Source organism: Rhinolophus sinicus, chromosome 14, assembly GCF_057876585.1.
Source record: "Rhinolophus sinicus isolate RSI-liver-muscle chromosome 14, RSI-T2T, whole genome shotgun sequence".
NCBI classification, from domain to species: Eukaryota; Metazoa; Chordata; class Mammalia; order Chiroptera; family Rhinolophidae; genus Rhinolophus; species Rhinolophus sinicus.
The window spans coordinates 141,340,009-141,766,673 of record NC_142514.1 but is presented as its reverse complement, the minus strand read 5'-3'; the positions used below and the strand labels follow the sequence as shown (position 1 = coordinate 141,766,673).

General features: G+C 43.9%; 15 protein-coding genes, 1 non-coding gene and 1 pseudogene across 73 annotated transcripts; 9 read left to right on the top strand and 8 right to left on the bottom strand.

The window, feature by feature from the left end:
- The first annotated feature begins 8,762 nt into the window (after nucleotides 1–8,762).
- On the top strand, nucleotides 8,763–20,957 carry RHOG (ras homolog family member G). Of its 5 annotated transcripts, XM_019719001.3 has the most exons (3): nucleotides 8,812–8,918; nucleotides 19,396–19,433; nucleotides 19,757–20,957. In XM_019719001.3, the coding sequence occupies exon 3, from the start codon at nucleotides 19,825–19,827 to the stop codon at nucleotides 20,398–20,400; it is 576 nt and encodes a 191-aa protein (XP_019574560.2). In that variant the 5' UTR covers nucleotides 8,812–8,918; nucleotides 19,396–19,433; nucleotides 19,757–19,824; the 3' UTR covers nucleotides 20,401–20,957. The 5 variants fall into 5 exon arrangements, with proteins under 5 accessions (XP_019574559.2, XP_019574560.2, XP_019574564.2 ...); XM_019719000.3 differs by lacking the exon at nucleotides 19,396–19,433 and having other exon boundaries at nucleotides 8,763–8,918; XM_019719005.3 differs by lacking the exons at nucleotides 8,812–8,918; nucleotides 19,396–19,433 and adding an exon at nucleotides 9,416–9,575.
- Nucleotides 20,958–21,569: 612 nt separating this feature from the next.
- On the bottom strand, nucleotides 21,570–41,656 carry PGAP2 (post-GPI attachment to proteins 2). Of its 10 annotated transcripts, none has more exons than XM_019718994.3 (7): nucleotides 41,549–41,656; nucleotides 34,755–34,775; nucleotides 31,685–31,859; nucleotides 23,700–23,952; nucleotides 23,453–23,559; nucleotides 22,731–22,839; nucleotides 21,570–22,530 (listed from the first exon to the last, which is right to left on the bottom strand). In XM_019718994.3, exons 3-7 carry the CDS (start codon nucleotides 31,847–31,849, stop codon nucleotides 22,400–22,402), a joined length of 765 nt encoding a protein of 254 aa, XP_019574553.1. In that variant the 5' UTR covers nucleotides 31,850–31,859; nucleotides 34,755–34,775; nucleotides 41,549–41,656; the 3' UTR covers nucleotides 21,570–22,399. The 10 variants fall into 10 exon arrangements, with proteins under 10 accessions (XP_019574553.1, XP_019574558.1, XP_019574544.1 ...); XM_019718999.3 differs by lacking the exon at nucleotides 41,549–41,656 and adding an exon at nucleotides 34,949–35,065 and having other exon boundaries at nucleotides 23,465–23,559; XM_088791599.1 differs by lacking the exons at nucleotides 34,755–34,775; nucleotides 41,549–41,656 and adding exons at nucleotides 27,526–27,732; nucleotides 34,381–34,728 and having other exon boundaries at nucleotides 22,267–22,530.
- Nucleotides 41,657–41,948: 292 nt separating this feature from the next.
- Nucleotides 41,949–136,247, top strand: NUP98 (nucleoporin 98 and 96 precursor). 7 transcript variants are annotated; one of them, XM_019718981.3, is made up of 33 exons: nucleotides 41,949–42,138; nucleotides 51,767–51,870; nucleotides 54,073–54,174; nucleotides 54,289–54,465; nucleotides 56,040–56,179; nucleotides 57,496–57,603; nucleotides 58,698–58,878; nucleotides 60,758–60,921; nucleotides 64,186–64,323; nucleotides 65,739–65,802; nucleotides 71,623–71,715; nucleotides 77,448–77,588; nucleotides 82,812–82,945; nucleotides 85,331–85,518; nucleotides 92,276–92,392; nucleotides 93,627–93,925; nucleotides 96,156–96,269; nucleotides 96,993–97,131; nucleotides 103,349–103,526; nucleotides 104,269–104,433; nucleotides 110,144–110,326; nucleotides 111,023–111,179; nucleotides 112,567–112,996; nucleotides 114,479–114,708; nucleotides 116,612–116,878; nucleotides 121,373–121,530; nucleotides 122,295–122,438; nucleotides 123,199–123,341; nucleotides 125,852–126,073; nucleotides 128,820–129,061; nucleotides 129,555–129,709; nucleotides 134,649–134,760; nucleotides 134,895–136,247. In XM_019718981.3, the coding sequence occupies exons 2-33, from the start codon at nucleotides 51,795–51,797 to the stop codon at nucleotides 135,110–135,112; spliced, it is 5,379 nt and encodes a 1,792-aa protein (XP_019574540.1). In that variant the 5' UTR covers nucleotides 41,949–42,138; nucleotides 51,767–51,794; the 3' UTR covers nucleotides 135,113–136,247. The 7 variants fall into 7 exon arrangements, with proteins under 7 accessions (XP_019574540.1, XP_019574539.1, XP_088647722.1 ...); XM_019718980.3 differs by having other exon boundaries at nucleotides 41,983–42,138; nucleotides 65,739–65,826; XM_019718979.3 differs by having other exon boundaries at nucleotides 42,000–42,138; nucleotides 65,739–65,877; nucleotides 134,895–135,147.
- Nucleotides 136,248–140,708: 4,461 nt separating this feature from the next.
- Nucleotides 140,709–147,636, top strand: CHRNA10 (cholinergic receptor nicotinic alpha 10 subunit). 5 transcript variants are annotated; one of them, XM_074335848.2, is made up of 6 exons: nucleotides 140,709–141,871; nucleotides 142,637–142,797; nucleotides 144,348–144,493; nucleotides 144,898–145,052; nucleotides 145,870–146,402; nucleotides 147,179–147,636. In XM_074335848.2, the coding sequence occupies exons 2-6, from the start codon at nucleotides 142,716–142,718 to the stop codon at nucleotides 147,634–147,636; spliced, it is 1,374 nt and encodes a 457-aa protein (XP_074191949.2). In that variant the 5' UTR covers nucleotides 140,709–141,871; nucleotides 142,637–142,715. The 5 variants fall into 5 exon arrangements, 4 of the variants coding, with proteins under 4 accessions (XP_074191949.2, XP_074191950.2, XP_019574565.3 ...); XM_074335849.2 differs by lacking the exon at nucleotides 140,709–141,871 and adding an exon at nucleotides 141,883–142,244; XM_019719006.3 differs by lacking the exon at nucleotides 140,709–141,871 and adding an exon at nucleotides 142,285–142,520.
- Nucleotides 146,770–158,186, bottom strand: ART1 (ADP-ribosyltransferase 1). 2 transcript variants are annotated; one of them, XM_019719009.3, is made up of 5 exons: nucleotides 156,961–158,186; nucleotides 152,882–152,999; nucleotides 151,895–152,581; nucleotides 150,658–150,699; nucleotides 146,770–149,087 (listed from the first exon to the last, which is right to left on the bottom strand). In XM_019719009.3, the coding sequence occupies exons 2-5, from the start codon at nucleotides 152,942–152,944 to the stop codon at nucleotides 148,944–148,946; spliced, it is 936 nt and encodes a 311-aa protein (XP_019574568.2). In that variant the 5' UTR covers nucleotides 152,945–152,999; nucleotides 156,961–158,186; the 3' UTR covers nucleotides 146,770–148,943. The 2 variants fall into 2 exon arrangements, with proteins under 2 accessions (XP_019574568.2, XP_019574567.1); XM_019719008.3 differs by having other exon boundaries at nucleotides 151,801–152,581; nucleotides 156,961–157,161.
- Nucleotides 158,187–158,353: 167 nt separating this feature from the next.
- ART5 (ADP-ribosyltransferase 5) lies at nucleotides 158,354–162,147 on the top strand. Of its 4 annotated transcripts, none has more exons than XM_074335852.2 (5): nucleotides 158,354–158,462; nucleotides 159,177–159,381; nucleotides 160,333–161,062; nucleotides 161,669–161,701; nucleotides 161,787–162,147. In XM_074335852.2, the coding sequence occupies exons 2-5, from the start codon at nucleotides 159,322–159,324 to the stop codon at nucleotides 161,891–161,893; spliced, it is 930 nt and encodes a 309-aa protein (XP_074191953.1). In that variant the 5' UTR covers nucleotides 158,354–158,462; nucleotides 159,177–159,321; the 3' UTR covers nucleotides 161,894–162,147. The 4 variants fall into 4 exon arrangements, with proteins under 4 accessions (XP_074191953.1, XP_074191954.1, XP_019574537.1 ...); XM_074335853.2 differs by lacking the exon at nucleotides 158,354–158,462 and adding an exon at nucleotides 158,610–158,966 and having other exon boundaries at nucleotides 161,916–162,147; XM_019718978.3 differs by lacking the exon at nucleotides 158,354–158,462 and adding an exon at nucleotides 158,613–158,966 and having other exon boundaries at nucleotides 161,790–162,147.
- Nucleotides 162,148–162,698: 551 nt separating this feature from the next.
- On the bottom strand, nucleotides 162,699–185,899 carry LOC141572336 (short transient receptor potential channel 2-like; annotated as a pseudogene).
- Nucleotides 185,433–204,196, bottom strand: XNDC1N (XRCC1 N-terminal domain containing 1, N-terminal like). The gene is made up of 10 exons (XM_074335831.2): nucleotides 204,028–204,196; nucleotides 200,023–200,198; nucleotides 197,939–198,080; nucleotides 196,992–197,147; nucleotides 195,646–195,824; nucleotides 191,989–192,074; nucleotides 191,587–191,756; nucleotides 189,682–189,754; nucleotides 188,020–188,147; nucleotides 185,433–187,327 (listed from the first exon to the last, which is right to left on the bottom strand). The coding sequence occupies exons 2-10, from the start codon at nucleotides 200,065–200,067 to the stop codon at nucleotides 187,089–187,091; spliced, it is 1,218 nt and encodes a 405-aa protein (XP_074191932.2). The 5' UTR covers nucleotides 200,068–200,198; nucleotides 204,028–204,196; the 3' UTR covers nucleotides 185,433–187,088.
- A 493-nt stretch (nucleotides 204,197–204,689) lies between these two features.
- RNF121 (ring finger protein 121) lies at nucleotides 204,690–278,928 on the top strand. Its single transcript, XM_019744313.3, has 9 exons — nucleotides 204,690–204,791; nucleotides 236,732–236,769; nucleotides 240,021–240,162; nucleotides 261,349–261,503; nucleotides 264,102–264,209; nucleotides 266,989–267,109; nucleotides 275,284–275,417; nucleotides 276,019–276,120; nucleotides 277,687–278,928. The coding sequence occupies exons 1-9, from the start codon at nucleotides 204,729–204,731 to the stop codon at nucleotides 277,805–277,807; spliced, it is 984 nt and encodes a 327-aa protein (XP_019599872.2). The 5' UTR covers nucleotides 204,690–204,728; the 3' UTR covers nucleotides 277,808–278,928.
- Nucleotides 278,929–279,073: 145 nt separating this feature from the next.
- IL18BP (interleukin 18 binding protein) lies at nucleotides 279,074–283,676 on the top strand. Of its 5 annotated transcripts, none has more exons than XM_074335838.2 (6): nucleotides 279,074–280,219; nucleotides 280,423–280,601; nucleotides 281,319–281,399; nucleotides 281,776–281,982; nucleotides 282,657–282,746; nucleotides 282,824–283,676. In XM_074335838.2, the coding sequence occupies exons 1-6, from the start codon at nucleotides 280,134–280,136 to the stop codon at nucleotides 282,880–282,882; spliced, it is 702 nt and encodes a 233-aa protein (XP_074191939.1). In that variant the 5' UTR covers nucleotides 279,074–280,133; the 3' UTR covers nucleotides 282,883–283,676. The 5 variants fall into 5 exon arrangements, with proteins under 5 accessions (XP_074191939.1, XP_074191938.1, XP_074191940.1 ...); XM_074335837.2 differs by having other exon boundaries at nucleotides 282,623–282,746; XM_074335840.2 differs by having other exon boundaries at nucleotides 280,120–280,219; nucleotides 280,415–280,601; nucleotides 282,623–282,746.
- A 2,303-nt stretch (nucleotides 283,677–285,979) lies between these two features.
- NUMA1 (nuclear mitotic apparatus protein 1) lies at nucleotides 285,980–354,426 on the bottom strand. Of its 10 annotated transcripts, none has more exons than XM_019744301.3 (27): nucleotides 354,348–354,426; nucleotides 348,571–348,633; nucleotides 316,440–316,514; nucleotides 312,078–312,163; nucleotides 307,005–307,084; nucleotides 305,599–305,681; nucleotides 304,995–305,075; nucleotides 303,441–303,528; nucleotides 301,674–301,794; nucleotides 301,014–301,171; nucleotides 300,664–300,781; nucleotides 300,457–300,574; nucleotides 299,959–300,099; nucleotides 298,897–299,016; nucleotides 295,346–298,744; nucleotides 294,833–294,874; nucleotides 293,354–293,422; nucleotides 291,907–292,017; nucleotides 291,613–291,831; nucleotides 291,367–291,524; nucleotides 289,993–290,239; nucleotides 288,938–289,166; nucleotides 288,174–288,310; nucleotides 287,674–287,847; nucleotides 287,318–287,434; nucleotides 287,004–287,225; nucleotides 285,980–286,664 (listed from the first exon to the last, which is right to left on the bottom strand). In XM_019744301.3, exons 3-27 carry the CDS (start codon nucleotides 316,479–316,481, stop codon nucleotides 286,653–286,655), a joined length of 6,372 nt encoding a protein of 2,123 aa, XP_019599860.3. In that variant the 5' UTR covers nucleotides 316,482–316,514; nucleotides 348,571–348,633; nucleotides 354,348–354,426; the 3' UTR covers nucleotides 285,980–286,652. The 10 variants fall into 10 exon arrangements, with proteins under 10 accessions (XP_019599860.3, XP_019599861.3, XP_019599866.3 ...); XM_019744302.3 differs by lacking the exon at nucleotides 354,348–354,426 and adding an exon at nucleotides 354,204–354,319; XM_019744307.3 differs by lacking the exon at nucleotides 348,571–348,633 and having other exon boundaries at nucleotides 354,348–354,389.
- Nucleotides 352,146–352,253, bottom strand: LOC141572586 (small nucleolar RNA SNORA40). The gene has a single exon (XR_012497909.1). It is a non-coding gene; the product is annotated as a small nucleolar RNA SNORA40 (small nucleolar RNA).
- A 68-nt stretch (nucleotides 354,427–354,494) lies between the features above and the next one.
- Nucleotides 354,495–368,799, top strand: LRRC51 (leucine rich repeat containing 51). 5 transcript variants are annotated; one of them, XM_088791591.1, is made up of 6 exons: nucleotides 354,495–354,786; nucleotides 360,774–360,835; nucleotides 361,463–361,579; nucleotides 365,823–366,028; nucleotides 368,163–368,231; nucleotides 368,549–368,799. In XM_088791591.1, the coding sequence occupies exons 3-6, from the start codon at nucleotides 361,498–361,500 to the stop codon at nucleotides 368,705–368,707; spliced, it is 516 nt and encodes a 171-aa protein (XP_088647717.1). In that variant the 5' UTR covers nucleotides 354,495–354,786; nucleotides 360,774–360,835; nucleotides 361,463–361,497; the 3' UTR covers nucleotides 368,708–368,799. The 5 variants fall into 5 exon arrangements, with proteins under 5 accessions (XP_088647717.1, XP_088647716.1, XP_074191944.1 ...); XM_088791590.1 differs by having other exon boundaries at nucleotides 354,500–354,786; nucleotides 368,163–368,311; XM_074335843.2 differs by having other exon boundaries at nucleotides 354,503–354,786; nucleotides 360,754–360,835; nucleotides 368,163–368,311; nucleotides 368,566–368,799.
- A 792-nt stretch (nucleotides 368,800–369,591) lies between these two features.
- Nucleotides 369,592–375,502, bottom strand: LAMTOR1 (late endosomal/lysosomal adaptor, MAPK and MTOR activator 1). 3 transcript variants are annotated; one of them, XM_019744334.3, is made up of 5 exons: nucleotides 375,337–375,502; nucleotides 371,605–371,750; nucleotides 371,276–371,353; nucleotides 370,782–370,908; nucleotides 369,592–370,228 (listed from the first exon to the last, which is right to left on the bottom strand). In XM_019744334.3, exons 1-5 carry the CDS (start codon nucleotides 375,376–375,378, stop codon nucleotides 370,136–370,138), a joined length of 486 nt encoding a protein of 161 aa, XP_019599893.1. In that variant the 5' UTR covers nucleotides 375,379–375,502; the 3' UTR covers nucleotides 369,592–370,135. The 3 variants fall into 3 exon arrangements, with proteins under 3 accessions (XP_019599893.1, XP_019599892.1, XP_019599891.1); XM_019744333.3 differs by having other exon boundaries at nucleotides 374,983–375,403; XM_019744332.3 differs by lacking the exon at nucleotides 375,337–375,502 and adding an exon at nucleotides 372,835–373,026.
- Nucleotides 375,503–377,654: 2,152 nt separating this feature from the next.
- Nucleotides 377,655–382,759, top strand: TOMT (transmembrane O-methyltransferase). Of its 2 annotated transcripts, none has more exons than XM_019744314.3 (4): nucleotides 377,655–377,764; nucleotides 378,558–378,867; nucleotides 379,976–380,172; nucleotides 380,653–382,759. In XM_019744314.3, exons 2-4 carry the CDS (start codon nucleotides 378,609–378,611, stop codon nucleotides 380,971–380,973), a joined length of 777 nt encoding a protein of 258 aa, XP_019599873.1. In that variant the 5' UTR covers nucleotides 377,655–377,764; nucleotides 378,558–378,608; the 3' UTR covers nucleotides 380,974–382,759. The 2 variants fall into 2 exon arrangements, with proteins under 2 accessions (XP_019599873.1, XP_074191937.1); XM_074335836.2 differs by having other exon boundaries at nucleotides 377,684–377,764; nucleotides 378,593–378,867.
- Nucleotides 381,611–415,215, bottom strand: ANAPC15 (anaphase promoting complex subunit 15). Of its 9 annotated transcripts, XM_074335846.2 has the most exons (8): nucleotides 415,053–415,215; nucleotides 388,305–388,347; nucleotides 384,681–384,801; nucleotides 383,147–383,271; nucleotides 382,509–382,568; nucleotides 382,092–382,229; nucleotides 381,882–381,941; nucleotides 381,611–381,784 (listed from the first exon to the last, which is right to left on the bottom strand). In XM_074335846.2, the coding sequence occupies exons 4-7, from the start codon at nucleotides 383,264–383,266 to the stop codon at nucleotides 381,882–381,884; spliced, it is 378 nt and encodes a 125-aa protein (XP_074191947.1). In that variant the 5' UTR covers nucleotides 383,267–383,271; nucleotides 384,681–384,801; nucleotides 388,305–388,347; nucleotides 415,053–415,215; the 3' UTR covers nucleotides 381,611–381,784. The 9 variants fall into 9 exon arrangements, with proteins under 9 accessions (XP_074191947.1, XP_074191948.1, XP_088647718.1 ...); XM_074335847.1 differs by lacking the exon at nucleotides 415,053–415,215 and having other exon boundaries at nucleotides 381,882–381,929; nucleotides 388,305–388,323; XM_088791592.1 differs by lacking the exons at nucleotides 388,305–388,347; nucleotides 415,053–415,215 and having other exon boundaries at nucleotides 381,611–381,929.
- On the top strand, nucleotides 397,543–411,024 carry LOC109454037 (folate receptor alpha). 3 transcript variants are annotated; one of them, XM_019744330.3, is made up of 5 exons: nucleotides 397,543–397,916; nucleotides 408,569–408,729; nucleotides 410,026–410,214; nucleotides 410,343–410,478; nucleotides 410,621–411,024. In XM_019744330.3, the coding sequence occupies exons 2-5, from the start codon at nucleotides 408,577–408,579 to the stop codon at nucleotides 410,899–410,901; spliced, it is 759 nt and encodes a 252-aa protein (XP_019599889.3). In that variant the 5' UTR covers nucleotides 397,543–397,916; nucleotides 408,569–408,576; the 3' UTR covers nucleotides 410,902–411,024. The 3 variants fall into 3 exon arrangements, with proteins under 3 accessions (XP_019599889.3, XP_019599886.3, XP_019599890.3); XM_019744327.3 differs by lacking the exon at nucleotides 397,543–397,916 and adding an exon at nucleotides 406,283–406,440; XM_019744331.3 differs by lacking the exon at nucleotides 397,543–397,916 and adding an exon at nucleotides 406,862–407,015.
- Nucleotides 415,216–426,665: the final 11,450 nt, after the last annotated feature.

Here is a 426,665-nt window from a genome sequence, read left to right as displayed (position 1 = left end):
CCCATTAGGGACTGCCATTGCTTTCAGAGGAAATGATGCCAGAAAACAAAATGAAACGTCCAAACCACTAAAGGTAAAATTGCCCTACACATCCTTTAAGTGTAGGCTAAAGGGTCCAACCCTATCCGCCTCATCCAAGATAAGGAGGATGCCCTCGCTTAACTTTCACAGCCTGTTTTCCTACCTGCCTCTCAAATCCCCTCCCCTTTGAGGTTTTTGCGGGTAGGACCTGCAGCTGGTTCCTCCCCGAATCTTAACTCTCCCAGCCGTTTGGAGGAGGTGTTAGCGACCTGAGAATGAGTTACCCAGTGAAGAGAGAGCCGCGCCTGGGCCTCCTTCAACAGAGCCTGCACTTCCTGTTCTCTTCTCAAGTATACTGTCAGCAGATCTTTACTGAAACCTGCTCTGTGCCCTACCCTGTCCTTGGCACCGGAGACAGGGGAAGGGATTAGGCCCAGTCCCTCTCCTGACTGACAGCGCTAAGCCAGCTACCTGTTCTGAGCAAGCCCTCCAAACCGGGAACACGGATTTGCCCAACAGCTGCCTGGCTTAAGGGTTAGGCTGTTGATATAAAAATACTCGTCTAACGTCATCTACTACCACTCTCCCCACTCTTGTTAAGCTTCAGTCACACTGGCCTTCTTTAAGTTCCTCAAACACATAGAGCCTTAACCACCTCACGGCCTTTGCATCTGCTGTTGCTTCTGCCTGAAAAATTCTTCTCCCCCAGCTCATATAGCTAGACTCTCCTTCTTCCATATATAGTTCAAGGACTCCTCTTCAGAAACTCTTATTCTGACCACTCCCTCTGGTCCAGAATTGGACCATACACCTCTGCCTCCTCCCACCCCATAGGATTGTGAGTTTTAAGGTCAGGGGCTATGCCTTATTCATCTCTGGGGAAAGACGATCCATCCATTCATAGGCCTTGCACATAATAAGTGGACATGAGTTAATGCACTCAAACATGTCTTGAGTAATAACTATGTGCTCAAAAATTGGCCGGAACAGAAGATGAACTCCTAACCTAGGTTCTAGTACACTTATGCTCTGAGCCAAGAGTCTTAAACTCAAATGGCAAAGTGGGCAGATAGGTAATAAAATGGAGAGAAGTAGGTGGGAATAATAGGGAGTGGTGGGGACCGGACTGTGGCACACTGGACAGAGCAGGCAGGAAGGTGGGCTCAGTATTGCTGGGTCATCTTCAAGAGAAGATGGAAAACTAGACTTTTATATGACATATTCCTTTCTTTAGTATTAGCACCTAATTTTGAAAAGTGTAAAACCTTGCATAGGCCACACAAAACACATCTGCAGCCCAAATTAATCACTCAGACTGGGAATTTGTCATTTCTGCCTAAGCCAACCAACCTGCCTGTTTTCTCCTTTGTCCAAGCAAACACACAAGAAGAAAGGAAAGGAAAGCATGCTTAACACAACTTCGTTTAAACTCAACTGCATCGCTTCTCTTAGCTACCACATGATTTCTTTGGGGGTATAAACACAACCTATTCAGTATAAAGAGCCTGGATCTTAGAGGCAGGAAGGGAGGGTCTGTTAACTTTTCATACCAAGAACTTGAACCTTTTGGAACCTGTTGCATTTCCTGTGAGGTTAAAATGGTGTCTGGGAACTAAAAATAGAATTACCATATGATCCAGTAATTCCACTTCTGGGTATATACCCCCCAAAATTGAAAGCAGGGTGTCAAAAAAATATTTGTACACTCATGTTCATAGCAGCACTAGCCACAATAGTCAAATGGTGAAAGCATCCCAAGTGTCCATGGACAGATGATTGGATTTTTTTTAAATGTGGTATACGAGGTCTGACAATTAAATTATCAAACTCATACTAGAAAAAGTGCTACATACCTCACTATTGAATATCACTATGGTCACCTTTGAAGTATTCCCCTTGGGAAGCCATGCACCAATGTCAGCGCCTACTCCACCCTTCAAAGGAATTTTGGAACTCTTTTTCTGGAATGGCCATCAGAGCTGTTGTCGTATTACCCTTGATGTCCTGAATATCATCAAAATATCTTCCTTTCAATATTTCCATTATCTTTGAGTAAAGAAAGAAGTCATTGGAGGCCAGATCAGGTGAGCAGGAAGGGTGTTCCAATACAGTTATACGTTTACTGGCTAAAAACTCCCTCACAGACAGTGCCGTGTTAGCTGGTGCATTGTTGGATACAACCATGACTTGTTGGCAAAAAGTTCAGGTCATCTAATTTCTTCACACAGCCTTTTCAGCACTTCCATATAGTAAACTTGGTTAACTATTTGTCCAATTGGTACAAGTTCATAATGAATAATCCCTCTGATATCAAAAAAGGTTAGCAACATCGTTGCAGCAAGTTCGAGAACTTAATTGTCAGACCTCATATACATAAAACGAAATATTATTCAGCCTTAAAAAAGAAGGAAATTCTGCATGCTACTATATGGATGAAGCTTGAGGACATTATGCTAAGTGAAATAAGCCAGTCACAAAAGACAAATACTATGATTCCACTTACATGAGATCCCTAGAGTAATGAATTTCAGAAAGACAAAAAGTAGGATAGCAGTTGCCAGTGGCTGGGGGTAGGGGAGGATAGGGAATTGTTTAAGGTTTATGATATAGTTTCAGTTTTGCAAGATGAAAAGAGTTCTGGAGATTGATTGCAAAAAAAAAAAATGTGAATATACCTAACACAACTCAACTGTACACTTAAAAATGGTTAAGATGGTAAATTTTATGTGTATTTTACCACAATTGAGAATAAAAATAAATACTGTCTGGGAGCCAAACCATGGCCTGGACAATAGGAGGAACATTCTGATCTCCTCTTTGCCTCCAAGATCATGATATGACATCAGAAAAGCCAGTTCCATTCTGGATCTCAACCTCCCCAACTATAGGATGGATAGGTACCAGATCATTGATCTAGTTCAGCTTTAATATTCTACAAGACAGGATAATCCTGAGACCTCCTGGAACTGCCTGGATCAGAAGCTGCGACTCTCACCTCAATAGCTCCTATGTTGGGTCCTCATGTGAGTGTAATGTCCGCAAGAAAAGAGCTTTTCATTTTTCATCTTTATCATTTTTAATCCTATATATGAAGCCTTTACCATGTGCCAGGTGTATGTCTCTTGAATCACTCTGAGGGCTTTGCTCCTAATAGATAGTCTGCAGGTGTTGATTAAATCAAATTGGATGAAAAATTCTTATGCCTCTATTCCACAATTTGCAAAAGTTTTCATATCTATTATCTCATCTCCTCCCTCACAAGAGCTCTGCAAGATTAGATGCTATACTCATTTTACCGAGGAGGAAACTGAAGCTGAGGAAATGAAGTGGCAACCACATCACGCTCTCTTTCTCCTTTGGGATTTCCTCTCCATCCTTCAACTCTCAGCTCAAGTGAAATAAAAGCACCCATACCTTGACCGATGATGACAGCCTAGCATCAACCAAAAGTTACGATTAGTTAAAAAAAAAAATAAACAGTCCAGCTCAAAAGTCACCCCTTCCTTCCTTTGGCATTTTCCCCGACCTGCCCTGTCTCTCCGGTCTCCTGCTATACCTTAGAGTACTCATATAACTGGACTGTGATTATCTAATAAGTATCTATCTTCCCCATTAGGCTTAAACTCATCACAGACTGCATTTCATTCATCTTTATATTCTCCCAGGCTGGGACTTTACCCAGTACATACCTGGTATTTATTAAAAGTGAACAAATGATTGAGTGAATGAATGAATGATGTGTGTTCTGTACTGCAGTCTAGCTGTCATTCTTCTACACCACAGGGTTTCTGGTTACCAATAGCTTTCATTTGGAAAGTGAGAGAATCTTCAGAAGTGTAACAGAGTCTTAAATCTCTGGCTCAGAAAAATTTATGAATCCCTGAGTTTGGACTGTTATCAGTGGAGCTCCCTGGTGTCCAAACATGGAAAATACAGCCGTCACTGAGAAGCTACCCAGGGTCTTGACTGCGTAAGGAAGGAGGAAAGAGAGATCTTGGCTTCTGACAACTCTTCCCAAGCTAGTTTCACAGAGAATCATCTCCCCTGCCAGAATCAGTTTTAGAATCTTACTGCCAATGTTCACTCATTCATTTAACATCCATTGAGTAATTGTTCCTAACAACCCAGTTCATATCCTCAAAGAGTTCAGTTTTCAGGGATATGAAAACGGAGCTCTTTGAGGGTATGAGGGTATGAACTGGGTTGTTACGAACAGCTACTCAATGGATCCAAAATATATAATATATATATGGAGAGAGAAAGAAAGAGAGAAAGAGAGCGTGCAACTAGTACTTGTTGGTAGTGTCTTGAGAGATTGGTACAGGGCAGGTGAGGGAGCACGGAGGAGGGACACGTAACTGCCTAAAGCAGTCAGAGGCGATGCAGAGGCACATGGATGGGTAAGGGTGAGGGGTTCTGGAATTAGACTACCTAGATTCACATCCGGTTCTGCTGTGTGACTCTGGGCAAACTAAGTTGCTCCTGAACACCCCAGGGCTGAAAGAGGAATTATCCAGGTGACATAGGTACCATTCAGTTTGGAGAACCTCAAAAATGCAAAGATGTCCTGGAGGCAAACAGGACAAGTATCGTTCTGCCTGCCTGGGAGTAGGGACCCTCCTGGAGAATAGGCATGCCCTCCGTCCCCCCTTCCCCCACCCAGTTAGTTCCTCAGAGGGAATCGAAACAATGGATCATAGGATGCTACTCTAGAACTTAGTTTCATTTATCACTTCCCATGTTCGTTCTCTCTGCTATCTTCTGTCTTGCCCATCATTTTCCCATGTCACAAAATGGGACATCAGGCTGTCTTTGCGGGTAGCAATGTGGGGGCGACTCCTACTTCTACTCCTCAGACAGGCTGAGAGAGCGAAGAACAAAGAATTAAGAGGAGTCTCAAAAAGGTTGTGTCCCTGGAGCCACGTCAGAGACAAAGGAATACTCAGATTTAGGGTTAGCCCAAAGAGGCTGAGGCTGGGACTGCGACCGACTGGAAAACACTTGTGGGTCACTGGGCACTGAGCTGGAGCTCAGTGAGGACAGGCTGGGAAGACCCATTTGGAAGCCACCCTGGCTGGTGAGATCAGTTCAGGGCCCTTCTCCTCTTCCTCTCCGTCTCCATCCTGCTCTTTTAGGTGGATCCAATCAGCTTTAACATTTTTGACCTTGAGAAAGAGGGAGGAATTGGTCGTGGGGGAAAGCTGAGACCACCACGGGCATATAGAGAAATTAATTAATGTTTATTTGTTGTACTGCAGGCAATCTGCTAGATGCTCCACTTGGATTATTTCATTTAATCCTCACAATCCCACAAAGCACACAATATTGTCATTCCCATTTTAAAAGGAAACTAAATGGCTGTTATATGCTCTCACAGCACTCTGTACGCTTGTATGATTGATTACCGGTTTAAGATCTACCTCCTTGCTAGTTGCATCAGGATACGAGCTTGTCTATGTTTTCACCATTGCATCATTGATATGATACTATACCTGGCCCAGAAAAGGTTTTCAATAAATATGTGTTCAAGGAATGAAAGAGAGAGGTCATGTGACTTGTCAAAGGTCACAATATAAGTTGCACAACCAGGATTTGAACCCTGGACTGTCTGGCTCCAGAACCTGTCTGTGATCTTTCTATCCTACCCCCACCAAGTATGCTGTCATATGCTGTCTCCCTTATAAATGTCCCAGCTTGGTGTCCTTGTCTCTCAGATGCTTGTAAACACAAACCTACACCACCTGCCGAGAACTCACCTATTCAAGGAAAGCAAGTGAAAGAGTAGGAAGAAGAAATAGCCCATCTGGGATTGTGCCCTCTTCTTACCCTCTTCAGCTCAGCATCCTCCTTCTCCAAGAAGCCTTTGCAGACAGCCCTACTTATCTACCTGTCTCCCTCTCCTCTGGCCTATCAGCCCTTCCTATATCTGAGCCACAAAAGTGGTTCCAAGTCACCTAGCCTCTGATGGTTTTACACATATTAGTGCTTTATTAAGGCAATTTAATTCCACAGATGTATACTGAAGGCAAATGTGTGCTCAGGCCTGCCTATGCCAGGCCCAGTGGGTGGACACAGAGATGAATCAGACACAATCTCAAAGGACTTAGGCAGTGGGGGATACAGACATTAGGCACAGATACAATTAACCAGAGCACACAACAAGATAACCTAAATGGTATGAAAAAACTATGAGTAGTATGCTACATGCATGAACCTTAATTACTTAATTATTGTTTTGAAGAGTGTATCATAGAAGGTCAGAGCTCAAAGATATCATCTGGTTCAAACCCTTGTTTTCCAGTGGAGGAATCTAAGACCCAGAGAAGGGTGAGGCCTAGCCCAAAGTCTCATTAGCCAGTCTGCCTGAGCCAAGATTAGACTTCAGGTCTTGTCTTCCAGTAGCTTCTTACACAGCAGTCCCACATCACACCAGACCATGAAATTCTCCAGGCGAAGTCAGGTTCTCCCACCTAAGCAAGCTAAACCAGGGCCAGGCATGCCCAAGTCTAACCCCAAGCTGCCAATCCAGCCTTTTGGTCTACTGCACCCTACTTTTCTGTGTACCTTACTTTTACCACTATAAATCTAAAACTGATATTCAAGTATTGTTACAGAAAAAGATTTTTTTAATGACTTCTTCATCCAGAATAGTAGTATATAAATCACATAAAAGTTAACCAACTCTGGTTAAAGGGAAGGGAGCCCCACTATTTTCTTGCCCTCAAATCCTGGAAAGGGAACTCTAGGAACACAACTCAAAAACCGTTGTTCTGGGACACACTTTTTAATGGCTTCATGAAAGCTGTTGTAGTGTGTGGTCCTCCATGAAACCTTGTCTTTTATGGAAACTCACAAACCTTTCTTCACCATCAAATGCCAAGTACTAGCCATGTACTCCCAGTAGGGTATGGAGAGGAATCAGATTTTCCCCTTGTGTTTCCAGCGTTCCTCTCCTCCACAGAGAGGAAGTTTGTCCCAAGTACTATGGGGAAGGAGAAGAGAGACCCAAATTCTGCCTGAGGGGTCAGGGGAAGCCTCCCCAGAAGGATCACAGAGAGTGAATTCATCTACTCAGTCACTTACCAGACTATGTGATGGAGGCTCTAACTTCACTGTGTCATACCATACCCACTAGCTACATGTACTACGGAGCCCTTGAAAGGTATCTAGACAAAATTCAGATGTACTGTAAGTGTAAAACATACACCAGATTTCAAAGACTTAGTACCAAAAAAAAAAAAAAGTAAAATATCCTACTCATTTTTATAATCAATAATTGTATATTGATTACATGTTGAATGAAAATATTCTGGATAAATTGGGCTAAGTAAAATGTATTATTAAAATTAATCTTACCTTTTTTTTACTTTTTAAAAAAGTGTTATCACTAGAAAATTTTAAATTACATATTTGGCTCGCTTTTTTCCACTGGATAGCTCTAGGAGAGACTCTCAAGTTCATGGTAGAAGTATTATGTGTGTGCTTGTCGGACTGGAGAAGATGGCAGCCAGACAGGTAGTAGTCCATTAGGGTCATATCGTGAAAAAATAAGTTTATTTTTTCCCCCTAGCATTCAATACAGGAAAGAAATCAGGCAGAGGGAACAGAATGGGTAAAGACTCAAAGATGAGGGCAGGCACATTGTGTTTAGGGAACTCATTCTTATATTAGTATTATTTTTTAAAGGCATTTGTTTTGTGTTTACTTTGAGCCAGGCATTGACAGCAGGCCTTTTACATCCATTGTCATGTTATCTTCACAACTACAGGATGAAAAAGAGGTTATTCTATTTTTTTTACCAAAGATAGAATTAAGGCTCTGAAAGGTTACGCTATTTTCGTTGTTCTTCCTCTTTATCTGGAAAGCCTCTTGGAGACAGGGAGCCCGTCTTAAGCGCCTCTCAGTTTTCCTGCACAGCACCTAGCACTGGGCTCTGCACGTGGTAGACGCTCAGAAAGTTTGTGTTGAACTGAGGATGCTCATTCTCAAGTCAGAACTCCAAGAGCAACGCCGGGGAACAGAAGCACCAGAGGGCGCCCACGAGTCTGTCCACCCGCCTGTCCCCAGGGCCGCAGCAGGATCTCAGGCCTGGGTGCGGCCCTTCGGCCCAAGCAGTGGCGCGCTCCGGCAAGAAGAGGGGGCGAAGGGAGCCCCACGTCCTCTGTCCGCCCCGCCCCCTCCCCAGAGCACAAGCGCGCGGAGTGGCCGGGTGCGGAACGACGACGCGACATCCTGTTTTTGGGGCCCGCGGCTCCGCCTGCGCCTCTGCTGATCTTGTCTTTCCCCGGGTGCTGACGCCAGCTCCCCTTCCCCCAGTCTCCGCACTCTCCCCAGGGGTCTGGGGCCTTCCCACTGCTGAATCACCACCACTCCGCACTCCCTCGGGGTTCCGGGCAGGGGTGGGGACTGTCCCAGCCTGACCCATTCTGGCCAACGCCGAGTCTTGGATATCGCTCGACTCCTGGGCTTGAAGGCATCAGGCCTAGGGGCGCCTGTTCTCAGCATCTTCCCGCAGGGCTTGGTGGGGGCAAGATACGGGGAGGGGGACAAAAGCTTAGAGCCTAGGCTAGGGCCTCTACCGGGGTGGGGGTGGCAAGGAGGACACTGGGAGGACTGACCTTGGGAGGACTGACGTTAAGAGCCTCGGAGGCAGAGGGCTGGGGTCAGGGAGCCCAGGACCGGGCTGGGGGCGAAGCTGGGGGTGGAGAAGAGACAGAGGGTGGGGGGACCGGCCCCACGGACTTCCTGGTGCGGCCCCGCCCCGGCCCGCCCCCGCGCTCCGCCCCGGTCGCCGGGACCGCCCCCCCCACTTCCTCCGGCCTCCCGCTCTCACTTCCTTCTCGAGCCGCCTGCTGCTGCCGCCGCCCCCAGCTCCCCCGCGGCGGGGAGGGCTCCAGGTGAGGCCCGGCGCGGGCCAGCGGGCTGGGGGTCCCGGGGAAGGGAGCCCGGCCGGTCCGGGACTGGGCACGGGCGCCGGCCCAGGAAGTTTGCTTGCGGGAGGCCGCGGGCGGGAGGTTCTGGGCTCGTTGCAAGTTGGGCGGGCGCGGCCGGGCGGGCGGGGCGGGGACCGAGCCACTGCGAGCCGGCGGCAGCTCCGGGAGGGTGGGTTCCTGTACCGTGGGCGGCTGTACCGGCTCGCTGGAGCCGCGGGGGGCCCCTGAGATCGGAGGTCTCGCGCCCGGAGAGAAAAGTCTCTGAAGTGGAAGGGTTTAGAGCTGGGATGTGGGACTCAGAGGTGGGGTGCCCTCAGAAGTTGGGGAACTGTTCTGCAGTGAGTGGGGTGGGAGGGCTGGGCTGGAGATGGCGCTCCCACTGGTCTGGCAGTTGTGACATTTGTGAGGTTGAGAGGGGGGCGGTGTCTGGCCTCTCGCCCTAGCCTGCAGAGGACGACCTTCCTCACTGGAAGATCGGTACCAACCCAGACCCTGCTCGCAGTCTGCAGCCCAAGGGTCGTCTGCACTCAGGAGGGCGCGGGAGCCCGCTGACCCCAATCTTTCTCTCTCTGTGTCTTTTTGCTGAGGCCCAACCTCTCCATCCATGGAACCACGCAACAGGTATTTGGTGAGCAAATACCCGCTGTGCCTGGCTGAGGGGTGCCTGGCCTTGCTCTTTTGGGGGTAAACTGAGGAAGAGAAAGGGCCTGGTCTTGTCCTGTGACTAGAGTTGGAAGGACTCTCATTGAGAGGTACTGATAGTCCCTGACAAGATAGCATCACTGAGAGTAGCACTGTTTTCAGGAGATGGAGAGAATAATAGGGCTTCTGGGAGGCAGCAGGGGTTCTGGCCTTGGGAAATGATTGGGAGCCATCTCCTAATCTACCTCTCACCCGCCCCCACCCCTCATTAGTAGTCTCTAAATTCTATACATTCTCGCTTTGTCTTCTTCCATTCCTTCTTCAGACTCTACCCACAAATCCTCCATCACCCGCTTCTCGAATCTTCTTCAGTTTCTTTTCCCCCAAACACACAGTCATACCAAGGCCCTGACCTCTCACCTACCCTGCCCTTCTGTCCATCTCTGTCCCCTGCAGCCAACCCCCACACCCTTCTTTGCTCAGCTTCTGTCTCCCACAGATGTATCTACCCTCTTGCTTCTTCCATCTCTCTTCATTCTTTTGATCCCTCTGTCTCTTTTCCTTTTAGCCATTTATCCCCAGCTTTGGCGTCAGGATCTTTGGTGAGTTTCAGAGCCTTTTCAAACCTCCCCAGCTCAGAGAGGCAGGCTGCAACCTCCCAGTAATAGAGATGATTAAAGGGCTAGAAAACCTCTCTATATGTGTACGTGCGTGCAAGTATCTTGTGTGTCGACATTTTTATCTCTTGGAGACAAAATAACTGCTCTCAGCCTTGAGAGAGCCCAGAGCAGGGGAAGCTGGTAAAATGAAGGGAACCTGCAGTGAGTGAGGTTGTGGTTAGGTTAGGAGGAAGCAGTCTGTGGTGGTCAGGGTAGAGTGGCACAGTAATAAGACTGTTGAGAGAGGCCGTGGGAAATCAAAATCACTCAGGTGCTTGATCAAGAGGCCAGGCCTGGAGGCCAGAGGACAGCCCGAAGGCCCCTGACTCCAGTGCTTACTGGTTCCAGCACCGCCTGGTGGGGAGAATGGGACCAAGTCAGCTAGGTGTAACAGAAGGAAAGGGAGGAAGCAAAGGCAGGGTTCTGGAGAGGATACTAGAGCTGTTCTAACTTCAGTCTTACCTGTTTTAGTGCCAATTCAGGAAAAGAACAGGAGTGGGAAGCAAAGGTATCTGCCCCCTCTTCCCTTCTTGCTGCCCTCCGGGGCCTGCCCAGGCTGGGTACCTACGTGTCCTAGCTGCATCAGGGCTTTGGTGACAGTAATCCTCTGCAGTCTGCTGACCCCTCTGCCTTCAGGAGTCCTTAATATTTCCCCTCTCACCTAAGATCCTACTCCCTCTCTTATCAGGAATTTCTCCTGAGTAACTTTAGTCCAGACTGGCTCTGTAAGCTCTTGTCCCCATTCTAGAGCTTTTTCCTCAAGCCTTTGGGATGCATGTTGTGAGACCTTGCTTCTCTCTGTCTCCTCCAGTCTACTCTATTCATTTCTCTCCACTAGGAAAAAAGGAGGGGGGAGGGGAGCAAGTGCTACTCTTTTGGGAGTCCCAAGCACAGCTAGATTTAAGGGCTATTCCTGTTCCCCATTCTGTCCTCTTCCATTCACAGCTGCCCTCTCCCATGAACTGTCTCTTGTCCACCCACCATTGTCTTCTACTCTCATTTCTGGGAGGTATAAGGGGTTTGGCCCTGGGAGGAAATCTCGGGGACCTACATTAACTCTTGCTCAGGGAAGGATGTGCATGCAAGACACCCTCCCAGCATCACGGCTCAGTAAAAAACCACCCAGGAGTCCTGACTCCCGCCTTGCCAATGGGTACTTATTTTAGGATTCTGCATAACTGAGCAACCCACAGGTCTCTGGGGGTGAAGATAGGACGGATGAGACGGGTTCTCCCGGGCAGAATCTGGTCCCACTGGAGGTTTGAGCTAATTGCAAGAAAATCATTGCTGGAAAAAATATAACCAGGGTAGGAGAGGTCTAAATGGGAAAATATCATGTGGGGGGTGGGGGTGGGGCGGCGGGCTGCAACCTAGGAGGCTGCTATTGAGTTCTTGGCTAAAGAAATAAAGCCAAAGTCCTGACATGAAAAGAAGTGGCTGATGTGAGATTGTCACAAATCCTGGTTGGGAATCTAGGATCTGGAGAGTTATTTCTGGCAAGATGTTAGGGCAAATAAGGTGGGTGGTGTGACCTTTTAGGGGGTCATGAACGGGAAGGTATGAGAAGTTATGGCTGTAGTGAGATGGTTGAGAAGATACTAGAATGAGGATGGATATGCCCCTGGGAAGAAGATGTAGGCCAGGGCCCAGACTGAAGACCCCTCCCTCCATACGCAGTGTAGATTCATTAGTGGTGAGGCTTGTAGAGGTCCGTGAGGAGGGAAACCAAAGACAAAGTCTAGGCCAGAACAGATTGGTTTTCCTGTCCAGGATCCAGCTTCCTCTTTTGCCCTCCTGTCATGCGGGGGAGGGCATCTCCCCAGGAGCTAGAGGCTAAAGGAGTTGCTCCTCAGCTAGGACAGGACCAGGATGGCTGTCTGTCCAGTAATGTCAGTTCTACATCATAGATGCCCCAGTATGCTCTAGGCATGAGAGCCTGAGAACTTAGAAGCAAAAAGGTCTCAGACGTCAATCTGACCCCTTGGGTCCATTTCCTGAAGGGATAAATCATGGAAGAATCATCCTGAATAAGGCCAGAGTGATGGTGGGCCCATTCCTAGGCCTGAGTAACAATCCTCACCTTCTCTGCTTTGTGGAAGTGACCTCAGGCTGGAGGTTAGGAGACCCAGGTCTTTGTCCTGGATTTGCTCCCAAATCTCTGTATAACTCTGATCAACTTTGTCTCTCGTGGCTCAGCTTCAACATGAAGGAGTTGCCTATCGGTGCCTACACAGAGTCTGGAAAATACCGGTAGCTCTGACTCCCCTTCCCCCAGAGGCTCCCCATAGCAGTGGCCTCCACTCCGGGCCCTCCTGTCTCATGCCAGCCTTGAGCTGACAGGGCTGAGTGGTCTCTGAGTATCTGTCCAGGGACAGGAACTGGGGCCCCTTGCCCCGAAGCCCAAGGATTGTTACAGGTTGAGAGATGAGAGCAGAGAATGTTGGGGATTTTGCCAGGGGACTGCAAGATCGGAGAGTACCCTGTGCCCTGCTCCAGCTGTGCCCCACTGACAGTGGAAAATAGATGCCGGAGTTTCCTCCCTGATGTTTTTTTCCCTTGTGGAAACCCCCTCGGGCCTGGGGCTGGTCTGAAGGGACACGGTGATCCTGGGTCTCTGTGGGTATTTACAGGTGGGGGAGGCAGAATTGGGAGGATGGCACTTGTGTACAGCCTCCTGTGAAATGAGCAAAGGCAAAGGAAGTGCCACTTCACCGGCCTTTCATGGGGCCCCGGGACTGCTGAGCTGCTAGGGGGAAGGGAGGAGGAAGCAAGTGTTCAGCCTTCCTCTCTGCTGCCTGGTGGGGGAGGGGAGCAGGGAGGGGAGCAGCCTCCTTAGCTCCCCCTGCCAGAGCTTTCCGGTCCAGGGGCTCACGCTTTTTGGAGCACCCCAAGTACTGGGATGGTGAGAGAAGGAAGGGAACTGGGATTTAGTGAAAAGGTCCCATCCCCTAACCGCTTTCCCAGTTGCAACTGTCTTGTTTCTTGTTTCCTCCTCCTCTCCACCCTCTAGTGGGTAGAGGCAACTCTTCCTGGCTCTTACCCTACCTAGTGCGGTGCAGGGGCTGAAGGGTGGAGAATGGTAAGAGGTAGGGAGTTCACCAGCATGGATTTTTTTTTGTAAGGATGGGAACTAGGCTCTCTGGGTTGTGTCCCGGCTGATGGGGAGAAGGGGAAGAGAGAAACTCAGCCCTTGGCCTGGTCCCAGCCCTACAGTGATCTCATGTCTCCCCCAGCTTCCTCCTCCCAGCCCAGCTGCAGCCGGCTGCAGCCTCTTTGAGCCTCTTCATATCACCTCTCCAAATAAACAAATAAACAGATTTGCAGAGCTTCTGAAGCCATTTCCAACACTGACCGTGACCCGAGGGTCTTGATAGTCCCACTCCTTAGCCTTATCAGGACCACGTTTCCTACCCATCTTCCTCATCACCCCGGGCGAGGTGTGCCTGCTTCTCCCCACTCACGCTTTCAGGGTGAGTCTGGCCTATGTGTTTATTACCCTAAATTGTACTCCTCAGGGGGAGGAAGAAGTTGATTGCACTTGTCTTGTATCTCCTGGGCATAAGGGCTCCTCCTTGTCCCCAGAATCAAAGTCTGGATTGATGGGGGAGGAGATGTGTGTCAGTCTGCAGCTGGGCTTCTGGAAGCAAGACAGGCTTCCCTCCTCATGAGGCACCCAGTTCGTTCAGTGCAGTGAACAGTACAGACAGTGCTGGGGAAGGTAGGGCAGGAGAGGGGGTTGCTGTGACATCCTAGAGAAGCTGGGAACAGAACTGGGCTGTGAAGGATGGTGCATCTGAAGGGGGTGAGCAGGAATTCCAGGAAGAGGAACTCCCATGTGCAAAGACATGCAGGACGGAGTGAGTGAGTTCAGTTATGTACTATGCGCAGCCTAGGGAGACTCTGGCCAGGACCTTGTCCTCTAGGCCCTCCCAGTCTAGTGACAAGAGATAAGATTCAGCACAGCTTCCCTGTGACGCAGGATACAATGTGCCTGTGAGAGAAACAGGGTCCAGACCTTGGATGGGGTAAGTCATTTGTAACTGGGGTAATTTACCAAAACTTTCCTGGAGGAGATGGCAACGGTGCTTGGCTCTGGAGGACCAAGAGGTGGGGTCCCTTGAGGCAATTGGAGCCTTCTGAGCTGCCTGATGCGGGTTGGAGGGTGGACGAGGGGACGAAATGCTGGATTCCCATGGGGACAGCGAATACGCGTGCTGCTTGGTGTGTTGTGGGGAAGGGAATGTGGAGGTTGCTTGTACAGGATCAGGGTGGTGTGGCCAGAGCTCAGAATCAGAATCCCAGAGAAGGATTATGGTTACAGTGAGTTGCATGGAGGGCTGCAGAAGGGGAGCCCCGTGTCAGGGAGGCAGGTTAGGAGGCTGTGGTACGTTGGTTCCCATTGTTTCCACACTCCTCCATCTCTTAGGGGCCATCCCTCCCCTCCCCCACTCCCAATTGGGACACTTCCCCTGCTGTAACGGCCACGGAGATCTGGTAATCAGGCAATCCTCTGCTTCCTTTCCCTCCTCACTTCTGGGCCTGCGTGGGCCACACCCCAAGACCAGGCTCCACGGGGTGCATGCTGGGCGCCAGGGACCACACTCCGAGTTGGGCCCCCATGGGTAGTACTTCCATAGTCTGTGCTCCCTGCCAGAGCCAGGTCCAGCTGACACTGGGAAGAGAGATTTCTGCCTATCCCAGTCAAAGCTTTTGGCTGCCATTGCTGTCCGAAAAGACTCAGCATTGCAGTGTTGGCTGTGGGGGTATTAGTCCAATTCTGGGCTTCTGAGGCAACTCTCCAGAGCTCAGTAATGGGCAGAAGCCAGCACATCAGAAAGCACTGGCTGCGTTCTCCTGTGTCCTCAACCCTGGACTGGATTCAGCTTTTCTGTAGGAAAGTTGAGGGAAGCTCAGGCCTCCAGTACTGGGGGGGACACCCACAAGCCAGGAAACTTATGTATGACTATTGGGGAAGGAGAATCATGTGGAGCCAAGGAAGGGTTAAAAGGGGTGGCCATGCTATGGGCGTGCAAAGAAAGGAAAATTCGGTAGCCTCATGGGACTGTGAGATTGGGCTAGGCCTTGAGGAGTCAGGACGATTTGAGAGGGGAGAGGGAATGGCAGCAAACAGAAGAACGAGAGGAAACGTTCAGAGGCAAGAATCTTTTGGGCTTGTTTACAGAGGCCAGTGAAGACCCCTCGGGAGCAGGGAGCTAGGAACTCACATTTGCAGAGTGCCTAAATGGTACACGTAGGTTGCACATCAATGCACTTAATCCTTATAATATCTTATGGGGTTGGTATTATTACTTAGCTTATAAGTGGCAGAACTAGGATTTAAACCCAGGTCGATCTGACTCTAAAACCCCTACCAGAGTATGAAGAACTGTGAACACCAAAATGAGGGACCACACATGATCTGAATTAAGCTGGGAATAAAAAGTCAGAACAGGTCGTTATCATTTGGTTAATACTATACAGATCAGCAACTGTTAATTTACTTACTAAACAAAAGTTCTTTAAAAAAAAAAGAAAATGTCAACTAGCGAGTAAGTTCCAGTTGCCCGCTAACCTCTGGCCCGTCCACTGTCCTTTGGCTCCTGCAGCACTGACTGTCCCTTCGCCCTCTGGCACAGATTAGATCCTAACCTTTATCAAGCACCCTCAAATGAGCTGTGGGAACTTACTTGACTCAGTTCAGGCCGTAAGATTTCCGAGAAAAAAGTTGTGCTGGGAGAGAGGATAAGGGTCTGGGATACACCCGAATAGGGAGTTCTGGGCTGATGCCACCACTCAGAAACCTGTATACGCAGTGCTTCCTGCCTTTTGGGATGAAAGGCTTTGCTCCTCTCACCTCCCGTGCACACAATACTTCCCAGTTCACAAAGCACACTTATTCCCATGCTCAGGATCCTTGCTGCCCTTTGAGGCAGGGAGGGCAAATATTGTCATTCCTGTTGTACAGATGAAGAAACTGAGGCACCAGGAAGGGAAGTGACTTACTTGCTCAAGGTCAGGAAGTTTAGCTGGTAAGGGGTAACGTGGAGGCTGTGTGATGCACTGAGGAAAACAGGACTTTGGATGGCAAAACTGGAGTTTGTGTGCTGGCTCCCATGCTAACTAGCTGTGTGATGCTGGGTTACTTTAACTCTGAGTTTGTTTCCTCATCTGTAAATAGGAATAGTGCCAATAGGTTGGTAGAAGTGTCGAATCACAATACCATGGGATCTGTAAAGGGTTATACTTCGTGAGGGCAGTCAGCAGGTGAAGCTAGGAGGTCACCTGCGGGTATCCACTTCTCGTGGCTGTGTACCATGCTGCCTCTGCCCTGCTTGTTTCTGGACACTGCCTTACTCATGATCCTTTTCTGCTGTCAGTCCTGTTCCCTTGCCAGCTCGGAAGCTGCCCTGCCAACCCCCTGCCCCCACCCCCAATCCTTTGAGGGCTGATTTACTGATTGCTGGCTGATAACCACCTCCCTAGAGAGCAGCCTGGAGCCACTGCACTTCCAGTCTCTTAGGCCTTGTGACTGCTGACCAGAGTTCCCTCCTTGCCTTCCTGCCTGGGCCAGCCCAGTGCTGGGCCTGTGGGGGTAGAGTTCCCAGACATACTGCCATTGCCCACACCCCTGCTCTGTGTGGAACTCAAGAGTTACAGGCCCAGGAGTTCTCTCAAAATGCCGGGGTCTCCCAGGTAAACCAAGGGATATAACTAAACAGCCCCTCCCGACCTCCCGCTCCCCCCTCCCCCCCGACATACACACACAAGATGCTCTCTCCTTTCTCCAGGGAAGGGGCCACAGAATCCTAACAGGATGTGTTCTAACTTGCCCCGATGTCCCCAGCCTTATGCTTTTGCTGACTCAACCCCTCATATTCCCCCACCCTGTGCTCCTGGGGGCCTTTCTTACGCCCATCATCCTATCCCCTACTCCAAGGGTTCTTCATATCTGATTTCATCCACCTATGACCTTGTCACAGGCATTTTTCTCTCCATTTCATGGACTGAGAAACTGAGACCCAGGGAGGGTAAGTGCCTCAGGCTTGCTTGCAGTGAGTCAGCAGAAAAGCAGAGCTGGGGTTAGAACTTAGGTCTCTTGACTTCCAGTCTGCGTTTCTCTCCATTGCCCTAGAGCAGGGGTGTCCAAACTTTTTTCAACGTTTTTCACCACGGGCCATATGCAGTAAAATACACAAACAGCCGGGCCACTCACTCGAGGTGAACTACATATTGCCTCACCTGGTTTATTTAAGTAAACTAAATATATTTTTGGAATTTGCTGCTGGCCGATAAAAAATGGATCACGGGCCGCAGTTGGCCCACGGGCCGCAGTTTGGACACGCCTGCCCTAGAGGGTCCTTATCTCCTTGCCGGACCCATTCCTGGATCCATCCTCTCATGAGGTTGAACACACACGCTTATTCATGCAAGTTAAGATGGAAATATTTTTAATGTGAACCAGAGACAACCTCATAGACTGAAGCCATTTCCCTCCCAGCTAGTCCCAGGGGAAGCTGAGGCCTGGGAGGAAGCTGGGACCAAACCCTGGGTCCTATGCAGGTCCTACACCACCAGTGTTCCTTTTCACTTCCCAATGGGGAATCCCTCACCCCACAATCCCCAATTTGATTTTTGAGGCTTTTGAACCAGTGGTTGAGAGGTCAGGCTGAGAGAGAAGGGGTTCTCAGAGCAGGGTGCCTTCTCACACTGTATAAAAGTGGGATGGAGAGAATGTGCCCGTGGTGATGGTGCTTGGCAGAACAAGGGATACTTGGAGGTCTGGGTGTGTGTAAAACAGGTTGTCCCTTCCCAGGGAGCACGGGCCTGGTTGTGGGAGAGAGTCAAGGAAAGGAAGTCACATACCGGCCAGCAAAAGTCCCTCATGGCCAAGAGGAAGTAGCCAATGAGAGGAGAACCTCTGCCACAGCATTATAAATAATCACAGGGTTTCCGGAAGCTCTGTTCTATTCCAGAATTCAGAAGAGCAGTTCCTCACCCTGAGGCCCTGTGAGATGCACATGGGAAGAGTAATGGCTAGAGTTGGGACTTCTCTCATACTCACCCCAGTAATAATTATTTGGTAGCAGCCCATCCAATGTGCCACACCTCAGGCCAAACATTTTCTACACATTAGCTCATTTCATACTCTGAGCAATTCTAACTACAATAGGCAAGATTTCCCCCGTTTTACAGATGAGCAAATTGATGCTCAGGAAACTCAGATGTGTTGTCCAAGACCATATATGACTAGTTGGTGGAGCTGTGATTAGAATCCCTGGCCAGTCTGACTCTAGCTTGTATTCAGTGATACCAGCTTTAATGGCACTGTATTTTCTACCCAAGAGTCTGGAAGTCCCTGAAATTCTTCAGAGGCAGGTGCTATGATCTCAAAAAAAGGTATAGAAGATTAAGGGGGAAATCAAGTTTTTGTTTTACTCTTCTGTTCAACCCTCTTGGCTGGGCTTGGAGGGTCTGCCTCATCCACCCAGGGGCTTACGAAAAGATGTTCATGTCTAAGAGCCACATCCTCTGCTTCGTTCATCACTCCTTCCCCAGATTCCAGACCAGCTCCCAGCCCTAGCTCATGCTTCCATAATTCCCTGTACGGTTGCCACCTTGGGTGTGTGGCCAGACAGGGTTTACCGTGCTTACAGAAATGATGGTGTAAGCTCTCCCTCCTTTACCCTATCCCCAGGGCACCCTGCATTGAGATAGGGCAGCTGTCTAGAGAATTATGCTCCTCAGTCAGCAGGTTTCTCATTGTCCCTTTTGGTTTGCACTCAGTAGCCAAGATGTCAGGATTGGAGTTGAACTATCAGTGCACTGGGCAGGGCGAGCCCTGAGTTGGGAGAAATTCCACCCATGGCTGCATCTCAGAGAGACCTGGGACCGCACCCTGTGCCAGAACCCCTCTCATCTACTAGGTGGGGAGGGTCTGTATCTGGTAGAGGATCTGTAGGTAGATCCCTACATCTGTGCACCCTCCTTTTGTGTCTACACTGCCTGGAGGAAAAATAAAAGTAGCTAATACTTATTAAAAGCTTATGACCAGGCACTGTCCTAAATGCTTTACATGTGTTACTTTATATAATTTCATAATAACCCAATAAGGTGGGTATTATTTTATCCCTATTTTACAGATAAGAAAACTGAGCCCCACTACTCACTATCAGAGAGGGTAAGTAATTTGTCGAGGCTCACACAGCTAGGAAATAGAACTAGGATTTGACCTTCGCCAGTCTGGCACCAGAATCTATGTGCTTCACATAATACACTACACGTTATAGTACCAGCCTCCTTACACGTGGGCATCTTTGCTTGGGCTCAGGGCCTTGCTCTCTCTCACTGTGTACCTGTCTCTCTGAGGTCTGTCTTGATGGGCTTGCAGGATGGTGTCAGGTTAAGAGAACAGCAGCTGGTTTCGTTCTGTATGCCCCCATTCTTTCTTCCCAATGGGTAGAGGTCTCCCTGACCAAGAACGTCCCTCTCATCTGTTCCTAGGTTACTGCATCCAGAGGGGCCCAGAAGGAGAAGGAGGCATTGCCTCCACTGCAGCAGCTGCACCCACGATGCAGAGCATCAAGTGTGTGGTGGTGGGCGATGGGGCTGTGGGCAAGACGTGCCTGCTCATCTGCTACACAACCAACGCCTTCCCTAAGGAGTACATCCCCACAGTGTTCGACAATTACAGCGCCCAGAGTGCAGTTGATGGGCGCACAGTGAACCTGAACCTGTGGGACACAGCGGGCCAGGAGGAGTACGACCGCCTCCGCACACTCTCGTACCCTCAGACCAACGTCTTTGTCATCTGTTTCTCCATTGCGAGTCCGCCCTCCTATGAGAATGTGCGGCACAAGTGGCACCCAGAGGTGTGCCACCACTGCCCCGATGTGCCCATCCTCCTGGTGGGCACCAAGAAGGACCTGAGAGCCCAGCCTGACACCCTGCGGCGCCTCAAGGAGCAGGGCCAGGCGCCCATCACACCGCAGCAGGGCCAGGCGCTGGCCAAGCAGATCCACGCTGTGCGCTACCTCGAGTGCTCGGCCCTGCAGCAGGACGGCGTCAAGGAAGTGTTCGCTGAGGCTGTCCGGGCTGTGCTCAACCCCACGCCGGTCAAGCGTGGGCGGTCCTGCATCCTCTTGTGACCCTGGCACTCAGCTTGGAGGCTGCCCCTGCCCCCCACCAGTTGTGCCTTGGCGCCTTGTCTGCCCCCAGCTGTGCCTTAAGGACTAATTCTGGCACCCCTTGCCAGGGGGCTCCCTGATGCCTGTTTCTCCTTAAGGAGGCCCACAGGGAAAAGGGCTGTGGGCCCTGCCCCATTCTGCTTGGGAATACCAGGTATTCGTGAGAGCTCACCCAGGCCAAGGTTGGATCCCTCCCCAAGAAGCCAACCCAGTGCCCCCTCCCCATTTTCCCCTACTGACCAGTTGATCCAGCTTTCTACACCGATGTTGCTGCCTTCCTTCCCTCAGGTTAGGGACTCTCAGCTGTCCCTAACCTCTCCCTTGCTGCTCTTCGAATTGCTCCCCCCTCCAGATGCTCTCTCTCTTCCTCAAAGGAGCCACAGAATCCTGAGAAGATGAATGTGCCCTAACTTGCCTCCATGTGCCCAGGCCTTATGCATCGCTGACTGACTCAGCCCCCACCCTACCCCCTGGGCTCCTAGCCCCATCAGCATCAATAAAACCTCCTGTCTCCAGTGGCCCTGGCTCCTCCCTGTGTGCTGGACATTGGGGGTTGGGCAGGGGACAAGCATGGGCTAGGGCTCCCCAGAGACTGGGAGCCTTTTGTTTCCTGCAAGAGGGGACAGGAGACAATAGGCTTCATTGTGGTCCCCCCACCCCCCAATTTCCTTAACAAAGCTCTAGGCTCCCTTGGAGGGGCCAGTCTTGCTCTGGGACCCAGCCACAGATTCTGTAGTGGAGTGGGATGCAAAGCATGAAGACTTCCTGATCTAGGGCTCAGAAAGGGAGAGGTTGAGAGCCAGCAGGCAGGTGCTCAGTCATGCATCTAAGAGCTGTCCCCTTACACCCCCAAGGGGAAAGATCTTTACTGACAGTAGGGGCTAGAACTCAGGCTTTTGACCCCACCCAAGACTCAGGTACCTCAGCTTCCAGGCCTGGAGTCATTACAGGGATAGCTCAGTCACTCATGCTCACCAAAACCGGGGCTTAGACCAGCTATAGGAGACCCAGACCTAAAGGGGTGAGGGGATACCACATGGAATCATACCCTGCCATGGACTTCATCCTGGAGCCTGTCCCTCGCCTCAGTTCCATTAAACAGAGACAAACGCCAAGACAAGCCTAGCCCAGACTGTTGGCAAGAATTTTATTTTCCTTTGAAATAAAGTGTACAACCAAAAGAGCTCAAGGGCCTGGGACAGTAGGATAGGATAGCTGGGGAGAATAGCAGTTTGGGATAGGAATCTGCCTCCGACCTCTACCCCCCTTTTGCCAAGGAGGAAGAGTCTATAAGCCAGATTTCAGAAGGGAAGGGAAATACATGCTGTGCCAGTGCTTTTTCTGGAGCAGGTCTCCCGCGACAGACCACCACCTCCCTCCACCAGGTGAGGCAAGCAGACTGGCAGAGCCCTTGGAAATCCTACAGCCTGCCCACCCCCCGTCACCCACATGGACACACCAAGTCAGAGGTGAAGTAGGGACTAGACCTGGGCAGCCTTAGCAGGGGACTGTGGTCACAGGCCTGATGCGCAGAGCAGATCATTAGACACATGAGTCAAATGACCCCATGAAGAGAATGGCTGTGGTTTTCAGGTAGCAGCCACTGCTCAGTGGTCCCTGACCTCAACGACAGGTGGCTATGTTAAGGCCAAGAACCGGATGATGGTTAGGAACCTCAGGACTTGTTTTAGCACCAGACGGTGGAGCTCTCCTGCCTGTGCAGCTGGGGGCCTCTCACGTAAGGGTGATGCTGCTTGAAGGCCCCTGTGCCTCCACGTGTGACGGAGGAAAAGAAGCTGCAGCACTGGGTGGAGCCTTATCCTGTGCCCTTCCTCCTTTCTTACTCCCTTCCCCCAGCGTCAGTAGGTCCTAGAGAGGACATAGGAAGTGGGGAAGGCCAGAGTGGGATCTTGTTTCTAGTTTCTGGGCAGTGGGCCCCTCCCCAGCAGAAGAGAAGGGTTTAGAATCGCTTTTCCTCAGGCTGGGAGGTAATCAGCAGCTCCTTGTTCCCGAAGTCCCACCAGGCTGTCATGTGGAATGCCATGTTGGTTAGGACAACAGTGTACTCCAGGATGGCAAAGATGGTATACACTGTTGTGATACAAGGAAGGGCATGGTGAGCCTCTGGCCCCTACCCTCCCCCTGGCCCGGGGCCTCTTGATAAACCACCAGCACATCACCACACAGGGAACACAACGGCAGCCAGCCCCCAAGACCACCGCCATATTGCACATTATAGAAAACTGTCCCGTACCCATTGTGACCACCTATGGATCCCAGCGTGGCCTCACCTCCAGCCTCACAATACATGTTGTGCCGTAAGTAGACAGCCAGTGCCGTGAAGAAGGAGATGAAATTGATGATGAAGAGCCTCTGTTTCCACTTGTAGGACTTGTGATCCTATTGGGAAGGGGAGCTGTCTGATCACTCTGCAGCTTATTGGACATATACGGGTAGCCTCCCCTCTCAGCCCCAACTCCTCAGGGCTGAGTCTCCCCTCCCTTGGTCATGGAAGGGGGCAGAGGCAGGGTAGCAGGAATGATGGGCTCGTTCGCATCCCTGTATTTGTGACATAATGGGGCCAAAGAGCCATGGTGTCCCTGCCCCTCCTACTTTGGGGGGATGGAATATGAAATTACTTGGAGTCAAACCAACCAACCCAACACCTCCAGATATTGTGGGGAGACGAAAGGTGTATGTGTGGGAGGGCAACTGGAGTTATTACAGACCACAGACCCTGACACGTGTTCCTAACTCACTGCAGCCTGGGTGCTACCCCTCATTCCACCCACTTTGGAGCCTCCATCTCCTCTATTCTCCAGGCTCCTGTACTACCTACACATAGGCTTGGATTCTGACCAAACAGTCACCCTCCACTTGTCCCCAAGCCCCAGCCCCAGCCCAGGTTCCAATTAGAACTCCAGTCCCCACCTCACCAGTACCCACATCCAGAGGACAGGTCTCCTTGATTTTCCTTCAGGCTGCCTGGAGCCCCACTCGGGGTAGACCGTACCTCCTGACTTACTGTGTGCTTCTTGGTCAGCCGCCAGATAACGCAGGTGAGCAGCATGTGGCTGAGGGATGCAGCGATGAACACAATGAAAGCGTTTTCATGGATGGCTGGAGGGATAGAGGAGGGTTGGGAGCACGCATTGCAGGGAGCACCCAAACCCTACCTCTGAAGGTCTGAAGAAGGGGGGGGCAGGGGTGTCCCCTCCCCGAACCCTTCCCCGCTCTCCTTCCCTCGTCCAGGCACCCACTGAAGTCCTCAGAAGAAGAGACGTAGGTGAGCACGAGCAGTGCAAGGTTCTCGACGACGTTGAGGCTGAAGTTGAGGCGGCAGAGCAGCTGGTAGCTAGGACACGAGGAGGTACAGCTGAGGTAGTGGTTCCAGTAGGCGAAGGCCACCAGGAAGCGGGGTGCTGAGTGCAGGCCGATGCAGAAGCGCCACACGTAGCGCTGGGGCACCTCCCCGCCGATGGCCGAGCTCACCGAAGGCAGGTAATTGGGCACCTAGAGAGTTGTGACCCATTTGGGCACCAGCCCCCGCCAGCCCTGCCCACCTGGAGATCCTTCTCTCCATCAAATCACCCCAGCCCTCAGATGGCTCTGCTCCAGCCCCTTCCCTTCCAGAAAGTCCTCCTCCAGGCAACCCCAGAGCTCTCCTAGGAGACCTCCCCTTCCAGGTCCCAGGTTCCCACTGTGCTTGGTTCTCATTCCCCAGACGGCCTGGTGTTTATGCAGGGGCGTGGAGTGACCTTCTCTATCTCCTTACACATGGAACTTTCACATGGCTGAGACAACTGTAGACAGGTTCAGAGCCAGTAGCAGAAGGCCCTGTGAGAGGTTCAATGAGCCCAAAACACCAGATTCAGTCCCATGGACAGATGAGTCAGACCATCTGAGCTGCCTTCGGATAGTGCTGGATTCACTGCCCAGCTGAGCTGTTCCTCTGACGGCTCCCAGCTCCACTTGTTCTTCTGGGCAGGTGTACCGAGGTGGTAGAGGGTACTGTGAGATCCTGGGGAAGCTGGGCCAGAAGGGTGCCCCACCCTGATCAGGTGTAAGAACATGGGTGCTCCTAACCCAGGGTAGTCTAAGAACATGACTGTTCTTGTACATCTCTCCCGTTCATCTTTCTCAAAGCCTGGGATTCCTCATTCCTTAAGGAATCAGAGCATCAATCTTTAAAGTTAAGAAAGGAGGAGGAGATAATACTGCATGGCTGCAAGGATTGCTGTGTTCCTTATATGGGTGATGGTGAGAGGATCGGGGATGAGTAAACAGTAGTTTTGATAGGGACAGAAAAGCCAGGGATGGCAGCAGGATCTCTTAGACTCCAGGGCCTGGAGCTGCTTCTCAAACTTTAATATGCATACAACTCAGGGACAGTGTGAGAGTGCAGAAGTTCTGGAAGCAGAGAATCTGCATTTCTAAAAGATTCCAGGACTGTGGAAGCTACCGGTCTATTGCCCACACTTTTCATGGACTTTTTTAGACTTTCAACAAGGGCCAGAGCAGTGCCAGAGCCCAGCAAGGGAGTGACCCTGCTGTGACTCTGGCAGGACCAGGCTTCAGAGATGGCGTTCTGCAAGATCCCTTCCTTTCTCCCAATGGGGACACTGAATGGGTCTCCAAAGCAGCTGGGATGGTAGGCAGTGATGGAGGCAGCTCACAGAGAAGGGGTGGGCCTGGGGAAGCACTAGCCAGCGGCTTCACAGCCTTCACAGAGGAGATGGATTCCCCTCGGCACTGTCAGAGGAAACAATGCAGAGCTCTCAAAGAGAGGACGCTGCTCTCAAGGCCAAGGCCTAAGATACCATAGCTTGAGACCAGGCTCAGATATTCACTCTGAGTTATCAGTGAAGAGGCAGCATGGAGGTTTTGGAGCCACACAATCCTGGGTTTGCATCACTGCTCTGCCTTTGTTAGTGGGGTAACCTTGAGCAAGTCACTTCATCTCTCTGAGCTTCAATTTCCTCATTGGCAAAATAGGGATACCACCCCCTACCCTGCAGGGTGACTGTGAATACTAAATATAACGTGTGCAAAGCATCTGCAGTGTCTGACACACAGTGGGTACAAGTGATGGCTTTCAGAAGACAAACTTCCCTAAAAAGCCTGCAGATAGGCAGTAAGCTACTACATGGCTACTGAACATGAGAAGGCCTACATCTGAGTGAGAGGCGGGAACTGTATCTTCACCAGACACTTCTGAGGCCTCTAAATCTCCTTACTTGACCTTTTTGACTCTCTGAGTAGGTCCTTTGAGTAGGGTTAGTGGGAGTGTTGCCTCCACTTCCGAGAATATTCATTCTGAAAACTCCTGCCCCAATCTCAGCTGTTTAAGGGGAACAGGGCCAGCCTCTAAAGCTTGGCTGGGAGAGCCCAGAGCACTTAAGGGTCCAGAGCCCTGACTGATGCTGTAAAACAGATAAAGGGCAGAGATGGCAAAGAGTTGGGGGACGCCTCAGGAGGAAGAGAGAATTAGGGCCGTGTGGTTACCAGTCCTGTCCTCACAAGCTCCTCCCAGATTAGGGGTGGGGACCTCTCACACCACACACACACACACACACACACACACACACACACGTGCGCACACGCCAAGGTACAGAGACTCATATATATGCCCCATTTACAAGTTCCCTGTTCACCAACCATGCCAGCAACAAGCAACTTCAGAAGCTATCAGAAACCAGGTAGACAGCTCACCTCAAACCTACCTCCCCATGAGCCCAGAGCTAAGAGTACTGAGAGATGGGAACATAACCCCTTCCCCCAAGAACAGAAATCCTTTGGCTTGCAGGACCCTGCTCAATGGATCTGTGGCAGGGCAGCAGGGCAGAAATTCACATGAGATAAAGGGAAAAAGCCCCCAAAATTCCCTATCATTGGACCTCAGATTTCATCATTAGAGATTCATTCCTTTTGGCTTCCGATAAAAGTCCCCCCAAATTATGGAGGACTTTTCTATTTACCTTACTTCCCCCTGCCCTTTGCTAACTGGACAAAATTCACATTCCTGGTATTTCCACTTGCTCTTTTTCTCTGGACTTCATCTCCTCCTGTCTATCCTCACAGTTCCCATCTTAGCTCTGGTCTCCCCAGTAGCACAAGCTATTGTACTGACCACCTCACTGGGTTCCCTACTCTGGTCCTGTGCCCTTAAATCTGTTTGCCTTTCAGGAGGCAGACTGGTCTTCTAAGCCACAAATGTGATCATGTCCCTTTCCTGTTTAAAATCTTTGCAAACTTCCCACCGCCCTCTGTATAAAATCAGAAGTTGTCAGCCGGGCGTTCACAAAGATTCTTCTTCACCCCCACAGCAACAATGCCCACTCCTTCAGGAAGGAAGCCTTCACCAATGTCCAAGCCGGGTTGAGTGCTTCCACTGGGCCCTGCCATCCCTGTGCTTCCTTGTACCCCAGTTGGAATCCTGTCTCACTGTGTACTGACTGCAGGGTCTAGGATTATCTCTTGTAGGAATGAGATGCCAAGGGCAAGTCCATATATAATTCCATGCCCCCGACATAGAATCTCTGCCCGTGGGCCCTGAGCAAAGGCCTGGTGGACTGCTTGTGGACGCGGGAATGCATCCAGGTTTCTAGCTGACAGAGACCTCAGTGGACACAGGTTGCGGGTTTGAGGCTACCAGAGAGAGACACCAGGCTAGAAGTTGCCAGGGCAAGGCAGGGGTCCTCTCGGTCAGGCCTCTGTCGCGGCTAAAAGCACCTATTACTCCTGCTCTCATCTTACCTGCTCAGTCCTGCATCCCTTCCAGTCTGGCCCTTTCTTCAGCCTCCTTCTCCCTCTCATGATCTCTCTGGTCTATTCCCACTCCCTTCCCTTCCCCCTCTCCCCTCTGCTCTCTTGCACTTTCTATAATCCTCTTCTATGCTTGGCGGACTGTGACTCTACTCTCTGGGTCTCTCCCCCAAAATTCCCGGCTATGACTTGCCCCCCACCATCCTTCTATTTCTTTTCCCTCTTTCTGACCCTCCACCTTCTCTCTTACTCTCCAATTTCACTCTTATCGCCAGCTGCCGACCTGGCCCTGACCCAGGTACTGGGGAGCCTGGCACTCACCCCACAGTCAGTGGCCACCGTGTACTCAAAGTGGAACACCAGGGACCAGATGATGCAGAAGAAGAAGCCGAACATGGGGAAAGTGATGACCCACCAAATCATGGCCGTGATGCGGAGCCGGAACATGGTCCCATCGGGGTCCAAGGGCTGGGAGGCTGTAGAGAACATCCTGTAGGAAGTGGTGCCTAGGCAGGGTGAGGGATACACCTTAGGGCCTAGTGGGATACCTGGGCCTGGGAAAGTGGGGTCTTTTCCAGAGCTGGTTTATCAGGGTATAGAAAAGGGCCAGAATAGAAAGAGCATAAGGGAAAAAGGAAAACAGTGCAGAAGAGAGAAAGGTGCAGAGGGAGATGGGGCAGGAGCAGCAAAGACAGTCAGAATCAGCTCTTAGGAATCCCCTTGGCACACTGGTCCTACAGGGCCACATCTTGAGGAGTCTGGAGAATAGAGGCTCCTAGTGGCCTGGGCATAGAAGATCTGATGGCCCACCTCATTCTCACCACCCTCATACCCACTCAGAAGGGTCAGAGATGGACAGGTTATTGTTCCCATTCCACAGAACAGGAGATTGAGGCCCAGAACTATGCCAGGATCAAACATTAGAACTAAGGCCTCCTGTCACCTGCCAGCTTAAGGCTCCAATTAAGGTTTTCTTTAGGCCAAGTAATCTAGACAAAGGACCCTGGCTCAGACTGGGCCCAAGCCCTCTCACTGACCCTGTCTGACCACATTCCTGCTCTTTACTCAAGTTCAGCTAGGAACAGTGGGTGTGCCCCAGAACCTATTTCAGCAGGACCACAGGCTGCTAGCCATCCCACCCCCAGGCTCCGAATGATCCAAGCCTCAGGCCAGCAGTACTCTGATCCCAAGATACCAGGGTCCTTCAGAGGCCCAGACCTCCATCTCCTTCCTCTCTGAGAAGAACATGTCACCCAATCCAAGGTTTATAGGAACCTGATGGTTATAGGAACCTGCTCCACTCAGCTTGAGCCTGCTGTGCTGGCCGGACCCAGGAAGTACAGACCCAGACCCAGACCCAGGGAGCTGGGCTTCTGCCCTTCTTCCTCTAGGAGAAGCACTCCCTCCTCCCACCACCTACTTTCCCAACGACCATGACCCCTCAAGCTGGGCTCCCTTCTCGGTGTCAGACAGAGATGGCACTGTATTAAGCCCAGGACCAAATTTCCCCTTGGGACTCCTACCTTCCTCCATTAAGGAAATCCCAGCCCACTAGTCCAGCTCAGCATCAGGGAATGGGGCAGGGCAGGAGGGGGCTCACTGAGAGACACTCACACTGGGTGCTGAAGGATCCGGGGCTTGGATTGAGGGCTCTAGCCAGACTGAGACTGTTCTAAGACTATAGGGTGCCACCCCTCTAGTCCCCAGGGCCTGCCTTCCCACCCACAGAGCCCAGATCTCCACGCCTGACCAAGCACACAGCCTTCCTAGGACCAACAAGACCATGTCATAAATTCCGGAACACTCTGTAAAGGTAAGAAGTGATAGTGGCTAAGGTCAGCCCACAGCAGCTTCCTTCTCAGTTGTGGGGGTGGGGACCTTTCTGGGGGGTTGTGTCCAGAGCTACAGGCAGGTTCCTTGGGAAAGAGAGAAAGCAGAATAGGATTTGGTCCCTTTTTGTTGGAGTAGGGCTGAGTACGTTTGTTGGGCCCCATTGGAGAGCTAGCTAATCTTATGACAATAGATTTATGATCCGAAAGAGATCTAGACAGGCCTGAATCCACGCTATCAGTGTCCAGCCTGCACCTGTGCAGAAATAGCTAATGGCAACTCAGGCTGCATTCACAGAGGCCTAACAGCCAATAATAGGAATGGAACAGTCCAGCTTTCACCTGTACTGCCTAGGCCCTATGAAGTCCTATGCCTACATTAGGGCCTAGCATGGAGAAAACAATTCCCAACTGAGCCAAGTCCAGGGGCACATATCCTGCGAGGGTTGCCTGAAGGAACTAGAGCTATGCTACCGAAGAAGAGGAGACTCAGGGACTCCCATTACTGTCTTCCCATCGCAGCAGGGCTGGCAGGAAGTCTGGAGGAAACAGTAGACCTAAGGCTCCCAAGGCAGAGAGTCACCAGGAAGAGAATGTATGCTCACTGTAATTGTTAGCTACTAAGCCTCCTTGGAATGGGCTGCCTAGGGAGGAAGAAAACTCCCCATTACTGGGGAGATGCAAGCAGAGGCAACGTCATCTAATTATAGATATATTAAACTAAGGTTACTTCTTTTATTCCTAGAGTTGGCAACTCCTAGGAAACTCTGGGGGAGAAATTCAGAACATATATGGAAATCCCCAAGTAGATCCAATATGGTAGTCCCAGGGAGTGGGAATAAAAATACCCCCTGCGTCTCTAGGCCTATCCTGTCCCAGAAGGGCCAGGTACTCCTCCTGCAACTACCTATGCCATAGCTCCATAACCAGTATGCCAAGAATGGGTCACAGGTGTGCCAGGTGTACTGAGGTTATTGATCCCTTATCCCTCAGAGCCAGCCATGAGGGGCAGAGCAAACAGCCTACTCCGTTTAACTCTATATGCTGTACAAATATTATAATTTTCTGTATGGGCTACGACTGCATTATACATGCCTTCCTTTTCCCAGAGCACTGGGCGGGGGGCGGGGGGGTGAGTCCTATCCACTTATTCAATAAATACTGATTCAAATGCAGTGAGCACCTTCAAGGAACTCCTAGTCTGGTGGGCAAGATAGACACAAATACAATGTAACAGAACTGTGAGAGAGAACAGGGAACTGTGGGCCCCCAGAGGAGGGGGTGATTAAGTTTGCCCCAAGGAGGTTGGGGAAGGCTTTTTGGAGGAAGAGACACCTGAGCAGGATGAAGAGGAGTTGGGCAGGACAACAGAAACATTTGATGTATTATATAAGGTAAGAACTAAGTCAGGAAAGGCTGCTGGATGGACCCTTTCTCCTCCTTCCCCCTCCTCCCTTCGGATCACCTGGTCACTCCCTTTCTTCTAATCCTGTTCTTTCTGATAATTCCCAGTCCTGGGTCTCATCAGACTGGCTGCCCACAGCTCAAGGCCCATTACTCCCACTGACAAATCAAGAGGGAAAACTTCAAGTCCTGGGAAGAAAAGAAGTGCCCCGCCACCCCAGCCAGACTCCACTGCTAGTCAGCGCCCTTTTCTGGAGCAGATGTTCTTTATAGGAACGGGGGAAGCTCAGCGGACTGGGGGACTTCAGAGCTTTCTCTGAGAATAATCCAAGGGTCCGTGTCCAGGGCCTGCCTCTTTTCTACCTAGATCCCCTAGGCTAACTTCCTCTCCTGCTCTGCCTTCCATCCTGACAATCTCCTTTTGCTCCACCTCCTGACCCTTCATATTCCCAAACCGCCTTCCTATCCTTTCTCTACCTGGAGCTCTACACTAGCCCTGAGGAGGAGGAGGACAGGAACTATGAACCTCCTTTAGCCATGGGGAAAGTGAGGCTCAGTGTCCACTTCTCAGGCAATATACAGAGTTAGTACATAAACTAGGAGTATAACAGAGCTCAACACAGGCCTCATCCCCGTTACTCCAGTATCCTACGGAGAAAGCACTTTCACATCTTCCTGGCCCAGCACCCCATATCACTGTCCAGAGGGTACACGGCCACATGTGGAACCTCAGAGGGCATGAGATCTACCCCAGAACACATACACACATAACCTGGTCCTCATGCAGACAGGCAGAAAGAAAGTCACTCTCACACACATACCCCACTCCAAGCCATTTTGGTCATGTCACTTACAGTTACACATATACACACAATCACTTTCCCACAGAGACAGGCACAAGCCCATAGTGCCACACTTAAGAGGCCCCAAATGCCCTCTAGCCCAGTGTTGTTCTCTCTCCATTCCCCAGAAAACCCTGGGTCTCCTGAATCTGTCCCTCTATGAAGGATTGGGTTCTGGGTTCTGGGGCTGGCCCGCTTCAGTGACCCCAGACCCCAACAACCTCCATGGAAAATGGAGGGAGATTAATTCTTGTGACCTCAATTTGCAGTCATCCCCCCAGGAGCCCAGTATGTTTGATGGCCTAACTGGAGAGTTTGCTAATCCTGTTACAATAGAATCAGGATCCAAATAGATTCAACTGGGCCTGAATATGAGGTGTCAGTGCCCACCCCCCCGAGCCCTACCCCACAGTGTGTAGCTGTAGTCTCCTTGAAGTGGAAGAGCAGGGACCAGAGGATGCAGAAGAGGAAGGCGACAAGTGGACAGCAGACTGTGACCAGGGCCACCACGGTGAAGCGGAGCCGGACCAGGGTCCCATCCCGGTCCAGTGGCAGTAGGACCTGGTACATCTTGTCAGACCTGGGGATGGAGTGGCATGCTGTCAGGGCCCAAGGCCAGTGGCTGGGACTCTGGTGAAGTCAGCCCTGTGCTCGGTACTCAAACCGAGCTACGACTGAGGAGTCTGAGAAGGAAGCCACCCAGCTCCTACCATGCCTGGGTGAGGAAGACTGACTTGGAATCCCATGACAACATTCACCCTCAATTTCAGAGGAAAGACAATGAAGGAAATGTATGCTACAATGAAGCTTGAATCGATTGGGAGACCTCGTCATCCCTATGCCTGGCTTGACAGGCCTAGGACTACAGGAGCTGGTGTAACTAGTCTCTCTTGTTTCAGGAACCAACCCTCAAACCGCCTAGTGGACAGAATGCCCATTTCCTCCCCCAGGCCCTTGAGCCTCCAGGCTTCAGGGCCTCCCATCAGCTCTCATTGCTTTACCCACCGGCCCAGGACCCCTCGCATCTTCAGTCCCTTCTCAGACCCTCTGAGCTCTGATGCCTGCACCACAGTCCACAGCAGCAAGCACTCAGTGAAAGCCCACAGAACCTGGACCCACTGTTTGTCCCCGCCTGCTGCCTCACGAGCTCTGAGGGTGAAAAGCTTTGCAGAATCAGGCCTGGTGCTAGCCTGGGCTTGCTGTTTGCTGGAGAGAGCTGCCTGGTCAGCTTCTAGAGGCTTCCCAGTGCCCAGGGGCCTGTCCACCCTGCCTCTGGAGAGTCGGTAAGGGCTCCGGAGGAATGTGACTCCCCCCTCAGATGAGGGTATCTAAGGTCAGGAACTATAATTGCCAAATATACACCAGCAAGCATAGCCCAGCACCCCCTCAGTCTATAGAGGGGAAGTTGAGACCAAGAAAAGGACAGGAGACTGCTCAGGGTCACACAGCAAAAAAGAAGAGCAGCCAGCAGTGGGAAGATGTGGCTCACAGGGTCAAAAACTGCAATTCTGGCCTTCCTTAACCCCTTCCTCTCTGGACCACAGCAGATTAGGTCAGGTGAGGAGAGGAGAGAAAAAGGGTGCCTGTCCCTAGGAGAAAGGTAAAAACCAAATCCTACAGAGATGAGGCAGTCACCCCTGGCTCCACCGTAAACACAGAGAAACAGAGACACAGAGAGGAAGGCCTTTCCTCAAAGCCATATGCTGAGCCTGAGGGAAAGATCCTCAGAACTTAGGCTTCTTGTTGCCAAACTAGGACTGGCTTGAGATACATAAAGAATTCACCCTTCTGGACTCAAGGGCCTTGTCAGACGAAGTGCCAACTCTTCCGGACCCGCCCTCAGGACTCGCCCTTCTAGTCCCACCCTCCGGAAGAACCTGACTTCTACACTGGCCTGCCTCCTGGCATTCCAGAACAAAACAGGTAAGTATCTTCCTCCACCCACCTCTCTGCCAGGTCCTATTAGGCAGCCTACCCTAATGACTCAGGCTCCTTTCTCTTTGTGGGGGGCACGGAGGGGGGTCTCCCAGGGGAGTTGGAAGTGGCTCTAGTGAGCCTCATTCCATGGATCATCCCCAAATGGACTCTAAGCCCCTCACAGCCCTAGAAAGGGAACACCTTCCCCACTCAACCCAAACCCACTCTGTGTTTGTGGACGTGCTAGTCTTCCCTCCCAACACCCCTCCCGAAGGCCCACCTCCTCAGAAGCCACTGGGATCTCCAAACTGAACACTAGATCCTCAGGGAATGAACAGGCACTGCCCACGGCAGGGGGGTGATAAGCAGGCCCGAGAACGAGCTGTTCCACTTGTTGGATCTGCCTGGCCTCCTTTTTAGCTGTGTGACCTTGGTCAAGTCACCTACGCACTCTGGGCCTGTTTCCACATTTGTTCCCATGGGGACCATGTGGTTTAGATAGGCCATTCCAACTTGGTCATTCAACTCCTCCAGGCCTCAGGATGGGGAGCTCACTACCTGAAGGACAGCTGTTCAGCCCCAGTCAGCTTTAACTTCCTCATAGGTGCTTAGTTGAAAAACTGCCTTGATAGGAATGCCCCTACCTTATCTCCGAAGGTCCCAAAAGATCTCAGCTTCCAGTCCAAATCTACACTTACTGGGTGCCTTCTAAATCTAGGCACCCTGCTTAGCACTACATATAGTTTCTTTTAATCCTCACTATAATTCTATGAGGTAGACACTATATTTCCTTTTTATAGAAGATGCAAAGGAGGCTCAGGGAGGTTAAAAACACTTGCTCAAGGTCACATACTAATAACTGGCAGAGTTGGGATTTGAAACGAATCTATGGAGTCCAAACCCCCCACCCCACACACACACCTCCATTCCCCTGCACCTAAAAGGAATACGGACCAAGAGTCCCTGTGGAGTGAAGAAAGGAGAGCTCAACCCTTGCACACCCGGCCCCAAGCATGAGGGCTGAGGGGAAAGAGGTCAGCTCTGCAAGTCCGGACAGCAGCATTTCCTGAGCAGGCACCAGGACCCCCAGAGTTAGAGAACGGGCCCTGCGGGGGCTGGACCGCGTGGCCGAGCTCCCCCAAGTGGGGCTGCCCAGCGGTCCAACACACCCGTCCGCAACTCACCCAGGCTGTGGCTGAGAGGAGACTGCGCCGGCGCAGGCCAGGAGCTGGGGTACCCTGGGGACCTGGGGGTAGCCCAGGCCCGGCCCCGGGCGAGCGGCGGGGAGGGGGGTGTTGGAGTAGGAACGGTGGGTGCGGGGCAGGACCGGCGTGCTTGGGGCGGAACTTGAGGAGGAAACAGCGCCCAGATCCTCTGCTGGCTCCTCCCCGCTTCTGCGGACCCAGGCCCCCCAGGCTCTCCCCCTTAATCTGGCATCCCTTCCTGCCATTCCTCTCCAGCCCTGGTCGGCCCCACTAATTCCAGCTGCGTGGGGGCAGCCGGAAGAGTCCTGGAAACCCGGGTTTGACACGTTGGATAAGCCACCTTGTCACCTTACCTCTCCGCTGCGTTCCATCACCTGTTGAGAGAACATAAAATTAATTGAACAGGGCCCTGAATTCTCTTTATTTCCCGACCCCAGTCTCTGTTGCTCCCTCCCCTCCATTCTAGCAGAATTATGCAGCTTCACCCTTCTAAAATATTAAGTCAGTTTCGCTCCAGCCTCGGCGCCCCTCCCCCAAACTTTGTTACCTGGAGCGGATTCAGGGCATTTCAGCAAAGAGAAGAGCACCTTACAGAGATAGTGAGTTCTAGTGAAGCCCACCCCAGAAACTCTGGGTCAGAGCTGATCCCACCTTTGATCAGGAGAGGGAGCCCTGTCCCGACATGGCAGAGAGGATCTCCAGACAGCCCTGGGTCTCTCCCCACCATGAAAAGGTTGATCACCAGACACCAGCCCCCAGAGTTCCCTCCCCTGACTGACCCATAAAGGAAACGGAGGGAGACTCTTGGCTCCCTTTGCAAAGACCCTCCTACCCCAACAGGGAAGCAGGGTGAAGGGACCAGTAATCCTTCCTGAAGGCACAGAGCAGCGTTGTTAGAGCACCTGAAGGGGGTGTGGAGGACCTCTGAGCCAGGCACACCACCATCAAGTTTGCCCCATTGGAATCCTCACAGTAACAATTAGCACGTTTGGGCACCCTCTGTGTCCCAGGCACTTTTCTACTTTTTATGTATCCCATTTAATCCTCACAAAATCCCTATAAGGTAGATACTATTAATATCTCCATTTTACCAATGGATAACAGAGAAGGCAAGTTACCTACTCACACAGCTAGTCCGGTACCTGAGGTCATTCCCTTAATCACTATATACTGTTAATTCCACAAGGTAGCTATAATCACCGCGCTGCAGATGGAGAAACAGAGGCTCCAATTTGATCAACTTGCCGGTTTACCGCACGCATTCATTCTCTTGTTCATTCATTCAGTCTAGGCCCTCTCTGGGGCAGGCCCTGGGCTGGGCAATGGTGGGGGACCCAGAGATATCTCGGACCGACTGCTAGGGGAGTGAAGTCTGGAGAAAAGGTGTGATACTCTAAAAACTACTTTTCTTGACTTTGAATTCTCCCCACATGTCCTTTAAGGTCCCAGGGCAAGTGAACAATTAATAAAACTTTACTGAAAGAACCATCTCCTTTTAGTTTCAATAATTAAATTTAGGTTTTCTACCTTGGGGCTTTGCGCCATCCTCTGTTTAGCTCCAACCCACAGATGCCTGCTTCTGGCCTTTGTTCCCTGTCTTGAGCTTTCCTGGTCTCACATCTTTATTTTCCCTGTTTATCTGGCTTGGAGTGCTTCTTTTCCTCCATCTCAGCAAACTCTACCCTTCCTGTAAAGATAGTGATTAGCATGACACTTGGTAAGTTAGGAATGCATGTGGTAATTTCTAGGGCAATCACTAAAATAATAGAAAAAGAGAATTCCCAAACTGGCACAGGAGAAAAAAATGAAATAATCCGTAAGAATGCAAAAAAGGAGATTTAAATGGCCAATATGCACGTGAAAAGATGGTCGACATCATTAGTCATTAGGGAAATGTATATGGAAACCACAACGAGATGACACTTCACATCCCCTAGGATGGCTGTAATTTAAAAAAAAAAAAAGGAAAATGACAAGTGTTGGCAGCGATGTGGAGAAACTGGAACCCTCACATAGGAGGTTGGACAATTAAGTTTGTGAACTTGTTGCAATGATGTTGCTAACCTTTTTTGATATTAGAGGGATTATTCATTATAAATTTATACCAAGAAGTGCTGAAAAGGCTGCATGTAAAAGTTAGACAACCTAAACTTTTTGCCAACAATTCATGGCTCTTGCATCACAACAATGCACCAGCTTACACGGCACTGTCTGTGAGGGAGTTTTTAGCCAGTAAACAAATAACTGTACTGGACCACCCTCCCTACTCAACTGATCTGGCCCCCAATGACTTCTTCCTTTACTCGAAGATAAAGGAAATATTGAAAGGAAGATATTTTGATGACATTCAGGAAATCAAGGGTAACACGATGACAGCTCTGATGGCCATTCCAAAAAAAAAGTTCCAAAATTGCTTTGAAGGGTGGACTAGGCACTGGCGTCGGTGCATAGCTTCCCAAAGGGAGTACTTCATAGGTGACCGTAGTGATATTCAGCAATGAGGTATGTAGTACTTTATCTAGGATGAGTTTGCTAACTTAATTATCAGATCTCATATTGCTGGTGGGAATGTAAAATTGTACAGCCACTTTGTAAAACAGTTTGCAGTTCCCTCAAAAGTTAAACATAGTTACCATGTAACCTTACAAATCCACTCCTAGGTATAAACACAAGCGAAATGAAAACATATGTCCACAAAAAACTTGTACATGAGTGTTAATAGCAGTACTATTCATAGTAGCCATAAGATGGAAACAACTAAAATGTTATTCAACTAATGAATGTATAAACAAAATGTGACATCCATAAAATAAAATATTATTGACCATAAAAAGGAATGAGGTACTGATGTACAACATGGATGAACCTTGAAAACATTATGCTAAGTGAAAGAAATCAGACACAGAGGCCGCATATTTATGATTCCATTTATATGAAATGTCCAGACTAGGCAAAGCCATTGAGACAAAGCAGATTAGTAGTTGCCAGGAGCTGGGGAAGGGGGAGTTGGAGAACGACTGCTAATGGAGCTGGGGTTTCTATTCATGGTTATGAAAATGTTCTGAAATTGGACAGTCATGATGGTTGCACAACCTTGTGAATATACTAAAATACTAAATATACTAAAAACCTCTGAATTGTACTCTTTAAATGGGTGAATGTGAATTATATGTAAATTATTATTATATGTGAATTATATACTCATGTGAATTATGTCTCAATTAAAAAATTTGACAAAGATCTGGGCTTCAATAAATGGCAATTATTATAATAAATAAATAAATAAATAAATAAAGGAAGGAAGGAAGGAAGGAGAGGAGGAGTCTGGTCAATATGGTGGAGTAGAATCTTAAAAAAAAGAAAACAGTTATTCTCATAAACCAACACAAGTGAGAAATGTGAGGAGGAAAAATAAAGGAGAGGCAGGAACAGAATTGAAAGGACAAGTAGAAAGTATAAAATGTTAGATAAAATACTGAATATACCAGTAAATTCATGAACTGCAATGACCTAAATGCTCTAGTTAAAAGTCAAAGGTATTGGGCCCGCCCGGTGGCTCAGGCAGTTGGAGCTCCGTGCTCCTAACTCCGAAGGCTGCCGGTTCGATTCCAACATGGGCCAGTGGGCTCTCAACCACAAGGTTGCCAGTTCAACTCCTCGGGGTTGCCAGTTCAACTCCTCGGGGTTGCCAGTTCAACTCCTCGAGGTTGCCAGTTCAACTGCTCGAGTCCCGCAAGGGATGGTGGGCAGCGCCCCCTGCAACTAAGATTGAACACAGCACCTTGAGCTGAGCTCCCAGATGGCTCAGTTGGTTGGAGCGCATCCTCTCAACCACAAGGTTGCCAGTTCTATTCGAGTCCTGCAAGGGATGGTGGGCTGCGCCCCCTGCAACTAGAAACGGCAACTGGACCTGGAGCTGAGCTGAGCCCTCCACAACTAAGACTGAAAGGACAACAACTTGAAGCTGAACGGCACCCTCCACAACTAAGATTGAAAGGACAACAACTTGACTTGGAAAAAAGTCCTGGAAGTAGTACTGTTCTTCAATAAAGTCCTGTTCCCTTTCCCCAATTAAAAAAAAAAAAGTCTTAAAAAAAAGTAATTAAAAAAAAAAGTCAAAGGTATTCACACAAGATTTATAAAAATTTAATTATGTGCTATTTACAAACATCACCCTTCACTATCAAGTTATAGGAAAAGAGGAAGGAAATCAACATTTACTGAGTGCTTACTGTGTGCCAAACATGTGCCCAGTCCAGTCCTTTGCAAATTCTATTATCTTATTTGAACTTTACAACCACCTTATAAAACAGGATTACTGTGCCCATTTTATAGCAAGAAAACCGGGGCACAGAACAATTAAATAATTTGTGCAAGGTCTAAAAAGTAGCAGATCTGGCAGTTGAACTTAGCTGTATGACTCCAACTCTGCTGCTCTTTCCAATGCACCATGTAAGAAATCTAGAACCGTCCCAAGGAAGTGTCTTGCCCTTCCATGATTCTGCAATCTCTAGAGGACTATCTCCTCCCTGAGCTCCAATCCCTCATAGCTGCATAGGGTGAGTTCTCAGGGCATGTATGTGAGAGACTGGGGGCTGCCAGGACAGAGCTGGCCAGGGCAGAGTTTTGAGCTGTGGACATCTCTGGGCTACTGATGCCAAAACAGGGCTTGGCTCCACAAGCTTTTGTGAACATACACCAAACTTCATGTCTTTAGAAGTTCTTCCCTGGGCAGAAGTCCCTGAGAATGATGAGCTTGTGGGCCACATGCCTACAGAGTACCTAACAACAGTCCTTCACTTCGAAATCACCATGTTCACAGGGAATTCCTCCCTGGAGCATTCCTCATCCAATTCCTGATCTTCTCCCTCCAGTTTTCCCGCAAGTATTTAAGGGTCCACTAGTACTTTGAACTGAATGTCCTCACTCCCTCAAGACATATTTCTGAGCCCCTTTTCTAAGAATCATGTCTTAGATTAGTTAGAATTCCTTGACATTTTTAAAAAATATAAATGTCTACCATTCACTGAAGGATTACTGTGTACCAAGTACCTGATAAGTGCTTTATCACATTTCATTCTCACAATAACCCTGTGGGGAAAGTAGGGTTATCCCCATTTTTACCGACACGGAAACTGAGACTCAGAGGGGTTAAGAAATTTGCCCAAGTTCATACAGCTAATATATGGTTGGGCTCAGATTGAAACCCAGGCTTCTCCAACTCAAAAATTTCACACTTCTACTTTTCTACCTAAGAAAATAATTCACTCATTCATGCATCAAACATTTAATGTATGCCTGTACTGTATGTATGGCCTTAGGGACACCAGACTAAATACCGTGTTTCCCCAAAAATAAGACCTAGCCAGACAATCAGCTCTAATGCGTCTTTTGGAACAAAAATTAATATAAGACCCGGTATTATATTATATTATTATATTATACTATATATTATGTAAGACTGGGCCTTATATTATAGTAAAATAAGACCAGGTCGTATATTAATTTTTGCTCCAAAAGACGCATTAGAGTTGATTGTCCAGCTAGGTCTTATTTTCGGGGAAACACGGTAAGTAGAGGAAAGGTTTAGTTGGGTTTGAGGATTGGAAGATGACAAATCAAAGGTTCAGAAGGGCAATGAGGAAGCTATTGTAACTATCGGGGAGAACTAATGACTTTCTGATGCAGCACATAGGTAAGGGAGGGTGGAGGAAAAGGAGAGATGTTTGGGTGAAGGAGTTGGGGGAAGGTGGTTGGAGTCAGATATTCAAACTAGTTTTACTATTTGACCCTCCATGTATTTTTTTTCTTTCTTCCTTCAAGCATCTACTGAGCACCTACAAGGTACCAGGTTTCTCCTATCCATTATCTGATTTCATCTTTATGACCACTCCACTTTTTGACAAACAAATCAATTATCTCTAATCCCTTGCCACCACTGAAAACCCACAGGGATTTAAGGTCACCTACTTTTGGGCAGAGCCTATTTCAATTTTGCATTGATGCCCCAGGAAGAGGCGGTGGTGGAGAGGTAAATCAAATAGGCTTTCTGAGCACAGTCCCTGCTATTCTATGTGGGACTCTCAGTCACTAGGCCTAGGTTTTAGAACATGCGCAACCCTCCCCTTCATAATATCAGGCTTCTGCACCAGGCTTGGTCCAAGGGAAAGGAACACCAAAGTAAAGGAAAAAACCATAGGCCCAAGATGGCATCACTCATGCCAAAAGCCCATAATACCAAACCTCGATTTAATAATTTATCTAACTGTATTTTCAACCTCTCCTAGAAACATGACCTTAATCAAACCACTATGAAAATTTCTGGTCAAGCACCAGTAAGGTAACCTGTCACATAGGCCCTCTCCATCCTCCATAGAAAGGAGTAATCTACATAATAAAAACCCTTCCCCTTCTCCTCCCCCAAAGATGTCAGAGCCCCAAAATAATCCTTACTTTTGCTAATAGCTTCCTTGCCTCACCCTTCTTCCTATAAAATCCTTCCATTTTGTACATCCTTTCAGTTGCCCTTCCAGTTGCTAGATGGGATGCTGCCCAATTAATGAATGGCTTAATAAAGCCAATTAGATCTGCAAATTTACTTGGTTGAATTTTGTTTTTTAACACCAAGATGAAGAAAATGCAGCTCTGACGTCCAAGAGAAGCGGCACAGAAGACAGGAAAGTAATAGGATACAAAGTGACAAAGCTGTAACAGAGGCCTGCCGAAGCATTAACCCAACTTGCTGAGAGAGATCAGCAAATGTATCCTAGAGAAGGTGGGAGCATTTGAACCAGAACTTTAAGAATAACTGGGGACTCCTAAAGGGCAGTTGGGTAAGAAGTTCCAAGAATCCTGATTTGTACCAAGTTTTTTGCTGAACCATCCCCTTAGGGCATCTCTGATGCTCACAACATTTATTCTAGGGATTCAGAGAGGGAAAGGTGCTGGGGCTTGCGTGGGTCAGGAGACAAGAAGGCCTGGTTTTAAGGCCTCGGAGCAGCTGCAGGAAAGCTACGCGGGCAGTCAGGGTTCCCACGGGGGCCCTCTAGCTCTACAAGAGGTCTGGCCAAGAAGCGAGGGAAGGACTACCGGGAAACCTTCCCATCACCGCCCACGGATTGGGGCAAGGTGTGGGTAGAATAGTTACCATGCCATCCTGGAGCCTTTCCTCTGATTGGCCGGAGCTTCAGCAGCGCGTCTCTCCGCTCCAAGGAAGTGGGCGGAGCTTCGATGAGCGTCACCGCTCTTCTCCCACACCCCGCCCAACGTAGCCACTCACCAGCCCACTTCGAGGGGCCCTGTGTTACGTCACGACTCTCTCCCAGCCAACGGCGGCGGTGAGGGCCAGAGCTCCACGTCCCTCCCACCAACCCTCCCCTTTCCTCCCCTAACTTCTTAGGCCCCTCCTCTTCCTCCTCTCCCCTTCTCTCAAAGACCTCCCTCACGTTGGGTTTCAAAAGAGTCGTTGCCCAATGAGTAACAGGGTGGGCCTAGAGTGGCGGCGGCGTTTGCCAATGCTCAGGCAGCGAGGGCGGAGCGTCCGGAGCGAGCCTCTGACGGCAGGCGGCGTGTGACGCAGTCGGGCCCACTGTGCGCTGCGCCCGAAGCGGCGGTAGGTATCGGCGGTGGCAGCGGCGGCGACGGTTTCGTGGCAGCCGCGCGCTGCTCGCTGAGCGGCGGGTGGTGGACGGGCCTAGGCCTTCACTCTTGACATTTCCCCTCCCCCACCGCACCACGGTAAGTCGGGGGTCGGGGCGGTGGCGGCCAGGGGCCGGCAGGCTCCTCCTTTCTTTAGGGCGGGCGGTACGCCGGGCGTCCCAGGGCCTCTCCGCGCCGAAGTCTCGCGCCCCGGCGGCACCTTCTGCCCTGAGGGAGGGGGCGGGGCCCGCAATCCTGCGGCCGGGAGGCCCGGCTCTTCCTGAACTGGAAGGGAATCGCTCTTGGTGGGGTCTGGGTCGTGGGTGTCTCCGGTCGCAGCCTACGCTGAGGGAGCGTCCATCAATCCAGACTCATTCATTTGCCCGGCGGAGACTAGGTGGGCCGGTCCTTAGCGGGAGCAGCGCTTTAACACCAGGAATATGGTCTCCCTGCACTTCCTTGACTGTCGTGTGGGATGGGCTTTATTTGCCTGTCCTCTCCTACAGGAGAAATTTGTAGCCCCAGGGTTGGGGTGGGTGGGTCGGGAGTTTGTTAGCTTTTTACAACACCCGAGAATTAAGGTCGGTTTAGTGGAGTAAAAGATTATTTTCTGGCCTCCCACGTGTTCCATGTAAAGCTACATGAGAAGAAAGGTGGGGTTTCTGAATTACTATAATATATAGCCATAAGAATCTTAGAAATTAAGCCCATTTCCCTACCTTATATCACGTGCAGGTTTTACAGATGAAGAAACCGAGGCCAGTGAAGGGACAGAATTAGCCAATTCCAGATCTGGCTCAGTCTAAAAATATGTCTATTACATCACTCTCCCTAGATGTTTCACTTTCCATTATGAGGACTCCCTTCGGTTGTAGGGGTGAGGGACGGGGGCTGTCGGTAGTTCGAAGTAGGTACAGTCTTCAGTAGTGTTTCTGACTTAGTTACCACCAGCTCTGCTTGATTATTGGTACCCTAACCTAGACCATGAAAACTAAATTTAAACTTTGGTTAAAGAATGCCAGTAATGTTATGTATTGGAAAAACGAATCGGTAAAACTACAAGTCATTGGCTAGTTTCCTGTTCCAAATCTAAAATTTTTACTTGTAGCAGCTGCAGGGGACTCGGAAGAAAGTGTCTGGTTAATGACCCACAGCAGTATTGGAGTAGAAAGCAGGAAATATAGCTGAGACTTAGAAAGGCAGACAATCATTTTGTAGTTCTTGTATCTTGAAACTCATGGCTTCTTTCTGGTACTGAATTTAAAGTTTTTGTAGTAGAAGAAGGTAAGAAAAATTAAATTCCGTTTTGGAAGAGGAAACTAACTAGAAGAAAGAAAAGAGAAGTAAGCGTTCCCTGTGACAGCCTTATAAATTCAGAAAGAAATGCTTGTTAATTGGGTGACAGATGCTGTGTTTATTTGGTGGAAGAAGTCAGGATATTTAAAAAACAAAATCAGAAGTTGGACAGGTTGGAGGTACTGGGGAATACTTTGATAAAATTATTTTTTAACTCTTCATTAAGATTTGATGGAATGGAATTTGTTGCTACTTTGATCTGTTTACATCACTCGGATCACCACTTTGCTCTTGTTTAGATGACAAAGCAAAAACTGAAAAATAGTGTGTAAGAGCAGAAGAGAACTGTAGTCTAAATACTAAAATGGGAACAAGGTATATTTCCTGTGACACTTCTCAGTTCAAGCATCACCCTCTTCTAGGAAGCTTTTCCTGGCATTCTCTCCCCTGTAAGCTTCCATAACACTTGTTTGATACTTCTATTTATAGCACAAATCATTTTGTGTTTTAGCTGTTTGTCTTTTTATTAGACTGGTAAAATATTTTTGTCTTTGTATTCAGGTTGACACACAGTAGGCCCTCAGTAAGTGTGTTTGCTTGAATGAATAAATATGGAGGAGTTAAACATAAAAATAGTCTATAAAGAGGTTGGGTATTTGTGTACTCCTGAAATGTGGGGCCCAGGTTAGAGTTCACATGGTACTTTGGTACCTGACCTTATTCACGTCCACTAGCACCTAGATAGCTAAGAGCAAGTAGAACTTTTAGGGAACCAATTTAACAGCTTAGGAAAAAATCAGTTATATTATTTTTATTGTGATATTTTTATGGCAGCAGTTAAGGGGAAGTAAGGGGTGGTAGTGCTGATGTTTAATTTCAAATAAAGAGCACATTTATAGTTATGAAATCTGTTGAAAGGTTAGAGGATTTAGAGATTTAACAATAAGTATTAGAGCCAAGTTATGTAAACAACATTTCTTGACAATTTGGTGCATTCTTTGTGTTTGGAATTGAACCTAAATACAGTAAGTCCTCGTGTGGCATCGTCGATAGGTTCTTGGAACTGCAGCAAAACATTGTATAACGAAACCAGTTTTACCATAGGCTAATTGATATAAACAAGAGTTCCAGTCACATCTCATCAACGTTAAAATAAAATGACAGTGTTGTGTGAAATGATATTATTGGAGGACTGGCTGTATTCAACATAGTATGTCTGTAGAGCAAGGTTTCTCAGCCTTGGCACTTGACACTTTGGGCCGGATAATTCTTTATTATGGGGGAGCTGTCTTGTGTATTGTAGAATGTTTATTTAACAGCATTCCTGGCCTCTACCAATTAGATACCTGTAATACCCCCTCCCCAAGTTGTAACAATCCAGAATGTCTCCAGACGTTGTCAGATGCCCCCTGAGTGGCAAACTTGCCCCTGATTGAGACCACTGCTCTAGAGAAAACATTCCCAATATTTCCGTAAAATCATATCTTTATGGTGCCTGGTGTATGCTTGTAAAGTCAACTAATAAGTTGTGTTTTGTTAAAATTGCCCTTGGAAAAACCTTAAATTGTCGAAATCTAGTGGGAAGCTGAAAAGATTAAGAGTCCTAGACTTAATTTTCTCTAGTTTCTCCTTTCATTTCTGTGGTAGTCCCCCATTCTCTGAGATAGGAAAAATCAAGGTCTTGTTTGAAAGGGGATAGACCACTGGGTAAATAAAACAATATCTATTTTATGACGTCATACAGTGGTCATTTAGAAATTAACTGTAATGCTGTGTAATTCCATTATCTTTCCATTTCACTGATATATTTGATGCCACATAAATAGGCACTGATCGGAGGTTTTGTCCCATTGTACTAACACTGAGAACTTAAATACTAAGACTTATTTGCCGTATTGAAGAGTTTGTACTTAATTCAGTGTAATGCAGAACAGTTGCAAATTTGTTGAGAAATACAAATCGTTTCTTAAAATACAGCTAAGTCTGATACTAAGTGAGTTTAAGCTGGGGGTAGTAGGGTAGATTGGAAGATGTGAAACTAGTTAGGCAGACGAGTTAGAGGGAGGCATAGCAATAGTTTAAGTTAGAAGTTCTCAAAGTTTAAGGTCTGGACTCGGTTATGCTTTTAAAAATTATTGAAGACTCCAAACAGCTTTTATTTATGTGGGTTGTAGCTACTGGTATTTACTGTACTAGAAATTAAAACAAAATTTTAAAAGATTTATTGATTTAAAAAATAAATCTGTTAACATAATATAATTTTATTTAAAAAATTACTAAAAAATTTAGTGACAAGGGTGGCATTGTCTTACATTTTTTCAAATCTCTTTAATGTCTGGCTTAATAGAAAACTACTGGATTTGCAGATTTTCTGCATTCAGATAGTTAATATATTTTTTTTTTTTTTTAAGTATGTGAACAAAATCCAGCCTCATACAGGTAAGTAGTTGAGAAGGGGAGGGTTTGTATTTTTTTTTACAGTTTGGATGACTTTAATGATGGAAGGGAGTTTTAAAATAGCTTTTTCAAATGATTGTAGATTTTCTTTGACACTACACTCAAACCTTTTAAAAGGTTTATTGCAATATGGAATCTGAAATTATATCACTGAACTTTTGTGCTCTGTTACATTGAGATTCATTTGTTCTTGGACTTTGAATGGATTTTTAATCGTGCATGATTGATTGTATGACATCATACATTGGTCATTTAGAAATCATTGGTTCATTGAGTTATACAACTCTTCCAAATGATGATAACTTTAATTGTACAGTTGATAATGTTTCCATTCATATCGTCAGATAATTCTTTTTAAGAGTTGGGAAGCTGACAAGCTCATAGTGGTTTTCAAAATTCTAATTTTCACTTCAAATCTGAATAACCATGGTTGGTCATTCATTCTTTGAAATAAAAATTGTGTTTTATGAAAAATTCAGCTGGTTCAGCTTTCTAGTAAAAAATAATCACACAAGTGTTTTATCTTGAGATGATCCTTGTATTTCAATATGCACAACTGCTTTTGAGTACTTCTCATTTCATCCCAAAGAATAATCAGAGTTATTAAAAAGATGTATACTGAAATGTTGAGAATTGGTACAATCAATTTTTTTTCTTTCTTTTTTTTTTTTACAATCAATATTTTTTAGTGCTTCATGAAGGACATTCCAGTCAAAGGGGATTTTTGTGGTACTGTAAGTGGGTGGCAGTGTAGAATTCAGTGACTGTTAGTACAGTTTGCAGCCATTGTCTTGATTCATGCTCAGGTTACAGCAGTTTTATACACCATAGCTTTTTGCACCTCACTGCAGAAGTCAGCACAGTAAAATAAGGTAAATAATATCTAATACTTATTATAAAAATGGTTTGATTTCATGGACTCCTTGAAAAAGAAGTTTTGGGGACATCTAGAGACCTTTGGACCACACTTTGAGAACCACTAATCTAGGACAGTGATTTTTCACACTAGTTCATACAGCCCTAAGCTTCTTTGAAAGGGCTCCGTTGTATCCATCCCTCTTTATTTCAGCCAGGGTAGCTTCTGCTGATGTCTATTTTATGTATTGGGTTCCATAGGTAAAAATATTTGAAAACCATTGATCAAGGAGAAAAGAATCGAGTGCTTGGTATAAAAAAAAAAGAGACAGAACCAAGTGCCTGAATTAGCACTGTGTTCAGGAAGGGAACAATTCATCCTCCATGAATATGAGTTGCAGTCACTCACCACTTCACACCTTTGTTTAGTCTTGCTTTAGTGTGCTTCTTTGACACAAAGATTACTGTTATCTGCACACCTGAGATAAGCTTCTTAAGAAATAGGCAAATGAGTTTGTAAATAAAAAAGGTGAGTAGTTGGCAATGAAGCTAGAGATGTCAGATGAGAAGAGAATAGATGATCATAGTGACCTGAGTATGGTGTGTGTGTGTGTGTGTGGGGGGGTTTGTTTTTGTTTGCAGTGGTGCTTTATGGTTGTGTTAAATGTCAGTAGATGACACTGAAGTATTGGGAAACAAATCGTGTTATGTATGGAGTTCTAGTTAGGCATTGATCTATCATGGTTTAGAGTGAGGGGAAATTATTATTACACTTTTCTAATTAAAAATATTGTAAGACAGTTGAAGAATTAAAAACCTGCTTTTGAGGAGCTCTAGTTTGAAGCAACTTTATCCTAACAGTCCTCTGGTGTAGGCCCTATAATGTCTATTCAAATGTAGAAATTGAGGTCTAAGAGGCTGAGTATCATGACTTAACTACAATTATACAGTAGCAAGTGACAAGTTTTTTTATTTCCTTTTTTAACTTTTTATTTTGAATGAATTTTAGGTTTACAGAGAATTGCAAAGCTAAATGGCTGAGTTTTAAATACAGGTTTGTCTCCAAAGTGAATGTATTTTCACTACTTCTGTTTTTAAAATGAGAGTTATGTTAAGGGGATGAAAACGAAAATGCTACTCAGCCCTATAAGGAAGGGGCTGAATTAGATACTATGGATTATTTTAAATTAATTTACACGCTAGTGAGAGAAATGAGCAAAAACCAAGATGCTTTTACCAGAGTGGCAAACAGCCACACTTAAGTGGCAGGTATAACAACAAATATATTGCATAACTACAAACAGCTGGGAGTCATTAGTTTATGTAATAGGAGTGGAAAGGGGGAGGGGAAGGGGAAGTGTTTCTATAAGTTTGAAGGGTCTAATTTGGGACATGTCGTCTTGTGAAGCTGGTGAGGCTTGAGCAGCAATTTTTAGAAAGAAAAGGGGACATAGTTTTTAGAGGAAAGAAATGTTCTGGGGATCAGTCATAGGAAGGATACAGTATGACAATTAAGAAGATAGGGTAGTTTTGCTGGGATGTGATATTAGGTGATAAAATGGTAAAAATTAGACTAATTTCTTCTTCCTGCAACTCTGCCCAACTCTCCCATCCTTCCTTTCTCATCCAAGGCAAAAATCAACATTTTTCCATTCAATTTAACTGTGGATGATAATTCTTGCCTTTTCTAGTACTTTTTTAAAGATTAGATGAGAGAATATATGAAAAAGTATTTTATAAGTTCAGAAGTATTATACTAATCCATTCATCTAACATTTATTATTGTTCTTGACTGAGTTTGATACAAAGGAACTCAGTGAGGTGGAAAGGAAAAATTACAGGCATACCTCATTTTATTGCACTTGGCTTTATTTATTGCGTTTCAAAGATGTTGCATTTTTTACAAATTGAAGGCACGACCCTCCACCAGCAGAAAGATTGTGATTCACTTTATTATGGTGGTCTGGAACCGAACCTGCAGTATCTCTTTTGTGGAACTGTCTGCTGTCAACAGAGAGCAGCGAACTTGCTTAGTCATTCAGATAGCACTTAAAGTTGGTAGTTGCTTGGTTGTTACCATGTGTCTGGTTCAGTCCAGCACTTTTCCAGAAGAAAACTAAGTTTTGTCATTGTGCGCAGAGTTCACAAAGCTCTCAAAAATTGGATGAATAAGTTAGGACATGAGTTTATTGAGTTTCAGTTGGGACAGTGGGAGAATACTGGACTGCTGGTGTCTCTTATTAAGGCTACCTCTTTCTTGTAGCTGACATTCTATTCTGGGTTATTAATTTATTAGAAGATTGAGCACAGAAAGCAGAGTAAATTTAAGGGCGTTGTCTCTTTCTGTAGAGCACTAATTCTTTAAAAAAATTTTTAAATTAGTTTCAGGTAGCACTAATTCATTTTTATTTTTTCGTTTCTAAGTATGTCTTACACAGGGAAGGGAGGGAGGGTATAAATAAATAAGTAAATAAGTCTTATAAAAAAAATAAATGCAGTGAGTGTAAATATGTTCATCTATAAAGGAAGTGGTTAATCTTTGTAGGAAATTCCATCTCGGCCTTGGGGATGCCGTATAAAATTGTCAGTCCATAGACACATTACCTTTCTGGTGACTGGAACACCCAGGTTTGCCGGAGCAGTTCTTGTTCCCCTGATAATGCTGGATCAGTGCTGCCAGATTTTAGATTTATAGTCTCGTCATTTATAGTGAATGCAGTCATTTCCCTTTAGTTGTCCGTGTTCTTTCTGTAGGACAGCTCTTAGGCTCTAGCTTGACTAGGAACCACAGCTTCTGGAATCAATACAGTATAGTCATGTGTCGCTTAACAGGAATTATGGTCTGTGAAATGCATCATTTGGTGGTTTCATTGTGCTGCCATCGTAGAGCACAAGGTGGTATAACTAACACACACGTAGGCTGTACAGTATGATCTTACGGAGCTCTGTCCTATATGCACTCAGATCCTCATTGACAGAACTGTTGTGCTGCGCTGGACTCTACTGACTGTGATCTGGGACAAGTTACTTCTTGTGCCTCGATTTCACCATTTGTAAAATAGGGATAAAAATACCTCATTGGATTCGTGGGAGGTTTATATGAGGATTCATAAAAATTGTTTAGAACAGTGCTTGGGACATAGTAAGAATTTAAATGTTAGTATTGTTTATCCCAGGAATGTATGATATGCCTTTAAACTCAAATGAATCTAAAAGTTCCACACATTTCAAGCTCTAGGATTACTTCTTTCTCTTTTTGAATGGATGTTCTACTTTTTTTTTAATGGGAAAATAATGCAGGTATCTGTACTCTAAATCTTCTGTTGTTGGTAGAGGAAATATTATAGAAAAGCTAAGTCAACAGATACCAGGAAAGTGGATCTAGTAGGGGCCATGACCCACGAGAGCAGATGAGAGAGACTGCAATTAAAATGAGCTGGTCCAGACATCTAACTCCTAGCACAACTGTCAGTTCTGAATGAACTGTTGAAAAGCAGATATGTAGATGGACTCAGAGGTCTAGACTTCTGCTAAGTACTTCCAAGAATATTTCCCCTGGAAAAGAGTCACCAGTTAGTATGGTGAAGGCCCAATCTGCCACTTTGTGACTCCTGATAAATTGGAAAGGCAGGAAACTTAAAGCATCTCCTTACTGAAAGAGAAATGATGATTTCAAGTCACTCTAATGCATTCCCTTGGAACTGGAACCTCTAGTTCCAGGGGAATGTATTAGAGTCACTTGAGGAGCCTTTCAAAATACAATTGTCCACATTCCAACTCGGGATATTTTGGTTCAGTATTTCTAGCATGGTACCTGGGGGTTTCTATTTTGAAAAGCTTGCGAGCTAATTCTGATGTGGCTCTCTTGAACCACTGGTTTCAGGGAGCTTTGTTTAATCGAAGGAGTTATTAAATTCCTAGATGTTGGAATAAAGAACTAAATGTTGGAATTTTTTTTTCTAGGAGAGTGTTGGAGAAAGAATGTTAGTTTCTATAAACACATCAGGTATTTAGGGACAGCTTCATCTTTTCCAGTATTGTACCAAATGTTTCAGGTGTAGTATACCTGGAAGTGCTAATCGGAAACTGGAACATTGTGGGGAGTATTTCAAAATGTTATATTTAATTCTATTATATGAACGAGACATATTTCATTGCTCCATTATGTGTATGTAATAGAAAAATTATAGTACCTGTCACAAAATCCAGATAAGCATGATTGGCTGTTTTCTGAGTTTTTATATTAAAAGTAGTTTACTCATTATTTTCTTGTCTGCTGGCAGGTAAGTGGTAGCAGATCTTAGGTTTAAGAAAAATTTATGGAAGGGGAAAGCTTTAACTGTTGAGTAGACTACCTTTAACTTGTTTTTATCCAAATCAAGCGGGGAAAACCCAAACTTCCCTTTTGTTCTTGGAACACTTTTAATACAATTCGTTAAGTGACTTGGGTACATAGTTTGGATTCATATGAGGTTGGGGACTTTTCACCAGAGGTATTCTATGATGTTTCCAGAAGTATTAGGAGATAGATAAGTAGGAAACCATAGAGAATAGTCTTAAGAAGTAATCTCAAAGAGAATGTCAGGGCACCAGAAACGGATTTGGAGGTGGGAGGAGGGGCATGCATAGTTTGAAAACATTTACTACTACAACACTTTATATGGGGGGGAGGGGAACACACCTTTTTACAATGCAAAACTATGGAAAATAAACCCTGACGAAAAGTTCAGCTTTTCAGGTGGTTAGGCCAGCAGAAACATCATTGTAATTTTTGATGGGTATTGTAAATAACCTCCTAGGTGAGCCATGTCAAAATCTGGCATAGTGGACCTGAAATCTTTATTTAAAAAGGACTGAGGTTTTTTTTATAAAAAAGGTTGGAAAACATTGTTTTAAAGGGATGGTTGTTGGGATCTGACGTTAACCTCACATTATGGTGCTCATTGAGTTCAATTTTACAAGGTCTATTTTATCATACAGAGTCTTAGGATATTGAGTGAGTGAACATTATGCTATAGTTGGAACAGGCCTAATGAAGTTTGTAGACTGGTACATTTTCTGAAACAATTACATTGTATTCTGTAGTCTTTAAAAAGTGACCTTTTTTTCTTCTTTTCAGCTCTCTGAAGCACAGACTCATTTCAAAGATGTTTAATAAGTCATTTGGAACACCCTTTGGGGGTGGCACTGGTGGCTTTGGCACAACTTCAACATTTGGGCAGAGTAAGTTTTTAAAAATCCAAAGGGGGGATCTTAAGCTATTCTTATTAAGAACACATCCACTCTGATGGCCTTAAATAGGAATTTTATTCATACTTTGGTCTTTTATAACAAAACCTTTTTGAAAAATAATCAGGATAAGATCTTGTGAAAATTGTCTAAGAAAATAGAAATTAGAGCTTTCATGGCTTTCTGATCATCAGTGCAAGATACTTAACATATTTTTATTAATTGGTTCTTTTTAGCAGAAAGTTATAATTTGTTACTAATTTTCAGACCAGGAAATAACTTTTTAAATATTGAAGTCTAATGCAATTATTAACTGTTTTGAGATTTGCTCTCTGAATAAGAGGACATTCAGAAACAGAATTGTTAAAATGTCAGTCGTTGATCCCCACCAGCCTCCCTGAGATCCACTCCCCCTTCCACCAGTATTGTACATGGCACTAGTCATGTATAACAACCTTTATTCTCTCATTTTTAAACTTTTTGTTAAAAATTTTTGTGTGGGGGGTTTTTTGTTTTGTTTTTTTTAGGTAACATTGATTAATGACATAAATTTCAGGTGTACATCATAATTTGATATCTATATACTATAGCATGCTAACCACCAAAAGTCTAGTTTCTGTCACCGTACTACGTTTGATTCGCTTTACCCATTTGAACCCCTCCACTCACATCCCTTTCCCCTTTGGTAACCACCAATCTGTTGTCTGTTTATGAGTGTTTTTATTTAATTTGTTTATTTTTTCTTTTTTGTGTTATGTTCCACATATGAGTGAAACTGTATGGTTTTTGTCCTTTTTTTGTCTGACTTATGTCGCTTAGTGTAGTAACCCTCAAGCCCATCCATGTTGTTGCAAATGGCAATATTTCTTTTTTTTGATGACTAAATAGTATCCCATTGTGTGTGTGTATACCACATCTTTATTAATGAACACTCAGGTTGTTTCCATATCTTAATTTTTGTAAATAATGCTTCAGTCAGTGAACATAGGGGTGCATATATCTTTTCAAATTAGTGTTTTCGTGTACTTTAGATAAATACCAAGAAGAATAATTGCTGGATCATATGGTAGTTCTAGTCTTAACTTTTTGAGGACCCTCCATATTGTTTTCCACAGTGGTTGTACCAATCTGCAGTCCCACCAACAGTGTATCAGGGTTCCCTTTGCTCCACATCCTCACCATCCTGCTCTGAGATTGGCTCTCTGAATACAATACGACATTCAGAAAGAGAACTGTTAAAATGTCAAAGTCTTTAATCCCCACCAGCCTTCCTGAGATTCACTTCCCGTCTCACCCAGTCTTGTACATGACACTTGTTTCTTGGCTTTTTGATAATAGCCATTCGAACAGGGGTGAGGTGATTATTCTTACACAAAAGTAGAAAGAATGGTATAATGAACTGTCATATGTTTATCTCCCAGCTTCAGCAATCAGCATTTTTCCAGTCTTGTTTTTATCCGTTTCTTTTTAGGGGGAGAGGAGAATTCTGAACAGAATATTTTAATGCAAATCCCAGAAACTTCCTTTAACAAATGAGGATTTTTAAAAAGCATAACTACCAAACCTCAATCATACCTAATAAAAATAACAATAGAGAAAATTTTTCTGGTGTCTCCTCACCTCTTATTAAAATACTTTACATCTAGGTCCTTGGTTTTTAAATAAAAAATGTCCAGAAGAGTCGCCTTTGGAGGTTACCCCCGGCCAAAGTACATGTTTACCATCATAGAACTATGGAATTAGGGTCTCTGGGCTTGGAACCTGAACATGTATATTTTGAAAAAGTTTCCCACGTCATTCTGATGTGCTCCCCAAATTAAGGACCATTCATCCCAGTGACTATGGAGTATGCAGTGTGTGGAGAGAATTTTAACCCTTCAATTTTGATGATTTTACTTTTGTATGTAACTCCGTCACTAGTTATGTTGACACTTTTTTTTCCCCAACCTATCAACATTTATAACTTTTATTGAAAAGTCATGCCTTTTCACTTTAAGTTTCCTTCAGCTGGGAACAATGAATAAAATATCTGTGGCTTAATTTTAATTCTAATTAGTATTCTGATGGAATTTTGAAAAAATAGTTTTCGGATTAGACCAATACCCCTATCCAAATGCAGAATGTGAGGAAGTATTAAACTCTTTTTCACTGTGTCAGCTTTAAATCTTATTCTGACTGTGGCTTTTGCTTTTTCAGATACTGGCTTTGGCACTACTAGTGGAGGGGCATTTGGAACATCTGCATTTGGTTCTAGCAACAATACTGGAGGTCTGTTTGGAAATTCACAGACCAAACCAGGTAGAGGCTTTATTTGGAATAGAGTTGGTTTACTTGTAACTGGTATAGGATTTCACATAGATAGTGGCTCTAGTCTATCAATTTAACTGTTTTTAACCCCTTTGCATCTCCCAGGAGGATTATTTGGCACCAATTCATTTAGCCAGCCAGCTACCTCCACAAGCACTGGCTTTGGGTTTGGCACATCAACAGGAACATCAAATAGCTTGTTTGGACCTGCAAGCACAGGGACCAGTCTCTTCTCATCCCAAAACAATGCCTTTGCACAAAATAAACCAACTGGCTTTGGGAGTAAGTAGGACATTATTGACACTTCTGCATGTAACAATTTGATTTGTTTATTGAATGTGTTCTCCTTTTCCCTGTGTTCAGCACCCCCTTTCCTTTCAAATGGTAAAAACATAGGGAGAAGAAAACTTCAAAATGTGTTGAAAGTTTAATAGTCTAGAAAGGAGGGGGGATATATACATCTCTTTAAGAATGGAAATCAGAGAAGCACTAGTACTTAAGGGCTATGCAGAGGTAGGGGCACCTGATGTAGAATGACCAGATATGATAGGATAAAAAGCCAGGTCAGAGTAGTGTCATAGGTGTTAAGACAGGAGAATTTCAAGGAGGAATGTGTGTGATCAACAGTATTGTATGGCAGGGATACCTTCTTCTTGTCTTAGTTTCACACTCAGTAGGAAGAGATTAAAGCAGGAATGACAGATGTTGGCCATGACATGGTTACTCCTCTATTTCTTGTACATAGGAGATGTTTTCAGTTGATGGCTTTTTTCTCTGTAAGTCTAAGTGTGGCCTAGGGATACTTCTCCACACAGTATTTAAGTTGGACAGGTGTGCCCTGTGAGTTGATGCCATTTCCAGTACAGGTGAATGGCAGAATGAATAAGTTAGCCAGCTATCAGTATTTTACAAAGGGAAAGTTGTTTGTGGGGTTGTTAAATATTTAACAGTGACAACATAAAATGCAATCTAAAGTGTTAATTCAAAAGAGATGTGCCTATTTAAACTATATATTAGGACGTGTTTTTAGAAAAGAAATAGTAGTTGCTAGTGTGAAATCATATTCCTCTTGGTAATTAGGATGTCACTTGATATTAAATATTGGAGATTACTTTTTATTGCTACTGACATTTCTAGCACCATATGTATAATTTCTGTAGAAGTAGTAGCTCTCATATTTTGAAAAATACATCCTTCGATAACAGTTAAATTCACTTTTGTGTATGTTTAAAAAAAATCAGCTTTTTGAAAAAGTAATCAGAGGATCTCTCTCTGTCTCTCTCTCTGTCTCTGTCTCTCTCTTTCTTTCTCTCTTTTAAATAAAATGATCAACATGCCTACTGATTTTTCTAAATTATTTTTCTGGGTGTGAAGTTTTATATTAACTTGTATTTGTTCACCATAACAGGACAATCTGTATGTTTTAAACTTTTTAGTTATGTGTGGAAGTTTATAATATATGTAAATAAAATATACTATGACCCCTATTTAAGCATGTTGTGATAAGGTGTTTTCAGAAATATAAGCTCATTCAGCATCTAGTCTTGCCAAGAAAGGAGAAATGAGGTGACATTTATGACAAAACAAAATATTGTCTCTCAAGTATGCTCAAGAAGGGCTGCATGACATTTAGCTGACTAAGGGTTTCAGATTTGGTTTCACTTCAAAGTTGTGAGTGTAGAATTAGGTGTGTTTCTGTATGAAATACCTTTTGAAGTTACTTGCTAGGGAGATTTGAAAGAAAATTTGAAGATGTGAAAGTATTGCTGCTCTAGTACTACAGCTGAATTCCAAGTTATCTTACAGATTCTTGCATTCTTTACTGTTACCATCTAATTTTTCTTTCTAACTTATAGATTTTGGAACAAGTACTAGCAGTGGGGGACTTTTTGGAAATACAAATACCACCTCTAATCCTTTCGGTAGCACATCGGGCTCTCTCTTTGGGCCAAGTAGTTTTACAGCTACTCCTACTGGGACTACTATTAAATTTAATGTAAGTATTTTATTCCAGCCTTTGTGAAATTTTTCTCCCATTTATATATTTATTTGCAGGATGAATAAAAAAATTTCTCTTCTTTCCAGTTATGCACAGCTTTGTCTCACTCTTCTTAAAAGATGTGTTAAGAACAAAATCTGTAAATAGTTATATAGTAGACAGGGAAAGTCTTGAAACATAAATCTAGATTACAATGCATATTTGATTTATGCTCAGCCCAGTCAGATTTGTTGATTATAATAGCTAGTATATGGTTGAACTTGTATTTGTTGTGTTCATAATTCGGTCTCTGAATAGTCAACCATTCTTTATAGAAATAAGAAATGTGGGCACAGACTATAGAAAAATACTTGAAAATAAGGCTTGTTTAAGGAGATATATGGAATAACTCATCAATATTCTATATGCTAGTTAAAAATAAAAGTTTCGTTTATGAAATAGCAAAATGAGGCATTAGAGTTTTGTGTTTTCTTTGATTTTTTTGAGAGGAGTTGGGTAGAGGGTTAGAGTGAAAGAGTTTGTTTACAAAAATATGTGGAATACCACTTCATTTAAGATACTACTTGATGTGATTGGTTGGCAGATACTTAGGATAGGTTAGAGGTGCTGTTAGACTAATGGAAATCTCTGGCAAAAATAGGGTTTGGCAAAACTTAAAACTTACTCCAGAAAGTAAAGACTTTCTCAGGCAACGTGGTATTTATAATACTGAATTCAAATACTGAATTTAGAATCCTGAATTTAAAACAATGTTAAACATAAATGATAGTGAAAAATATTACGTGTTGTCTTTTAGAAAGTACAGTAATTGAGAAAGCTGACAATGTAAGCAGGAATCTTTAGTTTCTTATCGTGCCTATTTCCTCATATGGTTATAGGGAAAAAAACAGACTTCCGTATTTGTTAAATGAAACAACAGTTGTAAAGCAGACACTTAAGAGCAGAAAAGGAGGTACAACTCAGAAATATATGTTTGTTATGTTAAATAAATTGGATAAAGCATTTCTTATATATATTAAGTATATTTTAGTAGATAATTGTATGGCTTGGTTATGAAATTAATCGCTAGGTTTGTGATAACTATTGGTATTACTATTGTGATAACTATTAGTAGATAACCTTGATGTAGGAAGATATCAGGAATGCAGTGTATTTAATCAAGTACTCTTGAAACCATCTCGTTAGTAAAAGACCTAGGGGACTAATTATGGAGTTCAGTGGTTGAAGAATTGTGTCTGTGAGAGTAGGGATATAAAGTTTGGATCTGCCCATTTGTTTTAGATTTTCAAATTTGCCTTTATTTTCCTTTGCAGCCTCCAACTGGTACAGATACTATGGTTAAAGCTGGAGTTAGTACTAACATCAGTACTAAGCACCAATGTATTACTGCTATGAAAGAATATGAAAGCAAGTCACTAGAGGTCAGTAAAATGCAACACAGTAAAAGCTTCTATTGGAAAGCAGCTTCTGAAAATGATTTAGATTATTTTTAGGATCAAGTGGTTTATATTGGGTTTATGTAAAAAACTAACAATCAAATTATTTTTTAATTAATGCATTATTTATAGATATGTATTGTTTTTGGCAATGATAATACTCAGCTTATATGTGCTGGTATAGTTCTAAAAGTCTATTCTGATTGAATGTTGCCCACACTACACTGGGCAATGTGTGCACACATGCGTATGCATGTGTTTTTGGTAAATTTATGCGAACTCATAAATATACAACGTAGTAAGTTTTCACTAAGTGAACACACCCATATAACCAGAATCTAAATCAAGACACAGCATTACCAGCATCCCTAATGTCCCCCTGTGTCCTGTCCCCCAGTCACAATCCTCCCCTTTCAAAGGTAACCACTATCCTGACTGCCCATGTTTTACCCATTTTTGTATATAAATGGAATCTTACATTACGTACTCTTAAGTCTGTTTCAAAATTGAGATAATCCATGTTGTTGCATGAAATTAGTTTGTTCATTTTTATTGCTGTTTAATAGTTCTTGGTACATTTTGATTGTTATCCCTGATTGTAGCTGTTGCTTCTTCCTACATCCCAACTGTGTTTGCTTTATTGGAAAGTGCAGAAACACCCTGACTTGGGAGATAAAACTGTTAAACTTTATCCCTTCTTTCGCTAAATTTTCTGAACTCCCCAGAATCCTCTGTCTTTTAATCAGCTAACTTTTATATTTGGAGTGAGAGTAGACAAGATTGTTATATAGCATTATACTAAAAGAAAGTATTATTATTTACAAATGAAAATTAAGATGTGGTTGGTTGATCCTTTGGCCTGTAGTTTTATCGTAATTATGGTATGGATGTAATGTCCACTATACACTATTGAAAATGTTTTTCTGTAATATTAAGTTCGTGTCATTCATAGTTTTCTGTTTTTTAGTCATTGTTCCTATGTGAACATAGAACTTGAATACTCAATTCAAGTATTTAGTCTCTTAAATAATTTTTTTGGCTGCATATTAAGATTGGAAATATGTTTTCCCTCCCTCTAGGAACTTCGTTTAGAGGATTATCTGGCAAAGCGGAAAGGCCCGCAGAACCAGGTGGGAGCAGGTACCACGAGTAGCTTGTTTGGGTCTTCTCCGGCCACTTCCAGTGCGACAGGACTCTTCAGCTCCTCCACCACTAATTCAGGCTTTGCATATGGTCAGAACAAAACAGGCTTTGGAACTAGTAAGCACTTGACATCATATTGGGTCATATTGAGGAGGGACAGACAACTAAAAGTAAACCATTTTGTCAGAAGAGCTATAGAGAAAAATAATTCAGGAATGCTGGAGGAATAGGGAGTGCCTGATATATATGTGGGGGTGGGGAGACATGCTATAGTGTGATCAAAAAATACAGTGAATGTTTAAATTACCCAAAAAATGTATTACAGTAAAAGACGCATTGCCATTAATTCCCCTCAAAATACTCCCCCTTGCTTCGAATATACTTATCCCATCATTTGTACCACTTTCTAAAGCAGTTCTGGAAGTCCTCTTTCATGAGTGTCTTTACTTGTGCTGTTGTGGCTGCCTCGATGTCCTGAATCATTTTGACTTTGGGGAAGAGCCAGAAGTCACACAGTGCCAGATCCGGTGAATAAGATGGATGAGAACACACCGTAATGTATTTATTTGACAGAAATTGCTATACCAGAAGCGATGTGTGACACAGAGCGTTGTCATGATGGAGGATTAAGTAAAGACACTCTCGAAAGAGGACTTCCAGAACTGATTCAGGAAGTGGCAAGAATGATGGGATAAGTGTTTTCAAAGTGAGGGGGAGTATTTTGAGGGGGATTAATGGCAATGTGTCTTTTACTGTAATAAGTTTTTTAAAATTTAAATATTCTCCTTATTGTTTGATCACACCTTGTACATTTCTAAATGAAGATGGTTAAGGACTTTATTGATGAAATAACATTTGAGCAGTGACGTGTCTGAAGAAGGTGAAGGATAAAGCTGTACAGATTTTTGGGAGAAGAACATGCCACTTAGAGAAAACTATAAATCTTAAAATCTTGAGTTTTGCCCAAGAGGAGAGCGCAAGGGGAAGTACTGGGGGATATAGGGGCAATATTTTATAGGACTTTGTGTGCTCAAGATTTGAATTGTTGTTTGAGTTGGGAACACATTAGAGGCTTTAGAAAGAGAAGTCATGTGATTATGGTTAAAGGATCATTCTGAAGGCTGAAGGCTGCTATGTTAAAAGTAGATTGTAAGGGAACAGAGTGAAAACAAATCAGAAGAGCTATTGCTCTATCTACACAAGAGATGATGGTGGCTCGGATAAGAATGGTGTTGTAGAGATGGTAAGAATGTTGGATTCTGGACCCAGTTTGAATATAGAACTGATGGAATTTGCTGATGAATTGATTTGATATGGATATGAAAGAGGGAAGTGTAGGGTGATTACTAAATTGCTTTATAAATATGTTACTTTTGTAGAGGTAATACATGTATATAACATAAAGTTCATAAACACAAAAATAGTGTGTAACCAAAGTTCTCTTGTTTTTCTCCCCAGCCACCAGCTTGCCTCTAGAAACAAGCAAAAGTTAGATTTTTTCGTAACCTTCTAGAAGGATCCATACACACAAATATACAAATAAACACATATTTAAGTGGCATTTAACATTGTTTTCCATCTTGATATTCTGTGATTTAGTTTAGCTACATTTTTAAGTACTATTGTGTACTTAAGCTAGATATGGTGACATAAAGAGAAAGCCTCTGTTCTCAGAAATTTTGTCTAACAAGGTTAAAGTACACACGTAGACTCTTGAGTGTAATGTAGTATCTTCTAAAATAGAAGAAAGCTGTGGGCTCACAAAGGAAGATTACATAGCCCAGCCAGGGTTCTTGGGGTCAGAGTATTATTGTAGGAATTAAAGTCTGAAGCGAGTCTGGAGTTAGATGAAGGAGGATGGAAAAAGAAACAGTATCCAGTTTGACTAGGATAATTTCGATATGTAATCAGTATCATAAAACTATTGTAGTGACTGGATAATGTGAAGTTTGGGATTTTTTTCTCCATTTAATATTTCTTTTCTTTTTTCTGAAAGGTACGACTGGATTTGGAACAAATCCAGGTGGTCTCTTTGGCCAACAGAATCAGCAAACGACCAGCCTCTTCAGCAAACCATTTGCCCAGCCCATAACCACCCAGAACACTGGCTTTTCCTTTGGTAACACCAGCACACTAGGACAGCCGAGCACCAACACCATGGTAAGGAAACAGGCCCTTAGTTAACTCTAGGTCTTTATATGGCAAAGTAATGAGGCTTCTAATCATATCAAACCAGCAAGTTCTATCTCTATTACATTTCTTAAGGATTGATGGTATGTAATAAAGGGAAGAGAGCAAAATCTTTGAATAATTAAGACAGAGATTCCAGTCTAGGCTATCCTCTGTACTCATTGAGAGGCTATTGAGCAAGTCACTTACCTTTTCTGAGCATATTTTCTTATCACTTAGAGCTGCTTAGTGTGCTAGAATTTGCTGTCCTGAGGCTACACCTGGACTCAAGCCATTCTGTAGCATATAGGATAAAATACTTATTTATAAATTACTGGCTATATTTCAGAATGTTCTTTCACCCTGTTCCCTTAAGCAGTCAGACAAAGAAGTTTAGTTTATTAAAATGAAAAAAGGGAGAACTAAAACTCAGCCATATCGGATAACTGGTACTTCTGTGCAGAAAGTAAAAGAAAGTCCTTACATCATTAATAGTTTATTTCTAGGAAGTCTTTTAGGGAAGTATAAAATTAAAGGTTAATTTGAAATATTTATTGATTAGAAATATTAGAATTTACCTGGTCTATCTCTAATTTTTGGTATGTTCAGAGTTTTAGAGATACTCTGCCTGATTAAAGAACAATTACAGCTAGACCTAACAATCATCAAAATACTAGCAAACAGAATTCAGCCACATATAAAAAGGATTATATACCATAACCAAGTGGGATTTTTGTGTGTGTGTGTGCCACTTTTTGTGTATTATTTCATCCCCTGTGCCTGGTACAGTGTTGGTGTTCAGTATATTTTCCTGACTAAAATAATTGTCCTTGATTTGTTTTCTTTTTTTTTTTTTTTTTTAATTTATTGGGGTGACAATTGTTAGTAAAATTACATAGATTTCAGGTGTACAATTCTGTATTACATCATCTATAAATCCCATTGTGTGTTCACCACCCAGAGTCAGTTCTCCTTCCATCACCATATATTTGATCCCCCTTACCCTCATCTCCCACCCCCCGACCCCCCTTACCGTCTGATAACCACCAAGTGGGATTTAATCCTAGGAAAGTTGGTTCAAATTTGACAACATAATAAGCCATAGAAATAGAAAAAAGGACAAAAACCACATGATCACCTCCATGCAGAAAAAATATGTGACACACTTTCATGATTAAAAAAACTCAACAAAGAATAAAATGGAACCCAGAATAGCCAAAACAGTTTTAAAAAACAAGAAAGCTGGAAGACTTACACTTCTTAATTTAAAAACTTACTATAAAGCAATAGTAATCATGGCAGTGTGGTACTGACATAAGGCTAGCCATATAGGTAATTGGAATAGAAGTGATTGTCCAGAAATAAACCCTCACATTTACAGACAATTGATTTTCAATAAGTACGAAAATAACTCAATGGGGGAAGAATAATTTTTTCAACAAGTGGTGCTGGGACAACTGATTTTCCATGTGCAAAAGAATGAAATTGGACTCTTCACACCGTTGTGGACTATAAAAATTAACTCAAAATAGGTCAAATACTTAAAAGTAAGAGCTGATATAAAAATTTGGAGAAAAAGGAGTTAGGCAATGGTTTCTTAGATATGACACCAAAAGAAAATAATAGATTTGGCTTTATCACAATTAAAAAACTTTAGCGGGTCTAAGGGATACAATCAAGAAAGAAAGGAATACCTGCAAATGGGAGAAAATATTTGCAAGTCATATACTTTATAAAGGACTTGTATCCAGATATAGAGAACATTTATGATTCAATAACAAAACAATAACAAAAAATGGGCCAAAGACTTGAATAGACATGATACACACATGGCTAATAAGCACATGAAAAGATACTCATTATCCGTAGTCATCAGAGAAATGCATATCAAAACCGCAAACAGATACCACTTCATATCTACTAGGAGTGCTATAGACAAAAAGATAGACAGTAATAAGTGTTTTCAAGAATTTGGAGAAATTGGAATGGTCATACATTACTGGTAGGAATATAAAATGGTGCAACACTTTGGAAAACAGTTTGGTGCTTCCTCAAAATGTTAAGCAGGGTTACCATCTATACCATAAGTAAATACCAAGTTGCACACCTTGGTATTTCCCCAAGAGAAATGAAAACATAAAAGCTTGTACACAAATGATCATAACAGCATTTTTATAATAGCCAAAAGGTGGAAACAACCCAGATGTCCATCAGTGCTGAATGAATAAACAAATGTATATCCGTACGGTGGAATATTGTTTAGCCATAAAATGGGATGAAGTACTGATACACACCACAACATGGATGGACCTTTTAAACATGCTAAGGGAAAGAAGCCACTCACCAAAGACTACATTTTGTATGATTCCATTATATGAAATGTTCAGAATGGACAAATCCATGGAAACAAAGTAAATTAGTGGTTGGTTATCTAGGAATGGGGAGTGACTGCTAATGGACCTGGGGTTTCTTTCTGGAGTGATGAAAATGTCCTAAATTTAGAAAGGATAGTTGCACAACTCTGAACATACCAAAAACCACTGAATAGTCCACTTTAAGTGGGTAAATTTATGGTCTGTCAATTATGTCTCAGTGAAGCTGTTTAAAAACACTACTTTGAATTCTCAGTTCAACAATAGTCTATCAGTTCAGTACTTCTTTTTGTTAAGTAATGCATAAACTATCTTCTTAAACATTGGATGATACAGACTTACATTGGATGATACAGAGTTATTTGAAATTAGTGTAGTTTCTCATGTCAAATTAAGAAGACTTTTTAACATTACATTCCTACCTCTGTCGAAATTAATCTGATTCTTTTCAGCTGATTACCAACTATTTGATTCAAAGTCCATTTCCCACCTCAGTACTGATTAGTTCTTTTGACATACTCTGAAGATGAGGCACCTTATCGTATCACTTTGCTGTCAGTGTTGCAACCCTGTTATCTCTTAGAGCAGGGTTAGTATAGTTGCTCAGGACCTGGGAACTCATTAGGCTTAGATGTAGATAAGAATTTCTCGTACTTCTGCTCAGGAGCTGTGACATATTGGGCAAATTTTTAACTCTTCTGAGCCTTATTTTCTTTTGGAAAATGGCTCTGCTTTTTAGGGTTTTGAACAAAAGAAATGTTTTATGTATTTATCATAGTACCTGTCATTTAAACTTAAGAAAATGCCAATTATTATTCATCTAAGACTCTTAAAGAAAACTGACTCTTCTAGGATGTCTTTTAATCTAGATTACCTTTTGCAGGGTTTATTTGGAGTAACTCAAGCCTCACAGCCTGGAGGTCTTTTTGGGACAGCTACAAACACCAGTACTGGGACAGCATTTGGAACAGGAACAGGTCTCTTTGGGCAGACCAATACTGGATTTGGTGCTGTTACTTCGGTAGGTTTTCATAGTTGGTTGTAATACGAAGATGTGTCTAAATCTGTTAAAGGACTTCCTAAGAAAGATTTGACTGTCTTTCAAATATCGTGTTGGGTACATTGTATGATACTGATGGTAACTAAAAGTTATTTGGTATAAAATAAAACAACTAGGTAACTCTTAACAGGCTAATTTTCAAATAGTAAGTTCTTTTTAAAACTCTGCCTCAGTACTTGTGTGCACTTTCCTTCTGATAGCAAAATACCACTCCAATTTGTTTGTTTAAATTGTTGAGTTTAAATTGAGATGCTTTCACGCTTAAATTCAGATAATTTTTAACTTCTAGTTCTAACCTCTGTTTTGGGTGATAGGTTGGGTTTTGAGAATTAAATATTTTTGGTGTTGATCACAGTTGCTAAAATTGTTGGTGTTCTCACTGTTCTCATACTGCTGGAGGCTTACCTGAATTATTTTCCTTGCTAAGTCATTTAAGTAAACAATTACTATTTAGGAATATACTTGACCTAAAAACAACAGTAAATTCTATATTTCCACTTAAGCTATATGAGAATCAGTATGAAACAGTCAATCTATACTATGTACCCATTATAAAAAGTTTTGAATATGCTGTTGTGGGTCGTTTAAAAAAACACAAAAGCTCCAAAACATGTAGTTCTGTTTTTGTGGAGATTGAAATCTGTTATTTCTTAACTTTGTTTGGGCAGCTTATTGAATTGAGAAAATTATTTAATGTTTCACCAAGTGCTTATTTTTTAATAACTTCATTGAGAATGTCATCTAAATGTCATACAATTTACCCTTTTTAAACTTTACAATTGAATGGTTTTTAGTATAGTCACAGGGTGTGTAACTATCACCGTAGTCAATTTTAGAACGTATTTATCACCCTAAAAAGAAACCTCATACTCATTAGTACTCTTCGTTATTCCCAATCACCTCAGGCCTGCTTTCTACGGATTTACTTGTTTTGGACATTTCATATAAATGGAATCATATAATAATGTGGTTTTTGGGACTGATTTATTTCACTTAGCATAATGTTTTGAAGGTTCATTCATGTTGTAGCATGTTTAAATATTTTATTGTACCTTTCTGCTGGCATAATAAATGCATGATACATTTCTGTTACCAGGTAAAAATCATTTGATTCCCTTGTAATTTTTTTTCTTTGCCTTACTGAAATCTTAACATTTGCTGAGGGGTCCCATTAAATTCTCAGGCTAAGAGCATTTTGTATTTATAAAGTTAATCTTGCTCAGATTAGTTTATTTTTTGGGTAGTCTTTATTTATCCTCCTGCCACTTCTCTCCCTTATCCCACACCTAATCTAGTATACCTGAGGTGACCTTTGTTTACTGTTTGGAGTGTATTTTTGTATTACTTAAAATTTTCCTGTATTCTGTTCTTTTTAGACCCTGTTTGGCAATAACAAGCTTACTACATTTGGAACCAGCACAACCAGTGCTCCTTCATTTGGTACAACCAGTGGCGGGCTCTTTGGTAACAAACCAACCCTGACTTTAGGAACCAATACAAACACTTCCAATTTTGGTACATATAAAAAGCAGGTTTGGCTCTCTTAAAGTTACACTGACTATACCACACATCATTCTCCTGATTCATATGATTGGGAATAATTAAAAATTCTCAGGTAAGCGGTGGCTCGATGTGAGGTACAAGAGGGAAAGGTTTAAAATTCATCGACATAGGTTGAGATGCTTAGAAGCGATGTAAACTGCCTTTTCTCATTCATGTGCTTTTGAACTCTCTACTTTGGATAAAATGGACCATTCACATGCAGCAGTACTTTGCAGAAAGTTGGTTCTCTAATGAGGATAGATTTTTTCCCCAAAAATATCGAAACATCACTTTCTTTGGATTACCTCACTAGTAGTTGAGAAACTATAAATGAAATGCATTTGGTTGAGATAACACATTGTGTTTGGCCAGATTTCAAACAGGGTAGTAGTGCACTGGTCAGATTCTTTTTTCAATTGGTTTTCTTGTTATTGTTTTTTGAGGTTTGATGATTCTTATTGAATGCTGAAACCTTTCTTATTTGGTAGATTACTCAGTTTTTTTGTTTGTTTTTTTTTTTTTAAGATTTTATTGGGGAAGAGGAATAGGACTTTATTGGGGAACAGTGTGTACTTCCAGGCCTTTTTCCAAGTCAAGTAGTTGTCCTTTCAATCTTAGTTGTGGAGGGCGCAGTTCAGCTCCAGGTCCAGTTGCTGTTAATTGCAGGGGGCGCAGCCCACCATCCCTTGCGGGAGTCCGGGAGCTCAGCTGCAGATGCCATGTTCAATCTTAGTCGCAGGGGGCACAGCCCACCATCCCATGCGGGAATTGAACCGGCAACCTTGTTAAGAGCTCGCGCTCTAACCAGCTGAGCCATTCAGCCACCCGCCTATAATTCTTTTTGGTTGTACTCTATGAAGGAATGGTTTGAGGGAGTGGACTTTTTTTTTTTTTAAAGGGGAACAGGACTTTATTGTACTTCCAGGAACAGTGTGTACTTCCAGGATTTTTTTTCCAAGTCAAGTTGTTGTCCTCTCGATTGTGGAGGGCGCAGTTCAGCTCTAGGTCCAGTTGCCGTAGTTAGATGCAGGGGGCACAGCCCACCATCCCTTGCGGGAGTCGAACCAGCAACCTTGTGGTTGAGAGGATGCGTTCCAACCAACTGAGCCATCCGGGAGCTCAGTGGCAGCTCAGCTCAAGGTGCCATGTTCAATCTTAGTTGCAGGGGCAGAGCCCACCATCCCTTGCGGGACCAGAGGAGAGAACCGGCAACCTTGTGGTTGAGAGCCCACTGGCCCATGTGGGAATCGAACCGGCAGCCTTCAGCATTAGGAGCATGGAGCTCCAACCACCTGCTCCAGTAGAGAGACCTTTTTGTGTGCTTGTTTTTTATCTATAAAATTAAGATGGGAAAGATACTTAAGCGTTAAATCAATGTTTTTCAGCCTTTTCAAATCTTTTTCACTCTTCCTCCAGAAGCCATTGTAGACTATTTTTTTCTTACTCGTCTTCTCACTCCATGATATTTTAATAGCACATATATGCTATGTATCTGTTTATGTACCCTTTGGAGGGCCATAAATTATGGTTTATCTGTGATTTTTTTTTTTTTTTAGCTCCCTCAAAAACCAGTTTATGTTCCCTTTGAAAATGCTTGTGTTTTTTGTGTTATTTTTTTAGCACACTTCGTGTTCAGAATTAAATGTCATTTCCATGTGACAGCTTGCTTGTATAGGCTATACTTGATAAAATATGCTGGATTTCTGAAATATATTTGATGTTATTCCATGATTGCACATTTCTGATTTGTTTGGAGATTTTTGTTTGTTCTGTGAGTACGTTTATACTTATGTTCATTGATTTGAAAATGAATGGTCTCATCTTTTTCTGATACACCTCACTAACTTATGTGCTGAATTTGAATTGTCCTTAAATTTTTTTTTTATCCCCCATGTTGACCTAGGTGCTCAGTAAAAGTTTGTTAAATGAATGAAAGAATGAATAAGTATGGCCATGAGAAAAAGGATTCCCTTTAGTTATAAGTCAGGTATGATTGCAGGGTGGCAAGTTTTGTTCTATTCTTGGGTGAATTTATGATTCCATTATTAAGGGATCCAGATCTAAGTAAGGCTTTCTTTGATGTTCCTGTTTTCTTGGGAAGCTGTCAACTTTGATTTTGTGGGCAGAGATTATCTTCTGATTTAGAAATAAGCCATATAACAAATCTGGAAATGGAATAAAGTTATACAAAGATTTGGAGTATCATTCTATCATTGTTAGTTACACATTATCCAACATGGGATTGTGTTTCAATTTGATGGTGATTAATTCACAGAGTTAAAGGTTGGGATACCAGCTTCAGTTGGTGTTGCCAGATCCTTAAATCATCAGCTCATTTTGTTGGTAAATAATTATTCCTGGCAGGGACAAGGTTAAGATTAAGTCACTGTCTGATAATGACTGAATTTCTGAATGAATGGAATAGTTTTGTTTTAGGAGAGAAATTACAGAGAGGATGCCAGCACTTGTAAGCAACAATTTGAAGAGGTTGACCATCCTTTGGGTATTGGTAAGATGGTGCTGAGTAATAAATCATGCTACATGGTTAAGTTCTTCCATGCTACATGGTTAAGGGACAGTTAAAGAGCTATTTGTATACATAAACATCTTTCTTTTTAAGCTGTTTTTTTGAGGTATAATTAACATATAGCATATTAGTTTCAAGTGTACAACGATTCAATATTTGTATATATTGCGATATGATTGCAGTAAGTCTGGTTAATACCTGTCACCATACGTAGTTAACAAAAATTGCTTTTCTGTTTTTTTAAGGAGGATGCAGCTCAAAGTGGTCCATGTGGGGATCGAACCGGCAACCTTGGTGTTAGTAGCAATGTGCTCTAACCAACTGAGCTAACTGGCTGCCCCCCAAAATTTCTTTTCTTGTGATGAAAACTTATACCTACTCTCTTAGCAACTTTCAAATATGCAATACAGTATTATAACTGTAGTCACCAGGCTGTACATTAAATCCACATGACTTCCTTATTTTTTAGCTGGAAGTTTGCACCTTTTGACCCCCTTTTACCTGTTTGGCCTATCCTCTACCTTCTGCTTCTGGCAACCACTGATCTCTGTTTTTGGTATCTGTGAGCTCAAGTTTTTCTTTTTAAAGATTCCAGATACAAGTGAGATCATGTGGTATTTGGCTTTCTCTGACTTATTTCACTTAACAGTAACACCCTCAAGTTTCATCTTGTTGCAGATGGCAAGATTTTTTTGTTTCTTATGGCTGAATTGTGTGTGTGTGTGTGTGTGTGTGTGTGTGTGTGTGTGAGTGTGAGTGTGACCCTCATTTTCTTTATTCATCTATCAATGGACAGACACTTAGGTTGGTTCCATATCTTGGCTATTGTAAATAATGCAGTGAACATGGGGGTGCATATACCTTTTCGAGTTAAGTTTGTTTTCTTTGGATAAATACCCAGAAGTGGAATTGCTGGGTCATATGGTAGTTCTACTTTTAAGTTTTTTAGGAACCTCCTTACTGATTTCTATAGGGGCTGCACCATACATTTCCACCAGCAATGCACATGGGTTCCCTTTTCTCCGCATCCTTGCCAACATTTGTTATTTCTTGTCTTTTTGATGATAGCCATTCTGACAGATGTGAGGTGATATTGTGGTTTTGATTTGCATTTCTTGGATGATTAGTGATGTTGATGAGCACCTTTTCATGTGCCTGTTGGTCATCTGTATGTCTGCTTTGGAAAAATGTCTATTCAGATTCTCTGCCTATTTTTAAATCAGATTGTTCTTTTGCTATTGAGTTGAATAAGTTCTTTATATATTTTGGATATTAACGTCTTATCAGATACATGATTTGCAAATATTTTTTCCCATTCAGTAGGTCACCTTTTCATTTTTGTTGATGGTTTCTTTTGCTATGCAAAAGCTTTCTAGTTTGATATGTAGTCCCACTTGATTATTTTTGCTTTTAATGTTAGATCCAAAAAATCATCTCCAAGACAGATGTCAAGGAGCTTACCACCTGTTTTTCTTGTAGGAGTTAGATGGTTTCAGCTCTTACATTGAAGACCATTTTGAATTAATTTTTATGTATGGTGTTAAGGTACAGATCCAGTTTGATTTCCTTTGCATGTGGCTGTCCAGTTTTCCCAACACCATTCATTGAAAAGACTTTTTTTCCCCATTGTATACTCTTGTCTCCTTTGTCGTAATTGACTATTAATTAATTGTCCTTAATTTTAAAACCTGTTTTCGAAATAACAGTTGATAAACTTTTGTCAGTAAGAATCGGAGGAAGTGTGTGGTATAAACAGTGTAAGCTGGGACTTATTTCCCTCCTATGGGTTTGAGGTAGTTCAAAAATATTTTGTTTTCTGTTGTTTATGGGGATGGATGATCCTTTCTGGTTAAATTTTAACTCAAAAAGAAAAAGAGTATCTCTAAGTACATTTTCTAGTTTTTTGTTTTAAATAATTGATTGTGCTTGAGTAAGTAGTATTTCAGTTTTGTGACACAGCTTTAGTACAATTGCAGAAAAGATTTAATGTATGAATTAAATATACTGAGATTGAGTCAGATTATTTGCTTGGATTTTTAAATGACATTAGAAATATGTTTTCAAATTTTAAATTCTCAACTTTTTTTTTAATCTTTTTCATTGAGATAATCCATATTTTGGCAAGACAGTATAATATTCTTGGTGATACTGTCGTATTAGGTTGGTGCCAAAGTAATTGCGGTTTTTGCAATTATTTTTAACCTTTTAAACTGCAATTACTTTTGCACCAACCTAATATTTTCCAAGATACTCTATTCTGTAAATCTTTTGTACCTGTTCCTCTCCATGATGACGTTTACCCCCATGATGCCTTTTAAAAAGACTTTTCACAAACAGGTTTTGCTGGCCAATGATTGATCTTTTTAACTCCCATCAAGAGAGATTAATGATATGTTGTTAATCCAAAAGGAGTACAAAAACTTTATGGACATATCTGAACAAAAAAGAAATAATAACAGTAATACGATGTGGGTATCTTTGTGGGGAGAGCTGTAGATTTGAGAGGAGAATCAGGATTTTTCTAGGTGATGGGTCATAGTGAAGGAGGATGGTTCGTTAACTCCATCGTCTCTGATAGTGAAACAATTCAAGAAAAGTTATTCATAGATTATCTTCTCTTTTTAATATCAGCTAGCTGAGTCCTTGCGTGCTCCTATGAGCCGACTATGATGCCATTAAAGCTCCTTCTGTGTGATTGGCCACATGTTGTTATTCATACAAGCTCCATTTGTTCAAAAGCTGCTATAGAGATTTTTATAGGTAATTTTCTCTTAGAACCTTTAGGTTCAATAAAGCGTCTTTATTTGTTGATTGCCTTATTTTTTAGTGAAAGATTGAGGAAATATGTTTTTCTTCTAGTGATTATATGAAACGTAGGTTGGAGCCCTACAAAGGGAACATTTCCCAAGCTCAAGCACAATCATTTTGCTTTTTAATATTAGCTATTACCCTATACCGAATTGATGTTTCAAGTCTGAAATGTAACTAAGTAAATAGGAAAACTTCTAGGGTTTGTTTACAGGCATCAAAGTTAAATTAAAAAATTAAATTCGCCTACACTTAGGATTTCTAAATATTAATAACTGAAAGGACATAAAATTTAGGATTAAGCTACTTTGTTTTAAATTCCCTTGTACAGGAAAGTGAGAGTTGTGTTAAAGTACAGTCCACTCATTCTTTTGTCTTTCTAGGTTTCGGCACAAATACCAGTGGGAATAGTATTTTTGGAAGTAAACCAGGACCTGGGACTCTGGGAACTGGGCTTAGTGCAGGATTTGGAACAGGTAAGGAACTGTACCACAAGCTTTAGGAAGTGATACCTCTTGGCTTTCTATTTGCTGGAACTTAAGACTTATGTTTGATCATAAGCCTGGAAATAAGAGGTCTAAATTTTCATTTTCACAAATGGATTTATAAAACATTTCCAGCAGTTAGGCTTTACCAGGTATTAAAACATTGGCACATTTCTGTTAGAGGCTGTATGTTCCCTTTCTACAAAATGTTTGTCCTCTGATAGTTCTGGTCTATCTGGGATTTTCAGTATTTAATGTGAGACTTGTTCCTGTGATGAAATTATTAACTTTCAGTTCCCTTGTGTTACCTTTGTTGGCAGAGATTTGAGACTTTGAACTGTTTATCAAGTAAGCTTTATTACTCTAATAGAAAGAGCACATGCTGAAGTGATTAACAAATACTGAGTTTTTGCAAGGTGTCTCTATACCTTGTAAGCCTTTTCACCTTGATATACAGATGAAATGTCACACCTTTGTCTCTATTCCTGCTATTGATAATTACTTTTCAGTGTCTTTGAAGACATTGACCGTTCTACCTGCCTAGCTGTTTTAAACAATTGGAGGGTAGTGATGTTCATAAAATGAATAAATGCTTCAGCGTGTATAGTTCAACAAGGTTGTTGAAGCATATACTTATGCCTGCTTTCCAAATTCATCGGACCATGGGGATGGTTATTTAGTTGCAGACTACTTATTTCCATGGTCTCTGCTTCCACTGTTCAGTTATCTGCTATCTTGCTTCTATGCTCTGATCATTTATCTGTCATCTCTTTTTTTTTAAATTCATATTTTGAATTTGGGGGACTTTATTTATTTATTTATTTTTAATTTTGTTGGGGAATATTGGGGAGCAGTGTATTTCTCCAGGGCCCATCAGCTCCAAGTCGTTGTCCTTCAGTCTAGTTGTGGAGGGTGCAGCTCAACTCCAAGTCCAGTTGCCGTTTTCAGTCTTTAGTTGCAGGATGCACAGCCCACCATCCCATGCGGGAATTGAACCGGCAACCTTGTTTTTGAGAGCTCGCCCTCTAACCAACTGAGCCATCCAGCCGCCCTGTCATCTCTTTTTTAATAGAACCATATTTTGTACTCTGTGAACTGTTTCACTTTCTTTTTAAAATAAAAAATATAAGTGCTTGTAAAAAAAAATTCAACAATTTGAAAAGTCCTATAGTAAAAGTTTGGTGTGTATCGTTTCAGACCCCTTTTTTTATATATATATATATATATATATATATACACACACACACATATATATATACACACACACACACACACACACACACACACACACACACACACATACACATATATACACATTTTTTCAAACGTGCATATACAGAGGGTGCCAAAAAAAAAGAAAGGAAAAAAATGTTATTAAAATTATAATACTCAATATGTACCAATAGCAAAAGATGAATTCAAGTCATGAGTATACATTTTTTTGGCACCCCCTGGGTGTGTGTGTACACCACCACCAGTGCCAAAAAGTGTATACAAGTAGACACTTTGGTCAACGTTGCTCAAGCAGTAGTTCGCTGTAATCAGAAGTGTCTGGACACTGATGGTAACCACTTTGAGCACCTCTTGTAACTACAGAAGTCAAATGTGACTTGTAGTCATCTTTTGTTATCGATACCCTGTTTCCCTGAAAATAAGACCTAGCCGGACAATCAGCTCTAATGTGTCTTTTGGAGCAAAAATTTATATAAGACCCAGTATTATATTATGTTATGTTGTGCTGTGTTATGTTATGTTATGTTATGTTATAAAGATCAGGACTGGGTCTTATATTTTTCCTCCAAAAGACGCATTAGAGCTGATTATCCGGCTAGGTCTTATTTTCTGGAATACACAGTAGAAACACGGTATACCGTGGTCATTTGAGTTATTTGATATTATTAGCAATGCAGTAATGAAGATCTTTATTACATAATTTTGTGTGTGTTAGTGTTATATAGGATTGATTATTAAAATTGGAATTGTGCAAACATACACATATTTTGAATTTTGGTCAGTCTTGTCAATTTGCCTTCCAAAAAAAATGCCAGTTTGCATTTTTGCTCACATATAAAAGTACTCCTTTCCCCATACTCTTTTCATATTGTTGGGCTTTTTCATGTTTGCATGCATGATGGTGGAAATTGGTATGTTCTGATTTGCATTTCACTGATGACTGGATATTCATATGTATGTTTGCTGGCCATTTGAATCTTTGAATTTCGATTCATAGCATTTGATCATTGTTCCTTTATTTATGAGACTGCATTATATATTGTGGATATTAACTCTTTTTGGTTGTATGGCAGAGTTTCATTTGAGCTTTTTAACTTACTCAAATTGTACTGCATTACAGAGGGTGCCAAAAAATGTATACACATTTTAAAAAAGGAAAAAACTGTATTAAAATTGTAATACTCAATATATACCGATAACAAAAGATGAATACAAGTCACATGTATACATTTTTTTTTGGCACCCCTGGTATTTTGCAAGAAATAAAAACTAAAAAGCTCTACTATTTTGTATGCTGTGATCCCTAAACTTAAGTAGAATACATCACCTGACATCTGTGTTGTCTTCTAATCCCAAACGAAGAATTAGGTTTGCTGTGGACAAATTAAGGGTCTTTCTCCAGGGTAGTTTTGATTCTAGAGAGTTTATGAACCAAAAGTCTTAAGGGCTGGGTAAGATGTTACTCTATTGTCAGTTACAGATATTTCCACTAAGTCTTTAATTTTGTTTATGGTATATTCTTACTCAAGTTTTTAGTTTTATGTGGTCAAAATTATCATCATCTCTTTGTCTTTTGGGTTTTGCAGCCTATGTCTTTTCCAGTAATCCAAGATTATAAAATGTTCTGTAACTTTTTTTCTGGTGCTGTTGTCTTTTATTCCACAGTAATATAATATCTCAGCCTTTTTATCAATTTGACTATATTCCGATTTTCTTAAACAGTTCTACCTTATAGACAACAAATCACATTTTTATTACTGTTATATCTTCCTCATTAATGCCTTGTCCCCATAAACTAAAAGCCAGGTAAAGAATTTTACACCCCCAACCTTAACAGCAGATCATATACTGAAATGAGAATTGTGAAAATGACCAAGAGAACACTATTGGAATTTTTTCATGATTACATCTGCTAAAGCATACTTAGTTTTGAGAGGACTGTGTCTGGAGACTATTATACATAAACACCCACATAGATGAACTCTGCATTCCATGGTATCACAAATAGAATAGCACTGTAGCTTTAGGCTGTGTTTGTGTGTTTTTTTGGGGGGGGGAGATTAGCTAAGTGGGTATTCCTATGTGGCTTCTTGTTTTGAGTGATGGAGACTCAAACTTAACAGAAGTAAATTTACCGGTAATATTGGCCTTTGCATACTTCATGATACTTGATTACAGAGATAATTACATGTACAAATACATAAGTTTTTTTGTACACTTAGATTTAAGTGGTTAATCTTAGTATAAAATATTTTGTTTATCCTTTGGCATGTGATCTTTTCTTTCCCCTGATGTGCTCAGACTAAGGAGTACTCATTAAATCATGGACGTATCAGTTTCTTCTTCACAGTGATATTAGCTATCAGCAGTATTAATAGTATGCCATTTTCTTGGTAGTTACTTAGTAATATTAAGAAGTTTTAGTTCTCATAATTTTCTATGAAGTAATAAGTTTAAGGGTACATCTAGTAAAGTTGATTTTATACTGAGATATACACAGGAAAATCTACCCCAAGGTAGATACCATAGAGAAAATTAAATTCTAATATTTATTAGAAGATCTCAAAAGAAATACAGTCGTTTTACTTTTTCCATCAGCATCTTTGGAGTTTCTAGGGTCACTAAAGCATGGTGCCCCCCAACGTAGCTTCCTTATGATTCCTACAACTAATCATAAATATAGCATATTTCATAAATCAACATTATCTTACATCAGGATGTCCCTAGTAAGTCCTTTCATTAAGCATAAAAAGCCATTTGTAAATAATATAAGACAGATCTGGATAAAAATACATATTTTCCCATTGATAAATTGTAATAGTATATGCAAGTCATTTTGTGACAGTCCCTTTCCAGATCACTTGAACCTCACAATGCCTTTTTTAATTCTTTTGTGGGTTACTGAAATACAGTGGTTTTTAGACTGTTTCATGGTTCTTTACCCAGAGCTGCTGTAAAGATCAGGGAAATACACACCCATCCAGAACAGAAATTTTTATCCATTTTATATATTTGGGTTTCATCCAAGTTTTTGTTTGGAGGTAAGGACACGTTTTGCTACCTGGAAAAATAAAGAATCCTGAAATTTGTCTGTAAACCATGTCCTTTGACAGAGTAATATAATTTTAGTTTTTCTTGTAATTTTTACCAATCTCTAATGGTTTAGTACTTATTCCCTGTTCCAAAGCTGGGCTTTTTAGGTGAAATAATCTCGTTACATTGTTGTCTTGTTATTGATGCAGTTGGACAGTTAGGGAATGTTTAGTCCATTCAGTCATTAGTCATCCTCACTAATTTGCTATGTGAATTTTCTTAGTATAAACTTCCTATCCTTTTTTTGGTTGTGATCTCAAAGCAGTTCCCATTCGAGATTTTTGACTTTCAAGTTATTATATCTTTGAAGTGATGTTTGTGATTTTCATGGTAAACCACACGCTGTCACTATGCATTGATGCATTAAAAAGGTACTTCAGCTCTTCCAAATTGCCAATAACTTTTTGAAGAGGAGGGGATGGAAATTTTTTTTAAAAATTATGCCAGTGACTTGTATCTAAATAAATTCTCCCCATTTTATACTTTAAAAATCACTGCTGACAATAAGATCCATAATCAAGATTCATTAGGCTTTAAAACTTTCCAAGTTTTTGCAGTGGGTTTCCCTCTGGCGAAAATAAGTTCTTACTCCATATGATCTGATTCATGCTGAAAATTGAATCTAGTAACCTTATCACAAGGCATTTTAGCTTTTTATAAAACAAAAAGTTTGTCTAAAGTTTTCATGAGATATATACTTGAAAGTGTTACTTTTTGCTATTGGAAGAAAATATATTGGATTTGATTTTCTGTAGTTTAGCCATAGTTAGTTAAAAAGATGATACTGTGATAGGTTCAGCTGAGTATTTTGATTTTGAAAGATTAGAACTTAAGGAGAATTGACTTTTTTTAATTCTTTCAAAATATGTTTTACTATAGAGTAGTAGCAAAGAGCCCTTGGTTGTATTGTCAGATGTACTGAGGTCTGATCCCCAGTTTCATCATTTACTATGTTTGTGACATTGAGCTAATTAATTACTAAACCCTCAGTTTTCTTATATGTAAAATGAGGATAATAGTTTCTACTTTCAGGCTTATGAATTTTGAATAAGATGGTACTGGTTAATATTTAATAAATGTTAATATCTACCAGACGTCTTCTAAATGCTTAATATGTGTTTGTTCATTTTAATCTTAGGCTAAATATCTAAGCTATGTATTATTATCTCGTTATAGTTGAGGAAACAACACAGAGAGATAAACTATTTTGCCTGTAATGTATATAATATACTCAACATAGTGCCTGGCATGTAGTTAGCATTTACTCTATTAGCTCTTTTGTTGAAGTGAGTGGTCATTATGAAGTTTCCAAATGTTTTATATTTTTAAGTAACTGACCTGGTACAACATTGAAAGGATCTTCTGTGGCGCTTTTTTCTTTCCTCTTGTCTCCATAGCTCTTGGTGCTGGACAGGCATCTTTGTTTGGGAACAACCAACCTAAGATCGGAGGGCCTCTTGGTACAGGAGCCTTTGGGGCCCCTGGATTTAATACCACGACAGCCACTTTGGGCTTTGGAGCCCCCCAGGCCCCAGTAGGTAAGTGTCAGTCAACTTTAGAAGGCTTTACTCAGTTTATTTCTTGCTAATAATTTGCTAACCCAATTTTCCATGCCACTTTTGTTCCAGCCCTACCAGAGCAGTACATATATACATGTCATTGAATAATTATGTAGTGCAAAAGGGCTTGTAATAGATCCTAGCCTTCCCTGTTTCCCCATTCCCAGGCCTACTACCCCAAAGAAAGCACTTTTGTTACAGCTTTTAATTCACCTGGTATGTAATTAAGTTCATCTCTCTGAATGATGTGCTTATATTGCTGTGTTTTGCTTCATTAAATCTAAGTAAATAGTTAATGGTATATGAGAATTTAGCCCATTTATCACCTCTATGTTCATTATTCACTTCTCCCAATGTAGTTATGTTTACTAAAGTCCCTAAGTTTAGTTTTATCTATTGAAGTGTTTTTCATACTTAATTTATTTGAACATCCCTTCCTCGTTTTTGCAATACCTGCCTGCCACCTTTATTAGTATTTCTAATTTAAAATTAACTTACTTTTTAACTTAAATATATTTTTTAAAGAAAACTGTGTTCTACCATAAAGGAAAAAATTGATACCACCTGGCATAGGTAGAGTAAGATAGATAGGAATGACGGAAGGGAGGGAGGGAAGGAAGGAGTTTAAATTTATCTCCATGTACCACATTTTGAGAAGACTGCAAAGTTAAGCTGTGTCTTTGTATACTTTTTCTTCTGTCAACTAGGAGATAGTATTTCTTGACTCCCCTTGGTCAAGTAAGAAGTAAGAACATTAGTACCCTCCCTTATCTTTCTCTTTGCCTCATTTCTTTTGCCATCTTTATATTTTTGTGTTGATGAAGTTGTTAACATGTTCTGTCCTACAGTTATTACTGTCTTCTTTTCTTTGGTTAAAGCATAAAAGTTATAACCATGAAAACATTGCTGTCCAGCCGAGTACACCTTTGTCATGCAGCTTTTCCTGGGATTTGATTCTTTTTTCCCCTTGCATTATCAGCCCTTTTCACCTTTCTAAACTACTACAAATTTTTAAGGATGGTATCGTAATTTTACCTTAGGTCCGTCATTCTTTGATCTTTCTGCCCTCCTGTAGCCATATGAACTCTGATTATTCCCTAGGCCTTTATCATTCCCCTGAGATATTCCCTTCAAGTCTACTCAGTGGGAACTGCTGTGTCCTGGTTATAGGATTTTCCTCTGTTTATATCCTGAATTTTCTGGAATGTGTTTTCAAGTAAATTGTACTCACAGGTCTGAAAATATCTTCATTTGTTCCTCACACTTCAATGATACAGACTTCTGGTGTGAAAATAATTTACCCTCAGAACTTTTACTATACTCCTTCTGGCATTAACCATCGCTGAAAAGAAGCCTTTCTGATTCTTGAGACTTGTTACCCGCACTCCCACAAGCATTTAGGATTGTTTCTTTGTCCTGAAATTTCAGTGATTTGCTTAGACATTTTCTAAGCTCTTGTTTTTTGTTTTTTGTTGTATTTATTGGCGAAGGGGAACAGTGTGTATTTCCAGGACTTCATTGGGGAACCGTGTGTTTTTCCCAGGACCCATTAGCTCCAAGTCAAGTTGTTGTCCTTCAGTCTTAGTTGTGGAGGGCGCAGCTCAGCTCCAAGTCCAGTTGCCGTTTTCAGTCTACATGTTTCCCCGAAAATAGGACCTAGCCAGATAATCAGCACTAATGCATCTTTTGGAGTAAAAATTAATATGAGACCCGGTATAGTATAAGACCAGGTAATATAATATATAATATAATATCGGGTCTTATATTAATTTTTGCTCCAAAAGACGCATTAGAACTGATTGTCCAGCTAGGTCTTATTTTGAGAGAAACATGGTAGCAGTTATGCGGGTGGGGGGGTCACAGCCCACCATCCCCTGCAGGAGTCGAACCAGCAACCTTGTTGTTCAGAGCTCGTGCTCTAACCAACTGAGCCATCCGGCCCCCCTGAAAGTTCCTTTTTTTTTTTTAAGCATCTGGTTCTAAGAAGCAGTTTTTCTTGAAACCCTGAATTTGTTAATTGGCATTAAATTTTTTTCAATGTTAAGCTGATTCTAACATTCGCAAAGGTTCTTCTGTTCCTTAAATCTTCAGGATAATTTTTTTTTCATCTTCTTTAATGCGTGGTGATTCTTTCCATTTACATTTAAGAATAAAGTAATAAAAGGCTCACTGGCTACTAGTGTGTGGGGGTAGAGCTCATTTACCAGTAGGTTTCACTTTAAGGTAAATCATACAGGAACCAGCTATTATCCTCTAAATGTTAGCTCTGGGATGATGCAAGCACTCAAACTAGTTGTATTTGTTCTTTCCCTATGTTAACTTGGTTTCATCAGAGGTATGCTCTCGGGTATTCTGGCCTGTCTGTTGAGCATCAGGGATTTAGAGGATGACATGGTGTAGTTGTTTTGTATATATACTTTGCACTGATTCTTCTCTCCTTCTGTTTTCAGCCTCATCTCATCAAATTTGGTCTTCTTGAATCCCTAACCTTTCTGGGATTCTCCAGGGCATATATGCTCTGTTTTTGACTGTAATCCCCTTTGAGTGTACTCTAAGCTATAGTGTTTGCTCTATCCTGCTTTATTACTCCTGTGCCCACTTCTTTCCCCTAGAAATTTTTTATGTTTTCTCATCTATTCATTTACTACATTCCCATTCTTTGTCATTGTGGGTTATGTAGATATGTTTTAATTTTATTAACCATAGATTTTAGTTAGGTTTTTGGAGGGAGCAAAAGTGAATTAGAATTCTAGTTGATATCTGTGTGAACATTAGAATCAGCTTTATCATTAAAAATGATATTTTCATTTGATTTCTTGTCCTTATTTTTGGTTGTTTTCAGTAGAAGGAGGTAGCATAAATATTGTAACATGCCATTTTTACTTGGATAGCTTTTTAAATGGTTTTTAATAATCCCATTGTTTTTCAAAGCTAATTGAAAGTTCCTGAGCAAAGAATTTAATATTATAGTTGCATATATTAGTGTTCCTGCCTACGTAAATGTAGTTGTATTGACTTTTAAAGTGTATGTCCTTGCATCACAGAATCTTAGTTGGAAGGTGCTTTAGAGTTTACGAGAGGCCACCCTTGCTGTGGGAGTCTCTTGTCTTGAAAATCTCAGTTAAGGTGGTTTCCTTTAACAGGTCAGTCCAGTCCATTTTGTTCAGGTTGTTTAGAAACCAAATCCTGCCTCCATAGTATTTCCACCCGATGATTCTACTTTTATCTCTGAAAGCTAAATAGACCAGTCAGCATGCTACAGTTTCTTCGTGGAACCCCATTGTCTTCCAGATAAAGTATCATCAGTTTCTTCTGTTTTCAGAAGACTTGATTTTCATACTTTTTCCTATCTCTTTCATCATTTGGTCATGATGTAGTTTTTCAATATGTTTTCAATTATTATGACCAAAATTGAATACACCACCAGTGGTAGCTTAACTACTGCCTATGCTTGCTTGCTTCTCATATCTTATGATTGCTAATGTATCAGCTCTCTTTTCTGTATTTTTAAGTAATACAGTTAACATAGAGAAGATTTCATATTTAAACATACAAAAATAAAACATCCTCACACATTTTCCTAGTTATGTTTGCATTTGTTAAAGGAAGTTGTTAGTCTTTTGAGCAAACCCAGGTGGGGTTACTTATACTTGTTAAATGATGGAATCAGCTGGTGCGGGTCGGCTTTTTCTAATGGATAATTAGCTGTCAAGTAACAAACTGACCAGTGAATATTGGAGTTCTTTCAAAATATCCAGGTTTTCTCAAGTCTCCTTGAATAGTCCACAGAATAACATCCTTCTGTTACTTGTGGCACTGTGTACCAAAAGACACTTTTCTATATGTTTTTGTTACCTGTGGTCTTAAAAATGGGTTTATGAAAGTTTCTGAATACAGGTGATTTACTATATTCTCTTTAAATTCACATCTCTGGGTTTTACAATCTTAAGCAACTTTGCACTCTCTCCTTAAATATTCATTTTTGTATTTAATGAACCCATCTAATTTTAAGAACACTTAATTTGACTTAGATGGACTTACTCCTTTGTCATAAATTTAGGTTTAGCTGTTCAATTCTGGGTTTCTTGTTATTTTTGCTGCCACTCTTGTGTTTTTTAACTCCTATTGTGAGCATTAAAAATTTCTAAATGTTTTGTTTATGGTACTCCTTTAATGTACTGACTTAACTATATTTTGGCTTTAGCCTTATTTTAAATGTTCATAAAAGAAAAAAAGTATGTCTCTAAAATAAGTACGGTCTGATTTTTTATCAGTATTTTTGGAAGTATTTAATTTATCTTGCTTCATCAGTCAAATACAATGCAGCTAGTGTGGGGTTTTTCTTTTTGACATGTTAATTCTTAACACTTTGAAAGAAAACTAGACTAAAATTAGACTAATTGGGCGATTTTGTTTTCTTTCAATTTTTACTTTAATATAATGGGTATTAAATGTAAATAATGAACATATAAGGATACCTTAATGGCCATTTTCATTTTTGGTATGCTGTATTAATATACATAATATTTTTAATTCTGGAATTTTTACTTATTAAATCAAAGATACTTTATTTCCACAATGAAACACATTATCATTATTTTTAATAGTACTTAACCCTCCATGTTGATATATCATGATTTTTACAACTGTTAATGTTGAACATAAGCTGTTTCCAAGTCTTGGCTATTACATGTGTCAGAACTTAATAAACATTATGTTGTTCCTAGTTTAAGTCCTTGGGTTAAATTTTTATGATTGAAATTATTACATTAAAAAATATTAAAACAGTACTTGCTCTATGTACTGTCATATTGTTTCTTTTAGACAGACTAAACCAATTTGTAATGTTTTTAGAAGTCAAAGACTATAATTTGTTTTATACAACTGTGCCACTGATAGGTAATGAGGTATAAAATATTTCTTCAAGGTTGTTTTAATTTACATTTCTTTGCTCACTGAAAACCTAAAAAAATTTTATTTATGCTGTCTCTTATGAAATGCCTCTTCATATCTTTAACCCATTAGTTTATTTGATTGTTGATCTCTTCCCAGTGTGCCCCCCCGCTCCCCACCAATAATGCCATTGAGTGAATCTGAACATTTTGAAGACCACATCTCCAAAAAGAGTCTTGAGTTCTCTTGTTATAAAGGCGTTGGATCCTTGGACTGACATCTTGCTTTTTCTTTTCTTTTTTTAAAAAGCTTTGACAGATCCAAATGCCTCCGCTGCTCAGCAGGCTGTTCTACAACAGCACATCAACAGTCTAACATACTCACCTTTTGGAGACTCGCCTCTCTTTCGGAATCCCATGTCAGACCCTAAGAAGAAAGAAGAGGTAAATTTAAGGATGCTTCAGAATAGGAGAAACTGTGCAGAATGTAATTTCTTATGTATATAGGCTAAGCAAATTTAGGTGTAATTAAGTTTTTAAGACACATTTATTTATGCTTTTCACTTGGCCAGGGGATAAATTATTTTTGCTATTAGAAGGCAGTATGACAAACAGTGAAATGAGCACTGGACTGAAAAGGTAAGGGTTGAGACTTTTCAACAGCCCTGAGATAAAGCAGATATTATTCTCATTTTATAGTTGAACAGACTAAGGCTCAGAGAGGCTGATTTTCCTAAAATCATAATGCTGTTTAGCGGCAAATCAAAATCTTTTCTCCTGATTTCTACATAGCTTTGTCTTCACCTTTTGTGTTCTAGTGGCAAAGAAATGATCTTTTGCTCACTGTGATTTGGCATCAAAAGTATAGTCTGGTCTGTTTAATCTTTGTGTAACACTTACAGTCTGTAAGACATTGGGCATATCTTTTTTGCCTCTCTAGAATCTATTTTCTTACCTGTAAAATGGGAATAGTAATACTGTTCAGCATTGAGAATTTAATGAGATAAGGCAAACCTGGTTTATAGTAAGTTGTTCGGTATACAGAAATTATTATTTAGTCATTTATGTCATCTCATTCCTCAGCTGGTTCTTAAATATCCACTTAACCCTGTAAGTAGATATGAGATGCAAAATATAAATTTAAAGTGCTTTTTAAGGTGCTGTGTAAATGTAAGTTGTGATTGGATGAAAATTATAGTGTTCATACAACATAATTTTAGGTGCCTAAGTATGTGCTAGTCCCTGTGTTCAGCACTGAGGATACAAAATATGAAAATAAACAAAAACTTATTCTCTAAGAGCTTGTTACCTAGTGAGGAAGATCAGACCTGTAAGTGTTTAAATTTATTGTAGCTCAATATAGTATATGTAACAATAGAAGGGCCCATCAACTGATGAATGGATAAACAAAATGTTGTATATCTATACAATAGAATATAACTCAGCCATAATACACGTTATTACAAGGATGAACCTTGAGAACATTATCTTGGGTGGAGGATGCAGTGTAACAACAAAAGGCTTAATGATTCCATTTATATGAAATGTCTAGAATAGGCCAATTATAGAGACAGAAAGTATATTCATGTTTGCTAAGGGATAAGGAGAAGAATTAGGAGATACAGTGGTTCTTTTTGGAGTAAGGAAAATGTTCTGGAATTAGGTAGTGTTAATGATGGGTAACCTTATAAAAACCACTGAATTATATGTATTAGAATGGTAATTTTTATGCTTTATGAATTTTATCTTAATAAATTAAAGCATAATAGAAGAGCATAGATTCTTGAGTGAGTTTGGTAAGGCTTTTCAGAAGAGGTAACATTTAATTCTTTTTGTGTATGTATGTAAAATTTAGTAGACCTAAGTCAAGACATTTCCAAAGAAAGGCACAGAATTGTGAAAGAGCACAAAAAGATCTGGGAAGTTTCACTGTTACTGAAGTGTAAACAGTCTGCATTGTGAAGAGAAGAATAAATTGTGACAGGTTTTATATGTTAGATATTATTGTTTCAAGTAGTTATATAATCCAGTGTATACTGTTTAAAGACACAAATGTGTAACATCCTAAAAATGCTATAGAAACATAGTAAAGGTGCCATCAAAATCAACCTGGAGTCTTAATCAATTTAGTTGTGTATCTCCTCCACTAACTTGTAATATCCTTAAAAATCAGGAAAAGTAATTTTATTTTTGTTCCCAGTGCTTAGTGTTTGGGTCACGGTAATTACCAGTGTTTACTAAATGATGGATAAATGCAAGCTAATATCAATCTTTTTTCAGACTGATTTTGATTACATAAAAGTTGAACACTAATTTATAGCTGGGTCTCAGTTTTTCTTGAAGCATAAGATTTTTGGTTTAATTGAAAAATAATTTGGCTTAGAATTTTTAAATATTTTTTAAATGAATATAAATATTGTCATCCTTGTTTTAGAAAACAAAACTAATGCATGCTGTTTGTTCCCTTTTGTAAGATGAAGAGAAATGCACAAGGTATATTAATAACATGTTAGTGTAGTTTAATATACAAAGCACTTCAAATGCAGTATCTTATTTACATTTTGAAACAAGTCAGACAAACAGTTGAAATGGGGGCTGGAGAGATGAGTAAAAATCAATTATAAAGAAATACAGGTCCATTAGCATTCACATACACATACAACATCCGGTGTGTTGACATCCTTGTTTTCTGGAAGCAAAGACTTCCAAGGGGTATCTAGTGGGTCAGTGGCAGAGATGAGGTTTGCATTCTGATCGTCTCATTTTTTTAAAGCCGAAACCATACATTTGAATTAAACTAGGACTTTCCTTGATGCTTTTGTTTTTCAGAGATTGAAACCAACAAATCCAGCAGCGCAGAAGGCTCTCACTACACCCACTCATTATAAACTGACACCCCGCCCTGCCACTAGAGTTCGACCAAAGGCTTTACAGACAACAGGCACAGCCAAGTCACATCTCTTTGATGGGCTGGATGATGATGAACCATCCTTAGCCAATGGAGCGTTTATGCCCAAGTGAGTTTATTTTTGTTAACATAAATTAAATGTAAAGTATTAATGTAGTAAATGTAAAGTAATGTGTAGTTATTTACTTAAATGTACTACAAATGCTATATAGTTATTTTTTTTAATTTGAAAAATACAGACCATCACAGAAAAATGAAAATGACCTGGTCATTCCTGAGGATAACCATAATTAACATAAAAATATTCTGACTATGCTTCTAGTTTTACATATATATGCTTTTGCTGTGTTTTTTGAGAGGTTAATACTTGCATAATTTTATTTTAAGCAGAAGACACATTTTTCTTAGAACTAATTGGCCAAACTGATTAAGAAGAATCTATATATATTTTTTGAAATTCCCATACAGCTGTTGAACCAATAATAAAATAATCACACAGAAAAAAAATACAGGAAAGTGTTTAGAAGAGTTGTTGGTAAACATAAAAAATTAACACTTAAATTATGTGTTAGAGCAAATATGTCTTAGAGTGTTAATATATGCATGGAAAAAAAATACATATTAAACTCTTAACAATAGTTAACATCTGGAGATGTCACTTCAGGCCATTTTATTTCTGGGTTGCTTATTTTTTCTAGATACACAGACACATCTAAACATAGGCTTTTAAACAGCAAGTACTTTTCTAATCAGAAAAAAGCAGTGGTTTTTAACTTTTTTGGGGGCTTTGGAGAAAAAGTGGGAATTCATCACTTACAGTTCTTTGTCTATTAATGTTAACTTAAAAAATTACTTCTCTTTTCTTTCCTTAAAAATATGTTGGGTTGCTGCTTCAGAAAAGGTGGGAAGTCCAATTTTACACATGTCTTAGAATGGCAGTAGGTTATTTTGAAGGCAGATACTGTGTATAATTCATGTTTATGTCTCCAGCTTTTTGTAAATTGTTCAGCACAGAGTAGATCAAAAGGGCTTGCATTTACCAATTCAACCATCGCCCAGGGCAGTTTCACTAGGTCACCTTAGGATTTGAAAGTGTAACACACAGATAGAAAGGATTCAGGTGGGAAGGTACATATTTTGCTGTTAATACTATATTCCCTTCTTGGTTTCCACTTCTATGGTGTTGCTCTTAAAGTCTTCACTTAATGTATCAGAAGCATTTCATATAGTTCATCTCTCCTTCCTCTTTGATTTGCTTTCTTAATTGGTTTGCAGGAACCCCACACTCTAGTTTATTTCCTACCTTACTGGTCACTACTTCTGTCTCCGTTGCTGGTTCTTATTGTTCCCAGTCTCTTAAAATTGAAATGATCCTGGGCTCAGTTCGTGATCACATTTTCATTATTCCCAAAGGGATTTAACTTAGTTTCATGATTTTTAAGTATCATCTATAGTTGAAAAAAGTCAAAGGATATACATAAAAAATCAAGGATGATTCCCAAGCTTTTATCTCCAGCCCGACCTCTCCCCCAAACTCTGTATTCTTATATCCAACTCTACTCAACATTTCCACTTGGATGTCTAATAGACATTTATTTCTAAATCAGCACGTCCAACACCGAACCCCTGATTTTCCACCTCAGACCTGTTCCATCCAAAGCCTTCCCTATCTCAGATAATTGCATTTTCATCATTCTAGTTACCAGATGAAAAACTTTGGAATTACCCTTTTTTCGTACACCCCACAGCCAGGCCATCAGCAAATTATCTTTGTTCTATCTTCAAAAATTTCCCAGACTCTGACCATTTCTTACCACCTTCACTGTTACTACCATGATCCAAGCTATGCTCTCTTGACTGAACTTCTGTGGTATTATCCTAACTGATCTTTGTGTTTGTACCCTTACCCCTTTGCATTCTGTTCTCAGTGTAGCTACCACAGTGATCCTTTTGAAGCATAAGTGAGATGTCACTCTTCTGTCAAAACGCTATGGTGGTTCATACTTAGCAGTAAAAGCCCAAGTCCTTACAATGGCATATAAGGCCCTGTAAGGTCTGACCTTCCATTACCTCTGTGAACACATCTACTGTCTCTTGTTCAGTCCACTCTAATCTTATTACCTCCTTGCTGCTGTTAGAACAGGAAGGGCATGCTTTTGCCTTTGGATCTTAGCCCCAGTTGTTCTCTTTACCTGAAACACTTCCCCCCATAAGTCCATATAGCTCAATTTCACTCTTTACTCACATGTCACCTCAATAAAGACTACTCTAACCACCCTCTTTAAAATTGCACCCATCATTTCTCTTGTCAACTACTCACATCTTTATCCTTTTTCGTGTGTGTGTGTGGTTTTTGCCTGCTTTCTCCCTCCAGAACAAAAATTGTATATAGGTAGGTAGGTAAATCTTTTTTTTTTTTTTGTCACTTAAAGTGCCTAAAACAGTTCCTGTGACATAGTAAATGATCATAGTAAATGTTGAACATACGAATAGATCTTAGGAGGCATAAAAGCAGCTAAATAATCATAGAGAATCCCACAACTTTATTCCTGTAGCCCTTCATGGAATCATGTAAACCAAGGGACAAGAGAGGATGGGGATTTAAAAGGTCTTTTTAGTTTCTGCTGTCAGCTTTCCATTATTGAATTGTTAGTATATAATTTTATATTAGAATTTAATATTAATTGTATTTCACTAATGACAATGGCACATGCCACTATTCGCTTCCTGAACTAAGCCTTGAGTCACCACTTTATAGCTGTAAATAATTGCCATATAATACCACAGATGGTAAAGGATTGATGAGGGACTTTATAACCACGGCCAGTCCTACCTAGAACTGCACTCTTTTTGCTCTGAAAGATGAATTTGATAAATTGACAAGTGTGATGACCCTATCCAGTGCCATATCTTTTGCCATTTGCCTTTTCATACTAGTCAGAGGAAATTTACTATAGAGCAAGCCAATAATTTAATTTAAATGACAGAATTTGGAAATATTCCTTAATACTTTTGTTCATTCCTTCGCTCAACTTCTGAACTAATTTATCAAGCAACTAGTAAATGCTAAGTGTGATCGCCACTGGGCATGCAGCTGTGAACAAGACTCATTGCTCTGTCATTGAATTCACAATCTATGGAGGGAAGATGCTGACAGAGTAATCACAAGTGAGAGAAGTGACAGAAAGGAGTAGAGATTGCCACTGCAGGAGAGACTTAACAGGATAATGATGAAGGAAAGCTTCTCTGGGGATATATCATTTAAACTGAAGAGGGATAGGGAAAACGGTCATGCAGAGGAAATATTTTGATATGTTTCTGGTTTTAATTATGCGTATATTTTTCAAATGGATATAATCTTATTTTCCAGTATTTTTTTCAATGTTTTTGCAAACATAGTTTAATTAGTATTCTATTAAATGTCTTTACCAAGTTAGTTTTGCTACAGTTTTCTGTTCTTTGGCTTCTTGTACCTGTTCTTTGTACCTCCCTCACTTGGTATTTCTGATCCCAAGCTCCTTGACTTTTGTCTGATATGTTTTTTGTTCCTTGTCTTCTAGTTTTATGTTTTTCATGTGAAACCTTTTGTCAAGTCTCTCTCTTGTTTCCCCCTCTGTCACTGCATTTCAGTCCATTGCGGTTGTTGTTTTGTATAATAATCAAATTGTTCCATCTTTGACCAGCAGGAGTCCTTTCAGGTTGGCTCCTGGTCCTTTCTAGGGGCCCTGATAGTGTTTGGTAACTTCCTTGCTTGTAGGACTCACTGTATAAAACTTTGTCGAGGATTTTTGTTTTCTGTGTTTGTGACATAGATTGACCTGAATGTTTCTATCTCATAATTTCCTTATCTGGCTTGGGTATAAAGATTATCCTGATCAAATAAACAAATTGGAGAGTATTTCCTCTTTCTGTTTTCTGGAAAAGTGTATAAGATAGGCTTTTTTTTCCCCTTCATTAAATGTTGGATACTGGTAAAGATACATAAGCCTGAAGTAGTATTTGCAGTGGTATGTGTTTTTTGTTTTTTTTTTAATTAATTTAAAAGTTACAGGACTGTTCAGTTTTCTTCATTTGGGTAGAATATTAGGGCTATCCTCACTCTCATTCCTGTCATGGGGTTGTTTTTTGTGTGTGTGCACCTTTTTTTTTTTCTCAGTCTGTCAGGGATCTACCATTTTTGTTGATTGTTTAGAAGAACTAACTTCTGGCAACATTGATGCTCTTCTGTGATTGTTTCCTTTTTCATTAATGGCCCAACATATAGTTAGTTTTTATAAATGTTCCATGTGTTTTTGAAAACAATGTGTATTTTAGACTTGTTGGGTATGGCTTGCTAGTCATTTAGGTCTTCTGTAGCCACACTGTTTTGGTTTGGTTTGGTTTGGGTATTTGAACTACTGTTTCCTTCTAAAATCACACAAAAAAATCTGAACACATCTACAGTTTTCCTAAATTTATGCATTTTAATATTTAATAGCCTTTACAATGTTGTGTAACCATTAGCACCACTATTTCCAGAACTTTTTCATCTTCCCAAACAGAAACTGTACCTATTATGCAGTCATTCCCCACTTCCTTCTGCTCTCAGTCCCTGTTAACCGCAATATTACTTTCTGACTGTATGGGTTTGCCTATTTTAGATACCTCAGATAAAGGGAATTGTAATGTTTCTTCATGTCTGGATTATTTTACTTGGCATACTGATTTTAAGGTTCATTATGTTGTAGCCTGTGTCAGAACTTCATTCCTTTTGAAGGCTGAACAATATTCCATTATATGGATATACCACATTTTATTCATCCATTCATCTGTTGGTGGACATTTGGGTTTCCACCTTTTAGCAATGTGAATAGTGCTGCTATGCACACTGGTGTACGAAGTGTGATCAAAAGACACAGTGAATGTTTAAATAAAAAAATTTATTACAGGAAAAGACACATTGGCTATTAATCCCTTCAAAATACTCCCCCTCCCTTTGAATACACTTCATTCTTGCCACTTTTTGAAGCAGTTCTGGAAGTCCTCTTGCATGTCTTTACTTCATCCCCCATGATAACGCTCTGTGTCTCACATCGCTTCTGGTACGGCAAGTTCTGTCACATAAAAACATTACGGTGTGTCCTCATCCACCTTATTCACCAGATCTGGCACCATGCGACTTCTGGCTCTTCCCCAAAGTCAGAATAACCATGAAAGGAAAAGGTTTTGAATCGATTCAGGACATCGAGGCAGCCACGACAGGGCAACTAACAATACTCACGAAAGAGGACTTCCAGAGCTGCTTCAGAAAGTGGCAAGAACAATGGGATAAGTGTGTTTGAAGTGAGGGGGACTATTTTGAAGGGGATTAATGGCAATGTGTCTTTTACTGTAATAATTTTTTAAATTTAAACATTTGTTGTATTTTTTGGTCACACCTCGTACAAGTATCTGTTTGACTTCCTGTTTCAGAGTCTTTTGAGTGTATTCCACCTAGGAGTGGAATTGTTTGTGTTCATATGTTAATTCTATGTTTAATCTTTTGAGGAACTTCCAAACTTTTCCATAGCAGCTTTACCATTTTACATTCCCACCAGCAATGTGCAATGGTTCGATTTTCTCCATATCCTTGTCAATACTTATTGTCTGTCTTATCTGTTGATAATAGTCATCCTAGTGGGTATGAAGTGGTAGCTCATGCTTTTAATTTTCATTTCCTTTATGACTAATGATATTGAGCGTCGAGTCATGTTTATTGGCCATTTTTCTTCTTGGACTTTCAGAGATTTGTTGTTTTATGGCAAGTTCATTATTGAGTTGAGTCAAAGCTGAACTTAAAACAGTGTGCTTTTTCCTTTTTATTTTATCTTCAGGGATAGAGACTTTTACAACTTGTTGCCTGTCGATGCCTACAAAGAGCTCCAACTATTCTAATTATCCTTCCTAGGAGAATTAGTCTGCATTACCTAGTCTACCAAAAGAAGGCAAAGTCTCAGTTTAGTTTTCATGGAAATAACAATTCTTCATTTTAAGTGCCTATTTAATTGGCTTTAAATATAACATCATTACAGTAAAGAGTATAAGTAGCGTACACAGGTTTGGAACAAATACTATTGATGTTTGTTATGTAACTCAGTTGTTGAGACTAGGAAAAACAAATATATGAGAGTGGTCTGCTGTTTGTTTTTAAAGAAGGAATGGAGCACGTTAGTCGATTCAGTGATTTAAGTGGAAGTTTATTAAAGTTCTTCTACTTGAAGCTTGTGTGTACTGTAGAGATTCTTGCCTTAAGTGAACCTGCTGTACACAAACCTGAACTTTTTAGGTATTTGTGAGCATTTGCATCATTGGATATCAGGGTTTTTTACTCCTATTTCTTGTCATCTTATTTTTAAAATCTTTTCTCATTCAGTCAACAAGTATCTATTTACCTACTTTTTCTTCAGGGCAGCATGCCGAGTTCTATGGGGTAGGAATACAGTCATAAATTCTGATCATACCACAGAAAGAAAGAAAATGTTTAAAGAGAGAAAAGGCATGTAGAGAAGTAATTGAAATATAAGTCATAGTGTGATGAGTGAACTAAGTGGATAAAGTGCTCAGCAGTTCAGAGAAATGTGAATAATATTTTCAAAAGGAATTCCCACTTTGTTTTGAATGTGCTTAGCTTTTCTTCCAAACACCAGAGTGCAGTGTATTTGAGGTGTTATATTCTGGTTATTTATAGGAAGAGTTTGTGAATTGAATTTGTTAGGTCATTTTTAGATACATAAGAATTGAATAAGAGTGCCCTTTTCAACTCCAGTTTTTAAGATGATGTCTGTGATGTAACTATGTGTGCCTGAGCTCTTACCCCCCGTACTCCCCGCTTTGGTCTCTGTTTATAGGAAGAGCATTAAGAAGTTGGTTTTGAAAAACCTTAGCAATAGCAATCTCTTCTCTCCGGTTAACCGTGATTCAGAAGATCTAGCTTCACCATCTGATTATCCAGAAAATGGAGAGAGGTAAACTGAATTCTGTTTTGGGTTGTTTTTGGTAGAGAGCCCTAGTCTCATTTTGAAAAGATTCTGAGCTTAGAATTTATTCATTCTGTGAAAATTTCTGAAGTTTGGCGAATGCTGCATAAAAGTATTACAGCATAGGAGCACCTAGAAATTAAGTCATGTTTTTGCTTTTTGAATACTTTAAACCTTAAAATTATTAGAGTTCTTTTGATTCAGTTCTGCAAAACTATTTTAATATCTATGTATGTCATTTTGGACAGGGTTAGCATGCATTTGACACTTCCTTAAAATAAGGGATATTTTGTGATAATTATTGAATTGATATGTAGTCATTATAACCAAGCCAAAACAAAGAAAAGCTACAGGAGTATATAAAATGTATAAAGGAGGAAGTGGAAGTATATATACATTAGTCCTTAATAGTTTGGTGTATATTCTTACAGTTTAGAAATTTATTTATAAATATATTCTTATAGATATACATTATAGAAGTTATGAATGAATAATATATATTCTGTAACCTGATTTCCATTTATTTTATTATAAATGCCTTTTCATATCAGTATGAATATATTTGCCCCCTCTTTTTAAATGATTCTATAGCCAGTTGTGAATGTAAGACAATTCAGTCAGTTCTTGATTAGAGGACATTTAGATTATTTGATAATTCTATATTCAAAATAATGCCTCAGTGAAAAATCCCTGTATATTTGCACTCTTTCTTTTTCTCTTTGGATAAAATTCTAGTTTGATTTTTCATTAATAAAACATTTTCTCATACATTACTGATTATAATATTAAAATTTTTTCAATTTTTTAGTTTGAAACTCGCCACTGGTTATTTGACACCCCCACCCCCATAGTAAAGCATCCTTTTTTTAAACTAAAAATTGGATGCTCAGATCCATTTATTCATGAAAATATATCTGTTAAAGGCTTGGAATCTACAGCCATATTTCCTGGGTTAAAATCCCCACTCTAGCACTTATGTATGACCTTGGTCAAGTTACTTTATTTTCTTTGTCTCAGTTTTCTTTTCTATAAAATTGATAGTAACCTGTGTTACAGGATTACTATAAATATTAAATGAGTTTTTAATATTCATTTAATTACCCAGAATGGTGACCTTGCCTAGAACAGTGCCAGACACTTAGTAAAGGCTCAGTAAGTATTGGCTGTTATCATTCTTACTACTACTACATGAGACTAAAATGTTTCTACTTTCCCTTTTCAGATTCAGTTTCCTGAGCAAACCTGTTGATGAGAATCATCAGCAGGATGGAGATGATGATTCTCTTGTGTCACGTTTTTATACTAACCCTATTGCCAAACCCATTCCTCAAACCCCAGAGAGTGCTGGCAATAAACACAACAGCAGCAGCAGCGTGGATGATACCATTGTTGCGTTAAACATGCGTGCTGCCTTGCGAAATGGACTGGAAGGAAGCAGTGACGAGACCTCTTTTCATGAGGAGTCACTGCAGGATGACCGAGAAGAAATAGAAAACAATACTTACCATATGCATCCAGCAGGTCAGGTTAAGATTAGTGGTACATGAGTAATCTCTATTTGAAACCTCTTTTTGTTTGTGACAGATTTTCAACATAATGAAAGTCAGCTGTCTGAACTTCTAAATGTGTTTTATTGCATCTTACAAAAATTAACATTTAAACACTTCTCACTTATGCTTTGGTCGATTTGTAATTCACATACTTTTTGTACCTTTGGAGTAGTTAAAATTCATGTTTAAAGCATCTTGGCATAGTTTAAAGATCCCAAATTTTATAGCCAAAGAGACTATCCTCAAACTTTTCCTTGCTTTATAAACTAACATAGATCGATTATTAGTTTTTTAATGAAAACAATAGTGATAATTATATACATTTTTTGAGATTTGAATTAGATTTAAGTATATAGACCATAATGCCTAACATGTATAGGCATTCAAATCGAGTTGCTGTGGTTGTTTATTATCACCTCAGTTCTGTGCCCCACCCTCCTAAACAATGAATGATTAATTTTTTCCCAAGTAATCCATGAAACAAGTAATATAAACTACAAGATTAGAGTATTTTGATTGAATACTTAAAGCTTGCTTTTTTTCTGTGTTGATACATCATCTCTTTTGGGTTTTGATAAATGTCACTATGTGTTCCCTTTTTTAAAACAACAGGTACAATTCACATAAAATGAAGTTCATAGATCTTAAGTGTTCACTTCAGTGAATTTTGGCACGTATATACTGAGATATTTAATACCTCAATCAAGAAATAGAACATTTCTTTCACTCTGGAAAGTTTTCTGTGTCCCCATACCCAAAAGCCAATCACAGTTTTTTGTCACATAGATTAGTTTTCTCTATTCTTCAACTTCGTATAAATGAAATACTATACATAGTCTTTTTGACTCTATAATTTTTATAAGAGTGCATCCATAGTATATATATCAACGCTTCATTTTTGTTGCTCAGTAGTATTCTATTAAGTAAATACACCACATTTGGTTAATCCAGTCTCTGTTAGCTAACATTTGGGTCGTTGTACAGTTATTCTTGAAGTGTCTATAAAATTTTTTTATGTCTAATTATGCTATTGCCTTCATATATATCTTCTGGTCATTTGGTACCTTAAGGAAATAACTTTATACATTCACATCAAAAATCTCAAGTATATATACTTGTATGTGTTTATCTGCATGAATTATGATACTGCATCTTTTTTTCAAATATCCAGTCTAGATTTTTTATTGTTTCTAGTTTTCTCATTGACCTTGTTTGCCACCTCCCAATTTAAAATTTCATTCCCAAGGACACTAATAACCCTCTAAACCTTGCCAGTAAAGAAACAAGTTTAATATATAAGTGGACATTGCTGAAGGCTGGAGTTTAATCTGATACTGGCCTTCCTTTTTTTCTTTTCACAAAGTTAGCTCGATATCTACATATAAATGGGACAAGGAGTGATTAGAACAAGCGTACCAGTGTCGTATTTTCTTCGACTTCTTCAGAAGTCCACCTATTTGATACTTTAAAAAAATAACAGTAATTATATGGTCCTTTAAGTTTCCATTTGTCTATGGAACTTTCTCATGTAGGATTTTTCATCTTGATTTTAGTGCTCTATTTTGAGGTGTAAATTTGATAGATACAAGAGGGGTATGGAAGACAGTAGGCTATAAAACAAAAAGTACTGGGTTTTGAGTTTTAGCTCTACCAGTACCACTGAATTACTGTGTAAACCAAGGCAGGTTCTTTCCACCTCAGATCTTGGTATCTTTGTGTACAATAAAAGAAACAAATGGATTAAGTAAGTTTTTTTGTAGAATGTAGTCTGTGGAATGCCTTTCATAGTGTAGTGTATTAATGGGTGTCAGTAAAAAGAAGGTTCTATGGTTAATTAAGTCTAGGAAACACTGGATTAAGTCAAGTTACATAGACTTCATTATTTTATGAGTTTTCAGAGCCTGTAATACACTGCTTTGTGCATGTTCCCCAAACTTTCTTGACCATGAAGCTTTTTTAAAAAAAAAAAAAAAGTCTTTTCCTAGGATTAGTGTTTCTTAGAAAACAAGTCTGGAAAAATGCTTTATTCCTACATATTTTCTCTTTATATAATAATTTAGTTACTAATTATATAGGTAATTTTTAAAATTACTCATTTTGTAAAAAATTTTTAAAAAGGCAAAAGAGTGAAATACATATTACTGAAAATTCCGCTACCTAAAGACAATCACAATTTATATTTTCTGTTTCTTTTGTCATAGGCATTGTTCTCACTAAGGTTGGTTATTATACTATTCCATCTATGGATGACCTTGCTAAAATTACCAATGAAAAAGGAGAGTGCATTGTCTCGGACTTCACTATTGGTCGTAAAGGTGAGTATGAGTTTAGGAGTTAGTAGTAAACCAGAGATCTGCACCTTATTTTTCTAATTAAGTAAGGGAAGCTCTTCAGCTAAATCCATTTTTTTCCTGCATTTGGACCCACCTTGGCCTGAAGAGCAGACAAAACAAGTAATAAAACAGACAAAAATAGTAACAAAACAAGTTAAAAAAACAAGACTGGAGCCTGATAACATTCTGTGGTAATTACTTGCCTCGTTGCAATTTTCTACAATTAAAACACTGTAAACAGCAAGAAATACTAAGTGAGAAAATTGAATAAATGACAAAAGATAGGTAATATTTAGGTTCAACTTTAAATTATTATTACAGATAATTTTCTTGGGGGAAAAAAATCTCATCTTCCTGTATTGTATTCAAAACAAGGCTCACGTATTTTAACTCATACTGCAGGCTAGGTGCTATGAGTTGTTTAGATAGGAGCAGTGTAGATATTTGGGAAGAGATTTAAGAAGGCTGTTTTGAAAACAACATAGTGCTGTGAAAATACAGATGTTTACCAGATAATATATTTAATGTCACCCTCTGGTACATATTATGGATGAAATAACCCATTCAAGGTATTTTGCTGGGTGATTGAAAATATTGCTTAATGTTTAAAGCAACTTGCTCCTGATTATTTAATTACTAGAAGTGTAATATAGTTATTTGTCCTCTATAAAGGATGAGTTTTTAACTATTCGCTCTGTGTTGTAGGTTATGGTTCAATCTATTTTGAAGGAGAGGTGAATTTGACAAATCTAAATTTGGATGACATTGTGCATATCCGAAGGAAAGAAGTTATTGTCTATTTAGATGATAACCAAAAACCACCTGTGGGTGAAGGACTAAATAGGTATGAATTTATTTACATATTTAGAAAATAATCAGCTAAATCAGTTTGTTTTTTTGTAAACACAAATGTGTTCATATTATATACATTTTTCTGCAACTTGCTTTTTAAACTTACTGTATAGTGTGCAATTGTTTTTTCTATAATTTCATTTTAAAGTATAAATGATAAAGAAATGCTACACTATGACTTCTTGACTCCGTTTCCCTATTATTATCAGGTCCAACTGTTGGTTTCCAAACACCACTTTTAGTAGTACTTTTTTTTCATATTTTTGTTATGCCCATGCTTAAGTCTTTCTCTGTATTTTAGTGTGAGACACTAGCTTCTGATATCTCTTTAGACAGGTGAAAGGGCCATAGTTAAAATAATTTATATTCACAACCTACCAGGATTGAATCATGAAGAAATAGAAAATCTGAACAGTCCTATAAGTAATAGAGAAATTGAATCAGTAATCAAAAACCTCAACCTCCCATAAAGCCCAAGACCAGTAGGCTTCAATGGTGAATTCTGCTGAACATTTAAAGAATTAACACCAATTCCTCTCAAACTCTTCCAAAAAATTGAAAAGGAGGGACCACTTCTGAACTCATTCTGTGAGGCAATCATTACCCTGATTCCAAAGCTAGACAGAGACACTACAAGAAAACTACAAATATTTGTGATGAATATTGACATGAATATCCTCAACGAAATACTAGCAAACAGGATTTACCAAATTGAAAGGATTACACATCATGACCAAGTGGGATTTATTCCTGGAATGAAAGGATGGTTCAACACATGAAAGTCGATTAGTGTAATACGTCACATTTACAGAATGAAGAAAATCACATGATCATCTCCATTGGTGCAGAAAAAGCATTTGACAAAAGTCAACATCCTTTCATGGTAAAGACACTCAAACTGGAGCTAGAAATAAACTACCTCTACATAATAAAGGCCATATTTGAAAAACCCACAGTGAATATCATACTCAATAGTGAAAAACTGAAATTTTTTCTTCTGAGGTCAAGAGCAAGACAAAGATGCCCACTTTTGCCACTTCTATTCAACATGATACTGGAAGTTATAACTAGAGCGATTAAGCAGGAAAAAGAAAGAAAAGCCATCCACATTGGAAAGGAATAAATAAGATTATTTCTATTCGTAGATGCCAGATGACTTGATGTTGTATGAAGAAAATCCTGAGGATTCCAGCAAAAAAGTGTTATAGCTAATGAACAAATTCAGCAGGGTAGCAGGATACAAAATCAACACGCAAAAATCAGTTGAGGGGGGCGGCCCTGTGGCTCAGGCGGTTGGAGCTCCGTGCTCCTAACTCCAAAGGCTACCGGTTCAACCCACATGGGCCAGTGGGCTCTCAACCACAAGGTTGCGTGTTCAACTCCTCGACTCCAGCAAGGGATGGTGGGCTCCACCCACTGCAACTAAGATTGAACACAGCACCTTGAGCTGAGCTGCTGCTGAGCTCTCAGATGGCTCTGTTGGTTGGAGCGCGTCCTCTCAACCACAAGGTTGCCGGTTGGACTCCCGCAAGGGATGGTGGGCTGCGCCCCCTGCAACTAGCAGTGACAACGGGACCTGGAGCTGAGCTGCGCCCTCCACAACTAAGACTGAAAGGACAACAACTTGAAGCTGAACGGCACCCTCCACAACTAAGATTGAAAGGACAATAACTTGGGAAAAAAGTCCTGGAAGTACACACTGTTCCCCAGTAAAGTCCTGTTCCCCTTCCCCAATAAAATCTTTCAAATAATCAGTTGGATTTCTATACAGTAACAATGAACATCCCAAAAAGGAAGTTAAGGAAATTGTTTCATTTATAATAACATCAAATACATAAAATACTTAGGAATAAACCTTACCAAGGCGGCAAAAGACTTGTATACTGAAAACTACAAAACATTGCTGAAAGAAATTAAAGAAGATAAATAAATGGGAAGGTATCCCATTTTCGTGGACTGGAAGACTTAAAATTGCTAAGATATTTATACTACCCAGAGCTAAGATATTTATACTACCCAGAGCAATCTACAGATTTACTGCATCTGTATCAAAATCCCAGTGGCATTTTTTGCAGAAATTGTAAAATGCAGCGTAAAACCGCATGGAATCTCAAGGGATCCGAAATAGCCAACTTAACATGTTGCATACGGCGGGGTTTAAATCCCTCATACCCCTCTGTTCCGGCAGGTTTTTAAAAGAAACTGCTTTAAAATGTACTCTTCTCTTTAAAGCGTAAATGCTTCTGTGTCATTTATTATTTTTCTATAAATAATAGATTCTACAAATAAATTATTCTATAAATAATTATTCTACAAATAAGTCAATAAAATATGCAAAGTATAAAGAGTCAACAGTAAAAATGAGAATTCTCGTTATCCGTCCTTAATGCATGGCTCAGAAAAAACGAAGATTCTGGTGATCCGTATGCAACGTGTTAATCTAAAAAAGAACAAAACTGGAGGACTCATACTTTCTGACTTTAAAACTTATTACAAAGCTGCAGTAACCAAAACAGTGTGGTATTGGCATAAAAACAGACAATACAGACTAATGGAACAGAATAAGAGAGCCTAGAAATAAACCTTTACACACAAGGTGTGGTCAAAAAATGTGGTGAATGTTTGAATTTTTAAAAAAAATCATTACAGTAAAAGACACATTGCTATGAATTGCCCTCAGAATACACCCCCTCGCTTTGAACACTTACCCTATCGTTGTTGCCACTTTTTGAAGCAGTTTTGGAAGTCCTCTCATGAGTGTCTTTAGTTGCGCTGTCAAGGCTGCCTCAGTGGCCTGAATCATTTTGACTTCGGGAAAGAGCCACAAGTCGCACGATGCCAGATCCAGTGAATAGATGAGGACACATTGTAATGTTTGTTTTGCTTTAGGTTTTCTTTTATTTTATTAGTTTCAGGTGTATAAAAACAACATAATGATTAGACATTTATACCCCCTCAAAGAAATTGCCATATACCAGAAGCGATGTATGACATGGAACGTTGTCATGATGGAGGATTTTTGACGGCACGCTTTAAAACACATTTTCTCTCAACTGTAGCTCACACCCGACTGACTGCACTGAACAAGTTGAAACTTGTCACATACTTATTAAAGTTCGACATGCTGCTTCCCATATTGAAGATCCCTGCCTTTCTATTGGATGGCACTTGGCAGCAGCATTCACTGTATTGTTTGATCACAGTGGAAAGACTCTATGTCACACATCGCTTCTTGTATGGCAATTTCTGTCAAACAGAAACATTATGGTGTGTCCTTATCCATCTTATTCATCAGATCTATCACTGTGCGACTTCTGGCAGCTTTTCCCCAAAGTTGAAACGACCATGAAAGGTAAACGTTTTGAATCAATTCAGGACATCAAGGCATCCAGGACATCGAGGCATCCAGGACAGTGCAACTAAAAATATGAAAGAGGACTTCCAGAACTGCTTCAGAAAGTGGCAAGAACAATGGGATAAGTGTTTGAAGTGAGGGGGAGTATTTTGAGGGGAATTAATGGCAATGTGTCTTTTACTATAATAACTATTTTTATTTAAACATTCACTGTATTTTTTGATCACACCTCATACGTGGTTAAATGATTTCTGACAAGGATGCCAAGACCATCCAATGGGGAGAGAACAATCTCTTCAAAAAACGGTTTTAGGAAAACTAGATATCCACATGTAGAATAATGAAGTTGGACCCTTGTGCAGTATATAAAAATTAACTTAGGCGCGGCCGAATGGCTCAGTTAGAGCGCAAGCTCTCAAAAGCAAGGTTGCGCGTTCAATTCCCGCATGGGATGGTGGGCTGCGCCCCCTCCAACAGAGATTGAAAATGGCGACTGGACTTGGAGCTGAGCTGCGCCCTCCACAACTAGATTGAAGGACAACGATTTGGAGTTGATAGGCCCTGGAGAAACATACCGTTCCCCAATATTCCCCAATAAAATTTATTTTAAAAAAAAGTTAAAGTCGATCAGACCTAAAACTAAAATTCTTAGAATAAAATGGGAAGTCACGACATTATATTTGACAATAATTTCCTGGATATGACACTAAAAGTACAGGCAACAATAGTAAAAATAAACACATTGGACTACGTCAAAGTTTAAAACTTCTGTACATCAAAGAGCACTATGAACAGAGTGAAAAGGTAATGTACAGAATGGGAGAAAATATTTACAAATCTTATATATGATAAGATATTAATAACCAGAATATGAAGAACTATATAAGGTGTGACAATTAAGTTCGCGAACTTGTTGCAATGATGTTGCTAACCTTTTTTGATATCAGAGGGATTATTCATTATGAATTTGTACCAACTGGACAAGTAGTTAATCAAGTTTATTATTTCGAAGTGCTGAAAAGGCTGAGTGAAAAGGTTAGACGACCTGAACTTTTCTCCAACAATTCATGGCTCTTGCATCACGACAATGCACCAGCTCACACAGCACTGTCTGTGAGGGAGTTTTTAGCCAGTAAACAAATAATTGTATTGGAACACCCTCCCTACTCGCCTGATCTGGCCCCCAATTACTTCTTTCTTTACCCGAAGATAAAGGAAATATTGAAAGGAGGACATTTCAGGACATCAAGGGTAATACGACAACAGCTCTGATGGCCATTCTGGAAAAAGAGCTCCAAAATTGCTTTGAAGGATGGACTAGGTGCTGGCGTCAGTGCATAGCTTTCCAAGGGGAGTACTTCAAAGGTGACCGTAGTGATATCAGAAATGAGGTAGGTAGCACTTTTTCTAGTGTGAGTTCACGAACTTAATTGTCTGACCTTGTAGCACAACAATAACAAAATTAAAAATGAGTAAAGGGCTTGAATACACATTTCTCCTGAGATGACATACAAATGATCAACAAGCATATGAAAAGATGTTCAACGCCACTAATAATTAGGGAAATGCAAATCAAAACCACAGTGAGCTATCACACTCATTAGGATGGTTGCTATTAAAAAATACGTTTTTGCAAGAGTTTGGAGAAATTAGAATCCATTTGTATTGTTGATGAGAAGGTAAAATGGTACGCCGTTATAGAACAGAATATGGTGGTTCCTTAAAAAATTAAAAATGATCCAGCAATTCATCCTCTGTGTATGTATCCAAAAGAATTGAAAGCAGAATCTCAAAGCAATATTTACACACCCATGTTCATAACTGCACTATTCACAGTAGCCAAGAGGTAGAAGCAACCCATGTATCCATTGACAGATTAATGGATAAATAAAATGTATCTACATACAATGGAATATTATTCAGCCTTTAAAAAGGGAGGAAATTCTGAAACATGCTACCTCATGAATGAACCTTGAGGACATGCTAAGTGATACAAGCCAGTCATAAAAAGATAAATACTGTATAATGCCACTTATTTGAGGCACCTAAAGAGTCAAATTCTTAGATAGTAGAATGGTGGTTGCCAGTGGATAAAAGTAATGGGAAATAGTTGTTTTTTAATGTTACAGAGTTTTAGTTTTGCAAGATGAAAAAGTTCGGAAGATTGGTTGCACAACTATGTGAATATATTTAACAGTAGTGAATGGTACAGTTAAAAATGGTTAAGATGGTAAATTTTATGTTACTACTTTTTACCACAATAAAAAATGTTTTAAAAAGTCATCTCTTATGTGCTAGTCACAATACTAGGTGCAAGGCATACAGAATGAATAGGAAAACAGTCCTTGAACTCAGGTACTAATATTAGAAGGATATATAACCACTTATAGTCATCTTTACACTCACTATTTAATGGTTAATACTGTGATATTCCTGATACTTCTTTTTGCAAGCATTTGTTGTTTATCAGTGGTAGTTGCTGCTGTTAATATTGCTGTTAAGTACAGTAGCTCTCTAAGACCTTTGCTAAGACTTAGCACTGGTCTATAACCACTGAACTATTAGCAATGGACTTGGTCAAGGATGCATAGCTTAAATGTTATTAAAATTAGATTGGAAATAATTGATGTACCTTAGTAGTTTGGAATAAATGGAGTATGACACTCATACCAGATACTGAGCTAGTTGATATAGGAGTAATTCCCATTTCTCTTAAGCTTATCTACTTTGGCAAGCAAACACCAGAATAATTCCAAAGTAACATAGGTGCCTTTATTTGCTATTTATATAGATGTTAATTGATTTCTGGCCTTAAATATGAAACATTTATACATTACTTGGTTGTACATTACAGGAAGGCTGAAGTTACATTGGACGGAGTTTGGCCAACAGATAAAACATCTCGTTGTTTAATAAAGAGCCCAGATCGACTTGCTGATATCAACTATGAGGGAAGGTTAGAAGCAGTCTCGAGGAAACAGGGTGCTCAGTTCAAAGAGTACCGTCCTGAAACAGGTTCTTGGGTGTTTAAGGTATGGTCATTTAACCTTGTTTTAATTAACTGTAATGAGAGTCATAAAATGCTTGTTAGAAGTGATCCTCTCTTTAATTCTCTTTATTTTCAAATTAGGAAATAGATGTAGAAATACATCATGATTTGCTCCAAATTACATACACATCTAGATAAATCCTAGGGCTCGTGATTCAAATCCTCTGTCCCATCCTGTGAACATTTAGCTACATTTCTAAGGTGTGATTTCTCTGGGTGGCATCATCAGTGACATCAGGCAGAACTTTTGTCTCTTCATAGATCAACTCTTCCCAAAGAATTGTCATTCTTTTAAAGATTTCTGGGATGTAGAGGTTGACTTTCTCCCTTTTATAAAGTTTAACCCATTGGTTTCTTTTTTCTTCTAGACTAATTGGATTATTTAACTTGTTGAAGGCCCTTGTGTTGGTAGAGAACAGTTAGGTAGTATATAGATGTGAAAATTGTAATGGCTCTTTAGGATTCAGTTTCCTATGTTAATGTATTAATTTAGTAACTATATGAGCAACTAGTACATTCACCGAATATCATCTAAATCTTAGAAAAACAGTAAAGTGTGATAGGTGACATTCCATTGTGCTTTAAATAAATATTGTGATAATCTCTTAATTTAAAAAAAAATTTTTTTAAAGCTAATCTGCAGGATTGCGAGGGCAAATATTGTGGAAGCTCTCCTGAATATAACAGTGTTAAACTTGATTTTGTTGGATTCTCCTCTTGCTTAGGTATCTCATTTTTCTAAGTATGGCCTTCAAGATTCTGATGAAGAAGAGGAGGAGCGACCATCCAAAACTAGTACGAAGAAGCTGAAGACTGCCCCTTTGCCTCCTGCAGGCCAGGCCACCCCGTTCCAGATGGCTCTTAATGGCAAACCAGCACCTCCACCCCAGGTAGAGAAAGGACAATGAATTTGAATGGAATCCGTGATACAGAAGTTGACACCAAGTCATTCAGCTAGTACAAAGCTGTTTTATGACCCCTGGAACTTTGAAGAGTACAAATGTATTGGCAATCACATTGAGACAAGTACAAGGGAGGGCATGAGGTGGTACTGGCATCTGTTTTTCACTTGAGAGATTTAAAGAATTCTCTTGCTGTTTGGATCATTCTATCTACAGATTGTCTTTTTTTAACAACCCTTCCCCTCCCCACTTCATTTGGACTTGCTGAATTCTCTGCTCAGTGATCAACTTAAGATAGCCTTTTGCTTGTGTGGGTTGATGCAAAGTAAATCTTTTGTTGACTACCTGATGTGCAGTTTAATCTTATTCTTTACCTCCGTGTTTTTTTTCAAAAGTTCCATCAGCTTTCTACAAGGGTTTTTAACTCCATATTTCTCAAGTTGTTTGCTTATACTTCTTGATATTTGTATATTAACAGTACATACTCTATGAAAATAGATAAAGTTTTGGAATGCAAATGAATTATATGGCTTGGAGAGAGTATGGGCTGCATTGCAATCATTTGTATTTTTCTCCTTTTCAGCATTGTTAAGCCATAAACTTTCTGTCCTTGTAGGGAAAGGTTTGTAATTTAAATATCAGATAGTTTCTTTGCCAACTCATAAAAGTTTTACTTTTATTTGGATATTGTTTATATTAAATCAAGTTACAAAAACTTTTTTCTTTGCTGCCATACTCCCTCAAAGAAAGAACTTGATACAGAATTTCTTTGTAAAGCATCCTCTACCTCTCAGCTGCTAAAAGCAGGATTTTTGGAATTTTCCATGCAACAATTCTTATGGCTACTGATTTGTGCGATTTTTATGATTTATTAAATAATTTCTTGGGAGGCATTTTTTGAGATTATTGTGTATGTTCATGTTTGCGCGTACAGGGTGAAGGGGCGGGTGTGATAAAAGTGGGAAATAGAAAATATGTTGACTTTTATCTTTGTAGCATTTAGGATACCCCTAAGAAATTTCTTCTGAACTAAAGAAATGCTGTAAATGGACTTGTTTTTCCAGTTACCCATGTTCATTTTGTCTGAATCATATACTTTATATAATCCTTTCCAAAGTGTTTTTTTGATCTTACAGATATTTCTTAGGATAATAGTCAGATAGACTTATTTTCTGCCAATGAAAGTAATGTGAAAGATCCTAAAGATACAGCTGGGGGAAAAAAGCTTTATCTATGGACAGAGCAAATTTATATAATTTTGATAACCAGTGGTTTTTTAGGCTCTTTAATTTTCAGAGTATAGATAGTAACAGATAACTATAAATTCCTGTGATGACACTTGAGTAAGTGAGAAAGAATTCTGAAAAACTGAGCACCAGAATATTTCAGAACAAGGTTCTAGAGGAAAGAGATGATGAGGATCAAAATGGGTGAAGAGAATATAGTAAATAGGGGTCTTTTTTCAGACATCTCCTTTGATTTGAGGAAGTGGATGGTTTTTGACCTTTTGGGTGGTGATGGGAGAAATGGGTAGAGTTGTTTAGATATTCAAGCTAATGTGTTAAAACAATAATGTGGGAATCTGAAGAACTCTTCCTTCATGTTGCCCAATGGTTACAAAGTTTTTAGTTATTAGTGTCAAAGACCTATGTTTTACTTGGCATGAGACTACTTGAACCATCTAAATGAACTGGGAATAGACAGACCAGTCTTCTCATTCCAATGTCAAAAGTGCTATCTTCAAGAGTGCTGTCACCTGGCCCCCTTAGATTGATTCATGATATAGCGTTCTCTCAGTCTGCTGTAGGTTTTTCTTTCTTTTTTTTTTTTCCCGCCCTGTACAGGATCTCAGGTTCTAGGAAGATTTATGATTTTGTTTAATGGTCACATTTATTCCACTGTCGTTTTTACAATATCCTCAGTCACTTCTTTACAGTTCATTCTTAAGCCTTACTTTGCTCCTAAAAAAGCAAGTAAATCTAAGCAACCAGAAAATATAAAGGTAACTAAAATTTCACGTAATCTTCTCTTATGCCTTTTAAGTTAAAGAAAATTTTGGCAGAAAAACCTTCACACAGGTGAATTAGTGCAGTTGCAGAAATGTTTTGTTTGGTAGTTAGATCATTAGCTCCAGAATGCTGATCTGCGGTCCAGTTTTCAGCTGATGGATTGCATCAGACCATTGGTGAGCTTTGATTTCATAGGTCTGGCATGGGGCTCAGGCTTACATTTCCCCAGATGATTGAGGTATGCAGCCAGGCTTCGGAACTGTTTGCTGAAAAGCCTCAGATATTTGGCATCAGGTAGAGAGACATGCAGCTTTGTTTTGTTTTTAACCTCAGCCTTATACTGAAATGTAACTTGTTTTCAGTACCATCAAGACAGACTAACTGACTTGCTCAGAAACTTAGCATTGTTCACTTGTTGAGTACATTCACATAAGTTTAAAATTTTTTAAAATGAAAACAGTGGTTACAATTTAGAAGAAAATTCCATTTCATCTATGTATACTTTTTTGAAAAATAAAATGGCAGCTATCTAAATTTATCTGATGAGCCAATATATATTTTTAATATGCATTTTATATTTTAATTTAATTTGTAGATATTTCATATATATAAAATAATTCTATAGCCACAAGCCTGTTTGCTTCAGACATTAATGTTACTGAATCCTATGCCTCTTGCAGTAATATCCCTGATTGTATGTATAAAGACATACACTTACTTTGGAGGGCCCTTGAAACCCTGACATGGAATTTCTCTTGAGAATGCAATATTGTTGACAGGTCTGCTTTTCCAGCAAAATGAATATAAAACATTCGTTGCAGTTAGAAAGCAAGTTGTTTCGGAGGCAGGCAACAGTAGTAGTTATACTGGATTAAACTATTTGGATGAGAGGACAGTATGAATTGTTTTCACATCTGTTTTACTGTAGACTGGTCATTTATCCTTTGTTGAATATGAGTGTCTTGATATACTGTACCTATTTGAATCATTTAACCTACTGGATTAGGAGATGCTTTATGTTTAGAGTATTGGCAGCTTTGTATAAGGACAATTCTTTTGAGTTGGAGAGTGGAGGTTTGTTGGTCATTAAAGGTTTCAGTTATGAATCCCCCCCCTCCATATGTCTGAATAGCCATTTTACAGATATTATTTGTGTACTTAGCATTTGTAATATGCTGTGCTGATATTTAGACATAAATAAGATATCCTATTACAGTGTAGGAAAGGGCAAGTTAAAATAATACTGTTTGTCTGCTTCTCCTAGTACATGCCTTTCTTTTCTATAGACCCCCTGCCCCCCAGGGACTTTTTTTTTTTTTTTCCTCTTCAGTTCCTTCTGAGCCATCATTTTTTTATTTAGTGTACTTTTCTTTCCAGGTCTGGCTTTGAAGAAGCACCTGATCTCCCAAGATTTCTCTGAAAATAAGTACACAGTGGGGGTTTATTGCAATTACTTAGGTGTACTTTAACAAAATATGCATCTAGGGGGTTCTAAGAGCTTATCAGGTCCTCACAGTTTCATAATAATTCACTTCCTCCTTGTCCATTTAAGATATCTTATAGCTTTGAAGTCTATATATGAGGTTGGAGCAAATAAAACCTTGATCCTTAGCATTCTTCTTAAAGATATGCTGGATCCCTTAGGTCCGTAACCCAGGTATTTGGTATCTTCCCATTTTGCCTAAAAGCATTCTAAGTGAATGTCTCTTGCTGTCAGTACTCCTTTGTTGAGTAGTGTAATAAGTTGGAACCATCTTCCCCCTTTTCTTTCCTCCCACCCATTCTTGCTCCTTCTTGTCCTTTTATAATTGCTTTCTCTATGTATAAGGCACTGCATTAGGCAATAGAAATAACAAAGAAAGTGTTCAGTGAATGTTGAATTTAACAATGTTCTTGGTGGTAGATACAGAAAACAGTAGGATTATTTCAAGCCTTAACAATCTGGTGAGACAAATGTATACCGAGGGTGCCAAAAAAATGTATACACATTTTAAGAGATGTTATCTATGCTCCAGCAGTAGTTTGCCATAATCAGAAATGTTTGGACTCTGATGGTAACCACTTTGAGCATCTCTTGTAATTGCAGAAGTCAAACGTGACTTGTGTTCATCTTTTGTTATCGATATATATTGAGTATTACAATTAATACAGTTTTTTCCTTTCTTAAAATGTGTATAGATTTTTTTGGCACCCTCTGTATATGCAAGAAACTATAATACATCGTGATATATTATATAAAATAGGTATAGATAGGGTATCCTAACTGGTAGGTTGGCAGAAGATGGGAAGTTTCACCACTTTTCTTAAAAGCGCACTGGTTAAAAATCAACATACTAGGGAGCCATTGGAGTGAGAATGTTCCCATAATCCTTGTAATTGTAATGGGAGCATCATCACCAAGGCTGCATTTTTTTGCCCAGAATTTTAAAGCATAAAAGTTGTCAGACCTGCCTGTAGTCTCCCCAACAGGTAAAAAAAATAATGTCATCTTTGCTTTTTGACCATTATCTGGCTTCAAGTTTTGTTAGAGCAGTCCTTGGGAATTGTTCACATCTTAAGTGGCAATTAACCATGTATCCAACACCTGAATTTTTCTACAATTAAAAATGGGAGCAGTCATTTTTTCGGTAAGGGTATTTGTTAAAGGAATGCAGGGGAACAATAGCTAACATATCATTAAAAATAAAGTAAAAAAAGTTGTACTAATGATTTCTCTTTGTCCAAAAAAATCATGAAAAATAAATTTTAAGCTACCTGACATATAATAGCATCCATTTGAGGTTTAGCATGAAGTAGGCCACTTGTGAAAGATAAACCAAAAATTGTGGAAGGTTAATAATCTAAAATGATATCGTGATAAAAATTGGTAGAACTTTTAGATTGAGAATATTCCATAACTTGGCTTAGCCACTTGTTAACATTTTGCCAGGTATATGAAAGTTTAGGACATATTTGATGAATTTGTAGTGAACCAGTTACTTTAGTGTGCTTCAACTCTATAAGTGTTTACTTATATCTTTAAAACTGCTTGATAACTGTAAATATAACTTGACATTTTTAAACATAAAGGAATTATTCCCAGATTAAACTTGTTTCTCAAAATATTACTTTGTTTTTCCTTTTGTATCTTACTTATATGGTACGGCACAGGTAGAGCCCGCTGACCTTAGGATCCAGTTACTCAAAAGATAAATTCCAGGCCCAACTTCTGTTAACTAGAAATTTGTTTCTAAATGTTTTCTTTAAAAAAAAATTGCAAAGTTACTGGAGACTTTGATATTTGTACCTTTTATTCTGTTTTCCCAATGGCTTCTGGCTATAAGGCAGTGTAAGGGCAGGGTGACCCTGTATAAACTGGAAAATTGTAGTTGCTAGCTAATCAGGTAAGGCATAGTCTTTGTCTGAAGAACACCATTTTTTCATTATGGGTTTTGGCTTAGGTTCCAGACACCAGACTGAAATATTACAAAAGTGTGAGTCTGTGAATCTTCATTTATATCCCAAGTACTTATAGGGGGGATTTTTTGGTAATTGTTTTTAAATCCTCTTTAGCAAATATGCTACCTCATATTATGTGGAATGGGCAGAATCTAACATTTCTATATCATATTCTGAATAAACTAAATATGTCTAGATGCTCTGTTTGGTGTAATTTAATGCTGCTTCCCTGATCTTTCTGCTATCTACAGAGCCAGAGTCCAGAGGTGGAGCAGTTAGGGAGGGTTGTGGAACTGGACAGTGACATGGTAGATATCACCCAGGAGCCAATTTTGGATTCCATGTTAGAAGAGAGCGTGCCTGAGGATCAGGAACCTGTGTCTGCTTCAACACACATTGCATCTTCTCTGGGAATTAATCCACATGTCTTACAGGTGAAGTCCTAACCCACCCCTACTACAACAGAAAGCCAAACTAATACTTATTTCCCTTGCATAACATTGGGCCTCTTCCTCCATTTAAGAGCATTGAATACTCCCTGGAATAAACAGGAATACGGCCCATGTTTGGGCCTTATTTTCCCATTTGGGAAGGGAAGGTTCAGAAGACCTAGATTCTGACCCCAGTTTTGTAGTTATTACTATGTGACTTTAGGCATGTCACTTAATATCTGTGAGCACTGATTTTTCTCTATAAAATATTACTGTGTTTACTTCATAGATTGGTTTTGAGGCTCTTGAACGTGCTCCACAAAAGTTAAAAAACGAACAAAAAACTTAGTAGATGCAGGTTTCTTTTTAAGCTCTGCTTCAACTTCCCCTGCCCATGCCTTTTGGCATATTATGAGTTTAACCTTTGGCTTATTTGACTTTGAAATTATTCATTTAGCAACCATGTGAGAGATTGCTGTGTGCCAAGCTCTGCTGAGACTGTAGTACAAAGAAGAGGAGTATTATATAACTTCCACCCTTCAGGCACATGCAAGTGTAATTAAGTCAGTTATACAACTGTCCCTGCTCTGGACACAGCCTTGAGGCAGAGGGATTTATCGGTTGTTATAAACTGCATTTCTCTTTTATCGCCTTTGGCTTTGGGGGAGCACATTCATTCTATAGATCTTGCCTTTTTAGATCATGAAAGCATCATTGCTTGCTGATGAAGAAGATGTAGATATGGTCCTGGATCAACGCTTCAGCCGCCTTCCTTCTAAAGTAGATACTTCTCAAGAAATCTGTTCTCCCAGACTCCCCATTTCAGCAGCCCACTCATCAAAATCCCGTTCGTTAGGTACTGTAAAAGATGCTATTTTATAAGAAAGGTGTAAAGTCCTGCTTTTCATATATCTTGTAAGTTGAGCAGACTTCTCTAGCAAATTATCCCCGTAAAGGTGTATGACATAAGGATCCAAGAGGAAATGTATAAATATCTGCTTAGTGGGGCCAGTTTTTAAAAGCTGTGATTTGCTTTATTGGTACTGTTGCAAAAGTTGTATGGAGAAAAAAAGCATTTGTGATTTGTTTAGAGTCATGTTTTTATTTGCTTATGAATGTGGATTAGATAGTAATTTCAGATTTCCTAATTTTTATCACACCTTAGAGGAAACAGCAAATTGTACTCATTTTTTACTGTCCTAACACTCTCCTTATTGCCTTCTAGGGGCAAATGTTGCTTCTCATAATGCAAAAAACTTGTCAGATTTCTACTTTCCCTAAACCTTCCCAAATTCCCAGGGAAGTGATTACACGTTTCATTTCAAAGCTTTCCCTTTTCTAGCAGGCTTTTAGCTGTGTGGGTGGGATTGGAGGTAGAGGACAAAGGACTTAAGCAGACGTAATTTCAAAACATTTTGAAAAACAAAGGGAGAGATTTGTTGCCTAAACTAAACGTTTATTTTTCATTTCTTTTGAGTGCCCTAAGGTACTAACTTTCCTTCTTTTAATACTTTAATAAGGCATCAAGTAAACATTCATAGCAACCTTTTCTATAATATGCACTACATGAAAATCTCATACCTGAATAGCAAACTCCTTACTTTAGACAAGAACCATGTAAAATTGGAGAATTGGCAATAGTAACAACAGTTTTTCTGAAAGGCACATGTGCAATCACAAGATGCCTCAGTGGGTTTTTGTTTCCTAAGCCCAGCATTGAGCGTTAGAGTGGTAGGATTTTATTAAGCTTTTTCTATTGACTAAGAAACAGTTAACATTTGGCATTCTGATGAGGGCATGAGCATTAGTGTCAGACTTACCTGGGCTTATCTCTCTGCCCTGCCACTTAGTAGCTTTGTGAATTTGGACAAGTCACTTATTTGAGCCCAGTTTTCTCACCTATAAAATGAAGATGATAATGTTTTTCATTTAAAGTTACTGAAGGATGAATTAAACTGTATACAGATTGCTTATAAAGAGTCTGCTGCAGATAAGTGCTAAATAAATTTTTTTAAATAGTAGTAGCCGTGTTTATTATTAATGTTGTTGAGACATCATCGTCATGATAATTCCCGCATTGATGTCTGGTCGAATGAGTAATTTCTGCAGTATCTGACTTAACCTGCTTCTGGTCTTCTATACCTGATTTAATTAGTTTGGTAAAGCTATAATTTCAGCCTCACTGATTGTTGTTCGAAAAGCAATAGACTATTTTCTAATAGCCTTTCTCCCCCTTATTTTAGTTGGTGGGTTACTACAATCAAAACTTACAAGTGGAGCTTTTTTCTCACCAAGTGCCTCTGTGCAAGAATGTCGCTCTCCCAGAACATCGTCTTTGATGAATATCCCGTCCACATCCCCTTGGTCTGTCCCTCCACCCCTGACCTCTGTGTTTACAGTGCCCAGCCCAGCTGCTGAGGTTCAGTTGAAAACAGTGGGTACACGCAGACAACCAGGCCTAGTCCCTCTTGAAAAATCTGTCACCTATGGCAAGGGGAAACTCTTGATGGACATAGCCCTATTTATGGGACGCTCATTTCGGGTTGGTTGGGGCCCCAACTGGATTCTTGCTAATAGTGGAGAACAGCTGAGTGCCTCTCATGAACTGGAAAATCATCAGATTACTGATTCTGTGGAATACGGATTCCTGCCTAATCCAGTGGCTGTTAAATCGTGAGTCACATTTCCTTACGCTTTTTGAGAAAGGCAACATGGTAGGTGAGAAAAAAACTTTTGATCATCAGGAGATCTTTCTAGATATATTTTTTAGCACAATTTTAGATAGCAGAAAGTATTTGTATAATTAAAAACTAAAATGATCAGTAAGATAACTCCATTTGTATTACCAAGGTACGAAGAGTATATAATACCTAGTCATTAAACTTTAGTTGCAAAAGTAACAGACCTCAAGCTAATGCTGCAGTATTCCTTGAATTCTCACCCTTTTTATTAGTCATTTTTTCTGTTTTCTCACTTAGATACTTGTGTTTTATTCAAATATAAGGTATTTTCTGAACTAAGTACATTTCCAATATCTTAGACCTGATAAAATGAATGTATGAACTGTGGATAATCCATGCATAAGTATTTGGAAATATGGTGACATCTGGTAACTATTGATGTTATATATTTCTACACAATCCTCTCCATCAGCATGTATATATGTGTGCTTATAGTTCTATATATACCAGATAGGTAGGTAGGTAGGCAGATAGATTGATAGATTATATGTATAGTTTTCTGGTAGTTATTAGGCACTGTATACAGTTGTTCTTTGCAAAATATGTAATATTTTCCTATTTCCTTTTTACAATTGTAACAAATTGTTCTATCTTTACTACAGATTAAGTGGCTATGATCACCTACTCTTAGTTTTTAAAGTAGATTTTGAAGAAATAACAGCATGTCTTGAACCTCACAATTAAGAATGTTAATCCTAAACCTAAAACCATGCATGATGTCATGATATTTTGGAGGTTGTTATAAGCAAGCTTAAAAATTGATTCAAGGCCAAATTGACTATATGTTTATCTTAATTTTGAGTCAGTTCTTCAGTATCTATTATAAGCTTAACCTCGTGACTTTTGATATCGTGTTTCCCCAAAAATAAGACCTAGCCAGATCATCAGCTCTAATGTGTCTTTTGGAGCAAAAATTAATATAAGACCCGATATTGTATTATATTATATTACATTATATTATATTAAAATAAGACCAAGTCTTATATTAATATTTGCTCCAAAAGGTGCATTAGAGCTGATGGTCCAGCTAGGTCTTATTTTCGGGGACACACGGTACCTCATTAAATATAATTTAAGAAATAGGTACCTCACAAGTTTTTGGTCCTTGGACTTCATCATAGTATTTAGGTGCACGCTGAAGCCAGTTCCAAATCTAACTGTGCTGATTCCCATGCTTGTTATATAACCTGACCTAAGAAGCCTTTGGATTCTGATTGCATGAGCCAGATCATTTATTTACTCAGTATATAGGAAATAGGTTCATTATAATTTGACATTAGGAAACAAAATTTCTTTTAAATCACAGTACAATGTTTTGCATTCTATCTGTAATCATAAAAAGAAAGTTTTGGTTGTAGGAAAACTCTGGTGTCTGTCTTATCTTTATTTTCTATCTTGTCATTTGCCCTCGTAGCCTAACTGAGTCCCCATTCAAAGTTCATTTGGAAAAACTCAGTTTGAGACAAAAGAAGCTGGATGAAGACCTGCAATTATACCAGATACCTCTGGAGCTCAAATTAAAACACAGCACTGTCCACGTGGATGAGCTGTGTCCTCTCATTGTTCCCAATCCAGGAGTTGCTGTCATTCATGACTATGCAGATTGGGTTAAGGAAGCATCAGGAGATTTATTGGAAGCACAAAGTGAGTATGGACTATGCTTCTAACCTTTGATGTCCCAGGAATAGGAATAGGAGCATATGTCATAGGAGGACAGATTTCCATATGCCTGAGCTTGTACTTGTCTGTAGTTGAGTTGGGATGAGCAAAATCCCAAGCAAAATGAAATTACATTATTTACAATTACTCTTATGACCTTGAACATACGAGTCCTTGTTCGAAGGAACTGTAGCCAGTCAAATCTCTTGTATTTATGAAATTGCATTCTTTCCTCCCCACAGAGAACATAGGGAGAGAGAGATTCCTTCTTGCTTTTCTAAATTTTACCCATTCTTCCATGTCCAGCTGAAGTCCCACTTGGTCTTCCCAACAACTTTGGTGTTTATAACGTCCCTTCCTGACCTCCTTTACTATTACTTCTCTGTAACTATGGTGACCATGTTTTTCTGAACCAATACTTTGATAAAGAGCATTTCTAATTTAGGAACTTACTGTTTCAAATAGTAGAAAAATCATAATTAATGTGTTTCACAACATTTCACATCACCTTTATTGGAATATGGAGACTATTAGAATGTTCCATACTACACATTTTAGGAATTGTTTGCGTTCACGTCTTTGTGTTTGCTTCAGTTGTCTTTTCAAGCATGTGAGTCATCTTCCCAGTGCATACTTGTAAGTGACTTAAAGTGGTAACTAGTTCTTTTTTGTTTTCCTTCTTGGGCAGTATAGTGGTTAAGAGTATAGAATTGAACTCAGATTACTTGGGTTTGAATCCTGGGTCTGCTACATATTGCCTATAACTTTGAGCAAATTACTTAACACTCTGTACCTCAGTTCCTCATTTGTAAAATGAAGATAGTAACTATTATATAGTCACATTGTATATGTTAGAGTTGGTTTACTTTTTTTAAGTGCTTTGAGCACTCATTTAGACACTAAATGTTATGCTGTGCCTATAGCAGGAGAGAATAATCCCTTACAAATTTTTAGAGCACTTCATATTCCTTAAAGCATTTTGTAAACAGAATTTGATCAATTTAGAGGACTTTTCTCTACCATTTGAGTCTATATTAACCATAATTAGGCTAGAGGAAACAGTTTAAAGGAGCATTGAGTTACATTTGTTATGTATGAGGTGTTATCAAAAAATACGGTGAATGCTGCTGCTGAGTGCCATCCATCGGAAAGGCAGGGGTCTTTAATACCAGAAGCGACACATCGAACCTTAGTGACAGTGTGTGACAAGTTTCAACTTGTGTGTTGCAGTCAGTCGGGTGTGAGCTACGGTTGAGAGAAGGTGTGTTTTAAAGTAAATAAATCATGGATCATGAACAATGCATGAAATTTTGTATTCGGTGGCAAAAAAGTGCTGAAGAAACACATGAAATGATAAAATTAGTTTATGGTGATGCCGCAATGACCATGACCTAGCACTGTATGACTTCTGGTTCTTCCCCAAAGTCAAAATGACCATGAAAGGTAAATAATTTGAATCGATTCAGCACATCAAGGTAGCCATGACAGCACAACTGAAGACACTCACAAAAGAGGACTTCCAGAACTGCTTCAGAAAGTGGCAGGAACGATGGAATAAGTGTGTTCGAAGTAAGGGGGAGTATTTTGAGGGGGATTAATGGCAATGTGTCTTTTACTGTAATAATTTTTAAAATTTAAACATTCACCGTATTTTTTGATCACACTTCATAAGTACTATAGGAACATGGAGGGAGCAAGCAGTTAGACCACCATCTCTGCAGCTTGTACGACACAACTGAGTTAGGCAGAGACAGACTCAGGGGTAATCGACTTGAGTGGTTGTTGGGGTATTTATTATGTATTCTTAAGCACATGTATATTAACTTATGTATTCTATAGTTATTGTAGGACTTAGTGTCATAACATTGTTTTCCTGTCCCTTCCTTAGTTGTGAAGCACTGGAGCTTAACATGGACATTATGTGAAGCTCTATGGGGCCACCTAAAGGAGCTTGACAGCCCACTGGATGAATCTAGTGAATACATTCAGATTCTGGAGCGAAGAAGAGCTTTCTCTCGCTGGCTATCCCATACTGCCGCACCTCAGATTGAGGAAGAAGTCTCCTTAACCCGAAAAGACAACCCTGTGGAGGCTGTCTTCAGCTACCTCACAGGCAAGAGGATCAGTGAGGCCTGCTGTCTGGCCCAGCAGTCAGGTAGGGCATATGCCTACTTCCTACTTACCATCCATACCTCTTAATTGTGGATTTGCCTTTGTTGTCTATCCTGAGTATTAAGTATAGACTACTCAGGAAGATTGCTGGTTCCTCCAGAATAGGGATTGTGTCTTCTAGTTTTCTTTTTTAGAACCTAAATGTTAAATTTACTTTATTAACATTATTTTAATTTTATATGCTATATACACATTTGTAGTAAAACTAGACAACGCAGGTAAGCAAAAAGGAGTAAACCAAAAACTCCTAAATCCTTTACTATTCACTACAAACATTTCAGTGTGCAATTTATACTTGGACTATTTGCTTTGTAATATATGAAGTATATACAAATATGTGCACACAGAACAACATATGATACACATATAAACTTTTCAAAGATGGTATCCTGCTATATATACACATGCATACATACTCTGTTCTTTTCATGTCATACATGACAATGTCCTATAATATAGATAACTATAGACAAATGCTTTTTAGTATTCTATTGTATGTAAATGATTCATGTTAGCAAATTCCTTTTTTGATATTTAGGCTTTTTCCCCCCTCACTATAAGCAATATTCTGAACCTCTTAAACAGGTGTTTTGCACTAATTCACTTCTCTCACTCAAATAAATATGTAGAAATTTAATTTCTGGTTTGAGATACTCACCGGGCTTTTTTTAGTATTTACCGTATGTATTTGTGCTTTTCTTAGTTCCTCTTCTATTAGGTTGGTGCAAAAGTAATTGCAGTTTAGGAGGTTAAAAACAATTGCAAAAACCGCAGTTACTTTTGCACCAACATAATATTGAGAAGCATTCAGCTAGTACTTAATGACTATCTACACACAAATCTTGATAAGAATAAAGGATAACATAGTTCAACTTATTCTCATCCTTGATCAAACCTTGTTTTGTTGGAATTTAATTTATCTGAAGCCAACTAATTGAAGCCATCCACTGGATTTTTTGAGGTCTTGGCCAATTTGGGGATTATAAGGAACAAATCACAAGAAAAGCTAGAATCCGCAATTTATATAAATGGCTAGTTGCATTTCACTATCACTACACATTTAGCTCGGTGCCTTTATTGGTCTTTATTTATATGGTAAGAACTTGTCTTTAGGATTGATCTTCTATAAAGCTATAAAGATTATGAATCATTAAAGTGATAAAGTTATGCTCACCAGCATACATACATGTAGCGAAAGAAAATGTTAAATTCCAGAGGTCAGGTCCTTAGATTTATTCATTCACAAACCGTTTTTTCCACCCTTTTTTTCTTACCGTAAGGTTAACCCTTTGGCAAGGCACTACCTTTCAGCTTACTAAAAACTTTTGCTTCACTACCTCCACTTTCAATATTGATAGAACAACTAGGCAGAAAATCAAGACTATAGAATACTTTAACACTATCAACCAATGTTACCTGGTAACTACCCAACAAGAAGAAACACCTCAAATCAATAACCTAAGCTTTTACCTAAGAAACTAGCAAAAAGGCAAACTAAACCCAAAGGGTGGAAGAAGGGAGGAAATAATAATAAAGATTAGAACAAATCAGTGGAAATGAAAACATAAAAAAATAAAGAAATCAATAAAACTAAATGTTAGTTCTTTGGAAGGATCAAGAAAGTCTACGAAGCTTTACACTGATCATGAAAAACAGGAAAGACACAGGAGTAAAAGAGTGAACATCGCTCCTAACCCTACAGAAAAGGGAATACTATGAGAAATTGTGTCAACAAATTCAACAACTTAGATAAAATTGACAAATTCCTAGGAGGATATAAATTACCAAAACTGACTCAAGAAGAAGTAGAAAATCTAAATAGAGCCATAACAAGCAAAGAAGTTGAATTTGTAATTAAAAATCGTCACTCAGAAAAGCACAGGCCCAGATGTCTTATATTTAAAGATGAATGAATACCAATCTTGTACAGCTTTTCTAGAAAATAGGGGAGAGGGGTGGCCAGTTAGCTCAGTTGGTTAGAGCATGGTGCTAATAACACCAAGGTTGTTGGTTCTATCCCCGCATGGGCCACTGTGAGCCATACCCTCCTTAAAAAAAAAAAAAAAAAACGGAAAAGAAAATAGAGGAGGAAATACTTTCTAGTACATCTATGATGACATTATTACTCTGATATCAAAGTGAATCTACAAAATACCTATAGCTAACATACTTAATACTGAAAGACTGAACACTAAGATTGGGAACTATTTCTGTACAGTATTGTAATTTCTGTAACTGCTATTTCCGTACAGTATTGTAATGAATATTGTAGCCAGTGTATTCAGACAAGAAAAAGAAGCAAAAGTTAATACAGATTAAGAAGGAAGAGGTAGAACTGTCTGTATTCACAGATGGCATAATTCTTTATATAGACAGTCCTATGGAATCCACAGAAACAGTAGTGGGACTAATGAACTATTAATAATTCAGCAAGGTCTCAGGATTCAAGATCAATATACAAAATTCAATTGTATTTCTATGTTTTAGTGACAAACCATCCAAAAATGAAATTTTTAAAATTCTAATAGCATCAGAAAGAATAAAATACTTAAAGAATAAATGTAACAAAAGTTTAAGACTTGTACACTGAAAACTGTACAACATTGCTGGAAAAATAAAAGATCTGAATAAATGAAGAAAAAGTCCATGTTCATGGATTACATCTCAACCTCAGCACCACTGGCACTTTTAGCTGGTAATTCTTTGTTGTGGAGGCTATCCTGACATTGTAGGATATTTAGCAGCATCTCTGCCCTCTACCCTCTAGTTGTGACAACCAAAAATATCTTCAGACACGGCCAAATGTTCCCTGCGGGGCAAAACCACCCAGGTTGAGAACCACTGATGGAATAGAAACCTCAGTATTGTTAAGATGTCCGTTCTCCCCAAGTTAATCTATACTTTCAACACAATCTATATCAAAATCTCCAGCTGGCATTTTTGCAGGTCCTGATCCTTATATGGAAATGTTAAAAACTTAAACAGTGTTTTAAGTGAACAAAGTCAGGGGACTCAGCACTTTCTGATTTCAAAACTTCTATAAAGCTACGGCAGTCAGGATGATATGGTACTGATAGTAGGATGGACATACAGATCAGTGGAACAGAAATGAAAATCCAAATATAAAACCCTTTCACTCATGGTCAGTTATTTTTGACAAAGGTGCCAAAACAGTTTAAATGTGGAAAGGATAGTCTTTTCAACAGATAATGCTGGGATAGTTGGATAGTCACATGTAAAAGATGAATTTAGATCCTAACCTCACATCACACACTAAAATCAGCTTGAGAAAGTACCCTAGAATCCTGTCATTTGCTCAACTACATGTTGTCATCAATGAGAAAGTCTAAGTGAAAAGTCAAGGATTGGAAGAAGCTGATTGGTTGGTTGTGTGATCAGAGCAAAGAGAAATGATCTTAATGAATGATTGTTTCAAGATATGATATTCCAGTTTCTTCTCTGAACTTGATCATCTTTAGTGAGCAGGATATTTATATTTGTTGGCTTATAAACCCTCTCTTTGGGGTTCTATAGATACACAGAAATAATCTTTTCTTTTTTTCCTTATTATACACCTGGAACATTAGCAACTCATGGTCAAGTGAGCTGCAGTACTTACTGCATGAATCATACTCCAGTCATGCTTGGTTACCTATATACTACCAGGGAGACACCTTGGCCTAGTAGCACATTTCTAGATGTGTTCTTGATGCATGATTTCTTTCCTCCAGGCCTCTCCAGTTTGTGAAGGAAACTCTTTGAGATGAGAACATTAGTTTCTGGCAGGACAATACTTTATATAGTCATGTAGCACTGACTGATACACAAAAACGAAAGGAAAAGGACTATTGACTTCTAGAAAGTTTGTCTTAAGGGCTGAGACAAAGAATATTTCTCTTAATTCACAATTTAACTGGAAATTTTCATAAACTGGAATTTCTGTCCCCTCATTCTGGTTAATTAGCCCTTTGTACTTAAATTTTTTTTTTTTTTTTTTTATTAAAAGAGATTATTGGGTCTGTGAGGGTAAAAGACTCAACCATTCTCTTTATATCACATACATGCATTTTCTTTTAGGTTTGATTGCCATTTCTCAGTGTCATTATATAGTACATTCTAGTTGGGCATGTTTTCAATCATGCCATGTCAGTTTTCACTATGAACCTTTGAATCATGATATTGTCCTCCATTTTATGGATGAAGTGCCTGGTGTAGGGTTATAGAAGTAATAGATTTGTCATCGAACTCTGTCTACTATGCAGTCTATATGCAATTTAGGTTAGACTACTTGGAAGATTTTCTACCCAAGAAGAAAATGGTTAAGTTTTTGATTGCTGTTTTGGAACTACTGCAGAAGGCAGTCACAGGTGTTAAGGTCTCTGTCCTGAGGGCTAGAAGAAGTAAGGTGATGCCCCCACGTGTTTCCCCAAGTCTGTAAATTCTCAGTATCACCAGAGAACTTCTGTTTTTCTTGTAGGTGATCATCGTCTTGCCCTTCTTTTATCCCAGTTGGTGGGTAGCCAGTCGGTCCGGGAGCTGCTTACGATGCAGCTGGTGGATTGGCATCAGCTCCAGGCCGACTGCTTCATCCAAGACGAGAGACTGCGCATCTTTGCTCTGTTGGCTGGCAAACCGGTATTTTCCTCTTTTCTCATAAACTCACATACATTTTCTCATAAATACAAACTTGCTTGAGGTTAAAGCAAAGAGCTATTTTTGTAAATTGTACACTATTACACATAACTAAGCAACTTATTTTTAATGGAAATATTTTCAGATTATACAGGTATATATGCATTGTAAAAAGAAAAACCTAGTCATACAGAAATCAAAATGTTAATATACACTATATCATAGTGATAAACCATGTAAATAATTTGTCTTTCTACACGTATTTAAGTTTATATCAACATACATGTGTACATATTTACATATGTATAGATTAAAATAAAATCAATTATATATAGCAGTTCTGCAACTTTTTTATCATACCTTATATGGATATTTTTTCATGTCATGTAGCCTCATCTTTTTAATAGCCACTTCTGTTCCATTTTATGAGTGATATGCCATAATTTTTTAAAGCCGGTCTCTATTGCTGCCATCTTAAAGTCAATTTCCAAAAATGAAAAGGTTGGTCAGAATTTATTCACATCTTAAAGAATAAGTTGGCAACTGGGGCAGTGAGAAGACCTCCTCTTTGCGCTCAGTGATTCTCATTTCTTCTCAGAGCAGTGATTCCAATCACCTGCCTCAGGGATGTATTTTATATCTGGATCGTTAACACTGCTCCTAGATCATTTAAAATGTTACTTGAATAAGTGAATAACTTACATACCTGGGCAATAACAAGGTAACAACATACTGTATAACTGTGATGGTGATTTTGTCTCCTGCAGGTATGGCAGCTCTCAGAGCAGAAGCAAATCAATGTATGCTCCCAGTTGGACTGGAAACGCTCTCTGGCTGTCCATCTTTGGTATTTGCTTCCACCAACAGCCTCCATTTCCAGGGCACTCAGCATGTATGAAGAAGCATTTCAGGTATATGTGTCCAGTAGAGCCAAGCAAGAGTCCTGGAAAGTACTGCAGGGAAAATAACCATCAAGTCACATTTCATAATACTTTTTCCTAACTGCTTTTTTTGAAAATACCATAAAATTGAAATGAACCCAGAAAATCCGACGGGAAACATTTTCCTTGTCTTCTACCCTCTGGACAGGGCTATTAAACTTTTCCAGGTGTCTGCTTCTGTTTTGTTTAATATGATGAATATCCACAGCTGACTTTCTTATTGCTGTTTTTCTGCCTCCAAATCAGAGGGTTTTCTTCATTCCTAATGGTATCTATTTCTTTGGGAATTCCCTGAGATACTGCCTGACTTGCGATTTGGTATAGCCCCAAATTAGGTCTGCAATTTGCCTATAAATAACACATTTCATATTCCTTGTCAGTGTTAAGGTATTATTACTGTTTTTAATGCCATCATTTCTTCAGTTCTTTTTCTTACTGTCCATTTTTGTTTTCTTTAATATTATTTGTCAAGAAAAAGGGAACACTGAAGAAACTGAGTGTAATAAGAATTGTGGCAAGAACGGTGGTGAGATTAGTGAGAGCTATCTATAGTCTTTGCCATTTCCTTAAAGATAAGTGGAATATATCACTGATCAAAAGAAGTTTAAATCTTTGACACTTTCCTTTAGAAGGTGTCACGTTGGTAATACACATGTCTGAGTAATTGAGACATAGTATCTGTGACACACACTGGCAGCTGATGTATTGTTTATCAAATTCTTAACTTCAGAATACCTCTGAGGGTGACAGATATGCCTGCTCCCCACTTCCTTCATACCTGGAGGGCTCTGGCTGTGTGGTAGAAGAGGAGCAAGACTCACGGAGACCACTTCAAGACGTCTGCTTTCACCTTCTAAAACTCTACAGTGACAGGTAAATCAGAGCCCTGCAGTATTGTCACTTGAGGGCATCATCTGCCCTAGGGAGTCCTTTCCCTTTCATACATGGCTAAATTGCCATTAGTCTGTATAAATTACCAAAATACAACCTATAGTAGTTGAGTACAAAGAACACTGGAACTAGACTTAGCAATCTAAATGTTATTTTAATCAACTTTAATGAGATACAATTTACATATAATAAAGTGTGTAGTTTGATAGGTTTTAATGTAATGTAACTACTCACAGTCAAGTTATTGTTTACATTACCCACAAAGAGTTCCCTTATGCCCCTTTGCAATCAGTTCCCACCCCAGACAGCTACTGACTGACTTTTCATTATTATAGTTTAGCTTTGCTGTTCTAGAATTTGTATAATTGGGATCATTCTGTGTATTATCTTTTGTGCCTGGCTTCTTTCATTCAGCGTAATGATTCTGAGATTTATTCATGTTAATAATGTACATCAGAAGTTTTTTATTGCATAATATCATTTGTTGATGGACAGTTAGGTTTTCTTGTTTTTGGCTGTTATGAATAAAGTTGCTATGAACACTTACATCCAAAAGTGCTCATTTAGGGGTGGCCGGTTAGCTCAGTTGGTTAGAGTGTGGTGCTGACAACACCAAGGATGCTGGTTCGATTTCCACATGGGCCACTGTGAACTGCGCCCTCCTTAAAACAAAAAAAAAAACATAACAGAAGTGCTCATTTATATCCAGAAGTGCTTGTATCATTTTACATTCCCACCAAGATTTCTAGTTGTTCCATATCCCTTCATATTTTGGTATTGTCAGTTTTAAAAATGTCACCATTTTCATGGGCATATAGTGGTATCATATGGTAGTGTGTGTGTGTATCAATAAGAAATGAAGAGTGGTTTATTTATCCTACAATAACATAGTAACACGTGCTATTATATCTAATCAATTAAAACTCAGAAGTGTCTTTTTACATTATATCAGAAACACTGAGGGGTTTTCTTCAGTCACTGCAACAATATAGTGAATTACAAAATAATTTTATTTAGTTCTGAGGCAAGATAAAAAAAAAATACCCCCAAAAGTGTACCTACTGTTGATTCCAATTTATATAAAATTCTGGAAAATAACAAACTATAATCTATAATGACAGAAAGGCAATCAGTGGGTGCCTGAGAAGGGCAGCTGTAGGGAGGAGCAGGAGAGAGAGGTTACAGAAGGTCAGAATGAAACTTTCAGAGGTGATAGGTATGTTTGTTATCTTGACCTTGGCAGTAGTTTCACAGGTGTATACATATGTTAAAACTTACAAAAATTGTACGTTCTTGATATGTGCAGTTGATTGTATGTCAGTTTTTTTCATTGCAAAAGAAAAAAAGGAGGAGGAAAGCAGTATCTCAAGGCACCAGAAATAGAGAAACCAAAGCCAGGATGAGATAGTAAACTGTATTCTCATGAAAGGGAGAATTGCTGTGACTAAAACCCTTATATAAAATGCACATCCTATCTCTTAAAAATAGTCTATAGAACTGCACTGTTAAATATAATAGTTACTGTTTACATGTGACTTATGATTTAAATTTTTAAAAATTACTCATTCACATTAGATTTTCAAGTGTTTACTAGCCACATGTGGTTAGTGGCTATCATATTGGTTAAGGCAGACTATATATAGCACATGTCCATCATCACACAAAGTTTAGTTTCAAGCACTGGTCAAGAAAAACTGCTCATTCACAGAGGTGTTAGGTAGTTATAAAATATTAGGGCTCTTAGGTGAAAGGGAAGTTACTGGTTGGTAATCTAAGCCCCGGATCTTTAAAACTTGCAGGTGTGGGATCTTAATTTATACTGTTCTTAGGATCTGGTAATTCCAAGCTAAGAACTTAACACATAAGCTGTCCCAGGACCATTGAAATCCCTGGGCCCCCAGCAGAAGAAAAAGCAAAAGTCTATATATGGACACTTTCAAAACCCAGGGCACCTGTTCTATAAAAAGAATAATAACTACTGTAGATAAAATCAAAGGTAAAAATTATAAGCTGTATACTACATCTGTAGTTTATACGTAGACTATGGCTTACCCGTCATAAAGACTATTTAGCTGTTCAAACAAACTGGAGAATTAGCACTCCAGCAACTTCAGATAGTGGAACAGTCTGAAAGATACTAAGGTAACTTTTTTTAATAGTTAAGAAAAGTAATCGACACTATAATGAGGGAATAAAAGGTTGAGAGCTGTGGAGACTCCCTGTATGAGGAGGGTAAAATATATAGGCCAAATATCAGCAAACCTAGTAGATTACACTGCCACAGAAGGGAAGGTGCCTGAATTTTTGGTATGAGCTACAATCTAGCTGAATGTGTAGAGATAGATTGCTATAACACTGTCTAAGAGGGAGAGTATGAGGCCTGTACTGCTTCTGGTCTGAGTGGCCTGCCTGCCATAGCCAGAACAGTTGTCATTCAGTACACGTGGTCTGCTGGCTGGATATGGTAACTCTCCGCCCATTCTCCTTTGCAGACATTATGATCTCAACCAGCTGCTAGAGCCTCGAAGCATAACAGTGGATCCTTTGGACTACCGTCTAAGCTGGCACTTGTGGGAGGTGCTGCGGGCTCTTAACTACACCCATCTCTCAGAGCAGTGTGAAGGTGTGCTGCAGGCCAGTTACGCTGGCCAACTGGAAAGTGAGGGGCTCTGGGAGTGGGCCATCTTTGTCTTCCTGCACATTGATAATTCAAGGTGAGTGAGAATTCATCAGACCCACTATACATCCAGAGCTACAGGGCAATGCTAAAGGAATCAGTCTCTTAGAGTTCAGTTCAGCCAGGACGTGTTTAGAATGTATTTTGGGTTTAGCCTTGTGATAAACCTTAAGATGGTTCAACCTGCAGCCCAAACTATCGCTGTATTCCTGTGAACAAGTTAGAAATGAGACTGCCTTTGATTGAGTGCCAAATTATGCTGTTTATCCTAAGACTTCTCTCTTGTCTGAGAAGAAGAGATCTCTGAACTGCAAAATCTCTGAATTTTTATAGAGATAAGTTTCAAAGAACCTGTAAAATTGGAATAGGAAATGATTAGTGGAAAAGGAAAGATATGCCCAGGTGGGGAAACCCCCTTAACTTAGGCTCAGATTCACTTGAATGTGACATGTTTAGAATTACAGGAATCCCCCTCTGTGGTTTCATTTTCTGCAGTTTCAGTTACCTGTGGTGAATCACAATCTGAAAATATTAAATGGAAAATTTCAGAAATAAACAATTTATAAGTTTTAAATTACATCCTGTTCTGAAATCTCTTGCTGTCCAACTCCATCCCGCCCAGGTCGAGAATCATCCCTCTGTCCAGCACATGCACGCTGTGTATGCTACGCATTTGTTAGTCACTTAGTAGTTGTCTTAGCTATCAGATTGACTTGTCATGGCATCACAATGCTTGTGTTCAGATAACCCTTGTTTGACATAGTAATGGCCCCAAAGCGCAAGAGTAGTCATGGTCACAATTTGGTATGCCAAAGAGAAGCGGTAGAGTGCTTCTGTTAAGTTGAAAAGGTGAGTACAGTACAATAAGGTATTTGGAGAGAGGCCACATTCACACAACGTTTTATTACAGTAAATTGTGAAATTCTATTTTATTGTTATTGCCAATCTCTTACTGTGCCTAATTTATAAATTAAACTTTGTCATAGTCATGTATGTGCTCATGTATGTATAGGAAAAAACATAGTGTATATATATATATATATATATATATATATATATATATCGATCAGTACTATCCATGATTTCAGCCATCCACTGGGCGTCTTGGGACATTTTCCCCTCGGATAACGGGGGACTACTGTATTCAGAAATAGTGTTGGCTGAGCTGCCTCAGTGGATCCGTGGAATGGTGCAGGGAGGGGTCTGCTATATCTCTGTCTACTGGCTTTCTCCCTCTCCCTGGCTTTCCCTTGCCATCTCCCCACCTCTACCCCTCAAGTTTAATCGTATTGTATTTACCAGTACAACCTTGCTTAGATACGTAATCTTTTGGTTCTCTTTCCTGAAAGAGAACCAGAGAAATGCCTTTTCTTCATGCTGTGTATGTTGGTTTTTTGTGGGGTGTTCTTTTTTTTGGGGGGGGGCTTTTTGTTAGCAGTTGCAACATGGCATTACAATAATAACAAAAACAATCATCTATGTAATATTTTGTTATATAGTGCTTTTATGTCTGTTTATTCTTTGTTGTAAGTCTTTGCATATATTAACTCATTTAATGCTCATAATGAACCGATGAGATACACTTTTATTGTCTATTTTACCGATGAGCATCCCAAGACACAGCAAGATTAAGTAACTTTTGCCCAAAGCACATAGCTAGTAGATGGCAGAGGCGGCTTCCAACTCAAAACACCCAGAGTCTATGCTGTCAATCACTGTCATGCTGTATGGTATGGAAAGAAGTTGAGTTTTGTAGTCAGACCTGCCTAAATTCTGGATCCAACGTTACTCATTTTGACGTAGGGTAAAGCTTACTCACATTTGACTTTGGGTAATAATCTCCAAGCCTCAATGTTTTAATCTGTAAAATCATAATAATTCCTATTCAAAGGTGATTGTGGTATTAAAGAAGTAAAAGTATAAAGCATCTAGCACAGCCCTTCCGTTAAGGAGTTTCTCTTTTCTTTTCCCTTACCAGGAAGCAAAACAACCCCAGACTTTTCCTGTGAGTTTATTTCACATGGTAAAAGGCAGGCTAATTGGATATCTGACGGTTCAGAGTTGGCTGTAGGGAAGCAGATCCTGTTTGCTGGGGGGGGAGGAAGTAGAGGGGAAGCAGTTGTGATAAGATTGGCATTTCTTGAAAAACCTAGGAGTTCCAAAGAGAGTCTAAGATGAGAATAGTTTTGGTCTAAAATTAAAATGGCTGGTCCTTTTGCCCATACAGAAAAGGACTCTCCTTAAGGGACCGCAAGAGCAGAAAGAGTGAGTGTAGCCTAAATCTGAAGGTAGGAAAAAAAAAGAATTAAGAAGGTTGATGGCTTTAGGGAAAAAAACAAGAACCTGGAAGAGACAAACTATTTTGCTTACTTGTACTGACAACGTGAGAGTAAGAGAAGGGAAAAAGTTAGGAATGAACTTCAGAGCACTGCTCTGTAGCATATAGAATTCCCCTATCCCAGTCTTTGATCTCCTGAAAGGAAATAAAGGAGATCCTAGCTAGGGAAAGCCTTTGCTGGGCAGTGATAATCTTCCCTAGAGTATTAGTTTTCAGACTTTTTTGGCCATTAAAATATAATGTGTGTAGATACTTAATATTCTATTTTGTTTAAAAAATAAATGCTGGTATGATGGCTTTTGACTTTTTTTAGTGAAGTTTGAGTTGATCGACTAAGGGTTGAGACCTGCAATTTGAGAGACTACTGCAGGGGCCACTCTGAGCTGTCTGAGGCAGCCTTTTCCATCAATGAGGATGAGCTTTATTCCAGTATCTCTTCCTATAGCATGCGTGAGAAGGCTGTTCGAGAGCTGCTGACCCGGCACTGCCAACTATTGGAGACACCTGAATCTTGGGCTAAGGAGACTTTCCTGACCCAGAAGCTTTGTGTGCCTGCTGAATGGATTCATGAGGCCAAAGCAGTGCGAGCACACATGGAATCCGACAAGCATCTGGAGGCCCTCTATTTATTTAAAGCCGGGCACTGGAACCGCTGCCACAAACTCGTCATCCGGCACTTAGCTTCTGGTGAGTGCTTCACACGAGGGCCTGTGTCTCCTGGAATCAGACCACATTCTTCCAACCTCTGAACACCATGATGAGTCAGGCCCGAGTTGATGCTCAGTATGGGACATGGCAGATGTCGGAGTGAATCAGATCCCACTTTGAAAGCTCTCTGTGCAGAAGAGGCTTGGCCAGGATGAGGGGCTAGCAGAGCCAGGGTAGACAGCAATACTGTTATCATTTGTCAGGAATACTCTTGATCTGTACTATGTTAAGAGCTTTGTTTATTTAGGGAATTTTATTCAACAGCACCAAAAATGTCTGTTTGGGGAACTGAAGCCAGAAATTCTTCACATTTTATTTATAGAGAATTTCAAAACACCTACTTGAAATTCTCAAGTCTGACCCAACATTATTTCCCCTTTCTTCCTGTCTTGGATTTCTGCCATATCCTTCCTCTGTACTTTTGGGAATCATATACTTGTGCAGACACAGTGCTCAATATTTTGTCCTTCAGATGCCATCATTAATGAGAACTATGACTACCTGAAGGGGTTCTTGGAAGACCTGGCACCTCCTGAGCGCAGCAGCCTAATCCAGGACTGGGAAACATCAGGCCTTGTTTACCTGGACTATATTCAGGTCCTTGAAATGCTCCACCATATACAACAGGTACCCAAGTTCCTTAAATGACTGCATGGTTTTCCTTTTCCCTGGCCCTTAGAGCCACAGAGACCTCAAATGGCCTGAGCACCGACTTAAAAAACTCAACAAGCATTAGAGAGAGTACTGTCAGTTCAGGAGGGACATTTTGATGAGGCTGATTTGAGGTAGTGATTTTTATAGTTGTATCAAAATTTAATAGAAACACTTTCTTGTGTTTATTACCAAGTGGTGTGTACAATAGACATTTCTGAGCTTGTCCATAGTCTTCTCCCCTGGTCCAGCCCTAGTTTGAGTGAGAAAGTCAGGAATGAGAGATACAGTAATGTCAGAGATTTGGTGAGGATAATTGTCTCACACATCATTTAGCCATGTTTTAAAAATGCAAATTTTACAGTTTTTTCAGTCTTTGGTAAAATGTCTTGGGTCGGTCTTGATAGTCATAAGATAGCTCTGCACTGCTTATAGCACAAACACCAAACTCATAAATACAGGATTCAAGCCCCTGTAGAGGCCTTTACCTTTCACTCCTGCCTTAACGCCTACCACGCTTACCCTACATTCCAGCCTTACTAGCCTGCGCTGCTCGCGCTAATTACTTGTGGTGTTCCCAACAAATCTGTTCTATTCCACTCTTTAGCTAGACACTCATACTCATCCTTTAAGATCTAGATTGCAGTGAGCTCTCCTTTTCCCCCAGGAAGAGTTTATTGCACTTCCTTGTTTTATTACCAAAATACTGATGCGTTTGTCTACTAGCATACCTGACCATATAGTTAATGTATCCATATCTCTCTTCAGGTTGCCATGAGCTCCTTTTGGGGAGACGTTTATTTTCAGTTTAAAGGCAATTGAGTATAGAGGTTAAGAATCAAGTTCTAGAGCCAGACTGTTAGGTTCAATTCATGGCTTCCTCATCACTAGCTATGAGACCTGAAGCAAGTTAATTAACCTCCCTGTTCCATGGCAGCAGGGAGGGGTTACAGCTTATAGTAGACATCTGACAGAGTTGTCATAAAGATTAAACAAAATATGCATAAAGTGTTTAGCAGACTATTTTATATATATTGAATGCTTAATAATTGTTATCTATTATTATCCTCGTTAAAGTGCCAACTGCTGACACAGTATCTGGCACATAATATTCATAATTCAGTGTTTGTTATACCCTTAGGATGGATTAAGAGCATCATCCCTAAATTATCACTTAAGAAACCCTTTTCTATTGGAACATTTATTCATTTACCCAGCCTAGTTAGTGAGAGCCAACCATGTGCCGAGTACTGGTGGATTGGAGGGATATAAAGGTAAAGTGTATGTATTTTGCCCTTACCAAAGTAATAATTTTGGTGGGGGTGATATTAATATACATAGGTAAACTCGCAATTACTATGGAATAGTAAGTGTAGGGACTAAGCAAAGAGTATATATAAACGAAGTACCTAACCCAGTCTGAGGGAGTCGACAGGCTTTCTAGAAGTGACATCTAAGCTCTTAAGGATGAAAAAGGATACTGAATGGGGAAGAGTGCTTCAGCAGAGGGAACAGTATGGGGAGAGTCTAGAGATCAGAGATATCACTGTGCTTCCAGGGAACTTATAATAGATTCAGTGGTTTTGGGGTATGGAGTAGAAGGGGGAGCCATGTAGATGTGGTAAAGTCACAGATAATGAGGTATGATCGAAAAATATGGTGAATGTTTAAATTTAAAAATTTTATTACAGTAAAAGACACAACGCTATTAATCCCCCTCAAAATCTCCCCCTCGTTTCAAATACATTTATACCATTGTTCGTGCCACTTTCTGAAGCAGTTCTGGAAGTCCTCTTTCGTGAGTGTCTTTACTTCATTCTCCATCATGACAACGTTCCATGTCACACTTCACTTCTGGTACAGCAATTCTGTCAAATAAAAACATTACGGTGTGTCCTCATATACCTTATTCACCGGATTTGGCACCGTGCGACTTCTGGCTCTTCTTCCCCAAAGTCAAAATGACCATGAAAGGAAAACATTTTGAATCAATTCAGGACATGGAGGCAACCACGACAGTGCAACTAAAGACACAAGGGGGAGTATTTTGAGGGGGAATTAATGGCAATGTATCTTTTATTGCAGTAATTTTCAATTTAAACATTCACCCTATTTTTTTATCATACCCCATATCGCTCACTGCTACTATGATAGCAACCTAATTGGTTTCCCCTGCTTCTAGTCTTGGTCCTCTGCAGTTCATTTCCACACAGCAACCAAAGTGATCTCTTTTTAAAGGAGGGCGCATCTCACAGTGGCCCATGCAGGGATCAAACCGATAACCCTGGTATTATTAGCACCACGCTCTAACCAGCTGAGCTAACCAGCCGCCCCCAGAGTGATCTTTTAATAGACAAATCATCATCTCTCTTGTCTAAAACCTTCCAATGGCTTCTGATCTCACTTAAAGTGCTTCTTTGCAAATCTTACAAAGCTCTGCATCAATGATTCTTACCCTAGAGCATTTGAGATCATTGTCCCCAGCATATGTCGTCATTTTTGGCTCAAATAAACTCTTAAAAAAATAATAATAATAATTCTTACCTTTTTGTGCTGTGAACCCTTGGCAGTTTGGTGAAGTTCATGGATGGATGTCTAATGTTTTTTTTTTTTTTTTTTTTTTTTTTTTTTTGTTTTTTTTTTAAAGATTTTATTGGGGAAGGGGAACAGGACTTTATTGGGGAACAATGGTCAAATTGTTGTCCTTTCAATCTTAGTTGTGGGGGGTTCTGTTCAGCTTTAAGTTGTTGTTCTTTCAGTCTTAGTTGTGGAGGGCACAGCTCAGCTCCAGGTCCAGTCGCCATTGCCAGTCGCAGGGGGCACAGCCCACCATCCCCTGCGGGAGTCGAACCGGCAACCTTGTGGTTGAGAGGACAGGCTCCAACCAACTGAGCCATCCGGGAGCTCAGCGGCAGCTCAGCTCAAGGTGCCGTGTTCAATTTTAGTTGCAGGGGGCACTGCCCACCATCCCTTGCGGGACTCGAGGAATTGAACTGGCAACCTTGTGGTTGAGAGCCCGCGCTCCAACCAACCACTGAGCCATCCGGGAGGCAGCTCAGCTCAAGGTGCCGTGTTCAATCTTAGTTGCAGGGGGCAGAGCCCACCATCCCTTGCGGGACTCGAGGAATTGAACTGGCAACCTTGTGGTTGAGAGCCCACTGGCCCATGTGGGAATCGAACCGGCAGCCTTCGGAGTTAGGAGCACGGAGCTCCAACCGCCCGAGCCACCGGGCCGGCCCTCTAATGTTTTTAAATGCATAAAATTTAAATATATAGGGTTACAAGGGAAATCAATTATATTAAAATATAGTTATCAAAATATTAAAAACTTGTGGTTAGTAATAACTGCTTATTAACAAATAAGTTTTAGCAGTGGATCTACTACTGTAATTTTGAAGTACTATATTTAAAAATCACTAACAACTGTAATGTGATATGAAAGTAACTGATTTCTGTTGCTAACAAAGCCACACTTAACTGCTAATATCTACAGTAATAAATGCTAATTTTTAGTTAAAAATTAGTAAAAATTAAGATTTTATTTTTCCCAGTTCAAGTCCAAGACCCTTTGAATTCTAAGGACCCCTGGTTACAATCCCCAGCTATGTAATGCCTCTCCAGTTTTATCTTTTACTCTCCTCTTTACCCTGCATTTCAGACATAAGCTTTCTTTGCATTCCTACCTTAGCTGGGTTTTAGCTATTCTCTTTGCCTGGAAAGTTTCACCTTCTCCTTGTTATTCAGCTTTCCACTTAGATATGACCTTCCTTAAGTAAGCCCTTCCTGATTCCCCAATCTGAAGTAGTCATCCAGTTTTTCTCATCCCCCGTCACATCCCCCGTATGAATTATCTGCATGGCTTATTTCTTGTAGGTTTATTACTGTCTGATACTATTTCTTTATTTTCTGTAACTTTCATGAGAGCAAGACCTTGTCTTAATCTTGTTTACCACCTTTTAAAGTCAAGTTAAAGACTGCATTCTGGGGATGAAAGGATCATACGTCTATAGACATTAAATGGTGCACTCTGCAACCGCCCCCTCCAAAAAAAAATTGATTTGATGAGAGAGATAGTTCTTGGAAGGGTTGAGTGAGCCATTTGGAGAAGGAAGTGATGGGAGACTTAGTAGGTAGGTGGTTTAATGTCGGATTTTGAGAGAGGAGGGCTAACCAAAAATATGAGACAAATAAGGATAAGGTGCAGCTGGAATGTATTCAGAATATAATTAATAAAAATGTAAACTTTTTTTAAAAAAAGATTACTTTGGCCACAGTATGGTAGAAAAAAAGGATGTAGAGGGGATGACATGGAAGGTTGTGATCAAAATCTTAAAATATTTTAAGTGAGAAGTAATGGTAACCTGAGCTAAGGCAATTGCTCTGGCAAAAAGGGTGGAAGATTGGAATATTAGGCTAGAGATACAGATTGAAGAATCATCAGCACATTGACTGTAAAAGAAGCCATAGGAGTGGAGCACAACACATAGGGAGAGGCTATATAGTGAGAAGAGGGTTGTGAAGTTGGAGTCAGAGACCTAAATTAAATGCTAGTTTGGGCTCCACCTCTTGCTAACTGCTCTTAAGAAGTCATATCATCTCTCTGAACCCAGATTTATCTAGATTTTTGGTGCCATGTTACAGTTTGCTAGTTACATGGTTCATGAATGCTGATCTCAAGACTTGCCCAATCCAAGGGTCTGTACACTATATTACTTTCCTGTTGTGTATTACTGCTCAGGTGGACCGTGCCCTCAGCGACTGGGGAGGATGGTAATAACATGGCACTGCCAGCCAGCTTCTTGGGTTCCCCTCCCTCACCTCTCCGTTGTTTCAAAGTTTTGCATAGTCAGTCTATGAGTAAGATGGTGGCGATGGGTCTCCTCTTGGCCTAATTAGTTTATCTGCTGCTTTGTAGGTGGATTGCTCAGGTTATGAGCTGGAGCAGTTACATACCAAAGTGACCTCACTGTGCAACCGGATCGAGCAGATCCAGTGTTACAATGCCAAGGATCGCCTGGCTCAGTCAGGTAAGCCTCTAGCCTCTCCCCACTTCTGCCTGCTTGCTTCCTGTCGTAATGATTATTACACACACTCCAGGCCGCCCCAGTGCACACGTTTCCCCACCTTCCATCCATGGTGCTCACTCTATTTTTCTTTGCAGACATGGCGAAACGTGTAGCCAACCTGCTGCGTGTGGTACTGAGCCTTCAGCATGCCCCTGATACGACCTCTGACTCAACGCCAGACCCTCAGCGAGTCCCTCTGCGCCTGTTGGCTCCCCACATTGGCCGGCTCCCCATGCCTGAGGACTATGCCTTGGAAGAACTGCGCAGCCTCACACAGTCCTACCTTCAAGAACTGACTGTTGGGAGCCAGTAAGCCCCAGGCTTATTCCATCACATTCACATGTTCATTCACACTCACCACACAAAGGTCCCCTGCATTGAGTTGACCCTGTTTGCCATTCTCTGGGTTGTCTGTGGAATCCATCCTCCTTTCCTGCTGCCCCAAGCAACATCCTCCAGTTGTTCACGGCTTTCCTTAATACAGAACAAAGCGTAAGGGCTTTTGGTACCCCAGAAAGGAGCCAAGCCTCTTTTTACCATCCTCAAGACATTCTTTTTTTTTTTTTTTTTTTTTTTTTTTAGTGGTCAATAAATCACCTTTGGCAGAATTCCCCCCAAAGAACCAGGGAATCATTTTCCACCCTCATCCATTCTGGATCTTGTGACTCTCCATACCTACCGGCTGCCCTATTCCTTCCTGGGCCCTTTTACACAAGGACTCTTTAGGAGTGGGACAGGTGACGGTACAAATGTGTTGATCTAGGACTATCCTTCCTTAACAGATGAGCTATCCATATGAGGAAGAGAATCTGTCTTTTAAGTATACTGATGAGTTAACACTGGGTTTTAGAATCAAACGAGGGTTGGACTGAGTGAGGAAGCAGAACAGGGTCTTTCTGACTTGTTTAGGATAGAAGTACATGCCAGCATGGAGAGGTGGGTCTTCAAGTCTTGTTTGTTCCTGTCTTGAATGTTCCATTAACAACAAAGCTTCCCTACTACCACGTGTAGGAGCCCTTGGTCATAGATCCCATGTCTCTGGGAAGGTCCCAGAACTCCATTTGGTCCCTGGTTTTCAGTCATCTTGCTAGGCCTCCTGTCCAGATTTGCCTGAAGAGTTTGGATAAAACATGGCGGGTTGTGTAGCCCTCCCTGTCCCTTCCATTCTAGCCCTAAGCATTCACCACCCTCCATGTACAATTCCAGAAGGTAAAACCATCACTGAGGCAGGCAAGGATCTTAGCTTCAGGGATAGGCCGAGGGCCTTCGCTAAACTGCCAGCTGTGGGGAGCCCCAGGTACAGCCTGAGACAGCTGATGTCAGGCTGTCACAGACAACGTAGCCACTCCTGGGTCTTTATGCATGAAGACTATGTAAAGGTTTTTATTAAAAAAAAAAAGATATATATATATATATATACATATATATAAATAAATGATCTAGATTATTTTCCTCTTTTCTGAAGCTACTTTCTTAAAAAAAAAAAAGAAAGAAATAAATGAAATGTTTATAGCATTCGTGGTATTGGCTTTCGCTTTGTGTTTTTGAGCTTCTTGCCCCAAGGTGCTTTGTGGTGGCCTAGTTTGATTTGCAATCTAAAGGGAGATGGGCCATTGGTTAAAAAGAACAGTTTGGCTAAACTGGGATACAGACTAGATCAAAGGCTAGATTTATAAGGTCAAGAGGGTGAGATTATTGATTAATCCTGACTGCTGTACATATATTTATGTGCTTGGATTCCTAGTGGGGGGTAGGAAAGGGGTCTCAAATTGCCCATAGCATGTACTTAGCCTCCTTGCTCTTCTGCTCTGACACTTCACCTTTCTAATTATCAGTTTTCATTGTGTAAACGGGATAATGATCCTTGATGTTGCTGCTTCACAGGGCTGTTTTTGAAAGGGATGAAATGAAACTAATGAGTACTGTTTTGTTTTGGTTGTGGGAATGCAGAATGGTATAGCAAGAACATACAACAATTATAAACATTTATGCTCATAGTGACAGACCAGCAAAATATATGAAGCAAAAATGGACAGAATTGAAGAGAGAAATAGATAGCTCTACAATAATAGTTAGAGAATAGTGGCTCTACAATACACCACTCAGTAATGGATAGAACAACCAGACAGAAGATAAGGAAATAGATCACAATAAACTATATCTAGCAGACGTGTACAAAATACCTAACAATGCCACACACATTCTTTTCAAGTGCACATGAGACATTTTCCAGGTTACCTGTATGTTAGGCCACAAAGGAAGTCTCAATAGATTTTGAAAGGTAGTTTATACAAAGTATTATCTCTGACCACAATGAGATGAAGTTAGAAACCAACAACAGAGATAAAACTGGAAAATTTAATTAAACAATAGAAATTAAACAATATACTCTACCAATAAATCAAAGACAAAACCACAAGGGAAATTTAAAAATACATTAAAATGAACGAAAATGAAAACACAACATACCAAAATGTATTGAACACAGTGAAAGTGGTATTAGGGGAGAAATGTATAGCTATGAATGCTTACATTAAAAAACAAGTACTGATAAGGGGGACCAAATACTTGGTGGTGGAAGGAGAACTGACTCTGGGTGGTGAACACACAATGGAATTCATAGATGATGTGACACAGAATTGTACACCTGAAATCTATGTAATTTTACCAACAATTGTCACCCCAATAAATAAATAAACAAGGACTGGCCAGCCCGGTGGCTCAGGCAGTTAGAGCTCCACGCTACTAACACCGAAGGCTGCCGGTTCGATTCCCACATGGGCCAGTGGGCTCTCAACCACAAGGTAGCCAGTTCCACTCCTCAACTCCCGCAAGGGATGATGAGCTCCGTTCCTTGCAACTAAGGTTGAACATAGCACCTTGAGCTGAGCTGCCACTGAGCTCCCGGATGGTTCAGTCGGTTGGAGCGCATCCTCAACCACAAGGTTGCTGGTTCGACTCCTACAAGGGATGGTGGGCTGCGCCCCCTGGAGATGGACTGCACTCTCCACAGCTATGATTGAGGGGACAACGACTTGGAAAAAATCCTGGAAGTGCACACTGTTCCCCAATAAAGTCCTGTTCCCCTTGCCCAATAAAATCTTTAAAAAAATAGAAACAAGTACTGTGTTTCCCGGAAAATGAGACCTAGCCAGACCATCAGCTCTAATGCATCTTTTGGAGCAAAAATTAATACAAGACCCAGTATTATTATTATATTATACCCGGTCTTACAGTAAAATAAGACTGGGTCTTATGTTAATTTTTGCTCCAAAAGACACATCAGAGCTGATGGTCCAGCTAGGTCTTATTTTCAGGGAAACACAGTATGAGGGGGTGGCCAGTTAGCTCAGTTAGTTAGATCATGGTGCTAATAACACCAAGGTTGCCAGTTCAATCCCCGCATGGGCCACTGTGAGCTGAACCCTCCTAAAAAAATAAAAAGGGGTGGCCCGGTGGCTCAGGCAGTTAGAGCTCCGTGCTTTTAACTCCGAAGGCTGCCAGTTCGATTCCCACATGGCCCAGTGGGCTCTCAACCACAAGGTTGCCAGCTCAATTCTTTGAGTCCCGCAAGGGATGGTGGGTAGCAACCCCTGCAACTAAGATTGAACACGGCACCTTAAGCTGATCTGCTGCTGAGCTCCTGGATGGCTCGGTTGGTGCGCATCCTCTCAACCACAAGGTTGCCGGTTTGACTCCCACAACTAGATTGAAACAACTACTTGACTTGGAGCTGATGGGTCCTGGAAAAACACTTAAAAGTTTTAAAAAAGATACCATGACCAAGTGGGATTTATTCCTGGAATGGCAAGGATGGTTCAACATAGGAAAATCAGTCAATGTAATACACCACATTAACTATAAAGAAGAAAACCCACACGATCATCTCAATTGATGCAGAAAGGCATTTGGCAAAATTCAACACCCTTTCATGATAAAGACGCTCAACAAACTTGAATAGAAGGCAACTACTTCAACAGAATAACAGCCATATACATGGAAAAACTACAATGAACATCATAATGGTGAAAAACTGAAAGCTTTTCCTCTTAAGATCATGAACAAGGCAAGGATGTCTGCTTTCACAACTTCTATTCAACATAATACTGGAAATTCTAGCCAGAGCAGTTAGGCAAGGAAGACAAAAGACATATGAATTAGAAAGGAAGAAGTAAAATGATCGCTGTTTACAGATGATATGTTTTTATATGTAGAAAGCTCTAAAGATTCCACCAACCCCCCCAAAAAAAAATTACAACTAATAGATGAATTTAGTAAAGTAGCAGGATACAAAAAATCAACACACAAAAATCAGTTGCATTTATACACTAACAATGAAAAGGAAATTAGGAAAACAATTCTGTTTACAATAGCATCAAAAAGTCTAAAACATTTAGGAATAAACAACCAGGAGGCAAAAGACATGTACACTGAAAACTACAAAACAATAAAGACACAAATGGAAAAGACATCACTTGTTCATGAATTGAAACACAATATTAACATGTTAATACTCGCAAAAGCAATCTACAGATTTAATGCAATCCCTAACAAAATCTCAATGGTACTTTTTTTTCCAGAAATGGAAAAATCCATCCTAAAAGTCTTGGAATCTCAAGGGACCCCAAATAGCCAAAACAATTTTGAAAAAGAACAAAAATAGAGGACTCACACATCCTGATTTCAAAACTTAGTACAAAGCTATAGTACTCAAAACATTATAGTACTGGCATACAGACAGACATATAAATTTAGAATAGAGAGCCCAGGAATAAAATCCTCATATACGTGGTCAAGTGATTTTTGACAAGGATGCCAAGACCATTTAATGGGGGAAAGGACAGACTTTTCAACAAATGGTGGTGGGTAAACTGGACATCCAAATGCAAAGAAATAAAGTTGGACCCTTATTTAACACCATATGCAAAAATTAAAGTCAAAATAGATCGAAGACTTAAATGTAAGACGTAAAACTATAAAATCTTAGAAGAAAATATAGGGCAAAAGCTTCATGACATCGGATTTTGCAGTGATTTCTTGGATATGACACCAAAGGTGCAGACAACAAAACAAAAAAGAGATAAGTCAAACTACATGAAAATTTTAAATTTTTATTCATCAAAATACAACTGAGTAAAAGGCAACCCAGAGAATTGGAGAAAATCTTTGTAAATTAGGTGTCTGATAAGGGATTAATATCTAGAATATATTATATGGTGAATTCCTAAATCTCAACAACAACAAAAAGAAACAATTGAAAAATGGACAAAGGATTTGAATAGACATTTCTCCAAAGAAAATATACAAATGGTTAATAAGTACATGAAGAAACGCTCAGCATCACTAATCATTAGGGAAATGCAAATCAAAACTACAATGAGATACCACCTCACACCCATTTTGGATGGTTGCTATCAACAACAAAAAATAAATGTTGGTGGAGAAATTGGTATGACCTCATCTTAACTTGATTACATCTATAAAGACCCTGTTTCCAGAAACAGTCACATTTTGAGGTTCCAGGTGGACATGAATTTTAGGGGGACACTATTCAACCTGATACAGGAACTCATGGGTTACTTCTTCCTAATATCATTCTTACTCCCCTGGTAAAACCCCAAGCACAGAGAAGAGAATGATGTCTCCTCATCCAACCTCCCAGAATGTACCATATTTATTTGAAAGTTGTATCTGTTTTCATAAGGGCCTTATAGAATTCAGCAGCTCCTGCAAACATTGGCTTGTAGCATTTGCTCTGGGCTCGCCTACACGCCTCCTTTCTCAAACAGCCCTCCTTGTTCCCCTGATCATTTATGACCATTCACTTATTTGTTCATACCCCTTCAAAAAGGATTTCAGGGGCGGTCAGTTAGCTCAGTTGGTTAGAGCACCGTGCTCTTACCAAGAAGGTTGCCGGTTTGATCCCCACATTGGCCACTGTGAGCTGTGCCCTCCACAACTGGATTGAAACAACTGCTTGACTTGGAGCTGATGGGTCATGGAAAAACACACAAATAAAATTTAAAAATAAATAAAATATTTTTAAAAAGTATTTCAGGCAGATGATTTTTACTACCTGGATAAATGAACACAGTAAGGTCCTGTAGCAAATACAGTCTTCTCTACAAACGTAAATGTCTGCAAAACCAACATGAAAAAACCCTTGTACATTGCTGGTGGGAATGTAAAATGGCACAGCTGCTGTGGAAAATGGTATGGAGATTCTTCAAAAGGTTAAAAATTGAATTACCATGTGATCCAGTAATTCCACTTCAGGGTGTATACTCAAAAGAACTGAAAGCAGAGTCTGGAAGAAATACGATTTATACCCATGTTTATAATAGCATTAGTCACACTAGCTAAAATGTGGAAGCCATCCAAGTACCAACAAGGGATGAATGGATAAGTAAAATGTGGTAAATACACACAATAGAATATTATTTAGCCTTAAAAAGGAAGGAAATTCTGACATATGCCACAACATGGACAAATCTTAAGGACATAATATGAAGTGAAATAAACCCATCACAAAAAGACAAATGCTATATGAGGTATGTAGTCAAAATCATTGAGACAGAAAGTAGAATGGTGGTTGCCAGGGGCTGAGGCTTGTTATTCTGAGTGTGTTTCTGAAGATATCCTAATTCCCTGGAAACATAGTGCAAATACTGTTGATTGTCTACAAATACTGTGGATCAGGCAACATGCTAGGTGCTTGCCTTGTATTGGTGGGTGGTCTCAGTTAATCCTTGCAATTTTTGAAGTGAGGATTATTAATCCCATTATCCTGTTTGAGAAACTGAAACCCAGAGAGTTTTGGCATCTTGCCCAGGTCAGACAGCTCCTAAGACAGAGCTGAAAGTGACTCTACGGGCTGTTTTCTCTGCTACGCAACGTGGCCCGTGGTGTATGGGCGTGGGGAGCCTACTGCGGCTCTGATCCGGATGGCTGCGGGGACGGAGGTGAGGCTGTGGGCTGCATTTCCTGCTTGTGGAGCCACTTGGAGCAGCCTGAGGCTCGGCACCACTCCCACCAGTAGTAGGAGTTTGCATGGCACCAAGCACCTGGACAGGTATGTTCAGTTCTCCCTGGGGGCAGAGCTGACGGTCAAAAGGGAGCCTCCAGGATTCAGCAGTGGTGGCAGAGCACACGCGTAAGCCCCAGTGTCCTGCAGATCCTCTCTACCCTCCAAACCCCCAGGCTGGGCCTGAACAGAGCCTGGGTGCTGCCTTACAGAAGATGAATAATTCAGGTCCCAGTGACCTGAGGCGTCAGTTTCAGTTGCTGTGTTCCCATGGGCACAGGCATCCAGATGCTGTAATTAAGCTAATGGAAAGGGCCAAGGGTGGTGGTGGGGGCTGCTGTCCTGTGCCTCAGAGGGCTCTGGGCTGATACAGTCCTTGCCCTATCCTGCTGAAAATGCGCCATGCTCATCTAGAGATCAGGTATGGGGAATGCAGGCAGGAAGGGGGGGCGGGGTACTGAGATAGGAGGAGAAAGGAAGAGAGAGTGGAAAGAGGAAGATCACAGTCAGGAAGCCAAGAGAGACTAAGAGTTACAGAGGAACAGACAGAAGGAAACAGACAGAAGCTGAGTGAGAGGTAAAGGGGGTGGCGGAGGCAGAGAAAATTTGGACAGAGGCAGAGACCAGAAGAGGCAAGGACCAGAAGAGAAGGAGAAACAGCAGATGCGAAGAACCAAGTACCAAAGTCCAAGGGCAGGTAAAAAAGGAGGGTCAGATAACTGGAAGGCCGCAGGGCTCCTCAGAGGGTAGCTGACCCCAGCAGAGATCTGTCCTACTGCTGACTTCCAGGCACTGTCCACACTATCCCTGCAGGTAGGACCTGAGGCTGCCCTCGGTTGGCCCAGGAGGCTCATACCCAGAGACCTGCCCCACCTCTTGCTGTGGCAGGGCCATGGGGCCCGGCAACCACTGCCTCAGCCTTGGCTTCTCTGTCTCCAGCCTGGGCCTCCTGCTCCTGCTCCCACTCCTTCCAGGTATGATGCTCAATAAGCCAGCCTCTCTGGGCACTGCTGCTGTTCCCGTCCTCCCCAATCTCTCTCCACATGTTCTCTCTTCATTTCTCTTTAGTACCTATGCTGGGAACAAGCTATCTGGGGAGCGTGGAGGTGGTGGGGGGAGGGTTGCTGAAGAGGGTGAAGAAGACTTGCCTGGCTGGGGTGGGAGCAGTGAGAGGGGAGCTCGCAGAGATAGGGCTGGAAAAGCCAGGGTACAAGGTCATGAAGGGCCTTGAATGCCAGGCTGAGTTGGGGCTTTATCCAGCCAGCAATTGGAAGCCATTGAATGGTTGTAAGCAGTTACCGGCCTGGTCAAGTTGGTGTGTTTAAAAGCTTGATCTCCCTGAAACTAATGATAAAAAATAAAATAATAAAAGCTTGATCTCTCAGAAGTGTGGAGAATGGTTAGAGAGGCAGAGCCTAAGGCAAGTGAGGAGGGAGTAGTGAGGACACTGCCATGGTCCAAATGAGGGAGGATGAGGCCTTACGCCAGGGGTGTCCAAACTTTTTTCAACGTTTTTCACCAAGGGCCATATGCGGTAAAATACACAAACAGCCGGGCCACTCACTCGAGGTGAAGTACGTATTGCCTCACCTGGTTTATTTAAGTAAACTAAATATATTTTTGGAATTTGCTGCGGGCCAATTAAAAATGGATCGTGGGCCGCAGTTTGGACACCCCTGCCTTAAGCATTCAAGAGCTGCTCAGCAGTGTGACTGACAGGATTCGGGCACTGGTTGCTTTGCAGGGGGAGGGGCAGGAGAAGGAAGCGATAATTGCTGGATTTCCAGCTGCAGTCCCCTGCTTGGGGAACACCAAACAAGGAGCGGGTTTCAGAGCGGGGGGGGGGGGGGGGGGGGGGGGGGCGGGGGGGGGGCGGAGAAATGAGTTCCTATTTTGTAACTGTAGAGTTTAAGGTGCCAGTAGGACATTCAGAAGTGGAGCTCAGCAGAAAAGTCTGGGCAGAAGAAGGAGACAAGGGCCAAAGACAGGATTCTGGGGAGCAATACTTAAGTCAGAGACTAAGGACAACGTGGTATGTGACAAAAGCCTAAGGAAGAGTATGTTTTCAGAAAGAGGGACTGGCCCATAGTGTCAAAAGCTTTGAAGAAATCAACTGAATTGCAGCTGGAGAAGTGGAGGCAGGTTTGAGAGACTGGATGGGGTGGGGCAATGGGATTAAAATGCCTCGGTGGGAGTTGAGACTCTAGTGGCCTATTTGGTCCCCTGTAGCATTTGTTGGCAGGGCAGGCAGAATCCAGGTCCTTGGGATGGGATGGGTAAGGAAGAAACCCAGCAGCCTTGCTTCTGAAGATAGTACCAATTCGCTCCACCGCCTTCACCTCATTCATCCGTGGAAGCAAGCCGAGGGGAACTAGAGTCACAGCTACAGGGACAGAAGCAGACATCAGGAAGACCAGTCAGACAGCTGTGAGATAGTGGAGCAGGTGACAGCCCCAGCCTCGTGGGGGTGGAGGGCTCCTGGACTAGGGTCTCAGATGGACAACCCTTCTTACTGGTCCCCCAGAGTGCTTGGGAGCTGAGGGCAGGCTGGCTCACAGGCTGTTCCATGACCTCTTCACCAACTACACAAGTGCCCTGAGACCAGTGGCGGACACAGACCAGGCTCTGAACGTGACCCTGGAGGTGACATTGTCCCAGATCATCGACATGGTGCGTTGTAGTGGTTGGACAACTGTGGAATGTACTGGGGACAGTGTCAAGGAACTTGGGGGTGAGAAACTGGGGTTATTCTCCAAACAATTCTTTTCTGTAAACGTTAACAATAGCAGCTACTATCTGTTGGATACTAACTGCTGGCTCCCCATGGTATGCCCAACACTTTGCACACTTGAATTCCTGCCCAGCAGGGATTAACCCATGTAACTGCTGAGGAAACTGAGGCCCAGAGAAGAGAAGAACCTGCCAAGGTCACAAGGCCTGGGTGGGAACCGGACTGTATGGGCAAGTTGGGTTTGTGGGTGCTGACCAGAGCTCTGTAGGTGAGTGTGCACACACACGGGAAGACATACATGTACATGTGTCCACATATGTGCTCACTCCTTGCCCTCAACTAGGATGAGCGCAACCAGGTGCTGACCCTGTACCTGTGGATGCGACAGGAGTGGACAGATGCCTACCTACAATGGGACCCCGATGACTATGGTGGCCTGGATGCCATCCGCATTCCCAGCAGTCTTGTGTGGCGGCCTGACATCGTACTCTATAATAAGTACTGCTTACTGGGCTCCTCCCCTCTCCTAGCCCTCTCTAGAGTTGCCAGTGACTCTGCATATTCACTTATTCCCCCCACCCCCAACCAGGTAGCTATGCTGCCCTGTAAGCTTTCCCCTGGGACTCTTCTAATGTGGCAGGTAGATGTTGACAGTGGTGGCTACACGGCGGGGGGGCTTCCTGATGAAACAGACTGCAGCTCATGGCAAGGGCCTGCTGGGTGTCCAGCCCCTTCACAGCCCCTCCACGGCACCCCCACTTTAGGCTATCCCAAGGCAACCCAGACTGAGTATCTCCTAGAAACCCACTGTGCAGTCCAGGGCCAATTCTGTATCTCTCGCAGAGAGGGTTCTGGGGCACAAGTGCCTCTTTATGGCACACGCAACCCTTCCAGGCCAGCTATGCCTTTCAGGGCTCCCCAAGGGCCTGCACAGGGATTTCCTCTGGGGCCTAGCCTTCTGGAGCTTCCGTTTATGCCGCCTAAGCCAGTTCTGTGTTTTCCAGACAACCTACAGCTCTGCATCTTTTCCCAGGGACTCCTCTATGAGCTTTGTAGATGACACCCAAGGGAAGACGCTGGGCTGCCAGGTGCCAACTTTTGCAGAGGACTTTCTAAGCTGCCCTGGGCTAGACCCTTCAGCTGCTGCCCTTTCTCACCTCGAAAGCACAGAAGTCATAATCCACCCTCCATGAGTAGGCATTTTGGCTGTAGGGCCCCTGTAGTCACAGAGCCCCTACAGGGGTCTGTCCTGAGCTGGCCCCGGGACTGTTTCACGGGCAGCCACCACCTCAGAGAACCCCACTCTCTCCCGCAGGGCAGACGCACAGCCACCGGCCTCGGCCAGCACCAACGTGGTTCTGCGGCACGACGGCGCGGTGCGCTGGGACGCGCCGGTCATCACGCGCAGCTCGTGCCGCGTGGACGTGTCGGCCTTCCCCTTCGACTCACAGCGCTGTGGCCTGACGTTCGGCTCGTGGACGCACGGTGGGCACCAGCTGGATGTGCGGCCACGTGGCAGCGGGGCCGGCCTGGCCGACTTCGTGGAGAACGTGGAGTGGCGCGTACTGGGTATGCCCGCGCAGCGCCGCGTGCTTACGTACGGCTGCTGCTCCGAGCCCTACCCGGACGTGACCTTCACGCTGCTGCTGCACCGCCGCGCTGCCGCCTACGTGTGCAACCTGCTGCTGCCCTGCGTGCTCATATCGCTGCTCGCACCGCTTGCCTTCCACCTGCCTGCAGACTCGGGTGAGAAGGTGTCCCTCGGCGTCACCGTGCTGCTGGCACTCACCGTCTTCCAGCTGCTCCTGGCCGAGAGCATGCCACCGGCAGAGAGTGTGCCACTCATCGGTGAGTGGGCGAGGGACACGCCTGGGGTGGGGGTGTCGGTGGGGACATAAGGAGGTGGGGGAAGAGCCTTTCCCCTCCGTGAGACTGGACCCCGCCCCACCCCGGCTGACACGTGCGTGACCCCACCAATGCAGGGGCGGGCCTGGGTCGGCAGACTGGATCCAGTGTGTGTGTGTTGTGGGGGGTGTGTCCTGGGAGCGTCCTGGGAGCATGCCTCATTCCGAGATTGAGGGGAAAGGAGTAGGCCTCTTCCAGGGAGGACACCCTCCCTTCACTGGAAGAGGCGGGGGAAGGAGTCAGTTCTTTTCTCAAGGACATGATGGAGGAAGGTCGATGTTCCCAGGGTTGTAATAATAGGCAAAGTATATTGAGTGCTCACTGTGTGCCAGGCACTCTACTAAACACTTGTTTATTAACTCAGGGAAGCATCCCCCCCCCCCCCCAGACCTACAACAGGTTCTGTTGTTATCCCAGTTGTACTCAAAGGATCGGTCACTTGCCCCAGGTCATGGCCATACTATTTGAGAGGGTGACTTTCCTGGGTTGTGGGTAAATGTTGCCTCCAGCCGTGAGGGGAGCAATCAGGGAACAGGTAGTTTCTGAGGACCCACTCGTAGGAATGCAGACTGGGGAGGCCTTCCTCTTTCGTCCTTTGGGCTTTGGAGGGTCCTGAGAGCCGCATGGTGGGTGAGCTCATTCTTGTTTGTTCTGAGGCGGCTGGGAAGCTCAGGCCCCCTGAGCTCTTGTTTTGGATCCCAGCTCACGCTCTCTTTCAGGGAAGTACTACATGGCCACCATGACCATGGTCACCTTCTCCACAGCGCTCACTATCCTTATCATGAACCTGCATTACTGTGGTCCCAGTGCCCACCCAGTGCCAGCCTGGGCTCGGGCATTCCTGCTGGGACGCCTGGCACGGGGCCTGTGTGTGCGGGAACGAGGGGAGCCCTGTGGGCAGTCTAGACCACCCAAGTCACCTTCCAGTCCCCAGCCTCCCGAGGGAAGGGCTGGCCCCACAGCAGGCCCTTGCTATGAGCCCCGGTGTCTGTGCCATCAGGAAGCTCTACTGCGCCATGTAGCCACCATTGCCAACACCTTCCGCAGCCACCGGGCTGCCCAGCGCCGGCATGAGGACTGGAAGCGCCTGGCGCGTGTGATGGACCGTTTCTTCCTGGGCATCTTCTTCTTCATGACCCTGGTCATGAGCCTCCTGGTGCTGGCGCAGGCCCTGTGAGTCCTAGGAGTCTGCGGCAGCCACAGAACCCCAGACAGGGATGGAAAGGCCTGCCCAATCTCTCCCTACTGTGCCTGAGAGCCTGGGATACCCTCTCTCAGGATCAGCACTGCTGACTTCACAAGCCACGAGGGAGCACTTGTTGTCTACGTACGCTAACCTCTAAGGGAAATTCAGAGCTTGCCACTGCCCTAGTTCCTACAGAGAAGGAACTCTAAGAAGGGTCAAGAGCAAAGTGCAGTCCTGGAGGCACAGAATTGAACGTCAATGCTGAATGTTAGAGCTTTCAGTGGGGAGAGTGCAAATTAAGATATGAGAAACAGAACTGCCACAGTTTCTTCCTTCTTTTCCTTCCTCGGTGGCTGCTGTTACAGGGACTTGGTCTTACCCATCCCTGCCTAGGGGCTCAGGGAAGGGCGATGGGGATTCAGATTCATGGTCTAGTTTCCAGAGCAGGAGGCCACACAGGGATTTGGCCCCAAAGCCCCAACTCATCATAAAGTGTGTGCCTGGCATCTCCTCAATGTCCTGTCTTACCCTTGGGGCCCATGGTGGTGGGAGATGGGGATCCAGGTTTGTTTCTCTAGAAACAGAAACCTTAGGACTCATGGATCAGAACAGAAATTACATCTTTGCTGACACAATGACTGAGATTCAACCAAAACCCTGGCAGAGGACCTAAAGCTCTCTGCCGTCTCTCCTGTTCTGTTCCCTCAGGGATTAACTGCATTCCCACACACTGAGATTCAGGGAATTTGAAAGTGTCCAAGGTAGAGGCAATGCGAAGACCAGCCATTCACAAGATATTTGCCCCTTTCTGACCTTCACACATTTCCTGGCACCAGTCCCTGCCCCCAGGAAGCTCACAGTCTGACAGGGTGACAGACGTGGACATGTGGTATAGAGAAGCCCCCAGGACATGTGGGAGCACAAAAGCAGGGCCCTAACCCATCAGGGTGGCGGGGGGCAGAGAAGGCTTCCTGGAGAAGTGACTAGTTTTCCAGGTGCACATGTAAGGCCTTTGAAGAACACCCTCAAGTACCATGGCCAAGTGCTTTTTCTCCTCAGTCACCCCCCACCCCAAATTATTTTACTCTTCTACCTCCAGTGGGTCGTTGCCTGTGCTGGAATTTCCCTACCTCTCTTCAGTGTCTCACTTCTAGAGCCCTGAGTCAGGTTCAGACCCAGAATTCTCCTATTTCTCCACCAGCAGGCCTGGCAGCTGTCAGAGAAGGTCCCAGAGTTCCCCACAGATGGCGTTTCCATGGATCTTAGCTACACTTAAAGCACCCACGTGGCTGACGTCCTCATGCTGGACAGAGGCGGCAGGCAGGGGGCCTCAGGGTCTGATGATCAGAGGAGTCCTGGACTCTCCGGAAAGGCTCCTCCGACAAAGAACAAGAGCAGCAGTAGAAGGGACCAGACGGCAGAAAGGGAGTCCTGACCCATGGCTGCAGGGAAACAGGCAGAAAGAGAGATTTGGGGGTAAAGTGAGGTACACAAAGAAGAAACAAGACAAGGAGAAACCAGCAGAGTGAGCTGGAAAGACTGATGCAAACAGTGCAATGGGAGACAAATAAAGAGCAAGAATTTAAGGAGGAAAGTGGACAGAGACGAAGAGACCAGAGAGCCCCAGTACCCCTTCCAGAGATTATTAGGTCTGTCCCTCTGCCTCCCATGGATACAAGTGAGGCATTGCAGGGTGGGATGAAACATGGGTAGAGATCTGAATGGGGTCTCGTGATGCTGACGGTGGCTGCTCTGCCCAAACCCTGGTAGGAGAGGTGCTGGTGGGCCGGGGATGGCAGGGAATCTGCAAGTTTCCAGTGCTTGAAATTTCATTATCAGAACTCAGAGAAGTGGGTTGGAGGCTGGAGACCTGACTTCTGGCCCTGCCTCTGCCAGGAATTCTGTCACCTCGGGCAAGTCACTTCGGTCTCTGGGTCTCACTTTACTATATAATAAGGTAATACTTCCTGTTCTGTCTCCTTCCAAAAGATTGTTGTGCAATAAGCATAAAATGAGATGGTGTCTAGGGAGGTGGGGGCCAGCCTGACATGGCGTTCAGAGTTTGGTCTCGGGCCAGACTGTCTGGACCCCACCCCTTACCAGCTGTGTGGTGGAGGGCTGATGGTTTAATTTTTCTGTGCCTGGTTCTCGTCTGTAGAATGGGTGATGCCAGTATGTACACCACCATGCCATGGTGAGGATTCATGGCACGGTGTGCCTGGAACGATGGCACACTGCAGTGGCACTGTGTCATGAAGAATGGTGGGAACACAGTGGAGGCTGGGGCTCCTTCTTGCCCACTGTTCACAGAGCCCAGAGGGAGGGAAGAGGGACCCGCAGGGGAGGGGCAGCGGCAGTTTCTTCCCTGGGAATAGCCTGTTCCCACCAAGAGAACTGGTGGTGCAGGTAGGCCCTGGCATAGCAGGTGTTCAAGGGAAGAGAAGTCATAGCTGAAAGTGACCTGGGGATCATCTAGTCCAATCAGGTAGGGCTTATACAGGTAGGGAAACTGAGGCCCAGAGAGTTAATGGTTGGTCACAGAGAAAGTTCAGACAGAGCCTGGACTAGAACCCAGGTCTCCAGTACCTGAGGTCTGGCCTCTACCTTGGCAGGTGGTCTGAGGGAGCACTAAGGGCAATAACAAGAGACAGAGGAGTGTGCAGCTAAAAGAGAAGGCTGCAGGGAGGACTTTGTGGAAGCCGGCTTCCCTTCTGTCACTTCTGTGCCACCTGGATCTCTCTGAGACCTGATCAGCTATCTCCTGGGAGGGAGGGTCAGCCCAACTGGGGGGCAGGTGTGTCAGCTCCCCCAACCACCACCCCATACATAAAAATACACCCTCTGGGAAAGGTTAGCAACCCCCAGAGGTGTCTGCTTTAGAGGGTTTACTTTTTTGGTGTTAAAAGAGGATTGTTTTCCTTATAAGGTGGACATCTGGGTAATGGGTCCAACCCCAGGGAAGCCTGCTCGTCCCAGAAAGGAGCCCCTGTCACAGATGCCTGTAGCCCTTACCTGAGTTATCCAGACGGCAGGGCCCAGACTTGCACTGCTTGTCTGTAGGGAAGAAATGGTAAAGAATCAAAGATTCAATAGCTCTCAGGATGGAAAAAGGCCCTGTGGACCATCCCCAACTTGCTCTAGGAAAAGCTGGTACATTTTCCCCAATTCTGCTTCCTTATGGTGAGACCTCCCTTGCCTAGATTTGATCCACAAGCAGTGGGCCCAGAAGGGAGTCAGCCCTCAAAGCCAGGGCCTGTTCCAGGTACTCCTGCTCCCTAGGCCCTGGAACTTTGCCTCCCCGGCACACACCCCTCTCCGTCTCCATTCCTGTCCCAGCCAAGGAGCTAGTTTATGTTCTTTGCATGTCTGCCTCACCTTCCGCCAACTCATGCACACCTGTGATGCTGTCCAGGTTGGGACCTGAAGTCACACTGGGCCTTCTGTGTTGCATATGGTCCACAGTTCCAGTCAATAGCCTGCCTCTAACTATGAAAACCAGGCCTCACCAACCCCTGGGCATCACTTAGCCAGGACCAGAGCCTACAGCTCCATCAGAGATTAGGGAACTGGGCCCATCTTCATGATTCTTCCTGGCCATTTCTGGGGGGATGCACAGGAAGAGTATCCGAGGCCAGCCACAGCCTGAACTGTAACTTAGAGGCACAGCACCCCCCTGCTGGCTCCCCACCCCCACCCCTGCCCCCACCCTCCACACATGACAGCACAGGATTTCTGTTCAATCGAATAAACACACTCCTCTCAGACACTGAAGTTGGGCTCTTCTCATTTCTGTCACCAATGGTCTGAGTGTTAGTACTGTGGCTAGAAATTAATTTCCTTCTAGCTTCCAGCCAGAAAAGCTGACCAGGTCTGTTTGGCCCTCAAATGGCCAAAGACCCCGCTTTGGTCAGGAAACTCTCTTCAGCCTCCCAGCAGGTAAGTGGCCAGCTCTGGCTCAGACACCACCAGGGACAAGAAGCATCCTACCTCAGAAGGTTGTCTCCCCTTAGATGCAAGGGTGGAGTGGTTGGGGGACAAGACTGCATCCCCTTCACTGTTGGTTTGTTTTTAATGTTTCTGTATGTATCCCCTGAAAATCGGGTGGGAAGCCCCCCTTCTGCACAGGTGCTGCTGACCTGCACATGCCCTGCTCACCTTTGATATATTCGCAGTTGTATGTGCTTTGCTTGCCCAGGGCCCGGAGGTAGATGCGGGAGGGGCCCTGGGCTGGTCTGCTGGTGTTGATTACCTGGAAGGTCTCGAAAGGGGGGATCAGCACTTCCTCCTCCCCAGGAAAGAAGGAGTAGCCCTTGATAGGTGTCCCAAGACAGGTCCAGATGCCAAAGAAGGTTTCCTCACCAAACTGCTGGGCTGCAACATTCTGCAGGGACGCAGAGGCAAAGCCTCCCAGCCGGACGGTGGCCCCGGGCCCTGCTGGCCGGAAGCGCATGCCATGCACCCCCCGGAACACCTGGTGGCACTGGGGTGAACGCTGGGCTTTGCTCAGCAGCTGCAGGGCCTCGGTCAGCAGAAAATGGAGCGTCTTGAAGGAGAAGTGGTGGAGGTAGTAGGCCCGGCTGCGGCCCGCCTCGCGCACGGCTGCATTGAACTCCTTGTGCAGGGGGGTGTTGGCGGTGTAGGCCAGGAGGGCTACCCCATGCTCATCTCGGAAGCCGGGGGGTGGTGGGGGCAGCCGGGTGGGGCTGAAGGCCCACACTGGCCCCCAGGCTTGGCGCTCCTGCCATTGACTGCTTGCCAGCACCCACCCATCAGCATACACTTTGTTCGCCTGGAACTCTGTGCGGTTGAGGTCTGGGAGAGCAGCTGTCATGGCTGCTGCACAGCCAGTGTACTGGTCATCAAAGGAGGCTGGGGCCATATCCAGGGGCCTTTCTTGAGAGAAAAGTTCTCGTCGTGTGATGGAGTGGCTCTGACCCTGAGGGAGAGGGAGCAGCAGAGACCAAAAGGATGGACCCTCGGAGAATGGGAGCCTATCCAGCTTTCCCCTCCACTGAGCTGAGAAAGACACTGTAAAGGCCCCAAACACATGTGGAGGGCAAGGAGGGTTGGGAACTATTAACTACCAATGCCCCAAGACTGGGGTTTGGGGCTGTCCCCTCAGGCTGAGTGAGCCCCCAAGGGAAGCATAAGGCATTCTCTCCTCCCTCCACTCCTCTGTCCAGAATTCAGAAGAAGCTGACAGCTCAGCTCCCTGGGGACAGTAGGGGGACCATACCTGAAGTACTTCCATGAGGCTTATGGACACAAGCAGCAGAAACATCATGGCAGGAGTTTGCATGGTGGAGGTGACCTTGGGTAAGTTACTGTCTCTCTTTGGGTCTCAGTTTCCTCCTCTGGAAAATGAGAATTTTAATCTATACAGTTTAATAAAGATTTATTGACACCTACTCTGTGCCACTCCTAGTGTTTGGCACAGAGTCACAACATAGAAATAAAGGCTCAGAAGAGAGAGAGAGGACCCTTCTTGCTGGAAGCAACATGGGAGATTTCCTGGAGGAGGTGACGTGTGAATAGGGTCTTGTAGGATGCATAGGAGCATAAGGCTTCAATCAGTGGAGACTGGGAGAGTAAAGGTGGGAATTTTGGGTGGGAAAGGAGTTTGCAGCAATAGGAATGAGTAGAGCAAAGGCATTGGAGCTAGGAATTCTTAGGATGTAAAGAGTAAGAGACATTTTGTCTAGTGTGGCACAGCTAGCAGTGTGATTGTTAGAAAGACTGACATGGTAAGAGGTCTCAGCTTCACCTCATGGAGAACATGAGGCTGGAACAGGGCAGATCCAGGAGTGGTCAGCTGCTGTGGTCACAGCAGAATTCCAGGGACAGGCTGAAAGCAGGGCTTGGGGATCCAGAGGTCTTCCCTTCTCCATCCAGTCCTGAAGCAAGCTGAGCCTTCTTCCCCTGAGCCCTCAACTTCTTCCAGGGCAGGGACAGATGTAGACCGCCAGGCAGTGAGGGAAGACAGACTCGGAGGGGGAGAGGAGGGAGGGAACCTGCTTCCCCAAAGGAAGCGGGAAGGAACCTGGGGGCCTGAAGTAGCACCAAGGAGAAGGTGTCCCAGCTTTGGGTCAGTATTGGAACAGACAGTTTCTAAGTCAGTGCTGCTGCTGCTTTTCTGTTCATTTTATTACAAAGTAATGCATGCTTGTTGTGAACAAAAAAGTGTATGAGTGAAACACAAGAGTCCAAGTTCCCTTTCTTCTTTCTCTCCCTCTGCATCCCCCTTCTCCCTCTTACCAATGCCTGCCACTAGGGAGGGGGGTGGCCTGTGACAATGGCACCCACCCTTCAGGACCTTTCTCTACGAACATACAAATAATATAATATTTAAATGTACATACATAGTTTTATACATACATTTAATATGCCTAAATATACATACATAATTTTCTGTGTACAGCCTGTTGTTGTTTTTTATTGTCATTTTATTCAAAAAGAAACAGGGAACATGCTTACACCTACATATTCTATAACCTTTTTCAGGAAACAGTATATCATAGACTTCATTCCATGTCATACAAACATAGTTACCTTCTTCATTATAATGGCAGCACGGTATTTCATAGTATAGTTAAACTACAACTTAATCATTTCCTTATTAATGGACACAAGTTTTTGTCCTAAGGTTTTTATATTACACAGAATACTGCAGTGAACATCCATGTATATAAATAGTTGTCTACTTGTGTGCATATTTTTATATGAAAGATCAAGAAATAACGATATTTTAAGGATATGAACATTTTTTATTTTGATAGGCACTGCCAAATTGCCTCCCACCAACAACGAATGAGAGTGTCCTTTCCTCCACATCTTTGCCAACACTGGATATTATTAATCTGTTTTTAATTTTCATGTAACTGCTGGGCATAAATGGTATCTACTTTTAATTTACATATCTTCTCACTAATAGGATCAACATAACTTTAATATTTTAAAGTTTTAGTTTAATTTTCTAAGAGTTAGTACATTTTCATTGTTCAAAATTTCAATAGTCCAAAAGACATGCAGTGAAACATCTTCCTCTCACTGATTCCCCAACCCCAACCTCATCTCCCCAGAGGCAACCAGTGTTCCCATTTTTTGTGTATTCTTCCAGAGATATGCATATACAAGCAAATTCACAGGTATTTCTGTTTTCCTTCTTTTACATGAATGGTAATATAGTCGGTGGTTCTTTATCTTTGGGAACCTGATGAAAGCTGAAACCTCTCCTCAGAAAGCAGATATCTGCCCCTTCACACTAACATTACACAAATATCAGGTGGTTGTGCCTCTGTCCCAATCTCACTTAGGTTAGCATCCCTGCACCATACTCCCCTCTGGCTCTTGGGGGGGCCTAAGTTTTGATAGTTCATTGGCTCTAAGACACTGGGATTCTATGTGTCTATAATTCTATGAGTCTCCCTATCTAAGATCCTATAATTGCCATTGTACAATTTAAATTGAGGCATGAGCTTCTCTGGGCAATGAGATTAGCAGCAGTTTTTATCAGATTTAAAATATCCCAAACTGAACTCGTTATCTTCTTTCCCTCAAAATTTACTTCAGTTATTCAGCAAAAAATTCTTAAGCATCTGTAATGTGTCAGGCACTGAGGATAAAATTGTGAATAGCAGCATCAACAACAAAACCCACATCCCTCTTCTTTAAGTTTTTTCGAGGTGGACATGGAGCTGGAGTGAGTAATTTCAAGTAACATGTGACGTGTGTTACGAAAAGAACCAAGAGAGGCTAATGGAAACAAATTTGTACCAGGGATGGGGTTTAAATGAAGAGCTGACCAGAGGAGGTACAGAGTATATAGAATCGAAAACGGCATCACAGTGGCGTGTAAGGCACAAGACACTGCTCCCCAATACCAGGATGGAATACTAATGGGCAGAGTATGTGGTAGCAAAAAGCTACTTGAACTTTTGTCTTGGAATTCACCCAAGAAGCCGGAGCTTCTATAATACATCCTCTCTTTCTTGTGGAGAATCCAGCCCATGGGTTCATGGGGGACTTTCCTCACTCTTTGCACCCCCAAGAAGGGAACACATGACCCCAAACTGCTGCTCTAATGTTCTGGTCATTGTGCTTGGCTCACGGACGGACACATGACCCAAGCAGGGTCAATCAGAGTCCCTCAGGAGAGATTCTCACCTCCTTATGCTGGCATTTGAGGTCCTCTGTGACCTGGTCCTCCACGACCTCTGTAGCCTCATGCCCCACCACCCTTGCTTGGCTGCTATAGTGCAGAGTTCCAGACGAGGCTCTGCTATTTCCCTCCCTGTGGCTCTGCATACATTGCCATCTGCTGGGGATGCCCTTCTCCTGCTACCCACTCTTCCAGGCTTGGCTCAGGGGTCACCTCCTCTAGGAAGCCCTCTGACTCCTCTGAACTCCTATATCAGCCTGTGCTTCCTCTGTCACTGTCCTAATCATACTGTGCTGCCCTTATGTGTCTGTCTCCCTTCCTGGCCTGTGAGTTCCTTGAAGGCAGGGACTAGGTATGACCCATTCTGTGTCCCCAGAGCTCAGCCCAAGGCCAGGCTCAGGTGAGGCCTCCCAGAATGTTTGCTGAGGGTCTGAGAGGTTTTCTGGGTGCAGCTAACAATGTAGACCATTGCAAGCAGGTAGATTACTACTTTGGTGACTAGTGTTTGGAGGAAATGGGGTGGGGACCAGAGAGATGAGGAAGATATAGGAGTCGAAGTAGAGGTACCAGGCAATCCCCTTTCATATCCAAGCTGCCCTACTGTTCTCATCCTACTCAGAACACTTCTCATCAGTTTCCTCTCATCCAGGCCCTCGCTGAACATTCCCTCCTGGGGATGTGACTCCAAATCTTTCCCCAGGAGCCCCCAAATTTTCCAAGGGCCTCAAACCTCTCTGTCAAAGGTGCTATGGTCTGAATGTTTGTGTCTCTCCTAAAATTCAAATGTTGGAGTCCTAATGCTAGGTGTGATGGTATTAGAAAGTGGGGCGTTTAGGAGGTGATTAGTTCATGAGGGTGGAGAATATTCTAATAAAAGAGACCCCACAGAGCTCCTTAGCCCCTTCTACCAGGTGAAGATACAGTGAGAAGGTACCGGCTGTGATCCAGGAAGGGAGCATTCACTCAACCATTCTAGTACCTGACCTTGGGACTTCCATCCTCCAGAAATGTGAGAAACAGATAAAACAGACTAAGATAAAAGATTGCCTGAAACTTTTCCTAATGACGCTAAAATTCCACCATTAATACGCCAAATTTCCCCTAAAGGAAACTTTTTCCCTGCCCAGTGCCCAGGAGGAGGATGGTGTGGCCCTTACCTCAGCTTTCTCCAAGGCGGGGAAGCTGGTGTTGGTCTCCTGCGTGGCCACTGGGGGAGGGGAGGGCAGCTTTCTCCTTTATATTGTACCTCCCCCACACAGCTGCTCAGAAATGTGACACTCCCCCATCTATTTCTGGATGTCTCCTCAAAGCTCAGGAACACTAACTAGCCTCTGCCCAGCCTGCCCTGGCCAGTGCTCTTCCTATAAGAAAGGGAATCCCTGAAGCCAGAGAGAAGGTGGGCCGTGGCATGGAGGATCCAGGATGGAACAGCTGCCTCCCCCGGTGGATTGGTCCCTCGCTCAGCACCCCTGAGAATATCTCAGAGAATATCTCCTTATGTTTATTTGTGTGGTTTTTTTGTGTGTGTTTTTTTGTTTTTGGTTTTTTTTTTCATGTGAGCACAGAGACTCACCTAAGATGAAGGAGAGATGCCCAGATTATGGAGGCTGGGTCTGGGTCCCAGCTCCAGCACTATTATGCTTTGCCGTGTGATCTTGGAAAACTTTCTGCCTCCTTCAGGACCCCTGTTTAATGACTAGATTTAACTCTATTTCTTGGGGCCTTTCTTGGGGTTCCAGGTCTTGGGATGGGAGAAGCAATTTCCTAAAGCCAGAGGATGGAGAGAAGACAAAGCCTGATTCTAGAAGATGTGGTCCCAGGAACTGTCCCAGAGGGCCAGGTTGTCCCAGATGGTATCTTCTGTTCCAGCAACCATAAACGCTCACGTCCCTCCAGGCATGCAGGATACCTAGGCAAGATGTTGCTTTTCACAATAATGGTGAATAGTAAAGTGGTTCCTGATTTTCTAATCTAGGGACCTTGGGGTGACCAGTCTCTTTGGAAGGGGGCAGAAGAACTTGCCTTGAAGCCGTTAGCCTGAAAAACACTCTGGTGTTTTTGGGATGCCACTCTTTCCACCTCCTACAACCCCCCACCCCAAGCCCAAACACACAGTTTGTCTTCCGTTTTGGTTGGTAGGAAGGCTTTTTGGAGAAAGCAGGATTCTAGGTGAAGCAAATTATTTGGCTGGCAGTCTGAGGAGATCAGGAACAGGGATGAAGCTAAATTAACGAGCCAGACCAGGATGGAGGCCTGGGTAAGTCTAACTAACCTCCATGCCCACCTCAGCCCCAGCAGGAAGCGGGCAGCATCTCTTAAATCCTGACATCCAGGACCCCTAACTCGTCTGGCCACTGAGGGGGAGTACCCCTCCCAACCTCAGTGGTTCAGGCCGGCAGAAATCTCTTCCCAGAACTGCTTACTGATTCTTCAGCTGGCCCCTTCTCCCATTACCTCCGATTGGGCATCCAAAGCTCAGAGCCAGGCTATTTATAGAAAGGCCCACAGGAGGCAAGGGGAAAGGCCAGTCAGTGTTTGTAAACACTGTCACCTGAGTGTGAGAAGTCCAGGGAGAGAGGGTCTGGGAGGGGGCTGGACTCTGAGGATCTGCGACAAGAGAGCTCTGCATCTCATCTAACCCTACTGACAGGGAAGCCCGGTAAAGAGAAAGAGGGGTGCTGCTCAGATGCTGGGCGCCACGTGACCCAACGTTTGGGCCATATGCAAATTGCATGCAAATCAGCGACAGCACAAGTGGTGACCTCTTTGCGGGGCGGGACCCTCGCAGGACTCCCTGCGGCCTAGTGGTCTGGGGACCTGGCAAGGCCGGGTCAGGGCCCCCTAAAGGGAGAGGTCAAATCTCACTAGCTCCGTCCCCCAACCCTGGACTTGCCTGGAGCCAGAAAGGGTCCTGGAGAAAGAACTCGCAGTCCTTGGGTTGGGGAGTCACACCGCTCAGCCCCCTCCTCGCCACTCCCACTCCCTCCACCCGTGTCTGTTGTTGAGGAAGAGAGGTGTCGGGTTACCGCTGCGGGGGCTATAGTTAGCCGCCGTGGGACTTTGCTTATTCGCTTGATTCCGGCAACAGCACGGTGCCCGCACAGACAGTAGCCCCCCACTGGCCAAACCACCCCTTCCAGTTCTCGGCCTCCACGACTACAAGGTGGGTCTCTGGCCCCGGCCCCCTTTCCTCTCCAAATAGAGCTAAAACTCATCGCAAAAAATTCTCCGGGCAGAAAGCGCTGAGCTTGGGGTCATCTCGGAGTCAGGGAAGCGGAGACCTGAGGAGCTTGTGCTGGGGGCGGGGCGGGGGTGGGACGCGGAAGGGGGCCGCTGGCGGTAATAATACCCAAGGCTTCCCTCTCCCGCCCAGGCCCACCCGTGATCCCGCCCACACCGCCGCCTGGGGTCCCGGACCATCTTCACACCACAGAAGGGGTGCGAGGTCTCTTCCCTCATCCTATTGAAGCCACCGGTCCCACTGGCATCCGGACCTCGCCCTCCTGTCTCCCCCAGAGATGATGCTGGCAGCTCTGCTGCTCGCATTCAGCTGCCTCAGCCTCCACACCCTCTGGCAGGTAACAGGGTCTACCATCCCCTGTCACAAAGGGAAAAGTTGAGGGGCCGGTCCTGAGGAAGTGCACTGGGGGGGCTGACTCCTCAGAAATCTTTCCCAGGGACTGTTCTGTAGGACCCCTGTCCTCTTAATCCTCTTCCTCTCAGCAAACTCCCTCCCCGCAGGGAGCCCCAAGTTGTCATTCCCTCTCCGGAACACACCTCTCCGCCCACTGGTTCTCCTGTGATCCTCCTTCCTTCCTGTATCCTTCCCTAGGAACTGCCTCCAACTTCCTCATCCCCATTTCCCACCTCCCACCACAGGCTGAGGCTAAGCAAAGCACTGCACTGCCCTCCTGCACCCCTTCCGAAAACAGGGCTCCAGGTTTGGGGATAAGGGCTTCTGAAGCAGGAGAGGACTCAGGAGTCTCAGAGCTGACAGTGATTTGGTGTGGTGGCTGACCACCTTCATGGGAGGGAAAGGGAGTCTAAGGATGGGAAGGAATCAGGTAATTGGACACTGGCTGTGTGTTTGTGTATAACCTGTACGCTGGCTCTTAGAGCCAGAACAGCGCTGCGAAGCCAGCTAGCCCCACTTCCCACCGGGTACAGGCACCTCTCTGATGACAAGATGACCCCTTTTAGGTTGTACAGAAGTGAAGATCTATATGCTATTCTCACAATAGCCCTGTGAGGTTGGAAGTATCAATTTATAGGTAGAGAACCTGAAGCCCAGAAGAGTTGAGCCTTGCCCGAGATCCCACAGCCAGTAGGTGGTAAAGTCAGGATCTGAACCCATGTCTGTCTGACTCCAATGCCCGTGTTGTTTAAGCCCTTGGGCCCTTGCCAAACTGTGTACAGTGGATATTTGGGCACAGAAATAAGATTCTGTGTTTCCAACTGATCTACCAGGACCCCTGTCCAGTGCTCTGAACTTCTTTCCCGTGTGGCTCTTCTCTTTCTTACCTCCATAGGCTCATGCTGTTCCCATCCTGCCCCTGGGCCTGGCTCCAGATACTTTCGATGATGCCTATGTGGGCTGCACAGAGGCGATGGAGGAGAAGGCAGCCTCTCTGTTGAAGGAGGAGATGGCCCACCATGCCCTGCTGCGCGAGTCCTGGGAGGCAGCCCAGGAGGCCTGGGAGCAGAAGCAGCGAGGGCTCACTCTGCCCCCTGGCTTCAGATCCCAGCATGCAATCGCGGTCATGGTCTACACCAACTCATCCAACACCTTGTACTCGGAGCTGAACCAGGCGGTGCGGACAGGCGGGAGCTCTCGGGAGTTCTACATGAGGCACTTCCCCTTCAAGGCCCTGCATTTCTACCTGACCCAGGCCTTGCAGCTGCTGCAGGGGAGCAAAGGCTGTAGCAGGGCACCTGGAGCGGTGGTGTTCCGAGGCATAGGCACGCTTCGCTTTGAACCCACGAGGCTGGGGGACTCTGTCCGCTTGGGCCAGTTTGCCTCCAGCTCCCTGGATGAGGCAGTGGCCCGCAGATTTGGTAATGCTACCTTCTTCTCCCTAAGGACTTGCTTTGGAGCCCCTATCCAGGCCCTGTCTGTCTTTCCTGAGGAGCGTGAGGTGCTGATCCCTCCCCATGAAGTCTTCTTGGTCACCAGGTTCTCCCAGGATGGAGCCCGGAGCCAAGTGACTCTCTGGAGCTATAATCAGACCTGCAGCCACTTTAACTGCGCCTACCTGGGTGGTGAGCTCTGCATGAGGAGAGGAGGACTGGCAGGGAGGGTGGAGTAAGTCAGGATGTCCCTACACAACCCCCAGGGCCTTCAGGAGACCCACTTGGCTAATTGGGCAGTTGAGGGCTGGAAGTCAGCTTCAGTTATTGTTCTCTGTGACTCAGGTCCTGCCAGCTCTTAGAAAGTCCTATCAGTGTTTTCCAGATCTGTGAATATTTTCAAATGATTCTGTAAATGTTCTCAAAATGTGCCATCCACTATAGAGTCTAACAGACCAAAAGAACCTGGTTTAGAAGATCAGCAAGCAGAGGAAAGTGGCAGGAATGCTGCTTCAGATCTCAGGAGGCCCCAGGCTTAACAAGGTCCATAGGACATATCTGTGCTGAGGCAAGGACAGAATACAGGGGTGACTGGGGCGAGGGTGGGAGCAGCGATGGAGAGGCAATCTGGGAAGATTTCCAGGCCTAAGGAGGAGGAAAGGAAGTCAGAAGTTTGCATTTAGGAGAAGGGAAAGATGGATTGAGAAGGGGAACACTGGTGCTAGAGCCTGGTGGGAAGGGGAGTTTGGGGTGTGAGAGTCTGTCTACATGGAGGCATCTCTGTGCTGTCTGTTGCAGGGGAGAAGAGGCGGGGATGCGTATCCGTACCACGTGAGTCACCCTCCTGCCCCCTCCGTTGGCTACTTTGCTCCTCCTAGCCCAGCTGGCCCCTCACCTTCTTTTCTTCTCTCTCCAGCAGGGGGGCAGCCAGACTCACCCTCCAAGGGGGCCTTCTCTCTGCTCTCCTGGAAGACCCTGCTCTTGGCCCCTGGGGGATTCCAGCTCTCAGGAGCTGGGCCCTGAAAGTCCAATGTCTGCCACTTAGGAGTTCCAGGAACTGGTGACCTTCATGTGAAGAAGGAGAGCTTTGAGCAGCCTTGAGAAGCAAGAACATGGTGTCAGACCCAGCCTTAGCAGCCATTGCCCCAACCAGGATGTGGGGGAATCTGAGGTCATGGAAGGGTGGAGGGAGCCCTACTATGTGACGGGGACTCCCGGGGACAAGTAAGGGTAATACTGTGATGGTCACTTGATTAAATAGTGTTACAGTGTGGAGACATCGAATTACATGATTGGTTTATTCCATGAGACTGGACCATCTGCCCTGCTCTGGCCTTACAGGACTGACGGACGAAAAAGAATGACTTCTTGATCACTCCTAGACATGGTCTCTTGTATCGACCTCGGTCACACACTGTAATTTGCAAACCCAGAAGCTTTAACAGCCAGAGGTTCCTCACAACAACCATGAAGTCAGAAAGGGGACAGATGGATCCGTCAACCCATTCGTCACATGAGGAATGCAAAGCCAAGGAAGGGAGTTAGTACTGAAAACAGGCCCCTTGCCTCCCAGTCCAGAATGCTTTCCACTAAAGATTTGAAGGAATTCAAGGTAGGATCCTAAGCCCAAGATACTTGGGACCCCATAGCAAGCCATTTCTCTCGGCTCTGCTCCCACTAGGGTCCCTTTCAGGGGAAGGAGGGAAGGGATCTGAAAACATCGAGAGACAGAGATTCTCACACACACTGGGGGCATCTGACATCCTAAACAGAAACTTTATTGAGGCAAGGAAAGCAGCCTGGGCTCCTATTAAATGACCTCCACCCTCTAGGTTACTCTGCTCAGCAACAGAAGAAGAGACCTTCTCACTGCATCAGGACCCCCCCCCCCCACCTTGGTTCCCAAATCTTCCACCTGGGGCAGGTCCCCAGCCCCCTCTGATTCCTGCTGTCTGTGCACTAGCACATGAGCTGGAGAGGAAGGTCCAGACTCACCAGAAGCTGGAGTCCCAGCCCATCCAGCGTCCTGAAGCCCAGTTTCTAAAGATACTTGGGTCCCCACAATCCCTGGCACTGTCAACTCGGGGGTCTCGGGGATGGGGGGCCCCAGGTTCTGAAGGTGTTGTGCACTCAAGTGATGTAGCAACTGAGGATGCTGGCACCGTAGGGGGGCCGGGGTGTCCCTCCCCCCCCCCCCCCCCGAGAGTCCGCCCCACATCAGCTACTTCACTTTGCAGTGGAGAGACAGGCTTGGTCAGCTCTGTCCGTCTGTTGTCCAGGTCTGTGGGAGGCTTGTGGGAGTATTGATGGGAGGTCTCTCAGAAGAGGAACCTTCCCTGTGCCACTTCTACCCTCATCAGAACCGCAGGTGACAACATTACTGGGATTCCTGAGAGGAGAAGTGGAGGGAGTGAGAGACTGCCTTTCGGGCTGGGGGTCAGGCGGCAGGCTGAGGCTGGGGCAGATGAATCTGAGCGGCCAGGCCAGTGGTGGTGAGTTTAGAAGACACAAAGAAGGAAAGTTTTGTGGGCCAGGGAAGGGATCAGGAGTCCCAGGGATGGGAAAGTGTTTAGCGGGTGGAGGTTTGTACATCTGCCCTGTTAGCCCTTTCCCCCATCTTCACCTGTCCAGCTCATCCTCATCCTCAGGCCCAGTTCAAATCCCACCTCTTCTTTCTCCAACTTCTGATACTCTGTCCTTCTGCCTTCCCACGAGCCTCTCAAAATGATAGGCTCTTTCTAGCCTTTGGGTCCCACTGCGGTTTATGTCTCTCTTAGCTAAGCACGTTCTGCCTAGTCAGATGGTTTTTCTTCCTCACCAGACTGAAAGCTTCCTCTGTTGTCCCTGCTCTACACAGTCCCCCTCCCTCCAAGAAAAGGCCTGGAACAAAGGGGACATGGCAAAAAATGTTGGTTGAAGGAGTAAGTGAATGAATGACTAAAGGAGTGAGTGAGAGAATAAATGAACACATAAATGAAGGCAGGAGTGAAGCAGAATAAATGTCTGATAGGTCAGAGGGTAATTGAGTCAAGGGGCCACAGTGTGCAGGTTGTAGCTTTCAAGGGCATGATAGGATGGAGTCACACATGACTGCAGGCTGGATGAGGGGTGTGAGTCTGGTGTGGTGCATTTATCCCAGCGGAGCAAGGAACAGGCATACGGTAAACGTGGAGGTGAGCGACTAACCTTTCCGACAGATCTCCTCGAACTCCTCCCGTGTGGTCTCTATGGACCAGGGCCTTGATGACTCGAAGGCGGTGGGATCCACGCTCTCCCTCCCCAGGCCCTGCCCCTGCCCCAGGATTGGTCTGGGATGGGAAGACAGGAAGGTGAGAGAGATTCTCCACCCCAGCCTTTCTCTAATCACTGCTCCCTCCCCCAGGCAATGAAGGACGGAGGCCAAGTCTGTGCAGACTTTTCTGTCCCTGAATGCCACACATCTAGACCCTGGTGTGATCCTGGAACGTAGAAGGATGGAGGCCAGGAGTTGGGTGGTGGGGTGAGGGTTGGGAGGTGGAGGGGGGAGTGGGCAGAGACAGAAATATTGAGCAGGGCAGAGTTGAGTTCTCTCTCCTGCTACCAACCCGACCTTGGTATTCTCGAGTTAGTCCAGGTTAACCCTGTCCTTCAGACTCTGCAGAGGGGGAATCTAGGGGGTGTGGGGAGGCACCTGCACAGACCTGCTCACACATACAAGATGGAAATCGTCATGCAAATTAGAATGATGGGTCTGGGTCCAGTTTTAGGCCTCAGGATAGTACCAGGAGGGCAAGTAGGGTATATGAAGCAGGTAAAGGAGAGAGGAGAGGTAGAGAGAATAGGCAAAGGGCTGGTCTCAGAAGACATAGGCTGAAATCCCAGTTCAGTCATTTAGCAGCTATGTGTCTCAGGCAAGTTACTCAACTTTTTCAGGCCTGAGTATGTCCAAATTTAAAACAGAGATGGTAATCATGCCTCCTTCCCAGGTTGGGCATCCCTGGAAAGCTCCCTGATTCACGAGTCTGGGTCTGGGACCTCTCGTCTGTGCTTCCTCCGATCATAGGCTTGTTTTCTTGTATAATTACAGCCTGTTTCCTTCTGCTATTCTAGACAGTTAGCACCCAGAAGGAACACCATTATGGATAGCTTTATTTCCGGTATAGGTGTGCTTGGGTAAGTATTTGTTGAACAAACTGTTGACCAACCAGATTAGGAAAGGCATTCTTCACCTGGGAATCCAGGGACCTCAGAGCTCCAGAGTTGGCCTGTGGCCTCGAAGAGCTGACCTGGAGGCCCTGGCTTAGAGATCCTCAGGTAACACATTGTAAGGGGAACAGACAGAACCCCCTACAGTCCTGCTGGTCTGAATTAGGAAGGGGCTCCCATGGCAATCCAGACGAGTTAGACAGCAGATAATGAGAGGTAGGTGAGCCCCTGGGAGTCCGGGCCTCCTCTCTCAGGCCTCTGTCACCCGTTGAGTCTCCCAGCCTGTGGGGCATTTTTTACTCAGCTTCTTGACAGGTTTTTTTTTTTTTTTTTTTTTTTTTTTTAAATGTTCAACCAGGGGCCGGCCCAGTGCCTCAGTGGCTCAGGTGGTTGGGGCACCGTGCTCCTAACACTGAGGTTGCTGGTTCGATTCCCACATGGGCCAGTTAACTGCTCCCTCTACAGTTAAGATTGTGAACAACGGCTCTCCCTGGAGCTGGGCTGCTGTGAGCAGCCGGAGGTGGGCGTGAGCTGCTGCGGGCTGCTGAGTGCAGCAGTGGGCTACCGTATGCTGCCAGCAGCAGCTGATAGCCAGTGTGAGTGGCTGAAAGCCAGCGTGAGTGGCTGATAGCCAGTGTGAGTGGTTGATAGCCAGCGTGAGTGGTCAGCAGCCATCATGAGTGGTCAGCTGCCTGACCCACAAGTGGCGACCGACAGCCTAAGCCAGGGCGAGCGCAAGGCTCATAACACCAGCATGGGCCAGGGAGCTGTGTCCTCCACAACTAGACTGAGAAACAGTGTCTTGAAACAGAGTCGGGGAGGGGGGGAGGAGGGAAGGGGGCGGACCGGATTGGTGGGGGTGGGGGGCAGGGAGAGGTGGAAGAAGGTGGGGGAAATGTTCAGCCATGTCTTGGCCCAGGGCAAAAACTTTTGTCTGGAGCTTGTGGGGACAGAGTCCCAGAGAGCAGTTTCCAGGCTCTCGGCCTCACGTGGAAAGGTGCTGGCTTGGATAGTAGATGGCCATCAGCTGTGACTAGTTGGCCATCAGCTGTAACCAGTTAGCCAATTAGCCACTGATATAAGTGCTGTGCCCATGTTGGTTGGTTGGTCGGTCGGTCGGTTGGTTGGTCGGTTGGTTGGTTGGTCGGTCGGCAGGCAGGCAGGGAACCGGACGGCAGATTGCGGATCATGTGGAGCCTACTTCCTGTGTCTCGCTTGGCCGCCAGAGAGACTGGGGTGCAGGAAGACCCCTTGTTTTGGGGTACTGGCGGATGTTTGCTCCCTATGTCTCCAACCCAGCCGCCAGCAAGACTATAGTGGTATGACTCCCCTATCTATGGCTCCATTGTTGTTCCTTTTTGGCCTCACCATATCCTGCATTCTTATGAAGGCAGCTGGACCAGAGACCTGCATGACACCCCGCGTGACACAATACAGCTGAAGGCCTGATGTGAGAACCAACACCAAGCAGATGAGGTACTTACAAAGATTGGGATTGGGGGATAGTCTGGCTTCTTGGTTTTGCAGCAGGAGCAGCAACAGCAAATGAACAGGAAAATTCTCCTGAGAGATTTGGATGGCAGGAAGAGGTTAGTCAGAGGACAGAGTCTAGGGAAATGGGGGCAGGAGCTAGGGTGGCGGTGCTGGGTGCTTGGGAGTTGGGAGTGAGAGCTCCGAGGTCATCACCTGAGAAAGTAGAAGACAGCTTCAGGGAGGGCAGGATGTTGAAGGGCACAGGTAGCATCAGGCCCTCTCAGAAGTAGGACAGGTAGAGCTTGGAGTGAGCAAACTTCCATTCCACGTCGGCATCGTCCTGTGGCAGGAGGTAGGGGGCTCTGCAAGGACCACTTTGGTACCCAGCCCTCCTGGCCACTCAGGCTGCCTCATTTCCCCCCATCCTCACATCTCTTCTTCCCTAGTGTGCCAACCACTTTCTTCTCCTCATTCTTATCTCTGTCATCGTCCATCACCCATATTTCCCCTATTTTCCCCTTTCCTCTTTTCCATCTTTCTGACATCCGATTCCTGCCCAGCCATTTCTCTAGCCGCAAACCCTAACCTATCCATCGCCTTCCCTCTCCCTTCTCATGTCCCCACCTACTTTTCCACAGTGCACCCTTCCTCCCAACCATAAAGTGGAGAGAGCACTAGACCTGAGTCTGGAGAAACTAATAGCATTACCAAGACCCTCATCTGTAAGATGAGGAACATGAGGCCTAGAGAGGAAAACTTGCCTCAAGTCACAAAACAAGGGGATCGCAGAGGCAGAGCAGGACCCTGAATGTCTCGACGACTTGTATCCTGTTTCTCTGTAGCCCTTCCTCCCTCTCCCGGCCTAAGCTGGCCTCAGTTTACTCACCTCAATCTTCTGGAAGGGGATGGTGGTCATGGCGATGAGCATGTTGAGCAGCACAGTGACCATGATCACGGTGAAGATGCCTGAGAGGGCCTGGCCACGGAGTCACGTACCAGAAACTGAGGCATGGCGACCACGCTGTGCTCCACACTGACCATGGTCCCGAACAGAAACTGGACGGTCTCACTGAAACTGGCATGTTGGGACAAAGGGTAGGATGTGAGCAGTGGGAGAGGGGCCTGAGTGCCAACCAGAGGTAGTCCGCCTCACCCTCCAGGGCCCAGCCAAAGACATTCATTCTGCTTCCGTGAAGCCCACACAAACACGATTTCTGAGCTCCAGCTCTCATTCTTTCAGTCAACCAGTATTTATTGAGCAGTATTTATAGTCATGCTATGGGTGCTAAGGATATAGTCGTGAACAAGACAAGAATGGTCACTGTCTTCAAGGACCCTTTGTTCTAGGGGATGGGAGGAGAGATGGACACTCATTATGCCAACATTTTAAAATTCTAGTAAGTGCTATGAAGAAGCAGTAAGAGATGTTATGACCTAATCTGGGTGCTGCAGAAAGCTTCTTTGAAAAGCATTCAAGCTGAGCCCTGAATGATCCATGGGAATCAGCCAGGTGAGAGAAAGGGAAAGATGTGAAGAGCATTCCCAAGGCAGAGAAGCCTGGGGGCATTTGAGGAACTGAGAGAAAGCCAGCATAGCTGGTCTGGGAGGGCAAGGGACAGAGAGGCTTGTGAGACAGAGGCTTGTGAAAGGTAAGTAGGGACAAACCAGGTCATGCAGGACCTTGTAAGAGAGAAACAAAGATCCTTACCATGGCCTATGAGCATTAGGAAGCTATGAAGAGTTCTAAGCAAAGGGGTGACATCTGATTTACAATTAAAAAGATCACTCCTGGCTGCTGTGAGTAGAATAGAAGGGAAGCAGATGAGAGAGTGGGGGAATGCAGACCAGTTAAAAATCTGTTGCTGGGAGCAGCTGCATGGCTCAGTTGGTTAGAGCGTGAGCTCTGAACGACAGGGTCGCGGTTTGAGTCCCACATGGGCCAGTGAGCTGCGCCCTCTACAGCTGAGATTGTGAACTACGGCTCTCCCTGGAGATGGGCTGCTATGAGCAGCTGGAGGTCACTGTGAGCTGCTGGTGGGCTGCCGCAGGCTGCTATGTGCTGCCAGGAGTGGCCAGTGGCCAGTGTGAGTGGCAAGCTGCCGTGAGTGGCAAGTTGCCATGAGTGGTGAGCTGCTGTGAGCAACTGGCTACCAACTGCGTCAGCGGTGGGGGAGCGCAAGGCTCATAATACCAGCATGGGCCAGGGCGCTGTGTCCTACACAACTAGACTGAGAAACAATGGCTTGAACCAGAAGGGGGTGGGGTGGGGGGTGGGGAGGCGGAAGAAGGGGGGGAAAAAAAGTGCATGTCTATGAGTCACTCGCAGACCTGACCACATTCTGTCTTCTATTGTATTTATTTGCAAATCTGTTTTATTCCCTCTATTTTAGCACCAGTTCAGGCCTTGACTATTGCAACATCCTCTGCAACTGATCTCTGACCTCAAACTCTCTCTTGTTATCCCACACTCTACATTGTATCTAAGGTGTTCTTTCTGAATGCTGATCTGATGTGTTGTACTTCTGCTTGTCACATGCTCTGAACTACCTCCCCAATGGGCTAAACTAACATCGTGTGTCTCCCAAAGTGATGTGATGAAAAGTACACATCGTTGGCTAGGTTGTGGTCTTGCCCAAATTGCTTAGCTTGAATCCAGTAATAAGTAAATAGGTAAATCCCAACTGTGGAATACTCTCTACAATATAACTTGGTCTGCACTCTTCCAAAAATTCGTTTGTCATGAAAGACAAAGAAAAGGTAGAGGGAAGGTTCTAGATTAAAGGAGACTAAACAGATATGACAACAAAATGCAATACATGATCCCAGATTGGATTGCGGTTTTTTAAAAAACTAGAAAGACCTTTTTTTGGGCAACTGGGGAAATTTGAATAAGGGCTACATAGTAAATAACATTGCAGAACCAATATTAAATTTTTTGTGGTTATGATCTTAGGACACGTTCTGAACTATTTAGGGGTGAAGTGTCATGATGTGTGCAACTAGCTTTTAAATGTTTCAGGGAAAAAAAGAATAAAGAGCAATAGATTAGGCAAGAAAACAAAACAAAATTTAAAAAAAACACATTAATAACCAGTGAAGCTAGGTGACGGGTATATGGGTATTTGTTGTGCTTTTAACTTTTTCATAGGATTGATATTTTTCAAAATAAAAAGTTTTGAGAGAAAGTGAATGTGTGGGTAAATGAATGAGTAAATGAATAAATGAATGAGTGTAAATCAATGAGAGAGTGATTCACCAAACCAGAGAATTAATTATTAAGTGAATAGATGAGGGAGGAGGGGGTAAAAAAGGTGTGATCACTAAGCTCCAAGCTGCACGGTCTCAGACCCCACCTGCCAGTCCTGCCTCTGCCCGGGCATACTTGCCCAGCCACTCTGTCTCCTGGTAGAGCACATAGATGCTGTTGAGGCCACACAGGATGATCATGAGGGTGAATATGAACCTGGCAGGGGGTGGAATAGGGGAGGATCAGAGCAGGTCTCCACACTAGGAGAAGTCAAGCTCTGGGAAGAGGGATGGGGGTGATGACCTTTCAGGCTCAGCCTCTCTAACTGACAAGTTTTCAGTTTGGTTACTATTAAGGATGGGGAAATTAGGGGGTGGGAAATGAGAAGGGATTTAAAGTGGGTGCTAAAGTAGCTCTCCCAGGAATAAAGGGTACTGAGTTCAAGCAGCAAAGCTGGGATAGGCCAGTCTCCCAGGGAAGGATAGAGATGCTGAGCTATGGTACAGGAATGAGTGACAGCCAGAGAGTCAGCACTGATCACCACATGTGAGGATGACTTAGCTGCAACAGGACAGGAGGGTCTCGGGTGGGGTGGGAGGTTCTTCTTCAAGCTGTGCCGAACTGAAGGTATTCATAGACAGAACCAAGGGCACCCACTCCAGTCCCACCTCAGGTGGGATTCCCAAAGCAGCCAGCACGAACTATGGGCTCTGATTAGGGCGAGAGGCCAGGTTAGGCTGTAATGATTAGATGATGAGCACTAAGGAGTCTAAATAATGGCATGGGTGCAAAGAGCAGCTGTGTAGTGGGAAGGGTCCAAAGTGACCCAAGTCCAGTGCCTTTACCACAAAGGTGGGAAAACTGAAGCCCAGAAGGAGTCATGGAGACAGTGACAGAACTGAGACTGGAACTCTCAGCTAAAGGCTCTTTCTGCTATCAGTGGTTCCTAATCTTTTGTGGGGCCATGGGACTCTCTGAGAATTAGATGAGAGCTATAGACCCTCTGTGCAGAGACATGTACATTTACACCCCAAATTTTGCCTATAGTTTTGGGTTCTCAGAGGTCTCTGGAGCCTATGCAAGGAACCTGAGTTAAGAACCCCTGTGCTAACTAGAGCTGGGGAATTTCAGAAGGAGGTCCAGTGCAAGTGGAGCCCATCAGAGGGGAGGGTGCTCTGAGCCCGGACAGTACACACCAGATCATGGCATCAGTCATCTTGCCAATGGACATCTGCCCAGTGCCCAGTGACTCGTGGGCCGGCAGAATGTAGGCCAGGCGGGTGACGCTGAGCATACTGGTGACAGCAAAGATCACCTACGCCAGAACTGGGCGTCCTCGCTGCGCCTCTCACTTCTCTCTGTGCAGGGTGGAATGAGAACTGAGGCTGAAAGCCGAAGAAGAGAAGGTATTGGGGGATGTGGAGCCGAGTTGGGGAGCACTCACCAGCTGTGGTGCAATAGTGGCAGGCAGCCCCACTGGGGGCATCTCTGCAGGGCAAGCCCAGCCAGGAGGAGGCGAGTGCAAAGGCGGCCTGGTACAGTGACAGGATGACCACGCCCAGGAAGTCCCACCAGTCCAGGACGTAACTGCACAGGCCCTCGATCCACACATCCTTACACCCAAACCATAGGAAGCCTGAAGGGGGTGGCAGGGGGCCAGGACAGGATGAAGCAGAACTGGTCTCCGCTTCCTTCCAGGTCGGAGCTAGGTTACGGTGGGGGATACCTGTCCATGGTGGTGGTGGTGGGGAGGGCTAAACTGAATAAAATGTAAATATTTAATCTACTTAAGTACAAAGTGATCTTATGTGAAAATAAAAAGAACTCCTGGCTGATGTAGACTCATCTGTGGTGTGGCCAGCACCAATGGTCCCAGGGAGCGGACATTCAAAGTGAGTGACACCTGGGAGAGGCCGGCTATTGGGAGAGAATGATCCAAATCTGTTTCTCCTTGCCCTCCACTAAATAAATATTGGACAAATATTTAAAGAATATTGATTTGAAGTGGCTCCAAATTATCAATCAGCCTGAGGCCCAGCACCAGACCTGTGGATGAAGGGTCTTGGGAGTTGGACCCCATTATCCAGGTGACCCTGCCACATTGTACCCTTCTCCAGTCTCTGGATACAAGCATGTGCTTTTCCACACATGGTTCTGTCTGCCTCGAATGCCCTTCCACACCCTTTTGAAGTCAGGCTCACCTTTGTGGCCCAGGTCACATACTATCTCCTCTGTGAGGCCTTCCCTAAGCGGGGGAGGGAGTTGCTTCCTGTTGAGTCCTTACAGCTCTCTTCAGGGGCCTGCGATGCCTTCACTGTGCGGCACTGCAGGAAATCTCTTCACCTCCCCTGAACTTGGAGCCCCTCAAGGGCAGGGACCATGTCAAATTCATCTCCTTGTCCCCAGTGCCCAAAACAAGGCCCAGTAGTCATTATGAAGCAAATATTTACTAAGTTCCTACCATGTGCCGATGGGATCCTGTGGTGAATAGGACAGATAGAGTCCCTGCCTCCCTCCTAGTGAGGGAGACAGTCAGGTAGCCAGGCAGTGACAACCCATGGGGGAAATTCTAAGGCTGAGGAGCAGCGGAACACAGGCTGTTACGGGAGTGGATTCTCACTCTGATCTAGGGGCCCAGAAAAGCTTCCGAGCAGGCAGGGCAGGGGGCAGTGTGGCAAGGGGAGAGTGCTCTGGGAAAAATGAATGAGCACAGGCCTGGAGACAAGCAGGAGCAAGATGTGGTCAGGAACAGAATCAGTCTCCCCGCAGGCGAGTACCTCGTCATGGTGGGGGGATGCTCAGTAATGTATGTTGAATGGATGGATGGAACCGTATTAATTTATCTTTGTATTCTCAGGGCTTCGCTCACAGTGGGGCAGCAGGGAGTGTGTACTGCCAGAAGAAATGAGGAGTTTTGTTTAAGACTTTTCTTCCCCCATGGACAGGAACTGTATTGGTTTCATCTCCACCCAGCACAGGTCAGTAATGTTTAGTAAATAACTGGATGAGAAACTTTTCCCCTTGGACTGATTTTGTTTTCTTTTCTTTTTTTTTTTTTTTAAATTAAATTTATTGGGGTGACAATTGTTAGTAAAATTACATAGATTTCAGGTGTACAATTCTGTATTACATCATCCATAAATCCCATTGTGTGTTCACCACCCAGAGTCAGTTCTCCTTCCATCACCATACATTCGATCCCCCCTACCCCCATCTCCCACCCCCCACCCCCCGCCCCCGTTACCCTCTGGCAACCACCAAACTATTGTCTGTGTCTATGAGCTTCTGCCTCCCACCTGTTTGTCCTGTTCTCTTGTCGTTCCTGGTTTATACACCACATATCAGTGAAATCACACGGTTCTCTGCTTTTCCTGTCCGACCCGTTTCGCTCAGCATTACTCTCTCAAGATCCATCCATGTTGTCACAAACGTTCCCATATCATCTTTTCTCACTGCCGAACAGCATTCCACTGTGTATATATACCACAACCTCTTCATCCACTCATCCATCGAAGGACATCTTGGCTGTTTCCATGTCTTGGCCACCGTAAACAAAGCTGCAATGAACATTGGAGCACACGTGTCTCCATCTCTAAATGTTTTCAGACTTCTTGGGTAGACACCCAGAAGAGGGACTGCTGGGTCATATGGCAATTCCATTTGTAATTCTTTGAGAAACCTCCACACTGCCCTCCATAACGGCTGCACCAGTCTGCACTCCCACCAACAGTGCATGAGGGTTCCCTTTTCTCCACAGCCTCTCCAACACTTGTCACTGTTTGTCTTGTTGATGACAGCCATTCCGACTGGGGTGAGGCGATATCTCATTGTGGCTTTGACTTGCATCTCTCCGATGATCAGTGATGTTGAGCACCCCTTCACATGTCCATTTGCCATCTGTATGTCCTCCCTGGAGAAATGTCTCCTCAAGTCCTCTGCCCATCTTTCAATTGGGTTGTCTGTTTTCTTGTTGCTGAGTTGCATGAATTCCCTGTATACTCCGGACACCAGCCCCCCATCGGAGGCACTGCTTGCAAAAATCCTCTCCTATTCAGTTGGTGGCCTCTTCATTCTGTCAATGGTTTCTCTTGCTGTGCAGAAGCTTTTAAGTTTCATATAGTCCCATTCGTTTATTTTAGCTTTTACTTCCATTGCCTTTGGAGTCAAGTTCATAAAATGCTCTTTGAACCCAAGGTCCATAAGTTTAGTACCTATGTTTTCTTCTATGCAGTTTATTGTGTCAGGTCTTATGCTTAAGTCTTTGATCCATTTTGAGTTAACTTTGGTACATGGTGACAAATAGCAGTCCAGTTTCATTCTTTTGCACGTGGCTATCCAATTCTCCCAGCACCATTTATTGAAGAGGCTGTCTTTGCTCCATTGTATGTTTTTAGCTTCTTTGTCAAAAATTATCTGTCCATATTTATGTGGTTTTATTTCTGGGTTCTCAATTCTATTCCATTGGTCTATGTGTCTGTTTTTCTGCCAATACCATGCTGTTTTGATTATTGTAGCCCTGAAGTACAAGCTAAAGTCAGGGAGTGTGATACCTCCAGTATTGTTCTTTTTTCTTAAGATTGCTTTGGCTATTCGGGGTCTTTTGTGGTTCCAAACAAATCTGATGATTTTTTGTTCTATTTCTTTAAAATATGCCATTGGGATTTTGATGGGGATTGCATTGAATCTGTATATTGCTTTGGGTAATATGGCCATTTTAACTATGTTGATTCTTCCAATTCATGAGCACGGAATGTCTTTCCATTTCTTTGTGTCTTCTTCAATTTCTTTCAAAAAAGTCTTATAGTTTTCAGCATATAGGTCTTTCACATCCTTGGTTAAGTTTATTCCTAGGTATTTTATTCTTTTTGCTGCAATTGCAAAAGGAATTGTTTTTTGTATTTCTTTTTCTGAGATTTCATTGTTAGTATATAGGAAGGCAATGGACTTTTGTGCGTTGATTTTGTAGCCGGCAACTTTACTGTATTCGTTGATTGTTTCTAATAGCTTTTTGGTGGAGTCTTTAGGGTTTTCTATATATAGCATCATGTCATCTGCAAAGAGTGATAATTTAACTTCTTCATTCCCAATTTGGATGCCTTTTATTTCTTTCTCTTGCCTGATTGCTCTGGCAAGGACTTCCAACACTATGTTGAAAAGCAGAGGTGATAGGGGACATCCCTGTCGTGTTCCTGAACGTAGAGCAAAGGGCTTCAGTTTTTCTCCATTAATTATGAGATTAGCAGAGGGCTTGTCATATATGGCCTTTATTATGTTGAGGTATTTTCCTTCTATACCCATTTTATTAAGTGTTTTAATCATAAATGGATGTTGTATCTTGTCAAATGCTTTTTCTGCATCAATTGATATAATCATATGATTTTTGTCCTTTATTTTGTTTATGTGATGTATCACATTGATGGATTTGCGTATGTTGAACCATCCTTGTGCCCCGGGGATGAACCCCACTTGGTCGTGATGAATAATCTTTTTAATGCATTGTTGTATTCGATTTGCTAGAATTTTATTTAGGATTTTTGCATCGGTATTCATCAGAGATATTGGTCTGTAGTTTTCTTTTTTTGTGCTGTCCTTACCAGGTTTTGGTATCAGGGTAATGTTGGCCTCATAAAATGAGTTAGGGAGTACTGTCTCTTCTTCAATTTTTTGGAAGAGTTTGTGCAGAATTGGTATTAGATCCTCTTTGAAGGTTTGGTAGAATTCACTAGTGAAGCCATCTGGTCCCGGACTTTTGCTTTTGGGAAGGTTTTGGATGACTGATTCAATTTCGTTACTGGTGATCGGTCTGTTTAGATTTTCCAGTTCTTCATGGTTCAGCCTTGGAAGGCTATATGTTTCTAAGAACTTGTCCATTTCTTCTAGGTTGTTGAATTTGGTGGCATATAGTCCTTCATAGTATTCTTGGATGATCCTTTGTATTTCTGTGGTGTCCGTGATAACTTCCCCTTTTACGTTTCTGATTTTGTTAATCAGTTTCTTCTCTCTTTTTATCTTAGTAAGTCTAGCCAAGGGTTTGTCAATTTTGTTAATCTTTTCAAAGAACCAGCTCTTTGTCATATTAATTTTTTCTATTGTCTTTTTGTTCTCTATTTCATTTAGTTCTGCTCTAATTTTTGTTATTTCCTTTCTTCTGCTGACCTTGGGTTTTACTTGTTCTTCTTTTTCTAGTTCTTTAAGGTGTAACATGAGGTTATTTATTTGGGAGTTTTCTTGTTTCTTGAGATAGGCCTGTAATGAGATAAATTTCCCTCTTAAAACTGCTTTCGCTGCATCCCAAAAATTTTGGTAGGATGTATTTTCATTGTCATTTGTTTCAATGTATCTTTTGATCTCTCCTCTAATTTCTTCTTTGACCCAGTCCTTCTTTAAAAGTATGTTGTTTAGTCTCCATGTATTTGTGTTTATCCCCGCTTTCTTTTTACAGTTGATATCCAATTTCAAAGCCTTGTGATCAGAAAATATGCATGGTATGATTTCAATCTTCTTAAATTTGTTGAGACTGATTTTATGTCCCAATATATGGTCTATCCTTGAGAATGTTCCATGTACACTAGAAAAGAATGTATAGTCTGATGTTTTAGGATGAAGTGCTCTATAAATGTCAATTATGTCCATTTCATCTAATGTGTCATTTAGGGCTACTATTTCGTTATTTATTTTCTGTTTGGATGATCTATCCATAGCTGTCAATGATGTATTTAAGTCCCCTAGTATAATTGTGTTTTGGTCAATTTCTCCCTTTAGTTCTGTTAGAAGTTGCTTGGTGTATTTCGGTGCTCCCTGATTGGGGGCATAAATATTGATGACTGTTATGTCTTCTTGTTGTACAGTCCCCTTCACCATTATGAAATGTCCATCTTTGTCTCTTGTTATCTTTTTCACCTTGAAGTCTGTTTCATCTGATATCATTATGGCTACACCTGATTTTCTCTGGGTACCATTTGCTTGGAGTGTCAATTTCCACCCTTTCACTTTGAGTCTATGCTTGTCCTTGTAGCTGAGATGTGTCTCTTGGAGACAGCATATGGTTGGGTTTAGTTTTTTGATCCAATCTGCTACTCTGTGCCTTTTTATTGGTGAGTTCAGTCCATTTACATTTAGAGTAATTATTGATATGTGAGGATTTCCTGTCATTCTATCCTTAGTTTTCTGGTAAGGTTATGTCTCCATTGTTTCTTTGCCTTTTTGTTGTTGTCTATTATTTCTGTGTGGTGGTATTCTATGATGTTTCCCTCTGTTTCTTTTTTTATTTCAGTATGTATTTCAATTCTGGATTTATTTTGAGTGGTTACCCTTAAGTTTATGTAAAAGAAAGTTTGATATTTAGAGTATTCCATTTTCTTCAGCACGCTTACTTTCTCCATTCCCATATTCCGGTTCAGGCCTTTACTCTCCCCCTTTTTGAGTTTTGTTTGCCACAAATTGTCCCTGTTGATGGTGGTCGAATGGCCTCCTTTAGTATTTCTTGTAGTGCAGGTCGTGTATTAGAAAATTCCCTCAGCTTCTGTATGTCTGGAAAGGTCTTTATTCCTCCTTCATATCTAAAGGATATCTTTGCTGGATATATTATTCTTGGCTCATGGTTTCTCTCTTTCAATAGTTTGAATATTTGGTTCCACTCCCTCCTGGCTTGTAGAGTTTCTGCTGAAAAATCTGATGATAATCTAATGGGCTTTCCTTTGTAAGTTACCGTCTTCTTTTCCCTGGCTGCCTTGAGGATTCTTTCTTTGTTGTTGATTTTAGACATCTTCAATACAATGTGCCTTGGAGAAGGTCTGTTGGGATTGAGGTAACTAGGTGTTCTATTTGCTTCTTGGATTCGAGGGTCCAGTTCTGTCCACAAATTTGGGAAGTTCTCATCAACAATTTGTTTGAATATATTCTCTGTTCCCTTCTCTCTTTCTTCTCCTTCTGGTATGCCCATTATTCTTATATTGCTCTTTCTGATGGAGTCAGAAAGTTCTTGTAGAGTTCTTTCATTTCTTTTAAGTCTCAAGTCTCTTTCTTCTTCAATTTGTGTCATTTCCAGGTTTCTATCTTCGATGTCACTGATTCTTTGCTCCATCTGGTCAACTCTACTACCTAAGCTGGTTATTTCATTCTTAATTTCTTCTATTGAGTTCTTAATCTCCAGAAATTCTATTTGGTTCTTTTTTAAGATTTCAATCGCTTTCGTAAAATGTTCATGCTGTTCTTTGGTTGAGTTTCTGAGTTCCTTTAACTGCCTATCTGTGTTTTCTTGTATCTCGTTGAGTTTTTTCAGAACTGCAATCTTGAATTCTCTGTCATTTAAGTCACATATTTCTGTATCTTTAAGTGCCTTCTCTGGAGATTTTTCACTTTCTTTCTGAGCTATCTTGTTGCCTTGGTTATTCATGGCGATTACTGGTTTACTATTTCTCTTCCTAGACATCTACAGGAGTGACTTCTGCAACAGGTTGATAGAAAGCGGTCTTTCTTTTGTTTGCCAGTACTTGTTGGTAGAATGTTTTATTATTTCTCCAACTGCAACTTATTTTTCTTCTCCCACACAGTAGTGCTATGTTTTCTCTGCACTATTCCAACTTCTCACGCAATGGGGGGATTCCCTGGGAGACGGGCTTCTCCTCTGTTAATAGTTTGTCTAGGTCACAGGGCGCAGTGTCCCGGTGGGTATGCGGAGAGCTTTTGATGTTCGAAAGCTCTTCCAGCTGCTGATTCAGAGCCCGTATATTTCAGCAGTTCTGTTTACTCCTGCAGGGATCCGCCCAGATAGGTGGAGTCAGGGGCGGGGTGAGTTGTGAGAGGTGGCCCAGAGCAATGGCGGCGACCACCACCACAACCGGTCCTGCTTCCACTGCTCTCTCCCCTTTGCTGGAACTAGTTGGGCTGTGAATTTGTATTTGCGGTCCACAGATCTCAAAACAGCAAATTTTCTGTTGTTTTGATCTGACACTGCTACTGTTTCGCTTCTAGCACCGGGCAGGTGGGGGCGGGGCGAGCTCTGGGAGGGGAGGGAGGGGGAGGCTAGTCTCAGTGCCTAAGGCTCCGTTCTCTGCTCGGCAGTGAGGGCTTAAACCACTGTTTTCAGCCTTTTTCCCTCAGTCTTTTCTCCGAGGTCTCTGCCGTGAGCGTTGGGTTCAGCCGTGTTATATGCTGTCCCCTCAGCCCTGTGGAGCCCTGGCGGAGCCCTAGCAGTCCGAGTTCTTCCCTCTCTCGCAGCTGCGGTGGTTCCGGGAAGCAGCGAGCTCGGCGCACTGAGCCAGGTCTGCGTCCTGCGCCCGCGCGGTTCCGTCTCCGCGCGCTTCTCCCTTTCCTCCTCCCTCCACTCGCGCGAATCTCCCACCTGTAGGTGATTTCAGTCGGTAGTGGGCCTCTTCGTGTTGCTTGTCTGCTGTGCAGGGAGTCCTTTGTGGAGTTTTTGTTGTTCGATTCTTTGTAAATTCCAGGGGAGCTTTACAGAGGCTCACCTCACTCCGCCATTTTTTATTTCCTCTGATTTTGTTTTCTTCCCAAAGATTTCCTTGGCCAAAATTTCCTTTTGGGCATCATTGACTGGCTGGGTGCAGGGTGGAGTAGGAGGCTGAGTGTACTGGTGGCTTGGAGATTGCTAACTAAGCGAGACTAAATGAATGGAGGACAGCTGAGGAAGGGGCCACCAGTCCAGCCTGCTGAGCTGGCCATACAGAGGTTAGGAGAGCTCTGGGGATTCTTGGAAACTGCTTTGAAGAATTGTTTGAGAATACTCAATTCTGCTATAGAAGAAAAGAAAACCAACGGGATGGAATGTGTACATTAAGCATGGGTGAGTTAGTTATCTGGGTGACACGTTCAACACATAAAGTAGAGCATATATGTGTGAACATACACAGAAAGTGATAGCAGACACTAAATATTCATGATACACTGAATAGACGTGAAGCTGATGAGGCACTCAGGATTCATCAGATCTTAAATCAGCTCCCCACTGGTGATAGCCATTGTGGCCCCACAGGTCCTCTGCCTTAAGATGGCAAAGAAAAGTCGTAGCTGCTCATCAGGATGATTTGGCAAACTACGATGGTGGTCAGACATACTTGCCCTGGGTTTCTCCCATAGAGCAAGTGTTGGGCCCAGGCAATTTCTGGCTGTTGCATCCACTGCTCAAATCTCAACTCTGGTCCTCAGAACACCACCATCATAAGTACATCAGTTATGGATTTAATAAATTGGATGATTCGAGCCCCTTAATTTGGTCTGTGAGCCTTTCCGGTCCATGACCTTCGGGATAGATTACCGGGTGCTGTGCTTGCCAGGCTACCATTACACCGAGGTAATTTCCTAAGACACCTGCCTATGTGCCAGTATCTGACTTGTGAGAGGATAGGAACCTCCAGAGTGGGTAGCGACTGGTGCCAGGGTGGGGGAAGAATTGGGTCCTTGCTCAGGGAGTCTGTCAGAGGACCAGGTCCCCTAATTAGGGGTAAAGGGAAAAGGTCCCTTGGGATGCTAGAGTCCAGAGGGGACTGGATGTAGGTTCAGGAGCATCTACAGGGGCAGGTGAAAAGTACCCACTGGGGTACTTATCATGAAGAACAGCGAGGAGGGCCCCACGCATGTACCTGTGACCCAAACCATGTGTAGTGACGTCTCCCAGACGCTGTGGCTACGGCCGCAGAAGGTACTCAGCTGTGTCTCCATTACCAGGGACTTGCGCAGCAGGAAGAGGAGCAACCACAGGTAGGAGAGAGAGTGCGGCAGGAGCTTCAGCACCGGGATCTTTAGCAGGTGGCCCAGCTTGGTGGGGAAGGAGGGAGAGCGTGGCTCTCAGAGTCTTGTTCATGTCTCTCCCCTTCCTGGGAGAACTTCCCGAATGCTCAGCCCACGTGTGACTCCGCCTTTCACTTACTCACTTATTCAGACACGTACGCAGAACTTTCTATAGATTAGGCCTTACACTTTCTTATCTATTGTCTCCTTTACAACCAACCACACGAGGCAGGTCCCACAGGCTCTTCCATCTCAACAGTTAAAAAATAAAATCATCACCTTCTATCCCAAACTCATTCCTTCTCCCCCTGTGTCCCCATCTTAGAAAACGAGCTGGTCACCCAGGCCAGGAACCTTAAAGGCACGTCTACATCCTCTCTCACACACACTCTGACAATCTCCCTCCCCTCACCCCTAATCCATCCTTCACACCACTAGTGGAGAGAGCTTTCTAAAACACAGGACTCATGGGGCCGCTCGCCTCATTAAAAGCCTGCAATGGCTTCCATCATTGCTTAGAAAGCTCTGAGATCTGGCCCCTGCCTACTTCCCTCTACTTGCTATTTGCACTTATGCTGTAGGAGCACAGAATTCCTTTCAGTTTCTCTAATACTTTACATTCTTCTTCCCCTGGGCCTGCAGACATGCTGTTCCTGCTTCCTGGAAGCCAGCTCTCCCGAGGCCTCACCTGGTGAACAGCGACAGGTCTTGCTCCTCATTATATCCCCAGCACCAGGCACAATGCCTGGCTCACAGCGGGCTCTTGAGGAAATATTTGTTGAATGAACAAATAATCTGGGTCCACAAAGGGCTCCCAAAGAATTTGTAAATTAGGCTGGGAGTCTCTTTAGGAGAGTACAGGGCTGTAATAGGATTCAGGCTTTGGAGGCAGAGAAACCTCAGCTTACTTAAATCCTGACTGTTATTTACTGTGTCCTCTGGTCAAAAACAGCCCTTCTGTTCCCTGTGCCTATAAAATGGAGGTGTAATGCCTACCTCCAGGGCCCCCTCAAGTTACTTAATGGGAACATTCCCAAAGTGCCCAGCCCAGGGCATGGAATAAAACAAGTGTTCAAAAACAAACAAATGAACAAACAAACAAGCAGAAAAACAAGTGCTCAATAAGTGACAGTTATCATTAATTTTATCTTCAGTACCCGGGACTTGGCCGCCAGCCAGTAGCCAAGGCAGAGGAAGGGCACGGTGAGGAAGATGAGGAAGGCAACAAAGAGCTTCCAGATGGTGGTGCTTCCATGCCAGCCAGCCAGGTTCCCACACCAGATGGAGGACAGGGCTTGTTGGCAGATGGGGTGTGCTACAAACTAAGAAGATATGGGGTATGAGCCACCAGGCAGGGAGGAGGAAGGGGGAGCCAGTTGGGTACACAGCCCTTAGTTCTGTGCCATAGAGGTTGAACCATGTTTCCTTTCTCCCCAGGCCAGCCAGCTCAGAAGAGAGGCAACTCACTTGCCATGTGACCTTGGGCAGACCCTACCTCTCTTTGGGCCTTGGTTTCTTAGTTTATGAAAGAGAAGCTGAACTCAGATTTTCTTAGACTCTCTGGATCCCACATTCTTGAATCTAAGTCAGGCAGTGGTACGTGGAATGGGGTACCCAAGTCCCAGAACCCTTAGGGTTTCCTGTCTTAGAGATGTGGGACACCAGCCTGAATGGTCTTGAGGAGGGGAGGAGCAGGGAAAATGGGGGCTGGTGTTTTGGGGGTTGGTGTCATTATGAAGGAAGGTTTCGGGTTAAGCTCCTGGTAGACTAGGATATCTGAAGGTGTGTGAGGGAGGAGGGAGGGGCTGGAGGTTAGAAAGGGAGCCTGCCTTTAGCTCAGAGGGAGGGCAACTAATGAGACAGGGAGTAATGGAATCACTTCACAGCTAAGCCCTGAGAGATCTCACCTAACCTCTAGACATACTGAAGTCTAACAACAGGAAAATACTGGGCCAACTTACTCAGCAAGCCAGAGGCAGATCTGAGTGTAAGACCCAGATGTCTGGGTCCTGGTGCACAGTGGGACTTCCAAGGGCTGGGGAGAGGTTAGGGCCTTAGACTGAAGGCAGGAAGGCAGGGTGGGAGACCCACAGGACCAAGGGCCTAGATAGAAGCGTGCTCAACATCAAGTCTAAGAGGGTCCTGAGGGCAGGGAAAGGGCTTGCTGAGGGTTGAAGTGGGGATACCTGGAGATGGTGGGGCCAGGGGTCAGGGCCAGGGCAGGGGCAGTCGGTAGGGCCCAGCTGACCCGTTCCCAGTTGTAGTTGATGGCCAGTCGCAGCCTGGCCAGGTTGGGGATGCCTTCCTCAAAGCCCTGGGCCAGGCCTTCGGTCTCCGGCTCAGTCTCGCTGTCCTCACCCAGGTCATTAAGCACCGCAGTGACCTCACTCTGATTCTGGCACATGCCCAGCAGTTCAAAGCCGTAGTCCTGGCTCAGCGACTCCAGGGCAATGTACTCAGGCTGTAGGGAAGCGGGTTGATGTGTGCCTGCCACCCAGTGGACCCAGCCCATTAAGTCATCCCCCACCACCCTCACCCCACCCTCCCAGCTGGGCCATCTCTGTCCTGTCCTTGGGCCATCACTTCCCACACTTGGTGTCACCCTGGGTCATTCATTCCTTTCTTCTCTGCCACTTCATCTCTCCTACTTGCTATTACGAGGTACCTCCTGTGTCAACTTTGCGTTTCTGGCGCTGCCTCTGTCTCATCACTCAGTCATTTCAACCCAAACCCCTTTGTCACCGTTGCCTGTCCCCGTACTACTTTCCCCGACGTCCTGTCCCACTTCTACTTCTACTCTTCATGCCTTTCTTGTGTTTATTTACTTACTTTTCTTGAGCACCTTATATGAGAGCCTGTGCTGGCAGTTTGAGGAGAGGCAGACGTGATCAAGGCAGATCTTGCCTCCTCCCTACCCATCTTTTCCTCAGTTTTACTCGGGGCCCTAACTCCAGACAGAATCCAGCCTAGGATTTCAGGAGGCCAGGTCTGAGTCTCAGCACTGGCCCTCAGGTGGTGTCACGTTGGGTGAGGTACTTCTGTTTCCAGGCCTCAGCTCCCCTGCCTGGAAGCTAATTCCTGCTGGCTCCTTCCATGGCCTTCTGTGAGAATGGCGGGAGTCCTTTGGACATGGCTGCAGGGGAAGCAGCAGGCTCTTTCCCGAGCTTGCCTGGTACAGGCCACGTCCTGCCTTAGGCCTCACTTTAATATCCTTGCCTGTTTCCCCACTAATGGTGATCTTGAGCATGGGGACCAAGTGTGCCTGGCAGAGGGGATGTCAGTGATGAGTGATGGATGGAACTGGACTGGTGGTGGTCACGGCCCCTGAGCAGGCGCTGCCTGCAGCACCCATCTTCCCTCACGCATTCTCTGCCCTCACAGGCCCGTGCACACATTACCAAGTCTACTGCTACCTGAGAGCCTTGCCTGGCCTGCACCCCTCCCACAAAGACCCTCCCTACTCCTCATCACTTGTATTAAATCAACTACAAGATTAATCCTTGTAGGTGATTCTTCCTTGTAGACTTCTTCCAAGGAGTCTTCCCTGAACACAACAGCTGTAGCTTCCTGACCTCTTTTCTGGGCTTTGGAAGCCCTTGTAAAACCATCCACATAGACACTGAATAACGCTGTCTTGTCAGCTCTCTCCCTGCTTGTGATGACAAACTTGAGGCCCCCACACACCACGCTCTGGGTGAGACCGTGCAGTAGGTATTCAGAAAGGACGGGTTCTGCTGAATGTCATCTCTAAGTCTGTCCAGCAGCTTTCCTGTTTGTGTTCTCTCCTCCCTCAGGCAGACCCAGGTGCACCTAGGGTGGGGTCACCCCATAAGACAAGGTGCCCCTAAAATGATGGCTCTGCCATTGGAAGGAATCCCCCAGGGCAGGATTCTGTGACTCCCCATCAAAATGGAGGTTTTATAAGAACGGAATGAGGCCTCATCATCTTTCTGTTGTTTCCCACTTCCCAGAACAGCCATGCGCAACCATGCCCCCGTGGAAGGACAGATACTGGGCACCGAGAGCAGGGGAAGTATGAGAAACAAACCTCAAACTTAGGCTCCTTGCGTGCAAGGCACCTGAGCTGTCGGCTGAGCTGGAAGGCAGACAGCATGGCATCCTCACTGGCCAGTGAGAGGTGGGCCCTGCTGGCAATGCCACGGTCGGTGCTGATGCGGGACAGGGAGAACTTCAGCAGGTCAGAGGCGGGCGTTGCTGCACTCGAGGCAGGCGCAGGGGCTGGGGTAGAGCCGGGCAGTGGTGGGGCCCTGGTCCATGAGCAGCTGTGCTATCTCAGACAGGTCCTTCTGGCAGGCCAGGGTGAGCGGAGTGACATCAGGCGCAAAGCAGGAGCCATCGATTGATGAGTCAAAGAAAGCCAGTGGGAAAGTCTTGGTGTCCATTTTGCGGCCCTTTTCCCGTTCTAGCCGGGCCAGCAGGCGATGCATCACCACTGGCTGGTTTGTATCCACTGTCACTAGCAAGTGCCTCGTGGATCTGCCGGAAGTCAAACGTGACATTGGCTAACAGCGTATCAGTGATGGCCTAGTGGCCCACGCGCATGGCCAGATTGAGCTTCCCTCCAGGAGCAGTCCGCAGCCTCCTCCACATTCCGCAGGGGTCCGCCTGGCCCACCGCCGGTGGTCTCAACCCCTGACTCCAGGAGCTGCTGCACAAGGCCCCGCCGCCCCTCCTGGATGGCACTGAGGACCAGAGGAGGGAACTTCAGCTTTTTGTTCACAATCTCAGTCCAGTTAGGCTGTGGCTGGATGAAGGAGTGGTGAGGCTGTGACTCCGAGTTTCAACCCCCTTTGTTTTGGGGCCTCCCTCACTCTTCTGCCTTTGAACCCATAACCCTCTATCCCCAGCCACCATTATATGCTTTCTTGTCTCAAACATACACTAACAACATTTTCTTAGTCACTGTTTTATTATGTGGGTTCTCAGGTTAGCGAAGTGCCAGGACTGGGTCTGATTGGGGGCCCCTTCCTCAGCCCAACTTCTGTCCTCACAGGAACCCCCACACAGAGCAGGGCCAAACATGGGCACCTTGAGAAAGGGGCGGTTAAAACAAGTGGACAGGCCTGCACTGGGAGTCTAACCCCACAGGCAGGCACCAGGGTCTGGCCAGGACTTAGTTCCCACTTGTTGACTTCATTTCCCAGCTGCTCATCCCTCTGGAAGTCCCAGAGCCCCTGAAGGGACAGGTGCAGACATGTCCACGTGGGAGGGTCTCTGAACTGGGCTTCCTGGCAGGATCCCCACACACTCCTCCTCCACCAACCCACGCTCGCCCCCAGCTCTGCCCCCTCCTGTGTTGGGCAGCGTTTCTCCCCATCAGTGCCGCTGGTCCCTTTCTTCCTCCAGGCCCAGCCCATCCTCACTGCTCTTCTCTTCTGAGCCCAGGTTCCGGGCTCCAAAGGCTCTTCTCCCACCCACGTGGTAATGTCCACCACCAGCACTGCAGCTAGGATGTCCCTGCCACCCCTCTGGGTCAACGTGTTGTTTTAACCAAGACCAGAAATGGGACCATGATGGGAGAGGGGAGCAGAAGGCCTCTGTGACGGGTCCATGGCTGCGCCCATGTATGCTGGCAGGGACCGAAGGATGGGACTCCTACGCTGTCTGCTCCCATCTCTGGCTGCCTCTTTCCTATCCATTCAAAACCCAGCCCTGGGCCCTCCCCTTGCCAGGACCAGCTGCTCCCCTTTAGCCCTGTACCCTGGAGACCAGGGGAATTGGTGTCAGTGCCACACAATGAAATCCTCTGAGAAAGGGGAGAGAGGACATAATTGCTCTAAGAAGGTGGGAATAGAATTTAGAACATCATAGCTGGAAGGGACTTTTGAGACCCTCTGGCCCAACTGCCTCATTGAACAGATGGGGACAGGATTTGCCCAAGGTTCACAACCAAGCCTAGAACCATTCCTTAGTTATTAACCCATCTGATCCCTATGACAGCTCTGTGAGCAGGACAGGGGTTTTCTCTCTGTTACTGGGGGTTAATTCTGGGCCTAAGATAAATAACTTGCTTAAAGTCACACAGTAACGCTGTTACCTGATTATATCTAGGGAGGGGACACACAAAGGATATGGAGAGTTAAGTTCATGGGATGCCGAAGGTCAGTCTCATAGTCAAAAATCACTTCGCACCTTCCCAGTACACCACAGGATCTTATTTATCAGGCAGTGTTTTTTCCCATGGGGCTTCTGTTTTCCTTTCAGGAAAATGGGCACAAGGATGCACACCATTCACTGAGGGGAAGACATTCTGACCTGTATCCCAAAGCTTTAGAGAGATCACCGACTCTACCCCAGAAGTTCCAAAGGGAAACAGGATGATGCTGTCCTTGGAAGAATATGGTGCCATGGTGACAGAAGCCTTGACAACTGGCAGTGGGGAGCAGGCTGGGCCCAGAGGTGCCCTCAGGCAGAGTCCTAAGGGAACGAGTGGAGGGAAGCAAATTGAGCGCTTGGCCTCATCAGCTCTTCTCAGCTGTCAAGAGATCCACTCTCCAGTTTTAGTCGCAAAGGCTAGAGAGGGCCAAAACCACGGGACCCCATGGCTCAAGCCTGAGGGAGCTCCCCACACATGCTGGCATGTTCTTCTACTTCTCCTGCTGAGAACTGCAGTTGGCAGATAGGGCACTGGACCCATGAAACAGGTGATGAGCTCTCCGAGGAGGACACCCACAGTACAGACAGTGACGACGACGACGATGGCGAGGAGGGAGAGGCTGGGTGAGGTGGGGAGGTCTCTCCACAAGTGGCAGCATGCTGGGGAAGAATCTCAATGCTGAAGGAACCTAAGGGAGAGAAGGAGGGAAGCAAAACTGGGCCTGCTCCGGGGTAGGATGCTATCCCCAGCAGCCTGAAGGGGGCACCTGCTGTCAAAATGCAGCTGTTCTTGCAGGAAGTGAGTGTTTTACACCTGAGACACACTATCCAGTCATGAATCCAAACATTTATCAAGTGTTTACTATGTGCCTGGCACGGTGCTGGGAGCTGAGACATATAAACACAGGCCTGTCCTTATGGACTGCAGAGCTGGGGGTCAAGATAAGCTATGAGCAGAAATAACTATGATACAAAGCAGGTGAGAAGTGCTAAGCCTAAGGGAGTCGGAGAATGCTGCAGGAGATTATCTGGGCAGATTAGAGAAGACTTGGCAAATAAGTACCATTTGAATAGAGACTTAGAGAGTAAGTAGAATTTGGACATGGAGGAACAAGTTATGAAGGAAATTCTAGGTCCTCTCTGATAATGTTTTATGTTGTTTTGCTTCATGTTTCTCTTGAGCACATGGCCCTTGTCCTTTTCTCAGCTTGGCCGACACAATGTGAGCAGCTGCTCAATCCAGACTTGTATGTAACTGCAGAGCAGACAGAGGCTAGGAGTGCAAGTTCCAATGTTTCCTGGCAGCATTCTCCGATCTCCTATTCTGCCCTCAAGGGACGCCTAGCAGTCCCACAACAACCCCTGTGCCCGGGCAGCTTACCTGCACAAATGGGGCACTCTCCACTCTCCTGGACACCGCTGCTTCGGGCCTGGGGTCTGTGCTGTTCTCTGTGCCCTGTTTTTGCTACTCCCCTCCTGTTTGGCTGAGAGTTTGAGTTGGATAAAGACCTATGAGAAAGAACAGTTAAAGACCAGCTATTAGCAAGAGGCCAAGGCACTGAAGGAACCTTAAATTAGGGTGAACAAATGTAGACTAGTTGCTGTGGAGCCAGAAGCCCTAAATTGGACTCCTGGTTTTCCCACTTGATGTATCAGATTTGAGGGAAGTCATTTAACCTTTGAACATCTGAGAACAGAGCTTCTATTATTGCCTTCAGGATTTTAATCTTTCTTTTTTTTGAGATATAATGCATATCCCATAAAATTCATCTTTTTAAAGTGTACTATTTAATGGATCTAGGATAGTCACAAGATTGTATAATCACAACTAATTTCATAACATTTTTATCACCCCAAAAAGAAACCCTGAACCTATGACTAGTTACTCCCCATTCCCCTCATCACCACAGACCTTGGCAACCACTAATCTACTTTCTGTCTCTATGTATTTGTCTATTCTGGGCATTTCATATAAATGCAGTCATATACTGTGTTTCCCCGAAAATAAGACCTTGTATTAATTTTTGCTCCAAAAGATGCATTAGAGCTGATTGTCTGGCTAGGTCTTATTTTCGGGGAAACACGGTACTATGTGGTCTTTTGTGACTGCCTTCACTTTGTGTATTTTCAAGGTTCATCCATGTTGTAGCATGGATCAATACTTCATTTGTTTTTCACGGCCAAATATCCCATCGTAGCGATCTACCATGTTTTGTTCATCTAGTCATCAGCTGATAGACTTTTGGGATGTTTCTACTTTTTAGCAATTGTAATGCTGCTATGAGCATTTGTATATACGTTGTTGTGTGAACACCTGTTATCAGTTCTTTGGGGTATATTCCTAGGAGTGGAATTGCTGGATCATAACGGCAACTGTTTAGCTTTTTGAGGACCTGTCCTACTGTTTACCAAGGTGGCCACACCATTTTACATTCTCATCAGCAATGTATGAGAGTTCCAATTTCTCCACATCTTCGCCAACACTTGTTACTGTCTTTTTGATTATAGCAATCCCAGTGGGTGCGATCACTGTGGTTTTGATTTGCATTTCTCTGCTGGCTAATGATGTTAAGCATTTTCATGTGCTTATTAGCCATTGTATGTCTTCTCTGGAGAAAAGTTTCGCCATTTTAAAAATTAGGTTATCTTTTATAATTGTCTTGTAAGGGTTCTTTATATAGTTCAGATGCAAGTCCTTTATCAATATATGATATACACATATTCTGTATACTGTCCTTTTATTTTCTTTGTAGTGTTCTTTGAAACAGAAAAAGATTTAAATTTTAATGAAGTCCATGAGGCCCAGTGTACTCATCTTCAGATTCTGGTTCACTGCAGGGCTACCTCCTAGCTTGGCTCCAAGCCTGACACGTGGACAAGGACATCTTTTCTCTACTACCCTCTAGGTCCAGAGCATGAGAGCGAGACCCAGACACAACGGTACCCTCTGACCTGACTGAAACTTGAGTGGGGAAGAGGGACAGGTGCAAAAGGGCAGTAAGGTTTGGGGGGTGACTTGGATCTTTTGGGTTGACGGACGTACCTGCGGGCTTGCACTTTCCGTCTCTTCGGCCTGCCCACATCATTCTCTGAGTTTTGCTCCTTTGGTCTTGGCTCTGTGTGAGAAATGCTCATTCAATCTAGCTCGTTAACAAGAGCTTTCACATATGATGTCACTTCTGTTAATATTTTTTCTATCCTCTTTTCCTGGTTAATTCTCACTCTTTAAGGTTAGATGAAATGCCAGTTCCTGTGAGGAACTTTCCCTGGATTCTCTAATCTAAATCTGGTCATCCTATCATGCCTTGCCTTTGAAGCACTTATCACAGTTTTAAGTTTTGGACTTCCTTGTGTGACATGGATATGTGTCTCTCCCTTAGGGTAGAAGCACTCCTGTTTTATTTACTGTGGTAGCTCTGGCACCTAGCACACAGCCTCACACATACAGATGCTCAATATCTGCCAAATGAGTGGTAATAAAACCTAGCAACAACCATTTATCTAGCTATTCAGAACTCATGAAATACTTTGTATAGCATTTAACATATTTCAAAGTGCTTTCATAGCTCCAGTGCCCAGCCCGTAGGGTGCCCAATAAAGCTCAGTTCCCTTCCTATTCTCCACCTCTTAAAATAATAAACTATATCGTTCCTTATGTGGTAGGCAGCTCCTGAGATGACCCTCACTGATTCATGCCTCCTGGTATCCACGCTTCCCCTGTGTGTGGGCAGGACCTAGAAGTAACTTGCTTCTAATGAACAGAATACGCAAAAGTGATGGGATGTCACTTTTGTGAGTAGGTTACAAAAGACACTTTCTTGCTAGTACTCTCCCTGTTGCCCTCTAGTGTGCTCACTCTAATGAAGCAAGCTGCCACACTGTGAGATGCTCTGTGGAGAGGCTCTTACTGCAAAGGAACTGCGGGGAGCCTCAGTCCAACAGCCCATGAGGACGTGAATCCTGCGAACAGCGTGTGAGTGAGCTAGGATGAAGGTCCTTTCCGGTTAAGCCTTGACATGACTAGCCTTGTGACAGATCCGAGTCCGAGGACCTGCGAAGCCACCCAGATTCCTAACCATGAGAAACGGTGAGATAATAAATACGGTTTTATACCACTAAATGTTGGGGTAATTTGTTGTGCAACAATAGATAACCAATGTACCTTATTTCTGCGATGAGATGATATACTCATTATTTCACTCGTTTGTTCAGTTCTTTAAAATAGCAGATAAACCATTTCCTTTTTAAAAAATTTCCCAGTGAAGCAATGGGTGAAACCAAGTGCTTTCAAAGAGAATGCTACATGTTTTTTTCCTCTGGCTATCAAGAATAGAAAAAACAAAAACAAAAAATAAAATAAAACCAAGAGTGCTGGGGTTCAATTCTTGGCTCTCCCACTTATTAGCTGTGTGACTCAAGAATATTTCACCTCTCTAAACATCAGATTCTTTTGTGAAATGAGTATAATGGTATCTACTTCACAAATTTGTTGGAACATTAAATCGATAAAGTTAGTAAAAGTGCCTAACAATATCTGGTGCAATGCAGGAACTCAAAATGTTCAATCCTTTCTTCCTCTGTGACAAAACCACACCATTCTCCTACTTTATTTCTCCAATAAGCTCCATGCAACACCACCCTGACTTGATTGCCCTTCTGAGAGGATCACAGAACATTAATACGCAAGAGGCCCAAATACTATTTGCTTTAATTCCTTCACTTTGCAGATGAGGGAGTTGAAGCCCAAAGAGATAAGGATTCCTAGGCCAGTGCTCTTTCAATTACTATACGATAACTGATTTCTCTTCTGGTAACCAGACACTGACAATTGTCTTTCCTCCCACATGAAGTCCTGTTTGTGAGGCATCCCTGTATAGCAGTGGTGGACTCAGGGAGAAAGGATGGTGCTAGGGAGAGCAAGGAGCCAAAGGTAGGTCATGGGCCTCACCTGTGCTGTCTGGATGACTGGGAGCTGGTTCTGCAGGGTTGTTTGGGCTTGCCACACTGGCTGGAGGCGCCCTGCGGACAGCTGAGAGCACCATGCGGGCCGAACGCCCCAAACTGCCTGGTTGCAGCTGCTTTAGGATATTCTTAAGCTCTGAAATATCCTTGGTGCTCCTGTAGGGAAACAGAGAGCACTTGGTTTCATTCAGAATGGAGACTATTCTGCTCACCCAAGTCAGTAGCATCTAACCAAGAAAACCAGTTTATATACAGATTGCTTAGGCCTAGAGTATGTGACTAATTCATGGGGGAAACCATGTGGGGTTTGCATGCCTGTAAGTGACTGTCTTTTCCAGGAGAAAGAATGAGAAGGGGCTGGGAGAGCTCCATTCTGGCAGCTACGTACGTTTGGGGATCTGGAAAGAATGTCCTCCGAATGGAAGGATTAGCCATCCAGGGGCTGGGACCAGACTCAGGGGCGTCAGAAGAGCCCTGAGAAGAAAATGGAGAAATATGAAACACACACATTCACCACCAGAGGACGCTGCTACCTAGTGCCACTGATACTCCAAACTTGACTTCAGCTTAGTGAGTGAACGTTATCTGGTATAACTTGTACGGGGCACCTTTGCTCCTGTGTACACAAGCTCTTCCAGCTCTAAGATGTGAAGTTTTGTATACTTAGTTCCGCAGTGCTAAGGGTTTTGTCATGATCCTGAAAGACCCTGGGATAAAATAATACATGCTATTGGGAAAAACAGGGCTATGGGACTGTTATATGCAAACTTTTGAAAGCATATATATATATATATATATGTATGTATGTATGTATGTGTATATATATATATATACACACACACACACACTTGAAAGCATATATATGTATATATATAAATTTGTACATATGTAAAATTGATTCATGTAGATACAAAACTTAAATCATTCATCTCTATACACCTATGTGAAAGAAAAAAATTATATACATATTTCTTAACATTTAAAAATAGTTCTACTTTGAAGTATTTTTATCACTTCTCTTCTAAATATCATTTAATAACATTGTTTAATTTTCAGTATGATTTATTTTGTGAACAATTCTGTTCACCTGCAACTAAAATCCTACCAATTTTAGCCACCATTTCTAGCCATCTAAAAAAAATCTAAAAAAAGAGATGTGTATGTATGTGTGTGTATACAGGTATACATATCACATGTCTCTTTCTAGCATTAGCCACTATACCTATCACAGGCATTTTATAAACCTCCCTGCTTCTAACTCCAGAAATGTCTATGTGTAATAATCACACACATCTACATAGATTTTATTTATGTGGAATGCTACAATTTCTTAATTCTTTGTCAAAATTCAGTTTATCTGTGTCGATTCATCTCTGGCTACTTCCTTTTTTATTTTTCCAAATTTCAATTTTTTTCCTTGAATTTAAAAAAATTAAAAATTTTTTCTTTAATTTTTCAGCTCTGATTTTTTATCACAGATTCTTTTAAAGGTAAATGTCTTTCTTATAAAGCATGACTTTGACCTCATTCTGCAAGTTTGAGAAATAGTATTTTTATTCACACTGTTTAATATTTTCTAATTGCCATTATAATCTCATCTTGGATCTAGCATTAATTTTGAAATATATTGTTTACTTTACCAGGGTTTTAATTTTATTTTTTTTACCTTGTCTCATAAATTTTAGAGTAAATACTACTAGAAAGGGTAATTAGCTGCGTGTGTAGAGATGGTCATTTAATTTTAAACGAGATTAATCATTAGGAAATGAGCTCCCGAGCATGGGCTAAGTGGAGTCAGGTGGCCTGGGTTCAAATCCACTCCAAGACTTATTTAGCAGTGTGACCTGGGACATCCCACTAAATTTCTCTATGCTTCTGTTTCCTTATTAAAAAATCGGTGATCATAAAAGACCCTAGTTCACAGGGTTAAAAGCCCTTCTGTTTTGTTTTCACTGTAAATTACCATTAGAATGACACATTAGAAAAAAAGTCTGTGGTATCTAGACATCTTAAATTAGAAAATTGAGTGCCATCAACTCATTTCCATGTATTAACCTTCTCTTGTAGAAGTGTTTCAGGATCTCCTTTCCCTGTGGTTTGAGGTAACTGCAACATGTTTCATTCTGCTGTTGATGTTCAATGCCTTTCTGACATTATGGTTCTGGAGTTGCTGACTCCCTTCCTCCTTGATCCCTTCCTGGCCCTAAAGGTACAGAGTAATTTAGATGGCCAAAATGGAAAAGAGTCTACGGAGCTCTTATTTATCCTATAAATAGGGAAACCATATGTCTTGGTTTTCCTGGGACAGTTGTGTTTTTGTCTGTTGTCTCAGTATAATTATTAATAGCACTCTTTTTTGTTCTCAAAATGTCTCAGTTTAGATAAATTTTATGGCGACCTTAACTACAAATCCCCCTTAAAAGGTCATTTATATTAGGTTGGTGCAAATGTAATTGCGGTTTAAAAGGTTAAAAATAATTGCAAAAACCACAATTATTTTTGCACCTATCTACCGTGTTTCCCCGAAAATAAGACCTATCCGGACAATCAGCTCTAATGCGTCTTTTGGAGCAAAAATTAATATAAGACCCGGTATTATATTATTATACCCGGTCTTGTATTATAGTAAATAAGACTGGGTCTTATATTAATTTTTGGTCCAAAAGACGCATTAGAGCTGATTGTCCAGCTAGGTCTTATTTTCGGGGAAACACGGAATATAATGAACATGTGTACTCAAAGCCTACTTTGTTCTAGCTGCCAGGAATGCATTGTGGAACAAGACAAACAGGTTCCTAATCTCACAGAGCTTCCATTTATTGAATAGCCAGGGCCACAGAGCACTAGCTCCATTCATGTCAGCTCCCAGAACTGCAAAATGGGGACCTGGCAGAGCACACTGAACTGCTTCCACTGTCCTTCTGCATTTTTTCAGCCCTTCCCACAATGGAAGAGTAAATTTCAGACTTGTCTCAGCTCTCTGAGTCTCGCCCAAGGCTACACTACAAAAGCACCTACTCCTCCTCTCTGCTCTAACTCCACTTTCTCTTCCCAGGGTCCAGTCTCTTCTTTTTCTCAGTAACCTCAACAGAAGTGACGCCTGTGAGGCTCACTCCGGGGGACTGAAATTCTTTTGGTTATGTCAAATGTTTGAAGTTTCTCAAATTGTACAGTGTACACAGACGCACTGGGCTGCAATGACAGTAGACCTTATTTCTAGTCCCTACTCCGTTCCGACTCGCTGTGTGAATTTGAATGTGTAAGTTTCCGTATCTGAAATGTAAAATGACGTGGTTGGGGCTTGATGATCTCTAGGTATTTCTGCATCTCTAGACTTCTGGCCCTAGCAGTAATATATGATTATATCTTCATATGTGTTTTTGAGTGAATTACAGCGCAGGGTACTGGCTTGGAAAGGTAGCTGGAAACAACACTGAGAAGAAAGCAGGAGGAGTCAGAATAGGCTAAGGAAGAAAAAAATAACTAGAAAACTGGCTAAGAAAAGGGGAGACAAAATGCCCAGAGGCTTATACATAGCCGGAAACCTATACATCTCTTCTTAGGTGTGTAAGTGTGCTCTACAGGGAGAAAAAACGGGAACACATGAAATGGCACGTATTGAAGAATATAACTGGCTTTGCTAGGCAGGTGAGTCAGGGAACAACAATGATAGAGGGACTGTAAGTGAGCGCTGGGACTTTCGGGTACTGGAAAGAAAAGTCTGATGAAAGCTAGAATCACCAAGAACCTAGAAACAAAAAATGAGATTAAGTTTGAGCCCAAACAGAATTTCATTATGGCTAAAGAGCAAACGGTCCAAGAGCTTTGTGTGCACTATATTAAAGCCTCCCTCACTTGAATCTCCTACGTGTGAAAGGAAAGGAGAGTTCACTTCTACCTGTAAGAAAGGGTAGCAAGCCCACTTATGTTTGTATTTGAATGTACATGTGTGTATATGTGTTTACCTCTCAATCAAGCACGTTTCCTGAAAAGAAACTGAAAAGCCTAGGAGAATAGTAAGTCCTTGCTTCACCCTTGTACATACCTGGCTCAGCCCAGAGCTCACAGGGGCTGAGGCATCCATCACAGGGGCATCTAAGGAGTCCAGCGAGGAACACACGTGCAGAAAGGCCAGGCCAAAGGACTGATGACGTGTGAAGGGCTGGGAGCAGGTCAGGCGAAGTCGATCCCATGACTCACCTGAGGCTGGAGCCAGGAAATCATCTCAAGGAAAAGAAAAGGATGGGGAGAGAAAATGCATGAATGGGAGGGAGAACGGAAGAGAAGGTCAGTACTGAGGAGAGGGAAGAAAAGACAGGGACTGTAGAAACCCCAACAAAAGGAAGAATGGAGGTCATCAGTAACCGACCCCTTGGGCCTTGGTGCTCATGGATGGGCCGCGCCAAGCAGGCCAGTCAGGGACCTCTCAGATTCGGTGCCTTGCCTTCCCACCATCGCTCCTCGTTGTCAGTTCCATAATGTCCCAGCACAAGGAAATGCTCATTCTAGACCTCTTCAGGGGCCTCATTAATGTCTCATTTTAACAGGAGATATCTGTAGTGTTGGAGTTTGGGATGACCACTTGCCCAATGGATTAGCTGAGCTACAGCAACCCTTCCTGGACCATGAGACCTCAGCCCCTCTCACAGCGGAGCGTGCCCTGCACACTCGCGCATTATCACATACCTGTACTACAAACCGTCTCACCTTCAACTGCAGCACTGCTAGCAGTACTTCACCTCTTCTACCTTGTAAGCCCCTCCCATATCACTCTTCCTTCACATTACAAACACCTCCAATTTAAACGCAGACAAATTCTAAGTCCCTAGAGGCCAGGAATAGGATCTTCTGTTTCTTCTGCAGCGCCTACTAAACGCAGATTTGCATAGAACCGAACTCAGGAAACACTATATGCAACATAATCATACTGGTTGGTGCAAAAGTAATTGCGGTTTAAAGGTTAAAAATAGCAAAAACTGCAATTACTTTTGCACCAACCTAATAACTATCATATAGTCTTTTATCACTTATATAAGCCTTCATCCTACACTAACACTCATGTGTTTATTCACACATACGTTTATACAAACAAAAACCCACTAATCACAAATGTGGGTTCTACCTCAGGCTTCATGCAATCATGTTGTGTGTAAGTATAAATCATAGCTCATAAATATCCCCAGCTATCACGTATTCTCATCATGGGGAACTGACACACATACCACAGCTGTTCACTTATTAAGTACCCTGTCCCCGCAGCAGATAGAACTGTGCCCTTGCATAGGCTCCCGCCACAAATACACCCACCAGCTCTTACAGCCCTCTATAATACTGCAGCTCTCTTTCTCATTCTCTCTCTCTCTCTCCCATTTTTGCTTTTGCCCTCCTTACCATCTTTAAACATGCGGACCCCTGAGCGGTTTTTTCCCTGCTTTGAATCAGCTAGGGACATTAGCATGGTTGCAGGGAGCAGCGTGACAAAAGGTCTGTCCAGGGACCAGGAAGAACGGCCCACATCAATTTGCAGGAAAGCACAGCCACAGTTACCTGGGGACAAAAGGTTGAGAGAAGGATAAGGGTGATGGGATGGCTGGGGCTCCTCTGATTGCATACCAGGGAATCAGTTTGGAAGAGGACATTCCTCCATTCTAGAACTAACTGGAAGCCCAGTAAGGTCAAGCAACAGTGAGCCAGTAACTGAAGTGGGACGAGACCTTAGCCCACTACATGACGATGTGAAGGCTCGCCTTCTCCCATCCAGCCAGAAACCTTCCCCTGACTGAAGAGACGTGCTGCTTCCCTGTCCTCTGGCAGGCAGTGATAAACACTGTCTCTCTTAAATCCCTGCTAGGAAACCTGAATCTCTCTGTGCTGACAGGATTGAAACCAGTGGTCTTTGTCAGCTCTCTATTCCAGAGAATTCTAACCTTCTCAACCCATAAACTCCTATGGAGCCTTCCGGGATTAGTGTTCACGGTTAATCCCTAGAGTCTCCTGACACTGATATTTAGAGGTGTATATAGATTCTATTTGTTGGCATTTATAATTATATCAATGTCCTAAAGCTTCGCCCAGACCACTGAGATCAAAGGAGGGCAGGGATGCTGCAAAATTCAGAGTGCCACTCACATTGAACTGTATGTGAATGGCACCCTTAGTATTCACCAACGCCACATACCTGCCCCAAGGGCAAGGGCCACATCTCCCCTTCACACCAGGTCAGGTTTATTCCACGAAGGCTGATAAGTCAGACTGAATTGAGACATGGTGGAGCATTTGGAGGGGAACGTGACTGCTGTGTTCTGCAGAGGTTTCTAGGCCACAGAGAACTCACTCACCCACATCGATGTAGCCAATGGGCACCGCCCTCTCCAGCTGTAGTTCCACTCTCAGTTGCCCACTCTTGTCCTTAGGGCAGCTGAGCCAAGGGCCCCCCTGACTGTCTGGGTTCAGCAAGTTCTCCACAGGATACCTGGGATCCTAAGTCAGAGAGAGGAGAAAATCAGGAACCTCACTGAGCCCAAGGGAAAAAAAGGATGCCCATGAATGAGGGCTCCTGCCATTCCCAAACCTTTCCAGTCATCCTAACATGATAGGAAAGGCTCTGGATGGGACTCCATAGGAATGTGGCTATTGTGTCAAGGGATTTGCACATACCGTTTACCTCTCCGTCATTTACCAGACGACCACATTTAATCGTGGTTCAGGTGGTTACTGTTATTGTTTAGTGAACAGATCGATAAACTGAAGCTTAGGTGCAGAACTTACCCAAGGCCAAAAGACCAAATAACCAATCAGAGTCAGAACTCTCATGTTTTTGAATCCAGAGATCTTAACCACACACTATACTACTTCTTTTCATTTACAAGGTGCTTCCACAGACATTTATTTATCTTCAAAGTAGCCCTGAGATAAGAAAGGCAAAGATTTTTATTTTAAGTTTACAACTGACAGTTAGAAATTAAGTGATTCGTCCAGAGGCTGCAATAGTGATACTGAGATAGAAACTTCTCAGTTCCAACCCAAAGTCAGATATTTTTTGGTGGAAAGGCCTTGAGCAAACTACTTTCTCCGCATCTAAATTTCTTCATCCATAAGTAAAGGGGGAGAGACTAGACTCAAGATTTTCAATCTTGTTTTCAGTTTTAGCAATAACACCGTTCCTTTTAACTGAAGTCTTATCCTAAAATGTGCATATTTTCAACAAATAAAAGCAGATTTCTGGTTAAAACACAGGTTGGGAGACATATTTGTCCCACCTCCTTTCACCTTCTAGAAGTGGGTCCCCAGAATATAGTTTGAAAACCATACTATTAGAAGATAGCTAATGTTCTCTAGCATTTGTTTAACTTTTATATAAAGTGTGTTTTTCCAGCTCTAAGTCAAGTAGTTGTTTCAATCTAGTTGTGGAGGGTGCAGCTCACAGTGGCCCATGTGGGGATCGAACTGGCAACCTCGTTGTTAAGAGCACCACGCTTTAACCAACTGAGCTAACTGGCCGCCCCAAATTGTTCTCTAGCACTTTATAAGGCTGAGACTATGAAGAAAACCATTTAGGCTGACCATGTAGATACGGAGGGTAAGGATAATTTTTATTATATTTCACTTAGGAGTTGATATATTTCCTAAAGACTCTCTAAGGGTCTTTCTGAAATGTGGGAATATTTTTGACTGCCATAATGACCAGGAAGTATTATTGTCATTATGGTCTTGAGGCCATCAATGCTATAAATATCCCACCATGCAAATGATACTGCTATAAAATGCAGGCTTATCGATCCAAAATGCCAATGGCACCCCTTGAGAAAGACGAGGGTAACAGATGGGGAAGAGTGGGGAGAAGGAATGAATGGATAGGGAAATAACAGCAGAGGAAAGGGTGGGAAGTCCTTAAGAATCACCTCAGTGGATCAGTGCTGCTACAGGCCCGGCATCTAGCTCTCATTGGGATAATCAGGATTTTCTGACAGTGGACTTTTAGGGAGGAGGCTGAGATCACCTTTGCTGGTAGTGGTGATACCCTCACAGGTCAGGGATGACCTTCGGCATCCCGGCCTGCTCTCAATGACAGTCACTAAACTGCCTTTCTGGGAACACTGGTACATATTTTGGTCCTATAGCTTTGCCAGCTCCCTCCAAGGATGGAATCAATCCTAAGGTTTCCTTCTTCACCTTTAATTCCTGGGGACACTTCTTTTTTCCTTCTTCACCTTTAATTCCTGGGGACACTTCTTTTATGTTCCTGCATTGCTCTGGGAACAACCTGAGGGCAAGAGCTATGCTTTCCCCACTTCGACTCTGGATTCCCAAAGAAGGGACAATGTCTTTTCTATTAGATTGGGAGTTTGCTAAAAATGTAGCCAAGTCTATTTTTTTCACTCCTTTCAGTCACCAAGAAAACCACGTCCGCTAATTAATATACCTGAGAGGAAAAGGACACCACATGGCTGATCTTCACAGGAGCCATGGTGCGCCCAGCAGCTGTCCCACGTGCAAGGCAAAAATGCTTTCTCCTGAGATTTCGTCTGTCACCACTCTGGTATTGTCTGTATTCTGGTCCCGTCAGCTTCCAGAAGAGAAAGAATCCTCATGTTATTCCTGAAGAAGAGAACAAAAGAAAAATAATAGCTGTTTCTCTGGTAACAGGAGTAATTTGCAACAGTCAGCCAGACTGTTTCTGATAACCATGATGGGCTTGGTGGGGACGACGGGCAGGGACCAGATCTGGACCAGCTGATGAGATTCCAACAAACCTGAAACAACTAGAATGTAACCCAGGGTAACAGAGGAGTGATTACAAAAGATACGTTAAATTGTTAATGTTGCATTTACATGTAGGTGAGCTCCCAAGGGCATGGATTGTGCCTTAAATCATTCATCTTTATATCTCTAGAGTCTGGTACATAGCAAAGATGTGCAACAAATACTCAACTGAATATATACCAGTCCGATTTTTGTCGTCCCATAAAATCAACCTTCCTAAATTAGCTTTTCATTTGGTTACTCCTCTACTAGAAATCGTCAATGACTTGCTGATGTATGCTAACTCCTTGCTACGTGGTAGGTTCTTAAGTCAGCTTAGCCCCTCAAACATCTACATGTAGATCTCTACATTTCCTGCTTCACTTCCTACTATTCCTTTCATCAGAGCATAATGTGTTCTACCTGTCACTGTTTTGTTTATTTAATCTTAAAAGTTCATATGTGTATTTGTACTTTGTCTTTTGCTAAACTTTTTATGGAAAAATTTAAATATATGCAAAAACAGACATATAGTATAATGAACTCTTATACATCCATCATCTAGCTTCAACAATTCCTTGGCCAGAGGTATTTTAAAAGTTGTCTGAATGTCCATAGGTGGATCTCTCTCCAAATATTTATACCCTGCCCTTTTTACTTGTTTGTTACTCACCTGACCCCTGAATATGAGTCATTACCCATGATATACTCCTGGCCATAATGGTCTTCTTGCTTCCTTCCTGACCCCCAATTTTTTTTTCCGCCTCCAAGACTTTGCTCAGACCATTACTTCTGCTTCGAATGCTCTTTCCTTTTCCCATCAAATTAAATGCACTTTGATGCTCCACTCTGCTCAACCAGCTCAAGGTGACTGATAGTTCCATCCTCTCAATTCTGTATTGGAATTATTTGGGTACATGTCTTATGTCCATTGACCAATTGTAAGCTCTTGGAGGACAGGCTTCATGTCAGATTCAATTCTGTATCCTCAATGTAAGAAGAAGAAACTTACAGTTCCAGATTAGCAAATGTCTGCTGAATGAATGACCATAAAAACTGAGCCCAAAAGGACCAGCATTCATGGAGTGTTCAGAGTGGGGTAGACTGCTGCAACAGCAGTAACAAAATTTTAATGAATGCCATCTAAAGGTCAAATGTTCCTCACAGGTCACATTCAATATGGTGCCAAAGCTTCAAAAAGAAAAGAATGCAGGGTGAGCCCTGAGTCACCTCTCTAGGCCTCCAGATTAATTAGAATTGATTATTCCCACTATAAGAACACACTGAACATTCAACAAATTTTCTTCTCTGCTAGATATTGGAAATATAGAAATAAGCAAGATATGGTATCTGTTTTGGAGAAACTCCCAGTATACATTTGTGATTTGATTTGAAAACTCCACCATCTCTTATCACCAACATACTGATTGCTGATCTAGCCAGCCCCAAAACTATAGTCTAGGCTTGGGGACCCTGAAGCTGTCAATCTTGAATATTTCATTTAGTTAATATTTTGGAGGTTGGCTAGTAAGTTCCAGGTACTGTACTAGGTGCTAGATACACAGTGGTGAATAAGACATACTCGTATACAATCTTGTTCATGAAGATCACCGTCTATCAAATTGCTTATAGTTCTCTAAGGATTAAGTACTTTCCGACCTCCTTGCCCTAGTATATGCTACACCTTGTTTTTTGGCAATGGCTTGTTTACCCTGTGTCTCCTCCCTAATTTGAGGCTATGCATTCTTGTCATGTTCATTACCTCCCACACTTCAGAGAGGTGCTGAAACACGGTAGGCATACATAAATAGCCACTGAAAAGAGCAGTTTATTAAGTCAATATAATTCCAATTAGAATTTTAGCAGAAGTTTCTGGTAAACATGACAAACTCATCAACCAATAAAGGGTCACAAGTTGCTATGACAGTTCTAAAAAGATAGATCAAAGCTGTGGGGTTCAACTCCCTTGGGAAAAAAATGTCAAAGTCACAGTAATTAAAATGTACTGCCTATAGAGACAAGCAAATAAACTCCAGAAACAGACTCATAAATAGGAATTTACAGCCTGTTAAGTTGATTGTAAGGTAGAGCAGAATCATGATTCTGCCAGAACAAAGATGGTATTCAGAAAACTGGCTCACAATGTTAAGAAAAAGTAGATCCCTGCCTCATAACATATTAAGAATTATACTCAAGTGGATCAAAGACAGAAACATGAAAAATACTTTAAGGTAACACAAACAAGATTGAAATAAAAATGACTGACTAAAAGAGGATATTTGCAACACATATAAACTTGGATAGCATTCAGAATACATATTTTTAAATACTACAAATCAGTATGAAAAGGGAAACAGTCCAATAGAAAACTGGAGAGAAATATAAACATACAATTCACTTAAGATGAAATCTGAATGATCAAATACCCACATAAAAAAACCTCAGCCTCCCTGGTAATAAGGAAACTGCAAATACCTCTTCCTCTAAGACTGAAAAAAATTTTAAAGTCTACAACATAAAGGACTGGCAATAATTCGAACTAGCTAATTTCAAGAACAGCCACATGTGGCTGGCTAATAGTTAACTTATTTGAACAATGTAGTTCTAGAGGGGCTCACATGTGCAGAAAAAGACACATACAATATTTCTAACAGAAAAACAACAACTCTAATATCCATTAGTTGAAGAATGGATAAATGAAATGTTATATATATCATACAATGGAATACAATACAACAGTTAAAAGGAATAATTAGATGCAAATATACATATATGTGGAGGGCCCTCAAAAAATAAGTGAAATAGTAAGTTATAGATGATACCTAGAAAGTAGCACTTATGTTCATTAAAAAACAAAATAAAACAATATTTAGAGTTTGTGAAATACGTAATGATTTTCTTTCAATGGACCGGGAGAATACACAGATAATTATGATAATAGTCGCTTCTGGGGAGGATGAAAGAATGTGTCAGAGAATAGAAGACGCAGGTAAGCTCAAGTTTTATCTGTATTATTTTCTTTTTAAAAAATGAGGAATCAAATAGATTATTATGTCAATAATCAATTCGGGGTGATGGTTATACAGTGTTTATAATATTTTGTATTAAGTTTCACATAATAAAAATAATTAATATTTTAATTAGACGGCTGTAGATAGGGTAAATATTACCCTGTGACTTCCTGACGGCTCCAAAATACAATTGACTTGCATTCTAGTACGTTTATGAACCCACAGGTCATCCTAGCCCTACTCACCTCTTACTAGATCCAACCGGGAAGTGTAGGGGGCGTGTGCGCAGGGGCCGCAGGTTTGCAAGGTGTCGGGTCCGGATGTACAAATAATATCTTGTTGCAAATGAATTACAATACTAAGCTATAAGTTGGGGTGCAGCACAGTGAATAAAGTGTATAAAAGGGGAGATGGTAGGAGCTAGGGACGTAGGATGTGGGGTAGGAAAGAGTACCGAGATGTGTGAAGTCGACCCGAAGACGTGAGAGCCTAAGAAGCAGTTTGGGGGCTGTGAAGGTCCCCCAAGGCTCTTTGACTCTCAGCTTCTGGAGCCTAAGCCGCGCGGCTACCTGCTTGGTTCCTCGGAACGCGCTGTTCTGTTCACTTTCTTGATGGCCACCCCTCCCCCCTTTCGACCACTACCCTCCCGATCAAGAACCCTCAACGCCCCTCACCCGGGACAATGAACCTCGAAGAGTCACCGCAGCTTCAGATCGTGGATCACAAACCCATTCTCCCGCCAATTCGGTCCTCTGACCTCCGCCACCTGACCGCAGCGTTACTCTTCCGCCTCCCGAAGCCCGGGAGTTCGTTGTGGGGGGGTGGGGGGGGCCTCAAAAAGTCGCTGTTTCTGAAAAATGACTCTCACCGAGGCAAGAAGGCACGTACTGTGATCAGTAAAATACATTCATGTGTTTTACGTATATTTCATTCACCACAAATCTCCCGTCGAGAGAGCGGAATTAAAACTTCAGGGTCAGATTCAATGCATTCCGGGAAATGTAGTCCTTAGACTCCACACCTCACTCGAAGCGCAGAGTGAGGGAGCGTCGCGAAAGTTGACGGTTTAGGGACTCTTCTCTTCGGTTCTCCAAAGGGGAGAATGGGTGAAATATTTGCACTAAAAATAATACAAGCCGAACTTCTCATTTTCCAAGAAACCTCCCCTGCCGAAGCTTGGAAGTGCTTGGGAACCGTCCCTCCTTGACCTTTAAGTGAGAAGCAGGTAGATGGTCTCTTAGTCCCAGTCAGGTCTCCGCCTATCTTGATGGTCCGCCCCCTCTGCCGGAACCTGAGCGCCGATTGGCTAGGAGCACTTGAGCGGCGGAAGCAGCTGGCTTGCGCGGGGACTGAGGGGAGGGGGAGAGCTGTGAAGATGGCGGCAGTGTTGGATGTGGAGGTTGGAGGGGGTGCTGCCGGGGAACGGGAGCTGGATGAGGTAAGAGTTGAGAGCCGAGGAGAAACTCAGGCTGAAATTGAAGGGAGGTGAAGGGAAGTATCTGGAGTGGGGGCAGGGGGATCCTAGGAGAGACGGGATCTGGAGAGGGAAGGAGCCAAGTGGGGGGCGGGTGCGCCGAGAGGTATATCAGAGGTACCCTAAACTCGGGGACTCGGAGGTGGTCATGGGGGTAGAAGACTCGCACTGACCTCAAGGGTGGAGATGAACGACCGGGAGAAGCCAGAGGGGTCGGGGTGTTAAGATTTGAGATTATTAGCTGGGGGCTCTAGGATACGACTAAAGGGCTGAGAAGGTAGCTTCAGTTGGAGGGGCGTGGACTTCGGCCAGAGAAGGTGGGGCTTTCACGGTGGGAAAAGGACTCAGGTTAGGTTTGCAGTGGGTGTTGGGTTGCGGGCCGGGAAGACTGCTAATATACTAGTATTACAGCTTTGAGTTATTTTTATGTAAGCTGTTTTATTTATCCTTACGTTACTTTGTATATAATATATGCTGAGTAAAGTTTTGGTCAACGAATGAAAGAACGAATGGATGAATGAATAATTGTATACTGGAATTCATCCATTCACTCATTTAACAAACATTAAGTATCACCTTTGTGCTGAATCTGGGCTAAATACTGGGGAGACAAAGGGCCGTCCCACTGAAGAGCCCACAGCCTAGTGGTGGGAAACACACAAGAAGACTAGTCATTGCATCAGAGGTACATATAATGTAATGGTGGCAAAGAGAAGAGGGGACCAATTCTGTTTGGGCTAGAGAAGGCTTCCCAGAGGAACTGAGTCTTATAGGATAAATGATTCTCTATTTCTCTCTCTCTTTCTAGACTTAAGAGTTATTTGAGGGTGAGTTTCTTGAGAGTGTATTCCCCTTTTACCTATCTAATAGGCATCTAATAACTGGTGTATTCAATTATCAATGGTGCTTGAAAGAATCACTAGGAGGGAGAAATTGAGTTTGAAGGGAATGAAGGGACAGTGATGAGAGGCAGAAAGCAGGCGAAAAAGAAAAGGGAAAAGATTCTGAGGCCAAAGATACATTCATAGCTAGGGGTGCTTGTGGTCTTGCACATGACAGCATATGAACAGGGAGGAATAGGAGGAAGAGAATTGGGACCAGTGGGAGGTGTAAGGGATCAGAGTGTTAGAGGCCCTGGTTATGTTAGGGGCTGGGGTGGTTGGGGAGGACTGGGGATGAGGCCCAGAGAAAGGGAGTAGCAGTGGGCTTGAACAGCAGACTTGCTTGGTGATGGGATGACTTGGAGGATTTGGTTAACCTAATTAGGATCATTAAGGTGAGGGGGAGGAGACAGAAACTGACAGGTAATCTGAGCTGGGGGGAAGTTTTTAAAAAAGAATTTTAAATCCATACCTCCCAATCACTAGAGGTATTTGGATATCACTTGGTTGGTGAGGTCGGGTGGTTGTGGCAATGACCTTTAAGGCCCCTTCCAGTTTTAAGTTTCTGTGATTACAGTTGTCTGTGGTTCAGTGAGATATATTTGAAAGCGCCTTGAAAAAAGGTAAATACTGTATTGAAGTTATTGTATGTGGTTTATAAATCATGGGCTCTCTTTTGAGGGAGCCTGATTTTAGTTACATATACCAGGATTCATTGAGATAAAGAGCAAACGTTTTGGCAGAAGAGAAAAGAACTTATTTTTGATGTCATACATGTTTGTTTTTTAGCTTTTCCTCCCTAATTGTTTTAAGAATTTTAAGAGCTTAGCATAATATACTTCTGGAATGTCATACCTAGAGGTCAATTTTATACGTAACCATAAGCATTCATCCCAGGAAACTTGTGACTTGTTTCATTTACTGAGAAAGTGTAATCTGTTGCATGGAAATTCTCTATGGACTTGTTCTGTCCTTTTTGTGTGTTTAAGAAGTAACTCTGAGAAGCAGGAACAGTCACTTACCCCTTCAAGCTGCAAAAAACCAAACAACCCCTGTCCCCCGAACAGGGGTCCTGTAGACCTCAGGAGTTTCTACTAATGTCTCCCCAGCTGTTTCTTAACTAGTGAAAGAGGAGGTGAAACCCATCCTTTAAGTTGTAATTATGGGGTCTCCTGTGTATTACGCACTGGAAATTCACAGATGGGTAAGAGGATTTTTACCAACTTGTAGTGAAGAGACATGCAAATGGTCTCTCGTTAGGTAATTGCTGTAATGGAAGTGTGTAACAAATTCATTGGGGCACAAGAGACAAGCCCTTGAGTCAGCTAGGGGGAATCAGTGAAGTCTTTGTGATAGAGATGGGTTTGAGCTGAAAAATTAAATATTGGGTTTACAAAGAAGCAGTGATTTGCATGTGGCATCAGAGTTGCCTGCCTGTAGCCCTTTCTGCTTGGTAGAGACTACTGTGGAGCCAGATCATAAAAGGGTAATGGATAGCCTAGCTAAAGTGCAGGTGGTGCTGTTTGCCACTGCTTTGACAAGATAGCACGGTGCTGTGGTTCTTCAGGGCGTTGCACCTATGTTTTTCAATATCAGATGCCATTAGAATGATAAATAGTTTGGAGCAATAGCCGACAGTTCATTCACTGTTCCTTTCCTCTTTTGTCTTTTTCACTATCACTTTCTCTAGTAGCTGAGGTGATTTAGGCTTTGCTAACTGCTTCTCTTGTTTTGGAGAGGTGGATGGTAAAGAGGGCTTAGGAAAAGAGCTGCCAGTGAAAAAGGCTGCTGTCTATTGAGCCTCTACCATAAACCAGACTGTTTACAGCCTTTTACCTACATTATGTCATTTGTTACTAACAGCAGCCCTGTGGGATGGTGTTAACGGTTACATTTTATAAATGAGGAGACTGAGGCTAGAGAGGTTAAGTAACTTTCCTAGGATTCCACACTTTGTGAACGGGAAGTACAGGTTCCAACTCAGGTCTCCCATGCCTTACTGAGCACCTTGGTTCCATTCTGTGCTCCATTATTGTACTCGGGGAGTAGGTAATTTAAAACTGTGTGTTTTTTTTGTTTCTTTAGAAGAAACTTTTTTTTAAACTTTTTTTTTATTCTAAGTGTGTTTTTCCAGGACCCATCAGCTCCAGGTCAAGTAGTTGTTTCAATCTAGTTGTGGAGGGAGCAGCTCACTGGCCCATGTGGGGATCGAACGGCAACTTTGTTGTTAAGACCACTGTGCTCTAACCAACTGAGCTGACCGGTCACCTCAAAAACTGTATGGTCTTAATTGTCTCATGTGAAAATTGATTCAGTACACTTGATAAGTGATTGTGATTCAAAAGCGTTTTAAGTTTCACATTTGTGAGGTAACTTTTATAATATTCCCTATTTACGATCAAGGAAGTTGAGGGTCAGAATATTAGACATGCTGAGGGCTTTACAACTACTAAGTGGTATCACTTAGATTTAAATCCATCTTTATAGATTCCAGTGTTTGTTTCCCCTCAGTTTAAAGACCTAAACTGCCCACTCATTTTATCAAAGTACACTACCCCTGTCTTTATATACAAAAGTCCCATCTCTAAAACATGAAGCAACATTTCATTCCTGAGAGGTTCAAAATGGGGGTTAACTAAAGGAATATTGGTTTTTGGGTTTTATTTTTAATGTAGGCCTTAGACTTACGGATAATTTGATTCTGCTGAACCTCTGGTCATGAGGCGTGATTAGCCAAGTGGTAGGTAGGGCGCTGAGATGGGTCTAACCAGCTCAGGTTGGGTATTGAAACAGCCTCTGACGACTGGCTAAGCTCAGTTCTTTCTCTCTACTTGCCAAACCAGGGTGCTGAGGACGTTAGTAGTATACAGTCTGGGTACCAGCTAGGAGGCGCAGAGCAGACCTACTCCTGGAGCCAGTGAGTTCCTTCTTAAAGGGGTAGCTGGCCAACCTCTGAGAGGAACTTGGCACAGAGAGAGCTGGCTTGGGACCTAAGGTAGAAAAACACTTCAACATCCAATCAGGACCAGCCCGTCTGCCTGGCCAGTGCCTGTGAATTCTGGATGTGTCTACTTCATGTGCCAAAATGATGCACCTCAGTGAGTAGTTTCAAGCTCAAGTTCAAAATAAGTATCCCAGTCTACAACTAACGAGATACTATGGCCTCAAGTGCGTAATTTACCTCTTCTGGCCCTGTTTTATTCCTGTTAAAAGAGGAGATTGGACTTCATTGGTGGTTTTTAAACCTTTAGTCATGAAACCCTTTATTCAAACAAAATCTCACTTCGAAGCCTTGTGGTCCTTGAAGGGACTCAAAGAACACCTTGGGTGTCTCAGGCCATACTTTGAAAATCGAGGAGCTTTCTCTTACTGCCCAGTGATGGGGTAACCCTACTTTATGTTCCTTCAGCCCCCCTGTACTTCCCCTAGCCCAGCCCTACCAAGCATTATTTTAACTGTCGTCTGTCTTCCCCACTAGACTGTTAGCTCCGTTAGAAAGCAGAGTCCGAGTCTTTCTTGCTCAGTGTTGTAGTCCCTTCACTGAGCATGGTGCCTGGCATACAGCAGGCACCTAATAAGTGTTTGATTATTATTTTTGAGTAGTAGTAATTATAGCTATCATTTAGTGAATGTTTGTGATATGCCAGCTCCTCTGCTCAGTAGTACATGCTTTTTGCTTGACTGTTTACCACATCCCTGTGAGAATCGAACCATTGGGCTAAATCATTTCGAAAGCTCTTTCTGGCTCTAACAGACTGTGTGCTGTGTTTCTCATGGCTGCCAGGTCCTTGCTGGTGTTGTCCTGTCTGCCGAGAATACCTTTGCTTTTCCCTCTATGCCTTTCTACATCCCGCCTGTACTTTAAGTTTCTAGCCCACGGTTCTCTCGGCTTCTAGAACTATTCAGATCTACACTGAGACCTTCTTTCCCTGCCCTTTATGTTTTTCTCTTGTTCATTTATTAATTTGTCACTTTTCTGACATACCTGCTGCCTGCTGTGTGCTGGGCATTGTGCTATCTGTGCCTGTTACTACCACGCTGGCTGAGGAGTTCACAGCCTGGCATGGGGTAGAAAAATAAGTACAACAGTGTGTCACAGGTGCTGTGATAGTGGAATGGGTACAGTGGGTACATCAAGGAGAAAATGGCAGGCCATGTCATATCTCCTCCTCCCGGCTGGTTTGGTAAACAGGCAGGCTGTGGAAGCTCCCGTCCCTTGCTTCTTCAAATTGGCAATCACCGTTTGGTTGTTTTTTTTTTTACTCCTGTGGTTCACTCCCTGTAGACATTTGATAAATGTTCCTTGTTTCCAGGGGTTTTTCTTTAGGGATTCTTGGTTAAAGCCAAGATCTTATTGTGGAATTAAGGCATATGTGACTGAAATTTAATCTTGGATATTTGACCATTTATCGTTGGATTTTTTTAAGGCATGTAAAATGAGTAGTAGCGTAGTGTAGTGGGAAAAACTAGAGTAGTAGACAGTAGACCCAGGTTCTAGACTAGGAGTAGCAGATTTGTTTTATCTCAGAGATAGCCGAATGATTGCGGCTGCATAGAAGGCTGTGTTGAGGATTCTGAGGACAGGGCTCAGCGGGAGAGAGCTGGAGACAACAATATAGAGTGCTTACTCTGTGCCAGGTCCTGTGCCACGTGGTTTATGGGAATTTACAACCACTACCTTACAAGGTCATTACTTTTATGGTTATGCCCATTCTACAGATGTGGAAATTAAAGCATAGAGAATTGAAGAATAACTTGTCCAATGTCATGCAGCTGGGCAAATGACAGAGCTGGAGTTCAACTCCAAGACGACTCTACGACTCTAGCACCTGCTCTTAACCGCTCCGGCCAGTATGAGTACTATGTGCTGTCCATACTGTCCTATACTAGGCATTTCTACTGTGTAAATGTGGGACTTCATTTACAGAGATGATGCCACTGGGCTCATGCTATTTGTCTGTCTTTCCCACAAGACGGTGTCCTTGAAAAGTCCTGTCTGTGGTGCCTGGCTTAGAGTATGATTTAATAAATGTGTGACTGTGAACTCATGAAAGAGTCCGGTATCTCTGTACCTCAGTTCTTCATCTGTGAAATGAGAGGTTTGGATTAGACGACCTTCTAGAAGTCTCTCCAGCTTTGAAAGTCCTGGCTCCCAGTGTTTTACTCTGCCTTGTGTTTCCTACAGTTCTTATCAGATACTCAGTAAATACTAGTGAATGACTGAAGAAAGGTATAATTATTGTTAATAATCTGTGCTAGTAATACTGGGATGAGAGAAGAAAAAAATGGTGACAGGGAAATTGTAGACAAAAAGGCCTACACATGACCTCAGATTCTCTAACCTTTGACTTTTTATGCTCTGGCAGACACCCTATCTGCAGACAGTCTTTCCCATTTGGTTTCCCATTGCAGTACCTCACTCTTGCTTTTTAAGTCACTTTTTGATTAACCTATGACTTAACTCATCTACTTCAGGAGGGATTTAAGGTGTCATCTGGTCAAAAAAGGCGGGCAGCAGAGAGGAAGAAAAGATGAGGAGGAGTGTTGTAACGCCTTGAGTGCAGGGACTGTCTCATCTGTGCATTAATTCCTCAGTGCTTGGCACATAGCAGACATCAGTATACTTACTGAATAAATGAGAATGCTTGTAGGTATGGATTCTGCTCAAAATCAAGGGAGTGTTGACTAAACCGTAAAGGTTAAGTGACATACCTACTCTGTTCTGGCAATAACACAATAGCACTTGACAATATATGCTTATAAACTGCTTATGAAGCATTTCCATTTTTTAAATTAATGTCATATTGTTTCTTACCAGTGAGACATAAACTCAGTATCCGAGGCCCTGCTTTCTGCCCCCATAGCGCCCTGTATAGATTTCTATCAGCACTTACCATGTTGAGTTTGTCTCCCCCATTAGCAGTGAATTCCTTGAGGGGACAGAACGATGTTATTTTTCATCCCTGTGTTCCCAGCACCTACTCTCTCACAGTAGCTAGCGTAGAGTAGATATTCAAATGTTTATGGAACTTAACTCTTCAGTCCATCCACCCGTGTTGAACACCCCCAGTAAGTGATCACTCAGTCTAATGATATGGGAGCTTATTCTACAGTAAGTCTGTTTCCTCTTTGAATACCTCTGTTGCAATATTCAAACTGGGCTAGAATTCTTATTTCTGTTTACCTTCAACTTTTTGAAAGGTACAAGGTCCTCCTTGTACCTTTTCCCAGATCCCGCTTTTTTGTATGTTTGACCCATGGAGAGGCGTTTGTGCTGCTAGAGAATGCCTCTGGGGCGTGTAGGCTCAGTCCCCCTGGGGCGATGTGGCCTGAAAGCTTACTCCATGAAAGCCAACCCGGATAATCCAGCTGATGTCATCCCCTCATCTCCACTTTATTTCTTTGTGTTTTCCCTTCTTGAAGTCATTTATTAACTTGGAAATCTGTAGGTAAACATAAACTCATCAGTTCTCTCTAAAGTGCAGCTTTCCCAAGGGAATGTAGAGGTATGGCCGTGGGACTTTTGGCCCTGGGCAACTAGGGAGAAACAGTGGGGAAAGGGAAAGCGGAGAGCTGGAGGCAGGGAGCAGAAGCCCTGCCAAGGTTTGCGTTGCCTCTGTCCCCCCTTGCCCCTTCCAGTAGGGTGTTCTCAATAACTGAATGCTTCTGTTTCTTAAGAGGCCTCCAGTGACATTTTACTCCCCAGTGCCCATGGGATTGAGCTTAACCTCTTCTGGAGTCTATTATTTAGTGCCCTGCAGAAACAGTCTTTTCTCTTTCTGTTCTAATGATAATAATAGCTAACTAACTTTTTTAGTGCCTACTATGTGCCAGGCACTATGCTGAGCATTTTACATGCATTAGTTCTTTTAATTCTATTTTAATACTATTATTATCTTCATTTTCCAGATAAGGAAGACAACACAGATAATTAATAATTATTCAAGGTTGCATAGCGTAGCTGGGTTTGAATGTGGCGATGTGACTCTATGACCTGTATTTCTGGCATACTCTATAAGAGGGGTGTCCAAACTTTTTTCAGCGTTTTTCACCAAGGGCCATATGCGGTAAAACACAAACAGCCAGGCCACTCTCTCGAGGTGAAGTACGTATTGCCTCACCTGGTTTATTTAAGTAAACGAAATATATTTTTGGAATTTGCTGCGGGCCAATAAAAAATGGATCGCGGGCCGCAGTTGGCCCACGGGCTGCAGTTTGGACACCCCTGCTGTATAACATGGATTCACTATTTTCAAAATTCACGATATAGTTACTGAGCATTTAAGTGTGCCAGATACTTTATTTAGTCTTAGGACTTCACACATGGATAAAGAGACTGTCTCTCTCCAAAAGAGTTCATGGTCTAGTAGGGAGAGAAATCCATCCAGTGGTAATGACAATGTCATGTGGCACAGGGTCCCACAGCTACCACAGGAAGGAGTGCTTAAGTGGATTTGGGGTCAGGGAAAACTTCAGAGAGGATATGACATTGGGCTGATTCTTAAAGAGGAGTATAAGTTTACAATATGGATACCAAGGTAAAAGCATATGTGAAGGAATGGAGGCATGAACTCTCTAATGCTTAACATATTGTTCTCCACTAATATTAATAGTATTAATATTAATAGTAATGGTTTGCTTTGTGTAAAGCACTAATGTTAGGCATTTGGGTTGAGAGAAAAGATGTTAAATCATGTTTCTTGCCTTTAAGGAGCTTACCATTTAGTTAGAAAAATAGGAGGTGGGTATAATTATAAAATAAGTACTAAATACCTTATCAGAAAAACACAAAGTGCTGTGGGGGAAGTAAATCCCTGTCATTGGTATTGTTAGAGAAGACTTCGTGGAGAGGGAGCCATCTGAGCTGGGCCTTAACAGGTGATTTAAATGTCACTAGAGATGGAGAGCATAGGGTAAAGGACCCAAGTAAATGAGCGAAAGAGGGATGTGAGTGGGGATGAGCAAGTACGAGAGGAAACACAGGTCGGGGCCTACGTGAGGCTGACTGAATGCCAGGCGCAGGAGTTAAGATGTGTTTATGCCTTCAGTCGTCAGTTACTGGGTGCCTATGTGTGTGACATACTGTGCTGGGGACACAAAGATGAGGACGTGGTTCCTGCTCTCGGGGCTGACAGTCACGTAGGGGGAGACAGACATGGAAACGAGTAATTGTCGTATAGTATAAGCGCGAGTTATATACCATGTGACACAAAGGAGGGGGGATTAGCTCTGCTTGGGGGACTCTTTAAAGACTTAGAGAAGATGCTTGAGTTGGTTCTTGAGGATTTTTTGAGTTAGATCGTCTGTGAGGTAGTGAAGAGCCGTCCAGCAAAATGAAAAGATATGCAGAGTCTTGGAGGCATTAAACAGCATGGAATATTCTGAAAACTATAAGAATTTCTGTAAAACTGGAGTGTAGGTTAAATGTAGGGGGGTGGCAGTGAGTGATAAGGTTGAAGAGGCCTTTTTAACAACATACTAAGAAGCTTGGGCTTGTACCATGTGAAGATCTGTGTCTCTGATCAAGTGGTAGGGATGTCGAAGTTGTAGTTGGAGGGATCAGGGTGGGAAGAGGAGAAGAAATCGTTGGGAATACTGCCGTAGTCGAAGGAGGGGACCCGCGCAAGGCCAAGGCAGTGAGGACGGAGAAAAGGGAGCGGCTATAAAAATATGAAAAAGCAGTGCTTCCACTTATCTTTATGCCCTGTCCATCCCTCTCCCTAATTCATTCACTCACACGTTCATTAAGCATTTATTAAGTATGTAATCTGTATTGTTCATTCATTCTTTCCTTCTTCAAACACTTGTGACTTAAATACGTCAGGCACTTCTCGAGGTCCCAGTGCTTCAGCAATGAACAAGACTTCCGAGGTCCTTGCCCTTGTAAAGGTCACTTTCTAATGGGGGAATGCAGATAACAAATAAGTAACAAACAAGAGAACTCCAAATGGGGACAGGTGCTCTGAGGACAGTAGGATGATGTGATAGAGGACAGCTAGAGGAGAGGCGCTACTGGAAATAGCGTGGTTATGGAAAGCCTCCGAGGACATGGTATCAAGACCTGAATAATGAAGGCCTAGCAATTTGAAGATTTGGAAGCAAACGTGTGTTAAGTGGAGGGAGAAGCAAGTTCAAGTTGATGAGAATGAGTTAAGCATGTCTTGGGGCCAAAAAGAAGGTCAATATGACTGAAGCATAGTGACCAAAGCAAAAGCAGTGCCTTGTGAGGTCAGGGAGTTTGGCAGCAGCTCTGCAAGGCCTTGTAGACGCTGCTCGACATGCTGACTTTTGTTAGAGTACAGTGAAGAGATTTTGGACGGTTTTAAAAATGGAAGTGAAGGGAGCTGATTTGCATTTTTAAAAAGATCTTTCTGGGTGCTTTGAGGAGGATGGCTTGTAGGAGGGCATTCAAGGAGAGCAGTTAGGAGACGCGCAGTAGACGGTGTTGGTGTTGGGGGCCGGTGGGCAGTGGCAGCAGAGACAACAGAGAAAAATGGATGAACTTAAAACATGGTTTGGATTTGCTGTTGGATTGAGTATGGGAAGTAAGGGAAAGAAAATCAAGCTTGACTTTCAGGGTTTTTGGATTTGTTTTGCTTTGACTTGATAATTGTCAACACTGTGTTTGGTGGTATCATGTACTGAAATAAGAATGACCAGGGGAGACATTTTTGCGGGGAAGGGAGGAAATGTGGAAAATTCTGTTTGGCCATGTTAAGTCTAAGGTGATATTTAAACATCGAAGTGGTGGTGGTAATGAGGCAGTTGGAAATATGAGCTTAGAGGAGAGGTCTGGACACAGGTCTGGGACTCTGAAGATGTGGCTTTTTATCCTGGCTCTGCCACACCGTCGTTACCTGAAGCAAGTTACCTTGTTTCCCTGAAAATAAGACCTAACCGGAAAATAAGCCTTAGCATGATTTTTCAGGATGCTCGTAATGTAAAATAATTCCTAATGCGTCTTTTGGAGCAAAAATTAATATAAGACCCAGTCTTATTTTCGGGGAAATGCGGTAGGGCTTATTTTATATTACGAGCATCCTGAAAAATCATGCTAGGGCTTATTTTCCGGTTAGGTCTTATTTTCGGGGAAACACAGTAGTAAGGCACTCAGAGTCACAATGCTGTCAGCTTAAAATATTAATAAAGTTGTTTGCTATGCCAGCCTTATGTGCGTGGGAGAGAATTCTGTTCGTTGGGCATTTACTAAGGCACTGTTTTAGCTGCGAAGGGTAATGAGGACATAGGCCCTGTCCTCAGGCTGTTCATGGTCCAGTGGAAGAGTCAGGCAAATAAACAGATGTAACAACTGCTGTAATACCGAGAGGCACAGAGATCTCCAGGAGCACAGAAATGGTGGGCAAGGGATCAGAAAGTCTCCCCGAGAGAAGTGGCACTTGAGCTGGTGTGAAAGATGGCTAGAAAGTAACCAGCTTACGAAAGAAGGGAAGGGTCCTCTGGGCAGGAGGAACAACTTGTGCAAAGTGAGAGGGAGAGAATGGCACTGTGGGAACTGTGTGTAGGTTACTGTTACTGGACATCAGAGGAGAAGGTGGGGAGTAATGAGAAAGTAGGGAGACTAGACGGGGAGGCACGTGCAAGATCACGCAAGCCTTATATGCTGTGCTAAGGAGTCTGATTCTTATGTGTAGTAGATGATTAGCGATAGAAGAGCTTTAAGCACTTAGGTGAGTGACATGGATCAGATTTGCAGTTTAGAAAGATCACTCTGGGGACAGAAATGGAGAAGGGATTAAAGAGGCCCGGAAGACTTGCCTTAGTTCAAGCAAGTAGGGCTTTCAGATTGATCTAATTCCAAAGTGCACGTGCTTTCTGGTGTGTTATGCATAGTACAGAGGAGCGTGTGCTCAGTGCCGGAGGAGTTGGGGGTGGGCAGAGAAGGTGAAACGGGCAAGGCAGACTGGGGTCAGATCGTGGCCTGGTGTGGCCACAAGAGCTCACTTCCGGTGCTCTCCTGGAGGGCCTCTGTAGCCTACCAAGGAGTTCTTCCTCTTACAGGCAGAATTGGGACAACAGAAGATTCTGAGCTTGGGTAACACAGTGACTGGCAAGAAGGGCATGAGGTTTGAAGAGCCTGTATTACTTTTATAACTTGCATAATAGAAAGTAAGAGATGGTAGACACATTTCCTTCCCCACTGACCTAGGCCTTCTGGTACAATCAGTCGTGTTCTTTCCCCAAAACTTCCTTCAGTCCTAGTTGTGTTAAATTTGGAAAGTATTTATTGTTGGTTATTAACGATCACGAAGGGTTTCATGTTAGCATTTCTTTTATGAGAAAGAGCCACTTTCTAACTTAGACACAAAGGATGGAACACTTTTGTCAGCTCTCCATCTCTAATGTGTCCCGATGCCAGCCTGTCTCTTCTCTTTGGATCAAGTTCTGAGTTCTTTAAGGAGAAAAGGCATGCTAAGCAGAGCCCAAGTTTCATTCACTGCTAGGAATGAACATAACTTATGATTCTGTCATGTGCTTGCTGTTTCCCACTGGCTAAGGGAATGGAGGAGAGGGGGCCATTATTCTAAGTGATGGAGCATTTGATAGCTACTTCTGAGTGTGGGCCACTGCAGGAATGTTTTATACAAAAGTTGCTTCTTCTCAGAGAGCAACAGCTGTCTCAAGGGTAACTGATAGTAGCTGATATATACGGTAAGTTCTGTTGGTTTCAGATGGTTTTCTGAGTTCCTCTGGATACTTCTGCAGCATCGTCCCCATTGTTTGTTTGTTCAAGAGAGAATTATTCAGTCTCTGCTTATTTCCAAAGCATGTACTTTGTGTCTAGTGCTAGGTGTGATGTGTGAGGGGGATACTGGAAGAGTAAGGCGTTACTCTTATTTTCAAAGCACTTAACATTATGTAACATCCATCTAACATTCATTGAACACAGACAGTGTACCAGATTATGTGCTAGTTCTTTGAAACACAAAGATGAATAAGATTCAAATGATGCTTGGACCAGTTCACCCCCAGTAGGATTGCTAAATGGGAGAAAATATCTGATGACGGGCTTGTATTCAGAATATATAAAGAATTCTTACAACTCAACAAGAAAAAGATTAATAACCCAATAAAAAATATACAAATGTCTGAATAGACTTTTCTCCAAATAAAATATGCAAATGGCCAATAAGCACATGAAAAGATGTTCAACATCATTAGCTATCAGAGAATGCAAATCAAAACCACAGTGACATCCCACTACATTCCCATTATGATGCTATAATCAAAAAGACATAATAACAAGTGTTGTTGAGAATGTAGAGAAATTGGAACCCTCATACACTGCTAGTGGAAATGTAAAATGGTGCAGCGGCTGTGGAAAACAGTTTGGCAGTTCTTCGAAAGGTGAAGCATAGAGTTACCATATAATCCAGTAATTCCACCCCTAGGTATATACTTGAGAAATAAAAACATATGTCTACTTAAAAACTTACACACAAATGTTCTTAGCAATATTATTCATAATAGCCAAAAGTAGAAACAACCCAAATGTCTATCAACTGATAAATGGATAAATAAAATGTATATCCATACAGTGGAGGATTACTTGGGAAGAAGGAATGAGCTACTGATACATGCTATAACATGGATGATCCCTGAAAAACATTCTGCTATGTGAAAGAATCCAGTCAAAAAAGACCATATTATATGACTTCATTTATATGAAAGTTCCAGAAAAGGCAAATCTGTAGAGATGTAAAGTAGATTTGTGGTTGTCTAGGTCAGGAGGTGGGAATGGGGAGTTGGCAAATGAGCATCAGTTCTTTTTTTAGAGTGATGGAAATGATTTAAAGTAAGTTGGTTGCACAACTCTGTAAATATATGAACAATCATTGAATTGTCCACCTAAAATGGATGCTATACCTCAGTAAACTTTTAAAAAAAATCCTTTATAATATTGAGTGTCAGCTGTAATTGAAAAATAAAAGTTTATCTGATCAAAAAACAAAAATATTTTGGCCTCATGATGATTAGAGCCTGGTGATGGAAACAAACTTAGAAACAAGTATAAAAGTAGTATGACCTGGAGGTATGTGCAAATTGCAAATCTCTGTGGGAGAACAGAGGAGGAAAGGAATTACTCCACCTGAGATCTACCAGACTTTAAGCTCCTTGAGTGTGAAGCTGTTATTTATTATTGTATCCCCAGTCTAGAGCTTAGCATATGATCAGTTAGCAGTTGTTGAATGGATGTGTGAATGAGTAAAGTTGGAGAACATCTCACAAGAGTTGATATTTTAGCTGCATCTTAACGAGTGACTAGAAATGAACTAGGCAGTGAAGGGGAGGAAAGAATTCTAGGGAGAGAAGACAGTAGCAGCCAAAGCATTGAGGGATAGAAGGGAAGAGCATGTTAGAACGGTAGGTGGTTGGTTCAGTGTGACTGGAGCAGAAGCCATTTGGTGGAGAGGGGTGAGATACTAAGTAGCTGGTTTGACCAGAACATGAAGTACGTTGCATGTCATGCAGAGGAGTTTGGACTTTAAGCCAAAGGCCGTAGAAAGTTATCAGAGTTTGTCAAAGAGGCAGGCTGAAGCAGTCACGTGTGTGTCTGATACAGACAACTGTGGCTACGCCTATGGTATAAATCGGTTCTGGCAAGATTCGAGTCAGGGAGGTCCCTTGGAGGTCACCGCAATAGTCTAGGAGAGAGCAAGGATCAAGTGTAAACTAAGGCGATGTGGCAGTGAAAAATTCAAGGGAGATTTCATGGGGGGGTAGATGTGATGAGTACATGAGTCGTCCAGGCTGTAACGGCTTTAGGAGCTCGGAGAGAGGATAGTTCCGTTCTGGAAGGGTTTCTGGAGGAGGTGACATCTGGGTTGGGTCTTTAAAGATGGGTAGAGAAGTAGAGTGTGTGGTAAGCTGGAGTGCATATAGGAAAGTGAGAGAGGAGGGCCAGGTAGGGAGGAAGTCAGTCTGAGAAATAATGAATCGAAGAACCAAAGAAGCAAATGGTAGGTGTCCCCAAATTTGATAATTGTTGAATGAGAGAGAGAGAGGTCATTAAACGATTTCTCTACTTTTGTATATATTGGGAAAGTTTCGTTTAAAATGCTTTGCAATTCAGCTGAGTTGGAGGATGTGCTTTCTTTTGATGGTAGGAGGGGTGAGGGTGGGGGTGGAGGGCAGGTAGTAGCCACAGCAGTTATTATAGCCACACAGCATCTGCTTTCACTTCACTGCCCAAGGTGCGCTGTCCGTGTCAGGCCTTATGGTTTGGCTAAGTGTATCCAATGTCTGTACGAGCCCCAGCTGATTTATGAGGTCTGAAAAGTGAGGTAATTCCACTTTAATTTATGGACTTTGAATTCTTGGCAAGGCTAAGGAGTTGGAGAAGAATGTGGATGAGAGAATGGGGAACCACAAATATGGGTAGCCTGTGAGCCTTTGGACTTCACCTGTTAGCCTAATCACCCCGCATACCACAGTATCTGTCCCCATGAGACAGAGGCAGCCGGGTTGTTGTGCTGTATTCATACCAGGTTCGGGAGCTAGCTAATCTCTCCTTTCTATGCACTTACACAGCATTTTGTGTGTATGTCGGTGGTTATCCTTATCATTATGTGTAATAGTCTGTCCCCCCGCCACACACACACCCTGTACTGTGAACACCTCCAGGGCAAAGGCTGGACTTAGTCATCTCTAGTGCTTTGTGAAAGAATGAAGTCTCTGTCCGCACAGTTGATCAGTCTGTAACTTTTGGAAGGATCAACTGAGACTCTGAAATTCAGGTTGCCCTGGTGGATGGGGTTCTAGAGTTTAGGGCCCTTTGCAGTTACTTGAAGCCAGGGCATGAGGCCATCCTCTGAGTGATGGATATTCCTGAGGCATATGGTACTCACTTGGTACATTTTTATTGATTTAATTTGGTCAAATTCTGTTATACCGCACCGTAGGCATTTTTGCTTTTACTTCTGTGGTAACTAAGGAAACTGTGGGAGTTTGGAAAGCCTACATGTTATAGCTGACTCCAAAGCTTTGAAGTTAGACAGATTTGATGTGAATTAATATAATAATTTAGCTTTAAAGGACATTGAAAATGACCTAAGCCAACCTCCTCATTTTATATGTGGGGAAACTGAGGCATAGAGAGAAGTGTCCTATTTTTTTGACATATAGCAAGTAACTAGCTATGCCAGATTAGGCCCTATAACTTTCTCATCGCTGAGAAAGGTAGTTGTCGCCCTGAAGCCATTTCTTGGGGTGAAAAGTGGGAATGAGATAAAATTCAAGGACTAAGACATACCACATGGGCTAAGTTTCGTTGTTCATCCCACCCTGCATGTCCTGTTGTTGGAAACCCTTTGGGGAAACCAGAAGGTCTGCATGCAGCAACAAAACAGCCTCATTTTCCACTCTTCTCTTACTCGGCTTTCTTTTCCTTCATAACACTGCTTCCAGAAATTATTTCATATATGTAAATATATGCTTATTTACATGTTTATTATCTGTCTTTTGCATTAGAAAGTAAGTTTTATCAGGAAAGAGTCTTTGTTTTATGCCTGTCTTGTGATTGAATGAACAAATAAACAGATATTTATTGGCCACCATCAAGATGCCAAGCACACGCTTCCCATGACTTTGGCATTTGTAGGTCAGTGACATGTCTGTGTCTTTGGGTTTGAGCATTCATGAATGTATCCAAACCCTTCTTGAACACAATACACATTATTGTCAAATGATTGCCCAATGATTTTGTAGTGCTTACATGAGTAGAGTGAGGTGACCCTTTTTTTGTGGGTTTAGGAAGTGTGAGATTTCGTGTGAACTTGAACCTTATGCTGCTTGATCAGATAGGCCCAGTAGAGGAGAGAATATCAGAAGCCACAGAGCAAAGTGACTTTGCAGCTGGGGAGAGAACACTTGGTCCTTAGCTGTGGGGAGACAGCAGGACCCAGGGCTGACTTACCCATTAGGCACTGTGCCCAGAGATCCACAAAAATAGCTTAATTTCTTTTAATCAGAAAAAAAAGTAGATAAAATCCAGCTTGGTTTACACCTCTTCATACCAATGCTCATAATATAGATTTGAAATAGAGGATGGGGCCCACAAAGGCAAAAGTGCCTAGGTCCCATGAGAACCATAATGTGGCCCTAGCAGGACCTTGTGACTAGTCATTGGCTTTGCCATTTGAGGCCCTAAGCTCTCATTCTGATTTCTCCCCTCTGTCGCCAATAACCATGATCTTCAATGAATCATTTCTCTCCTTTATATCTCATCTGTGCCTTCTGTAAAATGGAAACAATTGTGCTCCCTGGGCTGAGTGAATGCATGCTTTTAAAACAGCCTAATTATTTTGTTTTTTGTCTGTCTTCTCAAGGTCAAGAAAAAATGTGATTTAGAATCGGAGTACCTTAAATGGGAATTGAGTAAATGAATAAATGAATCAAACTTCACAGATAGCTTCAGAGGCTGGCTTGCTTTATTGATTGATTGATTGGCTGATTGATTGTTTTATATGTAGTTCTCAAGCTATCTTTTATTTAGTTTTTTTTCTGAGAGTCTGTCAGCAAAATTTATAGAACTGTGTGGGCACTGAAGAAAGTGATGTGGTAAACAAGGGTGATACACCTTCCTAGAGTTAAGAGCCAATGTGAAGAAGCAGGTACGCATGGGAAATGAACAGTCTTTTCAAAAATGATTCTGAGACAACTAGATAGCCACATGCAAAAGAATGAAGTTGTACCCCAGTTTTGTACCACATACAAAAATTAACTCAAAATGGACTGGTGACCTAAATGTAAAAACTAAAGCTATAAAACTCTTAGAAGAAAACACAGTCGCAAATCATGACCAGATGGCAATGGTTTCTTAGGTATGACACCAGAAGCACAAGCAAGAAAAGAAAAAAATAGTTAAGTTGGACTTGATCAAAATGAAAACCTTTTGTGTTGTAAAGTTTTCACCAAGAAAGTGAAAAGACAACCCACAGAATGGAGAAAATATTTGCAAATCATATCAGATAAGAGATTAAAAAACTTTTATAATTCAACAATAAAAACATAAGTAACCCAATAAAAGTGGACAAAATGTTCTGGCATGGCATGTAAGAAGTTCAGAAGTCTCCACTCTGTCCTAACAACAACTGAAAAGCTGAACAAAATGAAAAATCAACAGTTCTAAGATCTATAAGAAAAATGAGGTCAGTACAAACTGCTGCTCTGAAAATTGGAGAAACCAACAGGTGAATACAGAGAATCACAACTTACGGGACCAGAAACCTCCGTGGGAACCTGTGCTGCAGTAGGGAAACCTGGATTGTAATTAATGAATGCTGGAGGCTCAGTGTGAACAACGAGAGCTAAAAACTCCAGGGGGACTCAGTCATTGAGGACCCACCACAATTTTCTGGGTTTTACCTGCTGGATATCTACCAGGTTCTTACTGAGAAAAATCACCTGTGCTTCTGATGGTAAAGGAGCCATTTAAAACTACTACAGAGCATTCTGTTATTCTTAACAAAGTCTGCATTAGGAGAAACTATTTAACCACAGCCTAATCTGCTAAATTTTTATCAGAGCCTAACTTATGGGAAGGGGAATACCCAACTCTAGCCAGCTTTAGCCTTCTATGTGAGAGAAGGGAAAAACCAGCTCCACTTCATTCAAGCCATCCTGTCCCACCTAAGTGGGTGGGTGAGGAACTGTGAAGCAGTTACAAAGTTCACACTCCAGAGGTAAGACTCACTGAAAGTGTGAAACCCATTTATCGGACTATAGAATGCCTCTCCTTCCCCCACATCTTACAACCACATTACTAAAGGCCTATTTATAGCAGTTCCTTCTACCTGGTATATCATGCCCAGTTTTCAAGAAAATAATACGACATACCAAAAGGCAAAAAACACACTTTAAAGAGACAGATGAAGCATCAGAATTAGACTCATATGGCAGGGATGTTGGAATTATTAGACCAGGAACTTAAAACAGCTTATTAATATGCTAAGCGTTCTAATGGATAAACTACACAGCATGCAAGACCAAATGGGCAATGTAAGCAGAGAGGTGAAAATTCTAAGAAAGAACCAAAAAGAAATGCTATAGATTAAAAACACGGTAACAGAAATAAAGAATGCCTTTGAAGGGCTTCTCAGCAGATGGGACACGGCTGAAGAAAGAATCTCTGAGCTGGAGGATATCTCAATAGAAACCTATAAAAGTGAAAAGTAAAGAGGGGAAAGACTAGAAAAAAACAACAACGGGATACCCAAGAACTGGACAACTACAAAAGTTATAATGTATGCTTATGTTTGTGTTCCTGTTAAATGCGTATGTTGAAATCCTGGTGCCCAAGGTGAGGATGTTCGGAGGTGGGTGTTAGAGCATACAGACCCAGGGAAAGGTCCCAGGGCAGAAATTCTGTCTCCATAGGTGGAGGGCAAGAAGACCGAAGAAAGACTGGCTACTCCAGTCTGGTAATTAAAGAGTTTATTAAGGGAAACTTATACTAGGTGTGTCTTGCAGCTGCAAGATGAAATGGATACCTGTGCCACTTGTCAGGTGCCAGAGAATCTCATAGAACAAGGTGGGATAGTCACTTGTATTGGAATGTGACCAGTCCCACTTATGGGTAAACACTTTATTTACATGGTTGACTGGGTCAGGATAATGGCCTCTCCTAGGAAGCAGCATTAGCAGGAGGCAGAGGAGAGGTGCTGGTTTATGTCAGAACAAGCATCGATTATGATCAGACAGTCTCTAAGTGGTGTTCACAGTAAGCACTCTCTGTCTGGCCTGAGTCCAGCTCACTAGTCAGACAGTGATCACACCTTGAAACCGTCTCTCCTCCACAGTGAGGCCTTTGGGACGTGACTAGGTCATGAGGTCAGGGCCCTCATAATTGGGATTTGTGCCCTTATAAAGAGGCCCCACGGAGCTCTCTAGTCCCTTTTACCATATGACGACACAGCAAAAAGATGGCTGTCTATGAACCAGGAAGCTCTCACCAGACATAAAACCTGCTGGTGCCATAATCCTGGACTTCCCACCCTCCAGAAATGTGAGAAATAAATGTTTGTTGTTTATAAGCCACCTAGTCTATGGTATTTTGTTATAGCAGCCCAAACAGACTAAGACATAGACATCATGGGAATACCAGAAGAAGAAGAGAGAAACAAGAAATATTTAAAACAATAATGACTGAAAATTTCCCCTATTAATTTCAAGCACCAAACCACAAATTCAGGAAGCTCAGAAAATACCAAGCAGGATAAATGCCAAGCAAAACAGCAACAACAAAAATAACCAAAACTCCACCTAGGCCTATCATTTTTCAAACTATAGAAAATTAAAGATAAAAAAAGATCCTGAAAAAAGCCGGAGGAGAAAATACCTTACTTCTAGAAGTGCTAAGATAAGGATACATTTAACTTCTCCTCAGAAACTGTGTAAGCAAGAAGAGAATGGAATGAAATGTTTAAAGTCTTAAAAGGAAAAAAACCTAGTAGCCTAGAATTCTTTACCCTGTGAAATTAATAATCCTTTAAAAGAAATGGAGAAATAAAGACCAACAAAAATTGGGGAAATTTTTTGCTAGTAGACCACCAGCCTTGCAAGAAATGTTAAAATAAGTTCTTTAGAGAGAAGGAAAATGATAGAAGTAAGAAACTCAGATCTACGTAAAGGAAGAGTATTGGAGAAGGAATAAGTGAAGGTAGAATAAAAACATGTATTTTACTTATTCTTTTTTATGAATGATTGTAAATTTTATTGTATTTTAAATTTGAGTTTCGGGGCTGGCCTGGTAGCTTAGGTGGTTGGAGCACTGTGTTCCTAATGCTGAGGTCACTGGTTCGATTCCCACATGGGCCATGTATCACTGGCCCATGTGGGAATCAAACCAGTGAGCTGCGCCCTCTACAGTGAGCTGCACCCTCTACAGCTAAGATTGTGAACAACAGCTCTCCCTGGAGCTGAGCTGCTTTGAGCAGCCAGAGGTTGCCTTGAGCTGCCGTGGGCTATTGTATGCTGCTGTGGGCTATACCATGTGCTGCCTGGAGCAGCCGGTGGCCAGCTTGAGTGGCCAGTAGCCGTTGTGAGCAAGAGCTTCTGTGAGATGCTGTGAGTGCTGACTGCCTCAGCTGGGCGGAGTGCAAGGCTCATAATACCAACAGCATGGGCCAGGGAACTGTGTCCTACACAACTAGACTGAGAAACAGCATCTTGAACCGGAGTGGGAGGGGGAAGCAGAAGAAGGGGTAAAAAAGACAGAGATTGGGGGCGGCTAGATGGCTCAGTTGGTTAGAGTGCGAGCTCTGAACAACAAGCTGGTTGTTTCCCACATGCGCCAGTGAGCTGCGCTCTCCACAACTAGGTTAAAGACAACAAGCTGCCACTGAGGTTCCAGAGGGTTCGACCAGATGGCTCAGTTGGTTAGAGCACGAACTCGCAACAACAAGGTTGCTGGTTCAATTCCCACATGGGATGCTGGGCTGCGCCCCCTGCAACTAAAGATTGAAAACGGCGACTGGACTTGGAGCTGAGCTGCGCCCTCCACAATTAGATTGAAGGACAACGACTTGGAGCTGATGGACCCTATAGAAACACACTGTCCCCCAATATTCCCCAATAAAATTAAAAAAAAAAAAGACATTGTTACAGTGGATGAACATTGTTATATTGTCTATAAGAAACCTATTTGAAATAAAAGGACACATCTACGAGTAGATTAAAAGTAAATGAATGGAGAAAGATATACTGTGCTAATATTAGAGAAATATATACCAGGCAATATTAATCAAAAGAAAGCAGGAGTAACTATATTAATTTCAGACATAGCAGACTTCAGAGCAAGGGAAATTATTAGCAATCCAGAGGAGCATTATGTAATGATTAAGGAGTCAGTTCTCCAAGAAGACATAACAGTCCTTAATGTGTACTCGTATGTGCCTACCTATTGGTGTCAAAATACGAGGCGTAAACTGATAGAACTGCAACTACTATAGTTGGAGAGTTCAACACTCTTGTGTCAGAAATGGACAGATCCAACTTACAGAAAATCAGTAAGGACATAGCTGAACTTAATAACACCATCAATTATCTGAATATAATGGACATCTATAGACTACTTTATCCAACAACAGAATAGACATTCTTCTCAAATTCACATGGAACATTCACCAAGATAGACTACACGTGGTCTATAACACACACTTTAACAAATTTAAAATAATAGAAATCATATATTGCCTGCTCTCAGAGCATAATGTAATTAAACTAGAAATCAATAACAGAAAGATAGCTGGAAAATCCACAAATACTTAGAGATTAAAGAACACATTTCTAAATAACACATGAATCAAAAAAAAATTTCAGGAGAAATTTAAATATATTTGACCTAAATGAAAATGAAAGCACAACTTACCAAAATTTGTGGAATGCAGCAAAAGCAGTGCTTAGAGGGAAATTTATAGTATTAAATGCATATATTAAAAAGACAAAAGATCTAAAATCAATCATCTAAGCTTCCATCTTCAGAAACTTGAAAAGGAGCAAATTAAGCAGAAGAAAAATAATAAAAATTAAAGCAGAAATCAGTGAAATTGAAAACAGGAAATCAGTAGAGAAAATCAACAAAATCAGGAGCTGGCTCTTTGAAAACAGTAATAAAATTGGTCAGCCTGTAGCTAGTCTAAGGAAAGAGGAGAGAGGACACAAATTACTAATATCAGAAATGAAAGGGGACATGACTACAGGTCCCATGGACATTAAAAGGATAATAAAGGAATGCTATGAACAACTCTATGGCCACAAATTTGATATCCTAGATGAAATGGATGTTCCATGTTCATGTATGGGAAGACTCAATTTTGTGAAGATGTCAGTTCTTCCTAACTTGATCTGTAGATCCAATGAAAACTAAAAAATCCCAGCAAATTATTTTGTGGACATCGACAAACTGAATCTAAAGGTCATATGGAGAGGCAAAAGACCCAGAATAGCCAATAGAGTATTGAGAGAGGACCAGAGGTGGAGGACTGACACTTACCTGACTTCAAGATGTACTGTAAGTTACAGCAATTAAGTTACTGTGTGGTATTGGTGAAAGAATAGGCAAATAGAATTAGTGGAACAGAATAGAGAGCCCAGAGACAGACCTACATAAATATACGTATTCAGCTGATCTTTGACAGGGAGCAAAGGCAATGCAATGGAGCATAGAGAGTCCTTTCAACAAATGGTGCTGGAACAGCCAGACATCCACATGCAACAACATGAATCTAGACACGGACTTTATAACATTTACAAAAAGTAACTTAAAATAGACCACAAACCTAAATCGGATCACAGATGCAAAACTCCTAGAAGATAATGGAGAAAATCTAGGTGACCCTGGGTTTGGTGATGACTTTTTAGATACAACACCAAAGGCATGATCCATGAAAGAAAGAATTGATAAGCTAGACTTAATTAAAATTAAAGATTTTTGCTCTGCAAAAACAGTCAAGAGAATGAAAAGACAAGCCTCAGACTGGGGGAAAATATTTGCAAAAGACCTATCTGATAAAGGACTGTTATCCAAAATATACAAAGAACTCTTAAAACTCAAGAAAACAAACAGTCTGATTAAAAAGTGGGCTAAAGATCTTAACATACAGTTCACCAAAGAAGATATACAGATGGCAAATAAGCTTCGGAAAAGATGCTCCACATTGTATGTCATCAGGGAAATGGAAATTAAACAGCAATGAGACTACTACACACCCATTAGAATGGTCGAAGTCCAGAACACTGGCAGCACCAAATGCTGGTGAGCATGCGGAGCAACAGGAACTCTCATTTATTGCTGGTGGGAATGCAAAATAATACAGCCACTTTGGAAAACAGTTTGGCAGTTTCTTACAAAACTAAGCATACACTTAACATACAGTCCAGTAATTGTACTTCTTAATATTTCCCCAGAGGAGTTGAAAACTTATGTCCATACAAAGTCCTGCACACAGATGTTTATCGTGTAGCTTTATTTATAATTGGCAAACCTTGGAAGCAACCAAGGTGTCATTCAGTAGGTGAATGGGTAAATAAATTGGTATACCCAGACAATGAAATATTCACTAGTCACAGGAAATGAGCTAGCAAGCCATGAAAAGACATGGAGGAATCTTAAATGCATATTTCTCAGTGAAAGAAGCCAATGAGAAAAGCTACATGCTGTATGAGTTCAACTATATGACATTCTGGGAAAGGCAAAACTATGAAGTTAGTACAAAGACCAGTGATTGATAGGGGTTAGGGGAGATGGAGGGATAAATAAACAGAGCACAGAAATTTTTTAGGGCAGTAAAAACTACTGTGTGATAACTGTAATGATGGTTGCATATCATTATACATTTGTCCAAACCCATAGAATGCGCAACATCAATGGTGAGCTCAAAGTAAACTTTGGATTTGTGTGGTAATGGTGTGTCAGTGTAGGTTTATCAGTTGGAACAAATGTACCACTCTGGTGGGGGAATGTTGATTATAGGGGAGACAGTGCATATTTGGGGGCAGGGCGCATATGGGAAATCTCTTTCTACTCAGTTTTGCTGTGAACCTACAACTGCTCTAAAAAGTCTATTTTTAAAAAATGGACAAAGGATATGAATAAACTTTTCTCCAAAGATATATAAATGGCTAACAAGCATATGAAAAGGTGCTCAACATCATTATCCATCAGGGAAATAAAATCAAAATCACATTGAGATACCATCTTACACCTACTATGATGCTTTTATCAAAAAGAGTAATAAGTGTTGTCAAGGATATGGAGAAGCTAGAACACTCTTACAGTCCTGGTGGGAATGTAAAATGGTGCAGCTGCTATGGAAGATATTTTGGCAGTTCCCCAAAAGGTGAAGGATAGAGTTGCCACATGACCCAGCAGTTCCATTCCTGAACATATACTTAAGAGAAATGAAAACATGACTACACAAAAACTTGTAGATGAATGTTCAAAACAGCATTATTTGTAATAGCCAAAAAGTATAAACAACGCAAATGTCCATCAACTGATGAATGGAAACATAAAATGTGGTAAAGCTAATACAATGCTGATATTTGTCAATAATAAAGAATGAACTACAATACATGCTACAGCATGATGGACATTGATAACATTCTGCTAAATGAAAGAAGCCAATCGCAAAAGACCACATATTGTGTGATCCCATTTATATGAAATGTCTAGAATAGGCAAATCTACAGATAGAGATGGAAAGTGAATTAGTGGTTCCTTGAACTGGGGGACGATGTAACGTGACTGCGATGTGGTTTCTTTTACGGATGGTGAAAAGTTCTAAGCTTACATAGCGGTGATGGTGGCACAATTCTGTGAATATACTCAAAGGCACTGAATTGTACACTTTAGATGGGTGAATTTTATGATATGTGAATTAGATCTCAGTAAGGCTGTGACTAAAAGGAAAAATCAGATGCGTAGAGGTGTATGGCCATAGGGAAACTTGTGGATGTGAGTGCTGGGATGCAATAGCAATGCTTCTCAAACTTGAATGTGCGTACAAATTACCTGGGATCTTATTAAATGCAGATTCTGGTTCAGGAGGCCTGGGATGGATTCTGAGATTCCCTGTGTCTTCATAAGCTCTTTGGTTGCTGCTGCTGCTATGCTGTAGACCATGCTTAGCAAGGCAGGTGTTTCTGTAGTGAATGGGGTCTGTCTAAAGACCTTCCTGGAACCAGGAGGATTTGGCCGGCATTTTGCCAGGAGGCAGAATGTGGTTTGGTGGAAGAGGGGCGTACGGGTCAAAGTAACCAACCTGTGTAAAGACTCAGAGACCAGACAGTAGCCAGTATTTGTGTGGAACAGTAGGCTTGTTTGTAGGGTTACTCCGGTGGGTCCCTGAGTCTTTTGCACCTGAGAAAATATAACAGTCAACCTCTGATCATTTTCCATTTTTGTGAAACTTTCTCTTGCGCTCTGCCTGAAAATTTTGATTTAACTTCTTAAATCTGGACTTAGGCATGACTAGCGGCCTTGTTAGATCCTAGGAGGGGAGCGATTGGTTGGCAGGAAAACATTCTGTGTGTGGGTCTTAGAAGTTGGATATGGACTCATCAATCAGTAACCTTGCCCTGAGAGCCGACCTAATTAGCTACCTGAGCTCTGGACAGGGCACCTTCAGACTGGCTTACTGCTTGGCCCCCGGTGAAAAACCTCATTAGTGAGGGAGCAAATAAAGATGTGTTTCCAGATGGTACCGGTTAAGTGTAGCTGTAGTTTACATCTTTCCTTGTTTTTCCACTTGAGCTAGAAACCTGGTTTGGATGTATTAGTTTTGATCCACAGTTGGAAACCCGCGAATTTGGAGGGCTGACTTAAGTCATATGACTCCATGAGGGTGGGCACCCCTCATGTCCCACATTGTTCAAGGGTCAGTTGTGACTTAAATAATCTTTTGGTTCAGGAGGCAAATATGAAAGCTACATCAGTCTTTTCCTTTTAGCATTTGTACTACTCCGTGAAGTGGTATATGGTCCTCTAAGCCCCAGGGCTAGTGTCAGCCTTAGTGCTTGCCCTTCTAAGCTCTTTTCCCTGAGGCTCTGAAGCATTCCTGTCCTGTGCTTCCCCAGCCTCTCCTAGTACTTTATAAAATACTCCACTCTCCCAGGAGGAAAGGCAGTAAAATCACTTGGTCACCTTGAATGCACTTACTCTCACAGCCCCACCGTGTAGTCAGAAGCCTTACTCTTCCAGATGGAGAAACTGAGGCATAGATAATAGCGTGCTTAACCCCTATCTCATGGAGAAGCACCCCATGCCAGGCCAAGTTCTCTGGATCTTCCTGGTTTTTCTTTCAATGGGCTCTAACTAACTAAGCCATCTGTCTGCCCCAGTTATTGTCATTTTATTGTTTCCTGATTGTTTTTGTAGTGATTTGTTCCTTATTCTCTTGTTCTCTTGTTTATAGCAATCTATTTTAAGTTGATGGTCACTTAAGTTTGAACACATTCTAAAATCACTACAGTTTTTACCCAACCCATCCACAATTATGTTTGTCATCGTTTACTTCTTTTGTGTTTATATGTATCCCTTAATTGTTGTAATTACACATGATCTTCCTACTTTTGTTTTTTAACCTTTGTACTAGCTTTATAGTTGGTTGATTCACTGCTTTTATTATGTGTTTGCCTTTGACAGTGAGAATTTTTTCTTTTCTATATTGTTTTATTCATATTTTTTCTCTTCCTTGTTTTAAAATAAATTTTATTGGGGAATATTGGAGGACAGTGTGTTTTTCCAGGATCCATCAGCTCTAAGTAGTTGTCCTTTAATCTAGTTGTGGAGGGTGCAGCTCAGCTCCAAGTCTAGTTGCCGTTTGCAATCTTTAGTTTCAGGGGGCACAGCCCACCATCCCATGAGGGAATTAAACCAGCATCCTTGTTGAAAGCTCACGCTCTAACCAACTGAGCCATCTGGCCGCCCCTCTGGAAGCTCAGCGGCAGCTCATTGTCTTCAGTCTAGTTGTGGAGGGCACAGCTCACTGGCGCATGTGGGAATCGAACCAGCAACCCTGTTCAGAGCTTGCGCTCTAACCAACCTGAGCCATTCGGCTGCCCTGATCTTTTCTTCTTAAAGAAGACCCTTTAACATTTCTTGTAATACTGGTTTAGCAATGGTGAACTCTTTTAGTTTTTCTTGTCTGGGAAACTCTCTCTCTCCTTCAATTCTGAATGATAGCCTTGCTGGGTAGAGTAATCTTGGTTGTGGGTCCTTGCTTTTCATCACTTTGAATATTTTGCACAAATCCCTCTGGCCTGAGAAGTTTCTGGTGAGAAATCAGCTGACAGTCTTATGGGAGCTCCCCTGTTCATAACTAAACGACTTTTCTCTTGCTATTTTTAGGATTCTCTCTTTGTCTTTAACCTTTGGCATTTTAATTATGATGTGTCTTGGTGTGGGTCTCTTTGGGTTCATCTTGTTTGGGACTCTCTGCACTTCCTGGACTTGTATGTATATTTCCTTCACCAGGTAAGGGAAGTTTTTGGTTATTATTTCTTCAAATAGGTTCTCGGTCCCTTGTTCTCTCTTTTCTCCTTGTGGTTACTCCTGTGATGTGAATGTTGTTACACTTGATGTTGTCCCAGAGATCCCTTAAACTATCCTTTTTTTTTTTCTTTTAATTTTTTTCTTTTTGCTGTTCTAATTGGGTATTTTCCATTACCATGTTATCCATATTGCTGATTTGATCATATGCTTCCTCTAATCTGCTGTTGATTCCATCTAATGTATTCTTCACTTAAGTTATTCTTTATTTCTCACCAGTTCTTTTTGTTTTCTGTCTCCATTTTTATGTTTCCCATCTCTTTGTTGAAGTTCTCACTGAGTTCATCTACTCTGCCCCTAAGTTCATTGAGGATTCTTGTAACCATTGTTTTGATATCTGCATCTGGTAGATAGCTTGTCTCCATTTTGTTTAGTTCTTCTGGAGTTTTGTCCTGTTCTTTCAGGTGGGACATCTTTCTTTGTTTCGTCATTTTGGCTGTCTCCCTCTGTTTTTTTTTTTTTTTCTGCGTATTAGGTAGATCTGCTTCATATCCCAATCTTGGCAGAGTGGCCTTATGTAATAGATATCCTATGGGGCCCCATGGTGTAGTTTCCCTGGTCACTGAGCTGGGTGCTCTGGGGGTATTCACTGTGTGGGTTACATATGCTCCTGTTATAGTTAAGCGTTGATTGCTGTTGGTCTATTGGGTGGGATTGTTCCTCAGGCTAACTGGTTGTGAGGAATGGCTGTGACTACAGCAGATGAGCTGTTGTGCTGGGGCAACTCCATGGAGCAGGAGTCACTTTAGCGGGGCTGTGGTGCCTTCTGAGTCCACCCTTTGGGTGTGTCATTTGTGGAGCTGGTTGGGTGGTGCTCTAGTGTGGTCTGAAGCTGGTCATCGAGTGTATTGGTTCTGGGTCCTCTTGGGAGGGACTCTGGTGCAGGCCCAGGTTAGTCGTTGGCCGTGCCCAGCCCAGGGCCACCTGGTAGGAGCTAAAAGTGATCTTCAGTTGGTTGCTGCCTGTGCTGGGCTTCAAGGCACCTGGGAGAGGCTAGGCTGCAAACTGAGGCTGGCTGCCTGTAGTGCTGGGCTTGGAGCCGCTTAACAAGAAGTATTGGGCACACCAAAGCCAGCTGCAGCTTTTTGGGGCCTTGTGGACCTTTGAAAGATTTTTAGAAGAGTCTGCAGTGCTAGCTGAGGAGGGCTGCTTGTGTGGAGGAGCTGCTGGAAGAGATTTGGGACAGGCTTGTGAGTTGGGTGGAGTAGGTGTCTCGGAATCACCAGGTTGAGGTGAATGGTGTTAGCCAAATGAATGAGGAGTTTGGATTGGCACCTGCCTGTTGCCCGGGTAAGGGGAGGACTCAAGAAAGAAACAATGGCATCTGCCAGCATTTCTGTCTAGGAGAGAGCTGCCCTAACCCATGCCCCTCTAGCCATTGCCCTGAAGCTAATCAGTTCAGCTCCACATGTCCCTGGTGCTTTTTGAACTGCTGCCCCAGTGCTGGAGCTCAGAGTGAGTGAGTTTGTGTGAGTGAATCTGTGTGTGGTCCCTTTAAGACTTGTAGCACTTAGGTTTCCAGCAACCTTTCCATCTCGCTCAACTACAATCCCTGTTTGGTTTCACAGCCAAATATGAGAATTTCTCTTCCCGGCACTGGAGTCCTGGGCTGGGGAACCTGATATGGGTCTAGAACCCCTCACTCTTCAGGGGGGACCTCAGCAGTGAAGATATCACTCTCATTTCTTAAGTGCCACAGCATGGGTGTGGGACCTGTTAATTCTGCATCTCTACCTTTCCTACCAGTCTCAATGTGGCTTCTTCTTTATATCCTTAGTTATAGGAATTGTGTTCAACTAGTCGTTGGGTGGTTCTCAATGATGTTTGTTCTATAATTTAGTTGTACCTTTGATGTGGTCATGGGAGGAGGTGAGCACAGCATTTACCTACTCCACCTTCTTGACCAGAAGTCTTTCCCCTCCTAATTCTTAATTGCCAGACTGTGGGTGTGGGTCCTGCCTGTTCCACGTCTCCGCCCCTTCTAACAGTCTCAAGTGGCTTCGTTATATCCTTAGGTACAGAACTTCTGTTAAATGACTCATCAGGTGGTTCTCAATGATGGTTGTTCTATAATTTAGTTATAATTTTGATGTAGTCTTGGGAGGAGGTGAGCACAGCATTTGCCAAGTCCTCCATCATGACTGGAAGTCCTTGATGCTGCTTTTCTAACAAGCACCCAGATGATGCTGGTACTAATCTTTGGGCCACACTTTGAGTGTCAAAATCCATGCTGGAGGAGAGCAGAATGCCAAATTCACTAAGCTATGTGATCTGGGAAGACTTCTCTAGGGAAGGTGAAATTGTAGCCGGGTTCTCAAAGGATAAGTTCGATTTGGATAGGAAAAAAGAGAAGCAAGGGCATTACATGCAGAAGGAAGAATATGCAAAGACCCAGAGACAGGAATGAGTCCCATGTGTTTGGGAACAGTGAACTGACTGGCTTGGCAAGATGTAGGTACAAGATGGAAAAGAAGAAGAGTTTTGATAGGTAGCATGAAAGTTGGTTCTTAATTGTCTGATCAGGTATCACCCAGATGGGCCTTTCCATTTCTTGCATCCACTTGTCCCCTCTCAGAGGGGACTTCTGTCCTTCTAGGGAGATGAAGGCCTGAGTCAGGACACCTGAATAAGTTCTGGGAGGCAATATGTGAAGTAGGAAAAGGGAGGAGTGTGGTTGACTTCATTACCCTAATTGTCTTTGTGAAGCCTTGGGACTTCCTCCCTCTCTCATTCCCTCACTCACTCCTCCCTCCCTCTCTCCCATTCTTCCCTTTCCTCCTTCCCTTCTTCCCTCCGTCCTTTTTCCCCCTGAAGTTATAAGGCAGTGGGAAACAGCCTTGAACATCATAAGTACTAAAGGAGTATTTGCTGATTGACTGAGTGATTCTGAGGCCTTGTCTCTCTTCTCTTAAATCAAGGAACGTTTTCAGCTCAGGTCCATATAAGAATGTATTGCATGACTTAGGTACTGAGACTTGGATATGCTTCTGTGTTGCTGCAAGGAAGTAGAATACTAAACTCAAAGAGTTTAGTATTATTCTGGAGCAGTGGTTTTCAACTGGGGGCAATTTTTGTGCCCCAGGGGACATTTGACAATGTCTGTTGACATTTTGGTTGTTGCATCTTTTGGGATGCTACTAGCATCTACTGGGTAGAGGCCAGGGAGATGCTAAATATCCTACAATTTACAGATACCTCCTCTCCCTGCCACAACAAGGAATTAACCAGCCCAACGTATCTCCAGTGCCAAGGTTGAGAAACCCTGCTCTAAAAGAACAAGGCTAACAAATAGAAACAGAACTTTGATGTTGGAAGGCCATACTGCTAGTTAAAGCAGGGCAAGGACTGAATCCTGGTTTACCGAGTATAATGCTCTGCCTGCTGCCATTTAGAATCAAATGCATTATATGACAATACTTTATCTAGTTTCACCCCCACTAATTCTGACTCACACTTTTTGCTCTAGCCATACTCAATTGTTTGTATGGTTTGCAACGTCATTTCTTCATATTCATGTTAGTCCCTTTGCCTGGAACATATTTCTCTCATTTCCTCATCTGCATAATATTTCACATCTACTCCAGGAACTCTTCACTAATCTGTAACACCCAGGTTGGATTAGAAGCCACTTCTTTATTCTTCCATAGATAGTCTTTAGCATCTAATAATGAAATTTTCTGTTTTTATGTCTGTCGTCCTTAGAAGTTAGATTCACTCTTCTATCCTCACTGCCTAGCACAAAACAATGTCAGTCATAGACACGAGCCAAGTAAGTGATTAGAGAAGGGAGAGATCAGTAGGGCGTAGAGTGCTGGGGAAGGTTTCATAGAGATGGTGACACTTGAAGCTTCCTGTAATACCTTGAAGATATTGATAACTCTGTGAGTACCTTCTGTTGGGCAGGGACAGTTCTAAGACAGTAATGGATTTTTTCTGGTGGTGTCTTTCTACAGGTTGATATGTCACACCTTACCCCAGAGGAGCAATGGAGGTAAGTGTGATAGTATGGGCCCCTTAGGTGGGAACTGGATATTAATACAACTACTAGAGTTGTGTATCTACCCCTTTTGCTTCCTTGTCTGTGGGAGGCAGTGACTCATGACCAGTAGGATAGGGCTTTTGGGATTATTTTCCAGTACCTGGGTAGTTTCCTCAGTCCGAGGGAGTAAGTACCGTGTTTCCCTGAAAATAAGACTTAGCTAGACCATCAGCTCTAATGCGTCTTTTAGAACAAAAATTAATATAAGACCTTATTTTAATATAATATAAGACCGGGTCTTATATAAGACCGGATATAATATAATACAATATATATAATATAATATAATATAATATAATATAATATAATATAATATAATATAATATAATATAATATGTATAATACAATATGTATAATATAATACAATTACAATACAAAGACAATACAATACCGGGTCTTATATTAATTTTTGTTCCAAAAGACACATTGGAGCCGATGGTCCGGCTAGGTCTTATTTTCGGGGAAACACGGTAGGTAATTGCACATAACCATTCACCTGGGTTTGAATACTAGTTCTGCCATTTTCTAGCTGTGTGATCTTGGGCAAGTTACTTAACTTCTCACTGCCTTAGTTTTCTCCGTTTGTAAAAGGAGGATCAAAACAGTACGTATACCTCACAGAGTTGTGAGGACTAATGTATGTGAAATGCTTAGCACAGTGCCTAGCGTGTAGTAAGCTGCCCGTGTCACCGGCTCTGAAGGCGACTCTTGTCATTACTGTCATCGTCGTTATCCGTAAAACAGGGCAGAGGGCTCTGACTGAGAAAATGGCAGATGTGTTTCTGATCTCAACTTGCTACTAACCTGCCATGTAACCAGAGTAGTCAACAAATATCGATCGTATTGTCTTCATTTCTCATCAGTAAAAGAGTTTCAGAGTGCTTGTCCCCACAAACTTCACAAGATGGCTGACCAGTGAGCCAAATCCATAAAATTTAATAGTGAGAAAAAACCTTTTAGATTAAAACTATAGATTATAAAAATATAGAATGGCAAAGATATTAATGCATACAACAAGCCCAGCGAGGTTTGAGATGATTTTAAGCTTAATATGCACCAGTTGTGTACCTCAGTTACCAAAATATTCCAAATAATTTGGAAGATGTTTATAGAAATATACTATCTGCCTTAAGGGAAGTGACAGTGCCATTGTGCTCTGCTTCACTGAGGCCACACTGATTATGTTGTAAATGCTGCATATTAGGAAGATCTTTAGCTAGATAATGTCTAGAAGAAGGCAACCAGGATTAATGGTCTCCAAATTGTGTTATATGAATAGTGTTTAAAAGATCTAGGACTAAAAGGGTCAGGAAAATGGTGATGGGAACAGGATAGTTTTTTTGTTTGTTTTAAATCAGATCATGAGAAATCTTTGAAGGAACAGCACTGGGAAAGAGGAGTGGATATGTCCTTTGTTCTTTCTTCCAGAGTATAGGATTAGGTCCAATGGATTGAAACTGTGGGAAGGTAGAATTTATCTCTTTATCAGAAACATCTTTAATAATTATGGTATATTGAGAGAGAGTGAACCTCCGGCCCCTTAAAGCATTGGAATTTTATTCCTTCATAAGCACATCGGAGTACCTACTATGTGCCAGACATTTCTGGTTCTAGGTTAGATTACCTTAAGAGGCATATGTTCTCAGCCACTGGAAGTATTCAAACAAAGGATTTCAAAAATAATTTTTGCATTTGGTGGACACTTGAACTATATGACTTCTCTGGTCTTTTCTAGATCCTTTCTTTCATTTCTTGTGCCCATCCATTCAGTCATATACTGTCTGAAAGAAATGTATCCCTTGTTATCTTTATAACTCCCCACAGTCCTTAGGTTTTTAAAGTGTTTTTCACCCTTTTAGTTTAGCTTATTCTCACAACAACCATATGAAACAGGCAGAAAAGATAGGGACTACTTTTGACAGATGAAGAAATTGTGATGTAGAGATAGATGTGTATTTTCTTGGCCAAATCCACAAAAGTGTGTCTGAATCTTAAAGTTTCTGACTCCTAACCCTATTATCTTTTTGTCAGATTCTTTCAGCCAGGATAGTGTTTTATGTAAAATGAACCCTTCGGTGCTGTGGCTGGCTGGCTCATGGACATTTGGTTGCCCCTCCCAGCTTTTCGTTATGAAAAATTTCAAACATACAGAAAAGATGAAAGAAATGTACAGTGAATAACCTTACACTCACCACCCAGATTCTACAATTAACTTTTTGCTATATTTGCTTTATCATTTATCTATTCGTAATTTATCCCACTGGGTTCTTGCCTTTGGGAATTCCATGAAGATACCATTTATGTTGTCCTTTCCCTCCCTCCCTAATACCACCATATATGGAATATTTTTTATAAAAGCTCCTGACTATGGGATACATTTGTAGTTAGTTTTTGTCTTACTCCTTCCTCATTCTTCTCCCTTGGCTGACTCTGACCCAGAGTGGTCGGAGTAACTATTCTCTGTTCTTAGAGGAAGGCTTTGTTGGTATTGGCCAAAGGAATCGCTTGCTGCCAATCCTCAGGGCAAGAGAATGCCAGCCTTAGGTTAAATAAGAGTTTCCAGTTGTACACTCCTTGAGTCCCCAAGGAGGCTTTTTACCTGTAGGTGCTGATGGTGAAGTCATTCTTGAATTAGGATAAATTCAAAGCAGTCTAGAGTTTTCAGGCTGTAACTTGTCTTCAGGATCCCTGGTACTGACAGAGAGGTTAGGACAAATAAAGCAAATCTTTAAGCCTGGAAATAGCACACATTTGCAATGTTATTCCTTTATTGGTATCATAAATATCATTGACTAAGAATGTGAGACTTTATGGCTATAATCTTCTCTTTGGGTTACTTTCTTCTTCCAGTGACAGATTGAAATAGGACTGAAATGGGCAGTGTCACAGGCTTCTCCTGGGATCTCTTTCCTGCTACAAGAAAGATGTCAGCTGTATCTGTCATTGGGGGTGGGCAGCAGACCACCCACTTTTAACCCCAATAGATGAGCTTGGTGCCTGGGGCCTGTAGAGCCCCTGTTCTATCCCAAAATGCTTGTCTTCTAGGGCATGTGTATTTCTAGCGACTGATTTGCACAATACCCTGCAGCTGCAAAGCATGAGTGTGTTCTGAACTATGGACTGATAGGATATCCCTGGAAAGCACTGGCCCTTTATCACCACACCATCCCTGACCTGGCTTACCCCATTTGTTTGGCTTTCAGGGTCGAGCATGCACGCATGCACGCCAAGCACCGGGGCCATGAAGCCATGCACGCTGAAATGGTCCTCATCCTCATCGCTACCTTGGTGGTGGCCCAGCTGCTCCTGGTGCAGTGGAAGCAGAGGCATCCCCGCTCCTACAATGTAAGCCATTTTGACTCTTTCTTCTTGTCTGCCAGAGATCCAATCAAGAGACCCTTCCTAAGAATTCTAGGATCCACCCTAACCCAGGCTCCAAGTAGGTAGAGAATGGGCAATAATAATGAACTTTATGCATGAATGGTGAATAGTGTATGGTGGGTGTATGTTTAAGGTGCAAGTGATTCAGAAAACAGGGCTAGAACCTGAAACTATTTTTATGGTCAGAAAAGATAGGTCCTTCCTTTTAAACATTTTGGCACATATTCATGAAGAAGGTATGCAGTAGGAACTATTCAAATAGAGGGAGAAGTGATCACTTGACTGGGAAGACCAAGCCTTCAATAAATCTTACAGGTAGTGTTTAGGTTTTTTTAAGTTTTTTTTATTAAAGGCAATAATGGAGGAAATAAGGAACAAAAACAAAACATACAGAGAACATATTGCTAAATGGCAGAAGTAAATCCTTCCTTACCAGTAATTACTTTAAATGTAAACAGAGTAAATCTTATTAAAGGCAGAGATAGGTAGATTGGATTAAAAACCCACGATCCATTATGTTGTCTATAAGAGACACACTAATTATAAAGACACACAGAGATTGAAAGTGGAAAGATGGAAAAGGATATTCCATGTATGCCAACAAATTGGATAACCTAAAAGAAATGGATAAATTCCTAGAAACGTAAACAATCTCCTGAGACTGAATCATGAAGAAACAAAATCTGAATACACTGATTATTAATAAGGAGACTGAATCAGTAATCAAGTCTCTCACCAAACAGCAGTCTAGGACCAGATAGTTTAACTGGTGAATTCTACCAAACATTCAAAGAATATTTTAATAGCTGTCCTTCTCAAACTCTTAAAAAAAAACTGAAGAGAAGGGAATGTTCCCAAACTATTTTCTGAGGCCAGCATTACTGTGACAGCAAAGCCAGATAAGGACATTATGAAAAAGAAAACTACAGGCCATCATCATTGATGAACATAGATGCTGAAATCCTCAGCAAAATATTAGCACATAAAATTCAACAATACATTAAAAAGATCATACATCATGATCAGGTGGGATTTATTCCAGGATGCAAGGATGGTTCAGTATCTGCAAATCATTGTGATATGACACAGTAACAAAATGAAGGATACAAATCATATTATCTCAGTAGATGCAGAAAAAGCTTCTGACAAAAATAAACATTTATTTGTGATTTAAACTCTCAACAAAATGGGTATAGAAAGAAAATACCTGTACAAAATGAAGGCCATATATGACAAATCCACAGCTAACATCATACTCAATGGTGAAAAGCTGAAAACTTCCTCTAAGATCAGGAACAAGACAAGGATGCCCACTTTCACCACTTCTGTTCAACATAGTATTGGAAGTCCTAGCCACATCAGTTAGGCAAGAAAAAGAAATAAAAGGCATATAAATTGGAAAGGAAGAAGTAAAGCTTATCATTTGCAGATGACAGGATACTATATATAGAAAACCCCAAAGACTCTAGTAAAAAACTGTTAGAATTACTAAATGAACTCAGTAAAGTAGTAGGATACAAGATCAATGTACAGAAATCTGTGGTGTTTCATATATTAATAACAAATTATCAGAAAGAGAAATTAAGAAAACAGTCCCATTCACAATTGCATCAAAAAGAGTAAAATACCTAGGAGTAATTTAACCAAGGAGGTGAAAAACCTATACACTGAAAAGTATAAGACACAGATGAAAGAAATTGAAGAAGATACAAATAAATGGAAAGATAGTCTCTGCTCATGAATTCGAAGAATTAAAATGTTAAAATGTCAAAACTATGCATAGCAATCTATAGATTCAGTGCAATCCCTAACAAAATTCCAATGGCATTTTTCACAGAATTAGAACAAATAATTCTAAAATTTGCATGGAACTACAAAACATCTCGAATAGCCAAAGCAATGTTAAGAAAGAAGAACAAAGTTGGTGGTATCACACTTCCTGATTTCAAACTATACTACTAATCTGTAGTAATCAAAACAGTGTGGTATTGGCATAAAAACAGACACTCAGTGGAACAGATTTGAGAGCCCAGAATTAAACCCATACATATATGGATAATTAATTTATGACAAAGGAGCCAAGAACATACAATGGAGAAAGGACAATTTCTTCAGTAAATGGTGTTGAGAAAACTAAACTGCCACATGAAAAGAATGCAACTAGACCACTTTCTTACATCACACACAAAAATTAACTAAAAATTGATTAAAGATGTGAATATAAGACCTGAAACCATAAAATTCCTAGAAGATAATGTAGGTAATGAGTTCCTTGATATTGGTCTTAGCAGTGTTTTTGTGGACATGGTTTAAAAGGCAAAGGAAACAAAAAGAAATGGGATTACATCAAACTAAAAAGCATCTGTATGGTGAAGGAAACCATTAGCCAAAGAAAAGACCATATACTGAATGGGAGAAGATAATTGAAAATCCTATATCTGATATGGGGTTAATATTCAAAATATATAAAGAACTCACACAACTCAATAACAAAAATAAACCAATTTAAAAATGCGCAGAGTATCTGATTAGGCATTTTTTCAAAGGAGATATACAGATGGCCAGCAGGCACATGAAAAGATATTCAACATCACTAATTATCAGGGAAATGCAAATCAAAACCACAATGAGATATCACTTCATTCCTGTTACAATGACCATTATCAAAAAGACAAGAAATAACAAGTGTTGGAAAAGATGTGGAGAAAAGAGAACCTTAGTACACTGTTGGTAGGATTGTAAATGGTGCAGCCACTATAGAAAACAGTATGGAGATTCCTCAAAAAAGAATAGAATTACCATATGACCCAGCAATTCCACTTCTGGGTTTTTATCTGAAGAGTACGAAAACACTGATTTGAAGAGATATATACAGCATTATTGCAATATAATAGCCAAGATATGGAAGATATGGAAACAACATAAGTGTCCATCAGGGGGTGAATGGATAAAGAAGATGTGGTACATATATAAGTACACAATGGAACATTACTCAGCCATAAAAAAATGAAATCTTGCTATTTGTGACAATGTGGGTGGACCTTGAGGACATTATTATGCTAAGTGATATAAGTGAGACAAATACTATATGATTTCACTTGTGTGGCATCTAAAAGCAAAACAAATAAATAAACAAAACAAAAACAAACTCATAGATACAAAGAACAGATTAGTGCATACCAAAGGGGAAAGGCGTTGGGGGTAGGCGAAATGGTGAAGGGTGTCAACTGTAGGGTGATAACTAGATTGTAACTGTAGGATGGTAACTAGATTTTTAGTGGTGATCACTTTGTACTGTGTACAGATGTCAGAGTATAATATTGTACACCTAAAACTTACATCATGTTATATACAGATTTTACATCAATTAAAAAAAAAGAAAACATTCACCTCACCCAAAATAAAAGATATTCCATGCAAATGATAACCCAAAGAGAGCTGGGGGGGAGGGTCTTAAATACTGGACAAAATAGATTGTAAATCAAAACAAGTTTACAAGAGACAAAGAAGGACATTATTTATTTATTTTTAAAGATTTTATTGGGGAAAGGGGGAGAACAGGACTTTATTGGGGAACAGTGTGTACTTCCAGGGCTTTTTCCAAGTCAAGTTGTTGTCCTTTCCAGTTGCCATTGTTAGTTGCAGGGGGCAGAGCCCACCATCCCTTGAGGGACTTGAGGAATTGAACTGGCAACCTTGTGGTTGAGAGCCCACTAGCCCATGTGGGAATTGAATCGGCAGCCTTCAGAGTTAGGAGCACGGAGCTCCAACCGCCTGAGCCACCGGGCCGGCCCCGCAAAGAAGGACATTATTGATAAAAGGTTCAATACAGCAGGACAATATAATAGTTATTAAGGAGCCCCAAAAGTATGTGAAGCAAATATTGACAGAATTTAAGGGAGAAATAGTTCTGTAGTAATAGTTGGAGACTTCAAGGCCCTACTTTCAATAAAGGATAGAACAACGATATCAATAGGTAGTAGAGAACTTGAACAACACTGTAAATTAATCAGACCTAACATACTGTGTATACAGAACACTACTCACAACAGCAGAACATAAATTCTTCTCAAGTGCACATGGAATGTTCTCCAGGATAGACCATGTTAGGCCACACACCAGCCTGCATAAATTTTAAAGGATTGAAATCAGGTACTCTGCATTAGGACATGTCAGGTAATATACTGGATTTTTTTTTACAGTTATTATCTTCGAAGTCTTTAACCTTTTCAAGTATGACAACCCATTTTTAACATAAAAAACTTGGCAAACACCCACATGATAATAGTTGAACTTTGAAAGAATACATAAGCACATATAATAGTAACAATAGTTAATATTTGATGAGTTCTTCCTATGCCAGCCTCTGTTCTAAGCACTTTATATATACAGACTCAGCGAATCCTCTCAATAACCCAATAAGATAGGTACTGTTTTCTCCAACCACAGATGAGGAACTAAGACGGACAAAGTAACTTGTTCCTGTGATAAAACCATTATTTGAACCGAGATGATTTTACTCCAGTTTTCAGTCTTGAATCCCTAAATGATTCTTTTTCTCTAGTGTATGCTTTTTCAGACCTCTTGTAATATGGCCAAAGGTGCCCAGGGGTCTGTAGCTCACAGGATGGGAACTGCTGCACTGTCTTTTTTAGTCTTTCTAGTAGCCCATAATCTAAGTGCAGTGAATAACTGAGGCCCAGAGGATTGAGGCATGAAGGGGATACTAATAGATAGAGCCAGAATTTGAACCCAGGTCATTTGTTTCATATTTCATAATTTCTACTGTACCATATGTTACATCTGCTTCCCACCAAGGAAACCAACGGATAATCTGGAGCATAGGAGGGAGAGGGGCTAGACTTTGCCCTTGAGCCAGCACAGGTTCCAAACATTACTGGCCTATAGCCAGCTCAAGTGTTGGCATGCACTACAAATGGAGACGTCTGTACCTTTAGGTCACAGTGCGTGGAATGACCACATGGCACCAAGGCTTTTTTAACTAGGCGCTATCCAGCAGACTAAACCACCTCGGGCTTCATGTCTGGATCTTGCCATCTGAGACGAGTACCTGTTTCTCAGTGTGTGGTTATAGTGCCTACTCTATAAAATGGGGATTACCAAGACGGTTTCGTGGAGCCTGGTCAATTAACAAAACTCATAAACCAAGTTAGAGGGAGACCCCTGGCAATTCTAGGCTGGTATTTAGAAATAATCTTATATAATGTTGGCTAATCTGCAAAGATTTTTAAAAACCTACTCTGAGGGAATGAGGACACATATGTACTGCAGTGGTTTTCAGTAAGTACTCTCTTTTTAAGCTATGGAATCCTTTTTTCAAACTCTGTCTTAGGAAACTCCCCGTGTGGAAAACACAGCTTTAAGAGGCTGCTCTGCTTGATACAGGGTTGGGTAACCCTGACCCCTCCGCTTCCTCCTTAGGAACCTCTGTAGGACTCATCAAAGTGTTAGAAAATCACTGTTAGAAATTCACCAGTAGGAGATGTGACTGTAACTGAATGGGGCTAGTTGTATAAGCAACACGCACAATCATCTTACTTTACTGCCATGCCCCGTAAGCATATGCTGAACTTCACTGGTAAGAGGACATGCTCACATTATGGCATGCGTATTGTAATGAGAAGCTTAAACCTATATCTTTAGAAAATTGTCACAGGAAATCTGTAGTGTTCTGCTTTATGCTGCTATTATTCAATAATGATCTTATTGGTTTTGTTAAAATTTTTATTAACTTGTGTACAATGAATAGTTTTACTGCTTTAATTGAAATACTAACTTTGGAAGAAGAAACATTGCCCAAGATGTCTGTACACAGTAACCTCTCTTATCCTTTTTCAAGGTTATCAGAAGTTGGAGCTGTTTGCCTTGGAGGCAGTATAATACAGCGGAGTCAGACCAATCTGTCTTGATTAGCTAGCTTTCTCATTTCCTAGCTATATGACTTTAGACTTCTTTGAGCCTCAGTTTTTCTAATCTCTAGGTTGGGGTGATAATACCTACCTCATGGATTACGAATATTATATAAGATTATATGGCGAAGTTTTTTGTAAACTCTAAAGCTAATGTTAGTAACTGTTGTTAATTCCACTCCTAAGAGAAGAAGCTCAAGACATAAAAATGTCTTCAGGTACTATTTTATGTGGAACAGGAATAGAATTTATTTTTACTGAGGACAATTCGCATAACAAAATTCACTATTTTAACCATTTTAAAGTATATAATTCAGTGGTTGCCTACTTTAGTATACCCAGTACTTGTACAACTGTTGCCACTATTTAGCTCTAGAACATTTTCATTTCCTCAAAAGGAAATACCATACCCATTAAGCAATCATTCCCCGTTTCCCGTGAGACCCTGGCAACCACTAAACTGCTTTCTATGTATTTGCCTATTCTGGATATTCATATATAAATGGAATCATACAGTATCTGGACTTCTGTGTCTGGTTTCTTTCACATAGCATAATGTTTTCAAGTTTCATCTATGTTGCAGTATCTATTAGTATTTTATTCCTTTTTATGGTTGGATAATACTCCATTGGGTGGATATACTACATTTTGTTCATTTATTCATAAGTGAATGGACATTTGGGTTGTTTCCATCTTTTGGCCATTGTGAATAGTGCTCCTATGAACATTCATTATGAGTTTTCATTTGAATACTTATATTTAATTCTGGGTATACCCTGGAGTGGAATTGCTGGATCATATTTAACTCTATGTTTTAACTTTTTGAGGAAGTGCCAAATGGTTTTCCATAGCAGTTGCACCATTTTACATCCTAACCCACAATGTATTAGGTTCCAATTTCTCCACATTCTCACATCTTTCTCTTTTTCTTTCTTTCTTTTTCTAATTTTGTTATAGCCACCCTAGTGGGCATGAAAAAGTGGTATCTCAGGGTGGCGAGTTGGTTAGAGTGCGGTGCTAATAACACCAAGGTTACCACTTTGATCCCCACATGGGCCGCTGTGAGCTGCTCTCTCCTAAAAAAATTAAAAAAAATTAAAAAGTGATATCTCATTGTAGTTTTGATTTGTAGTTCCCTAATGACTAAATGATGTTGAGCATTATTTTATGTGTTTATTAGTCATTTGTATATCTTCAATGAAGAAATGTCTATTCAAGTTTTTTGCCCATTTTTTAATTGGTGTTTTTGTCTTTTTGTTGTTGTGTTGTATGAGTTCTTTATATCGTTCAGATACCATTATTAGATATATGATTTACAAATATTTCTCGTTCTGTGAGTTGCTTTTTTACTTTCTTGATAATGTCCGTTGATGCAAAATGTTTTTCAGTTTGAAGTCCAGTGTATCTATTTTTTTCTTCTTTTATTAAATATATTTGACATACAACATTGTGTGAATTTAAGTTGTATAACATTAATTTGATACGTTTATATATTGTAATGATTGCCATTGTAGCAATATTTAGCACCTCTATCACATTATATAACTATCCTTTCTTCTTAGTGGTTGGTATAATTAAGTTCTAGACTCTTAGCGAGTTTGATGATTATAGTACAATATTGTTGTCTATATTCATTATACAGTTAACCTGATCCTTGAACAACATGGAGACTTAGGGGTGTCAACCCCTGCACAGTCAAAAGTCTGCGTATAACTTTTGACTCCCCAAAAACTTCAATTGTCCCTTGGTATTTTGAGGGGGGTTCACTCCAGGACACTCCACAGATACCAAAATCTGTGACCTCATGTCCCTTATATAAAATGGCGCAGAGCAATGCATACAGTCGGCCCTTGAATCCTCAGATTCCCAACTGTGGGTAGAAAACACTGTTTTTGATCTGTGGTTTGTTGAATTCATAGATGTGAAACCCAGGGATACAGAGAGCCGACTGTATATTTATTGAAAAAATTCACATATGTGTGGTCCCACGCAGTTCAAGCCCAAGTTATTCAAAGGACAACTGTACTGTGCATTAGATTTCTATGGTTTATTTACTACTTGTTGCAAGTTTGTACCCTTAAACCTATTTTTCTTCTGTTGCTTGTGCTTTTAGTGTCATATTTAAGAATCCATTGCCAAATCCAAGATTATTACAATTTACTGCTATGTTTTCTTTGAAGAGTAATACTTTTATGTCTTACATTTAGGTCTTTGGTCCATTTTTAGTTAAATTTTTTGTAAATGGTGTGAGAGAAGGGTCTAACTTCATTCTTTTGCATGTGGATATCCAGTTGTCCAAGGACCATTTGTTGAAGAGTCTTCTTTCTCCATTAATGGTCTTGGTATTCTCGTCAAAAACCAGTTGACCATAGATGCATGATTTATTTTTGTACTCTCAATTTTGTTCCATTGAACTATGTGCTATGCTAGTACCACACTTTTGATTACTATGTCAGTGTAGTAAGTTCTGAATCGGAAAGTGTGAGTTCTCCACATTTGTTCTTTTTCAGAATTATTTTGCCTATTCTGGGCCCCTTGTAATTTCATATTAATTTTGAGATTAGTGTTTCAATTTCTGGGATGAAGAAACAGCAGTTGTGATTTTGATAAGGATTGCACTGAATCTGTAGATTGTTTGGGGGACTATTGCCATCTTAGCAATATTAATCTTTACATTCATAAACACGTGTTGTCCACTCATTTGTTTCAGTCTTTAATTAATGTTTTGTAGTTTCCAGTGCGCAAGTCTTGCACCTCCTTGGTTAAATTTATTCAGTATTCTTTTTGATGCTATTGTGAATGGAATTCTTTTCTTAATATTTTTTTGGATTGTTCATTGTTAATATAGAGAAATACAACTGATTTTTGCATGTTGATTTTGTGTCTTGCGACTTTGCTGAATTTGTTTATTAACTCTTAATAGCTTTTTTGTGGATTCTTTAGTATTTTCTATATATACGATCATGTTCTCTGCTTTCTTTCTTTTCCAATTGTATACCTTTTATTTCCTTTTCTTGCCTAATTGCTCTGGCTAAAACTTCCAGTACAGTGTTGAGTAGTGTTGAATGAACTCAGAAAGAGTCTAGAGGCTTTGCCAGGAATAAATGCCAAAGATTTATTCAAGAGTCTTAGAGTTTGCAAACTAGAAACACAGGTAGACAAAAACCCAGAAGTGTTCTGAAGAAGGAAGAAAAGTTAAGAGTTCTTATTGTAAAAGTCACATCCTTGAGAATAATCAGTCCTACATTCTTGGCCCTAGGATTGGTCCAGGATGGTTATCAGTTAGAAGTCAGGTTATGTGGAAAATGGATGCCATGGTCTGTTGGGTGGGTACCAGGAGGTCTGGTCACATCCTGAGTCCTTTAGGGGGTAGTCAGAAGGTTATATGCAGGTAAATAAAGGGGCATTGACACAGGACTGGAAAGTTAAAAAATTTACGTTACTAGGCTAGTTAAGACAAGAAAAGGCGTTGTTTCCTCATGCCTCAACATTCGTGATGTTAATAGTCTAGCAACTTGTTTCAAGTGACTCCATTTCATGTTTTCCCTAACTTCACTCTTTCCTCAGTGGTACTGGTGAAATGGGCATCATTGTCTTTTTTCTGATCTTGGGAAAGGTTTCTATCTTTAACTATGTTAACTGTGGGTATTTCATAAATGCCTTTCATCATGTTGTGAAACTTCCCTTCTATTGCTAGTTTGTTGAATTTCTCAATGCTTTTCCTACCTGGAGATGATCATGTGGTGCATCCCTGGAATAAATCCCAGCAGGTCGTGTGTGTAATCCTTTTAATATTCTGCTGGATTTGGTTGCTAGTATTTTGTGGAAGATTTTTGCCTCTATATTCATTAGGGATTTTGGTCTGTAGTTTTCTTGTCCTCGTTTGTCTTCCTTTGGTATCAGAGTAAGGCTGGCCTCAGCATGTGTTAGGAAGTGTTACCTTCTTTTTGGTTTTCTGAAGAACAGAACTTTGGTGTAGTATAAAAAGCTTTGAAGTGGGAATCAGGCGATCTGAAATCTATTTCTAGCACTGCTGCTAATTAGCAATGGACCTTGGACGGATTACTTCCTCCCGCTTAGCCTTTCCTCATTCTCCTGTTTCATTCATCTTTAAAGTGAGGTTTAAGACTAGATGACTACTAAAGTCTCTTCAAGCTTTTAAATATTTTTTTCATGTTTGTTATTCTATGGAACGCCAAAGACCCAAATTACAGCTAAGGAATGAGTTTTAAGAATACAGGTCTCAGCTAAGTATTATGAAGAAATTTTCAACAGTGAGAGCTGTTCCACAATGGAATGGACTGTCTTCGAAGGGAATGATCTTCCCATCACAAGCTGTGTTTTACTAGGGACTAGACAACCCACCAAGGATGTTGTGGAGGGGAGTTTTGTGATTTTTATGGAATGATTGACTGGACTTATTCTAAGGTTCTGCCTCTCAGCTCTAAAATCTGTATCATATTGACTTACTAAGGAGAGGAAGGCCTGTCTTGTTCTTAGAAGACAAAGCCGGCCTGTCTAGAGACAGAGGGTGAAGTTTTGTTTTGTTTTTGTTCTAATTACAAATGTTATACATGTTTTCTTATAAAAATTGCAAACAATATGTGATATAAAAACCAAAAGTGCCCAGAGAGAACCACTGTTACTAATATATTACACTTGCTGATTTTTTCTATGCATATTTACTATTTATAAATTTTTAAGTGTTTATGACATCCATTAGGTTCTGTACCATTTTCCACTTAAGACTATCTCTTAAATATCCATATTAGTATGTATGTCATCCTCTTAAACTACTAATGTATAGCATAGTATTCTTTTAAATAGTTTTTCTTTTAAACTTCTGTTGACAGACATGTTAATTAATAGTATTCAGTAAACTCTTATATGTATAATTTGTATAGCTGGGCAAACATTTCTGTAGAATGAATTTCTAGAAAATAGAATTGCCTGATCAAAAGATATATACATTTTAATTATTAGTGGATCTTGTTAAATTGCCCTCTAAAAAAGTTACAGCAGTTAATCTCACCAACAGAGGTTAATAGTGCTGTTACCCAGTGTTAAAGGGAAGATAATGAATCATCAGTATTTTTAATCTTTGTCAATCTAATAAGGTGAAAATATCTAATTTATTAAGTATTTCTTTTTTATTAGTGAGGTTGACCATATTTTCATCATTGGTTTCTTCTGTCATTTATCTTTTCATATTGTTGGTTAGTTTTTGTATTTGCTATTTCAATTTTTATCAGGGTAATACATATTATAGTTTCAAAGTCACATAGTTTTGTAAGGTTTAAAAAGCAAAACACACAACAAAAGAACAAGACAAACAAATGAGAAACAAAAACTCATAGACACAGACAATAGTTTAGTGGTTACCAGAGGGAGATGAGGGTAAGGGGGATCAAATATATGGTGATGGAAGGAGAACTGACTCTGGGTGATGAACACACAATGGGATTTATAGATGATGTAATACAGAATTGTACACCTGAAATCTATGTAATTTTACTAACAGTTGTCACCCCAATAAATTTTTAAAAAAGAAAAAAAGGCAAAACACATCAGTCCTCTGCCTTAACTCTACCTATGCCAGATTCTTACTTCGGTGGCAACCACTTTTAACTTTTTAACTTATTTTCTGATACTGTCTTCTGTATTTTTTAATAACATGATTTATTTTAAATAACATGATATATATACAATTTTACTTTTAAATATTATGTATTTACTTCCTATTATGGAAAGTGATACTTATCTTGTACTGTTACACTATACCCTTCATATACACACTTTTCCTTTTCCCAATTTTTAGTTAAATAAATATTCCTTATTTACATTATTATGACATGTAAATATTATTCACAGATAAGCCTCATGGTGTATTTGGTCACATTTCCTTTCCTTGCTTGGGATTCTTTTGGAATATTTCTTATTGATTTATAACAGCTCTTTGTATGTTAGGAATAAGCATTTTTACTTACATGCTGCAGGTATCTTTCCCCAGTTTGCCATCTGATTTATTTATAGAATTGGTACAGAGATTTTTATAGACTAAATTTATGGACCATCCTGTGGGCTGAGCATTCTATTATTTGCTGTTCTATTTGGATGACCCATCTTGTTATTCCTGGTTTTCCATCCTATGCAAAAGTTGTTTTCCCTGCCTAGACAGATTTTAGGTACTGGCTATGCCACCAGTTTTACAATTCTTGGGGACCCCTCACCCTCAAATCTGTTCTAGGTTAAAGATGGATTCTAGGGAGGAGAAGCAGAGTAGAAACATAGTTGGAACATTGCTGAGGCATGTACTTCACTATTACATAAACATAATGACACCAGCCACCACTAGTTGAGTACTTGATAATATGCCAAGTATTTTGCTATGAGGTAGGCAGTATAATTTTTGCCATTGTATGGATCTAGAAACTGAGGGTCAAAGAGGTTAACTGAGCTCCGCTCAAGCAATGATTAACAGTCAGGATTCACAGCTAGTCCATTTCACTCTCATGCCCTCCCCACTAATTCATGAGGTCTATGTATTTGTTCAATTAGAATATATTCTTTGATCCCCTACAGTGCTTTCACGTGAATCATCCCTTTATCCAGCATATCCACCCTGTATATGTTACCTGCCCATTAGTCACTTAGTAGCTATCTTGGTTATCAGCTAGATTAAAGATCTTAATTATGAAAAGCAAAATTCTGAAGGTAATAAAAAACATGTAGGCAAATAAATAAAGATTTGGTAAATTTGATTATATTAAGGATTTTTGTTAATATAAAAGATACCATGGGCAAAGTTAGCTGATTACAGAATGGGAGGTTAGTAATAATTTAAAACTGACAATAAATTAATATCTAGACTATACAAAGTAACTCCTTCAATCACACTAAGAACAATGCACAATTTAAAATTTATCAATTGTTTATTTCTGCAATTTTCTATTTAATATTTTTGGACCAAGGTTGACCACAGGTAACTGAAACCATAGAAAACAAAATTACAGTTCAGGGGGAACTACTGTACTGAGTGGGAAAAGTAACAAACAGAAAGATATACAGCACAGTGCCAATTAATAAATCAAAAATATATGCACACAAAAATACAGCTTGTAAGAAAAGATACAAAAAATACATATATTAAACACATTAGAATGTCTAGGATGAGAAATGGAAATAAAAAAGAAAACAAAGCAGCTCTCAGAGATATGTAAAGGAGAGGCACTGGAATTGTTATTGACTAGTAGAAATATGAACTGTTCAAGATTAGCTATCAGAGCTTTCCAAAAAAAAAAAATGCTTCTTATGCTATGCTAAGAAATGATGGACACTATTGATAAGGCTCTGTTTCTCTCAAATTGAATGAAATTTTCTGTGCTGGCTGGCAGCCAGCCTTTCAGTAGGCACCCGTGACCACTGAGTGGAAAAACACTGGCTCTGTTCTCTTAGACCAGGTTTCTCAGTAAGGAGACTATTAACATTTTGGGCCAGATGATTGTTTATTTTTGTGAGTGGTTATCCTGTTCCTTGTAAGGATGTTTAGCAGCATCCCTAGCTTCTACTCATTAGATGCCAGTAGCACCCCCTCCCCCAGTTGGGACAACCAGAAGTGTCTCCAGACATTGTCAAATGTCCCCTGGGGAGGAAATTCACCCCTAGTGAGAAACACTGCCCTAGACTCTAGGACCTAGGGCAGCATAGATGTTGCCAGCCACTGATTATGAGCAAGGATGCCAGGATGGTTTCACTGAAAAGTATCAAACTTCTCTCTGTAACTTAGGAGTTCAAGTCCAACTTCCTTGTTAAAAAAAACTTAGTCTAACTGTTATTGGGAACAAGAGTTCTTATTGTTTTCCGTATTTAAATTTCAGCTGCTGTTCTTTTTAATATTGGCAACAATAGTAATAATAAACTGCTTATAGTTTGGATTTGTTGTGTTTTTCAAAAATGCTTTTCTCATCTGCTATCTCACTGAAACTTCACAACAGTTTTATAAGATTGTCAGAATAGAAATTTATCTCCATTTTTCAGAGTAGTAGACCAAAGTGCAGAATCCTGAAGTGATTTGCCAGGAGCATATGACCACTGAATTGGAGGGCTGGACATAAAACTCAAATCTGATTCTTGGTTAAAGTCTCTTTATAGAACATTCAACCTTTATTTATTTATTTATTTGTTTATTTATTTATTTATTTATGAGGCTTTCTCGAAAGCTTTGGGAAATTGTGAGGTTTGTGCCGTTACTGCTTCTGTTTTTAACTTGCCTGATTTTTCTTTCTTTAATTACTTTCACCCAAGTTCTTTCCTTGGATTTCAGGCATATTCACAGCCAGCCACCTTTACTCTCTACATCATCTTGCCTCCTCAGCCTTTCCCGAGTTTCCCCACAAACCCAGTGAGGCAGGACTTGGAAGACAGAAGATCTGGACTGGAAACGGCCCAGGCCAAACTCGCTTTCTGGCCTCTCTCTATCTCAGTTTTCATCATCTATTCAGAGTCTAATATTACTCACTCCTTAGCTCCCTCAGGGATGTTACGGGAAAGAATAAATTTATGCCTGGAGAAGTATCCTATTTTTAAAAATCTCCAAGGAGAAGTTTTCATCATCTCTGTCTGTTAACCAAATATAGCATCTTTTTAAACTCCTGTCCCGTGAATTGCTATCCCCTCCTGGAATGGATGAATGGCAACATCTCTTACCTGGAAATCTTTTAAAGTACTATAGATTTTTCCCAGACCAAGAGTTACCTTAAGAAGGTTACTTGAATGTGGCTAGGGAATGCTGACTAAGATGACTGACAAAGGGTTGTAATCCACTTTCTATGAGAAAAAAAATTTTTCTTCATACAATATGATAAAAACTTCTGTGATGCAAACAGCCTCTTCCTCCAAAGAGCCTTGCCTGGCTCTGTAGGTTCATTTCTCACACCTCCCTCAAATACTCATTGTACTTCTCAAGCATACCATGTTGCCTCATCATGGAACACTCATGATGCCTTTCTCCACCTCCATCTTCTAGGCCATCAGGGCAGAGACCAAAGGTTTCTTCTTCAAGAAGCCTTCCTTGGTTCCCTCACGCTGAGGGAAGCGTCTCTACTCTACTTTCTCGGTGACCACGCTTACTCCATTATAGCGCTTGTCATACTGCGTTTATAGTTATGTGTTTCTCCTCAGCAGATGTAACTTCTTGAGGAGGTTTTGTTTTTTCTCTCTGAATTCCACAGTTCTTAGTGTGGTGTCCAGTAAGTGCTCAGTAAGTGTTTGCTAAATGACTGCTTGACTGGCTCTTTTGCCTGGAGAGGAGAAGACTTGGGGAATAGATACATAATTTTGGGTACTAGGAAGTAGTCATAAGAAACAGGGTGTAAATTTACTCTGTGTCTCTCAGAAGGACAAGAGTTAGACCCCAGAGGCAGAAGGGGGGAGGCAAAGGCAGATTTTTCAGAGAGTCAAGACTTATCTAGCACATTTATCAGCACTGGAAGGGTCTGCACATGTGGTTAGGTTGACCGTTTGCCGGGGTGTGATAGGAGGGGATTGCCAACCCAGTTTCTACCCTGTAGGATATTCCAGCAATGTGTGGGGTCTTACCGGGTCGCAGAAACTACATGGAATATATCTGTTTACTGGGCCTCTGGACAATCTTCAGACAGCTGGAGGCAACAGCCATACCTTCCTGTAGTTTTCTCCAGGCCTAATATCCCAATGCCGTTAGCTGTTCTTTATGTGCTTTGGTTCCCAGACCCTTTATAAGCTAAGCCTGGCTGCTCCCTAGCCGTGCTTATTTGTCTGTTCTTTGTACAGTGTGGCCCCAAGACCTGATTCCAGGGCCCCGAGGATGCTTTGACAGAGCAGAGAACAATAGAGCTGCCGCCTCCTTCTTTCAGAGTCTATTCCTAGTTAATCAGCATGAGGTTGCTTTGACTTTTGTAGTAGTGGCTCTGTTGGCATATATTCCTTGGCAATTTGTGGTCAACCCCTACATCTGTTTTGTATGAGCTGTTGTTAAGCCACCCCTTCCCTATCCTATACTTGGGTAGTTGGTCAGGTTTCATCATATCACCTTGGTTCTTCATTTCAGCTTATAAGCTCATAGAATGTTAGAGCTAGAAGAACTCCAGAAATACGCTGTATTCATTTTGATATGGCTTCTTCTGTGTTCCACGTTGACTGCCTTGTTCCTTTCTTCCTCCCATTCTTTGTGCTGTCCACAATTTGGTAAGCAGATCCTTTGTATTTTCATCCAAATGATTCATGAAAATACTGACCAGAGCTGTGGAGCATATCCCAGACACCTTCTTCCAGTGGACTTCTGTCCATTTATCAGCATTTTTTTTTTAAGCGGATTGTTCTATTAGCTGTGAATCTCTTACTTTGTTCTACTACCTGGACATGTAGTTTTAATTTCCTCCTCACTATTCTTTGTCATGCATGGTAGGTGATCCCTGCCCCTACAACATAGGGAGATACAGAAGTGATGAGAATCCTGCAAATGAAAAATACATGCATCAGCAAACTGGCAAGGCAGCTGGTGCCCAGAGCAGGATGTCATCTGGGAGCTCTTTTCTGACTTTTCATGAATTATAGTTTCTGAGATGAAAGAAATGTAAAACAATGGCAGTCCATTGTTAGCATTGCTAGCTCTTGTTAGCATCTAACATCCTTATCATATCATTGTGGAGAGATAAGTGGGATATTGCTGTTCTTATCTTCCAGATCGAGAAGTTGGGATCGTCCTTCAGTAAATGTTTGCTGAATGAGTCAATGGGTCAGTTTCAGGCTAATCTTCATATCAAGTTCGTATTTGCAGATTCAGGGAAAGAAGGGTGAATGGCTTTCACTTTTCCCTCTACCTGGCCAAATCCAAGTGTCCTTCAGAACCAGCCAGAGCTCTGCCTCTTCCAGGCAGTCTTCCCTGACAGCTCTGGCCCACTCTGCTACATCTCTCCTCTGAACTCTTATGTCAGTACTCGATGCTTTGCATGGCTGCCCAATTCATGCGTTTGTCTCATCACCCCTGGAAGAGAAGTTATGACCAAGGCTTCCCATTATTTTGTGTCTTTCATTATTGAACTAAATGTGTCTGCGTAAAGTGTTGCCACCAGATGGCACCAGAGTCCCTGCCATTTTCTGAGAATCTTGAGTAACTTTCAGCCGTTTATTGCCAAGCAACCCATTAAAAATGCTTTAATGAAGAAGATTCAAGTTATTTATTAAGCAAAATGCCAATAAATACTAGAGTAGAAACAAATTTTTAAAATTAACCAGGCAGAGTCGTAACTTAGCGTTTTTCACATGGTAAACCGTTTTCTTCACTTGGCCTCTCTGCCCTGCCCCTTGTCAGGCACCGGGCTTTCAGCCCAGCAGCTGTTTTCTAAGCCCAGAACAGAATCTGGCTTTCACGCCTCCCAATGGAGAGTGCCTAGATACCTGAAAATGGCTTCAAGTCCTTGGTTTGTGTTTTTAGGTCACTTACTTTTCCTGGGAAAAAATTAAGTATTATAATGAAATTGCTATAACCCTACCACTTTTAATATGTTGATTATTTCAGTTGCCTCATTGCAGTCTTTGCTCCCTTGTGTAACTTTATGCCGTTTTGATCATGTGATGCCATAATAAGAACTCTCATTTACTGAACACTTACTACAAATTATGTACTGTGCTTGTTTTATATACATTACTTTTATTTAAATATAAAAGCTATTATACTGAATGCTTATATTGTTTATTACATTACTTATATTGAATATTTACCTTGTTAGGCACTGCTCAAAGAGCTTTCCATGCATTAACTTAATCCATACAACCTTATAAGCGTAGATATTGTTAACCCCATTTTACAGTTCAGAAAACTGAGGCTTATCAGGGTTAAGTGACTTGCCTCAGTAACAGTAGCTATATTGAGATTCATATCTACATCTCTTTAATTCTAAAATCTCTGGTCATTTCACTATATCATTACTCTTTGTTCATTTGTTCTTTAATGATTTCTATTTATACTTCTAGAAAGGCTCTGAAGATTAGTAGAATAATTAAAATATGGTTTGATTTGTTTTTATCCTGCTGTTAGACTGTTGGCTCCTTGAGGACAGGGACTAGAGGTCATGTTTATTTCTACATTCCTCTTCCCATTAAATGCAAAGTAAATACTTGATGTATGAATGAGTGAAGTTCTCTCCCAGGAAGTCTAAGGTACAAGGCTGCTTAACAGAACCTTAGTATGTTAGAAATTAAAGTGGTTTGAAAATTCAAGTCAAACTCTTTCTTTTAAGGAGGAACTACCTCCTTGGGTGACCCAATGTGTTGCAGGCAGAACAGAATTTAGAATCCAGGCCTACTGGGCCATCTGGTTTCAAAGAGCCTAATCTTGTCTGTAAATTAATTCCTTCCTTCCCTCCCTCTTTCCCTTTTTTCCCCTCCCTTTCTCTCTTTCATGATGTGGGTTGAGTAGCTTTACACCCTTAAAGTTTCAAGCCTGAAAGTTACAAAACAAGGCAAGATTTCTCATCCCATTCACACCGATATCCAGACTTACTCCTGATTATGTCTTTGTTCAAGCCAGAGTGGAATCCAGTTCCTCTGCCTCTCACCACACCCAAAATATGCAGAGTGGTAGCTCGTGCAGAGAAAATGATCTTGACCAGAGTCCCCCTCAGACCGTGCTGCTGATGGTTGGTGATTAGTGGGAAAGAGGCTATTAGGGCAGGCTGGTTGTTTTTATGCAACAGCGAACTTTTGGGGAAAGCTGGAAGGAGATCAGGAATTCTTTCTTTTTCTCAAAGAAGACAAATGTGGCCAGACCGTGTAATTTACTTCTCTAGCTTCTGGGCCCACTGTTTTGTAAACATCCCCATGAGCTTGTTAAAACAAACAGTGTGAAGGCTAAAGACGCTGCAGCCCTTCTTTCCACACCCCACCTCTGTCTATGATTCCGGTTGTTTTCCCCCCCAGTTTCAATAATCTACAGTTGTTCATTGTGATGTCTTTTCTTTATCTCCTCCCAGTATCTCCCTAGAATGTCACCTGGAGCCTTATTTGGGTAGCCACTTGTTACTACATCCCACACTTTTTATGTAAGGCCAGGATATTTTAGAATGCTTCATTCAGAGAGCCAACTGGGGACTGCTATACAGTAGAATTGGTACTGAGGCTACATTGTTCACTGGCCAGCAGCCAGCACCAGTGGGCACACAGAACTGGAAGCTCTAAAGCACAGTGGCTCTGCTCACCATTCTCTTCTCGCTGTGTCTCTCTCACTCTCTCTCTTTTCATCTGTAAAATAACACTAAAAAACTAAGGCGTTTTTTTCTTGCCATAGAGCAGTCTCTAAGAGAGCAGTAGCCACAGACGACTGAACACTAAAAAGATGCTCTAAGCTGCACTATCCAGTACGGCAGCCACCGGTCCCATGTGGCTATTGAGCACGGGAAATGTGACTAGTCTCTACTATAAGTATAAAATACACATCAGATTTCAAAGCCTTAGTACAAAAAAAGAGTAAGATATTTCATAAGTAACTTTGATATTGAATACATGTTGAAATGGTAATATTTTGGGTATATTGGGTTAAATAAAATATATTATTAAAATTAGTATCTGTTTCCTTTTACTTTTTTTAATGTAGCTGTAAGAAAACTTAATTATATACAGAGGGTGCCAAAAAATTATGTACACATTTTAAGAAAGGAAAAAACTGGGCGGCCGGTTGGCTCAGTTGGTTAGAGTGCAGTGCTCATAACAGTAAGGTCGCCGGTTCGATTCCCACATGGGCCAGTGAGCTGCACCCTCCACAACTAGACTGAAAACGACTTGACTTGGAGCTGAGCTGCGCCCTCCACAACTAGATTGAAAAAAACAATGACTTGAGTTGGATCTGATGGGTCCTGGCAAACCACACTGTTTCCCAGTATTCCCCAATTTAAAAAAAAAGGGGGAAAAATGTATTAAAATTGTAATGTTCAATATATACCAATAACAAAAGATGAATACAAGTCATGTGTATGCATTGTTTTGGCATCCCCGGTATATGACTCGCATTATATTTTAATTGGGCAGCACTGGTCTAGAAATACCTAAGAGTAAATACTGTCTCAAAAGTTTTCTGTACTGTGGAACTTCAGGAAACTAGCTACTATTTTCCTCTGTAGCCACCCCCTTCACCCTTTTTAATGTTCTTTCATTACATTTCATGATCAGGAAGAAAGCCTTTATTAAGTGCTAATTTTTGTTTTCTAAACCCGCTACTCACCTGAGACAAGTGACATCTAGTGAAAAGTTGGGTAGTCGGGAAAGGGAGTAAAAGGCATTGGGGAGCAGAAGAATGGTGATTAGTTCAAACTTCTGACTTGGAATTGTTTAATGTATTTGGAACTCTTTAGCTCACAAGTCTGAGGTAGAGAGCTGAAGGAGAGAAAAGTGAAATAGACACTCTAAAACAGAAATTTGCCTTACTCTTAAGGTTCTAGTCTTGCTTTCCCCTTATTTATCTAAATTTATTGAGGACCTATCATGTGCCAGACAGTTTCCTGCTCACAAGGAGCTTACATTCAGGTAGAGAATTAATTTGAATCCGGCCTCCTACTCTAGATAACCACTGTGATGATGGTAGAAAAGAAAAGGCTTTTGGGGCACTAGAAAGTCATGACTCATTCTGTCTGGAGAGGAGACTGAAGGCTTCATGTGCCTTGGGTGTGATGTTATCAGGCAGAAAGGCAGGTGGGAAGGATGTTTCAGGCTGAGGGGGCGAGCCTGACTACAGGCATGGGGAGTGGTAGAAGGTGACTCTTAAAATAGTAGTTTGGGGCCATATTGGCATTTGACTGCCTCTCTAAGGATGTTGGATCTTATCCTATATTTGGAGGACCATTAGAGGGTTCTAAGCAGGGGAATGACCTGTTCAAGACTGTATGTTAGAGATACCACTCCTGGGAAGGATAGATTGGAGGGGGAGACACTGAATGCAGGCAGCTGTAGTCAGCCAGGCAAGGGACTGCAAGGGCTCGACGGAAAGGAAAGCGTATATACAATAAACAGTTGGTGAGGGTCAAGTACAGTCCCAGGTTTCGAACTTAGATCCCTAGGAGGTGCCTGTATTCAAATTGCATATGTAGTAGAGGATTGGGCTGCAGTGGAACACGTAAGGTGCACTCTGGACTTGTGGATGGAGCTGCAGAGGGAGCTGGCTGGAGCTGAAGTGCTTGTGTTTGTGTTTCAGATGGTGACCCTCTTTCAGATGTGGGTTGTTCCCCTCTATTTCACAGTGAAGCTGCACTGGTGGAGGTTCCTAGTGATCTGGATCTTGTTCTCTGCTGTCACAGCCTTTGTCACCTTCCGAGCGACCCGGAAACCACTAGTACAGACAACCCCAAGGTGAGAATTCAGGTAGTGGGGAAAAGCTACGTTTCCTGAAGCTACCTGGTTGAGGAGCATGGGAGGGGTGGGTTTAACCTGAAAACACTGCAGTTTTTATCTTCCGAGATTACTTGGCAAGGGGCCCCACCAAAACAAGCTGATTGGGAGACCTATCCCCATTCACAGATAAAAAACCCCCAAATATTTCCCTATAGCTTGCGTATGGTTTATATCAAGATCTATTAATATATTAAAAGCAAACGAAATAAGTAAGCAAATCCTGGTGATGATTGTGGTCTCATTTAAATGTTGTTTCCTTCTGTGAACCCTTCTTTGATCTCTGCGTTAGTTTATATTCTTTCGTAATGCTCTGTAATTTTCCTTCGTAGAATTTATCTCAATTTGTAACTAAATATTCTCTTGCATGTCTGTCTCCCCCACTAAACTATAACTATGAGATCAGGAACCACATCCATTTCGTTTGTCACTGTATATTCAGGCCCTGCCACAGGGCCTGGCACATAGTAGCTTAGTCTGAATTTTTGTTGAATGAATGAAGCTCAGCAAATTTGCAATTTTCCTATAAATAATACTTCTTTTGGGGTCCCAAAATAGCCCCTGCCTTTATAATTCTCTGTATTTTATCCAAATGTATTTCTCATTTGACCCTTCCATCCAGCTTCTGAGGTCATTTAATATCTGTGAGAATAAAGAAAAAAATAGAGATTTTCTCATTCATTCAATAAGCACCTGCTGTTTGTGAGGCCCTATGCTGAGTGCTGGGGTACAGAACAGGGTAAGACATGGTCCCTGCCCTCAGTGAGTGCTCGGTTTAATTGAGGAGATGGGTGAGAAAGCAGCTGTTTCAGTCAGTAAATACTCTGAGAGCCCGGTGTAAAGGTCCAGGAGAGCCTGACGGAGGAACTGGTCAGCTTCAGGGTTGTGACTGCTCGATCCGAAGTCCTCCAAGCTGCAGGTTGCTCTTTCTCCCGTGTCTCTTATGTTCCACTTTACTGCAAACCTTGCTTTGGCCTTCTGAGTCTCACTGCACAAAGATAAATTTGTCTTCAAGGTGAAGTTGGTGATCCAGAAACCCCTTTCTGGCTGTGGTAGTTTATGCTTAGGGCCGTTATGGAAGATACAGGCTCTGGAACCAGATGGAGGTGGATTGGAAACCCAAGCCCTGCCATTTATTAATTATATGACCTGTATGACTTCATCTTTCTGAGCCTTGAATTCTTTATCCCTAAAAGTGTGATAATAATTGCTACCTCAGGTAGGATGATATGAAAAAAAAGCGTAATAAAGCATGTCAAGAGTCACCAGGTAACAAACAGTATCAACTTCTAGCTAAAATAACTGAACCCTCCATAGCATGGGAGTTTTTTGATACAACATTTGATTGAGCTTTACAATTTCAAAGCATTTTCCTAAACATCCAGTTTATTCATGCAGATTTATTGAGCATACGTTTTATGCACCAGGAAATGGGCTCTGTACAGTCCAGTGAGGAAGGTAGCACAGTGTCCCCCGTTTACAAATAAGTAAGCTTGTCTCAGAGAGGTGCTTGGACTTACCTGAGGCTACCCAGCTAAGAAACCTCATTTGATCCAGATTCCACCTGAAATTCCACATCCTTGCCACTGTGTCTCATTCCCGTCTGATCACTGCAAACCCTGGATAATGGACCTGTGGTCTTTGAGGGAAGGCACTGTAAGATGTTTGGGGCCTTTCCCTCATGTGAGAAGCTACTATCTCTTGCTTAGCCACCTCAAGGAGGCACAGGCAGGGACCTTGAGCTTCCTGCCTGGGGACCAGCAGGGTTGGTGTCACCTAGTAGGCTCTCAGGAGCTAGGGCGGCTTGTGCTAGTTATTTGAGCAAATTACTAAGTTGCTCATTAGCTCTCATCACAGATAGAATAGTGGCTCCTGATATCAGAGACCTACCTCCATAGCATTTAAGGGCTCTGGTACATTCAGGGATCCATCTTTCCTTAACCTAGCTGCAGGCCACCAACCAGCTTCCACACTGCTTCTCAGGGGCTCATAGCGAGCCTGCTTCTTCAGGAGCATGTCACAGCCCCACCCCATCACCACCATCACCACCGTCAGGCACATACATTCAATTCAGAAGCACTCTTTGCCTCCCTCCTTATCACGTCTCCTCCAGAAAAAAATTATTTTAGAAGCAAAGTTGTTAGACATTCATTTCCTCATTGGCCTGTGGATAGGAACAAAGCAGTATTCAGATTAACCATGCCCAGGTACAAAACCTGTAGCTGATTCTGCCTCTTACTCATTTTCCTTTGAATGCTCTTTCCCGACAAGAACAACTGGTTTCCCCACTTCTTCCTTTCTGAGCATATAGTTACTAGTTTTCACTTCCTTACCCAGTTACTTTGAGTTTGAGACATCTGAGATCAGCTGTGCTCTTTGAGACTGAAACCTCCTTTTAAGGAAGGACTAGCTTTGTGCAATTAACTGAAGTTGCTCAATAAATCCTAAGCAAAGAACCTGATATCCCCCACTGATGTGAGAAGAAAGGATTCTGGTGGTCCAGAGGCCCATAGGCAGAGTGTCTGTGTCGGCTGTATTAATTTTCTCTCCTTTCTCCAGGTTGGTTTATAAGTGGTTCCTGCTGATCTATAAAATCAGCTATGCCACTGGCATCGTTGGCTACATGGCTGTCATGTTTACCCTCTTTGGTCTTAACTTACTGTTCAAGTGAGTACCCTTTGCTTTTGTTTTTGCTGGTGTTGGGGGAGGAGAAGCTGGTGGGATGTACCTGTCTTCCTGGGGCAAGTCCTGGGTATTAACAGGGAGAACATGGTCCCCAGGATAGGAGACTTGAGTTATGGAGGATGAGCGGGTGGGCCCTACATGATTTATATTGGCAAAGAGAAAGGAATGTCCGGATAATACAGTTAGAGTTTCAAATCACGGGTTATATTTTCCAAGAATTTATATTTTAGTGGAAAAAGTGTAATGACAAAAGTAGGAAGAACAATGATTATAGCCAGTTACCCATAAGTCCATCACCCTGGCAGAAACATTTTCCTTGTCCACGTATATACGGTTTATTGCAACATTCACTCTACCTGTGTGGTCTTATGTTCAGGTAGAGTAGGAGTTGGCAAACTATGTTCTATGGGCCAAATTGGCCTATATCCTGTTTCTATAAAATAAAAATTTTATTGGAACACAGGCACACACATTTATTAACACATTGTCTATGGCTGTTTTTGCAGTAAAACAGCAGCATTGAATAATTGTGGCAGAGAGTATGTGGGCCACAAGACCTAAAATATTTACTGTCTAGCCCTTCACAGAAACAGTTTGCCGACCCCCGGACTAGACATTCAAACTCATGGGACACAGTCGGCCATACCTGGCAGCCAGTCCACCTAGAAGGATTCAAGACAGCAAACAGCAGGGCAGTGTCTGCAGAAGCCCGCACAGTAATCCCAGGGCTGAGATGTGAAGGAATGAGATGACACAGGGTGTGGGAGACACCTGGCCCAGAAGCCCCACCCCTTGCCCAAGGAATACTTCCGGTTTTAGGACTCGCCCAGTCCAGATGCAGTGTACTAATTACAGGTCATGTTTAATAGATAAGCATTGTTGGTTTGTAACACAGCTGACGTTCTGCCTTTATCACATTTCTCAGAAAACAGTTCTAGAAAGTTAACGTGTGGACATTTAAGTCCTGCTCCGCTGGTGGGCACTTAGGTTGTTCTTCTATTTAGTGCTATCACAGATAACATTGCTCTGTTGCTTCCTAAGGTTACATTATTAGGAGTGGGATTCTAGCTATTGCTTCATATTGTCATAAGCTTTCCAAAAGATTTGTATCAGCATACAGGTCTCCCCACCCCCAATTGAGGCAGAAGCCAAGAAATTTTGAACTCTGGGACTGGCTGATATAGTGAGTAAGTAGGGCAGAAGAGGGTGGAAATGTGGTTTCCTGGCAGAGGTGATGAGGGTGATGGATCATGGGGAATCCTAAGCCTGGGACAGTACACTGAAGCTGAAGAGATTTAAGATTCAAATTTAAATTCATGACCACTGGCCTCTTCCCCAAACCTAGTACACCGTAGGCAGGAATTTCTTTGAAACTGAAGGGAGTAAGTCCTAATTACATAATGAGAGGACACCCACGAATTGTTTCTTTCAGCGGTAGTATAGGCTGGAAGAATAAACAGGCCTCACAAAGATTTACAGGAACTCATGAGTATAGAGTCTAACACATCTCATCAAAGAAAACCAAGATACTTCCAGATATCTTCTTAACCTGTGTGGTTAAAATAATAAAAGTTAAGATTCTGCATTTTGTTCAAGATATTTAAAATTACAGTTTCTTTTTACTTTCTTCCACTACAGGGAGGAAAACAGAATTGAGAATCTTGACCATTTTTATGCTACTGATCAAGTTAATTGGTGTGAGATTATGTCTAGTTAGTAGGTTAGATATTACAAGATTGAGCATATTCAGCTTTCTAAGATAAATATAATTTACAGCTTTAAGTGAACACATATAGTTCCTGGTGCAAATATTTTAACAAAGGTACTTTCCTATAATAAACATTTATAGGCTCAAAGTTGTAAATTATTGGTCCTTGGACTTATTAAAACAAACCTCCTGATATTTCAGGCAAGATCTTTGTCCTTAGTAAAAAAGTTGAATTTGATGACATGATACAGAATATGTATAGATGCAACTTAAAATGTTATAACTAATATAGAACTGACTAACTTTTTCCCAAAAGCTGTGGTTGGCAAACTTTTTCTGTGAAGTTTATATTTTAATAAATATTTTAGGATTTGTGAAACAAAAGGCGAAATCTAGGATATGATATAGATACTTAAATAACAACAGAGAAAACTTCTTTGCCCTGCTTGCCTGGATGGGCTGGCTCAGATTATGGGCATACTTTGTGCCCACTGGCCATCAGACAAGACCTTCTCAGAAGCAGGGGCTTGACAGGGGGTGTGTAAACACTGGGATCATTTTCATTCTCTGCTTCAGTGACACCTAGTGGGGAAGGTATGCCTTTCCCTTCTTTTGGAGGGCTTAGCCATCTCAACTTGGGCAGGTGGCTGGAGGTGAGGCAACTCAGTGAGTTGCCGACTTTTGGACTGAAACTCCACTGCTTGGTGTCCAGCAGTTGCCAGTAGTGAAGTTCTGAACATGTAGGTGCCAACCAGAGCGGGCTCTAGGCAGCTGCAAGGCGTGGTTGCCAGTTGGAAGAGGCAGGCCCTGGGCACAGAGTGGGGAGTAGGGCAGAAGGGGCACCCTGACTTGGTCTCTGCAGCTCACAGCGCTGGCCTGTTGCAGTGGTGCCCATGGGCCGTATAACAGGCAGCAGGCCGGGTTTGCTCTTCGTTTGCCAACACTTTAGCCCTTGAGCCTCCCAACTTGAGGCACTGCCTTGTACGCCCAGAGCAGTAACACAGAGTGGTGTGTCTCAGGGCAGGCCTCACAGGCCCACTGCTTCCCTTGCAGGATCAAACCGGAAGACGCCATGGACTTTGGCATTTCTCTCCTCTTCTACGGCCTCTACTACGGCGTTCTGGAGCGGGACTTTGCAGAAATGTGTGCCGACTACATGGCGTCTACCATAGGGGTGAGTTCCCCTGGGCTCTTAGTACTGCCCCTGGCCACCTCCACATCAGGGCAACATCCCTTTTTTGACGTAAGAGATAAGCCATGTGACGTCCTTCAAGATGTGGGTGGTATGTGTAGAGAGTCCTTTAAAATTTGGAAAGCAAGATCTCAGATATAACTTTAGGGCTGTTACAGAGAAGAACCACTTACCCTACAGGAAGTTAACATTCATTCAACAAATATTTATTTACTGCCTATGTACCTGGGCACTGTACGTGTGCTGGAATTACAAAGGGGTCCAGAGATAAATGTCCTGCCTAAACGGAGTTTACTCTCTAGTGACAGATGGATATTAAGGTAATGAACCCAGAAATAAATACATAATTATAACTTTAATAAATATTATGAAGGCAAGATTAACAATGCAATGAATGAACAAACATAGTAGTGGCATTTGACCACGTAAACAATACAGTGTCATCTCATTAGACCATCTCAGTGTCACCTCATTAGACCCCACTCCAAGAAGGAATATTTCCAAGTTTAATGGACATTTCTCCAATTCTGTGCTGAAATACATGTGGCTCTGTCTGATGAAGGGGGTGCTGAAGGGCATTTAGAAGTTGTTGCTACGTCATGGTTTGGCAGTTTGGAGAGAACTCCTCAGAGAATATTTGGAAAGTAGGTTCTCTTGGAGCATCCAGGTACCAGTCCTAGCTTTTAGGCAGCAAATGTGAATGGAGACCAAGTGACAGGAACAGGAAAAGACTGGCACTGACTCTAAGTGAGGCACCTCAGAAACTCCTGGAGAGTTTGAGGTATTTTGCAGATGAGAGGCTAATTACTGTGCAAATTTGTATGTCTGTGCTATTGCAGTCTCATTTGTGCCACAGGCCAGTAGGTCTGGGGCAATTTAGGTTAAATAATACTCAGCCATCACTTTGGATAACTTTAATCAAGTACAGTTTTCTTAGGTCTCAGTATTATTTTTCCTGTAATGGATCAAATTGAAAACAAAGTACATTGAGTCAATTCATACACGGCCTATTAGATTCTTTTTGAACAACTGTCATATGTTTTAGCTGCATTTCACTGTCTCTCATCCATGTAAGCTTCAGATCTTCCTTTAACCAGTTCATTTCCCAGGAGAGAGCTCCAGACCCTAGATTGTCTCATTATTAACTTCACTTTCAACAACAGCTGTTCTCTAAGACACTTCTATGGCGTAGCCCTCTTTTCAGCACTCCTGCCGGTGTCCTGTCCTTTACCATCTAATGATTTCCTTGTCTTCTCTTACTTTTTTTAAGGGACAATTCTCTGATTTCCCCAGGTTGTTGCCAACTTTATCTCCAGGTTACTATCAGCTGCTAATTTAAGCACAGCCTTAATTCCCTCAGGGGGGTCACTAATAACCAATCTACAGAATCCCTCTTCTGTCCAAGTGGAACCTAGCTCAGAATTGATCCACAAGTTAGCTTCTCCTCTGGCATCATTACATTATCTTCCCCGAAACAGGATTTGAGCTGGGCCTCTTTCCATGCTCTTGGGAAGAATTATTGGGTGCTCCAGTGGTTACAAGTGGTAATCCCTAATTATTATTATTATTATCTAATTCCCCAGTAATGATAAACTCCAGCTTCACCAAAAGACCTGGTAGGAGGGTTTCTTGTTAGGGCTGAGAGTGCCTCACATACCAGCTCTTGCCCCCTCATATTCTCCTTTATTTGATGGGGTCTTACTAGTTACTCCACCACTCCATGCTCATTCTTTAATAGTCTGGCCCAAAGATAAACCCACGCACTTCCCTGTGCCTCTTAGCACAAGAACAAAAGGATCAAAAAATCACATCAGACTTTATTAAAGATTTGAGGATGGTAGCAGGAAAATAAAGCATGAGTCCCTGACTGAGGTTAGTCTGACTTATCGGGCTACCTGCTTTCCAGGGCTTCCAGGCCATGCATCAGCTAAACCTCAGCCTACCTCTGTGTAGTTGGTATGATCTCGGCACCCACCACCTAGACTCCCCATCTAGACAGCTATTTCCTGAATGTCTAGACCTAGAGACTGTGTTCCTGACAAAAATAATGCTACGCCCTCCCCTATACCTCAGCCCAGCCTTCGGAATCTTAGTGTCTTACCTGAGGACCTACCTCTCCCTTAGGTAACTGGCGCTGAGAACGGCTCTCCCTTCAGAGGAGTCACTCAGTATCTAACTCCTGTTCAATGGAATGTGACCTTGCTGACCCTAACTATACACAAGCAGTTTGCTGTGTCCCACGTCCCCAGGGCAGGGAGTGGGTCACCAGGAGTTCATTCATTCATTCATTGTTTCCCATAGCAGATATTGCTGAGACCTAGTGTGGGCCTTCTGCTAGAGCTCAATATGCAACAGATTAGACCAGGCAGAGATATGGGACAAGGGGCTCCACCAGGGGGTAAAGGAATAAATTGCGCTGCCTTTACAGTTCTTTCCAACTCTGAGAATTCCAGGACTCGCTTATTTCTGCCGGTCTTTGGTCAAGTGGACTTCGGTCTGTTCAGGAACAGCTGGGCCCCTGCGCCACGGCCGCCTGAATTTCAATAAAATCCATGGCCTTGAAGCCAGAATCTGATCAGTGCTTTGGGGGAAGCAATTTGAGGAAGCCAGGAAACTTCAGCCTTCCATGCGTTCATTGGCCAACTCGTTCATTTATTTATTCAAGCAACAGTTGTTACCAACCATCTACAGTGTACCAAGTACAGTCTTCACTAGCATATGCTACCGCCCAAGTCAGTTTTTAAAATTGTGGTGAAATACACATGACATAAAATTTACCATCACAACCAATTTTAAGTGCATGATTCAGTGGCATTAAGTACACTTACATTGTTTTGCAACCATCACCACCATCCATCCATAGAACGTCATTTTGCAGAACTGAAGCTCTGTACCCATTAAACAGTAACTCTCAATTTCCCCTCCCCCCAGCCCCTGGCAACCACCATTCTACTTTCTGTCTCTGAATTTGACCACTCTTGGTACCTCATATGAGTGTATTCATATAATATTTGACCGTCAGGACTGGTTTTTTTACTTAGCATAATGTCCTCAAGCTTCATCCGTGTTGTAGCATGTCTCAGAATTTTCTTCCTTTTAAGGCTTCATAGTATTCCACTGCATGTACATGTCACATTTTCAGTCCTGGTAATTTTTCATAGTCTGTCCATTCTGTGGTCGCAGCTTCTATCCCAGAGAGTCATAGTTGATGTTGGAGCTGCTCTGCCTACCAGGTCAGGAACTGGTCTGATTCATCGCTTGGTCCCCCTCTCACAGTGACTTGACATAAAAAGATCTGTAATTTATTAATGTCAGCATTCTTAGAAATGAAACCGAGAAGTTTTAGAAGTATATCAGCAAGCATTCTCAATTCCTTTTCACTGTTTTACACTTCTGTTTAATGTAGAGCAGCTCTTTGTTTTGCCTCACGTGGAGAAATTTGTAATGTGAACCAAAGTAAACTCTCTTCTTTCCTTCAGTCAAGAGAACCTTGGATGATGTTTCTTTTCCAGCTGGTCACTATGAGGTCGTAAGCTTGTGACAGCCAGTCAGTACAGTTCCCATTCATACTCAAAAGTTGTGTAGGGGTGGGTTGGGTGAAGGGTGGAAGATTGTGAAATAAACCTATTTTGGGGGCTTCTTTAGGCAAGGCAGTAACACGCTGTTCATGCTACATTGGGCAAGTGTCCCTCCTCACCCTTTCTACCTTCTGAACAAGTTCCTGTGTCCCAGATTTACCTCCTAGATCGTCAGCGGCCCTAGATAACGTCAGGACAGGAGTAGCTGCCCATTTATTTGGCTTAAAGTAGTAGAAGGAGCTAGGGGGTTAGAGTCAAACAGATCTGGTTTCATTCTAATCCACTTTTAATGAGCAAATTATTTTACCTCTCTGATCTTGTTTTCTTCGCTGTAGTACTAATATTACCACACTTGTAGAATTGTAAGAAACTAATGGGTTAGTGTAAAAGCCCATGGCTAACTCTCAGTAGATGATGGCGATAGCTATCATTTATCAAGTACCTGCTATACAGTACTGCTATGCTACAAAATGGCAGTTTTAGACCTGGAGCACAGACGCCCTCCAGGATTTGCCTTTGTATCTTCTTCAGACCCAACAAACACACAGAGCAAGACACAAAACAGGCAAACCATCATTCACGAGGAAATGCCAGTTCTCTCTTGATGCTTTCCTATAGTCTGAAGTCATCTTCAGATCGCTCTGTGACATGGAATCTCCTCTTCTGTAACCCGGAGAAATGGGTGTTTCATTTAGTTTTTCAACAAGTATTGCTCACAGTATCTGCCTCAACTCAACTAGCCCCTGCTCAGCTGTGCCACCAGCTCTCTGGCCTCAGGCAAGGCTCTTTTCCTCCTTGAGCCTCAGTCGCCATCTCTCCCCCTGTCCACGGGGTCGAACTAGAAGAGCTCACAAGGCTTTCATGGCACAAGTTTTCTGTGATGTTCAGTGGTGTGGAATGGAACTCATCATTCCTGAGCATCTCCCTGCACCTACTATATGCCAGCTCCTGTGCCGGGGTTTTCCATGTTTCCTCAGTGAGTGTTCGCAGTGCAATGTGAGCCCAGAGGTAGTCTGCCCGTCCTCAGAAGGAGAAATCTTACTATGTTTATCTGGAGAGCTTACTCTCCCCTTTAAGTAACCCCTGTTTTAAACCTTTTCTACTCTCAAACCTCTTACACCCCTTCCCTCTGTCCCTTCATCCTCAACTGATGACCTTGCCTCCTATTTACCTGAGAACCTAGAAATCAAACAGAAGTTCCCACAATTTCTTGACACCGTACCTACAGATCTTCATACGTTTGTACCCATCTTCTCCTCCCTCCCTCCAGTTACAGTGGAGTAAATGTCCTTTCTCCCATCAAAGGCCAGCCCTGCCTACACTCTGGGTTCCGTCCCTTCCTGCCTTCCCAGGGACCCTGTGCTGTTGACTTCTCTTTCTCACCTGTGACTTCAACTTCTCCCTCTCTCCTGGGCTCTTCCCATTAACCTTTTATGCATTTCCCCCCCAAAAAAATACGCTTTTTCTGACCCACTTTCTCTTCCAGCTACTGACTCATTTCCTGATTCTAATCTGGCCTTGGTTTATACCCTTCTGGCATGACTTAGCTCACTAGTGACTCAGTGCCACTAATTCTGATCTCGACTGTCTTCAGCACAGTTGACTCAGCCTTCCTTGAAAAGCCTTGCCCCCCTTGGTTTTTATGTCATTACCCTGTCCCTGTTTCTTTTTGTCTCACATTTTCTGTCTCCTCTGCTAACTTTTCCTTCCCTTAAAATGTTACTGTTCCTCCGAGCTCAAACTTAAGTCATCTTCTCTTCTCTTTCCCCAGATAATTTCCCTTTTAACATGGCTTCCAGATCTCTAATCCAAGACTTTTCTCTTTTATTATTCAGCTATCTGTTTGGCATCACCAGTCTGTCTACTTCTATCAGTATTTACTGCCATCAGATTAGCCTAAACCATCACCTTAGCACAGGCCTCCATCTATTGCCTTTAAAGAATTATAATTGTCTCTTAGCTGGTCTCTCTGAACCCACTTTGCCATTATCTCCAATCCATTTTTCACATAGAAGACACAGTGATCTTTTAAAAATTTGAGTCCAGGGCCGGCCCGGTGGCTCAGGCGGTTAGAGCTCCATGCTCCTGACCCCGAGGGCTGCTGGTTCGATTCCCACAAGGGCCAGTGGGCTCTTAACCACAAGGTTGCCGGTTCAATTCCTTGAGTCCCACAGGGGATGGTGGGCTCTGCCCCCTGCAACTAAGGTTGAACATGGCACCTTGAGCTGAGCTGCCTCCCGGATAGCTCAGTTGTTGGTTGGAGTGCGGGCTCTCAACCACCAGGTTGCCAATTCAATTCCTCGACTCCCCTAAGGGATGGTGGGCTGTGCCCCCTGCAGCTAAGATTGAACACGGCACCTTGAGCTGAGCTGCCGCTGAGCTCCCCGATGGCTCAGTTGGTTGGAGCGCATCCTCTCAACCACAAGGTTGCCGGTTCGACTCAACTCCCACAAGGGATGGTGGGCTGCGCCCCCTGCAACTAGCAACGGGCAACTGGACCTGGAACTCAGCTGTGCCCTCCACAACTAAGACTAAAAGGACGACAACTTGACTTGGAAAAAGGTCCTAGAAGTACACACACTGTTCCCCTATAAAGTCCTGTTCCCCTTCCCCCAATAAAAAAATCTAAAAAAAAAAGAAATTTGAGTCTAGTTATGTTACTCCTTACTTAAATAAAACCCTTAGATGACTTCCCATTTCAAGTCCAAAGTTTTTTGCAAGTCTCACTTCTTTCTTCTTTCTCAAACCTCTGTAGCCACATTAAGCTCCTTTCAGTTTCTCAAGTACACCAAGCTCCAGGGGCCTGCGTCAGGTCCTCTTCATCTCTAACTCCGGCTGTCCTTTACCTCAGTGTAAAATATCACTCAGAGAAGCCTTCTCGAATGGCCTAGGCTTAGTTAGCGACCACTTTCATTGCAATGTTCTTTCATAGCCCCTTTAATGCCTTTTTAATAATTCTTGTTTTAGCGTTTTTAATAATTAGTTCTATTTTATGTACATAACATTTATTTATTTATTTATTTATTTATTTATTTATTTATTTATTTATTTATTTATATTTATTTATTTATTGGGGAACAGTGTGTTTCTCCAGGGCCCATCAGCTTCAAGTCATTGTCCTTTAATCTAGTTGTGGAGGACAGTTCCAAGTCCAGTCACCGTTTCCAATCTTAGTTGCAGGGGGCCCAGCCACCATCCCATGCAGGAATTAAACCGGCAACCTTCTTGAGAGCTCACGCCCTAACCAACTGAGCCATCCGGCCGCCCCTCTGGCAACTCAGTAGCAGCTCGTTGTCTTCAATCTAGTTGTGGAGGGCGCAGCTCACTGGCCCATGTGGGAATGAAGTGGCAACCCTGTTCAGAGCTCACTCTCTAACCAACTGAGCCATTCGGCTGCCCTGTACTATATTTTTATTGTGGTAAAATATATGTAACATAAAATTTGCCATTTTAGCCATTTTAAGTGTACAATTTAGTGCATTAATTACATTCACAGTGCTGTGCAACTATCACCACTACCTAGTTCCAATTTTTCACCCAAACAGAAACTCTACCCATTAAACAATAACCTCCCATTCCCTCCCTCTGACCCGTGGCTGCCTCTAATCTACTTTCTCTCTCTATCAATTTGCCTGTTCTAGATATTTTATATAAATGGGATAATACAACATTTGTCCTTTAGTGTCTGCTTCTTTCGCTTTCATAATGTTTTCAATGCATGTTGTTGTATGTATTAGAACTTCATATTTTAATGACTGAATAATATTCCATTCTGTGAATACTCCACATTTTGTTCATCCATCCATCTGTTGATGGACACTTGGGTTATTTCCACCTTTTGGCTGTTATGAATAACGCTGCTATGAGCATTGGTGTATGAGTGTGTGTTTAGCCCATTTTCTTTTGGGGGGGTATATACCTAAGAATGGAATTGCTGTGTCATGTAGTGATTCCGTGTTTAACTTTTAGAAGAATTGCCAAGCTCTTTGCTTCTTGAATTATAAATAACACTTAAATGAATATCTGTATGCATGAAGCTTTTTTGACATTTGTACTTATTTCTTTAAATTCCTTGAAGTGAATTTAAAGGGTGTGAGCGTTTGAGATACCACGCCACATGCTGCCCAAAAGGATTAAACCTCTTGCTGCTGCCACAAGTGTCTGAGAATGCCCTTGTCACCAAAACAACATTGCACCAGAAATTTCCCTTTTGCATCTTAGATAAGAGATGTTTCTGTGTCTTATGAAACCATAGTCTGGCCACAGAGTGTCTTACCTGACATGCTCTTGGCCACCAGCCTTGAGTCCTTTTCGCTCTCATTCTCCTTGTCCCTGACGCTGACCCTGCCGTTTTCAGGTCTTATTGATCTGACTTCCCAACCCATCTCTGGTCCGTCCCTTTCTCCCCATTTGCCCAGCAGGGATGCAGTCAGTTTGGCATATAAAGATGTTCTCTACCTCTGTCCTACCCCTGCCACTTTGCCTTCTCTCCAGAAGACCTAAGGCGTCTGTAGTAGCTTCCCACTTGGGCTGATTCTCATGTCTTTGCTGTCTCTTCCTTGTGCTCTTCTCTCCCAGTTCTACAGCGAGTCGGGCATGCCTACCAAGCACCTGTCGGACAGCGTGTGTGCCGTGTGCGGGCAGCAGATCTTTGTGGATGTCAGTGAAGAGGGCATCATCGAGAACACTTACAGGCTGTCCTGCAATCACGTGTATCCTGCCTGGAGCTTCCGGGTCACATGCGCACTCCAGTCAGGGAGGGGAGGAACATGCTGTCCTGACCTCTGTGGGAGAATAACAAGAGGGTAGACATTTGGGTGATAGTTCCTGTTAGAGAAGCCAACACTCCGGAGCGGAAACCACAGCCTCGTCCAGTCTTTCCCACAGATGGGAGACACTCCTGTATAAACAGTGTTTATAGCCTGGCTGGATCAGAAAGGAGCCTGCACTAGCCCCCCAAGATTAGATGGGGGACAGGGGAAGAGCATCCTCTAACCGGGCCCCTCAGTTTCAGAAGCAAATCCCCGTGAATAGCACTTGTGATATGTACTTAGCTTCCATTCTGTGTCATATATTATATTATCCCCATTTGTCCCCATAATAGCCCTGTAAGGTAGAGCTCATTAGTCTCACTTCACAACTGAGGAAACTGGTTCAGAGAGAAGGGACTTGCCCAAGATTATGCAGCTGATAAGAGGTGAAGCCAGGCTTTGAGCCTTTCTCCAGAGCTAGTGCATGGGCATCTTGAAGACTGGCACAGAGCTGGCGTGCCACCCTGGCTGCCCACCATTTCCCTTGACCAGTGGCTCTCAGATTCCACGAGTTCTGCATCCGCGGCTGGTGCATTGTGGGAAAGAAGCAGACGTGTCCCTACTGCAAAGAGAAGGTAGACCTCAAGAGGATGTTCAGCAACCCGTATCCTTTGGGTTCTTGTTGGGAGTGGGCAGGGAAGAAAGCACTGCCATTGTGAACCTGCATTTAGGTCCTCCTGGGCCCTCCCTCCTGACCCCAGCCTGGTACATGCTCACCATTCTATGTGGCCTCAGGTCCAGGAAAGTCGGGGATGGAACATGGGGCAGGACTAGCAGCTCAGCTTCTCATCATAGTTCTGCTAGGTTGGTGCAAAAGTAACTGCGGTTTAGAAGGTTAGAAACAATTGCAAAAATCGCAATTACTTTTGCACCAACCTAATAGATCTCTTAAGTGTAAATTGGTAGTATTGTGTTTCCCCGAAAATAATACCTTCTCCAAAAATAAGCCCCAGTTAAGATTGTCAGCCAGACGGATGCATTTAGTACATTATGACGATGTTTTAGAAGAAGATGACATGACTGTATCTGAATAAATGTAGATTGTTGTACATGAAAAAAATAAGACATCCCCTGAAAATAAGCCCTAATGGAGCAAAAATTAATATAAGATCTGATCTTATTTTCAGGGAAACACGGTTGTAGCAGCTACCACTTCCTGCTTGCTTACTGTGTTCTTGGCACTGTGTTAAGTGCTTTATTCATATTAATCTCATTTGATTCTCTCGCAGCTTTATGACGTGGGTAGTATTATCCTCATTTTATAGCATCCTCCTTCCTCCTCCCAGCTTTCTCTCTGTGCCAGGGTTCCCTGTCCCCTGGAGATTAACCCTTTTAAGATTTCTTGCTTGTTCTTCCAGGGACGAGTTTAGGAACAGTTAAGTAACTCAGTGGTCACGCTGATGCTTCGGGCTTCTGTTAGTTCTCAGGGACTGGGCCAGGCTGCTTTTTCTGCTGCCTTTGGAGAGGTTCCCCCTCAGTCTCAGGAGGTTCAAGCTGTGCTTTCCCCAGAGCTGGAATCCCAGGCTCCTTCTCCAGATGTCTTGCCCAGCACGTAGCTGTAAAGCGAAAGGAAAGGAACTCATCTCCGGAGCCGCTTGGTCGCCGTAGGGCCTGGTGCTTAGTGCCCCAGCTCGGGATTCATTAGCGCCTCTGCCAGGGGTTATCCTGTGACTAGCCTCTTGTTCCCTTCTGCCTCTGTCCCTAGCCTCAACCTCTTCCTTGACCTGAAAACCTTTCATACTGGACATTACAAGAACCTTTGGGGTTACCTTATTTCACTCCCAGCTTCCCTATAGCCATTGTCACAGATATGTTTACGGCAGTCTCCGGTTGTTCTCTCCCACACTGGAGCCCCGTCTTAGAGAAGGAGGTACATGGGAGGCCCTCTGCGCATGCTATTCATGGAGAACTTAGTTTTACCCCTCTACCCCTGTCTTCTTCACTGGTCCCCTCTGTTTTCATTCCCCCATTCTCTTTAGCCCTTTATTCCAACATGGGAAGACTGGATGAGGCTTTCTAGAAAGCAACTGCCTTTCCTTGTAGGCTGATTCTGTGGAGTAGCTGGAAAGCGTGGGCAGTTCTTGGGAGGACGTGGGCAAACCTTGTGGCCTATCCCCTGGACCAGCCTTCGCAGCTCTAACACAGCCTCTTTTCGTTAACATACTGCCAGCTGGGAGAGGCCTCACGTCATGTACGGGCAACTGCTGGACTGGCTTCGATACTTGGTAGCCTGGCAGCCTGTCATCATTGGCCTGGTACAAGGCATCAACTACATCCTGGGCCTGGAGTAGTTGGGCAGAAGAGCATCCACCCACCTTGGACCTCAGGGCACTCTCCTTCCTGCCCTTCAAGACCTCCTGGGTGGGAAAGACTCAAAGGGGCACTTGGGCCACTCAGGACCCCTCCGGCTGTGTCCGGGTGGGGAGGGATATGATGGCGAGCTAGCCAGTGGGGCTGTCAGCAGTGGGGGCTTTTTAAAAGAAAACTATTTTGATGAATATATTTAAAAACCTTTTTTATTGTGGAGCATAGGAATTGCCCCAACTCCTCCAGGCTTCGCCCTCCCTGCTTGAGCAGGGCAGGAGCAGAGCCACAACCTTTTTTGGTTTAAAGGAGCCTTCTCACCCCTGGCTGGGGGCCTCAGCCCCACGCCCTCCTGTTTCCTCCCTCTGTGGGGCGCATGCCTGGTGCACTCAGTGTGGACGAGCTGAAGCACTCGACTGGCACCACAGATGGGCACTGAGGAGTGAGTGGTGTCCTGCCTCCCGTCTGGGACACGGGATATTTTGTCTGACTCTGTCTTCCCCTATCCAGGAGCCGTGGGCTGGTTCAGGGAAGTGGAACCCTGTGGCTTTTCCAGCAAGGGAAGCCTTGGGACCTCAGATCGCACTGAGGATTTGTTTGGGGGCAGCCAGAAGCAGCAGGAGCCTGGGTGACTGGCCCCAGGAACGCTGCCAGCAGCAGTGATTAGGGCCCTGTGAGCCCGGAAGTGGTGACGTGCCAAAGGCCCCGTCACTTCCTTCCCTGAAAGCCCCAGTGAAGCTGTATACGTGAATCTGTGTGTATCGGCGCAGTCCCTGCGACAGATGGGAGACTGCTCCATTATCGGTGTTTCCCTGAAGCTGGCATGGGATTCCCAGCCCAGGGAATGTCCATACGTCAGTAAGCCTCGTGGGTTCGTGGATCCTGCCTGGGCCTGGCGGGTGGGGGAGGGGGAGGCCCAGGGGAGGGAGGCCTCAGCCCTGGTCCTAGGAGTTTTGAAGGAAGTAGGAGGGCAAACATGGCCTTTCTGCACTGGGCTCCTAGGGAATATGGCCCAGCTGGGCCTGCCCCTTCAAGGGCAGCAAGAACCAAGCTGGACCTTGTCACTCCGTTCTGAATAAAGCTCCATGAGCTGGGTTGGAAAGCTGAACATCATCTTGCTTTTCTTCTTCCCACCTCCTTCCCTGGGTCCCTGGAGGTGCCTGCCATGGCTAACTTTTGCCACTCCCATTTGAGAGCTGGGGCCCTGGGTGATTGGCCCTGCTCAGCATCCCTAGAGATGGTGGAATGCTGGGCTCCTGACCTGGCAGATGGGGCCCTGGGGCATCCCTGGGGGACTGTCCTCACCGCCTGAGGCCAGTGTCCTGCCCCACCCCTTCTCATGGGCCATTTTCAGCTTTGACTCTTACCCAGCCGTGGCTTCCCATGGTCCCACACTGCTCAGGCCCATCCTCAGAGTGGAATGGGGACTAGTTGAAGGTTCCAGGGATCATCTTTTCATTTTTGTCCCCCCAACCCCCACACTAGGCTCATGTGACAAGCTGAGACCAGGCTGTCCAAGGCTCTCTTGTCATATTTCACCAATCCTGAGTCCTATGACCTCCCAGTGGCCCAACTTTGCTCTTTGTGACACTCAGGTAGAATCCTGTCTCCTCTCCCTCCCATCCCCCACGGCCCCCAAAGGACTGTATCTCTCAGGGCTCCAGACGGCCTTGCCTCCTGACCTAACTGCAGGAATGACTAAGGAAGTTTCCCTGTGTCCTGCAGCCTAGGAGCTCAGGAGGTAGGGGCGGAAAATGTCAAGTAGAGCCCTGGAAAAGATGTGATTTTGTCTCTTGTGACTAAATGAGGAATATGAGTCTGGTTTTTACACACACACACACACCTCGGGATTGCAGCACGTGGGTTCTGACACATCCTGTAAACCCCGTTGCACGCCCTGGCCTTCCCAGCTCTCTCCTCTTCCTAATCACAAAACCACAAACTTCAGACATCAGGGCTTGTCCTTCACACGTGATAAACGCATGCATTGGATCCCCGTCCTGCTCTTTCTGCTTCCATGACCCTGGCATTGAGGCCTCCTTCAGTTTTGCGTCCCAGGTGCCTCACTTGCTGCACCATGGTCCTGGCCTTGCCACACCCCTAGCTCCACTTGTCCCATCAGCGACCCGACTGCTGTTTTTATATAGCTCCGTTGCTGGAGCCAGTGCTGGGTTACTCCCTCTCTTCCCTGGGAAGTGCCCACACCTCCTTTTAGGACCAGCGTTCCAGCTCGTGTTCCAAGGTTGGCTCTGAGAGTTTCCTGCAGACAATGCCAGAAAGTACTCTCAGCGCAGTTCCTGTAGTGTGGCTCATATGGGGCCAGACACAGCTGAACTGAGCCGTGGAGCTCCGAGAAGGGATTCTGAAAACCAGGGCTCTTCAGGCTTCTTGGGATCCAGGTAGGGGGAATTTGGACTTCCTGGTGAAGCTAGACGTGTAGCTGTGGCCCAGGGCCTGGGATGAGAGTAGTGAGAAGGGCTCGTGGTGGTGATGGATAGGGGTTGGCTTGGTTTTGGGGGCCCAGAAAGACTAGGATGTGAATGGGCTGGTGTAACATTGAACATGAAATGGTCAACGTGATCCAACAACTTGAGGTCCACAGTGCCTGGGACAGTTGTCCCCTGGGATGTCAGTGTGGTTGTGGAAGAGCAAGCAGACCTGCCCGTATAGAAGCAAAGGCCAGGCTCCGAAGAGCAGAGGTGGGCACTGAAGTCCTGACCCTTTGCTGGGATGGAAGAATTGATCTGGGAGAGACTCGTTCATTCACAACACCCTGGAAAGGTGAGGAGAAGGGTAGATTAAAGACCACAATCTGATACCTGCTGTGAGGAGGGGCGTGTGGGATATAGCAGGATGCTTCCTGGCCACTGTAAACTTTGGCTCAAGAAGAGCCACACAGTGTTCAGGAACCTTGAGAACTGTGCCCAGACGGCTATAACGTGTGTGCCTATGTTAGTGGCCTAGCGTCTTGCTTTGGATTCCTTGGTTAGAATAAAAGTGAGAGTGAAATAGGGTGAGGGGACCGTGCTTTCCCAGGACTCACTCTACCCTGCCCTTCCCAGACCGGTTATGGCAGTGAAGAGCTTTGTCTCCCTTTGTGACTAGGCAAGTCCCTGGCCCCTCTTTGGGCCTCAGTTTCTCCATTCCTACAATGAAAGGGTTAGGTTGGACTAATAACTGGCATATTGTTGGTAATAAGAGCTCAGGGTGGGAAAAGACTGCCCATAAATGATCCTGCAGCTTTTTTTCTAAGTGCTGAAGAGCTTTATTCGCTGCTGGATGAGTTTTGAGGGGTTTTGTTTTTTCTGTGTTTTTTTTTTTAAACTAGGAGTTTTCAATTGGGACAGATGGGCAGGAGCAACAGAACAAAGAGCAATGCCTCGCAGTCCACTGACTGTTCAGACCTAGGGGAGAGGTTGTGAAGTCTATGGGAAGGGGCATGTGGCCTATGAGAGTGAAGTAGTTTACTCACTGTTCTCCTCCTCCGCCTCCCCAAAGAGGAAGTTGTCGCATATATAGAGCCACGCACGCCAGCTCCTGACACAGACATCATGACCATGAGACAGAACTGGACACCAGGTGGGACCTGGGACTGTGCAAGGCAGGGGGAGGGGGGAGAAGGGGGGGTGGGGTCTGAACAGAATGGAGCGGTGTGGATGCCCTGCGCCTTAGCCCCCAGAAGATTCCACCCCACTGTATGGTGTTGCTTTCAGCCTCCCTACAGGTGCTGTGCTTCTGGCTCATTCCGAAGTCTCCTTGTGCTCCATTCAAAAAGGGCCAAGAGGCGGGGGCTAAGGGTCTATCTGGTCTTCTGATTCCCTGAGCAGAGCCCAGGAGTTTCTGGGCCAGAGCTATGCCCGGGTAGCAATGCCCTCTCTAGCCAATACCCAGGCCGGGTGCTGAGCGTTCCCAAGCCGACCAACAGCCGCTGATCTCTGTGACTGTCCTTCCTCAGACCCCAGGCCTTTGTGGGTCCTGTTCCTGTGTGCCCACTTCGTCTTCCATTTGGCCAGAGCCGTACCTACACCTCAGGTCACCACAGTTGCCACTGCCTCGGCTGGGACTACAAAGGATCTCTACTCCTCCCGGCCCCCGACGCTCCCAACAGTTAAGCAGTGCCCAGCATTGGAGGTGACCTGGCCAGAAGTGAAAATCCGATTAAGTAAGGAGCAATTCTGATGGGAGCCCAGGAGGGCACAGTGTCGGAAGGAGGGCGTGGGCACATAGGGTCCAAGGGTAGGGTTGACTCCTGAACATACGTGCGCCCCCCCCCCCCCTTCTGCCATGTAGCTCACCACCGACCAGGGCACCATGGCTGAGCACCCAGCATCATGAGTGTGGGTGCAGGCCCAGCTCCCAAGACGCTCCCTATCAAATGGGATGGAGAGAATTCAGACATGAGGAATGGCCAGAGGATGCCCAGAGCCTTGGCTGCAGTGTGCCCTATGGCCCAGCCCCTCGTCCCAGTGGCCCCCCTGGGGGGCAGTGGCCTGCTGGTGCTGCCTCCTTGGCTGGGACTCGTAGAGTCACCAAAGCTGGGCACCAGATCAGGTCATCCTGAAGAAACAAGCTCAGGAGTCGTCACCTGAACCAAGGATCTCTCCCCAAATTCCTCTTGCTCAGCATGGGCCTCCCTGGTAGACAGCCGTACTTCCCCTTTAAGACTTTCCCACCTGGGTGGAGAGCCCAGCAGCACTCCCGGCTCCTGGGTCACAGGCACTAAGGAGCTGGGCAGGGTGCCTCAGAATGGCAGTGGGAAGGGTCTGCTCTACAGAAGGGCTGACGGCTGCATGTGTCCCTAGATGGAACGCTGACCTTGTCCTGTACCGCCTGCAGCCGCTTCCCCCACTTCAGCATCCTCTACTGGCTGGGCAATGGTTCCTTCATCGAGCACCTCCCAGGCCGGCTGCGGGAGGGCAGCACCAGGTGAGGGGCGAGGTGGTGAGGCGGCAGGGGTGGCCTCCTACTGCGGGGGTCTCATGGCCTTTCCTTCTCTGCTGCAGGCGGGAGCGCAGGGGCGCCAGCACCCAGCTGTGGAGAGCCTTGGTGCTGGAGGAGCTGAGCCCTGCCCTGCGCAGCACCAACTTCTCCTGTGTTTTTGCGGATCCTGAGTACACTGTCTTGCATCACGTTGTCCTAGCCCAGCTGTGACGAACCCAAGGGAAGGTTTCTAGGGACCGGAGGAGCTCTGCTGCAATGTGGGGAGGAAAGGGTAGGCTCCTCCCAGGGCAGCCTCCAGCTAATGAGCACCATTCCTCCAAGTCCCCAAGCCTGAGTGGAAACTAAACAGAGCTCAGGGCTCAGGCAGCGGTGGCATGGCCTAGGGGAACTGACGAGATGTCCCTCCCCCTTTGGCCCTGGGCCGTGTCTGCCTTCACTTTCCCCAGGCTGGGCTGAGGACAGCCATATCCCCTACTCAGGGAGCCCTCCAGAGGGTCCCCTCTGCCTCCCCATCCTGACGGGAGAATTCTGACGCCTGGAGGAACGCCACCTCTTCATTTCAGTCTTGGCTTTCAGCTCAGGCCACATTCTGCCTCCCACCTAATGTTGTTTGTACGAGGCATACCGTGTTTTACTGCACTTCACAGATAGTCCTTTCTTTTTTCACAAACTGTAGGTGGGGGCAACCCTGCATCAAGTTAGTCCATCAGTGCCATTTCCCAACAGCATTTGCTTACTTCATGTCTCTTTGTCACATTTTGGTAATTCTCGTAATATTTCAAACTTTCCTCATTATTGTATTTGTTACGGTGATCTGTGATCTTTGATGTTACTATTGTAATTGTTTTGGGGTGCCATGAACCGTGCCCATATAAGATGGTGAACTTAATCGATAAATGTGTGTTCTGACTGCTCCATGGACCAACCAGTCTCCATTTCTCTCCCTCTCCTCTCTATTCGACAATATTGAAACTAGGCCAATTAATAACCCTACAGTGGCCTCTAAGTGTTCTAGTGAAAGGACTTTCACTTTAAAGTGTCTCTCACTTTAAATCAAAAGCTAGAAATGATTCTGCTTCGTGAGGAAGGCGTGTCCAAAGCCAAGATAGGCCGCAAGGTACGCCTCGAGCGCCAAAACAGTCGAGTAGTGAATGCAAAGGAAAAAGAAATTAAAAGTGCTACCCCAGTGAACACACAAATGACAAGAAAACGAAACAGCCTTATTGCTGACATGGAAGAAATTTCAGTGGTCTGGATAGAAGACAAAACCAGCCATCACATTCCCTTAAGCCAAAGCCTGATCCAGAGCAAGGCCGTAACTCGCTTCAGTTCTATGAAGGCTGAGAGGTGAGGAAGCTGCAGAGAAGAAAAGTGTGAAGCTAGCAGAGGTTGGTTCTTGAGATTTAAAGAAAAACATAAAAATGCAAGGTGTGAAGCAGCAAGTGCTGGGGAACAAGCTGCAGCAAGTTCTCCAGAAGAACTAAGATAATTAACGAAGGTGGCTACAGTAAACAACAGATTTTCAATGTAGATGAAATAGCCTTCTATTGGGAGGTGCTGTCCAGGATTCTCATAGAGACGTCAGTGGCTTTAATGCTTCACAGGACAGGCTGGCTGTCTTCTTAGGGCCTAGTGTTATCATTCTGAAAATCCTAGGGCCCTTAAGAAGTATGCTAAATCTACTCTGCCTATGCTCTATAAATGGAACAAAAGCTGGATGCCAGCACATCTGTTTACAACATGATTCACTGAGTATTTTTAGGCCATTGTTGGGAACTATTGCTCAGGGGGAAAAAGATTCAAAATATTATTGCTTATTGACAAGTACCTGGTCACCGAAAAGCTCTAATGAAGATGTACAAGATTGTTTTCATGCCTGCTAACACTATATCCATTTTGCAACCCTTGGATCAGGAGTAATTTCAACTTTCAAGTCTTACTGGTTAAGAAACACATTTTATAGCTGCCATAGAGTGATTCCTCTGATGGCTCTGGCAAAGTAAATTAAAACCCTCTGGAAAGGAGGTGCCATTAAGAACATTCGTGATTCATGGAAAGAGGTCAAAATATCACCACTAACGGGTTTGGAAGGTTTCCAACCCTCATGGATGACTTAGAGGGGTTCAAGACTTCAGTAGAGGAAGTAACCGCAGATGTGGTGGCAATAGGACTAGAACTAGAATTAGAAGTGGAGCCTGAAGATGTGACTGAATTGCTGAATCTCATGAAACTTTAATGGATGAGGACTTGCTTCTTATAGATGAGCAAAGTGGTTTCTTGAGATGGAATCTACTCCTGGTGGATGCTGTGAAGATTGTTGAAATAACAAGAGCTTTAGGATATTACATAAACTTAGTTCATAAAGCAGCGACAGGGTTTGAGAGGATTGACTCCAATTTTAAAGAAGTTCTACTGTGGGTAAAATGCTGTCAGACATCATTGCGTGCTGTAGAGAGATCATTTGTGAGAGGAGAATCAATGTGGCCAACTTCATTTTAGGAAACTGTCACAGCCACCCCAACCTTCAGCAACCACCACCCTGATCAGTCAGCAGCCACCAACATCAAGGCAAGACCCTCCGCCAGCAAAACGATTACGACTTGGTAAAGGCTCAGATGATGGTTGGCATTTTTCAGTAATATTATTTTTTCATGAAGGTATGTACGTTGTTTTAGACATAATGCTATCGTACACTTAATATACTACAGTACTGTATAAACAACTTTTATGCGCACTGGGAAACCAAAAACTTCACGGCTCATTGCAGTCGTCTGGAAGTGAACCGGCAATGTCTCTCTAAGCTATAGCGTGGGTTTGTTTTCCTCAATGGGAAGGGATGGGGGCAGAGGCTGCTTCTGAGTCACAGCTCTGTGGATCAGAAGGGCCCACAATGGGCATTCATAGTGATTTTTCAATGGAGGCATGCTGATACCTCATTTAGGCCATCCTTCGGTTCACAGAACTTGGCCTGGTCCAGGAGGGACTGCCACTCAGAAGCTATAGCAAAACTAGATTCGGAGGACACAGGCCCTCAAAAATGGGACAGCCCATAATGCTCCTTGAGCAGAGGCCAGAAATGGAATGTGAGAAGATCCTATGGCCACAGAAAGGCCAGGAGAAGGGACTTGAAAGAAGGTAGGAGATCTAGGCAGGAACAAAGGTATGCTCTAAAGAGCCCTGAGTTCCCTTTTCACACATAGATGAAGGTAGCTCAGTAGTCAAGGGAGAAAAATAGACTTTATTTACAAGTAATAACATTTAGAAAAGACCCTGGCCCTTAAAAACCTTCCCAGAACTCCAAATCCCACCCCAGCACAAGTCTGGGGAACGTGGGGGATGAGCTGCCGCTGAAAGGCTGCCCTCACTCGGGCCGTCTGTCCTGGAAAAGCATCCTCTGGGCAACTGTGCCCGTGGGCGGATGGGAGCACGGGGTGGGGGTGGGGGTACTCCCACTAGGTCAACGCCCAGGCCTGGACTTGAAGAGCTAGGGCCCCTGCTAGGCCCAGCCACCAGGAGCAGCAGGAACCAGGGCCTGCTCCTTCAATGGTCCCTTCTAGATCCAGAGGCTGAGAGAACTGGCTGGGCCCAGGACCCAGCCACCCAAAGCCAGCCTCAAATCTGCTTGTGATAGACAAGTGACTGCTCTGTGAAAACATCAGGAGGCAAGGTAGAGAGGAGCCAGACTGCCCAGGCTCCAGGCCAACTCAGGAACTTCTCTTCCCCTGGTGAAGGTCCAGATACCAGGCCAAGGTGTGGGCAGGCATCACTGTCTCTAGGGGTTTGGCCACTGTTGGCCTGGGAGCTGAAGGAAGGCACTGAGAGGGACAGGAGAAGGACCAGGCAAGGTCAGCATTGGGGACACAGGTGGGGCCACTCACCGGTACTGGCCCTTTAGTGCTTCGCCTGAAAGAGAGAGAGACAGTCACTTGGCTGGATGGGACCTGTGATGCCAGCCTGCACCAGCTGGCTCGGGAAGACCTCTTCCTGCCATTGCACACCCCAATTAGGTCCCCTGAGGGTGTGGCCTTAGACACATCTACCTTCAGGTTACCAGCTGCTGGCTGTGTGTAAGCAGCTGGGGTGCTGTCAGTAGGAATGGAGTTGTGTGTCTCCTCCGTACGGGGACACCTGCTCTTAGCCCCACCGTCTAGCACCTAGCTCAGCCCTGCCCTGGAGCCTGCCTCACACGGGTCTGGGGGTGCCCATGCTCCCACCTGCCCCCTTCCCTCTCAGTGCTTCCACCTTGCCCTTGGCCCGAGGGGTGGCAGTGGCCGCAGCGATGGCAGCAGCAGTGGCAGCGCTGGCTGTGGTGGTGGCGATGCGAGGAGAGCGGCGCATTCCACTGCGGGTGTTGGGGGAGCCCTTGGGCAGGGCTTTCTTTGCGGCCCCCCTCCGCAGAAGGCTATTCCCAAGCTTCTTGGGCGTGTTGAGGATGCTGAAGGCCATGGACTGGCGGCGGTCAGCCTGTGGGGAGGGGCCGTCAGACTGGGCACTCCACCGCTGCCCTCCCAGGCCACCCTGCGGCTCTGGTGCCCCCCCTTCTGCCCCCGACTAACCTGTTTACCAACAGCTGGAGCTGCTTTCTTCTGGGCCTCCGTGGTGCTCTGTCTGCGCCCCTCATGTCGATCCCGGGGTGTCATGGGGCGTGGGAAACAGCTGGTAGGCTTCTTAGACTATGGGGAAGAGGCCAATTAGGTCAATAGCGGCAAGAAGACTTCACATCCAAAGCCGAGGGTCTCGAGAGCTCAGTAGCCCTTGCAAGTCAACTTATCCAACCAGCAGCACCACCCCCAACCCCTCCAGAGCCAGTCGCCTCCCCTTTAATCCACTCTTCAAACTTGAAACTTGGGTGAGCTGGGCCTGACGTGGGCAGTCCGCTAGACAGAACAAAACAGGAGCCAGTGTCACCCACCTCAGGGGTGCCAGGGCCCTGGTGGGGCTCTAAGGAGACACGTTTGCGCTGCCGGGTGGTGATGCCAGCACCCTCAGCTATCTGGGTTGGCTGCATGCTGGCTCTGCGCAGGGTCTCTTTGGGGTCACCAGTTTTCATCTCCTCATCTGTGATGGTAGCCAGGCTCAAGGAAGGCTGCGTGGGTAGAAGAAGTGGTCAGTGGACCCAAGCTGTTTGGAGATGGAGCAGGACTGCCACAGGCTCGAGCCCTCCTGTCACAGGCCTCCCCCGCTCCCTGCACCTGCAAGACGGCCACAGAAGAGCAGGCCCAAGCAGATGTCTCCGAGCTCCTGTCCACCCAGTGACTTCGCCCCTGCTCTCCCTCCCTGCCAACTGTTCCACTGGAAGCAGAGACCCAGGGCACCAGTACTTGGGCTGGGTCAGCAGGTGGCACTGGGATGGAATGCCAAGGGAAGAACAGGTGAGCCACTGTGGGCAGGTCCTATAACCCCAGAGCTCACCCTGGACTCCAGGGGATAGCAGGTCTTCAGGTGCGGGGGGCAGACTCGATTCCGCTGCTGCAACTCTGCAATGCGGTTCCAGTCGTCCAGTTGCTCAGGCTCATCCTGGCAAGTGCCCATGTAGAAGCTGTTCCTTCCTGGGGGAGAGACGGGGACAGGAGTTGGATCAAGTGGGGCTGAACAGAAGGAATGGGGGGAGGCTGCAGGTCGCCCACTGGCCCTGCCATCTCGCCAGCTGTTGCTGCCACCACTCCTGTTCACCTACCCCACGGGCTCCAAGCCTAGTAGCCCGGGGTCCTGCTCTGCTCAGAGCTGCAGAAACAGGAGGGGCTCACAGACCATTTCTACCATGGCAGCTGGCTCACTGCACTCTCCCTGGGGAGGCCAAGAGGTCACAGGCAGTGGCTGTGACACCAAGGGGCCAGGAACTGGTAGCCAGGACCCTGAGAGCAAGAGCCTCTAAGAATCAGGACAGAACACTGGCTGGCCTGGCCCTCTGGCAGCCCCTCACCCCCTGAGGAACACAGAGGACCCCCGCCAGCCTCTGAGTGTCACTGTCGTGCTGGATTCCCAGGCCCCTTGTGTGAGCATTTCCAGTTCACCCTGCGGAGACTAATAGCCTGACTGCCCGGCACAGCCCTTGCTGGACAGGCAAAGCTACCAGGAACTTGCTTGGGGTTTATAAAAGCTCGTCCTTTCCCTGCGCTGGGATCTGCTTCTAGTGTAACCTTTAGGTGGTGTTAGGGTTAGGACAGTCCCCTCACCTGCAGGGGCCCCGCTGGACACCCTGGCCTGGGAACGGCGAGCAGAGCTGCGAGTGGTGGGCCGGTAGCCAGGCAGGCTGAGCAGAGCTGAGTTGCCATCGTCGGGAGAGCCCAGGCGGGCGAGAGAGTGGGTCGAGGAGGTGGCTGTGGGGCCCGCCTGGGACGCGAGGGCAGACTGTGTGCTGTAGAAGGACGAGTTGGCGCTGTCTGGCTCCTCCACGTCTGGCTTCTGGAAAAGAGGAGGAATGTGCTGGGTGGAGCAGCCACCATTCCCCTTCCTGAAACCCGCAGATCCCAGGGCATGGCTACACGTGTTCCGGCTGCTTTGTAGGGCCCCTAGCTGGACATCGGCAAGAAATGGACCTTGTTGCCAGAATCCCACACAAGGTGCTGAGCTTATGTTACCAAGACGTTACCCATTTTCCCACTGAGTCTGTTGACAATGATTTGAGGGAGGGGAGGCAGTGTTATCAACCATTCTAGAAGTGAGGTGCAAAGAAAGGAAGTGACCAAAGGGTCCAAAGGTCACACAACTAGGAAGTGGGAGAGCTGGGGCTGAACCCATGTCTCTTGAGCTTGTCTGGCTCATCCTACAGCCCCATGTCCCTCAGCCCACACTTGCCAGGGCCCTGATCATCTTAGAACTTCCCCGAGCTTGGTAGCAGAGGGCACCCCGCACAGAGGTACCCCCGCTGCACCAAAGGCACCTCTCCCCTCCCTAACCTTGGTGATGGGAAAGAGGGCCAGAGCTGGCAGGCAGCCCCCTGGGTGGCCACGGTGCCTCTCAGCTTCCCGGGGAGTGTGCTGGGAAACAGACTGGGCCGCACAGGGTCAGTGCTACACACGGAGAGGACGCCAGCTTACAGTCAGTGCACGGGCATCCAATGCCAGCCCTGCCCCTTTCTACAAAAGGCCTAAGATCCTTCTCAGAACCTCAGCCTTCTCATCTGTGAGATACGGACCGGCCAGCCCTGCCTGCTCCTGGAGGCTGTTTCGAGGCCCCAGTGGAAGGACGGCCCTGAGAGGACGTGAGCGTTACGGGCCTGCAGCCTGACCTTGGTCATGGTGATGTTGATGATTTGCGTAGTACGCCGATGTGCAGAACGGGTCTTCCGGCCTGAGTCCAGGAAGACGTCCCCCAGGGAGTCCAGGCTGCTCTCCAGGGGGGCCTGCCCCCGAGCTGGGATGGGGGTGAAGTAGAGACTCTCCAGGGATTCTACCTTGGGGGGCAGGCGCTGGGAGATGGGCGAGGCTGGCTCTCCAGGAATGCTGGTGCCATCGGGCTGGGTACAAGGCAGCTTACTATAGAAAAGAAACCTGCTGAGGTACCATTCTTAGGGCTAGAAGGTACTTTGTCCCTTTGCTCCAGTGACCAATTCCTACATTTACTACACATAGACCAGGTCGAACACTCCATTCTCTGCCTTTTCAGAGGTGCCAAGGAGAGCCCTTGACCTGGGCCCTGCCTCCAGTCCTCTCCGTCCCTGGTGAGCCCATCTGCTCCCTCTGAACTCCAATACTGGCAACTCCCAGACCTCTCTGTGCCTAGCCCAGACCCATGTATCCACTGCCACAGACATCGCCCTGCACACTTGCAGCTACTCCACCATGAACATGTCCCAAATTAAGCGGAGCTGGCTGTTCCGCCTCCTGCAGCTCCTATCTGAGCCAATGGAGCACCTTCCCTCTCCTGCCAAACCCACTCGGCAAGTCTCCTAACCACACCCCACTCCACTCGTCCTTCCTGGTTTGTCTGCCTCATGTCCTCTCACCTAGACGGACAATGGCATCAGGGGCACCAGAGCAGTGACAAGCAAGGACCCAAGCTCTGCCATTGTGGGACCCTGGGCAAGTGACCCGCTAAGCCCGTTTCATCTGTTAATTCATTTAATATTTTTCAAGTGTTTATAACTGTCTGGCACAGTTTGTTTAGTAAATGTTTCCAGTCTCAGCTTCTACACTGGATATGAGGATAAGCTTTCTAAGATGCATTAAATCTGATCGTGGACTCCATTTCAAACCCTTCCCATGTCCTTAATGCCTTTAAGATCAAGGGGAAATGCCAGCCTTCTTCACCGGGGAATCCAGGCAGCCCTGCCAACCTCACTTTGCAGCCCAGCCAGGCTCTTTCCCGGCCTTTGCTCTGCTGTCCTCTGTCACTGGGCACACACACCTACGGCTTCTTCCAAGACTCAGAACAGAAGGGACGCCCCATGAAGCCTTTCCTGACCACTTGTTTCTTTTGACCCACGATACCCTATACAGACACATCTGGAGTAACACCTGGAATATTTTCTTTCCTCTGAGAATAAGCTTCCAGAGACAAAGGGGCCACATCTGATTTATCTCAACCCCAGTGCCCAGGACACAGCCTGAAAACCAGCAGGCTCTCAGTGGACACCAGGTCAGGAAGAAGGGTGCCTCCTGACCTGGTGACAGTGAGTGGGGTCCCCTCCTCACAGCTCAGATCCAGGCTGTCAATACTCAAGTCGAGCTGCGGCTTAGCCTGGGGCTCCCGACTCTTTAAGGCATCCGTCGCCACTTGGAACTTGCCCAGGTCTCGAAGCTGCTGGTCGGCGTGTGCAACCTGGGGAGCAGAGGGCCAGACAGTGAAGAGAAGCCAAGGGCAGGGTCCATCATGACGGGTGAGGGACTCTGTGCAGCCACAGACTCACCTGTGCCTCCAGGCTGCGCACCTGGGCAGTGAGGTGGCGGCAGGTGTGTTCCGTCTCCTTGGTCTTCAGCCCGGCCTGCTGCAGCTCGCGGCCCAGCCGCTCGGCCTCGGCCCTCAGCTCCCTGTTCTCCTTCTGCAGCTGCTCCAGGCCCCGCAGCTGCTCCTGCAGCTCCTGATTCTGCTGCTTCTTGGCATCGTAATGAGTCTTGGCTTTCTCCACCTGTGGGCAGACGGGTGGGTGGCAGTGGGCGAGGGCAAGGAGGAGGGCAGAGTGGGCCAGGGCTGGGCCCCTCACCTGCAGCTTATAGTGCTCAGCCGCCTGCTCCTTCTGGCGCAACTGGGCCTGCAGCTCATTCACCTGGGCCTGGAGGCGTTGGGCCTCTTGCTGGCTCTCACCTCCCTGTGCCTGGAAAGCATGAGGGAGGCTGAGGGGGCGGCTGGTCCGGCTGCCCCACCCAAATGCACTGGCTTGCCCTAGCTTCCTGGGCTTCATGGTGTTTTCCAAGTCCTGCATATTCTCTCAGGAAACAGGAAAATCATTTTACCTGCCCCCCCGACCCCCAACCACTCCAGCCTACTGAAATCCCTGCCAAGGCACCCCGTCTGCAGGCGCCTTCCCCGGCCAGCTCGTGCCATTTCTGGCAGAGTCCCAGCAGCCCTCGCTGGGCCTTCTTTGAGACCAGGCACAAACTGTCTCGTTCTCTTTCCGTGAGGACAGTCAGTCTCCCCAGGGAGGGAAGCAACGCCTGCTGCCGAGGATGGAGCTCTCAGGACATGTGAACTAATTTCTCCCAACAGCCACTCTGGGAAGTAACTATTTCCATTGCAGAGATGAAGAAATCGGGCTCAGAGAGTTCAGCAGATTGACCAGGGTCTTAAGTCAACAGTGGAAGATCTGAACCTTGGTCCACCTCAGCCCCAAAGCCCGTGTGGGTTCATGACGCCGACACTGCCTCTTCTCCAGACCCGGCACCTTGGGAACAGGGCCTGTGTCTGACTCAGTCCACTTGCAATGCCAGCAAGTGCTTAGTCTGTAGTAGATACTGGACAGGATCGTCTGGCTCCCCCTTTCCTACATCTCCCAGTGCCAGGAAGGCCCCCAAAAGGAGTTTAACAAGCATGTGCTTATCACATAATCACGAGTGACCCGGTCTGGAATGCATGGAAAGGAAAGGAGCTGGGGAAACGAGGCTCAGCTCCCAGCTCCTGTCACCCAACGGGGCTTTAGCAAGTCCTAGGGCCACTGCTGCCCAATTCCTTTGCCCCTGACTAAAACCTGGGAAGCCCAGACTGCAAAAAAGCAAGTATTAAACCAAAGGTGACACTGTTAAAAGCATTAAGAATATTAAGTTGCATTATAATATTGCATGTCATTGACACTCTCCTTAAGGCTAAACTGTCTAGACCAGCACCATCCAACAGAACTTTCTGCAGTGATGGCAAAATCCTGCATCTGCCTGTCCAATATGGGAGCTGCCAGCCTCACAGTTACTGGGCGGGGGCAGGTGGCGAGTGTGACTGAGGCACTGAATTCTGAAGTGCACTGTAATTTAGATTTCAATAACCACACATGGCTAGAAGCTACTATAATGGACAGCAAAGGTCTGAGGGATGGAAGCCACTCCAGTCTTCCCTTCAGAGCTCCCAGAGGCACGTGCACCGGGCTCCTGAGCCACAGGCCCCCAGGGTGCCCCTCCGCTCCCCACACCCACAGCAGCCCCTCCCCCATCGATCCATCCCACCTTCAGCTTCTGCTGCTGCACCTTGCTGGCTTGGTCATGGTCAGCTAGCTTCTTACTCAGTTCTTCTACCTGGGGGAGGGGACGGAAAAGAAGACATGACTCAGGAGACCTTCCCCTGGATGTCCAGGCAGATTAAGGGGTTTCCCCAGACCCGTCCCCAGTATTCCTAGAAAAAGAAATGGGTCCTTTCTCTGGCCTCCAATTAGGGAAATTTGCTTCCCAGTTTGGTTGGCAGTACCTGAGTGAGGCACCCAACACACCCATGCTCATCTCCACCCCAGTGACAGAGGCCTGCAGCTGCCACATTCGAGAACTGACTGGGGGGCTGCCACCACCCCATCACCTACTGCTGCCACCATTCCCCGCCCCAACCTCCCTGGGTTGGAGACGGGAGCAGGGGCCTCGCCTGGACTCGAGCAGACGTCCTCATTCAATCCCAATGCCTCCTCCTCCTCCCCTCCCAGAAACTCCCCAAGCAAAAGCCCACCGGTGATCAGACCTCGTCCCAGGACCCACAGACTGTTAGGGCTGGCGCTGGCAGTGTGGTTAGCACGGGGAGTCAGACTGCTGGGAGACAGAGCAGGGCAGGACACGTCCACATCCAGCCCCTTCCACAGAGGAAGGCGAGGGGAGTGGGGGGGGGGGGGCATCACAGCCACAAGCGTGCCTTGCTCCTCCAGGCATTCCAGGAGCTCAAGCATGTTCAGCAAAGGCGAGAGGCAAGGGCTCCATTGCTAACTGTTTGTATTCGTCTTGACAGTCCCCATCATTCTGGGCTCCTCAGAGAAGGTGATGGGAAAGGAAGGTGAGGTGACAGGTAAGGGCTGGCAGAGGAAGGGTGCTCTCGCTAAATCCCGGCCCGAGAGCCTTGTCGTCTAGGGCCGCACAGAGAGATGAGAGCGCGGCAGCAGCCCAAGCCGCTCCTGTCTGCAGGAGGCCCCCCTGTTCCTCTAGACCTGGGCCTCCTGCTCCCAGACGTCTGTGTTCCACACTCGGGGTGAAGGCCCAGCACCCCGAGCTCACAGCCCTCCCTGACCTGTGAGGACGGCTTTGCTTATCACTTTATGGCCTCTGCAGGAAAGAAGGGGCTGCGTAAAATACGGCCCATGTCATCCTGCTAGTGCTCTTTGCTGAGGACCCAAACTCGGAACAAGATGTGGAGGTCTGGAAACCCCAAGGACTGTGTCACTGGTTCAGCTAAGGGACAGATGAAGCCTGCCCCACCCTTGTCCCTGCCAGGCAGATGAGAGAAAGTGCAGAAGGGTGGAGAGGCCGACCTGGGACGTGTGGGATGAGGCCTGAGGGGGCCCAGCACACCGCACTCCGGGGCAGCCTGCGCCTGGGTTCCACCGCTTGACCCTGCCCCCTGCACAAACAGTTCACAACAGGAGCTGGCGGAGGCAAGCTGCAGCCGGGGTCATGCACCGAGACTGGTCACCGCTTAAGCAGCCAGCATTTAGCAAGGACCCCAGGCATTACCTGCTTAGTTTGCTCTCTCTGAAATACCTCTAGCTGTTCCACCTGTGCATAGGGGAGGAGCAATGGAGAGAGAATGAGATGGAGGCCGCACGGGCACAGGTTCTGCTGCCAGGCTGACCTCACTGAGCCTCTGATACTCCCGCCCCCCAAGGAACTAGACTTCTAGTAATTTTTAAAATGCCCATTGGGCTCATCCTAGGTCCCCATGCCTCTTGGGACGTCCACTGCAGGCGCATCTCACAATGTGCCTCCACAACGGGCTGACGGCCCTCATGGTTGGACTCTCCAGGAACGAAGCCTTCAGGGAAGGGGAGGCTACTGATATTTTCTTTAGGACAATAGGGGGCAACAAACTTGAATTCTACCAGCCACCTCTCTTCCTCTGCCACCCAGGGAGTGAGAGAGACAAGACACTGTCATAATGTGGGAGCCAGAGGCCCTGGAATACAAAGGGAACAGTCCCTTCTCTCTCGGGTCCAACCTTTGCAGGGATGGTTGAGCTGGGCACCCTACCTGGGCAGTGAGTTTCTGCCTCTCTTCCTGGAACCGCTGTCTCTCCTCTAGAACTTTCACCTTGGCACCCTCATACTTGGCAGTCATCACCTCCAGCTCCCGGGCAGTGCTCTGTGATTCCCGCCGCACCTCAGTCAGACGGGCCTCAGCGTCAGCACGCACAGTTGCCAGCTCCTGGTCATATTTCTCCCGGGCCTGGTCCAGCTCGACTTCCAGAAACTGCCGGCCGAGGTTGGCCCTCTCGCCCAGCCCCCGGTTCTCCTCTGCCAACAGGCCGTGAGCCTTCTTCAGCATGCTCAGCTGCTCTGCGTAGCTGGCCTTCTCTGCCCGCAGCTGCTGGGCTGCTCGCTCTAGCTCTGCCACCTTCTGCCGTAGGGGCATAAGCTCCCCAAGCTCCCTCTGGGCCCGCATCAGCTCTGCCCGCAGCCCACCCGCTGCCTGCTTGCTTTGCTCCAGTTCCTCACGATGGTGCTTCTCAGCAGCCGCCTGCTCGGCCTGCAGCTGCTGGCACAGGTGTTTAGCGGGCAGCAGCTCACTCACCAGGGCTTGGGTGCTGGTGTGTTCGAGCTGCAGGGCAGAGAGGGCTTGCTCCTTCTGGAAGAACTTCTCCTGCCATGCCTTTAATTCTTGGCCCAGCTCCTCCGCTCGCTCTGCCTGCGAGGCCAGCTCCTGCCGCAGGCTCTCTGAAGCTACCCGCTGCTTTTCCGCCTCCTCCCGGAGAGTCTGGACCTCCTGCCGCAGAGCAGAGCTTCGTTCGGCAGCTCTGGCGCTGTTGTTGGCTGTCTCTGCCTGGAGCAGGCGCAGCCTCTCCTCCAGTTTTTGGCTCTTCTCCGACTCAGCTATAACCAGCCGCTTCAACTCCTTGCTCTCACCCTCCTTCTCCAGGACCTGGCGGTTCAGGATGGACACTTCTTCCTCCAAGCTGCTGATGAGACTGTTTTTTCTCTCAGCCTCCTGCTGGCCCCGGGCCACCTGGGCCTTCCACTCATCCTCAGCCTTGCTATGGTCTTGGGCCTTGGCATGGAGGGTGGCCAGCTCCCTTTGCACTGAGGCTAAGGTGTCCTGACTGCGCCCCAGCTCCTGGGTCTTCTCCTCTAACTGGCCCCGCAAAGTCTCCAGAGCAGCGGCCCGCTCCGTCTGGGAGGCGCGCTCAGCTTCCCGGCTGCGCTCCAGGCTGGAGGCCTTCTCCTGATGCTCACGGCACTGCTGCTCCAGCTCGCTCACCTGTGCCCGCAGAGCCTCCAGCTCAGAGCCTCTCCGCTCAGTCTTTCCAGTGGACTCAGATGGAGCTCCTGACCCGGAAGCATCCTCTCCACTGGCCGTCCCTAGGGACTTCTGGCGTTCCTCCTCTTTCTTGGCCAGCTGTTTCTTCAGTTGTTCCACGGTTTGCTGAAGCTCCCCCAGCTCTGTTTTCTGGGCTGCCTCCTGCTCACGAAGCTTGGCCAGCTCCTGGTCCTTCCCTTCCTTTTCCATCAGGGCATGGGCCAGTGCCTCTTGCACGGCAGCAAACTCCACACGCTGCTCATTGAGGGCATTCTGCAGCCGCATCTCAAGCTCTGCCTTGGAGGCCTTCTCCAGCGCAAGGTCGGCTTGGGCTCGGCCCCGCTCCTGGGTCAGCCGTGCCACCTCCCGCTCCTGCTGCCCACGCTCCTCCTGCTGCTGTCCCTGGCTCTCCATCAGCGCGGCCCGCAGCCGCTCCAGCTCACTGCCCATTTGCTCTGCCTCACGCTCCATGGCCTGCAGTGCAGCCTGCGTGCTGCAGAACTGACGTCCCTGCTGCTCTTCCAGCCACTCGGACTCTCTGTCTCCTGCCCTCGGGGGCTCCTTGAGTAGCTCCCGGGAGGTGGTTTCCTGCTGCTCACCTGCCTTGCGCACCAAGGCCTCCAGGCGGGCCACCTCCTTGCTGGTGGCAGCCATCTTCTCCTGCAGAGTGGAGAGGTCATCTGCAAGCTTCTGGGCCCTGACCTCCTTCTCCTGGACCTGCTGGTGGGCTCTGGCCAGGCTGGCATGGAGCTGGGCCAGCTCACTCTGCTGCCGGCCTATCTGGAGCTCACTGTGGGCCTCTATCCCTGCCACTTTCTCCTTTGCCTCCTGCAGCTCCTGACGGGCCTTCTCACATTCCTCCTTCAGGGTCATCAGCTGTTCCTGGAACATGGCACCATATTGGGCCTCTTCTTGCTGGCTATCTTCGTATCGCTCACGCCAGGTGGCCACCTCCTTGGCAAGCTGCCCACACTCACTCTCAGCCTCACGCCGGGAGGCGATGGCCTCTGCCAGCTCCCGCCGCAGGGCTTCCATCTCAGCCTGATGGGCCTCCCCGAGCTGCTGGACTCGGGCCTCCAGCCCCTTGCGCCCAGCCTTCTCTTCCTCCAGCTCCTTCCGATCCTGCTTATGCTGCTCCATCAGGCTCCGGGTCTCTGCCTCGAGCTTGGAGATACAACATTGCTGCTCTTCCAGCGCGCCGGCAGCCCTGCGCTTCTCCTCCTCGACGCTGCCCTTGGTCACCTTCAAGGATTCTTCCAGGGCCCGGACCTGCTCCTGGAGCTGGCCCTTTTCCTGGGCCACCCTTTCTCTCTCGGTTGCTTTTTGCTGCTCAGACCTCAGCTGAGTCTTTAGCTCTGCCACCTGCGCCTGGCTCTCACACTGCTCCCGGCGGGCTGCCTCAACGCAGGCATGGAGTTCCTCCACCTTTTGGCTCAGCTCTGCCTTCTCCCGCTGGGCCTGTGTCACTGAGGCCTGGGCACTATCTCGGGCTTCATTAGCAGCCTGAAGCTGCTGCTGCAGGACCTCTAGCTTGGTAGCCTTCTCTTTCTCCAATGCCTCCAGCTGCTGGAGGACCGAATCTCTCTCCTTTAAGGAGGCCTCCCGCTCCTCAGAAGCAGTGGCCAGTTGCTGGGCGTGGTCTCGCCTAGTAGCTTCCTGCTCCTTGATGGCCTCTTCCAACTGCTGCTCCTTCTGCTTCAGGCTGCTGCTCAGCTGCTCCACCTGGTGGCGGAGGTCCTGAGACGCCTGTTCCTGCTGCTGGAGGAGCTGTGCTAGCTGGGCCTGCTCCGTTTTGGCCTGCTGCTTCAGGCCATCCAGTTCTTGATCCTGCTGCTGGAGAGTGGCATTGAGGGTGGTGACTTCAGAGGTCAGCGTGGCCACCTGGGCAGACAACTGGGCCGCTTGCTCCTGGGAAGCCTGCTCCAGCTCTTCCTTGGCCTGGCTAACGTTGGACAGCGAGCTCTGCAACTTGGCAATCAGGTCAGCCAGCTGCTGCTTTTCTTCTTCAAAGTGGCCTCGCTCAGCAAGCAGCTTGGCTTCCCGCTGGTTCCGCTCAGCCTCCAACGCCTCCATCCTGGCTTGGAGCTGGGTGTTGTCTGCAGCAAGAGTGGCTGCCTCTTGCTTCAGGGTTTCCAGCTGGTGAGATAAAGAAACAAATGGGATCAGCATGACTCTTCAGTCACTACGGCCCCTCTGGGAACTGAGGATTGCCAGGAACCTGAACGTGCTGCACGTGGGCCCACACCAGCCCCTGCACGCAGGTCCCTCGGCTGCTCCTGGCTTCCTACCTGCAGGACGTCACCCAGCACCTCGCCCTTCTGGGGTGGGCTCTCCCGCAGCCGGGCCAAATGCTCTTCCAGCTGTGAAAGTTTTCCCTGCAGGATTTCATTCTTCTCTTCAAGGCATTTCTGGGAGTAAACAAGAGCCCCATGTGAACAGAGCTGGAACAGGCATCAGATGACCCCACAAGCACTTGTGAACACCAGCAAATCATGGGACCCTATCACCTTGTTACCAAGATCTCCTTTTGCCCTGACCCAGAAACAAGTCTCAGAAACCATGGACCCGGGACCATGAGGGACCTGACTTTCTAGCCCTAGTCCAGGGTTGAATTCAGTCTTGTGACCTGCTAATTTCTTCTCCAAGGCTGAGGAGTTTACTTCAAATTTCCTTACTGTATATACCCTTTCCCAGAAAAGTCCTGGCTTCCAGATTATCCAAACACCCACCCAGCTTAAAACCAGCCCCTGCCTCTCTGGGCAGCAGGAGCAGCAGACACAGCACTGCCCTTCCCCCACATTGTTCACTGAACACCTACAATGGGGCAGGCACTGAATTTCTCATTTCTAATCCATGTAACAGATTGGTGAGGTTGCTATTGCTATCCCCCTCGTACAGTGCAAGAAGCCGAAGGTCAGGTGTTAAGTTCCTTGCCCCACGGCTTCAAAGTTAGTAAGTGGCAGAACTGAGTTCCTAATAACAGCATCGATAATAATAGCACCTAATTCACTGAGCGCTTACTTTGCACCCCATAATGTGTTAAGTGCTTTCTACATATTATCATCTTACAATGGCTGATGAGGCAGCTACTCATTCTTTTTCCCGTTTTCAGGAAAGCATGCTTAGAGAGAAACAGATCAAGTAACTTGTCCAAGATCCACACCTTGTAAATAGTAAACAGGCTTCAAAGGTGTGCTGGACTTAAGCCCACAATCTTTCCATGACAGCACACTATTAAACCCTGAAGAGAAGTCAAACGACTTCCCAAAGGCCCCAAAGAAGAGTGGCAAACAGAAGTCAGCTTTGAACACGTCAAGATGGTGGCCTGGACTCCCCAAGCAGAGGGTTACCTTGTCCTGCAGGGCTGTGCTGAGCTCCTTCTCCAGGTGGGCCTGCTTCTCCACCCACTCCCGAGTGGACTTGCTGTGCTCCTCTGTCAGCTCGTTCAGGGCGCCCTGGAGCTGCTGCAGGTGACTAGCAAACTCGCGCAGCTGAGACAGATGAACGGAAATCCCCATCAGCCAGGGTCAAAGCTGGCACCAGCACTGCTGTTTGTTCCCTGAACTCCAGGAGCTAGATGCGTCTGATGAGCCTTCCCACTCTCCAACCAATCACTCTGAATCACATCCCTAACTCAGGACTACAAATCAAAATTTATGGCCACAACTCAGTCCCTGGCAGCGGCCAATTATGGGACAAGGAATGAGGCAAAGTATGCAGGTCCCGGGAGAGACGGAAGCACAGGACAGGGGCCAGGACATGCTTCTCAACCCTCTCTTGGGGAATCGTCCAGACAAATTCAACCCTAAGGGGCCCCCAAGTGGGGGCAAGACCCCCTTAACACTCACCTTAAAGGAAAGGTCCCCATTCTCCTCAGAAAGCTGGTTAATTTTGCGATCCATCTGGCTCTTCTCTGTCTTCAGGTCCTGGCACTGCTTCAGAGTTTCATGGAGCCGCACGGTGAGGCTGAGAGGGCGGGAGCAGTGAGAAAAGAGTGTACCCACCAAGGGTGTGGAGTGGGCAGGGAGCCGGGAGGCAGGCAGGGAGAACGCTACCTCTCGTTCTTGTCGCGGAGCTCCTCCAGCTCCCTGGGCTCCAGCGGACTGGCGGCCTGCTTCTCGTTGAGCAGAGCCAGGCGGTCAATGCGCTGCTGCATCACGGCGATCTGTGCGTCTGGCCGGGGGAGGGGAGAGGAGGGTCAGCACAAAACGAAGGGGAGGAGGGAGAGCTCGGAGGACGCATCCAGTCTAAAGGAAAGGGAGGATGGAGGCAAGGACAGAACCCCTCCCGGGTCAGCTGGGCAGGCCCAGGGCAGAGGGGCCACATGGGAGACAGAGGCGCCATTCCTCAGAAAAACCCCCGATGCCGCCCACGCACACACAGCTGCCCTGTGCCAGGCACCTACCCCGCTCGGTGAGCAGCTTGCGGTTCTCAGCCAGCTCCAGCTCTAACTCATCTCTATTATTTCTCTCGTCTGCAAGCTGCTTCTTCAGCCGTCTCATCTGGAATTGTGGGGTCTGGAGGATGTCACCCATGGGGGAGGCTGGAGAACCTGAGAGGAAGCTGAGGAAAGAGATGGCCCAGATGCCATCGTCAGAGTACGAGACGTGAGTCCTGAACAGGCAGGGATGGGCAGGGCTCTCTGGATGGGAGCGCTGGCTGGGAGGCCCGAACAAGGCTTCTGTCTGTAGTGCTATCTCAGGCCTTGTGACATGACCTGGAGAAAACCTTTCTCCTTTCCCCGAGCCAAAAAAAAGGTGGGGTTTTAGGGATGGCTGCATTCTCCTGGCCTCTACAGAGATGCACTAAGAGAAGGGACTTCAGTGTAGTCTCCAAGGAAAAAAGGAATTCCAAAGACAAGGAACAGCCTTTGTGAGAGGCCTTCTGCCCGAGACAGACCCTCACCAATTCCCCCACTTCGTCCTGGGGCAGCTGAGGACAGATCTGAAGGACCCTGCAAACACTGTCTATGATGTCAGGCTGCTCAGCAGCTTCACCTCTAGGAGGGAAGGATGTGAGGATGGGGTGTGGAGGCCCCATCCCAGCAAAGACGCTTAGCACATACTTGTTCCCACTGGAAGACGCAACCTTCTGTAGCTCTAGAAAGCGAACCTCCCTCCTGGTCTGGTGGCTGGGTGGGGAGAGCTCTTCAGAGATGGTGCTGGAACAGGCAGAAGGGACAGGAGCTGGTGGGGAAGGAGCAGACAAACCAACCACAGAGAGGTTAGTAAGAGAGTGAACAGATCTGCACCTTTATGCAATTTGAGAACTTGCCTTAGTGGGAGTGAAGCCACAGACACATGTAAGCTACAGACGGAGACCACTGGGCAGAACCTGAAACCTAGTGACCAGAGGTCAGTGTTCCTAAGCCACATCAAGCAAGGGGCTTCCACTTCCACAGACGGTCCGAGCTCAAGGAGGGCACAGTGGAGTGAGCAACCTGAGAGTCCTCCATGCTTGGAGACTGGATAAGTGCTCATGCTTTTCCCTCAAGCCCACACTGAGGCAGCTTGGAACCCTGCGCAGGACCTCCTCACAGCCCCAGCGACCTCTCAGGTCAGGGCAACTGGCCTCCTTTCTGAACTCTCCGTTCTGAAGGCTTGCACTGCCAAATCCACACCTTTCTCAAAACCTCTCTTCCCTTAGTTTCCATGACCATTTTTACATGGTTCTCTTACCTGTAAGCACCCACTCTTATTAGTCTCCCTCATCGCCTCTACCCTCCCCACCCCTGCCCTAAGCCCCCCGAGTTCGGATGGGGCCTCCTTGCTCTGCCCACAGTGCCCACAGCTTCCATGGCCAGTCATACACTGACCTGCAAACCCATAACCTGGCCCAGAGCCTCTTCCACAATCTAGACTCACATTTGCAACATCTCCACCTGAAGTGTTCATGAGGAACCTGAATATAAGGAACATCAAATTCAGCAGCTGGAAGAGAACTTGCCTGGACCCATGTCTTATATCCTATCATTACTAGATGGCCACTTCATCAAAAGACAGGCAGAGCTATCAATCTTTCTATTGTATTAGTTTGGTGCAAAAGTAACTGCGGTTTAAAAGATTAAAAATTGCAAAAATCTGTGGCGGCCAGATGGCTCAGTTGGTTAGAGCGCGAGCTCTCAACAACAAGGTTGCTGGTTCAATTCCCACATGGGATGGTGGGCTGCACCCCCTGCAACTAAAGATTAAAAACGGCGACTGGACTTGGAGCTGAGCTGCACCCTCCACAACTAGATTGAAGGACAACGACTTGGAGCTGAGGGGCCCTGGAGAAACACACTGTTCCCCAATATTCCCCAATTTTAAAAAATTAAAAAAAAAATTTTTTTTGCAAAAACCGCAATTACTTTTGCACTAACCTAATACTTCTAGAGTAACATTTGGTAGATTTGGTACCTCTCTGCTTTGGCATTTATTCCTTATCATACTTACTGGTTTATGTATCTTCTTTCCCACCTAGAACATAAGCTTCATGTGGGTAAAAACCATTTTTTAAGACTGCACTCCAAGCTTCTAAACCTAGACTAATGATTGTTTAAGAAATAAGAAAGGAAAGAGGTGTGCATGGGGTGCTCAAGGAGAACCTAAAAGCAGGCACGGTCACTTACAAGTGCCCTGCTTGGCTGATGCCCGGCAGCCAAGAGGAACGGGGATGACGGCCACAGGACCCAGAAATCAACCTCCTCCGTCACACACACTTTTCTTGAGCACCAACTCTGTGTCTTGTTTAGGGACCAGAAACAACACCCCACTGCACTTAACAACTCAGGATCCTAGCAGTCCCCAGCTCAGAGAGGAGGAGGGGATCCTCAGGCGAGGGCCCCACTTACCTTTCTGCAAGAACTTCTCTAGGTCCTCATTCAGGTTTAGCCCATCTTCATGGTCCAGCACGAATTTGAGAAAGACAGCTAACTCAGCCTGGGCCACAGAGAGAGAGAAAGAGCATCATTTAGTTGTTAGGGAGGCCTGGAGGCAAGGAGGGCACCATACTGGCAGTGCCAGCCCAGGAGCCTGCTGGAGCCCCTTCTTCCTCTTAGAGCTGGAAGCCCCATGGTCCAGACGAGAACATTCCTTTAGAGACATGTTCACCCCACTTGCTCCCGCCCCCTTTCCTCCCTAATGATGCAGCCGGGATCAGACAGAGTTCCTAACTGACTTCACTCCTGACCACGAGAAGAGAACAGGCAAGGAAAGTAGTGCAGTCAGAAAACATAACTGTCGGCCTCCTCCAGCTGACCCTCACTGTTGTTCTTTCTGAGTGAGAACACCGCTGGGGCTCAGCCAAAGCTCATCCATCAGCTCAGCTGTAAAATCTTCCCTTCTTTGTCTGAATTTCAAAGCTGCAGGGTTGATCTAATTTTCCTGGCCAACTCTGCTGTAATTCCTTATTCCTCTAGAATTTCTGTTTCTGCCAGGTCTGTGATCAGCTTGGAGCAGAGAAAAGGTTGACGGGAGGAAGGAGCGACCCATCCCTCCACTACACAAACCAACCCCGAGATGAGCCACGAGCTCAGTATGAAATGGGATGATTTAACATTTCTACCCTAAGTGAAAGGCTACAGTTGTCTGGACACTGTCCCTCCAGTCACCTACATGACCCACTCTGGCATCCCAGCTGCTTCTGCTCTGCGCGGTAAAGGACGGCAGGTCATGCAGGAAGCAAGGCCAACATCAGGACCTATTTGGAAGGTAGTTCCTGGAAACCAGGTCAATTCCCTCTATAAGGAAGCGGATGCACAACCTCGCCATGTAGAGGAAGGGAGAGGCAACGGCTCTGAGCTGGGCTGTCATGATGGACAAAGACATTCTGTCACTAATCCTTTCTACTAGAGGAGAGGAGGAATAAATGGAGTGACAGTTTGTGTAAAAAACGCAAGCGTGCACACATGCACATACACACACACACACGAACACATATACGAAAAGAATAAATTCTATGTATCTGCTGTGAGTGGCCGACCAGTGACCGACAGCCTTGGGGGGTGGGGGGGAGCACAAGGCTCATAACACCAGCAGGGGCCAGGGAGCTGTGTCCTCCACAACTAGACTGAGAAACAACGGCTGGAACTGGAGTGCAGGGGGAGCCGGAAGAAGGGGGAAAATAAAATTTCTATGTGTCATCCAAACACAGTAGTTTCAGGTGCAGTTAAGTATGGAAAAGGATTTGGAAGAATATCCTTTAAAAGTTAGCAGTTATCTCTGAGAATGAGATTGTTGGCACATTATTTCCTTTTTTGAGCTTTTGAATACTTTCCAGGCTTTCTATAACAAATAGCTATAACTACTATAAACATAATTTTTTAAAGAACAATGCTACTGCATTCCATATTGTTCTTCAGGTGAGAAGCGCAGACTAGGCCTGCTGGGTAGAGTAGAGGGCTTACCTGAATCTTATATTCAAACTGCTCCCAGGCCCTGGGACTTCTGGAGCTCATGGTGGAGTGGTATAAGAGCAGCATGGTTATCTAGAAGCCAAACAGGAGGCAGTCACTGAGTGGGGCCGGCCATCTCTCTTCTCGGTGCCCCCACCCCGGGTTGTTCTAGGGACTCTGAGCAGCTATTCTGGAGACATTTCCAAAATTCCTAAAATTACTCAGCAGCCCCAGGCACCCTTAACTGCACTAAGAAACACTTGAGGACTCAGTGTCTATGTGTAAAAAGCCAGGTGCCGGGATTTCTGCACAGCTAAATACCTGGACCCATGGAACACTAGTTATGAGGTTTAAGGCACCCTTTTAGGCCAGCACCCGGAAATGGAAGAGAGAATGAAAAGAAAAATGTGCCAACAGCTAGGTGAGGCCTGATTCCTGCCAGTCTCCGAGCCCCACAGTAATGGTCTAGTAAACCTCTCTGTTGTATAGCACGGGCTCCTAGAATCCTTGGGTTCAAATTAGCCTCTGCCCCAGCCAGGTGGCTGCCCACACTTACCTCAAACCCCAGAAATAAAGCCCCCACCGTGTTAAGAGAAGGCTCTGCCAGGCTGCTTACCTTGGCCAGCTCCAGCTCTGACCCCTCCATCACCTTCTGCACCGACACCAGGCATTCTGGAGAAGAGGGATGTTTTCGGTTTTCTGTAATGAAACAATGTAGATAACGGGGTGAACTTCCTGGGGCCATCTCTGAGATCATCAGAACACCTGAGTGAGAGCAGAATCGTGGTCTCTGGTGGCGCGAGGAGACAAAGGGCTCCTGACTCCTATGTCCTCTCTCCCCAACATACACTGTCCCATCTGAAGTGAGTTCTGTCCTGGGTCAGCTCAGAGACTACAGGGATAGTTCACGCAGAAAGCTGGCTGGGGAGCAGCTGGATGGCTCACTTGGTTAGAGCGTGAGCTCTCAACAACAAGGTTGCCGATTCAATTTCCACATGGGATGGTGGGCTGTGCCCCCTGCAACTAGACTGAAAACGGTGACTGGCCTTGGAGCTGAGCTGCGCCCTCCACAACTAGACTGGAGGACGACGACTTGACTTGGAGCAGATGGGCCCTGGAGAAACACTACTACCCAATAAAAATTTTTAAAAAGAAAGCAAACAGCCTGGATTCACAGCAGCTCTGGGGTGACACTGCACTCACCCACCCACACACCAGCTCCTGCTCGGCACCACAGAGGAGCCCAGTTCCAGGTCACTCTAGAGTCTCGTTCCAAATGAGGTCGCAGAGGAAGCCTGCAGCTGAGTCAGATGAGGAAGACGGGGGATATGTGGATCTTTGCTGTTGGAGGGCCTGGGCTCAATTACTAACACTTTGCTTTATCTAAATCTATTATCGCCTTTCCTTTCATTCTCTGGAGGTGGAGATGGTAGATAGCTCCCATGTCAAAGATGAAGACTCTGGGTCCACGGCTATACAAGGCAGGGGAACTGACCAGCACTGTGCCAGACGCTTTGCATGCGTTAATCTACCCATCAAGCTAGAGCGATCGTTATTATCTCCATTTTGTAGACTGGGAACCTATGTCCAGAAAGGTCACACAAGCAATGAGTAGAAGGGCCAAGATCTCAACCTAACTGTGCATCTGTCCCTGTGCCTATCACCTTCAATTAATTCCAAGTTATCTGGGGGAAATATTTTTCTTGCAAGGGCAAGAGGGTAACATGGATGCCTCCCTCTCCCCCATCTCCTCACAGGGAGGGGGAACGGGAGCCCAAGGTGATGTCTGGCTCTACATGGATCTTGGAGATGGGCCCCTCGACTGAAGGGACACTCTTCTTTCCCTGTGGTGAGCATCCCCCGACCCAGGGAAGCTGACCCGGATGTATTCATCTCTGTGGTACAGTGGGCAGGCGCTGAGCCTTTGCTCCTCCAGACACCTAGGAACTGGGTCCTCTGGACTCCCAAATCCCACGAGCTGAGGAAGCAGCTCCTTCCCAGCTAGGTAAGAAAAGTGCTTACTCCACAGGAAACTGCACACAAAGTCCAGTCTCTCGGGCACCGGCTTCTGCAGGATTTGCTGCCCTTCTTCAGTGCCGTGGCTAGAAAAAGAGCAAGTATTAGGACCAGAGCACGTAGCAATCCTTCCCTCTTTGCTACTGCATTACATACTACCTCCCCATTTCTTTAGGCTTGGTATGCAGTGGATCTGGGAGAGAACCAGACCAGATGCTGGAGGCAGGGGAGAAGACACCGAGACACCATTTAATCAGAAGAAAGTGTGTGGGGGGTGAGAAGTGGGGACTTGAGGCACGAGGTCCTTCTGGGAAAGACAGCACTCTGCCATGCCATTTGTGAGTACAGTCATGCACCGCTTAATAATGGGGATACGTCATTGTGCGGACCTCACCGAGTATACGTGCACAAAGCTTGATGGCATAGCGACTGCACACCTACGCTACATAGTACAGCCTGTTGTTGCTCCTAGGCTCCAAGCCTTACAGCACGTTACCACACAGGACAACATGAGATTAAATCAAGCACAAGAGGAAATGATACAGTCAAAGAGATACAGTGAACACGAGATGTATGAGGCTGCTGTGCGTAACACAGAATAGTGTTTTACGGCAAACTTTTTTATAGTAGAAAGTACACTCTAAAATAACGATAAAAGTATGGTAAATACATAAACCAGTCACATGGTTGTTACCAAGTATTATGTACTGTGCATAACAGTGTGTGCTATACTTTATACGTCTGGCAGTGCAGTAATTTACACCAGCATCACCACACACACACAAGTAACGTGCTGAGCTATGACACTACAACGTCACTGGCTGACAGGAATTCCTCAGCCCCATTTTAATCTTACGGAACCACCATTGCAGAGGCAGTCCATCTTTGACTGAAACATCGTTACGCAGTGCATGACTATAAAGAAGGCTGTGTGGGAAGGAGGCGGAGGCAGCACAGATAAATGGGAAGTAGGTTCAGTAATCTGAACGGCTCAGGTATGAAAGGTCAGGATACCTGGAAAACATGGCTAGAGTAAGAGTCACAGCACGATGAAAAGGAAAAAACAGGTACAAGAACCAAAAGAACAGGAGGAAACAAGGCTCTAAAGCGACAGCAAAGTTCAGCACACTCTACGCTGAAGGCTGAGGTGGCTAAAGCCTCCCTGAGGCCAGGTCAAGGGACAATCACTTTTGATCTGTGGCTGTCACAGTGCCTGTTGAACTGGAGGGGAAAGCAAAGTGTGGAGAGCAATGAGGGCAAGGAGACAGCAGGGGGAGCTCTCACACAGTCCAGGCCCCTGGCGGGGGTGGGGGGGGTGGGGGGGCAGTGCTTCCGCTAAGTTTCATTTTCAGAGGTATCTTCACTTTAATTTAGAAAACTGGCTTCTCTATCTAGGCTACGGCTGGAAATATTGATTAAAGGGCCTTCCTGTTCCTCAGAACCTGAATCTCCAGGTATCAACCAGCTTTCTGGAGGGCAGGGTTGGCCCTAGAACCTTCCATTGCCAGACATCCTCCAAAGCACAAGCCAAGACCATGAGTAGCTCCCTCCGTCTCCCAGTCTCCCACTAGACTGCAGAGAATTCTTCCGAGTGAACCCCCGCCACAAGAAGCATCCTGGGGAGCTGGCTTGTGACGAGAGACTCCTACAAAGTCTCCGGGAGCTGCACACCTCCTCACAGACTCCTGAAAGAGCTCTGTGCCCACAATCTGGAATGCTGTGACTTCTTGCCTCAGTGTAGAGCAGTAATTTACCTAAGCATATTCCATTAGCTAAAAATAAAGAGGGTTCATGGGTTAAATGTTTGAGAAATACTAGGTTAAAGCAAACTGAACATTTTCTAAAGAAGAGAATATGCATTATTTCCTAAATGTATTTAATCACAAAAACCTTCCTCCCGCCCCCCCTCCCACCCCCGAGCCCCTGGGATAAGTAAAGTTGCGTGGAACATGCTTTGGAAAATGCCTGTCCTGGAGAAATCCAGCCCATCCTTTAAGACTACGTTTAAGTCTCATCTGTGGCAGGAAGCCATCCAGAACCACTGCTAGTCACACCTCCATCCTCCTCAGGAATTCCTACAGCACTCATGGATACAACTGCATCATTTATAACTGACCCCTCCAACTGTGCAAGCTGAAAGCTAGGAATATAGCAGATGTCAGTACACGTGGTCTAGATACAGAGGAGGGATGCTTTTTCCTGGGAAGCGTAGAAGTCAATGTCAGTAAGACAAATGTCAGGAATTTAGGTTTTCTGGCAAAATGCCTCCAGTAAACTCTGCTATTCAAGCCTCATGATATTGAAGAGATGGGACAGCCTTTTTGCTTCAGGCTATTCACACATAGAACAGAAAGAGAAACTTGTCATTGAGGTTGACACCAATGAATTTTCCCAGAGAGAAGGCCAGGTGGCCAAGGAGCAAGCCCTGTTCAATTCCCACAGCTCCTATCTGCTCCAACCTGCCATCCTCCGCTTCCTTCCCCCAAGGACTAGGTATCTGATTTAGGTTAGCAACAGTAGCAGCACCAGAAATGCAACAGCCAGAACACATTAACCAAGAATGTCTGTTTTCCCAAAGGAAGTTGGTCTGCATTGTCCTGGACCTGAGATGGAGATTAGGGTTAACCTGGGATTTCAATAGCCCCTCCATCTAAAACCCCCCACTCTCCCAGCCTAAGGCTCAGGTAACACCTTACAAGACAACCTGGACGGTGGGCATCTTGAATTTTTAACCTCCCTGTGAAAACGTCCCACCACCTTATAAACCTCAAGAAAGGCACACATCCTTACCCCTGGACACATCTACTGCTCTTGTCATCAGGCCAAGAAAATTTATCTTCTCAAAAACAAAAGCTCCTTGGATCTATTCTTAAGTCAAAAAAAAAAAAAAAGCACGCTGTGCCCTGTTATGTGTTACAACATGAGGCATATCATATCCAGCTGCCTCTCTTTTAGTGAAGTTGAAATGAAACAGTGGGTTAGGTATTGCCAGCTGAATGGTTTCCCAACCATTGATGTTGGTTGCCTAGATCGATCATTTAATTAGGGTTTGCAAAATAATTATTTTCATTAAGAATTGCAACAAAATGCTGATTTATAGGTGGTGCACAACTCCACCTATGTAGCCTTGCAACACACACACACACACACACACACACACACACACACACTTAAGCTAATCAAACTTAGATCTAATTACCAGTTTACAGGCAACAAGGGGAAGAGAACACGTAAAGCAGTATCATGATGCAATTAACAAAATCCAGAATTTTGGAAACTCTACAGGATCAAAAAAGAAAAGAAAAGGAAAAGAAAGAAAAAAGGTTGGGGTATGGAGTAGGAAATAAGACTGGTGGGAGGAGATGGGCCTCTGATGAAAGTTCTTGAATACCAAGTCTGAAGATTTTAGAATTCCACCTCCTGGCAAGGACCAGTCGCGGAGGCTCATCAGCTGTGGAGCCTCACAATGAGAGCAGAACTGGAGGAAGGTTCCTGAGGTCACATGTATAGGAATTCCCTGGAATAAGGGCGGATTAGAGAAGAAAGAAGTCACGAGGGCCTGGTACCAGAATGAAACAAGAGGAAGGGATGTGAGAAGTCTTCTAAAGGACAGACTGAGAGGATGGTGCTTGATCAGAAATCAGTGCCAACGAAAGGGAGGAATTCAAGATGATGTTGAAAGGTCCTGCCTGGGTAAGAGTGGGAGAGAAAATGGTAGTGTCTGTACCAAAATAATAGTGATTTCTTTCAGAGGCACTAAGGCAGGTGTTAGAGCCAGAGACTTTTAAGAAATCCTAAGACATCCCTCTACCAATACACATTTCAAAAGATACATTCAAAAGGTAAAAAAAAAAAAAAAAAAAAAAAACTATAGCAAACCCATCAAACCCATCTGTCCTGGGTTACTCAGCCCCATTAGGCTTTGCTGGTGGAGAATATTAACTACATTTTTGTTCCCTTATTACCCAACAAACATTAATTAAAATCAATGTACTGTCCTAACTAGGTGCAAAGGAACCGAGATGAATCAGATACAGTCCCTGCCTTTCACAAGCTCATTTCTACCTTCTTTCCCTGTCAATGAGCAGTTGTCTATGAAAGGGCCAAACCGCTTCACACAGTTGCTGAATCCCTGACCTCAGTTCCTACCTGCCACACAAATACCCTCTATACTTCAGTCTATCCTTGGTCTGGGGGCTCAGAGTCTACTGCGCTTTCCTCTCCATCACTATATCCCCAAGTCCTTATATTATGGCTGGCCTCTACTTTTGCTCACAGCACTGAGAGATCAGTTTTGTCCTCCGTAATTCTTGGATGTTAATGATACAGGAAAAGGGATAAACTATGTGAGCTTAATAATTGTAGGTTATAGCCTGACCCATCTTTGCTTCGTTCCAAACAGGTAAGATATCAGGAGAAGGCCCCATTCCATTGATTTCCCAGATAACTGTGATGTTAAAAGGAAACATGTGCTAAAGACACAGGTATAAAAAGAAAAGGCCCAAACTAGAATCCTGGCTACATGACAACAAGCAGCTTATCAGATGCTAATCAACCTCCCAAAGCAAGTTAATGAGGCAGGTGAAAACCCCAGAAATGCTATAATGGTTTAGAGAGGGGCATATCTGTGCTGTGCTAACAAGTTAGAGATGAGATTTCTAAGTGTTGCTGTTTCCCTGAAGTGCAAGAGCTTCCCCCTTTCTTCTTCCTGCCCTACAGGTTGCAAAGAGGGCTTGTAAGATAAGAATAGTCACAAAAAGAGGGTTATGGAAGACTCCCATTGAAATGAGAGGGCAGGGAGCCCCGGAGCAGCCTCCTGGAATGCGGTGAGAGCACAGAGACTTGGATGGAGGCTCTTCTGTGCAAAAGTGAGGAAGCCTTGGCGGGCACAAGAGTGAAGCTGACTGGAGGAGGAGGCCAGTGTGTGCTTGCCCCTGGGCCCCACACTAGCTTATGCCACCCCGATCCTGCCCACGCTTTCTGCTCACAACGGGCTCCCAGGCAAGGCAGCAAATGCCGTCCCCACCCCAGCGCACAGCTTCACCTGAGAGGCTGGGCAGGGACGAGGCACATACTCACATGCTGTCGATGATCTTGAGGAAGACGCTGCAGTCCTGGAGCTGCAGCAAGGCCTCCACAGGCTCAGCCACATGCAGACCGTTCACCTGAGGGGCAAAGGGAAGAGCCTGGTGAGACCCTCGGAAGCACCAGAAGCACTGTGGTTTGTTCCTTTACCCAGATGTGGACAACTCTCTGCTCGTTGTGAGTGCCCACAGTTGTAGGCTATAGGAATGAAGGAACAGATGATTCCAGGATTTTTAATTTCAGCAAAGGAGTGATGGTGCACCCGCTCATGCAGTGATAGGCACCTGAATGCTGACATCAAAGTCTTTCCTTTGGCTTCAACTAAATAAGAGCTTAAATTCTCTTAGAATGTTCTAGCACTAGGAGTATACTTTAAATACAATTAGGCATAAAATGGTTCTGGAAGGATACACAAGAAACTAGTACCACCATTGCCTCTGGAGAGGAACCTGATGACGGAGTCAGAGATGGGAAAAAGAAAGGCCTTTTATATATAGTCCTTTGTAGATCTTGAATGTTTATTATAACCCTTTGTAGTTCAAATTTTCACATTACAGCCCTTGGTGTCTCTTGAACTTTGAAATATCTATTTGAAACTTATATTAAATATTATATATATTTTATACACTCCCACACAGATTTAAATCTTGCTATTAATGCGTTTTTAAAATTCATTCCAGACATAAAACTTTGGCTGAGGGATGAGGGAGAAATGATAGAGGGGGAATAAGATAACTAAAGAAAAAAGGAGGAAGGAAAAGAAGAAATAGGGACCATCAGTTTTGATTAAATCCTGTTCCCTTTCTTTGCCTTCAGGCAGGCATCCATCTAAATGTCTTTACCATTAGAAAATTCACCAGGAGTCACATGCAAATGAATCAAGTACACAGGTTATTCAATACATATATCTGGTCAACTTCTACAGAAAACCGTCACAGGCACCAAGTTCACCAGGCTGAAGTTTACCTTTGGATTACTGTAGGAAGAAAGGGTTTGCTAAGTCGATCAACCACGTGTGCAAAACTGAGGGAAGGGGGACGCAGCCTGCTTAACACCGTATTTTTAAGAACTTCAGCATAGTGGTTATGGGCAAATGAATAGATTGTAGGCTTTATAAATGTGCTCTTTAAAAGGCACTGGGGCTGGGAGCCCCCAGACAAGGATTTTGGGTCCAGGTCCTCAACTAACTTGCTAGGAAGCTTTGTAATCAATTTTTTCTGTGTCTATTTTCTCACTTGCCAAATGGATGAAATCCTTACCTCATCTACCTTAAAAGACCAGTGTGACTTCAAATGGGATTATGGATGTAAGAATACATTACAAAATAAAAGCACAAAATGCAAAGCACCATTATGGTTAATGAAATTAATTAAGTAGATCCAGCAAGACTTCTACTTGTTAGCAGTTAAATTAGGTGCCTGCAATGGAGAATCAAGAGGATTAAAAAAGAAATCAATGTTTTGGCTACAGAAATAACAGTATTTACTTCAGTTGAATATTTTTATCTTAAAACAACTTCTAGATAGACCTAAATTAAAATAGGTTTAAAGTAAAAAAAAAAAAAAAAGTGTGGAATATAAAATTTGACTTGCACTGAAGTCTTAAAGACAACATATTAATGCCATCCTTTGAAAAAAGTTTAATCTAATTAGGAAAGGCCAGGGTACATTTTCTAGGAGGATTCTGAATACTCCAGGCCAAGAGCCCTTTCTACTTACTAAAAATGAAGAGACTGCCAAGACTTAAGCATCCAAAACCATCTCCCTTTAATACCTGCAATGTAGGTAAAATATTCAAGGGCTATGAAAGCTTGTTCACTAACAAGTCTGAAAAATCACATCAATTAGCTGATTTAAAGTCACTTAAGGAATCTGGATTCATGTCATACATATTAAATAATCCAGCAATAATTTCTTTCATGGATATAAAAATGTGTTTTCTTCCTATACGTTGTTTTGTTCTCAAATGAGAAATCACTGGAAAGGTGAGGAAGTGGAGAAGCTCTTTCATCTCTAGGGAGAGCATAAAACATGCCAGTGAGGACCAAGCTCACCGCAGGACCCAACACTGCCTGTCAGACTTTCGGGGTTTCTTAAGGTTGTTGAATCTTAAAGTTCCCTATTCCCTGTAACAACGTATTCATTGTAACTACGGGGTACAAAATTATTTCAAGCTACACGCTAAGTAAAATAAAATATAAATTTATTTTTATAGTATAAATTACAGAAAATTTGGAAAACCAAAAAACTCCACTCATTCTAGTATTTTAATACATGCACCCTTAGTATTTTGATTATTCCTTTACTCTTTTTTCCTATGTCTTTTAAAAACACAGCTGTAATTATCACGTGTGTATGTGTGTGTTCTAAACCACTCTTATAACATAAGCATTATTTCATGTTGCTACAGTGTCATAAAATCCACTTTAGCTGTCTGACTTTTGTTTAAATTGAAAAATTCTATGTAATTATATATTTTTTTAAGTTTTTTTTTCCCCTTCTTCGTCCCCCCCACCCCCCCCACCCCACTCCGGTTCAAGCCGTTGTTTCTCAGTCCAGTTGTATAGGACACAGCTCCCTGGCCCGTGCTGGTATTATGAGCTTTGCGTTCCCCCCCCTCTTAGGCGGTTGGTCGCCGATCGTCGGTGGCCTCTCATAGCAGCTCTTGCGGCCGCTCACACTAGCTGCCTGCCGGCCAGTCACGTTGGCCGCCGGCCACTCATGGCAGCATACAGTAGCCCACGGGAGCACACGGCAGCCCAGGGCGGCTCACGCCCACCTCCGGCTGCTCACGGCAGCCCAGCTCCAGTGAGAGCTGTTGTTCACAATCTTAGTTGTAGAAGGTGCAGCTCACTGGCCCATGTGGGAATCAAACCGGCAACCTCGGTGTTAGGAGCTCCAACCACCTGAGCCACCGGGCCAGACCTGTAATTATATTTTAATGCATGTTCATCGTGATTTTTGAAAAAAGTATACAAGTATCTGCTGTTAAATAAAACTCGTCTGTGTCTGTTCTTCTCTGTAATGGTAGTAGTCACCATAAAAACAAGCCTAGAACCTAAATAAGGCGATAAACTGATCAACTTAAAACAATGTGGCTAACAGATCCCCCAATATTCACTTAAACCACTGAACTACAGACATAGCTCACGGTCCCTCATAACCCAACCAGCCTGTTTTGGGGGGATGAAGGGAGGAGAAGGAAGACACAATGTTTCAAATACAAAGAAAACATTGAAATGAAATGTAAATATAAAATATAAGTATAAAAATACCCATTTTAAACTACATAACTAAAATTTGCATCTATTTCAGAAACTGAAGGCTAAGAATGCACATTTTGTACATTAAACTCGTATTTCCTGACTAGAAATTTGATAGTGATTAATGACACGGTCTTATTAAATCCACCCTACTTAGAAATTAAAAATTCATTTCCTTTACAATATCCTATAACTTTTTAAAAATTTGGCTCTGTAATTGGCTAACTGATCAGTAGTCAGGGTGACTACTAAATACCTTGTACCAAATAGCATGCCTAGGCAATATTTTAAGTATCGAGAATTATTTATTCAGATACTGTGCTAAATCGTTGTGTGTGTGTGCTAAATGTTTCTTACACACATTATCTCAATATCCTCATAGTAACCCCGTGAGGTGGTATTATTATTGTTATTTCCATTTTAAAATGGAAGAGGCTAAGTAACTTGCCCACCTCACACAGGCCAGAACAACGATTCTAAGCCGGGCTGTAGGACTCCAAGACCCATGCGTACCGTCACTGCACTCCATGCCTCTTCTGTTTCTCTGTATCTTTAAATTCCCAATGTTCAGTATTATTTTTTTTCATTTGCTATTACCTCAGGCAGAAAATATATGAAAATATATACCAAAAGGATTCTCGTGAAGTAATCAAGAAGGCAACAGGAGGACAATGGAAGCAGACAAAACCCCGTAAAGAGAGCAAGGAGAACCTTGCCCTACAATTAAAGGCCTTTGGAGACCAAAGTCCCTGCATGTCAGTCAAGTTCAGCATCAACCCTGTTAGTCAGAAAAATATACAGGGAGCAAATGAGGATGTGTTTCCACATCTCCCTGCAGCAACCCTTCCTGTGACCAAACGGGAAGATACACCTTAGGGAAGCCTCTTCTAACCTGCACAAGTCAGGTCATGGGTCACTATCAGCAGCAACATCACCAGAAGTAATAAAGTCAAAAACTAAGGGGAAAGGCAAAGGAAAACTTTATTTCCTTAGTCGGGAGGTTAGAAGACTACATTGCCATGGCTCGTAGGAAACTCCTCTCCCACCCATCCCAAAATTCCTGGAGAAGTTTAGCAAAGGAGAAGACCACTCACCCAAGAGAGGAGTGCAGCCGCCCGGGTGGCATGGAGCGTCATCTTGGTGATACCAGATCGTCACCGCCAATGCACCTGGGACCCAAAGGAAGAAGAGCAGTTAATTATGAGACATCCGCGATAAAGGAGGAGGGGGACACAGTTCCATTAACTGGTGGCTCTGAACCCTTAAATAAACCACTCTTCACTTGGCTCTTAATCCACCAAGGCAGCATGGGAATATTTAAAGAGCTAAGAGTATACATCAAAATTACTATAAAACTTATTACATCAGAGCTAACAATAAAACATCCTGAATTTAATTCAATGTCCACAAGTTCTACACACACTCTTTCTCTACCTCTGAAAATACACCATTCAAAGCTGCCCTTCAACCCTGCTCTTTGGAACATGGTACCCTTAAAACATAGATCATGGTTTTCCAGACACACCTAATTCTGAATGCTGATTCCATGTTACCATGATCGTGCGACCTTGTACCAGTAGCATAACCTCTTTTAGTCTCAGTTTCCTCATCTGCAAAATGGAATCTGCAAACTCTCTCTGGGTTACTGTGACGCTTTTGAGATAAAGCAGATAAAAGCCAATAGCACAGTGCCTGCCACATGGTAGGTAGTCAATAAATTATCACTATTTTTTAAGCAGAAAGGTTGATTTCTGGCTCTTTCTGCAAGTACCCAAATTCTACCTAACCAACAATAATCACCAGGTCCTTGAGGAAACCTCTCCAAATTCTGAATTTTTATATCCCCCACAGAAACATCAAAGACAGGTTCAAATGGGGGATCTGGTAAAGGCAAATCCAATTCTGGTGGATAGCCCCTGGGACATTTAATGAAAGACTAAGTATCTGTCCTGGTATTCTTATCCCCAATTTCTCTTTCCACTGGGAACTGGCCATCTGCCTGCCAACCTACCCAAGAGACCACAGACCTGGTGACTAAATATTCCCCAACACCTCCCAGCAGCCCCCAGAATTCCCACAAATCTCCAGGGGAGCAATCGGCCACCCCCCCCCCCCACCACCACCACCACAGGTACTCAGTTTGTCACTACTCTATAAGGAAGAACAAGACCACATCACCTATAACTCTCCCCACATATTAGCATCTCCAAGCTGTGGCTTCTGTGGAACCAACATTTGCTAAGCACCTTCTGTATGCAAAGTGCTGGGGATAAGAAAACACCTTCTTGTCCGTAAGGCGCTCACTGTCTAGCAGGGAAGAGAGGCATAAATCTCTTAGTCCTTCCTATGCAAGTGTACCCTGTTCATCAACCAATCAAAAAGGGTATTTCCTTAATCCTTACATGTGTCCATCCTGTGCTGGAAGCTAGCTGAGAGTGTACAACAAAATTACTTGAAATGGGAGACAATGACAGGGTCCCTGCCTTTGAGGGGCTGACAGACAGCAGGGAGAGGAGTGAAATAAAACATACATGAAGCATTAAATAATAGAAGAAAACAATTAAATGCTAACTATAACTGAATGCTAATTATAATTGTTTCTTGACCCTGCAAACCCAACATGATTCCACCTATTTTAGCAATGTCAGCTTTGGAAATGAGCCAATTCACCTGGGCTTTGGCAACAGCAAGTGAAGTGGTTAAGGGAGATCTCAAGAGGGCAGAGAAGCTAAGGGGCCTGTGTGTCCCAAAGTTTTAGATGATTTCCACCCCGACAGCCTATCCATGGGCACTACTGCCTAGCTCCTTGGCGCCAGGCAAGGATGAAGGCAGATGGCCTCCACTACCACACTGCAAAAAAGCTTTTCTGGTGGTTGGCCCGCCTAACGTCAGAGGGACCAGGCTTGGCCCTTGTGGTAAAGGTGGCAATGTCCAAATGCTAACTTCTTAAAAAAAAAAAAAAGTCTGAGCTATTCAGGAACAAGGGAAATGGCCCTGACCACCTCCCCCTCATCCTCACTGCTGCCTCTAGACTTGCTGTCCTTTTGATGAGGCCCAAAAACTTCAGTCAGAAATTTTATTCGCAACCGGAGGTAGATCTTGCCGCCTCTGAGATTCCACAGCTGTGCTGCTAAAAATGACCGGAGGTTTAACCAACCTCTTCCCTTCATCTCAGAGGCAAAACATACAACCCTTATGTCCTCCCAGGGGAGCCCATCTGAAACTAGTTCCAGGGCTCGAGAACTGGTGGCAAGGCTAAATGCCTTCTTTTATGCTCCCCAGGCACAGAAACAGGAGGAATTCAATACTCATCAACACGAGGAACTCCAGAAGGACCCTGTCAGCAAAGAGTCCGCAAAGGGGCACTTTCTCAGGGACCAAACATTGGGGTGAGAGCCTGAGGAGACAGCCGAGCCAGTCACTCTTGTCTGGGTAAAGGAGGGGTGAAGCCAGGGGTACCGCTTGTCCTCCGCTCTGGGACTGCAGCTTTAAGTAGGCCTTGGCTTAGAACCCGAGGGCTCCTGGCTAGAACACCATCCTCCCCACCCTCCCCCTGAAATCTGAGGCAGGCCCCACCCAGAAGACGGGTGATGGTGATGGAAAAATAGATCCCCGCGATTGTAGCACGGAACCATTGCACGGAAGGATCTCCTCAGATCTATCCCAACACGACCGGGCATCCCCTGCCACATTCAATCAACAAACAAAAACTGAGAACCCCGAATGCAGGCCCTTTGAGGGCCCCTTCAGAGTTCCCACCTACCTGGTTCTTTGAAAAGAAGAGCCCCACAATCCAAATCAGAGGCTTCAGAGAGCTAATAAGGTACTCAGTCTTTCCCCTGGGCTCAAGAAAGAACCAAGACACAGAAGCAGCTACCTGACAAACTGAAAACTTTGCATCTTCTTTACATTTTCAAAACATGAAAAGGGAGACATAATGTAACTCCCTCACCTTCAGGGCCAATTCCCACATTTACAATACCCCTCCGTGTTTCCAGAAAAGATACATTAAACAAGGGAAGTGACACTCAAGAGACACACAGCCACCTGGCATGCACCCTCTCTGGGTATTAAAGAGTTAAAACCCAGCCACGGTTTCCTACCAGGACTGAAGTTAATGCAAACCACCTGTGCAGATGCAAGAACCAGGACCAGAGGGTCAGGTTGCTGAGCTCTGGGGTCTGTTCTGAAAAGCTTAAGTTTTAAGGGTTGACCAAGTGATAGGCCAAAGGCCAGAGGGTCTGAGTTGTGGCAGCACTGCTCTCCTTACCCCGCCCCCAGCCTGGGTGCCAGCTCCTTTGGAGACGCCTCTTAGCCACTAACTGCCCGCCTGTACACCAGCCTCGCCTCAAGATAACACCAAAGTGACCTTTGGTCCCAGAGAGCTACAAAACTGTACTGATCGCTCAGCTCATGCCTTTGCTGAACCCTCATTCTCTTAGATGCTAACCCCCACTTGCAGAATTTCAGGGCCCAAAGCCCACACAAACTCCACCTCAAAGGGTCCTTCCCCAAGCCCCGCCCCCTATCTACACCAAGGTTCCAAAAGGCCCACAGGCTCACAGCTCATAAGGGAAATGGGGATTCCATCTGTCTGCCCATGCTCAATGGCAAGATTTACCACCACTTGCCCTGAGAGCCTGCCTGCCTGCAACCATAAGAATTTCATGCTCTGTGCACCTTTCCAAAAGAGGTACTTCCATCATGAGAGACCCCCACATCTAAGAAGAGTGAATACCCTCATCCTGGGACTCCTGACTCTGGGATAGGTCAGGAGGCACAGGCAATCAAGCCCCCACATCTCACCTGTTAGTTTACCCCAGAGAGGCCCAACAAAAGCCAAACTAAGTGGCCATAGCCTAACTCGTCATAGAGAACAGAATAGAAAACATCTTGCTGGTGCATACCCTGGCTTGGTGCACAAAATGCCCAAGGACCAGCAGCTGCAATGGAAGCCAAGGAGAGAAAAACACAATCCTCTTCAATTCCTGGCGACTCCTGAGCAGGCTGTCTCATCCAAGTCCCAAGGGTTTCTCTGCACTCCGGAGGTCAATGCAAACCAGTCTGTTGGATGTACACTCCGGGCTCAGGCCTCCCGCTTTCACACAGACCACCCCCCGGGTTGCCTAGAATTTGGCCCAGAATCCCCAGGCCCTGGTGAGGAACAAGGGAGCGATTGCAAGGGAAACCAAGACTCCCCTGGTTTCTTCAAAAGTGGCTTACTGATATCTGCCCTTGCCCCCATGCTCTGTAGGGTCCAGGTCAGAAAGACGTGGGCAAAAGGGTTGCAATCAAACCAGGCCTGGGGCCTCCAGCCACACACTGCACACGCACACACCCGCCCACTCCAGCACTTCATCAGCACCTGCCCCCACTGCTGTATTCACACACCCTGGTCCCTACCAGCTGGAAAATGAACCCTTTTCACTCCCCACCACTGCGTACACACCCAGACCTCACTTGGGAATGGAGAAGCTCTCCTGAGCTGTCCCTACAGTTCAACGTGCAGGCGCACACGCTTTCCCCCTCTGAACAAAAACGCGCTGACATCTACGCGAAGGGGAAAGAAAGCAACCCTTTGCTCTGAAAGGCGCCAACTCCCGGATGTTGGCAAGCTCTGCTCCCAGCGCCTGTTTCTGAGTGTTTACTTGCTCTCCCTCTCCTCTCCCTCCCCTTTAAGGATGGCGCAGGAAAGGGAGGTGAGGGGGGAGATTCCACCGCACCCCCTCGTCCATGTTTAAACAAAAAACCCCGAGAAAGAGTGAGGAGAAAAAGTCTCAGTGCAGGAGGGCCTTACCAGATTCCTAAAGCCAAACGTATTTACAGGTTTTAATCCGCCATTAGCATTTAAATCTTGAAAGGAGAGGAGAAAGGGGGGGCTAGTGGAAAGTAACCCCACACACAAAAGAAAAGTTGTTGGTTTTCTTCTCAGTCAGCCTGGCAGGAGCGATCTTCCTGGCTGACAGCCAGAAGTGCGTCACAGCCAGGAGTCTGCTTTCTTTAAAGGCACAGCAAGCTTCCGTGATCTGGGAGCCACGGGGAAGCAGGGAACTCTCAGCAAGGGGGGAGGGGTGGCAGTCAGGGGCCAGGGGGGAGGGGCACTGGGGAGGAGGCGCAGCGAAGGCCTGGCCCACAAACAAGAGAAGAGGATGCAGGAGGGGGGCGGGGGGGAGGCACCAGCCAGCAGACAAAAACAGTGAACTACAACAGTGGCAAGAACCAAGGCAAACTGTGGCGTAAACACACACAACACACTCGCAGTGGCCTGCCTGACAAACCTGATATCACCCGGACACTCCCCCTTCGCTCTCAAGACTGCAATGACAGCCTGTCCATCTCCCTGGCCAGGAACGGAAGGCAGGCCGCGGGCTGCCCTGATGATTAGCTCAGCCCCAGCCTGGCGGCAAGCAGGGCAGGGAGGAAGACCTGGGAACAGAGGCTTCGGAGAACGAGCCAGACGCAGGCCATTTTAAACAGGGGCAGCTTCCTGCCGGCTCCAGGGCGGGCCGTGTCTTTAAGCACACACAAAGCGCCTGCCTCCTTCTGTGGGTGCCGCCTGCCCTGGGACATGGCCACCCCCCCAGCCCATTCCCCGAGGGACTCTCTCCAGCCCATACCTTCTGCGTGGCAAGGCCAGGATGCCGCACTCCTCCCCCTCGGCCACCCAAACAAGAAGCATAGACAGACTGTGGCCCTGGAGTGCAGGCCTGCGCTGTCCTGTCTGGGTGGCTGCGTGCTATTGTTGACTGTGGAATGGCCGCCAAAATCCCAGCTGTGCTGCCAGAACCTAATCCCCTGTTCCGCTGAGCATTTGTGGGGAGGGGCCGAGGGGCCAAGGCACGGGACCTAGTAAGTCAGGCACTGGCTGCAGCCCCTGGAAAGACACAGGCACTGGAACTCATCAGCAGAGCCTGCAGGCTCTGCCTCTCCGACATGGCCAAAAAGAAAAGATGTCTGCCTCTTAGAAAACAAAACCACAGCGTTTCCACCCACTGAACAGTGACCCTCACCAAGATAAGAGAAACCCACCAGTTATCAGGAAGCCCCCTCATCTTCCTTTCACCTGCACTACAAACATGTATTAAGCACCTACTATGTACAAGGCACTTCAATAAGACATTATTGTACAAAGTATACAAAAATGAATTAAACCCAGCATCTACACTGAGATAAGTTATAATTCCACAGGAGATAAGAAATGTGACTCGAAAATTGTATTTCAAGACAGTATGTGCTAACTCCCACAAAATGATAAAAATTCTAACCAGTTCTCAAGGGAAGAACTAAGAAAACAAAGTGTTATTTTATTTTCTATCTTAAAGCACATCAGCAGGATTTCCCGATGGAAATGGAGAGAGCAGTAGGGAAGGCAGGAAAGCAGGGTGTGGAGGTAGTGGTGGAACGGACTTGAAGGGTGAGTTGGGTCAGAGTTGGAGAATCTTGAACTTTACGCCAAGAAATCAAGTAAAGATTTGAATGTTTATTTTGTTGTTTGTTTTTAACACAGAGATGTGGTACAATGACAGCTGTACTTTAAGAAATTATTGTGGTGTATAAGTGCATGAGACTAGCAGCAGGGAGGTGGGTCCGAAGGCGGCCAAAACGGACAGGAGGCAGGTAATGAAGCCAGGAAGGAGGGTGAGGTGAGCAAGAACGGAAAGGAGCGTGAGAGACGCTCTGGAGACAGGATGAAGAGAACGGAATGACTGGACGCAGAGGAAGAAACTGCAAAGGAAAGTGTGAGGGTAGCTGGGAGGACAGGAAAAGCCACACAGAATTAAATTAAGTGGGGCGATGATGCAGATAATTTTAGAACAAGAGAGAAAACAGGTAAAATAAACAGCAGCTAATGCTGAGTGCAAACTATGTGCCAGGCACTGTTCTACTGGCCTAATGTGTATTAACTCATTAATCTCAAAAACTCCCTTAGTGAAGTAGGTACTATGTTGTCAACTTTATAGATGAAGAAACAGACACAAAGACGAAGTAATTTGCCCAAGACCACACAGCTAACGAACAGCAGGGCTCGATGCCATCTGCTGCTACGTGACCCTGGCAAGGAACCTCTGAGCCTCAGTATCTCTAGTTGTAAAACAAGGATAAAGACACTTATTTTATAAGCTTGTGATAAAGATTAATTCAGCAACATCTACCCTGTTTAACCGAAAATAAGACCCAGCCGGACCATCAGCTCTAATGCGTCTTTTGGAGCAAAAAGTAATGTAAGACCCAGTCTTATATCATATTATATTATGTAAGACCGGGTCTTATATTAATTTGTGCTCCAAAAGACGCATTAGAGCTGATGGTCTGGCTGGGTCTTACTTTCGGGGAAATGGCATAAGGTGCCCAACCCACTGGCACATAAGGCACAAGGTGGTGCTTAACAAAGGTTAATTTCCTATTTGGGCATTTTGGTTCCTTGTCACACCAAGGTGTCCCAAGCAGAAGCTGGCTCCCCATTTGTCAGGGAAGCTAGTGGGGGTGCCCCTCTGGGGAACAGGAGATTGGTTCCTCAGGATGCTCGCTTTCCTGCCATCAGTCTGCCTCTCTGGATTTTACTTTAGGATCCAGCTCAAATTTCAACTCCTCAAATATTTCTTGACAGATTAACTGGTTATCTTCGGGAAGAGTGAGTTGTGGGGGACTTTCTACACTCTGTGTTTCTTTTATGTATGAATTTACATTTAATAACCATGTATTACATTGGTGATCAGAAAAAAGGTCTACATCCTGCATTTGGCACTTGTACTGCGGTAACTGTACATGCACGGAAGTCTTGTCAAATTCCTCAAGGACATAACCAGTTCCATCTCTTTTTCTGTGATCCTCCATAGTACCTAGCACACCAGGGCTCCTTGAATCTGTTCCACTGAACTACCTCTGGGTGGCAGATTTCCAAATTCAATCCTCTGTTCACCAGAGAATGACTGTGGCCAAGTGGTGGGGGTCCCAGCCCAAGGCAGGCTGCTGCGGAGACCTCCCGTGGCCCCACTTCTTCTCCCAGGGCCCTGTAGCTTATTCCCACAGTATCACTTCCAGAAAGAAGCACAACGAAAACAAAAGAAAAGCAAAAACCAAACTTTTTACAGAAAAGCAAAGTGGCAAACATAATTTAACCACTGGCACAATCAACACTCCAGAAAATGTATGAGGTGAAAAACAGGAGGCAGGCCTGCTAAAGTCTTCCTGGCGGCACGTGGCACTGTATCAGCCCTGAAGCTCCCTAGCACACGCAAGATTGATCCTGTGTCTCAAAAGAATACAAGAGGTCTTCCCCAACCCTCCCTTGGCTCTAAACTCAAGGCAACAGATTCCAGCTGTGCAGCCTCAGAGGGGCTGAACTCTCCTCTGGAACCCATCCACCAAAGTTGAGGACAGCTCAAGGAGCCAGGCCCGTTTCTCCAGCCTCTCCCTCCCCCACCACGGTGCTGCCAACCACTCCCGTCCTGTGGCAGCAGCAGAACTTCCCAACCTCTCCTCCCAGCCTAGCCTGGCAGCAGGCAGGCCACACAGCTCCTGACAGATTCTACTGCCCCTGCTCCTCGTCCCGGAAGGCTGGGATAGGGGTGCTAAAACCATTTTAAAAAAGGGGGCAGGGGGTACAACAAATGACTAACAAAATTCAGGATACTGTTCAGATAGAGGTTGGAGGGGGTTGGTGTGGAGTGCACAGCATGTGTTTCAAAGGGTCTGGGAATATTACATCTCCGAGCTGGGTGGTAGGTGCATGGATGTTTATTATTCTTGTTTAAAATGTAAATGCTATAATTTTTAATGTGTATTATCCTTTTTCAAAGTTTAAACAAAAGACAGAGAGAGCAACTCCCCTTACATGGCCCAGGAATAGGGTGGTTCTAATACAAATCATTTGCCTGGCATTCCAGGCCCCGCATGACCTGGCCCCCGTTCTACCCTCTAGAGCCATTTATGCCCTTACCCAAACCCTCCACCCTGCCAGACTGGCCTTACAGTGAATAAGTCCTCTCCAGTCCCTCTGAAGCGCCTAGCTCAGCCTACTGGTCTGGAAGTGCGGCTTTTGCTGTAGGCAGCTGGACTGCAGACTAGGACCCAGTGAGAGCCTCTCTCCTGGTCCCTACAGGCCCTTGCGAGGCAAGTTGGCAGGAATAACCCTCTTATGGATCCATTGCCCTACGCAATGCCTTCTAGTCTTTCCTCTGCCACTTGACGTCCTAGCATGACAAATACCTAAAGACTATTATTACTACTGTTGCTGTTACTGTTGTAATTAATAGCTAACATTTAATGAGCACTAAATATGGGCCAGGCACTACACTAAACACCACCGTGCTTTATTTTGTCTGAGCCTCACAATACCCAATGGCACAATAACCCAAATACTATGATTATCTCTATTTTACAGAAAAGAAAAATAATAGAGTAAATAACTTACCTAAGGTCACACAGCTAGTAAGTGTTGGAGCCAAAATTTGAGCCCAATTGGGTCTGTCTTCAGAGGCCACCCTCTTACATGGTCATCTCACCTAATCCTCAGGACAATCTATAAAGTAGGTTTTATTTCCATTCTAAAGATGAGGAAATCTGAGGCTCAGGAATTAAGTGCCTTAGTCACATAAGTAGTGAGTTATCTATCTGGTCTGTACATTATTCTCTACTGCTCTTAAAAAAACAATCATTGAATGAACGAATAAAAGCTAGCACATTCTCAGTGGCTCAAAGAAGCCTTGCACCTTCTACCTCCTCATAAAAATCAACTTTTTAATAAAAAACAACTAAACAGTTCTAATTTCAAAACGAACCACTAAGGGGTAGCCGGATGGCTCAGTTGGTTAGAGTGCAAGCTCTGAACAACAGGGTTGCCGGTTCAACTCCCACAAGGGCCAGTGAGCTGTGCCCTCCACAACTAGATTGAAGGACAACGACTTGGAGCTGATGGGTCCTGGAGAAACACATTGGTCCCCAATATTCTCCAACAAAACTAAGAAGAAGAAAAAATTAAGTAACCACTAAGAATTTTTTCTGAAGATGCAAGAGCTTTACAAACACCAAAGGGCCAAAACTCCTCTGAAGCAGCAAGTATGGAAAAAGTATTCTACTAGAAGGGATGCTGGATATATCTCAAGGGTAAGAAGCCATGGAGGAAACGCCATTGGCTGGAGCAAAGGATTGCTGTTTCCGAACCCTGACTCAGAGCTTAGTTATCAGGACTCATTCTCCCTCTCCAGAGGGTCGGGGCTGAGCAATGAGGCAGTGTTGGTAAGCCTGCAGCTTCCTGGGGAGAAAAGCAGAGGGCAAATCAAAACCCAGAGAGGACTCATTATAACATCCAAGAGGCCCTACACAGTTCTCCCTCAAGAAGGTCTTTCTACAAAACACCTAAGAACCAGTTCACCTTGTTTCATTGTCACAGAGGAGTAAATGGCTCTGTCCCTACAGACAACATATCTAGCACAATATTTGCTCACAAACACAGAACTGATGATGAGAAGGGTAACAGAAACTGAAGGGGAACAATTTTCATGTAAAGATTTGCAAGTCTTGGAGACAGCCTTGCTAAAGATAGAAAACACACAAACTAGATTTGGTGTTGGAAACCCCAGAAGGTAAGTTCTGTATCCGCTGTTCACGAAATTTGTGGCTTAAGACAAATCACTTGTCCTAGTTTGGGTTTCAGTAAAAGGGGATTGGGCTAGATAATATCTACAGTACCTTTAAAAATTTCCCATGATTTTTTTCCACCTCCAAAATTCCCATAATTCTTTTTCCAGGACCATGCCCAACAACAAAAATCTTGCAATAAAACTCATTTCCTCAGAATCTGGTCAAAACTTCACCAGTTAAGGTTTTCTTTCCAAAAAAGTTCCTAGAAATAGGCCTTGTGTTACCTACTGGGCCTCACCCCCAACGTGATGCAGATGTGGGTGCTTCATTAATCCTGATGAAAGGAGGCCCGTGGAAACTGGTCAGTACCTACTTTACATGGGGTGCAATGAAAGGTGGTTGGCGCTATATTCAGGTCATTTACAAGGTTTCATACATAAAAGCCACAAAGTGAATTTATAATTACATTGGTCTAAACAGCCTAAAGAAAAGCAGCTTTCTATACTTGGTCAACCAACCACAGAATCTCAAGGTTGAAAGAGCCCTTAATGGTCACATAGTCCCACACTAAATCCATACTGGAATATATGTGACAACTTTGCTGAAGATTTGCTATCTCCTGCCTGAGACAGAAATTTTACAACTTATGCGTATGCCTGAGCAAAGTCTGCCAATTTGAGACAACTTGTAATTTCAGAACATAAGCATGGAGAACAGGGCCTCTGCCCCGATCTGGTTTGTTTCCAATAGGCTTCAAGTAGCTACAAAACTCAGATCCCTCTCTCTCTTCTCCCCTCCCTTCGCTCTCCCTCTCATTCTCTCTTCTTTACCTTCCATGTTTCCACCTCCTGTACGTCACTGAGACACCCATCTTTCTAGTTCCAAATCCACTTCTCCTTCTACCGCACCAGGAAGCCTTTAACCACTGAAGGAAAGTAACACAAATATTGATAGGAGTTGGCTTTCTAAACAGGATGCTATATTGACTCCAGAACCAAACTTGTCATATGTACCAATAACTGAAATAAATGGGAACGGTGTCTAACATGCCCATTATACAAAAAACAAAACAAAAAACTGTAACATTTGAACAGACTTCAAGAATTTAAGAAAAGCTATGTCTCACATCTCAATTAATCCCCCCTAAAGAACCCTAAGGGGCAAGCATGTTTATTCCAATTTTATAGACTAGGAACCTAAAATTCAGAAGGAAGAAAATATCTGCCTCAAGGTCAACTGCCAATGTTGCAGAGCCACAACTCAAGACTTCTAAATCCAGTGCTCTCGCCAGCACACTTCAGCTGTATCCTATACTTTTTTCATCAGTCCAGTCCTTTGTGTACAAAGCACTTACGCATTCCTTGTTCAAACTGTTTCTGCCACAGCTCATGAAATGATCAGGGAAGGTGTCGTATTTTCCATTTTTAAAGATGCTAAGTAACTTGAACAGCGCTAGATAAAAAACATTCCATGTGGGCCGGCCCGGTGGCTCAGGCAGTTAGAGCTCCGTGCTCCTAACTCCGAAGGCTGCCGGTTCGATTCCCACATGGGCCAGTGGGCTCTCAACCACAAGGTTGCCAGTTCAATTCCTCGACTCCCGCAAGGGATGGTGGGCTCTGCCCCCTGCAACTAAGATTGAACACAGCACCTTGAGCTGAGCTGCCTCCCGGGTGGCTCAGTTGGTTGGAGCGCGGGCTCTCAACCACAAGGTTGCCAGTTCAATTCCTCAACTCCCGCAAGGGATGGTGGGCTGTGCCCCCTGCAACTAGCAACGGCAACTGGACCTGGAGCTGAGCTGCGCCCTCCACAACTAAGACTGAAAGGACAACAACTTGAAGCTGAACAGAACCCCCCACAACTAAGATTGAAAGGACAACAATTTGACCATTGTTCCCCAATAAAGTCCTGTTCCCCTTCCCCAATAAAATCTTTAAAAAAAAAAAAAAAAAAAAAAATTCCATGTATCTGGCATCACTGAGAAGTACAAAATTCCTCACAATTTTCCTAACAACTGAAATTTCCCCCTTTGGGACCAAACATGAAAAAAAGAAAAAAACTTATTTGCAATATAAATTCTCCAAAATACGTAAGATATGCTACTCTTTATTTGGAATTAATAAAATTTAATCAGGGACATTCAACAATAAACATGAAATAAACACCTGTAGATACGGTGCTTGAGACTCAAAGATGAATTAGACAGGCTTCTTATCCTTATACCTATAACCGCCCCTAATGTGAGGCCGAAGAACACAAACCTGGGTGTGCTGAAAGGAAGATGAGGACACTGAGAAGTCTAGCCGAGACCAGCAATGACTTACTTGAGAGCAGTGGGAGGTACTGAGGTGGCCTGAGCAGGAGAATGCCATACTTGTGTGTGTTGTTTGATAGGGTCTGACACACTGAGTCCAGAGGCAGAATAGAGCTAGGTGGCAACTGCAGTGGCAGAGATAAAAGAGCTGCTGCCAGGGCAGGGCAGTAGGAACTAAAAAGAAAGGTACATGTGAAAGGCACTACGGAGGTAGACTCAAAGCTCTTAGGATACAGGGGTGTGGGGAAGGAAGGGAGTGGAAAGGACCTCCAGAAGTCTTGCTGTGGTAAAAAGACTTCAGAATGGAAAAACAGAAGTTACCCTTTTTGAGGAGCTGTGAGGGACTGATTAACTCTGCATGGGATGTTGAGGAAAGCTGTACCGAAGAAGTAATATTTAAGCTGAGCACTTACAGCTTGAGTAGGATGACAGGGTTTCACAAGACAAGTGGAAAAAAAGAGCCTTCTAAGCAGAGAGAACAGCATGTGCAAAGACAGAGTTTCGTACATCTGAGCAGTGACATGCAGCTTTAGGACGGTGCAGCAGATGATGAGAATAAGTAGTACTAAGCTGTGAGGCATGTGCATCGTGCTGAGGAATTCAGATTTTACCGTGTAGGTGACGGCAAACACAGCTTCTAAGGGGAGGGGGTGAAGGGAAGTCCTATCGATCAGCTCTGTGTCCCAGTCTATATGAAGTTCAGGCTGGGATGGTAAGAAAACGAGGAAGGCACTACTGTATATAGTCTCATGGCCAAGAGCATGGGGTCTGGAGTCGGGCTGCCCAACTGAAACCCTGGCTCTGCGGCTTACTAGCTGTGCAACTTGGGGCAAGTTACTTAACCTCTCTCTGTTCCCAGTTTCCCCATCTATAAAATGAAAATAATAGTACTTTCTCAGCGGGTCATTATAAGGAATTAACAAGATGGCATGTATAAAGTGCTTAGCACAATACCTGGTACAGAGACAAATGCTAGCTGCTATTAAGAGGCTGAAAGTTCATCAGTAGAAAGTTACACCCGCATATGATATAGAAGAAGAAGCAATAGCTTTGAGAATTATTTACAACAGGCTCTTCCTTCTACCAGAGTTTTCTGGTCCTACCTCTTCTCTTAGTTAATTCTAATTTATCCTTCGTATCTCAGTTCAAATGTTACCTCCTCATGTAAATGCTCCCTAACCACTCTCCCTAGATTTGGTCAAGTTCTTACTCTGCATAGCACCACATTTCTTGCCTTCATAGCACTCGTGGTTTCTAATCACACCTTTCTGCATTTCATTAATTTATTTTTCCCACTACCATATGTTCCTTGAAATCAAATATTGTGTGCTCACCACTGATTTCTTAGAAATTAAGACAACGACTAGCACATAGAAGGGTCTGGATAAGTATTTCTTGAACCAATGAAAGGTTTCAAATTATACTTTAAAAGTGAACCAATGAAAGGTTTCAAATTATACTTTAAAAGTGAGAAAAGATGATATAGGAACATTTGTGACAACATGGATGGATCTTGAGAGAGTAATGCTGAGCGAAACAAGTCAGACAGAAAAAGCAGAGAACCATGTGATTTCACTGATATGTGGTATATAAACCAAAAACAACAAAAGAACAAGACAAACAAATGAGAAACAGAAACTCATAGACACGGACAATAGTTTAGTGGTTGCCAGAGGGTAAGGGGGGTGGGGGGGGAGGTGAGGGTAAGGGGGATCGAATATATGGTGATGGAAGAACGGACTCTGGGTGATGAACATACAATGGGATTTATAGATGATGTAATACAGAATTGTACACCTGAAATCTATGTAATTTTACTAACAATTGTCACCCCAATAAATTTAATTTAAAAAAAAAAAAAAAAAAAAAAGTGAACCCTCTTCAGATGCAATCTTTATATAGAACCCGGGATACGGACAAAAGTAGATGGTTTGAAATAAAGGATGTTTTGGAAGCCCTGTCCCTTCTGCTTTCACCTGGTTCCTGAGTCAGTTCTGTAGTTCTGTTAAGCTTTGCAGAATGCAGTGCAAAACCACTGTTTGTTCCAGTAAGCAGTGACATATATCTGAAGCAAGGCATGATGTAGAAAAGGAAGCAATAGGGCCGGCCCGGTGGCTCAAGCGGTTAGAGCTCCACGCTCCTAACTCCGAAGGCTGCCGGTTCGATTCCCACATGGGCCAGTGGGCTCTCCACCACAAGGTTGCCAGTTCAATTCCTGGAGTCCCGCAAGGGATGGTGGGCTGCGCCCCCTGCAACTAGCAATGACAACTGGACCTGGAGCTGAGCTGCACCCTCCACAACTAAGACTGAAAGGACAACAACTTGACTTGGAAAAGAGTCCTGGAAGTGCACACTGTTCCCCAATAAAGTCCTGTTCCCCATCCCCAAAAAAATCTTTAAAAAAAAACGAAAGAAAAGGAAGCAATAGCTTTGAGAATTACGACAGGCTCTGATAATCAATTTTAAGTGAAGGATGAGAAAAGGAAAATTCTAGAAGCACCTCTAAATTTCTCAGCTTGTGTGAATGCCAAAAACCAAGAAAAGAACGCAAAGGTAATAACTTCATTCCTTGAATACTAGTATCAAACCTATCAAGCAAGTACCAGTAAACACCCTCTTTTATAGAAGAGGTTTCAAGATGTTCCAGCCAGCTGTCCAAGATCGCGAGGCTAAGAAGTAGCACAATTAAGATTCAAACCCAGGTCTGTCTCACTCCAAAGTCCATAATCTAAACCATCATGCTATACTCAGTATGAGAGTTTGATTTTACACGAGGCATCTACTGGATATATATGTAATTAGGAAAATCCAGGAACTGGTGAAAAATATGACTTGGGGCTAGTGATACAGATTTGGGTCACATTTGGAACAGTGTGACTATCCGCGGAAGAGGGTCATGCTTGCTTATTAGGCCTGTAAAGGTGGTGTGCCTTCTGCCAAAGCCTCTGCCTTACACAGCTCCAGGGGCACCTGCATGAAGAGAGGAAGTGGGAAACTTTGGGAGAAATTGCAGATCTCTGGGGATTCCTTTTAGGTCTTTTATATTATTTCCACCTAGAGAAAACCTGATGGAAAACCACTGAGCATGCCAATGTCAACAGAAAAAGAAGGCAATACAGGAGGTTAAGAGAATGAGTCTGGGGATCAAACACGCTTCTTCCTGTTCTCTCCTTACTCCAGGTTCACCTCACCTCCTGCTTGGGATCCTACCTCGCCCAATTTCAGAGTATTCAAATGTAAAACACAGCATTTAAAAGTAAATGAAACACTCAAGAGGTACTTCAATTGTGGGATCCTAAACTCATGAAGTTTTAGGGCTAAAAATGACCTTGGAGGTCAGTGTCTCCTGGTATAAGCTCTTCATTTTAGAGATGAGACTAGAGCGTGGTTTAACAGTTGTTAAATGACCTTATTAAAGCTCACACATCAGGAAGGTGAGAACTACAAAGCTGGTTCCCTGACTCCTGGTTCTCTTTCCACTAACCACCAGATGCATTCCCTAAACCCAAAGAAGATTTACATATTAACTCTATTTTTACTTTCATAATTCTTTACTTCATTAACTCACTAAAAAAATTAAAAGCACCCCTTAAAAATCAATTAAGATGAAAAAAATGTTTAGGAAACTCCAGTTCTTCCTTGTTTCCAAAGTTTATTTCCCTTGTTCTATAAAATCAATGAAATTAGATATAAAATACAAAACTTAAGATTAGTAATCTCTCAGCCCCTTTCCATTCCCCTCCAAGTCCTCCCATAAAAAATATTAACAGACATGCAAATATATTTTATATTTAAGAGGATTTTTTGTTTTCTATATTTAAGAAACTAGGTTTACACTTTAAAACTGCTCTACAACTTGTTTTTCTCACTTAATAATTTATCATGAATATACCCCCAAGAGTCAATAAATAAAATTCTAACTCATACTTTTAAAAAGCTGTATAAGTCCATATAAAGGATATACCATAATGTGTTCACATATTTTCCTATTGATTTACATGACTATTTTCAATCTGTTACCACTTCAAACAATGCTGTAATGAATATCCTTGTACATGTTTCTTTTTAAACAAAAGAAAATATGATTTCTACACACACACTTTCCTTGTTGTCCCATGTCTTCATTGCTTCCTCTCCTATCATCATCCCTGCCTAGCTTGCTCACAGAATTCTCCTCAGGGCCCAGTGTGATAATAGAGGGCAAAGCAATTTGGAGAATGTTAAGACATGACATGTGATAGTTACTGTTAGTAAATTAGAATTGGCCTGACTTGGCTGCCTCTGCCAGCCATCTGCACACACTGCCCACCCACCCCCAATACATGTTGTGCTCCTGTTCTGGTCTCAGCAGCTGCTTCCAACTCAACTAATGTGGGCAGAGCTGCTCAACTAATGTGGGCAGAGCTGCTCAACTAATGTGGGCAGAGCTGGCTCGGGGATTAATCCTACTTTGTCATACTCACGACAACGGCGAGTACAGATAGGCCGACCAGCTATCCAAACAAGTGGGAAGGAGAATACATGATTGCTATGAAATAACACAGAAGTGTATAGTAAAACGCAAAACTCCCCATTCACCAAACCTTAACCAACATTCGCCAATGGCACTCCTCTTCTCAGAGGTAACTACTGTTGTAAGTTTGTTGTGTAACTTTTCAGACATTTCCTAAGCATTCATACACACACAAACACACACACACACACACACACACACACACACACGTACGGGGGTGTCAAAAAAATGTATACACATTTTAAGAAAGGAAAAAACTGTACTAAAATTGTAATACTCAATATATACCGATAACAAAAGATGAATACAAGTCACGTTTGACTTCTGCAATTACAAGAGGTGCTCAAAGTGGTTACCATCAGCATAATTTTAATAGTTTTTTCCTTTCTTAAAATGTGTATACATTTTTTTGGCACCCTCCATATTTATATATACATATATATATATATATATATATATATATATATATACATACACATATATACATACACACACAGAGATGTCTGTATAGAGATACACACATACACACATGTGTATGTATGTGGATAAAGAATATGTGTGTGTATGTTTGGTCTACATACCTGTATTCATACTGTATAATTTGCTCTGCAACTTGACTTTTTCATTTAGAAATTTCTCTGACATGTTTCCACATTAGTATATAATGGACTCCTCATACTTCGAAAGCTCAAGAAAAATGCCATAGTAAGGTTGTACCACAAGTTTGTTTTCCCATTTCGCTATGTCTGAACATTTAGGTTGTTCACCGTACTTTGTCACGACACAGAATGCTGTATCGATAATACTGGTACACACCTCCTTTCACATACCAGCTAAATTTCTCTAGGCTATATACCAATAATTAGAATTGATGAAGTCTGTGCATGTTAAATGCTGATAGGTACTCCCACATTACCAACCAAAAGGGTGTACCACCAACAGAGCATAAAAATTACTATTTCTATACCTTTCCAACAACAGGTATTATTTTTATTTCACCAATATAAAGGATAGAAGACAATATATTATTGCTTTAATTTACATTTTTCTGATTTCCAGAAAAGTTAAATATCTATCCATTTGTGTAATTGGTCATCCTTATTTTTTACGGAAAGTATTACCATTTTGATTTTAAACATTAGGACTCAGAGAGGCTAAGGTGACAGCTAGTAAGTGGAAGACATCAAAGCTAAGTTTTTGAACAACTTCCCATGAAAGCTAGGCCTTCTGACTATCTAATGTATTTCCCACTACCCAAAGGTCCACAGAGTCTATGGCCTGAGGGCCAGCTGCCCAGATGTTGTGAATCAAGTCTTATTGGTACACAGCTATAACTATTCATTTAGGGGTACTTTTGTTCACCAGTGGCAGAGGTGAATAGGTGTGACTATATGTCCTTAAAAGCCTAAAATATTTACTATCTGAGTCTGAATAAATCAGTAACTCACATTTAACACCTAAAGAAAAGTTTCTCAATGGAGACTAATTGTTGCCCCATTGACTACAGTGTGGCTATGTTAGACAGTATGGTCGTATAGGTCTGGTACATAATATTGAAGAAAAAGCCCAAAACACTCAAATGAAGTCAAAAGACATCCCCCTACTTCGGGTTGGGACACTACTCTAGAGAGTTTCCAATGAGCTATTTTTCATCCTCTTTGTCTCTTTAATTTCAACTAATGGAAAACCAATGGTTCCGAACGTACTTTAGTAACTTTGATGAGCAACGTAGCTCCCATTCACACACTACAATAATATAAAACTAAAGTAAGCTCCACTATGTCTGCTTCCACACACACACACACACACCACACAAAACAGGTATCTCTCCTTCCCTTTTGCTTGTAGAGAGAAGATTCACTGGGCAGCAGCTGAACATTTACAGCAGGTCTAGCCAATGCTAGGAGTTAAGGCCCGACCTCTGTGGGAAAGGAAGGCCCATTCTTCCCTCGAGATCCTACGCTTCTGAAGATCCTGGCCATGAGCATAAGTAATTTCTACTGGGAATTTTAGGGCCACTAAGTTCCTGTTGTGCAGAAGGGGAAGGTGACATCATCCCCATTTTATAAATTGAGGGGAATTGAGGGTAACATCTCCTTTTTCTTTCATTTCCAAAGGTCATTTTAGCAAATAGGGCTTCATAACAGTGGACACCAGCACCCCACCCCCCAGAACACCCCCTAACACATGCCCTTTTCTCCTTCCATCCTCTCCCAAATTTTGATTTTACACAATAATGCCAAAGAAGCTATCATACTCTCCAGGAAAATTAAATGAATCTAGTATTTTGAATGAGAAATTAATAAATAAAGAACAGTGCATCTTCTCATGCAAGTAAGCAGGCAGGCATTTTTTAAGTGGTTCTCTGGAAAGAAATTTGGCAATACATTTCAGGAACCTAAAAAATGTTCATATTCAAACATGCTAAGTGAAAAAAGCTAGACACAAAAGAACAAAAATTGTATGATCTCACTTATGAGGTACCTAGAATGGGCAAATCCATAGAGACAGAAAGTAGAACAGAGGTACCAGAGGCTGACAGAGGGAGGAATGGGAGTTAATTGTTTAATGGGTACAGAATTTCTGTCTGGGATGATGAAAATATCCTGGAAATGGATAGTGGTGATGGTTGCACAATATTGTGAATATAAATATACTTAATACCACTGAATGGTACAGTTAATTGGAATTTAAATTGTGAATTCAACACTTTAAAATGGTTAAAACACATACATACACACACAGTGACACACAAATGCATGCACATAAAAAATGACATGGACACTGAATAAGATCTTCGGTCCAATTTAACAGTACTGTACGAATGTCAATGTCCTGGTCTTGACATTGAACTCCAGATGTCACCGCTGTAAGATGTCACCATTGCGGGAAGGAGATATTTGGACCCTACGTACTACTTTTGAGTCTATAGTTACTTCAAAATAATTTTTTTAAATATAAAAAAAGGTTAAAATGGTAAATTTTGTTACATATATTTTACCAAAATTTTTAAAAATGGGATTACTAAAAAAACAAAGTCATGTTCTTTGAACAAATAATTTCATTTATAGCAATAAAAGTTTAGAAAATAATATGAAACATAAACAAAAGTATATATATTAATAGAATTATTATTATTATGAAGAACTGGAGAAAAACTAAATATCTAACAATAACTCAAATTAATTATATCCATATGACGAAACCTTATACAGTCATTAAAAATATTTTAAATAATTTTAATGAAATGGGGAACTACTCAAGAAATGAATTTAAAAAGCAGGATATCGGGCCGGCCGGTGGCTCAGGCGGTTGGAGCTCCGTGCTCCTAACTCCGAAGGCTGCCGGTTCGATTCCCACATAAGCCAGTGGGCTCTTAACCACAAGGTTGCCGGTTCAATTCCTCAAGTCCCACAAGGGATGGTGGGCTGTGCCCCCTGCAACTAACGACAGCAACTGGACCTGGAGCTGAGCTGCACCCTCCACAACTAAGATTGAAAGGACAACAACTTGACTTGGAAAAGAGTCCTAGAAGTACACACTGTTCCCCAATAAAGTCCTATTCCCCTTCCCCAATAAAATCTTAAAAAAATAAAAAGCAGCAGGATATAATTTAGTATGATATGAACCCAATTTATTTTTTAAAGTACATATTCTATACCAATGTGTATATGATACACAGACATCTGCATACTTGTTAGTGTGAATGTGTGTGTATATTTGTAAGAAAATATACCAAATAATGTTTATTTCTGAGTTGCGGAATTAATGGGTCAACTTTACTTTCTCCCTTAAAAACTTATTTTTCATGTTTTCTAAACTATGCCATGATATCCATGATATACAATCAAGAAAAAAAATTAGTACACATCGTTTGACCCAGTAATTCACTTGAAGACTTACATAAGAAAATAATCAAAACTACTGACAAAATTTATGCTTAATAATACTCAATGCAAAGATACACTAGAAACTAACAATCAATAATTAATTTAAAACTATTAATAAACAATTAACAAATAATGATTACCTCTGTAGCGTAGAATTAGGAAAAAGGTTGAACTACAGGGGACTTACTTGTTATATATAATTTGTGTGAAAGTATCACAGTGTTGTATAAAATAAAAAAACTAAAAGCACTATAAAAATCCTGTATGATAGACTATTATGTAAGCATTATAAAGAGTTTCAGCAACATTGTAAATACATGTGAATTTTTATCATGAAAATTGTAGATGGGAAAAAAGCAGAATACAAAATTGTAGTCAATGTATAATCTGGACTATGCAAAACAGAAATATGGGCCGGCCCAGTGGCTCAGGCAGTTAGAGCTCCAGGCTCCTAACTCCGAATGCTGCCGGTTCGATTCCCACATGGGCCAGTGGGCTCTCAACCACAAGGTTGCCGGTTCAACTCCTCGAGTCCCGCAAGGGATGGTGGGCTCCGCCCCCTGCAACTAGCAACGGCCTGGAGCTGAGCTGCGCCCTCCACAAGACTGAAAGGACAACAACTTGAAGCTGAACGTGCTGAAAGGACAACAACTTGAAGCTGAACGTGCCCCTCCACAACTAAGACTGAAAGGACAACAACTTGAGTTGGAAAAAAGGCCTGGAAGTACACACTGTTCCCCAATAAAGTCCTGTTCCCCTTCCCCAATAAAATCTTAAAAAAAAACAAAACAAAAAAACAGAAATATGCATAGATACCCAAAATGGTGAATGGAAATACAAAAATGGGAATAAGTGATTTTCTTCAAACAGTGGGGTTATGGATGATTTTAGTTTTCTTCTTTATACTGTTCTGTATTTTTCCTATTTCCTACAATGAATATATACTATTTTTCAATCAGGTTCAAAAAAATGTTTTTGGTTTCCACTGTATGATCAGAAGTCCAGCCCTGTGAGAAATTTTATCCTCAAAGGATTAATAGTAAACAATCCACTAGCAAGAAGACTGTACATAATATATATGCCAAAGAAAACCTTCACCTTTGTGGGGTAAGGCAACTCAGTCTAAAGGGACACTGCTGACCACTTCCTGCCTTCTTGCTTTTGGAGCTTCTTTAGTAACGGAGGAATCAAGTGCCCAAACATGAGATGCCTGGTAAACTTTATACTTTAAGAATCAGGACCACCACCTTCTCCACCTTGAAATCTAAGACCTTACACTTAAAAAACAGACCAAGACGTAAGTAAATCGATAGGGTCATGTTATTCCTTACATCAAAAACATTCAACAGCTAACTCTATGCAAAATAAAATCCAAATCCCTTGGCATGACTGTTATGCAGGGTGGCCTGAGGGGTCTCTGGTCCCGCTCCCCACATAAGAACGCAGGACATAGTGAGGCCAAAAAGGAACACCCACGGAGCCATAGATAGGGGAGTCATACCACTATAGCTGGGTTGGAGACACAGGAAGCAGAAGCCACACGACCCGCAACCTGCCGTCCGCTTCTCTGCCAACCAACCAACCCCTTGCTAACTGCAATCCGTGCTTGCCAGCCACCATCTTCTTGCTAGCCCCCATTTTCCTGCTAGCGAAGCCACGGCAGTTATATTAGTGGCCAATGGCTCACTGGTTACAGCTGACAGCCAACTAGCCACAGCTGATGGCCATCCAATCACAGTTGATGGCCATTTACTACCTGAGCCAGCACCTTTCCACATGAGGCCGAGAGCCTGGAATCTGCACTCCTGGCTCTGTCCCCACAATGACATTTTAGGCTCTTTAAGATCCAACCATCAATATTCTTTTCCAGCTTCACCTACAGCTCATTACTCTAAAATATCTTCTATCTCAGAAACACTTTTCCCAAACATGCCCGGAATTTTCCAGGCCCTGTGCCTTTGCCCATGCTATATAACATCCTCTAAAATGCCCTTTCTTCTAAACCTACTGAACTCTTGTTCACCCTTTAAAATCTGGCTCAAATGCCTTCTCCCTTCAGAATTTCCCCTTTTCCCTCCAATTCAAGAACACCTGTTCTTCCCTCTGTATGCTCCCATATTGCTTGTTCCTCGACGCCCTTTATATCATCCCTGGGTCAATGCTAGCTACACACTTGTTTCACCTGCCTAAGCGCCTCGAGAGCAGAAACCATCTTATTCCCACATCCACTCCATTCCAGCACAAGGCTTACACACAGTAAGTGCTAAATAATGCTGCCTGAGTAAGAGCCAACTGGACCTTATCTAGTGAATTCTTTCAGTGATGCAGCCAGTAAAGCCAAATTGTCAAAGAGAACAAACCCTCTAATTTAAAGTCACATACCTAGCATGAGTGACCAGCAGAAAATGTCATGGACCTGCCACTTTAAGGGGACTGGCAAGTCAACTATGTTTACACAACCCTAAGTAAAACGAAAGGGCACTAACAGAAAGAAGAAAAATAAGGAGAGTAAGAGGTGTGGATTCTACAGGTCACCTCCTCCTCTGCTTGGAGTCCAAATTTCCCAGCCCAATGTCTACCAAGCTCACCAAGCAGCCTATTCTCTCTTTGGAGTCACTATAGGATCTAAGTATTGAAAAGCAACTGACTAGGACACTTTATCCAGCAACTGGCTCTGCTCTTGGGCATTTAACTTCTAATTGTGGTTACATGGGGCTTTTTCTCTAAACAAATCCCAGTATACCAATCATTAAGTGAATCCCTTTAAAGAAAGGCTTGAAATTAACAACAGCAGGGAACAAAGTCTCTAAATCTTCTAAATAACAATATCCACACTGTCCATTTTGATGAAATTCACCCCCACCTCCTTCAAAGAATAGGTCCTACCAGGGAATAACTTCTCTCAGAACCAGCATGTCCTGTGATTGTTTTTCAGGAGAAAGCTCCCTGTGCCTGCTTCTCATTAAGTAGCTAGCTCATGTTTGATCGCTCAGCTGTGACTGCAAGTAGACAGTAGCCACTATAATTTAGGGGCTAAAAAGGAATTCCCTCCTGCCCCTAGTTTAATAATCAAGCAGCTTAGCACAAATAGATACTTCCCCACCTCAAACCTCCTTAGGCCTACCTGTTTTCAGATCTGGAACTCTTAGTATCTAACTTTTTCAGTATAAAAATGAGGAAAACAAGGCCTAGAGTAAGAAAGAGACCAGCAAATGATCATATAGTGACTCAGTGACCTAATCTTTTGACCAGGCTACCTAACACCTTATTTTACTGAGTAGTTATCAACAAGACCGCCGTTTCCAGGATCAAATTCCAGGGTACTACAATCAGCGTAATTTAAATGCATTCAAGATAGCCTCTCTGCTTTGACAATCCCTGCCCATCAAACCCTTTTTCAAACCTAAACTGCTGACTAAATAAATAAATCAATCAATGAAGTACCATGATATATCATTTCTCCTTCAAAAGATTGGAGCTACCAAACCACATGTTTCAGCCGCCATCTGGAAACCATCCTGATGGACTCTGGCACGCTGGTGAGCAATGGCTGCTGCAGCCTGAAGAAGCTGTGGCAGCGAGTCTTCTGGAGATGGGACTGCAATGGCGCCTCTGCTACAATGTCCTACAGCAACATGTTCCAACCCTTTGTGGCCCTCAACACATTTGTGATTTGGGAGGACTACCATGATAACAGTTAATTTTCTGCATTATGTAGTCACCTTGACGTAGGAGCAAGCATATACGCAGTGAGAATGAAGGAAATGACACCTTTTTAAACAAACAGTTCCAATCTTTTTAAATCAAATGAAAACTATAATCAAAATAGTCTCCTTAGGGGCCTCTGGGACAACATCAAGCATACCACCAACATTCGCATCAGAGGGGTACCAGAAGGAGAGCGAGCAAGAAATTGAAAACCTATTTGAAGAAGTAATGACTGAAAATTTCCCTAACCTGGCAAAGGAAATAAATATACAACCACAGGAAGCACAGAGTCCCAAACAAGATAAACCCAGAGGCTAACACCAAGACACATCACAATTCAAATGCCAAAGGTTACAAAGAGAGAATCTTAAAAGCAGCAAGAAAAAAGCAATTAGTTACCTACAAGGGAGCGCCCATAAGACTGGCAGCTGATTTCTCAACAGAAACTTTGCAGGCAAGAAGGGAGTGGCAGGAAATATTCAACGTGATGAAAAGCAAGGACCTACAACCAAGATTACTCTACCAGCAAAGCCATCATTTAGAATCGAAAGACAGATAAAAGCTTCCCAGACAAGAAAAAGTTAAAGGAGTTTCTCACCACCAAACCAGTATTACAAGTAATGTTAGCGGAACTTCTTTAAGACCAAAAAAAAAAATGAAATCAAAAATATGAATAAAATGACAATAACTACATATCTATCAATAATTACTTTAAAGGTAAATGGATTAAATGGTCCAATCAAAAGATAGGGTAACTAAATGGATAAGAAAACAAAACCCTTACATATGCTGCCTTACAAGAGACTCATTTCAGATCAAAAGACACACACAGACTGAAAGTAAAGAGATGAGAAAGATATTTCATGAAAATGGAAACAAACAAAAAAAAGCAGAAGGGAGCAATACTTATACCAGACAAAATACTTTAAAACAAAGGCTATAACAAGTATCAAAGAAGGACCCAGTAATCCTACTTCTGGGTATTTATCCTAAGAAACCCAAAATGCTACTTTGAAGGGACAGGTGCATCCATATGTTCACTGCAGCATTGTTTACAATGGCCAAGATGTGGAGACAGCCTGGGTGTCTGTCGATGGAAGAATGGATAAAGAAGTAGTGGTACAGATATACAATGGACCACTCAGCCATGGATGGGAATGGGTTCTTGCCATCTGTGGTGGCATGGATGGACCTGGAGGGTATTGTGCTGATTGGAGTATGTCAGACAGCAAAAGACAGACGCACTATGATTTAGCTTATATGTGGGATCTAAAGAACAAAATAAACAAACAAAACAGAAACAAACTCATAGATACAGAGAACATTTTGATTGTTGCCAGATGGGAGGGGGGATGGGAATGGGTGAAAAAGGAAAAGGGATTAAGACGTACAAATTAGTAGTTACAAAATAGTCACAGGGAAGTAAAGTAAAGCACAGGGAATATAGTCAATGATATGGTAATAACTATGCATAGTGCCAAGTGGGTACTAGACTAGTCAGGGGGATCACTTCTTAAATTATACAAATGTGGTCACACTATGCTGTACATCTGAAATTAATACAAAATAATATTGAATGTCAACTGTAATTGAAAAATTAAGAAAGGGAGGGGGAAGATGAAGGGGAATAAAAGGTTCAAATTTCCAGGTATAAAACAAATACATGATGGGACGTAATGTACAACATAGGAAATACAGTCAGTAATATTGTGAAAGCATGAGACAGTGTCAGATGGTTGCTCTATTTATCACGGTGACCACTTTAGGTATGTAAATGTTGAATAACTATGATGTACATAGTTATATAATATACAGAAACTAATATAATATTGTAGTTACATAATAATAGAAACAAATAAACATTGTATTTTAGCTATATTTTAATAAAAATCTTTTTTTTAAAGTCTCCTTAGGAAGTTATTTATTCTAACAATATTATTATTGCTCAAAATATTTACAAAACACTGCTTTGGAAATTGCCTTTAAAGTCTACTCCATGTGAAACAAGCGCAAAAAATTAAGTCTTACTGTTTCATAGTCACACCCCATTCTTCACCAAAAAAAGGTATTGCTTTGCTTAACTCTTTGGCTCACAGTATCTTCTGGCTGCTTTCAAAAAATTGAATCCAAATCTCCAAAAATTGAAAGAGTGAAGATTTGTTACTTTTGAGGATATTCAAAGGATGGGCTTAGAAGCCAGGAAAGTTTTGAGCACTGAAGGCATCACCAGAATAAATGTCAAGATTGAGAACACAATTACTTTGAGGGGGACAAACTGACAAATACTGTCATTGTCCCACAATTACAATGAAGGGGAGAAGATATGTGCAACATATGTCACATGTGTTAATAAAAATAAACTATTATATTACTTTCCAATTACACATTATGTAATCATAAACTTTGGCTGTGGAACAAGTCTTGCAGATCATATAATTCAAACTGTTCATTTTTACGTATGAGAAAACTCCAGTCCACTGAGGTTAGGCAATTTGTCCTTGGTCACACAGCTGGTTAGCAACAGTCAGGACTAGAAACCCAGTCGTTCTGACTCCCAGCATAATCCACAATTATATAATCCGTACACCTTCCCCTTCCCTCTTCCTCACTGGTCTTTCAGAGGGGAAGGCGATGACTCAGAACACTAAAGCACACCAAGGATGGTTCTGAAAACCAGTGGCTGAGAAATGATGGCTGAAGACCAGGACCTCTCTGCAGTCACCCCTATGAGTATGAACCATCGTTTAGAGTCTGGCTCACAAGAGTTCTGGGGAATCTACCTCAGAGCAGGGGTCAGTGAAACCTCTGGACACGCCCCCCACACTAGAAGAATATGTAAATATGTTTATTAAACCTCTCTGCCTACCTGCAGTAATCCATTCGCTTCAAGTCCTTAAAGGAAGGTTACTATGAAGAACCTGGATCAGGGAAAAAGACAGGAGAGCTCCTGTGCAGGAAAAAGTTGACCTATGAGCAGGCAGAGAGGGCAGGAAGCCCCTTGACTTACCTCTGGCAGGCAGCTTCCTCAGGCTGGGGAGAGAGATCCCTGGCAGTCTGGCTTAGAATTAACCTCGACCCAAGGAAGGGGCAAAGGACAAGAATGCGTGTTCATTCCCCCATCCTACCCACTACTAGTCAGCTCAGCCTCCCATCATCCTGGGCAGCCCCAGCGTTCTGTGGATCAGACAGCAACCAGCAGGGAAGCCACACAGCCCAGGTCAATGGGGTGAGTCAGTGGAAGAACAGGAAGAGTCACTGGGGCAGAAATTCTGGCCTCCTGCGGCAAGACGGGCAAACCACACCCACCACTGGTCAGCACTGGGAAGGCCCTGTCCTATCTGGATTCTGGTCGCCAAACCAGGAAAGGTCTTTCCTCAGGAGGCTCCATACCACTCTCATTTCCAAGTGTGTTTCTCCTCCTAAAAACCTTCCATAGTTTTCTTCTGCCTAAAACCCCACATCTAAATTCTTTGGCTTGATTTTCCAAGCCCTCCATTATATGGCCTCAAGTCATTTATTCAACCTTCTTTCCCACTATTCCACAGTGTACACTCGGAACTAATCAAGCCAGTCTTCCCACTTCTCTCTGCATGAGCCAAACCCTTTCTCATTTCCATGTCTTCAGTTATCCCATGGTGGTAAATTCACACACCTTCAGGAATTAGGCAGGTAGTAGAAAGGAATGCTCCAGTTGGAGCACATGGCAAAACTAAAGAGCACTGCCTCCACCTAAAGGTATTCAAATATTTTAACTCAAATATTTGTGTAGTATTTCTCTGTGAGCGTCACAATAACATTTTAAATAGTTATTAACGCTCTTTCTAGCTTGCAAGTGAAGAAACTTCCCCAAGGTTAGGCAGCTGGCAAAATGCTTGGGAAGTCTCTAGGCCTGTCTGAAGCCAAAGCAAGAGCTCTAAATTATTAGGCTTCCAAGTAGTACAAACACCATGGAAGCTACAGAGCTCTAAACTCTGAAGAGGAAATTCACACTCTTCATAACATACAGCCTTAATAGTGGGATGGGAAGCCCCGACAGCGGCTTATCTAACCATACTCCAACTGCCTCAAATTCTGTCCATTTTCCTACCAAAGTCTTTCCCGGTTATTCCAGGTCCTACTGAGTTCCCTCTTCTCTCAATTCCTGTAGGGTTTACAAATTAGATAACATAATCGAGTGCTAAATTATAATATATACTGTCATGCAAAACTGAATACTGATTCCATGTGTTTTCCAGCTTCACTAATCAAACTACTGTAACTAACCTACGTAGGTCCACCAAAAAGGTTTAACCTGAATCTAATCAAGAGGAAACAATCACACAAATCCAAATTAAGAGACATTCTGCAAAAAGTTAACCCGAACTCTTTAAGAACATCAACGTTATGATAGACAAAAAGGCATTCAAGATTAAAAGAGATTCAAGAACTTTGAAATCTATGTAACTTTACTAGCCACTGTCACTCCAATAAACTTTAATTTAAAATATAGACATATTTTTTAAAGGGAAAAAAAAAGAGAGATAAAAGAACTCTTGTTCAAGGTTAAAGGAAACTAGGGACATGACAAAATCTTGACAACTAAATGCACGCAGGATCCATCAATGGAAGCTGAATTGAAAAAAGTCTATGAAAGGCATCATTGGGAAAATGTGAGAAATCTGAACAAGTATTGTATGTTGGGTGCATTGAATCAATGTTAAATTTCCTGAGTGCTAACTGTATTGTGGTTATATAGGATCTGGTTTTTAGGAAATAGTTGCTGAAATATTTAGGATGAAGTAACATGATGTTCACATCTAACAGTCAAAAGGTTCAGAAAAATGAAGGCTAGACAGACAGCAAATATGGCAAAATATTAACAATTGGTGAATCTAGGTGAAGAGGATATAAGTATTTGTTATATTATTTTTGTAAAGTATCAGTAAGTTTGAACATATGTAAGAGTATATAAAGATTTGTATATTATTCCCATAAGGCATCTGTAGTTTTGAAAGCTGGTGAAGAGGGAAACCCTGTATCATACAGTTCTTTATATACTCAGCTCTGGGAGAAATGTAATAGGCACTTTTACATATTTGCTCACTGCCTAAGGAAACTGGGCTTTGGAGGTCGGCAACCAGACAAAGTCCACTTTGCAACAGTTCATCAGGGGTACAGTGGCAAACTTGGGGAACAAGAGGTTTCCCTCAGACTCACGTCATCACACCACAGGAAAGACAGAAAAGCCGGCAATCAAAGCTATTATTACCTCACCCCCTCCCTGAGGCCATCCAGAAGTCAGGCACTTGATAAATGCCCACTTACAAGGCAAAATGCAGTTGCTGCCCACACATAGGACCAAAAGCTGGGGTCATATTGCATCCACCTTGCCACAAAGTACCAAAAATTTGACAGCCTGCAAACCAATTGTCTCTGGCCAGTCACGGGAAGGTATCCAAGAGGTCAAATAAATAGGCCTGAAACATATACAGTCTTTACTCCTCACCAGATAAACCGGTCCTCAGCTGCAATAAGGCAGAAGAAGTCTGCAAAGCTGAATCACTGGCATTTCCTGCACTGGCTTCAAAGAAACTGGTCCTTAAATAGGACAGAAAGGGCAGCTGACACAGCTGCCAACAGAGGCCTCAACCCAGAAGCGTGCTGAGCAATATGCCCTTCCTCCTTTCTACAACCACCAGATCATTTTACGTCTGCCAAGTGGTCCCTTATTAGGGCGAATGACAGCCCAATGGCCAACCTTTAACCTTGACTCTCTACTTCCCTCATTGACAGCCAAGATACTGCCCTTTCCAGATACTGTAACTCCTCCACCAATGTAGCAGAAGAAATAGTCAAAACGATTCCCCCCAAACACTGATCTACTGAAGTAAGATCTATAGTCGTGCAACATAGACCTTGCTTCTAAAACCTACCATGTTCAGCATCTTTACCAAAGACAGAATGAAAACATATATAAGGCTTTGGAATTATAAACTGTGAAGGACAAAATACAATGTTTTTAGATTTCATCCGACAAAAAAATTGTGGCAGGTCTGATGTTACTAAAATAACAAGACATAATATAAAAGGATTCAATATAAAGCCCTGCATCTAGAATAAAAGAAATCAACCACACTAACAGGATGGTAGAGACCTGGTACAGCCTTTGGGGGCACGAGGAAAGGCTGCCTACGGTGGGAGGTGGAGGAGAGGCTCTTACTACATACTCTCAATGAACCCTGAATCGGACAGCTACCCAAAACATCAATGCTCGTTTTGCTACTCAAGGCTCAGGTCACAGATGACTGTGCCCCACCTTTGAAAAGCAAAGTCAGAGTATATGCAGAGAAAGAATGACAACCTTGGTGAAGGGTCTGCAAGTCATGTCATGGAAAATGTGAGGGAAGAATTACAGATGTTTAGTCAGGGAAAACATGAAAACTTTTTTTCAAATATATGCATGCTTGTCGTGCAGATGAGAAGAAAAACTATGTCTTCCTCCAAGAAGACAAAACTAGAATTAGTGAGTGGAAGTTAAAGGAAGATAGATTTTTGGTTTGACACAGGGAGGAACTTTAAGGATAATAAAGACACTAAGAATATGGGATACGGTGGGGCCAGCCCGGTGGCTCAGGCGGTTGGAGCTCCTAACTCTGAAGGCTGCTGGTTCAAGTCCCACATGGGCCAGTGGGCTCTCAACCACAAGGTTGCCAGTTCGATTCCTCGAGTCCTGCAAGGGATGGTGGGCAGCGCCCCCTGCAACTAAGATTGAACGTGGCACCTTGAGCTGAGCTGCCGATGAGCTCCCAGATGGCTCAGTTGGTTGAAGCGCATCCTCTCAACCACAAGGTTGCCGGTTCGACTCCCACAAGGGTGGTGGGCTGCGCCCCCTGCAACTGGCAATGGCGACTGAACCTGGAGCTGAGCTGTGCCCTCCACAACTAAGACTGAAAGGACAACAACTTGAAGCTGAATGGCACCCTCCACACCTAAGATTGAAAGGACAACAACAAGTAGACTTGGAAAAAAGTCCTGGAAGTACACACTGTTCCCCAGTAAAGTCCTGTTCCCCTTCCCCAATAAAATCTTTAAAAAAAAAAAATGGGTTACGGAACCCAGAATGCCTGGATTAGACAGCAACTCCACCACATACAAACTGTATACAGCATTAGGTAGACTCATTTACCTCTGCCGCAGTTTCCTTGCCTATCAAAGGGAATAGTAACGTTAACAGTACTTACCTCATAGAGTTTTGGGAAGCGGTTCATGTAGTGCTTAGAACAGTGCCTGGCTCACAGTGTATGCTGGAAAAAAAGAAAGTCAGCTATCGCTATTACTGACTATTGATATAATGAACCCAATAACCCAAAAATCTCCCACTAAATATGCCTGGAAATGTTGAGAAAATATAACAAACATCCTTTTAAGACTGTACCAGTTAAGCCACTGTCTCTCAGCTCCACACCTACCCTGTTATACTCTGCTCTGTGACGTTGGGGCACGGTCACTGGCAACTCCATTTCATCTTTGCCAGCTGGTTCCCTGTTAGGATATGTCAACAGGGGGCGCTAAAGGGGAAATGAAATGGAAGGCAGAAGGAAGCTACAAAGGACTTTTTCCTGTGGCTTGCTGTGTCTTGACAACAGCAGTGGCTCCTACCTGCTCCTTTCTAAACGCCCAGAACCAGCCTCATTCCGCTTCAGAGGCATCAGTACCACTGGGCAGGACTCTACTAAGCCTGCCTCCTCCAGGCCCTCCTGCGAGCTCCTAAGAAACCAGCAGCACCAGGAAACACCCTCTCCTCAGAGAATCAGGGCGCAGGTCCTCCAGATCCCTCCAGACTCTAGGTTCTGATAACCCCACCTCCTCCCTTTATTTTTCAGCCCTGGATGAGGCAGCTGCTTAATGCAGTTATTATATCAAAGTCACTTTAAGATTCCCTTTTTGCTTTTTCAGCCTTCCAACAAAGGTTTAAACTAATTCCTTTTACTGAGTTTGCTCTATTAAAATAGCTACATGTGGTTTCCATCTTCCTGACTGAATCTTAACCAATACATAGATAAACTAAGCTCACAAGAAAGTAAAGGAAATCCCAGGAACCAGAAAGAAGCTGAGAACTGGATGAGTGAGCTGACAGCATAGCTGTCCTAGCAGCGTAAGGAATTTATGAACGGCTCCTAGTCCAGAAGACAGATCCTGAGCCCTCAAAAATCAACTGAGATCCCTGTACAAAGGCTGATACCCTCAGTAAAAAGACCAGGGGGGAAAAAAATCTATCTACAGGGAAATAAGGACGCTTGCCTTGCTTACTTACCTAGCAAAGTGGGAGGGATTCAAAACCATAGATGTGCACATGAGGTAGATTTGGAGTTAAAATTTATACTAAGCTTGTGCCCTGGAAATCTGCAAGTAAAGAAAGCTAACATACCTTTTGGTCCCAGTTTGGGAGTAGCCTTGAGCGCCCAACAGAAGCACACACAAAGTTGCTCCAGGAGATATACAAATGGCCAACAAATACATCAAAAGATGTTAACATCACTGGTCATCAGGAAAATGCAAATTAGAACCACAATGAGATACTACTACACCTCCATGAAAATGGCTGAAATTAAAAAGACTGACAAGGGCGGACAGGTGGCTCAGTTGGTTGGACCGCGTGCTCTCAACCACAAGGTTGACGGTTTGACTCCCCCAAGGGATGGTGGGCTGCGACCCCTGCAACTAACATTGAACAATGGCAAATGGGACTTGGAGCTGAGCTGTGCCCTCCACAACTAAGATCGAAAGGACAACAATTTGACTTGGAGCTGATGGGTCCTGGGAAAAACACACTGTTCCCCAATAAAAGTCCTGGAAATACACTGTTCCCCCAATAAAGTCCTGTGCCCCCTCTCCAATAAAATCTTTAAAAAAATAAAATAAAAAGACTGACAATATCAAGTGTCTTGGTAAGAATATGAAGCAACTGGAGCTCTCATACTGCTATGGGAACATAAAATAGTACAACCACTTTGGGAAACTGGTAATTTCTTAAAAAGTTAACCATACACCTGCAATATGACCCAGTCATTCCACTCCGAAAAGACAGGAAAATATCTATCTTCTCAAAGATTTGTACATGATTGCTCACAGCAACTCTGTTCACAACAGTGAAAAACTGGACACCCAAAAGGCCATCAACAGTGACGGATAAAACTGTAAGACAAAGCCTTACAACAGACTACTACTTAGCAATAGAAGGTAACAAGTTACTGTTGCATGCACCTCATGGTTAAATCTCAAATTCATTAAGCTACATAAAGAAACCAGACACAAAAGAGTACACGCTGTATGATTTGACTTACATAAAGTTCTAGAAAATGCAAATTAGTGGTTCCTGGGGCCAAGGTGAAGGGAAACATGTACTGTAAAGAAGCATGAGGAAACTTTTGGGAGTGATGGGAATACTTTGTATCTTGATTGTGGCAGCTCCTTATAGCTGTATACATCTGTCAAAACTCTTTTTTCTGTAAATAAAGTTTACTGTACGTTAATTACACCTGAGAAAACTTGATTTTAAAAAAAACCTGCTCTTGGGAGAACTGACCTCAATGCAAGCTACATAAGATTATCATAAGTGATGTCCCTCTGACTATGAGTTCACCAAAATTACAAAATACTTGAGGAAACAATTCATCGTGAACAAAAGTCAGTTACAACAAATGGCAGGATTACACCCTTAAAAACTTTAGATAACTGAATATGACAGAGACTGTAAGTTAAATTTGTTTAAAATTATTATAACATAAGATGAATTGAAAACCACAGGACAAAAGCATGATGCCATGAAAAACAGGCAGATTTGAAAATGAACCAAATACTTCCGAAAATAAGAATTCAAAAAGCAAATCAGATGAAGAGTAAATTAACATGCAAGGGTAAAGGAAATTATCCAGCAGGAGACACAGAAATATAGAGATGGAAATTATGAAAGAAAGAATAAGAGATGTGGAGGACCTCTGTAATACGAGATCTGAGAGAAGCACTATTCAAAGAGGTAATGACTGGGAATTTTTACAAAACTGATGAAAGATGTGAACTTTCAGATTGAGGAATCACTACAAGTTCCCAGCAGGATAAAATTAAATCCACACCATGCAATGAAACTGCAGAACATAAATGAAAACAAGATCTTAAAAACAATTAGAAAGAAAGGCAAATTACCCATAATGAAATAGTTAAGTTGTCAGTACAGTTCTCAAGAGTAACAACAAAAAGCCCGAATTTCAGTGAAGTAACATTTTCAAAGTGCTGCGAGAAAATAATTGGAAGCCTTGTACCCTGCTAAACTATCAATCAAGACTGAAGAGGAAATAAAGATATTTTCCAACAAAGAATGTTTACTATTAACAGATCTTCACTAAAAAACAAAAACACTTGAAGGATATATTTGTCTGTTTGACACAAAAGGACGGAATGACATGCAAGAAAGAATGGTGAAAAAACAAGAGTAAACATACATGGGTTGGGGCGGCCGGTTTGCTCAGTGGTCAGAGTGCGGTGCTCACAGCACCAGGGTCACCGGTTCGATTCCCACATGGGCCAGTGGGCTGCACTCTCCACAACTACATTGAAAACAACGACTTGACTTGGAGCTGATGAGTCCTGGAAAAACACACTGTTCCCCAATATTCCCCAACAAAAATTTAAAAGAAAACATACATGGGTGAAATAAAATAGTCACCAACAGCACAGAACAATAATTATTAATTAGTATTGTTCAACGTTGATATGGACTGCCTGAGTGGTCTCATTCTTTTTTTTTTTTTTTTTTTATCATGTTCCTTCTTATATGTATCAAAACTCATATTAAACGATGAGTCCTGGGTTGCAAAAGAGGATTTATTTTTGCACCTGTCTGTATGGTCTCATTCTTGTAAGTGCTCATTTCGAATATGGACAACACCCTTTTTTTAAAACTTTCATTTTAAGTGTGTTTTTCCAGGACCCATCAGCTCCAAGTCAAGTAGTTGTTTCATCTAGTTATGGAGGACGCAGCTCACAGTGGCCCATGTGGGGATTGAACCGGCAACCTTGCTGTTAAGAGCACTGAGCTGTAACCAACTGAGCTAACCGGCGCCCCTGGACAACACCTTTTCATATGTTAGTGCACACTGGATAAGAGGCTGAAATAAATGATTCCAAACATATCTATTGACCGTAGGGTTTTATCAATTAGACACAGCTGTCAAACATTCCTTGATCAGCTCTGTTTAGCCATCTGAAGCAGGGCATTGCCCCATCCTAAGAGTTCTAGAAGCTGAGTCTTACTTCTAGGCATTCTTCCCACTCCCGTATTCCATAAACAAAAAAGAATTTTTTTTTTTTTAATTAAAGTTTATTGGGGTGACAATTGTTAGTAAAGTCACATAGATTTCAGGTGTACAATTCTGTATTACATCATCTATAGATCACATTTTGTGTTCACCACCCAGAGTCAGTTCTCCTTCCATCACCATATATTTGATCCCCTAAAAAAGAACATTCTCAATAGAAATGTTTATTATGTGAGCTTTCTGGTAAGATCTTCTAGTTTGGGGGGAGTAGAGTTTTCGGCTTTAGATCAAAATTCTGGCATTACAATTAGTCATCATTTGCTTGAACCTGAGTCAAGAGTACTTTTACAGAGAAGTACTTGTATGTGCCTCTTCCTCTAAAGGAGAAAATATCACACAGGAACAGAGGGAGGGAACACATACACTCATCCCTGCTGACTGAAAGCTACCTTAAATGATCTGAACGTTCCCTCCAAGTATCCATACAGATCTCCCCAAGGTAGAGGGCCCCAATTCCCTTACCATCAAAAGTTTCTGCCTACCACAGAGTAACACACTTGACAATCTAGAACTTTGGAAACACAAGATCAGGCAACAGACATCAGAGAACGAAGCATGGATTAAAGCAAGTATATATCACATTTTCAAGAGGCAGTGCCATTCCAGACAAGAGGACTGTATTAATACAAAGGTTCAAAGGCCACTAAATGAAGATGGGAAAGCCAGGCTCCTATCCCCTTTCAGCCCAAGAAACCTCATTCATTTCAAACCATACATTAATGGCCATGCCATGTCTTATATCCTGCACAGGCATCACAATACAGGGACAAAGGGCACTGTTTCTAGAAGGGCAAACATGCAGACAGACACTCTTAGATTACCAGATGAAAAGCGCTACATCAGGAGTAAGCAAAAGAGGGCACTGAGAAGGCTCTTTCCCACCAACAACCTTCACAGTCACTTTATAGTCATAAATTTATACTCCCCAAGATGCTTCCACAGAACACCTTACGTGATTTGACCCTCAAAACAACCCCAGGAAGTAGGTAAGGCAGGTAGGTTCGTTGTTTACATATATGAAAAGTGAGACTCAAATTGATTCCTCCAAGACAATCTGCACCCACAGACAAAGCCTTTCCTCCCCTCCCGTCCTCATTTAGGCCCAACCCTCAAAAACCCCAGTAGTCAACCATGCACTAGCTATGTAACCCTGGCCAAGTTAAACCTCAGATGACCCATCTGCAGTAAAGTATAATAAGGTTGTGAGCAATATTAACAAGACGATCCATACAAAGCGTGTGGCACAGTGTCTGGCACGTAGCTGGTGCTCAGAAAATGTTTACCACTGCTACTATTACTACTACTATTGTTAGTAATAGGCGAAGACTTCCCATTAAAGGACCCCTCGTGACGAGGCTTTCAGGAACCTGCCCTACCCACGCCCATCCCCCACCGTCACTCTCAGACAAAATTCCACAGACACGCCCCCAAACACTCTTTCCCCTCCCCCCAGGCACGCCCAGCACCTCCCCTTCCGACAGACCCCTCCCCTCACAAACCTTACTCCCAATAGAGTCTCTCCAGTCAGACTCCGTTACGCAGGAGGCCTATCGCTGGCACCTGCCTCTCCAGCACCCCCTCTAGGCCTGTGCATTCCTGTGGGCGCCCAGGCCGAACGCCAACCGCGGGCCCGCGCCGGTTACCTGGCCGCGCGCTCCCGCTCCGCCTCCTGCTTCCTCCGATCGTGTTTGACGCGGGCTCGCGCCAGCGCGGAGCGCACAATTAGTTTAAACTATGACCCCGCCCCCTCGCACCGCCCTCTGATAGGTTCCCGTCGGCTGGTATGCACGCAAGGGCACGCTTGAGGACCCGGGAAAAGGAAGTGTGAGGGCCACTGGGAAAGGAGAAGGGGTGTCACTACTTCCGGACCCCAGCCTCGACTTGAGAGCAAAGACTACAAATCTCAGCACATCCGCGGCCTTAGAGCCCCGCCCCTGACGAACTACAGCTCCCGGTAGGCATCGCGGCAGCGCTCACGGCGCCTGGCCGAGATGTACTAGCGAAGGTAGTTACCATGGAGTTGCGCTGGGTAACCCTGAGGTAGTGAGTGGGACGCCAAGGCTGGAAGGGCAGCAACTGCGGGTGAGTCCAGCGGGAAAATAGGAAACCCGTTCCAGGGAACAGGAGGTCTATGGAGAAGGGAGGGTCATTTCTTTTCTCGGGGACCTGAGACCCCTCCCCCCAAAACCCTTACCTCCTTTCACAGTGAACAAGACTCTACACCCATACGGAATAGACGGGCGCGGAGGAGAGAGAGGGCGCTGACATACCCGTACAGATGCGGGAGTGCTTAAGAACCTACCCCATCACAAACATGGGGCCCCCTAATACGAATGCTTCAAATCCCTGACACAGCGTGGGATATTTGAAACGCCGTGATATAGGGTTGGTTTTCCTGATGAACTGAGACCCTCTTCAAGACGTGGGAGTAACATCAGAAAAACACACAGGCCCTAATACTGGAGCTGTATGAAAATTTATGGGGCTTGCACTGCCCCTTTCCTTCCAAGCAAGGAGACTCCAGGGTAGAGCCTGCTTCTCAGTCTCAGAGGGGTCTTTCCACAGTTACTAGGGATCCTGTCCCCAAATTACCGCTTTTCCCTACACCTACTCCATGATGGGCTTCTCTAACCTCCATGGTTAGAGCTTCGTTCCTTTTACAGTCTTCATGACAGATCTGTTACATGTAGTAATGTAGCGCTTCCACATCCAGTGTCTCTTTTGAGCTTTACGAATCAAGGATATTTATCCCCATTTCACAGATTGTGAAACTGAAACCCAGAGTGGTGCTGTGACTTGCCCAAGGCCACACACCAAATCAGTGACAGCCGGGACTAGACCCTAGTGTGCTAACTTCCAGCCAAGTCTGTAACTTGAGTCTACAGCCTCTCTAGCCTAAGACTTGTTCCAAGGAGTCGGAACTGCCCAGCTAAAAGAAACCTGTATGGCCCACATTGGATTATGTACACATCAACTTGAATGAGTTTCAAATCCTTCCTTAAAAGTTCAAATGGGAAGGAAAACTAGAGACTGAAGACAATGGAAAACATTTAACTAAATAGGAAAGCCTGGCTACACAGCACCTACATCTGAGGTTGCCATGATTCGCTGGTTTCTGGCTGGCTTCTAGTGAGCCCTGATTGGTCCACTTACTATGTTAAAGTCCCCCTAGGCTCCTTCAGGATATTTCAAAGACAACTCAAACTCTACATATCTGCAACTGAACTCATAACCCATGTACTCCAAACCTGAGTCTCTTCCAGTGTTATCACCTGTATCCACCATTAAAGAAGTAAAAAACCCAAGTGTTATCCTTAATACTTCTTATATTTCCCATCCATTATAAAGTCTATCAGCTTTACTTCTATAGTCCTATCATCACATCTTTCCTGCCTTCCCTCCCAGCCATTTTTTAAAAAACTTTTATTTAAGTGTGTTTTTCCAGGATTCATCAGCTCCAAGTCAAGTAGCTGTTTCAATCTAGTTGTGGAGGGCGCAGCTCACAGTGGCCCATGTGGGAATCGAACCAGCAACCTTGTTAAGAGCACTGCGCTTTAACCAACTGAGCTAACCAGCCAACCCCCGCCCCCAGCCATTTTGCATACTGCAACCAGAGTAATCCATATCAAATGTGAATTTGATACTGTTCACTTCCCCCAGCCCACCCCCATTTCAGACTTGACCTTCTTATTGCTCTTAGCGTCAATCAACATCGCAGCCTGGCTCCCACCCACCTCTCCAGCCTCGTCTAACCATACATATCCCTCCCTTTCTTCCCTCCAGTTATATGACCTTCTTTAAAGTAACCTCTCACCCATAGAGCCTTTGTACATGCTGTTAATTCTGTCTGGAGTGTTCATCTTTCCCCCCTGCTATAGTTGATTTGTACTTCTCCTCAATCTCTTCTCTCAATCACTTCTTTAAAAATGTCTTCACTGACTTCTCAGACACAGGGCAGATCCCTCAGTTACGGTAACCTCATGTTCCTCTCTGTAGTATTATTCACTGTTGCAATTTTTTCTGTATTTGTTAAGCAGTTACTACTTGCCACCACTGTAGGGATAGAACCATGAAAAACAACATGGTTCCTGCCCTGGTGCAGTTTATGGACATACAGATAGTAAGCAGATCATCCTAGTGTCACGAGTGCTACCGTGGCAGTTAGTATAGGGTATTTGGGGAGCCCAAAAGAGAAGTTCCACATCTAAGATTTGGGCATAAGGGTAAACGCCTCAGAAAAGGTGAAACCTGAGCAGAGTCATGAAGAATTAGCAAGGTGAAAGGAGGAAGAAACTGTATTCCAAGCAGAGAAAGCTGGATGTGCAGAGACCCAGACGCAGCTGAGGGAACTTACTGTAACTGCATTTGGCTGGGCTGCAGAACTGGAGGGGAGGATAAGAGATGGGAGTAGAGAGGTAGGCAGGAGCTAGGCTGAATCTTGGGCCTCCCTTTGGCACCTGGAAACATAACCTCTCAGAACACATTCGATAATTTGGCAGACTTTTCATGACATTGATTTTTACTTCCACCTGTAGCTCATAACCAGAAACCCTCTCTAAGCCAGGCTGGTAAACCTCCTATCTGATCTCCTCATCTGATTGTTCCTAAAAGCTTCATGTTGCTACTTACCTGGAAGAGGGCAGGAATCGGCTACTAACAAATGAAATTCCAGTTGTTAGTAATTTCCAAAAGCTGAAAACAAATTTACATCAACTTGGGATTGGTTAAATAAAGTACGGTACACACAAATTCTATGGAATACAGCTGTTAAAAAGGGTAAGAGTGTACAATTTGAAAAGGAAAAAAATAGGTTTACAAAGGAATAGACAGTGTTTATTTTAATATATATATAATTTTGTTACATATGTCTTCTAGGAGAGTATATTCCCAAACTGTTAATCATTTTTGGAGAGTCAGGCTTTTAGTTTCCATTTGATGTACTTCTGTATGTTGTTGACTTTATTCAGCTATCATGTTAACTTTAAAATTAAAAAAGAAAAAAAGTAAAAGATATTTCTAATTTGGAAAAGAAAAATTCCAAAACAAGGCAGATATGCCCCTAATCCTGTCATCAAATCCATCAGTCTGAACAGATGAGGAAGGCGGCCCAGGATCTGACTTGCTCCTGGTCATGAGGCAGAACAGCAGCTGGGAAAGACTGAATCCAAAATCACAGCCACCGGAGTAAGCAAGGCAGCCTAGGGCTTTGGCAGTTCTCCCCAGCAGTCAGGCTCACTGTCTGACACCTTGAAGACGTCATTCACTTATTCCTTTTCTTCTTTCATTTGTCCATTTATCCATCAAGCCGTTACTGAATACCCACTCTTTGCCAGGCTCACTACAGGGTAATGGTGGGAAGTGAGAAAGAAGTCTGACTTCTATCCCTGTCTTTAAGTCTACAGGAAGGGAATGGGAAGTAGGTTACAAAGAAATGAGTAGAGTGTACAGTTGCTTCAATTTATTGAGCACCTGCTGCAGGACATACAACAGCTCTCAAGATGGGGTTTTTCTCATTTTACAGATGAAGAAACAGGCTGCGATAAAATTTTGTTTAAAGTACAGTGGGGGCATCTGTCTGTTTAGTTACTGCTGTATAAAAAAACACACAAAAGTATAGTGGCTTAAAATAAGCATTATTGCTTTCAAGTCTCTGCATCAGTTTCTTCTGGCCTTGGCTGGGCCCTCCCTTGTCTGCAGCCACCTGTGGGCTGGGTGACTCTCCTGACTTTGACTTGGGGTAGGTTGGCTATTAGGCTAGTCTGGGGTGGTCTCAGCCGGGATCACTAGCTCTCTTTCACTTCTCTCTCACCTGCACACGTTCCTCATATCCCGCCAGCAGGCTAGCCATGTTCTCTTGGCACCAGCAAAGTGCAAGAGTGCAAGCCCTCTTTTAAGCTTCTATTTGCTTCATGTTTACCAACATCCCATTAGCCAAAGCAAGTCACATGGCCGAGCCCAGCATCAAAGTGAATGGAACTAAACGTTATAGGGCAAAAGGGATGGAAATGGGAGACCATGAATAGGGATTAAGAGACTCAATCTAACACAGGACACATTGATCAATTTTATCTGGAAAATATTCTTCATGGAAGAGGGAATACTAGAGCTGAGTATTATAACATGATATGAGTCTTCACTAAGTAGGCAACTGTTTCATAGAACTGGATACAGGCCGGTTTGCCACAACCAATAGAAACCCAGCAGACCTTTCTGTGCTCATGACAGACAGGGTTCTATTATTTGTATATTGGCTTCATCCCTTCTGGTCAGGCACAGGGCAGCCGGCACTCAACAAATGTTTGCAGAATTGCAATTGAATATCTTACTGTGAATGAGGTGTGACTGCAACAGCTGGACCTCAAAGCCAATTGTTAGAACGAGCAGCTTACCATCAACACACCCTAAACAGAAATCCTTGTATTTGGCAGTTTCTCATTCATTCCTCTCACAAACATTCCCTGAGTGCCTTCTGTGAGCCAGGTTCTGTTCTCGATGATGAATAAGACACAATACTAGCTCACAGCCTGGGCTACTGTTTAAATGGAGAAGACTAATAACCCTTTCCAATGGGAAATTTATCCAAATACTAAGGGCTCCATTTTTAATACTAACTCACCCAGAAAAATGCATTAGGAGCTGGTGCTACACAGAATCAGAAGTTTTAGGAACTGCACTGAGGTTCTCCGATGGTCAAGGAGACTAATGGTAAAACTCTGCCCTGTAGTATTTTTAAGCTGAAATACATGTGTAGCAGTGCAGAACTCGAGCCCAGCCCAGGTCTTATTTTGAGAGGAGTATCCAGTTTTGCTCAAAGGCATCAGACCTGTTGTAGATTCTCAAATGAAATGGGTTTCTGTCTTGGTGAGAATGCAAACCAGTTTCCTCTATTTCTACAAAAGAATAATGTGTTCTTTGTTGTCTGTACATTTGCTATCTAAAAGATTCAGATCTCCCTACCAACAACTCATGCCCACCATGCCAGTCCTGCACTTGACAGAATTCAGCTATGAAGCCCATACTTCTCCAAAGCTCAGTTGGGACTACAGCTTTTTGAGAAAGCCATTTACTTTCCATTCCTCTAAACTTGTTAAACTCTGTCCTTGCATATGGTCACACACACACACACACACACACACACACACACACACACACACACACTTGCTGTATTATGCTTAAACAGAATTACAAACTATCAACTCCCTAGTTTTTAAAAGAAATTCCATTTTAAGAACATTTGTGAATTTCATCGTCTCTGCATACAAACTATTTGTTTCTTTGAATCAAATGATGAGAATCACATATCCTAAGTTTTCCCTTTTTGCTTTGGCTTCCAGGAATCTCAGAACTAAACATAGGCCTAGTTTCCTAATTCCCTGGTACACTTCTTTCTTTAATCTGGCTTCTTTCTCGTCCATGTTTGCATTTTCTGCATCTGCACTGTACAACATAGTAGTCTCTAGTCACATGTGGCTATTAAGCACTTGACATGTAGCTTGTCCAAATTGGAATGTGCTGTAAGTATAAAATATTTCAATTTTTAATGTCAATATATGTTGAATGACATTTTGGATATATTGGGTTAAATAAAATATTAAATTTTACTGTTTTTGATTTTTTATGGCTACTAGAAAATTTTAAGTTATATATGTGAAAAAAATTATTTGTGACTTGCATTTGTGCCATTCATTATATTTGTTGGACAGTTCTGGTCTACAAATCCTCCTATTTTGAGTGTTACTGTACTTACCTCAAATCCCTTTGGAAAGCCGGTGAAGTAGTAAATGCAATGGAGGTGATGGCATTGGATAAAGGGGAGGTTGACTGGGACATATACTTGTCCTTGCCAATCCATGTGTCATTTGTGTCACATACATAACCCCTGGGTAATGTTTTCAGCTGTTCTTCCCAGAGGAATAGTGTTCTCATGTCTGTGCCCAGCCTCTTGAAAACTTCTCAGCTTTACTTGAGCCAACAAATTGGAAAGGATCTGATAAGACAATTTACACCACATTATAAATGTCTGATAATACTGTGTTCACCCCTTTCAAGGGATATTTCCATTTTAACAGGAAACAGTCCCTGATTCACAGGAATGAATCCCTGATGGTGGAGTCTCAGGCATCAGTGACAGGTGAGTGAGAGTGAGGTAGATTCTGGTTTTAGGTGTATGTGTTTATATTCTTATGACTACATTCAGGATGTGGGTGAAAGTAGGGTCTTTGGATGGAAAGGCAATGGGTCTGACAGACAAGCTGAGCAGAGAAGATAGCAAATCCCCAGCTAGGTCAGACTGCAAAAGGCTGTCAGATACGATCCAGTGCATGCCCTCAAGGGTTTGGTAAGCAATAGAATAGCCCAGTTGATGTCACCAGAGGGTAGGTACCAAGACAGCCTCCATGGTGACTACTGTGGAGTAGCAGAAAGGGCCTCAGTAGGATTCATGATTGCAGTCTGTAACTGACTCACTGGCTTAGCTGTGGGCAAGCATTTTCACCTTGGGGTCTCAGTTTCTTCATCTGGAAAGTAGAAATGGGTGTTATAACTATCAGTGCCCAGCTCTAAGTTATCTGTGGGCGCTCTGAGAAGTAGGAAGTGCCCTACCCTACAAATGCAAGGGATCGTGATTAGTATCTTGAATAGAAATGCAGCTGGGCAAGCCTGGAGTGGTGGAGGATAGAAAGCAGGGTGGAGGGCTGTGGGGAGACCTGAGGGCCTATGGTCTTGTACCTGGAACACCAGTCCTCCTCCGTCCTCGCAGGCTGCACCCGGACCTGACAAATGATGGCCTGAGCTATGAGCAGACAGGACTACATGAACACTTCGGTGCAGGAGCCCCCTCTTGACTACTCCTTCCGAAGCATCCATGTGATTCAAGGTCAGCCTACAGAGCACAGCACTCCACTCACCATGGCAGCAGGCCAGGTGTGGTCCCTAGGGAGAAACCCGTCTTCTACTTAAAAGCCTGAAGACATTCTTCCCATATGCTTGCACATGTTTTTGTAGTTGTCTTTTCTGGGAGAAGAGGCGAGGAGGTGAGAGTGGAAGGTTTTGGCCTTTTAGCAGCAAATCTGAAAGGAACCAAGGTGCTCTCAGGGTAACTGATATCTTCAAAAGACAGGCTGCAGCAGGAAAGTCAGATGGAAGAAAACTGGGAAGCCTGTCTGTCAGCGAATAATTTTATTCTCCTGTTTTTACCTGGAGAGAGGAAGAAACTAATGAAAGGAAAATACAGCCTGCTGCAAAGTCTTGGCGAACATGCAGAACTGTATCTCCTCTGCCCGAGGATACAAGCCTATCCTGATCATTGGTAAAACATGTGGGGCCTTGTTAGTAACAAACTGGCATGTTTCCAGTTTAAATATTTATTGACATTTTATATTCATTCCAGTCATATCCAAGTTTATTCCATCATCACCCACACTTATTGCAGGTTCCAGCACTGCCCACGCTAATTCCCACTGGATCATTCAGTATCTTTGTAAACCGGCAGCTAGTACCTCTCAGGAGGGGAGGGCTCTCAGCAATATCATATTCTTGAGGGAATATCATTCTTTCAGGAAAGTTATGCTGTCCCTGGCTTTTGTTATCTGCCCTCACAGAACACAGGGTGGCATCAACATATCCTAGACCCATTACCTGGCTTTGGTTTTCTCTTCTAGGCAATTGGTAGCCACCTTTAAGTTCAGGAACCAGGCAAATAGTTGTCCAGGGTCCTGGATACTACTTGGATTTGGGTTTAGGGTATGACACGGGTTAGCTTCAGCCCCAATAGTAACTCCTGTTTGTTCTTTCATGAGCACACACCCACCTACTGTGACCTTTATTTATGATGTACGGCATCACTTCTGATTGATGTAGCCCACGTTTCCCAAGGGTTTTAGCTACAAGAATGGCTACATACCAGATAGCTAAGGTGACAGAAGAGGAAGGGAATTATGGCTCCTACCTACCCTGGGAATTCCCAGCTCTGAGCAGGGAGATGTAGTTTACCCTCTCTGGAGTCCTCAGAATGAGGGTAGACAAGCTACTACAACCAAGGATAACTCCACAACACAAAACATAATCAGTATAGGTGCCCTGTCCTTCAACTGTTTATTGAGCTGTTTATTGAGTGCATATACACACACACACACACACACACACACACACACACGGATGTGTGTGTGAGTGTGTATACATACATACCAGGCATTGTGCTCCTTGCTGAGTGTTGGGAGGGAAGAGATAGAGGCACATATAAGCCCCAAAAGGTCAGTCTCCTCAGGTTCCCCAGAGCTTATGGAATACTTACTGAAAATTGGGGTTAGAGGACAGGATAGTTTGGGGGTACTTGCTTAATCAATAGATAGATCATAGAATCTGAAATGGTAGTGACTTCAGAAGGCATCCAGTCTGTACTATCTGCACCCAGTCCTCTAACTTCTCACAAACCTGCAGTGTGAAGGGAGGGAGTTCTCTACCACACACACCTATCAACCCTTCCCATTATGGAGTGAGGAATGACACAAGAAGTACTTCATATCAAACTAACTCCTGCCCTCTGGCGACATGTGGAAAAAGTTGCATGGCAACCCTTCAGAGAGATGAAAAAGAATCACATTTTCCCCAGGTCTTCCTAGAGCTAGACAACCTCCAGTTCTCTGAGTGTTGGTATTTGTGGTCGTTTCCAGACCTGCTTTGGCCTACTCTGAATAAGGAAGCTTTGACAGATCAGATCCTCAGGCAATGCAGTGCCTGGCGGAGTCTCAGGGAAGCAGTAACTTGTAGTGGCCTGGACACCCTACTCCACCCTTGGTAACAGCAGCCCCAGGCAGCCTCAAGTTTTAAGCAATGCAATCCCACCAGTGGCTCCCTCTGAGCTTGGGGTTGGCTCAGGTTTGGTGGCATTCCCCAGCTGCTGCCTCATCAGACTGGATGCTGGTCCATATGTGGGCTTCTTGTGACCTCAACTTTTATTCACCTTTGTCATTTCATTTCAGGGTTTGCAATCAGGAGATGTGCGGTTGGGTGGTAGGATTAGTTGATTCATGAGCTGGGGGTGCTCCGGTACCATTCTGTCACCTCTCCTCCCTCCCACCTCCCGCCCCAACCGTGGTTTCTGCTCACTGTAGGCCTAAGAGAGCCATCTGGTGGATGCTGCCTGACCTGCAGCTGAGGAAGAGAGGAAATGAAATGTTGGGTGTGGGTAGAAGAGAGGAAGTGTGTCCAGTAAGAGCTGAGGAGAGGGTAAAGCTGGCCACATTCAGCAAATACTAAATATTTCCTTTCCTAGAGGCAGCATTCGACAATTAGCCAAAGGCACAGGGGCAATAGGAAAAATATAGTCACCTCAGCCAGAGCTAGTGTCTCGTGCTGGCTCTGCCACCCTGAGCTTGGGCAGAGCCCATCCTCTCTCCAGATCTCATTTGTTAAAAAAAAAAAAAAGGAAGGTTATCCATACAGATGGGTTTTAACCTGTCCTCCCTCACCTAAACAAGGGTGTTGTGTATGCTAACTGCTTGTATTTCCTTACTTTCCATTCACCCTTGAACTCACTCCAGTCTAACTTCTGTCCCCAGGTCCTTGCCATTTCATTAAAACAGCCCTCACCAAAGTCACCAGGGTTTCTGAGTTGCCAAAATTACTTTTCAGCCCTCATCTCCCTGAAACTCACTCCTACAAACTATGGACTCGCTGAGGTCTGTAGAACTACCCTCTCCTGGCTCTTCCTCTTTCCCAGATTATTCAGTAACTTCTCTAATAGACCCCCCTTCCTCCTTGCCCCTCCTCTCCAACTCTCACTCTCCTCGAGGAATCTCATGTTTCTCTACCTTACATACCCTCTATGCTAATGATTCTCAAGTCTGTGTCTTCTGAGCCTCACACCCTCATATCCAATTGCTTACTTGGCTTCTCCACCCTTTTGTACTATAGGAACCTCAGACACAGCAAAGCTAAGTCATCACCTCATCACTCATCACCTGCCTAACTATGTTTCTCCTTTTCTGAATTCTGTATCACTTCCTAGATCTGGCATCTGCCGTCACCCACACAAGAAGCTGGACACTCTCCTGAACATTATTCTACCGTCACATCCAGGCAACCACCAAGTCACGCTCATGGTCCCTTATCTCTTGCTTGGATGATTGAAAGAGGCAAATTGGTCTTCCAGTCCCATCTACTCCCTAAAATCCAGACTCCATACTAAAGTGTCAGAGTGATCTTCCTGAAATGAAAGATCTGAACCATCTCCTTTGCTCTAAACCCTCCAGTGGCTTCCCATCCTCTACGATAAAGTCCGAACTTCTCAGCCTGGCATTCAAAGCTCCGTCTTTTTCCTCCTTGCCCCCGTGCACCCATGCTGCTTCATACCTCTATGCCCTCGCTCCTGCTCTTTACACCTTTTCCACCCTGGTTTACGTCTCCTAATCTACTGAGATACAGCGCAGGTTTCACCTTCTCTGGGAAACTTCCCTGAGCTCGACTGGGTTAGGAGCCCCTCTTCTGTTTCCATAACTTAAATAGAATTTATCACACTAATTGCCAGTTTGTTTCCATCTAGCCCATGTGAGCTCCTCCAAGACACAAACTTCATCTCTGCCCTCTTACTCATACAGAGTTTGGCACAGACTGTCACTGGTTTTGTTCACCATTGTATATCCAGTATCTGGCACACAGCAGTTCAATATTCATGGAACAAAGGACATCAGAGTGTGTTACACCGAAGTGAATTCTATGGGCTCTACAAGTGGATAATTCTTGATTTTGTGCTGTCATCATCTTGGTTCAAGCCCAACACCTCCGGGTCTTAGTTTCCTCATCTATACAATGGGAGTGGCTTTGTCCCCCCCCACTACACACACATACACAGGGGTGTCACACAGAGGACCCAATGATACAATAGACATGAGAGGAGCATGTGGCCCAAGCCAAGCGTTTGGGGTTGGAAGCTTCCTGACTTTGGAATGGGGGTCTTGAGCTGACAGTGGATAGAGTCGCATTAGACTGAAGCATGGGCTGTGGCCCTGGCAGCCCTACCAGCTACAGCTTAGGCTGCGTATCCTCCCCACTGTCCCTTCCCATCCCCCAGGGCCAGAAGGGCAAAGATGACCTATCCAGGCCTCACTTTGTCCCCACAGACCTGATAAGTGAGGAGCCAAGGCCAGGGCTACGACCACTAAGGCACTCGAAGTCAGGGAAGCCCCTGACCCAGTCCCTGCGGCTCAACAACAATGTCCTCAACGAGCTGCGAGACTTCAAACAAGTGCTGTCACAGCTGCTGGAGCATCCAGAGAACCTGGCCTGGATTGACCTGTCTTTTAACGACCTGACCTCCATAGACCCTGTGAGTCCCCAGCTCTACCAGTCCAGTCAGGATGGGCCAGAAGCTACCTATCCAGCCCCCAGCCTCTCTACCTCTCGCGTCAAGGAAGTTGTGAGGTAGCATGGTACCGTGTGCAAAGCACACAGCTGTTGACTCAGACAGACGTAGGTTCAAATCTTAGACAGCCCCTTACTGTGTGACTTTGGGCAACCTACCTAACCTTTCCAAAACCTCAGGCTCCCTACCTGAAAAATGGGGATAATATACCAAAATCATACAGGTTTTGTGAGGATTAAATGAGAATGCACGCGGTGATAATACAGTGAATGTTTCAATTTTAAAACATTTTATTACAGTAAATGACACATTGCCACTAATCCCCTCAAAGTACTCCCCATCGTTTCGAAAACACTTATCCCATTGATCTTGCCACTTTCTGAAGCAGTTCTGGAAGTCCTCTTTCATAAGTGACTTTAGTTGTGCTGTGGTGACTGCCTCGATGTCCTGAATTGATTCAAATCCTTTACCTTTCATGGTCATTTTGACTTTGGGGAAGAGGCAGAAGTTGCACGGTGCCAGATCCAGTGAATAAGGTGGATGAGGACACACTGTAATGTTTTGTTTTTAAGGAGGGCACAACTCACAGTGGCCCACACGGAAATCGAAACGGCAACCTTGGTGTTATCAGCACCACACTCCAACCAACTGAGCTAACCAGCCACTCCCCCTAATGTTTTTATTTGACAGAAATTGTTGTACCAGAATCGATGTGTGACATGCTGTGTTGTCATGATGGAGGATGAAACTGTTTGCCCATTTCATGTTAATGCGTTGTTCGTAATCCATGATTTACAGCACACTTTAAAACCCACCTCAACCATAGCTCACACCCAAATGACTGCACCAAACAAGTTGAAACTTGTCACATTGTTACTAAGGTTTGATGCGTCACTTCCCGCATTGACGATCACTGCCTTTCCATTGGATGTCACTTTGCAGCAGCATTCACCGTAGTTTTTTATCACAATGGAAAGGCTCCGTGTCACACTTTGCTTATGGTACAGCAATTTCTGTCAAATAAAAACGTGGTGTGTCCTCATCCACCTTATTCACTGGATCTGACACCATGCGACTTCTGGCTCTTTCCCAAAGTCAAAACAACCATAAAAGGTAAACGTTTTTAATCGATTCAGGACACTGAGGCAGCCATGACAGCACAACTAAAGATATTCATGAAAGAGGACTTCCAGAACTGCTTCAGAAAGTGGCAATAACAATGGGATAAGTGTGTTCATAGCAAGGTGGAGTATTTTGAGAGGGGTTAAAGGCAATGTGTCTTTTACTGTAATGAAGTTTTTTTTTAATTTAAACATTCACTGTATGTTTGATCATACCTTGTATGAAAACCAACCAGCACATATTGTTTCCCTGAAAATAAGACCTAGCCGGACAATCAGCTCTAATGCGTCTTTTGCTCTAATGCGTCTTAGAGCTGATTGTCCGGCTAGGTCTTATTTTCAGGGAAACAGGTTAGGAGGCTCAAGTAAAAATGTAGCTCTCGTTATCAGTCACTCTCTGTGCCTTATGCTAAGTTCTTGGAAAAGATACGTAGTAAAAGTACAGCACTTTCCATGAACTCAGATTCAGGTTTTGAGAAATAAATAAAACCAGTCCCTTCTTTTCCAGGATCCCTGTTAGAGGGCAAAGGATCTAGAGCACAACTTGGCAACTATTCCCTGGGTTTAGTGATTTCAATTTCACTACTCTTTTAAAAGCTTCTCTTATGTGCTAGCAAGATGCTCTGTATCCCTGTCCCTTGCTGTGACAGAATCTTAGATCACCAAAGCTGGAAAGGTGAATGGGCAGCTAAGGCTCAGAGAGAGGCAGGAGAGCCCAGTCACCTGGCAAACCAGTGGCAGTGCTGGCACACAGGCCCATACCTCCTGCCCCTCAGATCATCGTTCTATGGGATACCCCTGTACCCCTTCAAAGGTACATGGAAGTAGGTTGGAGTCATCAGAATGACTGGGGAAGGAGGGTAGGGGTAATGGAGGACACCATGTTCCCCAAATTCTTCCTTCTCTAATGTGAAATCAGTCCCGAGTATAGATCCAGAGCCCTGTCCAGCCTATCTTTTGGTTCTTTTCCCCAACAGGTCCTGACAACTTTATTCAATCTGAGTGTCCTCTACCTCCATGGCAACAGCATCCAGCGCCTGGGAGAGGTGAATAAGCTGGCCATCCTCCCTCGACTCCGGAGCCTAACACTCCATGGGAACCCCATAGAGGAAGAGAAGGGGTATAGGTAAATGCCCTGCCCTGAAGCTGGGCTCTCGAGGGAGAGGAGGAGGGGAGACATCATCCTTCTGCCATGCTTGGGCCAGGGAAAGGAGTAGAGACCTTTAGGCATTTCTTGCTGTCAGGATAAACTCAGTCTCCCCCAAACTATACTCAAGTCCCTCCACTCCTATAGTCAGAGGAGTTAGCAGCAGCTGGTGGGGGGCCGGGGGGGAGGAAGGATAGTGAGGGGGATGGCCCCCAGCCCAAGTCTCCCCCCAGGCAGTATGTGCTGTGCACCCTGCCCCGTATCACCACATTCGACTTCAGTGGGATCACCAAAGCAGACCGTACCACAGCTGAAGTGTGGAAACGCATGAACATCAAGCCCAAGAAAGTCCGGATCAAGCAGGATGCACTCTGAAGTTCCCAGGATCCCAGCCATCCTGACGGCCTGAGGATGGCCAGTCTGGTTTGAAAATAAAGGATTTGAGCTGTTCAGCAGCTTAGAAGTCACTTGTATCATGTAAAAATATCCCCCAACTCAGGCAATTGCCAGTAGCTCTGGTCTTACTTCACTGAAAGGTAGGCAATAGAGGGAAAGGCCTGTTGGCCTGGGACGCAGGAGACCTGGGTTCACTGCAGGGCCTTGGGAAACGTATCTAAACTCTGGGCCCCTTTTCCACTCTTCAGCTCAGGTATCCTCAGGTTAGAGTTACTTCACAGAGCACCAGGGTTCTGTGGAGCTGCCTCAGAGGCCTCTGTAATAGCTCCCCAGTGATAGTGAAAACCTACCAGGCCCGTCCTTTTGACCCCCACCTCACCCTCGGCCAGGGCTTCGAAGGCCAGTCCCAAACGGTTCTACCCTCCCTTGTTCCATCCTCACTTGCTCAGGCTTCTAGCCTCGCTCTTCTTCTCCTCTAAGATAGGCCATGAGGTCTGAAGCCCCCACTGCAATCAGATCAGAGTAGTTCCACTCCTGTTTTACGTGTTGGGATTCTGCTTGAGATTTCATTTGATTAAAAGAATCCTCTGTTTGAAAACACTGACTTGCTGACTCTATATCAGGTACTCCTGGTCTGACTGCATCACCACCACCAACCTCTCCTCAGCTTCTTAGTAATTCCACTGAGCCTGAGCCAAGACCTGCAATAATGACAGTTGCCTCAGATTCAAGTCTGTTCAGCTTTAACAGTGTTCCCGTCACTGCAGGAGGGACAAGCAGTCTTGTCACTACTCACAGACTTGAGTAGCCAGAAGCAAACAGTAGGGTGGTAGGCAGGACAGAGGGGCTGGAACCAGCACAAATGAATACATTTCCTTTATCGAGGGAGACAAACCAAAACAAAACCAAAAAAACCCCAAAACCCCAAACATGTAAAAACCCAGGGTGCTAGAAATACAAGCTCAATTCATTCAAATTCAAGCTCGTTCAGACACTGGTCACAAACCCTAATGAGGTGCACGTGAGCACCAAGTCAGGGAGAGAGGAACACAGGAGTGAGGCCGAGAGAGTGGGCAGGGGGCCCCCACAGGCCCCCTCGTGATCACCCTCACAGTGGTACCACCAGCTCCCCAGCGATAGTGAAAACCTACCAGGCCCGTCCTTTTGACCCCCACCTCACCCTCGGCCAGGGCTTCGAAGGCCAGTCCCAAACGGTTCTACCCTCCCTTGCTCCATCCTCACTTGCTCAGGCTTCTAGCCTCGCTCTTCTTCTCCTCCTCCACATTCTTCTGTGTTTAGTAGCAGGTTAGGGTACTGTATAAGCCATAGTGAGGCTGGAGGCCAGGGAAGGCAGGGTGGAGACGGGGTGAAAAGAGGAGAAGAAGAGCTGTCCAAGGACCCCCGTCTTCACGGAATCCCAAACTGTACAACCAGCTCCTCCTTCGCGTCCACACGGATCTGAGAAAGTGCACTGTAGGCATAAGCAGCTATCCTGGAGACCTGAGACAGAGGGGCCAGGGAGGAGAGGAACAGAGACAAGTAAGAAGGGAGATCCAGGGGGCGGCCGGTAGCTCAGTTGGTTAGAGCGCGATGCTCATAACACCAGGGTTGCCGGTACCATCCCCGCATGGGCCACTGTGAGCTGCGCCCTCCACAACTAGATTGAAACAACTACTTGACTTGGAGCTGATGGGTCCTGGAAAAACACACTCAAAATAAATAAAAGTTAAAAAAAAAAAAAGATGGGAGAACCAGAAACCAGGGGAGGACTGGATGGCCAGAGAGGAGGGAATGATGAGGGACAGGAAGCCAAAGAGAAAGGCAAGGATGGGAAAGACAGAAGGAAAAGAACAAAGGGGAGAAAAAGAATAAAGGTTGAGGGGAGAAAATGGGGGGGGGGGATAAAGAGAGTGAGGTGGGAGTGAGAGGGCCCACAAGCTACCAGGGGAACGCCACTTCCCTACCTCCTCTGAGGCAGAGAGGGTGAACCCTCTGCCACAGCCTGGACAGCTGTAGGTGGGTGGGTGGGCAGGGTGAGGGAGGGGTGGCCCACCTGCTGCAAGTCGGAGAAGGGGATGGGCTCGCTGGCCAGAACTTGGTGGGGCTGGCTGGTGAGAGACGGCAGTGGTGGCAGCTTCTTCCAATGAGTCAGGCTGCTGCTCAGCACAGCCAGGCGGGTGCTGGCAGAGAGGGAAGGGTGCGGTGGGTAGTCAGTCCTCAGTCTGCCCTGCCCTGCCCGGCCCAGCCCAGGCAAGCCTCCCTCAGAGCAGAGAAACAGGGTGATGGGTCCCCAGCTCACCACAAACTCACTCCAGGCCTACCTCGCTGGCCCACCTCCACACATCCCCAGCCCCGCCCCCCCCCACACACCCTTGGGTGTCATGGGACAGAGTTAACATGAACATCAACTGAGCACACCAGAGATTTGTGGTCAGCCTCCTGGCCTGCACCCAAATTGAGCCTGGACTAGAGTCCAGGTTCCAAAGCTGGATCAGGGCTAGAGGGGAGCCCGAGTAGCTGGAGAGACCAAACTGGCCAGGTGCTCACCTGTACTGCCTTGCCCGGTCCATGTACTCATGCTGCTCCATGCCCTGGGAGTCCGCAGCAGACACGTCGATGATGTTGCTTTGGGGAGAAGAGGCAGAGAGGATATGACAGGTACTTGCAAGAAGGACGAACAGGACTCACTGCCAGGCATGAACTCCAGGGTTATTTGACACCAGTGTCCCTACCTGCCCACTGGAGCCGGGCTGGGCCCAGAGGCACCTCTCCCCACTGACCCTGTCCCCTCCTCCAGGTCCGGCGCTGCTCCCTTTATTTCAGCCTTTAACCTAGATGGCGGCGCTCTGCCCCAGACCTGGTCCTGTGATGCTCACCTGGCTGTCTTGGCAAGAATGGAGGAGAGCAGCGCCTGCTCATCTGTGCGAGCAGAAGGCAGGCTGTGGTAGTTGGGCTCGGCTCCATTGAGGGCTTTGGTGGGGGGGCTGCTAGGGTCCAGTAGCAGCTTCCGCTCCTCTCTTTCCTAAGAGAAGCCATTAGGGAGAAGTCAGCCCAGGGACCCTTCACCCAACCTCCCTTTCTTGGGCTCTCCTCTCAGCCCAACTCTGACTTTTAAGCACCAAAAATATTTTTATTAGGAATACCCCAAGTTCCCAACTATAGGGAATGTCAGATATGACTCCGTTCCTGCCTGGCCTTGGGAGCTCAACTCAGTTGGTGGTCCAGGACAAATTAAAGTGGAACCCAACAGTCGTAGAGGCCCTGAAAATATGGACAGGGGCACAAAGGATATATTCAGTAACAGCCCTGGAGCTTCAGAAAATAGTCCAGCACCTTACGCAAACAGGATATGGGAGGCTGGAAGCCAGAGGAGGTGGAAACTGCCGAAACAATGGGGTCTAGAGGGGAAATTGATGCGAGTCAGGAGCCCAAGAATGGCCTTCCTGACCCCCCTAGACCACGCCCACTCCAGCAAGGCTGTCTGTTTCCAGGATAGAGAGGCTTTGTGAGGCCAGCCACAGCCCTAGGCCCCAAGGGAAAGCAAGGCCAACCTCTCACTGGCCATTCCTCATATTATTTCAGGGTAGGAGACCCCGCCCCAGCCTATGGGTGACACAGCCCAAGTGGCCCCCTTCTTGAGTGCAGGTCCCTTCTCCTCTCAGGTGTTCGCTCTCCTCTCCGCTGATGCTGCTTGTATAGGACGCCCAGAACCACACTTGTGCACCTGGTGTATTCTGACCTGACCTGAACAGTGGAGCTGTTCCCTCTTTGCCAAATCACCTCATCTCTATCAGTGTGGCTTCGTTTATGTTCAGCAGCCTTGTTACTATTAACTGACGCTGATAGTCACAACCCCCAGAACTGAGCTGGGGCCAAAATATTTCTGGGTGTATTTCTCCTTGCCTGGTTTAGTCCCTTGTTATAATCAGCTGTCTTTCTGAATAAGACCTTGCTTTGAGCCCACTCGCTGCAAATCCCTGCTGGCTTGTGTCAGCTGCAAAATGGGTAAGCCGACCTGCTGGGTATCTATCCAAGCCATGAAAAGCGAGGGTCCCCGGACAAAGTCAAGAACAGGGGCCCATCCTGGCGAATGCTGACTCACCAACCTTCAGTGCCAGACCACCAGACTCCTCACTGCTCCACTCCAGGCTTATCTCAGTTCCTACCAGTCTTTCCACTGCAGCTCCCAGCTTGCCTGCCCACAACTCCGCAACTCTCCTAGCAGAGGGCCACTTCCTTCTGCCCAGCCTGCCCCACCCTAGGCAGGCCCAGCCTTGTTGCATGACTCTTCCTTCTCAGTCGTAGGTTGCCCAAGTGTCCTCAGTTCACAGCAGCAGGAAACAGCTTCTGTCCCATCACCTCCCACCTCCTAGACATCCCCCTCCCCAAAACACAAGCTAAGTAATAAAGAGCTAGAAAGACAAAATGTTTGCCAAGGATTAAACTATCTCTAAGAATCTCTACGGAAATTTGGCTCCATGATGAAGTCTGAGTTTGCTTCCTGTGTGTCCATCCTTCCTCCATCCCCACTTCAGACAGATTTTCCGGCAGGACAGGGCAGTTTCTCTTCTATCAGGGATTCTTCAAGAACAAGGTTGTATTCCTGAGACCTATACTCCTGGAAGAGGCCATACTACTCCCACCAGAGTGGACCTCACCCCCAAAGGGCGAGTGGAACATGGGGGAAGTTTTTCACACCAAGGTTTGTCCCTAAGTCAATGTCAACCCAAGAGCCAGAGTTTCACTGTCTACTGTAGCATAGACATATATGGGGCCTGCCCGTGACTAGCCATCTGGTCCGTGGGCACAGCTGGAAGAGACAGCTTAATCCAATGACAGAGGACATGGCTTGGCATCAAAACACCTTGGCTATGGCACTCAGCTTTGTAACCTTTTGCTAAGTCACTTAGCCTCTCTGAACTTTTTCCTTGCCTTTAAATACATATAACCTGTACTTAAATGACAGATGTTTGGCAACAGTCAAATTAGATAACTGTAAAAGGACTCTGAAAACTGTAATGTGTTGTGCATTTCTTATTACTGTAACAAAGAGACAGAGAGGGAGACAGGGGCCTGCCCAAGAGCTCAACGAGAGACTTGGGGATAGTGAATGGTTATGGCTTCTAGACCAGGTTAGCAGACTTTTGCCACATGAGGCCTCAAATCACCCAGCACTGATCAAGCACCATCTCAAGGAGTTAGAAACAGAAGTGAGAACCGATCAAGGGGAAGGTGGAAATTGAGAGCAGCAGAAAGCTCAGCTCTTCCAGCCACAAGCTGGTATCCTTTCTCATAAGGCAGGCATTAACCCTTGACTCAGTCCCTGCAAGAGTCCATATTATGCTTTAAGGGACAACTCTGCAGTGGGCCACAGCTTTCCCAGTAGGCTGGGATACTGTCTCCTTCTTTGACAGGCTGGGGTGAAGTGAAAGGTATTGGCTATGACACATGCCTAACATAAGGCAGAGGAATGTGTTCACTGGGTGTTTGGAGAATTAAATGAGGTCCAGGAGCCACCCATGCCTCCCATACAAATGACATTTTCCCAAGCCCAAGACCTTAACCCAAAACAGGTTCATGTGAGTCACTGGGGAAAGACATTGTCCCAAGTACCGGTGATACAATATGATCCATTTGTGTGTCCATCTACCCAACCTCCACCATCAGATTGTGGGCTACTTGCTGAAATCTTTCTACTGACTCTGTGTCTAGTACGTGTTAAAACGTGGAATCGAGGCATAGCAGCGATCAGAAAGGTGAATGGCCAACAGCTAAGACTTCATTTTTGGAAAGGGCTTTCTCCTCAAAGGAGGTCAGGTGGTCAGGGCCAGGATTCAAGTGTGTTGAGAGGTGAGACTGCACCAAGAGGAAGAGGGAAAATTTAAAACTGTACAGGTTTCCCCAGCCTAATTCTTGCAAAGGGATCAGATCTACAGCCAAATTCCCAGGGCAAGCATCCAACTAGCTAGAGGAACCCTCAGGCCCTAAGCAAGGGCTGCACTTAGGCAAGCCAAACCCCCAATCAAGCTGAAGCTAAACCCGATTTGTTGCTTCCCAAACAACTTCCTATACGTCCCAATGTCTTCATTGTGTCTATTAAATCCTTCACTGACCAACTCAATGCTACCAACTTCCAGAGGCCTTCTCTGACCCCAGATGAGCAGTGACCTTCCTTCACCAACCCCAGGGACTGAGAGGATACAGATTTCTGATGCATCTTGGGACTAATTAACTGAGAGCCTCAACTTACCCACCTCTACAATGGATTCACCAAGCCCGCTAATAAGACAGGGAGCTGGTAAGGGAGTGCTTCCCAGGGACCTAGGCTGAGGATCCTTGAAGCTGTAAAGGTTTGATGGTAGGAAGAGGTGGGAACGAGTAGGATGAGCGGCTGCCCGCATACCCCAACGCGGGGACTGTGCAGAGAGAACTGGGCTTTAACAGGAGTAGGAGCCTGGCCCGGCGTCTCCTCTGTAATCTGTCTCCTCCGGGCCTCCGTACTCAGTGAGCCCTGCCGTCCGGCTCCCCCTCTTCTGCAGGCTTTTTTGTGGGCCCCGTGCCCCAGGGTCTTAGCCCTCATTCCCGAGCCCCGCCCGCCGCGGCCGCACCTGGTCCGAGTCTTCGTTCTCGCTGCTGTAGCAGCACCCCATGGCCGGGGTCGGGCCGGGCGCTCAGGCCGCGCCGAGGAGGGACGGCGTCCGTCACGAGCCCTTCCGGTCACATGACCCGTGACTGCAATCAGCAAGTAATCACCCACCCCCACAACTATCCCTTCCCAGGGCCGCTTCGGAGCCACCGAAAAAACCCCGGCTTCCGGTTCCGCCCCTACCCCGTGATCATCTCCAACCAATGGGAAGGCGCTCCCTGCAAGACAAGCGCGAGACACGTGATGCGAGGAAAGGGAGGGGCGGAGCACATGACTTCAGCCTCTTCAATCTCTGAGCTCCAGTTCTTCGCTGCAGTCCTGTAGAGGCGGTGGTGTGAGTTGCGTTATTTGGTCGCTTGGCCGCCCATCACCTTTGTGAGCCGTTGAGCGCACTCATACCAAACGCCGTCATGATGTGTTCTTCTAAATGCCATTCGAAGGGCAAGTGGGATGCACACACATAGGCCCCAGTCGTCCAGCGCCATGGCAGGAGTGGTGGGGGCACATAGAAGGTTATGATGCCCAACAGAGTTCTTTTTTGTCAACTTGGACTGGGCATCTGACACTTACTGGAAGAAGGGACGATATACCTTCGCAAGCCAAAGCGAAATGGAGCTCAATCCTGGTAGAGAAGATGGAGGCCACTTCACCGATCTTGCCCTCAGCTATTTCTCTTCATTCCTACCTTCTTAGGGCAGGCACAGTAATCAACACACAAAGCTCCCCATATATGTTCTTTTAGAACCATCCTATGTCTTCCCTTGAACCCTGAACACAGGTCCAAGTCTGTCGTTCAAGATGCAGATCCTAACACCTGCCTCCCACTCCAGGCCCAGAGGGGTGTTCGAGAGATTGGCGGAATACCTCACCACCATAGGGAAATAGTTTCTTGACTGACCTATTGGTGTTTGCACATGTGGCTTGGCAGTCTTCCTCCCCACTGGGTCTACCTCAATAACAATAACAATATCCTCCTGATTGCCTTTTCTGACTCCATTCTCTGGGCATCTCCGGCTCCCTGTGCTTAATCCCTATTCATTCATTTATTGGATCAAATATTTAGTGAGTATGTGCAATGAGTCACATGCTGTTCTATATGAATATGTAGCAGTTCACAAAACAGCCAAGAGTTCCTGTATTCATGGGTCATCCATTCTAGTGATCAAATTATATTGCATTGTTTCCACATCGGTTTCTTCCACCAAACATAGAGTTCCTGAAGGACAGGGACAGGATCTGACTCTTCTCTGTGACCCAAGCCCTGGCACTTGCTTAGAGAAAACTTGAATTTGGAATTAATGAGTAAACTACAACCTCCCTATCACCTTGTGTGTAGAATGCCTAAAATAAGGTATTTGTGTGAGCAAGAGTAACTCCATTTTGTACGAGCAAGAGTGACTCCATCTTGAACACTGAGTGCTATGGAAATTCCCCATGAAGATAAACAATTTGTTTGTACAAGTAAAGAACTACCAGATGGCCATGCAGTCGCTACATGGACTGATAGGACAATTCTAAAGAAGTAAACAAGTCTAAAAAGGTAAACTAGTACCAGATGGCCATGAAGTAGCTGTGAGGACTGATAAGGTGACATCATACGGCTCTACTGAATTCCTTAAGAACCCTGGACTTTGACAGCTCAGTGAGCAGGTCTCACTTGAGGTGAACATGCTGCTCCTCTGTTCTGAGAACCCTCCGCTCCACTTTGGACTTGGACCCAAACTTTGCCAGACCGTCCTCTGGGCCAGCAACCCCATGTACCAGATTCTGATTGACTCTTGGACTGATTCATTATCAAAATACTTTACTAAATTATTATTGCTGTATTTATGGCCATATTGCTATGATTAAATTGCATTTCTCCACTGCATTTTCTGTGTGAATAAATGAGCTTATTGAAAGGCACTAAGCCTGTGTTTTTGCGTTAATTCTTGCTAGAAACCATGGCTACCTCGGAGGCCTCAGTCAGTGCCAGGTAGGTCCTGGGGCTCTGAGAGTCTCTCGGGGGTTAGTCCGTCTAACTCGCAGGAAGAGACTGCAGCACAGTCTGTGAGCCTTGCAGACGCTCAAAATACCTTGGCTCACCCTGTACCCCATGTCTTCATCCAAGGGGTGGGCAGGGAGGCCACCAAACCCAGTACAGCTCTAATGCTCCTCAAATCAAGACTCTAGAGTCCTGTGAGCTCTGTGAGGCCCCCTAAGGGGTAGGAGGCAGCTCCAGCGTGGCCTTGGTGCTAGTAACTTGAACTGCAGGTCTCAGGTGACAGCAGCAGCCTCTGCATCAATAATTGAGAGCAAGTCCAGCCTGCCTCAGGGTTCTCCACCCACTCCCCAGACTCCCCCTCCTGTCCTATGCTGCGATCTTCCCCAAGCAGGAGCCTCCAGCCCAGGTAAGCAGGGCCCTTGAGTGTGGGTTCCCAAGCACACCAGTTCAAATGCACCAACACTCACCTATTCACACCCATTCATACACTCCGACTTTCATTTTTAGTCCCCACCACCAGCAGCAGCCTCAGCAGGGTCCAGGGCGATTATCCCTCATAGTGGGCTGGGGGGAAGAGGGCGGAGTGAGGAGCAAGTGGTGTGTGTGTGCGCGCGCACGCGTGTGCATGTACATGTGAAGGGAATTCTGAGAGAGAAAAGAAGAATGCAGGGAGGGGTAATAGAACTAGAAAAGAATCAAGGACTCTTTCCACCCCTGTGGAAAGAGCAGAGGGAAAGTCATGGGGTGGGGAGGACATCTCATCCCAACATCCTATGGAGTGTTTTGATTGCCTTTTACTAAGGCAGAGCAGTGACAGTAAAGGGGTTTCTGACTGCAAAGCTGTGCTTTTGTTACACGTTAATCAGTCAAAGACCAAGCAGGCAGGGGGTAGGGCGAGAGGAGGATATTTCAGGGGAACTGGTGAAAGGGGTCCTGAAGAAGGGTGACAACAGAGATGAGGGGAAACGGGTAGAGGGAGCAAGGTGAAGATGGGACCAGTAGCTGGAAGTGGGAAGAGGAGGTTTGGGGTTGGGTTCTGAATTTTGCATGGAGTCCCTGAAAGTACATGGGCTTGGGATATTCAAATCCTGGTTCTGCTGTGTGACTCTGAACAAAAGACAGCCTTTCTGAGCACGGTTTGTAAAGTAGAGAGATAATTACTACTGGTGAGGGCTGCACAAATGACAGGCAAATGGCAGGTGTGGGTTTCCCTCCCTGCCTCCTTCTACCCCAGGGTGCAGGCAGGGACCATGTCCCCTGCCATTGCGCTGGCCTTCCTGCCACTGGTGGTGACATTGCTGGTGCGGTACCGACACCATTTCCGACTGCTCGTGCGTGCGGTCTTGCTGCGGAGCCTCCGAGATTGCCTGTCAGGGCTGCGGATTGAGGAGCGGGCCTTCAGCTATGTGCTCACCCATGGCCTGCCTGGGGACCCCGGTCATATCCTCACCACCCTGGACCACTGGAGCAGCCACTGCGAGTACCTGAGCCACATGGGGCCTATCAAAGGTCAGTGTTGCCTAGCCTTCTGCTCCAGGAAGCACCCTCAAGACGGTGAAGGAAGAGCTGGGATCTGTCACTGCCTTACTGGGTGAACTGGGCAAGTTCTTGATCCTCTATGGGTCTCTTTTTTCTTCTCCGGAAATGAGGGGGCTAGGCAAAGTTACTCCATCCAGCAAATATTTATTGCCACCTCCTGTACCAGGCATGCACTGGGTGCTGGGGGAGAAGGAGGTAGAGCTAAGCCACAGGGATGAATCAGCCACAGATGCTGGCCTCAGAGGGGGCATAATGCACAGGGGAATAACCAGCTCAGGACATAACCAGAACGTTGTAATGATCTGTGTCTGAGCCTTTCTCCCCCACCATGGCCCCTATATCCCAGTCAGGGATTCTGTCTGCCTGGATTTGTCTGAGTTCCAGCTCCCAGCACAAGTAAGTGCTTTTAGAGTCTTATTTAAGAAATTCATCCAATTCCAAGGTTAGAAATATCTAATTTTAAAAAAGCAAGGGGAATGAAACTGCAAGTTCTAGGAAAGGTCTCTCAGGAGCCTGGTGGTTGTTTCTGCCTGGTCTCTCCTGGAGGAAGCAGCAATTGAACTGTGCCTAGAAGGATCGCTTTCAAGTTGGCCAGGCAGATGAGGATAGGGGTGGGAAGGGCAAAGCCAGCTACATACACTAACGTAGCAGGAAGGAATCAGGCAGAATGGTTGACCCTGCGCACAGTGTTTGGGATGGCTGTGGTACAGGCTACAGATGGGAAAAACTGAGAGCGGAAACTGGAAAGATAGGATAGGATCAGTCCAAGAAGATGCTGAATGTCAGGCTGAGGATCCCAAGTTCAATCCCAGAGGCCTTTAGGATCTTAGGAACCAGGGAGTGATAGTGTTAGCTTTGTCAGAAAGGTTCCCAGTGGCTGGTGTGAAGACTACACTGAAGGAGGCAAGCCTGGAGGGGCTGGAGGACCAGTGGGGTAGAGCTGGGGCCATCATCCAAGAGAGGTAAGACCCCAGCTCGTTGGGGGCTGCAGTAAGGCAGGTGAGCATTTGAGATTTCTTTCTGTCAGGAGCCTGCATCCATCTCCCAGGTCTGCTGCAATAGCCGTCTCCCCCCATAGGTCAGATCCTGACGCGGTTGGTGGAAGAGAAGGCCCCTGCTTGTGTGCTGCAGCTGGGCACCTACTGCGGCTACTCCACACTGCTTATCGCCCGTGCCCTCCCCCCTGGGAGTCGTCTTCTCACTGTAGAACGGGACCCACGCACAGCAGCGGTGGCTGAAAAACTCATCCGCCTGGCTGGCTTCGATGAGCGCACGGTCAGTCCCCACTTCCCCAACACTGGTCTCTTCCCTGCTCCCCCCTGGCCTTGCCCTGGCCAGGCCTCCCCGATGAGGGAATTCCACTCAGGAGAAGAAAGCAGTGCCACATAGGGAACTGCGACCCTGAAGGGTGTGAGCTCCTTTCTCCTGTTCCAAGTCATTTGCTGCTAGGTAACAAAGAAGCAGTTAGGAGGAAAGTCTCTGGAGCCCAGCAAATCTAGGTCCAAACCTTAGTCTGTCTCTTATTAGCTTTGTGACCTTGGACAAAACACTTATCCTCTGAATCTCAGCTTCTTCATTGGCAGAACAGAAATCACAATACTGACCCCGACATCTTCGGTTCTAAGGCCAGAGGAAATGGGAGAACACTGGTAGAGACCTAGACCAGGGCCTGGCATATAGGAAACTGGGTCCTGCTGGCATCTGGCAGAGAACAATCGCTCCCACCCTCACCTCTAGCTCCTCCCACCCCCACAGGTGGAGCTCATCGTGGGTAGCTCAGAGGAGGTGATCCCGCGCCTACGAACCCAGTACCAGCTGAGTCGGGCTGACGTGGTGCTCCTGACACACCGGCCCCGATGTTACCTGCGGGACCTGCAGCTGCTGGAGGCCCATGCCCTGCTGCCAGCTGGGGCCACCGTGTTGGCTGACCACGTGGTCTTCCCTGGCGCACCCCGCTTCCTGCAGTACGCCAAGAGCTGTGGCCGCTACCGCTGCCGCCTCCATCATACTGGCCTCCCAGACTTCCCTGCCATCAAGGATGGCATAGCCCAGCTCACCTACTCAGGGCCTGGCTGAGGTCCAGACCCAGGGGTACTTACTGCTGCCCCACCCCACACCCACCCAAGCAAGGACCTCAGAACATCCCTTCCCCTCCCTGCTTGTGGCCTGATACATGCTGGGCTCAGGGCTGGTGAGGCTCTCCTCCCCCCCTCTGCCCCACTCACCTGAGGCATCAAGTTCTGTCAGGCTGCTTGGTCCCCACTGATGCCCCTCCTTCCAGAGAGCCATGAACTGACAGGCAAGAGGCCTAGCTCCCACCCCCGCTCTGTCACTGATTTGCTGGGTGACTCGAGGAGTCCTTGCCCTGCTCTGAGACTTAATCAGCTCTCTTAGCATCAAGGAAGCTGGGAGAGCTATAGTGGCCTCCCAGCTCTGAGACTCATAAAGCCTGCCCTCCCCAACCCATGCCATTGCAGGTAGGAACAAAGGAAACGATAAACAGAGTTAGAGGCCATGTAGCAACGGCTGGTACAAGCTGTGCCAGAGGACATGGCAATGGACCTTGGGCCCAGGCTTTCCACCTGGCCCTCCCTAGCTCTAGCTCACATGGCCAGGTAGGTTTGCCTGAAGTCCCTTGAGTGCCCTCTCCCCAAAGCTCAAAAGATGCTGGATTCCTTTGGGCCCCACCAACAAATAGGGAATAGACATGGGGGGGGAAATCAGTCCTGTGTCTTTATTAAAGATAGAAAGAGACTACACCTGGCAACCAAGGGGTCAGGTACTGTCCATAAAGGTGGGGTGGGCTCAGGCCCTGGGGATTCAAGGGCAGACTGACAGCCTGGGAGAGGCCAAGGAAACCAGGTCCTGACAGCAGCTGAGGCGGTGCCTGAGGGTGAGATTTCAGGCGATCAGCTGGTTCTGCAGGAGGTATAGGGTAGGTCGGGCAGCCTGGAATCTCCCTGGGGCCACACTGCCTTGTCTACCTAGATCATCCACTGGTCCTGATCCTGTTCGTTGCCTTCCATATCCACCTGGAGAGAAGGCTGGGTGTGGGTGGGGAGGGCCTCAGCCACCCAGCCAGCCCCAGTCCCAGATCCTGCTCCTGGCTGGATCCAGGGTTTCTGCACCCCTTGGCCACCCATTAGGTGAAGGGCAGGGGCCCAGCAGAGACCTTTCGCCATGCCCCTGCCTACCTCATTGACCTCTCCATCGTCAGGGGACTCGTTGTAGTCGTTCATCTCATCCATGTCCTGCATGTCCTCATCATCCTCTGAGTCCTCTTCACTATCCTCGTCATCATCTTCATCCTCCTCTTCCTCGTCATCATAGTGCTGAGGAGGCAGGGGACAGCCTGGACTCTACAGGCCTCCTGGGCCCAGTTCAAGGCCTGGCCCACTTGGAGCCTCTCTGGGGCCAACAAATGACCCACTCCCCAAACCTGCCCCGCTTCAGTGTAGCAGGCTGGTGCATGTTCTGTGGGACCTCAGTTCTGGGCCCAATGCCCACCCCCTCTAGCGCCCCTCTGGCTTCCACCCAGAGCTGAGGACCACACTTGCTCTGGAGTCAGAAGCAATTAGAGCAGAACCTTAGTCCAGCTGGGCTCCACTCACCTCTGAGGCCGGCTTGCCAATAGGTACCAGGTTGTTGTCTTTCTCTGCGATGCTCTGGAGCTGTGACCAAAGGTGAAGGAAAGCAGGGCCAGGGCCCAAGCAGGGAGGTCAGGGGCACGGCACTGGACCACCCTGCCCCCAGGAAGGCTCCAAGTGTGGAGGAGAAGCTTCCTTCCAGTTCTCAGGAATATTCAATCCCTTTCTCTCCTGCCATCTGCCACTGACTTATAAACTTTATCTAACTACATAAAGTCTCTGGGCCTTGGTTTTCTTATAAGATTATGGTGTGGGTGAAATGAGAGACTATATTAGCCTAGAACATGACATTTGCTAGGTCCTAATAAATACTCAAAATTATTATTTCCTATGCTTTAGGGAAAAGAGCCTGGGCTCCAATCTAGCCCAGAGGTCCCACGGTCCCCAGCAAATTAGGGTAACACAAAGACGAGAAGCTAGGCCCCTTTCCTACCCTCCCACCCCCGGCCCCCAGCTCCCAGTCAGATTATTCCCAGTCTAAAGCAAAAAGCTCCTCTGGGGCAGGTCTCCAGAGTAAGGCTAGGTCATGGCCAGCGAAGGTGGGGACGCAGGAGTGTTGGTCCCTGACTGAGGCTCCGCCACCGTGCTAGGTCCTCACTCACCCAGGCCTGATGCTGCTGTTCTTGCTGCTGCAGCTCTGTCTCTTCCACACAAGGTCGATCCAGATTAAACCACAGTGTCTCAGTCACACGGGGGAAGAGGGAGGGGAACAAGGTGGACATGGCTCCTGGACAGAGGGAAAAGGTCAGGTGAATCCAGCTAATTTGGTCAGGTGATTTGGGTTACAGTTTGATTTGGGGATGGGGTGGAGTGGAAGGGAGCGGGGAAGCAGCCCTTCCCTGTGGGAATCAGACAGACCTGGGTTTGATACCTGGCTCCACCACTTACTACTAGCTGTTTGACCTTGGCCAAGTCACAACCTCTCTGAGCCTGTTTCCTCATCTGTAAAATGGGATAATAACAATTATACCATCCTCACAGTTATTCTGATAAGTAAGGTAATTTACTTTATGGATAAGTAAAGCTGTTTATAAGCTGTTCAAGGAAGAGAATGGAAGCCAAATGTAGAGATAGGGATCCAAAATGTAGACTAGCATGACAGAATTATACAAAACTATAGGTAGCAGGGCTCTACTGAAACTGTCTCTATATCTCTGCCAAACACTAAGACCTTTTTGCCCCTCTATAATGGTCCATACCAAACCCATCAAATGTCAGAAATGTAGGACACTAACCACCTGTTTCATGAACCACAGCCAAATTGGGGCGGGGGGGTGGGCGGGGGGAGCTTACCACGTGCAAGTGTGGTTCACTAAGGCATTCTAAAGGCATTGGTAAATGTATAAATAAGTAGCTGGAAGGTTGAATGGATGAACTAACACGTGAGAGAACAAATTCAGCTCGGATTAAGCAGCTGAGGGAGGTGAGCAGGGAGGTCCCAGAGAATCTGAGTTAAAACCTTTCAGCTCACAGGAAAATTGAGGCCCAGCGACAGGCAACGACTGGCTCTAGGTCACACAGTGACTTTGGGCATTGAACTCCCGCGGGGAAGAGATCTGGGCCCGGCATAGAGATGAGCAGGAAAAAAAGGACCTAGTTCTGCTTTTGCCCTGATTTATTTGACCGATCCGGAGTCAGTCGCTGACCTTCCGTGGACCTCAGCTTCCCAGCCCGTGTAACAGGTATAACAGTACCAACCCTCACGTCCCACAATTACTGAGAGGCACAGAGACCGACGCTCCGAAAACCCAATCCTTCGCCTCAAAGCCACCGCCCATTCTTTGCTTTTTATGATAATCACCGTAAGGTTGACCAACAGGAAGAAGGCAGGGGCGGGATTCAGACAGGCATTTGCCCTAATAGGGTTGCTAATAGCGAAAGGAGCGGGGCCTGAATAGGGCCAATTAAATGGAAGAAATGCTGGGTGACAGGAAGTGATATCAACGAGTGACGGATCTTGTGTGACGGGGTGGTTCTTAGTCTCGAGGAAGCAGCCAATGAGCTGGAGCTCGATAATGTTGAAAGGAGTCCGAACATGGAGATCCTGAGGAGGCGGGTCAGGGGAACGGAGGTTTCTCTGGGGAGAGGAAAGAAAGGGCTCGGAGACAGCACACGCAGCCTTGCCTCCGTACTTACCGCGCCGGGAGGCGGCAGCGGGCGACGACCCGGAAGTACTTCACTGCCTGAACGGAAGGACCCGCCAGAATCTGGGACACACCAAACGCATGCGTCTTTGGTCTCCTTTTGTTTTCCTCTCCTGTCCACCAGACCGGATGTGATGTTACATACCTTAATGATATTGTTGGGATGCAAATTTGCCGAGCCTACTCTGTTGGCCCCGCCTTGAAACTCAGCCAATCGGCCTCTCCAGCCCGGCCCCACCCCGACGGCTCCATTTAACTCCACCCATCTGCCTTCAAACAGTAATTGCTCGCCAACCCCCTGCTGAAAAATAGCTGTCCGTAACCTGCAATAGTACTGCAACTGTTCTGCTACTGTAAGGGTGACTCTATATCTCCTATTTTGAGATTTAAACCTCTAGTGTAATTCGATTTAACAATGTAGTTTAGCTTAGGATTTTTTGAGAGTTTTCTTTGCTCTCCTGCCCTCCTGCCAAACCTTAATGACTCTGTTTACTATACATTTACTATGCATGCCAGTTTCAATGATTCTGTTTACTCCAGACCAGTTTCAGTAACTGTTTAGTCCCCACTTTTTCCTTTGTCATGCCTCTTCTGTGCCTATGAAATTTTTGGCCACGCTGGAAGAGCGGGGGAATAGCCTTTGGACAGGAGTCTGCCATCCTCCTAGGATGCCAGCATTTTGAATAAACCTGCTTTCCTTTCCAACAACCTCATCTCTCCAGTTTTGGCTTTGTCTCTCGAGTTTTGGCTTTCATGCAGCGAGCAGCTGGACCTTTAGCACAGTAGCACTGCGTCCCAGGAAAATTAGTCTGCTATTAACCCAGAATCCCTGGGTGATTTTATGCTGCTCCTGTCTGTCCTCTCTCACCTTCAGTTTCCTGTTTGGGTGCATACATTCGTTTATGTATGCATTCAACAGAAATATTTGAGTTCCTTCTGTACCTCAGGCTCTGCAAGAAGCTGAGGATAAATCTCAGAACATGGTCTCTGCCCCAGAAACTTCACAGTCCAGTTGGGAAGCTAGACTCTCAGACCCACAGTGGTCTCACTGATCTCTTAAGAGTGCCTGTCTAGTTCTGCATTCAAGATTATGTGGGAGTTGAAGTGACTAGTCAGCCTCAGGCACAGCATTCTGCTGCTGGGAACTTCAGCTACCCTCTCCGGGCCTGGGTCAAATCTGATTAGTGGTCAGGCTCATCATCTCTCCCACTCTTTTGCTGATGTTGCTGTTCTAGTAACCTCTGACTCATTCTCCCAAGTCCTTCAAATCCAACTCCCGTTAAGCTCCATCATCCACCAACCTCTTTCATGGCCAACAATCCACAATTCCACTCCTGCCCTGACCAGATGTGTGACTTTCAACAAGTCTTTTTTCCCTGTCTGGACTCAGATTCTTCAACCAACATCATAATCTCTGCCCAGCCATCCTTCTATCCTGGACTGATGTGAGGATTTGATGAGATAACATGTTTAAGAGGTCATGTAGTGTGCGTATCAACATGATTATGTTTCCAAGCAGCTCTAGTTGTTATGAAGTTTCCATTAAAGAATGAAATTTGTCTCTTGGAAAAGACCACCCTTTTCTTTCATTCATTCAACAAATATCTATTGAGTGCCTTACTTACTATATTATATGCCTGTCAATATTCTAAGTAGTCGATATACAGTAATGAACAAAACAGACAAAAAAAGCCTCACGGAGCTTCCATTCTGATGAGAGATAAATAATGAAGAAGATAAAATATATATTTTTAATATTGTAGTGAATACTAAGGAGATAAGATAGAGAAATGGGAATAAAAAATTGGTAGGGAAGATGTTTTATTTTAGATAGGGGAACCAAGGAAGACCTTACTGGGAAGGTGATTCTCAAAGAAAGGTCTGAAGGGGGGAGAGAGAACATTATTCTGATATTTAGGGAAGAGCATTTCAGGGACAGAGCAAATGCAAAGGGCCTAGAAATAGGTGGAGCATAGTGTACCCTGGGGAGAGTAAGAGGAGATGAGGACAGAGAGGTAGCAGGAGCCAGATACCGTGTTTCCTCGAAAATAAGACTTAGCCAGACCATCAGCTCTAATGCGTCTTTTGGAGCAAAAATTAATGTAAGACCTGGTCTTATTTTAATATAAGACCAGGTCTTAATAGAATAGAATAGAATAGAATAGAATAGAATAGAATAGAATAGAATAGAATAGAATAGAATAGAATAGAATAGAATACCTGGTCTTATTTTAATACAATATAAGACCCAGTCTTATATAATGTAATATAAGACTGGGTCTTATATTAATTTTTGCTCCAAAAGATGCATTAGAGCTGATGGTCTGGCTAGGTCTTATTTTCGGGGAAACACGGTAGCACAGATTTGCAGGTCCTAAGGACTTTGGTTTTTATTCCATGTTGAGGATTCTATGAATGGTTTTGTGCAGAGGATCATCACAATCTGATTTACATTTTAACAGACTTACTCCGGATGTTCTATGAAGAACAGATTCAGAGAGGACAGTGGCATAATCAGGGAGACCAGCTGGGAGCCTAGTATAATAATCCAGAGGCTCGGATGAGAAGTGATTGAATTTTGAATATACAGTTGAACAACATGGAGTCGAAAATCTGCATGTAACTTTTGACTTTCCCCCACAGGTACCAAATCCCCCTGATGCTCAATTCCCCAATATAAAATGGCATAGATCAATGTATACAGCTGGCCCTGCACATCCACAGACTCCCAAATGCTGATTGAAAACAGTACAGATATGTATTGAAAAAAAAAATCAACGAATAAATGGACACATGCAGTTCAAATCCATGTCATTCAAGAGTCAACTGTATTTAGAAGGTAGAGACAGTGTTTGCTGACAGATTGGATATGAAATATCGGAGGAAGAAAGGAGCCAAGATTTTTGGCCTGAACAATTGGAAGACTGGTGTTGCCATTTCTTGAGATGGAAAAGACAAGATAGGTACTGTTTTGTGGGGGAACTATCTGGAGCTCATTTGTTGGGTGTGATGAGTTTCAGATGTCCATTAGACTAGAGATGTTGGGGAGGCAGAGGGGACATATGGGTCTGAAGGTCAGGGGAGAGATCTAGGCTGGACATAGCAATTTAAGAGTCATCAGCACATAGGTGGTATTTAAAGCCATGAGTCTGGATGAGATCACCAAAAGAGTGAGTATAGATGGAAAATAGTTTCCTTCGAAAAGCAGAATTTGAGGAAATTAGGAGAAGCAGCAAATCAGACTTTAAAGAGAGCCAAAAAGATTAGAAAGCCTGGTGAGTTGGGTGGTACCATGGAAGCCAAGGAAAGAAGGGGTATTGGGAAGGAGGTAGTGATCGACTACAGCCTAGTTCTGTACCAAATTTCTATGTGTATCCCCAGCAGACCATGACTTCCTTAAGGGCACAGACTGAGGGTTTCTATGTCCCCAGGACCCCGCCTGACTTCTCCCTTCTCCTGCAGTCCTTATTTGCTCCTCCTGTGGCCTATGTCTCCATTAGTCTCTCCTCCTGCTTCTTTTCCTTACAGGATTCATACCCCCCAGCACCCTTTGCCTACCATTCTTCCTGACAGCTCTGGCCTGGTGGAAATTCTCCGGTAACCTAGAGTTTCTTACCAAGGTCCCTAGCCAGGTTCCACAATTCATGGTGACCGGTTACCTAGGGGAGGGAAAAGGGGAGAGAGAGAAGTGTAAATTTTGAGCAGTTCCCTATTTTTGGCTCCAAAACAAATGGTGCCATTTGTTTTACATTCATTATCCACCATTTATCCTTGCCAAGTGTCTGTTTGACTTTCTTTCATTTCAATGATAATAAAACTAAGACTCTAAAAGTTAAGTAACTTGCCTCATAGTCCTTCATTTGTTCCACTGTTTGGTCAACATTTACTGAGTGCCAGCCAACTGCCAGACACCTTGATTGGCCTTTGGACAGAGAGATGAAGTATAAATAATCCCTCTCCTAGAGAAAAATACAGTTTAGTGAGGACTAAGACAATTATAGACATTATAGAAGAGGGAAGTAAATGTTAAAAGAAATATGTATGTAGAGAGTGTTATTAGGGCACAGAGGAGGGAGAAATGAAGAGTTCTGGATAAATTGAGTTTACACTTTTGTTCCAGGGAAGGAAACATTTGAGTGGGCCTTGAGGGATGAGTAGGAGTTCACTTTGTAGATACATAAGTAAGAGAAAGGGATATACAAAGAAGCATATAACATGCAAAGGCATAGAGTCAAAAGCAGGTGATGTTTGGAAAATAGTAAAAATCCTTTTGAGCAGAACTAGGTGTCTGGGGATGGAGAGAGAAATAAGAAAGAATGTTATAGGGACTCAGATGGGGAAACTCTTTAGTGGCCCTCAGATGGAGTGGACAGAATGGGAGCCAGGATTTCTGGGTCTTACTTTAGCCCTATTGCTGACTTGCTGGGAACTCCAGGCAGGAGCTTTCCGTTCCATGCCCCAGCTTCCATTTTCTCTAACATAACGTCCCAACCATGTCTTCAGTTCTGATTGAGTCCCTGGAAGACATTTCCCAGACCTGACCCTTTCTGTCCTGACATGTTACCTGCTCCTTCATTGCATTTTACACAAGCCAGGGCCTGAGCTGAAAGCAGGAGGCACAATGGGGATTTCCCAACAGTCCATAGGCTGAAGGGAGAAATCCATGGCTGTCAGAGAATTCTCCAGGATTCAGGAAGCGCTAGAGCTGACAGATGTGAATTCAATGCTAGTGAGAGCTGCTTCCACAATCCTTGAAGAGTATGGCTGGCCCTGGTAGAAGACAGAAGGACCATCACTGTCTTTCATGCATACCGAGGGATATTTGGTCTTCAAAGGCTTTCACATTCATAGTTTTATTTATTCTCACCCCAGCCCTGGGATTCCTGGCCCCAGTTATCATATGAGAAATGTGGAAAGTAAAGTGGCTTGTCTGAGCTGAAGATACAACTCCAGAACGTCAATCTTGCACTCACTCCACAAAGCTTTCTTATGGACCAGTCTGTGTGTGGTGATGGGGACCCACAGAAGAATCAAATCTGAGTCCTCATCTTCTGGAAGCCCCAAGTTTAGTTTGGGAGGCATAAAGCAAATCATTAGGCGCTGAGGACAGGTCTCTGATTCATCTGTTTCCTTAGCACCTCGCATAGGGCCTGGCACAGAGTAGCCACTCAAGAAATGTTTGTACAATATGGGTTTTTTTCCCCTCAGTCTAACGGAATTGAATTACAGTTCATGTGATTATATGCTACAAGTGCTACAGTGGAGCTAGGCTCTGAGAAGAGTGGCGACATTGATAAGAGAAAGGCAACATGTGGGAGAGGACGTTAGGAGGGCTCCTCGGGGAGATGAGGCCTCACAGGAGGGAAAGGATGGATATTCTAGACGAGAGGGCACAGCATGTGCAAAAACACAGGCTCAGTGCACGGCAACGACTGAGGGCCTGCTTGCGGTCATCTTGGTGGCAGGCACTGTGAGAGAAACAGGACCTGTCCTTCAAGGATGACACACATCCTTGGAGGAGGGCAAGGAGACATTGAGAAAGGCAAGCAGGGGAGACCTCACCTGGGTCTTGAAATGTGCTTCAGAGTTAGAGTCAGAGAGAAGGAAGAGGAAATCTTGCAGGTGGGAGGGCACTTTCTGAGCAGGCACTGGGATGTGGGGTGAATGAGTGGATTGTCCAGGCAGGAGAACGAGCGTGTGGAAGGGATGCTGGCGCAGCCTGGACAGCCCCACTGAGTACGCTGGCTGAGGGAGGACATCTTTGTCTGGGGGAAATGTTCCCTCTACCTCAGAGTCACTGAACGGCTCATTTATTTTCTGGTCAGCAAATAGTCACTGGGGCCTCTCTGGGCCTGACTCTGAGTTTAGGATGGATAGATGAGTTAGACGTGCTCTCTGGATTCTCTTCCAATTCCCTACACAGCCAGGAGGGGTGCTCAAACCAGGCCCCTATTTGCATGGTGGCTTTGTATATATTTGCTTACTGAAGCTAAGGTTTCCTCACTCTGACCAAAGCAAAAACAAACAAAAACTGGAAGAAAGGGCCACTGTATTGGAGGCAATAACTGAAGGAACACAGAACTATACAAACATGAACACTCACCATCATACTCTCCCAGCAGGTATGTAATATGTCTGAGTCCTAATCCCAAAACCTGTGACTACGAGGTCAGACAATTAAGTTCGCGAACTCATCTTAGAAAAAGTGCTACATACCTCATTGCTGAATATCACTACGGTCACCTTCCAAGTACTCCCCTTGGGAAGCTATGCACTGACACCAGCGCCTAGTTCACCCTTCAAAGCAATTTTGGAACTGTTTTTCTGGAATGGCCATCAGAGCTGTTGTTGTATTACCCTTGATGTTCTGAATGTCATCAAAATGTCTTCCTTTCAATATTTCCTTTATCTTTGGGTAAAGAAAGAAGTCATTGGGGGCCAGATCAGGTGAGTAGGGAGGGTGTTCCAATGCAGTTATTTGTTTACTGGCTAAAAACTCCCTCACAGACAGTGCCACGTGAGCTGGTACATTATCGTAATGCAAGAGCCATGAATTACTGGTGAAAAGTTCAGGTTGTCTAACCTTTTCACACAGCCTTTTCAGCACTTTCAAATAGTAAACTTGGTTAACTGTTTTCTAGCTGGTACAAATTCATAATGCATAATCCCTCTGATACCAAAAAAAGGTTAGCAACCTCGTTGCAACAAGTTCACGAATTTACTTGTCAGACCTCGTATTTTACATGCCAAAAGAGAGTGCAGATGTGATTGAGGTTAAGGACTTTAAAATGGGGAGATTAGTCCAGATTATCCAGGGAAGCCCAATCTATTTACATAAATCCTTAAAATCAGGAAGTTTGCCTAGCTGTGGTTAGAAAACAAAAAGATGTGAGGAAGGAAAAAGTCAGAGAGATGCTACATGGCTGCCTTTGAAGACGGAGAAAGGGGCCGTGAGCCAAGGAATGCAGGCAGCCTCTAGAAGCTGGAAAAGACAAGGGAACTGATCCTTATCTAAAGCTTCCAGAAAGGAATGCAGTCCTGCTGACACCTTGACTGTAGCCCAGTGAGACCCATGTTTGACTTGTAATTTATAGAACTGTGAGATAATAAAGTTCTGTCTTTAAGCCACAAAGTTTGTGGTAATTTGTTAAGGTACCAATAGCAAATGAATACAAAGGCAGGTACCTACATCCTCATGCCCAGACAGACACTGAATCACACTGTCACACACCCTGGGCAGACACAGATGGGGAGACCCAGGCACATTAGCGAGCTATAAGTGGAGGTTGGGGAGCAAGGCACCTCCTTCAGGCATGAACTGTGCGGGGGGGGGGGGGGGGTGCAATCGTAAGGGCTGCTCCTTATTTGTTGTGAAGAAAGCACAAAGCAAAGGCCTCATCCTTTGACCACATTTCTCACAGCCTTCCCTTTGCTCTGCTTCCTCAGTCTTTACCTCATAGTTCTAGCAACCTTTATATCCAGTTTTTACCTTAAAAACTGCTGAGTAACAACATGACTGAACCTTGAGGACATTACGCTGAGTGAGATAAGCCAGTCACAAAAGGTCAAAGACTGTATGATTCCACTTAGTACAAGGTACCTAGAGGAGTCAGACTCATAGAGATAAGAAAGCAGAATGGTGGTGGCAGGGGCTTGGGGAGGGGACATAGGGAGTTAGCGTTGGATGGGTGCAGAGTTTCTGTTTGGGAAGATTAAAAAGGAGGTGGATGGTGGTGATGCTTGCACAACAATGTGAGTGTACTTAATGTTACTGAGCTATTCACTTAAAATGGTAACATTTATATTATGTATATTTTAACACAATTTAAAAAATAAATTCGTTTTTTAAAAGTCTGTTGAGTAGGCACCATTTTGGAGCAGAGGTTCAGGGGGAGTGACTAGTCACTCTTCTCCCTTTGCAGCTGCTGTGAACGTGGAGTCTGGTTCCCTGACAGCTCCGTCGCACTCCCACTGCCACCTCTCTTTCCTGCATCTCCAGGCCCCACTCTTGTCCAGACTATCACTCCCTGAAACCTGAACCATTGTAATAACTGACTAGTCTCCTGCACGCTCTCCAAACCTCACATAGCAGCCTAAAACTCCTCCCGCCCCCAACTGCTTTTAGACTGGGTGCCGAAGTCCTCGCCACGTAGGCAAGATCTGACCCTGCCTTCCTGTCCACCTAGAGCCAACCTCCCCCTTGTTTTCTGCACCCCAACCACATCCCAACAGCCTTGCAGTTTTTCAGACTCATTAAGATGCTTCCTACCTCAGGGCCTTTCCACGATGCTTCCATCTGCCTGGTATGCTGAGCCCCTTCAATGGGCCAACTCTGTCCCTCCTTCATTTAGGTCTCAGAGAGACCCCCCCTAAAGCCCCTGACTAAGTAGCTCTCCCTGCACACTTCCATGGTATCTTCTCTTTTTTTCTCACAGCATGTCACCAAATATATACATACATACATACATCACAAATGGTGTATTTTCAGCTCAAAATAATCCATATGCCAAAGTAGCACATCTTGGGATGAAAAGCTGGATGAAAAGTATACGGGTACTCTCTACCATTTTTGCAATTTTTTTGTTAAGTCAAAGATTATTACAAAATTTTTTAAAAATTCAAATAAACATCCTGGCTTAAAATAATAACTATCTTATATTTCATGATTTTTGTGAGTCAGGAATTTGGGTAAGACTCAGCTGGATAATCCTTCTGCTCCATGAGGTAGTGACTAGGTTACTTGGTGATGTTCAGCTAGTATCTGGGCTGGTCTTGAACATCCAAAATGGTTTTGATGCCCGAGAGGTGAACCCCTGGAGTGGGATCTCAAGCCCTGGGCTAAGGAGGTTCTTGGCTTCACACGGTTAAGAATTCAAACGTGAGCTGATACAGAGTTTAAAGTGAAAGTAAATTTAGCAGAGAGTAAATAAGAAAAGAAAGGCCACCCTGCAGACAGAGTGGTGGTCTCTAATCCATAGTGGAAGAGAGACCTCCCCCATCCCCCAGACTAGGGTTTGTTTCTTGTTTCCATGGAAAACGTCTTGGTACAGGGAACTTCCACAAGGTACACGAATAGGGGCAGGTTTACCTTTACCTTTTGTAAGATACAGCCTGTGGCTAGTTTGTACTAGGTTTAATTACAGGAATGGCCATAACGGAATCTCTTTGCTCTATAGGCTCTGGGTGGTCTGTTCTGGGTGATTAACATCTGCCTGAGTTCTGTGTCTGGCAGCACGCAGGCAGCAGTGGAATCCAACCTCCTAGTTCCTGCTTCTGTGAAAATAGTCCTCAAGCCCCTTCCCTGGATTAGTTTTACTCCCATGCTTGGCACTAGAGCAGGGATTGCTGGAAGGTTGGCTCAGCTAGGGCCCCCTCCACACCATGTAGTCCCTAGGCTTCTCAGTATGGTCTCTCTAGCGGGGTAGTCAGTCTTCTTACATGGTGGCTCAGGGATCTAAGAGCTAGTATCCCAAGGTGCAGGAACTAGACGCTGCCAGTGCCTGTCTCGGTCATTTTGGGCTGCTATAACAGAAAACTATAGACTGGAGGGGGTTGGCGGGGGGCTTAAACAACAGAAATTTATTTCTCACAGTTCTGAAGGCTGCAAGTCCAAGATCAGGGTGCCAGTGGGAGCCCTCTTCCAGGGTGCAGACTGGCCTGGTGGAGAGCAAAGAGAGGAAGCACACTCTCTCAGGAGTCTTCTAAGGAGGGCACAAATCCCATCTCCTCCTAATCACCTCATCTAGCCCTACTCACCTCCCAAGGCCCCACCTCCTAATACCATCACAGGGGGCGGGGTAGGGTTTCAACATGAATTTTGGAGAGACACAGACATTCAGTCCGTGAGTCCCTTAAGTCCTGGCGCTAGACACTGGCAGAGTGCCACTTTTACCATATTCTGTTGGTCAGAGCAATCACAGAGCCTGTCCACATTCAAGGGATAGGCGACACGGACCTCACTTCTTAAGGGTCAAAGAATTTGTTCCTACTTTAACCCACCACACTTAGGAAAGGGCTCCCCCTGCCACCATTGCACAGGGTTGGATTAATCGTAATCCTTGGTTCTTGACGTGCTCTCATCATTGGTCTGGGCATGGGCTGCCTTTATATGTTTATTGGTTGTGTTTTTGTTTAGCTCTTTTCAAAAAGGCAAAGGAGATATTACGTTTTTATTTTTTGTATCATGTATTATTTGTATACCTGTCTTGACAATATGACTAGGAAGACCTTCTGATGAAAAAACTAAGCTTATCTCTGGTTGGATGGGGTAAAAATACTCTAATTTCTAAAATATCATCATTCCCCTATTTGCATTATTTGGCAAAACTTATTAGCAGAACTAAAAAACAATTGTACAGTCTCTACTTGGTTTCTGGGAAGAGAAGGCTGTTCTAAAAAGTAAATGTAATATAGACTGTGGTTTCTCAGCTAAATTTCCTGGAGGTAAGATAGGAAAATAAGACCTTGTTTCTGGAGATAGTATTACAGTGAAAAAAGCATGGGCTTTGCAGTTAAACTGACTTGGGTTGAATCCTGACTCCTCTACGTGATAGCTGTTTGGGAATTCACCTAACTCCTAGAGCCTCAGTTTCCTCATCTGTATGTTGGAAATAATAATGTCATCCTTGCAGTATATAGTGAGGGTTACAAGACACAACAATGTAAGTAAAGCATCCATTATTCTAGCTGGTATACAGTAGTTCTCAATATATGACTGCCAGTATGATCATGCACATTAGTGTTTAGTAGTCTGCAAAATATTTCCATATACACCTTCTAACTACTCCTAAGGGAAAAAAGACAGATATATGGCCCTATTTAGGGAGTGAAGCTACAAAGACCAGCAACACAGTGAAGATCACAGGCTGGTACAATGGAAGGAGGGCAGAGGGTTGACCGTGGTCAGTACTCAGCAGTGATGGGGCCCTGGGGGAGTAGAGGGGGCAGAGTGTGTACCTCATAACCAGACACTGACTGACCTTGTCACCTCAGACTGACCTGTGGCAGGATCGTGTGCTGAGAACAGACTGAAACCACAGACCTGCCCTGGGAGAAGCATTCTACTAGTTGAGTAAGGAATGACGGGATTTGGAGGTTTTCCCAAAATCATAATAGGAAAAGATCAATATACATTATTAAAAAAAAAAAAACCCAACAGGAACAATACCAGTTGTCTTCCTAGCTTAGTAGCAATTTTACTGTCTGCAATAACGTTTGAGAAATAAAGCCTAAGGATTAAGCACTTTTATAATAACTTGAAAAAATAAACTTTTTCCCTTAGCTTTAAAAACTAATAGTTAATGAAAGGTTTTTTGACATTTTAATTAATTTCAGACCGTACAAAGCCATAAAGAAGTAACTTGAAGGTTATGTTATCAGATGTGACAACAATACTCAGGTGTATAAATGCAGGTAACTTGGCTTCATGAGGTTTTTATTTCTTTTGTCAAAAGCATAAATGTACAGTGAAACTACCCCCAATAGCCAAGCTTAGAACAGCATGCTATCATACGTGCACAAAAAGGGGATTATATATGAACAAGTGCATAGGATTTCTCGGGCAGTTACCCGAGAAACGAGGACTATTGGTGGCCTCATGGTTACGCTTTTGCAAGCACGTGTATAGCATCCATAACTTATATGTAGCATTGTTTTGTGCGTCCCCTTGTATTTGATTCCATAAAGATGCACCATTCTGTATCTTATTTTTCCATTTAACATGCTGGATACTTATATACATGTACATACATACATGTATATTATATTTATATAAGGTATATACATTCACATGGTTCAAAAATCAAAACAGCATAGAAAGGTTCACATAGGATCCCTAATCCTGTGCCCTCCCTGCAAGCAACCACTTTTAACATTTTTGTACCTTTCCAGAATTTTCTTATGCAAACACACATATTCTCCCTCTTCCTTTTTCACACGCAAAAAATTACATTCTACTGACACCCTTCTGTACCTTTCTCCTTTCACTTAACAATATACTTGGAGATTTTTCCATATTCATACACAAAGAGCTTTCTCATTCTTTTTTACCAGGTTAAATCTCATTGGGTGGATGCACCATAATTTATTTAACTGGCCCTTCCCTTAGTGAAAGACAACAGAGGTATTCCTTGACAGAAAGGCTAATCAAGCCGTCAGAATGGGCTTATAAAAGAGGGTGAGGAGGTGGAGAGACTCTACCTTCTGGGGTGGGCTGAGGGCTGAGGTGAAAGCAGGACAGGGAGGAAAAGGTGGAAGGGGAGGTGGGAGGCAAGGCAGGGTCTCCCCCAGGTCTAGTGGGAGGCTGGTTTCTCTGCTGATTTTTCCTCTGGTTTCCCCATTGCCCACTGCTCTGGCTCAGTTCCCTCCACCTTGTGCTCCTTACGCGTTGGCCTTCCCCCAGTTCTAGGCTAGACTCTGTCCTTGGGACTTCCCAAAATCCCTCTGTGTGGGGGAAGGGGATGTTGTGGTGTGAGGAACTGGGCCCTGGCTCTCTGGGCCTGTATTCTCACTGGCTTCCACATTACCCCACAGCACCTTGTCCAGAACCATGAGCGATAACTGAACAACTCAGTGGTCTTCACACGGCCCCAGGTCAGCTTCCTTGTCTGCTCTACTGGCAGTCTCTGGGTGCCTACAAGCCTCTAGGCTGTCAAATCTGGCCGGTGCCCCTTCCTCTCACTCCCCACCCCCATCAGATCGTGCCCTATGGTTCTTCTTGAGCAGATTTGAGAGGACATGCTGAGCTGGCAGGGTTTTCCCACTGTGGATGAAATGCTGGCTGGCGAAATCCAGAAGGGGTGGTGGCCCTCTTCAAGGTCACAGCAAGCTAGTGTTAAAGTGCCCTCTTTTGTGTATTGATGACGGGGGAGGGGAGGGAGTCTTGCCTTCTGGTTCAGAACTACATGATGTTGATTGCTTGGCTCAGCTGCTCTGTGGGGTAAACTGGGTGGGAAGTGCAGATCTGGGCTGGGAGGGAGACAAGAAATCTGATCAAGAGTCTTGGTTGCTGCCTCTCTCTCAGGCCTTGTGCACCTTTGACTATGGCTTTCTGGCAGAAACAGATGGACATGGGCTAGCAGATGACACAGTTGCTACTTCTGGCTTTGGTGGCTGCTGTATGGAGTGCCCAGTCCAGAACTCCATGGGCCATGACAGATCTGCTCAATGTTTGCACGGATGCCAAGTACCACAAGACAAACCAGGCCCTGGGGACAAGCTACATGACCAGGTGAGGATGGAGTGGGGTCGGGTGGGGAGAGGGCTGACCCTAAAAAGGGAAGAAGCTAGGGGGATGGGAAGATCAGTTTTGAGGGGGGCGATGGAGACAGGAGGTGGCTGAGGTGATCCTGAGGGCCTCCTCCAGGAGGCCACCAAATCTGCAATAATAAGGGGACCATTTATCTAGCACCCACTATGTGTCAAGTGCTTTCTTCACGTCTTATCAATGAATATGCCCAAAGGGCCTGCTTGGTAGGTCTCTACTTATACAAATGAGAAAATAGACCCCGAGAGGGCACAGGTACATGTGGAAATTGAGAAGCTAATCATTAGCAGGGGCTAGGAGAGGGACAACCTTGATCACGTGCCAGCCCACAGAGCTCAGAGGCAGGGCAGAAGGCGAGGACCAGTCCCTCATGGTCAAGATGAAGCAAACGTGTACAAACAGGCGAGGCCCCCACACCCATTAGGTTCTGAAAAGACAGTGACAAATCAGATGTTCTGGGAAGACTTCCGAGAAAAGGGGCCAACAGCCTTGGCCTTGGAGGATGAATTTTCCAGGAAGACAAAGCAGGAAGGAGCAGACTAACAGAGGACAGGGTGTACACAGGTCGAAGGGTGACAGCACAAGTAGTGGCAAGTCTCACATAGCCAGAGCCCACAGAGAAGGGGAAGTGAGGCCAGGGTCCGCATTTCAGAGGTAAGGCCCCTGAAGCAGGTCAGGAAATCGAAGCTTGAAGTTGAACTTCAGGCTTGTGAGGGATACCAGTGTTTTCATTCCTTCTGGTCTCCTCTGCTCCCCACAAGGTTTCACGTGGCTGGGGATGTTCCCAGGGAAAGACTGTGGCATGGACTCACTCCAGGGGCTCAAAGTAAAGAGAGGGAAGCCCAGCAGCCCCATGACTTCTGAGTCATTTTCCACATTTCATTGCTGTGTGTGTGTGTGTGTGTGTGTGTGTGTGTGTGTGTGTGTGTGTGTGTTAAAACATATGTGACAGAAAATTTCTCATTTTAAGCATTTCTAAATGTACAATTCATTGGCATTAAGTACAGTCACATTGTTGTGCAACCATCACCACCATCCATCTCCAGAACTTTTTTGTCTTTCCAAATGGAAAGTCTGTACCTACCATGTCATTTTAGAACTTTTTAAGTTCTAAAGGGGTGCTTTTAAGAACCCTCTGGAGCACTTATCTTTGCCATAAAATGGTGCAGACACAGACCTTTGAGGGAGACAGATGATTGTAATTCTGAGGGACATGGGCTATTTTTGTTGAGCCCCTACTATCGGCTAGGAAATGCTTGTCACTGGAGGCAGAAACCGCTGACCTGGGCTGGCAGAGATGAGGTGCATGGGGTCTTGCAGGGTGACCAAGAGTTGGGGCCATCGGAGGAACAGCACGTGAGAAGTCGGGGAGGCCTGGCAGCAGCGCCGGGTGTGGGCTAGCTTGTTGAAGAGCGGTGTGGCCCCACCCTCACGGGTTTTCTCTAGTTCCTCCTGAGGGCCCAACCCTATCACATCTCCCGTCTCACTCACCCCTGTACTAGAGTTCATTCACCTCAGGGTTTTGAACCAAATGGTCCATGATCACTCAGCTCTCAAATGCCAGCCCACAGTGATTTCTAAAGAGAAACCTCCACCACATCCATTCTCTTACCTGCCTTGAATTTATCTCTCTAGATGCTTTCACCTCTAGAATGCCTTCCATACTTAGGTCCATGTTAAGGCCCATGTGCCAGGGATTGCCCCTCGGGCCCCACTGCGTTTAGGACCTCTCTGGAGGCTCCTAGCCTGGGGTTCCAGACTCTGGAAGAGCCAGGCAAGCCCCCTTCGCCTCCCCCCCACCACGACCTGGGGCCAGTCTCCTCTCCAATTGGTCCTGAATCTTAACCTCATCATTTACAAGGGATGCAGCTTATTCAAATTCCGTAAAAATTGGAGTAATGACATTTTTACTGGATTGTTGAGAGGATAAAGTACAAAAGCCGCAGGGACTTTGCTCTTGCTATTTTCTAGGCCTACAATGTTCTTTGTCTTCCCCCGACCCTAGACGAAAACCACAAGGAACATGAGGGCAGAGATTTGATCTATTTTTTTTTCACTGCATTATTCTCAATACCTAGCGCAGTGCCTGATATATAAAAAGCACTCAGTTAATATGTTTGGATGCAAAATGAATAATATAAATTAGTTGAATCATGTGAAATAACTTTTTAAACTGTCTAGAGCTGTACAAATAATAATTGCTCCTCCAGACGGTGGTTCCCCAGGTCTCTCGCATTCCCTGTGGTACTGTTACATGTCAGTGTTATAATCGCCTCTGCTGAAAATGGAAGCTCCTCAAAGAGCCAGGCATAGATGTACCCTCCCCAGTGACTGTTCCTCTAGATGACCAACCAGGGCAGAGAGGCCAGAATACGGAGGAGACAGCTGTGGTGGGGGAAGTACTTAGTCCTGTGTCCTCCCCACCTAGTGCAGTCCCTGGAAGAACCCCTGGACCTCACAATGCCCTGGTCATTAATTCCTGATCCAAGATGGGTCCTATGGGGTTCCTCTGACAGCCTATTCAAATAGACAGAGCCACGTGTGTCATGTGTCTTATAAATAATTCGGGGATGAATGGGATTGGGGGGACATGCCTCATTGAATCATCACTGCTGTTGAGAGACCCAAAGAGGGACTGGGACTAGCCTGAAGTTCACCAGCAAGTAGGGGATGGAAGTTGATCCCTTAGTTTGGGGTTCTGCACCAGGCTTCACCCTTGCGCCAAGTTCATCGCTCCCACACCACAAGGTGACAAGGGGATTGGTGGGCAGAAACTGGCAGGTGAGTTATCAGGCAGTTTCTTTCACCTTCCTTCCCTCAATAGGTGTGGCCAGGGGTGGAAATATTGGTAGAGGGATCTCAATTGTTTCCTTTTTTAAAAATGACCAATAATGTGCAATGAATAATTTTGTCCAGAGTAGAATGTTATACTTAAATTCCAGAAGAGGGATTGCTGGATCAAGGAGTATATGGCTTTCTAATTTTGATAGCTACAACTTTACAGGTATTATATAATGCGGCCCCACCAGCAATGTACAAGTGCCCGTTTCCCCACAGCCTCGTCAACACACTATGGCATTGAACTTTTGCTTTTCTGCTAAGCTGATAGGTGGGGAAAAGGACATCTCCGTGTAGTTTTCATTTGCCACGTGCCTTATTATGAGAATACGCTTTCTGAGATCTTTCCATATTGATTTGTTGAGATCCACTTCATTCTTTTTAATTGCTGACAATAGTCCATTCTATGTATATAAGGTCTGACAATTAAGTTTGCGATCTTGTTGCAACAATGTCACTAACCTTTTTTGACATCAGAGGGATTTTTCATTATGAATTCGTACCAACTGGATAGTTAACTAAGTTTACTATTTCGAAGTACTGAAAAGCCTGCGTGAAAAAGTCAGATGACCTGAACTTTCCGCCAACAATTCATGGCTCTTGCATCACGACAACGCACCAGCTCACACGGCACTGTCTGTGAGGGAGTTTTTAGCCAGTAAACAAATAACTGTACTGGAACACCCTCCCTACTTAACTGATCTGGCCTCCAATGACTTCTTTCTTTACCCAAAGATAAAGGAAATATTGAAAGGAGGACATTTTGATGACATTCAGGACACCAAGGATAATACAACAGCTTTGATGGCCATTCCAGAAAGAGTTCCAAAATTGCTTTGAAGGGTGGACTAGGCGCTAGCATCGGTGCATAGCTTCCCAAGGGGAGTATTTCGAAGGTGACCGTAGTGATATTCAGCAATGAGGTAGGTAGCACTTTTTCTAGGATGAGTTCGCGAACTTAATTGTCTGACCTAGTATGTCACCTTTAATTCAGTCACCTATTGATGGACATTTGAGGGAAGGAGGTTCTTTTATGACCTTGACATTTTTGAAAAGCATGGGCCAGTTATATTGTAGAAGATCCCTCATTTTGAGTTTATCCGTTTCCTCAACACTAGAGTGAGACTGTTCATTTTTGACACAAATATCCCAAAAGCAATACTCTGTGTTCTTGGTGCATTATAATGTGAGCACACAGCATCAGCTTTGCCCATTCCTGATAATGTTAACTGATCTTTTGATTGAGAATTGGGTCTGCCAGGTTTCTCCACTGCTTTTCCCCCCTACTTTTTGTAATTAATAAGTACATTAAGGGCCGGCTCAGTGGCTCAGGTGGTTGGAGCGTCGAGCTCCTAACACCAGGTCACCAGTTCGATTCCCACATGGTCCAGTGAGCTGTGCCCTCTACAGCTAAGATTGTGAACAACAGCTCTCCCTGGAGCTGGGCTGCCGAGAGCAGCCAGATTTGGCGTGAGTGGCCCGCGGCTGGCAAGAGCTGCTATGAGCTGCTGTGAGCCACCAACCGATGACCAGCGACCAACTGCCTCAGCCGGGGCGGAGCGCAAGGCTCAGAATACCAGCATGGGCCAGGGAGCTGTGTCCTACACAACTAGACTGAGAAACAATGGCTTGAACCAGACTGGGCGGATGGGGAGGCAGAAGAAAGGGGAGAAAAAAACCCACCAAAAACCTACATTGTAAGGAAATACTTTGAGAACTGTAGATATCCTATTCATCACCAAACTTTCACCTGTGAGTTTTACATCCAATGGACATATTTTAAAAAGTAAAAACAAACACCAAAAATGTCTTGTTATATGACAGCTCCTCACCAACACCTTCATACTTTTCCATGGTTATCTGTTAAAAAACTCCTTCAAAGTCGTAGAAGGCCCTGCCCACCCCTTACTTAGATTACATGTTAACTCATTTGCCCTCTATACCCCCCACATAGATGAGCTCCATTCACACTTTTCACTTTGGGGCCTTTACTCCAGCAATTTCCTCTCTATTCTTTTATCCTCTGCAGGCTGGTTCCTTGTAGCCACTTAGATTTCAACCTACAATTTCCCCCTAAAATGACTTCTGACTACCCAGTCAAAAGCAGTCATCCAGGCACTTCCTTATCACATTACTCTTGTTCGTCCCCTTGTACAGCTATCTGCCTACTGTGTTTACCATCTGGCTTTTCCCTCACAAAACATACACATCTGAAAGCCCGGGTCATGTCTCTGTCATTTGTGCCAGACCCACTGGGCCTGGGTCAGTGCCTGGCACAGAGGAGGTGCTCAGGAAATGAAGGAATCCATGCACTCATTCTGTCAGTTAACAGAGGCTTTCTGAGAACCCAGTCTGCTGGCCTCCACCAACAGGGAGGAAACTGAGTACCTTGCAGGGTCTGGTAGGGGCAGACCGAACTGAGAACCAATAACTCTTAGAAAACAAGGAGCTGAGGCTTTGCTACAGAGCAGCCCAGTTTGGGCAAGTCCAGAGATTAGGGAAGGTGTCCCGAGGAGTACTGCTTGTCAAGCAGAAAATAGTGGGAGGAACCGCCCTCCATGGAGAAGTTTCAGTAAGCGCAAAGGCTTGGAGGTAATTAGAAGCGCAAGCAGAATTTCTAGGTGGCTAAGACAGAAGTTAAGAGGGCAAAGGTAAGAAATGAGGCCAGAGAAGAAACTGGATCTTCAGTCCTTAAGCCAATGCCCTGAGAGCCCCTCACAGAGCTGTCTTTGTGAAAGAAGCCAGGCTTGGACTTAGACTCAGCTCTGAATCCTAGCCCCTCTTCGCTGCCTGAGAACCGCCATCTCTGCAGCTGTGAGGACGGGTGAAAAGTGATTGCGTATGTGATGGGCTGGCACTTAAGGAAAAGCTCTGGTTTCTCCCACCCCTCACTCCCTGCAGCCCAGAGCCCCCACCCGTGGGCGTCACATACCTTCCTGTTATCTTTGTCTGGTCACAAGGCAGCCTTCAGATTGGGATTCACAAGGATGCTGATGACTAACCATGTTGGTATTAATCTTTTCCAGTCTAGGCAGATACTCTTGGGATTGGCCCCAAGGTAGTTGCTTGACCCTATCCCTCCCTGCTGGCCAGATGGCCCTAGCACCCAGGCCCCAGATTCAGAGCAGAGTGTGGCCCAAAAAGGGGTTCTATGGAAAGTAACCTCACAGGGTGATCTGATTATAAATTCCTAACTGGGCAGGTCCTGGTGGGAAGTCAGACCCCAGGCCTATAACTTCTTTAGTAAAAGGTTTATCTGCCTTAAGGAAGTCCTGTCCGTTGTTTTTGTGCATCAGGTTAACACACCTTTGAAATAAGTTGGTAACTACTCTCAAGAGAGCACAGAATCTTTTAACTATCCTGTAATCCAATCCCCACTGTGCTTTCTCCCACCTTCATGTAATCTTCCTTAGGTCCCCTCCTTAATTTCAAATGCATAAAATAAACTGCAAAACTGTCATTCTCCGGAGCTTTTGAGATCTTGCTTCCCAGCAACTGTCATCAGTTTTGGCTCAAATAAACCAAAAAATTCTCTATAGGTTTGGATGTTTCTTATATCAACAAGGGCATGAGGCTCAACAAGGGCAGGGAACTCCCTACAGATCAGAACTCCACCTCCAACTCACATTCCATTTGCTGGTCACTTCTGAAACCCTCAGGGCCCAGGAGTGTGGCTCAGGGGCCAAATCTCACTCCTGAAGTAGAGGGGCTTAACGCCCACTTAAATGATCAGCCCCCAGGGCAGGGGTAGAAGATGAGGGGCAGTGGCAAGTCCCATCTAGAGGAGTTCCCACCTTTGGTCTAGACACCTGGTTATTCTCCAATCAGGAGAAGGCTGAGCTGGCTTATAAAACCAGCCAGGGTTCTAGTGGCTCTCTACCTGCGGAGGTCTTCAGAGGGCTTAATCCTCCCAGCTTGTCACAGGATTCAGGTAAGGCTTACTCTGAGGGAGAGGGAAAGCAGGGCGTGAGCTAGGGGGTCTCCTGGGAGTTAGACCTTTTAGGGCCTTCTTGGCTGATTCTCCTCCAGTGATCCAACTGCCTCCTCTGGTTACCCAGCCCACTCCTGCTCCAGGGGCCCAGAGCTGTGGCCTTCCCCAGGGTACAGGGCCCCATCTTCACTGTACTTCTACTGCCATCCATAGGCTGATGGCTCCCACATCTGCATCCAAGCTGGACCCTTTCCCTGGGCTTTCGCCTCTGCAACCACCTACCCCTAGGCCACGCTCACAGGCACCTCTGTGGTAGGTAGTCATGCAGCCGGAATATGGTCAGTAGTCACGTAGCCAGAGTATGGTTGGTAGTCACATAGCCAAAACCTGCCACTGGGGAAGAAGTCTTGAGTCATACTTTCCCGCCAATAAGAAACAAGAACAGTTGGAGCAGGTACTGCAAAAGAGATGTAATCAGATTTAGGACAGGTCCCCAAAACTGCACCTGTGCACCAGTTAGAGGAGTTGTCCTCTGGGTGACCTGTCCTCAGTACCATACTAAATAACCCCCACCAGCGCCATGACAGATCCGTCAAGGCCGTATAAGACCAAAGAGAGGGTGACAACCTAATTCTTGGAAGTTCTCCCCCCTTCCAGGAAAATTCATGAATAGTCCTCCGTTTGATCAAAGTTAACCCAGTTCCTAACCCAGAGGGCCCATAAAAAAGCTACGCCCTTAGACCTCGAGGAGACACATTCTCTGTCCATGTTCCTCCCTTGGTGCATCAAGCTTTCGCTTCAATCAACTTTCCTTTCCTGCAAGCCCACCTTGCCTCCTCTCTCGATTTCCATCCTAAAAGGGGCACAGACCCCCTTTCCCCCCTCACAACACATTCATAACACCTCAAAAAAAAAACAAGCTTGGCATCTTCTCCTGCCCAAAACTGCTCCTCCCCTTTCCTTTCCCCAGCAGGGGTATCCAACTATCTCAGAAAGTGAAAAAAGGAAGGCTCTGCCCTCAGCGGGGGTGGGAGTGGTGGGAGGAGTCTAAATTAGACCAGACCCTTAGATGCAGTGGAAAGGATACCTGTGCAGGTGGGTGAGTGAGTGGAGGACGGGAGGGAAGCTGGGGTCTTGGAACCACTGCGGCTCTGTAATCTGAAGGAATGTCAGGTTTTTGCAGCTGGAGGTGAGCCATGCCTGCGCTAATAAGGCTCTTTAAATTGGGGACATGGGAGCTCCTTGCTGTGACAGCTGGCTGGGAGCTTGGAAGCCTGTACTCCAGCCCTTGCCCTGCAATTAGCTCTGTCCCAATTTCTTGGGTCTCATTCTCATCTATATCCCAGCACAGGGGTGTTGAAAGTGCACCAGATTATTTTAAAGGATTCCAGAAACACATACTGCAAGGTTTTCTCAGACCTGAGCTTTTGGGAGAAAGTGGGTTGAGTGGGGCTTGGGGCCTGGCCTTAGGCCTGGCCTTAGGCCTGCACTATTAATCCACCCCCTCCCATGGAGGTCTGGCTGGGGACTACGTGCAATAATTAACTGCTCAGTGGCCTTCGCCCCAATCCCAGGCTCTACTCCTGGGCCACATTCCCACTGCCTGCCCTACTGCCTTCTCCTAAGCCACTAAACCGTGGCCTCCTCTGGGGTAAGGTGAGGGGGACTGCAGAGCAGAGCAGAAGCCTGAGCTAGATAGAGAGCCTCTTCCGCTCCCAGGTATGCCACCTCCACCCCCATCAGAGGCAATAAGCCCTATGGTATCCCAGCGTGTGTTAAAGGATTTGCTGAACTGGGAGGATCCACTTTGCATAAAGTGCAGAGAATCCAGAATCGGAGACTGAGACCCAGAGCAGAGCAGGGCCTGCGCAAGGTTAAAGTACAAGTTTGTGTCCTTCCTGAGCTAGAACCCAGGGCTCTTGCCTTAAAGCACAGCACTGAGTTCTCAGCGGTTCAGGTCTGGGGCCGTGTGTGCATGTGTGTGTGTGTGTGTGTGTGTGTGTGTGTGTGTGTGTGTGTTGAGGGTGATGGTTGGCAGGGCCGGGGGTGGGAGGGGGATGCTTATACCTGGTCCAAGATCTGAAGTTGAGCCTAGGAAGGTGGGGAGTCTCCGGCTTGCAGAGTGATGTAGGTGGTTGGAGAGGAAGAGACCTCCAGTTCTAGAAAGCAGCCACAGTAAGAAAAACGACTGACCAACCAGGTGGAATCCAACAGAACCCCCACCCCAGGACGCCCCCAGGACTCCGCCAGGACTCCGCATCAGTAGTCCCCATGAGAGCCTCCGCACAGAGAAGGTACAGGGGACAAAAGCCGAAGGAGCTCTTGACTTGAGGGTCCCAAGTCAAACTTGGGTGACCCCTGCTGTGTGACTTGAGGCACATCCCTCAAACTGTAGCCAATTGATTACTTAATCTGTGCCCAGATGGCTGCCATTTGTTGGGGTCTTACCCCCAATGTTTAATCCTCAGATGAGAAAACTAAGCCTTCAGATAAACTTTCCTTTCCTGCAAGCCCATCTTGAGTTATTTCCTCCCCAGGGTCAAGCAGGAGGTGAGTGTACGGCTGGGATCGTGGACAAGCTGATCTGGACCCTGTGCTCTGCACTGTTAGATTTTGTCTCCAAGGAGCCTAATCCGAAGAGTCACTTGGCTCTTGGCAGACCTAGAGGGTACAGATTTGTCCTGTGCTCTCGGAAATCAGTGTGGGGTTGGGTCTATGAAAGGATGATTGGATTAGCCAGTGAGGGAATGAATGAACACAGGAATAAATAGAGGTAGAATATTGGACTGTGGAATGGTGAGGGGTGAGGAGAGGGCAAAGAAGAGGAAGAGGAGAGCTAGGTGGGAATTCAATTCCAGGTTTCCCCAGCCCTGCTGGGCAGTCAGCCTGGAGGCTGCCCAGCTCAGGCCCTGTTCAGGAGGCCCACGCAAGATTCTGCAGGACAGGCGGGCAATGTGGAGGCGAGACAACTTTGTGAGCAGGGGGCACCTAGGCTTTAGGGTCTGTGAGAAACATGCCAAGCATTTTAGCAGGCACCTGCTGACCAGTGGGCTAAGCAAAGAGTTACCTCCCAGAGGTCTGAGGTCAGAGGATTGAGATGCTATGAAGGCTGAGCTGAAGCCAGCTCTGCCACAGGGTCTGTCCGCCTAGCTGCCAACACCCACACCCTAAGCCTCTGTGGCCTGTGACATCCCCCAGGCCACATGCGCTCTGGGAAAAGCCAATGATAAGGCTGGAAAGGGCTGGAAGCAAGGCTTTTTTTTTTTTTTTTTAGAACAGGCCTGTAGCTTATTTGGAGCTCCAAAACTAAGTTATTGTTGTAAACTTTTACTCAGAGTCATTTGGTGTCAAAATCTGACTTGAAAATGAATGTGAGGTTCTTACAGTTTTTATTTATCCCACCAGAGTAACCATTTCACCACAGAATGTGTGCTTCATTATTGAGTGCATGTAAATTGTATTACAAATGTAACAAATGATTTTGTTAATCTCTTATAAAATCCTAAAAAATGTTAAACTCTGAAACATTTGCCTCCAAGGATTTTGAACAAGAGATTGTGGACTTACGGCAACCTCCTGGCTATTTCTGCCTTTTGCCCAAAGCCCATGCCTTAGTAAGCATCACTTCATCCTCACCACCAATTGGAGGTCAGTGAGGCCGCAGCCAAGGACTGTCCCAGAAGGTGGCATCTGATACCTCGTCTCACCGATGCTGGGAATATTGGTGTGGGGGTGGGATGTGAGCTGCCCCAGGCTTCGCCAAGCTCCACCCCGCTGGATCTGTTCCCACACCACGAGGCCCCACCTTCACTTTCCTCGGTGTCACTGACCACAGCTCTTCCTTCAGGGACTGACATGGCCCAGCCGATTACAACACCGCTGCTGCTCTTTCTGGTGTGGGGGTCTGCAGTGTGGGCAGCACGGCCCAGGACTGAGCTTCTCAATGTCTGCATGGACGCCAAGCACCACAAGGAAAAGCCAAGCCCCGAGGACAAGCTGCACGAGCAGGTATGCCGAGGGCGACGAGGGGTGGTCAAGCGGCGGAGAGGAACTGACTCAGGAGGAGAAAAGCAGGAGACGAAGTGTTAAACCCACTCACGGTGGAGGCAGGGAGGCCACCTGAGGAGAGAGACCTTCAGGTTGCACTAATACAGGTGAACCATTTGTTTAACACATACTGTGTGCCAGTGAAGCCAGGACAATACCAACAGCCCAACCTCTTGGCTGTTGGGTTCCACCAAATCAAATCAGGAAGCAGGCTCAGAGAGGAGCCTAAGAAGTGACACGGGAGAGAGCTCTCCCCGGGTTGATTTTGATTTCAGAGTTTACACTAGGAATGACCCTCTGAGGATCTGAGAGGAGAAAGTGCGCATAGTGGCTTCTTTTCTGCCAGCCCCAAAAAACTCAAGAAAAGTGGATCTCTCACAATTGTGAGGCTGGGTGCAAGGCACCTTGATTCTTGCATCTAGCAAACATTTCTGCTGGCACTCTCGACCCTATTGGACCTGAGGTCTCCTTTCTATGACAATTATTTTTGTCACCAATGCTTTAATAACCTGAACTTATCTAAACATTAAAAGAATCTATATGATGCCATAACTATAAAGAAAAAAACGAAAGGAAAGTCACTTGTAGTATGCATTCCAATATGTAAATGTTCATTTTGACCACATTAGTGGGTAGTTATCACAATCCCTTGCGTGTGCTTGTTTTGAATCACTAAGCCTGCAGCTGCCAGTGGCAATATAACTTAGATACTTCAAGTAGCCTTAAGTTTAACTTTTTCAGCCTATATATTGTTTGAAAGTGTACATTTTAATATTTTGTTTTTACGCTAAATTCTAGGCCATGAGTTTCCATTCATTCAATAAGAATGTGTTGTATATTTATATAATTAGAACTATTCTGGGGTTACAATTTATTTATCTTGCTTCCTCACTTCCTGGTCTCTGTCCCCTTCTCAATGAGGCTTGATCTGACCATTCTATAAAACTGCCCTTCCCCATTCTTCTCCCCTGCTTTACTTTTTTCCAAAGCAATTATCCTGTGAGAAGTGTTCCTTACCATGTCCTCAGTTCCTAGAAAAGTGCCTGGGTTAGAGTAAGGAGGAGCTCAACAGAGATTTGAGTTAATGACTTTTGTTCTGACTGCACCTCCCCCAAAGAGGGCCCCCCAAGACCAAGTATTTCCCTGAAAGACTCTAACTGCATTGGGGGATCAAAGAGTCAAAGGGGCGAGGCTGCATGTGGGGATATTCTGGTTGTGCTGGGCGTGGGAATTAGTCCCTGTGTCTTCCCCACACAGTGCAGTCCCTGGAAGAAGAATGCCTGCTGCTCCTACAATACCAGCCAAGAAGCCCATAAGGATATTTCCTACCTGTATAGATTCAACTGGGACCACTGTGGCCAGATGGAGCACGCCTGCAAGCGCCACTTCATCCAGGACACATGCCTGTACGAGTGCTCCCCTAACCTGGGGCCCTGGATCCAACAGGTTCGAGTGTCCTCCCCACGCCTGGTCCCAGACATCTCTGCACCCCGCCATTCAGCTCTGGGTCTATTCAGGGCTGGGCTTCTGAGGATCCTGAGCCTGAGTCCTTTTTCTCTGCTGACATCTCCCAGGTGGACCAGAGCTGGCGCAAAGAGCGGATCCTGGATGTGCCCCTGTGCAAGGAGGACTGTGAGACCTGGTGGGAAGACTGCCGCACCTCCTACACCTGCAAGAGCAACTGGCACCAGGGCTGGAACTGGACCTCAGGTGAGGGCTGCTGGGTGGGGTGGGGAGGGAGGGATTGAGGTAGAGGGTGGGGGACAGGTACATGAAGATTTGGAGTTGTGAGGCTGATGGAACCAGAGATAGTTCAGGGTTCAGTGGCTAAAGGACTTCCATCCTCCTACAGGGTCTAACCAGTGTCCAGTGGGAGCTACCTGCCAACCCTTCCATATCTACTTCCCCACGCCTGCTGCTCTGTGCAATGAAATCTGGAGTCACTCCTACAAGATCAGTCAGTACAGCCAAGGAAGCGGCCGCTGCATCCAGATGTGGTTCGACCCAGCCCAGGGCAACCCCAATGAGGAGGTGGCGAGATTCTATGCTGAGGCCATGAGTGGGGCTGGGCTCCGTGAGGCGGGCCCTCTCCTGCTCGGCCTGGCCCTAATACTGCTCTGGCTGCTCAGCTGAGCTCCTTTTACCTTCTGAGACCTGGACATCCCGGCCTGTTCAACCCCACAGCTCCCAGCTATTCAGTTCCTGCTCCATGGTGGGAACTCTGTCTGAGAGTTTGAATAAACCAGATACCCCACATGTATCGTGTGAATTATTTGGGTGTGAATGGGAATGTGACTTTTGCTTCTTAGTTCCCATTGACTGAAGCCAGTTAGACTTGGCCAGTTCCCAGCTCTGATACTTGCTATGAACTTGCCAGATACTGAATTATTCTTCTAACTAAGGGCATGGTCAAGCTCCCAATTTCATTTTTCACTACAGCTCTAATCTAGAGCCAGGCTCAGTTATTTTATCATTTGAACTGGACCCAAGCCTCCCAGGTTGACTATTCTGCCCTGTGCTCAGCTCTCCATTAGAAGAGAAGAGAATGTGAGTGTCCAGCATGTTCTGGAAGGCTGGCTGGGAAGAAGTGAAGGGGTCCAGCAAGAACCATACCCCACTACAGCTAATACCCACAACGCACTACCTGCCAGGCATTGTCCTAAATGCTTTATATTTATTCCTATAAGGTGTAGAAACTTCAACCCATCACTTATTTTACATATGTGAGAACAGGCACATAAATTAAGGAACATGGCCAAAGCCTTCCCTTACATAGGGGTTGAGATTCCACTGCAGGCAATCTGGCTCTTGAGACAAGCTCCCTTTGTGGAGTGGGTAAATATGTGCATCTTAAAGGGATACTGGACCCATGCCTGACCACAGGAGCTGGGCCTGAGTTGGTCTGGCAGAGCTAGGACCAGATCCAAAACCTAGACTCTTAGAACAGGTTCCAAACTAATGACTTGACAGATTTTTAGGCAGTGATCCCAATGAAGTGTAATTTGGAGCAGCTGTAATCAGCTAGACTATGTTATAGCACCATCCCTAATGTCTCTGGCTTGACGCAACTAACATTTATTTGTTGCTCAAGCTACAGTGCCGAATGTGGGTTGTCAGGGGGATTCTGCTTGTCACTCAGACCTGGGCTGATGGAGGCTCCATCTCATCACACAGTTCCACGAGACAGGAATAGAGGACTTGGTGAATTTCATACAGGCGCTTAAAACTTCGACCCATCACTTATTTTGTTGTCCAGTTCAAGTTATGACCATGACTAACTTCAAGGAGACCAGAAAAATATAATCCTAACTTTTGCCTGGAAGGAGCAGGGAATCAGAATGTTTGTCAACAGACCTAATGACTACAGCAAAGACTTTGTTATGTTATAGTCAGCTTATATTTCTGGCATGGTCATGGTTACAAATTTAATTTTTCAGTTTGGTCCTGGTAAAATGGAGGAGCACCAACTCTTTGAACCTATGCAAAGAACTATTTCAAAAGTGGAGCAATCCACTGGCCACCACCCTTAGGTGGTCTTGCGAACAAGGCCAATTGATGCATCGTATTCTCTACAGGACCAGTGACAATATTTACAAATATGAGTTGTTTACAGATACATTAGAATTCGTGAAATTTAAGATTAGTATTATCTCAACCCAATATATGTGTATCTTGTCAAAAGCCCATTGTGCTGTTTCAGAACCATGTATAAAAATACTCATCTGAATCCTACTTCTGCAGCAGTCATCCTCAAGTTCTGAGGAGATATTAGCTTGTAGAATGTATTAATAATTTTCCATATCAAGATCTCCTAGAGCAGTAGTACTGGCGTGGACATATAGATTATAATCGATATAAAGATTAACAGAACAGAATTGAGATCCAGAAATAAATCCTTATATTTATAGTTAACTGATTTTTTTTCTCCTTCTTCTGCCTCCTCCCCGCCTCCAGTTCAAGCCGCTGTTTCTCAATCTAGTTGTGTAGGACACAGCTCCCTGGCCCCTGCTGGTTATTATGACCCTTGTGACACACCCCCCCCGCCCCGCTGAGACAGTCGGTCACCAGTTGTCGGTTGGCCACCCACAGCAGCTCACGGCAGCTCTCACCGGCTGCCGGCCACTCACACTGGCCACCAGAGCCACTGACAGCACTCAGCTGTCCGCGGCAGCACTCAGCAGCTCACAGCAGCCCAGCTCCAGAGAGAGCCATTGTCAAACCAGCGACCTCGGCTTTAGGAGCACGGTGCTCCAACCACCTGAGCCACAAGGCAGGCCCATTAGATTTTTAACAAAGGTGCTAAGGCAATTCATTGGGGGAAAGGATTGTCTGTCAATAAATGTGCTGGGACAACTGATTATGCACATGCAAAAAGATGAACTTTGACCTTCAACTCATACTATACACAAAATCAACTCAAAGTGAATCATAGACTTAAATGTAATACCTAAAACAATAACAGTTTTTAGAAGAAAACAGAACATTTTTCCAGACTGTGTGTTAGGCAAAGATTTCTTAAACTGAAGCAGTCCAAAAGCAGTCCACCGCTGAAAACACTGATAAATTGGACATTATCAAAATTCAAAACTTTTGGGGCCAGCCCGTGGCTCAGGTGGTTGGAACTCCGTGCTCCTAGCGCCTGGGGCTGCCAGTTCGATTCCCACATGGGCCAGAGGGCTCTCAACCACAAGGTTGCCAGTTCTACTCCTGCGGGGGATGGTGGGCTGTGCCCCCTGCAACTAACGGGGGCAGCTGGACCTGGAGCTGAACTGCGCCCTCCACGGCTACGACTGAGGGGACAGCAACTTGACTTGGAAGGGATCCTGGAAGTGCACATTGTTCCCCAATACAGGTCCTGTTCCCCTTCCCCAATAAAATCTTTTAAAAAAAATAAATTCAAAACTTTTACACTTCAAAAGAATCATTAAGAAAATTAAAAACCAACAGACTGGAGGAAATATTTGCAAAACACAAATCTGATAAAGGATTTGTATCCATACGATGCAAAACACACCACTCAATAGTAAGAAAACAACCATCCCAGTGAAATAATGGACATTTCATCAAAGAAAGTACATGAGTAGCTAATAAACACATGAAAAGGTGCTGAACGTCATTAATCATTAGGGAAATGCAAATTAAAACCACAATAAGATGCCATTTCCTGCCTACTAGAATGGTGATAATAAATAAGATCGGCAATAACAAGTGTTGACAAGGATGTGGAGAAACTAGAACCCTCATATGTTGCTGATGGAAATATAAGATAGTGCTGTCCTTTGGAAAACAATGGCAGTTTCTCAAAGTTGAATGTAAAACTGTCTTAGAACAATTCCACTTCTAAGTATTTACTCAAGAGAAATGAAAATATACATCCACACAAAGATTTCCATGCAAACATTCATAGCAGCATTATTCACAATAGTCTCAAATTGGGAATAACCTAAGTGTCCATCAACTGGTGAAAGAATAGACAAAATGTGTTGTATCTATATAATGGAATACTATTCAGCAATTAAAAGTAAGAATTACTGACATGCAATGTCATGGATGATCTTTAAAAATATTACGCTAAGTGAAACATTATATTAAGTGAAAGTCAATTTGTATGAAAAGTCCAGAAAAGGTAAATTTATAGCAGTACAAAGTAGATTAGTGGTTGCCTGAGGCTGGATTTGGGGACAGGGATTAATTATAAATGGGCATAAGAAGTAATGAAAATGTTCTAAAACTCATTTACGGTGAGGTTGTACCCCTTGGCAAAATCACTGTAAACTTTAAATGAGTAAATCTTGATACATGAAATGAATGAATGAATGATTGCCTATAGGATACTATCCCTTGCAATGGTAGCACATAGGGAATCCTATATGATTCTAAATTGCTATGGGATGTGCCGATGAGGAGATGTATTCTAAGGAATTTAGCATCTGGCTCCATAAAAATCTATCATCTGAGATAAACTCTATTTCATCATGAATTCTGAGACAGTAAAGGAAGGAGTCTGTTCTTGGTGTAGATGTGGACAATACCAGTAGAAATGTTTAGGAGAGTGGCCCATTGACCAAAGATTTTTTTTTAGAGAGAGAGAGTGTTTATTCCAGTTGGCACAAATATGGTCTGCTAAATTGAGGGTTAGAGATCAGAGCCAGGAGAAAGAAAAAGGGCTACATCATATGACTAATTAAAAAAAGAACATGAAACACATTGCCAAAAATATCAACACAATAACCAGTATCATATCCTGTATCAACTTCACTAATTCTTTAAAAATTTCTTGTTACCTATTTGGGAGTTATCATCTCTCTCCATAGAAATCTTCTACTTTGGGGCTAGAAATTTTCTGAACAAGTCCCAGGCTTCTGATAGGCTGAATCATCCAAGTGTTGGTTTATGGTGGGGATGTCAGATCCATGTGTCTATTTTCCTTTCAGTCAATTATGGCAGGATCTTTAGGAAAACAAAAGGAAAAAATAGAAATCACTTGTTAATAGGGCCAAATAATTTGATCAATATATTCATTTCCAACAGCAAAATGAAAGAGAGAAGACCAACAGAGCATGAACCTCTTGGTGACTGCTATATTTCACAAGGTCTCAGTTGATGGCTACTTTGAAGAGAACATATTATTAGAACCTGGGGAAGGAGAAGTGGACAAGGAGAGTTAGTTTTCTCAACCACTTTAACCTATTTATTTATTTATTTATTTATTTATTTATTTATTTATTTATTTTTAAGGAGGGCGCAGCTCACATTGGCCTATGGGGATCGAACCAGCAACCTTGGTGTTATCAGCACCACACTCTAACCAACTGAGCTAAATGGCCACCCCTAACCAACTTATTTTTGATAATTCCTCTTGTCCTCTGTATTTGCCTGAGCTCGGTGGGTGATATGGACAGTGGATATATTTAGAAATCTTGAGGGCCTTACAGTCTAGTTTGTAATTTGTGCATCAAAATTACTATTAATAATAAAAGGTGATTTTAAACAAAGGCACAAATCACTTTGGAAATAAATTTGTTGACAGTCATTATGCAAGCCTTTGCCCATGAATATGAGTATGTTTTTACCCATTTGAAAAGGTTACAATCACTAAACATTCACAGTCTCAACCCTTTACCTTGTAAAAAAATCATCTCAAAGGGACAAGCTCCTCTCTTTGCTTTGACATCTTCCTCTGCATTGTGGACATGATGACAGGGCAGCTCTTATAACACTGATAAGCTAATTTTAAAAACGTGGAGCATACCAATTATATCTAAATATTTTTAGCATCCCTCCTTGAATCCTTCTTATGAGAGCCATGCTGTTAGGGAGCAAATTTTTGGTGTATTCTAACAGCTGTCTGGGAAGTGCCAGGATGGTTTTGGTATAAAATATGCCGCAATAGTTTTATTATTCTCAATTTAGGACCTGATTTGGAGAAGGGAAACCAAAAAAAGTTTTGTCAGGAAATAGCCTTAGTCTTGGCTGTGTTAATAATAAGAAAGCTATATTTTATAACCTTGTCATTAAGAATTTTTAACTTCTCTAGAAGTGACGACCCTTATTGTTTTATGTTATATCATGACCTAAGAACATGATGTGAGCCAGCACAAAAACAAAACAAAATTAATATGCTTTTTGAGAAGTAAAAGTCCACATTCAGATTGAGTAAGGACCTTAACTCTGCTCTAAGGGGAAAACACACAGGAAACAAAAAATAAGTTTTATCTCTTCATGTTAAAGGTAGAATGTATACTCAAAGACCATTTTTCTTAGGAGTGACCAATATTATTTAAAGCTTTATGCTTCTTAAAATAAAAGTAATCTTAAGAAGCACTTCTGGAAAAGCAGACGAAGGACATCTAAAAATCCGCTCCTCCAGAAAAGCAAGAACACAGGCAAAATTGTCAAACTCAACTTTTCCAGAACTCTGGAAATTAATCAAAACTTTCAAAAATCTAAGGAGCGTTTATTCAAGAAAATGGCTGAGTCTCAGTAGGAACAGTGAGTCCTGTGGAATTTTGACTTGCTATTTCCTCCATCCTCCTCTTCTTAACTCTATGGTAGCCTTTAAAACCAGCCAACTCAATTATAGTATCTATGAAAACCAGTGGCCTAGCAGCCACGAGAGGGGAAAGAGTGGGTGTGGAACTCCCCCCAAAAGCCCTATCCCTAGAGAAATGTCACTATTTGACTTATCTGGCAGCTCCTAGTAAGAGCCCCATGCATGGGGCTCGTCTTATTTGACCTGACTCAGAGCTCACAGGTAAGAAATCCCATCCCTGGTGTTTGTCTAAACAAACAGCAGCAAATTGTTTGACATCCCAGCTGCCTGAGGCAGGAAACACAGTTGAGATAAACAGAAGGCTGGCTAAAAAACTTAAACGGAATATTAGGAATGAGATATATAGAGGGCTTTAAAAGGCTCTGACAGACACCTGTGGGTGTAGAAATCCACATGCATATGCAGAACTGTGTGTATATCCAGGAAATACCTGAGAAAGCCCCAGTCTCTCAGTTCTGGTAACCTGAGGCCCTGCTCAAGCAAGAAATGAGGAATAAGGTAGAGTAAACTGCCAGAGCATCGAAGGCTTGCCTGAACCAATATACAGAGTGCTCAGGCAAAGAGTAGGAGTCTTATTGCTTCAAGGCATTTAAGGAAATCTCCGTCCAATCATTAGCTGACCACTAAGCTAACCCAGCAGAAACTTCAGTGACCACATACAACAAGGAAAATAGGCTTTACAGAATTAGTCCTTGAAAGTCAATAAACAAATAAACAGCAACAACAACAAACCCTGGAGAATATGATTTCCTAGATGCCATATTATGTTATTTAAAATATCCAGTTTCAACCCTTCTCTCCCAAAAATGAGACATGCAAACAAACAAACAAACAAACAAACAAAACAGAAAAGTATGGCCCAGGCTGACCTGGTGGCTCAGGTGGTTAGAGTGCTGTGCTCCTAACGCAGAGGTCGGGGGTACAATTCCCACATGGGCCAGTGAGCTGTGCCCTCTACAGCTAAGATTGTGAACAATGGCTCTCCCTGGAGCTGGGCTGCCGTGAGCAGCCAGAGGTTGGAGTGAGCTGCCGTATGCTGCCATGAGTGGTTGGTGGCCAGCACGAGTGGCCGACAGCCATCGTGAGCGGCTGGCAGCTGGCGAGAGCTGCCATAAACTGTTGTGAGCGGCCGACCTACGACTGGGATGGTGGGGGGAGCTCAAGGCTCATAATACCAGCACGGGCGAGGAAGCTGTATCTTACACAACTAGACTGAGAAACAACGGCTGGAACCGGAGTGTGTGTGTGGGGGTGGAGAGGTGGAAGACAGGGGGAAAATTATTTTTTTAAAAAAGAAAAATATGGCCCATGAATGGGAAAATAATGCAGTCAATAGAAATTGTCCCTAAGGAAACCCAGATGTTGGACTTATTAGGCAAAGACTTTAAATAAGCTATTACAAAAAAGAATTAGAGGAAACTATATCTAAAGAATTCAAGGAGAATATGAGAATGATGTCTGACCAAATAGAGAATATCAATTAAGAGATAGAAATTATTTTTTTACAATTAAATAGAAATTCTGGAGTTGAACAGTACAATAACTGAAATAAAAAATGTACTAGAACTTCCTCAACTTTATCTACAAATAACCCACAAAGCTCGTCAGATACAAGGCAAGGATGTCCCCTCTCACCATTCCCCTTCAACATTGTATTAGAAGTTCCAGCTAATGTAATAAGACAAGGAAATGAAATAAAAAATATACACATTGGGAAGGAAGAAATAAAAGTATCTTTGTTTGCAGGTGACATGTTCTTCTATGTGGAAAACTCAAAAGAATTGACAAAAAACAAAAAACAAACAAACAAAAACACCTCTTAGAACTAATAAGTGATTATAGCAAGGTTGTAGGATACAATGTAAATATACAAAAGTCAATTGCCTTCCCACATAGTAGCAATGAACAAGTGGAATTTGAAATAAAAAAACCAAAACAAAATTATTTAAATTAGTATCCAGAAAAATGAAATACTTGGGTATAAATCTAACAAAATATGTACAAGATATATATGAGGAAAACTACAAAACTCTGATGAACAAAATACAAGAACTTAATAAATGGAGAGATATTTCATGTTCATGGATAAGAAGATTCAATATTGTCAAGATGACAGTTGTTCCCAACTTGATCTATAGATTCAATGCAACCCCAATCAAAATTCTGTTATTTTGTAGATATTAACAAACTGATTATAAAGTTCATATGGAAAGCCAAAAGACTCAGTATAGCTAATATAATATTGAAGAAGAACAAAGTTGGAGGACTGATACTGATTTCAAAACTTAATATAAAGATACAGAAATCAAGACAGTGTGGTATTGGCAAAGAATAGACAAATAGATCAGGGGAACAGAATGGGGAGGCCACAAATATAACCATAGAAATATACTCAACTCATCTTTGCTAAGGAAGTAGAGGCAATACAATGGACAAAGACAGTCTTTTCAACAAACGGTGTTAGAACAACTGGACATCTACATGCAAAAAGATTAATCTAGACATAGGCCTTACACCCTTCACAAAAGTACTTAAAATGGATTACAGGCCTAAAGGGATCACAGATGCAAAACTATAAAATTCCTAGAAGATAGTATAGGAGAAAATCTGGGTGACCTTGGGTTTGGTGATGACTTTTAAAATACAACACTAAAGGTATGATCCATGAAAGAAAGAATTGACAAGCTAGACTTAATTAAAATTTAAATTTTCTGCTCAGTGAAAGACACGATCAAGAGAATATAACCCACAGAATGGAAGAAAATATGTACAGAAGACTTATCTACTAAAGGACAGTTATCCAAAATATACAAAGAACTCTTAAAACTCAACAATAAGAAAATGGACAACCAGATTACAAAATGGGCGAAAGATCAGAACAAATACCTCTCCAAAGGAGATATACAGATGGTAAGTAAGCCTATGAAAAGATGCTCAACATCATATGAGTATGTCATTAGGAATTGCAAATTAAAACAACAATGAGATACTACTACACACCTACCGTGTTTCCCTGAAAATAAGACCTAGCCAGACAATCAGTTCTAACGCGTCTTTTGGAGCAAAAATTAATATAAGACCCAGTATTGTTATGTTATGTTATGTTATGTTATGTTATGTTATGTTATGTTATGTTATGTTATGTTACGTTACGTTACATTACATTATATTATACCTGGTCTTATATTATAGTAAAATAAGAACGGGTCTTATATTAATTTTTGCTCCAAAAGATGCATTAGAGCTGATTGTCCAGCTAGGCCTTATTTTCGGGGAAACAGTGTTAGAATGGCCAGAAACTGGAACACTGATAACAACAAATGCTGGCGAGGATGTCAAGCAACAGGAATTCTCATTTCTGGTAGGAATGCAAAAAGTACAGCTTTTGAAGACAGTTTGGAAGATAGTTTGGTGGTTTATTATAAAACTAAACATACTCTTACTTTATGGTCCAACAATCACACTGCTTTGTATTTCCCTAAAGGAACTGAAAATGTATGTCCACACAAAAACCTGTACATGGATGTTTATAGCAGTTTTATTCATAATTGCCAAACCCTGGAAGCAACCAAAATATTCTTCAGTAGGTGAATGAATAAATAAACTCTAGTACATTCAGACAATGGAATACTATACAGCACTAAAAAATGAACTATCCAGCTATGAAATGACATGGAGGAACCTTAAATGCATGTTACTAAGTGAAATAAGACAATGTGAAAAGGCTACATACTGTATGATCTCAGCTGTGTGACATTCTGGAAAAGGTAAAACTATGGAGAAATTATAAAGATCAGTGGCTGCCAGGGGGTGGGGGAGAAGGAGAGATAAATAGGCAGAGCCCAGAGGATTTTTAGGGCAATGAAAATATATGATAAGGATATATCATTATACATTTGTCCAAACCCAAGGAATGTACAAAACTGAGAGTAAAACCTGATGTAAACTATGGACTTCAAGTAGTTAAGATGTGTTAATGTAACAAATGTACCACTCTGGTTGGGAATGTAGATAATGAGGAAAGTTATACCTGTGTGGGGGCAGGGGATATATAGGAAATTTCTTTACCTTTTCCTCAATTCTGCAGTGAACCTTAAACTGCTCTAAAAAATAAAGTTTGAATTTAAAAATTTATTATCGGTGTTTAGCAACAGATTTGAAGTAGCAGAAGAAAGATCTACAAACTTGAAGATAGAATATAGAAACTGTCCATTCTTAAGAAGCAAAAGAATAAAAATTTTAAAAAAAATGAACAGAGCCTCAGGGACCTGTGGGAATACCATCAAGCATACTGAAATATCCACAGTGGGAGTCCTAGAAGCAGGGAAAGGGGGGGGGGGAGAGAGAAAATAAATAAGCATAAATAAGATTTGGAAAAATAATGGCAAAAATCTCTTACATTTTATTAAAACATAAATCTACATATCTAACAAGCTCAATTAACTCCAAATCAGAAAAACTCAAAGAAATTCACACTTAAACACATCAGTCTAACTATTGAAAGGTAAAGAGAGTATCTTGAAAGCAGCAATAGTAAAACAACTCATCATTTATAAGCGATCCTCAATAAAATCAAGTGCTAATGTCTCTTCAGAAAATATGAGGAGAAAAGGCCAGGAGGCAGTGGGATAACATATTCAAAATGCTAAAGGAAAGGACTGTCAATCTAGAACTCTCTAACTAGAAAAACTATCCTTCAAAAATGAAGGAGAGGGGGCGGCCAGTTAACTCAGTTGGTTAGAGCGTGGTGCTCATAACACCAAGGTTGCTAGTTCGATTCCCACATGGGCCACTGTGAGCTGCACCCTCCACAATTAGATTGAAACAACTACTTGACTTGGAGCTGATGGGTCCTGGAAAAACACACTTAAAATAAGTAAAAATTTTTTTAAAATGAAGGAGAAATTAATAATACCCAAATAAACCAAGACTGAGAGAATTTGTCACTAACAGACCTGTCCTACAAGAAATACCAAAGATTGTCCTTCAGGCTGACATGAAAGGACACTACACAGTTTGAATGCACATAAAGGCACCAGTAAAAGTTGTTACATGGAAAAATATAAAATGTTATAAATGTATTTATGTTATAACTCTTTTCTTATTTTATCTAATGGAAAAAGAAAGCTGCATAAAGTAATAATTTAAAAACTGTGTTGATATGTTTATAATGTATCAGCTGTGATTTGTATGACAATACTACTACAAAGGAGTAGAGGAGGTAATGAAGTTATATTGGAGCAAAATTTTGAAAACTACAGTGTTTCCCCGAAAATAAGACCTAGCCAGACAATCAGCTCTAATGGGTTTTATGTATCAAAAATTAATATAAGACCCGGTCTTATATTATGTTAGATAACCTGGTCTTATAGTAAAATAAGACCAGGTCTCATATTAATTTTTCCTCCAAAAGACACATTAGAGCTGATTGTCTGGCTAGGTCTTACTTTCGGGAAGACACGGTATTAAAATTTGGTATTAATCTGAACTAGACTGCTAAAAATTATGATGCTAATTGTAATGCCAGAGCAACTACTAAAAAAACAAAACAAACAAAACCAACAGCAGCAAAAAACTTTTAAAATGTGATAAAAGAAATAACAAAGGAATTAAAATGGCACACTTGAAAATATCTATTAAACACAAAAGAAGGCAGTAATGGAGAAATAGAAGAACAAAAAAGACTTATATAAAACAAATAGCAGATGTAAATCCTATATTATTAGCAATTTAATTCGATATAAATGGATTAAATACTCCAATAAAAATAGAGTTTGGCTGATTTAAAAAAAAATTCATCATTCAACTGCATGTTGTCTACATGAATCATACTTGAAATTCACAGACACGAAAAAGTTGAAATTAAGAGGATGGAAAAAGATATATCATGCAAACAATAACCAAAGGGTATCTAGAGTGGCCATAATGATATCAGACAAATAGAATCTAAGATAAAAATTATTAAGAGACAAAGAAAGACATTTTATAATGATAAAAGGGTCAATCCATCAGGAACACATAACAATTATAAACAAGTGCATCAAGAGGATTAAGAAGTACAAACTGACAGTTGTAAAATTATAGTCACAGGGATGTAATGTACAGCATAGGGAATATAGTCAAAAATATCATAATGACAATGTATGGTGTCGGGTGGGTACTACACTTATCGTGGTGATCACTTAGTGAGGAATATAAATGTCTAATCACTGTGTCATACATACACCTGAAGCTAGTAAAATATTGTATGTCAACTATAATTTAAAAAATAAATTAAGAAAAACAAAAGCACCTAACAACTGAGTCCCAAAATTAATGAAGTAAAAATTGAGAAAGTTGAAGAGATAAATACACAATTCAACAATAACAACTGGATACTCAAATATCCCCCTACCAATAATGAATAGAATAACTAGACAGATTAGCAGTGAAATAAAAGACTTGTATAACACTACAAACCAGCTAGAAATAAAAAATATCTATAGAATATGCCAACAAACAACAGAAGAATACACATTCTTCTCAAGTGCATGTGGAACATCATGTTAGGCCATTAAAAAAAGGCACCAATAGAGGCCGGCCCAATGGCTCAGGCGGTTGGAGCTCTGTGCTCCTAATGCTGAAGGCTGCCGCTTCCATTTCCACATGGGCCAGTGGGCTCCTGGACTCCTGCAAGGGATGGCGGGCTGCGCCCCCTGCAACTAACAATGGCAACTGGACCTTGAGCTGAGCTGCGCCCTCGATAACTAAGACTGAAAGGACAACAACTTGAAGCTGAATGGCACCCTCCACAACTAAGACTGAAGGGACAACAACTTGACTTGGAAAAAAGTCCTGGAAGTACACACTGTTCCCCAATAAAGTCCTGTTCCCCCTCCCCAATAAAAATTTAAAAAATTAAAATTTTTTTAAAAAGACAGAAAAGAGCAAAATAACCCAAAGGAAGGAAGTAATAAAGAGTAAAGCAAAAATAAATGGAATAGAGAATAGAAATCAATACAGAAAATCAATGAAACCAAAAATTGATTCTTTGAAAAGATCAACAAAACTGATAAACCTTTAGCCAGATTAGTCAAGGGGAAAAAAGAGAAGAACCAAGTTACTAGCATTAGAGATAAAAGAGGAGTCATCACTATGACTATGTAAATAGTCACTAGTAACTATGAAAATAAAAATCAGTGTAAGAAAATATTATGAACAATTGGGTGCCATTAAGTTACATAACATACATGAAATGAATAAACTCTTAGAAAGACATGTATTACCAAAGACAACGCAAGAAGAAACAAAAATCTAAATACACCTATAACAAGTAAAGAGATAAATTAGTAATTTTAAAACTTCCCATGAAGAAAAGTTCAGGCCCAGATGGCCTCTGTGGTGCGTTCTACCAAATGTTTACGTAATAATTAATACCTATCATTCACAAACTCTTCCAAAAAAGAAGAGGAGGGAACACTTCCCAACTCATTCCTCAAGACCAGTATTACTCTGATACAAAATCAGACAAAGGCATGACAAAAAAGAAAACTACAGAGCAATATCTCTTTTGAATAAAGACATAAGTCTCCTCAACAATATATTAGCAAACTGAATCCAGCAACACGTAAAAAGGATTATATACTTACCAACTGGGATTTATATCAGGAATGCAAGTAAGTGGATTTAACATCCAAAAGTCAATTGTTTTAATAAAACACCATATGACTAGAATAAAGGACAAAACCCACATGATCTTCTCAACTGATGTAGAAATATCATTTGACAAAATCCAAAATCCTTTCGTCATTAAAAAACAAACAAACAAACAATGAACAAATTAGGAATAGAAGGGAATTTCCCCGACCTGATAAAGAACATCTATGAAAAACCCACAACTAATACCATAATCTGTCAAAAGCCTATCCCATTAAGATCAGGAATAAGACAAGGACATCCACTCTCATCATGTCTATTCAATATTGTACTGAAGGTTGTAGCTAAGATTATTAGTTAAGAAAAAGAAATAAAAGTCATCCAGATTTGGAAGCAATAAATAAAACTATTTCTATTCACAGATGATATGATATTATATGTAAAAAATCCTAAGCAATCTACAAAAACATGATGTTACTAACTAGTGAGTTCAGCAAGTTTGTAGGACGCTAGATCAACATATAAAAATTGCAGTTCTATACACTAGCAATGAATGATACAAAAAATGAATTTAATATTACAATTCTGTTCATAATAGTATAAAAAGAATAAAAACATAGAAATAAATTTAACAAAGTAAAATGCTTGTACATTGAAAACTACAAAACATTGTTGAGAGAACTAAAAAACTTAAATAAATGGAAAGATATTCCATGTTCATCAATCAAAAGACAATATTGTTAAGAGGGCAATACTCCCCAAATTAATCTACAGATGCAACTCAATCCTTATCAAAATTCCAGCTGGCTTTTTTGGAGAAATTGACAATATGAGCCTAAAATCTATATGGACATTCAAAAGACCCATAATAGCCAAAACAACCTTGGAAAAGAACCAAATTGGAGGACTCACACTTCCTGACTTCAAAACTTACTACAAAGCTACAATAACCAAGACAGTGTGTTAGTAGCATAAGGCTAGATATACACATCCATGCAATAGAACTTAGGATCTAGCTTTTTGACAATGATGCCAAGATAATTCAATGGGATAAATGACAATCCAAAGGAGAGTCTTTCCAAAATACGATGCTGGGACACAACCCTTATTTTTTTTACACCATATACAAAAAAATAACTCAGAATGGATCAAAGACCTAAACATAAGAGCTAAAACTAGAAAAATCCTGGGCCGGCCCGGTGGCTCAGGCGGTTAGAGCTCCATGCTCCTAACTCCGAAGGCTGCCGGTTCGATTCCCACATGGGCCAGTGGGCTCTCAATCACAAGGTTGCCAGTTCAATTCCTCGAGTCCCGCAAGGGATGGTGGGCTCTGCCCCCTGCAACTAAGATTGAACACGGCACCTTGAGCTGAGCTTGCCTCCCAGATGGCTCAGTTGGTTGGAGCTTGTCCTCTCAACCACAAGGTTGCCAGTTCGACTCCCGCAAGGGATGGTGGGCTGTGCCCCCTGCAACTAGCAACGGCAACTGGGCCTGGAGCTGAGCTGCGCCCTCCACAACTAAGACTGAAAGAACAACAACTTGAAGCTGAACAGAACCCTCTACAACTAAGATTGAAAGGACAACAATTTGACCATTGTTCCCCAATAAAGTCCTGTTCCCCTTCCCAAATAAAAAAAAACAAAAAACTAGAAAAATCCTTAAGAAAAAATAGGGGAAGAGCTTTGTGACATTGTATTAGGCGGTGATTTCTTGAATATGACAGCAAAAGCATAGGCAACAATAAAAAAGTAGATAAAATGAATCACAACAAAATTAAAAACTTCTGGGGGCAGCCGGTTAGCTCAGTTGGTTAGAGAACGATGATTGTTAACATCAGGGTCGCCAGTTCGCGCCTTGCATGGGCCAGTGTGAGCTGCGCCCTCCACAACTAGATTGAAACAACTACTTGACTTGGAGCTGATGGGTCCTGGAAAAACACACTTAAAATAAGTGAAAGTTAAATAAAGAGACATTAAAAAATATCCAACAGGAAATAACAAGTGTTGATGCGGATGTGAAGAAACTGGAATCCTCGTACATTGTTGAGGATGCAAAATTGTGCAGCTGCAGTATGACAGTTCCTCAAAAATTAAAAATAGAATTCCCACATGACCCAGCTATTTCATTTCTGGATATGTACTCAAAAGAATTGAAAGCAGGTTCCCGAAGGGATACTTGTACACCCATGCTTATAGCAACATTCTTCACA

Coding starts and splice junctions, on each gene's coding strand:
- RHOG (XM_019719000.3), top strand. CDS start 19,825: ATGCAGAGCATCAAGTGTGTGGTGGTGGGCGATGGGGCTGTGGGCAAG.
- PGAP2 (XM_088791599.1), bottom strand. CDS start 34,646: ATGGCAGGAAGGGATGCCAGATTAAGGGGGAGAGCCTGGGGGGCCTGG. Junction 27,733..31,684: donor CTACAGCTACACACTGTGGG/GTAGGGCTCGGG, acceptor CTAGGCCCTAAG/GTGTATCCCTCACCCTGCCT. Junction 23,560..23,699: donor CTCTTCTTCTGAGGACTTCA/GTGGGTGCCTGG, acceptor CTATCCCTCCAG/CCATCCATGAAAACGCTTTC.
- NUP98 (XM_019718979.3), top strand. CDS start 51,795: ATGTTTAATAAGTCATTTGGAACACCCTTTGGGGGTGGCACTGGTGGC. Junction 71,716..77,447: donor TAGTGCAGGATTTGGAACAG/GTAAGGAACTGT, acceptor TTGTCTCCATAG/CTCTTGGTGCTGGACAGGCA. Junction 123,342..125,851: donor CTAAAACTCTACAGTGACAG/GTAAATCAGAGC, acceptor TCTCCTTTGCAG/ACATTATGATCTCAACCAGC.
- CHRNA10 (XM_074335848.2), top strand. CDS start 142,716: ATGGGGCCCGGCAACCACTGCCTCAGCCTTGGCTTCTCTGTCTCCAGC. Junction 142,798..144,347: donor CCTGCTCCCACTCCTTCCAG/GTATGATGCTCA, acceptor CTGGTCCCCCAG/AGTGCTTGGGAGCTGAGGGC. Junction 146,403..147,178: donor AGAGAGTGTGCCACTCATCG/GTGAGTGGGCGA, acceptor GCTCTCTTTCAG/GGAAGTACTACATGGCCACC.
- ART1 (XM_019719008.3), bottom strand. CDS start 152,944: ATGCAAACTCCTGCCATGATGTTTCTGCTGCTTGTGTCCATAAGCCTC. Junction 150,700..151,800: donor CAACTGCGAATATATCAAAG/GTGAGCAGGGCA, acceptor TCTTCCCTACAG/ACAAGCAGTGCAAGTCTGGG. Junction 149,088..150,657: donor CTGCCGTCTGGATAACTCAG/GTAAGGGCTACA, acceptor GTTTCCCTGCAG/CCATGGGTCAGGACTCCCTT.
- ART5 (XM_074335852.2), top strand. CDS start 159,322: ATGATGCTGGCAGCTCTGCTGCTCGCATTCAGCTGCCTCAGCCTCCAC. Junction 159,382..160,332: donor GCCTCCACACCCTCTGGCAG/GTAACAGGGTCT, acceptor TTACCTCCATAG/GCTCATGCTGTTCCCATCCT. Junction 161,702..161,786: donor GGGATGCGTATCCGTACCAC/GTGAGTCACCCT, acceptor TTCTCTCTCCAG/CAGGGGGGCAGCCAGACTCA.
- XNDC1N (XM_074335831.2), bottom strand. CDS start 200,067: ATGGCTCCTGTGAAGATCAGCCATGTGGTGTCCTTTTCCTCTCAG. Junction 198,081..200,022: donor TGGTGTCCTTTTCCTCTCAG/GTATATTAATTA, acceptor TCTCTGACTTAG/GATCCCAGGTATCCTGTGGA. Junction 189,755..191,586: donor CAGTCATCCAGACAGCACAG/GTGAGGCCCATG, acceptor TTTCTCACACAG/AGCCAAGACCAAAGGAGCAA.
- RNF121 (XM_019744313.3), top strand. CDS start 204,729: ATGGCGGCAGTGTTGGATGTGGAGGTTGGAGGGGGTGCTGCCGGGGAA. Junction 240,163..261,348: donor GGCATCCCCGCTCCTACAAT/GTAAGCCATTTT, acceptor TTTGTGTTTCAG/ATGGTGACCCTCTTTCAGAT. Junction 275,418..276,018: donor AGGCTGTCCTGCAATCACGT/GTATCCTGCCTG, acceptor AGTGGCTCTCAG/ATTCCACGAGTTCTGCATCC.
- IL18BP (XM_074335837.2), top strand. CDS start 280,134: ATGGGGCCAGACACAGCTGAACTGAGCCGTGGAGCTCCGAGAAGGGAT. Junction 280,220..280,422: donor TCAGGCTTCTTGGGATCCAG/GTAGGGGGAATT, acceptor TGAGGTCCACAG/TGCCTGGGACAGTTGTCCCC. Junction 281,400..281,775: donor GAGACAGAACTGGACACCAG/GTGGGACCTGGG, acceptor GTCCTTCCTCAG/ACCCCAGGCCTTTGTGGGTC.
- NUMA1 (XM_019744301.3), bottom strand. CDS start 316,481: ATGACGCTCCATGCCACCCGGGCGGCTGCACTCCTCTCTTGG. Junction 292,018..293,353: donor TGCAGCAGCAGAAGCTGAAG/GTGGGATGGATC, acceptor CATGCTTTCCAG/GCACAGGGAGGTGAGAGCCA. Junction 291,832..291,906: donor CTGAGCACTATAAGCTGCAG/GTGAGGGGCCCA, acceptor GTCTGCCCACAG/GTGGAGAAAGCCAAGACTCA.
- LRRC51 (XM_074335843.2), top strand. CDS start 361,498: ATGAGCAGACAGGACTACATGAACACTTCGGTGCAGGAGCCCCCTCTT. Junction 361,580..365,822: donor AAGCATCCATGTGATTCAAG/GTCAGCCTACAG, acceptor TTGTCCCCACAG/ACCTGATAAGTGAGGAGCCA. Junction 368,312..368,565: donor GAGGAAGAGAAGGGGTATAG/GTAAATGCCCTG, acceptor GTCTCCCCCCAG/GCAGTATGTGCTGTGCACCC.
- LAMTOR1 (XM_019744332.3), bottom strand. CDS start 373,011: ATGCAACAAGGCTGGGCCTGCCTAGGGTGGGGCAGGCTGGGCAGAAGG. Junction 371,354..371,604: donor ATTCTTGCCAAGACAGCCAG/GTGAGCATCACA, acceptor TTCTCCCCAAAG/CAACATCATCGACGTGTCTG. Junction 370,909..371,275: donor GACCGGGCAAGGCAGTACAG/GTGAGCACCTGG, acceptor CCTCTCTGCCAG/CACCCGCCTGGCTGTGCTGA.
- TOMT (XM_074335836.2), top strand. CDS start 377,727: ATGCTGCGATCTTCCCCAAGCAGGAGCCTCCAGCCCAG. Junction 377,765..378,592: donor AGCAGGAGCCTCCAGCCCAG/GTAAGCAGGGCC, acceptor CTTCTACCCCAG/GGTGCAGGCAGGGACCATGT. Junction 378,868..379,975: donor CCACATGGGGCCTATCAAAG/GTCAGTGTTGCC, acceptor CTCCCCCCATAG/GTCAGATCCTGACGCGGTTG.
- ANAPC15 (XM_088791594.1), bottom strand. CDS start 384,113: ATGCCGGGCCCAGATCTCTTCCCCGCGGGAGTTCAATGCCCAAAGTCA. Junction 382,230..382,508: donor TTGGCAAGCCGGCCTCAGAG/GTGAGTGGAGCC, acceptor CTGCCTCCTCAG/CACTATGATGACGAGGAAGA. Junction 381,942..382,091: donor ACGATGGAGAGGTCAATGAG/GTAGGCAGGGGC, acceptor ACCCACACCCAG/CCTTCTCTCCAGGTGGATAT.
- LOC109454037 (XM_019744330.3), top strand. CDS start 408,577: ATGGCCCAGCCGATTACAACACCGCTGCTGCTCTTTCTGGTGTGGGGG. Junction 410,215..410,342: donor TGGGGCCCTGGATCCAACAG/GTTCGAGTGTCC, acceptor GACATCTCCCAG/GTGGACCAGAGCTGGCGCAA. Junction 410,479..410,620: donor GGGCTGGAACTGGACCTCAG/GTGAGGGCTGCT, acceptor ATCCTCCTACAG/GGTCTAACCAGTGTCCAGTG.